The 456,168-nt window shown below is 41.4% G+C and overlaps 1 protein-coding gene across 1 annotated transcript; it reads right to left on the minus strand.

The window, feature by feature from the left end:
• Positions 1 to 8,591: 8,591 nt before the first annotated feature.
• LOC132830456 (calcium-binding protein 8) lies at positions 8,592 to 368,940 on the minus strand. Its single transcript, XM_060848180.1, has 6 exons — positions 368,809 to 368,940; positions 368,141 to 368,265; positions 320,420 to 320,563; positions 283,155 to 283,267; positions 22,086 to 22,239; positions 8,592 to 8,857 (listed from the first exon to the last, which is right to left on the minus strand). Exons 2-6 carry the CDS (start codon positions 368,256 to 368,258, stop codon positions 8,730 to 8,732), a joined length of 657 nt encoding a protein of 218 aa, XP_060704163.1. The 5' UTR covers positions 368,259 to 368,265; positions 368,809 to 368,940; the 3' UTR covers positions 8,592 to 8,729.
• Positions 368,941 to 456,168: the final 87,228 nt, after the last annotated feature.

Here is a 456,168-nt window from a genome sequence, read left to right on the forward strand (position 1 = left end):
ATGTGTTGCTGGAAAAGCGCAGCAGGTCAGGCAGCATCCAAGGAACAGGAGAATCGACGTTTCGGGCATGAGCCCTTCTTCAGGAATGTTGGGTTGCTGAAGAAGGGCTCATGCACGAAACATCAATTCTCCTGCTCCTTGGATGCTGCCTGACCTGCTGCACTTTTCCAACAACACATTTTCAGCTCTGATGTCCAGCATCTGCAGTCCTCACTTTCTTCTCACAAAAATAGTATGCTGATGCAGCAAGTGTTTCAATTTAACTTGAGGCTCATGGAATATTATACCTTAATCCAAGAGGAACTGACCAAAAAAGTATGGGTACTATGCTTTAGTTGTACAGGGCATTGGTGAGATCCATCTTAAATAAGGAGTGTAGTTTTGGTCTCCCTGTTAGAGATAGTTCAGAGCAGTTTTACTAGATTAATAGCTAGAATAAGTGAGTGGTCTTTAGCGAAAAGGTTCAGACTGGGATTGTTTCCTCTGGAATTAAGAAGAGTGAAGGATGACTTGATTGAACTACATAAGATCCTGAATGGTTTTGACAAAGTGCACATGGAAAAGAGATTTCCTTTGTGTCGGGTGCTCGCAGAATTAGATTGTATTGTTTAAAACCTAGCGGCCATCCTTTTAGGAGAGAGATATGGAGGATTTTTTTTTCTCTTAGGCAATCGCATCTTGGAACTTTCTGCCCTAGAAGGAAGTGGACCTGGTCATTAAATATATTTAAGACTGGAATAGATAAACTTCTGATGATGACGGAAACAAAGATACATAGCAGCGTTGAATTTGAAAAACAAAACAGTTAAAACATACTTTTACTGAATGGGGGAACAGACCCAATGAGCCAAATTGCCTTTTTCTGTTCCTTACTCGTGCATTCGTGTATCTAAATTCCCAGCGTTGGAATAACATTTGCGCAACTCCCCATAAGAATTAAAAAAAGCTTATTTGTGTGTACAAAATGATTTAATAATTTCAAACAATCTTCAAAACAAATTAAGCCTCTGGATATTTTATTAACATAAATAATTTGATAAAACCCTGAGAAATATTAGTAAAAACAAAAATAACGAACAAATGCATAAACAATTTTGTTTTACAGATTTGTACAGTATAGCTGTTGGCATGCTCAGCAGGTCAATTCAAACAACAATTAGGTCTATCAGTATGTTCTCAAAATGATTGCACACAAAAAGACATTTTGCTTTCCAAAAGACTTAATTAATTCAGTCGGCAAGTGCTTTCTAATCCTCTGGAGCATATGTGATAGTAATATAGTGAGACATGCACAGTCTACTGGGAGAGAAATAATATTTCGTTGTGAAACCAGATGCATACATTAAATAGTTTCAGTTTTTTTTAATTTTTAAGGGCCGCAACTAATTTCATATTTACAAGCTTTCTGAGCAGGAGTGAACACATCCTTATATGCTCCATTTATACTGCTGCCACCAATGAGGTCTCGTTGTTAGAATCAACACAGTCTACATGAACCCTAACTGCCAAGGTTTGTTGCTGAGGATTAGTCCAATTCATGTTCTGTACTAACAGTGTACACTGAGAGCCCAATTGCTTTAGGCCAATACAGCTACCTGCACATTGAAATATCAGTATAGAACGCCTCAGGCTGTGGGTGTCAGCACATACACTGTGCATGAGGTTGCTTGCTGCTTATCTCTAAGAAAGGCTCTTCAACTCTTTGATACCCAATTTACAACTGTCGAAGGTTCTTATACACACTTTCTAGCCTAGTGTCTAAAACCTCCCTCTTCAGATACTCATCTTAGACTGATGTCAGAGTTGTGTGTTCAGTTCGAACATTATGTTTGACATGAATCCCATTGTATTACATTCTTTGTCTCACGTTAGTAACCTGGTTCCAATCTCTGTTATTTTGGTCATCGTGGAATCCAATGGCAAGAATTATTTTTCTTAACCTTACTTAGATGAAATCATTTCAAGTTTAAAATCCCCATTATTATTGGCTTCATTGGTGACCAATTCACAGCTTCACCATAAACACGTAGCTCCAATATAAATGGGAAATTACTGTCAACTGGCACACAATGAACATAGAGATTGACTTAGTACAATATTTCATAAGACAGTCATAGAGTACCCTGTCCAACCAGTCCACGCCAGCCATGTTCCCAAACTGAACTAGTTCTGCCTGCCTGTGCCAGGTCTATAATGTCACCTCTCAACCTCCTCTGCTCCAGTGAAGGAAATCCCAACCTTTCCAGTCTATTTTTATATCTCAAACCCACCATTCATAGCAACATCCTGGTAAATCTTTTCTAACCCTTTCTAGTTTAACAGTATCCTTCCTGTAACAAGGCAGTCAGAACTGCACACTGTATTCTAGAACAGGGCTCACCAATGTCCTGTACCTCCTCAACATGACATCCCAACTCCTATACTCAAAGGTCTGAGCAATGAAGGATGTTCATTCAACAAGCATGTTCAAAGCCTTAACCATCGTATCTACCTGTGATGTAAATTTCAAAAAATTATGTAGCTGAACCTTTAAGTCCTACAACACTACCCAGAGCCTTACCATTAATTGCATAAGTCCTGGCCTTGTTTGTTTATCAAAAATGCAATACCTCACATTTACCCAAATTAAAATCCATCTGCCTCTCCTCAGCCCATTGACCCAATTCATCAACATCTCTTTGTAATCTTAGATAACCTCCTTCATTGTACATTATACCACCAATTTTGGTGTCATCTGCAAACTGATTAGCCATGCCTCCTATATTCTCATCCAAATCATTTATACAAATGACAAACAAAAGTGGGCCTAGTACCGATCACTGTGGAACACAATTAGTCTCAGGCATCTAGTCCTTAAAACAATCCTCCACCAACACCCTAGTCTCCTACCATAAAGCCAATTTGGTATCCAAATGGCAATCTCACCCTGATTCCCTTGTGATCTAACTTTACTAATTAGTCTACCATGTGGAAAATTGTCAAAGGTGCTACCAAAGTCCAAGTAAGCAACACCTTTCACTTTGCAGTCATCAATCTTTTTGGTTACTTGATTTAAAAACTCAATCAAGTTTGTGAGAAACGATTTTCCTTGCACAAAGCCATGCTGACTATTCTTAATCAATCCTTGCCTCTCCAAATGCATGTAAATCGTATCTTTCAGAATTACCTCCAACAGCTTACACACCACTGATGTCAGACTCACAGGCCTATAGGTTACAGTCCTCTTCTAACTGCCTTTCGTAAACAATGGCAGAACATTAGCCACCCTCCAGTCTTCTGGTACTTCGTCCAGAGTTTATAGTCAGCAACCAGCAGCATGTGTCATATCTCTCCTGGTTTTAATCTTCACTTATCTGAATGAAATTGAAATGCGGGGAGATGAAAAGAGAGCTGTTATTGGAATATCATCTGTTTCATAGTGCACAAAGTCAAAATGACCCCTGTGATGCAAATGGAAACCCATCTTTACATCTTATGATATTGTTATTATTCCCAAGCTCCCAGCAGCCTCAAGCTATTTATATTACTTGGCAGATGTAATCTGAATTTTCCTGGAATGTCATTGTTTTTATTGATAATTTGATCACAGAACAACATCCTAACTTCAATGCTCCTATCTGATCTCCCATTAGATTATGTTAGCTCAGTACTTGAACTTGCCAAAAGATCTATACTGTATACTAGCAGACTGCCTCTTAATACTGCTGTGACAAATAATTTGGTGCCTGCTTCAGCAGAGGCTGTCGCTTAAACCTAATCATTATTACTATTACATTCTGCTCTGTCACTGGTTGGCTTCCTTAAGTTAACAATACTTTTAGCTTGTAATTTATTGCCCACTCTGTAGACACAATGGGGACTCCATTTGGGCAGTAGGATTGCCATCTCTGGTTAGATAGACTCATCACAATGCTTTTTTAGCTCCACTTCCTTAAATTTATTCAACTATTTTCCACTGTCTGAATTAATTTTGCCATGCTCACAGCAATATCCAGGAGATTAATGCTTAACTTCTGGAAACTCCAAAGATAATCCTGGAAGGCTAACAGCTCTCTAGGGCCACTATGCATTCCAAATTGTTTTGAGTTGTTGAATATTTTGGGCAGTGATAGTGCTTGGAGACACTTGGTATTGGCCCCGTACCTTAGCACCAACACTGAGACTGAAAGTGGTGCAGTAATGGAGAGCCAACAATCTGTTCAACAAAATGTTGCCTTCTGCGATCTGGACTGGTGAAATCAGAACCTATCAATTCTTATTGAAGTTGTCAGCAATAATCCAACTTGTGATATTATCTGGTCATCCCATTGCGAACTGGATGAAACTCGGCAAGTAAATTATTGAGTATGAAACAATGCAGAGTTGCAAACCCTTGATCTAAAGGGTGGCAAGTGTAATGCTTGTCAGTACAACGTCAAGCCACTTAAAACATATCAGGATTCAGTTTTCATCAATTGCCTTTTAATAATCTATTTTGACCCTTTGAGGGCCACCTTCATCTCGTTGCAGAATCTCTGCACAAGTTTCAGCTGCTTGATTAAACAACACTTTGGACATTAGAACATAATGGAATGGTAAGGGATTGAACTTATGCGTATGGAGGGGAGGGGATGTGAGAGGAATTTCTGCCCTTTGTGGCAGAAATTGAAAAAACCTAGCAAAAAAACTCTCCACCACAGATTGTTGGGGTTTCGCTGTACATCACAGCAGTGAGGGTCAGAGAAATAAGAAAAACACTCTGGATTATAACATGGAGAAGTTTAAACATCTTCATTCAATGGCATATAACATGTAGACTTTACAATCGTAAGACAGTAGCATATCCAAAATAATATAAAAATAATTTAAATTTTACTTTAAAATGAATACATGAGTGTTGTTCCTTTAAATGTTTTCTTACCAGAAATGGCAATGTAGTGAAAAAGTTTCACCAAAGGTAGGTGGACAACTGTTTTCATTGTTCAAAGTGATGGAGCTGCACATTACAAGAGGTATGTGATTAAACTGGCGTAAACTTTGGTAGCTATGAGAAGTGTATACCTATATAAGTTAGAATTGATAAATAGTATTTTCTCATGTTAATCATTTATTAAAGCATGCCAAAATTGACTATATATTTAATATTTACAGTAACTGTATGCTAGTTTGTTGTATAATTTTACTGAAACAATGAAATACTTTGTAACTATTCTGACATATAGAAGTTCTGAATTATAGTCATTTCAGAGAATTGTGGAGTTTAAAATTGATGGTCTACACATAAACTCCACCTTCAATTCACAGTGATGAAAGAATACTTTTTTGCTCAACTTCAAATACTGAATCATAACATCAACTGATGCCACAATAATATAATATAACTATGTATCATTTATTGTATACCTCCTTGTACTGAACCATTGGTACCACTACACAATGGTCCTCAGTAGCACAGAGGTAAAAGATACATTTTTCCAAGTGACAAGTCACTTTCTGACATGGATAGGGTAGAATAGGATAATGCACCATGCACAACTCATCTACAGGGATCAACCATGACATGGGAGTTGTGCGTTGTACATTTGTTCAGTTTACAGTCCATCCAACCTTATATTCTTTGATGCCTCTTGACAATCTGTTGAAGGTAGCATATTTGGAGATTCCAGGTCAGTAAGTAGGAGATCTGTTGCTTAACATGTTCTTAGCCATGTAGATCAGAGAGATCCCAGGCTTAGATCTGTTGATACAGTTGGCTGACAGCAAGGGGGGACAGGGAGAAGATTTTCCATAGTTGAATTCCAGGAGAAAAAACTTCAAGTGTTAGTTTTACTAAGAACTACCTTCTATTCTACTCATCCCTCCTCCATAGAGCTTTGGAATCGACCTGCTGTTATGGCATGCTCTGGAGTGTTTCCTGGCCAACTGGAAGCCAAGTTGTCAATCAAAACAGCAAGTCAGAGAGTCTGTCAGCTCTGATGGACTCACATTGCACAGTTAGTTCAAACACCACAGCATCCAAACTCCATTTCACTCCCCTTGAAGTGCACAAGAGAAGCCGCTTTAGAAATTACCATTACTCAATCGCCTGCCATTGCATTTTGAAGTCTCGTGCTTTATACATGAAGTTTATATATTGTATAATTGCTGGACTTTGAGCTGCCGACAATCTGGTGACTTCTTAGCCACTTCACACTTTTTTCAATCATCCAACAAGGAAGAGTATCAGCACAGTCCTCCAATTAAGAGTCTGTAGAAATGGTGGGTAGGCAAAATTCCCTTAAAAAAGGAAAAACGCCATGAAAGGTGACAAATTGAAAAAGGGTGAAAACAGAATCGTTCAACCCTTCTTCGGTTTAATATGTGAATAAATACATTTTCTTCTGGCACTTTAATGAACTTAGTGACATAGGCAGTCAAGCAATCGCATTCCAAGCAAGGTAATTGTACACTTCATCCCCAGGGTGAATCATTGCTAGGATGTGCATTTGTGGGTTGAGTTTTGTCAGTCGTTATTTAGTCACTAGATGGAGCAGCTCACCAAAGCATTGCTTTATCTCTCAGTGCGCTCACCTTCCCTTAGCAGACCCCATTCAGGGTAGTGGAACAGGGCTGTCAATGACCTGGTGCAAAGGCTGCATCTGTGTTTCACAGCAACCCAATGGCCTGTGCTGGGCTGATGTGGCATTAATGATTAAAGAATACAATTGAGTCCCTGTCCAACATTCCTTGACGTTCGTTGCTCGAGTCCATTTTATACATAACTGAAGGCACCGTAGTAAGTATTTGAGAGACGTGGAGTTAATGCAGCAAAGTGGAGATGTGCAGGAACCAGTTAGCCCCTGTCTGAAAACACAACCTGTTGATCAAGCTAGTGAAGTATATAATGTCAAAATTGACATTAAAAAAATGTCTAAATGATCTTCTGCTCTTGTTGTATTGTATTTTTAAAATTTTTACAGAATTACAGAGCAGCCATTTTTCATTTCTGCTGCTGAAATATGTACAATTGACAGATTTTCATTTTGCTTCCAGTTCTGTGTTTCAAAAGGTTTTCCTTAGCAAAATCAGCGAAAAGAATGAAAAAGAAATTAATAAAATGCTAAAAGAAACAGACCACGGGTGTGACAGGACACGTTTGACAACCGAGTTGCATTTTAACTGAGTGAAAAAACTGGGCCCTGTTCAATAATATCCCCACTTTAGAAGTTCCTGAGCAGAGCACATGAAACCTTACTACTCCACACCTTCACATGGCCAGGTCACTGTCAAACAATAAAAGGCATTTATTGAGTCACATGGATTGAGATAGACTGAAAACATATAGAATTTGTCCCTCATCTCAAGAGTCTATCACACTGTTTAAACCCAGGAGAACACTGAGGAATAGCAATGGGATCACTGACAAAGAATCCATGTGGGAGTAATGAGGGCTAGCAGTAGAACAAGAAAGCATAGTGGGATTGATGGACGCGAGAGAAAACAAATCAGGTCAGTGATGAACAACAAGGGCTAATGCAGGGGAACAATGTGAAAGAGTGGGGTTATTGAACGAAATAGTCCTATAGGTGGTGAGGAATGAGGAGATGTGGGACTGGAAAAATTAAGTAACATACAATGGTGTAAATCAGTATGTGAGTATTTGATGAATATTACAGAGAATGACGATACCAGTAATGCATTAATATGACTTTTTTCTCTATTCATTCACCTGTGGAATGTGGGCATTGCTCCCAGGGCCTGCATTTATTACCCATCCTTAAATGCCCTTAAGAAGATGCCGGTGGGTTACCTTAGCATGCTTACATGGTTATTTAATTAGTCAAGGGTGTTCCCAAACTTCCAAAAGCCCTTTCCTTTATAGCTGTGCCAATGATGCCATCACTGTTTTCGCCTGTGAAGTACTGTGAAGTAAATCTGGGAATGCTGATGATGGTAGAAACACTGAAATTATTAGGTTCAGTGACGCAGCAGCAGGCTGTTTTGAAGATAAGCTCTTCTTTGTGAGTCAGAAGTAGCCATTGTTTCTAGCCACCATTGGAATTGTTCACTCTGCACCAATAGAGGGCAACATTGGCGTGGTTCGAACTCAGTCATGAGCAGCAGTCCGGCAGATACAAGTCATATATTGCAAACATTCATATTTATGCACTTGCTGTCACTGGCTTATGAGTTGTCAATGCAAAACCGCACAGTACTAAATACTTGAGATGGAGCGACTTTATCGTATACTAGTTCTCTGATAATGACCGTGTATGCTTTAAATGATCAAATCGGTACCTCAGACTGAACAGATGTTAATAGAAGAACACCTTGGAGTTTGATTTTCCTTTGTTGACTAATCTCGCAAAGACAATCACAGCAGTGAAAAGTACGTTTTGCTAGTCATACTGATGGTTTCGCTAACATTAGCAGGTGGAGAAAAAGTATTACAAAATCATGATCCACTCTTACCCCTCTCGTGTTTTACTACCAGTCGTAGCTATAATTCAGAACTTCTGTACTTCTTTATTATAAAAATCAGCCTTTAATAATTCAGCCCTTTAATAAAAAAATCCCCATCTGCGGGATTCTAATTGTGTGAACCTAAAAAGAATCACTTCAATTTTGGGCTCCATGTTCCTAGTAGAAATATATTCTACTCTTATTTACAACACCCTGTGATCCTAATCCAGGAGTCTGCTGGAGGTTACCCAATGAATGGCATCCGTGCAAAGCCAGTTCATGCCAATAGTTGCTGATTGGTAAGGTAGCTATTCCATGCCGTTCCTGAGAATTTGATTTGCTGCAATCAACATGACACTGATGATGAAAGCCACACCAAATGCGCAGATCAAGCTCTTCCTCACACACGTCTGTCTGTTCTTCTTCTGTGAATGCACTGACAGAAGCAAAGAAGAAAGCTGTGATTCAGAGTTTAAAATTCATACAAATACACCCCATGCTTTCAACATACCACAGCTTTAGACAAGCAACAGATCTGGGTTACTCTAAATAAAACAGACAAATCCGCTTCCAATTGCACTCAAGTCTTTGTAGAAGCAAGGGTGGGCATTACAGAACAATTTTACCAATTTAAGAAATCATACAAACCGTGATTTCTGCTGCTCTCCAGTGTCTGTTATGCATTAGTGGCCATTAAGAAAGACATTACAAATAATTTTAATGTTTCTTTAAAGAAAATAGTTGCACTTCTAGATGGATCACATTGTTAGTGTGCTGCACCTACAGTAGGGAACGTAGCCAAAGGGACCAGGAAGATTCAAGGTTTGATCATTATTTCATACTGATCTCAGCCAGTGCAGTACGAGTGGTTAGGCTGCAAGTTGAATGGAAGGTCAGAGGGGAAAACCAACTGAAATGCTCAAGATAACGGCCCAAGATTCCTGTATGCATTGATGTGACCAACTTTGGGTGAGATTCTGATTATTTTAGAATTAACAACTATCAGGAGTCAACTGTGAGGAGTGGTCCTTTGGCTGAGGTACCAACGGATGTCTGGGTCCAGCACTCTGAGAAGAAAGTTGCTACAAAAACATTGATAAAGAAGAAGCCAGAATCATTTCTGCTACTGGAAGCTAATTCAAGCCCTCAATGGTACTACCCAGAAACAACTTGGCTTGTATTTGCTATTTGTAAAATGAGACAAAGCTGTACAACATAACCTTGATGCCAAATAAATAGAACTGAGATGTCACCTTTTGTTATAAAACTTTAAGTCATCTGAGAATGTGACTTAAAAGAAGTTCTGGGATTTACATATAAAAGAACTGAAACCAGCAAACCATTTATAAAAGATTAAAGACATAACAATCTAGGTTTGTTCAATGTATTATTGTATCACTGTAATCTTTTGCTATAGTCTTATGGTCCTGCTTCACAACCTGATGAAGAAGCAGCACTTTGAAAGCTAGTGTAAGATTAGATTAGATTACTTAATTTTATAGTGTGGAAATAGGCCCTTCGGCCCAAAAAGTCCACACCAACCCTCCGAAGAGCAACCAACCAGACCCATTCCCCTACATCTAACACTATGGGCAATTTAGCATGGCCGATTCATCTAACCCGCATATTTTTGGACTGTGGGAGGAAACCGGAGAACCCCACGCAAACACAGGGAGATGGTGCAAACTCGACACAAACTTGGTGGGAATTGAACTTGGGTCTCTGGCGCTGTGAGGCAGCAGTGCTAACCACTGTGCCACCCACGCTGTGCTTCCAAATAAACCTGTTGGACTATAATCTGGTGTTGTGTGATTTTTAAAAGTTGTCCAAACAGAAACAGATTTGATGACAAATTAGAGTCCTACTTTATTTGGCTTTCAAGAAATGTCCATTTTTAATAATGTTGAAATAAAAGGAGCCTATCTTTAGACCAAAGTTTAATTAAGTTATTAGGTTTTACTAAGGTAAAAATGGACTTTGATTTTATAATATAAGTATCTGTTTTTTCTGGAGAAGCATTGTATTTCATTTTATTACAAAATAGACAGAGTTCCTGTTTATTCCAAAAGGACACCATTAATAAATAGTTACAAGTTTGGTAGCCCATTTATAATGACTTAAAGGGAGCCTGGTTCCATTTATCTTCAGAAAGAAAAAGGGAAAGCACTTTCACTTCCATCTTACCAAATGACAAGACTGAAGCAATGGTAAGAAGTCAGTCATGAAATCCCTAGTCCCATTGTTAGAAATTGGATTACAATGTCAAATTCCTCACAAAATGGCACTGCATAAATGAATACTTTGAAGGGTACACATTGTGAAAGACCAATTTACAGATGAAGTAGTTTTGAAGGGTCATAGAGGTCAGTGTTATGATAAGAAGAGCAAGATAGTAAGATGTTGAGAGGAAGATGGTCAAAATAAAAAGTTCAAATTATTAAACTGATGGTTTCAAGAATAGTAACATCTAACAGTGAAGCTGGTTAACATCCTCTGACTTTATGTCTTTCCCCAATATAATTCACAAAGAAAAAATAAATAATGAGTTGAAGGAAAAGATTAATGAAGGTTTAAAGGAGCTGTCTGCAAATCTTGAGGGGATATTTATTTGCTCTGTTTCAGCAATATTGTAATAGTATGGACATTTCCTTTGTTACTTTTGGAAAGGATAAATGCAGTTGAATATTTGATGAAAACACAAGGCAACTGGTTGTTCTTCCTGGTTTTTAGAACTGTATGATTATGTGATAAAATAAATTATTTTACAGTCCTTAAAGGGATTCCCTATTTGTGACTTGGCTTCCATTATATAGTGAGGTCCTTGATGCTCTGCAGGAAGTAGGGTGTCTCATTACATTGAGTGATGGAACGGGCTCAATACATTGAATGGCCTGCTCCCACTCTTATTTGCACGTTTCTGTAACAAATTACTGTAGTGTATTTCATACCTGCCTTCAGGGCAAAACATGTTTCAAAATGGATTCCTTTTTTTCAACAATTCCTTTGGCTTCATGCCAACACTCCCTCAGTTGTTATGTTTGGCTTGACATCCTTGAGCCATTGTGAAGCACTTTAAAAATTATTCTATGTTAATCGCCTGACATTTGTGGCTGCAAACCAAGAACTACTCTTAAATATTTGCGATATTGTTTTATTTCTAATATAATTCTTGTACATTAATTGTACTGTTAGCTTCAGCAATGATGCTATGATGTTTTCCATCTGACAAACTGAGTGAAATGGCTAATAGATATGGTCACTACTGCTTATCAATGATGGCAATAAGAAGCTTAAAAGTGTGTAAAAGACAATAATTACACTTTACATCAATTTTACTGCTTCATTATAGAAAGTTCATTGTATTATTTCACAACCAGTATAATATTGAAGATGTGAGCTGTTGTTGTTTTGAGAAGACCACAGACAGCAGAGAAGACTAAGGGAAGGTTTAATAGAAGTTTCATGAATTATGAACCATTAGGGTCAGTTGAAGAGGGAAAGGCATTTTACTCATGAGAATAAACTAAGATTTGAGGAAACATTCCTTACACAGGGAGATTTTTGAACAGGAAATGTTTTGTACAGGGATTGGGTTAAGATTATTGCATTCTTAAGGAAATAGTCAATAGTGATTTGAGGCAGGTTTTGCCAATTTCCTCATCTGTTCACCGAGCTGGGAGTTTTTGTTGCAAACGTTTCGTCCCCTTTCTAGGTGACATCCTCAGTGCTTGGGAGCCTCCTGTGAAGCGCTTCTATGCTGATTTTTTTAGTACCACAGTCCTAAATTAATCATCCTGATTTGCTTGTTCACTGTAACCAGTATGTTCCCCTGCCTCAATTTCGATGGTTGACTGTCACTGTTCAGATGTACAAATTATGAAGCTCTTTTTGGCTCATCTATGGGCAAGTGGTTGTATCTTTGTTCTATCCCCAGCAAGAGTTAGCTCAATGGAGAAAAAGGGGACAGTTTCTGCAAATATAATGCATGATATCGTGGATGTCCAAATAGGCAGCAGTTTTGGTCATTTTTTCTTTCCATTCTTACAAGTAAATCTTTCTTATGACTCCTTGTGTAATTCCCTGCCCAGAAGATGACTGGCCTGTTTCCCAGGCACCATCAGTTGATTTCTCGAGTGACTCAGTTGCCCGTGCATCCGAAGAGCTCCAGCTCTGCTTCTTGCTGTTTATTTCTGTTCCTTTTTGTGAGGGCAGCAAAGATTCAGCCTCACGTATTTTTAGGTTTCCATTTGTAGAACCAGAGACAGGATATTGATATTTAAATTCCAAAGGGAGCTATGAGTCAAGAGATAAAGATGTCTTGTGCCAATTTAAATTAAAATTCCAGGATATCCTTCTGGCAGTCTAAACTACAATACATGATCATTCCCCAATCATAAAACCTCAGTTTTCCCACCGGATTGGAAGCTGGTGGTGTATTTCTTTTTTAGATTCACCAAGTGTCAGCACCTGGATTGTTTTACACTGAATTGGTCAGATCAGGGTTTGACAACCTTCAGGAGTCAACTGTGGATTTCAAAGTCACCCAAATATAAAGCCAGTGCTTGCATTTAGAATACAAAGAAGCTATTGAAATTCAGCATTACATAACTGACAATATCAGTATGCATTAAAGCTATGAAGAATATAATCCAGCAACTGGAGGCAATGTACATCAGACAGTTCTGAAAACCTGAGTTTTTAGCAATCTTGCTTCCTAATCTCATAGAGTTGGCAGAAATTTTAATTAATTTTGTGACTCACCAGCATGTTGCACAGCTTTATTCGCAGATGGATGAGCTATGTAAAGATTCAGCTGGTCCGAAAAAGCATGTTCATTATATATAGTTTGTCCTGGCCTCTTATAGTTCATTTTAGAGATATGAGTTTCAACCAATCCCTTCGCCAAACTATGTGCTTATTGAAGATCTCTGATTTTGATAGTTTCTTGTTGGTGCTGAAATGACAGTCCAATCTGAGTTGAAGCTTTAAAGGGGAGTCTACCCTGGCCTAAAATAATATGATCTGAACAGCACCCCAAAATGTGTTCTCAAGGGTTGCTACTGCTGCTGTGATTATAGAGAAAGCCAACTTGCAAATGTGACAATTTTCTGTTTGCAACTGTGACTTCTAAAGTCTCAAATGCTTTTTCAAAATGCATTAATGCAGACACTTTGAGGCAAGAAAATGCCCCAAGGCATATAATAAGGCTAAAAAGGAGGGCAGTTTGTTCAATTGTTTCAAAGATGTGGGTTAGTGTGTTAGGTACTTGGGTGAAGGGAGTGTAGGATAACAGATGGGTGAGGGGCACAGCTGGTGGTGAAGTGGGGGAGACGATAGGGTGGGTTGATGCTGGGGAGAGAGGAGGATTGAGTGTTGTTGGCATGTCCAATATCTGAGTGGTACACTTTCAAGTTGGAAAGATGTGATAAGGACAGTCCCACAGACACCAATGCCAGGGCTCCAACTATTTCCAATTTATACTGCTGACTAGCACAAAGGAACTGAATGCACGGTTGCTAACTTTGCAGATTACAAGATTAGGTTGAAACTTAATAAGTGCATACAGACTCTACATAGGGACATCGATAGGTTAGTGACAGAATAAATATTTGGCAGAGGGAGTAAAAACTTAGTAAAATGTGATCTTGCCCACTTTAGCATGAAGGATAGAAAACTAGCATATTATTTAAATGGAGAGAGATTGTAGAATTCACATACAGAGGGTATCCTCAAACACGAATCACATAAAGTAAGTTTGCACATACAGCAGGTGATTACAACGACAAATGATATATTTTGTATTGAAAGTTGGAATTTTTTGTGACAGTTATATAGAATTGGTGAGGCCATTTCTGAAGTACTATGTATCATTCTGATTTTCTTATTCAATAAAAGTGTTAGCAGCAGTTAGAAAATGAACCAGTATCCATTGAACCAGTAGCTATTATTGAAACATGTACAATCCTGACAGGACTCCACATGGGTGGATGCTGAAGGGATATTTTCCTTGTAGGAGAGACAAGAACAACGTTACATGGTTCAAAAATAAGTGGTCTTCCATTGGTGATAGAGAAATGAGGAGAAATTATTGGCTCATGAACCTTTGGAACCCTCTTCTTCAAAGAACAGTGGAGATAGAGTCGTTTAATATGATTAAGGCAGTGATAAATAGATTCTTGCTTGACAAGAGAGTAAAGATTATTGGGGGCAGGCAGGAATGTGGAGTTGGTGCCATAAACAGATCAGTCATAACTTTATTCACCAGTAAAGTCAACCGCATGATACCAAATAGCACACTGGGGAAGCAAAGGCCTACTGGTATTATCGCGAGACTGTTAATCCAGAGACCCAGGTAACGTTCTGGAGACCTGGATTCAAATCCTGCCACAGCAGATGGTGGAATTTGAATTCAATAAAATTCTCGATTTCAGAGGAATGATGATCATGAAACCTTTGTCATAGTCATACAGATACACAGCATGTAAACAGACCCTTCGATCCAACTTTTCCATGCTGACCAAATATCCCTCCTTCCTATTCATATACCCATCCAGATCCTTAAATACTGCAATTGTACTAGTCTCCACCACTTCCTCTGACAGCTCATTCCATACATGTATCACCATTTGCAGGAAAGAGTTGCCCCTCAGGTCTCTTTTATATCTTTCCCCTCTCACCCATTACCTATGTCCTCTAGTTCTGCGCTCCCCCAACCCAGGGAAAAGAATTTGTCTATTTATCCTATCCATGCCCCTCATTATTTCCTAACCGTCTATAAGGTCACCCCCTCAGCCTCTGTCGCTCCAGGGAAAACAGCCCTAGTCTATTCAACCTCTCCCTATGACTCAAATCCTCCAACCCTGGCAACATCCTTGTCAATTGTCAGAAAAACCCATCTAGTTCATTAATGTCGTTGAGGGAAGGAAACTGCCATCCTTGCCTGCTCTGGTCTATATGTGACTCCAGACTCACAGCAACATGGTTGACTCTCAACTGCCCTCTGGGCAATCAGGGATGGACAACAAATGCTAGCCTAGACAGTGATACCTTCATCCCGTGAATGAATAAAAAAAACACATTCCTGCTCCTAATTCATATGTTTGTACGCACCTATGCCCATAAGTTCACATTTATCAAGGATGCGCTTTGTGAGCAGCTGGATGATGACAGCAGAAGTGAAATGGAAGGTGACAGTAACCTCAGAATAGAGAAGCATTTACAATATCAGCTAGAATTAGGGGTGGGGCACTGCCAGGAAGAAATGATACAGTTTAATGGGAATGGGGTTAAAAAAGCAGAAGATGAGTCTCATGGATTTGGAAAGGATTGATGAGGAATAGGAGATGCCAGACAAACTTATGAGGTCAATGTTAGGACAGGAAGCTTGTCTTGATGAAGAAAGCAATGCAACAGTGGCAGCCATATGCACAGTCCTCAAACTTTGTGAGAAAGTATTCATAAGTTCAAGTTCAATCTTTGGGTAGTGCTCTATGTGAATCTCAGCTTATTCATTAGTGAGGAGAGGAGACAATGATGGTCTTCCTCCTGATCACTGTGCAGTTCTCACACATGTCAATCTGTCTCATAAAAGGATCAGGTTCTACTCAAATGCAATGTTTAGCCATATATACACTTTTGATCTGTCTCTAGCAACACTCACTCAATCCCCAAGCTGTGCATCCCCCCAATTTCATTCAATCCATCATCTTATCTGACATGTTAACAATAAAGCTTTTATCTTTTTTTCAACAGTTAAGGAGAGCAAGGTCCAACAACAAAACATCCTTCTCAACTCTCTTTCCCTTCATTTCTCTCTGACCCCATTTCTTTGTTTATTCCCTCTTCAACCTGTCTTCACAGTGCCCTCTGACATTTGCATCTCTGATGCTGAACAATCTTTCCTTAGCCAAGGATTCAGTTTTACCCCCTTACGCTAATTACCTCAGTGAATTTCAAGCATGGCACAAATCTGAGCTTCACTTCTGTTGCTTAAACCTCAATGCTGTCTCCTTTCACCATCAGTCCTTCTCCCACTTTCTCTGTCCATAATGAATCCATTCATCCATCTTCAACACTCTCCATACACCTGGATTCCTTCCTGGGTCACTTACCTGTTCTTGATCTTTTTACCGAGAACTATTGGTGTGACATTGTGTGTCTCAACTACTTAGCTCCTTTCACTCACTCTGAACTCACCATACTATGTTCTCTCAGATATAACCCTGCCATTGTTATCAAACCTGCTTAAAAGGGTGTTGCTGTTGTTGTCTGGCATGATACCACTGAACATCAAGCCAATGCTTCTAGATTGTCACTGATCTCATTGCTTCTAGAAGTCTTCCCCCCTCAGCTTTCCACCTCATAGTCTAAAACTCTGAGCAAGTAGCTTCAACTTCCTTTGCAAAATCCACAAACGAGTCTAGTCTGGGAGAATATCATTGCAGCTTCACTGCATATACTTCCTCCTACCTTGATTTTATTTTCTCTCCTTCTCCAGTCTCCTCACATCTTCATCAGTGACTCTCCAGATGGTCTGGATCATTTCAACAATTTCCGGCTTCCAGCCCCAACAGCTCCTCTTCACTGCTAAACCCTGTGCGTCTCACTCCCTACTAGGACAGTACAAGGGCTTTCCATTTCTCCTTTGAATGGAAGCTCAACCATTCCTCATTCATCACTACTCTTCTTTGGCTGGCTAATCTTGTTCTCACAATGAACCATTTCTCCTTTAACTCACTTTATAGCTACACTTTCTTGAAGGATCATAGAATCCCTATAGTGTGGAAGCAGGTCATTCAGCCCATCAAGTTCACACTGAACCCTCCAAAAAGCATCCCACCTAGTCCTATCTGACCCCATAACCCTGCATTTCCCACCTAGCCTGCACATCCCCAGACACTATGTTGCAATTTAGCTGGCCAGTCAACCTTACCATCTTTGTACTGCAGGTGGAAACCGGAACACCCGGAGGAAATACATGCAGACACAGGGAGAATATGCAAACTCCACACAGTCACTCGAGAGTGGAATTGAACCCGAGTCCCTGACACTGTGAGGCAGCAGTGCTACCCACTGAACCATCATGCTATCCCAAGGTGATACAAGGAGATAAAGAAAATGTCTTGTTCCAGTCACTCTACTCTTTTTCTGGTATTTTTATGACTATATCAGTACAATTTGCTGTCTAACTAAGAACTTAAAATCTTCTTCAAATTTTCTTCTAATTGCTGCCCCACTTCCACCCTCAACTGATCCATTCCCAATTATTTTGTATTCTCAATTTCTCTGTCCCCATTTCTGAGGACAGGCAATCAGCTAATATTCATTAGGAACCCACTGACTCTTGCAGGTATCTCACCTAAACTTCCTCACACATTGCTTTCTGCAAGGATTCCATTCCATTCTCTAAAACTGCTCATCTCAGTCATACCTATACTGATGATGGAGCTTTCCAGACCAGCGTCTCTTTCCTGAACTCACCTCCGGACTTCCCAAAGCTTGTCTATCATCTACAAAGCACATATCAGGAATATGATGGAATATTCCACTTACCTGCATGGGTGCAGCTCCAACAATACCTGACCAGCTTGACCAGCCAGGACATAGCAACTCACTTGATTGGTACCACATCCACAATCATGCACTCCCTCCACCACCAATGCTCATTACTAGCCGTGTATACTATTACAAGATGCGCTGCAAAGATTCACTAAAAATCCTTGGACAGAAGGTTCCAAATCGACAACCACTTACATCTAGAAGGACAAGGCAGAAGACACTTGCAAACACCACCACCTGCAAATTCCTCTGCAAGCCACTTACCATCCTGATTTGGAAATTTATCACCTTCCCTTCACAGTCACTGGATCAAAATCTTGGAACTCCCTCCTTAAGAGGGAGACAACTGACAGCATGTGGCCTGCAGCGGTCCAAGAAGGCAGCTCACCACCACCTTCTCAAGGGCAATAACACCCACATTGTGCAAATGATTAAAGTAACCAAGGAATTCCCAAAACCCCCGACAATACTCAACAAGCTTGACCATCCAGGCCAAAGCAGCTCACTTGATTGGCACAACACCCACAAGCATCCACTCCCTCCACACCAACGCTCATTAGCAGCCGTGTATGCTATCACAAAATTCATTGAAGTCATAGAGGTAGAGAGCTGTACAGCATGGAAACAGGCCCTTCGGTCCAACTCGCCCATGCTGACCAGATATCCTAAATTAAACTAGTCCCATTTGCCATCATTTGGCCATATCCCTCTAAACCTTTCCTATTCAGGAACCCATTCAGATGCCTTTAAATTTTGCAATTGTACAACCTCTTCCTTTGGCAGCTCATTCCATACACGCACCACCCTCTGCATGAAACAGTTGCCCCTAAGACCCCTTTTAAATCTTTCCCATCACACCCTAAACCTATGCCCTCTAGTTCTGGACTCCCCCAACCCAGGGAAAAAACTTTGTCTATTTACCCTATCCATGCCCTTCATGATTTTAAAAATCTCTATAATGTCACCTCTCAGCTGCCAACGCTCTAGGGAAAACAGTTCCACCTTATTCAGCCTCTCCCTATAGCTCAAATCCTCCAAACTCCTGGTAACATCCCTGTTAAATTTTTCTGAACCCTTTGAAGTTTCACAAGATCCTTCTGATAGGAGTAAGACTAGAATTGCACGCAATATTCGAAAAGTGGCCTAACCAATTTCCTGTACAGCCACAACATGACCTCCCAACTCCTATACTCAATGCTCTGACCAATAAAGAAATGCATAAAAAATACCTTCTTCACTTTAAGGGCAGCACGGTGGCTCAGTGGTTAGCACTGCTGCCTCACAGTGGTAGGGACCTGGGTTCAATTCCTGCCTCGGGCAACTGTCTATGCGGAGTTTGCGCATTCTCCCCGTGTCTGTGTGGGTTTCCTCCAACAATCCAAAGATGTGCAGGTTAGGTGAATTGGCCATGTTAAGTTGCCCGTGGGATTAGGTGTAGGGGAATGGGGCTGGGTGGGTTGCTCTTCGGAGGGTTGGTGTGGACTTGTTGGACCAAAGGGCCTGTTTCCACACTGTAGAGAATCTAATCCTATCTACTTGTGACTCCACTTTCAAGGAACTATGAACCTGCGCTTCAAAATCTCTTTGTTCAGCAGCATTCCCCAGGACTTTACCACTAAATGTATAAGTCCTGCCCTGATTTACCTTTCCAAAATGCAGCACCTCACATTTATCTAAATTAAACTCCATCTGCCATCCCTTGGCCCATTAGTCCATCAGATCAAGATTCTGTTGTACCTTCTTCGATGTCCTCTACACATCCAATTTTGGTGTCATCTATAAACTTACCAACTTTACCTCCTAGGTTCACATCCCAGTTGACAGGTCTTCAACCATTTTCAACCCAATTCCTGAACTTCTGCTCACATCCCTTCCACTGCCTCCCAGAACTAACAAAGGCTATTTTATCCTCACCTTCTCTAGCCTACACATTGAATATATCATCTTCTAACAATGTCAAAGATATCTTCCCCATCAGTTCCTCTATAGTCCACCCCTCAACCTCTTTGCCCATTCCCATGTAACAACTGCCTTTTGCCCTCTGCCCTCTCCTCACCGTCCAAGGTCCCAATTACCCCTTCCAATTGAAGTAGTAATGAGCATGGGCTCATTTCACTGTCATGTACTGAATTTGTGCTCATGTCTGATGTCTTCTACACCGAAGAGACCACACAGACTAGGTAACTAATTTGTAGAACACCTCTCACAGATCCCTGGCATGATCCTGAGCTGAAAATGTGTTGCTGGAAAAGCGCAGCAGGTCAGGCAGCATCCAAGGAACAGGAGATTCGACGTTTCAGGCATAAGCCCTTCTTCAGGAATATGATCCTGAGCTCCCAATTACCTGCCATTTTAATTTTCCACCTTACTCAAATCTTGACATCTCTATCCTTAACCTGCTGCAATGACCCAGTGATGTCCACTGCAGGGCCTTGCAATTAGGAACTTTGCATCATATCAATGGATATAACAATGAGTTCAATAGTTTCAGACCATAAATTCTGTCCCACCACTTCCTTTTGTTTTCTTTTCCACATGCTGGTTTTAATCTTGTTCTTCAAGCTTTTGCTTTTGGATACAACAATTTTTTGATTCCTCACTATAATCATTATCATTCTAAAACGTTTATCTCTCTAGACCACCAACCTCTCTCAAACTCTCCTTTCATTCATTGTTTCCCCTTAGATTAGATTAGATTTACAGTGTGGAAACAGGCCCTTCGGCCCAACAAGTCCACACCGACCCGCCGAAGCGAAACCCACCCATACCCCTACATTTACCCCTTACCTAACACTATGGGCAATTTAGCATGGTCAATTCACCTGACCCGCACATCTTTGGACTGTGGGAGGAAACCGGAGCACCCGGAGGAAACCCACGCTGACACGGGGAGAACGTGCAAACTCCACACAGTCAGTCGCCTGAGTCGAGAATTGAACCCGGGTCTCCGGCGCTGTGAGGCAGCAGTGCTAACCACTGTGCCACCATGCCGCCCTAACTACTGTGCCACCGTGCCGCCCTAACCACTGTGCCACCGTGCCGCCCTCAAAGCATATTACATTTCGACCTTCCTTCAGTTTTGAACACCTTGAACCGGTGTTGCCTGAAGTCATGTTGAGGTTGTACAGGATGTTGGGGTGGCCTCCTGTGGAGTACTGGGTGCAGTTCTGGTAACTCTGCTATAGGAAGGATATTAAATTGGAGAGGGTTCAGAAAAGATTTACCAGGATGTTTCTGGGAATGGAAGGGTTGAGTTATAAAAATAGGCTGAGACTTTTTCACTGGAACTTAGGATGTTGAGGAGTGAATTTATAGAAGTTTATCAAATCATGAAGGGCATGCATAAAGTGAATTGCAAGGGTGTTGTCCCTCGGATGGGGGAGTTCAAAACTTGGGAGCATATTTTTAAGGTAAGCGGAGAAAGCTTTAAAAAGGACGAGGGGCAACACAGAGAGTGGGTTCATGTGTAGAATGAACTGCCAGAGGAAGTGGTGGATTCAGGTACAGTTACAGCATTTAAAAGACATTTGTATAAGTACTTGAATAGAAAAGGTTTGGTGGGATATGGGCCAAATACAGGCAAGTGGGACTGGTTTAGTTTGGTCAGCATGGTCAGCATGGACGAATTGGACAAAACGGTCTGTTTCCATGCTGTATGATTCTGTGACACTCTCACTATAACTACTGGTTACTCCCACCATTTCTGTTTTTGTTTCAGGTTCAGCTCTGCCTTCTCAAACTCATACCTAAAAGAGTAACAAGAGGGTGAGGCTCCACGGAACCACTGATACCCATACTGGCTTCAACTTTAATTTTAACAGAATGGGGAGGAGAGGAAAGAAATCTATTGCATTTGATTGAAATATGGGGAACAATGCAGACTTTTTGCAGTATTGAATTAAAAACATGGAAAGCCGTTAGCTGCGCTGAAAAATAATTGTGACTTTGCATGATAATTAAATAACATCAAAAGTTAAACCAATTCTCTTCAATAAAATTTGTGCTGTCCTTAATCTATTCCATTCTCTTCTTCAGCTCAGACTGACTGAGTGAACTTAAAAGTAATAATGAACTCAACCTCTGTTCAGCACATATAAGAGGCTTACCTTCAAATTCAGTATGACAGTTACTTGAACTTTCATTCAGACTTTCCTCCTCAGTAATGATGATGTTCTCAATATCTTTCATTGTCAAATGGTCCCGAAATGCATGAAATAATATGTGCTTCAGTTCTTCCAGTGTAATCCTCTGCATATCAAACTGATGGAAAAATAAGAATCAAGCTGAGTCCAGAATGACAAAATCTTTATGTATTTTAATGGGAGATGGAGTTCAAGTAAATTAGAATTTCTGTCTGAATTCCACACATAATTAATATTTCTTGACAAGGTCATTCTGAATCACATAGATTACTTCCACAGTTTGGAGATGTGGGTCAGTAGCTTCTGAATGCTTTATGAATGGTAAACAGATACAAAGCTGATCCATACAACTTAACTCTGTGATTTGCTGATTAAAATTATGGTTAATCATAGAAAAAGATAATAAAACATGTATTCACCTAGGAGAATACCATTCCTATAGAAAGATTCCTTCCAACTAAATATTGCAAAGACTGAAGATATTGTCTTCAGTCCCCATTACTGTGTTGGCCTTGCTCCCTTATCACCAATTTCAACCTTCTCTTTGGCAAAGATCTGAGTCTGGATCAGACTGCTCATAACCTTGGTTATCTGAGATAAACTTCAGACTACAATATCTGTATGATTACCAAGACTGCCCCTTCCACCTCTGTAACAATGCTAGATTCTTTCTCTGTATCAGCTCAGGTCTTGTTCACACCCTCGTTGATGTCCTCATTAGTTCTACAGAGTGGGCTATTCCAATGATTTCCTGGCTGGCTTCCTGTCTTCCACCTGCACAAAAGTTTAGTTCATCCAAACCTTTGCTGGCAAATCCTAAGTTTTGTCCAAGTTCCATTCACCTATTCCCCCTGAACTTGCTAATTTACATTGGCAACTGTATTGGCCTCATCCCAGTTCTGAAATTCTTGCCCATATTTGGAAAATCTTCCATTTCTTCATTTCTCCTCAGGTTTGTAACCTCCTCCTGCTAAGAATGATTTTAATCATTTAACCATTGGCAGACAAGCCTTCAGCTATCTCAGCTCAAAGCTCTGAACTTTCTTACCAAAATCTTTCTGACGGTGTGTCTATGTCTCTCTATTAAGATGCTCCTTAAAACCTACACTTTTGATAGCTTTTCATTGTAATTCTTAATTTTCTCCTTTTGTGGTTTGGTATTGCAATTGGTTGTTGCATTAGAACATATTTTACAATGTAACATATTTTGTACTTTTAACATAAATATAGAGGAGATTAAAACTGCAGGAAGAAATCTGACACCTTATGTGCTACAAAATACATCAGTCAGTCAGCAACCATTTTCTCAAAACCCAGTTCATATTCTCTTTTTTAATAAAAAATATTTTCTTCACATTTATTGATGATATCTCTCTGCACTGTTTTGCTCCAGGGCAGTTTATAAAAGCATCTATTTCTCCAATTTATGTGTCAGCTTGATTCACCGACAGTCTTCTCAGCTGTAAGTTAGAAGGATTTGAATGATCAAATCTCAATTTGAAACTTGAGCACTTCTTCCAGATTGACACTTAAGTGTATTTTCAAGGGAATGGTACATTGCGGGAGGAGCCTGCTTTCAAATGAGATACTAAATTTAGATACCAACCATTCCAAACACCATAAATAATGGCTTGGCACACCATGTAAAAGCAGAGTGTTCTCGTGCTGCCCTGAAAAACAATTTGACTTCATGCAACAGCAATAAAATCAGTAAGTGCTGGAGAATATCAGACGGATTATCTTGCAAATATCACAACCAGGTTAATAATACCATTGATAATCTTGCTTACTACCAAAAATTCAGAACAGGGGAAAAAATGGTAATTGGAGAAACAAAAAGAGAACTTGAGAAGAGACTGGCAGTTAACACAAAAGGGAATTTAAAAGTCTTCTACAGATACCTAAATAGTAAAAGGAGGCCAAATAGTCACCAAAATAGTGATTTACAGATTGAGACAAGGCACATGGCAAAGGTACTGAATACACATGTACCTCTTTCTTTGTCAAGAAGAACAGATAAACTAAAAGAAAATGAAAAAGTAGATGTATTAGTCAGATCAGATTAAACCAGATGCATTTCAGAGTATGGAGGAAAAAGGACACAAGATTAAACTCAGAAACTACAAACCAGTCAGTTTGACCTTGGTGAGAAAGCTATTAGAAATTATTTTCTGGGACAAAATTAATAGTGACTTGGGCAAATGCAGATTGATTAAGGAAATCCAGCATAGATTTCTTATAAGTAAATTATATTTAACTACCTTGCTTGAGCTTTGTGATGAGGTAATAACAAGAGTTGATTAGGGTAGTACGGTTGATGTGGTGTCCATGGACTACTCAAAGCTTTTTGATTCAGACAAGCACAACAGATTGTCAGCAATCAAACAATAAAGGGGACAGTCACAGTCTGGCTGTGAAGTTGGCCAAGTGAAAGGGAACAGACAGTTGTACTAAATGGCTGTTTCTCAGACTGGAGAGAAGTTTATCTTGGGGATCCCAGGAATTGGTTCCAGGTCAACACTTTTCTTTACACTGATTAATGGATGAGGCTTGGATATGCAGAACACAATTTCAAAATTTCAAAGCTGTCACAAAATGTGGAACTATTGAGCACTGTGAAGAGGATGATGATAACATTTCAAAAGGATATGGAGATCTTGAAGAATTGACTCATACATGAAATAGATAAAATTCAGTACAAAACAGAAGTGAAACATTTTGGTAAAAAGAATGAGGTGAGCAGTAGAAGATAAAATATATAATTCTAAAAGGAGTACAAGATCAGAGGTAGCTGAAGCTATATATGTTCAAAATAGTTTCAGGTGGCAAGGTAGATTCAGACAGAGCTCTATGGCATTTATAAAATGAAGCATCAAGTACAACTTTGAGGCGGACCTTTATAAAACACTGCTCTGTCTCTCACCTCACGATTGTTTACAAATCTGAGCACAAAACCTTAGAAAGGAACTGAAGGCATAAAAGAGAACTTAAATAAGTATCATTTCAAGACAAGAGATTTCAGCTATGTGAACAGATTGAAGAAACTGCCCGTTCTCCTGTGAGAAGGCTAAGAAATGGATTGACAGAGGTGTTCAAATTAGGTGGGACCTGCACAGAGTGGTCAAGGAGAGAACTAAAGGGCACCAATTTATAGTAAATGACAAAAGAATCAAGGCAGCTCGAGGAGAAACTGTTTTTATGCAGCAAAGATCTGAAAGGCACTGTCTGAGAGTATAGTAGAGGCAGATTCAATGTGGCTTTAAAAAGAGAATTGGATAATTATCAAAGACAGAAACATATATGCAGGGCTGAAGGAACCATTAGGAGAACAAGACTAGCTTAGTTGCCCTCGACCTGCTGGTATAAAGTGGCTGCTTCATCTCCTCCATTGCAACTGACCACACATTGAAAATAATGCATTAGCTATAAGGCACTATGTCAATGTAAGTCTCATCTGTTACCTGTAGGTCCTTGCAGAATGCAAATTGGTTGTTGCATTTATTATAGCACAGTTACTGCATTTCAAAAAGACTTCATTGCTCACGAGAATGTTGCTGAAATGCAAGCTTTCTTTCTTTTGCTTCATTAGTATTCGTGGAAAATCCGGTACAAGTATTTGCAATTCCCCTCTCTCGTTCGTAAACTGTAGTGAAAGGAGGAAAATATGCCTGAAAGGATCTGAAGACACTTTCAAGCTTACATACTGCACAAGTCTTATGCAGAAGCAAGACCAGACAGATGACACTTGATTGCTAATTTTAACACACTTCGATTTATATTGTTGACTTAGATTTATTTCATATTATCACTTATACCTAGGTGCAGTGAAAAGTGGATAATGTCGCCACATTCCAGCGCCATCTTTGATTACAGGATAAATTACTGAATAAATTGTAAATACTGAATAAATTAATATTACATTGATAAAACTTACATTATGCTATAATATTACACTATAAATTATAAATAGCATGCAAAATTACCACCCTGCAAAAATGTTTCAAATGCATGAGCTTTAACTCAGACAAAATATTAAGCCATGAATTAACTTAGGATGGAAAAATGCCTGTGATTTACCACAGTTCGAATGGTCAATCTCAGGCGTACAGACATGGGCAGTACGAAGAGCAGGGTGCCACTTTCCCTTGGCAAGAGAATTCTCACCTGGACTGCTCTCAAGTTTCTCAAAGCGTGTGTTTTCGAGGCATATTATTAAAGGCTTGGCAGCAAGTGACAGATCTCCACATACTTTGATAGAAATAGTGCTCAGTCACAGGACAGAATAGGAGATTGAAAATTAAATATCCTAAAGAACAGGAAATGTAGGAGAATTTTATTTGACACCTGTGGTGTGAAAAATACTGGAGTCCATTAAAAAGAAAATTCAACAGTACTCGATGAGAATAATGACTTATATATTCCAGGAAATGCATGTAATACAGGCTTAGTCAAATAAATACTTGCATACTGGAAATTTTAACAAAACAACAGATTTATAGATCAGTAAAATATATTTTCACCTTCAGAAAGCCCTTGACAAAGGCTTTCGCAGGAAACATATGACCACAGTAAAAGCTTTCAAGATCCAAGATTGTAAATTGGATAATTAGCTGGCTTGATTATAAGAACAGAAGGCAGACATTGATATGTTACTAATTAGAAGTAGTGAGCAGTTTAGTCCCTTGGAAATGGTCCTATGGCCTTTTAGTGACCTTGATGAAAGTATGATAAATACAATGTCTAATTTTATAGGCAATAAGCTAAAAGCAGAATATTTCAAGGTAAAAGAATTGCTGAGAGATGGACTTACATACTTAGCAACTAGTGTGATCAATATTAAATCTTAATTCTCAATAATGTTAGGCACATTAGGGTTACACTGAATACTAATATTGAGTAGAAGCCATTAGGAAAATTCTGTTTCTGTGTTAGTAAATCAGTTGGTTGCAGTTAAAAGTTTCACGATATCACACTGTATATACATCATATTTGTCAAAATAAACACAATGGCTCAGAGGTTGGTGAGAAAATAATGGCAAGTTAAATATGGGCACCAATGTGTCATATGTGTTCTTAGACCAACTGTGAACAGCTAATGATTGTATTAGAGGGCTGTCACTAGTTTTCCTATCGATGTCAGTTCTAAGGATATAATTGGTTTTCTGTAATACAGGATGTACCACTAGTGACTTTTAATGAGAAGAGGTACTTGCTTAACAAAATATATTTTGTTGCATGCTAGCAATAGGAAAGGGTCACATTAGCTAGTTAGCCATATTAACAAACTATTGGGAGATGATGATGACACATCAGCCTCCGACATTAACTCTTTCAGGATTACTATGGCATACGACTTTGTGTAACGGCCTGAGCAAATTGAAGTGAGGATGATATAATTTGCAAGTTATGAATCACCAAAAATTGTTAAATTCTTTTATTATTATTCATGGGATCAGGGGGTCGCTGGTAAGGCCAGCATTTATTGCCCATCCCTAACTGCCCAGAAAGCAGTTGTGAGTCAACCACATTGCTGTGGGCCATGGAGTTGCATGTAGGCCACACCAGGTAAGGATGGCAGTTTGCCTCCCTAAGAGACATTAGTGAACCAAGTAGGTTTTTCCTGACAATTGACACTGGACTCACAATCATCATTAGAACTTAATCCTTGATCTTTTTTAATTCAAATTCCACATTACCTGGATTTACTGTCCAGTGATATCACTGGGCAATCACCTCCACTGAATGAGATTTTCCACATTAATCATTCAGTACATTTTTAACACGCCATTAATTTCAAAACCACAAAAGCAGCCACTAGTCTTCAACCTCTCCCACCGGCTTCAGAGATATGTTGCATTTGTGCTGTTATAAAAGAACTCTCCACAGAAAGTTAGGGCTAGTTATAAGTGATGCAAGGATCCTTTCAATAATGAGATTCATGTGCCTAATTTTTCACATAGTCCTTAACTTCCGCCAATGTTGCGGAAGTCTTAACAATGTACTTAGAAAATCATTTTATGATCAAACAAAGTCAACATGGTTCTACAAATTAAAGTTTATGTTTGACAAATTTATTAAACTCTTCTGAGGATGTGATTGCAGGCTCAGGATAATGGAGAACCAGCAGATGCAGAATACTTGGATTTTCAAAAGGCATTCAGTGAATTGCCCCACAACGGGCTAATATCAAAATTAAGGGAATGTAGAGCAGTGTGTGATATATTAACATGAATACAGGATTGGTTGATGAACTTGAAGCAGAGAGGAGAAAATAATCTGAACATTTTAGAATGGCTGTTTGTAACTAGTGGCATGCCACAATGATGAGTGTTAAACATCAGACATTTACAATTGAGACTGTAACAAAAACAGAAATTGTTGAAAACTGGAGATGATACAGCAAAAATTTATTATACATCACATTATCTTCTAGGTTTACACTAGGATGAGAGGGTAATAATTTTGGTCATTGCTCTTTGGAGTTCAGGTGACGTGAGACATTTCATTGAAAGAATAGCTTGACGGGCGAGACACAGAGGCTGTTCCCTCTGGTTGGGAATCTAGCTTTGAGTCATTTAGGGTTGGGGATACACCATTGTTGAGTATGTTTAAGACTGAAATAGAGAAATATTAAATCCCTTAAGGAACCAAAGGACAGAGGGAGTAGTTAGCAATAAGGAGCTGAGGAAGAAGATCAGCCAAATCATACTGAAGGTGAGGCAATCTTATATAGCCATATGGTCTAATACTCATCCTATTTCTTACAATCTTTGTTCTAAGAACAATCCTACTTTCTCTCACCCCTCCACAAGATGGAAACCTGCAAGCAAAACCCCTCTGCATTTATTTTAACCCCTCTTGAGATACTCAGCTCCAGCAAGTTCTAGGCCAATAATTAAGTTATATCTTAAGTAACAATGCCATTCGATAGGAGGCTTTCCCTTCCTGAAGTCCCACTACCTGATAATGCACAGCATCACCATGGACAGCAATGTAAGGGGTTGCAACCTCCATTCAGACCAAAACAGCTTCTTCTTGAGCCTGACAATGTGGTGTCAGTGCTATCTTCAGGCGTGCTGATTCAGTGCACTGAACTTGTACTGGGATACAAAGTAGCATCATAGCATGAGCATGCTGATGAACAGCATGAGCTCAGACTCCAAGTCGGAAATTGGAAGCCTTTAGTAATAAAACAAACACTGCATGTCAAATCCAATTTTATTAAAAATTTCTGCATGTGAATGCAAGATTTTCCAGTGAACGAATCTCCCCACTGTTCATCAGAAACTTATCCCTCGTGCATGCATTATAATTATGTATAATTAAGGGAAAAGAGTCAGAATGGCGCTTTATAAAATGTTTGATTAAAAAGGAGCACATTGATAAATTTTCTATTCTACAATGTGAAGACAGCAAAATAAGGAGCTTTGGATGAGTCTGAGTTGACTCCTGGGATTTCTTACAAATACATAATTTATGTATTTGGGGTAAGCTCTTCACCCATATTGGGTTTGATGCTGTGACATAGATACATCAATGGCTCTGAGAAATAGCTTAGATGAACAATGTTTGGCCACAAGGAAACGGGCAAAAAAAACACTTTTCTAAAGAGGATTTAAATTTATTTTTAATCTTTTCCAAAGGGAGTGGGTACCAAAGAAAAACACATTGCAAACATAATTATACTGATAGAAAATACTCTGTGGCCAAGTGGCGTGCAGTACAGTATCTGATCTTCCTATTTCATAGGATAAGGATGAGGTTATAAGAAAACAAATAAATATAAAGATGGCAATGTGACCCTTTGTGGATGCTCCAGATTTCATCCACTTGCCTCAACCTCATCGGCCTTGCTCACTGCCACACTCACCATTTAACTGTGTTTACAGTTACAGAGTCATAAAGGTTTGCAGCATGGCAACAAGCTGTCCAGTTTTCACAATTAATCCAGTCCTATTTGCTTGCATTTGATCTATATCCCTCCATATCTATTCTATTCATGTACCTGTCCAAATGTTTCTTCTTGACAAAATTGTACTTGCCTCCACCATTACCTCTGGCAGCCAGCTCCAGATAGTCACAACTCTCTGTGTGAAAAAAAAGCTGCCTGTCTGGACTCTTTTATAACTCTCACCTCTCACCTTACACCTATGCCCTCTAGTTTTAATAGAATCATAGAATACCTACGGTGTGGAAGCAGGCCATTCAGCCCTTCGATTTCACACTGACCCTCTGAAGAACATCCCACCCCATCCCTGTATTTCCCACAGCAAATCCACCTAGTCTGCACATCCTTCTACACTGTGGCAAATTTAGCTTGACCAATCCTCCAAACCAGCACATCTGAGGGTTATGGGAGGAAACCAGGGCACCCAGAGGAAAGTCACGCAGTCACGGGGAGAATGTGCAAACTCCACACAGACAGGAAGCAAACCCAGGTCCTGAGAGGCAGCAGTGCTAACCACTAAGCTACCGTGCCCCACTCAAGCTGCTTCTCTCCCACATTCAGTGCTGAGCGAGCAACAGAGGGAAGCAGCCTCTGATTGAATGTGTGTGAGGGGTGATGGGGGGGGGGGGGATGTTTTGTCTTATTTCCCTGATTTTGTCAGGAGATTTTGAGCCTTTTGTGGATCTGCCTAGCACCCCTGTATAACATACTTGGATGATGAATGATCACATCCAGTCTTTTTTGTAAATTCCCTCTTCCAATTTCAAGGTGAAAGCCTGGATGCAGATTTTTAGGTGACCAAATTAGTTGATTGATATCAGAATTAACAGTGATAATTGGGGTTCTGTTTTAGGCATTCATTGAATTGCAATTAATAAAGGCATGTGTCTCTGTTCATGACTTTGGGGCATTCCAATTCACTTCATAGTCTATGAAATACTTTTCAAATGCATTCTGTATTTTTTTCTTTTATTTTAAATGGGCATTGTTGACAAGGCCAGCATCTACTGCTCATCCATGGAGAAGGTGATAATGAGTGCCTTCTTGATCTGCAACAACCCTTGGCTGACAAAATATCCACAATGCTAAGAGGTCCAGCAACAGCAAAGGAACAGTCATATAATTCTGAATCAGGATGGTGTGTGATTTCACCAGGAACTTGCAGGTAGTGGTGTTTGCATTGATCTGTTGATCTTATAATTCCAAATGGACTTACAAAGTGCTGTTGAAGGAGCCTTGGTGAGTTGCTGAAGTGCTGCCTCTGCTCAATGATGGTGCTAATTACGTTGGCTGCTTTGGAATGGAAACCATGTTGTGGAAGTGCAAGTGTTGGACCAGGATAGACAAAGTTAAAAATCATCAGGACATTCCTGATGAAGAACTTATGCTTGAAACGTCGACTCTCCTGCTCCTCAGATGCTGCCTGACCGACTGTGCTTTTCCAGTGCCACACTTTTAGCCTCTGATCTCCAGCATCTGCAGTCCTCACTTTCTCAAAATTAAAAATCAAACAACACTAGGTTATAGTCCAATAGGTTTATTTGGAAATACTAGCTTTTGGAATGCTGCTCCTTCATCAGGTAACTAGTGGGGCAGAATCATAAGACACAGAAATTATAGGAAAAGATCAGTGTCATGCTATTAAAACGATATATTGAACAAACCTAGATTTCAGTTAAGTCTTTCACCTTTTAGAATGGGTTGCAGGTTTCAGATCATTAATATGTAAATCCCAGAACTTCTTTTAAGTCACATGCCTGAGATAACTTAAGGTTTGTAAAAAAAATTATATCTCAGCTCAGACAATGTATTAAAGATGTGAGGTTAGAGACTTTGTGTGTGTGTGTGTGTGTGTGTTTATTCAGAATTAATGAAATTTCCAACAGGTTTTGTGCAAGTCAGGGAAAGAAGGGAATGGTAATAACAAATAGCAAGGAAGATTTATTAACCAAGAGGCTGGGTCGCAGGAGTGACTAAATGAGAAAAAAAATGATGCTGAGTACTAAAAAGGCAGATAGTGTGGATTTGGAGAGATGCAATTGTATGTAGTGTAGTTGCTTGTGGTACAGTTGTTGGGTCCCTACCTCTGAGGCCAGGAGGCCTGAGTTCAAGTCCCACCTACTCCAAAGGTACACAACAATATCTTTGCACAGGTCGTATATTGTGAAACAACGGGCTTACTCTAGCCATATGAGCTTTACCATTGTAAAAGATTAACTTCACTTTGGTTTGCAGCAGCAATTAAACACATTAAATGAAACAGTATTCAGAGAGGTAAAGACACCACAGAAAATGGTCCTGAAGAGCTGCAAATGACAAAACCAGCATCAAGGTGGCTCAGAGGTTAGCACTGCTGCCTCACAGCACCAGGGACCTGGGTTCAATTCCACCTCGGGTAACTGGCTGTGTGGAGTTTGCACATCCTCCCCGCATCTGCATGAGTTTCCTCCCATAGTCCAAAGATGTACAAGTTTGGTGAATAGTATCCAGGGATGTGTAGATTAGGTGTATTACTCATAGGGATGGATTACTCTTCAGAAGGAAGACTTGTTGGGCCAAATGGCCTGTTTCCCCATTGTAGGGATTCTATGATTAACAGCACTTACCATCCAGGAAAAATGGGAGCAGTCATGATCTGAAATTGTTGAACTCATTATTAAGACTACCAAGCTGTAAAGTAGTTAGCTGAAAGATGATGTGCTCTCACTAAAAGCTGAGTATCTGATCTGTTGTGTATTTCAGGCATTTTCTGTTTAATTTCAGGTTTGTCAGCCCCTCTGAAATCGAAGAATTTCTTTCAGCCCCACATAAAGAAAGGTAACTATGAAATGGGAGCCCAGCTAAGAGTCAATCCTAGTAGCCAGGAACATTCCTGCAATGAGCAGACAATCTCACCCAAATGGGAAAGAACAGGAATCATTTCAAATGCAAGGATTACAAAAGTATTCGCAAGTTAATGCCCTGAGAAACCAAGAAGGACACCCCTTCTCTTATTTCAAATTTAATTTCATTCTCATTCCCATTATACATGGATTTTAAGCAAAGCATTTGAGAAGGTCTCACATTGCAGATGGTGAAGAAGAAGGCTGTAGGCTGTGGAACAAGTGGGCAGAAAAGTGATGAGGGGAACTCAATCCAGAGAGGTGTGAAGTAATGCATTGAGGGAAGCAATGGGGTAAAGTTGTAAAGGAGCAGAGCGATCTTGGTGGACTGCAAGTCCACAGATCCCTGGAGGTGACAAGAAAGGTATACAGAGTGATGAAAAAACATCCTTTATTAGCCAAATCATATGATGCAAGAGCAGGGAAGTTATGTTCAAACAGTACAAAACACAAACTCTCATTGCATTTTAAAATTAATGAATTGCTGAAAGTTAGAGATTTATGGACCAAGAACTGGGGAGTGGGATTAGGTTGGATAGCTCCTTTTTGATTGGCACAGACACAATGTGTTGAATGGCCTCTTTCCCTGCCATAAATTTCATTTATTTCTTTTTATATTTCTTTGTTTCCAACGTCTGGACACAGTGATGTAGAATCACTCTGATGCATGCTATCTCAGCCAATTGAGAATGTACTGTGATTTCAACATTTACAATGCCTGCAATTTGTAAAGTAAGAATGTAATTTAGCTTTCTGACAAATGGTTAAGATCTGAGGCCTGTTATTCCCTTTGCCTTACATTTCCTGAATTTGGAGGATGGCCAAATCCGTTTGGGCAGAGATTAAAGGCATTTCACACAACCTAACTAAAAGGTACCTGTATGCGCATAATTCAAAACATACTTGACACAAAAACACTCTAAATATTTTATACCATGCTAACAATATCAAAGCCAAGATTTTATTTGCTAACCAATTCATTAACCCAGATATTAAACAGAGTAAAGGGATGTCCTTGTTATTCCTTCTAAGACAGTCAACAGTTTAGGAGAGATAAACATATTTTGATAGCAATTACTTTATTTCCAGTAGGCTTGCATTCATACATTTCAGAGAGATATAGAAATATAATCGCTACTATTGCATAATGCTTGAAAAAAAGAGATTAAACAGTAAATTAAAAGTTAGCATAATAATATCACTGGTCCATTTGGAAAAAACTGATTGGACAAATTTAAACAGAGCTGCAATATTTAGTAAAACAGTGAGCCTTTTGCTCACTGCTCCTGGGATCTTTGCAGTTGTGCATCATTCCCCTTACTCCTGTCCAAAGTGCTTTTTTTTTGAATAATGCTCTCAACTAGGCCCTGTTTATCCTCTCATGTGCACATACAAGATCCTATGGTACATTTTTCCCTCAACACCTATTACTAAAAGATAGATTTTTAATGGTCATTTTGACAGTGCTACTTCTGGGACCACTGCTGTGTACAATTTGGCTGCAATTCTTCCAACATGACAGCATTGCCTGCTCTTCAAAAGTACTTCATTGTTTGAAAGCTTATTATGGAGTATCTTAGGGTTTGAAAGGTGATATCTCAATGCAAGATTTCTTTGCATCTCCTCAGTAGATTCTCTTCACAGTTGCAGTTGTGAATAACATACAAGATGAAAGTAGCTTTCCAATTGATATCAATTGTGTGCCTTTATTTAAAATTCATTGTCCTTCTTGATTTGGTATATATGGCACATGGGAGTTAAGGATTGAGGTGAGGCAGTGATAGGAGAATTCAGCCCTGACTATTCAGCCCTGAGCACAAAGATATTTGACGGAAATACCCGAAAGCATCAAAGCAAAACATTCTGTAAATGCAGTTAGTGCTTGAGGGTAATGTTTCAGTCACAGCATCTCTTCTGTTTTTATATGTTTTTTCAACATCACAAAATATTTACTTTTTATACTTTTTAAGGGACGAGCTAATTATCTTCTTTTACTTTATGCAAAAACATTAAATATTCATTTAATTTGCTGCCACTTTCCAAAACAACACTTAGCACAATGAGGTAAAACAAATCGATATTGAAATGGCAGAAAATAAACTGTCAACATATTCCATTAGAAATATGATAGGTGAGATCTTGATTCCATACTAATCTAGAGGGACTCACTCTGAAGGAGAGTATGAAGTAGGTTATTACCAGTATAATAAACGTCTGACGTGACTATTGATCACTGCTTCCATTTGGTGAATTTATGCCGAAATCAGCACTTCGACACAAAATACTGTGAATTCCAATTTTCAGATGATATAATACAATCAGTTCCATGGAGCCCTCAGTTGAAGGGACAGACAGACAGGGTCACTACTCCAAGTACAACCATCATAAAAACAATCTGAACTCCTCATTTAAAATATGACTAATCTGTACAGAAGTAGCCCCACCCCTCCCCCTGTTCAATAGAGAGGATCTAGTAAAGTTGGACTCAGGAACACTCAGAGTTACAGAAGTGACCCCTGTTGGAAAGAGTAAATGTGTCATAGTCAGGGAAGGACAGATTAGGACTCCTAACATGAAAAAGAAATCTGTCAGCACATTATGTTGCCAGTTGTATAATGCCAACTGGTTCAGGTAAGAGATATAAACCATCAACATTGCTTCAGTATGAAGTTTATATAATTTAGGAAAGAAGGGGAATAAAAATTTTTTTAAAATGCTAGATAACTACTTATTCTAGGAACATTGGTAACTGGTGAAGTGATATACCTACATCATTGATTCCCCCACAGTGTGCAAGCAGGCTATTCAGCCCACACCAACCATCCACCCAGGCCCAGTCCCCCTACTCTAACCCTGCATTTCCCAGGGCTAAACCACCTAGCCTACACATCCCTGGACACTTTAGCATAGCCAATTCATTTAGCTTGTGGGAGGAAACCGGAGCACCCACAGGAAGAACATGCACACTCCACACAAACAGTCACCCATGGGTGGAATTGAACCCAGGTCCCTGGCGCTGAGAGGCTGCAGTGCTAACCACTGAACCATCATGCTGCCCCACATCTACAGTGAAATAGTGCTTTTCTATTTTGGAAGTGCAAAGTTGTTATATTAAAGAAATCTGAAGATTTATTAGGTGCACAATTCAAACATGCAGACTGCCTCATGAGGAAAGGATGCACAGGTCAGGCCTGTAAATCCACAAGTTTCAGAGGTGACTTAGTTAAAACATGTAAGATTGTGACGGGACTTGACCAAGTGTATGTTAAAAGGATGTTTCCTTTTGTGAGAGATTCTAGAACTAGGGGCCATAGTTTAAAATAAAGGGGCATCCATTTAAAACAGAGATGAGGAAGCATTTTTTTGACTCAAAAGGGTCTTTGAAATTTTTTTCCTCCAAGACAGAGAACGCAGAACCTTTTTATGGAAGAGATAGATGGATTCTTGATTACCAAGGGGATGAAAGATTATATAGAATATGAAGTAAAGCAAAGGTGAGGTAAAAATCAGATCAGCTGTGATCTTATTGAATGGTGGAGATGTGGGTTTATTGAATGGTGGAGCTGTGATGTTATTGAATGGTGGAGCTATGAGTTTCTTGAATGGAGGAGCTGAGATATTACTGAATGGTGGAGCTGTGATGTTATTGAATGGTGGAGCTGTGAGCTTACTGAATGGTGGAGCTATGATCTTATTGAATGGTCGAGCTGAGATGTTATTGAATGGTGTAGTTGTGAGGTTATTGAAAGGTGGAGCTGTGATCTTATTGAATGGTGGAGCTATGATCTTATTGAATGGTGGAGCAGTGATCTAATTGAATGGTGCAGCTGTGATCTTATTGAATGGTGGAGCTGAGATGTTATTGAATGGTGGAGCTGTGATGTTATTCAAGTGTGGAACTATGAGCTGACTAAATGGCGGAGTTGTGAGGTTAACGAAAGGTGGAGCTGTGATCTTATTGAATGGTGGAGCAGTGATCTTGTTGAATGGTGGAGCTGAGATGTTATTGAATGGTGTAGCTGTGATGTTATACAAGTGTGGAACTGTGAGGTGATTAAATGGTGGAGTTGTGAGGTTATTGAAAGGTGGAGCTGTGATCTTATTGAATGGTGGAGCTGTGATCTTACTGAATGGTGGTGCAGTGATCTTATTGAATGGTGGAGCTGTGATCTTATTGAATGGTGGAGCTGTGATCTTATTGAATGGTGGAGATGTGATGTTATTGAATGGTGGAGCTGAGATGTCTTTGAAAGGTGAAGCTGTGAGGTTATTAAAAGGTGGAGCTGTGATCTTATTGAATGGTGGAGCTGTGATCTTATTGAATGGTGGAGCAGTGATCTTATTGAATGGTGGAGCTGTGATGTTATTGAATGGTGGAGCTGTGATGTTATTGAATGGTGTAGCTGTGATGTTATTCAAGTGTGGAACTGTGAGCTGATTAAATGATGGAGTTGTGAGGTTATTGAAAGATGGAGCCGTGATCTTATTGAATGGCGGAGTTGTGATGTTATTGATTGGGGGATCTGTGATCTTATTGAATGGTGGAGCTGTGATCTTATTGAATGGTGGAGCTGTGATCTTATTGAATGGTGCAACTGTGATCTAACTGAATGGAGGAGCTGTGATCTTACTGAATGGTGGAGCCGTGATCTTACCGAATGGTGGAGCCGTGATCTTATTGAATGGTAGAGCTGTGATCTTACTGAATGGTGGAGCTGTGCTGTTAATGAAAGAGGGAGCTGTGATTTTATTGAATGGTGGAGCTATGATATTATTGAATGGTGGAGCAGTGATCTTATTGAATGGCGGATTTGTGATGTTATTGAATGGGGGATCTATGATCTTATTGAATGGTGGAGCTGTGCTGTTAATGAAAGAGGGAGCTGTGATTTTATTGAATGGTGGAGCTATGATCTTATTGAATGGTGGAGCTATGATATTATTGAATGGTGGAGCCGTGATCTTATTGAATGGTGGAGCTCAGAGTTTATTGAATGGTGGAGCTGTGATCTTATTGAATGGTGGAGCCCTGATCTTACTGAATGGTGGAGCCGTGTTCTTATTGAATGGTGGAGTCGTGATCTTATTGAATGGCGGAGTTGTGATGTTATTGAATGGGGGATCTGTGATCTTATTGAATGGTGGAGCTGGAGCTTAATGAATGGTGGATCTGAAATTTTATTGAATGGTGTGAGTTTACTGAATAGCGGAGCTGTGATCTTATTGAATGGTGGAGCTATGATCTTATTGAATGGTGGAGCAGTGAACTTATTGAATGGTGGAGCTGAGATGCTATTGAATGGTGGAGCTGAGATGTTATTGAATTGTGAAGCTGTGATGTTATTGAATGGTGGAGCTGTGATGTTATTCAAGTGTGGAACTGTTGAGCTGATTAAATGGTGGAGTTGTGAGGTTATTGAAAGATGGAGCTGTGATCTTATTGAATGGTGGAGCTGTGAACTTATTGAATGGTGGAGCTGTGATGTTATTGAATGGTGGAGCTATGATCTTATTGAATGGTGAGCAGTGATCTTATTGAATGGTGGAGATGTGATCTTACATAATGTTGGGGCTCAGAGCTTATTGAATGGCGGAACTGTGACGTTAATGAAAGAGGGAGCTGTGAATTTATTGAATGGTGAAGCTGTGATCCTATTGAATGGTGGAGCTGTGATCTTATTGGGTGGCGAAGCTGTGATCTTGTTGAATGGTGGAGCTGTGATCTTATTGAGTGGCGGAGCTGTGATCTTACTGAATGGTGGAGCTGTGATCTTACTGAATGGTGGAGCTGTGAGGTTATTGAATGGTGGAGCAGTGATATTATTGAATGGTGGAGCTGTGATCTTATTGAATGGTGGAGTAGTGATCTTATTGAATGGTGGAGCAGTGATGTTATTGAATGGTGGAGCTGTGATGTTATTGAATGGTGGAGCTGTGATCTAATTGAATGGTGGAGCTGTGATGGTATTGAATGGTGGAGCTATGATCTTATTGAATGGTGGAGCTATGATCTTATTGAATGGTGGAGCAGTGGTCTTATTGAATGGTGGAGATGTGATCTTATTGAATGGTGGAGCTGTGATGTTATTCAAGTGTGGAACTGTGAGCAGATTAAATGGTGGAGTTGTGAGGTTATTGAAAGATGGAGCTGTGATCTTATTGAATGGTGGAGCTGTGATCTTATTGAATGGTGGAGCTGTGATCTTATTGAATGGTGGAGCTGAGATCTTATTGAATGGTGGAGCTGTGATGTTATTGAATGGAGGAGCTGTGATGTTATTGAATGGTGTAGCTGTGATGTTATTCAAGTGTGGAACTGTGAGCTAATTAAATGGTGGAGTTGTGAGGTTATTGAAAGACGGAGCTGTGATCTTATTGAATGGTGGAGCCGTGATCTTATTGAATGGCGGAGTTGTGATGTTATTGAATGGGGGATCTGTGATCTTATTGAATGGTGGAGCTGTGATCTAACTGAATGGAGGAGCTGTGATCTTACTGAATGGTGGAGCCGTGATCTTACCGAATGGTGGAGCCGTGATCTTACTGAATGGTGGAGCTGTGCTGTTAATGAAAGAGGGAGCTGTGATTTTATTGAATGGTGGACCTATGATATTATTGAATGGTGGAGCCGTGATCTTATTGAATGGTGGAGCTGTGATCTTATTGAATGGTGGAGCCGTGTTCTTATTGAATGGTGGAGTCGTGATCTTATTGAATGGCAGAGTTGTGATGTTATTGAATGGGGGAATCTGTGATCTTATCGAATGGTGGAGCTGGAGCTTAATGAATGGTGGAGCTGAAATTTTACTGAATGGTGCAGGTGTGAGTTTACTGAATGGTGGAGCTATGATCTTATTGAATGGTGGAGCAGTGATCTTATTGAATGGCGGAGTTGTGATGTTATTGAATGGGGGATCTATGATCTTATTGAATGGTGGAGCTGTGCTGTTAATGAAAGAGGGAGCTGTGATTTTATTGAATGGTGGAGCTATGATATTATTGAATGGTGGAGCAGTGATCTTATTGAATGGCGGATTTGTGATGTTATTGAATGGGGGATCTATGATCTTATTGAATGGTGGAGCTGTGCTGTTAATGAAAGAGGGAGCTGTGATTTTATTGAATGGTGGAGCTATGATCTTATTGAATGGTGGAGCTATGATATTATTGAATGGTGGAGCCGTGATCTTATTGAATGGTGGAGCTCAGAGTTTATTGAATGGTGGAGCCCTGATCTTACTGAATGGTGGAGCCGTGTTCTTATTGAATGGTGGAGTCGTGATCTAATTGAATGGCGGAGTTGTGATGTTATTGAATGGCGGAGTTGTGATCTTATTGAATGGTGGAGCTGGAGCTTAATGAATGGTGGATCTGAAATTTTATTGAATGGTGCAGGTGTGAGTTTACTGAATATCGAGGCTGTGATCTTATTAAATGTTGGAGCTATGATCTTATTGAATGGTGGAGCAGTGAACTTATTGAATGGTGGAGCTGAGATGCTATTGAATGGTGGAGCTGAGATGTTATTGAATGGTGGAGCTGTGATGTTATTGAATGGTGGAGCTGTGATGTTATTCCAGTGTGGAACTGTGAGCTGATTAAATGGTGGAGTTGTGAGGTTATTGAAAGATGGAGCTGTGATCTTATTGAATGGTGGAGCTGTGATCTTATTGAATGGTGGAGCTGTGATGTTATTGAATGGTGGAGCTGTGATCTTATTGAATGGTGGAGCAGTGATCTTATTGAATGGTGGAGCTGTGAACTTATTGAATGGTGAAGCTGTGATCCTATTGAATGGTGGAGCTGCGATCTTATTGGGTGGCGAAGCTGTGATCTTGTTGAATGGTGGAGCTGTGATCTTATTGAGTGGCGGAGCTGTGATCTTACTGAATGGTGGAGCTGTGATCTTACTGAATGGTGGAGCTGTGAGGTTATTGAAAGGTGGAGCTGTGATCTTATTGAATGGTGGAGCTATGATTTTATTGAATGGTGGAGCAGTGATATTATTGAATGGTGGAGCTGTGACCTTATTGAATGGTGGAGTAGTGATCTTATTGAATGGTGGCGCTGTGATGTTATTGAATGGTGGAGCTGTGATGTTATTGAATGGTGGAACTGTGATCTTATTGAATTGTGGAGCTGTGATGGTATTGAATGGTGTAGCTGTGAGGTTATTGAAAGGTGGAGCTATGAACTTATTGAATGGTGGAGCTATGATCTTATTGAATGGTGGAGCAGTGGTCTTATTGAATGGTGGAGATGTGATCTTATTGAATGGTGGAGCAGTGATCTTATTGAATGGTGGAGCTGTGATGTTATTCAAGTGTGGAACTGTGAGCAGATTAAATGGTGGAGTTGTGAGGTTATTGAAAGATGGAGCTGTGATCTTATTGAATGGTGGAGCTGTGATCTTATTGAATGGTGTAGCTGTGATCTTATTGAATGGTGGAGCTGTGATGTTATTGAATGGTGGAGCTGTGATGTTATTGAATGGTGTAGCTGTGATGTTATTCAAGTGTGGAACTGTGAGCTGATTAAATGGTGGAGTTGTGAGGTTATTGAAAGATGGAGCTGTGATCTTATTGAATGGTGGAGCCGTGATCTTATTGAATGGCGGAGTTGTGATGTTATTGAATGGGGGATCTATGATCTTATTGAATGGTGGAGCTGTGCTGTTAATGAAAGAGGGAGCTGTGATTTAATTGAATGGTGGAGCTATGATCTTATTGAATGGTGGAGCTATGATATTATTGAATGGTGGAGCCGTGATCTTATTGAATGGTGGAGCTCAGAGTTTATTGAATGGTGGAGCTGTGATCTTACTGAATGGTGGAGCCGTGTTCTTATTGAATAGTGGAGTCGTGATCTTATTGAATGGCGGAGTTGTGATGTTATTAAATGGGGAATCTGTATCTTATTGAATGGAGGAGCTGTGATCTTACCGAATGGTGGAGCCGTGATCTTACCGAATGGTGGAGCCGTGATCTTACTGAATGGTAGAGCCGTGATCTTATTGAATGGTGGAGCTGTGCTGTTAATGAAAGAGGGAGCTGTGATTTTATTGAATGGTGGACCTATGATATTATTGAATGGTGGAGCCGTGATCTTATTGAATGGTGGAGCTGTGATCTTATTGAATGGTGGAGCCGTGTTCTTATTGAATGGTGGAGCTATGATCTTATTGAATGGCGGAGCTGTGATCTTATTGAATGGTGGAGCTGTGATGTTATTGAATGGTGGAGCTGTGATTTTATTGAATGGTGGAGCTATGATCTTATTGAATGGTGGAGCTATGATATTATTGAATGGTGGAGCCGTGATCTTATTGAATGGTGGAGCTCAGAGTTTATTGAATGGCGGAGCTGTGATCTTATTGAATGGTGGAGCTGTGATCTTATTGAATGGTGGAGCCGTGTTCTTATTGAATGGTGGAGTCGTGATCTTATTGAATGGCAGAGTTGTGATGTTATTGAATGGGGGAATCTGTGATCTTATCGAATGGTGGAGCTGGAGCTTAATGAATGGTGGAGCTGAAATTTTACTGAATGGTGCAGGTGTGAGTTTACTGAATGGTGGAGCTATGACCTTATTGAATGGTGGAGCAGTGATCTTATTGAATGGCGGAGTTGTGATGTTATTGAATGGGGGATCTATGATCTTATTGAATGGTGGAGCTGTGCTGTTAATGAAAGAGGGAGCTGTGATTTTATTGAATGGTGGAGCTATGATCTTATTGAATGGTGGAGCTCAGAGTTTATTGAATGGTGGAGCCCTGATCTTACTGAATAGTGGAGCCGTGTTCTTATTGAATGGTGGAGTCGTGATCTAATTGAATGGCGGAGTTGTGATGTTATTGAATGGCGGAGTTGTGATCTTATTGAATGGTGGAGCTGGAGCTTAATGAATGGTGGATCTGAAATTTTATTGAATGGTGCAGGTGTGAGTTTACTGAATAGCGAGGCTGTGATCTTATTAAATGTTGGAGCTATGATCTTATTGAATGGTGGAGCAGTGAACTTATTGAATGGTGGAGCTGAGATGCTATTGAATGGTGGAGCTGAGATGTTATTGAATGGTGGAGCTGTGATGTTATTCCAGTGTGGAACTGTGAGCTGATTAAATGGTGGAGTTGTGAGGTTATTGAAAGATGGAGCTGTGATCTTATTGAATGGTGGAGCTGTGATCTTATTGAATGGTGGAGCTGTGATGTTATTGAATGGTGGAGCTGTGATGTTATTGAATGGTGGAGCAGTGATCTTATTGAATGGTGGAGCTGTGAACTTATTGAATGTTGGAGCTGTGATGTTATTGAATGGTGGAGCTATGATCTTATTGAATGGTAAGCAGTGATCTTATTGAATGGTGGAGATGTGATCGTACATAATGTTGGAGCTCAGAGCTTATTGAATGGCGGAACTGTGACGTTAATGAAAGAGGGAGCTGTGAATTTATTGAATGGTGAAGCTGTGATCCTATTGAATGGTGGAGCTGCGATCTTATTGGGTGGCGAAGCTGTGATCTTGTTGAATGGTGGAGCTGTGATCTTATTGAGTGGCGGAGCTGTGATCTTACTGAATGGTGGAGCTGTGATCTTACTGAATGGTGGAGCTGTGAGGTTATTGAAAGGTGGAGCTGTGATCTTATTGAATGGTGGAGCTATGATTTTATTGAATGGTGGAGCAGTGATATTATTGAATGGTGGAGCTGTGACCTTATTGAATGGTGGAGTAGTGATCTTATTGAATGGTGGCGCTGTGATGTTATTGAATGGTGGAGCTGTGATGTTATTGAATGGTGGAACTGCGATCTTATTGAATTGTGGAGCTGTGATGGTATTGAATGGTGTAGCTGTGAGGTTATTGAAAGGTGGAGCTATGAACTTATTGAATGGTGGAGCTATGATCTTATTGAATGGTGGAGCAGTGGTCTTATTGAATGGTGGAGATGTGATCTTATTGAATGGTGGAGCAGTGATCTTATTGAATGGTGGAGCTGTGATGTTATTCAAGTGTGGAACTGTGAGCAGATTAAATGGTGGAGTTGTGAGGTTATTGAAAGATGGAGCTGTGATCTTATTGAATGGTGGAGCTATGATCTTATTGAATGGTGGAGCTATGATATTATTGAATGGTGGAGCCGTGATCTTATTGAATGGTGGAGCTCAGAGTTTATTGAATGGTGGAGCTGTGATCTTATTGAATGGTGGAGCTGTGATCTTATTGAATGGTGGAGCTCTGATCTTATTGAATGGTGGAGCCGTGTTCTTATTGAATAGTGGAGTCGTGATCTTATTGAATGGCGGAGTTGTGATGTTATTGAATGGGGAATCTGTATCTTATTGAATGGAGGAGCTGTGATCTTACCGAATGGTGGAGTTGTGATCTTACCGAATGGTGGAGCCGAGATCTTACTGAATGGTAGAGCCGTGATCTTATTGAATGGTGGAGCTGTGCTGTTAATGAAAGAGGGAGCTGTGATTTTATTGAATGGTGGACCTATGATATTATTGAATGGTGGAGCCGTGATCTTATTGAATGGTGGAGCTCAGAGTTTATTGAATGGTGGAGCCGTGTTCTTATTGAATGGTGGAGTCGTGATCTTATTGAATGGTGGAGTTGTGATGTTATTGAATGGGGGAATCTGTGATCTTATCGAATGGTGGAGCTGGAGCTTAATGAATGGTGGAGCTGAAATTTTACTGAATGGTGCAGGTGTGAGTTTACTGAATGGTGGAGCTATGATCTTATTGAATGGTGCAGCAGTGATCTTATTGAATGGCGGTGTTGTGATGTTATTGAATGGGGGATCTATGATCTTATTGAATGGTGGAGCTGTGCTGTTAATGAAAGAGGGAGCTGTGATTTTATTGAATGGTGGAGCTATGATCTTATTGAATGGTGGAGCTATGATACTATTGAATGGTGGAGCCGTGATTTTATTGAATGGTGGAGCTCAGAGTTTATTGAATGGTGGAGCCGTGTTCTTATTGAATGGTGGAGTCATGATCTTATTGAATGGTGGAGTTGTGATGTTATTGAATGGGGGAATCTGTGATCTTATCGAATGGTGGAGCTGGAGCTTAATGAATGGTGGAGCTGAAATTTTACTGAATGGTGCAGGTGTGAGTTTACTGAATGGTGGAGCTATGATCTTATTGAATGGTGCAGCAGTGATCTTATTGAATGGCGGAGTTGTGATGTTATTGAATGGGGGAATCTATGATCTTATTGATTGGTGGAGCTGTGCTGTTAATGCAAGAGGGAGCTGTGATTTTATTGAATGGTGGAGCTATGATCTTATTGAATGGTGGAGCTATGATATTATTGAATGGTGGAGCCGTGATCTTATTGAATGGTGGAGCTCAGAGTTTATTGAATGGCGGAGCTGTGATCTTATTGAATGGTGGAGCTGTGATCTTATTGAATGGTGGAGCCGTGTTCTTATTGAGTGGTGGAGCCGTGATCTTATTGAATGGTGGAGCTGAGATCTTATTGAATGGTGGAGCTGTGATGTTATTGAATGGTGGAGCTGTGATGTTATTGAATGGTGTAGCTGTGATGTTATTCAAGTGTGGAACTGTGAGCTGATTAAATGGTGGAGTTGTGAGGTTATTTGAAGACGGAGCTGTGATCTTATTGAATGGTGGAGCCGTGATCTTATTGAATGGCGGAGTTGTGATGTTATTGAATGGGGGATCTGTGATCTAACTGAATGGAGGAGCTGTGATCTTACCGAATGGTGGAGCCGTGATCTTATCGAATGGTGGAGCCGAGATCTTACTAAATGGTAGAGCCGTGATCTTATTGAATGGTAGAGCCGTGATCTTATTGAATGGTGGAGCTGTGCTGTTAATGAAAGAGGGAGCTGTGATTTTATTGAATGGTGGACCTATGATATTATTGAATGGTGGAGCCGTGATCTTATTGAATGGTGGAGCTCAGAGTTTATTGAATGGTGGAGCCGTGTTCTTATTGAATGGTGGAGTCGTGATCTTATTGAATGGTGGAGTTGTGATGTTATTGAATGGGGGAATCTGTGATCTTATCGAATGGTGGAGCTGGAGCTTAATGAATGGTGGAGCTGAAATTTTACTGAATGGTGCAGGTGTGAGTTTACTGAATGGTGGAGCTATGATCTTATTGAATGGTGGAGCAGTGATCTTATTGAATGGCGGAGTTGTGATGTTATTGAATGGGGGATCTATGATCTTATTGAATGGTGGAGCTATGATCTTATTGAATGGTGGAGCTATGATATTATTGAATGGTGGAGCCGTGATCTTATTGAATGGTGGAGCTCAGAGTTTATTGAATGGTGGAGCTCTGATCTTACTGAATGGTGGAGCCGTGTTCTTATTGAATGGTGGAGTCGTGATCTTATTGAATGGTGGAGTTGTGATGTTATTGAATGGGGGAATCTGTGATCTTATCGAATGGTGGAGCTGGAGCTTAATGAATGGTGGAGCTGAAATTTTACTGAATGGTGCAGGTGTGAGTTTACTGAATGGTGGAGCTATGATCTTATTGAATGGTGGAGCAGTGATCATATTGAATGGCGGAGTTGTGATGTTATTGAATGGGGGATCTATGGTCTTATTGAATGGTGGAGCTATGATATTATTGAATGGTGGAGCCGTGATCTTATTGAATGGTGGAGCTCAGAGTTTATTGAATGGTGGAGCTCTGATCTTACTGAATGGTGGAGCCGTGTTCTTATTGAATGGTGGAGTCGTGATCTTATTGAATGGCGGAGTTCTGATGTTATTGAATGGGGGAGCTGTGATCTTATTGAATGGTGGAGCTGGAGCTTAATGAATGGTGGATCTGAAATTTTATTCAATGGTGCAGGTGTGAGTTTACTGAATAGCGGAGCTGTGATCTTATTAAATGTTGGAGCTATGATCTTATTGAATGGTGGAGCAGTGAACCTATTGAATGGTGGAGCTGAGATGCTATTGAATGGTGGAGCTGAGATGTTATTGAATTGTGAAGCTGTGATTTTATTGAATGGTGGAGCTGTGATGTTATTCCAGTGTGGAACTGTGAGCTGATTAAATGGTGGAGTTGTGAGGTTATTGAAAGATGGAGCTGTGATCTTATTGAATGGTGGAGCTGTGATCTTATTGAATGGTGGAGCTGTGATGTTATTGAATGGTGGAGCTGTGATCTTATTGAATGGTGGAGCTGTGATGTTATTGAATGGTGGAGCTGTGATTTTATTGAATGGTGGAGCTGTGATGTTATTCCAGTGTGGAACTGTGAGCAGATTAAATGTTGGAGTTGTGAGGTTATTGAAAGATGGAGCTGTGATCTTATTGAATGGTGGAGCTGTGATCTTATTGAATGGTGGAGCTGTGATCTTATTGAATGGTGGAGCTGTGACCTTATTGAATGGTGTAGCTGTGATCTTATTGAATGGTGGAGCTGTGATGTTATTGAATGGTGGAGCTGTGATGTTATTGAATGGTGGAGCTGTGATGTTATTGAATGGTGGAGCTGTGATGTTATTCAAGTGTGGAACTGTGAGCTGATTAAATGGTGGAGTTGTGAGGTTATTGAAAGGTGGAGCTGTGATCTTATTGAATGGTGGAGCTGTGATCTTATTGAATGGCGGAGCTGTGATCTTATTGAATGGTGGAGCTGTGATGTTATTGAATGGTGGAGCTGTGATGTTATTCAAGTGTGGAACTGTGAGCTGATTAAATGGTGGAGTTGTGAGGTTATTGAAAGATGGAGCTGTGATCTTATTGAATGGTGGAGCTATGATCTTATTGAATGGCGGAGCTGTGATCTTATTGAATGGTGGAGCTGTGATGTTATTGAATGGTGGAGCTGTGATTTTATTGAATGGTGGAGCTATGATCTTATTGAATGGTGGAGCTATGATATTATTGAATGATGGAGCCGTGATCTTATTGAATGGTGGAGCTCAGCGTTTATTGAATGGCGGAGCTGTGATCTTATTGAATGGTGGAGCTGTGATCTTATTGAATGGTGGAGCCGTGATCTTATTGAATGGCGGAGTTGTGATGTTATTGAATGGGGATCTATGATCTTATTGAATGGTGGAGCTGTGCTGTTAATGAAAGAGGGAGTTGTGATGTTATTGAATGGGGGAATCTGTGATCTTATTGAATGGTGGAGCTGGAGCTTAATGAATGGTGGAGCTGAAATTTTATTGAATGGTGCAGGTGTGAGTTTACTGAATGGTGGAGCTGTGATCTTATTGAATGGTGGAGCAGTGATCTTATTGAATGGCGGAGTTGTGATGTTATTGAATGGGGATCTATGATCTTATTGAATGGTGGAGCTGTGCTGTTAATGAAAGAGGGAGCTGTGATTTTATTGAATGGTGGAGCTATGATCTTATTGAATGGTGGAGCTATAATATTATTGAATGGTGGAGCCGTGATCTTATTGAATGGTGGAGCTCAGAGTTTATTGAATGGTGGAGCCCTGATCTTACTGAATGGTGGAGCCGTGTTCTTATTGAATGGTGGAGTCGTGATCTAATTGAATGGCGGAGTTGTGATGTTATTGAATGGTGGAGCTGGAGCTTAATGAATGGTGGATCTGAAATTTTATTGAATGGTGCAGGTGTGAGTTTACTGAATAGTGAGGCTGTGATCTTATTAAATGTTGGAGCTATGATCTTATTGAATGGTGGAGCAGTGAACTTATTGAATGGTGGAGCTGAGATGCTATTGAATGGTGGAGCTGAGATGTTATTGAATGGTGGAGCTGTGATGTTATTCCAGTGTGGAACTGTGAGCTGATTAAATGGTGGAGTTGTGAGGTTATTGAAAGATGGAGCTGTGATCTTATTGAATGGTGGAGCTGTGATCTTATTGAATGGTGGAGCTGTGATGTTATTGAATGGTGGAGCTGTGATGTTATTGAATGGTGGAGCAGTGATGTTATTGAATGGTGGAGCAGTGGTCTTATTGAATGGTGGAGCTGTGAACTTATTGAATGTTGGAGCTGTGATGTTATTGAATGGTGGAGCTATGATCTTATTGAATGGTAAGCAGTGATCTTATTGAATGGTGGAGATGTGATCGTACATAATGTTGGAGCTCAGAGCTTATTGAATGGCGGAACTGTGACGTTAATGAAAGAGGGAGCTGTGAATTTATTGAATGGTGAAGCTGTGATCCTATTGAATGGTGGAGCTGTGATCTTATTGGGTGGCGAAGCTGTGATCTTGTTGAATGGTGGAGCTGTGATCTTATTGAGTGGCGGAGCTGTGATCTTACGGAATGGTGGAGCTGTGATCTTACTGAATGGTGGAGCTGTGAGGTTATTGAAAGGTGGAGCTGTGATCTTATTGAATGGTGGAGCTATGATTTTATTGAATGGTGGAGCAGTGATATTATTGAATGGTGGAGCTGTGACCTTATTGAATGGTGGAGTAGTGATCTTATTGAATGGTGGCGCTGTGATGTTATTGAATGGTGGAGCTGTGATGTTATTGAATGGTGGAGCTGTGATCTTATTGAATTGTGGAGCTGTGATGGTATTGAATGGTGTAGCTGTGAGGTTATTGAAAGGTGGAGCTATGAACGTATTGAATGGTGGAGCTATGATCTTATTGAATGGTGGAGCAGTGGTCTTATTGAATGGTGGAGATGTGATCTTATTGAATGGTGGAGCAGTGATCTTATTGAATGGTGGAGCTGTGATGTTATTCAAGTGTGGAACTGTGAGCAGATTAAATGGTGGAGTTGTGAGGTTATTGAAAGATGGAGCTGTGATCTTATTGAATGGTGGAGCTGTGATCTTATTGAATGGTGGAGCTGTGATCTTATTGAATGGTGTAGCTGTGATCTTATTGAATGGTGGAGCCGTGATCTTATTGAATGGTGGAGCTCAGAGTTTATTGAATGGTGGAGCCGTGTTCTTATTGAATGGTGGAGTCGTGATCTTATTGAATGGTGGAGTTGTGATGTTATTGAATGGGGGAATCTGTGATCTTATCGAATGGTGGAGCTGGAGCTTAATGAATGGTGGAGCTGAAATTTTACTGAATGGTGCAGGTGTGAGTTTACTGAATGGTGGAGCTATGATCTTATTGAATGGTGGAGCAGTGATCTTATTGAATGGCGGAGTTGTGATGTTATTGAATGGGGGATCTATGATCTTATTGAATGGTGGAGCTATGATCTTATTGAATGGTGGAGCTATGATATTATTGAATGGTGGAGCCGTGATCTTATTGAATGGTGGAGCTCAGAGTTTATTGAATGGTGGAGCTCTGATCTTACTGAATGGTGGAGCCGTGTTCTTATTGAATGGTGGAGTCGTGATCTTATTGAATGGTGGAGTTGTGATGTTATTGAATGGGGGAATCTGTGATCTTATCGAATGGTGGAGCTGGAGCTTAATGAATGGTGGAGCTGAAATTTTACTGAATGGTGCAGGTGTGAGTTTACTGAATGGTGGAGCTATGATCTTATTGAATGGTGGAGCAGTGATCTTATTGAATGGCGGAGTTGTGATGTTATTGAATGTTGGAGCTATGATCTTATTGAATGGTGGAGCTATGATATTATTGAATGGTGGAGCCGTGATCTTATTGAATGGTGGAGCTCAGAGTTTATTGAATGGTGGAGCTCTGATCTTACTGAATGGTGGAGCTGTGTTCTTATTGAATGGTGGAGCTGAGATGCTATTGAATGGTGGAGCTGAGATGTTATTGAATTGTGAAGCTGTGATGTTATTGAATGGTGGAGCTGTGATGTTATTCCAGTGTGGAACTGTGAGCTGATTAAATGGTGGAGTTGTGAGGTTATTGAAAGATGGAGCTGTGATCTTATTGAATGGTGGAGCTGTGATCTTATTGAATGGTGGAGCTGTGATGTTATTGAATGGTGGAGCTGTGATCTTATTGAATGGTGGAGCTGTGATGTTATTGAATGGTGGAGCTGTGATTTTATTGAATGGTGGAGCTGTGATGTTATTCCAGTGTGGAACTGTGAGCAGATTAAATGTTGGAGTTGTGAGGTTATTGAAAGATGGAGCTGTGATCTTATTGAATGGTGGAGCTGTGATCTTATTGAATGGTGTAGCTGTGATCTTATTGAATGGTGGAGCTGTGATGTTATTGAATGGTGGAGCTGTGATGTTATTGAATGGTGGAGCTGTGATGTTATTGAATGGTGGAGCTGTGATGTTATTCAAGTGTGGAACTGTGAGCTGATTAAATGGTGGAGTTGTGAGGTTATTGAAAGGTGGAGCTGTGATCTTATTGAATGGTGGAGCTGTGATCTTATTGAATGGCGGAGCTGTGATCTTATTGAATGGTGGAGCTGTGATGTTATTGAATGGTGGAGCTGTGATGTTATTCAAGTGTGGAACTGTGAGCTGATTAAATGGTGGAGTTGTGAGGTTATTGAAAGATGGAGCTGTGATCTTATTGAATGGTGGAGCTATGATCTTATTGAATGGCGGAGCTGTGATCTTATTGAATGGTGGAGCTGTGATGTTATTGAATGGTGGAGCTGTGATTTTCTTGAATGGTGGAGCTATGATCTTATTGAATGGTGGAGCTATGATATTATTGAATGGTGGAGCCGTGATCTTATTGAATGGTGGAGCTCAGAGTTTATTGAATGGCGGAGCTGTGATCTTATTGAATGGTGGAGCTGTGATCTTATTGAATGGTGGAGCCGTGATCTTATTGAATTTCAGAGTTGTGATGTTATTGAATGGGGGAATCTGTGATCTTATTGAATGGTGGAGCTGGAGCTTAATGAATGGTGGAGCTGAAATTTTATTGAATGGTGCAGGTGTGAGTTTACTGAATGGTGGAGCTGTGATCTTATTGAATGGTGGAGCAGTGATCTTATTGAATGGCGGAGTTGTGATGTTATTGAATGGGGATCTATGATCTTATTGAATGGTGGAGCTGTGCTGTTAATGAAAGAGGGAGCTGTGATTTTATTGAATGGTGGAGCTATGATCTTATTGAATGGTGGAGCTATGATATTATTGAATGGTGGAGCCGTGATCATATTGAATGGTGGAGCTCAGAGTTTATTGAATGGTGGAGCCCTGATCGTACTGAATGGTGGAGCCGTGTTCTTATTGAATGGTGGAGTCGTGATCTAATTGAATGGCGGAGTTGTGATGTTATTGAATGGCGGAGTTGTGATCTTATTGAATGGTGGAGCTGGAGCTTAATGAATGGTGGATCTGAAATTTTATTGAATGGTGCAGGTGTGAGTTTACTGAATAGCGAGGCTGTGATCTTATTAAATGTTGGAGCTATGATCTTATTGAATGGTGGAGCAGTGAACTTATTGAATGGTGGAGCTGAGATGCTATTGAATGGTGGAGCTGAGATGTTATTGAATGGTGGAGCTGTGATGTTATTCCAGTGTGGAACTGTGAGCTGATTAAATGGTGGAGTTGTGAGGTTATTGAAAGATGGAGCTGTGATCTTATTGAATGGTGGAGCTGTGATCTTATTGAATGGTGGAGCTGTGATGTTATTGAATGGTGGAGCTGTGATCTTATTGAATGGTGGAGCAGTGATCTTATTGAATGGTGGAGCTGTGAACTTATTGAATGTTGGAGCTGTGATGTTATTGAATGGTGGAGCTATGATCTTATTGAATGGTAAGCAGTGATCTTATTGAATGGTGGAGATGTGATCGTACATAATGTTGGAGCTCAGAGCTTATTGAATGGCGGAACTGTGACGTTAATGAAAGAGGGAGCTGTGAATTTATTGAATGGTGAAGCTGTGATCCTATTGAATGGTGGAGCTGCGATCTTATTGGGTGGCGAAGCTGTGATCTTGTTGAATGGTGGAGCTGTGATCTTATTGAGTGGCGGAGCTGTGATCTTACTGAATGGTGGAGCTGTGATCTTACTGAATGGTGGAGCTGTGAGGTTATTGAAAGGTGGAGCTGTGATCTTATTGAATGGTGGAGCTATGATTTTATTGAATGGTGGAGCAGTGATATTATTGAATGGTGGAGCTGTGACCTTATTGAATGGTGGAGTAGTGATCTTATTGAATGGTGGCGCTGTGATGTTATTGAATGGTGGAGCTGTGATGTTATTGAATGGTGGAGCTGTGATCTTATTGAATTGTGGAGCTGTGATGGTATTGAATGGTGTAGCTGTGAGGTTATTGAAAGGTGGAGCTATGAACTTATTGAATGGTGGAGCTATGATCTTATTGAATGGTGGAGCAGTGGTCTTATTGAATGGTGGAGATGTGATCTTATTGAATGGTGGAGCAGTGATCTTATTGAATGGTGGAGCTGTGATGTTATTCAAGTGTGGAACTGTGAGCAGATTAAATGGTGGAGTTGTGAGGTTATTGAAAGATGGAGCTGTGATCTTATTGAATGGTGGAGCTGTGATCTTATTGAATGGTGTAGCTGTGATCTTATTGAATGGTGGAGCTGTGATGTTATTGAATGGTGTAGCTGTGATGTTATTCAAGTGTGGAACTGTGAGCTGATTAAATGGTGGAGTTGTGAGGTTATTGAAAGATGGAGCTGTGATCTTATTGAATGGTGGAGCCGTGATCTTATTGAATGGCGGAGTTGTGATGTTATTGAATGGGGGATCTATGATCTTATTGAATGGTGGAGCTGTGCTGTTAATGAAAGAGGGAGCTGTGATTTAATTGAATGGTGGAGCTATGATCTTATTGAATGGTGGAGCTATGATATTATTGAATGGTGGAGCCGTGATCTTATTGAATGGTGGAGCTCAGAGTTTATTGAATGGTGGAGCTGTGATCTTATTGAATGGTGGAGCTGTGATCTTATTGAATGGTGTAGCTGTGATCTTATTGAATGGTGGAGCTGTGATGTTATTGAATGGTGGAGCTGTGATGTTATTGAATGGTGTAGCTGTGATGTTATTCAAGTGTGGAACTGTGAGCTGATTAAATGGTGGAGTTGTGAGGTTATTGAAAGATGGAGCTGTGATCTTATTGAATGGTGGAGCCGTGATCTTATTGAATGGCGGAGTTGTGATGTTATTGAATGGGGGATCTATGATCTTATTGAATGGTGGAGCTGTGCTGTTAATGAAAGAGGGAGCTGTGATTTAATTGAATGGTGGAGCTATGATCTTATTGAATGGTGGAGCTATGATATTATTGAATGGTGGAGCCGTGATCTTATTGAATGGTGGAGCTCAGAGTTTATTGAATGGCGGAGCTGTGATCTTATTGAATGGTGGAGCTGTGATCTTATTGAATGGTGGAGCCGTGTTCTTATTGAATGGTGGAGCCGTGATCTTATTGAATGGTGGAGCTGAGATCTTATTGAATGGTGGAGCTGTGATGTTATTGAATGGTGGAGCTGTGATGTTATTCAAGTGTGGAACTGTGAGCTGATTAAATGGTGGAGTTGTGAGGTTATTGAAAGACGGAGCTGTGATCTTATTGAATGGTGGAGCCGTGATCTTATTGAATGGTGGAGTTGTGATGTTATTGAATGGGGGATCTGTGATCTTATTGAATGGAGGAGCTGTGATCTTACCGAATGGTGGAGCCGTGATCTTACCGAATGGTGGAGCCGTGATCTTACTGAATGGTAGAGCCGTGATCTTATTGAATGGTGGAGCTGTGCTGTTAATGAAAGAGGGAGCTGTGATTTTATTGAATGGTGGACCTATGATATTATTGAATGGTGGAGCCGTGATCTTATTGAATGGTGGAGCTCAGAGTTTATTGAATGGTGGAGCCGTGTTCTTATTGAATGGTGGAGTCGTGATCTTATTGAATGGTGGAGTTGTGATGTTATTGAATGGGGGAATCTGTGATCTTATCGAATGGTGGAGCTGGAGCTTAATGAATGGTGGAGCTGAAATTTTACTGAATGGTGCAGGTGTGAGTTTACTGAATGGTGGAGCTATGATCTTATTGAATGGTGGAGCAGTGATCTTATTGAATGGCGGTGTTGTGATGTTATTGAATGGGGGATCTATGATCTTATTGAATGGTGGAGCTGTGCTGTTAATGAAAGAGGGAGCTGTGATTTTATTGAATGGTGGAGCTATGATCTTATTGAATGGTGGAGCTATGATACTATTGAATGGTGGAGCCGTGATCTTATTGAATGGTGGAGCTCAGAGTTTATTGAATGGTGGAGCTCTGATCTTACTGAATGGTGGAGCCGTGTTCTTATTGAATGGTGGAGTCGTGATCTTATTGAATGGCGGAGTTGTGATGTTATTGAATGGGGGAGCTGTGATCTTATTGAATGGTGGAGCTGGAGCTTAATGAATGGTGGATCTGAAATTCTATTGAATGGTGCAGGTGTGAGTTTACTGAATAGCGGAGCTGTGATCTTATTAAATGTTGGAGCTATGATCTTATTGAATGGTGGAGCAGTGAACTTATTGAATGGTGGAGCTGAGATGCTATTGAATGGTGGAGCTGAGATGTTATTGAATTGTGAAGCTGTGATGTTATTGAATGGTGGAGCTGTGATGTTATTCCAGTGTGGAACTGTGAGCTGATTAAATGGTGGAGTTGTGAGGTTATTGAAAGATGGAGCTGTGATCTTATTGAATGGTGGAGCTGTGATCTTATTGAATGGTGGAGCTGTGATGTTATTGAATGGTGGAGCTGTGATCTTATTGAATGGTGGAGCTGTGATGTTATTGAATGGTGGAGCTGTGATTTTATTGAATGGTGGAGCTGTGATGTTATTCCAGTGTGGAACTGTGAGCAGATTAAATGTTGGAGTTGTGAGGTTATTGAAAGATGGAGCTGTGATCTTATTGAATGGTGGAGCTGTGATCTTATTGAATGGTGGAGCTGTGATCTTATTGAATGGTGTAGCTGTGATCTTATTGAATGGTGGAGCTGTGATGTTATTGAATGGTGGAGCTGTGATGTTATTGAATGGTGGAGTCGTGATCTTATTGAATGGCAGAGTTGTGATGTTATTGAATGGGGGAATCTGTGATCTTATTGAATGGTGGAGCTGGAGCTTAATGAATGGTGGAGCTGAAATTTTACTGAATGGTGCAGGTGTGAGTTTACTGAATGGTGGAGCTCAGAGTTTATTGAATGGCGGAGCTGTGATCTTATTGAATGGTGGAGCTGTGATCTTATTGAATGGTGGAGCCGTGTTCTTATTGAATGGTGGAGTCGTGATCTTATTGAATGGCAGAGTTGTGATGTTATTGAATGGGGGAATCTGTGATCTTATTGAATGGTGGAGCTGGAGCTTAATGAATGGTGGAGCTGAAATTTTACTGAATGGTGCAGGTGTGAGTTTACTGAATGGTGGAGCTATGATCTTATTGAATGGTGGAGCAGTGATCTTATTGAATGGCGGTGTTGTGATGTTATTGAATGGGGGATCTATGATCTTATTGAATGGTGGAGCTGTGCTGTTAATGAAAGAGGGAGCTGTGATTTTATTGAATGGTGGAGCTATGATCTTATTGAATGGTGGAGCTATGATACTATTGAATGGTGGAGCCGTGATCTTATTGAATGGTGGAGCTCAGAGTTTATTGAATGGTGGAGCTCTGATCTTACTGAATGGTGGAGCCGTGTTCTTATTGAATGGTGGAGTCGTGATCTTATTGAATGGCGGAGTTGTGATGTTATTGAATGGGGGAGCTGTGATCTTATTGAATGGTGGAGCTGGAGCTTAATGAATGGTGGATCTGAAATTCTATTGAATGGTGCAGGTGTGTGTTTACTGAATAGCGGAGCTGTGATCTTATTAAATGTTGGAGCTATGATCTTATTGAATGGTGGAGCAGTGAACTTATTGAATGGTGGAGCTAAGATGCTATTGAATGGTGGAGCTGAGATGTTATTGAATTGTGAAGCTGTGATGTTATTGAATGGTGGAGCTGTGATGTTATTCCAGTGTGGAACTGTGAGCTGATTAAATGGTGGAGTTGTGAGGTTATTGAAAGATGGAGCTGTGATCTTATTGAATGGTGGAGCTGTGATCTTATTGAATGGTGGAGCTGTGATGTTATTGAATGGTGGAGCTGTGATCTTATTGAATGGTGGAGCTGTGATGTTATTGAATGGTGGAGCTGTGATTTTATTGAATGGTGGAGCTGTGATGTTATTCCAGTGTGGAACTGTGAGCAGATTAAATGTTGGAGTTGTGAGGTTATTGAAAGATGGAGCTGTGATCTTATTGAATGGTGGAGCTGTGATCTTATTGAATGGTGGAGCTGTGATCTTATTGAATGGTGTAGCTGTGATCTTATTGAATGGTGGAGCTGTGATGTTATTGAATGGTGGAGCTGTGATGTTATTGAATGGTGTAGCTGTGATGTTATTCAAGTGTGGAACTGTGAGCTGATTAAATGGTGGAGTTGTGAGGTTATTGAAAGATGGAGCTGTGATCTTATTGAATGGTGGAGCTGTGATCTTATTGAATGGCGGAGCTGTGATCTTATTGAATGGTGGAGCTGTGATGTTATTGAATGGTGGAGCTGTGATGTTATTGAATGGTGGAGCTGTGATTTTATTGAATGGTGGAGCTATGATCTTATTGAATGGTGGAGCTATGATATTATTGAATGGTGGAGCCGTGATCTTATTGAATGGTGGAGCTCAGAGTTTATTGAATGGCGGAGCTGTGATCTTATTGAATGGTGGAGCTGTGATCTTATTGAATGGTGGAGCCGTGTTCTTATTGAATGGTGGAGTCGTGATCTTATTGAATGGCAGAGTTGTGATGTTATTGAATGGGGGAATCTGTGATCTTATTGAATGGTGGAGCTGGAGCTTAATGAATGGTGGAGCTGAAATTTTATTGAATGGTGCAGGTGTGAGTTTACTGAATGGTGGAGCTGTGATCTTATTGAATGGTGGAGCAGTGATCTTATTGAATGGCGGAGTTGTGATGTTATTGAATGGGGGATCTATGATCTTATTGAATGGTGGAGCTGTGCTGTTAATGAAAGAGGGAGCTGTGATTTAATTGAATGGTGGAGCTATGATCTTATTGAATGGTGGAGCTATGATATTATTGAATGGTGGAGCCGTGATCTTATTGAATGGTGGAGCTCAGAGTTTATTGAATGGTGGAGCTGTGATCTTAAGTGAATGGTGGAGCCCTGATCTTACTGAATGGTGGAGTCGTGATCTTATTGAATGGCGGAGTTGTGATGTTATTGAATGGTGGATCTGTGATCTTATTGAATGGTGGAGCTGGAGCTTAATGAATGGTGGATCTGAAATTTTATTGAATGGTGCAGGTGTGAGTTTACTGAATAGCGGAGCTGTGATCTTATTGAATGGTGGAGCTATGATCTTATTGAATGGTGGAGCAGTGAACTTATTGAATGGTGGAGCTGAGATGCTATTGAATGGTGGAGCTGAGATGCTATTGAATGGTGGAGCTGTGATGTTATTCAAGTGTGGAACTGTGAGCTGATTAAATGGTGGAGTTGTGAGGTTATTGAAAGATGGAGCTGTGATCTTATTGAATGGTGGAGCTGTGATCTTATTGAATGGTGAAGCTGTGATCTTATCGAATGGTGGAGTTGTGATCTAATTGAATGGTGGAGCTCTGAGCTTATTGAATGGTGGAGCTGTGATGCTATTGAATGGTGGAGCTGTGATCTTATTGAATGGTGGAGCTGTGATCTTACTGAATGGTGGAGCTGTGATCTGATTGAATGGTGGAGCTGTGATCTTACTGAATGGTGGAGCTGTGATCTTACTGAATTATGGAGCCGTGATCTTATTGAATGGCGGAGTTGTGATGTTATTGAATGGGGGATCTGTGATCTTATTGAATGGCGGAGTTGTGATGTTATTGAATGGGGGATCTTTGATCTTATTGAATGGTGAAGCTGGAGCTTAATGAATGGTGGATCTGAAATTTTATTGAATGGTGCAGGTGTGAGTTTACTGAATGGTGGAGCTGTGATCTTATTGAATGGTAGAGCAGAGATGCTATTGAATGGTGGAGATGAGATGTTATTGAATGGTGGAGCTGTGATGTTATTGAATGGTGTAGCTGTGATGTTATTCAAGTGTGGAACTGTGAGCAGATTAAATGGTGGAGTTGTGAGGTTATTGAAAGATGGAGCTGTGATCTTATTGAATGGTGGAGCCGTGATCTTACTGAACAGTGGAGCTGTGATCTAATTGAATCGTGGAGCTCTGAGCTTATTGAATGGTGGAGCTGTGATCTTATTGAATGGTGGAGCTGTGCTGTTATTGAAAGAGGGAGCTGTGATTTTATTGAATGGTGGAGCTATGATCTTACTGAATGGTGGAGCTATGATATTATTGAATGGTGGAGCCATGATCTTATTGAATGGTGGAGCTCAGAGTTTATTGAATGGTGGAGCTGTGATCTTATTGAATGGTGGAGCCCTGATCTTATTGAATGGTGGAGCCATGTTCTTATTGAATGGTGGAGTCGTGATCTTGTTGAATGGCGGAGTTGTGATGTTATTGAATGGGGGATCTGTGATCTTATTGAATGGTGGAGCTGGAGCTTAATGAATGGTGGAGCTGAGATGTTATTGAATGGTGGAGCTGTGATGTTATTGAATGGTGTAGCTGTGATGTTATTCAAGTGTGGAACTGTGAGCAGATTAATAGGTGGAGTTGTGAGGTTATTGAAAGATGGAGCTGTGATCTTACTGAATGGTGGAGCTGTGATCGTATTGAATGGTGGAGCTGAGATGTTATTGAATGGTGGAGCTGTGATCTTATTGAATGGTGGAGCTGTGATCTTATTAAATGGTGGAGCCGTGATGTTATTGAATGGTGGAGATGTGAACTTATTGAATGGTGGAGCTGCGATCTAATTGAATGATGGAGCTCAGAGCTTATAGAATGGTGGAGCTGTGATCTTACTGAATGGTGGAGCTGTGATCTTACTGAATGGTGGGGCTGTGATCTTACTGAATGGTGGGGCTGTGATCTTACTGAACGATGGAGCCATGATCTTACTGAATGGTGGAGATGTGATCTTATTGAATGGTGGAGCCGTGATGTTATTGAATGGTGGAGATGTGAAATTATTGAATGGTGGAGCTGTGATCTTATTGAGTGGCGGAGCTGTGATCTTACTGAATGGTGGAGCTGTGAGGTTATTGAAAGGTGGAGCTGTGATCTTATTGAATGGTGGAGCTATGATCTTATTGAATGGTGGAGCAGTGATCTTATTGAATGGTGGAGCAGTGGTCTTATTGAATGGTGGAGCTGTGATGTTAGTGAATGGTGGAGCCGTGATGTTATTGAATGTTGGAGCTGTGATCTTATTGAATGGTGGAGCTGTGATGTTATTGAATGGTGGAGCTATGGTCTTATTGAATGGTGGAGCAGTGATCTTATTGAATGGTGGAGATGTGATCTTATTGAATGGTGGAGCAGTGATCTTATTGAATGGTGGAGCTGTGATGTTATTCAAGTGTGGAACTGTGAGCTGATTAAATGGTGGAGTTGTGAGGTTATTGAAAGATGGAGCTGTGATCTTATTGAATGGTGGAGCTGTGGTCTTACTGAATGGTGGAGCTGTGATCTTATTGAATGGTGGAGCTGTGATCTTATTGAATGGTGGAGCTGTGATGTTATTGAATGGTGTAGCTGTGATGTTATTCAAGTGTGGAACTGTGACCTGATTAAATGGTGGAGTCGTAAGGTTATTGAAAGATGGAGCTGTGATCTTATTGAATGGTGGAGCTGTGATCTTATCGAATGGTGGAGCTGTGATCTTATTGAATGGCGGAGTTGTGATGTTATTGAATGGAGGATCTGTGATCTTATTGAATGGTGGAGCTGTGATCTTACCGAATGGTGGAGCTGTGCTGTTAATGAAAGAGGGAGCTGTGATTTTATTGAATGGTGGAGCTATGATCTTATTGAATGGTGGAGCAGTGAACTTATTGAATGGTGGAGCAGTGATCTTATTGAATGGCGGAGTTGTGATGTTATTGAATGGGGGATCTGTGATCTTATTGAATGGTGGAGCTATGATCTTATTGAATGGTGGAGCAGTGATCTTATTGAATGGTGGAGCTGTGATCTTATTGAATGGTGGAGCAGTGATCTTATTGAATGGTGGAGCTGAGATGTTATTGAATGGTGGAGCTGTGATGTTATTGAATGGTGTAGCTGTAATGTTATTCAAGTGTGGAACTGTGACCTGATTAAATGGTGGAGTTGTGAGGTTATTGAAAGATGGAGCTGTGATCTTATTGAATGGTGGAGCTGTGATCTTATCGAATGGTAGAGCCGTGATCGTATTGAATGGCGGAGTTGTGATGTTGTTGAATGGGGGATCTGTGATCTTATTGAATGGTGGAGCCGTGATCTTACTGAATGGTGGAGCGGTGATCTTATTGAATGGTGGAGCTGTGAGTGTATTGAATGGTGGAGCTGTGAGGTTATTGAATGGTGGAGCTCTGAATTTATTGAATGATGGAGCTGGAATGTTATTGAATGATGGCGCTGCGAGCTTATTGAATGGTGGAGCTTGATCTTATTGAATGGTGGAGCTGTGATCATATTGAATGGTGGAGCTCAGAGCTTACTGAATGGGGGAACTGTGGTTTTATTGAATATTGGAGCTGTGATCTTATTGAATGATGGAGCTGTGATCTTATTGAATGTTGGAGCAGTGATCTTATTGAATGGTGGAGCTGTGATGTTATTCAAGTGTGGAACTGTGAGCAGATTAAATGGTGGAGTTGTGAGGTTATTGAAAGATGGAGCTGTGATCTTATTGAATGGTGGAGCTGTGATCTTATTGAATGGTGTAGCTGTGATCTTATTGAATGGTGGAGCTGTGATGTTATTGAATGGTGTAGCTGTGATGTTATTCAAGTGTGGAACTGTGAGCTGATTAAATGGTGGAGTTGTGAGGTTATTGAAAGATGGAGCTGTGATCTTATTGAATGGTGGAGCAGTGATCTTATTGAATGGCGGAGTTGTGATGTTATTGAATGGGGGATCTATGATCTTATTGAATGGTGGAGCTGTGCTGTTAATGAAAGAGGGAGCTGTGATTTAATTGAATGGTGGAGCTATGATCTTATTGAATGGTGGAGCTATGATATTATTGAATGGTGGAGCCGTGATCTTATTGAATGGTGGAGCTCAGAGTTTATTGAATGGTGGAGTTGTGATCTTATTGAATGGTGGAGCTGTGATCTTATTGAATGGTGTAGCTGTGATCTTATTGAATGGTGGAGCTGTGATGTTATTGAATGGTGGAGCTGTGATGTTATTGAATGGTGTAGCTGTGATGTTATTCAAGTGTGGAACTGTGAGCTGATTAAATGGTGGAGTTGTGAGGTTATTGAAAGATGGAGCTGTGATCTTATTGAATGGTGGAGCCGTGATCTTATTGAATGGCGGAGTTGTGATGTTATTGAATGGGGGATCTATGATCTTATTGAATGGTGGAGCTGTGCTGTTAATGAAAGAGGGAGCTGTGATTTAATTGAATGGTGGAGCTATGATCTTATTGAATGGTGGAGCTATGATATTATTGAATGGTGGAGCCGTGATCTTATTGAATGGTGGAGCTCAGAGTTTATTGAATGGCGGAGCTGTGATCTTATTGAATGGTGGAGCTGTGATCTTATTGAATGGTGGAGCCGTGTTCTTATTGAATGGTGGAGCCGTGATCTTATTGAATGGTGGAGCTGAGATCTTATTGAATGGTGGAGCTGTGATGTTATTGAATGGTGGAGCTGTGATGTTATTGAATGGTGGAGCTGTGATGTTATTCAAGTGTGGAACTGTGAGCTGATTAAATGGTGGAGTTGTGAGGTTATTGAAAGACGGAGCTGTGATCTTATTGAATGGTGGAGCCGTGATCTTATTGAATGGCGGAGTTGTGATGTTATTGAATGGGGGATCTGTGATCTTATTGAATGGAGGAGCTGTGATCTTACCGAATGGTGGAGCCGTGATCTTACCGAATGGTGGAGCCGTGATCTTACTGAATGGTAGAGCCGTGATCTTATTGAATGGTGGAGCTGTGCTGTTAATGAAAGAGGGAGCTGTGATTTTATTGAATGGTGGACCTATGATATTATTGAATGGTGGAGCCGTGATCTTATTGAATGGTGGAGCTCAGAGTTTATTGAATGGTGGAGCCGTGTTCTTATTGAATGGTGGAGTCGTGATCTTATTGAATGGTGGAGTTGTGATGTTATTGAATGGGGGAATCTGTGATCTTATCGAATGGTGGAGCTGGAGCTTAATGAATGGTGGAGCTGAAATTTTACTGAATGGTGCAGGTGTGAGTTTACTGAATGGTGGAGCTCAGAGTTTATTGAATGGCGGAGCTGTGATCTTATTGAATGGTGGAGCTGTGATCTTATTGAATGGTGGAGCCGTGTTCTTATTGAATGGTGGAGTCGTGATCTTATTGAATGGCAGAGTTGTGATGTTATTGAATGGGGGAATCTGTGATCTTATTGAATGGTGGAGCTGGAGCTTAATGAATGGTGGAGCTGAAATTTTACTGAATGGTGCAGGTGTGAGTTTACTGAATGGTGGAGCTATGATCTTATTGAATGGTGGAGCAGTGATCTTATTGAATGGCGGTGTTGTGATGTTATTGAATGGTGGAGCTATGATCTTATTGAATGGTGGAGCTATGATACTATTGAATGGTGGAGCCGTGATCTTATTGAATGGTGGAGCTCAGAGTTTATTGAATGGTGGAGCTCTGATCTTACTGAATGGTGGAGCCGTGTTCTTATTGAATGGTGGAGTCGTGATCTTATTGAATGGCGGAGTTGTGATGTTATTGAATGGGGGAGCTGTGATCTTATTGAATGGTGGAGCTGGAGCTTAATGAATGGTGGATCTGAAATTCTATTGAATGGTGCAGGTGTGAGTTTACTGAATAGCGGAGCTGTGATCTTATTAAATGTTGGAGCTATGATCTTATTGAATGGTGGAGCAGTGAACTTATTGAATGGTGGAGCTGAGATGCTATTGAATGGTGGAGCTGAGATGTTATTGAATTGTGAAGCTGTGATGTTATTGAATGGTGGAGCTGTGATGTTATTCCAGTGTGGAACTGTGAGCTGATTAAATGGTGGAGTTGTGAGGTTATTGAAAGATGGAGCTGTGATCTTATTGAATGGTGGAGCTGTGATCTTATTGAATGGTGGAGCTGTGATGTTATTGAATGGTGGAGCTGTGATCTTATTGAATGGTGGAGCTGTGATGTTATTGAATGGTGGAGCTGTGATTTTATTGAATGGTGGAGCTGTGATGTTATTCCAGTGTGGAACTGTGAGCAGATTAAATGTTGGAGTTGTGAGGTTATTGAAAGATGGAGCTGTGATCTTATTGAATGGTGGAGCTGTGATCTTATTGAATGGTGGAGCTGTGATCTTATTGAATGGTGGAGCTGTGATCTTATTGAATGGTGTAGCTGTGATCTTATTGAATGGTGGAGCTGTGATGTTATTGAATGGTGGAGCTGTGATGTTATTGAATGGTGTAGCTGTGATGTTATTCAAGTGTGGAACTGTGAGCTGATTAAATGGTGGAGTTGTGAGGTTATTGAAAGATGGAGCTGTGATCTTATTGAATGGTGGAGCTGTGATCTTATTGAATGGCGGAGCTGTGATCTTATTGAATGGTGGAGCTGTGATGTTATTGAATGGTGGAGCTGTGATGTTATTCAAGTGTGGAACTGTGAGCTGATTAAATGGTGGAGTTGTGAGGTTATTGAAAGATGGAGCTGTGATCTTATTGAATGGTGGAGCTATGATCTTATTGAATGGCGGAGCTGTGATCTTATTGAATGGTGGAGCTGTGATGTTATTGAATGGTGGAGCTGTGATTTTATTGAATGGTGGAGCTATGATCTTATTGAATGGTGGAGCTATGATATTATTGAATGGTGGAGCCGTGATCTTATTGAATGGTGGAGCTCAGAGTTTATTGAATGGCGGAGCTGTGATCTTATTGAATGGTGGAGCTGTGATCTTATTGAATGGTGGAGCCGTGTTCTTATTGAATGGTGGAGTCGTGATCTTATTGAATGGCAGAGTTGTGATGTTATTGAATGGGGGAATCTGTGATCTTATTGAATGGTGGAGCTGGAGCTTAATGAATGGTGGAGCTGAAATTTTATTGAATGGTGCAGGTGTGAGTTTACTGAATGGTGGAGCCGTGTTCTTATTGAATGGTGGAGTCGTGATCTTATTGAATGGCAGAGTTGTGATGTTATTGAATGGGGGAATCTGTGATCTTATTGAATGGTGGAGCTGGAGCTTAATGAATGGTGGAGCTGAAATTTTATTGAATGGTGCAGGTGTGAGTTTACTGAATGGTGGAGCTGTGATCTTATTGAATGGTGGAGCAGTGATCTTATTGAATGGCGGAGTTGTGATGTTATTGAATGGGGGATCTATGATCTTATTGAATGGTGGAGCTGTGCTGTTTATGAAAGAGGGAGCTGTGATTTAATTGAATGGTGGAGCTATGATCTTATTGAATGGTGGAGCTATGATATTATTGAATGGTGGAGCCGTGATCTTATTGAATGGTGGAGCTCAGAGTTTATTGAATGGTGGAGCTGTGATCTTAAGTGAATGGTGGAGCCCTGATCTTACTGAATGGTGGAGTCGTGATCTTATTGAATGGCGGAGTTGTGATGTTATTGAATGGTGGATCTGTGATCTTATTGAATGGTGGAGCTGGAGCTTAATGAATGGTGGATCTGAAATTTTATTGAATGGTGCAGGTGTGAGTTTACTGAATAGCGGAGCTGTGATCTTATTGAATGGTGGAGCTATGATCTTATTGAATGGTGGAGCAGTGAACTTATTGAATGGTGGAGCTGAGATGCTATTGAATGGTGGAGCTGAGATGCTATTGAATGGTGGAGCTGTGATGTTATTCAAGTGTGGAACTGTGAGCTGATTAAATGGTGGAGTTGTGAGGTTATTGAAAGATGGAGCTGTGATCTTATTGAATGGTGGAGCTGTGATCTTATTGAATGGTGAAGCTGTGATCTTATCGAATGGTGGAGTTGTGATCTAATTGAATGGTGGAGCTCTGAGCTTATTGAATGGTGGAGCTGTGATGCTATTGAATGGTGGAGCTGTGATCTTATTGAATGGTGGAGCTGTGATCTTACTGAATGGTGGAGCTGTGATCTGATTGAATGGTGGAGCTGTGATCTTACTGAATGGTGGAGCTGTGATCTTACTGAATTATGGAGCCGTGATCTTATTGAATGGCGGAGTTGTGATGTTATTGAATGGGGGATCTGTGATCTTATTGAATGGCGGAGTTGTGATGTTATTGAATGGGGGATCTTTGATCTTATTGAATGGTGAAGCTGGAGCTTAATGAATGGTGGATCTGAAATTTTATTGAATGGTGCAGGTGTGAGTTTACTGAATGGTGGAGCTGTGATCTTATTGAATGGTAGAGCAGAGATGCTATTGAATGGTGGAGATGAGATGTTATTGAATGGTGGAGCTGTGATGTTATTGAATGGTGGAGCTGTGATGTTATTCAAGTGTGGAACTGTGAGCTGATTAAATGGTGGAGTTGTGAGGTTATTGAAAGATGGAGCTGTGATCTTATTGAATGGTGGAGCTGTGATCTTATTGAATGGTGAAGCTGTGATCTTATCGAATGGTGGAGTTGTGATCTAATTGAATGGTGGAGCTCTGAGCTTATTGAATGGTGGAGCTGTGATGCTATTGAATGGTGGAGCTGTGATCTTATTGAATGGTGGAGCTGTGATCTTACTGAATGGTGGAGCTGTGATCTGATTGAATGGTGGAGCTGTGATCTTACTGAATGGTGGAGCTGTGATCTTACTGAATTATGGAGCCGTGATCTTATTGAATGGCGGAGTTGTGATGTTATTGAATGGGGGATCTGTGATCTTATTGAATGGCGGAGTTGTGATGTTATTGAATGGGGGATCTTTGATCTTATTGAATGGTGAAGCTGGAGCTTAATGAATGGTGGATCTGAAATTTTATTGAATGGTGCAGGTGTGAGTTTACTGAATGGTGGAGCTGTGATCTTATTGAATGGTAGAGCAGAGATGCTATTGAATGGTGGAGATGAGATGCTATTGAATGGTGGAGATGAGATGTTATTGAATGGTGGAGCTGTGATGTTATTCAAGTGTGGAACTGTGAGCAGATTAAATGGTGGAGTTGTGAGGTTATTGAAAGATGGAGCTGTGATCTTATTGAATGGTGGAGCCGTGATCTTACTGAACAGTGGAGCTGTGATCTAATTGAATCGTGGAGCTCTGAGCTTATTGAATGGTGGAGCTGTGATCTTATTGAATGGTGGAGCTGTGCTGTTATTGAAAGAGGGAGCTGTGATTTTATTGAATGGTGGAGCTATGATCTTACTGAATGGTGGAGCTATGATATTATTGAATGGTGGAGCCATGATCTTATTGAATGGTGGAGCTCAGAGTTTATTGAATGGTGGAGCTGTGATCTTATTGAATGGTGGAGCCCTGATCTTATTGAATGGTGGAGCCATGTTCTTATTGAATGGTGGAGTCGTGATCTTGTTGAATGGCGGAGTTGTGATGTTATTGAATGGGGGATCTGTGATCTTATTGAATGGTGGAGCTGGAGCTTAATGAATGGTGGAGCTGAGATGTTATTGAATGGTGTAGCTGTGATGTTATTCAAGTGTGGAACTGTGAGCAGATTAAATGGTGGAGTTGTGAGGTTATTGAAAGATGGAGCTGTGATCTTACTGAATGGTGGAGCTGTGATCGTATTGAATGGTGGAGCTGAGATGTTATTGAATGGTGGAGCTGTGATCTTATTGAATGGTGGAGCTGTGATCTTATTAAATGGTGGAGCCGTGATGTTATTGAATGGTGGAGATGTGAACTTATTGAATGGTGGAGCTGCGATCTAATTGAATGATGGAGCTCAGAGCTTATAGAATGGTGGAGCTGTGATCTTACTGAATGGTGGAGCTGTGATCTTACTGAATGGTGGGGCTGTGATCTTACTGAATGGTGGGGCTGTGATCTTACTGAACGATGGAGCCATGATCTTACTGAATGGTGGAGATGTGATCTTATTGAATGGTGGAGCCGTGATGTTATTGAATGGTGGAGATGTGAAATTATTGAATGGTGGAGCTGTGATCTTATTGAGTGGCGGAGCTGTGATCTTACTGAATGGTGGAGCTGTGAGGTTATTGAAAGGTGGAGCTGTGATCTTATTGAATGGTGGAGCTATGATCTTATTGAATGGTGGAGCAGTGATCTTATTGAATGGTGGAGCAGTGGTCTTATTGAATGGTGGAGCTGTGATGTTAGTGAATGGTGGAGCCGTGATGTTATTGAATGTTGGAGCTGTGATCTTATTGAATGGTGGAGCTGTGATGTTATTGAATGGTGGAGCTATGGTCTTATTGAATGGTGGAGCAGTGATCTTATTGAATGGTGGAGATGTGATCTTATTGAATGGTGGAGCAGTGATCTTATTGAATGGTGGAGCTGTGATGTTATTCAAGTGTGGAACTGTGAGCTGATTAAATGGTGGAGTTGTGAGGTTATTGAAAGATGGAGCTGTGATCTTATTGAATGGTGGAGCTGTGGTCTTACTGAATGGTGGAGCTGTGATCTTATTGAATGGTGGAGCTGTGATCTTATTGAATGGTGGAGCTGTGATGTTATTGAATGGTGTAGCTGTGATGTTATTCAAGTGTGGAACTGTGACCTGATTAAATGGTGGAGTCGTAAGGTTATTGAAAGATGGAGCTGTGATCTTATTGAATGGTGGAGCTGTGATCTTATCGAATGGTGGAGCTGTGATCTTATTGAATGGCGGAGTTGTGATGTTATTGAATGGAGGATCTGTGATCTTATTGAATGGTGGAGCTGTGATCTTACCGAATGGTGGAGCTGTGCTGTTAATGAAAGAGGGAGCTGTGATTTTATTGAATGGTGGAGCTATGATCTTATTGAATGGTGGAGCAGTGAACTTATTGAATGGTGGAGCTGTGATCTTATTGAATGGCGGAGTTGTGATGTTATTGAATGGGGGATCTGTGATCTTATTGAATGGTGGAGCTATGATCTTATTGAATGGTGGAGCAGTGATCTTATTGAATGGTGGAGCTGTGATCTTATTGAATGGTGGAGCAGTGATCTTATTGAATGGTGGAGCTGAGATGTTATTGAATGGTGGAGCTGTGATGTTATTGAATGGTGTAGCTGTAATGTTATTCAAGTGTGGAACTGTGACCTGATTAAATGGTGGAGTTGTGAGGTTATTGAAAGATGGAGCTGTGATCTTATTGAATGGTGGAGCTGTGATCTTATCGAATGGTAGAGCCGTGATCGTATTGAATGGCGGAGTTGTGATGTTGTTGAATGGGGGATCTGTGATTTTATTGAATGGTGGAGCCGTGATCTTACTGAATGGTGGAGCGGTGATCTTATTGAATGGTGGAGCTGTGAGTGTATTGAATGGTGGAGCTGTGAGGTTATTGAATGGTGGAGCTCTGAATTTATTGAATGATGGAGCTGGAATGTTATTGAATGGTGGCGCTGCGAGCTTATTGAATGGTGGAGCTTGATCTTATTGAATGGTGGAGCTGTGATCATATTGAATGGTGGAGCTCAGAGCTTACTGAATGGGGGAACTGTGATTTTATTGAATATTGGAGCTGTGATCTTATTGAATGATGGAGCTGTGATCTTATTGAATGTTGGAGCAGTGATCTTATTGAATGGTGGAGCAGTGATTTTATTGAATGGTGGAGCTGTGATCGTATTGAATGGTGGAGCGGTGATCTTATTGAATGGTGGAGCGGTGATCTTATTGAATGGTGGAGATGCGATCTAATTGAATGGTGGAGCTGTGATCTTATCGAATGGTGGGGCTGTGATCTAATTGAATGGTGGAGCTGTGATTTTATTGAACGGTGGAGCTGTGTTCATATTGAAAGGTAGAGCTGTGATCTTACTGAATGGTGGAGCTGTGAACTTATTGAATGGTGGAGCTGTGATCTTACTGAATGGTGGAGCTATGAACTTACTGAATGGTTGAGCCGTGATCTTACTGAATGGTGGAGCTGTGAACTTACTGAATGGTTGAGCCGTGATCTTATTGAATGGTGGAGCCATGATCTTATTGAATGGTGGAGTCGTGATCTTATTGAATGGCGTAGTTGTGATGTTATTGAATGGTGGAGTTGTGAATTTATTTAATGGTGGAGCTGTGATCTTACCGAATGGGGGAGCTGTGATCTTACTGAATGGTGGTGATGTGAAATTAATGAATGGAGGAGCTGTGATCTAATTGAATGGTGCAGCGGTGATCTTTTTGAATGGTGGAGCTCAGAGCTTATTGAATGTGGGAGCTGCGATCTTACTGAATGGTGGAGCCGTGATCTTATTGAATGGCAGAGTTGTGATGTTATTGAATGGTGGAGCTCTGAATTTATTGAATGATGGAGCTGGAATGTTATTGAATGGTGGCGCTGCGAGCTTATTGAATGGTGGAGCTGTGATCTTATTGAAGGGTGGAGCTGCGATCTTACTGAATGGTGGAGCTCAGTGCTTATTGAATGGGGGAACTGTAATTTTATTGAATATTGGAGCTGTGATCTTATTGAATGATGGAGCTGTGATCTTATTGAAGGGTGGAGCCGTGATCTTATTGAAGGGTGGAGCCGTGATCTTATTGAATAGTGAAACCGTGATCTTATTGAATGTTGGATCCGTGATCTTACTGAATCGTGGAGCTGCGATCTTACTGAATGGTGGAGCTGCGATCTTATTGAATGGTGGAGCCATGATCTTACTGAATCGTGGAGCCGTGATCTTATTGACTCGTGGAGCCGTGATGTTATTGAATGGTGGAGATGTGAAATTATTGAATGGTGGAGCTGTGATCTTACTGAATGGTGGAGCTGTGATCTTATTGAATGGTGGAGCTGCGATCTAATTGAATTGTGGAGCTGGGATCTTATTGAATGGTGGAGCTATGAATTTATTAAATGGTGGACCTCTGAGGTTATTGAATGATGGAACTGCAATGTTATTGAATGGTGGCGCTGTGAGCTTATTGAATGGTGGAGCTGTGATCTTATTGAATGGCATAGTAGTGATGTTATTGAATGGGGGATTGTGAATTTATTGAATGGTGGAGCCGTGATCTTACCGAATGGTGGAGCTATGATCTTACTGAATGGTGGAGCCGTGATCTTATTGAATGGTGGAGCCGTGATCTTATTGAATGGTGGGGCTGTGATTTTACTGAATGGTGGAGCCGTGATCTTATTGAATGGTGGAGCTGTGATCTTACTGAATGGTGGAGCTGTGATCTTACTGAATGGTGGAGCCGTGATCTTATTGAATGGTGGGGCTGTGATCTTACTGAATGGTGGAGTCGTGATCTTATTGAATGGTGCGCCGTGATATTATTGAATGGTGGAGTCATGATCTTATTGAATGGCGTAGTTGTGATGTTATTGAATGGCGTAGTTGGAATGTTATTGAATGGGAGAGTTGTGATTTTATTGAATGGTGGAGTTGTGATCTTACCGAATGGGGGAGCTGTGATCCTATTGAATGGTGGAGATGTGATCTAATTAAATGGTGGAGCACAGAGCTTATTGAATGCGGGAGCTGTGATCTTACGGAATGGTGGAGCTGTGATTTTAATGAATGGTGGAGCTGTGATTTTCATGAATGGTGGAGCTCTGATCTTACTGAATGGTGGAGCTCTGATCTTATTGAATGGTGCAGCTGTGATCTTATTGAATGATGGAGCAGTGATCTTATTGAATGGTGGAACAGTGATGTTATTGAATGGTGGAGCTGTGATCGTGTTGAATGGTGGAGCTGTGATCTTATTGAGTGGTGGAGCTGTCATCTTATTGAATTGCGGAGCTGTGATGTTAATGAAAGGGGAAGCTGTGATTTTATTGAATGGTGGAGCTGTGATTTTGTTGAATGGTGGAGCTGTGAGGTTATTGAATGGTGGAGCTGTGAGGTTGTTGAATGGTGGAGCTGTGATCATGTTGAATGGTGGAGCTGTGATCGTATTGAATGGTGGAGCTGAAATTTTATTGAAAGATGCAGGTGTGAGTTTATTGAATTGGTGGAGCGCTGATGGTATTGAATGATGGAGCTATGAGCTTATTGAAGGGGCTGACTAACCTACGTTTGTTCCTTGTTGGTCAGGAAATGTTTTTTTCCTATGGCATCCAGGCCTATTATTGCAGAAAGCAATTGTATTGTACAAACCTCCCACAGGTTCACAATGCTACTACTGCATATATTTTCCACCCTCTGGAGTTCATAATAATTTTGAGGCTGGATGTGATGTTCAAAAAGTGGTCATCCCCTGTCGGATGGACCATCAGAGGAGGTTAAAGCACCAAATGCGGCTAACACATTAAGCCATTGTTGGATCCTGACTAAAATGGAATGCCCAGCAGTGCAGGAAAAAGGACAATGAACTTCTCTTCTCCGCAGCGTAAGATCCACCAACTTCTCTCCACAAATATTGCCAGACCTGCTGAGGTTTTCCAGCAATTTCTGATTTTGTCCCACCATCTTTCTTTACCTCACATTCCCTAGAAATCCATCATTGCATCCAAGTCTTACCAACCTTCATGTGTTGCCAACCTCACTACTGCATGAGACATCTCCATTCAGTGGCTCTCACCCTGTTCATCTTTAAAAACAGGAGAGGCCCTTCAAAAGTATCGGGGTGCTTAAAAAATAATTTAGGAGGGAAAGAGAGGGGCCACAAATTATCTTTGGCAGATAGGACTAAGGAAAACCTTAAGACATTTTACAAGTATATTAAAAGCTAGAAGATTACTAGGGTAAGAATGGGGCCTATTACAGTTCAAGGGGCAATCTGTGCATGGAGGTGGATGAGTTCTTAAATTAACATTTTCTCATCTGTGTTCACAAAGGAGCAAGATTTTGGATGGTTAGGTTCTACAGTGTGTTAAGATGAATAAGAATGAGTTAGCAGGCATAAAAGTGCATAAATCTCCAGATTGTATCTCAGGCTGCTATGGGAGGCAAGACCCTAGCAGAGGTATTTAATACTCCGCTGGCCACAAATGAAATAACAGATGACTGGAGAACAGCTAATGTGTTTCCTTTGTTCAAGAAGAACAGAGAATTAAACTCCAGTTAGTCTGATGTCAGGGGTAGGGAAATTATTGGAAAAAAGTCTGAAGGACAGGATTAAACAACATTTGGAAAGGCATGGATTGATCAGAGACAGTCAGCACGGATTTATTAAAGGGAGATCGACTGATTAATTTAGTCAAGGTTTTTGGAAAGGTTACTAATTATATTAATGAAGGGTTTATGTTGACTTCAGTAAGGCCTTTGACAAGATCCCACATGGAAGGCTGAACCAAAGGTTGTGGGATCCAAAGCACATTGGAAAACTGGATCCAAAACTGGCTTACAAATGGGAGCAAAGAGTGATGGTGATGGGTTGTTCTTATGATTGGAAGCTTGTGACCAGTGGTGTATCATAGGGACTGGTGCCAGGATCTTTGCTGTTTGCTAAATGCATTTAAGGGCAGCATAGTGGCTCAGTGGCTAGCACCAGGGTCTCAGGTTCAATTCCAGCCTCGGGTGACTGTCTGTGTGGAGTTTGCACATTCTTTCTGTGTCTGCGTGGGTTTCCTCCGGGTGCTCCGGTTTCCTCCCACAATCCAAAGATGTGCAGGTCAGGTGAATTGGCCATGCTAAATTGCCCATAGTCTTAGGTGCATTAGTCAGAGAGAAATGGGTCTGGGTGGGTTATTCTTCGGAGGGTCGGTATGGACTGGTTGGGCCGAAGGGCCTGTTCCCACACTGTAGGGAATCTATTCTAATCTAATGACTTGGATGTGAATGTAGAAGAGATAATTAGTAAATTTATAGATTATACAAATTGGTGGTGCTATTGATAGTAAGGATTAGATTACTTTTTTAGATTAGATTACTTACAGTGTGGAAACAGGCTCTTCGGCCCAACAAGTCCACACCGACCTGCCGAAGCGCAACCCACCCATACCCCTACATTTGCCCCTTACCTAACACTACAGGCAATTTAGCATGACCAATTCACCTGACCCGCACATCTTTGGATTGTGGGAGGAAACCGGAGCACCCGGAGGAAACCCACGCAGACACGGGGAGAACGTGCAAACTCCACACAGTCAGTCACCTGAGTCGGGAATTGAACCCGGGTCTCAGGTGCTGTGAGGCAGCAGTGCTAACCACTGTGCCACCGTGCCGCCCACAAATGGCCTCAGGTTACAATCTGACATTGATCAGTTGGTAAATTGAGCAGAGCAATGGCAGATGGAATTTAATCCTGATAAGTGTGAGCCGATGCAATAAGGAAAGAATATAGTCAATGAATGGTAGGAATGAAGAACAAAGGGACCCTTGGTATACAAGTCCATCAGATCCCTGAAGGTGTCAGCACAGATAGATAGGGTGGTGAAGAAGGCATTTGGGATGCTTGTCTTCAATAGCCAGGGTCAAAAGTCACGTGACACCAGGTTATAGTCCAACAGGTTTATTTGAAATCAAAAACTTTCATAGTGTTGCCCCATCGTCAAGTGAAGTGAAGAGAGCACCCAAGCATAGACATTATACATAGAGATCAAAAGATCATACAAATGGTGTGAGTGGAACGTTGACCGCCCGATCGATACATCTCTGCAGGTGATCGAGAATGTCAGACAGTGTGAGTAAAGTGTCAACAGCTGAATAATGAGTGAAGGGATGACCAATGATCAGATTAATTGAGGCAGAGAGATAATTACAAAAAATGAAAAATAAGATGGTGCAGAAGACAAACCAAATGCTGGAATAACTTGCTCAGTATAAGAGTCGCATGCCAAGGGTCCAACCAAAGTAACAAGCAAGCCTAAACTGTACAAACTAATTATGATAGAGAAATCATAAAGATATATAAACCCAAAATCACAGTTGAGGCCATCTTCATAGGTACAGAACTCGGCTATCAGCTTCTCTTCACTTCACCTGATAAAGGAGCAGCATTCCAAAAGCTTGTGATTTCAAATAAACGTGTTGGATTAAAACCGAGTGTCATGTGACTTTTGAACTTGTCCACCCCAGTCAAACTGTGGCACCTCCACTTCATTAGCCAGGGCATTGAATATAGGAGTGTGCAGTCACAGAATCCCTATAGTGTGGAAACAGGACATCCGGCCCTACGAAGAGTATCCCACCCAGACCCATTTCTCTACCCTATTACACTGCATTACCCCCGACTAATGCACTTAACCTAAAACTTCCTGGATGCTACAGTCAATTTAGCATGGCAAATTCACCTAACTTTCACATCTTTGGACTGTTACAATTTTATAAGACATTGATTAGGCCACTGATGGAATATTGTGTGCAGTTTTGGTTGCCACGCTATCAGAAGGACGTGATGCAATACAGAGGGTGCACGGGAGATTCATCAGGATGTTGCCTGGGTTGGAAAGTCTCAGTTATGAGGAGAGACTGGATAGGCTGGGTTTGTTTTCCTTAGAACAGTGGAGACGAAGGGGGGAGTCTGATTGAGGGAAATGGAATTATAAGAGGCATACACATGATAGACTGTGTGAATCTTTGCCCAAGGCAAATATGTCAAAGACCAGAAGGCATAAGTTGAAGGTAAGGAGTAAGTGGTTTAAGGAGATTTGAGGAAAGAGGTTTACAGCCAGAGGGTGGTGGGAATGTGAAACATACTGGCTGAGACGGTGGTGGAGGCAGGTATTCTCACAACATTTAAGAAGCATCAATAGGAGTATTCAAAATGCCAGGGCAGAATAAGCTCCAGACCACATGCAGGTTAATGGGATTGGTATAGTTTGGCATTTGTTGATCAGCACGGACACAGTGAGCCAAACAGCCTGTTTCTATGCTTCATGATTTTACGACTCTATAAATACAAATACTTACTACCCTCTTGTTAAAACACTAAGCAATGCACAAAGGCTGGCAGTCTCCAAATAGGTGAGAAAAGTACTAAGAAAATTATACTATGAGACAGAAAATGCATCCTACATTAATGCATGAGATGCAAATAAGCAGCTAACATGAAAGTCAAAGATGTCCATGATCTCCAAAGTGAAGACCTGTGGGGCTGAAGTAGGTTTGGAAGCAGTCTAACATCAACAAAGATAACGTGCTATGGCATGTGGCTTGCTGATGCCAGCTAGACTGAAGGGTGGAGGACATTGCTGTCTTTGGAGAATTCAAGGACATATTAATGAAGGGACCTAGCAACAGAGGCCCATAGAAGTAAGCAATGAACCGCATTCATCAGAGAACCAATTGACTTTCAAATAAGGAATGGCTGACATCTAGCTTCTCAAAACAGGAGGGGAGAATTGCAAGCTGCATATAAATTGTGAGATTTGTTAATAATGAGAAGTAAATGCATGCAAATAACATAATCGCTGCCTATTAGCAAGATTCATAACACACCATTGAAACTTTTAGGAGGAAAATTGGAAGTCTTCTCTCAATGTCAAAATTCATATTTTTTCCAATCTTCCCATATTTTCCCACATATCTCACCATTATCTTCATCACTTAATGACCAAAAATAAATTCCACCTGTAGTTCCAAGTCAGAATGGTGTGTGCTTTAGAGAGGATCTTGTAGGTGGTAATAACCTACTTCAGCCCCACAGGTCTTCACTTTGGAGATCATGGACATCTTTGACTTTCATGTAGCTGCCTATTTGCATCTCATGCATTAACGTAGGATGCATTTTCTGTCTTTCTAGGGGCAGGTGTCACAGGATTAGAGGGTACTGAAGAAGCAAATGAGTTGCTGCAATGAATCTTGTATATGGTATTTTCGTTTACCACTCTGCATCACTCGTGTTTGAAATGGTGAATGGGGTTCCGATCAAGTGGGCTGCTTTGCCCAGAGCGTGTTCATATTTCTGGGATGTTGCTACAGTTGCACTCATAGACAAGTGGAGATTGCTCCATCACACTTTTAACTTGGGCCTTGTACTGTGATCAGGATTTGAGTCATCACGACGTGGTTTCTTGTCACAGAATTCCTAGCCTCTGACTTGAGTCTTGTAACCATAGCACTTTTTGGCTGGGCCAGCTCAGTTTTTAGATAACTGTAACCCTCAGGATATTGATAATGGGGAATTCAGAATGCCAGTAAATGTTAAGGAATTGAGTCTTTCTGGTTGGAGACAATCAATAACTGTCACTTTTTGTAGCATAAATGTCACTTGCCACCAAATCTAAACTTTGCTGTAAATGGACAGGATTGCTTTAGTATTTTAGGAATGGTGCTGAACATTGTTGTCTAATTATTGTACAATCACAATTCTGATCTTTTGATGGAAGGAAGGTCACTAATGAAGTGTCTGAAAATGGCTAGGACACTAGCTTGAGAAACTCTTGAGCCCCAAGACCTAGGTTCAATTTCTACTTGCTCCAGAGTAGTCTGATACCATCTCAGAACAGGTTGATTAGAAAACACCTGTCCTGAGAAACCTCTGCAGTGATGTCCAAGACTGAGATGATTGAAGGGCTTATGCCCGAAACGTCGATTCTCCTGCTCCTCGGATGCTGCCTGGCCTGCTGCGCTTTTCCAGCACCACACTTTTCAACTCTGGTCCCCAGCATCTGCAGTCTTCACTTTCTCCTCCCTGAGATGATTGACCCCCAGCAAACACAACCACCGTCCTTTTGTGCTGGGTATCACAAAAATTAGCTCAGAGTTTACCTGCTGATTCCTACTGACTTCAGTTTTACTGGGAATCCTAGATATCACAAACATTAAATGCCAGTTTGATGTCAAGGGTAGTTCAGTTCTTTCATGTTTTCTGAATAAGGCTGCATTAGGTTAGAAACTGTCCCTGGTGAAACCCAAACTGAGCTCCAGCAAGCAGGTCATTGCTGAGTAAGTGGCACTTGATAACATTATCAATGACCCCTTCCATCAATTTACTGATGATTGTCTACAAAACGCAGGAAAAATCCATCCTGACCTAACAGTCAACTCTCAATGTCTGTGGATGCCAGTGTTGTAGCTGCACTGAAACAGCTTGGCAGTTAGGGATAATTCCAATAGTCCAGAAGCATTTGGGATTTCTGCTCTTTGATTGAAATATTCTGATAGATATTTGTTCACCGTGAAGTCTACCAAAACCTATTATTAGTTAATATTTATTCCGTGAGGTTCCACCACAAACAAGCAGATCATGAAGACTGCTGCATTGTAAACAAAAAATTTTGAGAAATGCCTTTTACTCACAGTAATATGCAAGACTTTAAAGGTCTGACATTTACAAGGCTAGACTATAGTCGTTAGTGAATCAGGAAGCATTAAAGTGACCCAGTCAGATGAATGATGACAGATTAGTGTTTGCAGATGTGAAAATTGGATCATTAATCACCTCTAAAATAATCATTGTTTGTAAAGACTATGAAACTATATAGGTAGAGTCATTACTCTCGTATTGCCCATTTTATGGAATAGGCTGACATTGTTAAAAATGGAATAAACTGTATGTTTAGAATAGTGCACCAACCGGTCACAAAGAGGTTAAGTATAAATGTCATTGCACACTTAAAAATTCCTATTGTGCAAATGAAACCTGACTAGAAATTAAATCTTCTACTGCCACAGGGCAGCAGTGGCCAAAACATGAAAAGAAAAATTTGCAAAGTAGTGAGGAAGAAGAAGTAGGATCCTTTCAAGGCATGAGGGGCTGAATGGCCACTTGTGCCGTCAGGGTCTAAATTGGGCAGTTGATGATGTATAGTGGTATGGGGAGTTGGTTTACTGCATCCAGCCCAAATTTGAATGGTTTCTATTTTCCATTAGAGGTGACATTGGGCATTGGAAATGTCTATTCAATTTTCCATTTAAATATCTAAATTAACACCACATTTTAGATCATTATGCATTTATTTGCGCACATCGGAAGGATTCCCTTATTAGACAAGTGTTCATTACTGTTACTGTGTTGGTAAACATGAGAGACTGAATGGCCTACTCCTAGTTCTACATTTCTATCTGTGTTTGTGGGCACTTTCTAGAAATTATTTTTTTAATATATGGAGACAGTATGTCAACTACCTTTAAAGATCAGTGGAATTGGCCATTTGGACCTTGGGGCAGATAAATATATTCCTTATTCAAGCTCAAGTCACCAGTGTGGTTCTCCAGGACTTCCACAGAGGTAACATCTAAAGGAACATAAGAACAGGAGTAGACTGTTCAACCCATCACACCTGCTCCACCATTTATTATGACCGTGGCTGATCAAACACTTGAATATCTTTTATCCACACGATCCCCATAACCATTCATGCCATGGATAATCAGAAATTTATCAAACTCTACTTTAAACATTCTCAACATCTGAGCTTCCAGAGCCCTCAATGGTAAGAAAATTCCAAGGCTCACCCATTTCTAATTAAATAAAAATGTCTCCGTTATAAAAGGCACCCTTCCCCTTTTTTAAAAGGTGCCCTTAGGGTCTAGGCTCCCCAACCAGGTAAACCATCTTACTTGGAAGCTTATTTACCTGCCTATACCTGTAAGTATTTTATTAATTTCAATGAGATTATCCCGCATTCTTCAAAACTCAAGAGAATATAGGTACAGTCTGCCAACATGAGAATGAGCCATTTATTGCTTTACTCTGTTTTCTGACTGTTAGTACCAAAGTGGACCATAGCTTCTGACTGATTCCCCCTTCCTTAGAAGGATGACATATCACTGCTCTATGACATCCTTGACTCTGACACCATGGAGGCAACAAAACTATCCTGTCATTTGCTGTTTTCCCTTGAGAAACCATTTCCTTTATTTATCTTCAAAATATATTCTGATTATATATTGTATATATCTGTAAACAAACACAATAAACTCAAAGTCATGGTCACTAATCTCTCTCTGCCTGTATGCTTCTAATCAGCAGTGTGACCACCCCATTACATGTGCTGTCAACGCAGTCCTCTGACTCAAGCTGCACAACAGTAACTTCAGCCACTATTCAAGCTCCAAAACTAGAAGACTTTCTGCTATGTTTCTCTGTGTTTTCCATGATTTCACACATACCACAGGATGTAATGTTTTAAATTCATTCACAGGATGATGGTGTCGCTGGGATGCCTTTTCCAGAGGGCAGTTCCAAGTCAACCATATTACTGTGGGTCTGGTCGGCCAATTTTCTCCTCTAAAGGACATTTGTGAATGTGATGGGGTTTTCCTGACAATTGACAATGACTTCATGTTCATCATTAGACTCTTAATTGCAGATTTTTATTAGATTCAAATTCCACCATCTGCTGTGGTGCCCAGAATATTAACTGGATCTCTAGATGAACAGTTTAGCAACAAAAGCACTCGCCATCACCTCACTTGCTGTCCATCAAGTCTGAAAACTATTTGTTACACTTGGAATAAATATAAACTTATTAGCAAAAGTTACTAGTGACTTTACTTACATCAACTTCACTTTCCTTTAGTTGTAATTCATTGTTTTATTTTAGTTTGATTTAATTTAATGTTAGGTTCCCTTTACGTGTTCCTTCCTGAAATCCATGTAGTTGTTGTTTCTTCTTTATAAATGATAAATTATTGTTAAGTTTTAAGATATTTAGACTCACTCCCTAGCAGCAGCTTCTCACCAACCGAAAAAATTACACATTTCTGTGACCTCATCCTTGTTTTTTTCCACACTTTGCATCTTTCGGTACTATTCAGAATGAAGCTGCTCTCAGGTCATCAGTAAGCGTGTGGCCTCCTCTCATGGTGCTATGTTCAGAATGAAGCCATGAATGGATGGAACCTTACCATCTTTAAAGTTTTTCGGATAACTGAAATAAAAGGACCAGGAGAAGTGTGTGCTACTCAAGCAGCCAGGAGCATGCAAGGGATAGGAGTGCCCTCGAAAGATGTTCACATTATCTTTTGGCCACAAATACCAGACCATCAGTGGAGTAGGACATATCTCCACAGTGATGGCCCTCTAACAGGGGATGGTTAGTGGTGGAGTAAAGGAGAATATCTAAGTATCCAGGCCTGCCTGCAGGATTTGATGCCGACCCCATCACCAGAGATATATTTCCCTCCACACTCCTATCTATATTCTGCAGAGATCATTCCCTCCACGACTCCTCGTTAGGTCCACACGCACCCACCAACCCACCCTCCACACCTAGCAACCTCCCTTGCCACCACAAGAGGTATAAAACCTGGTGCCCACACCTCCCTCCTCACCTCCATTCAAAGCCCCAAAGGATTCTTCCGCATTCGACAGAGATCTTCCTGCGCATCTAAACACCTCACCTACTGTGTCCGTTGCTCTCAATGTGGTCTCCTCTACAGTGGAGAGACAGGTCACCAACTTGTGGAACATTTCAGGGAATATCTCTGAACACATGCACCAAACAACCCCCCTCCACTTCAACCCCCCTCCAACCCTGCCAAGGACATGCACGTCCTGGGCCTTCTCCTCCGCCAAATCCTAGCAACCCTACGGCTGGAGGACAAACGCCTCATCTTCAGTCTTGAGACCGTCCAACCACACAGCATCAATGTCGATTTCACTAGTTTCCTCACCTCCCCTCCCCCCACCTCATCCCAGATCCAACCTTTCAACTTGGTACCACCCTCTTGAACTGTACACTTGTCCATCATCCGTTCCACCTATCTGCTCCACCCTCTGCTCTGACCTATCACCATCGTGCCCTGCCTGCTTCGACCTATTGCCTTCTAAGCAACCTTCCCCCAGCCCCATCCACTCCTGTTTATCTCTCAGCCCCCTTTTCCCTGCCCCCAATGTTCCTGATAAAGAGTTTATGCCTGAAAATGTTGACTCCCCTGCTCTTCAGATGCTGTCTGACCTGCCATGCTTATCCAGTAACATACTTTTTGAAAACGCTAGGATTTGATGCCAATAACAAACCAGGTTTCACCTGGTAAAGATGGGCAAGATGGGGGAATGTGCCCAATGGTCGACATAGCAGTTTAATGATCCCAGCTGATGTTATGAATGAACAAGTCAGATCCCAGACTGAAATCATTGATAAATGTTATTTAGCATTTTTCGTTTTAACAAGCTAGCTTTTACCTGAAACACAAACATACAATCTTGCAGATTCAGTTTTAACAATAGAACAGAAGTTTATTGCATAAAAGAAATGAAGATAAAAAGAATAATTGAAACTACTTTTATATATATATATCACAAACTGAAAGATTTTGGAATACACAGTAAAATACAATCGCAGAACAGTTGTTTACTGTTGTTGTGGTTCTGTTCGCCGAGCTGGAAGTTTTTGTTGCAAACGTTTCGTCCCCTGGCTAGGCGACATCATCAGTGCTCTGGAGCCTCCTGCGAAGCGCTTCTTTGATGTTTCTTCCGGTATTTATAGTGGTCTGTCCTTGCCGCTTCCGGGTGTCATCAGCTGTTCGCTGTAGTGGTTGGTATATTGGGTCCAGGTCGATGTGTTTGTTGATGGAGTTTGTGGATGAATGCCATGCCTCTAGGAATTCCCTGGCTGTTCTCTGTCTGGCTTGCCCTATGATAGTAGTGTTTTCCCAGTCGAATTCATGTTGCTTGTTGTCTGAGTGTGTGGCTTCTAGGGATAGCTGGTCGTGTCATTTCATGGCTAGTTGATGTTCATGTATGCGGATTGTTAGCTGTCTTCCTGTTTGTCCTATATAGTGTTTTGTTCAGTCCTTGCATGGTATTTTGTAAACTACATTAGTTTTGCTCATGTTAGGTATCGGGTCCTTTGTTCTAGTAAGTTGTTGTCTGAGCGTGGCTGTTGGTTTGTGTGCCATTATGAGTCCTAAGGGTCGCAGTAGTCTGGCTGTCAGTTCTGAAATGTTCCTGATGTATGGTAGTGTGGCTAGTCCTTTTGGTTGTGGCATGTCCTCATTCCGTGGTCTATCTCTTAGGCATCTGTTGATAAAGTTGCGTGTGTATCTGTTTTTGGCCCTTCCTCTTTTCGCAGTTCTGGTGTACTGCAGTGTGTTGTGGCTCTTTTGAATAGTGTCCTGATGCAGCTTCGTTTGTGTGTGTTGGGGTGGTTACTTTCATAGTTTAGGACTTGGTCTGTGTGTCTTGTTTTCCTGTGTACCCTTGTGTGAATTCTCCGTTCGGTGTTCTCTGTACTATCACGTCTAGGAATGGGAGTTGGCTATCCTTTTCTTCTTCTCTCGTGAATCGGATTCCTGTGAGTGTGGCGTTGATGATCCTGTGTGTTTTTTCTATTTTCGTGTTTTTGATGATTACAAACGTGTCATCGACATATCTGACCCAGAGTTTGGGTTGAATTTGTGGTAGGGCTGTTTGTTCTAACCTTTGCATAACTGCCTCTGCTATGAGTCCCGAGATTGGTGATCCCATGGGTGTTCCGTTGATTTGTTCGTATATCTGATTGTTGAATGTAAAGTGTGTAGTGAGGCACAAGTCTAGTAGTTTAAGTATGCCGTCTTTGTTGATAGGTTCCGCCTCCTGTTTTCTGTTCTGTATGTCCAGTAGGTTGGCTATTGTTTCTCTGGCTAGGGTTTTGTCAATCGAAGTGAACAGTGCCGTCACGTCGAATGAGATCATGGTTTCTTCTTTGTCTATGTGTGTATTCCTGATGGCGTCCAAGAATTCCTGTGTTGATTGTATGGAGTGTTTGGATCTGCTGACTAGGTGTTTCAGTTTCTGTTGTAGTTCTTTGGCCAGTTTGTATGTTGGTGTCCCTGGTAGTGATACTATGGGTCTGAGTGGGATGTCTGGTTTGTGTACTTTGGGTAGTCCATAGAATCTGGGGGTGTTGTTGCTTTCCGGTTTCATTCTTTGTAGGTCAGCTTTGGTTATCTGTCCGTTTTTTTGTAGATTCCTTAGTGTGTTATTTATTCTATTGGTGAGTTGTGGTGTGGGGTCAGAATCCTTCATTTGGTAGGTGTTGGTATCTGCGAGTAGTTGTTGTGCTTTTTTGATGTAATCTGATTTATCTAGGATGACCGTCATTCAGCCTTTATCTGCTGGTAGTATGATTATGTTCTTATCGTTTCTTAGTGCTTTCAGTGCTTCCCTCTCCTTGGTGTTGAGGTTATGTGTTTGTCTTTTTCTTATCATCATGGGTACGACCGTTTGTCTCACTGTTTGTTGTGTCTCTTCTGTCAGTTCATTGTTCCTGAGTGTGCATTCTAGTGCTGCTAGGAAGTCTGCTGTCTTGGCATCCCTGTGGTTGTAGTTGAGTCCCTTGGCCAGTATAGTTCTTTCCATGTCTGTGAGCTGTCTGTGGGAGAGGTTTTTAACCCAGGTGTGTATTGTAGTGTCCTCTTTTTTGTGTGTTAGTTTGAGTAAAAAATGAGGTCTGCAGATGCTGGAGATCACAGCTGCAAATGTGTTGCTGGTCAAAGCACAGCAGGTTAGGCAGCATCTCAGGAATATTTGGCCATTTTTTCTTTTAGTGCCGTTTTTTTGCGGTGTGTTGTCCTGTTCTGTCCTATAGTGACAGCCTGTTCTATGGTCCGGGTCCATTCATGATTAGTGGACGAAACGTTTGCAACAAAACTTCCAGTTCGGCGAACAGAACCACAACAACGAGCACCCGAGCTACAAATCTTCGCACAGTTGTTTACTGTATACACACCAGAGATAATTTCCTTCTCTTTCACATCTGTAGCGCTTCATTTAGCTGAGGCGTTAAATTCCCTGTCTTAAAAATCTGATTGCTTCTTTCTGAAGCCTTCATACAACTGAGCTTAGACTTTCTCAGTTTCAAATAAACCCTTCAGAGTTTTGGTTTTGAATTTCTGAATTAAACTCCTTACCTGAGGTAATTAGAACACCTCCCTTTCTCAGAAGCAAGTGATATACACATCCAGGTTGAGCCCAGACCTATGTAAACTGCTCCAAACTGAAACTAAAACAAATTATTCCCCCCCCCCCACCCTCCCCAAGCAATGGGTGTTTCTCTTAAACCCAAAGAAATTCTGGAATCTTGCAACTGCATGCCTAATGTATGACATTGTCTGCTTTGATCACCTATAAGCTCTCCCAATGTAAACAAACACTCCAGGAAGTCTCTCTCTAATACTGTGTTTTAAAATAAACCAATGCTACATACGGTGTAACAATTTAATCATTAAACACCTCAGGACAGGCAGAAACCCACATTTTACTTGTTCAAAACTCTAAAATCCACATTAAATTATATTAATCAGATACCTTTTATGGTGGCTGAGTGATTAGCACTGTTGCCTCATTATACCAGGGACCCAGGTTCAATTCCACCCTTGGACAATTGTCTATTTGGAGTTGCACATTGTCCCTATATCTGAATGGTAAGGAGAATTGGGCATGCTAAATTGCCTGCAATGTCCTGGGATGTGCAGACTAGATGGTGAACCATGACAAATGCAGGGTTACTGGCATAGGAGGTGGGTAAGGGTGGGATATTCTTTGGACAGTCCGTGTGGATTCAATGGGCTGAAAGGCCTGCTTCTATACTGTAGGGATTCTATGACAACGATCCATTTTCAAAGTTTTGTCAGTTAACTAAGAAAAACATTATTTTATGTCAGAGAAGGGCCACTGGGAAGCCCCAAGAATTCAGAAAATACAGAAGTGAAATCAGAACTATAATGATGGATTGATAAAAGGTTATGGTGTGAGTAATCGCCTTTTGTAAAAAAAAATTAAACATCACTGCCTTTCTAACATTTAAACTAAAATCAAAGCAAGGTTTAGGTGGCAGGGGTCATCAGAAGATGTCAGATCTCCTAATGTATAAAGCAGGAAAGAAGTCAAAACATGAAATTGGAAAAAAAACACTGACAGCCAAAATCATCCTGCAGGTATCCTCATTCTTGTACATTACCTGCCTCCCACAATATCTTCGTCTCTCTCTCTCCTTGCATAGTGTCTTGTATTCCCAGTCTGACACAAATATTCTAATACATTTAACTCAATCTAGTAATTGCACTGACAAGCGAGAATCAAATATATATAGAAGAGAGAGAAGTTTCAACTCAGATTAATAAAACAGGAGCATTGATTCATATATTACATTATTTTTTTCAGCAAAATTTCAATATGTTTCCATCGGTACAAAACATGTGGCCAGGAATGTTGTATATTTGTGTAATTATGCAACTCCCCATTATCAACACAGGATGCTACTTTCCATACCTGGCTGCCTGCCACTGTTCAGTTCACACACTAATTTAAATACTTAGTTTTATGCATAGGACATAATAATCCATTCCGAAGCAAGGGCCATGGAGGAAACTCAGTATGCCCACACAGTCACAGACAAAATCTGTGTTCCTTTCTACTGCCCTGATCAATGTATTTACACGCAAGAGATGTGTGTTATTTTACCACCAGAGTGTGTCCCCCAATTAAATACATCCAGCAGCAAGCTTTTTGTGAGTTTTAAAATAATTCTTTTCTCAGATTATAAAACACAATAGCTCACTCAGTTTTAGGTGGTTTCGCTTCAAGTGAATATGGCGCTGGAACAGGTTGGTGCCGGAGAGTGAGTGAGTGAGGGTGTGTGTGTGAGTGAGAGAGAGTGTGTCTGTGCGACAGGGTGTGTGAGAGAGACACAGAGCGAGAGAGAGAGAGAGAGTGCTTGTGTGTGTATTGGTGAATCCCGTTCTCCCTTAGTTTTGTCCATTTTCAAAGTATTATTCACTTAGCTGACTGAATGATTTACAAATATTCTGATCGCTGTCAGTGGAACCCTCCACATGTTACTAGCTTGCTTTTTTATTTAATTCTTGTATGAGATGTGGACATCACTGGGAGCACTGATATCTGTTGATACATTTCTAGTTGTCCTTGAACTGATGGGTTCTCTGGTCCACTTTAGAAGTGCATCAAAAGAATTCGAATACCTTATTCACTCTAAACTTCAGGAACTCCTTGCTTAAAGGCAAGCTGCTGTATTTTCCCAACTCCAAGGGTGAGAACAAAAACTAAAGCTGATAGTGAAGAATAGAGGGAGTGCTGCAATGTTGGCGATGTTGCCTTCCAGATGAAATGTGAAACCAATGACTCATCTGTCCACTGGAGGAGACATTAAAAAAATCCCACAGCACTACTTCAAAGAAGAATTATTCCTAGTATCCTGGTTAATATTTCCTTCTCTATCAATGCCACAAAAATAGATTATCTGATCATTATCACATAGTTCTTTGTGGGAGCTTGCTGCATGCATATTGACTATGCACTCCATTTATTACTGCAGTGACTACACTTTTGAAATCACATTGGTTGTAAAGTGCTTTCAGACACCCTGCAGTTGTGAAAGGTGCTATATAAATTTAAGTCTTTCTTTTAATCATTTCCTAATGAGAAAAAGGATCAAAATGACAGGAGACATCAATCTTTCATACTGCAGCATAACTCCAAAGTCCAGAAGGTTATTGATAGCATGCCTGTGGACTAGAAACAGTTCCACGACGTTCATAAATTTCCATTTAATCTTCACATGATTAGTGATCACAGAAATCATGCGGAGTTAAGACAGCCTTCCACATAGCCATCGCAAATTTTTTACTTTAAGGCAATCTTCTGTGGCAGGTTTATTCAAAAGAAGCAGCAGACTTGAAGTTTGGCCAAGGTTACCATCTGTAGTCTTAACTAATGACACCCAGAGTCACAGACAGAATACAGTGAAGTGCCTACAGCTACCAAAAAGATATTAGAATCTGTAATTGGCACCAAAGACCTTGAGCAATCAATGGGGTATCTTGCAGTGTGACCCTGACAAGGTCTGCAACGTCATCACAGAATGTTGCATAACGTTTTCTTACAAGGAAGGTAGAATGTGGAAGCTGAGAACTATCTACCAGTAAAGCCAAATCAGAACACTAACAATGACCTTGAAATTATCATCACCTTTACAAGACAAGAGAGCAGAACACCAGGCTCTCACAGAGAAAACCATGATGTCCTGAGTCTTAACACCGTCCCATCCAGCAATCCTCATGTGGTAACTAGGCAAAAGACCCCTAATTAAACACATTGCACTTCTGCATTTATTTTGGACAGACTGTGGAACAATCGGAAAAGAAATGTTAAACGCAATGCAGCAAAGTAGACTCTAAATTGTGTACAATATTTCAAAGATTTTGTCTGATCTGAAAATCAGGAATTCCCTGTTTAAAGATGAACTGTTATATTTTTCCTATTCCAAGGCTTGAATGCAAAGTTTAAGCTGGCAGTGAAGTATTCAGGGAGTGCTGCACTGTCAGAGATGCTATCTTCCAGATGAAATGTGACACTAAGGATTTCAAGGGATAATGGGCAATTCAGAACAGGTCATAAACCCAAAAGTTTGAGAACGTACTCATATGAGCCACGCGTTATAATTCACAGAACAGCTGAAAACAAACATATATTATGGTTGAAAAATCAGTAAACAAATTTCCATGAATGTGGTAACTCTGAGTCAAAAAGAAAGAATGAGAATCAACACTAATAGTAAATGAAATGGTCAAAACATTTAAACTAGACTTAGGAACACAATTGGAGATCTGTAAATGCTAGGAAGTCAGAGTCAATAAAGTGTGGAGCTGGAAAAGGTGCAACAGGTGAAGCAGTATCAGAAGAGCAGGAGATTCGATGTTTCGGGCAGAACCCTCCATCAGGACTTGGGAGGGGGAAGGGGAAGGGGGCTGAGAAATAAATAAAGGGAGGAGGTGGGACTGGGGGAAAGCTAGGGGGATGGCGATAGGTGGATGCAAATAGGAGGTGAATGAGATTGGTCAATGGGAATTCCACGTTAAGCCCATAAGGTTGTAAGCTCCCAAGGCAGAAGGTGAGGTGTTCTACTTCCAGCTTGCATGTGGCCTTATCGTGTTGGTGGAGGAGGGCTAGGATGGTCATGTCATTGGGGGTGTGGGAGGGGGAATTGAAATGGCTGGTAACTGGGAAGCGGGGTTGATTGGAGCATGCGGAGCATAGGTGCTCCCTGAACTGGTTCCTGAGTTTGTGTTTGGTCCATCCGATGTAGAGGAGACCACGTCAGAAGCAATGGATGCAGCAAATCAGATTAGGGGAAATGCAGCTCAATCTCTGCCAAACTTGGAATGATTCTTCGGGGCCTTGGAAAAAGATAAAAGTGGAAGTTTGGGAGCAGGTGTTGCCCCTACTACGGCTACGAGGAGAGGTTAGTGGGAGGTGTGGACCTAATAAGGAAGATGTGGAGGGAACAGGGAGTCCCTACGGAAAGCAGATAAGGGTGGAGAAGGAAATATCTTTTTGATGGTGGGATCAGTCTGCTGGTGGTGAAAGTGGCAGATGATGCATTGGATTGGAACAAAGTGGAGTGGAATCTGAGGACCTGAGGTTACCTCAGATTACAATGGGATCTTGATCAGATAGGCTAATGGGCTGAGGAGTGGCAGATGGAGTTTAATTTAGATAACTCAAGGTGCTGCATTTTGGAAAAGCAAATCTTAGCAAAACTTATACACTTAATGGTAAGATCCGAGAGAGTGTTGCTAAACAAAGAGACCTTGGAGTGCAGGTTCGTAGCTCCTTGAAAGTGGAGTCACAGGTAGATAGGATAGTGAAGGAAGGCGTTTGGTATGCTTTCCTTCATTGGTCAGAGTATTGAGTTCAGGAGTTGGGAGGTCATGTTGCAGCTGTACAGGACATTGGTTGGGCCACTGTTGGAATATTGCATGCAATTCTGGTCTCCTTCCTATTGGAAGGATATTGTGAAACATGAAAGAGTTGGAGGATGTTGCCAGGGTTGGAGGATTTGAGCTATAGGGAAAGATTAAATAGGTTTGGGCTGTTTTCCCCGGAGCAGCAGAGGCTGAGAGGTGACCTTATAAAGGTTTATAAAATCATGAGGGGCATGGATAGGGTAAATAGACAAGGTCTCTTCTCTGGGGTGGGGGAGTCCAGAACTAGTGGGCATAGGTTTGGGGTGAGAGGATAAAGATTTAAAAGGGAGCTAAGGAGCAACTTTTTCATACAGAGGGGGTTGCGTGTACATAATGAGCTGCCAGAGGAAGGGGGAGGCTGGTACAATTACAACATTTAAAAGGAATCTGGATGGGTATATGAATAGGGAGGGTTGAGAGAGATTTGGGCCAAGTACTGGTAAATGGGACTAGATTAGGTTGGGATATCTGATCGGCATGTTCACATGGGACCTACGGATCTGTTACTGTGCTGTATATCTCTATGACTCTATGACTGGGGGACTCAGTTGTGGTTGGGAAGGTTTGAGGGCAGAGGTGTGGGAGGTGGTAGGCATGCAGCTGAAGGGCATCGATAATCACAGGGGGAGGGGAAATTATAGTCCTTGAAGTAAAAGGACATTTGGGATGTCCTGGAGTGAAATCACTTGTCCTGAGAGCAGATACAGTGGAGGTGGAGGAATTGGGTCTATGGGACCAAATTTTTGTTGGGGGGTGGTGTAGTCAAGATAGCTGTGGGAGTTTGTGGGTTTGAAATAAATGTTGGTACTAAGGTGGTTGCTGGAAATGGAGATGAAGAGGTGTCCAGGAAGGAGAGGGAGGTGTCAGAGGTGATCCAAATGAATTTGAGGTCAGGGTGGAAGGTACGGGTGAAGTTGATACAATATCTGAGCAACATCACACTTGCAGACATAAATTATAAAGCTGCAAAGGACTCTCTTGTGGACTTTGGGGATTGAACATTGGATCAGGTTTAATGGCTCAGGTCTATAGTAAGCAAAATGACATCCTTCCCCCTTCACCTTAGGAAAGCAAGCCAGAATGATCTAATGATTTCTGTGGCATGGTCTTCACCCTTCCTGACATTAACTTGAACCTGGCATTGAAATCAGGAGATCTCCAGGTGACTGGAAACAGTAATGTCATCAACTAGATTAAGCCGTCAATTACATTGAAGAATTCTCACTCACAGCGAGCCAGACATTAGAATCACTGACTGTCCCTCACTTTTTAATACTTTAAACAGAGTGAAATAAAGATTTCAACCAACATACAGGATTAGAGTAAAAGCTGTAATATTGAAAAGAAAATAATATTTTAATAATTTTATTTCCAGGAAAAGATTGGAAAAATTTGGCATTCTACAAATACAAGTATTTTTTTCAAACATTTTTGAATTTAATATGCAATTTAAAATCCAAGCACACATCATTCTTACACATTTAACTTTTCCAAGGATTGGTGGATTGTAAACCTACCTACGAGCTATAAGAATCAAAGGAATCTTACTCACATGAGCATACATCCAGATTAGCTATTCAGTTCAACTCTGAAGGAGTACATCTCATACTATGCTTATTTTATACTCCATATCCACTATATTTTAAAGATAACAGCTTTAAGCTCAAATCCTAGCAGAAACCATATTATTTATGCTCAGATTAATGGTATATGCAAAGAAAACATATTTTGGTCAACATTACTCCTCTCAAGAATACCACCAAAATGAAGTTGCCATCCATTCATATTCCCTTTGTACCATGATGTCTTGTACAACAGTGACTGCTCTTCTAAACTAATTAACTAGATATGAAATGTTATAGGATATTCTTAGGATATGACAAGCTGCCATATCAATGCTTTAAAATTTTCCATTTCAAGGGCCTACACTTGAAGAAATATAGAATTACAGCCCTTAGTTCCATCTGGGGACCAGGGTTGCAGTGACAATCAGGGCTGCAATCCTGTAGCACAATCATCAGTTCAAGATCCTTGCAGGCATAACTTCCAGCTATAATACATTCATGAAAAATATTTTAGTAAGTTAAATGTATCCTCAAATTCCGGGAAATGAAACTAGATGAATCACAATCCAAGTTCTACACATTTAATAGTTCTTAAGGTATAGATTCTTCAAATTTAGTTTAATAGGATGTTCCGTGGGTGCAGTATATGACATTTGAACATGTTGAATATGTTGGCACATTGATGGATGACATCAAAGTGTGAGCTCATCTAAAGAAGAGCTCAGAGGCTGATTGCAGAAGTTCTTAGAAGAGTTAACCTGAAGCTTAATGTAGACAGAAATGAATTTGAAGTCACTGATTTGACATCTGTTGTTGGCACCATCAATAATAAAGGCGTTGATCCAAATATGATAGAAGTGCCAACCGTTGACAACACTTTATGTCCACAGTGCAATTCATTTAGAAAGAAAGACTGAATGGTCAGAAAGAAATATGACAGCCTTTCAAGACTATTTATGCAAGAACTAGTTTTACAGCTTTTTGATCTTGAAAATCCAATAACATTTCACTGCTGTGGCGTAAGCAGGATTAGAGACTGTGCTGCTGCAGAATGACACATATCTTTGTCTCCATTTCAATCAATGCACATGCCTGCTGCATATGTAATGACAGATGTGCAAAGATATGCACAGATTAAGGAGCAACTGTTCAACATTACAAACAGAAAATACTGAAAGTCTGTCAGCAGATCAGGCATATTGTTATACTCAATCATTGATCTTTGCCTAAGTTTCCAATCCCTCAGTACCTGTTCCATTTCAGAGCTACCAAAGATGGCAAATAGCAATTGTATCCTACATTTAAGCCTAAACTGTTTAAATGAAACTATGTACGAATAATCATGAGTCTCAAGAGGCATCAGTCTCTTATAGTCTAAAATGAGTGAAAGCAAACAGACAGATAATGTCAAGAGAGCCATGTAATTGGGAATAAGTGTCATTTTTTTCCTGAAAGCCTATGTAATAATGTAGTACAAAAAATGATCTTTGTTTACCTTAATCGGTCTAAGTCAAGTAGTTTCCCACACAGGGAAAAAGAAACAACAGCATGTAATGAGGCAGCAGGTTCACAATCATCACCAGGCATTTGAGATCTCCTGGGATTTCCTGGCGTTAGTCAGAGATGAGTCTGGTATGGTCAGGTGTTAGGAATGAGGCATGGCAGAATATGAGAAATGTGAATAAAAGACAAGTTGAAAATGGAACAGAATTGAGCCATTTGACACAGGAACAAAATTGCTGTTACCATTTACCGTTGCTGAAATTTTAAAAAAGAGATTCCAGTAATCTCAAAGGATTTTTCAGGCAAAGAAAGGCACTCAGAAATTCCGACTGCTGGTACGGCAAATGTGTCATCAAAAAAAGACGTCAATGGGTGAGTGATGGAGGAAGCAATCAACCCGATTGGTCAATAGTTGGTGAAGGAAAGGGGAAGCCAGGTGAAGGGAGCAATACATTGTTTGCCCCTCACAGACTCCCTATCCAGACGGTATCCCTAACTAGTGTCGTTTGCAATGCAGTTACCCCCCAAAAGCATAGATTAGCAACATCCATTCATATTGATTACTGCCAGGTAGATGAGCTGTGATTTGCAGAGTTCATTGTGGATTTTGGCAGAAGTTTGATTTTGGCACCTACTGGCCTTTGGATATACAAATTTCATCTTATACCATGTATCCATAAAATAAGATATTGGATCACTCATGTCTTAGACTCAGAGGGTTTACAGGCCAGCTGACTGTGTGAGATAGAGATATTCCCTTGACATTGATCATGACAATGCGCAAACTAGTCACATGAGTTCAGTCAGCCCTCTGCAGACACAGACTTCACGCTCGGAGTTTTATTGAGGGCTAAGAAAACTGCTAAATATTGCAAGAATGTGAGGTATCACTTTAGCAATAACACAGGTCATAAAACTGGGTATAGAAATTAATAAAAACCAAAAAGACCTGCAGATGCTGTAAATCAGAAACAAAAAATGAAATTGTTGGAAAAGCTCAGCAAGTCTAGCACCATCTGAGGAGAGAAAACAGAGTTAATGTTTCAGATAGAGTGACAGAACCGAAATTAGTGTTTACCCAGTGATAGAGTTCTAAAGCATGGAAACAGGCCTTTTGGCCCATTTTTTAAAATTAGATTACCTGCAGTATGGAAACAAGCCCTTCAGCCCAAACCAACCCTCCGGAGAATACCCCCACCCAGACCCATTTCCCTACCTATATTTATCCCTGACTAATATACCTAACACTGTGAGCAACTTAGCAATTCACCTGACCTGCACATCTTTGGATTGTGGAAGGAAACCCACACAGACATGGGGAGAATGTGCAAACTCCACATAGACAGTTGCCCGAGGCTGGAATCTAACTTGGGTCCCTGGCGCTGTGAGGCAGCAATGCTAATTGCTGAGCCACCATGTCGCCTATGCCATCCAGTTTTCATAATTAAAATAGTCCCATTTGCCTGTGTTTGTTTTATATTCCCTCCATACCTATTCCATGTACCTGTCTAAATGCTTCTTAAATGACAAAATGGTACTCGTTTCCACCATTACCTCTGGCAGCCTATTCCAGACGCTCACCAACCTTTGTGTGAAAAAACTGCCCTTCAGGACCCTTTTGTATTTCTCCCATCTCACCTTAAACCTATGCCCACTAGTTTCAAATTTCCAAAACAGAGGGAATAGCTGTTGGCTATCTACCATATCTATGCTTCTCATGATTTTATACACCTTTATAAGGTCACCCCTCAGTCTCCTACACTTGAGGAAAAAAGTTCCAGCTTATCTAATCTCTCTTCGTTACTCAAACCTTCCAGTCCAGGTAGCATCCTCATAAAACCTTTCTGCATTCATGCTAGTTTAATAATATCTTTTCTATATCAGGGCAACTCGAACTGCTTGCAGTACTCAAAATGTGGCCTCACTGACATCTTGTACAGCTGCATCAAGACACCCCAACTCTGTGGGCGACATGGTGGCTCACTGGTTAGCACTGCAGCCTCACAGTGCTAGGTACCTGGGTTCGATTCCCACGTCGGGTGACTGTCTGTGTGGAGTTTGCACATTCTCCCTGTTTCTGTGTGAATTTCCTCTGGGTGCTCTGGTTTCCTCTCATAATCTAAAGATGTACAGGTGAATTGGCCATGCTAAATTGCCCATAGAGTTAGGTGCATTAGTAAATGTAAGGTAGGTGGGGGTGGGGTGGGGTGGGGTGGGGTGGGGTGGGGGGTTGCTCTTCAGAAGGTCGGTGTGGACTTGTTGGGCTGAATGGCCTGTTACCACGCTGTATGGAATCCAATCTATATTCGATGCTCTGACCCATGAAAGCAAGCATACAGAAAGCCTTCTTTACTGTTCTGTCTACTCCAAACTCCACTTTTAAAGATCTATGAACCTGTACCCCTAGATCTCTTTGTCTTATAACACTCCCCAGGGCCCTACTATTGACTGTGTAAGTCCCATCCTGTTTTGACCCATCAAACTGCAACACCTTGCAGTTATCTAAACTAAATTTCATCTGCCATTCCTCAGCCCACTAGCCCAGTTGATCAAGATCTTGCTACATTGCCAGATAACCTTCTTCACTGTCCACTATAACAGCAATCTTGATGTCATCCAAAAACTTACATACCATACCTCCTAAATTCTCACCCAAATCATTTATGTAAATGATGAATGACAGTGGACCCAACACTGATCCCTCTGGCATGCCGCTGGTCAAGTATCTCCAGACTGAAAAAAACAACCCTTTAAAACCACCCTCTGTTTTCTACTGTCAAGTCAATTTTGCATCCAATCGGCTAGCTCTCCATGGATTCCGTGCGATTTAACCTTACTCAACAACCTACCATGCATAACCCTGTCAAAGGCCTTGCTAAAATCCACGTAAACAATGTGTACCACGTTGCCCTACTCTAGATTCTTGGTCATCCCTTCAAATAACTCAAATTTGTGAGACATGATTTCCCATGCACAAACCCATGCTGACTATCCCAAATGAGTTCTTGCCTCTACAAACGCCTGTAGACCTTATTTCTCAGAATCCCCTCTCATAACTTAACCCTATGGACGTTAGGCTCAGTGGTCTGTAGTTCCTAGGTATTTCCCTGCAGCATTTCTTAAATAATGGCACAGCATTAGCCACCTTCTAATCTTCAGGCACTTCACCCATGGTTGTCGATTCTACAAATATCTCTGGTAGCGGCCCCACAAATTCCTCCCTATCCTCTCACAAAATCCTGAGAAATACTTCATTACGTCCCAGGGATTTATCTACCTTAATATTTTTTAAGATTTTCAGGACCTTGTTCTGGGTAATGTGGACTCTCTTCAAGACATTGCTATTTGTTTTGCCAGGTTCCCTTGCATCCAAGCCTTTCTTGATGGTTAATACTGATGAGAAATGTTAATTTAGGATCTCACCCATCTCTTGTGGCTCCATACACAGATGACCTTGTTGATTTTTAAGACGCCCTATTCTCTTTTCCCTAGTCACTCTTTTGCCCTTCATGTACTTGATTCTCCTTTACCTTATCTACCAATGCAATAAAGACAAGGTTCCCCCTTGTCCTCACCTACTACCCCACCAGTCTCCGCATCCAATGCTTCATCCTTAAATACATTCGCCAATTCCAACTAGACCCTACCACCAAGAACATCTTCCCATCCCCATTCCTCTTGGCCTTCACAAGGATTAGACCTTTCGCCAATCCTTGGTTCACGCCAGAGTGCCCACCAAACCCTCCCAAACCCCCAGGTACCTTCCCCTGCAACCGGAAAAAGTGTAAAACCTGCCAGTCCACCACTCCCCTCACCTCCATCCAGCGCCCCAAACAGTCCTTCCAAGTGAGACAGACGTTCACCTGCCTCTTCTCCAACTTAGTTTACTGCATCAGGTGATCCCGATGTAGTCTCCTCTGCATCGGGGAGACCAAATGTAAACTTAGGGAATGGTTCACCGAGTATCTTAGCAAGACCAGTAGGGTCCGACCGGACCTCCCATTCACTGCCCATTTTAACTCAGCTTCTCGCTGACTTTCCAACATAAGCATCCTTGTCCTCCTCCATTGTCACAACAAATCAAACAGCAACATGGAGGAACAGCACCTCATCTTCCGCTTGGGTAGCCTACAGTCCGGAGGACTCAACATGGCGTTCTCTACTTTCAAATAACTTTCCTTCCCATCACCTGACTCTGTTCGCAGCCCTTCCCCCTCCCTTCCATTCCTCTCATTGACCCTTCCTTCTAGCCACCAACCAGATTCATTCCTTGCATCAATCAACCAAGTTGCACCATCAACCTGTAATCACCTATCCCCACCTCACCACCCTGCACCTCCACCCTCTTTACCTGAAGCTCCCACTACACCCACCCCTAGTCCTGAAGATGGGTTATACCCAAAATATTGGCTTCTGCACATCCTGATGTTGCCAGGTTGGCTATGTTCTTCTAGCCTCCTGCTTGTCTACCTTGGAATCCAGTATCTGCAGTTTTTTTTGTCTCTAACCCAAGCCATCTCGTGTCCCATATCAGCCCTCCTGATTTATCTCTTAAGTATACTCCGACACCCTCCAAAGTCCCAGCTACCTATATTTGTCATCACCTCCTTCTTTTTCTTGACCAGGGCCTCCATAACTCTAATTATCTAGGGTTTCCTACTCCTACCCTTCACTCTAACAGGAACATGCTGGCCCTGAACACTTATTAACTCACTTTTAAAAGCTTCCCACTCACAAGAGGTCCTTTTGCCTGCAAACAGCGTCCCTCCAATCAACTTTTGAAAGATCCTGTATAAGACCATCAAAATTGGCCTTACCCTAATTTAGAAATTTAACTTGTGGACCAGGTCAATCCTTTTCCATTGCTATTTTAAGTCATTGGTCCCAAAGTGCTCCCCCATTAACACTTCCATTACTTGCCCTGCCTTATTCCCACAGAGGTCACGTTTTGCCCCTTTGCTTGCAGGGCCATCTATTGACTGCATGAGAAATTCTTCCTGAACATACTTAACATATTTCTCTTCATCCAAGCCTTTAACACTATGGCAGTCCCAGTCAATGTTAGGAAAGTTAAAAACCTTTACTATTAGAACCTCTTATTCGTGCAGTTACCTGCAATCTCCTTACATATTTGCTCCTCAATTTCCCGCTGACTACTGGGGAGATAGGCAGTCTTGAAGATAAAGAGCACAATGAATGAGGCATAATGACACTTACTTTGCCATTCAGCTAGATAGCTAAAATATCTGAAAACTTATTTGTACTTTGTTTTAAAATATAATATGCCAGTCCAAATTAACATAATATCAAAGAGGCAGTACATTAGGAGACAGAGCACAACACCCAGGTACCAAGGGGCAAACATTCAAATGTCACAATAATTATATGTAAATAAATTAAATTTGACAGCATCCAGTAGGCATTCTGTCCAGAAAATGTTATGATCATAGAAGAGCATCTAATGAGGAAAACCAGGAACGTTTGCATTGTGATTATGTTACTTGCCTAAAAACATCCAAATAACCACAAGAATAATCTCAGAATCATGAGTGTAAACCCCATCACAGCATTTGGGCATTTAAATTTAGTTAATGCAATAAATATGGAATGAAAATCTGACATGAGTAATAATAATTATGGCCATGTCAATATTCAAACATGGGTTGACAAATGGGAAGGAATATAGGTGTCACATAAATGCCAGTAAATGACAATCACCATCAAGACAGATCGAACCATCTTCCCTCGAGATCCAATAGCATTACAATCACTCAATCCCCCCATTATCAACATCTCAGAGTTATCATCGTCTGAACTGAATTGGATCAGCTATTTAATTACTGCTGTTGCAAGAGCTGCTAAGCTGCTGGGAACCATACAGCAAATAACCCACCTCCTGTCTACCTGAAGTTTGTCACTATCTATAAGGCGCAAAATGAGCAATGCAAAGGAATACTGTGCTCTTGCCTGGATGCGTACAACTCTAAGAACACTCACATATCTCATTACCATCCAAGCTTGCTTGATCAGCATCCCATCCTAGATCTTAAAAATTCATTCCCTCGATCACTGCTATATAATGTCCAACAGTAACTTGCCAAGCTTTCTTCAACAGCAACTTCCAAACTTGTGACATTTGCAGCCTGGAACACACAATCTATAAGTTCTCTTCCAAGCCAAACACCATCCTGACTTGGAACTATATCACCAGTTTTTCCAGTGTCAATGGATCAAAATTTGGAACTCCCTTCCTAATGATACTATGGATATACCTACACACAAAGGACTGCAACAGTTCAAGCCCGTGGCAAGCTAGCAACATCTCAAACACCATTACGAATGTGAAACAAACAGTGGTTTAACCAGTGATGTCCATATTCAACTCTTTTAAAAACATTAACAACTACCCAATTATTATAAACATAAAACATTTCAGGAAGGATATCAATTGTCCTTTATCAGTCCAGCTTCAATACATTATCCCTCTAACCCATGATCCACTTACTAATCAAAAACCTAATCTCTGTCTTAAATACAACTCAAAAAACTAATCTCTGTCTTAAATTAAACTCAACAGCCTTCTGCAGCAATGAGCTCCACAGAGCCACCATTCTCTGGATGAAGAAATTCCTCCTCACTTCAGTAATAAAGAGTCATCTCCTCACTCTGAGGCTGTGCCCTCTGCTCCTAGTCTCTCCTATTACTGGAAACATCTTCTCCACATCTACTCTATCCAGGCCTTTCAATACTCTATAAGTGTTAATGAAATCCTCCCCCTCATCCTTCTAAACTACATTGAGTACAGACTTAACCTCTCTTCATATGACAAGCCCTTCATGTCTAGGATCATTCTGGTACACCTCCTCTGGACTCCCTCCAAGGCCAGCACATTCTTCCTTAGATATGGGGTCCAAAACTGCTCACAATATTCTCCAAGCAGTCCAACCAGAGCCATATACAGTCTTAGCAGTGCATCTTTGCTCTTGTATTCTAGCCTTCTTGAAATGAATAGTAACATTACATTTGCCTTCCTAACTGCTAAATGAACCTGTGCGTTAGCCTTACAAGAATCCTGAACTATGACTCCTAAGTTCCTTTGTGCTTCAGATTTCCCAAGCCTTTCCCTATTTAGAAAATAGTCTACATCTCTGTTCCATCTGCTACTTCTTTGCCCATTCTTTTACCCAGTCCAAGTCCTTTTTAAGTCTCCCCACTTCCTCAACACTACCTGCCCCTCCACCTATCTTTGTATGATCTGCAAACTTGCCAACAATTCCTTCAATTCCCTTGTTCAGACTGTTAATATTTCATGTGAATAGCTGTGGTCCCAACACTGAGTCTGTGGTCACTGGTTACTGGTTGCCATCTGAGAAAAAGACCCGATTGTCCCTACTTTCTGCTTTGTGCCAGTCAGCCAATCCTCTAACCATGCCAATACCTTGCCCCTAACACCATGGGTTCTTCTCTTAATAAGCATCCTCTTGTGTGGCACCTTGTCAAAGGTTTTCTGGAAATCCAAATAAACCACACCCCCTTACTCTCCTTTGTCTAACTTGCTCATGACCTCGTCAAAGAATTCTAACAAATTTGTCAGGCATGACCTCCCATTGATGAAGCCATGCTGACCCAGTCCTATTTTACCATGCATGGACTCCAGACCAACATCAATGCACTTTTTCTTGTTCACAGGATATTGGTGTCACTGGCTAGACCAGCATTTAATTATGATTCCTAATTGCCCAGACTTAAGAGTCAATCATATTGCTGTAAGTCTGAGGACACATGTAGACCTGATTAGGTAAAGATGGCAGATTGCCTTCACTCAAGGATATTGGTGAATCAGACAGGTTTTATGACAATTGAAAGTGATCACATGGTCACCATTAGGCTATCATTTTAATTCTATTTTTTATTTTAACAACTGAACTCAAATTTCACAAGGTGGGATTTGAGCCCATGTCCAAGAGCATTAACCTAGAGTTCTCGATTAATAGTCCAGTAACATTACCACTACACCACTAGCTCCACTTAGGTTGACTCCTAACTGCCCTGTGAAATGATCATTCCACTGAGCAAATCCACTGTGAAAAAGCCTAAGAAAAAGCCTGAACAGATGATTCTCCACCTTCACTTACCTCAAGGCTTGTTTGTTTTTGCTGCTGGCAAGAAAATGGGGGAGGAAAGGAGGAAAATATTCAAAACCTTTGGAGTAAACAAAATCTGCAGGTAATGACACTGTAAAATGACACATCAAAGCAATCCAAAACACAAATGAGTAAATCCCAACTTGGGATGGCTTAGCTCAGTCTTAATATCTACTACTAAAGATCAAAAGATCCTTTCACTTCAATGATTGACTTTATCTGGATGTATGAAGACTGTGGATTCCAAACAAAATGCCAAAGTAAATCATAATTGACAGACATTTGCATGAACTTGTATTGAATTCAAACTTTAATGATATCTTCACATGCCCTGTGGCTATTTTCTTCTCCTTCCTTTGACACACATAGCATATAAAATGTGTAAGAAACTGGACTTGAGCATCGCTAGGGGCGGCACAGTGACTCAGTGGTTAGCACTGCTACCTCACAGGGACCCAGGTTCAATTCCTGCCTCGGGCATCTGTCTGTGTGGAATTTGCACATTCTCTCCGTGTCTGTGTGGGTTTCCTCCGGGTGCTCTGGTTTTCTCCCACAGTCCAAAGATGTGCAGGTCAGGTGAGTTGGTCATGATAAATTGCCCATAGAGTCAGTTGCATTAGTTAGGGGGAATGGGTCTGGGTGGGTTACTCTTCGGAGGGTCGGTGTGGACTAAATGAGCTAAAGGGCCTGTTTTCACACTGTAGGTAATCTATTCTAATCTGCCATGATTCTCTGATGCCCCTTTTGTCATATCTTCACCTGAATCATCGTACAGTTGATCAGATGGCCTTTCCTGGTTGAGAGGTGAACATTTATGATAGTTAACATTAAATGAAATTAATTTGAGTACTCCAATTCGGCAATTCTTCCAGAAACAAAAACGGAAATTGCTGGAAAAGCTCAGGAGGGAAGAGAGGGTATGGGCAGAAGTGTAGGCAATAGGTCAGACCCAGATGGGGACCCTGTCAACAACAGTCCTAGGGAATCCTCAGTTGAAGATGAACGTGGACATGTTGGAGGCTCCTTTGTCAAAGTTAGCATCATCAGAACATAGCAATAGAGGAAGTGGGAGAATGGAATGGAGTCTTTACAGGAAACAGGGTGCAAGGATGCATAGTCCAGGTAACTATGGGAGTCAGTGGGTTTATCGTGGATACTAGTGGCCAGTCAATCCCCAGAAATGGGAATTGAGGTGTTGAGGAAGGGAAAAGAGGAATCAGAGATGGACCGGGTGAAAATGAGGGCAAAGTGGAAATTGGAAGCAAAGTCGATAAACGTTTCCAATTCTGGACAAGAAAGGGAAGCAGCACCGATGATATCATCGATATACTGGAGAATGGATTGTGGGTGGGGGCCGGAGTAGGACAGGAACAAGGAATGTTCCATGTATCCCATAAAGAGACAGGCATAACTGGGTCCCAAGCGAGTATCCATGGCCACCCCTCTGACCTGAAGGAAGTGAGAGGAGTTAAAAGAGAAGTTACTGAGGATGAGAATGAGCTCTGCCAAGCAGCAGAGGGTGGTAGTGGTTGGGGATTGTTCAGGCCATTGCTCCACAAGAAAGCAGAGAGCCCTGACCATCCTGGTGACAGATGGACATGTAAAAGGGATGGCACATCCATGGTAAACCGGAGGTGGCTGGAGCATGCAAACTGGAAATTCCAAAACTGGTGTAAAGCAACATAGGAATTGCAGATATAAGTGAGCAGGGACTGGACCAGCAGAGAAAAGACAGAGTCAAGGCAAGAAGAGATGAGTTCTGTGGGGCAGGAACAGACAGGAACAATGGGTCTGCCCGGGCAGTCTGGTTCATGGATTTTCAGAAGGAGGTAGAAGCGAGCTGTGTGGGGCTGCGGGATTATCCGCTTGGAAGCAACTGGGGTGGGGGGAGATCACCAGATGAAATGAGATTAGTGACCACTGTGGACACAATGTTTCACGGTGGGCTCATGGTCCATGGGGAGATAGGAGGAGGTATCTGAGAGCAGGCGCTCAGCCTCTGCAATGTAGGGATCAGTACGACAGACTACAACAGCACTAGCCTTAGCAGCAGGATTAATTACAAAGTCAATACTGGATCTGAGTACATTGAGTGCACTCATTTCAGAGGAAGATACGTTGGAATGCATGAGGAGGACAGAGAAATTGAAATTTCTTGTTGACAGTTCTCAAAGAACAGGTTGGGTGCAGACAAAAGGCCAGAGGGAAGATTCCAGGTCGAGGGAGTGTGTTGGAGCTGGGCGAAGGGGTCTGTGGGACAGGGAGAGGATTCTTGCCCAAAGAAATGGCACACAGGCAAAGATAATGGAAGAAGAGTTCAACGTCATGTCATGCCCAAAATTCATTTAGGTGGGCACGCAGAAAGATAAAACTGAAACCTTTACTGAGATCTTCCAGAAGTTCACTGATTATCTAACAGTGCTGAGGATAAAGGGTTTGGAAGTCACAGGTCAGAGTTGGGTGAAGGTGAGGACCAAACTGGGTTCAGCCACTTCAAAGTGTATACCAAGATCGTCTGTGAGAGGTTTACTCCCTCTTCCCTTCTCTCAGACACAATTCTCTTTCACTACACTACAAGTTATGCGCTTGTTATGTTCATTACCTTGCTTTCATCTGTCATCCATCACCAATCTAACACAAATCCTGTGGTGATAGGTCAGCAATATTATGTCAGGTGTGAAGCTGTGGCTGGGAGCCCGAAGACAGGAAGCTGAGGCCACACGGTTGTCTTTCTCAGGAAGGAAGCAAAGTGGCACTCAGCAGCCATCTGAATGACAATTCAGGACTATTCTATTCATCTTCTTTGTATGAGGAAGGACTCGGAAAAGGACCTTTTAAAATTGTCTGCTCCACTTCCCTGGTCAGCTAGCTGCAGCTAGCAGGGTCACAGAAACCATTTCAATTCAGAATGTAAAGGGAACACTAATCATCAATGGCACATGGACAATGACCCAGGTGACAAACCGGAGAAAAGAATTGCATTTGTTGGTAAAATTGGCTTAATATAATGTCCCAGTGTCAGAACTCATCTAGCTGAGAAGGATCAGCTCAAGGAAGGATCAGCAAGTTACACAATCTTTTGGAATAGCCATGGAAAAGAAGGTCAACACAAAGCTGGCCGTAGGCTTTGCAGTAAAGTGCTATCTCAGCAGTAAGTTGGCTTGGATTCCCAAAGGGGAAAATGATGGAAATCAAACTCCTTTTACACAGTAACTCACATCAGTGTGTCAGCCCTGACGGATTCTCGGATAACTGTGTCTGATGGCCTCTTTGGTCAGACAATTATTCTTGGTGGCTTCAACACAAGAATTGGTAAGGATAACCAGGTGTGGGAAGGGCTCAAGGAAGTAAAAGCAGTGATATGTGCTGAGCATAATCATCAATATAATTTTCCACACCTCTAATCACAGCAAGATGTCATGAATTCAATCCCTGCTAAATGCACCAAATTGCCAGATTTCTCCAGGCAGAACTAACAAAGGCCATGCGCAGCACTGACTGCTGAACAAACCACCATCTTATCATTTTGAAGTTAAACATTTAAATGTTCCCAGAACATGAAGGTTCAAAAGCCATTACACAGTCTCAAGGCTCAAATAGGCAACCATTAAGAATTTTTTCTCAGAAACCTGACAGACACTTGTGTCGTAAAAAGGGACACTTGCTGTGTCACGGATGTCTGAAAAACTTTCAGGGATATATATAATGTCCTACACCTTTTCAGAGGCCCTTCATCCTATGCAGTCCAAAGATCTGCAGATTAGGTGAATTGGCCATGTTGCCCATAGTATCCTGGGTTGTGCAGACTAGGTGGGTTAGCCATGGGAAATGTGAGGGTTACTGGGACAGTCTTGGGACAGTGAGGGGTTCAGTCTTGATGGGATGCAAAGGGTCAGTGTGGACTCAGTGGACCGAATGGCCTGCTTCCACACTGTAGGGAAATGATCTACTTCACATAAGTATCAACATTGGTTTGGTGAAAACTAGCTTCTCTCCTAGAACCTACTGGTGGAATACAAATGGTCTTGAAAGTTTTTATCTCAATGAAAAATCAATCAAATCCAGCATGACACCTACTAAAACACCAACAGGACAGGCTAGTGTGAGTTCAGAGAGAACTTGGCTGGATCAGAAAACAGCTGGACTTCAGTAAAACAAAGAATGCAAAACTGTGAGAGTCACAACTGAGTTAGACTGTTCATGTAGCCAGAATGCCTGACGTTCATTCAACAAATTGAATCTCCGATGGGAAGCATGGGCGTGCTCACAAGGTACTCTGGACAGCAGAAGGACACAGTGAAGGCTGAACTTACATGTTTTTATGTTTCCTTTGAGTTCCTGGAAAAACTTGCCCAAAATTTCTGAATCCGGTCCAAACAAATGAAAAAGGCTGCAGCTTCCTTTGAAAGCACGTGGTCAGTTACAGTCTCCAGTCTGCTGAACAGACTACTGAAATTCAATGGTCACTTTGGTGTATGTAATTATTTCATTACTGACCAGAGGGAAAATTAGATGAACTTGTCTGGTTCCTTTTGAGCTGAGCAGGAAAGAACAATTTAATCAATGAATCAAATTATTACAAAGTTCCACTTTGATTTAGAACTATCTCAGACTGATATGGAAATCTGCCTCTTCAAGCCTCAGGCAGTAACTGCATAGACACTTGCACTGATTTCTCTCAGTATGATCCAGAGTTTATATGGGAATGGTGATGCAGATTAGCTTTTCCTGACCTTTTGAATGCTAAAAAAGCAAACATCTAAGATTGCTGAGATATAAGAACTGTGTAAAGGTCTGTGCACATCTCTGTGTGGTGAGAGCAAGATATTGAATAGTAATTTGTTATTCTCTATTTTGAAGGTGACCTCCACAAGTAAGTGCTCCAACACAGGTTACAGAGGAATTAAACCTTTTCGTTTTATATTTCAGAGCTATTCTTTCACCAATGACAGAGAGGTGTGGTCATGTCCTATTCCCTGGCCATGAATCTGTTTTGCAGCCAATACGGTTGTTTGATTGAGTCATTTGACTGTATTTTCTGACAGCCTTGACTTGAATGCTGATATTTTTCGCTTCTATTAAGAAGGTCATAGGTTTGATTAAAACTCCAGTACGGTATTGCAGAAGTACTGCACTGTCAGAGGTACCAACTTTCGAATTAAACATTACACTGTTATATCTAGGTCTCTCTGATGGGCGAAATACACTTTGCACAAAATGATGAAAAGCAAAGGTTTCCGAGGCATCCTTTCACAAGTTATAAATGGGTCACATTTACAAACAGTATCTTTTGGATCATAACAACTTACTGCTTAATTCATCTTTTCTCAACTTACCTCTCACTTTTTTCACAGTGATCTCAAACCGGTGTCCTTCAGTTAACCACCTTCCTGCAACCAAAAACTCTTCTACATTTACTCTGTCAAATGTCTCCATGATTTTGAACAGCCCTACTAAAACTCCCTTAAAGCTTTTTCTGCTCTCTAGTATTTCCACATTACTGCTGCATCCTTGGTAACTCTAAGCAGTATGAGGCTGAAGCAGACTGCTCACAACCTTGGCAGCATAGACCCAACAAAATGAATTCCCAACCACATAGACACTCTGCCATTAAGGTCATTGATTTCCACATCCAATTCATCTCCCAACTCTACCTATAGTGGTCAGGGTCAGAGCTTCCATATCAATATTGTGGACAATAGTCAGTCTGCAGGTCTAGTGTAAGCAGTAAGCAGATTAATAGTAGGTCAGTCAGGGAGCTGCACAGAGATCAGGCAAATATCATCACTCATTGGCTTGGGCTTCCTTCCAAGTCAGTCAGTGGGTCAGCTCTGGTCAGTCCTAGGGTCAGCTTACTGGAAGGAAAGGTGAGCTATCAGGGGCCACTGATGTGGTCAGAAAGTTGGGAAGTCCATTGTGGTACTTTGCTGAGGCAGTTTGCAGTGGTGCAATAAGGGGACAATAATTTTGACAAGGGGCATTGCAACATAAAAAGATGGGAGACAACACCTCATCGGGAGATACTGGGTTCTACAGGAGGGGAACCACCGACAATCATCCAAAGTGGGAACAGGCATCAGAATGATCGGCATGGCTAAACTGTAGGCTGGGCATTAATTGGGAGATTTAGATTTAAATGAAAGAGTTGGGTGGGAATGTTTGCAGGCTGAGAACTGACAAGGTGAACAAGGAGCATGCAAAGAAGAAAAGAACATGAAGGTTTAGGTGGGTCACTTGATTGACAGGTTGAACCTGTGACTCACTCTGCTTAGCAAAATCTCTGTTATATTTTAATCCTTACCCATTTTGGAAATGCACAATGTAAATTAAAAATGGCTGCCATCACAGAATGGGTGGAGTAAATGTTTTTGTCTGAGTAGACAGCTTCAACTTATCCTTACCTTCAAGGTTAAATTGCAATAATCAGGCATTGAGTACATGTTTAAGATAGCTGTAATCATCAAATTCTGGATGTAAAACACATGCAATGACAATTATGTCAGATCAAATCTTGACCAAAAGCAATCTTGACCATGTCATCGGTTACTACAAATTGTTCACAGTCATCTTTGTGAAGCAGAAGTCATCACAGGAGACCAAAGTGTCATCTGCTGGTCATAATTTGCAAAACCAATCCAAGATCTCAGATGCTGCAAAGAACATGGAGCTGATCACATCTCAGTTTGATCCAGAGGTATTTGGCAACATACTCCAATATGCAATGTTACCTTTCTTGGATTATGCAGTGTTGGATGTCAGGATGATGGATAAGGCTTCCTATTATAATCCTACTGTGCACAGTCTCCCAGGGTATTTGTGTGACATGGTTTGTGCTGCATAGATTGGAATAATGCCCACTCTGTCAAAGGTCCATAGCAATGCATTTCATAGACCTCCTTTTTCAGAGTCCTCCATGCCCCACTGAATCAAGGAACATGTTAAACTGTCATTGCATGTGATTTGAATGCTGACTGATTGCATTACTAAGGACATGTTTCTGATACTCTCCACCCAGATTCATTGTAACTATGACCACTGGATCCAGCTGCAGCAAGGGTCGTTGTCACTGTGGCCACAGTACAAGCAAGGTACAGAGAAATTTAAGAGGAACAAATGCGTTAGCAAGCCAGGAACCAGTAGCACCATCAAGCCACTGCCAGTAGCCTCCAGATGAAGAAAGGTTCCCTCAGGGTACAAAGGTAGCACAGGAGGCCCAGTGTAGATTATCCTCAATGCCATTTCCTCCAGATGAGTGAGGTGCATTATCACTGTTGTCAGATGATATTCTGGATCACTGTCACAGAACTGTAGCATTTGCTGGAGTGGACCTATGGCTTGAAGGACTGGATGTCCATCAAGTGGAAGCTGCACTAAATCATTGTGTTTGGCTGCTTTCAAGGTTGCCATGGAGACTTCTGTGAGCTCTCTCAATCCTTGACCCACAAATGGATCAAGACTGTTAACAGTGTAATTTGTGATAAATCAGACTTCTTGCTTTACCATGATGTGTTACAGCTTGGGAAGTAGGTTTTGCCAATATAGCTCTCTCATCCCGATTGCAAGGCAGTATAAACTGTGTAGAAATTGCATGGAGAGTGCCATAATTATGATACTGTTGAATTCAATAGAAAAAGGTTCCATTCCATTAACATTAAAGTCATTTACAGTCATTGGTGCTATATCTTAGAAGTCTGTCAAGTACCCTCGGAGTTTCCATGATGCCAAATTTTCTTCTGTGCAGTCACTTGTACTGCAATATGAGTAGGTTGTATCACTGAAGAGAGCATCATTACAATCCTCATTTTGAACTTTTCTCAACATTTGGGCCTATGTAACGCCTGCTGTTGGTTCACAATTAGCAATTATAAAGACTGTGTCTTGTTTAATGCCTTCTCTGTCTCTCTAATCATGGACTGAAATACAGAAAGAACTGTTTTAAAACAAGGATTGCTGTAAGAATGCTCATGTTTGGAAAACCCGTAAAATGACAACTCATTGTAGGCACTGTTTACGCAGCTGCTTGTTTGAGCAGTAGTTAAAGTGTGGCTACAAATGAACTGGAGTGGAGAGTTGTGTAGAAATAGAGCTTTAGCTGATACAAACAGCTAATTGATCTGTGGGATAGTGACCAGTTCTTAATAAGAACAGTTTTTTTGCCTGTCAAGAAAGATGAGATTGATTCTCAGGTAAATGAAAAGTTTGGGGCTGTGAACTCGATACAGAGAAGCTTTTCAGGCCTCCACTAACTCAAGAGCTTTCTCTGTTCTCTGCGGTAAAAGCCACTTTAAGCCTGAAGAACAACAGTTTATCTTTCATTCAGTAGTTTCTGTAAGCTGTGACTTTTAATTGATAAGGCAGAAACCTTTGTATGTGAAGCAGCCACCTGGGCCTCTTGCAGCTAATGAAAGCATTGAAAGGACAACTGGAAAGCACAAGAATCATCTCAGCATCGCTTGTAAGCAGGAATGATGAAATTGCCTTCCCATTCTTTCCTTGCATCCATAACACCCTACCCTTTCTATTCTCTGTCAGCATCTTTTTCTTCCATTTGTAAGAGGGATTAGAGTTATAATTAGTAGAGTTATATGCATTGTTTAACAAAGGTAATAAGGACAAGCCAGGGAACTATAAGCCAGTGAGCTTGACGTCGGTGGTGTCATAGTCATGGTAAGTTGTTGGAGGGAATCCTGAGGGACAAGATATACATGTATTTGGAAAGGCATGGACTGATTAAGGATAGTCAACATGACGTTATGCCTGGGAAATCATGTCTCACAAACTTGACTGAGTTCTTTGAAGAAGTAATAAAGAGGATTGATGAGGGCAGAGCAGTAGATGTGATCTATATGGACTTCAGTAAGGCGTTCAACAAGGTTCCCCATGGGAGACTGATTAGCAAGGTTAGCTCTCATGGAATAAAGGGAGAACAAGTCATTTGTATACAGAACTGGCTCAAAGGTAGAAGGCAGAGGGTGGTGGTGGAAGGTTGTTTTTGAGAATGGAGGCCTGTGACCAGTGGAGTGCCACAAGAATCGGTGCTGGGTCCTCTACTTTTTGTCATTTATATAAATGATTTGGATGTGAGCATAAGAGGTATAGTTAGTATGTTTGCAGATGACACCAAAATTGGGGGTGTAGTGGACAGCGAAGAAGGTTACCTCAGGTTACAACAGAATCTTGATTAGATGGGTGGGCTGAGAAGTGGCAGATAAATGTGAGGTGCTGCATTTTGGGAAAGCAAATCTTAGCAGGACTTATACACATAATGGTAAGGTCCTAGGGAGTGTTGCCGAACAAAGAGACCTTGGAGTGCAGGTTCACAGCTCCTTGAAAGTGGAATCACAGGTAGATAGGATAGTAAAGAAGGCATTTGGCATGCTTTCCTTTATTGGTCAGAGTACTGAATACAGGAGTTGGAAGGTCATGTTGCGGCTGTACAGGACATTGGTTAGACCACTTTTGGAATATTGCATGCAATTCTGGTCTCCTTCTTATCGGAAAGATGCTGTGAAACTTGAAAGGGTCCAGAAAAGGGTTGGAGGATTTGAGCTATAGGGAGAGGTTGAATAGGCTAGGGCTGTTTTCCCTGGAGCATTGGAGGCTGAGGGGTGACCTTATAGAGGTTTAATGAAATCATGAGGAGCATGGATAGGATAAATACCCTGGGGTGGGGGAATCCAGAACTAGAGGGCATAGGTTTAGAGTGAGAGGGGAAAGATATAAAAGAGACCTAAGAGGCAGATTTTTCACTCAGAAGGTGATACATGTGTGGAATGAGCTGCCAGAGGAAGTGGTGAGGCCTACTACAATTGCAACATTTAAGAGGCATTTGGATGGGTATATGAATAGGGAGGGTTTGGAGGGATATGGGCCGGGTGCTGGCAGGTGGGACTAGATTGGGTTGGGATATCTGGTCGGCATGGACAGGTTGGACCGAAGGGTCTGTTTCCATGCTATACACCTCTATGACTCTATAACTGTTTTCTGCAGCTAGAGTCTAATAGCTTCTAATAAATAGTCATTTTTATTTTTGTTTTTATTTTCATCAAGCACAGAAACCTGATCCATGATGTCCATCAACTTGGATCTAAAAAATAGGGAAATAGAGATTTTTTTGTGTACTTTTCAACAATGTTTAACTTTCATGATGACTCCAGGACTAGCAGGGTTGGTTTCCAATGCACTGCCCCAGTTGCGGAATAACACACTCAGAAGTAAAAACTGTCTTCTACTTCCCCAGCCTAGGAGTACCAAAGCTCCACAATTGATCAATCAGAGATCAGGCACCAGGACTGGGATTTCAACATCAAAACTTCTTAATCCAAGTGGTTCAATATTATTGATTCACTAAACTTTAATTTAATCCAAGTTTGAAAAGAAATCTTTATTTGGGCTGTATGTCTCACTGAATTACCCAGACAGTTAATACAACACTTTACTGACTGAAGTTAACCATCTGGAAAGGACTCTAGTGTAGAGAAAATAATACTGATGAATAACATATGTTTTTCTTGACAAAATGAGAAGATTCTCCACTAATTCGCATAAAATAAATATTTAAGATACTAGATTTTCAGGAATAATTTGCGTCATGTTCAAATGTAAATGTAAGAGATGGCCAGTGAAATTTATAGTTATCTTAAACTGTAAATCTGACCTACAGACATAAAAAGTCAGTTCTAATAACAGAGAAATATGCTACAGTGAAAAGCAATTCTAATTTTTTAACTGGTTTACATTTCCTTCCTCACTTTATAAAATGGTGGCTAATGTTTCACTGTGATCTCTGGCAGTTACTATTCGTCTTCACATTCCTCAGCTTTCATTGCTGTTCTATGTTCAGAAGGAAGCATTGGCAGAATACTTCACTGCACAGCTTCAAAACTTATCTGCAGCCCAATCTCATCTGAAGTCCACAGATGCATACTTGTCAGCACGGATGACTGAACTCCAATTAACGATGCAAATTGCAGCTATATATTTCCTTCCTTGACACTGAGTGTACCTGCCTTGGTTTTGTGCATATCATATACATCTCTGGCAAAGAACTTTGTAGATTCAAGTCTAACACAAGCAGACAAGCTTGAAGAGCACTCAAATGTAACGTTGAGAGAGTGCTGTACAGCCAGAAGTGTTGCATTTCAGATGAGACGTTAAACCAAGGCACCAGTTGCTCTGTCAAAGAAATGTAAAAGATACCATGGTGCTATTCAAAGAAGAGCAGGGAAGTTCTTTGTCTTCTAACTAACATTTATCTCTCAGCCAACATCACCAAGAAGGCAGATTATCGGATCATTCATTTCACTATTAGTTATGGAATCCTGCAGTGCTGAAATTGTCAGCCACATTCCCTACATTATAACAATGACTACTGTTCCAGGAATGTGTTTTCTTTTAAGACAAAGGGTGGAATGTTCCCCCTATTCATGTCAGAAATGGGGGAAAATATGGTGAGAGTGGAAAAATTTGATCTTCCTGATTTTTCTTTCAAGTTTTAAATGCGACTTCAGAATCTCAACTTAGAAACGAAAGCAGCACTTACCCTGCAGAGAGCAGAGGATCATGGGCCTTCTTACTTCGCTGCTTCATCTGGGACCTGGGCTGCAATGTGTGCCCAGGCTGGGAGGGTATAGTGGCATGGCCTCCTGAGGTGGGCAGCTGGAAAAGGACTATTGTCCTCTCCTGCACCAACATCTCCAGGTCCCTGTCTGTAAAGTGGGGAATAAACTTTCCTTTCCTCTGGACTATGTCCTCAATGTTAAAGCCTAAGTTTCATAGAGTGTGAGGTTGTTCCTGACTTATACAGTGGGGTTCAGCTGGGCTTTAATCGTCATGTCAAAGGTGTGGAAGCTGGAAGGTCCCAGCAGTGGTGAGTGCCTCCACCTCTCCACTCACACAATTCTCTGAGCAAAGCACTCAAGAAACCATCGGGCTAATTGATGAGGGGAAGAGCAGAAGATTGCTTGAAAAAGATCACTCCAAACCATTAATATGACTTGACAAACCTCTTTAACTGAAAATAGAAAAACTCCTATGTATTTTCCTTTTCTTGGCTGGTTTTGTTAAGAGAATCTGAGACCCTCTGCAGACAATTGTGCTTAGTCTGGAAGCATAGAACTTGGGTTTTGCCAAAATAAAGGCACATTTTGTCTTGTCAAAGCTTCCACTCATCAAGACTATTCCCAAGAATACCAATTCAAAGGGAAATCCAACAAAACAAAGCTTTAACCCAATTAAAGTCAACCTACTGATCTGAAATTTAAATAAAGTAGGGCAGTTAACTGTCCATCATCATTATCTGGTGCATGTTTTATGGAAATATCTCTGCCAAGCAGAGTTCACTTGTCAAACATCAGCATTCTCCTTTAATACAGTATAAATGTTGATTTTTCCCTTAAATTGGCATCCTTACAGAGTAAAGCAAAAAAAAAATGGTTAAAATGTGTCTTTTTTTCAGCAATGAATAATTATCCTTTTTAAGGCACAGGTTGCCAGACAGATTAGCTACTGCACACTTCACAACATCGCAGGAAGTAAGATGAAAATAACCAATCAAGCTGCTGGGGTGTGTGAAAAACCCAATTTCCTACCAGTTGTCCCATCTGTCCACTCTTGGTCATCTGTGAATTTATAGACAGTGTTCTCAACAATGTTATCAGGCAGCATTTACTCAGCTGTAATCTGTTCATCTTAATTTCTGAAATGAGACATCAAAATGTAATTGCCTGTTTTGAAACAATAACCGCTGCAAAAATTAGTGCATGCGATCTCTGAAATGTACAAATGAGCAGTACCTTGACCAAGCCGAAGAGAAGATTATGACAATGCTGTGCTTTTAAAAAGGGGTCAGCTTGCTCTCCCTCTAGCTTCTTTCTTTGGAAGTGATATGCCTAGTTTTGCAAAAGTGATTATTCTTGAGAGAAAGCTGGCAGTGCACAAAGAGCTCTCAAAACATGAAGATGCGTTCTATACAATTGTATCCAGGTTAACAGCTGGAATAAATGGCGGCAAGGAGCTGGATAGTATTTAAATTGAGAAAGATGGCACAAAGCTATGGACAGAGGGATTTGAGAATCCTTGTCCACGAATCACAAAAAAAGATAGCATTCAAGCTGAGTGGATAAAAGGAAAGGCAAATGGAACGTTGGCCTTGAATTCAATGAAAATGGAGTAAACAAGTAGGCAGCTGGAATAAGACATAAGACCATAAGACATAAGAGCAGAAATTAGGCCTTTCAGCCCATCAGGTCTGCTCTGCCATTCAGCAATACGTTTCTCAACCCCATTCTCCTGCTTTCACCCCATATCCCTTGATCCTCTTGATACTCAAGAACCTATCTATCTCTGTCTTAAATATAGTCAACGACCTGGCCTCCTCAGTTTTCTGTGGCAATGAAGTCCATAGATTTACCACTCTCTGGCTGAACAAGTTTCTCCTTATCTCCGATCTAAAATGTCTTCCCTTTACTCTGAGGCTGTGCCCTCGTGTCCAAATCTCTCTTCCCAATGGAAACTTCTTCCCAACATCCACTCTGTCCAGGCCATTCAGTATTCTGTATGTTTCAATTAGATCCCCCCTCAACCTTCTCAACTCTATTGAATATAGACCCAGAGTCCTCAAATATTCCTTGTATGTTAGCTTTTCATTCCCGGGACCATTCTCGTGAACCTCCTATGAACATGCTCCAGAGCCATTCACATCCTTCCTGAGATATGGGGCCCAAAACTGCACACAATACTCCAGATGTGGTCTGACCAGAGCCCTATAAACCTGAGAAGTACATCTCTGCGTTTACATTCAAGTCCTCTCAAAATAAATGGCAGTTGCACTTCTCTTCCTAACTACTGACTCAACTAGTAGTGGGCAGCATGGTGGCACAGTGGTTAGCACTGATGCCTCACAGCACCAGAGACCCGGGTTCAAATCCCGCCTCAGGTGACTGACTGTGTGGAGTTTGCACGTTCTCCCTGTGTCTGCGTGGGTTTCCTCCGGGTGCTCCGGTTTCCTCCCACAATCCAAAGATGTGCAGGTCAGGTGAATTGGCCATGCTAAACTGCCCCTAGTGTGAGGTAAGGGACAAATGTAGGGGTATGAGTGGGTTTCGCTTCGGCGGGTCGGTGTGGACTTGTTGGGCCGAAGGGCTTGTTTCCACACTGTAAGTAAGTAATCTAATCAACCTGCAAGTTTATCTTGAGAGAATCCTGGACTTGAACTCCCAAGACTCTTTGCATTTCAGGCTTTCGAATTTTCTCCCTATTTAGAAAATAGTCCATGCCTCTATTCTCCCTACCAAAGTGCAGGATTTCATACTTTTCCACATTGTACTCCATCTGCCATTTCTTTGCCCACTCTCCTCATCTGTCCAAATCTTTCTGCAGCCTCCCCACCTCCTCAATACTACCTGCCCCTCTAATTATCTTTGTATCATCTGCAAACCTAGCCTGAATACCCTCAATTCCTCCATCTAGATGTTTAATGTATAAAATAAGTTGTTGTCCCAACACTGAGCCTTGAGGAACACCACTTGTCATCGGCTGCCACTCTCTGCTTTCTGCCAGACAACCAAGCTTCTATCCATGCCTCCAACACCATAGGCTCTGTTCTTACCCAGCAGCCTTCCCTGCGGCACCTTGTCAAAGGCCTTCTTGAAGTCCAGGTAGATAGCATCGATTGGCACTCCTTGGTCTAATCTGCTCATTATTTCCTCAAAGAATCATAGCAGATTTGTCAAGCATGACCTTCCCTTGATGAAATCATGCTGACTTTGGCCTATTTTACCATACACTTCCAAGTATTCAGAAGTCTCATCCTTCTCAATGGATTCCACGACAGAGGTTGGGCTAATCGGTCTGTAATTTTCCATCTTTTGCCTTACTCACTTTTAAACAGGGGTGCCAAGTTAGCGATTCCCAGTCCCTGAGATCCTTCCTGATTCTAGTGATTCCTGAAAAATCACCAGTAACGTCTCCACTACCTCTTCAGCTGTCTTCCTTATAACTCTGGGGTGTAATCCATCTGGTCCAGGTGATTTATCCAGCTTCAGTCCATTCAGTTTTTCTAGCATCTTCTCCTTGGTGATGGCCACCATACTCAGCCTGCACCCACCCACCGCCCAACTCCCCCAACTCTCTTAAACTTTTGGGATATTACTTATATCTTCCACTGTGAAGACTGACACAAAGTAATCATTCAATTCCTTAGCCATTTCCTTGTTCTCCACTACTGTCTCTCCAGCACCATTTTCCAGCAGCTCTTATAGTCTTCCTTTATATTACTGACTCATGTACCCTGTCACAAAGCTGGCTCCTTTTTTTCCTAAAAGTTGTTCCTTTTCTCAAGGATACTGTGTCCTCAGGCTTTTTTCAGAGGGGTCCTAAAGCCCTCGCAGCTCCAATTAGACTAGTTTGGTACATGGATGAAAGTGGATTTTGAGAGGCCTTTTGTTTATATGTAAACAGATGAGACTTCAAGTCAAAGTGGTCATATTTTGGAAGTTACCTGTATAGTGAAAGGGGGCTGGTCAGCTCTCTAGCTGAGCATTTCAGCCCAGAACTAGTTAGGAGTTCAGCTGTTTGGAAACAGGCTGCAAAACTTTCTCTCTCCTTCTGTTCTTCTATCTTCAATCTGTAAGCATTTGTTCCATTTTACTTTTTTTTAAGGGAGTTTGCTTATTGGGACTGTTGTGTGTATTTGAAACAGCATAATTAAGTCTAGTTTGGATAGACTGAGTCCTGTAGGGGTTCTTTATTCCATTGTTTGTGTTTCATTGTGTAATTTTGTGAATATATTTCTGTCTGTTTTAAAACCTGGTAGTCAACCTCGCTATCTTACTCCGGGTAATTTTCACTGTATACTTACCAAAACAAATTGCAACGTTATGGTCTAGTCTGCTTGCTTAAGAATGTTTTAAGTGGGCTGGCCTAGTCCATAATAGATTAGGGGCTCTTTGCGGGATTTTAAACAGTGAGTGGTGGTGCTAGTATCTTTATTTCAGGCATTAGATTGGATGGGTAGACAAAGCTTGGGATAGTAATGGCTCTTTCAGTCACTAAAAGTTTTCTGGAAGTGGATGCGGTGACTTTGGAAGTTTTGCAAAAGGTGAATAAGACCAAGCTTCAGGAATTAGCAGAGAAGCTGGAATTGGACCTGCCTGCTTCTGTGAGGAAAGGAGAGATAACTACAGCAGTAGCTCAGCATTTAAATTTGCCGGAGAAACCCTCAGAATCTATAGAGGTGTCAAGAATTCAATTGCAAATGAAGTAGCTTGAAGGAAATGATGAGTTATGATTGACCCCTAAACAGGGAAATCGATGTTTCGGGCATAAGCCTTTCATCAGCCTCATGAAGGGTTTATTGGGTGTAGGTTTGCTCGCTGAGCTGTAGGTTTGATATCTAGACATTTCATTACCATAAGACCATAAGACATAGGAGTGGAAGTAAGGCCATTCGGCCCATCGAGTCCACTCCGCCATTCAATCATGGCTGATGGGCATTTCAACTCCACTTACCAGCATTCTCCCCGTAGCCCTTAATTCCTCATGACATCAAGAATCTATCAATCTCTGCCTTGAAGAGATTTAGCGTCCCGGCCTCCACTGCACTCTGCGGCAATGAATTCCACAGGCCCACCACTCTCTGGCTGAAGCAATGTCTCCGCATTTCTGTTCTCAATTGACCCCCTCTAATTCTAAGGCTGTGTCCACGGTTCCTAGTCTCCTCGCCTAATGGAAACAATTTCCTAGCATCCACCCTTTCTAACCATGTATTATCTTGTAAGTTTCTATTAAGTCTCCCCTCAATCTTCTAAACTCCAATGAATACAATCCCAGGATCCTCAGCCGTTCCTCATATGTTAGACCAACCATTCCAGGGATCATCCATGTGAATGACAAGTTCCAGTGCCAGTATGTCCTTTCTGAGGTGTGGGGACCAAAACTGGACACAGTACTCCAAATGGGGCCTAACCAGAGCTTTATAAAGTCTCAGTAGCACAACAGTGCTACTCTTGAGATAAATCACCTGGCTACGTAACAACATCAGTGGTGACCTCCAAGTGAAGCGAAGCTGTTGTCTCCTGCTTTCTATTTATATGTTTATGCTCAAAACGCCGATTCTCCAGCTCCTCGGATGTTGCCTGACCTGCTGTGCTTTTCCAGCATCACATTTTCGACTCTGATCTCCAGCATCTGCCGTTCTCACTTTCTCCTTAAAAAGGGAAGTTAGCTTAAAAAGATGGAGATAAAGGCTAAAGGTAACCTTAGTGAGGAAGTAGTGTGAACTCATGTGGAAGAGTAGAGAGTTGAAACAGCGAGGTTAGCAGCTGAAATGGCTGATGATTATCAGCTGATTCATAAAACACCAGCTGGTGTTTGGCTTCCAGAATCAATTTCAGTCCATGAGGGATAGAAACAGGGGCAAAGACAAATCCTCACCTGGATAGGGAAAGGTAGATCTCAGTGATAACTCAGTGATAAGGATAACTTACCACAGGGTAAAAAAGAAACCCTTGAGAGGGGCAAGAAGTTAAAACCTCCAGTATTTTCATTGTAATCAAGCAGGCCAAATGAAAACACGGTGTTGGTGGGCTAGGAGAAAGCAAGATATGGGAAAACCAGACAAGCCTGGGAGTTTTGTTGGGCTAGTAACAAAAAGCACAAGGGAAGTTAGAAAACTGCCTCAGAGTGTACAAGATGATCAGAGGTTGATTAAAGAGCAAGTTCCAGACCTGCTTAAAAAAATATATATATGCAAGAGTAAAGTTTATTCACATAGGCCAGGAGTAGCAGGTGAAGAGATTACAATATTAAGGGACACAGGATCCTCTCAGTCTGTGACGCTGAAGGATGAGGAGAATTGTTCTCCTGAGGGGCTGCTGCCAGAAAAGGCACTGGTAACAGGAATTTACGATGAGACAAAAAGTGCTCATTTAGGTAAAAAGAGGCTAGAGAGTCCAGAAAAAAGTGGAGAACTTGTGGTAGGAGTGTTGGACAAACTCGCAGCTCCAAGATTACAATTTGTCCTTGCAAATGATATAGCTGATTCACCATGCTGCCTACTCTAGTTGAAAAGTCAGTGGAGATGCAGGCAACTGAAAAAATGCAGGAATTTTCCCTGAATATGTGGTCACAAGATCACAGAGGCACAAACCAAAGCAGGAGAGTTCAAAAGGTTCAGATAATGGAGCTGACATAGCTTTACCTGAGACCTGATAAGTGGACAGGGCAGCAGCAAATAGGTAAACATGTCAGTATCTAAGCTGACCGAGTTACAGCAGAAAGATGAGAAATGAAAACAGCTGTACCAAAAGGCATATACAGAGAAGGATAGTGAATGCATCTTTGTGTGTTATTACTTAATGATGTCTTAATGAGGAAATGGAGATCATCACACATTCAAGCAGATGAGAAATGGACAGGCATTCATCAAATTGTTTAGCCAGTAGGGTACAGAAAGGAGGTGCTGCAAGTGGTGCATGGGACTTGGAGGTCACTTAGGGGTGAGGAAAACACAAGCTAAAATACAAAGATATTTTTACTGTCCTGGACTACACAAGGATGTAGTTGAATTTTGCCAGACATGTCATACATGTCAGCTAATCAGAAAACCACAGCCAGTAATAAAACCTGCACCTTTAATACCTATTCAAGTATTTGAGGAACCTTTCACAAGAGTCTTGATTGATTGTGTAGGTACCCTGCCTCCATCAAAAAGTGGGAATAAGTATTTATTAACACTAATAAACATATCAACTGGATTTCTGGAGGCAATCCCATTATGCATCATCACAGCTAAAAGCATTGGAGAAGAATTACTTAAATGTTTTACTAGATACAGACTACCAATAGAGATCCAGTCACATCAAAGACCAAACTTCACATCCAAATTACTCAAGCAGGTTATGGATAATTTGTGAATAAAGCAATTCAAATCTACTGCGTATCATCCAGATTTGCAGGGAGCGCTAGAGAGAGATGGCATCAAACATAAAGGACCACATTAAGGGCTTATGGTCAAGATTATCCAGATGATTGGGACAAGGGAATTCCATTTGTACTTTCTGCGATCAGAGATGCATCAAATGAATCAACCAAATTCTGTTCATTTGAATTAGTTTTTGGGGATGAAGTAAGAGGACCGTTAAAATTGATTAAAGAGAAATTAATAAGTCAGAATTCAGAGACCACCCGATTGGACTATGTGTCAAATTTTAGAGAACGATTAAATAGGGCTGGAGAGTTGGCCAGTGAGCATTTAAAAGTATTACAGCATGCAATGAAACAGGAAGCAGATAAGAAATCACAAATTCGCAATTGGGAATAAAGTATTGGTGTTACTTCCAGTAACCGGTGAGCCTTTAAAAGCAATGGTTAGTCGACCTTATCAAATCGAGAGGAAATTGAATAAGGTAAACTACTTGATAAGGACTCCAGACAGGAAGAATTCTCACAGACTGCGTCATGTGAATATGCTCAAAAAGTATTTTGATAGGGAAGGAAAGCAAGAGGAGAAGGTGTTAATGATTACAGCACAGAAGGAAGAACTAAGTTTAGAGGATTCTGAATTGGACATTCCTCAAATCAAATTGGACAATGAGGAAGTTGTCAAAAATTGGGACACAAGAAAATTGAGTTATTAATATCACATGGGGAGATATGCAGAAATAGACTGGGAAGTAGTAACCTAATTGTGCATAATGTAGAGATAGGAGATGCTGTTCTGATTAAGCAGCATCCTTATAGACATAACCCTCTAAAGTTGGCATAGGTTCAGAAGGAGATAGAGCGCTCGCTCCAGGATGGCATAATCGAAGTGAATTACGTGACTGGAGCTCACCCATAGTCATGGTGCCAAAGCCAGATGGTACCCAGTGGTTATGTGTGGACTATCGGAAATTCAACACTGTTACAAAGACTAATGCATATCTAATTCCACGGGTGGAGGACTGTGTCGAAAACGTGGGGCAAGCAACTTACATTTCTAAGTTGGACCTGCTCAGAGGCTACTGGCAAGTAGAGAGAGAGCAAAAGCAATTCGGCTTTTGTAACACCAAATCGACTATATCAGTTCAAAGTCATTGATAGTAAGGTCATTGCTGGATTACCCAACTGTATGGTGTGCATTGATAACCTGGTGATTTTTAGTCACTCATGGAGGGAACATTTACAGCATTTATCAGACTTGCTCATTCGACTTCAGAAGACAGGCTTGGTGGTAAACATAGCTGAAGGTGAATTTGCCAAATTCAAATCACCTTCCTGGACTACGTTATTGGACATGGACAAATGGCCCCATGAGATGCAAAAACAAAAGTTATTGTGGAATTTCCTAAGCCGTCGACGAAAAAAACAGTGCACTGCCGTTCCTGCAATTGAGTGGATTTTACCGAAAGTTTGTGCCGAACTTTAGCAATGTGGCTGCTCCACTCACCATATTGTTCACAAAGGGCAAGACGTTTCAGCAGACAGCATTTGACAGCCTAAAAGCTGTGTTAACCACTGCCCCAGTATTAGCCAAGCCGGATTACACAAAGCCTTTCAAGGTAGCTATCGATACCAGTGATGTGGGTGTCGGTGCGGTGCTCCTGCAGGAGGATGGCAAAGGAATAGAAGGACCCACTGGGTATTTTTCCAGGAAGTTGAGTGTTCATCAACAGAAATATTCAATGGTGGAGAAAGAGACTTTGAGCTTGGTGTTGGCATTACAACATTTCAGTGTTTATATTACCAGCAATGCATCTGAGACAATTGTATACACTGACCATAACCCATTGACATTTGTGGAAAAATGTAAGATACAAAAATGCCAGACTGTTTAGATGGAGCTTGTTGTTGCAGACATTCAATTTGACAATTGTGCACATGGCAGGTTGTGGAAATGTGATTGCCGATGTGTTAGTGAGACTCAAATGAGATAGGGAGGCATACGGTGGTGGGTGTGCCATGGCCTGAATTTACATGTGGTTATGCATGTTTGCATGTTTGTAGTGAGTATGACGTGTGTGTGTGTTTGGACTACTAACCGGGCTTTTGAAGGGTTTTAAAAATGAAGCCCTCTTTCGATATTGATGGTTAAATTTTTTTAAGGGGGGAGGTGTCACAAAGCTGGCTCCTTTTTTCTAAAAGTTGTTCATTTTCTCAAGGATACTGTGTTCCTGGGTTTTTTCAAGAGGAATCATAAAACTCTCCTGGCTCCAATTAGACTATTTTTATACAGAGATGAGAAAGGATTTTGAGAGGCCTTTTTGTTTACATCTAAACTGTTGAGACTTCAGCCCAAAGTGGTCATGTTTTAGAAGTGGTGTATATAATGAAAGGGGAGTGGCCAGCTCTCTAGCTGAGCAGTTCAGCCCAGAACTAGTTAGGAGTTCAGCTGTGTGGAAATAGGCTGCAAAACTCTCTCTCCTTTGGCCCTTATACCTTCAACCTGTGAGCATTTGTTCAATTTGTGCTCTTTTTTAAAGAGGGTTTGTTTATTGGGACTATTGTGTACATTCGGAACAGCCTAATTAAGTCTAGTTTGGATAGACTAAGTTCTGTAGAGGTTCTTTGTTCTGTTCTTTGTGTTTCATTGTGTGAATAAAACCTGGTAGTCAACCAACTCTGGGTAATTTTCAACAAATTGCAAAGTTATGGTCTGGGTTGCCTGCAAAGAATGTTTTGAGTGGTCTGGCCTAGTCCATAACAACCTTCATATTTAATCTTCTCCCTCCTTATTCCTTTTTTTGTTGCCCTCTGTTGGTCTTTGTAGGTTTCCCAATCCTCTGGTTTCCCACTGCCCTTCACCACATTATATATGTTCTCTTTTGCTTTCATGCTATCACTGACCTCCCTAGTCAGACATGGTTGCCTCATCCTTCCTGTACCATGCTTCTTTTTCCTTGGGATGAGTCTCTGCTGTGTCTCCTGAATTACTTCCAGAAGCTCCTGCCATTACTATTCCACTGTCTTTCCTGCTAGGCTCCTCTCCCGGTCAATTCTACCCAGCTCCCCCCTCCTGCCTCTATAGTTGCTGTAATATTCAGCTGTAATACTGTTACCTCTGATTCTAACTTCTCCCTTTCAAATTGCAGAGTAAATTCAATCATATTATGATCACTGCGTCCGATGGGTTCCTTCATCTTTAGCTCCCTTTTCAAATCGCCTCATTGCACTACACTAAACCTTGACTTGCCTGTTTCCTGGTGGGTCCACCACAATTTGTTTCAAAAACCCATCTCGTAGACATTCCACAAATTCCTTTTCTTGCAATTCACTACCAACCTGATTTTCCTAGTCTACCTGCATGTTGAACCCCCCTCCATGATCACTGCAACTTTGCCTTTCCTACACATCTTTCCTATCTCCTGGTGTATCTTGCACCCCAGTTCCTGACTACTGTTTGGACACCTGTGGATTTTTTTTACCTTTGTGGTTCCTCAATTCTACCTACACCATCTGACCATGCTTTGTTTCTTATTATTGATTTAATTTTGTTTCTTACTAATAATGTGAATACTGTGAACAGTTTGATGCTCCTTATCCATGGATGGATATACTGGCAATGGAGGTATTCTAGAGAACGTTCGCTGGGCCAATATTAGGTATGGCGAATCTGTCTTATGAGAGTGGTTATATTTATTGGAATATAGAAGAATGAGAGGTTATCAATTCAAACATACCAGATTCTTTGGGTACTTGACAGGGTTGATGTGGAAAGGTCATTTCCCCTTGATAGAGATTCTAGGAACAGAGGGCCTAATCTCAGGGGTCTCACATTTAAGACAGAGATGAGGAAGAATTTAGTCTCTCAGTGGAATTCTTTACTGCAGGTGGCTGTCAAAGCTGGGTCATTAAGTATATTCAAAAATAGACAGATTTTTAAACAGTAGGGGAATCAATGGTGATGGGGAAAAGGCAGGGAAGTGGAGTTGCAATTTATTATTCCAGCCATGATCTCATCGAATGATGGAGCAGACTCGATGGGTCGAATAGCCTACTTTAGCTCCTAAGTCTTATCGCATTGAGACCAATAAAGAAACAGTTCACTTTATAATGTATTGTTTAACTTATATGCTAGAACCTTTCCTAGCATATTCTGTTCATTTTCTACCACTATGTGTGTGTGTGTGTGCGTGTGTGTGGGCCTGGGCAAGTGAATGTGATCACATGAATTGTGTTGCATTGCCTAGTTTTCCTAATTAGGGGAAAATTGTTTGAATAAATGTATCTTGCTCTCTGTCTGGGAAATGCTTCATAGCCTTAAAACTAAATAGTGAGACACTTACAGAACTGGAAAGGAACTTCATCCTATATTCAAAAGCAACATCCTGTTATGGTCAAATGAGGAGTAGCAGAATATGGGAAGTCATTCCGTTCCTCCTCACCTGGTCGTAATACAATTCTAAGCTTTGTGACATCTTGACATCATGAAAAGCACAATGTAAATACAGTTATTTGCTCTGCTCTGCAGAATGTCTAGTTGATAATCAGACCCTTTTTTTGAATTCCAGAGCTTAACCACAGAAAGTAAAAAGCACAGGAATGACTGCAGGTAGTACAGCCTTGGGGATATAGTACAATGGGAATTTATAAGTTAATGATATGATGATGTATATGATAATGTTACTTGGACATAATGCACAGGCTTTCAAGATTCTGAGATGCATGGTATGGTATAAATAAAACAGCTATAATGAGCAGATCCATATTCTGTAAATCAGTACATATAAAAAAAAGTTAGTTGGAACTATGAGAGCCAGACAATTGTCACTCATGGGAGATACAGGGATTTGCAGACTCAGAGTAGGGGCTGCCTCGTGTAATACAGCAAGCTGTCTGGCATGGAACCCAGATATCATGGCAAGCAGAATACATGCAGGCTTAACATCACCAGGTTGTATGCATCATGTCAGTGCAATCCATGAAGACAGCTCAAACCAGGAACCAGACTGTCTCTCCAGAAGCTGTGTTTGAAAGGAATTCTCTTCACATGTCCTTCAACCACCAGACAGGTACTTCGCAGAGTCCTCCTAACACTCAGTTGTCTGTTACCACTGGGAGACTTCCTTGGACTGGTGCTCTTTGCTTTTGTTCCAGGAGCAAATAATAACTAACAAGGAAGAAATTTGACTTGCATTCAAGGCACATGAGGAACTAACTGTTCTGTGTGCTATGACTCAGGCAAATTAGGCGTTGGGTCTCATTTAAATGCTGCCAGTGAGCTGCATATAAAAATATGCAAACATCAAATCAAGGGACATCAACAAGATGGATCCAAAATTGGCTGAGTAATAGAAAACAGAACGTGATAGAAAACAGAATGTGATTGAAAACAAAGTGTATGGTTGATGGATGACTTCCAGATTGGAGAAAGGTCTACAGTCAAGGTCCACAGGAGTTAGCGTAGGACCCCTGCTCTTGTCAAATTATACTAACAATATAGATCTTGGTGTACAAACCACAATTTTAAAATGAGTTTATAATATCAAACTTGTGGCAGTGTGGGTATGGAGGGAAAACTGGGAACATTTAGTGAAAATGAAAATGTCATATTCTCGATAACAAGAAAGGAAATTTTGATTTATATGGCGAGCTCTGAATCTTGCTAATGAGCGGTAACCACCTTACTGCCATGTATTTTAATCTCATTATTATTCCCACTTGTCTTATTTCTATGCAGTTCCAATTCTCCCTTTCTCTGAGAAACTGGATGGCACAATTCCCAACACAGATGTCAGAGCAGTGCAGATCAGCACTTACCCCATTCCACCATCATCCCCGCTTCCCTCCATGCCCCAGAGACAAGGTCCCCTTTCAATCTTCATCCAAGCAAGTCAGCATCACCAAATCACATCTTCACCATGATATCATGGCAATCTTTGGACAAACACGCACCCTACTTCAGCCCTTCTTGACTTCAGTTTGGAGCTCCTGAATGTTTTTGCCATGTATGATCCTGGAGGTCACTTTGCATACCTTACGCATCTACACAGGATGCATCTTGTAGGTCTTAACTCACTCACTCATTTTAGTTCACTCACTTTGTATAAAGTTTGAGATTGCCAAATTCTGTGACTTGCACTGATTGTTTTTAGTGTAGAGGCAGGAACAAGCAAGGTGTCTTGGGTCAGAATATTGAATAATCAAAGGGGTGGAGATGTTGCCACATGTCAATGCCATACTTAAAGCATGTTGCAGCAACTTACAAGGCTGTACAACACTGGATGTACTTCAAACAAATGGTCACATCTCAAAGTCAAAGGGGAAAAGTCCTTAGGTGAGTCGAGGGATACTGTGCTCAGTCAGTGGATGCTGCCACACTAAGGCTACAGGCTCATCCAGTTCCAGTTGAGGATTGGCCAGAGTAAGTCAAGTTGTTCCTTCTTTTACAGTACCAGGATTGGGTCTATATCAATCCTGGGGAATACAAGGCTGTCAGTCAGAGGGTTGTGGAAACATTGGTCTCGGGCTTGGACATAGTCAATCAAGATGTGCTGTTCCTTTCCAGTAGTCAGGGGTTTAGACAAGCGTCAGTCCTGGAGTTTGGATATCAATGCTCAGGAGGCTTATCAGCAGACACACTGTGGGAGGCTGAGGTAAGTGGGAAGCTCAAATTTGGAGATGGGTTGATTAGACTTGATCGCTGAAGGAATTACCACAATGAAAGGGGGTGATATACTATCAAGCTCATACAGCATAGGAGGGAGCAGAAGGCTGCAAATGGTGGGCAAATTTTCATAAATCATTATCACTTTGGCCTTAATGTGAGGGAAGTGTGTGGTCAACAGTGGAATTACAACTCACAGAGTCATGGGCTCTGCAGGTACATTGGAGACATAAATGATTATATAAGGAGAATAAATGGAAACTGTTGGTTTCCTGGTCAGTCCACAGTACATGGACACCTGGTTATTTCTGCAGTCTGTGAACCTTTTTGTTGCTGAATATATGTGTTCACAGCCACATGATTATATAAGTGGTATCTTTTGGACTCTACTCATTGGAGTTTAGTGAGAAGTGATCTCATTGAAACATTTAGAATTCTTAAGGGGCTTGACCAGAGTAAATACTGAGAGGATGTTTCCCCCTCCCGGGAGAGTTGAAGGCCAGGGTACAGTCTCACAATAAAGAGGTGCTAATTTAAGACTGAGATAAAGAGGAATTTCTTCTCTCAGATGGTTGAGAGTCTTTGGAATTTCTTGCCATGGAGAGATATAAGGGCAGAGTCCCTCCATATATTGAAGACTGAGATAGATAGATTGTTGACCAGTTTGGAAATCAAAGGCTGTGGCCAAAGGATAGGAAAGTGGCCATGAGGAATGTTGGATCAACCTTATCCTATTGAATGGCACAGCAGGCTCAAGGGGCTGAATGGCCTGCTCCAATTCATATTTCTTGTGGTCTTCTGGTCTGATGGTGATCCCACTTTCAAATATCTAAATTTTACATGGCACCCTCACTGCTTGGGAAAGCAGTCGTCAGTGAGAAAGGGCACTAACATTGCACGGTGATAAAGTTGGGTTATTTTTAAGCTTCAGAACAGTGTATGGTATGCAACTGCTGTCTAGTGAAGTTTCTCATGGTAGGCAGCAGGTTTGGAGCAATCCTGAAGAACTTGTTAACAATACTGGTTAGCCCTCACAATTTCAGAGTTTGGGTAGACAGCTAAATTATTCTGAAATGCTTGAGCATCAATGGAGACGAGATTTAACCAAAGATAGGCAACATTTCATGCTATAATGCTATGAGGGTGGATATGTACTCTTCCTATTGTACAGCTCCCAGCCTTGCAAGGCAATGCACTCCCTTAAAATGCTTTAAGATAGACTGAACCTTTGCCGCCAGAGATGTATTGAAATATCCTTGGTTCAATACTCTCAATCGCAGGGTATTATAAGCTTGGCAGAATTACGCAAGACAAACCCTTGCAAAATCTCTGTACTAAGCCTCAGTGCTGTCCACAGTAAAATGCAACACGCTGCACCAACACTGTGATGATTCAAGGATCCTGCTACCTGCAGTCAATTTACTTGTGAGAGGTGACCAATTGGTGATCTCTACTTTTGTGATCCTTGAGATCTCTGAAGAGGCTGTTCCATTTCACCAGATCCAAAAGTTACTACAATATATCAAGATTGTAAGTGAACACGCATTTGCAAAACTGCAACATTATTGACAAAGGTGTACCATCCATGTCACTCGTGTGTGTCCAGAGTAATTTTTTTTTAACCTTTCTGTCCCACTGTGTATTAGTGCAATCCTGACTTCTGCAGTTAGGGTGGAGGGAGCATACTCTGTGGTTTGCCCTGTAGTCTGGAAGACTTGGCTGTTCTGCTGGGACAATTAGGCCCACTGAGAGTGTCCTGCATAGATTAAGGCTTTGGAATCACAGGAAACAAGGATGATCGCAAGAGGGACTGCTACAAGTGGCTCCTGCTCCCTGTGTCCACTGCTGGCAGTAAGGGGCACTTGGAATGAGGTTAAGGTCCCATGTTCCTCTCTTGCATTGCCAAAAACGGGAAAATTCAACCCTTAATTTAGAAATGTAAAAGTGAATCTTTTTGGGAGGAAGAATGTGAAGACACAATATAGAAGTAATGTTATAATTCCAAAGGGGTTGCAGGAGCAGCAAACTCTGCTTGTATATATGCTAATATAATTCTAACCCATTTGATTCATCAATGTCCATTAGGGAAGGAACCTGCCATCCTTACCAGGTCTAGCCTACATGTGACTCCAGTGTGGATGGCTCTTAACTGCCCTCTCAACAATTAAGGATGGGTAGTAAATGCTGGCTTGGCCAGTGATACCCTCATCCCGTGAATAAATAAAAATAAAATGTTAAGTGGGAGGAAAGGATGTGGTTTAATAAAGTGCTCAAACTTAATGGGGGCATGGAACACAAAAGCAAGGATGGTACGTTTTAGAAGACTGATTTGACCTCAACTGGAGTATTGTGTTCATTTCTCGGCCTTGGATTTTAGGAAAACTATGATACAAAGACTGTGTCTTTTTACATTCATGTTTTTTTTAAATTATGAACTGAAATGAAAAAGAACTGTTTTGAAATCCAGGCACTTATGAGGATGCTTGCTTATTTTGAAAGTAAGGCGTTTGATACATTTTGTGAACTCTGTTTGTGTAGCTGGGGGTTCCAGCAATGTGCAGATAGATGAACTGAAGCTGAATGGCCATTTGTAAGTGAAGCTACTATGTAACTGGTTATCAGGCAGCTGAACACTTAGGCTGTGAATAAGACAGAGAAGCTAGTAAGACCAGAAGAGAAACCAAAATGATATGCAGCAGCTAAACGTTCTCTCTCAGTTCCCTACAATAAGCCACATTAAACTTAAAGAAAACCTGTTTACCTTTTGTTCAGCAGATGCTGAAAATTGTGACTTTGAATTAGATGTCAGATATCTTTCAGAAGAGAACCTGACACCCTGAGCCTCTTGAAAACCAGTGGCAGTGTTCATAAAAACAAAATCCAGGAGAAATCGTTGGATCAGAAAAAGCTCACCCAACAGATCTTGTGAACAAAGGCTATGGAATTATCATTTTCTAGTCTATCTTCTACCCATTATTTTTACTCCTGCGTATGTTTGTGTGTCTGTGATTATATAAGGGAAGGTTATAAGGATTTTAAAGCTATAATTTGTAGTGTTTACTGTATCTAGTTGAATGTTTTATTATATATAGGTAGAATCTAATGACCTATAATTTAAATAGGGATTTCTTATGAAAGACAGAAACCTGGCCCATGCTTTCTATCAACCTTGGTCTGAAAATCAGGTGGTTTGGGGATTTTATTTGTTTCTGTTAAAAATGTTAACTTTTGTGACCACCCCGGGAATAGTGGGATTTCATTTCCATACACATTAACCCAGAGTAGCTAGGGAAAAAAAAACTGTCCCCATTAGTAGATTAATTAAGAACCAGAGAGTGCAAATGTAAAATAATTGGCAAAAGAAGCCATGGCAAGATGAGGAAGACTCTTCATAAAGTGAGTTGTTGGGATCTGGAATTCACTGCCTTAGACTGCGTGGAGGCAGATTCAAACATGGCTTGCAAATGAAAGTTGCTTATCTAAAAAGGTAGAATGTACAGGGCTATAAGGAGAAAATGGGAAAGTGGCACTAAGTGGGTTGTTCCTGCGAAGAGTCAGTATAGACATGATGGGCCAAATGACTGTGATCTTGAAATGCAGACTTACCTCCCTAACTTGTTCAGACATATAATGACACACTTCTGCAGCAAATGAGACTTGAATCAAGGCCACTATCACAGTACCACAAGAGCCCTAGCACTTGATTTCTATGGCCATAGTTTACACTCAGAACAGTGAGAATGGTAATGATGGAAACTGGACATCTGGTGCCAAACTATAATTAGAACACTTTTTACATAACAATGTTGCTAAAGATGCAAATGAATGAAGTGCTTGATCCGAGATTTGAAGAAAAGTGTGTTAAAATTTGCAGATTAATTGTCCATTAAATTTATCTCATAAAGTTAAATCTCATTATTATTGGTGCAAGCACCTGCTTAGTGATATGACAACTCATAATAACTGTCAGTCTGCTTCTCATGCTCAGAAATTGAGCACTAACATGACCAATTCTTTCTGATTGTGAATTACTTTAGGAGATTTTATATATGTCATTTTCCCTTGATTTCTTCCTGTCCTTCAATTCTCTTCACGTGGACTTTCTTTGCTTCTACAAATTTTAAATTTCTCATATCTGATTTGACATTGAATTCTCCTACTCAGAGCTTTAATTCCATTGGCTACAACATTTATTCTGTCATTCATTAAGATGTCTTGCTGCACTCAGTGTAATTCTTGGATCAAAACTTGCAGCATTTTTTTTGCTTTTTTTTTAAAGAATGTAATTCTAAGATGAAACTAACAGAACACATAATGAGAAGCCCCACCAAGCAAAACCTAGCACAATGTATTTAAATATGTCCTAATGCACCCTTAAGACAACTTCAGATATTCCACATGTAATGAATTATTTTTGAAATGTCTTCTCTGTTTTTTGGAAGTTAACCAAAGCAATCTGGTAAAGTATTGGTGATGAAGAAATGGGAGGTAATCCATCCATCTGTTTAAAATAATATATTCACAGGATCTATCAGTTTGTGAGCACATCATTGTCAAAATAAACAATAACAGAGAAGCTGAAATGATACGATCAGTCATAACCAGATACAGCATTATCATCACTTTCATAGATTTTACTGTGCTTTCCTTAATTAGGATGTTTAGAAAAGGATAAAAAGGGAAAATTGAGAGGCTATACATAATAGGAAATTGAGAAGGTGAATCCATACATTTACAGTAATTTGAAAGAGGCTTAAGCAGAAAAGAGATTTTAGTACTAAATAAAATATTGACAGAGACAGCATTGCATTTCCCTAAAAGAACTTAGCATGCTTGCCTTCACTGCTCAGAGCTTTGAGTATAGGAAGAAGGACATTTTGATGAGGTTGTACAGGATGTTGGTGTGGCCTCTTCTGGAGTCCAGTTCTGGTCTCCCTGTTATGGGAAAGACATTATTATGTTGGAGAGGGTTCAGAAGAGATTTACCTGGGATGGAGGGTTTGAGCTATAAGGAGAGGCTGGATAGGCTGGGACTTTTTTCACTGGAGCATAGGAGGTTCAGGGCTGACCTTGTAGATGTTTATAAAATAATGAGGGGTATAATTAAAGGTGAATGGCAGGTGTAGGGTGGGGAATTTCAAGACCGGGGACATATCTTCAAGGTGAGAGGGGAAAGATTTAAAAAAGACATGAGGGGCATTTTTATTTATAAGAGAGTGGTTCATGTGAGGAATGAACTTCCAGAGGAAGTAGTGGATGTGGGTACAGTTACAACATTTAAAAAGACATTTAGGTAAGTACATGAATAATAAATATTTGGAAAGATGCAGGCCAAGTGTAGGAAGGTGGGACTAGTATAGTTTGGGATTATGGTCGGCATTGGACTGGTTTGGCCAAAGGAGCTGTTTCCATGTGGGGTGATTCTATGAATCTACTCTACAATTTGGAGCAGTTTAAGAACTCAAGCATATTGTCATTTTACAAAGAGCTAGCACAAGTAAGTTGCTTGTCCTGAGTTACACAATGATAAGAATGGCCAGTCTGTTTATTTATTCAGGAGCCACCCAGCATAATGGGCACAATGAGAAGAAGTGATTGAAAATGTTCCTCCAAATGGATTTAACTGTCTCATTTGCCATATTCGACCTGAACCCTGAGGTTCCAACCCAATTTTGTGCTCTGTCCCCAGCTATCAGCCACTGCTGTAAAGGCACTATAACTGACCTCAGCAATCCTTGAGGGTAAGCAGAGGGTTCTGGGGAAACAGCCAGGTCTCTCTCTCTCCAGGTCACCATACAAGAAATCTTTCTGGTAAGTACACATGCTCAGATTAAGCTGTGCTCTGATGCCCAGATTGTCTATTTTGGCCAATCATTGTTGTTCTAAGATAACATTCTCTGATACAATCCACATGGAAGTTTATTCGTATCTTGCAGTAGAATCATTCTCTTCACTAGGAGTGAAGACTATCATTTTCAAACAATTTTATTTGAACAACAAGGCTAGAATCGGTCTAAATTCTGATTAAGAGTCACTTGACTCAAAATGGTAACTCTGTTTGCTTTCCACTGATGTTGCTCGACTGATTGTTTCTCCAGCACTCTGTTCTTGGATTTGTCTAAATTGTCAGCTCTGTTTGAAAATTTATTATGAGGATAGCATTACAAAAAAAATCAAGTTCATTATGGAAATACAGAGGGGATGTCGAAAAGCAGTTATAAAAGTTACTTGATCCATGAAGGACGTTTGTCAGATAAAAGGAAAGAAAATAGACAGGATTTTGTAAAGACTTAATAAAGGATAGATTAACAAAATGTAGGGTTGACTCCAGGTGATAAAGAAGATCCTTTTAAAAGGATAAAGCAATTTCAGATATGCTGGTCTATACAAGATGTAAAACATGCTACTACAAAGCCTCAGCTTTTTTAGCCATGTAATGACCTATGACCAGAGGCCATAATGTAAAATGTATTTTGTAATTACTTTAACATTTTATGGTATCTATCACTATTTTATAACTTTAAAAAACTTCCATGTTCATATAAAATGCATTGGGACCAAGTGTAAATATTGCACGCTCAGAACTATTGATCCATGTGACTTGGTGACCCTTGACCTCAAGGCTATACAAACAGAAAGCAAGTTAAACCCAGGGTTATGTGGCCAAATACAAAGAAGAGCTATAAGACAGGTGAGCTAAGAAAAGAATGCGATCATCATACAATTGCATGCCAAGAGAAACAGAGACTGAAAGGGGAACACATAATGCATGTCAGGAGAAGCCAACAAAGCTTTCCTTGAAAATATCAAGTTTTTATTTGACAGTAAGAACAAAAATAGAATGGTGGAAGCTCTTTAAAGCAGCTATATATGTTTGAAAAGACACTGAATCCTAAAATGGCATGAATAACTCAAGCATGTGGAACACCCAAAGAATCAGATTATGATCTGAGATAAAACAAAGTTAAAACAAGAGCTGCGGATGCTGGAAACTTGAACCAAAACATGAATTACTGGAGAAACTCAGCAAGTCTGGCAGTCTCTGTGGAGAGAAAGCAGAATCAATGTTTTGAGTTCAGTGGCCTTTCTTGATTTGACTCTGCTTTCGCTCCACAGATGCTGTCAGACCTACTGAGTTTCTCCAGAAAGTTCTGTTTTTGTTTCAAGTTAGTTTATTGGTGAGAAAGGAACTTTTGTTATGAAGTTGTACTGTATCTTTAAGAGAGTTGAAAGGCTGGCAAGGGGCCTTAGCAAGCACACAAAGTAATGGAAAATTTAAAATGTAACATTTGATCGAACAGCTAGCAGTAGCTGGGTTGCTATGAGACAAAAACAAATTCAAATTTGGCCAATCAGTTTAAATTATGCCCCAAAATACTAAATTCTAATCAAGTTTGAATTTAGTATTTTGACAATATTAAAATCAATGAAATGATCCGATATTTCGGGGTATAAATATCAGACATTTTGAACTGTTAGCCAGAGTGGCAAAGATCAAGTACAGACTGCCAGCAGAACCACTCTCTGAGATCTATAAGTTTGTGCAGCAGAACATCATGACCAACCTGGAGAGAGAATCTACAACGGAACATTTACCGAGGACAACTGGCAAAGCTGACTGGTTTTGAAATGCGATTTTTTTTTTGTAAATCATAATTGGGCTGTTTCTAATCATACTAGTATTGTAGAGTGGGAGGTAAAAGGTAGGTTCAAGAGAAAGGAGTTGTAAATAGTTGTTAGTTAATATTTTCCGTTAAACTTAAAGAATAAAGTTCTTAATTTTTTTACTTTAAACAGTGACTTTTGGGATAGTTCTTTGCCTCTCAAATTTTAACAGATTTCAGCTTGGAGTGAATCTTTTCTGGAAGGCTGGTTTGAGTTCAGTGGCCTTTCTTCATTTGACTCTGCTTTCTCTCCACAGATGCTGTCAGACCTACTGAGTTTCTCCAGAAAGAATTTAGTATTTTGACAATATTAAAATCAATGAAATGATCCAATATTTCGGGGTATAAATATCAGACATTTTGAACTGTTAGCCAGAGTGGCAAAGATCACGTACAGACTGCCAGCAGAACCACTCTCTGAGATCTATAAGTTTGTGCAGTAGAACATCATGACCAACCTGGAGAGAGAATCTACAACGGAACATCTACCGAGGACAACTGGCAAAGAGGGGTTTACCCTGTGTTGTAACACTTTGGAAGGCTATGCCATCAGAACTGAGTTGGCCCTTGTGCCTACTCACCATATCCAGGGATCATAGCAACTGCTAAAAGGTCTTTGCAGTTCCAGTATGACAGAGAGGAAGATGATGTCCATTACAGACAGATGTGCATTGCCCACCATATCGGTGTAGGCAAGAAACAATTGGCCTATCAATTTTATTTTATTTGTAGATGTTGGTAGCTCGGCCAGTATTTATTGCCCTATCCCTAATGGCCCAGAAAGCCATTAAGAATCACCCATATTGCTGTGGGTCTGGAGCCACATATATACCGGACTGGATAAGGAAGGCAAATTTCCTTCCATAAAGGTCATTAGTGAACCAGACAAGTTTTTATGACATATTGGAACCTCCTGGTTCAGGTCAGCTGTGGTGAATGAGGTATTGTTAAATTGGAAGCACTTTTTAAACTGCTTCTTCTTATTGGACATGTTTTGCTAGGTGGCTTGTGAATAAATAAACAGGTTGGCCATTCTTATCATTGCATAACTCAGGACCATATGTTGATCCAAACAGCTGACCTGCGCTAGCTCCATGTAAAATGCAAACATACTATTAAGCTCTTAAACTGCTCCAGAATATATTTTGGGAAATACAATGCTCTTTGTCAATATTTTACTGAGGTAATTAGTGGTGAAATCTCTGTTCTACTTGAGCATCTTTCTAACTGATCACATGGTTGCCATGAGGCCAACCTTTTGCACCAGATTTTCACTGAATTCAAATTTCATCCCTCCATGGTGGGTTCTGAAATAATTCTGCAAAACTTTAACCAGGGAGTTTGGATTAACTAATTCAGTGATATTATGACTGTACCAGCACCTTCCCTTAAAATATACTTCATGAATTGTGGAAACAGGACTATCGAAGGGAGTTGTTCCTGACATCATATCCAAACAACACAGTCTGCAGCAGCTAGCCCCATTTCTCCCTGAATCATTAAGACCTCGATCTACCAGATCACCATTTTTATCACCTTCCACCTTGTCCATTACCAACTCCTCGAGATGTTTGATGCATCATCCTTACCGACCACCCTGGCCACCCATTTCCCCAACTCTAGCAGATTCGTCACCACCCTTCAACCTGACTGGCATCCCTTTCCAATTCATCAGGGCATCTCTCAATTCCCATCCTGTCCAACATCTAGCTTCATGGTTAGAGATCCCCCATTCTGTGCATGTAAGCCTTTCCATCCTTCACTGGGTAACGTTCTCAGGCTTTTTATTAAAATACAAGCCTCACTTCAATCGAAACCACTGCTTTTAGGAGAAGAATCAAGCTGTGTGACATATGAGTGAGGACTCAAAAAAAGAATCGAATCCCATCAACTGATGGCAGTCTGGAAGGTCACATCTACCTGAAAGCTAAAATTGATTAATAATATGTTTATCTGCCTGGTGTGAGAGAACGAATCTGATCCGAGGTTGTCAAAAGCCGGCATGTAGTAGAACAAATGGAGTCATCCTCTCTGCTTGTTTACAAATCCTAGCAAAAGGTGAGGATCCACAGACAGAAGAGTGAATCCATTTCAGGATTATCAAAATCACAGAATAATAAAAAAAGGAAAAAAAAACTGTAGAATTTTAGATAATCAAGTTACCTTGCACAGGTTGGTCAGGGATCATTCTACAGCTACCACCCTGATCCATATTCCAAACTAAAAACTTGAAAGAACTGCAGATACTGGAAATCAGAAACAAAAACAGAAAGTATTGGAAAAGTTTTGCAGGTCTGGCAGCAACTGTGGAGAGAAATCAGAGTTAACGTTTCAGGTCAAGTGACCCTTTCTCAGCTTGTTCCAGCAAGATTTGTTTTTGTCCCTATTCCAGACTGTAGTTTCTATGCCCAGATTCCCAAAAGCATATTTTTGGCTTGGAAGCCAAGTCCCTGGATTCCATAGCCAGACTTCCCACAACTCCCAATGCCTTTTCCAGATCTTCAGCCCTTTTTCCAGACTCTGGACTCTAGAACCCAGGCTTTTGATTGCAGTCCCAGATCCCTGATCAAATTCCCAGGCTCCTGATCTGAGCCTCAGTCCATTTTCCTACATTGGCCCTATGAAATATTAAAAGATCGATATCCATATGTATAATTAGGTGGCAGATGACTTTCAGAGATTTACAAGGGTTTATTGTAAATCTGTAGTTGAGCACAAATATCAGTTTCCCTGTTCCCTGTACAAAAGCCAACTACCCACTGTGAAACAACCCAGTTTTTCATTTTCTTTTGATAAACACACCACCTGGTTATCTAATTACCCAACTGATAAGCAACAAACTACAAGTTACAAACACTCTCCACTGGGGCGGTGTCACAAAACAAAAAACTAAAATGTGAGGAAACAAGGGAGGGAGCTAAATTAAAAGAGTTGGAGCTGAAGATAACGCCCTCCAGCTTCAGCTTTGCCCACACTCTGCAATTGTCAAGGTCCCTGATCAATGTCACATGCTCCATTCCCAAGAACATCTGGATAAAGCGTAGCCACAGAAGAGAGACAGTCAGCTGGTAATTCAAATCCCATCTAGGGCACATGCCCATTCTCCCACTGCCCATCCGTCACACCCCTACCCCAAAATGATGAGAAGTTGGAGAACCCAGCTGCTTTGTAAATTTGTTTTCAATCCAGAGATGCTATGACAAGCTTCTTTTATTTTAATCAAGTGTTTCTAAGTAAAAGAACAATTTACAAGCTCCGCCCATCTGGGACAGTGCAATCACAACAAAAGTGAGCGAAAGATAGGAAGAGAGGAAGGGGACTACATCAAAATGGGGCTGGAAGGGAAAATAAGGCACTTCACTCCCCACTGTGACCACTTCTCTCTCTAATGGCATTGAGAGTGTTGGTGGACATTGCATGCTGCCTTTTCAAGGACACGCGGTCATGAACATAGGGAAGGTCTGTCATGAACTATGACCCTCCCCACGGTCCACTGTCTGGACCTCCTGATGGCAACTTTTGTTAGGGCTCAGGAGCAGACTCATGAGCAGGTCTTCCCACATGCCTGTCAAATTCACCCACCCCATTTCCACCAAGCTCATTTTTTAAAGCTCCAGTGAAAATATTTCATTTATGTCTCAAGAACGCAAGCTAAGTACCCTGATAATTAAAATACAGGTATGAACTCTTCACATCATTATGTCGACGTACATTTTATAAAAATAATATCAGGGCATTCGCTCCATAAACTGAAACACAGAATCTCAGATTGAAATTTGGTGCATAATGGTCAGTTGGTTATGTTTAAACAACTCTTAGCAAAGGAGCTGCAAGAACAACACCATCGTTACAAACAGCATTGGATTATCTCTTAGTGGATATCTCCTCATCGATTTCTATGGCTGTAATAATTTCTTTGACATTGCCACATATCGTGTTTAAATGATGATCATAGGCATGTAGTAGAGTCATAGATTCTAAGGTGTGGAAACAGATCCTTTGGTCTAACCATGTTCCCAAACTAAATTTGTCCCACTTGCCTGCACCTATCCCTCCAAGCCTTTCCGATTCATCAACCTGTCCAAATGTCTTTTAAATGTTGTAACTGTACCTACATCCATCGCTTCCTTTGGCAGTTCATTCCACATATAAACCACTTGAGCTGTAAAAATATTGCCCCCTCATGTCCTTTTTAAATCCCTCTCCTCTCACCTTAAAAGTATGTCCCCTTGTTTTGAACTACCCCATCCTCGAGAAAAAAGACCCTTGCTATTCACATCATCTATGCCCATCATGATTTTAAAGATTCAATCAGATTCATCTGGTCCTCCTTCCAATCACTCCAGACCTTAGCCCAGTGATTTTGTTAAATGTTATACCAAGGCCTTGGACTAGACTCCGGCCGTCAAAGTGTATGTTTGAGGCTATTATGTAAGAAGAGGAGATTAGTTATAAAGGTCGCCACTATTAAACTCAGGATTACCATCACTCTTCAGATCAGAACTAGGTTCAGGGACATCTTATGTTATTGTGACTATTGGTACTTTACTCATATTCCAATTATCCAATTCACCAAACTCTTTGACTCTTCACAACAGCTTCTGTACCATTGAAAGTAAAATATGGCCTTCATGTACAAACATAATCTTCCTACTAAAAAAAACCTTGAGCAAATATGTGTAAATTCAACATATTTTGATGACTCTTCCTGATAGTCACTTTAACCGTTATGATAATGTTCTGTCACTCTATTTTTTCAGACTTCTTATTCTCAGTCAAATCCAACCGACTCTCTATATGCTTTTTTGCCATTTTAATAAGTATGGTTTTAGTAATGAAAACCTTGATTTTGACTGTCTTCTAAGCAAAAATTAAACTGGTGGTGTGCTGGTAATAATGTAAGCAATAGTATAGAAAATAAACAGTTAAAGTAAATATTCTATTAGTTGAATAGAAACGTTATTGCTTTGGCATCCTTCTGATAATAACTTGTAGAAAAACTGACTGTTGGCTTAGTTTGAATATTACAGGCTGGTGGTAATGTTCGTTTAGCTTTAGGAATGTGCTTTGCATGATGGATGGACATGATATAAATGCATACGTTACGGATCATCGGAGCCAAGGCTTTGTAAGTGTCACAGAGAGAGTGTTGGAAGACCGCCTATATTGTAACAGGAGCTGGTTGTTTTATGAAAAAGTCTGCTGCTTGCTATTGCAGCCTCTTCATTTTTGCAACAAGGAAGAGATGGCAATGCATTAACTGGCTTTGTGCAGTCTTGTCACTGCAGTTGTAAAATTGCCAGTGTTGAGAAATAAACTGAGAGTGCAGCCAGAATAATGATCAGTTGCACTTAAAAGTAATGTGCTTCCATATTTTGGATTTTACTACAGATTACTACTGTGATATGTGCTGAAGAACATAGCTTGCTTGTAAGTGGGTTACTGCATATGATTATACTCTGCAACCTTGAGAATTGTTTTTAATTTACACACTAGTGATGGAGGTCTTACTGTTAACATGCACAGCCAGCACCACCTGTACCAGAGTGGCCAACATCCAGGGGGAAATATAAGGAATGACATTAACAATCAATATGAATGTAATGGATTGCAAGTCCCAGGCAGGTTCACCTGAGAGCACAAGATGCAGCTCCAATTCCCACCAATCACATGCCTGTATACCTCAGTGTCTTTACAACAATTGCAGGCCAAAAGAAATAAATCTTTATAATTGGACAAAGCAACATTGGCTAGGAATTAATATTGGTTGTCCTGGTGAACAAAAAAAGTACATTTATTTGGCACAAACTTGGCATGCATCAGAAATTGCTCGCTAATATTTACTGGGCTAACCATAGAAGTATTGGGAAGGAAAATGTCACAAATTGTCTTACTAACAATTATAATGTCCTTTCTTCTGTTTCTTTGTGGTTTGCATTTAAAAAATACAAATTCATTGAGCAGTAAATGTATACATTTGTGGTTAGGGCAAAATGAGACTAAAAGTGTGGTGCTGGAAAAGCACAGCAGGAAAGTTAATCAGGGCTTTTGCCTGAAAAGTCAATTTTCCTGTTCCTTGGATGCTGCCTGACCTGCTGTGCTTTTCCAACATCACACTCACGACTCTAACCTCCAGCATCTGCAGTCCTCTCTTTCGCCTAAAACGAGCCCAGCACAAGCATGAGGAACGTGTTTGGAGTTTTACAGCTGTCTAGACTCAAAGTTTCAACAGCTTTAAGTTATAACCTGTACTACCATCTTCTTGGGCAGCAGGATCATTTAATGGTTCTGTTTGTATCTCCACTGGAGCCATCCTTTGCTTTTTTTCCTTTTTACCAACCCCTATTTAGTCATCTGAGTATATCTGCCTGTCACATTCTGTTTGCACTTCTATTGCTTTCTTTCCTTTTGGCCTGCACTTTTCTTGAAAATTAGCTACAAAGATCTCGACCTTCTTCCAATTCTTTTGAGAGGTTGTCACCTGTGAAGTTGGGAGAATATTTTCTCCACAGAGAGCATCATTTCAAGCAGTGCTACACAGACTATATTGATTCTCTAGAGACAGATAACACTGCAAGAATGTTGGATATACAGATCACACTGATTTCTTCAAAGGTATCAATGAGGAAACCAGTATGGGTCACACAAGTGACAATCAATGGTGCTGCCTGACTCTGCCCCCAGTGAATTGACAGACTTGTTCAACAGTGCTTCATATAATTTTCCTCCTTGTTAATTTTCTCTCCACAAATGCACCTGATTTTCAGTGTCTTCTGTTTTTAAAACTGAGAATTCTGCCCGACATTCCACATTGAATTCCAAAAAACTATTGTCTGAAATAAACTGCCTTCAGATTATTTTACAGTACCAGGTTATAGTCCAACACGTTTTTTGGAAGCACTAGCTTTTGAAGTGCTGCTTCTTCTTCAGATGGTTATACCTGGGGAACCAGCTGATGAAGGAGCAGCACTCTGAAAGCTAGTGCTTCCAAATAAACCTGTTGGACTATAACCTGGTGTTGTGTGATTTTTAACTTTGTCCATCTCAGTCCAACATCAGCACCTCCAAGTCAAGCTCAGATTATCTGAAGACGTCAAACCTCACTGCTGGTCTTGAAGAGGTAAATATGCAATATTTACTGCAGGAATCATATCTTGATAACATTGACTAGCCCTCCTGAAACTGCTCAAAACTAATAGAGTTTAAAACTAAGTGTACTTCCTCACCTGTCTGAAAAGAGTTGGGACAGGAATGATCAGTCTGTCTTCTGTTTGTGGATTGCATTGTCAGTTGGAATTATTGTAGGTTTGTGCTGCAAAAGGTTTCGCATCATAAATGATCATGTATTGAAGCCCCTTAACTACATTGATTTTCATACGTTAACTAATGTGAAGCATTCACCACGGGTGGTGCAGTTACAGTTCATAAGCTGCAGGATCAGCTTAAGAAGGGGGTGTATTTTTGTGCAGAACAGAGAGAAACATCATTGGAGAACAGCCGGCAATGTGAGTTCATGGTTAACAGCAGGATCTATAGAAGCTTTCAAATCCATTCAGGTGGAAAGCCCACCAGTAACTGCAAAGTAAAGCAAACAAAAACTCAGTACCTGAGAGCTGTAGAGGATCTATTCAAATATAGCTTGAGATGGCAGCCTGCTAAGTGTATCACCTAGGAGTTGGTGGGAGGGAGAATAGTCAGGAGTAACTGATGACAAAGATGTCAGGTCTAAGTGATTCAATTCCCTGTTCACACATATTCATTTTTTTCTGACAGATATTTTTGCCCTTCAGGATTCAGTTAATCTTAAAGGCAGTGCCGTAATAAGTGAACAGTTTCATTAGTTGCTCAAAGTAGCTCTGCTACTGTCCTGGTCCTTTTTAAGATAAACAAAGTATTTCCAAATGACAACTGCCTCCAAGAACAGTAAGTGCCAAAAGGCAAGACTGTAATGTTTGCAAACATTCTGCAGCCAGATTGTCAAGTGGTTAATGCCTTTTGGTGTCCTCCTGGTGTTCTTACAACTGCAGATGCCAGCCTTCAGACAATTTGATTCACTTCAAGTACTATTTTTATGAGTCGCAAAAAGACATATCTTTTCAAGAGAAATATGAATTTCCCTGATGTAAATAAAAATCACACGATGAGATTTCACATCTCAGATTTTTGTAAGCAAAACATTAAAACCATCAATCAACTAAACGTCATGCATCAGGCAATCATCACACTGCAGACAAGGTATACCTAATTAACTTCTCACAGAACCAGAAACCCCAGGAAACATTTCTACATTGCACCATACTCTCAGCCAAAATGTAGTCTTGTCGATTCCAGTCCAAATCCCTCCAGCATTTCAGCTCCTTCCTGCCACATCACTTAATCTTCTGATCATAATCAAACAGACTTCTAGTTGAAAGATCCAATTTGACGATTCCTCGGTTTTTTGCATTTCCAAATGTTTGCCTTCTTCTTTCTAAACAGAAACACAACTGTTACAAGTACTCTGCTCTGAAAGCTTCTCTGATTTGGAAAAGACAGAAGTATATTTCTCTCTCTCTCTCTCTAGAGTCTCTGAAAGTCTGTCAGCAGTAAGGCTAGCTGTCACTTCTTCCAGGTCCAGATGTTAAAGCATGCCCAGTCTTTCAATAAAGTTTGACCTGTGTCTCCAGTCCCCATGACAACTAGATCACATGGGTTTATCACGAGGCAGAGTTCAGTATATCCTAACACAAACCCATTTCAGATGTTTTGTTTTACTTATGAGACAATTTAAAACATAACACAGAGAGTCCGTCCAGTGCAGTGGTAATGTACCTATCTCTGAGCCAGGAATCCCAGGTTCAAGTCTCACCTTCTCCAGAGGTGTCCAGTAACAACACAGAACAGGTTGATTGGAAAATATCGAACACATAACACATTTTTAAAGTCTACTCACCATAGCAATATCAAGAAATATATGAACACATTTGGATGGTACTGTGGCTCAATGGTTAGCACTGCTGCCTCACAGTGCCAGGGACCTGGGTTCAATTCTACCCTCATGTGACTGTCAGCATGGAGTTTACACATTCTCCCTGTGTCCGTGTGGGTTTCTTCCGGGTGCTCCGATTTCCTCCAAGGATGTGCAGGTTAGGTGGATTGGCCATGCTAAATTGACCATTGTGTCCATGGATGTGTAGGCTCAGTGGGTAAGCTGTGGGAAATATACGGTTACAGGAATAGGAGGATGGGTCTGGATGAGATGCTTTTTATGGGTTTGGTGTGAAATCGATGGGCCAAATGGCTTGCTTCCACACTGTAGAATTCTATGTTTCTATGACACTGATTACAGCAGAGGCCCAAACAATATTACAACAATAGTATCGTAGTATCAAAGACTGGTGATCCATAACTCGGCACAATTCTAGTCAAGTTGTTACATTACAGCGAAATACTGGTGGGAAATATGCCTACCTACAAAATACATGATAAATCCAATTCTGCCAAATACCGCTCTGTTTTTGGTCATGAGGAAAGTGCTGAAAGATGTTGTTAACAATGGTATCACCTTCTCACTAGTGCTCAGTTGAGCTTCTGGAAGGATCATATAGTTCCAGATTTCATTGGAGCCTTTGCACAAACATGAACCGAAGAGCTGAATCCCAGAGGAAAGGTGAGAGTGTCTTTCTTGTCAAGGCAGCATTTGATGGTACATGGCATCAAGAGGTAAAAGTGATATTGATGGAAATAATAAAAAGAGCTCTTCGCTGGTTGGAGTTATACCTAGCCTGAAGGAAAATAGTTACATTTGTTGGAGATCAATCATTTCAATCCCAGGAAATCTATGCAGAAATTCCCCAGGGAAGTGTCAGGGTTGAATCATTCAGCTGTTTCATTGATGACCTTCCCTTTGCCATAAGGCTACAAGACCTGGAAATCATTTAGACTTTAGTTGATAAATGGTAAGAAACACTTGTACCACACAAGAGCCAGACACTGACCCAGTTCTGGTAAGAGGAAACTTGAACATCTCCTGAAGTTCAATTTTATTTTCTTTACTCTTTCAGGGTGTGTAATCACTGGCAAAGCTAATACTTATTGCTCATCGTCAAGTGCCTTTGATCTGAAGTACTCTAAAAGTAGCAAAAAGTACTGGTTATGAGTCAGAATGATGCTGTTAATTTTTAATTGATATCTTGTTTACATGTTGTTAGGCCATTTCAAAGGATAGAGGAAAGTGAGGACTGCAGATGTTGGAGAGTCAGAGTCAGAAAGTGTGGTGCCGGAAAAGCACAGCAGGTCAGGCAGCATTCAAGGAGCAGGAGAGTTGAAGGGCTTATGCCCGGAATGTTGAATTTCATTTCAAAGGATAGTTCAGAGTGAAATGCATTGCTTTGCATCTGGAGTTACATGTTGATCACATTGGGTAAGAATGGCATAAAGTCAGATTTACTTCCTGAAAGGACATTGGTGAACTATATCAAAAGCAAACAAAGAATGCTAGAGAAACTCAGCAGGTCTGACAGCACTTGTGGATAGAGGAGCAGTGTTAATGTTTCAAGACTGGTATAATTCAACTAGATTGTTTTACAATAGCCAGAGATTGCCATTACTGATAATTAGCTTTCAATTCCAGAGTTTATTCATTCCATTTAAAGTCTGTTATCTGTTGTGATGGGAGTTGAACCCTAGAACTTCAAAGCATTAGCCGAGGCCTCTAGATTGCTTGCCCAATTACATCACCAATTTGCCACCATCTTCTGTCATTGAATTCCCCAATGACATTATCCTGAAAAACTACCAATCACCAGAAAACTAACTGGAACAGCTACATCTTCATGCGTGGCCTCAAAATCAGATCAGCAACTGACTGTTCTGTGGCATGTGGCTCTGTTCCTAACTCCACCAAAATCTATCAACTATTTAAAAACTCTCCATTAGACACGTGAATTCCCAGCAGCACTCAAACAGCTTTTTGCTATTCAGGTCAAAACAGCCTGCTTCATCGACACATCATTCACAACCTTAAACATTAATCCAGTCACTACTAGCACAATGTGTGCCATCTACAAAGTGCACTGCAGCAACTCGCCCAAGTTTTGTTCGATGAAATCTCTAAAAACTGTTATCCCTGCCAGCTAAACTGCCATGAGCAGTAGTGTATGGGAAAATGGTCACTTCCAAACTCAATTCCAAAGGAAAACATGATCCCTGACTGAAAAACATATGGCTGTTCCTCCATTGTCATGAAGCCAAAATACAGTCATAGAGTCATGGAGCCATACGGCATGGAAACAGACCCTTCGGTCCAACCAGTTCATGCTGACCATAATCTCAAATTAAACATTGTACCCCTTGCCTATGCTTATCCCATATCCTTCCGAACATTTCTTATGTATGTAATTATCCAAACATCTTTTAAATGTGTAACTGTACCCGCATCCACCACTTTTTCTGGACGTTCATTCCATACATGAACCACTCTGTGTAAAAAGGTTGCTTCTCATAGTCTTTTTAAATCTTTTTTCTCTCCGCTTAAAAATATGCCCCCTTTGTCCCCATCCTGACATTCGCCTTATCCATACCCCTCATCATTTTATAAACCTCCTACGCTCCAGTGAAAAAGGTCACAGCTTATCGAACCTCTCCTTATAACCAAAACCCTCCATTCCTGGCAACATCCTGGTAAGTCTTTCCTGAACACTCTCCAGCTTAATAATATCCTTTCTATGACAGGGTGACCAGAAATGAACACGGTATTCCAGAAGAGGCCTCACCAACATCCTGTACAACCTCCACATGACAACCCAATTCCTACAGTCAAAGGTCTGAGCAATGAAGACAAGTGTGCTAAACATCTTCTTAAGCATCCTGTTTACATGTCTCAGGACATCCTACTTAACATTACTGTGAGTGTATCGTCATTACATGGGCTGCAGCACTTCACGAAAATAACTCACCAACACCTTCTCAATGGCCTTTATGGATAGATAATAAATATTAGCCTTTCCACCAGTGCCCAAAGTCCATGAATCAATAAATCAATAAAGGTCACAAATTAACATTGACCAGGTCTACATGCTCAAAAATATTTCTCAGAATAAATCTCATGCCCCCAGCATTCTATATAATCTATACTTTTGGGTAGATTTGTGGAGTTTTTTTTTCGTTCTCCCTATATTTTGGGCATAGTGATAGCTGGAGATTATGCCAAGCATGTTCTGTCTGACTGCACTTTCAGTCTAGTTCAATGCCTTTGCACATCAGGAGGTCCATATTCAGGACTACTTTTGATGTGTCAGTTCCTTTTGGTTCTGTTGGGATATTTCTATGCTAGCTTTTAAGGTTGGCACATACAGTCAAACAGCAGGCAGGCACTCACTCAAGGCTCACACTTGATAAGCTATTTCGGTGAAGCACAGAGGGTATAACAGACATGAAGTGGGCACTTTCATACAGCTGGAATCTTAAAATAATGGCCTTCAGTAAAATAACATTAGCACATCAAAAGTGACAGAGAAATTGAATAACTGCATAATGTACATCTGTCAAGTATACAAGGTTCAGCAGGCGAATTAGACTAGCTTTACACTTGCAATTAAAATATAAACTGAGGTTGAAATATGGAATCATGTCTGAGTATTGAAAAAAATATACTGATAGAAATTTGAAATTTGCTTGGAATAAACTTCTGTCTTATAGTCAGCACAAACACTGCTTCAAGATAATACAGATAATTACTCTTAGCTGATGACAGATACAACAATCCCAGAAAGGAGCTATAGTGAATAGTGGGACATCAACCTGATAGATTCCTCAAACAAGCAACTAGTCTACAAAACTCTGCTAAGCTTCTCATCCGATTTTGTCTAGTTAATATACTTGCAGAAATACAAAGATTAATTATGTGCAGTCGTGGAATAGAACTTACTTCATTGAAGAACTCCAGTGCTCAACATTTTGATAAGGAAATTTACAGCAGCTCTAAAAGTAACAAAAAGTGCTGCTTATGAGTTAGGATGATGCTGTTAATTTTTAATTGATATCTTACTTAAAGGTTACTGTTTGGCCCCTTGCACTCTTTCCAAGTTCAAACCTCAGATGTACACAAACAAAAGTTGACAACCCATTCATAAACTAATAATAAGTAGCATGAAAACATCTTGTACCCCCTCTGAAATTCCTTCCATAATCTCTTCACCTTCTTTTCTGCACTTTTGAGGTGTTCTTTTAAACTAGATGCAGGGACCAATCCCACTGGTCCCAGTGCTGCTCGTGGTCTGTGCCACTGGTTCTGTCCCTGGCCTCTGGCCCCTAACCCCTGACCCCTGATCCAACCATGGAGCTTCCACCCCAAACCAAGCACAGTGGACCCCCTAGTGCCCCAGGCCCTGGTTGTTGGACCCTGGTCAATCTCACTGTCCGAGGTCCTGCCTACAATCCACATCTTTGTACAAATCAGTTACGCTTTTTTGGCTTGGCTTCAGTTTGTGTTTGAGTTTCCTGCGAATAGGCATGGGATGTGTTGCAATATCAAAAACACTATATTAATACAAGATGTTGTTGTTGTTGTTGTGTACATCGCCAGCAGAAGATATTTCTAAAGCATCTTGTATCTAAAATAAGCTACTGCACACACAACAGTTGGTGGATATAATCCATTTGCCAACTTGCTGTGAAAATCATTTGGATTAAATGGTCATTAATAGAATAAAGAAAGTGATTATGAAGAATACAGTTTGATTTAATAAAGGTGATCAATTAAGGTTCGCCAACCAGTACAGGTAGCTTTAGAAATGGGGACAAGGGTAAATTATGAAAGTATCCAAGAGGTCAACTACCCAATGCATTTCAGCTTATACATGGTAGATGCTGGAAGGGAAAATCATGACTGTAGATTATGTGGATCTCAGAAATCCTTCTGCCACTCCAGGACACAGGAAAAAATTTTGAGATTTTTCATAGCTCTATACATCCTCTATACTGGCTGATCAGTTCAGACCTAAGGACAGGGTGAGACTTGGGAACCTAGCTGTAGGCCCCTTTTAAAATGATGGTGGGAGGCTCATCAATGTGAATGGTCAATAAGGCTACTGACTCCATTTTGAAGGCTCGACCATCTAGTTAACAGCATATGAAGGGGACAATGTCTATATTCCCTGCCCCACCACTTCAGCTTTGAATAAATTAATGGTCAAAAGGGACTCCCAGCTGGTGCCCATATCATATAGCTGTTGGGTAACTCGAGCAGATAGCCCTGAGTATCTGTGAAGCTTGCAGTGCACATCGGGTGCTCGTTTTAGTTACTAACTCTGTCTTCCTTCAATGAAAGTCACCTTCCTTAGACGAAAACCCTCTCCTCAAAGGTTTGGAATAATATGCATGATGGGGTTAAAGATGTGAAAGGATTTTAATAGGCAGCCTGGTGAATTGAAATGCAGGAAGCAGAATATCCCTTTCTGTCCTTGACCTATCCATCCTTGACCTTCTCTGACGTCCTTATGCTAGTCTGTCTGAATCTAGTTACTACCCTTGTGTCCTGTGCCCTGCCTGTTCCCTCTATAAGCTTCCTGTTCAGGGATGTTACTTTGCACAACATTATTGATTGCTGCGAAAAAGGTTCAAGACAAAAATTTCAACACAAGAAATCCTGTTGATTTTAGAGACACATACTGGAACAACAGAAAATAGTGATTCGACTATTTCTATTCCTCTCCTTCTCACCTTATTCAGAAGGTGTCAGAAAATAATACATAAAGGTGGTTCGTTGACCTGAGTTGAGAATGAGATGCATCGGTGGATTGCCTTACACTGTGATTGTCAGCCGGAATACAGATGAATTTTGTCAGCAGCTTATGACAGCATCAATCCACAGGGTTTGGTGGAGGTGAAGCGTTTTCCATCTACCTCTTAAAACTACAGCATAACTGGCACCGTGGGATAATTTTGGTGCTTGTTCCGATTTCAAAATTAGATAGATGGCTGGGCTATTCCTTCCCAGTGTTACAACCAACTGCAGAACCAATTGCAAAGGCTTTCCTATTTTTGTCAAACCCTCTCAGTCAGTCAGTTTTTAAGGATGTAGTTATCGTACTTCAACTAAACTCAATTAACCAAATCAAAATGAAGGTGGGTCAATTCCCATATGTTCTTGAGTGGAGGATACTGAACCTACCACCTTATCAAAATAATAGAATATCCACTGTGAAATACAGTTGGCAGCAGTAAGGGAAGATATCCCATCAAAAATGAATAGGTCTTTTACCAACTAGTTCCCATGGTCTAGTTGAGAAACTGGGACGTATGATTAGCTCACAGTGCTCAGGTATATGGATAGGAGAATATGGATAGGAGCTGGCCACGAGATCTTCAGTCTCTTTTCAGCTCTACAGCTATCAGAGTGATGCCAATTACAAGCTCTGCCCACGGTATCCCTGTTGTCCTGTCCAAATTTCTGCCTGCAGTGACGCTGGAACACCCAGACTTTCATCAGAAACCAGTAAGTGGCCTATAATTGTAGAACAATGGCAATACTCAAGTCAGGCTTTCATAAAGAGACTCAAAATCATTCCTGATAAAGCTATCCACCATGTTCAGGACAGCATATCCTTTGCCCTCTCATAGGTACACCTCATAAGGTGGGGTCAGAACCCCTGTATCTGTGAGGGCACCCTGACTGACTCGATTCCCATTCAAGAGGGAAACTAGTGGTCTGTGATCTGCCTCTGAGTATTTTCAGGTTAAAGACAGTGTCCGAAAGTCTCTTGCAAGCCCATGTAACTGAGAAAGTCTCTTTCTCCATGACTGCTCATTGTGTGTCTGTGCCTGACAATGCCCATAACATTTGGTCTGCTTGTCTGCTCGTTCCTGCTTCTAAAACCTAAGGCAGATGTATGAGCAGCCATGATGGCTTCAAAATACAGATATCAGTGGGCCTAGACAGCCATGGACATCAGCACGTCTTCAATCTTTCGGAAAGCATCTACTTCATGCAAGTTTCAATAAAATCTGGAATTAAGGGATAGGTGACCAAAAACTTAGTTAAAGAAGTAGTTGTTAAAAAACATTTAAATGGAAGAGTGAGTGAAGCATCACAATGGGAACAGAGCCTGAAAGAATGAGTGTTTACATTAGGACCTAGAACAAGACTGAACAGTTCACCTCACCTCCTCAAGCCTGTCCTGCCTTTTCGTAAGATCACGATTAATATTCATCTTAATGTTATCCATCTTCCTTTATATGCTAGTTCTGGGGATCAAGGGGATCAAGGTTTGCAGGCACAAGGCAGAAGAGTGCCACCAATGGTTGTGACACCATCAGCCTGGATGAATGGCACTATAAAGGTAAAGGTGGAAAGGTTGAGGGAGAGAGTTCCAGAGCTTCAGGCCTCGGAGCTAGAGGCATGGCCACCAATGAAAAAACAACTAAAATTGGAAATGCTCAATAGACCAGAATCTGATCAGCTCAAATATTATAGTAGCTCATCTATTTGTACAGGCAAACCTCAACAACAACAGTCATATAGATGCAAGGGCAGAACCCTGGAACATGGGACTGGCAATTAGTCTAATACACACCGTCAGCATTTTATTGCCCAAAACTACATCTTGAAACAGAAATCTGTCAGCCTATGGGAACTGCGCATTGTACCACACTCTATAATTTCCACAATGCTGACACTCTTCAAAATGTTGGCAGCAATGTCACTAATGCATTTCACTTTATTAATAGAAGACTTGTCACATCATTTATGTTCCCATTCATCATCTGACTACTGCAGAAAAGTTACCATGCTGCACATATATCCTGTGTGGTTGGTTACAATAAGTCAGATGATGTGCCATTTGATAGAAATAGGAGAACTAAAGTACATCCTGTTCTGCTCCAAAGGTGCAATTATCTTTAACTGGAAAGTTCCCTTTAGATTCCCAAATATTGATCACTGTAAATAGCAAATCTTGAAGTCTACTGGTAGTTACTTAGTGCTAATGATGAAACTTTGCAGATAGTGATGGGGGAAGTATTTTGATTTAGGAGTGCAAAACAGCAAAAAAATTGGAAAACTTTCACCCAGAAATCCATTTAATGTTCAGAAGGTGTTTTGTCAAGTGAGATTCATGGCTCGGTGTGATTTTTCTCACACGATCGTCCTCATCAATTACAAAGCTGGTCTCTATGGTGTTTTTCTTGTACAATCATGTGGCAGGAGAGGTAGCTGTCCTCACTACTGCCAGGAGCAACACCACTGGCACCACATTTCAAATGCACATCACCCCAGATGCTGCAAGCCAGGAGCTGCTCTTCACACTGTGGTACTCAACTGTTATCACTGAGGACGTGGCACAGAAAGGAAAGCTGATACCTCAGTTCATAGGCAGGGTCTTGGAAGTGTTGGTGGATGGAGCGGAGATGTGGAGGGCTATCTTTTACCCTGATCACAACTACATCATACGAAACAACCAACCTTGATCAAGAGACCTGGGTAAAATGGAAGGCACAGCAACGCAAAAGTAAGGTCACTGACCTTCTATGCTCTGCTTGGGCAAGTGCCACCTTCTCAAATACCTTATACTCACAGGACACCACATATTCTAACTTTGCCATTGCTCTCACCATAGCTCATGGACTATAACTGTTGCATGCAGCATTTTCACTCAATGACTCTCATCCACTTTATCAACTATTCCTGCCCTCTGTGTTTCCTGCTCTATCATTGTGGACATTTAACTACCTCTCCTGCTGCAACTACCTCTCAACACCAATTGCTCTTCCATCCGCTTTGATCAGACTCAACCCCTCCCCTCGTCACATTACAGGAAGTCTTGGCCTCCATAGCATCCCAACTGACCTGCCTGTAATCCCTGCACTGCTAACAATTGTAATGCAACCCTCAAAGTTGGGGATGGTCCCAGTTCACAAACTCTAAACACCCCATTGTCTATGTGCATTGACCTCATGAGGTTGAACAAAGCTGTGGAAATGAGACCCATCCCATGATCTCTGTAAATGAAAGCCTAGCGAAGATTTCAAAGAGGACTGTCTTTATTAAGCTGAATGCCAACAGCAAGTTCTGGCAGCTACCTCTAGGTGATGAGCCCAAGCTGCAATGAAACCTTTGGATAGATCTTACTTCAGTCTGCTACCCTTTGGGATCACCTCTGCACCAGAGATCTTCCAATGGGCTTTTTGGAAGACTAGAAGAAGTCATCCAAAGGAGCCACATAGGTGAGATCCTTAATCCATGAGGCAGGAACATTACACTCAGGCAGTGTTGCAGAACCTGCAGGGCACAGTGCTCGCACTTGATCATGAATATGAGTTCTGTAAACCTACAGTCAGCTTTTAGGAACACATCATTCTCGTGTTAGGATCATGCCAGAAAACAAAGGCTGTTAGGAACTTGCTTCTGCCTCACAATATTGTGGACCTTCAATCATTTATGGGGTGGCCCACCAGCTCAAAATGCTCCTCCCTAATCTGACAGAGATGAACAAGCCACCATGGTCTTTACTGAATCAGTAAGCTGCCCGGTTTTGGATGGACATCAGCAGAGGACACTCCAACAAGTTGAACAGATGCTCACCTTCAAACACCAGCTTATTACAAGTCAGAATTCCCAGCCGCCATCACAGCAGATGGATAATCAGTTGTACTGATCTAAGCTCAGAGATACATTACTCAGAAATCTGTTTACAATACATTCAGGGCAATGATACAGAGCAAGAGACAATCATGGAGAAGCAAGCCTTAAAAGTCACATGGACTTCCGTGAAATGTTCAGAGCACACGGGCTCAGATTCATACTTGCAATAGACCACAAACCATCTGTCGCTTAACTCAACGTTAATGACTTGGCAAAGATGCCATCCTGAATACAAGGTTAAAAAGGAAAGAAAAGTCACCATGTTCCCACTGGATCTCAGTGTTGCTCTCTTATTACAGAAAAAGAACCAATGGTGGCTTTACCTGAGGGTCACCAAGCCTCAGGTAAGGGGAGAGCTTGGAAAAGAGAGTTCCTCATGGTAACCTCAGCCAGGAGATTTGAGCCTATGCTGTTGGTATCACTCTGCATTGCAAACCAGCTAACCAGCTAACTGAGCTAACCAACCCCCATATACAAAGATTAAAATTGGAGGTGTTGTGGACAGCAAAGAGGCTTACCTCAGAGCACAACTGGATCTTGATCAGATGGACCAGTGGGCTGAGGAGTGGCAGATAGAGATTAATTTATGTAAATGTGAGGTGCTGCATTTTGGAACAGCAAATCAGAACAGGACTTATACACTGAATGGTAAGGTCCTGGGGAGTGTTGCTGAACAAAGAGACATTGGAGAGCAGGTTCACAGTTCCTTGAAAGTGGAGTTGCAGGAAGATAGGATAGTGAAGAAGTTATTTGGTATGCTTTCTTTTATTGGTCTGAGAATCAAGTATAGGAGTTGGGAGCTCATGTTGCAGTTGTACAGGACATTGGTTGGGCCACTTTTGGAATATTGTGTGCAATTCTAGTCTCCCTCCTATCGGAAGGATGTTGGGAAACTTCAAAGAGTTCAGAAAAGATTTACAAGGATGTTATCAATGTTAGAGGATTTGAGCTATAGGGAGAGGCTAAATAGGCTAGGGCTGTTTTCCCTGGAGCATTAGAGGCTGAGGCGTGACCTTCTCGAGGTTTATAAAATCAAGAGGGGCATGGATAGAGTAAATAGACAATTTTTTTTCCCTACAGTGGGTAAGTGCAGAACTAGAGAGCATAGCTTTAGGGTGAGAGGGGAAAAATTTAAAAGGGATTAAAGGGGCAACTTTTTCATGTAGAGGGTGGTGCGGGTATGGAATGAGCTGCCAGAGGAAGTGGTGAAAGCTAGTACAATTACAACATTTAAAAGGCATCTGGATGGAGAGATGAACAGGAAGGGTTGAGAGGAATATGGGCCAAGTGCTGGTAAATGAGACTAGATTTGGTTGGGATACCTGATCGGCATAGACGAGTTGGACTGAAGGGTCTGGTTCCATGCTGTACATCTCTGACTCATATACCTACTGCATATGGTTTTCAATGCCACTGCAGAATAATCCAAGGCAAACAATAAACCACAGAAGCCATACTGATGTACTTTCTAAGGAGACACTGGTACACACGATATCAATTTCATTGAAATGAGGAAGCCCACACTTTTTTTGACCATCAATCTCCTAATGCAAACACTCAAGCAGCACATGTACAACAATACTGCTTCAGTGGCTGATAAGAGTATAGTTCCAAAGACTTTATCCTCAAACCATACTTCAAACAACACCCACACCTTATTGTCATAGATGATTTGCATGCAAGAAAAAAATCAATTATTCCCGGAGTCCTCACACTCAACATTCTTCAATACTTGCACCATGATCAACTGGGTATCAGCAAATGTTGAGCCAGGACAGTATTCATCAAGCTGGACCGCAGCTCTAAAACCTGCGAGAACATGATTTCCCATTGCATTACCTGCTCCATCCACAGAGAAGACCACAAAGAGCCATTGACAAGTGTCCATATTCCCATCTAGAACATCTTCAAATAAAGTTATTTGCCTTCAAAGACATCGTGTTCCTCATTGTGGTCAATTACTATTCATGATGAATAGCGATCGAATGGGTACATGGTCCCACCTCATTATAACAGCACAGTTCAGGGAAATTTTCACCACACAAAGCATTCCAGACTTAACCATTTCAGACAATGGCCCTGTAGTTCACCTACTGCTTTAAACATTGTACAAAGACCTACACTGAATGCATGTTGGCCAGAAAACCGCAAGCCAATGGGGAAGCTAAGACAGAGGAGTCCAAACCAAATATCTTTGTTGAAGAATGATGGTTTCACTTAGCCTTGTTAAACTAATGCTCCACACCACTACATAATGGTCTAGCCCACATCAGAGCTTCTGATGAGCTGAAAGCTATGTATTCAGCTCTCAGCTGCTACATACACCTTTTATTTCTGTATCCTTGAGGCATAGCCAGAGAGTGAGAGAAAGAAGGTAATTTGCTATATGGCACACCAGGCCTCAAACTATAGGCATTGCAAAAATGCACAGGTCTGACCACAGCCCTAATAAAACAGTTAGTATGGCTCCACAAACAGAATAATAGAACTCCTGGTTCAAGGGAACACCACAGACACTTGGTCTTGCCCCATGGAATGGACCATGGCATTTTCAGGCCTGCACTTATATCCACCCTAAAAAGGCCTTTAAGGGTTGGGATGGTTGATGACTGAAATCCCAAACACACTGCTCCTTTAGAGTACTCACATGCCACTCTGAAGGGAACAGCAATTTGGTACTTGCTGTGGTGGAACAGAGAACACAATCAGAACAACTCGTCAAGAAACTACAAAGGCTGTCCCTCCAACCAAGCAATCGTACAAGAGTCTTGTAGGGAGGGGATTTGGGTACAGGTTAATGAATAGAAATGTAAACATGTTAATGACAGGAAGTATGTGACATTAAGAACAAGAAATGGTAAACACTTACGTGTGTGGTGAATACTTGGGAGAGTTTGTATAGTATTGGTAGCAGCTATCACCAGGATAGCTGATGAGATCATGATCAGTGACATCAAATCACATGACACTGTCTGGAGAAAGACTTACTCCAAGATGGCCATCACAGATCTCTCCCTCTCTGTAAATGATATATATAAATAGTGCTGCTAACAACCGTGGTTACAAGGACCTGCTCCATATTCATTTCTAAGCATGCTTATAACCTGTAGCTTGAGACTAGTTATCAGCTTTACTGCTTCATGCACTGTTCTATTTGTAGCTGTAAGCGACCTATGACCCCGTTCAATCCAGCTTGACCCAAATATCCATGACCTGAAACACTTGATCCGAAGTAAAGAATACCTGAACTCCAGCATGACTTTGGTCCTGAGGGTACCTGATTTGAGGGTCTGTATCTGCATTCCAGATCATAATATAATTTATCACTGTCCCTGGTTCTTTAGTCAATTACCTTCAATTTGTGTCCTCCAATTATCATTCAACTACCAATGGTACCAATTTCTCCATAATTGTTTTTCAGGCCGCAGGTCAAACGTTTTACTCATTTTTAAGTGTCGTCTGAATGATAAATGAGGTGTTACAGGCAAGTCTGCCTCATAACTCAATTAAGATATTTTCAATCACTTGAGAACGTTCTACATTCCAAACACTCAAGTTTCTAATATTTCTTCTTTTATACATGAATATGAAAATTGCATGGAATATGATGGATATTGGTGATATACAGAAAAGGTAGGCAGCCTTTCTTACAATAAATCAAGTAATGGTTCATTTAGATGGACAGTCGTTACATTGTGTAAAATAGAAGTGTTATTCTGCTGGTAAGGTACATTGTGTTCCTTTAGAACACAACGTCTACTTGCAATCAGTAAACACTGGGTGAGTTTATTTTGCATTTAAATAAAAGGATTTAGAAATAACGCCAGTATATGGTGTTCCTCTACTAAAAAAGTTTTATTTTGTTGAAATGTTTGATACAAAAATCAAACTATCTTCACTTTTATGCATGTTTTTTTTAAATGTCCAACATTTCCAGAATTTATCTCCAGAAACATTATGACTTGCCTCAAATAGATGCCAGATTGAACATCCACATGGCTTGCTTTGATTAGCAAGACAAACTGTTTTATCAGGAATTAGCAAGACATTTACAGGAATGTCTAGTCAGCAACACATCTCCCATCTAAGATAAAGAACTTGAAACATTAAGTAAATACATCAAGATTTTTCACTGAGAAATAGAAAATTCTATATCGGTTTTGTAACTGTAAAAGAATCACAATTTTCATTTATACAACAAATACAGCAGTAAGAACAGCATCAGTTCTTTTTAACCTAAGCCAACTTTCGCTCTACGTTGAAAATGGAATGAACGTAGTGATCTAACTGGAAGGAAGCAAAAGAGACACCCGACACAGAGACCACAAAGCAGGTGATCAGTGCCCTCAACATGTCTGTGCACTGGTGGCACAGTGGCTCAAAGTTTGCACTGCTGCCTCACAGCACCAGGGACCTGGGTTTGATTCTACCCTCAGTTGGTATGGAGTTTGCATATTTTCCCTGTATCTGTGTGAGTTTCCCCTGGGTGTTCCAATTTTCTCCTACAGTTCAAAGATGTACTGATTGGGTCAACTGGCCAGGCTAAATTGCCCGTAACGCACAGGGATAGGTCTGGATGGGATGCACTTTGGAGAGTTGGTGCAGACTTGATGGACTGAATGGCTTGATTCTGCACTGTAGGTATTCTTTAACTCATGCCTAGTGAAGGTCAGGTTTAAGGATGGGTAATTCTTTATATGCAGCCATCTAGACCAAGGCCATCCTCACAATGCATCAGTGGGCTCTAACAATGATAGACCAGATGTAGCCTACATTCAGCTTTCCCCCATCCCCCTTTCTCCAGATCATTTCCTCTCCTTAAGTTGAGTGCTCTTTTCTCTTTGAGGAGATCAAACAGGGAGCTGTGAGTGATATTGGTGGTTTGTTTGCAGAAGAGGAAAGACACCATCTAGACAAGGGTGTCTGTGGGCATTGGTATGAGAAGGCAGTTGATAAAAGTAATGACCATGTTGCTTGCTCAGATAGGTTTTGCAAGGTATAGAGAGAGAGAGAGATCCGATGTCATCTTTGAGGACTAAGATAAGATAGATTGTTTCCATATTTGGACAAATTGAGAGAGAGCTCAGAATCGGAAATATTAAGTCAAGTTTAACTAAACAATGTTAATTTTTAGGTGGTTGATAAAAATTAAAGTTGATATGATGGTGAAGTAGAGATTCTGCAGGGATGTGACCATTGACACCCACAGAGGTTTATACTCGGGTATGAACTTTTCACTGTATCTATCAATGCTGCAGCTGAAGAAGTACAGAGCCATAGAGCTGTGTGCACTGAGACAGATGTAGAGTAGGTGGTGTAAATAAGAGCACAGTGTTAAAAAGGGACGTTGAGAGTGTAAACAAAATTATGGAAGATGGTTGTGGGGATCAATGATGGGATCATCTACAAGGTGACTCATTTCCTCTATTCCAATGAGTAGAGCCAGGTCAATGTTGGACTGGGTGACATTCTCCCTTCCCCAACATCCTCATCCCAATCAAGATGAAGTCAGTCAACTTGGTTTTGGAGGATCACTGTATCTCACTCCTAGTAACCTCTATCATCAGTCTTTTGCTTCCAAGATCAGTTGAATATTTGTGCACACGCAACCCAGATTTCAAACTAGTTATTTCAGAGTCCTCAGTCATTTTCTTGTTCCCCATCATGCTGCATTTGCTAAAGCTCAATTCTCATTCTCCAAGTCAGTCAAGTCTAACCTCACCAATACTATTAAGATTTCTGCTCTTCCTATATTATTGTCATATTTCCCCAAAGCTTGATATTCTTTGTATTGAATTATATTTAATTGCCCACTCTGTTAATCTGTTCATGCCTTCCAGCAATCTCCCACCTTCTTCCTGACAGCTTGAATTTCAATGTTATTTGCCTCTTCTGCCTCTGTCCAAGTCACTTCTCTGAATGGAAAAGAAAATATGGCCTAGCAATGATTCTTTTTCTGTTTCTCTAACCATGCATTTGCAATACTAAAGAAATGTATTCATTTTCTGCCCCATGACCATCCCTTGACCTATGAGGTTGTATACCTTTTAATAACATTAATAAGTTTAGTTGGCAAAAAGTATTGTGAGAATCAATTGTAAAACACAAATGAAAGTGAGTATAACCTGCAGGTGGCAAAAGCAAAATCTATAATCAGATGTCTTAATTTTTATTTCATAAGACATTATTTCAATTTTTTTAGAGCCAATGTGCAACCTCCACCTCATTTGCTTTATCAATAATCTCTTTAAATTAAATTATTTATGCATATTCCTGAAGATTCATGCTAACTACTCCGATTAGTCCCCATCTTTCTAAGGGTTAACTAATTAGAAATTAAACATTAAATGCTGAAGGAAAAGATTTATGTCACTCTTAATTAGCCACTTTTGAAATTCATAGGCACGTAACTTGCAGTTCTCCCACATTCATCACATGGGAACTTATGGGAAAAGGAATGAATACTCCAGTCTGATCTGATAAGTGGCATATAACATTAATATCACACAGTGCCAGACAATGTATATCTGCAAGACGGAAGAAGGTAATTATCTCTCCTTGACATTGAAAACCATTGCAAGTGCTGAATCTTCCACTATCAACATTCTGAGTATTACCACTGACAAGAAATCCAACATCAATACTGTGGCTGCCACATCAATACTGTGGCTACAAAGGTAAGTCAGAGGCTGGGAATTCAACGCTTGTCCACCATGTGAAAGGCAAGTATCAAAAGGGTGGAATATTCCTCATTTGGCAAGATTAAGTGTGGCTTCAACAACACTTGGGAAGCTTGATCGAATCCAGGAAAAAGCATCCTGCTTGATTGACACCCCATCTGCTAACTTAAACATTCACACTCATGCACCACGACAGCAGTGTGTACCATCCACAAAGTTGCAATGTAGGAATGTGCCAGGGATGTTTCAACAAGACCATCCAAACTCACTACTCTACCAACTCGAAGAACAAGGGTAACAGGCACATATGGAACAAAACTAGCTGCAAGTTCACCACCAAGTCACACACCATCCTAACTTGGTAATATTCTTCTTCTAACTGAGTCAAAATCCTGGAAATCCCTTGCTACCAGTAGTGTGGGTGTAACTAACATTGACTGCAGGGGTTTGAAAGGCAACTGACCTTAACAGCAATGCCAACATCATATGAATGAGTTTAAAAATGCTATCAGGCCCATGCTAATGAATAGAAGTATTGTAATCCATGTTGCATTCACTTAGCTATCATTTATTGTATCTTAGTTCTTATACAATGCTGATACACTCACTCCTAAGTTTCCGATGTGTTCAGCACTCTATCTGAAATGTACTTAATCAAATTTTGCAACTCCCCTTCATGACATTTGAGACTATGTTCTCTTGTTGCTATCACGTAGTAGTGGGATAAATGTGAGAACAATGTGTGTTCTAAAACCACTTCATGCAGCATTGATTTACAAGATACGAAGTGTGAATGTGAGGCTATAAAGTTTGACAACTGCTGGTGACAGCTGTCTTATTCTGCCTGAGTCGTCTGAAGCTGGTACCACAGCAATCGGAGTTCCAGTGCTGCCAGCAGGATTGCCTTCAAGCTTGTTTCTCCGAGAAAGCTTGGGAAACCAAAGGCAAATAAAACCTCACTGTGCCAACACTGCTGCTGATAAATGAGTCAAAGGTGGATTAGACAATGAGTGATGGGTCTTCCAAGCATATGCATTCCGCCAGTGTCTCACTGGAAGGCTGCCACAGATTTTCAGTTGATGCACAAAGTGTGTCCTGGTCAGGATAGCTTCCTTATGTTTTTAGTTCAAGAACTGATGCTGGTTATTTTCTCCTTCCCTTAATAAATTAAGATCAAATATAAATGTTTTTAATTGCTTACAATCCACCCACTGAAGCCTGTTTAGTTATATTGGATTTTTTGATTTTTCTATGAACTTGTGCAGGCAAAGTCAATACTCACCAAATTGTTTGAAAGATAATCTTTTATTCAAATCTCAAAACAACTTGGAAATTGCATGATCACATTTTATACCCTACTCCAAATGATCAAAGACCTACTCTATTAGAATGTTTCTTTTCGCAATATTTACATATGCCACTGTCCAGGCACAGTTTGGATTGTTTTAATTTGAATTAGGGAAAATATTCCTCAATGTGTTCACAAAAATCAATCCAACACCTTTCTCACAAAGTCATGGAGTCATAGAGATGCACAGCAAAGAAACAGACCCTTTGGTCCAACTCATCCATGCTGACCAGATATCCTAAATTATTCTAGTCTCATTTGCCAGCACTTGATCCATATCCCTCTGAACCTTTCCTATTCATATACACATCCAGATGTCTTTTAAATGTTATAATTGTACCAGCCTCCATCACTTCCTCTGGCAGCTCATTCTATACATGCACCACCCTCTGTGTAAAAAAGTTGCCCCTTAGGTCCCTTTTAAATCTTTCCCCTTTCACCCTAAACCTATGCCCTTAGTTCTGGACTCTGCCACCCCAGGGAAATGACCTTGTCTATTTACCCTACCCATGCCCCTCATGATATTACAAACCTTGAGAAGGTCACCCCCTCAGCCTCCAACGCTCCAGGGTAAACAGCCCCAGCCTGTTCAGCCTCTCCCTATAGCTCAAACCCTCCAACCCTGGCAACACCCTTGTAAATCTTTTCTGAAGCCTTTCAAGTTTCACAACATCCTTCCTGTAGAAGAGAGACTAGAATTGCACCCAATATTCCAGAGGTGGCCTAACCAATGACCTGTACTGCCACAAATGACCTCCCAACTCCTGTAGTAAAAAGTGAGGTCTGCAGATGCTGGAGATCAGTGCTAAAAATGTGTTGCTGGTTAAAGCACAGTAGGTCAGGCAGCATCCGAGGAACAGGGAAATTCGACGTTTCGGGCCAGAGCCCTTCATCAGGAATGGAAGGGCTCTGACCCGAAACATCGAATTTCCTGTTCCTTGGATGCTGCCTGACCTGCTGTGCTTTAACCAGCAACACATTTTCAGCTCCCAACTCCTGTACTCAATACTCTGACCAATAAAGGAAAGCATACCAAATGCTTCTTCATTATTCCTATCAACCTGCAACTCTACTTTCAAGGAACTAGTTCCACTGTTTTGTAAAGTGTAAAGTTTCCAAAGCTAACTCTGCCACTGTCCTGACAAGTTAAACTTTGCATCTATAGATAGCTGGTGAGATTCTGAGAAATTCTTGGACCTTATAACTCACTGGCCAGGCTGTAGACTTAATTGCACTAATGAGAAAATGCAAGTGCCTGAAGCCACTTGCACATATATTTTTTATAGGAGACTTAGAAGAGAAGAGAAAAAAGGACACTTAAAAATGAAACAAAAGAGCAACTGCAGTAGTTTGAGGATATTCAGTATATGGGTGTTAATAAAATTAAACACCAAATGCTGGAAAGATTTCACTCCATATATTTCCATATAAAATTCATATAAAATCAAATTGTTTTATACATAAAATGAGGAATGAGAGGTAAGTGCAGCAAAGCAGTAATGTAGAGCAGGTTTTATTAAAATACATGCTGCTTTGAGTAGCAGAAAGTGCTTATAACTGGGCCTCCAGCTGTTTGATGTCAATAATACAACTACAAAAAAAAATGAATAATTGCTCTGTCATTCTGTCCTGTGCACTGATGTCTTAACTTGATTGCGTGGCTGCCTAATAATGAGAAAATGATTAGCTCTGAGGAGCAACAAAGATTGGAATTTTTGTAACATTGAAAAAATGTACACAATAAACTTGGCTGACCCCTATGGGTAATGGCACAATCAGTTAAAGAGAATTTGAAGGTGGAGTAGAAAATCAACTCTGAGCATTCTTGCTCAGAGAAATGAACTTCACAGCTACTGCAAAAGTAGCCCGAACCTGCTGCCAGGATACTTGGAAATTACTAGCTTCCATGAACAGTGATGATCTCACACATATTTGCGAGCAGTTGGTGCTGCAACTGTTCTCAGTGAAGTGCTCCTTGGCAGACTGGCTATCTGCAGTATCTAAACAACAGGGCTGACATTTTGACTTCTACTTTGTGACCGAGACCCCTGCCAGCCATGAACGTGCCGTGAAAATTCAATCTCCCACTAGCAGCAGTACAAAGTTAGAAAGTGACCCCTAAAGGAGCAATTGCTAAGTGATTTGAGGGAACGAGAAATGTCAGAAAAACATGGTTTGTGACTGTTATTTCTTACCACGTATCACTCTCATGACATTTAGGATTTTTATAAACATTTCCCAGTTCATTGAAAGCATTTTGATCAACTCTGAGCTCATTTGTACCATTGCAAAAGTTAATGACCACTGTACCCTCTGCAACACCAACATAATATCCTTGCAGGAAGATTTATGACTAAGACCATTAGTATCAAGCTATTTGGAGATTATCATTTATTTTCAGCTCCAACCCATTTTCTCACAGGACTTCAGAAAAGTCTGATTCATAATGTTGTCCTGGAGAAAGTGTTGGGTAAACCAGTAAAGAGAAAATTCTGCTGGTTCTGGAATCCTAATGCAAATTAAAAAAACATCAGAAATATGCAGAAGGTCTGGCTTGCCACCTGCTCCTCCAGACCTGCATTTTGCCAATATTCCCCACATCTCAGAGTACGAGCACCTGAATCCATCATCCATGCAGGCTGTCTTTGGAGGGGCACCAGCCTCACATCATCATGTTACAACTCCAGTGCACTTATAAAACAGTTCTCACTCCAACACTCCACTTCAAAGCCCACCAACACCTTTCATTACAATGCTGCTGTCAGGCCACATTGTCCACAGGGACAGGTTGCCATCTCATGCACCTGAACAGGAGGCATCTCAGCTTCTAGCCTTGCTCTTGAAGGACTCACTCACTTTGTTCTTACTTGGATGTTCACTGCATTTCTGCCCGGCCATGCCTTCTTGCACATCGCTAACCTATTCAGAACTTACGGCCACATAGTATTTCTGCCTTGTCTTGCCTTTTTGTGTAGATGCAAAGCCATACAGCTTGTCATTGTTGTCAGCAGTGTTCAGTTAAGAAGGTGAATATGGTGCTGTAGAGAACCGTGCTATGTCAATGTCACACCTGCAGCTAGTGCCATCAGTTTATACGGTAAACGCACTGAATGTGCCTGAATGCGTGCCAATATCTAAAAGTCAAAGGACTGAATATCCTCAGGGGAATAGTCATCAGTCAGAGAGTCCCACCACAGTTAGTCAAGGGAATTGTCCAATTTGAGTCCAGGGACATGGACTTCTGAAGGCTGCTTGGGGTGATGAGGGTCAGGGGTTACATACAATGATAGTCTAGTGTGTGGGCCACAGTCAGTCCTGCAGGTAGAGTGCAACCAGTCAGGACAGTCGCATGAAGTCAGTCGTGGAGGTGCACAGAGATTGGTTAGTGGTCTGGTCAATCACCAGGTCAGGTTGCTGCGTCAGTCACTCCTGGGGTTCTGTTCATTGAAAGTCATGGCTGGGTGAGGGTTGTAAGGAGCCATTGTGGTGCAATAGGGAATTTGAGGAAGTCAGCTGTGTGCACTGTAAGCAGCATGCTGGGATGGAAAAGAGATGATAACTGTGATGGACAGGGGCAATGTAACATGTAAAGGTGGGAGACAATAGTGCATAGGAAGAAAAGGGCTTGCTGTGACTCACTCTGCAAAGCATATTTGCAAATGTGCAACACAGGTTTAAAAATGAGTGGAGTAAGTGGTAGTTTTCTGTTTGAGGGAGCAGACTGTAATGTGGGACTCTTCAAATTGCATGGAACAGGCACTTACATAGTACAGGTTTAAGATATCTGTAATCATAGAATTCTGCATGTGAAACATGTGCAATGATCACCTGCAGTGTTAGAGCTGATTTCTGCTCACTTTGAACTCTAAGAATGGAACTGGGATTGGGGATGACAAGTTATAAGTAATTCTACCATGTATACAGTCACCTATTGCACTTGCTCAACAACAGCGTGTGCTGCATCAGAATATGGTTCACCATGTCAACATAAAGGTCCACATAAAAGCATTCAATGGCATTCTCCCTGAAATCCTCCATGTGTAACTATCTTGAGGAATATCCTAAGAACCATGGTTAAGTACATGAATAGGCAGGGTTTAGAGGGATATAGGCCCAATGCTGTCAAATAGGACTGGATTAATTTCAGATATCTAGTCAGTGTGGACAGGTTGGACTGAAGGTTCTAGAACATAGAACATAGAAGGATACAGCGCAGTACAGGCCCTTCGGCCCTCGATGTTGCGCCGACCGAATCCTACCTAACCTATACTAGCCCAATAACTTCCAAATGCCTATCCAATGCCCGCTTAAATGACCATAAAGAAGGAGAGTTCACCACTGATACGGGCAGGGCATTCCATGAACTCACAACCCGCTGTGTGAAGAATCTACCCCTAACATCTGTCCTATACCTACCACCCCTTAATTTAAAGCTATGTCCCCTAGTAACACCTGACTCCATTAGCGGTAAAAGGTTCTTAGTATCTACCCTATCTAAACCCCTAATCATCTTATACACTTCTATCAGATCTCCCCTAAACCTTCTCTTCTCCAATGAGAACAGCCCCAAGTGCCTCAGCCTTTCCTCATAAGATTTTCCTACCATTCCAGGCAACATCCTGGTAAACCTCCTCTGCACTCGTTCTAAAGCTTCCACATCCTTCCTATAGTATGGCGACCAAAACTGCACACAATACTCCAGATGAGGCCGCACCAGAGTCTTATACAACTGCAACATGACCTCAGGACTCCGGAACTCAATTCCTCTGCCAATAAAGCCCAGTACACCATATGCCTTCCTCACAGCACTATTTACCTGGGTGGCAACTTTCAGAGATCTGTGTACATGGACACCAAGATCCCTCTGCTCATCCACACTACCAAGTAGCCTACCATTAGCCCAGTAATCCATCATCTTGTTATTCCTACCAAAGTGAACGACTTCGCACTTAGCTACATTGAATTCCATTTGCCACATTTCCGCCCAGCTCTGCAACTTATCTATATCCCGCTGTAACCTACCACTTCCTTCCTCACTATCCACAACTCCACCGACTTTTGTGTCATCCGCAAACTTGCTTACCCAGCTTTCAAGTCCTTCCTCTAGATCATTTATAAAGATAACAAAAAGCAATGGTCCCAAAACAGATCCTTGTGGTACACCGCTAGTAACTGCGCTCCAAGATGAACATAATCCATCAACTACTACCCTCTGTCTCCTTCCAGCCAGCCAATTCCTAATCCAAACCTCTAATGTATCCTCAATGCCAAACCTCCGAAGTTTTAGCATTAGCCTACCATGGGGAACCTTATCGAACGCCTTACTAAAATCCATATACACAACATCTACTGCTTTACCCTCATCCACTTCCTTGGTCACCTTCTCAAAGAACTCAATAAGGTTTGTGAGGCACGACCTGCCCTTCACAAAACCATGCTGGCTATCCCTGATCACGTTATTCCTACCCAGATGTTCGTAAATCTTATCCCTTACCATTCTCTCTAAGACTTTGCCCACCACTGAAGTCAGACTCACTGGCCTATAGTTACTAGGGCTATCCCTACTCCCTTTCTTGAACAATGGGACCACATTCGCTATCCTCCAGTCCTCTGGTACTATTCCCGTTGACAACGACGACATAAAAATCCAGGCCAATGGCTCTGTTATCTCCTCCCTAGCTTCCCATAGGATCCTGGGGTAAATGCCATCAGGCCCAGGAGACTTATCTATATTCATCCTTTCCAATATTCCCAAAACCTCTTCCCTGCATATTTCCAGGGCATCCATTCTAATTATTTGTGATTCCATATTCACATCAGCAACAGTGTCCTGTTCCTGAGTGAATACTGATGAAAAGTACTGATTTAATGTCTCTCCAATCTCCTCCGCCTCCACACACAACTTCCCACTACTATCCTTGACTGGACCGATACCTACCCTAGTCATCCTTTTATTCTTGACATACCTATAGAAAGCCTTTGGGTTTTCCCTAATCCTACCAGCTAAAGACTTTTCATGTCCCCTTCTTGCTTCTCTTAGCTCCCTCTTTAGCTCCTTCCTGGCTACCTTATAACTCTCAATCGCCCCTACTGAACCTTCACGCCTCATCTTTACATATGCCGCCTTCTTCCCTTTCACAAGGGACTCCAATTCCTTACTAAACCACGGCTGCCTCACAAGGCCCTTTACACCATGCCTGACTGGTACATACCTATCGAGGACACGCAGTAGCTGCTCCTTGAACACTCCCCACATCTCATTAGTGTTCTTCTCTTGAAGCCTGTTTTTCCAATCCACACATCCTAAGTCATGCCTCACTGCATCATAATTTCCCTGCCCCCAGCTATAGCTCTTGCCCTGCGGCGCACGATTATCCCTCTCCATCACTAAAGTAAAAGTCACCGAGTTGTGGTCACTGTCCCCGAAGTGCTCACCTACCTCCAAGTCTAACACCTGGCCTGGTTCATTACCTAGAACCAAATCCAATATAGCCTCCCCTCTTGTTGGCCTGTCGACATATTGTGTCAGGAAACCATCCTGCACACATTGTACAAACACCGACCCATCTAATGAACTCGAGCTATAGCTCTCCCAGTCAATATCTGGGAAGTTAAAGTCCCCCATAACAACCACCCTGCTACCTTCACTCTTTTCCTGAATCATCCTCGCAATATTATCCTCTACTTCTCTAGGACTATTAGGAGGCCTGTAGAAAACACCTAACAGGGTGACCTCACCTTTCCTATTTCTAACCTCAGCCCAAACTACCTCAGATGGCAAGTCCTCTTCCATCGTCCATTCCACTGCTGTGATACTGTCTTTGACAAGTAATGCCACGCCTCCCCCTTTTTTACCCCCATGTCTGATCCTACTAAAACATTTGAACCCTGGAACGTGCAACAGCCATTCTTGTCCCTGTTCTACCCACGTCTCTGTAATGGCCACAACATCGAAGTCCCAGGTACCAACCCACGCTGCAAGTTCACCTACCTTATTCCTTATACTTCTGGCATTGAAGTATACACACTTCAATCCACCTTTCTGGTTACAGGCACCCTCCTTAGAGATCGCTGCATTATTCCTAACCTCCCTACACTCAAGGTCCTGTACCCTAAAGCTACAGTCCTGGTTCCCATGCCCCCGCGGAGTTAGTTTAAACCCTCCCAAAGAGCACTAGCAAACCTCCCCCCAAGGTTCTGTTTCCGTGCTGTACAATTCTCGAAGGGCTGAATGGCCTACTCTTGCACCTATTATCTATTGTCGCTACGCCTCTATGTGCTGAGAATACTGACATTACTACTTACCTGTTCTGTTTCTAATGTTCACTACACAGGTTTATTGGAACCTGTGACCCAGGCACAGCAGAGGGTAAGCATGGTGCAATGCAAGTGCAGAGAAATCAAGGAGAAACAAGTACATCAGCAAGCCCTGGAACAGCAGCAAGCTCTCATAGCTGCTGAACAGCCACACATGACGAGGTCACAGCTGAAACTCCCCCCATGAAGCGGAAGAGGCACAGGAAGCCCAGAGTCTGTTGTCCTCAGTGTAGCTTTCACCAGATAAGTAAGATGCAGTGTCACTACAGACTAAGGATACCCTGGGACATTGTCACAGAATTACAGGAGCATCTGCTGGAGCAGGACTTGTGACCTGAAGGAATGGGTGGCTGTTAGCTGTCACAGACAAAGCTACACAAAATTATCATTATCCATCACAGTTTATGCAACCAGCAGCTTTCAAAGATCGGCTCAAAGCCTGTGGGGGAATCTTTCGGGACTCAACCCAGAAGTGTATCAATCTATTACCAATGCCAGATCACGCCATTTCATCACATTTCCCGTGATAAGCTCAGTGCTGCAACATGGGCACTAACAATGTGGGCTTCTCTCAGTGCAGAGTGCTACAGACCATGCATATGTCATATGATAACACAGCTGACCTCATCTAAAGAAAAAGCTTCTATTCACTTAATGTACTAATCATCTGTGATCATTGGGTCTGAAGTCTGTGCCAAGTACTCTGGAAGCTGCCATGATGCATCTTGCCTTGAGAAGTCTTAGGCTCCTGCTTCATTTTAATAGCCAGATGCCTTTCACAGATGGATGCTGGGAGACAGGGACTACCCTCTGCAACCTTGCTGATGACTCAGTTATGCAATGCCCTGATTAAACATTGCAGTCTGTTCTTTCACCAGGATCATTGCAGACAAGACAACAGTCTTCCTGAAGATGATGTTTCAATGTTTGGATCAGTCTAGGAGGGCCTTGAAATCCAGTCTAGGCAGAGTGCGCTGCATAATCACTGTAAGCTATGCAATTGGAACATACAGAGAGGGGATGCCATGGATGCTGCAGAATTGGAACAACAGCAGCTGGAGGAACTTCACCTTCACCATGATGGAGCAGTGCAACATGGGACACAACAGGCTACATTGATACTTGCGTACAATTTATGCGTACTGAGAGAAATGATCACTCAGTAACTGTACGGTTGTTGTTGCTCGAAATACAATTCTTGTTTATTGCAGGCAGCAAAACAGCTTTTCTGTTCATTTCCTCGTCTATTGTTCTATTGTTTAATAAAAGGTAATGTCATTAACTGTTTGAAAGGTTCCCAACCCGTGATGCTCAAACACTGAACAATGAAAATGTTGTGACTATCTTCCTAATTGAAGATCTGGACCTATGAGTTACCCCTGGTGCCTTGGCCAACATTATTCCTTCATCAGTATCACAAAAGCAGGTGACTTAGTCATGATCAAATTTGCTATTTGAAGGAACTTGCCATGCACTGTTTGGCTACAAAGACAACGATATTGTTACAAACTGCTTTGAGAAGTCTGGTGTTATGAATGTCACTCTTACAAATGCAAGGCATTTTCCTTTTTATAGATGTTTCATTCAATATAATGAACTTTTGCCCCTATTTTAGTGAAGGTGATAACCTATTTATAATGAAGGGTCAATGCCTTCAGTAACATGGTGAAAAGCATAATTTCAAGAAAATGAATCAGTCTTTGTTACAAATATCACAGAACACAAGCCCATCCAGTTAAGTCGTTGATTGTCAAGAGGTTGACATTTATAATGCAAATATAGCAAATAAATGTAAATCACTACTGCCATGATCATTATTAAGACAAAGATAAGTTTGAAGGTATCAAATAAGGTGGCTCCAAAATGCCCAAAATTAATCCTCGTCGGCATATCTGGATAAACAAATATGTGCTTTGTTTCAGACTTTCCTTCAGCCTATAATCCCACAAACAGCATAATGGTGACTTCACAATAAAAGATGTTCTGCAAACAATTAGCATTAAGAGTTTTCATTCTAGGTTTTGTGCAAAATGGTCAGGGATCAATCTGTTTTTAAGCAATTAAATATTGCAGTTTTCACTGCCTGTACTGCACTAGATCAATTTACAATCTGGAATATTCCGACCTCCAAGCTGACTTCCCTTACTTATCACACATTGCCTTCATTACCTATATTGGGTCATAGTATTCCAATGCCTCAAAATTAATTCCTCAAACTTCTGTCTAATTCCCTCTGTAGCCTTATCAATTGCTACGTCTATAGTGTCTAGCCCACCAAATCCCATCATCTTCTCAACTCTCCATTTCACTGATTCCAACCACTTCCGGGTCCTCGTCTTTCTTTGCCTCACCTTGAGCAACTATGCCTTCAATTACCTGTGTTGCAGCCTCTGGAATTGTCCCACGTGGACAACATCACTTCATCACCCTGCCCATTACACAGCCTCTGAACAGCTCCTTGTAGACCCTGCTATTTGTTACTGTTACTTCTCCTACCTTCTTTAGCTTGGTGTGAGTATGTTTTCCCTCAAGCTACTGTGAAACGCCTTGGAATTTTGCTTTCCTACGTTAAAGCCACTAATCAAATCCAAGTTATTACTTTTGCTGGGGAAGCCCAGCAGGCCTGGCAGCATCTGTAGACAGAGGAAAGCAGTTCACATTTCAAGCCTGAATGGACTCTGCATAGGAATTGCAAAGTTCCGAAGAAGAGTCACATCACACTCAAAACGTTACATTGTTTCATCCCAGATGCTGGCAGAGCAGACCTACTGAGTTTATTGAGCAATTCCATTTTTCTTTCATATCTCCAGCATCTGCAGTACTTTCCTTTTATTACTTTCGCTGCTGTTGGTTGTAGCTGTATCAGCCAGCAGCACATCTTTGAAAACACAATTATAATGTCTTGTTATGTGTCACAGCAGCTCCTCCAGTATTACACTAACATGTGATATATTGCTTCTGTCAGTAGAAACTGCACTAACTAGTCTCCAGTGGTGTTCAGACAGACTCCAAATCACACTTATAGTACATTTGTATAAAATTTTAAAATGTGGAAAGTAGCATTCGGTGCTACAATTGACCTAAGTGCACTGGGTCTGGTTTTAATTCTTGACAGAACTTACATCGGCATGGCCTCCTGTTATCTAGATTGAAAGCTGAGGCACAGCCGTGTGAGTAAAGTAACAGAAGGCTAGCTGGTACCATTGCAATTGCCCCCATTGCAAACCTTCACCAAAGGAGGGTTGAAGCCCATTTCTTTAAAAAGAAAGGACCGCAGTTGAAGACTGACAAGATAATGCTTTTCCAGCTGAGACAAAACATGCAATGCTTTGAAAATGTAAACAGAGCCCAAGATGTGATGATTTGAAAGAGAAAGAGATGAATCACAAATTCATGCATTCTGACAGATGAGTGAACTTTCTTTTTAGACTAAAGTGGTTTTCAATGCTTTGGCTCTACAAAAATACAGGATAAAATGATCAAAAAAACACGAGTACTGATTTTATTCTTTGAAACAAATTTAAATTGATAAATAACATGCAGTACTAATTAAATATGATGCAGTAAATAATCTGTGACATGAAAAAAAGTCAGCCTGTTGTTACTGCAACTTGCCATAATCTGTTGACATATTTGTTCCTCAGTGTCACAGTGGATGTTGGTGGGTATATAGTATAATCCTATCGGAGTGATTGCATCCATCTTGTTTTTGAGCTCTACTCATACTGCCTCAATGGATGAGTCATCCAGTTAGTCCTGTCTGAGGGTAGACATAACATCCACCTTGATTAGTAATGCAACTCCTCCACCTCTTTTATTTTCCTCTCCATCAAATCTAAAACAAAGAAAATCCTAAAACGTTGAACAACGAGTCCTGTCCTTCTCTCAACCAAGTCTCTGTAATGGCCACAACATTATAGTCCCATGTACTGATCCAAGCACTAAGCTCATCTCGGTTACCTATAATACTCCTTGCAGTGAAAAAAAATACTCCTTTCATTTACCTATCTCTGCATGTCCTTCCTTTCTGACTTACTGGTCCTAATATTCCCCTCAATCCCTCTACTTCCTAACCTGCTGCTCTGGTCCCAGCTCCCTGCCACTCTAATTTAAACCCTCCCAAGGAGCACTACCAAACTTCTCTGCAAAGATATTGGCTTTCCTCCAGTTTAGGTGCAACCCATCCCATTTGTACTGGTCACCCCTGCCCCAGAAGAGGTTCCATTGATCCAAGAACCTGAAGCCCTGCCAACTGCACCAGCTTCTTAGCTACAATTTGCCCATCCTATTGTTCTATTCCTTGCCTCAGTAGCGTGTGGCAAAGTTAGTAACCGAGAGATTAAAGAGGAAGTAGATTTTTCAAATTTCAGGGAGTTGGGGTCTATGGAGAGCTGGCACCAAGAGGGCTTGAGACGTGGGGCAGATCAGCTATGATCTTATTGAATGGTGAGGCAGGTTTGAGAGGCCGAATGCTCCTATTTCTTATGTTCTTTTGTAAGCCATAGATACTGACAGCAGTTATTAGATAGACTCAGGAACAGGTTTCTTGCTTAATTCTCTTCTAATATATCTGCTGTTACCCTGACATAAACCAGTCAACCCAACATAGACTTGGACTGAAATACTCAGGAACTGAATTTAAATCTTCCAACAATACAATGACAATCATTGTTTGCAAATCTAATCCAATTGTATCAAGGATAATGGTGAGAATAATGTTGATGTGGTGCACTAAGGACTTGAGATAACTGAATTTTCCTTGTTTAAAAAGTAAACTCTTCAACTTTCAATACAAAAGTACAAATTCCTTCTAAAAATTATTTGTTTTTTTTCTAGTAATGGTCTTACATTGCATCTCTATGATATTTTACAGATTGTCTTATTGTTGACTGGATTTGTAATGTTTATTAAACAACAGTGATATAACTTGCTACAAATCTCTCAAACAATCTGGATTTTAGCAAGTACTTGGAACTATTCATACTGGATAAATATTGAGACATTTTAAACACATATTTGGCCTCTATTAGTGACAGGTTCAAAGGCTAATGTCTTGATCATATTTATTTCATGCTAATAGAGATTAAACTTGTAAGTCTCCAGTATTTACATTTTACCACATTACGTTCATTCATACTATACTATAAGGAGCTGTAGTTTCCAACTGGCACCACAGCTTCAGTTTTGTCCTTCTGAATTGCCTTTTCTACATTACAACATTGACAACTCTTCAGAGGTACCTCTTTGGTTGTGAAACACCTGGGGATATTCTGAGGTCAGGAAAGGTGCTGTCTTTGTGCTTTCATTTCTTGAGGTGGCATGGTGGCTCAGTGCCAGGGACCCAAGTTCGATCCCACGCTCGGGTGACTATCTGTGTGGAGTTTGCACATTCTCCCTGTGTCTGTGTGGGTTTGCTCCGGTTTCCTATCACAATCCAAATATGATCAGGTTAGGTGGATTGGCCATGCTAAATTCCCATAGTGTTAGGTGCATTAGTCAGGGGAAATGTAGAGAAATAAGGGAATGGATCTGGGTGGGCTACTCTTTGGAGGGTCAGTGTGGACTTGTTGAGCCGAAGTATGGACTCTAAGTTCTAAACATGAAAGAATAAGGTGTGGGGCATCCTAAGCAATAGTAGGTGTAAAAACATTATAATTAACATGATGTGGAAGATAATTCAGCTCTTACATGGGACAGGTTGATTGCTATGTCTTGGGACTTTGCTAGAAGGAGAGAGGATAGCTTAAATAATCTCTCCATGTTCCTGCAATACCAAAATATAAAATGGAACTGACATTCCTAAACAGGAAGTGCAGCCTGTACAAACAGCATGAACAGTCTGAATCTGTTACATATATAGTTACAAATGGATGGTTCCAAAATTCAAGTTTCACTTCTGCCAATTTGAAACGTTAATATTTCAAATAAGAACATTAATAAGTACAATGGGAAGAGTCAAGCTTATTTAAATGTCAAAAGTGCTTTTGCAGTTTTAATTCAAATATGGGGTAGTTGATTGAAGATCTTTTCACCCTACTAGCCCACATACAGTTACTCTTAGTCATCTTCGAAGAATCACAGAATTGTTGTGGTGCAGAACAAGGCTATTTGGTCCATCGTATCCACACCAGGCCTTCCCCAGCTCCCAGCTGATACAATCTTCTGATTCTCCTGAGATTGGTAATAAGGTATACTGTTTGGGTGGACTGAAGGGAGCTTTATCCTTTGGGTGATTTGCATTTTGTTTTGAGCTCAGAGTGTTTGATATTGAAAACAAATGAATACAAATCAGCTTTAGAAAGTATTCCATTTCCCAGCATGCATGTTCTTCATTTTGACAACTGCACAGAAATCAGCAGAAAAAAACCATGAGAACTTTTAATGCTCCTGTACATGACCTCCCTGTTTAATCTGTTGACACTGGTCATTGTACCTGGTATACCTTGAATTCAAGCAGTTCGCAACAATTCTCTTAGAATCTACTAGTAACACCAATGCTTCAAAACAAATCTGCAACTTTTTTCATAATCTATATTCCATAAGGGTGATTCTACAATGTACTTGTCTCAACCAGGAGCAACATCCAGAACAAAAACAAGCTGAATATTCCCAGCCTTTGAATGATGTAGGCAATGGCGTGCCAGATGGAAAACTATGGCGAGATCGCAAAAACAAGACTCAAGATGTTGAAACGAAAAAGCCTGAACTTTACACCCAAAGGTTTGAATGGTGGGATGAGAGTCTCACTAATGAACAGTGAGCATCCCATTTGCGCACATCAATATCACATTATTGACTCACTTATAAGCAATTTGCTTTTCCTCCAGTCATTAGAGAGAAACTTGACAGCAACAACTCCCAACACACAAGACAAAACAGGAAGCTCCAGTTGGTCGCTTTCTGGCCTGAGCCCTCAGCTTGATATGAAGACGCCAACATCTCACAGCATAATCCATGGACAGCGATTGCCTGAACAATTCCTCCAGGTGGCTGTGATTGAACATGTATCAGTTTCACCACATCATCATGGTGTATCATGACATGGATAGGGTGAATAACCAAGGTCTTCTTCCTGAAGTGGGGAGAGTCTAAACTGTGAGGACATATGTTTAAGTTGAGAGGGGGAAGATTAAAAAGGGACCTGGGGGGAGCAACATTTTCATGTAGAGGGTAGGGCGTGTCTAGAATGAGCTGCCTGAAGAGGTGGTAGAGGCTGGTACAACTACATTTAAAAGGCATCTGGATGGGTATATGAATAGGAAGGGTTTACAGAGATATGAGCCAAATGCTGGCAAATGGGACTAGGCCAGACTGGGATGTCAGTGCAGATGAGTTGGACCAAAGGTTCTGTTTCCATGCTGCATGACTCCATGACCGACTCACTTAGAATTGTTCTCCACTTCATTTTGTTGTGCATTGACTGACACTAACATGGAGGGACACTAATGACAGGTAGCCTGTGTAGCTGCAGTTAGTATGACAGTCGGTCCAACAGGGAATGATGTGAAGTAGCAATACATTTACAAGTGTGATCTTCTATTGGTAAGCAAGTATCCTTGTGCCACCTGTGTGCCCTTAGAACCTGTCTTTTTTTTATGTCCTTCTCATCATTGTGTACTGTAAAAAAAACTATTTGTGCTGGCAGCAGTTGTCCAGGTACACAGCTGGCCTTTAAATATGGAATGAGTAATGGAAATGCTAGGAAGTCCCAGCAGTGGTGATGGTTCCACCTTTGCTGAGTACACAATAGCACAAGCACTACATCATTGAGGTGTGGGTGCACGCATGATGGGGTCAGCAGCAGTGAACTGTGTGAGAAAACTCACTGGAGCTCACAGAGAGAAACCGTCTCTGGAACTCCCAGCAATTAACACTTAGCTGAGTTTTGGTATTCAGTCTCACCTCCCAGAATTCATGGACATGAAACCTGCAATTTTTCATTCATATTAATGTATAGACAGACTGTTATCGGTCGCATACATCACAGTTCCAGAGATATATTTCCTCTTGAGAGCCACTATGTGCTATCTTATTCTCAATTAAGACATTAAAGGGGAAAAGTCCAGAAGCATATAAATCAGATTTTTTTGATGTCATATTAGATATTAGAATTTTTCAGACATCTTGCTTTATCTCCGATCTAATTTTCACATTTGCGTTCCACTTGCATTTTGTGACTGGATGGAAGAATTTAATTCTCAGCTGATAGATCTTGAGGATGTAGAGAGAAAGCAGAAAGAAAATGAAAAATAAATCCTTTCAGAGCTTGAGAATCTTGGAGATTATTCTGACCACAGCTTCACTCACATTTTTATTCCTTTGTACTTTCAACCTGATCCTTGACAGCCAGCTGATCCCTTGCAATTTGCCAAGATTTGCTGATCAGGTTGTGAGATTTTGAATGCTTTCATTTTGGCTGTTGATGAATATAATTTTCAATGAGAAAAATGAGTTACGAATAATATTTAATACAAATACAGCTAAAATCTTCAGCATGCCTTACGAGCTTGATGCATGAAAGGATTCGGGCTGTAGCGTTCTCTCATAAGAGACTAAGCATGTGTTAAAGCTGACAGAGGTACAAAGTGGAGAGTATAGTGAACAGCAGTGTGTCCAGACCAGAGGGAGATCGCCATTGGCCTTCTCCCAAAGGAATCACAGGCCTTTTTGTCAACCTGGATCTCAACTTCAAGCTTGCAGATGACCCAATGCTTTGAAATGTAGTAAACATGTTGGAGCAAAGTAATAACTTCAAAGAGGACATAGAAAGGCCATTGACACTAAGAGGCATACAACAAATGATGCTTTTTAGAAGGAACAAAGAAGAATAGCAATATAAATTACTCTGTATAATATTAAAAAAGGAACAAAGAAACTTGATAGTATTCACATACAAACCTTTGAAAGTGCAGGGACATGTTGATAAGGCTGTTAAGAAAATTAAAAATGGAAAGAGGTTATTTTGAATTTATAGCAATCACTGGATTATGGATTGTAATTCAAAGTTTCATTTTTCAGAAAGGACACTAAGATCTTGGAAAAAGAACAAAAGAAATTTTACCAGAGTTTGGGGAACTTCAGTCATGAGGTGAGAATAGACAGTGTTTGTGGGGAAATTTGGAACTGTGACAAATTTGCTTTCAGGGAAACAAAAATAAACCATTGGACATCACATAATTAAGACTACCCCTGACACAAAGAGGCAAACAAATAAGGAAAACAGATCTTTCATGGAGGTGAAAAAACTGGAAAGTCACTTCAGTGATCTTTGTTTCCCGTTCCAATGTGGAGACGATCTTTCTCCAGCTGACTCCTTTATTGTTCAAAGGTCTTTGTCTGGACACTTCTTCTCATTTGTCAGAAGTAGAGTAATTGCTTCATTTGGAAAATTTCTCTGATTTACCGATTCAAAATCAAAGTTCACAGCAACTGCTGCAGGAAAGTTGACTTTTTATTTTCAGATGTAAACTGGGTTTTTGATGGCAGAGAGTTTTTGAACTGGGAGAAGAACTTCGTATTTCTTCCTCTCTCTCTGACTGTCAGTCTCTGTAACTTGTTTCCAGCTCCAAGTTGTTCAACCATCCAAGAACCAATCATACAATTGTTGATCACCAAAATGTATCTGTCACTAATAATTGTCATTCATCTACACACCAATCAACTTCTTGTTGCCAACAAGAGCTGTTTGGCACCCTTGGCTCCAGATCTGAACTTCAACTACTGCTTGTTCAAATAATTGTTTGCAATTGCCACCCATTACTCGCTTTCCAAATTGTAGCCACTCTTTCAAGCACTTTCTTTTTTACAACAGTTCCTTTTCATTTTTTTTCACAGTTTTTTTAAATAAAAAGATATGGTTCTTGTACTATCCCATGTGATTCTACCTGCAGAAATCTTCTATTAAGCCTGATCCCACAGTAACTTAAAAGATTCCACCCAAATTGAAATGTTAGAATACAAATGTGGTGACAAACACAGGCCTTTGGATATACTTTTGTCCAGTTCCACTTCAGTTCTTTTGAAGTCGAGGCCCTGGATGCTACTACTGTTTTAACAGCCCTAATTAAACCTCTCGACTTGCATTACACATGCTCAGCAACTATTCACAGGCCAAGCAATGGTTGCCCCTTGCAAGATCAGTGCTTCACACTCCTGATCCTCAAGTGTACAGTGGGAGATGTGACAGGGTGCTGCCGTATTAGTCACAATGCTTCATCCCAAATGAGTCAATCAGGCTGGCAAGGACTCCTGTCACTTCAGGGAGTATATACATTTGGGAAAAATATTCAAATTGCATTCAGGATTACTCACATGAAGCTTTAGAAAGAGCTGAAGTGAAAAGAGTGGACCATAATCTTTCAGAATTATACAGCACAGCTATTTAAATCTAACCTTTAGGCTGACTAGAATCTGACACTTAATGAATAATGAGGCATCAAACTGACATGATAGGTGCCCAATGAGTGATTAGCATTTATGGCAATTAGGAACATTAATTTAATGCCTAAGTACATTGTAAGTGCATGGACTGAGAATGTGTACAGTAGGCTACCATCACCATGACTACCTCTGAAAGAAAAAGAGTTTAAAGAAGATGGCATTTTCTCAACCTCTGCCTTTCAACACTTTGTTTTTTTTAAGAAATAAATAATGTTGATAACTTAATTGCATGGGAATAAGCTTGAAGATGTTGAACCATACAATGTGACGGAGATAAATTAACAAAGACACTTAAATCTCAACCACTCTTAGTTAACGACACTCCGCTGATGATAATAAGCTAACTCACATCGTCAAGTGAGTAATCTTCCAATTGCCTATCAAATTCTCAGCACAGAAGGAGGTCATTGAATCTACTATGCCTGTGGCAGTGCTAGCTCTTCAACTATCTAATATAATTCCCCTTTACAATATAATGGAACAAGACTATTGGCTGAACCCCAGAGGAACTGGCCAACAGGCAGGGGGCAAAACAAACAGAAAGCAGTCCCAATTAATTAAACTCCTGACAGACAGTGGGGAAGTAGGAGACCAGAAGCTGCTTTAGATTTGTTCAGAGACTGATGCATTACAAGTGCCTATCTCCTAACTCTACTCTTAGTCCAGGTGTTAATAAGTGTATCATTGTACTTTTATTGAAAAATAAATCGAATCAAACTAACCCAATTATCCCTTAAAGGGGCACTTCAACAAAAATCAAATTTCAAAGGACACTCACCACATTTAAATCAAAATATTATGCGCTGATGTATTTCAGCCCCTGTGCTGCGCAGTGATCATGGAAGGCTTGATATGTAACGGTGGACACTGGCATAACCCGGATGGGAAGAGTGTGCTAGAAATCAAGCCCCACTATTCAGCGAGTCATCTCAAATGAACAATATGATGATTTTAATCTCTAGGATCATTCGTTTGTCTATGACAGCTACCTAAACCAAATGAATCTTACACCAGGTTTAATTTACAAACAAGAAACCAAAACTCATATTGATTGTAACAAGCCAATTACCTAACATGTGGCAAAATGGATTATTAATCACTAAAATATGAATCTAAACTATACCTCCTTTAAATTTAAACATGTAGACATCCATTCACAAGACAGGCTAAACAAACAGCTTGCAAGAATATCATGGGTAGAAAACATAAACTGTGGATGAAGATTCCAAACCACCAGAGGAATTATGTCACTTTCTGACAATTTTTTTTTGTTTTATTTAATTAACATATTATGTTGGTGTCAACTGTGAAATTCCACAATTGTTAGTTGGTCAGTTTGACCTAGATCTTTCTCTTCAGTTTGACGTGCTTTGTTTGCAATGTTTGATAGCCCTGATTCTCTTCCACTTATTGGGGTAAAGAGAGAGAGAGAGAGAGATCTGGCTTGCTTGTAGGCTTTTTGAGTTATGACTGCCCTACTAAATTCTCTCAGTTTTGTGACAAATCTACCAGTTAAAATCAATCTAAAAGCTGTAGTAAGATGGTTTATTTTCTTTGCAAACAAAAAGTACCCATTGCCAGCTGGTCTCAAACCCAGTTTCTCCAAAAGTTACACACGCATGTATAACCAATTAGTGAACACCACTCAGTTCCACTTTTACTTCAAGTTGTTAAAAAGCCTAGTATATTCTTTGCACCATAGCACTCCAAATTTCCATTTCCCCATTCATAGTACAAATAAAATATGTGGACCTGACAACAATGCCTGGTCTCTTTCAGAGACAGATACTCCATTACAATTTTACATACCTTCAGTACAAAGAGTTATATTACGTTCATCCCTCTTTTCAGACCTGACACTTTCTTGACACTAGCAATCCTTTCCATGAGACAGTCAGATAATTACTGAATTACAACAACCTAGTTGATTGTGGAGATTTACTTTCCCATTTTTATTTCTTGTCAGTAATGCGAATTCTTAATCTTTTGTTCCTTATATATTTTGCATGGTGTGTGTTACCCAGGAATGATTATTTGCATAACCTTCAACGGTCAATTGATTAGAAATTATCCTAAAACATTTGGCAAATTTTTGGTAGCCCCTATTTAAAAGAGCCAAGGTTCTCTAACTACAAAGCTTCAACTCATCTTCACATGCTTGGCATTCCTGACCAAAGGACAAAATGTCCCATTTTCACCCACCAGAAATATTATGAAACAGGTTCCACTTGTCAGTAAGGCATTCGACAAGGTTCCCCATGGGAGACTGATTAGCAAGGTTAGGTATCATGGAATACAGGGAGAAATAGCCATTTGGATACAGAACTGGCTCATAGGTAAATGACAGTGGGTGGTGGTGGAGGGTTGTTTTTCAGACTGGAGGCCTGTGACCAGTGGAGTGCCACAAGGATTGGTGGTGGGCCCTCTACTTTTTGTCATTTACATAAATGATTTGGATGCGAGCATAAGAGGTACAGTTAAGTAAGTTTGCAAGGAAGTTTGTAGTGGACAGCGAAGAGGGTTATCTTAGATTACAACAGGATCTGGATCAGATGGGCCAATGGGCTGAGAAGTGGCAGATGAAGTTTAATTCAGATAAATGCGGGTGCTGCATTTTGGGAAAACAAATTTTAGCAGGACTTATACACTTAATAGTAAGGTCCTAGGGAGTGTTGATGAACAAAGGCACCTTGGAGCACAGGTTCATAGCTCCTTGAAAGTGGAGTCAAAGGTAGATAGGATAGTGAAGAAGGTGTTTGGTATGCTTTCCTTTATTGGTCAAAATATTGAGTACAGGAGTTGGGAGGTCATGTTGCGGCTCTACAGGACATTGGTTAGGCCACTGTTGAAATATTGCATGCAATTCTGGTCTCCTTCCTATCAGAAATATGTTGTGAAACTTGAAAGGGTTCAGAAAAGATTAACAAGGATTTTGCCAGGGTTGGAGGATCTGAGCTACAGGGAGAGGCTGAACAGGCTGGGGTTGTTTTCCCTGGACCGTCGGAGGTTGAGGGGTGACCTTATAGAGGTTTACAAAATTATGAGGGGCATGGATAGGATAAATAGATAAAGTCTTTTCCCTGGGGTCAGGAAGTCTAGAACTAGAGGGCATAGGTTTAGGGTGAGAGGGGAAAGAAATAAAAGTGACCTAAGGGGCAATTTTTTCACACAGAGGGTGGTACGTGTATGGAATGAGATGCCAGAGGATGTGGTGGAAGCTGGTACAACTGCAACATTTAAGAGGCATTTGGATGGGTATATGAATAGGAAGGGTTTGGAGGGATATGGGCCGGATGCTGGCAGGTGGGACTAGATTGGGTTGGGATATCTGGTCGGCATGGACGGGTTGGACTGAAGGGTCTGTTTCCGTGTTGTACATCTCTACGACTCTATGACTCTATAAATATTGTTCAGGGAGGAAAACGTGTCAAGAAAAATTTAAATAACAATTTAAGGTTCTTTGGGTTATCCAAAAAGAGAAACTTAAGTATGCATTTCCGTGGAATTTTTTTTTAAAGTTTGCCCTTAAAAAAATCTTCTATTCTTGGGTTTTTATCAAAGTGCTCAACTTCAAGCATAACTTCAAATTTTTGAACATCACTTCTTGGTTGAAGATTCAAACTGGCATTTCTTTAAATCTTATTTAATTTAGTATAAACACTCTTGTCCTGTCCAATTCCTTCCAGAATTTTGTATCGCTTTTAACACTGGATGTTACTGTGCTTCCAAGATAGTGGAATTGATTGACATGTCCTATTCTATGATGATGCTTGACTGTCCATTCCTTTTAACATTAGAATGATTTCTCGCTCTGCAACTTTGATGGGTGAATGCGCAGGGTCCAGGAGAGAAAAGAGAGTTGCTGGAGGCTGAAACTGACGATGTCTTGACTTGCAGGGTGTAGATGGAAGCTTGCATTCAAGAAAATAATAAATTCCTGAGGATTTGAAACAAGGCTGGAAAATCTGCCAGTTTGTATTAGAGGGAGAATTGCCAGGAAAATCGCTCACTGCAAATGTCAGTTCTAGGCTTAGAAGTTACAGGCTGGGAAAGGAAAGGAACAGAAAATAAACTCTCAGGAGTTAAGAGTCACTTCAATTGGTTTTGGGAAGACTGAATGTATGTTTAAAGGGATAGTGTAAACTACACATATGAAGTGAGCTTTTTTAGGGGTTAGATTATAAGTGAAAGGGGATATTTCTGTCCTGCAATGCTTTAAGTTTAGTCTGTATGTTACTGTACGAGTCTTAAAATGTGAAATGTGCCATCCTTTTAGCTCGCATTTGGAAACTTAAATTTCTTTTGAAAAGTTAACAGTCTCCATGGAAATGGTATCAAATTACTCTTTTGTCCTTGCCATCCATGACTGTAGAAAGTCTAAATCCAGTTATTTTCTTTACAAAGTGTGAATTAAAAGTATTTCTGTCATGTCCCACACTTTTACATCCAAGGCAACTACCTCGCTTAAGCTATATTCTAAAAGGAGACTTACAATGGAACATGGCAACATTCTTTGGTACTGAGTACATTTTTTGCACTAATACTTTCAATGGACCAATTAGACATTTTCCATTTTCCTGTCTTAAAGATCTGCAGAGGAGGTGTGACTTGATCCCAGATCCTGATCCAGAGGTAGGAATACTAACTCTGTACTAGAAGAGCTCCTTTAATCAACCTTTTATAGTCATCATGCATACAATTTTCTTTTAACAGACTTGTTATTTTTTGACAGGAATGATGAACAAATTCTGTGTTAATTATAAGACAATTTGCTTTGGTTCTTATTAGCTAATATAAGTATTACATATCTAGCTTTCTGATCAGAAACATTAGGTTTATTAAGAACATTAATTACAATAATACGTTGATTGCGTAACCTGCAGGTCCTACACTGACTTTCTAAAAGTAATTGCTTTACCACGTTCCACGTCTAGTATCATTTAAAACATGAAAGAATGCTTAACAGCAAAGGTGTATCCCTGGAGAACAGATCAGCAATAAAGTGGCTTACTCCAGCTATTTTGCATGGAATCACCACTCCTTGAGCAATTTCTAAGGTGTCTGGCAAATTAAATGTGTTTGAGCAAGGAATCACCAAATTGAAGTTCTTCGATCTTCTGGATAGTCTATTCAAGCTCATGATATATTCCTCCTTCAAGGAATGGCCATCCATCTTTTAAACTCTAATAAAGTCTAGCCATGCCACACATGTGTTCAATTGGTCATCTTCTGGGCAAATTTCATCTGTGAAACATAATAGAAAGAGCCAACTGTTCGTCAATATCCAATAGATGGGCATGCAACTCCCAAAAAAATTTGATTCTCATTTTACATTTGTTAGGACACATCAATGGCCAGGACATACCTTGTTTCCATCTTGGTCCATATGTCCATTTCATTCTTCCAGTGGTCATAAGGTTGAAACTCTAAGAACGCTGGCAGATAATCATACCCTGACAATTTGCGTTATTTTCAGACAATTTTCTGTTACACTACTTGGATTGTAATCCTCTGTCTGGAAAAAACAATGTTCGAATTTTCTGATCTTCAACCTTAGGCAAACATCCTCTGGTCACATCTTAAACTCATGACAGACAACTATTGAAGTAAGAGACCAAAAGCCAATCTTTACTCAGTTTTAGATTTATTCATGTGTGAAACATTGAAAGTAAATATCTTCACACTTTACTCCCATAGCAACGTCTCTTTATTGAAAGATCTTTAAAACCACTTGCTTGGACATATTGGGTAGAATCATATATGGGCCTAAATAACATAGAAGCTATGGTGAAAAATGTGGCAGAACCTCATGACGAGTCTCATGAAGCATATCTCGGCATCTTTTAAATATGTCCTGGGCGATCAGGCAAATTACTCTCTAGGCAGCAGAACATTGCCCATTAAAAGGGGCATTATTGTTTGTTAATGACCATATTAACTGGACATCTCACCTCATTAATGTGCAGCTTTCTATCCCATCACCTACTGCAAGTAAACCAGACACCAAGAATTCTCAAGATGGAAATCAGAACAGCTCCATGTTACGCACCATTCCCAAGATCAGACAGAATATGGTGACGCTTACACTTACACAAATTAAAGAAGGTCACTGACTTCCTCCCTACATTGCTGTGCATCCCTCCAGATGGCTGAGACAGCACTGACCTCGGTGGCAACCACTGAGAGGACTGGCATGGTCTGGTGTCGTCACCCTGTCTGCAGGGACTGGGGGACAAGGGCACCCAACCCCTGCACCACTCTGTCCACCAGAACCTCCAAGTCCCTCTGTCTGCAAAGCAAGGTAACAACTATCCCTTCTCTGCCATGTGCAGGGAAATTTTCAGGAAATGTGCAGAGCAACTTGTCCAGGTGCACAACAGCCTTTCAAAGATGGCATTGGTACCAGGGATGCCAGTCTATTCCAAGATATCCAACAGTTCAAGTTCTTCTGGTATGGGAAGTGGTAGAACGTGGCTAGAAATGGGAGAGAGCGGTGCCCATAGCAGTGCTGTAGGTAGTGAATGAGACAGGTTTGGTAAGATACCATAAGAGATCTTCAGAGACCTGCTAGACCTTGCACAGAAGCGGTGGTGTAGTGGTAACATCAGTAATCCAGACTAATGCTTAGGGCTTGCATTTGGATTTCCCACCATGGCAGACAGTGGAATTTAAATTTAATGAAATAAAATCTGAAATGAAAAGACAGCCCAGTGACAGCCATGTAACCATTGTCGATTGTCAGAAAAATGCATCTGGTTAACTAATGTCTTTTAGAGAAGAAGTGTTACTTTCCGTCCCAGGTCTGGCCTACATGTGACTCCAGACCATGGTCTGACTCTTAAATGTCCTCTGGGTAATTAGGATAGGCAATAAAGTTTGGGTTACCTGGCAGTGTTCAGGTCACATGTGTGACCAATGAAACCTGATCCAGCAGTGTGTAATAGCATTTCTGTTGAAATAGGAAAACGTAAGAATTAATACTGAGCTCAACAGTAGAAGACTTGAAGGACCTGTTAACTCTCAGGCCTCACCTGTGAAAATCTCACCAAAGTGGAATTCGGGCAAAGGTGCTTGAAGGACACAGCAGATGGGTGTGAGCACTATCAGGGTTTAAAGGTATGGGTCCTACCATTCTGGTTATGTATTGTGTAGGAGTTTGCATCTGGGAATTGGGGGGATCGTGATACAGAGAGACCTTTAACTTTCTTGCATAGCAACATTCAAAACACCATGAAGCAGAATACCTGCTCCTATCTCTCAGCCATACAGAGCTAAAGCTCTGAATGGGGTTACTCAAGCATTGCCAATATGGGAGTAAAGTAAAGCAGTGGCCTTGCTGAAGGGTGTTCGACATGCTGTCAAAAACAAACAAATCCTATCTCAGGAACAATTGCCTCGTCATTTAATTGCGAAAGTTTCAAGCGCAGATTTGTCCATTAGTAAGTTTTGAAATTTAGAATGAATTTCTACCGAATTCATTACTACAGAGGTCTATAGGCTGTTTCCATGGCAACTCATACGTCAAATGTGTTTTACTATAGAACGCTGCTCCCTTCGCAAGCTGAGAGAGCGCTCCTTCAAGCTGCAAATACAAAGGATACCAACATTTCAGCTCTGCACTTCTCTGGAATTGCTGTTTGCCATTAAGTGTTTGTTCTAACTGGTGAGAAATGGTGCAAAGAATTTATCGGTAAATTTAAAAAGGCCAAGAGAAGAGGTGGGCACCACAGGGGCTGCAGTGTTTTATTTCCCCCTCTGACTCCATTTATCCTGGTGGTCAGCAGTTGTACCTTGTTATTTTAATGAGTGGAACAGCTGATTAGATGTAGGTCATTTTGGAATCAAAAAGGGCAGTGAGATCATTCACGAATTGTAAATTCCTGACCTGTGCTCCCAATGATAGTCAGTCAAATTCTGGGAGTGCCCAGCTGGGAAAACATGCCCAAAGTGCGATTAATAACTGGGTAGATTAGAGGTGGCTCACATGTGACAGCCTCTTTCAGTGACTCAACCTATTAGTACTACACGATGAAAGGCTTTTGCCCAAAATGTTGATTTTCCTGCTCCTTGGATGCTGCCTGACCGGCTGTGCTTTTCCAGCACCACACTCTCGATTCTAATCTCTGGCATCTGCAGTGCTCACTTTTGCCCATTGGTGCTACATATAGCCGAAACAGCCTCCCAACGATTCTTTAGAATAGCCTTTCCATAAGTACCTGTTGGCTGACTTTTACCAAAAATCAGATGAGGGTCGAATTTGGCCAGTTCATGTAGCCCAAGTTATCACACCATAGTCTCTATCTACTTGCATATGAGATGACTGTGCCAGTTGTGGTCATATACTGTTCCCCCACCCACCCCCACCCTGAAGCCAGCATGCATCGAACTATGAATAAACCTTCCTGCTGAGTGACCTACTTCCTATCCGTGAGTTACTATGTGCACCTCTTGCAGATACAGTTGCCTTGCCCCCATCATATCCCCTTCCCCACTCCGATTCTGAAGCCCCAGTGATCTCCCATTCCCTTTCCTCCTTAGTTTCTGTGGATGGATACTATCGCTGACTGTGGTCCACCTCGCTGAGTGACCTCATTGTACAGCCTGGGACGAGAAGTGCCTGGAGCCCTGACTGTGCATTTCCTCAATTATGTTGGACCTACTACACAGACCGACAGTTTTGGAGACACAGGACCGTCTATGACCCACTCCCCAGACCGCAGAACAAAAACACACTGACAGGAAGCCTGACCATGGACTGGTATTGGAGGCTTACCGTGCAGGGGACCCTGACTAACAGGACTGCACGGACTTCCAAAGGACTACTCCCCCAAGACCTTGCACCATAACTGCTTGGTTTGTGTAGATGCAGTGTGTTTGCAGAATAAGCTGCTGGCACATGTTGCAGGTGTGAGGTTGTCCAGCAAGGACAAGCTACCTGGTTGTGTAACTCCACTAACTGGCATAGCAAGGCAAGGATGGTGACAGTCTGCAGGTTGGCATGAAGTCAATGAGCTGAGAGAACACATGATCATCTTTGTGAGCAGCCTGGCCCAACTGGGTGATTGTCCATACATACAACGTGACATTGCAGCAGCCTTTCAATGCTTGTTACTGAAGTGCCCTGCAATGAGCTTCCAGAGCAGCTACAAGTGGATTACAGAAGTGCTATGATGGTCATGAGGGATTGGCAAATGCCAGATGCCAACATCTATGGACAAGGGGTGCATCTGGCTGGTGCCCATGGAACATGTGCTATTTGGTACTATGGGTAAAAAATGTGGTCTGCAGATGCTGGAGATCACAGCTGAAAATGTGTTGCTGGTTAAAGCACAGCAGGTTAGGCAGCATCCAAGGAATAGGAAATTCGACGTTTTGGGCTTATGCCCGAAACGTCGAATTTCCTATTCCTTGGATGCTGCCTAACCTGCTGTGCTTTAACCAGCAACACATTTTCAGCTATTTGGTACTATGCACTGAGGAAGCCCTCGGGAGCTGAAGTTGAAATGTGCCTTCATGTTGAAATTTCTCAAAATTTAGCTTGTTCATAAGCTCGGAAACTGAATATTAATGAAGTGACTTTTCACATTAACAAAGCATTTAACAATTAATGTTTCCCCTCCAAACATGGGAAATCGTGTCTCACAAACTTGAGTTTTTTGAAGAAGTAACAAAGAAGATTGATGAGGGCAGAGCAGTGGATGTGATCTATATGGACTTCAGTAAGGCATTCGACAAGGTTCCCCATGGGAGACTGATTATCAAGGTTAGATCTCATGGAATACAGGGAGAAATAGCCATTTGGATACAGAACTGGCTCAAAGATAGAAGACAGAGGGTGGTGGTGGAGGGTTGTTTTTCAGACTGGAGGCCTGTGACCAGTGGAGTGCCACAAGGGTCGGTGCTGGGTCTTCTTTTACATAAATGATTTGGATGCGAGCATAAGAGGTACAGTTAGTAAGTTTTCAGATGACACCAAACTTGGAGGTGAAGTGGACAGTGAAGAGGGTTACCTCAGATTACAACAGGATCTGGACCAGATGGGCCAACGGGCTGAGAAGTGGCAGATGGAATTTAATTCAGATAAATGCGAGGTGCTGCATTTTGGGAAAGCAAATCTAAGCAGGACTTATACACTTAATGGAGAAAGTGAGGTCTGCAGATGCTGGAGATCAGCGCTGAAAATGTGTTACTGGAAAAGCGCAGCAGGTCAGGCAGCATCCAAGGGCTTATCCGAAAAATCGAATCTCCTGTTCCTTGGATGCTGCCTGACCTGCTGCGCTTTTTCAGCAACACATTTTCAGCTTATACACTTAATGGTAAGGTCCTAGGGAGTGTTGCTGATCAAAGAGAACTTGAAGTGCAGGTTCAAAGTTCTTGAAAGTGGAGTCGCAGGTAGATAGGATTGTGAAGAAGGCGTTTGATATGCTTTCCTTTATTGGTCAGAGCATTGAGTACAGGAGTTGGGAGGTCATGTTGCAGCTGTACAGGACATTGGTTAGGGCACTGTTGGAATATAACGTGCAATTCTGGTCTCCTTCCTATCGGAAAGATGTCGTGAAATTTGAAAGGGTTCAGAAAAGATTTACAAGGATGTTGCCAGGATTGGAGGATTTGAGCTATGGGGAGAGGCTGAACAGGCTGGGGCTGCTTTCCCTGGAGCGTCGGAGGCTGAGAGGTGACCTTATAGAGGTTTACAAAATTATGAGGGGCATGGATAGGATAAATAGTCATAGTCTTTTCCCTGGGGTCGGGGAGTCCCAAACTAGAGGGCAAAGGTTTAGGGTGAGAGGGGAAAGATATAAAAGAGATCTAAGGGGCAACTTTTTCACACAGAGGGTGGTACGTGTATGGAATGAGCTGCCAGAGGATGTGATGGAGGCTGGTATAATTGCAACATTTAAGAGGCATTTGGATGGGTATATGAATAGGAAGGGTTTGGATGGATATGGACCGGCTGCTGGCAGGTGGGACTAGATTTGGTTGGGATATCTGGTTGGCATGGACAGGTTGGACTGAAGGGTCTGTTTCCATACTGTGCATCTCCATGACTTTCTATGACTCTAATTGGCAACTTGCCAATGCCTAGCAAGAAACTCCCCTCGCCACTTGACAAAAAAGGTAGAGAGACATGCTCCCGACATGGAAATAGACATCACCAGACTTCTCCTCTGACTCTGCCACAATTCTCACCATTGCCTACAATGCTCAAAACCCTATAAGATTTCGCTCTTGTTTGTAAAATGAGGCTTTTTGCTCTTGACATTGGGAATCTCCTTACTGACAATCTCATGCTATTTTCCCAACATTTTCCTCAATCACCACATTGTTCAATGGCAAGGAAAATTCTGGTCCATCCAACAGCTTACCACTTCAGTCTGAAAGTTGGCATGAAGATTCCTGTGCTTTTTTCTCATTCCCATTTTTCCTTTCAATATTTTTTCTCTTGACGCACTGACACACAGCTTAGTGTAGACTAAGTCTTGATCATTAGTCAACCCAGGAGTTACCTGATTATAGATTGCAGGCACAACTCCAACACCATAAGGAAATGCTGTAAGATGTGCTTACATTTGTTGTGGAAATGAGCTAACAATTTTTGGAAGTGTTTCTATGCACTCCAGAAAGCAGTCAGAGACTGCCACTCAAGAGGGTCCGAGTGACACAGCGCAAGGGCAGTTGCCACGCAGTCAAAATATGAAATCAGACTAAATATTCTGACAGAGACTATCAACAGGAGAACGCCCGCTGGAAATGGATCAGTCCAAGGCAAACTGATTTGACAGGTCTGCAGTCAAACCCGACTGACAAACAAGAGGTTCACCATACATTTTAAATTATTCTGTACTGATTCCAAATTAAAGTCACGGGCAATAATTCTTCTGAACTTATGGCAATTTTATGTCAATTATGATTCTCAGTTTCAGATGCTGCCGCAGAGGCCAAAAAAGATTTGTGCGGTGTTCTGAGGTGAGTCCAGAAGATGGCATAGGAAGTTTAATTCTGGGAACACATTTTGTCACTAAACACCGATAGTCACAAACAAAAAGAAGTATTGTGTATTGACATGAAAAAATGATGTCTCATGATCTAAAGCAGGACTTCAAAGCAATGAGAACAGCATTTGATCTAACTCACAGTCATGTTTCAAGGTTGTCCTCATTCAGTACAGAAACTTATTTTCAAAATATACTTGAATCAAAAACCTCCTAAAAGTATATTTCTATCCATATCAGATTGGATACTATGGAAACTACAGTAATGTTTAACTTTTCTCCATTTTACATATTGCACTTTTAGGTGCCACATTACAGTTGCCAAACACATGACATTTACTACATGTATTCAATAATGAGCATGTAGACTGAGAGTGTCTATATGTTGCCTGCCCGCCTGTGCACCATGTCTGAAAGGCCTTGGACAATGGCCTTTCCCAACTGCATTTTTGTGATAGCTGACCAAAGTTTCGGTGCATCCCTCAACATGGAATGTGCTAGTCTGCAAACTCAGTCATTGACAACTCTTTGCACTGGAAGAACAACCACCTTCAAGAGATAAAAGAGCATTCTCCATTGAATTAATGATCCTCCAGTCACTATTATATTTGTCTCAGTCTGCATCCCTGGGAGCAGCATGCCCTGTATCAAAGAACTGATCGGGATGAACCTTGACAAAAATCACTGCACATCTCCCCATAATTTATTTGCAGAGATATATTTTAGATGGAGGTGGTGACAGTCTGTTCCCTACTGTGGCCACCTGATGAGCAATTTCCGAGGAAGCAAAGACTGCATCTGAGGCCAGAATGAGGTCTGCCCAAGACAGCTCGAAGCCAAGTGAGGAGGGGGAAAGGTGGGGGTTGCAGCTTCACTTCAGTGTGGCTATAGCTATTTTACTTGGGGCCACTTCTATTTTTTGGCTCAAAGAAGGTGTACAGCTGGAGAAAACTCAGAGTATTCCCATCTCCAAGGCCTGGTTGCAGATTCTTGTGGACAATCTACAATAAAAAGATTTCCCTTCCTGGATATCCTAGGATTCCTCCTCAAAGCAGTAATATCCAGGCCAGAAATAAGTACTAGAGTGAATGCAATAAGAAACATTAAGAGGAGAATCACAACAGACAAGGAAAGTCATTCACAACCTCAGGAAGTCTTCCAAATGAAAGCTGACCATCAGTGCACTATTTACAGAAAATACTGAGCATGCAAATAGCAGTTTTCATATCCTCAGGATGTCTAAAGTCCATTACAAAGCCAAATAAGTACTGAAATAACTCCATAGAGGTTGGTATCCCATCACCAAGTCATCCTTTATTTATATTTGGCAAATCCTTGACACTGTTCCAGCTCCCTCAGAGCAAGCTCTCAGAGTGAAATGATGTCAGACACTCCTGTTTATATCTGTCAACCAAGGGTCCCTGTTTGACCAGGTTAACAGTCCCAATCAGGAAACTCATACTCTATGAGGTCCACTTGGCTGGCCTCATTACAATTACCTTATTTTTGGGTCCACATTCTTCTCCTTCAGTTCTTTGAATGAAAATGAGTCTAATTCACAGTACCACAATCCAGAATCACCTCAGCTGGAATAGGGAATCAATCTTTATGTTGATGGCACCAATCTCATTCATACCAGCCATTGAGTTGTTGGAGCTACAAGGCACTTATACAAGTATCTTGCAATCCAGAGCTATGAATGTGATGGTACAGGCTGAAATTTACTTTGGACCATTGGCATACCAAGAAGCTCTCCTCCTCTGACCACATGCCAGTGGTATTTGTTGAAAGAATTGACACATCAATATTCCTCCTGTTTGGCCAAGTGTTGAACACATATGGTCATCACGTCCTGGAGTGGGCCTTGAACTTAGGACTGCTGATTCAGAGTTAGAAACACAGCCCATTCACCACAAAACCTTCTCCAACCCCTAAAAAACAGCATTCTTATCCTATGGCAACATTCTCCTACAGTGAGAACAAGTCCAATTTGTCTAACTTAGAATCTACTCTTTGTACAGAATTAGAAGTTTAACAACAAGTGTGCTAAGACTTAATATTTTGGTTCAGGTATGTTAGCATTGGGCTGCTCCACAAACTGTACCATCATGCAACTGGTCCTTAAAGATGTTGGAAATGGTTGCAGTGAAGGGAAAGGAAATTAAAGAAGACCTTACTGGTGTTCTTTAAGACCTTCTGGGATGAGATAAACTGAATTCCAGAGCAATTCAAAATTAGACATGTGCATCAAAAGATTTAAGGAGTGATTTCAAAGTCCCATTCTCCCAGTGAGAAATTGCACTCTCAGGTGTAATCATCATGGAATCAAAGCTGTAATGGACATCTACTACGAAATAGGACCGTGGAAATGTAGAGAGAGTGGGAATTATGTGAAGTAACCTGTCCATGTATACAACTATACTTCTTAAATGATAAACAAAATGGCAAAGTCCTTTCTTGGAGTCTCCAGGAATGAGCATTTTTTAAGTTACTGGGGGTGGGGAAAGTGTGATGTGAATGGATGAACCAGGGGTGGTTCTTTCTCACCTTTTTTAAAAATTTCTTTGTTACCTGGGAGTTCCATTCACCCACTTAAATACCAGTAGTATAAATATAATGTCAATGCCACCATTGCAGTTAGTATCTAGCGGATACTGCTTCCACTTGCTGCAGCCCTCACTTGGCACTGTTGAACCTGCTGGACAGTTAAGGTTGCGTTTTATTTACACATCACCATATCATTTCAAGAGACTTCATGAGATATCATTAACATACTCACAGATTTTCAAAACACAACTTTATTACTTTACCCCCAAGCAAAATCATTGCTATATTCACAGCCTGATTACTAAAACATAGATTCAACTCCCCGATCCTCTCCCACACTGATCTCTCTCTTCTCAGTTTCTTGCTGTTTTCCAATAACGCTCAATGGAAACTTAAGGAACAGCATCACATATCTCATTTAGGCACTTTAAAGATTTCCAGGCTGAACATGAGTTCACCGATTTCAGATCATGACCTTTGCCTCCATTTTCTTCTGTGTTTATTGTGGTTATGTTTTTGTACAGAATCTGCTAATGACACTGTTTCCCATATATTCCCTCCAAACACATCATATGCTCCTTTACAAGACCTGTTAACAACAATTTGGATTGCACTATTATTATCCTTTTTTGCCATTTAATCTCATGTTTTCCATTCTCTCATGTACATACATTTGTTCTTTCCTTCCCTCCTATCTTTTCCTGCATTGAAAGCTGCCAATTTTTTAATTTTCCTGATTAACAATTAACTCTGTTCACTTGCCTCAGATACTATCCAACCTTCAGATCTCCATATCCACAGATTGACTTCTGTGATTGGGTGATATCGTTTCCAATTATGATCATCAGTGCGTCATCCTTAATAGCCAAAGGGCTCAACAAAAGAGCACACTGCTGGACCAGGGAAGGTCAGTGTTGTGCATTTGCTGTTGTACATGTAGCTAGACAATCAGCAGGTTGCAACAGAAACACCCGACCAATCGAAGTCCAGCCATCTGCTAAATTAGAAATAGATTTGAGCCTCATTGCAATCATTAGAATAATATCACTTCACTCAGACTCAGTATGTGACAGACTTGTCACCATAAGCACACCTCAATGCTGAACAAAGAGTAATAGACAAAAAACAATCCACAAAGATGTACAGGACAAATAATGGTGGCAGGCTTGAGTACAAGGTCTGATGTGGTTACGGACAAGGGAGCAATATGGGATATTTTCTCCTCTTTCTCAATGATGATAATAAAATGGTGTTTTGAGAAGGCATGTTTTAATGCTTTGAGTTTTGTGATTTTAAAGAATAGATACAAAACAGGCTTCCTTATAAGTTAAAATCAAAACCAAGTACTGTAAAAGACCACATATTTCTCTGAGACTTCAAAATGAAATGGAAATTGGACTGCTTTATCTGAAAAATCAGGAGGATTTTGCAACTTAAATCTAAGATATTGCATATTTTTGAGCAGTGCAATATACTGCTCTTTGAAGTGAGAAGGGGAATTTCAGATGAGACAAATTAGCGGCAATGAAAGAAATTCTACCTGACAACAGCCCGCTAATTGGTTGAGCAACAGAGCAGTAAAAAGCTCTAAATGCCAGGGCAGCTGCAGAAAAGTGAACATCTAGAGCTCGCAGACAGCACTCATCTCTCTCGCGCTCTTTCTCCATGTGGGAAAAAGAACAAAAAATTTCTAAAACAAGACAGATCCATGTTCACCTGATTAGCTATTACAAAGAAGAATGCCAGTCACACTCAGAAACAGTACATCATCATTGCAGAAATCAAAAGGACAGTGAAAAATAACTTCCATTTTGTAGTCTGGACCTTTGATCCTCAGAATTTTATACATCCTGTCTACATTCTTTTTCAACCCACAGTATATCTGTTACATTTCTACCTGTCTTAAAAGTTATAGAGAATGTGTGTGTGTGTGTGTGTGTGTGTGTATATACGTGTGTGCGTGTTTCAGGGTTTTGAAGAGGGTATACTTCAAGTCACTAGTGATAAGATTAGAAATCCTTTATATTTTCTGTCTTTTATTACAGTTATGTGTATCACAATAAATAGTTACTTGTATGTTGTGGCAATGTGTCAATCAGGTGGGCATTACTATCAGCACATTCATTTCAGTTAAATCATAACTAAAGTTTGGGGGGTCATTGCTTGGATCTTTTGAATAAGGCTACCATGAGATTGGAGGTGGAGTTTATATAAGGTGTAAAAGATAAAAGTACGGATACCAGATTTTCAATCGAAAGTAAGATGACATTCTATAGTATTCCTGATGAATTTACAGAACTTAATCAGAGCCAGATTGGTGGAACTGGGTGATAAAGAAGTGGTTTTGCCTGCCAGACCTAAGAAGACGGAGATAATTGAAATATAAGCAAACAATCTGGGACTGGTGGAAATACAAGAGGGGGGCCAATGTGATGTAAGATGTGTGATTCGTACATATTTCATTCTGACTTGTTTTGGATTTTTACATTTGAAACCAATGGTATCAGAACGTGTTTAATGATTAACTTTTATGTGTTTATTCCGAGATAATAACTTCTCTTAAACATTGTATCAGAGACAGACTTGCTGGAGAGTAATCAAGTTTTATTTATATTGGGAAAACTTATGGACGAACAAAGTCAACAGCAAAATGTATTCGGCTTCCAGATCTAAGATTCTGGGGATTGTTCCGCTGTGCTTTGGAGAACTGCCCATGATTTGGAAAAATCCTTTTTAATTTCAGTTTGGGGCAATTTGTAGAAATGTTGGCTGAAGCTGCTTGTGTGAAACAGTTGATCATGAGAAACGGAGGAAGCTTTACGGTTCTTAAGAATGTGTTTATCTCAATGTAAGGACTTCAGTTTAAAAGTAATGGGTAGTGATCAATCATGCGGCAATCCTATCTGAGGACCAGTATGAAATCTTACAAATGACACATGAAATTCCAATGGCAGATCACTTAGGTACTAAGAAAACACAGGCAGAAATATTAAAACATTTTTATTGGAGAGGATTACATTAAGATGTTGTTCAAAGTTTGGGAGAAGATTTGTAGCTCGGGTGCTCGTTGTTGTGGTTCTGTTCGCCGAGCTGGGAATTTGTATTGCAAACGTTTCGTCCCCTGTCTAGGTGACATCCTCAGTACTTGGGAGCCTCCTGTGAAGCGCTTCTGTGATGTTTCCTCTGGCATTTATAGTGGTTTGACAACCGGAAGCCACAGAGACAAACCATTATAAATGCCAGAGGAAACATCACAGAAGCGCTTCACAGGAGGCTCCCAAGCACTGAGGATGTCACCTAGACAGAGGACGAAACGTTTGCAACACAAATTCCCAGCTCGGCAAACAGAACCACAACAATTAAGATGTTGTCAAATTTTACCAGACATACCATTGAAGTCATATAGTGTGGAAGACCCAATGATCAATGAAATTTTACTTAATGCCAATACTAGATTTGAAGAACTGTTTATCAGGGTCTTAAGAGATTGTGTAGAAGCCTCACCCAAAATCAGAAATGCAAATTACTATCTTTGAACAATTATGGATGATTCCACAAGAATTGCTGACGCAGCGCCTTTTTAGGAAAAACTGCTGCAAATGTGGTAGTGAAAAAAGTTATTTCAAGCTATGGATTTGACAAAAAAAATCAGATAAAAGCTCAAATTTTATATAAGAACTATTCAAAGAAATTAAGACTAGTTTCGTAATAAAATAATTTATATCTTCTGCTTCCCATTCACAATCTCAACGGTGTTGAAAAGATGACAACTTTGAAACCATGATTAGAGTTTATGTCCAGGAATGTCATAAAGCTTGGGACAAATGATTTCTTTTGTTAATATCTGCCATTAGAGATGCCCCTAATGAGTACATAGGTTTAATCTTTTGAATTAATATTTGTTCATGAGGTGAGAGGATCATTTTAATTGTTTAAGACAAATTGATAAAGCAAAGCTCAGAAATGGCACTTCCAACCTATGTTTCAAGATTCTGAAAGCAACTGACAGGAGCATGGGAGTTTGGGTAAAAAGTACTTGAAGGATGCTCATCAAACAATGAAAGTAGAGCAGATAATCAGGACAAAATTTGAAATTTTATTCCTGGAGACATGCTGTCAGTGTTGCTACCTGTCTCCAGAGAACCACTAAAAGCAAGGTTTACTTGGTTTTGTCAAATCAAGAAAAAATTCAGTGATGTGCTTCATGCAGTGAATTCTCCAGAGAGGGGAAAGAATCAATGAGTATGTTCTGTTAACATATTGAAAAGATATTATGACTGGGTTATAGTCAGGAAAGAAGTGCACCTACAGTAGTGTAAGAAGTAGGAAGTGAAATAGAAACATCAGAACAATTATAAAATATATCAGAAATTAAAAATTCAAAAGTTGACACTCCAATGATCAGACTGGATAACCTGGAGGTGCAGTGTTTTATATTCCACAAAAACTAACTATGTTCTTAAGAGTATGTCTGAAAAATGAGCTTAAAATTAAAATACCATGAAGCAAACTATAGGTTTAACTGTAAATAGGAGACTGAAGGTCTTCATAAATTGACACTCAGAAAATAGGTCGAGAGTTAAGTAAATTAATATAGATATATCAAAGAACAGCTGAGGTTGAAGGAGCTCTTAAATGTTATTGTATTAAATATGAAGTTGTAATGAGGAATTGGAAAGATCCTTCTAGGCCTGAAAGTGAGGAATGTGTTCACTAAATAGTGGTATCTCTTAGATATCATAAGAAGACACTGAGAGTAGGACATGAAACTCCTGTGGCAGGGCATGTAGGAATACAGCAAACTCAACAGTCAAAAAACAGGCATTTTATATGGCCAAGACTTCATTAGGATGTAGTGCAGTTTTGTAAAACATGCCAAAACTGGAAGGTGATGGGAAGATGTAATCAAACTGGCACCTTTTATACCGAGGCCAGGTTTCTGAAGAACCATTCAATTAAGTGTTAGCAGATTTTGTAGGTCCATTATCGAAAGTGAAAGCAAGATATTGTTTTTACTCTTCTAATTATGGATATGACAATCTGATTGCCAGAAGCTATTCCTTTCAGGACTATTGTACAGGGTGTTTGGAGAGATACCATGAGAATCTCACAATTATAATTAAGGCATATGTCATGAATTGAGACAGAGGAGTATAATTATTACTATTTGCTATCGGAGTTTCTCCAAATAAACAACCAGGTTTTGTCCAAATGATTTATGGTTATGAGATAGGCGGCCCATTGAAATTGTTTAAGGAGGATTTTTTAAAGCAAAAAGATAAATCCTCAATTTTGAATTATATGTCCATGTTTCTGAAGAGAATCACAGAAACATTTATACTAAAACAGAAGCATTTAAAAACTTCACAAAGAGAATAAAGAATGGGCAGATAAGCATACTGCAACATTTCAAACAGGAGACAGTGTTCATGTTATTGGCTTTGCAAGGTGAAACTGTGAAACCAAGGTTCAGTGGTCTATCAAAGACACTTAAGAGGGTTAGTGAAATGACATGCTAATTGCAGGAAGAAATATTAGTTATGTCATGTGAATATGTACATATATGTTAAAGCAAGTATTATCATAAGGAGCAAGAGAAAAAGAACAGTTATGTCAGGTGATAACAGTGGAAGATGACAAGGACAATAAGCGTGAGGTAGAAGGAGAAGTAGATGATTCACGAAGTGAACTTCCAACAATTTATTTGCCAGTATTGAAATACTGAGATAGTTAAACATTGTATTTCTGTACTTAGAGGAAGAACAATAGGGAGATCTAGTGAGGATACTTAAGAATTCAAGGAACTCTGTATAGATACACCATTATTATGTTAGCTAGACATGAAGTGTACATGGGAGAATCAGTACTGAAGAAATAATATCCTTGTCAGTTAAGCCCACTGCTGTGAATGAATTCAAATTGAAACTGAGTATGTGTTGCTCCCAATTAAAAATTAAAATACAGCAATGCTGCCTGAATCTACAGAAAATACTAAGGAAAAGAAAAATCAAAGAAAAAGGAAAATGATCCTTATCTAGAAAACATCTGTGCACATCTGAGAAAGCTCGCAAAGGAACTTAACAGACAATTTTCAGAACTGGACACGATATTACATTACAAACCGTCATGTTTGTGTCAAATACATTCCTTCAAGTAGACATTGGTAAGTTGACAACCAAATTCCATCACATGCTTGATTTACAAAGCAATGGAGTTGATGTAGAGATTCTTACTCAGCAAAATGATCCTGAACTGAAAGTCAGATTAGGGGACAATGATTTTGGGAAACTGTACATAGTCAAATACCCTATCATCTTGTGCTTTTGAAGTGACTCCACATACCTCTGTGAGTCACTTGAAGATAATCAAGTCCAAATTTTGCACCACTTTGCAGATATCCAATTAGTGGACTGCATATGGCCAGCAATCTCCTGATTTTCAAGGTATTAGCACATAATGGGCAGTCACAGGTCTCAAAGTGAGACCATGTGAGTATTGGACAAAACAAATAATTTTATAAGCTCAATTTCAGATTTATATAGTAATAGAAATAAACCACTTGTGCTATATTTTCTTCATGACCAGAGTCTATATTGTACTGAAATTGAAAATGTGATCTTGTGCCTAAAAATTTAGATTGATGTAAATCATGCCTACAATTGGCCCTGGGAAGGAAAACATTAACAAATGTTTAAATTGCATCACAGTGTGTGAATAATCATCTGAGGTCACTCCAATTAACTTAGTTACATCAACAGAAGTCAATACATGTCCAGCATTCAACACTGAAGGAAAAATAACATGTTAAGTTCAATTAATTTAAATATGACGGTACTGTGGCTTTAAGAGGTGTATTTGTTTTTTTTAATGAAGAAAGGTTGAAACAAAGTGACAAGCAGTATGCTCCAAAACCAGTAAACTAAACAACTTATGAGGCCTTGGGTTTTTATTAAAGTTGGAACAATAAAAGCAGCCTGAATGGGTCAGGTCATGCTCCTGCAGAACCAGGTTTGTTTTTTTTAGTTTTAGCCTTTAGTAGCAGTGGTGGGGGTCTCAAAGCTGATTTGGAAGCTTTTATTCCTCTTTCAGTTACATTGCGAAGCTGGGGTTCTCTTTCTGCTGCTAGATTTGCATATGAAAAAATCTATTTTACTGAATTTGCCTTTGTCAAGGTTATGTTTATGGGATGTTCTGATATTGGAACAGTTAATTAGTAGTAGTTTATATATATTATTTTGTTAAGCATTTTGACAATTACAATTAAGCCAATTCTTTTACTTTGTCTATATTTTAAGTAGAGTGTATGAATAAAATGTGCTGTGTTCAAGCCTGGTAGTTTGACCAATTGAGAACACAACGCTTTACATTTACCTCTAAATTAGTAAAACGTTAGGGTCTAGACTATCTTCTTAATATATTTTGAGAGGATTTGGTCTGGTCCATAACATAAACCGAAGTAGTTGGTACTATGTAGTTGTTCTGATCGTGATTGGATCTAAAAGTTGATTAGATGCAAATAAGTTTTACTTCAAACCAAGAATTCAAGCTTTTTGCACAGTTCAAATTTCTGAAGAAGCAGTGGTATCCTGTTTGATTGATGCAATGCATTGTCAAGTTATGAGAATATAATTGTTCTGATTATCACTTTCCTGCTCACCTTTTTTTAATGTCTATTCCTATCTGAAATGAAAATCTAACTAGTTTCAGGTGCCCTTCCTGCAGCTCTATGATGGATAAATATATCTGAATGTCAAGATTTGAGCAATGTAATTCTTCCACCCCACTGTGCATTGATAGCAATGCCTCCTTCAACAGGGTGAATTGCACAAGGCATTAATTACATGCAGATACCTCGCCAAGTGACATTATTCATGTGTATGTGTCAACGTAGTTGGCAAGCTACTTAACTGCAGAGGACATTAGAACTGAATATATATCTGCCCTCATCCACATTCTGCTTATAGAAGATTTAGAGGCAATGTTTGAACAATTTTCTGTCTTTTAACCAAAGACCATTGAGGCAATTGGAATGCTCTTACTAATATCGCAGTTACTCAGCAGAAACCTGGAACTGCACGTTTAGAGTTGGAAGCTTTGCCTCTGAGCTAGTCTGTTGGATACATCTTTAAATAATTCACAGAGCACTGGACTAAATCATTCTCTTAACCTCAGGCCTTCAAGGTTATTACATGGTACATCAAGCTGTTCACTAAGACAATCCTATATTTAGACTGAATCAAAAAAATCTTCAATGGTATAACTTATCCATTAATGCAAGAGTGTGTGTCTATTTATCCATACAATCACCAAACACAGTTTGCAATTTTATAAAGTTGGAATCCACTAACAATTCAAATGTTTAGTGCACTGAATCAGGACTATCAGAGCATCAAAGTAAGAACTTAAATTTATATAACATAACTAATCTTTTCCTCTAGTATTTCAAAGCCACTAAACTGGTTTTGAAGTATAATTTTTATAAATGAAAGTTACTTTTACATATACACAGAAGCAGGTCATTCAATCCAGCCAGTTTATGATGCCGTTGTTTTTCCTTCAAGTCTTCTCACGTGATTCCTAATTTAAATCTATCAGCTAAACTCTATTCCCCTCTATCAAAAATGTAGGGGTGATGGTCCAACAAGTCTACACAAACCTTCTGAGGAGTAACCCACCCAGACCCATTCCCCGATACTTACACCTGACTAATGAACTTAACCGACACATCCTTGAACACCATGGGCAATTTAGCATGACCAATTCACCTAACCTGCACATCTTTGGAATGTGGGAGGAAACCGGAATAACTGGAGGAAACCCATGTAGACACAAAGAGAATGCGCAAACTCCACACAGACAGTCACCAGAGGCTGGAATTGAACCTGGGTCTCTGGCACTGTGAGCAGCAGTGCAAACCACTGAGCCACCATGCTACCCATAACAGGAGTCCAGAGACAGTATGTTCCTGTTAGGGTGAAGGGCGAGGCTGGTAGGTGTAGGGAATGCTGGATGACTAGACAAATTGTGGTTTTGGTCAAGAATAAGAAGGAAGCATAAGTCAGGTATAGATAACAGAGATCGAGTGAATCGCTATATGAGTATAAAGGCAGTCGGAGTATAATTAAGCAGGAAATCATGAGGGCAAAAAGGAGACATGAGATAGCTTTGGCAAATAGGGTTAAGGAGAATCCAACGGGACTGCACAAATACATTAAGGGTAACTAGGGAGAGAATAGGGCCCTTTAAAGATCAGCAAGGCCACCTGTGTGTGAAATCGCAGGAGATGGGGGAGATACTAAACAAGTATTTTGCTTCAGTGTTTACTATGGAGAAGGATATGAAAGATAGAAAACATGGGGAAATGAACAGCAACATGTTGAAAAATGTCGGTATTATGTTAGCCATCATAAAATGCATAAAGTGGATAAATCCCCAAGAACTGATCAGGTGTACCCTAGAACATGTGGGAAGCTAGGAAAGCATTTGCTGAGCCCCTTGCCGAGATTTGAATCATCAATATTCACAGGTGAGGTGCTGGAAGACTGGAGGTTGGCTAACATGGTGCCACTATTTAAGAAAGGTGCTAAGTAAAAGCCAGAGAACTATTGACCAGTGAGCCTGACACTGATAGTGGGCAAGTTGTTGGAGAGAATCCTGAGAGACAGGATTTACATGTATTTGGAAAGGCAATGACCAACTAGGTATAGTCAACATGGCTTTATGCGTGGAAAATCATGTCTCACAAACTTATCTGAATTTTTAGAAGAATTAACGAAGACGACTGATGAGGGCACAGCAGTGGACGTGATCTATAAGGACTTCAAAATGGTGTCCGATAAGTTCCTCATGGTAGACTGGTTAGCAAGGTTAGATCACATGGAATACAGGGAGAAGTAGCTATTTGAGATACAGAACTGGCTTGAAAGTAGAAGGCATTGAGTGGTAGTGGAGGGTTGCTTTTCAGACTGGAGACCTGTGACCTATGGTTTGCCACAAGGATCAATGCTGGGCCCACTGCTTTTCCTCATTCATACAAATGATTTGGATGTAAACATAGGTGCTTTGGTTGATAAGTTTGCAGATAACACCAAAATTGGAGGTGTAGTGGACAATAAAGAAGGTTACCTCTGAGTACAGTGGGATCTTGTATACTTGGGCCAAGGTGCTAAGGAATAGCAGATGAAGGTTAATTTAGATAAATGTGAGGTGTTGCATTTTGGAAAGGCAAATCAGGGCAGGACTTAATGATGAGGTCCTGGGGAGTGTTGCTGAAAAGAGACTTCGGTGTGCAGGTTCATAGATCCTTGAAAGTGGAGTCACAGGTAGATAGGATAGTGAAGAAGACATTTGGTATGCTTTCCTTTATTGGTCAGAGCATTGAGTACAGGAGTTGGGAGGTCATGTTGTGGCTGTACAGGACATTGGTTGAGCCACGTTTGGAATACTACATACAATTCTGGTCTCCCTGCTATCAGAAAGATGTTGTGAAATTTGAAAGGGTCCAGGAACGATTTGCAAGGATGTTGCCAGGGTTGGAGGGTTTCAGCTATAGGGAGAGACTGAGTAGGCTGGAGCTATTTTCACGGGAGCATCGAAGGCTGAGGGGTGACTTTATAGAGGTTTATAAAATCATGAGGGGATGGATAAAGTGAATAGCCAAGGCCTTTTCCCCAGGAGACAGTAAGGTCTGTAGATGCTGGAGATCAGACTTGAGAGTGTTGTGGTGGAAAAGCACAGCAGGTCTGACAGCATCCGAGGAGCAGGAAAATCGACATTTCAGGCCAGAGCCATCCTGGTGAAGGGCTCCGACCCAAAACGTTGATTCTCCTACTCCTCGGATGTTGCCAGATCTGCTGTGCTTTTCCAGCAAGGTCTTTTCCCCAGGTTAGGGGAGTCCAAAACTAGAGAGGATAGCTTTAAGATGCGGAGAAAGATTTAAAAGAGACCTAAGGAGCAATTTTTTCACACAGAGGGTGGGGCGTGTATGGAATGAGCTGTCAGAGAAAGTGGTAGAGGCTGGTATGATTACAGCATTTGAAAAGTATCTGGATAGATATATGAATAGGAAGGGTTTAGAGGGATATGGGCCAAATGCTGGCAAATGGGACTAGGTTAGTTTAGGATATCTGGTGGGCACGGTCAAGTTGGACCGAAGGGTCTGTTTCAATATTGTACAACTCTATGATTTTATGACTTTGTATATATATTTCCCTAGCTTCCTTTAAATACATCTAAACTATTCACCTCAATCCTTGCCTGTTACAACAAGTTCCCTATCCTCACTACATTTCGGCAATGATGTATCTTCTTAATTCCCTATTGAATTTCTCAGTGTCGATTTTATGTTGTTGTTCTCTAGCAACACTCTTCCCAAAAGAGGAAACATCCTCTCTGACTCCACTCCATCAAAATATTTCATAATTTTAAACAGTTGTCATTCTCAGCATTGTTTGAAGAGAAAAAGATCCAGCCTGTCAATATGCACAACCATTTCCAGTTGCTTCAATAACTTTCCCCACCTCATAAGGTCTGTCATGTTTAAAGTTCAGTGAAGTGTTTCTGACTTTGTGAAAAACTGATGCCTAATCTTTTCATATTCTTCCTTTTCTCACACTTTTCTGTTGTCAATACAGTTTCATGCATTTTACTTAACCTTCAATTGTTCTTCATGTCTTTAGTCATGATAGAATCTCATTATTGTTTAATTTGTTCTTTCCTTTCAGTGAAATATATATTTCCCTGAACTCTGTTAAATGCTGTTTGAGATGTTTCCCATTGTTGTTCTTCGATTCGGTTTGTCAATACTGTTGTCTTTTTCATGCCAATTTGTGCAAATGATTTTGCCACAAATGACATTGACATCGATGTCTAGACTATCTGTTTGGCGATATTAAAGGACAGACATTCACCAGGACACCAGGAGAACGCCCCTCCTCTTTTTCAAGTAATGTGTCATTTTCAAAGTATATTAGGAAGAGAAGTTGCACTTAAAGGATTTTGCTTCCAGTTTCAACAAGAGGTGTGGGATATACCAGGTAAGTCTTAATTGTTTTGCCTTAAGTCCAAAGACAGCAAAATTGCTACAAGGTCACAATGCAAAAAAATGAATGAATATTTAGAAAGGCAGAGACAAATCAATGATAATCAACTTGCTCATATGGTCGAACCAGAATTATAAGCAGCCCTTGCTACTAGATTCCGCAACCATAAAAAATGTACTCCCAATATCTAACCTGCCAAAACCTTTTTAAGAATTTTTATGTTTCAATGACATCACTTCACACACTTCTAAATTCTAAAGGAAAATAAATCTGGTCTATTGCACCTTTCCTCACAGGATAATCCACTCATCCTGGAATTAGGGGAATGTACTTATGTTATACTTATTCGAAGGTAAGTGTATTCTAGCTTCAGCAATGAAGCTAACATTGTTCATGGTACTAGAGGAAAGCGAGAACTACAGATGCTGGAGATCAGTGTCGAAGAATGTGGTGCTGGAAAAGCACAGCAGGTCAGGCAACATCAGAGGAGCAGGAGAATCGATGTTTCGGGCACGAGCCTGATTCCTGATGAAGGGCTTATGCTTAAAACGTCGATTGTTCATGGTACTCCAAGAATGATCTTACCAGATCCCGGTTATAATTTCAGCAAGAACACTACTTCTATTCTCCAATATGTATGAAATATCGTAAATTTTCTTACTTGTTGTACTGACATATTCATTTCATGTCTAACAGGGAAGGCAGATGAACTCAGGGCATGGTTACGAACATGGGACTGGGATATCATAGCAATTACAGAAACATGGCTCAGGGATGGGCAGGACTGGCAGCTTAATGTTCCAGGATACAAATGCTACAGGAAGGATAGAAAGGGAGGCAAGACAGGAGGGGGAGTGGCATTTTTGATAAGGGATAGCATTACAGCTGTGCTGAGGGAGGATATTCCCGGAAATACATCCAGGGAAGTTATTTGGATGGAACTAAGAAATAAGAAAGGGATGATCACTTTATTGGGATTGTATTGTAGATCCCCCAATAGTCAGGGGGAAATTGAGAAACAAACTTGTAAGGAGATCTCAGCTATCTGTAAGAATAATAGGGTAGTTATGGTAGGGGATTTTAACTTTCCAAACATTGACTGGGACTGCCATAGTGTTAAAGGTTTAGATGGAGAGGAATTTCTTAAGTGTGTACAAGACAATTTTCTGATTCAGTATGTGGATGTACCTACTACAGAAGATGCAAAACTTGACCTACTCTTGGGAAATAAGGCAGGGCAGGTGACTGAGGTGTCAGTGGGGGAACACTTTGGGGCAGCGACCATAATTCTATTCGTTTTAAATAGTGATGGAAAAGAATAGATCAGATCTAAAAGTTGAAGTTCTAAATTGGAGAAAGGCCAATTTTGATGGTATTAGGCAAGAACTTTCGAAAGCTGATTGGAGGCAGATGTTCGCAGGTAAAGGGGTGGCTGGAGAATGGGAAGCCTTCAGAAATGAGATAACAAGAATCCAGAGAAAGTATATTCCTGTCAGGGTGAAAGGGAAGGCTGGTAGGTATAGGGAATGTTGAAAGACTAAAGAAATTGAGAGTTTGGTTAAGAAAAAGAAGGAAGCATATGTCAGGTATAGACAGGATAGATCGAGTGAATCCGTAGAAGAGTATAAACAACGTAGGCAAATAAAATTAAGGAGAATTCAAAGGGTTTTTAGACATATATTAAGGACAAAAGGGTAACTAGGGAGAGAATAGGGCCCCTCAAAGATCAGCAAGGTGGCCTTTGTGTGGAGCCACAGAAAATGGGGGTGATACGAAATGAATATTTTGCATCGGTATTTACTGTGGAAAAGGATATGGAAGATATAGACTGTAGGGAAATAGATGGTGACATCTTGCAAAATGTCCAGATTACAGAGGAAGAAGTGCTGGATGTCTTGAAATGTTTAAAGGTGGATAAATCCCCAGGACCTGATTAGGTGTACCCGAGAACTCTGGGAAGCTAGAGAAGTGATTGCTGGGCCTCTTGCTGAGATATTTGTATCATTGATAGTCACAGGTGAGGTGCTAGAAGACTGGAGGTTGGCTAACGTGGTGCCACTGTTTACGAAGGGCAGTAAAGACAAGCCAGGGAATTATAGACCAGTGAGCCTGACGTCTGTGGTGGGCAAGTTGTTGGAGGGAATCCTGAGGGACAGGATGTACAAGTATTTAGAAAGGCAAGGACTGATTCGGGATAATCATGTCTCACAAACTTGATTGAGTTTTTTTAAAGAAGTAACAAAGAAGATTGATGAGGGCAGAACATTAGATGTGATCTATATGGACTTCAGTAAGGCATTCGACAAGGTTTCCCATGGGAGACCGATTAGCAAGGTTAGATCTCATGGAATACAGGGAGAACTAGCCATTTGGATACAGAACTGGCTCAAAGGTAGAAGACAGAAGATGGTGGTGGAGGGTTGTTTTTCAGACTGGAGGCTTGTGACCAGTGGAGTGCCACAAGGATCGGTGCTGAGCCCTCTACTTTTTGTCATTTGCATAAATGATTTGGATGCGAGCATAAGAGGTACAGTTAGTAAGTTTGCAGATGACACCAAAATTGGAGGTGTAGTGGACAGCAAAGAGGGTTACCTCAGATTACAACAGGATCTGGACCAGATGGGCCAATGGGCTGAGAAGTGGCAGATGGAGTTTAATTCAGATAAATGCGAGGTGCTGCATTTTGGGAAAGCAAATTTTAGCAGGACTTATATATTTAATGGTAAGGTCCTTGGGAGTGTTGCTAAACAAAGAGACCTTGGGGTGCAGGTTCATAGCTCCTTGAAAATGGAGTCGCAGATAGATAGGATAGTGAAGAAGGCGTTTGATATGCAAACCTTTATTGGTCAGAGTATTGAGTACAGGAGTTGGGAGGTCATGTTGTGGCTGTACAGTTCATTGGTTAGGCCACTGTTGGAATATTGTGTGCAATTCTGGTCTCCTTCCTATCGGAAAGATGTTGTTAAATTTGAAAGGGTTCAGAAAAGATTTACAAGGATGTTGCCAGGGTTAGAGGATCTGAGCTACAGGGAGAGGCTGAACAGGCCGGGGTTGTTTTCCCTGGAGCATCGGAGGCTAAGGGGTGACCTTATAGAGGTTTACAAAATTATGAGGGGCATGGATAGGATAAATAGACAAAGTCTTTTCCCTGGGGTCGGGGAGTCCAGAACTAGAGGGCAAAGGTTTAGGGTGAGAGGGGAAAGATATAAAAGAGACCTAACGGGCAACTTTTTCACACAGAGGGTGGTACATGTATGGAATGAGCTGCCAGAGGATGTGGTGGAGCCTGGTACAATTGCAACACTGAAGAGGCATTTGGATGGGCATATGAATAGGAAGGGTTTGGAGGGATATGGGCCGGGTGCTGGCAGGTGGGACTAGATTGAGTTGGGATATCTGGTCGGCATGGACGGGTTGGACTGAAGGTTCTGTTTCCATGCTGTACATCTCTATGACTCTATGTGATGTGTGTGCAAAGACACCTAAGTTCATCTGAATGCTCACATTTCCCAGTTTCTCATCTTTTTAAAAAAATTCCATTTCATAAACATTGGAAACTTCATATGTTTATATATCACACTCCATCGGCTACAGTCTTGCCCACTCACTGAATAACCTATTTCTAACAAGACTGGCATGCCAGCAAAGTTAGATAGCTTACTATCAGTCCCTCACCTAAATCATTCATATAGATTGTAAATATCTGAGGCTCCGGCATTGATTTTTATGGTACATCATTAGTTGCAACATTCATATTGCAATATCATATGTCTTCCTACTCTATGTCTCTATCCATTAACCAATCTATACCAATATATTACTCCCCACGGCCCTATACTTATACAATGAGAATTCTGTGATATCTGATTTAATATCTTTTTTTAAAACCCAGTTCACTATCACCTTTGATTCTGTAAAACACATTTTAAGCGCAATAAAACAATGAAATACTGCTAAGTGATAAAGTTCTCATTGCAGGGGACTTAACAAGAAATCTACAATTAGTTAACAGAAACATATCATCAGTCAGCTAATATTGTGGACAAGGTAGATAGGTTAAATGACCTTCCCAAGGCTCCCAATTGTGTCCATAGTGTTATGCATTTATTTCACTTTCCAATGTTTAAAGTTTGTTTTTTGCTTCTTGTTAAACAGGAAGAAAATCCAACTAGGCAGACACACATATCTTTAGAGATGAGTGGACAGGATTTTGGAACAGCCATTCAGAAAGGAAATGGAGTTTTGAGATTTTCACTGAGGAGGACTCAATGCCAATGCAAAAGAGGTCATAGTGACTTTATACAAAATTACAACTAGGCTATATCTGAAACAGTGTGTGCAGCTTTGGACAGAGGACGTGCAGTGCAGATTTATTTGATGATGAGGACGATGGATGAAGCAAACAGCAACTCAGGTTGTTTTAGTTTGAACTAAGAAACTTGTTAAGGGGTGTTAAAATGATTTCTAAAATGCATGATGCAAATGGTTTGTATTGATAGTCAAATCAGAGACAAGAGGCTGTAATGGCAGGATAAACAAAGCCTCGAAACAAACCTCTTCACACGAGTCATCAGGATGTAAAAGACTTTGCCACAGGTGTGATAGATGTTTCATCTTTGACAGAAGTCAAAATATACTTGATAATTATTCAAAGAATTTTGTGATAGACTTTGGGGGGAAAACTGGAGTGTATAAAAATCAATTCCCAAGGTAAGGCTTAATGTCAATTTGAACAGGAAGTGCTAAAATTCAACTCCCTTGCTAATTTTTAATGTTTCTCAGTCAGGATTCAGTAGAAGGATATATTGATGGGTAAACTGTAACATGACAGGAGGAGAATCATATGCAGCACCAACATTTACTGTATCCAATGGTCTGTTTTCATTCTGAAATACATATATAATGTAGAACCTTTGTATCTATCAATAAATATTCTAAGCTCCATTCTTCAAACCACATCAAATGATAATACAGTTGGTTCTTGTGCAACCCTTTATAAGAAAATCACATAATAGCAGCACCATTTAAAATGATGGGGCTGGAATCACGTTATAAACAACACACACTTTAAAAGTCTGTGCTTTAGAAACAGTGTCCCCCATTTGTCAATCGCGTTACAGCAAATTCACATCAACGAAACGCACATTAAAGTAGTATTGCATTTAAGGAGAACGTTATCAACACATCGTACTGGCTAGCCCAATGCTCTAGATCCCCTGCTGCCACTCCAACAATACACCCTCATGTGCAAAAAGAGGTTGAACCGCCTGCAATATTCATTATCAGTGAACCTTGTGAAGATATTGAATAGGATGGATAATAGTGGACAATCTTCCCTTCATTTCCCTGACAGAAATCATTGCATGGGATTGATTTTAAGATGGTGTCATTGTACCTAAAAGCTACTTACCTATGGCTGATACAATCAGGGATGTAGGTGGTGCAATAGGTAGTAGGCCCCGTTCTTGATTCCAAATGCTCCAGGTTCATGTCCCACTCCGGCCAAAGACAATGCATTCATAATGCTGCCAAAAACAGGTTGTATCAACTTGCTAATTCTTCAACAAAAAAGGGTGAGAATCTTGTGGCACAGTGGTAATGTCCCTCCCTCCAGGGCAGAAGGTCAGAGGTCAAGTTCAACTGCCCTGAGGTGATTCTGTAACATCTCTGAACAGGTTGATTTAAAAAAAACTTCATATGTATATATAAATACATAAATAGATGTAACGCTCATTAATAATGAACAGAAATCCACCCCTCACCATCACCGCTACAATGATTCAAGTATTTATGAGTGTCAAATGTGTTTTATACCTTTTCATTAAAAGGAATGCAGCAACATTAACCTCTTCCAGGATGATTCTTTTAAGAAACTGGGACGATATTTACTGGTGAAACCTTATCTACCTTTAAAAGCTTCTTTTAGTGTTGCTTGAGGAAGTTGGAAAATGAATTCATCAGCAGCAGAATCGAGATATGTGAATGGATCTGAGACATTCAGAAAGAAAGCGGAAATATACTTCCATTAAAACCTACTGTACTATCTCTCAGTGATAAATTTCATCCATTGGCATCCCAGTAATTCTCTCCTAACAGCAGATGTGAAACATGTTGAAGAAGAGATTAATGAGAATGTTGAGAGTAAGCTGCATGGAGGCCATTTTTAAATTCTTGAATGGTTCTTGGACATGATGACAAACTGTAGTAGTGTTAACCACAATTTTTGTTTTAAAGTGGAGTGGGTGAATTTCCTAACTGCCAGCACATAGTTGAGAGATTTAGCGAGGATGGGAGAAAGTAAATGATGAAAATGAACTGCATTTATATAGCATCTTGTGTAATCGCAAGTCTCCCACAGTATTGGGAGTACTTATGTTTTACAAGCACAGTCAATGTTGTAATGTAACAAACATAAAAAACAGTTTTCACACAGCAAAGTTCCACATTTAAAGTATGCTAATAATTAGATAATTTTACTTTAGTGATGTTAGTCAAGGGGTAAACATTGGGCAGACCAACAGGAAAAATGTGCCATTCATCTTTAAAATTTTGCCGTCTTTTGTGTATAACTGAGAGAGTAAAGATTTTCATTTTACATTGCAGCTGAAAATGGCACTTTGGATAATGCAGCACTCCCTCAATAATGCACTGCAGTATTAGCCTTACAGCCATTTATCACTGTCAACTTCCTAGAGAAGAAAGATCCATTTAGCTTAGATGCCAAGTAAGTCTAGATGTTACGTAATATATGACAGAGTTGACTGTGTTGCAGTTTGCTTTCGTATCACAACACTGATTCTAAAATCTTTGAACGAATAAGACTCACAAAGGGACATTAAAATTTCTTGACAGTTGTTATTCGATGTGGATATCACAAGATTGCAACTTGACAACGTTCAAAATAATTTTGACAAGACCTCAAAACTCTCAGCATCACTGTGCTGCTGAAATACAACAACAAACCTGATCATAGGAATTCATGGCATACCATTACATCATTGCCAAAATCATATCTCTTCATTGTGCTACTATAAGACATTTTTTTAACAGAAGAACATAAATAATAGCAAATACACACACTGAAAGATTAATCAAAGTGCAGTTATTTATTGGGACAAATTGCCTCGCAATCTGAACAATATAGATGACAATTTCTGCTTCAGAGATCCCACTGTACATAGGGAATACATATTGAAAAGTGATGAGTTCCAGCAGCCAATTTCCTACCATTTAAAGCTTATAGATGGCAAAGCTCGGACAGGGATATGTACTTCCTGCATGTGCGAGGAGTGACACCTCAAATCAAGAAACAGCTGACAACAATGATGAGGAATATCAATGTATAAAATCTGCCTCCACAATTCGTTCCTGCCATTCAACTCAATTCTGAAATCAAATATCACTTGACTTCTCACTCCCTTCCTCTGATTTTCTACTCCTGGCTTCCCTACTATTTCTAAAGGCCTACTTCTTGTGAAGGCAGTCATTCAACAGGTACTGATATCCCATGGTTCTTAGGACTGCGGCCATTTTCCACTTGTCATTTTCTGAGAGTTACCCCATCAAACTATATTTTCGTGGTAAATCAGCATAACCAAAACTGCCCTGACTTCACACAGTGACACACTGGCTCTCCAGCAACAAACCGAGAAAACCACTGAGCAGTTTGATCCTGTGTTGAGCTTTGCCCTCAAAATAACTCAGGTGACTTTTGTAGAATCTCTATTGTGTGGAAACAGGCCCTTCAGCCCACACCAATCCTCTGAAGAGTAACCCAGCCAGACATATTCCCCTACATTTACCCCTGACTAACGTACCTAACCTTCCCATCCCTGAACACTATGGGCAATTTAGCATGGCCAATTCACATAACCTGCACATCTTTGGATGGTTGGAGAAAACCAGAGCACCTGGAGGAAACGCACACAGACACAGGAGACCATGCAAACTCCACACACACAGTCACCTGAGGTGAGAATCAAACCCAGGTCATTGGTGCTGTGAGGCAGCAGTGCTAACTATCAGCCACCGTGCCACCCCATTGGTAGCCTTTATAGTCTTGCACACTGAATGGTAAATGCTATGCTAAGCAGATGTATATATTTCTTAACAAGCCACTCCTACCTGTTACGTATCTCCATGGGTACAACAAAGTTTGGTATCGGTGAGCAGATTCAGCTGTGTGTCAGTGCATGAACGCTAATCCAAGGCACTGCAGTGGAAGTGGAAGATATTGAAAATAAATGATCAATCATATCACAGCCCAAAGCAGTGGGAGCTTCATATTATCTTTTATTTCAGATTGCTCTCATTAACATTTTTGTCGGAGAATATCTGTATCCTTCCTATTGCAAGAGGCTTATGCTGGAGGCCAACATTACACACACCAGTACCCATTGAGATGTGCCATGATTAATGATTAATCCAAAGGCAGACACAGATGAGAAAAGACAATTGGTCTAACTGAGCTCTTACATTAGGGAAAAAAACCCTGCAACTCGCAGGTTTCGGGATTCAACTAAAGGATTTATATCCCAATACTCCACACTTTACAGAAGGGGGAATCTGACATCATTAAGAGGGAGATAATTAAGGAAAAACATTCCTTTTAGAAGTAAAGGGGAAAGCAAAAGCAATTGTCTCTTGGGAGAGGAATGTAAAATTAAAACAGGTTTTAAATAGGGGAACATAGCAATGTAATAGTGTAAAAAAAAAGTGAGCACAGAAAACATGTAGGAGAATTAAAGGTTAGAAAATATTAGAGAATGCACGAATAAGGAAAGCAAGAATGTGCCTTTATCACAGACTCAGAAGAATCACAAAGTTTAACAGCCAATGAATTACTTTAGAAATATAATCGTTGTTACATAGTCAATTTGCAGACTGCCAGATTGCGCAAACAACATCAACTGTTAGTCCAGAGATAAGTACTTCAGGGGATGTCAGAAAAATATCCCTCTTGTTTCTTAAATAGTGCCACGAGATATTTCACACCTATCTGAAAAGGCAGATGGGACCTTTACTTAACACCTAAATTGAAAGTCAGCACTTCTACCATCGCAGCATTCTCCTAGAATGCACTGAAGAGTCAGTCTGCATTATGTGCTCAAGTTCCTAGTGTGGAACTGAAATCCGCAACTGTTTGACTCAAGGGGTGAGAAATGGCAGCATCACTGAGCCGACAGGCAAAACAAAGGGAAATGGCAAACAATTTTATAAACCTATAAAAGACAAGAGATGAGGAAGGTATCCATTTAATTGCATACCTCCATCTCACAAGTTAACCAAAACCATGACAATTACACAGCCACCTTGAATCTGTTAAAAACCGAAAGAACTGCAGATCCTGTATAAATCAGAAATAAAAACAGAAATTGCTATAAAACTCAGCAGGTCTGGCAGCATTTGTGAAGAAAAATCAGAGTTGACTTTTCGGGTCTGGTGACCCTTCTTCAGAACTCTGAGTTCAGAGAAAGAGTCAATGGACCTGAAACATTAACTCTGACATCTCTTCACAGCTCCTGCAGACTTGCTAAGCTTTTCCAGCAATTTTTGTTTTTGTCCTTGAATCTGTTTCTTGCCTGGTTGTTGCTATGTAGTTACAAAGCTGAAAAAAACAAAACTTTTTCTGCAGAGCTTCCAGCTCACTATGATGGCTTCAGGACAATCTTCATCCAACAAGCTGCTCTAAAACTCCTGCTCACATTTTGACAACTGTGACAAATTCTTCTAGGAGAAAGTGAGGACTGCAGATGCTGGCGGTCAGAGCTGAAAATGTGTTGCTGGAAAAGGGCTCATGCCCGAAACGTCGACTCTCCTGCTCCTTGGATGCTGCCTGACCTGCTGCGCTTTTCCAGCAACACATTTTCAACTGTGACAAATTCCACAACAACAGCAGTGACAATTCACAACATTCTAAAATAATCAAAAAAATTCCAGATCAAATAACCCAGAATATCCTTAAAGAAAAACATCACCCGAAATCCCAGATCATTTAAAAATTCCAGAATCTGGATCCAGACTGAAACCTTCAAGGAATTAATGAGTTCTTGCTTGAGCTATCCCTTATCTGTGTACCAGGCTTTACTGAAATCTGAATTTTCATTTAGATATTTTATTTATAACCAAACAGCCTAAGAAACAGAGCAAAAACATTCCACCCATGTTCAGAATTAGAGATAATAAGAGCTAATGAAAAGTGTTGTCTCTATTGGAGGTGAAAGAGGGAAATAAATCTTGCTGACTAATGAAATGGCAGGCATACTAAATTAGTGCCTTGCTTGGAGTTTCCCAGAAGGCCGTGATAATGAAAAACTGGCTTACTCTACCTACTTTAATAATACTTAGTTTCTCTTGCAGCACTTCAAACGTTCTCATTTAAGGGAACAATTGTAACTGTTGTATAAACAAGTAAAAGTCTTCACACAAAATATGGTGGAAATCTGGACCTCTCTGCCCTAAAATAATGGAAACTGTTCGGGCGTGCTCGCGAGTGGCAGAATAGGGTTACGTTAAAGGGAGGAACTCTCCACTATTTTGAGTGGCATGGACAATGGCAAGAACGTTGCAAAAATACAGTGTAAATGAAGCAAATCAGGATATCGCCTATGAAAGAACATTTCCCAAATCTCCCCTTAAATTTTAAACAGAGGTCAGAGTCTCACTAATGACAGGCGTTTACATTATTTCTATGTATTTGCATTATTCCCCCAATTTAGCTTATTTCTATGTAGGTCACAGTCTTGTTCCCTGAAAATCTAGATGACACCAAGTCCTGACCTGAAACTCACAGCAGTTACCTCACTGGATTGACCATTGTCCGTCAGGTGCTTAGTACTTCCAGAGTTCTGCCATTTGTGTCTCTACAGTCTTGGGATTGAGCATATACCAGTCCTGCAGGTCAAGTGTAATCAGTGTTACATCAATCCAGGGACTGGGCTGCTCTCAGTCAGGGTGGTCTGATAGAGAGAAATCAGAAGATTGGGAAGACTACAAAAACAGAGGAAAACAAAGACAGAAATAAGGAAGAAGATGATCAAATATAAAGATAAGCTAGTGTTGGGGAGAATCTGCTATCGGGGTACCTATATTGGGGCTAGGGAGGGGAGCACCATTATTAAAGCAGACACTGTCGGATACCAGCTAAAACACAGCCATGTAAAGTAAACCCAGCCACTGCAGGACTGCCTGCCTGGGGCCACATTCCTGGGGGATTAGAACATGTCCGTCAGTTTCAGATCATCCTGTTACACTCTCATTGTTAATAAAGGAAACCGGTAACTATCGGATAGTGTAAATCGCACCGATACTACACTTGATTGATAAAGTACTTGCTAATGCCTCCGCTGACGTCAAACTCATTCGGGTCCTATGTTAAATGATAATATCTGTATATTCAACTATGGAGAACTATTGTGAACGCCCAGACAGCCAGACGCATGGCAATGAGGAAACCCTTCCAACAATAAACTTTTAATTTACAAGATCGGAAACTGCCGAACCCAGGATGTCTACCCATTGTTCGGCACAGCAGGAGTGGGACAGGTATCTCGGGGCAGCCAATAGAGACACTAATCCCTTCACGGACAGGTGAACCGACCAATGAAAGAGCCGAACAAGGGGAACCTGACCAGGAACTCGAGGAAGCGCGAAGTATAACTGCACCAGATCCGAAGGGAGAGACAGAACGCCTTCTCCAACGAATTTGCATACTTTTGAATTCGTTGTATAGTGTACCAGTTTTGATTCTGTAATAAACGGTGTTTTTGCTCCAAACTCTAGCCGGTTTGATCTCTCCTTCCAACGAACACGTAGAGACGAGACCATTCGGTTTCCGTCTCAACACTAGCCAGTAATATTAGAAATGATAGCAAAAGTTTCTTTCAATACAGAAGAAACAAACGAGAGGCAAAAATAGAATTTGAGCCACTTCAAATTGATGCTAGAAGGCTGGTGCTAAGAGATAAGGAAATAACTGAAGAATTTAATAAATACTTCGTGTCAGTTTTCACAGTGGAAGAAACGAGTAATATCCCAACAATTAGGAAGATTCAGGGGGTAGAGTTGAGTATGATAGTCATTACAAAAGAGTAAGTGCTACAAAAGCTAAAAGATCTAAAATCAATAAATCTCCTGGCCCTGATGAGCTACATCCTAGAGTTCTCAGGGAGGTGGCTGAGGAAATAGCAGATGCATTGACTGTGATCTTTCAAAAATCACTACAGTGAGGGAAAGTCCCAGATGATTGGAAAATCACTGTCGTAACCCCATTGTTCAAGAAAGGATCAAGACATAATATGGAAAATTTTAGGCCGATTAGCCTAACCTCTATTGTAGGTAAAATTCTGGAATCCATCGTTAAGGGTGAGATTTCTAAATTCTTGGATGTTCAGGGTCGGATTAGAACAAGTTAGCATGGATTTAGTAAGGGGAGGTCATGCCTGACAAACCTGTTAGAATTCTTTGAAGAGGGAACAAGCAGGTCAGACCAGGGAAACCCAGTGGACGTTATCTATCTAGACTTCCAAAAGGCATTTGATAAGCTGCCTCATGGGAGGCTGCTGAGTAAGGTGAGAGTCCATGTTGTTTCGAGGTGAGCTACTGGCATGGATTGGGATTGGCTGACAGAAGGCAGAGAGTTGGGATAAAAGGTTCTTTTTCAGAATGGCAACTGGTCACAAGTGATGTCCTGTAGGGTTCAGTGTTGGGGCCGCAGCTGTTCACTTTATATATTAGTGATCTGGATGAAGGGACTGGGGGCATTCTGGCGAAGTTCGCTGATGATATGAAGTTAGGTGGACAGGCAGGTAGTTTTTGAGGAGGTGAGGAGGCTACAAAAAGATTTAGACTGTTTAGGAGAGTGGTCCAAGAAATGGCTGATGAAATTCAACCCGAGCAAGTGCAAGATCTTGAACTTTGGAAAAAAAAGAATATAGGGATGGACTATTTTTTAAACGGTGAAAAAATTCATAAAGCCAAAGTACAAAGAGATCTAGGAGTGCAAGTACAGGATTCTCTAAAGGTTGATTCGCAGGTTAAGTTCATGATTAAGAAAGCAAATGTCATGTTGTCATTTATCTCAGGAGGGTTGGAATATAAAAGCAGCAACATGCTTCGGAGTCTTTATAAAGCTCTAGTTAGATCCCATTTAGAATACTGTGTCCAGTTCTGGGCCCCATACCTCAGGAAGAACATACTGGCACTGGAGCATGTCCAGCAGAGATTCACACAGATGATCCCTGGAATAGTAGGCCTAACATATGATGAACAGCTGAGGATCCTGAGATTGTATTCATTAGAGTTTAGAAGGTTAAGGGGAGTCTAATAGAAACTTACAAGATAATGTATGGCTTAGAAAGGTTGGATGCTGGGAAGTTGTTTCCATTAGGTGGGGAGACTAGAACCCTTGGGCAAAGACTTAAAATTAGAGGGGTCAATTTAGAACGGAAATGAGGAGACATTTCTTCAGCCAGAGTGTGGTGGCCTTGTGGAATTCACTGCCACGTAGCGCAGTGGAGGCTGGAACATTGGGTGTCTTCAAGGCAGAGATTGATAAATTCTTGATCTCGCAAGGAATTAAGAGTTATGGGGAGAGTTGTGGGTAAGTGAAATTGAAACACCAATCAGCCATGATTAAATGGCAGAGTGGACTTGATGGGCCAAATGGCCTTGCTTCCACTCCTATGTCTTATGATGTTATGGTTTTAGGGCAATCCTGCCAACTCAGTCCAGGGATTGGCCGATTTCAGTCCTGAGGGTCAGGGAGCTTATTAGGGGGACAATCCATTGGCGATGTGGGGAAAGTGGATAGCTCAGATCTTAGAATCCACTTCATCATACTGGGTCACTGAGGGAATCATTCCAATGAAACAAGGCAATTCTGAATTGAAGACTGAAGACAGAAGCAAAGTAATGAGCTCAGCTGTCTGGATGGCTAGCTTACAATGTAAATGATGAAAGGTGGGTTCAATTCCCACACTGCCTGAGATTACCTTAAAGGACTTTCCTTCTCAACGTCTCCCCTTGCCTGAGGTATGGCCACTACCAACCATCCCTCTATAATGAGACAGCTGTTCTATCCTTGGGATATTTGAAGATGTTACTCATTTCTCAAATAAGTGAAATGTCACTCAATCTCACAGCAACAAAGGTACAAAAGCAGACATTTTAAGAGTGCAAATATATACAGATTTACAAATTTGCAAGGAAATTTACAAACAAAGTATCAACTATGACCCCACCGCCCACTTCAACCTCTCACCATCACAATGCGCTGCCCTCCACTCTCTCTACTCCAATCCCAATCTCACCATCAAACCAGCAGATAAAGGGGGTGCAGTGGGAGTTTGGTGCACTGACCTCTACACTGCTGAAGCCATACACCAACTTGAAGACACCTCCTCCTACAGCCCCCTCGACCATGACCCCACCCTCACCAAACCATCATCTCTCAGACCATACAGAACCTCATCACTTCAGGAGATCTCCCCCCAACCTCATAGTCCGGGAACCCCGCACCACTCGATTCTACCTCCTTCCCAAGATCCACAAGCATGACCGCCCTGGCCGACGCATTGTCTCAGCATGCTCCTGCCCCACCAAACTCATTTCCACATACCTCGATGCTGTCCTATACCCCCTAGTCCAGGAACTCCTCACATACATTTGAGACACCACCCATGCCCTCCACCTCCTCCAAGACATCCGTTTCCCCAGCCCCCAAAGCCTCATCTTCACCATGGATATCCAATTCCTCTCCACTCCATCCGCCATGACCAGGGCCTCCAAGCCCTCCGTTTCTTCCTCTCCTGATGTCCCCAACAGTACCCTTCCACTGACACTCTCATTCATTTGGCTGAACCGGTCCTCACCCTTAACAATTTCTCCTTTGAGTCCTTCCACTTCCTCCAGACCAAAGAAGGTAGCCATGGGTACCCGTACGGGCCCCATCTATGCCTGTCTCTTTGTTGGCTACGTAGAACTGTCCATCTTCCGTAGTTACACCCCACATCTCTTCCTCCGCTACATTGATGACTGCATCGGCGCCACCTCGTGCTCCCGCAAGGACGTTGAGCAGTTCATCAACTTCATCAACACATTCCTTTCTGAACTTAAATTCACCTGGACCACCTCTGCCACCTCCCTTCCCTTCCTGGACCTCTCCATCTCCATTAATGACAACCGACTTGACACTGACATTTTTTGCAAACCCACGGACTCCCACAGCTACCTGGATTACACCTCTTCCCACCCTACCTCCTGCAAAAATGCCATCCCATATTCCCAATTCGTTCACCTCCGCCGTATCTGCTAACAGGAGGATCAGTTCCACCACAAAACACACCAGATGGCCTCCTTCTTTAGAGATCACAATTTCCCTTTTCATGTGGTGGAAGATGCCCTCCAACACATCTCATCCATATCCTGCACCTCTGCCCTCAAATCCCACCCTCCAATCGTAACAAGGACAGAACCCCCCTGGTCCTCACTTTCCACCCTACCAACCTCTGCATTAACCGCATCATCCACCAACATTTCCTCCAAACGGACCCCACCGCCAAAGATATATTTCCCTCCCCACCCCTTTCCGCTTTCCGCAAAGACCGCTCCCTTCGTGACTACCTGGTCAGCTACATCCCCCTGAACAAGCCACCATCCCATCCTGGCACCTTCCCCTGCCACCGCAAAATTGCAAAATCTGTGCCCACACCTCCTCCCTCACCACCATCCAAGGCCCCAAAGGAGCCTTCCACATCCATCAAAGTTTCACCTGCACATCCACCAATGTCATTTATTGTATCCGTTGTTCCCAATGCGGTCTCCTGAATGCCTCCTCATAGAGTGCTTCAGGGAACATCTCTGGGACACCCGCACCAATCAACCACACTGCCCCATGACCCAACATTTCAACTCCCCCTCCCACTCTGCCAAGGACATGCAGGTCCTGGGCCTCCTTCACTACTGCTCCCTCACTGCCCGACGCTTGGAGGAAGAACGCCTCATCTTCTGCCTCAGAACACTTCAACCCTAGGGCATCAATAGTTTCCTCATTTCCCCGCACCCCACCTTACCCCAGTTCCAACCTTCCAGCTCAGCACTGTCCTCATGACCTGTCCTATCTGCCAATCTCCCTTCCCACCTCTCTGCTCCACTCTCCCCTCTGACCTATCACCTCCATCCCCACCCCCATTCACCTATTGTACTCTTTGCTTCCTTTCCACAAGCTTCCCCTCCACTCTCTCGACCCCCCCCTCCCCACCCCCCCATTTATTCCTCCACCCTGGAGGCTTCCTGCCTCTCTTTCTGATGAAGGGCTTTTGCCCAAAACATTGATTTTCCTCCTACTTGGATCTGCCTGACCTGCTGTGCTTTTCCAGCACCACTCTGATCTATACAAAGCATTTGTCAAACCACAGTGGGAATACTGTGAAATGTTTTGGGCCACTTTTCTTCGAAAAAAGATACTGGCATTGGAGGCACCCAGCTGGTTCTGGGTATAGAGGGACTGTCTTCTGAGGTGAGATTAAGTTGGGCCTGTACTCATTGGAGTTTAGAAAAATGAGAGTTGACATTATTGAAACATAAAGGATATTATTAAGCTAGATGGTGTTCAGAAGAGATTACCTAGGATGTTGCATGACATGGAAGCTTTGAATTATATAAGTTAGATTGAGTAAAAGCAGCTGATTTCCTTTCCTAAAAAAAAGTGAAAAAAATTAGTTTTTACAAGAATTTGGTTGCTTAATGGTGATCATTGCTGATACTAACTTTGCATTGAAAATTTATTCCCTTAACACAATTTTGATTCTTGAGGTGCTGAGGTATGATGTAAACTTGTATCAACAGATTATTTGTCTCTGAGTTCACAAGTCCACTAACAAAACCATATGCTACCATTCCCCAAAGGCTAGAATGCAATGGAAGTTTGTTTTTTAAATGCTCCAGGCTCCATGTTGGGACACCCTTCTGTTTCTGGTTCCAAAGTGTTGAGTGAATGCAATCTTACTAAATCTACAGAGGAAGGACTCAAGGGCGACAGCACACTATCTTCCAAAGACTTGATCATAGAATCATAATGGTTCTAACACAGAATCAGGCCATTTGGTCTATCAGAGCTATGCTGGCAGTCTCCTTCTGCTAATCATTCACTCTAGCTTTGCTATTGTTTAATTTTCAGGAAAGACAGAAATGAATCTGCTTCTGTCACATTTTTCAGGAGCTACATTTTGAATTCTAACCACTTACTGAGCAAAGAAATGTTCTCTCACATCAGCTTTGATAAGCACTTCAAATCAGTGCCTTCTGGTCTTGACCCCTTTGCCTCTCATTATCTACACTACCTTGATGCTCCATGCCTTTGAACATTTTGACTAAATTACTTCGCAAACTATTCGAAGAAGAACGGGCTCATCTTGTGTAATCTATTCTCGTAACTAAAGTTCCCTGATCCCTGGAACAATTTCTGGAATCATTCTCATACATCTTCTATGCCCCTTCTCTACAGCCTTAATAACCTTTTTAAAGTGCAGTGACTATAATTGAGTGCAATACACTAATAGAGGCCAAACCAATGTTTTATAAAGGTTAGTCATAAGTTCCTTCCTTTCATACTGTTTTTAATGCAGCCTAGGGTCCCATGTGCATTTTCACCCACTTTCTCAACCTGCATTGCTACCTTCAATGAATCATTTATGTGTATCTCCAGATCTGCACTCCCTTTCCAATTATCCTTTAGTTCTTATTGCCTCTCCTTATTCTTCCCATTAAAATGCATAACTTCACACAATTTTCTGCATTAAATGTCATCTACCATGCATCAGCCCTCTCCACCAAACTATGTCTCTTTAAGTCTATCTTCATCTTTGTGTGGTTCACACGACTTCCAAGCTTTGGGTCATCAGAAAGTTATGAAATTGCACTCTGTGCACCCAAATCTGTGTCATTAATATATTCTTAAGGAATGCAGTGGTCCTTGTACATAACCCTGGGAAATCTCACTGTATTCCTTTCTCTGGTTCAACAAACAATAATTCCAAGTCATTCAAGAGCTTGCATTATGTCGTCGTTCTTCCTTTTATTCCATGAGCTTTAACTTTGCTGACAAGCTTATTATGTAACCCTTCATATTTTAGAAGCACCTTTTAGAAGTTGACATATACTATAACAGCTGCATTCCCTTCATCTGGCTTTATGGGTGGCACGGTGGTCAACATTGTTGCCTCATAGCACCCAGGTTCAAGTCCCGCCTCGGGCAACTGTCTGTGTGGAGTTGTCATGTTCTCATATCTGTATGGGCTTCCTCTGGGTGCTCAGGTTTCTTCCCACAATCCAAAGATGTGCAAGTTAGTGAATTGGCCATGCTAAACTGCCCATAGTATTCAGAGATGTGCAGGTTAGATGCATTAGTCAAGAAGATATGTAGAGTAATAGGGTAGGGAAATGAGTCCGGGCGGGTTACTCTTCGGTGGGTTGGTGTGGACTTGTTGGACCTAATGGCCTGTTTGTACACTGTAAGGATTCTATGGTTATCAAAACACTCAATCAAGTTAGTTAACCATAGTTTGCCTTTTACAATCTCTAGAATGTGTTAGCTCCTTAGTCAATTCACATTTGGCAGTGACTATTAATTTGTCTCAGATCATTATTTCTGCCATTGAGGTTAAAGTGGTTAGCCTGTAGTTGTGAGCTTCATCCTTTGACTTCATCTGATGCCAACAGCTCATCTCAAAGAATAATGGCTGGTGGCATCAAGCCTAAGTTAGCTGCTTGTGTATATTTTGCTTTATCTAAGAAGAATTTAGTGATCCACCAAAGATCCACAGAGTCACTGTTCTTGAATTACTGACAGCATTCACTAGATTCAAGAGGTTCACTATCATAATGATTCAGGATTATAAAGAACCAATAGGTGACACTGAATTCAGAACACTCAAAAATAAATTTTGTGAAGTTCTACTGAAAATGATCTCAATCTGCAAATCTCTGAATACAACTCAAGGTTCACTAACTAGTCTCTACTAAGACATGGCTATGCATGAATTTAAGAAGTTGAACTTTCCCTACTGTGCGCTCTAATGCATAATTGAGCAAATAAAGTGATGTCAGCAGTTTGTTCCTTCAGAGGACAATACATCACAAACAGGAAGTGACAGAACCTTCACGTTTGAGGATTCAGCCTTGGATTAGTCTCTCATGCATAACTGAAACTCTCAAAGGTGCATTCACCTATTTGTAATACTTGGATACAGAGTGGGTACAACTCATGGAAAAATTTGAAAACTAATGCAGGTATTGGGGGATAAGCTTGTTGTATTTTATTCTATCTGAGCTCAGAGCAAGGAAGTATTCTGTTTTGGCTTTCCGTTTTTGTTCTATTTCAAATGAAGGAACAGGGGTCTTGAAAATCTGGGATACAGGTCCATCTCTTGGCTGAGTCTTGTGTATAAAGCCAGGTACAAAATCTGAGTGCAGCTTGAATACTTTGTTTCATTTCCTTAATAGGTTTTGTCCTGAAAGTCAATTAACCCCAGAACTGCACTTTTTTGCCCACATTAACCCAGTGGGACAGCTCATCTCAGCAATAGCATCTGCCCCTGACCTTGCCATAGGTTAAGGGGTTAGGAGGAGGTCATATCTTGTTATTTCTTTGGCTGGTTAAAGGTGCATCCATCAGAATTCCCATAACTTTGACAGCAGACTCCTGGAAGAAGTAAGGATTGCTAGATGGAAACATAAGCTACCCATTAGCTTAATACAAAGAGAACAGTGATGAAACTTTATAAAAGGACAAGGGTCCAAATTTTCAAATCAGCCCTACATTCACTACACAGCTATTCACTATTCCAGAAAAAATCACCTGCAAAGCCCTAAGAAGTCTCAAAGCTTGGGAATTTCATTTACTTTCTATCTAAGTCCTCATCCCCTCTCATTAATGTTGGTAGATTTGCGAGGGGCATATGGTAATTCCATTTCAAATTCACCCGGTATCCTCAGCTATAGACTGAAAAACCAGGTTCCAATCTGCTAGGGCTGTGGATTTTTTGAGACCACTATATTTTTGAGGCAAATTTGGGTGACAAAATGACCTAACCCTCAAAGCTGATGTGACAGTAGGTAGAGATGATAGCCAAGTGGTGTTGGTGATGGACTGTTAATCAAGAAACCCCCTAATAGCCTGGCGACTCAGGTTCAAATCCCACCATGGCAGATGGTGGAATCTGAAGTCAATTTTTAAAAAATTCTATTTAATGGTGATCATGAATCCATTGTTGATTGTCAGGGGGAAAAAAATCCATCTAGGTCGCTGATATCCTTTCAGTAAAGGAACTGCCATCCTTATCTGATCTACATGTAATTCCAGAATGACAGCAATGTGGCAGACTCTTTAACTGCCCTCTGAGCAACTGGAGATTGGCAATAAATGCTGGCCTATCTAGTGACACACTCATCTTGTGAATGACTATTGAAAAAAGCAGTGGTATTTCATCTAGCCTACTAACAACAGCTCTTTCCTTGAAGCATTGAAAACTACACTAACACAGAAATACATGACTGATTAAGGTACACCAGGTCTCTCAGGTATCATTATTATGATGCTCAACTGCTAAGACTTCAGTTAAATGAAACATTGGACCTCACCTTCTTGTCCAAGTGACTATTATTTGTGAGAGTAATCAGAAATATCTGTCTAGGATTATGCTCCCCAATACTGGCCACACAGTATGAAGAGAAAAACAAAGAAAAAGATACTCATTAAACTAACAAAGTGATAGAGTTCAGACACAAGAGCTCAGGCAGCCATCATTTACAGGTAAATATGCCACTATTCAATTGTTTGCATTGCCCCTCATTTGAGGTCTACCCAAGGTCATGGGTTTCTGCTATGTAATTGAACAGGTCAACTCTTAACTTACACATTTCTAACCACATGTAGCAAGATGTCTGTGAAATAGTGGGGTATAGAACGCAGGATTTGCTTCAATTTTGTTCCTTCTCTGCCAATGCTCTGCGTCACGTTAAGATGTCACTCATCAGTTTGCTGGACAGGTCGTTGCCCATTTGATAGCAAACTCCTCTCAGTTAATAAAAATCAATGTTGTCACAGATCAAAGGGAGCTTCAGAAAGTCTTGGAAGAATTATTTTTCTCTTCTGCTGCAACACTTAACATTTGAGAGTTAAAAAACATGGATCTGGAGGAAGGAGGTGCTTTTTGAACATTCAGACCAGTATTCCTGAACAGCACCTCGTCAGTACTGTAACTGTGGAAATCAATCCTTGCCTCAGCACAGAATCTATACTTCTTTAACACTGCCAAAGGCCAGTTGTAGCATTTCCTTGGTATATCCAAGCATATTAATTTTGCACAATCCCAGGGAGTAACATGGTATTATAATCAATTTTTCTAAATCTACAAATAATCTTGAAATTTCTTTTCTCTGGGTCTGTATCTGCAATTTTATCAACTTCGTCAATTAATTTCAGCTTTAAAAATGCATTCCAGCCTGATAGAGAACATTCTAGATTATGGATGACAAAAAAAAATTTATAAATTTCTCTTCCCTTGTACCTGAGTTTTGCTGTGGGTCATGCCCCTGAAGTTTCACTGAGAATGGCTATGTTTTGATATTTTTATGCCTTTTAAACCCGGTCTGATAACACTGAGACCCTTGCTCCAGTATCCAGTTTATCTCCAGTATCTTCCAGTATCCAGTTGTCCCATTTTACTTCCAGTTTGACACTCCAGTATTCCCTCCCAGAGTTGTTAATTTCTTTGCTCATTGTGCTGCTCAGGTTTTATGGTATTTCCATCTCTTGAACCTGCTTTGTTCTCACAGACTTCTGCATTTGTTCACCCTATTCTGTAATGGAGCTTTGCAAGCTTGCAAAAATGTCCCACAGGTAAGGCGTTCTACTCCCCCTGCTGGGCAATGATCCTGTTTCTGCAGCTTGTTCCATTCACATCTCAAAACAGCTCAAGATGGCGGTTGGCGCATTTTGTTTCCCATTTTGTTTTCACCTACTTTCCTTCCTCCAGCCTACAAAGGGAATCTCCTCATACGAATTCTTTCATGGTGCTTTGCTTGCTCCTCGAGTGAACATCCTTTTCTCAAAGGTTCTCCATCACTAGCAATCTGCACTGTTTTGTCTCATGTCAAATCCTCTCTGGCTTGTAAAAGGCTTCATTCGAATTTCCAACCATGATCATATGGCAAATTAGTACTTTCTTCTGCCCCTTGTAAACACAGTTTTCTGCTTGCCTATAAAAGTTGTTTGTGAAGAATTCATGCTTCTGCGAGTTTCTTTTCTCTCCAACTGAATTTTGCACCTCTATCTTTAAATTTCTCTTCATACTGAAGCATGCATCAAAAGCCATCAATAATTTTATATACAGTGTAGAATTCCCGTCAATGCCCTGTTTTGCAAATTCATCATTCCCAATGGTTCCTCTTCAAGGTACTAACCTGGTCCCTTTATCCATTTTTGCTCCAGCCTGAAGTTATTCAATACCTCATAAATCTGCTGTCATTCATCAATTACAGAAAATAAAAGTTCATGGTGTCGGCAGTAGCACGTTGGCATGAAAAGCATTTGGGACACCTGCACCAATCAACCACACCGCCCTGTGGCCCAACATTTCAACTCCCCCTCCCACTCTGTCAAGGACGTGGAGGTCCTGGGCCTCTTTCACCGCTGCTCCCTCACCACCAGACTCCTGGAGGAAGAATGCCTCATCTTCCGCCTCGGAACACTTCAACCCCAGAGCATCAATGTGGACTTCAACAGTTTCCTCATTTCCCCTTCCCCCACCTCACACTAGTTCCAAACTTCCAGCTCAGCACTGTCCCCATGACTTGTCCTACCTGCCTATCTTCTTTTCCACCTATCCACTTCACCCCCACCCTCTGACCTATCACCTTCATCCCCTCCCCCACTCACCTATTGTACTCTAAGAACTTTCTCCCCACCCCCACCTTCCTCTCATTTATCTCTCCACCCTTCAGGCACTCTGCCTGTATTCCTGATGAAGGGCTTTTGCCCGAAATGTTGATTTTCCTCCTCCTTGGATGCTGCCTGACCTGCTGTGAATTTCCAGCACTTCTCTAATCTAGACTCGGGTTTCCAGCATCTGCAGTCATTGTTTTTACCTGGCATGAAAAGAACATTGGGCAAGCAGAAAGTACTTGTAAATGAGTCTTTTTCAGGTTGGCAAGGTACAAAGCATGGCAAATCAAAGGAATCTGCACTGGGACCTCAACTGTTTACAACTTTTCCAAATATCTTAGATGAAGGGACTCAAGTGTATGATTGCCAAATTTGCTGGCTACAGAAAGACAGATAGGAAAGTAAGTCATAAAGAGGTCACAAGGAGGTTATGAAAGATAATGATAGTTTCAGTGAGTAGACAAAGATGAGACAAAAGGAGTATTCTGTGGGAAAATGTGAAATTGGCCATTTTGGCAGGAAGAATAAAATAAAACATCTGAATGGTGAGAGATTAAAGAGCACTGATGCAGAGGAATTTGATTGTCCAGGTACATGAACCTCAAAAGGTTATTGTGCAAAATACAGCAAGTAATTGGGAAAGCTAAGAGAATGTGATTATTTATCATGTGGGGAATTAAGCACAAAGGTAGGGAGATTGTGATTCAGTTCCACAGAGCACTGGTGAATTTGCATCCAGAGTACTGGTCAGCTTATTTACAAAAGGATGTGTTGGAAGCATGTCAGAGAAGGTTTACTTGACTAATACCTGGAATGGCGAGGTTGTGTTATGAGGAAAGGTGAGGAGGTCAGGCTTATATTCACTGGAGCTTGCAACAGTAAGGTGGCTCAACTGAAACATCTAAAATCTTGAGAAAATAGATATAAAGAGGTTGTTTCCTCTTGTAGGAGAATCTAGAACTAGGGGTGACTGTTTAAAATCGAGGGTCACTCATTTAAAACAGGCAAATTTTTTACTCTCAAAGGATTCTGAGTCTTTGGAACTCTCTTCCTAAAGAGGGGCCTGAAGGTGAGTTCTTGAATATTTTTAAGGTAGAAGTAGGCAAGCTTTTGCTTATCAGAGTTATCAGAGATAAGCAGGAATGAGGTGACAATCAGATCAGTCTTAATCTTATTGAATGGTGGAGCAGACTCAAGGGGCTGCTCCTGATTTACAATTAGCTGGAATAGCTCTGGAAGTGGCAGATTAGCCTTGCTTGGACCCTTGAGTTGCTCCTTCGACTGTGTGTATGTGCTTGTCTACTGCTTCAGGTCTGGACCTAATTGCTGTCTGATCTGCTCACTCGGTTGTCAGCTTTCTGCTGCTTCTGCAAGTTCCTCGTAAATCCTGGTGGGTCTTTAAAAATGTTCTCTTCCTTTGGACCATGAAGCTTACTTCAATAGTGGAATTCAGTGTCTGTTTAAACTTTTGTTGCCTTTGTCACTATCCCATGTTTTATAATGTATATGGGGTCTGTAGTGATTAGAACAAGGCCGGCTAGGTCAATCTTGGTGAGTATGAGATCCCTGATTGGAGCTGTTAACCTGGGCTGATCAGGGAGCCCTGGCTGACAGATATAAACAGGAGATTCAGAAGGTCTCTTCAGTCTAGGGACCGGCTCTGAGCCAGCACATGTACATAAAGGGTGATTTACGGAATACTGGCCTCTGTGCAATTATTTCAGGGTCTAACTGGCTTTAGTCTCCCAAGTACTGTTTCCTGAGTCAATTCATACAACTCTTTATTAATGAGTTAGCAGTTACATTCATTCTGTTCAATTCTAGTTGAGTTTCTGCTTCCATCCAGAGTGCTTTACGTAATCATGTAACACTGAACAATCATTTATTATAGATTGTCTCATTACATCGGTGACCCTACCAGGAGCAAGAGATTTCAAGGCATTTCCCAAGGGATCGTCAGAGCCCCAAATCTCTTCACCATATTGAGGGAGGGCAACTACAGTAAAATAACACATTCAGTCCAATATGACAGAATCAAGCAACAGTGAGCAATCTGATTTTGCAAGTCTTCATCGATCTCAGCCTCTAGCTGCAGTAATAATAAAACCATGTGTTCCATTTATATGGGAGGCCGAGATGTCAAAAGCAATGTACTTTACTCAAATAAATCTTCAGGCAGAGTAACAGTCTCTGAACTAACTGCAAGGTTTGAAAGGATGCTGAAATTAATATTGCCGAAAAGCCTCACAAAGTGTGGAAGGAACATCTCACCACAACAATCAAAAGTAAATGAAATTTTCACAGACCTTTCTACTTGCGCCAAATCAGATTACAGTTCCTCTAATAAAACTTGAAAAATAAAGATGTTCCAGAGTTTGGCAGAACGGGGCTCTCACACATTGGTAGCTTTTTATCATCACCCTTCAGTCCAGAAATATTTTACGCCACAGACTCCAGGAGGAATTTGATAACAGCATAGAGAAAGTAATAGGACACCTGGAACCTTGGCCCAAAACAGAGTCAACAATCTGTCTTCTTTATCAGTGATATTTAATAATAGCAAAACAAACAGTTATTTATAGTCAGTATATAATAGGATGAATTTAAGTAAAGCCACCACTGTCTCAGATGAGTACAGCCTCATTAGAGAGAGACAACTGGTGATGGTTTAATCTGATGGTCACCACACCTCAGGTGAGGGGCAACAATGAACTGGTACAGGGATTGAACCCCCACCACTAACATCAGAAAGCAGCCAATGAGCGAAGATGAATCAGACTGAAATTCAATACTGAAAGAGAAAACTAAGGAACGAAAAGGTCCATTAAAAGAGAAACAAAAGAGGTAAATGAAAAGTGAGAAAAAACTTGTAGGAGCAATTCACTGCCTGCAGAAATGATATTTTAGAGTTTTAGCTGCTCCTTTTTGGGGCTGAAGGCGTTGCAGGATTGTAAATATCATGATTAAATGGACTGTTAGGTTAAGTACCAATCCTAGTTTCTTGTGGTAGTGTAACTTGCTTTAAAGCACAACTACAGCAATGCTATAACTATAGCAATTACTTGAAATATAACAAGCTGCTATTTTTGCAACATAGGAGTAAATGAGAGGCAATAACACTTTCTCTCTACAAACTGCTGAATTATTTACACAGTAAACTCATTGCTATCTTGCCAGAAAATTCTGGGTCATTATTTTGAAACATAACAAATGCAGAGGGGGAAGGAAATTCAGGGGAAGAGATCCCAATGTCTCAAAGTGAAACTTGAGCTTCTTCACAAAAGCAGACAGTGGGCCAACGCATTCTGAAGCTGGGAAGTGAAAAATATGGAATCATTCTCTAATTATTCGCTCAACGTTGCAAAGACTTGTGAGAAGCAAGTAGTGGAAGATGTTGTGAAAGTACAATCCAGGCTCCTGTCAGGCACGGTGGCACAGTGGTTAGCACTGCTGCCTCACAGCACCAGGGACCTGGGTTCAATTCCCGACTCAGGCGACTGACTGTGTGGAGTTTGCACGTTCCCCCTGTGTCTGCGTGGGTTTCCTCCGGGTGCACCGGTTTCCTCCCATAGTCCAAAGATGTGCTGGTCAGGTGAATTGGCCATGCTAAATTGCCCGTAGTGTTAGGTAAGTGGTAAATATAGGGGGTCTGGGTGGGTTGCGCTTCGGCGGGTCGGTGTGGACTTGTTGGGCCGAAGGGCCTGTTTCCACATTGTAAGTAATCTAATCTAGTCACTGACTGTGACCTCTCACATCAGGACATTGGTCAGGAACATTGTGAGAATTGATCTTTTGTGAAATTACTGCAAAAGCGATTTCTGCCATTCATTCTTAAACATTCCCCCCTAAAGTTTATTGATTTATCCTCTCTATTCCACCCAATCCAACGACACTCAAGTCAATTGCTGTTAGTTATGGAACTGCTGTCCGCATCCTTATGTTGAAAGCCCTTTGTGAATTTGAGGCTCCATCTGAGAAACGAAAGCTGGTAAAGGTGAAATGGAGACATTACGACTCCAATTACCAAGATCAAAAATCTACTAGGCAAAAGTGAGGACTGCAAATGCTGGAAACCAGTGTCTAGATTAGAGTGATGCTAGAAAAGCACAACAGGTCAGGCAGCATCTGAGGAGGAGGAAAATCGACATTTCGGGCAAAAGCCCTTCATCAATCTAATCTAAAATCAAAAATCTACCTAACATCAATGATGTTTTGACCATGATAGGGATGGTGTAGACATTTTTGCATATAATTTTCATTATACTATATAATTCAAGTCTGAATTTATTGCAGAACAGCTTCCCGAGTAAATGGTCTAAATGGATAATTATCTGGATAAATTAGTTGGCAGGCAGCATTAAATTATGCGCTTGTTTTGAGATTTCATCCACTAAGAAACCTGTCCATAAGGATGTTAGATGGAAGCAGCATGTTATCATGTGTTCACGTGGAAAATTATCCAAATTACAAATTGGAGTTTACAGCAATGCATCCTGTTCAAAGTTCTGAACAGTGAGCAGAGAATTTGATTTAAATTCACATTCGTCATATCTTTTAAATAAAAGTGTAAATCTTCTTTAAAATACCTTTTTGCATTGAGGAACTGCAGAAGTGTTGTGACAGCAATGAAGATTTCTGCCTTTATGTTAACCGTGTGTTTGTGAGACCTCCTGCCCGTGGTTTAGAATGGCTCAGCAGAGTTGAGTGGTTTTAGGGAATGGCAGCAAGTTGTCTATAGACACTGTCAAAAATAAAGGTGATTTCATAAATGAACATTTCATTGTGAACCATCCCTCCCATGCAGACCAACAATTGTGATTCAACACATCATGAGTTGCCATGGAAATGGAACCTGAGCTTGCTGTGAAAGTACAATCCAGGCTTCTGTCAGGTCACTGACTGTGACCTCTCACATCAGGACATCGTGCTCCCGATTGGTCAGGAACATTGTGGGAATTGATCTTTTGTGAAATGACTGCAAAAGTGTCATTCATTCTTAAACATTCCCCCCTAAAGTTTATTGATTTATCCTCTCTATTCCACCCAATCCACCGACACTCAAGTCAATTGCTGTTAGTTATGGAACTGCTGTCCGCATCCTTATGTTGAAAGCCCTTTGTGAATTTGAGGCTCCATCCTCATTTAAATTTGCAAGATGGCCTGCGTGATGGCAACCAAGTGAGATAGCAAACAAAGATAGGCCAGAGCAACCTCTGGTACAATAAGTAATGAAGAAAGGATTGGTGGGCGAGAAATTCATAAGAGTGAAGGGTTGAGGACTCCAGGCAACCATAAGCCAGATTATTTTGACATGTCCAGAAGATACAACTCTTGCTCCTCTGAGGGCTACAAGAACAATTCATCAACTACCTTAGTACTCCTCTGCTGAGGAGCAGAATTGAGGCTGCACTGTCACCTGGGAATCGAGGCTTATGTCACAGAACTTTTTTTTAATATATATATTGCCCAAATCAGGCAGGACATTTCAGTTGTAGTTCCCTTTGACTACGTAGTTAGTTGCATCACCAGTGTTATGAGGAAGATGGAACACTGACTCCAATTTGAGGCTGTTCGCAACCCACTAAACCCAAGCAAGAGTACTCCTATGAATCTTATTAATTCTTTCCAGTTCCACAGTTATTGTCTGTTGTCCTGCGCCACACCTATCTGGCATTAGTTATTTGAGCTTGGACATCAAGTATTTTCAGGTTTTTCAGTTGTGAAAGCTATCACAATCAAGTCCAAGCATGGAGTCTAATGTCGTCCACAATTATTACTGGACAGTGATCAGCAGAAGAAACCCTGATTGATTTCCTCTTTTTTAACCCACAGTATCACTCAGCCAGATCCAATTAGCCAGGTTCAGCACAAATTAGGAATTCTGTCATGGAATCTCCTCTCTATATGGCTTCATACTATATGGCTTCACAAGTTGGTATTTATAATTAAAGAGTCATAGACTTGAACAGCAATACAAAGGGGATGATTTAACCCATCGATATTCGATAAGTGTCAATTATTCAAGTTTCATGGAGGGTTTCTCTCTGTGAAGCCGAGTGAAATGTTTCATGCCATTGTGACAATGCTGTCATTTTAAAAGGTTATTTTTGTCCTGTTTTTCCTTTCAGAATTGGAGACCTACATGGAAGGATCTGTGTTTGAATTTGGCTTTTTGTCAAGGGGTGTATTTATGGGATGTTACTGTACTCGGACAGTTAATTAGTAATAGTTACCGTATCTACTATTCAATTAAGTTTTCCAACAGTTAAGTTATTCTAAATTTTTCTTTCTTTTGTTTGTATTTTAATGACAGTGTTTAGAAAATTTGTTCTTTGCTTAACGTCAAGTAGTTTGACCAGTCACATTGCATCTGGAACATTAACATCAGCCTTTAAAATAAGAAAAGGTTAGAAACTGGGCTACCTTCTTAAAATATTTTGAGGGGCTCTGGCCTGCTCCATAACACTATTTTCCCAAACTCACCTCATTACCTGTACACTGCACCTGATGGTGACCCACATGTCAAATCCTCCACCTTGCCACAGGCAAAACCAGTCTCCACTACTAGGACCTCCTGGGGTACCCTGTGCCACGAACATATTTCAATCGCAGTTCTCCACTAGATCTTTCACTGTCAGTCCACAGCTGCTCTGCCTGTTTTATGTGAAATGATCCAGCCATATCAGACAAGGGGAAATTGGCATCCAGCTTCGCAGACAGGCATCTGGAAGTGCTGGTAACAGAGTGATGCAGAGGAAGGTCATCTTCTGCCCCCATAGGAGGACCAGCAGAGGAGACACAGCAGCAGAGCTTGCCAGCCTAGTCCAAGTCAGTGTTGTTATTCACAGTCTGGAGGCACACTCAGCAAACAGATTAAGTGCGACACTCTTCTCTTCATTATCTCTCACTCATTCCATCGCTGCTGCTACGTCCATCTCCCACCAAGGCTCATGTTCTACGACCCTCACTATTGCATGCAGCATCTTTCCTCGCTCGCTCTCACCCACCTAGTCCCTCCACTCTCCTAACCCAGTGTGGCCTCTGTGCTGCCAATCACTCTCTCTCATCACCTTTCCTCAACTTGCACCAACTGCTGTGCTGCTCACTTTCATCTCACTCAATTCCCCTCTTTCTTTCATTGCAGGAATAACAGCCTGTAATAAGGGGAAAGAGGCCAGGATGGATGGTCGGGTATGTCACATTCACCTCCCCAACCCTCACAAGGACAGATTCCCAGCCCTGGCTGGTGAGAATTATGACCGTTCATGCAATGATCCTGAAACCTCCATGTCCTGGCAAACAGGCAAGAAGCATTTCCCATTGTTGTGCTGCTCTCCCATCACACCACATCACATCTATGACAACTGCAACTATCAACTAAATTCCAGACTCCAACTCTTTTTTGTAACACATATATTTTGTACAATTGTTTTTAATGAGGACAGGAGTTAGGATATTATGTTGTAGGACATTGTTTAGACCTCTCTTGGAATACTGCATTCAATTCTGGTCTCCCTGCTCTAGGAAGGATGTTGTGAAATCTGAAAGCATTCAGAAAAGATTTACCAGGATGTTACCAGAGTTGGAGGGTTTGACCTGTAGGGCGGGGTTGAATAGGTTGAAGCTATTTTCCCTAGAAAGTCAGAAGTTGAGGGCTGACCTTACAAAAGTGTATAATATCAAGAGGGGCACGGATAGGGTGAACAGCCAGTGTCTTTTTCCCAGAGTAGTGGGGTCCAAAACCAGAGGGTATAGATTTAAGATGAGAGGGAAAATATAGAAGAGAGACCTAAGGGCAATGTTTTCATGCAGAGGGTGGTGTATGTATGGAATGAGCTGCCAGGGTAAGTGGTGGAGGCTTGTACAAATACAGCACTTAAATGGCATCAGGATAGGTATATGATTAGGAAGAGTTTAGAAGGATGTGGGCCAAACATTGGTAAATAGGACAGCATTCATTAAGGATATCTGGTCAGCAAGAATGAGTTGGATTGAAGGCTTTGTTTTGTGCAGTACAATTCTATTATTCTGTTTTGACCAATTTTTCTGGAGGAATATTCTAAGTCTGTTATAAAAAGAATCTTCCAAATCTCTAATTTCTCAGTCTTAAATTTAATGTTGTCCACTTCTTGAGTCAATAACTTGGGGGTGTAGGCTTTTCTCAGTTACCTTGTTAAAATCCCTCAATCTCATGATTTCTTTTAACCTTCAATTTTCTTGTAAAAAGTGCTCCAGGTCCTCACCGCTGTTTAATTATAATGTTTCTGATTCCTTGCATTACCTCTGTGAGCTGCTCCCACACCTTTCCAAGTCCAAGAAATGCTTCCTGAGATAAAGGACCCAACATTGTACAAATTTTATCGATAGACTAATCAATCATTTGTACAGCGTGAACATTACACTGCATGGCACTTGCATATCAGTAGCTGACAACTTACCTGACATCACACTGAGGTGATAACATATGAACAGTTTACAGTTCTCCTGATGCTATCCCATGGGACACTGCCCATGGATCTGCCTTAAATTACAGTGGGATATTGCATTATTTCCTGAGAATGATCTTAACAGAAGAACTGGTGGGTGTTCTGAAGAACATTTCCATCTGCCCCAATAACACAGAAATGTAAATGAGAAGAAAAATCTGGGCCATAAACTGCTATTTGTGCCATAACTAGTCGGCATCAAAGCAAATGCAGATGCACAGAAACCCAAAAATTGTTGCGTGCTCTTAACCCTCTTTAAGTTATTCAATTAAGCTGCTTCCACCCTATAAACACACATTGTCCAAGTTATGGAAGACTATAAAAACCAAAGTGGCTAATTTTGGGACTTCTATGAATTTGGCTTTAGTACATAATTATGAGCAGGCAGGCAATAATTTTCTGTTTGTAATGGCATATATGGAAGCATTTACTGGTTTGTCAGCATTGTAGTCTTTGATAAAGTTTTTATTAGTTTCTAACTGAACACTTTCATCAGTGCTCTGAGAAATAGAGCATCAACCATCACTTTTTATTGGCCATGTTAATTGTTAATTGTTAATGCCAATTAACTCAGGCCTATACAATATTACTTACAAACAATAATAACTATTGAAACATATCTATTATGATGTTTTGTTCTAAAACATAAAAATGTCGGTTTATAGTACTGAGCGCAAGGCAATATATGACCTACTTTCAGGCAAAATTTCCCCATGTTAAATCGAGGACTGCTCAATACAATGGCACATTATATATAATTACTTAACTTTCAGAGCAATAAAAGGAAATAATTTACATAGCACCTTCTCACTCCGTGTGTGCCTCAAAATGTTTTGCGGGCAATGAATCTTTGAATTGTATTGCCTGTTGCAACATTGGAAACCTGATGGTCAATTTACACACATCTGGATCCTATGAAAAGCATTGAGCAGATAATCTGAGTACTATTGATTGAAAGATAAATATTCATCAGGAAAACCTTTGCGGCCGTTCTTCAAAGTTGGAGCAGGCACTACCACTCTTGATTGAAGACTTTAACCTGCACATTTTAGTTTAATGTCTCAGCCAGGTCAGCACTCCCCCAATGCAATGGTATAGTGTAAGCCTAGATTTTGTGCTCAAGTTTCTGGTGTGGAATTTTAATTTGCCTACTTTGACTGACTGAGTGCTAACACCCAGCCACAACTAACACTCAAAGATCCTTCAGAATGGAGTTTCATGATTGATTAAACCTTCAGGATTCAGTGAACAACAATCTGAAGTTCCTGCTTATTATCTCATTAATTTACGTTGACATGCTCAGCACAAAGTGATCTACCACCAGTTGGGGTTGTGACAGAATCAACAAGGACAGCTCTATTTGCCCTGTCCTCACCTATCAACCTGTCACAGAGGCATCCATCCATGGTAAAAGAGAGCACCACACAGTTCTTGTGGATATGATGTCCCAGCACACTGAGGTTACCCCCTTTTGTCTTGTGGGATTGTACCATTGTGCTAAATCTGAGAGATTCTAAACAGACCTAGCAACTCAATGTGGCACTGGTAGCCATGAGCAGTAGCCTAATTATATTTGACCACCATCTGTAACTACACCATTCCCCACTCAACCATTGCCATCGAGCCAGGTTATCAATCCTGCCTCAATAAATAGCACAGGACTGCATGCCTGAAGCAGCACCAAGACATGCCGAAAATTGAAATGACAACTTGGTGAAGCTAAAATACAGATACATAAATGCTAGACAACAATAGATAGAAGCCATGAAAATAATGTGATAAGGTGAATCCATAAACAGCAGATTAGCCCAAAGCTTCAGAGGCCTGTCACATGCAGCCATCAGTTGTGCATGGTAATGAACAATTAAACAGCTAATTGGAGGCTGCAGCTCCACAGATATCTCCATCCTCAGTGATGGGAGGAGCCTCACACCTCAATGTAAAAGGCAAAGCTGTCACATTTACAACCATCATCTCCCAGAAGTAGCAGCTATATGTCCTCCTCTGCCTCTATCTAACATTCCAAGCATCACTGATGGCAATATTCACAGAAAATGAATCACACACATGAGGTCAGGAAATTGCTGAAGGTACTAGATACTTCAAAGGTTCTGAACTCTGACATCACCCAGACGAAGTACTGAAGATTTGTATTCCTAAACTAGACAGAGCCGTAGCTAAGCTGTTCCAGTTACAGATGCTGCAGCTCCAGCAGTCTTGAAACATGCCCAAATTGCCCTGTTCACAATATCAACATCATCCTTCCATCTTAACGTCAAAACTGAGATATCCATTGCTGATCCATCACATACCATTCAGTACCATTCACAATTTCTCATCAGTTACTAAGGTCATCTGTGACCAACTGCAGCAGGACCAAATATTAAGGCTTGAATAGATAAGTGGCAAGTAACATCTACGTTACACATGTGCCAGGCAATGACCATCTCCCATAACTTTTGTTTAGATTTAACAGTATCAGCATCACTGAATCCTTTATTATCAATATCCTGGGCTTACCACTGCCCAGAAACTAAACTCAACGAGCCATATATGTAGTGTAATTACAAAAATGCGTTTGAGGCTAAGCATTTTGTGATAAGGAACTCAACACCTGACTCCCCAGTACCTGTCTACTATCCACAAGCCACAAGTCAGGAGCATGATGACATACCTTAAGTTGCTTGGATGAATGCAGCTCCAATATACACTCAAACAATTAGACATCATCCAGAATAATGCAGATCACTTAACTGGTACCCAGGCTGGTACCTTAAATACTCACCATTGTGCACAGTTGTAGCGATGTATACCATCGACAAGAAAGTCATGCAGGAACAGACCTAGCACTTTTGACATCACCTTGCAAGCCTGCAGTCTCCACATCTAGAAGGATAAGGGCTGCAGATGGATGGGACTACCAAGTTCCACTCCAAACCATACACCATTCTGATTTGGAACAGTGTCTCCGTTACTTCACAGTCACTGAATCAAGGTCATAGAATTCTCTTTCTAGCAGAGGGTGTACCTACAGCACGTGGACTGCAACAGTTTAAGAAGAAGCGTCACCACAATCTTCTCAAGGGCAATTAGGGAAGCATGATAATGCTGGTCTTGCCATTGATGCTCACCCATGAATGAACAAATAAAAGTTCACGAATACAACAACATGACAATAGTAAAAGGTCAGAAAATTCAACATGCTCATTTCAAGTGCAATATCCAGCCATTGTTAATTCATAACAATGGTACCACTGAAGCATCTGATATTATGTGTGTTCTCAATGTTTCCAGACAACTGGACAGATAGTGTCACCGTTAACAAGTAAAATTAATTAGCACAGAAAAAACACAGGAACCCTTCTGAAAGAAACAATTTGCAAATTCATTGTTTTTAGAAGATGTTTGAATACTGGATTAAAGTCCCTGACTAGCTTATTCCCAAATGCCATATACATATGAATCTTATTTACTGAAATAAGCAACGATATAATTTCTGATCACTCGCTTCAGTCAGCAATACAAAACTCTATTTTACAACAAACCTCCCAGTCTTTATGTAATTTACACTCCCGTGGACACAGATGTCCTCAAGAATACTACCAGTTGTTAGATACAAATGAAAATGTAAAAATCCAGCTACAGATTATAATGATCTCAAGACTTGCTCTCATAATAATGTATTCCAAATGAACTGGAAATAATTACTGCTGTCACAAGTTTATGAAGTGGAGCAGTAGAATAAAATAGTCTCCTGAACCTCTGAACAATAAAGGCATTTCAAAGCTTCAGGGACTTAGAATAAATTTTAGTGTCAAGATGTAATCAGGACCTCAGTAGAAAACTATGAAACTACTGCATTGCGTCAATATAATCATGTAACGGGATTATGTATTCCGATGCTTGGTGCTATATGAACACTCAACCCATCAACTGAGAGCAGTATATTAGAAATACATAGAAACAATTAACGGACTTGAATGTGTGATGTTAAACTACAACATTAATGTCTGATATTAAACATTAAATTCATGCAAACAATAGGGGTGCAATTGGTTCTTTGCTTTTATTTTCCATGGGATTGTCCATTACACCATTACCAGAGCTACAATTTTAGTTACAGAAATGAAGAAGCTGAGAATGAGAATTTCTGGAACATTGGAGCAGAGAAGGCTTTCTGAGGAAAGCTCAGAATCATGAGTCACTAATCTTACTTTATTATTCACATTCCCAACTCCTTTCTGCCTTTTCAAGCAACTCTTTCATTTAAAATAATTTATAGACTTTGTAGGAGAGAACTGATTGCACATTCCATTGAAATTGCTCATGCATATTATTTCTAATTTCCACTTTAACCCTCTGCCAGTATTTAATTTTGTGCAGTTTCATTCATGTCTCGCTGACCAACAGAAAGAAATTGATTGCAAAGTATTTATTTATAATAAAGAAGATCCTATCTCAACTTCAGTGAAAAAGGCCTTAACCTATAATCCTCAGCATGACCCCAGAAAATTTACAGTCCGACTTTTTCCAAGGCAGTTAATCATTCTTTGAATTGAATCTATCGAAAATCTATTGAAATCGATGGATTTCAATGTAATGAAGGAGAATACCTTCTCTTTTATGAGACATTAAACTGAGGTACCATCTGCCCTCTTGATTTGATGAAGAGGATGCCACAGTCCATCATTTTGTTTTAATGGCATTAACTGAACATAAATGTAGGCCAAGACACTAGTGAACTCTTGTGTCCTATGTTGCAGCATCAACAACTGACCTCACTTGTGGTCAGGGAAAAGTGCCATATTCAATCCTATTTTCCATTATTTTCATGAACAAAAGTAAGCCAAAAGCACATGAGGGGACAACTGTCATTGTTCAGCTGAGTCTAAGCACCTACCCAATTAGCAGTTGCAGAGGATTCAACACTAATGAATTTTAATGAGAACAGGCACTTGTTTAACATGCAAGTTGTTTATTATATGATAGCAATAGGTACAAAATATATTAACTAGTTAGGTGTAGGTTTGCTCGCTGAGCTGTAGGTTTGATATCCAGATGTTTCATTACCTGGCTAGGTAACATCATCAGTGGCAACCTCCAAGTGAAGCGAATCTGTTGTCTCCCGCTTTCTATTTATATGTTTGTCCTGGATGGGGTTCCGGGATTTGTGGCGATGTCATTTCCTGTTTATTTTCTGAGGGGTTGATAGGTGGTATCTAGATCTATGTATTTGTTTATGGCGTGATTGGAGTGCCAGGCCTCTAGGAATTCTCTGGCATGTCTTTGCTTAGCCTGTCCCAGGATAGATGTGTTGTCCCAGTTGAAATGGTGGTTTTTTTTCTTCCGTGTGTAGGGTTACGAGGGAGAGAGGGTTGTGTCTTTTTGTGGCTAGCTGGTGTTCGTGTATCCTGGTGGCTAACTTTCTTCCTGTTTGTCCTACGTAGTGTTTGTGGCAGTCCTTGCATGGAATTGTAGCCAGACTACTAAGACCCCTCAGAATCCTGGTAGCACACAAACCCACTAACACACTCAAACAAATAAAAGACCCTGTACAACCCATGGACAAAACCAACGTCGTCTACAAAATTCCATGCAAGGACTGCCACAAACACTACGTTGGACAAACAAGAAGAAAATTAGCCACCAGGATACACGAACACCAGCTGGCCACAAAATGATACAACCCTCGCTTCCTCGTAGCCCTACACACGGATGAAAAAAACCACCAATTCAACTGGGACAACACATCTATCCTGGGACAGGCTAAGTAAAGACATGCCAGAGAATTCGTAGAGGCCTGGCACTCCAACCACAACGCCATAAACAAACACATAGATCTAGATACCATCAACCCCTCTCAACCCCTCAGAAAACGAACAAGAAATGACATCGCCACAAACCCCTGGAACCCCATCCAGGACAAGCATATAAATAGAAAGCAGGAGACAACAGCTTCGCTTCACTTGGAGATCGCCACTGATGATGTTACCTAGCCAGGTAATGAAACATCTGGATATCAAACCTACAGCGAGCAAACCTACACCCTAAACTTCAACCTGAGCTACAAACCTTCACAAACCTTGCATTAACTAGTTAGGCATAACCCAATGACCAACAGGAGCCAAAATTGAAACATTTGTCTCCATGGAGCCTCATTCTATGCTGCCTCTTTTCCATCCAAAGACTGTGTGACATCAACAGACTGGGTGGAGCTTAATGCAGTTTGATCATTAACGCTTTCCAGAACCAGTATCATAATCAACAGTCTGCACTTCAAATCTGGCCATGGGATATTTTATCTCAGAACAGGCTGCAGAATAGATGAGATTTACTCTCTTTGTTGAACATAACATAGGAGGATTACAGAGGCTCGCCTTTTTACAAACTCAGGGTCCATTTCCATTTGAACCTTACTATGATCTAGCTCTGTTTACACATGCTCAGTCTATATGCTTACAGTAAAGGTGGCATTCCCTGCATCTACACCCGATTCCACCATAAATTCTTTAATGTAATCCCATTTAACCAGTAGCATATAACCTCCACATCCCTCCCTACAAAGTGTCTACGAGTGCAGGTATCAAAGGGGAAGTCAGCCTGCAAGGATTTCATTCTGCTCATGATTACACAGCTTTTAAAGTCCACTTTCAATATCTTCAGATAATAAAGCAGTGTGTTTCAACAGACAGCATTCAGGCTTGGGCTGACAGTGTAAAGCAATATTTGTGCCATATAAGTACTAAGTAATGCCGATCTGATTTCTTGCTGCTGCTAATCCCAATCTTTCCTTACCTTCTGTGTAAGCTTTCCCAATGCTTGGTTCAGTGCCTGGGTATGCCTCGAAGCTATCACTAACCAGATCTGGCCACTGCGGAGTTTCAGTTTGTATTCATCCAGCTGAGTTTGGATTGCCAAAATCACCTCACGGTCTAACATCACAGGGCTTCACTTCAAGTGCTTATCACTCACCTCTGGTTCCATTGAAATGGTCTTTGTTGCCAGCATGTAAGATCAACTTTCTTCTGAGTGAACAACAAGAGGTTTTTTAATGGGTATGAGAATGTATGAAGGATGGTAAGAGTGGATCTCTTACTGGGAGCCCTGCAGAACCAGGTTTCAATTCCATGTGATCTAACTATGTCACTTTGACATAGCTCCCTGTTACAATGCTACCCTAAGAGTGAAAGTACAATTTCCTTTGCACTACACACGAATGGCCGCAGCTAAAGATCTCAATCAAAATGTGGCACCTCATACAATGGCCTAAATTCTGGGGGAAGTGGCCCAGATGGTGAGATTTTTGTTCCAATGATGATGGGGGTTGGAGAGGATGAACAGGGGAGGTTAATGGAAATCAGGCTCATCACCTCCAGAGACAGCCTAGTGGCGGACACAGGATATAGAAGTAAGCTGTTTCAAGGCACCTGTCAAGAAAACAATAAAATGATAAACAAGCCTCCAGGCCACACACCCCGTCACTCCCCATACAATCCCAAACCTGACAAATCATCTTATGTCCTTGCCAACTCTTTCGCCCCTCATTACCTCCACTCCAAATTATACCCATCCATCCATCACCTCCTATGACCCTTTACGGAGCCATGCCAATGTAGTACCAACTCATTTTCATTGATTCTCCTGCTCCTCAAATGCTGCCTTACATGTTGTGCTTTTTCAGCACTGCACTCATGACTCTGATCTCCAGCATCTGCGGTCCTCACTTTCCTCTAGTGCCTAGTTGTGCCAACCCAAGCTCACCCCAACCACCACCTTATGTCATCCAGGCCAATCTATCCAGTATCCACCATGGGGAAATGCAGGATCAATGTCAACGTTAAATAAAAATGTTTAAATGTCTATTGATGAACTCACTATTTAAAAATACTATGTTCATGAATAGGTCTGCTAGCATCTGTGGAAAGAGAACAGTGATAGTCTTTTAGGTCAATGACTTTGCATCAAAAAGGTTTTAAGTCTTACTTGAGAGATTCCGCAATCCTGAGAGAATGCTACACTGTGAGGTTTAAATTGAACCATTGTCTGCCCCATGCAAAAGATCCATTGCAATAATCGATAAACATCAGGAGAGTTCTCCTGATGAAAGGTCATTGACCTAAAATTAAACCTGTTTTGCTCTCCCCAGATGCTTCCTGACCTGCTGAGTATTTCCAGCATTTTCTGTTTTCATTTCAGCACTCCACCATTCCCAGTATTGCACTTCTCAACTTTTGTGACACTCCATTCAATTGACCATTCCAATTCTAACACTGCTTGATCCATTTGCTCCTTTGTGCAACAGTTTGTTATATTATACCACAGCACAGGTTCCAATAAACATAAGTTGATGGAATTATTAAATATCAGATAGCAGCTGTATGCAACCTTCTTTAAGCTACCATTCCCTGAGTCCAACTATCAAGGTAGATTTGAGCAACTGGTCCCTGGACACAGGATTGAATTGGATCTGGATATGAAGGCGTAATTTCAAAGTTTGAAGATGATACAAAATTCAAAATAGATTAAACAAGAGAAAGATAAACACAGAGGAGAAAAAAAGATACTTGCATTTATATAGCACCTTTCATAGCACTGAATGCCTCAAAGCAAATTACAGACAGGCCATTCTGGTTGCCCTGTTATCGGAAATGCATTTAGAAAAGATTTACCAGGGTGTTGCCAGGAATGGAGGGTTTGAGTTACAAGGAGAGGCTGGATAGGCTGGGACTCTTTTCACTGGAGCACAGGAGATTGAGGGCTGACATTATAGAGATTTATAAAATCATGAAGGGCATACATAGGTGAACAGCAAAGCTCTTTTCCCGAAGGTGAGAAGTTCAAAACTAGGGGGTATGTTTTTAAAATGAGAGGAGAAAGATTTCAAAAGGACGAGGAACAACTATTTTGCACAGAGAGTGGTACATGCATGGAATGAACTGCCAGATAAAGTGGTGGATGCAGGTACAGTTACAACATTTAAAAGACATTTGGGGACATGAATAAGAAAGGCTTGCAGGGATATGGGCCAAGCGCAGGCAGGTGGGACTAGTTCAGTTTGCAAACATGGACTAGTTGGACTGAAGGATCTATTCCCATGTTGCATGACTCTATGACTCTAACAGCTTTTGAAGTGTAGCTATTGTTTTGAAGTAGAAAATGCAGCAATTTGCAGACCGCAAGTTCCCACAGACAACAGCTGGAGCTGGGTGCCATCAGCATATGTATGAATGCTGACGCTTTGGAGAATGTCACCAAGGGGCAGTGTCTAGATAGAAAATAGGAGGGGGTTAAGGAAAGATCTTTGGTGGACACCAGAGATAATGGTGCAGGAAAAGGAAGCCACTGAAGATTATTCTCTGGCCCTGGTTAAACAGATAGGAATAGAACCAGGCAACAGTACTGTCCCCTAGCTAGCTGGCCAACATCAAACAGCCACTGCAGGCAGATCACTTCGTCAAGCATGTGAAAGACTGTAGGCAGATGGAGACAGCTGAGGAAGGAAAGTTTGCCGTCATCACAGTTACACAGGATGTTATTAGCAACTTTGATAAGAGCCTATCTGTACTGTGGCAGGACGGAAAATGAATTACACAAATTTAAACATTGAGTCTAGGAAAGATTTGGGAGGTAATAGCACAGGTAATGACTGAAAACTGCAAGTACTAGTGAAACCCAGTGGGTGCGGCAGTAATTGTGCTGAGAGATTTACATTCTCAAGAAGAAAAGAAAGTTGGAGGCAGAACAGTAGTTTGCAAGGACTGTGGGTGAGGGATATAATTTTAGGAAAGGAGCCCCAGATTTCTCTCACTAACAGAATTGTGGGACTCCTTGTAGCACATGGACTGCAGCAGTTTGAGAAGGCAACTCACTCTTCTTAAGGGCTACTACAGATGGGCATTAAAAGCTGATACAGCTAACAGTAAATAGGCTGTTCACTTTGATGTTGATTGAGGAATGAAGATTGTTCAGGCCGCCACAGTTATTTCCTTGCTTTTCTTCAAACTTGTGGTATTTCATATCTTTATCACTTTTACATCTGTCTGAGAGAACAGGCAGGCCCTCAGTTTCACAGCTCATCTAAAAGACAGCACCTCCAAACAGCAGCTTTTCATCAATACTGGACTGAAGTAGCAACCTTGAATTTCATGCTCACGTCCTGGAGTGGAACTTCAATCCATAATGTTGTGACTCAAAGATAAGAGTGTGACCAACTAAGCCTCAATTGACACTGACCAAACAGGTGAAAAGGGAATGCACACAACAGACAAAATTTAACAGATAATAATGTAAAATCATGACTTTTAATAGAAAGAATGGGGAAAAGCAATATGAACTAAATCATACAACTTAAAGAGCTGCAGATGCAAAGACCTGGCGCTTACACACACAAATCCTTGAAAATGTCAGACTGTGCTGAAAGACTGCCAATTTTGTCCAGATTATGATCTCCCAATTTGGTAATTTCAAGAAGTGTGGATTAAAGTTCAAAACTCAACAAATCTCTCCAAAGGTGCATTGTCCGAACTTGGGCACTCCAGTATATATAAACTGAAACATGATTCACCACAAAGTTCACATTACTCCCAAGTTTGAAATCAGAAATTTTGAAATTTTGAGTTGAACACCCAAGTCCAGGTCATTAATATTTAATCAAGAAAAGCAGACATTCTAACTGCAATCCTTGGGAAATCCAACTCTGTACTGTTGTAAATTAATTAGTCAACCTATTCAGACATGTTGTGGGACTTAGCCTATATTTTCAGGCCTAGAGGCAGGGACATTACCATTTCACCACATGCTGTTGTATGATGAAGCCGTGTGTTATGTCCACTATTTGAACTGTTGGTCACCATTTGGTAGGCTTGCTGCCACCATCCTCCTTTTAGGGATCTACTGTGTCCACTTGGTCTACTAATAGAGGAAAACCGCTAAGTAGTGTAACAAAAAGAGGGTCTGATCTCACACAGGATGTAGTTTATTGCAATGACAGCAATAAAGCATAAGTTATTTTGGTATAGCAGATATTGTTACAAAGACTATGAGGGAGATCTATTTTCTTTGAGATCCAGAACAGTTCTGCCCAAATCATGATGACAACATCATATTGGATGGTACTTAATGTACGCCTAAGCGTTAAACCTTTCAAAGCCTAACACTTTATACCACATATGCCTTTTTCCAATCCAAGTTTTCTGTCACTTAGGCAATTTCATATTCATCCTACTTCTGTTCCATCTCGGCCTCCTCCAGTGGTCCCCAGCATCACAGATACCAGTGTTCAGCCAATTCGATTCACTCTTCATGATGTCAAAAATCAGGTAAACATACGCGATACTACAAAGGCTATGGGCCCTGATAACATTCCAGCAATACTACTGAAGATGTGTGTTCCAGAACGTACTGCTCCCCAAGCCAAGCTCTTCCAGCACAGTTACAACACTGGTATCTATCCAAGAATGTAAAACATTGCCCAGGTATGGCCTGTCCACAAAATGAGGACTAATCCAACCTGACCAATTACCACCCATCAGTCTGTTCCTGATCATCAGTAAAGTGATGGAAAGTGTCATCAACAGTGCTATCAACAGCAACTGCTCAGCAATAACCTGCTTAGTGATGCTCAATCTGGGTTCCACCAGGGTTACTCAGCTCCTGACTGCATTACAGACTTGGTTCAAACATGGACAAAATAATTGAATTTCAGAGTGGAGGTGAGAGTGACAGCCCATGACATCAATGTTGCATTCAACCAAATATTGATTCAGGGAGCTCTATCAAAACTGGAATCCATGGTATCAGGGGGCAGACTCTCTACTAGTTGGAGTCATACCTGACACATAGGAAGATGCTTGCAGTTGTTGGAGGAAACTCATCTCAGCTCCAGGACATCTTTGCAGGAGTTCCTTCTTCAACTGTTGCACCAATGCCTTTCCCCCATCTCATGATCAGAAATGGGGATGTTCACTAATGGTCACATAATGTTCAGCAACATTCATGACTCCTCAGATATTGAAGCAATATATGTTAAAATGCAATATAATCTGGACAATATCCAGGCTTGGGCAACAAGTAGCAAGCAACATTCACAACACACAAGAGCCAAGCAATGACCAAGTCCAATAATAGACAATCAAACCACCTCCCCTTCACATTCAATGGTGTCACCATCACCGAATCCCCCACTATCAACATCCTGAGGATTATCCTTGATCAGAAACTCACTGGAGTTGCTGGCACTGAAGTGTCTTCCTAGAACACTTATAGTTGGGTGAATTCCCTCTGCTTCCCTTTGCAGTAGATTCCAAAGAAATCCTCTTGGGAAACTCTCCAGAGGTGGGTTTGAGCTCACACACTTTCCTGAGAAGAGTGGCAATAAAAGACAGGGGAAGAGAGAGAGAGAGAGATAGAGAAAGAGAGAGATAGAGATAGACAGAGAGAGAGAGAGAGAGAGAGAGAGAGAGAGAGAGAGAGAGAGAGAGAAAGCAAAATGGCCTTTAGCCCATTTGGCAGATCAAATTCTCTCTGAGTCCAAAAATGCAATGGTCTTATCACACTCATAAACTAAGTCAAGTGGCTGCTGTCTGTAAGTTCTCCAGTCTGTCTGATTCCATCCACACTCCTTGATCCTTGTAAGTGCAACAGCGTTTCTATCATACGCACTGCCTTTTCCTTGGGAAAAATGTCCTTTGTTTAAAAGTACAAGGTTTTTATTTGGACCTATATAATCTGTAAAAAATGATTTACTTCACTTTTTTTTCAGAACAATTAGGATATTTTAAATCTGACATTATTGTCATTGTATCTCTGCATAATTTCCTTGAAAATGCGAACCACACGCTGCACCTTAATACCCATCCATAAACATAAACATCTTTTAAGCCTCTTACTCTGACACACCTAACACTATTTTATTCGCTATTCTAGTGCTGTCTCTCCAATTGTTGCCTTGCAAATATAGCCTTCTGGTTTCCATACATCTGCCAAATGAACTGAAACCATTCCCAACAGCAAAACAAACCTCCCCACAAGGATATTATTTTACAGATTTTATAGGTTATATTCATTTTGAGGACTTGGGTTTTGAAAGATTGTGAAAAATTGATTTATTTCAAGTCCTGTGGATACTTGGATTTTTCATTTTTACATGTCAATGAAAAGACATATTTGAACTTTTTATTAAAAAATAGACATTTTGAAAAATCACATGATTTCACCTTATTGCTTGGAGTCACTTCTTTGAAGCATCTCCTTATGCTATCTCACTGTGACACTGTTTTGGATCTCAATGGGGAAAAGCAAGCTAAGAAACAGATTGACCAGCTTTCTGAAATATTCTGTTAGGATTCTGAAGTGAAAGCTGATTATCTTCTTGAAAGGCATCTTGAGAACTCCTTAATATTGTGTTTCCTGAGAAAGCTGTATCTGCCAAAACCTCTGAGACTACTTCAAGTGTCCAATGGCCCATCTAAGTGTTCCAGAATGGCAGAGCACCTGAATATTCCACATGGTCTCATGCTTTTTCCTACAAGGAAAAACCATTATTGGTGTGTGTGTTTGTGTGTGTGTGTGTGTGTGTGTGTGTGTACGTGCACGCGCTTACATACGTGCACACGTTAGGTTATTCTGAAGGTCAACATTTATTTTTCATATTTGAACATTATGGGAGTTAACCTTTGCAGATGTGTTGAATAAAATCTGCTTTAAAATGAATTAACAATTTTGTGTTTATTAAAGAAATCTCATTGACAGATACGTTTATTCTACATATAACATATAGAAAATAAATGCTTGGTCATATCAGAAAGTGGTTAAAACAATTACATTTATGTTGTAATATGTGGAGTACTGGAACCAGAGAGAGACAATAACAATATTGTTCTAAAGCATAACCTGTGCAGTTAGTACAGTTCTCATCTCCCCCTGAACCAGCATCTCAGAACTCCACGAGACATGGGTTATTTGGCAAATGCAGAGGAACCTGTCAAAAACATTTAAAACACTCAGGGGCTGGAAGATAAGCTAATTAACCTGTGTGACAATGGAATTCCAGCCGCATCTTGGAGATGTCCCAAATCCCATAAAGCAGGAAGACTTGGGTCAATAATTGTCCTGAGAGCATCCAGCGGAATATTGAAGAACAGGTGTCTGTTAGTCACTGGCTTTCCTGTGAGACTCAAAATTACCAGCAGTATGATGCTAAAATGGAAAGTGAAGTACACCATTCCCCCACTAAACCAGACAAAGGCCATTTGTGTAAGTCTGTCAGGAAACAATACATTCTGCAAAGCAGCAACTTACACCTTAATCATCATGACTCATCACAATATACAGTGGGAATGAAGAAACAGTACTGATTTATTCACATGACAGAAATGGTGAACTGGTATGGTCTTAATGCAAGTGGCATCCTTTTACTTCCAATCTCTGCTTCAGCAGTATACCAGTATAGATATTTTCTAAACAACCTGTTCAATAATTTTATTACACATCCCTGGATCAAATGAGACTTGAACCTAGGCCTCCTGATCCAGACACAATTACTGTTCCACAAAAGCCTCTTCAGTGTACCAATACATTCTTGTGATACGGTACTCTATTAGACAGTGCAAGGAAAACTTAGACCAGAGAGCCAAATTCAAGATTTCATCTTTTTCTTTAACACAGAACCATAAATTTTCTGAAGAAATTGACTTTTCATAATCCTTAAATTATTCATAGATTAATTTTATTTTGCAAAGAGTTTCTGAAGGCTTTGTGAGTTTACACAGTAACTCAGTTAGGCAAATCAGATTGCAGTTACCCCAAGGTTTACGCCAACGTAGACAATCCCAGCTGGAGTGATAATAAAGCTGCTACAGGTCACCTGATGCAGGCCAGAAGTACTGGGTTTCTGATCACTTTCTGGTGATTCTGACCAGAATGTGTGTGTGCACACCCACTGAAGGTGCAATTGTCCCTCACCCTGCTTTCTCCATGAATTTAAGACTCAGTTAAAGTTCACTCATAAACTCACTGAAATTAAAAAAAGACAAAAGAACTGCAGATGCTGGAAATCAGAAACAAAAACAGAAGTTGCTGGAAAAACTCTTTTCAGGGTCACTGGGTCCGAATCATTAACTCTGCTTTCTCTCACTGACTGGCTGAGTTTTTCCAGCAATTTCTATTTTTGTCACTCAAACAATCTTGGCATTTGTGCAGCCACTCTTTCCCTAGCTAACATAATCCAGGTCTTTGTACCAGGAGGAGCTGCAATTCTTTGAGTTATTGTTTATGATTTTCAGTTAATTGATTTTGTAATGTTTTCACATTTCTTCTGTCTTGCTAATTTTTTTTTCAATAGTTTTATTGAAAATTTTAACATGTTTTAACAAGTTTACAAAAGAAAACTTCAAAAAAAGACCCAAGTATAAACATTGGTATATAGTTAAATCTTAAATAGATGATAAGCAAAATCTATCAAACAAGAAAACAGAGATTCCAAGAGAGAGAAAAAAGACAAAACTCAACTAACTACTCGTCTAACTTACAACTAATCAGAGTGTATCATTAAAATTCTTACATTATTCAAGAGATATAAAAATCCAACGGATAACACATAAATTGAGCAGTGATATACGTGCTTGGAATGTGTTAACATCAGATCACAACAAAACTCATATTTATCCAAAACATCCCGAGCATAGAGCATATAAAATTCACAAAAATAAAAGCTCTTTAGTGTATTCAGATCAATATAATAAAAAAAACTATTTCTAAGCAGTAAAAAAAAGTATAAAACATATTTAAACAGAGATCTTCCCCCCTTATTCCCAGGGGGCATCACTTCCTTTCCAAAAAAATCATCATAACCTCTCCCAACCAGTCCCCCACCCTTGACCCAGGCACCCCACGATAGGATAAAGAAAATTCAAGTATACTACTGAACTAGAACTAACAGTGAGTACCCTATCCCCCACCCCACCCCCCCCACCCCAACCACACCAACACCTGGATATATTTGGTAATGTTAATACCATATATGAACACATATGACTATAAAATTACAGTCTCAGCAAATAATAATTAAATATGTTAATACTAAATAACAGGGGAAAACAACCCCGCTCCCAAGGACAAAGATAAAATAAGATAAGATAGCCACCTTCCCCCCATCTACATTAACTAGACCCCCTGGCATATATATATATTAAAAAAAGGGGAAAAGGAAATCGCTAAGTAAAGGATGAATAAATAAAAACTTCTTTCCATTCCCCCCCCCCCCGGAGATAATATTAAACAGTAAGATAATGAAAGGAAAAAAAAGAGGGGGTAAAAATTGGTAAACATCAATTAACTCTTATAATTTGTCTAAGAGAGTCCAAACGTTCCTTGGCCTTCTCCGGTAATCCAAAGTTATACACCGACCCTTCATGGCTAAAGCGTAGGAGAGCTGGGTAGCACAAGGGGTATTGAATGTTTAAATCCCTTAAACGCTTCTTTGCTTCATCAAATGCCTTCCTCTTTCGGACCAAAGCTGGGGAAAAGTCCTGAAATAACATAATCTTGGATCCTTTATAAGTCATGGCTTGGGGATCTTTCCCAAGATTTCTGGAGGCTTCCAAGAGCATCTGCCTCTCCTTATAGCTCTGCAGCTGGAACAGGACTGGGCGGGGGCGCTGGTTCAAGCCAGGCCCACATATTGCAACCCGGTAGGCCCATTCTACCCTTACCTGGCCTGATCCAGCCTCCAGATTCAATAACTGTGGAAGCCACCGTTCAAGGAACCTTGTAAGCTGGCCTTCTTCTTCCCGTTCAGGAAGGCCCAGCAGACGAATATTTTTTCGACGACCTCGATTCTCGTGGTCGCCAATGTGATTCGCTAAGGTCCAGACTTGCTGCTCGAGAGTCCGGACCCAATCCACAGCCAATTCTGCAATGGCCTCGGAGGTCACGACCTTTAGCTCCGCCCCTCCGACTCAGCATTCAATTTCTTCGATGACTCGGCCGTGCTTTTGTAGTGTGGCCGAGAATGAATTCTACCGACTTAAGGACTCTTCTATGAAAGCATTGATCTTCTCATCAAGTTCGGAGATTATTTCCACGAGGCTCGCCACCGTAGGTAAGTCCCCCGGGGCGGCTGCGGACGCCTCTGCTGCAGCTGGGGAGAGTGGGGGAGGGGCTCCTGTCTGCTGAGAGCTGCGAGCTCCTTCCCCCTAGTCATTTTTACAGGAAACTAAACTGTATAAATTTAGTACTAAACCACTAATTACAATAAGTAAAAAGTATTTTTAATTGATTTGGTGAGTGTGGTGGAGGAGGGTGGCCCACTTTGCCTAGGTCTTGGGAAGAACACGATAGACTCAGATGCTGAGTCGCCGCCATCTTGGGTCTACCCTTGCTAACCTTTTTAATGAAGATAAACTTACAGCTGAGCAGCATTTTCCATTGTTTCCCTCAAATAAGTGAGGTCCCTGTTTAAAGGCAAACAAGGTCACATTATAATTGTGCTAATTTGCACATGAAATTGGAAATATCTGAGCGTATTATATGTAATAATTATATCATAATACGATTCATAATAATATCATAATAATTATATCATAATACAATATCATAGTATGATTTGTAAATTTTCTACTTTATTCCTTTTAGTATTGTTTAGACCTCATTCAGGATATTGAAGTAAATTATCTCAGCTACCCTAATTCCTACTGGCTTTCATTAACTTGTTGGGATTAAAAATCAGTGACTATTCTTGAACATTCATGAGTGAGGCAGTCATTATTGACACATATGTTTGCAATCTTCTCCATTGTGCACTTACTCCAGGTCCTAGCTCCCAAATAGTAACATCAATGTTACCTTGTTGCACTCTCCTTGGGAAATGGCCTGGATTTTTAATGTACAGGCTCATTCAGGCTGCCTCAGGGGACATCAGTGATGTTGACCAACTGGTTGTGCACAGAAGCGTAAAATAAGTCACACACACATTGTCTGCTGTAGGAATCCAACACGAGTTTCCTAAGGGCAGCCTAAGGACACTACACCACAGAGTGACCAAGTTACATTTCCGTAGCCATATACTACCTAGATCAATCCCAAAAGGAAAGGATTCTCCCAATTCATTCTGGATAACTGACAAAAGAACCTCAACAGGAAAATGAAGAGAAATATATTGACATGATAAGTAGTTGTTCGACAATATTCTTTCACGAGATGTGGGCATTGCTGAGAAATGCCAGCATTTGTTGCTAGTTCCTCATTGCACTAGAAGTGAGTGACTTGCTAAAAGAGAGTAGTTAAGAGTCACGCACAATGCCTGTGGGCTTGGAGTCACATCTAGGAAAATGTTCTTCCCTTTGACCTCAATGGCTCATTGATCTGGAATATAATTTGTCGGGCAATGAAGTAGCAGTCTGTGGCAGACACACTGGCTTTAGTAGTCCATTCATGTGCTGAATAATTCTATGAATGCCCTGTTGTTTGGAGATACCAGCACTACATCATGCCAGTAAAGAGTCATTTTCTGGGCAGTTGTTATAGTCTCTGCACTTTAAGGCAAGTTACCATTTTGCCACTCCTTAGCCTAAAAGAGCATGCCTTTGGAAGGATAATGATGATAAGGCCATTGATGTAGGAGCAGAAGAAGGCTATTTGGCCCGTTGGGTCTGTCCTGCCATCTAATGATATTATGGCTGATCTAACAATCCTCAATGCCACTTTCTTGCCTATTACCCATCACTACTGATTTCCTTACACATTAAAAATCTGTCCATCTCAGCCTGAACACACTTAACAACCAACTCAACAACACTTGCAGCAAAGAATTCCACGTATTCGTAACACTGTGGGGGAAAAAGTACCTCCTCATCTCTGTTTAAATGGACAGCCCCTTACTGATATTATAGCCTTTGGATCTATACTATCTGACAACAGAAACTCTGCATCTCACAGACATAGAGATGTACAGCACGGGAACAAAACCTTTGATCCAATTCATCCATGCCGACCAAGTATCCTAAATTATGCTAGTCCCATTTGCCAGCGCTTGCCCCATATGCCTCCAAACTCTTCCTATTCATATAACCATCCAGGTGCTTTTTAAATATTGTAATTGTCCCAGGCTCCACCACTTCCTCTGGCAGCTCATTCCATACACGCACCATCCTGTGTGTGAAAAAACTGTCACTTTTAAATCTTTCGCCTCTCACCTTATATCTATGCCCCCTAGTTTTGGACTCCCTACCTTGGGAAAATGACCTTGGCTATTCATCCTATCCATGCCCCTCATGATAATAAAAACCTCTATAAGGTCAGTCCTCAGCCTCCAACATTCCAGAGAAAATATCCCTAGCCTATTCTGCCTCTCCTTATAGCTCAAACCCACCAAGCCTGGCAACATCCTTGTAAATCATTTCTGAACCTTTTCAAGTTTAACAACATACTTCATATAGCAGGGAGACCAGAACTGAATGCAGTATTCCAAACATGGCCTATCCAATTTCTCTCTGATCTATCTCTCATGCCCCCTAAGAATCTGAGATATTTTAATAATATTTCCTATCAGTATGCTAAACTCCAATGAGAACAAACCTAACTTACACAACCACTCCTCATGAGAAAATCCCTCCATGTCCTAGATTTGTATTCGACTTGTAATCTGACTATTACCTTGTAAAGCTCCAGCAACACTTCCCTATTTGTATGCTCCATTGCCTAGGATATTGGCTAATCATAGGAACATAGGCACGGTAGTAGGCCATTCAGTCTCTCAACCCTATTCCAAAATTCAATTAGATCATGGCGGATCTATGGTATAACTCCGAATATCTGCGTTTGACCAATATCCCTTAACATCCTTGATTAATTAAAAAAAACTCAGATTTAAAATTAACAATTCATCTTGCATCAACTGTCATTTGTTGAAGAGAATTCCAAGCATCTACCACTTTTCATCCATAGAAGTGCTTCCTAACATCTCTCCTGAATGATTTGGCCCTCATTCTCAGACTAAGCCCCCAGCTGACAAATCCCCAACCAGTAGAAATAGTTTATCTTTATCTTTATCTAACATGTCTTTTCATGTTAACATTTTGAAGTCTTTAATTGAACAGGCTGGGGCTGTTTTCCCTGAAGCATCGGAGGCTGAGGGCTGACCTCATAGAGATTTATAAAATCATGAAGGACATGGAGAAGATAAATAGACAAGGACTTTTCCCTAGGGTGGGGGAGTTCAGAACTTGAGGGCTTAGGTTTAGGGTGAGAGGGTAAAGATTTAAAAGGGACCTAAGAGGCAACATTTTCATGCAGAGGATGGTGTGTGTATGGAATAAACTGCCAGAGGAAGTGGTGGAGATTGGTACAATTACAGCATTTAAAAGACATCTGAATAGGTATATGAATAGGAAGGGTTTAGAGGAGCATGGGCCAAGTGCTAGCAAAGGGAACTAGATTAGGTTGGGATATCTGGTTAGCATGGACAAAAAGTCTGTTTCCATGCTGTCCAGCTGACTCTATGACTCTATAACTATGTTTTGATGGGCATTAACTGAACGTTGCTCCAATGCAATCTATTCAATCACACCAGTCGTCATGCAGCTTATAATTAGCATTCTAAATACATTTATGGAATCCTGAATAAACTGACAGGGCTGTCTACAATACAGTTTCACCATGATGTAGAGTCATGATGGTTTGCCATATATAATTGCCTTAATTTTGCCAAAAACAGGTGAAATTGGGAGTTAGAGCTGAAGCAATGCTGTTATTGTCTTGGTTATTTTAATTGCAGATTTTTGGGGGCAATTGAAGCATCTGTCTAACTCATATCTGGGGGCACATAACTTAGATTAGCCCAGTCAGCTGAATATTCACAGCAGGGAGAAAGTGAGGACTGCAGATGCTGGAGTACCAGAGTTAAAAAATAATGGTGCTGGAAAAACATAAGCCCGAAACATCGATTCTCCTACTCCTCAGATGCTGCCTGGCTTGCTGTGTTTTTCCAGCACCACATTTTTCAACTCTGAATATTCACAGCAGCTTTGCTCTGTACAAGCACTGACAGCAGACACAGATGCACCAAACTTTAAGTAGAAAGCACATCTTTGCAGGATCTGGAGAATCAGGAATTCCCACCCAGATTGCTTGGGCTGATTGAGCCTTCTGCTTCTACGCTGGTAAAATCTTCCCATATCGATGCCCAGTCGACTTAGCCAAAGTGCCACTCGCCTCTGAGCAGTCATACATAGACCCGTCAAATCTCAACACTCTGCCTTTAAACCAATTCTTATTGGCAGCTTCCCACATCATTTTGTGGCCTGACCATTGTAATAAAGAGAATGCAGAAGGCAACACATGATCAACTGAAAAGAAGGAAAGAATATGTATTTATATGCAAACCTAGGAATAGGAATAGACAATCCAGATCTTCAAGATTATTTTGCCATTGCTGGAGATCGTAGCTAATCGATTTCTTAACATCAACCACCTACCTTGACCCCAGTTCCTTGACACCATTACTGGCAAATATCTATTGGATTTAAAACTACTAGATGAGTTAGAATCAGCTGATTTTTGTTGGAGAGGGTCCCACACTTTGACTGTGGGAAAATGCTCCTTAATTGAACAGGCTGGGGCTGTTTTCCCTGAAGCGTCGGAGGCTGAGGGCTGACCTTATAGAGGTTTATAAAATCATGAAGGACATGGATAGGATAAATAGACAAGGTCTTTTCCCTAGGGTGGGGGAGTTCAGAACTTGAGGGCTTAGGTTTAGGATGAGAGGGGAAAGATTTAAAAGGGACCTAAGAGGCAACATTTTCATGCAGAGGATGGTGTGTGTATGGAATAAACTGTCAGAGGAAGTTGTGGAGGCTGGTGCAATTACAGCATTTAAAAGACATCTGGATAGGTATATGAACAGGAAGGGTTTAGAGGAGCATGGGCCAAGTGTTGGCAAAGGGAACTAGATTAGGTTGGGATATTTGGTTGGCATGGACAACATTGTATTTTTAACATTTAACACTTTTAACACTTTTAACATTGTATTTTCTTGTTCTTCACCAAAAGAACATTTCTCACAATTTTGTCTACCATTTTCTTTCAAAATCCTAAAAATCTCCATCAAAATATGCCTTAATCTTCTCCAATCCATGAATATAACCCATCTGAGAGAACAGGTGAATGTCCCATCTGAAAGATGATCCCTCTGACTATGCAGCACTCCCTGAATACTGCATAAATGTTTCAGCTGAGAACATGGCCTCAGGTTTCTGGAGTGAGATTTGGACCTTTTAACTCCAGTCAGGTGTGATTTGAAGTATCCATGCCAGTCTGAAACTGCTCACTATTTTGAAGTATTAAATATGGTTGTTGCGTTGATAATCATGTCACTATTTTCCCTCTTTTGCTCCGTCGAGTTCTTCATAGGTAGTCATACTAACCAAGTTACACACTTTGCATTCACGCAAACAAACCCAAGGCATTCCTACACCTTCACCACCTTTGAGCATATAATTTTAACTCAAGCATAAATTTCATAAAACAAAACATTTTCATGTCTCCATATTTTTTCTGTCAACCATGCACCCTTTTGGCGTACATCCCTTATGTGCTCCTTCCAACCTAACCTCAAGTATCTCCAGTACATTTCCTAAATGACAGAAGGTTTTTTTAATTCATTGAATGAGGGCATTAATGGCTGGGCCAGCATGGATTGCCCAGAAGGCAGTTAAGAATCAACCACACTGCTGTGGGTTTGGAGTCACATGTAGGCTAGACCAGGTAAGGATGGCAGTTTCCCTTCTCTAAGCCACATTAGTGAACCAAATGGGTTTTACAAACAATCAGACCTTACTGAATTCAAACTCGACCACGGCCGGAATTGAACGCAACACCAGAACATTACCTGAGTCCCTTGATTAGCAGCCCAGTGATAATACCACTAGGCCATCACCTTGCCATACAGTCTTCAAGAGTCTTTTGAAGCTAAGGTGAACATGACCTTAACACAGCTCAGGGACCAGATGTCAACTACATCTCTTATGAATGAATAGGTTGATGGATACAATGGAAACATAAAGAGACTCTGCCTGGACAGAGCAACAGTTAGGTAACAGCAAAAGAAACAGAGATGCAGAAAGAGAAATACATAAAGCAAATACATCAGCCACATGGGAAAGAAAGAGCAACTCTACTTAAAATTTTAAAAAACATACAACACCAGGTTGTAGTCCAACAGGTTTATTTGGAAGAACTAGCTTTTGGAGCACTGCCCCTTCGTCAGGTGGTTTGTCTTTTAACTTTGTACATCCCAGTCCAACACTGGCACCTCCAAATCATGACTAGTTAAAAATGAACAGCGTTTTCCTATTTAGCACAATGCATGAACAGAATATATCTGTTTATGCAGGAGTCACTGGAATTGTAGAATTCTGAAAGCAAGGAACAGCATATGGATGCAAATACATGAATAAAATCTATAAACTACCTTAGCTTTCAACAAAGCCCTCACAAAATCAATGAATGGCAATTAAATTATTATATACTGTTAATTCCTCTTCAACAAGAATATAATCAGCACAGGAGCAAAATATATTAAAACTGGGAGGAGGGGTGACAAAACTTGCATTTGTCACATCAATTATGAACATTTAAAGATATTTTCCACTGCTTGGAAAGCAGTGGCTATTATTCCAGAGACCAATGTGACAAAATGAATGACCATTAAATCTGTTTTTGATAAGGGAGGAATGTTGGTTAATTGCCTTTCCACTTTCAAATATTGATCTTTAAAACCCACATGAAAATCTCTTTTCAACAACAGCAGCTCCAACGATGCTGAACCTCCTAATATGCTCTGCAGAACCTCAGGAATAAGGCATCAAGCTAGATAATGTGATTACTATGACTTTAATCCACAAACTTCTGAAGTAGGTATTTTACCAACTAAGGCAAGCTGACCATAAACCTGGTATTTTGTGAATGGTTTAATTAAACAGATATTTGCGTTCATGTAGCTCTCAGCAAGGCACTATTTAGTCAAGATCTCATACATCATGTAATATCTTTGTTGTGCAGTCATCTTTATAAGCCACTTCCAGAGCATTAGAAGCAACCTGTGCACATTTTGCTGCTCACAACAAAGAAATGCGTTGCTGTCAGTGAGTGTGACACAGTTACGTATTTATTGTTTAGACCAAGACTAAAACATTTTGTAAATTATAATTTCTAATATTGTTTACTCCATTGGTCTTCCAAATTGATCTTCGCCCGAAACCTCGAGTTGGGATTTCCACAGACACCTGCAATCTTCCAAACACTCCAACAGCTGGCCATTCTATGTGAACTTAGACAATATACCATTAAACACATAGTAGCAATATCTCAAGCTGTTCATCCAGCACATGCCACCATAAACTTTTTATAAAATCCCTACAGTGTAGAAACAGGCCATTTGGCACAATAAAGTCCATACCAACTCTCTGAAGAGTAACCTACCCAGACCTATTTGCCTATATTTTCCCTCACTAATGCACCAAATCTCCACACCACTGCACTGCATTATGGGCAATTTAACATGGCCAATTCACCTAACCTGCACATCTTTGCTTTGTGAAAGGAAACCAGAGCACCAGGACGAAACCCACGCAGACACAGGGAGAATGTGCAAACTCAACACAGACAGTTGCCTGAGGCAGGATTCGAACCCGGGTCCCTGGCGCTTTGAGGCAGCAGATTAACCACTGAGCCACCATGCCACTCTGAATAGTGATCAGGAGTAGAAACCACGGCTGGTATTTGCACCTATATCAAGATGCCCAAAACTGAGCTGATTCTAGTTTCTTCAGCTGGATAATTAGTGGAAAGATGCGATTGTTTTTTCACAAGATGAACTACTACCACTGCAGGTGGAGCAGGAGCAAATCTGACAAGTGTTGCAAAGATATTTGCTTAAAACGTTAACATAATTTTGATGCAATTCAATTTCAATGGTGCATAAATCTTTTTTTTAAATGGGTTTTCAGTCTGTGATATCTCCTTACATGTGATAGGTGTACAGTTTTGTTAAGCAACAGCTGACATGGAAGTGAAACATTCCTGGATTTTCGAGCTCCTGAAGCTAAGGAGAAATGCTCCCCCAATTCATGCAGATAGTTTCTGATTAACCATTCAGAAATGTTAGTCCACACCTCAGGAGGAAGTGGGGCTTGAAACCTCCTGGCTCAGAGGAGATGCACTGCACTGCATGAGCAGCCCGCACCCCAATTCACACAAGTCAACAAATATGGACACACATTTTGATTCACAGATCAAACAGCATTTGATGCCAATAATAATAGGGCCAAATGAAATTGGATAAGAAAAAGCATGTGTGGAGTATAAACACTGGCACAGAGAAGTTTGGCCTCCTGGTCCATTTCTAGCCAGTGAATTCAATGTTATTCAATATGAATATGAAGACCTTAGAATCATACAGCATTAAAGGAGGTAATTTGGCACCTCACCCCTGTTCAGATTGTTCACAATTAGTCCCACCCCCAACATCTTCCCAGAAGTCCCACGATGTTTATCTTTCAATTATTTATCCAATTCATTTGTGTAAGTGTACTGCTGAATCTTCTTTCATGCAGTCCAAGACAGATCATAATAACTTGCTGCATTAAACAAGTATTGTCTATTCACCTGCAAATCTTTTGCCAATTAACTTAAATCTGTGATATCTCATTCGCCAATGTTCAGTGGAAACAGTTTCTCTTAACTCAGTATTTCATAACCTATCACAAATTTGAATGCCTCTGATAAATCTGCCTTCTATTTTGACTGATTTGAGGAGAAAACCCGAATTTCTCCAATTATCTGAAATCTCTCCTCCCTAGGACCATTCTAGTAAATCTTCTCTGCACATATGGTGGCTTGGGTAGCTGATTTATGAGAGCATTTGTCCACATTTACCAGTTGGAAAATGACACCCACTGCAGCAAAACGTCAATTGATACCTGGAGGGCGCATTAAAATTGATCGCAATTGTACAACAATCCCTCATGCGTTTGGATCCAACTGAAGTATAATGTGAACTATAACATGCATTTATGTAGGTTTTTTTAACATGGAGAAAACACGCTGGATGCCACACAAAGGTCTAAGAATATGTGGACAGCAATGTAAAGCAGAAGTGGCTAGAGACTAACCAAAAGCTTTGTTAAAGATTGAGTTTCAAAGAAGGTTATGATGGAGGAGTGGAGGTTGTGACTCAATGCATTTCATTCCTACTGCTGAGCCGGTTACCACAGAGTTCCACTCCAACAACTAACAGCCATAGAATGAGCATTCATTCCATGATTCCAGCAGGTTGGTAATCAGCCTGTTAATCTTCCAGTGCATCCCCACTATTCCCCAAAAGGGGAAGAAATGAATGTGTGAAGGCACATGACAACGAACATGGAAGTGACTGAAATGGAGAGAAAGAAAGATTTAGGGAATTGGTTCTTAACTGTGGAGTCTAACTAGCTGAAGATGCAGCTATTGATGATGGGATAAAGGATGTAGGACTGTACTACAGGCTGGAGTAGCAGAATGGATAGTTTGCAGTGGTCACAGGCAGTTACAGAGATAGGGAAGGTCAGGGATTTAAACAGAAATGACTGCAAGAAAGGACTAAGACGTGTACACAAAGGAGTGTGGCGGGACTGGGAGAAAAAAAGTTCAAGCAATACTGCTGGCTCGTATTGTTATTGTCATTCCTAATAAAAGACATATTCTGTGCTATATAATTAGATGTGTTTGGAGCTCTTTCCAGAAGATCTTGAAGTTCCTGTAAACTGCCCATTATGTGGGTTCTCACACAAGGCAGTGTGCCACTGTCTATATTACTGTCTATAAATAGTCTCTATATTGTAGTCATTATGTGGAGGTTTTTTTTCTTAGATTAGATTAGATTACTTACAGTGTGGAAACAGGCCCTTCGGCCCAACAAGTCCACACCGACCCGCCGAAGCGCAACCCACCCATACCCCACATTTACCCCTTACTATGGGCAATTTAGCATGGCCAATTCACCTGACCCACACATCTTTGGACTGTGGGAGGAAACCGGAGCACCTGGAGGAAACCCACGCAGACACGGGGAGAACGTGCAAACTCCACACAATCAGTCGCCTGAGTCGGGAATTGAACCCGGGTCTCAAACGCTGTGAGGCAGCAGTGCTAACCACTGTGCCACCGTGCCGCCCCACGGTGTCGGTGTTGGACTGGGATGTACAAAGTTAAAAATCAGGTAGGTAAAAACAATGACTGCAGATGCTGGAAACCAGATTCTGGATCACACAACACCAGGTTATAGTCCAACAGGTTTATTTGGAAGCACTAGCTTTCAGAACGCCGCTCCTTTATTAGGTGGTTGTGGCCACATCCATCCGATGAAGGAGCAGCGCTCTGAAAGCTAGTGCTTCCAAATAAACCTGTTGGAGTATAACTGGTGTTGTCTATATTATAAGCTTTGATCGTGAGTGGCAACAGATGCTTCAGCTGCAACTAGCAGCATGCTCAAAACTGACCTTGTTCTTAGCCAACAACAATACGATGACATAACCCCCTGGCACAGGATACTGATAACATTAAAGCCTCAATCAATTCTTTCATTCTCTAAACAAGCAACTGTCACCAATGTAATAAGAGATTGAGTGAGATCAGCTAATGCATCACAAGGTGGGGAATGAATCAAAGATTTTAAAAGTTTGAAATGCTTAGCTGCTGACTAGGACTGGTGATGGGCTCCTGGCACAGCATTGTTGGGTCCATTGCCTCTGAAACGCCGTATGGACCCATACCCAAGTTAAAAACTAAAACGACAAGCTGTCAATGTGTATAAATATTTTTTGACTTTTCCTTGTATTTAGAGGACTACAGATAAAGATATAATGATTATTCAGGAACCAGCATATGATAAAAGGTTGATCAGCTGTTATAAAAATTCCTGAAAACATTTTGCCATGAGCCAGAAAGGATACTGTTATGATCAGGTGGTGGAGGGCAATCAACTCCCTTTCATTTACAACCCCTCCTCAGTCCATTACAAATATTATTTTCTTTTTAGCATACAGCTATTACACTTCAATTAAAATGCAGTCCACCAGAAAATAAAGGAGCCCATTACCTATTATTTCTTAATTGAACAAAAGCTTTAACACCTATAAATTTAAGGAATAATAAAATGCAACATCAAACGCATGCATTCTATCACAATTAATAAGGTGAAAAGAGAAAACATATGGTACAGACATGAGAATAAAGGCTAATTTGTTTTTTCACTGGGCACAGTATTCTAAGATAATGGGAGAAACAGGCAGGGGGAGAGAGTGAGTCCCAGAAACAGAAACAAAAGCAGACATTGCTGAAAAAAACACAGCAGGTCTGGCAGCATCTGTGGCAAGAAATAGAGTTAACATTTCGGACCCAGTGACCCTTCTTCAGAAGAAAGGTCAAAGGGTTCTGAAGAAGGGTCACTGGAACTGAAACATTAACTCCGATTTCTCTCCACTGAAGCTGCTAGACCTGCTAAGTTTTTCCAGCAATGTCTGCTTTTGTCTTTGTTTCCGATTTCCAGCATCTGTAGTTCTTTTGTTTTTTTGTTGTTCAGAGAGTCCCACCTCTTGTTGTCATAAATTAATTTTTCCTTCACTTTACACTGCTGTCAAACACAGCTGTAAAAAATTATTTTGGTGCATTTTCAAGAGTTTAGCTCATTGTTTTCCAAGGTGGCTAACTAGAAGGTTAGCCTTTCATCTTCCAGTATGTGAAATTATCATACCTATGTGAATTAAAGAGGCAATGCAAATTTCTCAACACTGACTTAGTTGCCTGGTTTAAATGTCCTTGGATAAAAATTGCAACCAGTGCAGACAACTTAACTTATTTCTTGCTTCAATCTGTGGTTGGTTGACCATTGCCGCCATTTTATTTTCATGCCTCTTCCTTTTTACAAACTTAAAAACCAATGAGCTGGCTCAGTGGCGCATTGGTTAGACTGTTAGCACAGGGTCAGGGAACTGATTTTGATTTTGGCCTCGGGCGACCTGTGTGGAGTTTGCACGTTCTCCCCATGTGTGCGTGGGTTTCCTCCGAGTGCTCTGATTTGCTTCCACAGTCCAAATATATGCATGTTAGGTGGATTGGCCATGCTAAATTGTTCCATGGTATCCAGGGATGTGTAGGTCAGGTGGATTAGCTATGGGAAATGCACAGTTCTGGGAATAGGGTAAGGGTCTGGGTGGGATGCTGTTTAGAGGGTCAGTGCTGACTCAGTGGGCCAAATGGCCTCTATCCACACTGTAGGGATTTTGTTATTTGTGATTTTAAGGTACCAAGTATAACAATCAGATGATGGAAGTTAAAATTCAACAATCCATTTTTACCAGTATCTTAACTATACCATAAAGCAGTAAAATGAGTAGAGGAAAGTGGTGTTTCTTTGAGGAACAGAAGGAGTAGGATACTGTAGGAGACCACATTTCCATTTTGACTATAAACTGAAAATGAGTAAAATGAATGCTGTTTTAAGAAGGAGACAAAATATAAAGAATTTATTCACAGGTTTGGAAAAACAAGTAAAGCTAACTTGTGCACAGTAAATTATGTAACTTCAGGGATGCAATGCAGGGTGAGTTTGCACAGAGACCCAGTCTTTTGACTTTTCAATTGGTGCTATTTGTTATAGATGCAGGAAAGCTCGGCACAGCAACAACCATTTGATTGATCAGGTTCCACTGTGAGGACAGTGACGGGAGAACCAAGGAGATTTCAAGAGGTTGGCAGCCTCAAGCTTCTTATCTTCTTTTTTTTTGGTGGCTTACTCTGAAAAACTGCTTTCTCCAATTCAATGCTGAAGGAGCTGGGAAAAGGTCCATTCAGAGCTGCTCAAAGGAAGAAAACAAAATCTCACCGGGGAAGAAACATCCCAGGTCCCAACCAAGCACCAAAGGATTGATCATTGTTGTGCAGATAACATCAAAGCGTGTCGCAAAATCAAAAGGATTGTGGACCCAATGTGTTGCTTTGTGATTTTGGAGTAGTGATGCCGAACTGTGTTCCTCTATTTATTTGCTCCATTCATAATATTTGGTGTGAGTTTGCATGTGTATGTGTGTGAGTGAGAGAGAAAAAAGTTTAATTTACGACTCAGAAATCCTGTTCTTTTTCTGTTCTCACTAAAGTTAAGTGAGCTGCAATAAATATTTTTTTCAGCGTTACTGAAGGATCTTGGTGTAGTTTGCTTTTAACCTGGGTAAGAATCAGTCAAAATTAAATTGGACTTTCAGTAGTTGCATTAAATCCACACATTTGTCGTGATTGCGGAAATGGTGGGGCTTCATTCCCAGTGCTCTATCCCTAGTGAGTCGTGAAGACACATTCACTTAAAAGCTTCCTCTGAAGTATAAAATATAAACGTGACTGAGCAGAGCTGATTGGGTTCACCTGGAATCAAGTTTCATGGTTCTAGCAGGCATTGCGAGAAAAATCTGTATTTGCATTTTTAAAGAAATTATACTCATAGCTGAACCAGGAGAAAATAATTGCTGTAAGCATCAAAAGAACAGGTGATTACTTAAGATGTGAGGTAAAAACAATGACTATAGATGCTGGAAACCAGATTCTGGATTATTGGTGCTGGAAGAGCACAGCAGTTCAGGCAGCATCCAAGGAGCAGCTGCTCCTTGGATGCTGCCTGAACTGCGGTGCTCTTCCAGCACCACTCATCCAGATTACTTAAGATGTGCCTTATGGAGGCATGATTATAAGTTAGCCTCCCTTTAGCACAACAATCTGCTGTATCCTTTCTGAATGTGTCGGATGGGGGAGAACATCTGAAGAATACGATCCTAATGCTTTTCTTTATTCTCTTGGGGCTCTCATTAGAGTGCATGCTCCGACTAGCTGTGAGTATTCAGCAGCCTATCCAGCAATCCTTAAATGGAGGCTGCTCCAAGAAGATCAAAAAGAATCAGCATTTACATTCTGCAGAGCAAGTTTTACGGGAGCATTCCACCATAATCATCCTCCACAGTCCAAATTCCTGATTTTTGACATTTTCTTAAATATGCCCTCTTTAAGTAATTATCCAGTTTAAGTACTGGATTCAATTTAGCACTAGTCATCATTTATTGCAAGAGGGTCTATGGACAGATTATTCCCAGGCCCTGAATGATGCAGGCTTTAGCAGGAAAGTTGGCAGAATCGCACAAGTTCAGAACTGAGGAACTTTGCCAATGTCAAGATCAAAAAAATCCCTTTTCCAACCAAGTGTTGAACTGTGAGGCAAGATACTCACCTGTGCGCATGGAGAGGCCTATAAACATGCAGTTATTTCTCATTAACTCCCCCACTACATTGATATACAGGTTCTCATTCCCTCCACATGCCAGATAGAAATTTGACGGCAACCATTCCCAACATGAAAGTCAAGACAGAAACTTGGCAACTCTTGCTCGGCGTTTGCTCTTCTGACCTACATCAGTTATTAACATGTCAGAGGATGCTCCACAGACAGTGGCTGCACTCTCTGCCCTGTTCAGCAAGACCTCCAAGTGTCCATGGGCAAAGCTGGATGCCAATTACCCTCTGACCAACATGTCCAGGACAAGTAAAACAAACCGTGAATGGCAGCAATAGACTGCCAGTGCTTGACCAGGTAGACAGCTAGGCTTTAAAGATGGTGCTAGCAACAGGACTCCTGGGAGGTCCTAGAAGTGGTCAATGTTCCTGTCTATGGTGAATAGGAGAATAGGACCTGTGGAGTACCATGGGAATGTGCTGCATAGTTAATAAGAGAAACACTAGAACATAATGTGAGAAAACTCACTATGGACCTGTCAAAGATAAACCCTTCATGAAACTTCCCAAACATGATGCTTAGCCAACTTCTGACATGATTCAGAACCCAATTAATATAAACTAATCCTGAAATCATGACTTCTTGTCTTTGTTACATACACCAACAAAAGGATTCCATTTTCACATTAACTTTACATCGCATAAGAACTAGGAACAGGAGTAGGTCATCTGGCCCTTTGAGCCTGCTTCACCATTCAATAAGACCACGGCTCTTCTGGATGTATGTTTGCTCGCTGAGCTGGAAGGTTCATTTTCAGACGTCATCTTGGAAATGACTGCCAGATTACTCAGACCCCTTGGCATTACGGTAGCCCACAAACCCACCAACACACTAAAACAGCAACTAATTAACTAGAAAGACCCTATACAGACAACAAGCAAAACTAATGTCATGTACAAAATATCTTGCAAGAACTGTAACAAAAACTACATTGGACAAACAGGTAGAAAACTAGCCACCAGGATACATGAACATCAACTAGCCACAAAACGACATGACCCTCTCTCACTAGTATACTTACATACAGACAAGGAAGGAACCAGCTCAGCAAGCAAATCTACATCCAGAACTTCAACCTAAGCTATAAATCTTCTCAAAACTCGCTATCATAGCTCTGCTTTTCATGGGCTCATCTCCAAGTACCCACCCTTTCACCACAACCCTTCATTCCTTTACTGTTCAACCTTAGCTTTAAAAACAATGAAGAAGCCTCAACTACTTCACTGGGGAGGAATTTCCACAGCCCTCTGACTGAAGAAGTTTCTTCTCAATTCAGTCCTAAATTTGCTCCCCCTAATTTTGAGGCGATGCCCTCTTCTCCTAGTTTCACCCGCCAGTATAAACTTCCTCTCGACGTCTATCTTATGTATTCCTTGCATGATTTTATATGTATCAAAAAGATCCCACCTCATTTGTCTAAATTCCAATGAATCTATAATCCCACTCTCTCCTCATATGCCAACCCCCTCAACTGGAGGAATCAACCGAATGAATTTCCTCTGCACCCCCTCTAGGGCCAGTACATCCTTTCTCAAGTAAGGAGACCAAAACTGCATGCAGTACTCCAGGTGTGGCCTTACCAGCACTCTGTACAGCTGCAACATAACTTCCGTGCTTTTAAATTAAATCTCTTCAGCAATGAAGGACAAAATTCCATTTGCCTTCTTAATTACCTGTTGCACCTGCAGACCAACCTTCTGTGATTCATGCACAAGGGCACTCAGGTCCCTCTGCACAGTAGCATGCTGCAATTGTTTAGCATTCAAATAATAGTCTTTCTTGCTATTATTCCTGCAAAACTGGATGACTTCACATTTATTAACATTGTACTCCATCTACCAGACCTTTGCCCACTCACTTCAAGTATTTATATCCCTCTGCAAAGTTTCACAGTCCTCTGTACGTTTTGCCCTACCACTTATATGCCTTCTGCTATTTTGAATTCCTTATCAAATCTTTTCTCAACTTTTGCAGTTCAGCTTGATCACTGATTGTAGTGATGGAGTTGCAGCCTTACACCATGCTTCAGGCTATTACCATCCTCCTAATTCCATGTTGCAACTCCCAAGGCTTTTTTTGTCATTTCTGGAGTGAAGTTCTATAATGATACATAGTATTCCAAGTGTGACACGATGGGCTGAATCTTCCCAGCTTTTGACCACGAGTCATTTGTATCAAGTTTAATGGAGGGTCTTCCTGTGTGAGCCCTCCGAGGTTTCTCTTGCAGTTATCGCAAACTTGCCTCATGACCTACCAAACACAACTTTACGTTGCCCCTCTCATTTGATGCAAGCAAAATCACAGTTGCCAGGATATGTTGGAATATACCAGCAACCTTGATGCCATCCTTACAAGGCCATTGCACACCTGAGTGAACACTAGAAGGCTGGTCCTGCCTTAGACAATCACAGGAGACATGGGGAAATCAATGCCCCACTTTGCAGACAAGGAGGTCCTGGTGAATGGGGTGGTGCATAAAAGAGATATCCTCTTTCATCATGATCTGCAGAGAAGAACACAACATCAACCCATGCCAACCTGGTCTGAGGCCACTAACCCAGGTCAGTGCAGCACTCCTAGTTTGGAAAAACACCCAGCAATGCAGGAAATAGGTCAATGACCTTCTCTGTTCCTGCATGGTACATGCCACCAGCAGCTCTCTGCCATCTTGCACTCACTCTGTCCACCTCCCACCAAGGTTCCACTCTCCCATTCTCACTGCCACGTGATCTGCCTTTGGCCAGGGAAGAAACAGCCCACCTCACTAGTACTTGGAGCTCTGCCAGACTAGGCACCTGCTCAGGCCCAGGCAGGAGATCAGCCATGGTGTCAGCAGGTGTGGACTTTATTCACCTGTATAAGCACATAGCCAGGTCTGTTGGGGGATCTGGGCAAACTAACTCAAAAGGGCTATACAACTGTAGCAATGCGGGTGGGATACTGCTGCCTCTGTGATTGTCCAGATACGTCCATGAGCAGGTTGGCCACTGCCATGACAGCCAATTCCAGCAATCCCTGAGTCTACTGGATATGAGTACGATGACCCTAGTCACTGGGACTTACCACCAACTGTAAGGTGACTTAGGGATGAGAGACCATGACCGCACTCCTGGTGCCACTTGCTGACAAGGAGACAGGGTGGCATCAGGAGGCATCTGGCAACGGAGGAAGCATACACAGACCCGCCTGAAGTCTCGTCTCAGGTGTTTGGGCCTCCAATACGGACGAGTTGGGTTGAAGCATGTTTTTTTCATTGCTGCATGATTCTATGACCCTATCACCTCCACAGGGCTACCACCTTCAGCCCTGTGAGAATCAAACCAAGGAGGGTATACCTAGCTCTAGGCAGGACACGCTGAACAGGTCTGGGCCTCAAGATAAAAACACCACTAGCACTACCTGACCAAACCTCAAAGGTCAATGGCCTACACTGTAGGGCAGGCTCTCTCTATACCAGCTGCAGACCACATGAATATACCGAGATGTAGTCAGAGTGAAAGAAAGAATATCTTCTGAGGGCACATTGGTGGCACAAGTGACATGTCAATGTAAATATGTTTCTATTTTTGTAAATATATATAAATATTCACTAGAATATGTGCATGAGTTTCTTATCTTGTTGCAACTACAACATTAAAGATACTGAGCCCACTCATCCTTACTGCTACACAGTGCTGGATGGTCCAAGATGTGAAATGAACAGCTCCTGCACCATACGCAGGCAATGGGCAAATGGAGGGTGACTGCTACTTTAGCAACAAGGCTCAATCTGTCCAGGTAAACAAACAAAGGCATTAGAGGGATTCAGTCATTATTTTGCACATTATGGTCAGGAGTGATTGGGGCAAGGATTGACTAAAGGTGAGGGGTACAAAGAATGTATTACCTGTAGGTGAGTTTCAGCTTCGGAGTGTGGGTGTCTGTTTAATAAGTTGCCCTTTGAAGAGCCTCACAGTTCCCTTGAAATTGAAGCCCCTCCATCATAGAAAACTACACTGATCCAGCCATTCCAGATATTCCTACAGGCATTTTCATCTCCATTGTGCACTTGTCATTTACAGCATATTGGAAGGTTACAGTGATTGTTCCTTGAACAGGCTTAGCCGCTCTGTTTTGGTAAACTCCCAAACATAAACATCTCCTTACTGGCCACCCTCCTTGTCAAAACCATAGACTTTTCACTAGGTCAGGTCCCCCACCTAAACTGTTCATTCAAGCCTTGATCTGCTCACTTTACTCCCTCTCTCCCAGCACCAGGCATGCCCGATGTAATAATGAATTGTTCCTACGTGGGAGCCAACATGCTGCTAACCGGCAGTGAACTTCCCCCACGATCCAGCTCCACTACATATGACCCCTTTCCTTTCCATGCTGTATCACCTCTCTTCCTCCCTACCTTATAATTTGAATTGCCTCTCTTTAGTTTTGTCATCCTCTCTGCATCCCACCATTCTGACTTCAGCACCCAGACTTAAGTTCCCTAGCCTCTCTCTGACAGCAGTGAGACCGAGTAACCACGCTTCACATTCAATGACTGTAACCCTAGAATTGATCACGGCCCACTCCCTTGAGCAATGTAGCCTCAAACAAGAAGTGACCAAACTCTTAACTGATATCTGTAGAGCTCCTTGACTGTGTCCGCAGGAGTCCCCAGACTGGTTGCACTGGACCAAAAAAATGACTGTGGCCCACTCCCTGGACTGTAATTTACAAACCCCTGAATCCACCTGTCTCACTCAGACACTTAATGTCATGGAGTGATAGAGATGTACAGCACAGAAACAGACCCTTCGGTCCAACTCGTCCATGCCGACCAGATATCCCAACCCAATAATAGTCCCATTTGCCAGCACTTGGCCCACATCCTTCTCCACCCTTCCTATTCATATACCCATCCAGATGCCTTTTAAATGCTGCAATTGTACCAGCTTCCACCACTTCCTCTGGCAGCTCGTTCCATGCAGGTACCACTCTCTACGTGGTGAAGTTGCCCCATAGATCCCTTTTATATCTTTCCCCTCTCACCATAAACCTATGCTCTCCAGTTCTGGACTTCCAGAAAAGATCCCAGGGAAAAGACCTTGCCAATTTACCCAATCCAAGCCCCTCATGTTTATATAAACCTCCAAAAGGTCATCCCTCAGCATCTGATGCCCCAGAGAAAACAGCCCCAGCCTGTTCAGCCTCTCCCTATAGCTCAAATCCTCCAATCCTGGCAATATCCTCATAAGTCTTTTCTGACCCCTGTCAAGTGTCACAACATCATTCCAATAGGAAGGAGACCAGAATTTGCATGCAACATTCCAAAACTGGCCTAACCAATGTCCTGTACAGCTGCAACATGACCTCCCAACTCCTATAATCAATAAAGGAAAGCATACCAGACACCTTCTTCACTATCCTATCCACCTGCAACTCTACTTTCACGGAACCTGCACTCCATGGTCTCTTTGTTCAACAACATTCCCTAAGACTTTACCATTAAGAGTATAAGTCCTGCTCTGATTTGCTTTTTCCAAAATGCAGCACCTCGCATTTATCTAAATTAAACTCCATCTGCCACTCCTCAGCCCATTGGTCCATTTGATCAGAGTACACTCTGAGGTAACCTTCTTCGCTATCCACTACATTACACTTGACCATGCCCAAACCCTCAGCTCAATAGCCTTGATTTACTTTGCTGGGGTCGCCTCCCTGGACTTGATGGAGAACTACATCACCACTACACTGCCAAACCATCACCTACCCAGTAGACTTTGAGATACAGTCACTCAGTTGCTGCACCTGCAGTGTGTTTGCTGTTTATGCAGCTGGAATATAGTGCAGGTGTGAGACTGAAGGAGGACTGTGCCATTCAGCAAGAAGCATATAGCCTTGATGGACGACTGCTGACAACTGTGACAAGCTGCCTGGCATTGTGTCTGCTCTCAACTGTGGGGCAGGGAAGAGGTATTGTGAGCCTTTAAAGTGTGGCTGAGGCAACAAAGCAATAAAACACAAGGCAAAGCAGGGACACTGTGAGCACTCAGACAGGCACAAAGTGGGTGAGCACCAATAGAGCTAGTCAGCAGCCATGAGGCACAGCTTGGTCCAATTGGTACTTATGCCAATGCAGCATATGTGTCCTTGCTGCAGCATCCAATAAAAGGTGTCAGTGTGCTCCAAAGTATAGTATTACGGTAAAGAAATTAGCTCAAAGTGGGTCAGAGATGTGCCATGATGCTATGCAGAGGCTGCTATGTGTCAAATGTCTGTGTCTGTGGAGCTGGGGTGCATGTGATCGCTGACCAAAGAGCATGCCCTGAGATGTTGGCGCTGGGTGCCCAAGATGCGGTCACCTGGTGCCATATTGAAAAAAAAATCACCATTTCTAAGTATTCCCATAATTTATTCTTGTCCTCAAAATGTATTCTCATGTTTTTCTACATTATACTTAGTAGCCACTCAGCTTTTCATTTGCAACAACCATTTATGTCCACTGCTAGTCTATTGCATTTTTCCTGTAGATTATTACCATTGGCAGGTAACTTGTGATAAAAGTCTGTCATCACAAAGTAGTGCAAATTGGTATGGTGTAAAGGAACAAGAAACTGAAACCGAATTTCGATCTCCCGAATTTGGATCTTGATGACTGTTCCCTTTCTGGAGCACTCCTCGATTATTGTCACTCCACATATTATGCTACAAATACTGACAAAAGTAATGTCAGTCCTACATTCTCTCTCCAAGCTCCTGCACAGTAATATAAGGTTCTCTAGATGAATAGATAAATATGTTGAAGGAAGTTCTTAAGTTCAACAAAATCATAAATGCATACAAAAAAATATCAGTGCACTATTGTGGAGTGTGAGATATGGAGTCTGGGTATGAATATTCTCAAGGTCAGGCACCTGTCTGAACCCATGACCAAATTTATCTCTAAATGATGGCCATTTATAAGTGTTATCACAAGGGCATTCAACTAAAACTAGTGCATCCACAGAAATGTCTCCTTCTGACTCAAAAAGCAATTACATCAGGTTCACAGAAAATAAGCCCTCAGATAAGATAACATGGGCTGCTGGAATGTATCTTTTATCAGCTGCATTAATTTTACAACTTAGCTCTTGCATGTAATCTCATGGGGTCAAATATCTGATCAGGTCCTCAAGGACATGGCTTCGGGTCTTCGGCAGGTGGAGAGGGAACCAAAAAGTAGGAATAACATACTCGACCTCATCATTACCGATCCACTGCCTGCAGATGCACTTGTCCATGACAGTATCAGTAAAAGGGACAATTGCACAGTCCTTGTGGAGACTGAGTGCCATCTTCTCATTGAGGATACCCTCCATCATGTTGCGTGGCACTATCACAAGAATAAATGGGACAGACTCCAAACAGATCTAGCATCTCAAGACTGGGCTTCCATGAGGCACTGTGGCTCATCAACAGCAACATAATTGTACTTCAGCGCAAGCTGCAACCTCATGGCCCAGCATATCCCCATTCAATCATTACCATCAAGCCAGGGGATCAATCCTGGTTCAATGGAAAGTAATGGAGAGTATGCCAGGAGCAGCACCAGGTATACCTGAAAATGAAGAGTCAACCTGGTGAAGTTACCAAACAAAACTATATGCATGCTAAACAGCATAAGCAGCAAATGATAGACATAGCTGAGCAATCCCATAACTGATGGATCATATCTAAGTTCTGCAGTCCTGCCTCTTCCAATTTTGAATGGAAGTGGACAATTAAACAACTCAGTAGAGCATGTTCTACAAATATCCCCATCATCAATGATGGAAGATTCCAACACAATTGTGCAAAAAAATAAGGCTGAAGCTTTCACAGCAATCTTCAGCCAGAAGTGTCAAATGAATGATTCGTGTCAGCCTCCACCAGTCGTCCCCAGCATCACAGATACCAGTCTTCAGCCAATTTGATTCATTCCACGTGATATCAAGAAATAGTTGGAACCACTGGATGTGGCAAAGGCTATGGGTCCTGACAACATTCTGGCAGGTGTACTGAAGACTTGTGCTCCAGCACCTGCAGCTCCCATAGACAAGCTCTTCCAATTCAGTTACAACAATCTACCTGACAATGTGGACAATTGCCCAGGTATGTCATGGACACAAAAAGCAGGACAAATCCAACCTGGCCATTTACCACCTATCAGTCTACTCTCGATCATCAGGAAAGTGATGGAAGGTGTCATCAACAGTGCTACAAAGCAGCACTTCTCAGCAATAACCTGCTCAGTGATGCCCAGTTTGGGTTCCCCCCAGGGCACTCAGCTATTGACCTCCTTACAGATTTGGTTCAAACATGGACTGAAGAGCTGAATTCCAGAGGTGAGGTGAGAATGACAGCCCTAGACATCAAGGTTACATCAATCGAGTATGGCATCAAGGGACCTGAGAACAATTGGAATTACTGGGTATCGGGGGGCAAACTTTCCACTGGTTGGAGTCATCCCTGATGCATAGGAAGATGGTTGTGATTATTGGAGGTTAGTCATCTCAGTGCCAGGGCATTTCTGCAAAAGTTCCTGCAGGTACTGCCCAAGGCCCAATCATCTTCAGCTGCTTCACCAATGACCTTTCCTCCATCATAAGGTCAGAAATGGGAATATTCGCTAATGACTGCAGAATATTCAGCACCGGTCCTGACTCCTTAAATGCTGAAGCAGTTCACGTTCAAATGTAACTTAGATGTGGACAACGTGCAGGGTTGGAATGACAGATGGAAGTAACATTCACACCAACAAACTCCAGGCAATGACCATCTTCACTAAGAGATAATCTAACTTCCAGCCCTCGACATTCAATGGCATTACCATCATTGAATCTCCTACAACAACATCCTTGGGGTTACCACTGACCAGAAACTCAACTGGACTCACCACATAAACACAATGACTAAGAGTGCAGGCCTGAGGCTAGGAATATTGCAGTGAGTAACTCACCTCCTGTCTCCCCAAAGCCTGTCCTACATCCGGAGTGTGATGGAAGATTCTCCCCTTGCCTGGATGAATGCAGCTCCAACAACACTTAACATCACCCAGGACAAAGCAGCCCACTTAATTAGCATCACATCCACTCCTTCCACCGACACTCAGTAGCAGCAGCATGTATTATTTACATGATAGTCACCAAGCTCCTCAGACAGCACCTTCCAAACCCATCTAGAAAAAACAGGCCACTCACCATCCTGACTTTGAAAATATATTGCTTTTCCATCTCTGTTGTTGAGTGAAAATCCTGGAATTCCATCCCTGATGGTATTGTGGGTCAAGCAACAGCACAAGAACTGCAGCAGTTCAAGAAGGCAGCTCATCACCACCTTCATCAGGGACAGCAGTAAAAAATACTGGCCAGTCAGCAATGCCCACATGCACCAGTGAACAAAACAAATCACCACATCAAATGTGTCGATTAATGTGATTCTGGCATACTATCAGCTCATTTTAACACTTCTGTGAGTTAATGTACAAATAATATTGAATTGATTTGCATCATTTATTGTCACGTATATTCAATATAAAATGCAGTGAAAAGTGTGTACCATCACACTGCGTAGGAACCATTCTCATTAATTTGAAATAAAATAAAGAATAAAGAAAGATAACTAAAAGAGAGTCCAATTTTTCCTTCTCTTCTGCTACAGGCTACATGAGCACATGCGATGCTGCCCCAGAGTCCCACTCCAGGCTACATCAGCCCACACCATACTGCCACAGAGACCCATTTCAGGCTACACCAGCCCATGCCATGCTGCCCCAGAGTCCAAATCCAGGCTACACCCCCACACCATGCTGCCCAAGAGACCCATTCCAAGCTATACTAGCACACACTATACTGCCCTAGAGTCCCATTCTGGGCTACACCAGCACAAACTATGCTGTCCCAGAGACCCACTCCGGGCTACACCAGTACACGCCATGCTGCCTCAGTCTCCCACTTTGGGCTATATCAGCCCATACCATATTGCCCCAAAGTCCCACTCTGGCCTACACCAGCCCATACCATTCTGCCGCAGAGTCCTACTCCGGGCTACACCAGCCCATACCATACTGCCCCAGAGTCCCACTCTGGGCTAAACTAGCACAGCCCCAATGCCCCAGAGTCCCACTCTGGGCTACACCAGCACAGCCCCTGATGCTCCAGAGTCCCACACGGGCTACACCAGCACAGCCCCTGGTGCCCCAGAGTCCCACACGGGCTACACCAGCCCCTGATGCCCCAGAGTCCCACACGGGCTCACCAGCCCTGATGCCCCAGAGTCCCACACGGGCTACACCAGCACAGCCCCAATGCCCCAGAGTCCCACTCCAGGCTACACCAGCACAGCCCCAATGCCCCAGAGTCCCACTCCAGGCTACACTAGCACAACCCCTGATGCCCCAGAGTCCCATTCCGGGCTACACTAGCACAGCCCCTGATGCTCCAGAGTCCCATTCCGGGCTACACTAGCACAGCCCCTAATGCTCCAGAATCCCACTCCGGGCTACACTAGCACAGCCCCAATGCCCCAGAGTCCCACTCTGGGCTACACCAGCACAGCCCCAATGCCCCAGAGTCCCACTCCGGGCTACACCAGCACAGCCCCTGATGCCCCTGAGTCCCATTCCGGGCTACACTAGCACAGCCCCTGATGCCCAGAATCCCATTCCGGGCTACACTAGCACAGCCCCAATGCCCCAGAGTCCCACTCCAGGCTACACTAGCACAGCCCCTGATGCCCCAGAGTCCCATTCCGGGCTACACTAGCACAGCCCCTGATGCCCAGAATCCCATTCCGGGCTACACTAGCACAGCCCCAATGCTCCAGAGTCCCACTCTGGGCTACACCAGCACAGCCCCAATGCCCCAGAGTCCCACTCCGAGCTACACCAGCACAGCCCCTGATGCTCCAGAGTCCCACTCCGAGCTACACCAGCACAGCCCCTGATGCTCCAGAGTCCTACACGGGCTACACCAGCACAGCCCCTGATGCCCCAAAGTCCCACTCCGGGCTACACCAGCACACTCCACATGGCCACGAAAATCCCGCTCCTGGTTTCACAGGTTGGCTGACTCCGTAGGTAAGATAAGTTTGAGCGAAAACTATATAAAACTGAGAAAAGAAGAAGGGGAGAAAATGAAAAAGTAAAGAAAAAGCAGTTGAAGAGGACAAGCCTGGAGACAGGAGCCTGCACACTGTATCATTGAGATTAGATGCCTTCTGACTGCATTATGAGGGTTGATTAATGAGCTTAGGACAGTTCTGCTTGCAGAGAAGAGAACTAAGGATATTTGACAGAGCCTTTCAAAATGCTGAGCAGGCTGGACAGAGTAGCTAGGCAGAAAGTGTCCCCACTTGTAAAAGGAACAAGAACAAGTGGGCATAGATTTAAAGCAATCTGCAAAAGCAGCACGGGGTGCAGTGAGGAAAATCTTTTCCACTCAGCAGGGAGTTAGGGTATGGAATGGACAGCCTGAAGTGTGGTGGATGAAGGTTCAATTTAGCCATTCAAGAGGGCACTGGATGATTATTTGGATAAACGTAATGTGCAAGAGTTTGGGGAAAAGCAGGAGATCGACACGCAGGGGACTGGCACAAAGTAATCTTGCTCATTTAACAAGCCTGTATAGGCACGATGGCCAAATGGTCTCTTCTGCAGCTTTACACCATGATTCTGCATTTGACCAGCTTCTCTTGTGCCAACTTGATTCATTCTGTGAACGTCCAGTGTGACTCTGAATTGATTTGATTGGGTCTATATTGACAACCTCCAATTCCAATGGTACCCTCTTAGCACAAGCCAGCACGAGGTTCTAACAGTATCTGCTGGTTGAGAAGCAATCATGTGTCAAACAGACATGTAGTTTCACCCCCATACTCTTTACACAGCTTACAAGAATATAAATAATTTATTTTTGTAAGTCACAACTGAATCTGCTTCCACCACCTTTCGAACTGTGCGTTCTAGACCAGGAACCTTCCTGCACACAAAAAAATTCTTCTTTCCAGATTTTTTTTGCCAATTATCTTAAATTTGTGCCCTCTGGTTACCAGCCCTCCTTATAATTGCTGTTATTTTAAATGCGCTATTTTGCCAGTGTTAAGATAACACCAATTGCAAAGCTTTCATTTCAATTAATTTGTTAAAGGACATGCTGACATTTGGAAAAAAAAATCTATTTGTCCAGCATTATTTCTGTTTTCTGAATTGTTCAAATTTAATCATCTATTCTGAAATTACAGGAGTTAGTCACAGGTTTTCAATGACGTTCTGACCACCTTCACAAGGGAAATCAATTTTCACCAGTATTATTTTGCCTTGTTAGAAGCAAGACGTAGTGACTAATGCTTAACTTAAAACAATACACTATCTGCCCTCCTCAGCTGAATTGATGATAGCAAATGTACAAATGTCATTGTGTCCATGGAAACGACACACTTTGAGGAGTGACTGTTCACTAAACAGCATCCAAATCATTCAAACACATCCAGCCGCATTTAATGGTTATTTCGAGGTCAGTCATGAGCACATAACCACAAATTCAAATTTGCAATTCAAAAATTACAAAGAGCTGCCAGGCAAAAAACAACTTTCACACCTTGAAGTGGATATTAAGTTTCTGCAATGGATCTGAAGTCAATGTAGTAGCAATGGAAGCAGTCTGCCAATTCACTAATACTGATTTGACACAACCATGCTGTCAAAATCAACCTCATTCTAGAGATATATCTTTTTTTTGATATTATGCATTAGTTCCCAAGTATTTCGCAATCATAAATCTAGAATGATAAACAGAGTGAAACTTGAACAGTTAATAAGAGAATTATAGAACAAAACATTCTCACAGACTGAAATGTCTGTGGCTTGTGCTATTTCATTTGGCTACATTCAGATCCTACCCTTTTGGTATCATGTTGTCAAGGAAGACCTTAACAGGTTCTTTATTGGAGAAGAATTACAAGCCTCATAAAAGAAGCTAGCAATATGAACATAACCCCATGATCTTCTGATCGTGTAGTAATTGTTCTGCACTAGGACAGGACCAGCTCAAATGCTTGATCAGTCCCCTATGTAGAACAAATAATCTTAGAATCAAAGAGGCTGACCTTGACTTTGTACAACAGCATGAAGTAGGTGACAGTGAGTCAGCAGCCTGCTCTACATCTCTACTTATTCCTATTGATTTTCAATCTGACTGAGGAAGAAAGAATTTTGCTGCTTCACAAGGTGAGTAAACCTAGTGACCTCCATAACAATCTTCAAACACATTTAAGATGTACTTTGTTGGTTTGTTCTGCTGGTCATCTTAGTGTAGTCTATCACTCAATGGTCAATGTCACTGTGGCCATTAAGTTTATAAATTGCAGCCTGCCATCTCACTCCCCACCAAACTCCGAACAATACCACCCATGGTCTAAATCTGCTTGTAAACTAACACTACCCAAAGTGCAACTGAGGTGGATTGGTTGTTTGCCATAGTAACCGAATTTAATTTGGATCACCGTGCAATGACACACTTTGTATTGAGTATACAGTGTAGATAGTGTACAGCATATTATTGCCCCAATTTTAAAAGAGTCTGGTTTTCAACTGGGGCTGTTGAGGAGCAGAAATCTAAGATATCCAAAGCATCTTTCAAAATTACCTCACAGCCCTCAGTCACTGCTCTGCAGAACCACATTCTCCTGCCCCAGAAATGTCAGGACCTCACTGTCTGGACACACACTTGAACAGGAATCCCTTAGATGCTGTTCTCTATGCCACTCATGAGTTATTCCTGGTACTTACTATTCACTCATTCCCCCCAACTCAAAGCCTGTTCTCATCGGTTTTTAGATTGCTAAGTTATAACTATTAGCATTATGAATGGGAGGAAAGAAGCAAGACATCTTTACAGATTAATTTACTACTACATGAAAATCATAACCATTATTTCACCACAGCAATACCATTCATGACAAATAGTGTTTCCCAGCAAATTCTACAAGCTTGTCACCCTGTGAAGAATGCAGCTCCCGCTGAGCTGAGTGGCAGAAGAAACGAAATCAAGAACAGTCAAGTGCTTTTCAACATCAGTGCCAACCATCTACAGCAATTACAGAACAAAAATCATTACAGCATCTCAAACTGCCATAAACGACACTAGCAAATTCTCACAAGCCATTGTACAATTGTATTTTTCATAAGACATGAACAATTACTTTGAATTTCAAAATTATAAAATATTATTAAAGTAAAATGAAGTAATTGACAACATTTTCATTCCCTCTGCATATCTTCTTTATTCTACAGGTTTTGCAGTGCCAGTGTTGGACTGGGGTGGACAAAGTTAAAAATCACACAACAGCAGATTATAACCTGGTGTTGTGTGATTTTTAACCTTATTCTATAGGTATGTACAATGACTGGCCAAGCAGAAAATATTCTGTTATTAATATTTGTACTGAAACTATAGGTGTAATCATTACATCTGAAGTAGGAACAGAGGGGTTAATATTAGGAGAGTTAAAATTGAAGCGCTTGATAGTCTTGAAGTAAAGGGTGCAGTTACACTTGATTTCCTCCTGACCTGAGATGCATGACCAAGAGTGGTTTGGGGAACGTTAATTTAGCAGTTGTAATACTCTATGTAAGCACTGTTATTCAGGGCTATACAGAGCAAAGAGATAAGGAAAACTAGAGGCAGTTTAAAGATAGTTGAGTCACCTTGGAAACTAGCAGACCCAAGACTAAAGGTTGAAATAACAAGGGTCTGCAAGAAGTTGAGAATTATAAATATCTGCTGAAAACTCTTACATTACCATAAATTTCTTTGAATAATCAAATCTTCTCCCTTGTCAAATTCAAATTTGCTTTCTTCACTCACATAGATTTGAGGGTGGCTATTTTTCACCATAACAACATCATTTTTTATGTCAAATATTAAATAGACAAATTATTCTGTGCAAAACGAAATGAGTTTGTAATATGAATGCATGCAACCATTAATGGTCCTATGGATACGTATTGACTCCAGTGGTATCAAATATTCATAGATATATTTTATATTTTTCCAAAACTGTTGGCATGCCACTGGAGTCATTGCAATATCACAGAAATCATGAGTACGCTTTTATAACAGCAGACTTTCTGATGCAAGCTTACAACTGTACCTCATGTGGTGCAAATCAATCATTGCCGCACTCTGCAACTGAAATCAGACACTAATCTGATAAGCAATGCAATTGTTCATCTCCTACATCAAAGTATCAAACAGACCTTGTCGCGATGTGACACTGCACAAGATTTTAAAATGCGGATACTACCACAAAGTATCTAAGCAAATAAATATCTTACCTGCCAAAATATGGAGTCTATTGTGCTGCCATGAAAACCTTCCCGCACCTCAGATGACAATAGTTTAGGGCCGAGTATCGTCATGAATTCATCAAAGTCCACTTGCCCATCACCTGCGATACACAATGAGTTAATAATCAGTCCTGTTAAAGCTCCAATTTTGACAGTTTTCTTCTTAGGATAGTGGAATTAACATAATGTTCTGTCATGAGAGTTTCCCTAGACTCCCACACTTAACATCTGAGTCCATTATAACTCCCCAACTCACTCAACTGAACTCCTTTTAGCTGAGGGAACAGTGCAATGAAGAAGGGATATCAAATGTATGAAGAAATGTTCAGGGTAAAAAAGATGCATTTATCTTCCTGACTACTTTGTTGCTAGTAGATTCTTTCTATATGCATGTGTAAGGTCATCCAATGGAATTCCAGAGCTTGGTGCCCTGTAACCTGGCTATGGATGATACCATCAACCAGAAAGATGAGTTGATGGGTCAATTGATCGCAACATTGAGATGCTACAGGTGCAAGTGGAAAGGGCATGAGAGGAACACACAACTTCAGGAGTCACAATTAATAGCTTTGGTATTTTTATATTTCTATTAAAAATCGCAATTTGCTCCAGCATACAGTGACAAACAATCTAAAATGTATGCATATATTTATCAAGGTACATGGGAATACAGCCCACACAGGTTCAGCAAACTCCATCAGTTCTCTCACGCTTCTACTCTTTTGCTTCATTGTTTTGTCATAGTCCATCCCAGACAATCTTGGCCACACCGAAGCCAGCTGTTACATGCTATGATGGCAAACACAGCGCTGTTATGAGTGCCAGCATCCCACGAGCACCTTCTGAAAGCATGGGCAATAAGTTCAAGCAAGTGCTGGGCACCTTTGAAGCAGGAAACCCAATTTCTCATCAATAGCTTCAGGCACTAAAGGACAACCCTCTCACCCTCTTCATGTAATGCAGGTTAATGGCAGGAATCCAGGTGCCCCATTCAGTGTTCCATCACTAAAACAAATGGACAGGCACTCCAGTCCCACACATTGGGTATGCTTATTTTTAAAATCTGCACTAATACTGTGTTCTAAACTAAATCTGAGGCAACACCCTGTACAAGCTTGATCTTATATTTCTTTATCTTTGTTATCAACTACAGCATACTCTTAGCCTGTTGTTCTATAAACAAACATAAACAGCCCCGGTCTGCTGAATCCCTTTGTTCCTTTAGCCCATCCAAACATCACTACATAAATGCTTTTCTGTTTACATTGTTTTTCCACATACGACTCTTGCACTTAAAGCCTACCACTTCACAGTTAGGTAACAAAACACTGTATCGACTATTGATTTGTGATTTAGATTAGTCAGGAGCCCTGTCCTCCATCTTAGGTCAAAAATTCCTTTCAAACATCCCAAGCACCATTAAAACAAACACGTTGGCAGCCTTTACCCTTCTTTAAAAGAAGAAAATACTCTTTTGATGCAATGTCTGTTAGATTGAGCAGCTGCTTTCTGCAAATAACAATTTAATGAGAAGCTTAGTGATATATTTCCCATTGTATATTTTTAAAATATACTTATTTCCACTGTCAGCTTTCCAATTATTAGCTTTTTTTACTCTGAAGTTATTAAATCCTGAATTCAAAAACTGTGTCTTATATATCTTTTCATACAAGCTGCGATAAAGTTAATTTGAAAAGAAAATTAGTGTGATGCATTACTGCTGATTGCTCTCTGCCTGTTAGCACCTCATACTATTGCTTGTTTTATAATAAGGTTCATCAGTCTCCACCACTGATGGTCTGTGTGTTGGTATTAATGTAATTTGCTTTTAATAATTTTTCAGATGTTGAAAGGATCATACCATTGCCGTTGACCAAGTCTGTAACTAATGTTACCTGTACCACACTTTCTAAAATCTTAATTGCATAGCTTTCAGAACATTTCAACTTGATGAAACAATTAGTTCTACATTAAAAATAATATTTACAATTTATACAACAGAAATTCTGCATGTCTTGTGACAAAGAACTCTGGAACTGGAGTCTGAACTCTGTCAACGGCAGTATGGCCATCAATCCATGTCTATATTTCTGAGGGTCCCCTGGTCTTGTTTCAGAGAAACAGGCTATGCCACAACAATGTGAGCAGTGCAAAGTCAATGTCAGTCAGCCTCAACATAACATGACTTTTATTACAGTCAACACTGAGCAGTGCAGGCTGTAACCCATAGCCAATTAGAAGTGGCTAACTGTGTGAAGCAATTGCACTTTAATGAGGTGTAAGGGACTGAGTTCCTGTTTCCACCCAGAGCACTTAACATACTGTAAATGACAATTTTATACTTGACTATTATGGAAGTGAAAAAATGGCAAACATAGTTTTGGTCAAAAATGTGTTAGCTGAAGGGTGATAAACAAATCACACGCAAATATTCCTTGCCTAGAGATGAAGACAGACTTGCATGTATTAGTCAATTTCCAGTGACAAAAGGAGAGTCTCAGGACCAGACATATTTATTCAGACGAACTGGGGTTAATTATCAAAGGACTGCTAGAAAAAAAAACCGGAAATGATTGGGAAACTTACCAAGTTTGGCAGCATCGGTGGCTCAGTGGTTAGCATCGCTGCCTCACACTACCAGGGACCTGGATTTGATTCCACTCTTGGGTGACTGCCTGTGTGGAGCTTGCATGATGTCCCTGTGTCGACATTGGTTTCTGCTAGATGCTCGAGTTTCTTCCCACAGGCCAAAGATATACAAGTTGGGTGGATTAGCCATGCTACATTACCCCTGGTGTTCAGGGATGTGTAGGTTAGATGTGTTAGCCGTGGGAAATGCAGTGTTGCAGAGATGGGTCTGGGTGGCATGCTTTTTAGAGAGTTGGTGTGGACCATTGGGCCAATTGGCCTGTTTCCACACTGTAGGAGTTCTAAGAGAGAAATAAAGTTAACATTTCAAGTCCAATATGACATCTTCAGAACAATACAGAGTCACATTAGACGTGAAATGTTAACTCTTCTTTTTTTGTAATTCATTCATAGGCTAGGCTAGTAGTTATTGCCCATCCCTAATTGCTCTGACGGCGGCTAAGAAACAACCACATTGCTGTGGGTCTGGAATTAGGCTAGACCTAGTAAGGATGACAATTTCCTTCCCTAAAAGGCATCAGTGAACCAGATGGATCTTTCCAACAATCAACAAAGGTCCCCAAGTAGAGTTAGTTGACATATAGGATTTTATCTGCAGTACAGTCTATGCAGATGGGAGAGGGAAAACCAAGGTGTTCGGAAAGCCATCCTTGGTGGGAGAGTGTAATTATAATAATTTTATACAATCAGAATAGGCACTTAAAGCAAAATAAAAATTATAATTTTATCTATCATTTAGGTAGCACCCATCATGACCTCCATTGTTCTGTAGTGCTAAATCTTATGTTAATTTGGGCTAAGTTTTACTTTTGTTGAGTATCACGGAGGTTTGCTCCCTGCAAGACTGAATAATTCTACTCTTATTAACTAATTAACTAACCACCCTGCCCCTGTGGCACACCTTGTGCCCAATTCTCACTCCATTCTACAGTTACAATTAGATTTATTGTCACATGTATACAAAAATACAGTGAAACGTGTTGTATCGAGTGCAAAACGCAATGTATTGCCATGGCTCCAGCACCATCTTGAAATACTGAATATAACACAAGGCCCTACTGCAATAGTGTTCAGCTTTCCCTCTTCTTGTTACCCTCCCCTATTCCTCCGTTCTCTGCTTGACATCAGCCAGAGTCTCTGTAACGGGTTCTGGGGTCTGGGTTATGGGCTCTGGGGTCTCTGTAACGGGCTCTGTGGTCTCTGTAACAGGCTATGGGGTCTTGGTTACGGGCTCCAGAATCTCTGTAACGGGATCTGGGGTCTGAGTTATGGATTCCTGGGTCTCTAACTGACTTAAGGGTCTCTGGTATGGGCCCCAGGGTCTCTGTAACAAGCTCCACGGACTTGGTTACGTGCTCTGAAATCTCTGTAATGGGTCTACGGTATCAGTTATTAGCTCTGGGGTCTCTGTAACTGACTCTGGAGTCTTGGTTATGGGCTCCGGGTCTCGGTTACACGCTCTGGGGTCTTGGTTAAGGGCTCTGAAGTCTCTGTAACAGTCTCCAGAGTCTCGGTTACAGGTTCTGGGGTCTGGCTTACGGGCTCCAGGACTTCTATAATAGGCTCCAAGATCTCTGTAATGGGCTCTGGGGTCTGGGTTATGGGTTCTGGGGTGTCTGTAACAGGCCCTGAGGTCTCTGTAACAGGCTCTGGGGTCTCTGTAAGGGCTTCAGGGTCTCAGTTACGATCTACAGGTGTCTCAGTTATGGGGTCCAGGATCTCAGTAATGGTCACTGCGGTCTATGTAACGGGCTCTGGGGTCTCAGTTACGGGCTCCAGGTTCTCAGTTATGGGCTCTGGGATCTCGGTTACAGGCCTGTTACTGCTTTCACACCCATTCCCACAACTGCTGCATTCAAGTTGGAGCCATGGAACTGGTCTCATACCTCCTAATCGCCCTCCGACACTCCTTCAGATGCTGACACCAGTCACCATTTGCCAGAGTTGGTAAGACCTACACACAAAAGGACCCACCATGCACCTGACACCCTTCAAAAGACCAACATCCCTGGCACCCATACCATCTTTAAAAGGCTATGCTGCGCCCAGACAGGCTTGATGACGCCCTGCTTTCAGCTCCCACCAAGGATCGTGCTCAATCACTCTCACTATTTCATGAAACATCTCCCATCACTTACTCTCCCCAAATCCTTGACCTATTAATCCTGCATGGCCTTTGCACTGCCTGCCACTCACTTAGGTCACTTCATCAATTTCCTGCTCCTTGGTCCAGCACTAACAGCTGTGCCACACACAATTCACTTAGTTCTTCCCTTTCATTCATTGTAGGGTAAAACAACCACAAGAGGGCAGAGAATGAGTGGAGGGGTGCCCAACATGAGACTCCTCACCCCCTACGTTGAGAGAATCCTGTCTCTCACAGAGAGGACCAGGACCACTCCAATGGAGAAGCCCAGGCATCCATGAGTAAGTACCACTCTTCATTCCATTGCAACTCTCACAGTAGCCCCGCTGTCAGCATCATTCACTGCACACCATTTCCAACCTCTGGCCATGATGCCTTCTCCCTCGTGTCTTAAAGGTGCCAGCAAGATAGCCACACTCTTGGCCCAAAGTGCCTGAAGGGGAGTTACTGCTGAGGAGAGAGGTGCCAAGGCCAAGGCTGTATTATCTGGACCCAGCTGGTTGAAGAATGCAATCCTCTGGCTGCCTTTATGGACAGGTTGATGGCTGCCAATGGAAAGCCAGGTCCAGCAACCTCAGGCTCTGCTGAATCGGACAAAGAACCTGGACTCCATTGGCTGTGCTGCTGGTCCTCGGGACCAAACACAAGTTTACAAGGGAAGGAGGACCTTTTAGATCACTCCAGGTGTCCAGCCATCACATTGAGACAGGCAGATGCCTGGTGGCACCCAGCCAGAGAAGGAACTACATACAGCCCCTTAACGGGTGCCTCTTAGGACATTCCAGAAGTGGTAGGGCATCCACCTTCACTCTGCCTGCCCACCTCCTGCCTCAGGTGGAGTCAAGGGTTTTGCACCAGAATAACTGTGCCAGAGCCCCAGACTGATGGGTGACTCTCTCAGCTTGCCTGAGGACTACTCACTGAAGACTTGGCAATGTGACTGGCTGCACACTCAATGTGTTTGCCATGAAAGCTGCTGGCACTGGGGCAGGTTTCGGATTAACGTGGTGATGTGTTGTACTGTAAGATGTTTGTCCCCTTGACTGAGGATGACTGACCAGCAAGACAAGTTGCCTGGATCCATGACTGTGCAAAGAGGAAAGGCAAGGCAGGTCAATGCAGGGAAGCCGTGGGCATGCAGGGAGACCCAACGTGACTGCGTGCTGAGAGAGTGAACAGGCAACATGGAGATGCAGCCGGGTCCAAGCTGTTGTCTGGGTAACTGTCCCTCAGAGCAAAGTTTCCTTTGTGCAGCCTTGTGATGCTAATTGCCAGTAGGGGCTGAACTTCATAAGCATCTTACAAGTGGATGGCTGAGAGGTTGGCAAGTTCCAAAGGGCAGTATCAGGTGCATGGTGCTGATGCCCATTGATCATGCCCTGTGATGTTGCTGCATGGCAACCAATATGTAAGCTCTTTGCGGCTAATGTGAATTGAAATAACCAGGTAATATCTTCATGTCACGAATTCTTGGTGTCTACTTTGCTCATGGTGGATGGTAGGAGAGAAAACTGCATTTTAATAGAACATAGAACATAGAAGGATACAGCGCAGTACAGGCCCTAATGAAGCAAGATGTGAACTAACTAGGTTGTTTACAAACAATAAAAGGCAACTCGCTGCTACCTGACAAGTTAGTCTCATGATATTCAGAACTTGGTTAAAAATATGCAGCGAGTTGTTTCCAATATCAAGATAGACCTCGCTGATATTTCTCATGATTCTGCTACTTTTCCCACCATACCCAATTTCATTCAGGGCCCTATAAGATTCTGCTTAAAGTGTTTGATGGCTCATGAGGTACTTTCAATCCAGTCACTGTTGTAACAAAGGAAACGCAAAAATTTTCATTCAAGTTCACACAAACAGCAATGTGCCATTGACCAATTCTCTCTGTATTGATTTGGTTAATATTGATGTTGATAAGTATGGCCCAGGAACCACAGATGACACTCCTGTCCTTGTCTGAAATCATGTTATGGGTTCTTTGACATCCACCTCACCAACTGACAGGGATTTGGTTCAACATCTCACCCTAAAAGACAGGATCTGTAACAGTGCAGCACTCCCCCTGTACTAAACTGGAGGACCAACGCAGCCAATGTTACACCAAATCATGAGATAAAAGTGCTAGAGTACAATGGGACCCTGATCAGGTGGTGTGATGGGGCGAGGAATGGCAAATAGAGCTTAATCTAGACAAACATGAGGTTCTGACATTTTAGTAGGACAAATCAGGGCAGGACTTATACACTTAATGGCAGATTCCTGGGGAGTGTTGCCAAACTTATGCACCTTGGAGTGTAGGTTCATTGTCCTTGAAAGTGGAGTTGCAGGTAGAAGGATAGTGAGGAAGGTGTTGGTATGCCTGCCTTTATTGGTCAGTGCATTGAGTGTAGGAGTTTGGAGGTCACGCTGTGGTGGTGTAGGACATGGTTTAGGGCACTATTGGAATACTGCATTCAATTCCAGCCTCCCTGCTGTCGGAAGGATGTTGTGAAACCTGAAAGAGTTCAGAAAAGATTTACAAGGATGTTACCAGGGTTGGAGGGTTTGAGCTCTAGGGAAAGACTGAATTGGCTGGGGCTGTTGTCCTTGGAGCATCGAAGGCTGAGGTGCAAACTTATAGAAGTTTATAAAATCATGAGGGGAATGAAGAGGGTGAATATTCAAGGCATTTTTCCCCCAAGGTAGGGAAGTCCAAAACTAGAGGATATAGGTTTAAGTGAGAGGGGCAAGATTTAAAAGAGACCTAAGGGGTTTTGAAATAGAAGGGTTTAAAGGGATATGGGCCAAATGCTGTCAAATGGGACTAGACTAATTTAGGATATCTGGTCAGCATGGACCAAAGTGAGATTCTAAGGAAGTGAATGCAGATGTAAGATCTTTTGATATTGCACAAATCTGGTCAAGGTTGTTTACAGATTACTCAAGGAATCAGAGATGTTGCGGTAACACATACTTTACATGTGCATTACAGACTGGAGCTGCTCAGAGTGATGGTAGAGGCTGTAACTTTCTGTCCATCACAAGATTGACTGAATTCCCTCACTTTTTGCAGCTGCCATGAGTATACATTTGAAGGTTGATACTCAAGCTATTTTGACCTGTAATGAAATCACCATGCTTCCCAAATGACACGCTGGAGGTTTCTGGTTCAGAAGCAGTGATGCTACCCTCTGCTCCACATGGAGAACTTCTTGAAATTTTTCCCAAAAAGTTTTACTCCCCAAGAGAACATGAAGAGGAAGAGTCCTAATACTCATCACTCAATCAAATACAGCAGAAATTGGAGGATGTGAATACAGCTGAGGTTACTATTCTAATTAGACATTCATAAAATGAGACACACTGACAGCCAGTCATTCAGATTAATGGCAGTCAGAGATACTCAGTTGATTATTTGGTACTCTTTAAGTTTCTGACTTTAAGTGTAAATTTATAAGTATAGAATGAAAGACAAAATAAGTCTGTGGGACTAATGCATTAAGTCTGAAATAATTATTAGAAATTCATTAAGTCTTAAATAATTATTAGAAATATTAATATAAACATTACCTTTGCAAACTAATGAAAAGATGATAGAAAATTAACAGGGACAGCTTAATTAAAACAAATCTTAAATTGATATGCAAATTGTCTTTGCAGTTGTGAAGTGGGAGATGGCACAGGGCAGGGTGACACATGGCACAAAGGCACACAAGATGGCAGCTGGATCACAATTTGAAGAGAGCCAGCAGAGCAAACACAGACACCTCTCTCTACAAGAATCTCAGGGAATCTCTCTCCCACTGCAACTCCCAGGTCATTTCCTCTGCCCCGCAGCTGTACTCTTTGATACCTTCCCCTACCCTCCTCCCCAACCTATCACCTTCATCCCCACCCCCAATCATCTATTGTACTCTATGCTACTTTCTCCCCACCTCCACCCTCCTCTCATTTATCTCTCCATCCTTCAGGCTCACTGCCTGTATTCCTGATGAAGGGCTTTTCCCCGAAACATTGATTTTCCTGCTCCTTGGATGCTGTCTGAACTGCTGTGCTTTTCCAGCATCACTCTAATCCAAATACAGACACTGCTTGGGGCCACCAGGATACCAGCACAATGCACTCACAACCTAGTTGATTAGTTTAAGGCGGGTGTGGGAAAAGAATACACGAGTAGTGTATACTGCCTGCTGAAGTGTCTGGGTCCAGCCAACACCTTTGATAGAAATGCTAACTGTTTGATACAGACTCAATACAAAGTGCTAATAGCCAGGGCTGCAGTAATCATCCTTCTCAGGAAGAGCAATTAGCGCCCATTACTACAGCAATGGACTTCCGCGCAGACATTGAAACTGACAACCGACCTCACTGAAATTAACAAAGGCTGTGCTGGAACTGACAATGACTGCACCAAAACTATCAACAATTCTGCAATGTTTACAATAAACAAACTATGTTACAGAGACAATAATCTCATCACTGACCTATTATATCACAAAATGTATAAAAGTACGAAGTTAAAAATCACACAACACCAGGTTATAGTCCAACAGGTTTAATTGGAAGCACACTAGCTTTCGGAGCGACGCTCCTTCATCAGGTGACTGAAGGAACGTCGCTCCGAAAGCTAGTGTGCTTCCAATTAAACCTGTTGGACTATAACCTGGTGCTGTGTGATTCTTAACTTTGTACACCCCAGTCCAACACCGGCATCTCCAAATCATGTTTAAAAGTATCTTGACATGTGCTCTGGGTTGAGAGGAGACTCGCAGCTGCCCACTGTGCTGTTGGTGCCTTTCTCTACCTGGAGCTCCGGTATTTCCTCGTACAATAAACTCTGTCGCTGAACCCTGACTCTGACTCTGAGGCTGGGGATTTTTCCCACAACAGCTGCACCTGATTGACCAAAATCACTTGTTCATTAAGAGAACCTAAAGTATTTAACATACATCAAGATTTTCACAGTGTTGTGTGCTTTTATGTTTCACTTTTATTATAGGTGAATTAATGAAAGAATGAAATAGTTTCTTGCAAATCTGTATTTCACAATAGAACAAATCTCCACTTTACAACAGAGTGAAATTCACTTGAGATCTGGGGCAGGAATTTTGGACATCAATAACGGTGGGCACTCAAACTAGTACTGCCAACCAGTGTGCCGGTTTGAGGTCATAATTAAAGAAGAGGGTTGATCTCATCATGTGGTTCCCTGAGCAGGCTGTCAAAGCTATTTGGTAGATTGTCTCATCAACAGAACTTTCCAAAGAGCACCAAAATGTAGCTTGGTTGTTGGTAAGAAGGGCATGACCGTCAGATCCTTCATGTACACCCAGACTCTCTGCAGCACCCTGCCCTCAGGGCAGCTCAGTGGGAAGATGGTAGAGACTGAGCATCTCCTTCTGGAACTTGCCTTTGCAAAGAAGGTCTGCAGAGATTACTTACAGTGTGGAAGCAGGCCCTTCGGCCCAACAAGTCCACACCGACCCGCCGAAGCGCAACCCACCCAGACCCATTCCCCCACATTTACCCCAACCCCTAACACTATGGGGAATTTATCATGGTCAATTCACCTAACCTGCACATTTTTGGACTGTGGGAGGAAACCGGAGCACCCGGAGGAAACCCACACAGACACGGGGAAAATGTGCAAACTCCACACAGTCAGTCGCCTGAGGCGGGAATTGAACATGGGTCTCTGGTGCTGTGAGGCAGCAGTGCTAACCACTGTGCCACCCATTGGTTTGTGGTTACAGTGGTTTTTGTCAATGTTCGTCCCAAGCATCTCTGTGACCTGGCACACTGTGCTCTACAGTCTATCCCCTCAAATGTAGACTGAGACAGACATTGACTGTGCCCGGAGGACCATCAATTTGGTGAAAGACACTTGTTGGTCTGCCCGAAACTTTCTGATCTTCCAAAGCAAAGAGTTGACCTTTACCGAGTGTTGCAGACTGGTACATTCCAGGACGACATGCTGAGGGTCACACTAAAGCTTGGGGCAGCCACTGCCAAGGTGCACTGGGGAAATACCACCATCTAAGGTCTTTCTGCCAAAGTACAAGGGGATCTATTCAGTTATCAGACCCTCAAATGTATGTAAATAGTATTCTACATGAATAGGAAATGTCTTTGTTTGCAACTGCAGGGAATGTCAAATTCCAATGCACATTTTCTTTTTATTTGCAAAGACAGTATAGAATTGGTTAGTCCCTTGTGTTGTACATATTTTTGCAATTAAAAAAAAGTTTTTGGTCGTCATTGTGGTGGGTGGGTGAGGGGTGGCATCAGTTTTGGCTGCACCATTAAATTGGGAGATGTGGGCATAAAGGGAGCACAGCTGTGGGGTTTACTCCATCATTGGACATGTAGAGATTGTGAAGAGGATCATTTCAGCATACTGAGGTAATGCAGGGATTGAGATTCTCCTGGTAATTCACAGCCCTAACTGGGGTGTGTGGGAGCAGTTTTGATTAGATCACTTACAGTGTGGAAACAGGCTCTTCGGCCCAACAAGTCCAAACCAACCTGCCGAAGCGTATACCACCCAGATCCATACTCCTACATTTACCCCTTCACCCAACACTACGGGCAATTTAGCGTGGCCAATTCACCTAACCTGCACATTTTTGGATTGTGGGAGGAAACCCACGCAGATACAAGGAGAATGTGCAAACTCCACACAGAGAGTCGCCTGAGGCGGGAGTTGAACCCAGGTCTCTGGTGCTGTGAGGCAGCAGTGCTAGGCACTGTGCCACTGTGCCGCCCATAAGGAGCCAATGTTATTGTGAAGATAGCTAACAACAAATGTGGCAACAGCTGAAACTACATTGACAGCTCTCAGCCATTGGGTTGAATAGCAATAAGGTTTAACGTCCTCATCAGCAAAGGTGGAGCATGATGGAAGAGAAGAGGAGCAGCTGGAAGGCATTGGATTTATCACCAAAGAAGATAATACCGAGATATGTCAGAGTCAGTGCTGCATACAGTGTGCCCCTCCAAGCAGATAGTCACTGAGAACTGTAGTCTTGTCCTCACACCTTACAACAACATCCGCATTCCCTATGAGTAAGCATCAAAGTCAGTGTGGCCTTGCTATTCTAGACTTCTGCCACCTTCCAAGAATCAGAAATGAACCTTCATCACATCTCGAAAGCTAGGTCATTACATCTCACAGGTCACTGATGACCTATTTGCAAGAGTTGAGCAGTACATAAGATTTCCAGTAGGTAACAAGGCCAGTGGGATTCACTTCCATCAGTGGACTCCATTGTAAACCCACTGCCATTAAAGGTTCTGAGTGAGGGACCAGGGAGATTCATGAACAGACTTCCAATACCTCAATGTTCAGCTCATCTGCAACTACACATCACCTTTATTGGTCAGTGCATTGAGTACTAGAGTTGGGAGGTCATGTTGTGGCTGTACAGGAAATTGGTTAGACTACTGTTAGAATACTGTGTTCAATTCTGGTCTCCCTCCTATAGGAAGGATGTTGTGAAACATGAAAGAGTTCAGAAAAGACTTACAAAGATATTGCCAGGGTTGGAGGGTTTCAGCTACCGAGAGAGGCTGAATAGACTCAGGCTATTTTCTCTGGAGTGTCAGAGGCTGAGAAGTGACCTTACAGAGGTTTGTAAAAACATGAGGATGAATAGACAAGGTATTTTTCCCAGGGTAGGGTATTCCAAAACTAGAGGGCATAGGTTTAAAATGAGAGTAGAAAGATTTAAAAGCGAGCTAAGGGGCAACTTTTTCACGGAGAAGGTGAGGCGTGTGTGGAATGAGCTGCCAGAGAAAGTGGTGGAGGCTGATACAATTACAACATTTAAAAGGCATCTGGATGGGTATATGAATAGGAAGAATTTAGAAGGATATGGGCCAAATGCTGGCAAATGGGATTGGATTTATTTAGGAAGTTTTGTCAGCATGAACGAGTTGGACTGAAGAGTCTGTTTCCATGCTGTCTATCCCTATGACTCTGTGACATCTCTGAGCTTGCAGCTGCCTTGACTCTTTCATCTTCTAGGTTGTCATAGCTCTTCATTTGACACCCTGACTCAACCAAACATCGTGAGTAGTTTCCTCAGGGGCAAGGAGACTGCTACTGCTTTGTGTGACTCTGAGGCAGAAACACACAGACATTAATTGCTCCCATCTGCTCACATTGCATACCCCATTCGAAGAGGGTGAGACCTTGCACCGACACTTTTCATCAGAGAAAGCAGAGGTGCAAAATCTACAGCAACTCAAGATGGTATCTCACTTTGATCTTCTCAATGCACTGCGGATGGACAATAAATGCTGGCTTAGCAAGTAACATCAAGATTTCTTGAGCAAATTAACAGACAAAAATCACAAACAGGATTATATCAAGAACATGCAGCTAGTCTATATAGAATAATGCAAAATAATGCCCAATGCCCTCACAAACAACACGATTCCTTTCCTGGAATTGGTACCATCTCATGAGAAGGACCTCGAGGTGGATGAATCGCTGCTGGGTAACCAATGGAGTCCTACAGGTTCAAGAACTCCATTGATAAATAGGAAGAAATTAATATCAATATTAATATCAAGGTACATGGAAAGCACGGGAATTAAGGAGCAGGTCATCAATATAGTAAATCAAAGGTTCCAATGTATTGATCAATGGATTGGTCTGAAATCTTCTGTAGAGCTTGAAAAAAATATTTTTTAATTTGTATTTTTAAAAGCAATTTATATTTTCTCAAAGTTATTATTAGCACATAGTTGGAAGGTTGTTAATATGCTAATGGTGAATTACTTCTCTCAGAGACTACACAATAAGAGATTTGTTTGCTTATTTGTCTATATAATCAGAAGGGAACACACTATTGTGTTGAAAAATTCTTTAATATCCTTAATATATGAAAGAGTCAGGCATACTGAAACAGAGAGACTGCAAGACAAAGATGCCAAGACAGTCATACCGGAGAAAAAATAAGACTGTGACTGCAGTATGCATTATCCACAAATAGCAATTAGCCTTTTAGCATCTTCTACATCCATTAATTCCACCCCATAGGTCAGCAAGGTCAGCAAATCGTGAGACATGTTCACTTCCAGGTCTTTTCCAACTCACGCATCATTCCAACTTGAACAGACATCAATGTTCCTTCACCCAAAGGTCAAAATCCTCTGAGTGGGGGAGCAAGAGGTCAGTGTGGGGGCTACTGCTACAAGAGAAAGTCCCAACACGGAGGGGCAAGTTCACAGCTGCAGGCCTCTCAGTGAGGCAATGGTGTGGCACTGTGATCAATCTCCCAGGCTGAGCACTGCTATGGGTTAACTCCACAGCTAAAACTGTAAGCCATGCCAATGTTTTGGAACATCAAAATCAGCCAGGTATCAAAGGTCCTGCTTCAACCCAGCAAGAGAGTGCGGAGAGGGCTCGAAAAACCAGCCTCATAAATTTTATTTCAGTTTTATTGGAATACTATATTTTTCACATTACATAAAAAAGAAAAGATGAATGATGATTATTAAGTCATGCAATATGACAAAAGTAATTTTAAAAACCTGGGTTTCATTCAGCAAATACACTAATTTTGGATGGTGGGTGTAATAGGTTATTGAATTTTCACTTTAAGACAAATTGAAATCTGGAAAATCAAATGCATAACCCAAGTACAGATGAGTTTATATTTACAGTTATGATGTCAATGTAACTGCAGCCCATTCCATATAAAGTAAATGATGGTTAAATGCATTGCATCTATCGGTGGTACGTAAGGAGTTGTCTGTGAGAGGGGAGGTGACTCACTCAACTCCTTTGAAGAAGGCCCACGACATCAAATGCCTGTCAGGTGAGTGGACTCTTTTGGATATGAAGGTTAATTTCTGTTCTCTGCTGACAAACAGCCTCCAACACAATTGTATACAGTTGCTGCCTTTGAAAGAAGGTCCATCAGAGAGAATTATGAACCCGCTCCAACTCGATGAAGAGAATTATCTCAATATTTGGAACCAATTTTAGAGTTTCCTGGAAGCGTACATTTGCAATTAATAATGTAGCTGGTGTCTATAGTTGATTCACCTTTACCCTGATGAGTTGGCTTAATAACGTAGACCTGGCAGAGCTGACAGACTGCAGGCAAACAGCAGAGGTCATCAGGCCGATTAATTTAAATATTTTGACGATGTTCCAAGTGCTTTAGTATCTGATGCACTGGGAGAACTCAAAGATTGAATTGGGATTTCTGTGGTGGCAGGGGATTTTGAACTGCTCCCAGTCACATTTACAGCTGAATTCGATTTCAAAGAAATAACTGAGGCTGACTAATTCCATTCAATTTTCAAGTATTTCAAGTCTGACTGCAACGAGTTCTTGTGACAATGACCTGATTTGGAAGAGAGGTCCGCACAAAGAAAGTTAACCATGTATCAGGATCATGATTTGGAGATGCCAGTGTTGGACTGAGGTGTACAAAGTTAAAAATCACACAACACCAGATTATAGACCAATAGGTTTAATTGGAAGCACTAGCTTTCAGAGCGCCGCTCCGAAAGCTAGTGCTTCCAATTAAACCTGTTGGACTATAACCTGCTGTTGTGTGATTTTTAACTATGTATCAGGATCTTAGCTTTGGCTGGTGGCAGGACAACCATCCCCAACAGTTACAGTCACCAGCCCCCAAATGCTGCCACGCTATCACCTGGGCTCATAAGCCTCACTGGCAAGCAGCAGTAACTGAGGGCCACCCAGTGAAGGAGGGCACAGCAACAGAACAAGTAAGTGGGTGAGGCCCAGGGGCTCAGGAGGCACAATCAAACATGTAGGGAACCAAAGATAAAATGTAGAGTACCCGCTGAGGATCAAGTGTGCTAAAATGGTAGGAACCCTCCTCCAAGGAGTCTGCCATGAGGCTGATCAGTTGGGCTGTGAGGGCTGTGCCTCCCTGAGACTAGTAACATGGCAGGACAGCAGTAAGATAGTGGGCATCTTTCCCACTTTCCCACAGCATCTTTACTCCCCTGGTGATGTCTGTAAAAAAAAACTGGTGCTCACAGACCTTCTCTTACAAATCAAAACCTAAAATGGTTGCTATTCCTAAACTGGCAAAACGATGAGTTGGCTTTGGCCTGGGATACAGACCCTGCTCTTATAAAGTCAAGGTGATTAACTTTTAACTGTCCCAGCTATTGGTTTGGATTGCTGTCATTGTTAGCTCGTGGTGAGCTAGAAAGAACTGTTTTTTATTCACTTGTGGGACATGGGTTTCAATGGCCAAGCCAGCACTTATTGCCTGTCCCTAGTTGTCCTAGAGAAGGTGGTGGCAAAGTGCCATCTTGAACTGCTTCAAACCATGTGCTGTAGGTAGACCCACAATGCTCTTAGGGTGAAATTCCAGGATTTTGACGCAGCAAAAGCGAAGGAACTGTGATAAATTTACAAATTCTGATGGTGAGTGGCTTGGAGGGGATCTTGAAGGTGGTGGTGTTCCCATGTATATGCTGCACTTGTCCTTGTAGATGAAAGAGGTCATGGGCTTGGAAACTGCTGTATAAGGATACCTGGTGAAATTCTGCACCAAATTCTGAACACACTGCTGCTACTGAGCCTCAGTAGTGGAGGGAGTGAATACTTGTAGATGTGCTGCCAATCAAGCAGGCAGCTTTCTCTTGGATGCAGTGAAGCTTCTTGAGTGTTGTTGGAGCTGCACACCTGAAATAACTCCACAGAGTCCAGTATCCCATCATCAAGTCACTCATTATTTGCATGTGCAGAGTCCTCGACACTGATCAAGCTTCTTCAGAGCCAACTCTCAGAGTGAACAGGATGCCTGATAGTCCTGTCATATCTGTCAGCCAGGGTTCCTGATTGGACCAGATTAACAGCCCCAATCAGAGAACTCACATCCTATGATGTCCACCTGGCTGACCTTATTACAATCACTACATTCCACCCCTTCCCCCTCTTCCCCACCTGGGTCCAAGGATTTTTTTAAGCTCTTCTTGTAGTATTTTAGCATTACTCTGCCTCTGATGTGGGTAGTGTGTAATGTACAGTAACTCGCCTGCTGCGCCCAGAAGAAATTCATCTTCCTCTTCAGGTGGCAAAGACGTTGAGGCGGCAACAGCTGTGTCCATCTCAGATTACAAGGTATCTTCAATGCTGGACAGATAAGGAGAACCCATGGGTTCTGGAACAGTCAGAAAGGCTGCTGAGGAACGGGCATGTTTTCCTCCCTCACCATGTGGTCCACTTGCTCATTCAGGACTTTCGCACCTACACAAAAACTTCATATGTTACTGGATCTGACCACGTATCGACAATGCCTCTTACCCATGTAGGGCTATTCACATGGTTCCTACATCAAACTGTCTCTCTTGCTTAGCGAAGTTTTGTGTCTGGATTGGGGTTGCCAGGTCCGGGAAGATTGGGTTTAACCTGGTGCAGAGTCTTCTCCCCATTAGCAACTCTGCTGGAGCTATCTGTGTAGTTGTGAGAGGGATGGTCCTGTAATCAAATAGGAACCAGTATAGATTGGTATCTAGCAAAGCTGTAGGCTGTTTCTTAAAGTTGCCTTCAAAGTTTGGACTGCTCTTTCTGCCAGACAATTGGATGGTGGATGGCATGGAGCTGAGCCTAATGACAAATACCATTCAACTTTAGGAAATACTTACATTCCCTGCTGGCAAATGATGGCCCATAATCTGTGACTAACACTTCCAGTCCCATATATTGCAAAAGACATGTGCTGTTTTTATCTCATCATCCCGGTGTTTGATGAATGGACTCTATGCATATCCAGCCATTTTGAGTGGGCGTCTACAATGACTAAGAACATTGGGCCCATGAAAGAAGAGCATAGTCGACATGCAACCGAGTCCAGGGTTTACTCAGCTATTCCCACAAAAGTGGGGGAGCTACTGGGAGTAATTTTTGTCTTTCTTGGCACTCTGGGCACTGTGCTGCCAATGCAGCAATGTCAGCATCCAATCCTGGCCATTGGGCATAACGTCTCGCCAACACATTCATTTTGGAAACCCCTGGATGACCCCGGTGGAGTTCAGCCAGTATCTGGCAGCGACCTTTGCTTGGGACAATTACTGGTGTCCCCCACAATAATATGCCGACCTCTACAGTGATTTAGTCTGTCTGGGTCTGAAAAGGTTTCAGTTCTGATTGTAACAGCTCTTTGGTTTCCCCATCACCACCAGCTGTTTCAATTTTGCTAGGATCGGATCTTTCTCCGTCCAACGTTTGATATTGTCAGCTGTGACAAGAAGGGTATCCAGAATATTTACAACGATTACAACTCTTCTATTGGTGGTGTATCTGCCAGTGGGAGGTGGCTCAGTGTATCTGCATTTGCTGGTTAGCCACATTCTTTCCCCACACTGGCAGGATCAAACAGGTCAAGCTTCCCATGATGCCAGAAATGCTTACTTCAACTCAAAGATGACTGTTCGCAAGCAAATGTTTCCAGTAGGGTGTTTTTTTCTCTCGTTGGCACTGAAACATCTCCACAGAGGTTGGTATCCCGTTACCAAGTCATCCTTTATTTACATGGGGAGAGTCCTTGACACTGATCCAGTTTCCTCAGAGCCAGTTCTCAAAATGAGCAGAACCTCTGGCACTCCTACTTATATCTATCAACCAGGTTCCCTGATTGGACTAGATTAACAGCCCCAATCAGAGAACTCATATTCTACAAGGCCCACCTGGCTGACAATCACTACAATCCTTCTTCCAGGTAAGAGGGGAGGATACGATCACACTGCTGATTTATACCTTGCAGGTGGTCAACAGTGGAGTCAAGAAATGAGTTACTTTCTGCAGCAGTCCTAACCTCTGGCCTGGTCTTGTAGTCAGTGTATATATGGTGAGTCCTGTTCAGTTTCTGGGTCAATGGTAACCCCCAGGATATTCACAATGGGAGATTCAATGATGGTGATCATTGAACGTCAATGGGTGGCAGTTAGATAGTTTTTTATTGGAAATGCTCAGTGCGTGGAATTTGTATGGAACGAGTGTTACTTGCCACTTTTCATCCAAAGCCTGGATGCTGTCCAGGACTTGTCGCCTTGGGCATAGGCCGGTTCAGTATCTGAGGGGTTGAGAATGTGCTGAACATTTTGTAATCATTTGTGAACATCCACACTTATGACGGAGGGAAATGCCAACAACCACAACCATCGCCCTTCGTGCCGGGTATGGCTCCAACTGGTTGAATGAGATTTCTCCATTGGCTCCAGTTTTGCTTAGGGCTCGTTAATGCCACACTTGGTCAAGTGCAGCCTTGATATCAAGAGCAGTCACTCTCATCTCTTCTATTCATAACTTCAATGCAACTATTCTTAAGGATATTCTGTTTACTTTTGGAAATGTTCACTGAATTTGAAAAGGTCTCTTTTGATTAATTCCTGATGCAATTATCTGATATTAATTGTATTTTCACAAAATACATAAAACTATAATTGCATAGTCATGGTACACTTCACTAAAACCCTGAAATATCATCACAGAGTAAGGTGGCTATAGAATTTGTCCAGTGATGACCTTTGTAAATGCACCAATGAGCTGGATTTCTTCCATGATACCAACCTATCACACCAGTCAACTACTGAATATGGCAAGAATAAAGGATCAGGTGGAATGAAAGTGCCAGTGTCCTAACTGTTAAATATTCACATGCTCACATAAAATGGTTACTGTCCAATTGTTTTTGTTTAAATTATACTTGCAATAATTTATTCACTTTGAGGTAGGAGTGGTTTGCTCAGATGGTTGGATAGCTGGTTTTCAATGCAGAGTAATACCCCCAGCTTGGTTCAATTTCCACATTGGCTGAGATGACCACTTTCCTCTTCAACCTCTCCCCTTGCCTGAGGTCTGGCAACCCTCAGAATAAAGCACCATTAGCTGACTCCCTCTAATGGAAGAGCAGCCCTATGGTCTTGTAAGACTACAGCATCCTTACTTCTGCTTTATGATTGCTTATGCAGCGCGTGCAGGTTATAACTGATGACAGCTGAAGAGCAGAGGGCTCTGCAAATAATGGCCACTTTGTATTATCATGAGGCTTGTGGCTGAGGGTTCTATTCTGCACTTGGAGAGATGGCTATCCCCGTGGATACTGGTAATCAAGGTCTGTATCGTTTCCCTTTATCTATAAGTGACTGGTATATGTCTCTGGTAAATGTGATATAACAAAATTTGCATTAGCTCATGATGGTGTAACTAACAGGATGACCCTAGAATCAGGCAGAGAGAAGACAACAGTCTGGATTGAGGATACGAAGAGAGAGGTCTTAGAACTGGATTTGATGGCCCTCTACGTAAATATGTAAATAAGATATTTGAAGGGCTTTTTTTAGAGGGAAGGAGGCAGCGACCTCAAGAACAGTATATTTGCAGAGAACCAAAGCCTGCGATACTCCAGACTGATATTGCATTGTACAGGTAGCAATATTGTCCTAAAGCACAAGAAAAGACAGTGGGTTCTTGCAAATGTTTATTTACAGTATTGTGCATAATATTGCTCTTGAAAGTTCAACTCATGAACACAGATTACTCCTTCCTTTTTTCAAAGTCTCTAGCACATGACTGATGTTACATCTCACTACCTTATTCACTCCCATTGTATGGAACAGAAGGAGGCAGGAACAGAATGTGGGAAGAAAAGTCAGAGCTCTTCCTAATTTCATAAATGGTGTATTTTTTCTTGATTTTCAAACTTAATAACTCACCTGAGCCCTTCACATACTCACCAACAAGCCTGCATTACATCTCAGCTATCCAGCACTTTGCAAAACTTTGCAACGGCCTGAAATATGCAGCTCCCTCAATAAGAAAGATGACTGCTGCACTTTGAGTGTTAACCACAAACAATACCATGAGGTTCAAATTAAAGTAAACAATGACTACGTACTCTAGTTTCCGAAGTATGGCATGCTGAAAGCATGGACCTAAATCTTTAAGGGTTACTTGAAAGAATGAAAAGGATGAATAGAAATCAGATTTTTGTTATCAATCTTTAAAAGCCTTCAAATTTGTTGACATATATTTCCATAGCTGTACTTTTCAGTTTAAAGTTAGATCAATTGCTTTGCTGCAGTCCTAATAAATATGTGGAGACAGCTGCAGGATGAGTGGACATGTGCTTCACAGTAGGATAGAATAGATTAAAGAGGACACCTAGTTTCCAAATAGTCACTTTGAAACTGAAAATGTACACAGAACTTTTAGGTTATGGGGATTTTTAACTGGTGGTATCATTCTCAGTGCATGATGCTGAAAGAAACTAACAGTATTTTACATTTGAGAACGTAAGAACTAGGAGCAGGAGTAGGCCATCTTGCTCAGTCATTCGATATGATCTCGGCTGATCATTTTGTGCACTCAGTTCCACTTGCCTGCCCACTCACCATAATCCTTAAATCATTTACTGTTCAAAAATCTATCTTTGCCTTAAAAACAGTCAATGAGGTAGCCTAAACTGCTTCACTGGGCAGCGAATTCCACAGATTCACAACCGTTTGGGTGAAGAGGTTCCTCCTCAACTCAGTCCTAAATCTCCTTCTCATTATTTTGAGGCTATACCCATTAGTTCTAGCTTCACCTCCACCCCCCCTCCTCCCCACCCAGTGGAAACAAACGCCCTGCTCCTATCTGATCTATTCCCTTCATAATTATACATGTTTCTATATGATCTCCACCATTCTTCTAAATTCCCATTGGCATAGTTTCAATCCACTCAATCTTTCCACATAAAGCATTCCTCTCAATTCCAGAAGCTATCCAGTGAACCTCTTCTACACCCCCTCCAATGTCAGTACATCCTTCTTCAAGTCAAGTGACCAAAACTATTGAAAACTGTAAAATATAAAGATTTGGCATTTAATACCCATCAGTCTGAGAACTGGTGAGGTGAGAGTGACTACCCTTGACATTGGTTTGAACCGGCGGCTAAAGAGACATGTTAAACAACTCACAGGTGTCAGTTTTAGTTACCTGTATCTGTGCTATGGCCTGTCCTGAGCCCTCACTCCAGTGATCACATACTCAAGTCCCATCCTTCTGCTGACTGACCGTTTCTTCTATGGACTGTCTCCACTCCAATGCAACCAATTTCTGCAGTGGTACTCTCACTAAGAGCAGCAACTGAACCAGGCAAAAATGGCATATTCCTAGTTTACCTATCATCAGCAACCTAACAGATGCAGCACCATCCACTGTTGATCTCAGCCCGGCTGTGATGGGCGGACCCGACACCCACACCTCTCAAGAAACCTCAACACAAATCACAAAATCTTGATATCCATCTTGCCTCTGAATGGCTGAACCTAACAAGGTCTCAACTCTTATCAGGAACATGCCGCACTCTATCTCTCTCTCTCCCTGTACAGAGTGTGTTGAGCTGAAAGCAAAAAACTCTTTGGCCTCTTACATGTAAATTCACCTGAGCTTCCACCTGTTCCTTATTCCACACTTGCTGCACTGAAATTAATTATGATTAGAGTTAATACAGTCTGCATTATTTTAGTATGAACAAATATTCATAGTTTGCATTTATAAATTACAGATATATTTTAAAAGAAGAAAGAATATATTATAAAGCTATAACCAAAAGAGGCATTCAACTCAAATCAGGATGTTGGAACAATGCACATGAATCAATCAGTAATATAATATGGGTCACAAGGCATGATATTGTAATGTCTGATGTGTTTTCCTGGGGAATGTTGATCAAGTTGTAGAATTTAACTGGCTGTGCTTTCAGTTTAGCAAACATGGAAACAAGTTCCTTCAAGTCAATGCTTTGTGTAATTTCTTGTTTGTTTTCATCAACTTGAGATTGTTTCACTCGCCACTGGTTACAGAGAAAGGGAGGGCCAAGGGGATGCTGCGGGCAACAAATGTGTTAAAGACACTATCTCACCTTTTTTTCATACACAATGTTATGACATCTTGTAATGCACATTTTGAAACTCATCCTGCAATAGCTCGCAATTCACTGCACAAATCTGAAGCATCAAAATCTTTGAAGTCCTCTTTTTCAAAAGCTTGCCTTACCTTCAAGCAATACTCTATGATTTATTGTCATGTGCTATTCTGCAAACTGTGAATATCAAAGAGGAAGTCAAGCAACATTAATTTCATGTCTCTGTGCCAGCCTTACTTCAACCAATTGTATTGTGTGTCAAGGACTGCAAAACAAAAGTTAACTTTGATTTTTTCCTTGTGTTTCATCATTATTTTGATAGGTGTCCTACTTCCTCTTTCTCCTAACACCAACAAGTCTGGCTCAAAGTGTGCCAGTCTGTTCATGCACCCCAGCAAGTTAACTTGTGACCAACAGTGCTTTCCCAAATTCTTTGTCATTCCTCAGTCTACAAGAAACTTCTTGGTTTCTCAAAGTTGCTTACGGGGTCAAAGATGTCAAATTTCTTCACCTGAAGGCTTTTGCTGGTCATATTAATCTCAAAAAGGATGTCATAACACACACAAAGAGAAATCACCAACGTGAAATCAGAAATTATTTTGCAAGAGTTTGTGCACCTAATCCTGAGGTATTGTCAGATGCATCTGATCTGTTTGCATAGTGTCATCAGAGACTTTAATTAGTGCATCTTAGACATTACCAAGTTGATAGTGAAGAAGTTTCGAAACATTAGTTTGACTCCCTATCATATTTTAGTCAACGGATTCTCTATAAGAATAAACACATTGCACAACCAACAATGTGCTGAAGTTGAGAAACACATATAAATATATAGTACATTGCCAAAGAAAACCACTATCCTCAAGAGGCTCTTGATAGCAACACGAACATCTAAATTCAAAGACTCTGCATTGTATGAAATAAACAAGACTGGAACAACATCCCAATAGGAAAGAAAAATTCTCTTAATTTTGATTGACTGTAAAGTTATTTAGAAGTTGATGAGATGTTTTTCCAAGTGTTTGAATCATTTTAAACTGTTTTTCTTTGTGGATAGCATGGTCTGTTGCATTTTGCTTTTTCCATCTTTTTGCGTAATAAACTTCAAACTTATTGTATGACTAAATCTGCATCCTAATGGAAATATGTTTTCGTCAAAGACCACCACATTAAAATCAGAGAAATACAAATATGATCTATCAAACCAGACTTTATTCTGGTGTCTGGCCTATCCAGTCGTAACATGAGCTGAGATCATAACACTAGCAATACACTTCTAGAGTGAATCCCTGTATTTTTCCAAGATACTTAAATGCGTTAATAGAAAAAAAATCCCTGAAGTATGCTGAAGCTAACATACAAAGAGAAAAAATCTGTAGACTATTCATGACTGAACTTATTTCAACCTCAACTTTACATTCCAGTATATCCCAATAATTTTTCATGCCCATGTTAATCAAACATTTATCTCTGCCTTAAAAATACGTAAGGATTCTGCATCCACATCCTTTTGATGAAGAGAATTCCAAAGACTCAAAACCATCTAATAGAAAAATGTTTTCCTCGTGTTTTAAACAGTCACCCACTATGAAAACAAACCTTCCAGCTCAGTGAACAAACCTACATCCAGAATCTCAACCGGAGCTACAAATCTTCTCATAGCTCGCTAGTCACCCACTTATGACCCTTAGTTTTATGTTTTCCCACAAGACCTATAACTGAAGCATAACCTCCCTAAAGTTACAATCAACTTTCCTCACAATAAAGTTTCGCATTTTATTAGCTTTTCTGATTACTTACTGTACCTACATACTGTCTGTGAATCATACACTAGAACTCCCAGATCTCTCTTTTTCATCTCAAAGCTTTGAAACCTCTCACCATTTAGATAATATGATTCTTTGTGATTTTTGAAGAGACTTGCAGCTCAGGTTGACGTTCAGGTTGTAAATTTGCTCGAAGGATTGTTTTCAGACGTTTAGTCACTATACTAGGTAATATCATCAGTGAGCCTCCGTTGAAGCACTTGTGTTATGTTCCACTTTCTATTTACGTGTCTTGGTTTCTTAAGGTGGGTGATATCATTTCTGGTTCTTTTTCTCAGAGGACAGCCGACAAGGTCCAAATTGTTGTGTTTATTGATGGAGCTCCAGCTGGATGCCAGGGGTGGAATTCCCGTGCGTGTCTCTGTTTAGCTTGTCCTGCGATGGATATGTTGTCCCAGTCAAAGTGGTGTCCTTCCTCGCCTGCCTGTAAGGATACAGGTGATAGTGAATCCTGTATCCTGGTGGCTAGTGTTCTGCCTGTCTGTCCAATGTACTGTTTGTTACAGTCCTTGTATGGTATTTTGTAATTGACATTCGTTTTGTTGGTTGTTTGTGTAGGGTCCTTAAAGTTCATTCACCACTATTTAAATGTGTTGGTAGATTTGTTGGCTACCATGATCCCAAGGGGTCTCAGTAGTCTGCTAGTCATTTGAGAGATGTCTTTCATGTAAGATACTGTGGCTAGAGTCTCTGGGCAGTTGTCTCTGCTCATTTGGGTTTGTTGTTAAGAAATCGCAGACTGTGTTTATTTTGTACTCATTCTTCCTGAATACACTGATTAGGTATTTTTCTTCAGCTGTTCATAGTTCCTGGGTGCTGCAATGTGTTGTGGCTCATTGAAAAAAATCCTGATGCAGCTCCGTTTGTGGGTGTTGGGATGATTGCTGCTGTAGTTAAGTATTTTGTCTGTGTGTGTTGTTTTTCTGTAGATGCTGGTTTTAGGTTCTCCATTAACATGTAAGAATGGGAGTCTGTTGTCTTTCTCTGCCTTTTTTGTGATTTTTACACCAGTAAGGATATTGTTGATGGTGCTGTAGGTTTCCTCTTGTTTGTTCCGTTTTGTAATCACAAAGATGTCATCCACATAGCAGACTCAAATTTTGGGTTGGGAAGGCTGTTGTTCAAGTCTCTGCGGTACTGCTTCTGCTAGTAACCCTGATATTGGTGATCCCATATGTGTTCAGTTGATTAGTTTGGAGGTCTTGTTATTGAATGTGAAGTGGGTGGTGAGGTACAGGTCTACTAGCTTCAGGATGTTGCCTTTGCTGATGAAGTTGGTGCTGCCTGGTGTTTGTGTCCTTGGTTCGTCCATTAGTGCAGTCAGAGTTTCTTTCGCCAGTTTGATGTTAATTGATGTGAACAGGGCTGTTATGGCAAAGGAGAACATTATTTCATCCTCTTCTATCTTGATGTCTTTGGTGGTGTCCAGGTAATCTTGGATGGAGTGAATAGTCTCCTATTAGATATTTCAGTTTTCAGTGGAGTTCCTTGGCTAGTGTCTATGTCGGAGTTCCAGTTAGTGGGAACCCCTGACTTGCGTACTTTCGGTAGTCCACAGAAGTGGAGTGGGTTGCATTATCCAGTTTCATTTTTGCCTGGGACAACATATCCATCGTAGAACAAGCTAAACAGAGACACGCATGGGAATTCCTAGAGGTCTGGCATTCTAACCGGAACTCCATCAATGAACACATCGATTTGGACCTCATCTACCATCCTGTGATAAAAAGAACCAGAAATGGCACCATCCACCTAAAGAAACCAAGACACATAAATGGGAAGCGCGACATAACACCAGCATTTCACCGGAGACTCACCAGAGATGATGTTACCTAGTATAGTGACAATACGTCTGAAAACAAACCTTCCAGCTCAGCAAACTTATAATCTGAACCTCAACCTGAGCTACAAATGTTCTCAAAAATCACGAACACATATGGGCGCAATACATTAAAACTAGCCAGAAGATAGGAAACCAACGCCATCCAATTGATCGCCACCCGCGAACAACTGTACTTCCTGCATGAATGCCTCAGGAATCAAATACTACCAAAATGTCTTAAATACAAACCATCGCTCAACACACTTGCACATTCTCCCCGTATCTGCGTGAGTTTCCTCCGGGTGCTCCGGTTTCCTCCCACAGTCCAAAAATGTGCAGGTTAGGTGAATTGGCCATGCTAAAATTGCCCGTAGCGTTAGGGGCAGGGGTAAATATAAGGGAATGGGTGGGTTGCGCTTTGGCGGGTCGGTGTGGACTTGTTGAGCCGAAGGGCCTGTTTCCACACTGTAAGTAATCTCATCTAAATTAACAATGAAGCACAACGGACAACAGAAAATTACCCAGCAGACCATCAGACAGACAGTTGCACCAACGTTAAGCAGGAAGAAGGAGGGAACACTCTCAACACACAGAAAAGCAAAACCCTACAAAGACTCAAAAAGACAAAAACATTGTGATCCTACCTGCAGACAAAGAACGCACGGCCATCATTCTAAACAGGACAGATTACATTGAAAAAGTGAACTCACCGCTTGCAGATACCGACATTTACCTATCGATAGCAATAGACCCAACTCCACAACTAGAAAACCGTATCACATCCACATTGAACGGGCTTCAGAAATCAGGACAAATAAACAAGACAGACTTGCAAAAATTGTACCCAGATGGATCTAACACACCCCACTTCTATGGACAACTGGAAGTACACAACCAGACCCATAGTCTCAATACCTGGAACACCAACATACACACTAGCCAAGGAACTCCACTGAAAACAGCTGAAGAAAAATATCAATACAGCGTATTTAGGAAGAACGGGTACCCAGTCCACCGGTTTCTCAACAACAAACCCAAACAAGCAGACACAATGCGCCCAGAAACTCTGGCCACATTACCTTATATCCAAGACATCCCTGAAATGACTTCCAGACTACTCAGACCCCTTGGCATCATGGTAGTCCACAAATCTACCAACACACTGAAACAGTGGCAAATGAATCTAAATGACCCTATACAACCAGCAAAATGAATGTCATTTCCAAAATACCATGCAAGGACTGTATCAAACACTATGTTGGATAAACAGACATAAAGCTAGCCACGAGGATACATGAACACCAAGTAGCCACCAAAGCATATGACTCCTATCACTAGTATCCTGACATAATAATGAGGGAGGACATCACTTTGACTGGGACAACAGATCCATTGTAGGACAAGCTAAACATAGACACACACACACGAATATCTAGAGGCCTGGCATTCTAACCAGAATTCCATCAATAAACACATCGATTTGGACCCCATCTACCATCCTCTGAGTAAAAGAACCAGAAATAATATCACCCACCTTAACACACCAAAACATATGAATAGAAAACGGGATAGAACACCAGCGCTTCACCAGAAGCTCACTGATGATGTTCCCTAGCATGGTGATGAAACATCTGAAAATAAACCTTCCAGCTCAGCAAGCAAACTTACAACCCGTAATATGCTTTTTAAAAAAATTCTTTTGGCCAAAATGGACAATTTCGTATTCGCCCACATTGTACTCCATTTACTAGATTTTTTGCCCACTCAGTTTATATCCCTATGTAGGCTCCTTATGTACTTCTCACACTCACATTCCTACCTATCTTTGTAATTTCAGCAAATTTAACTGCCTTACCTTTACTAGCTTCATTCAAGTCACCAACATAAACTGTAAACAGTTGAGGTCACAGCACCAACCTCTGTGGCATACTACCCATGACATCCTGCCAGCCTGAAAATGACCCACTTATTCCTACTCTCTGTTTCCTGTTAGCTAGTCAATCTTGCACCATGCCATGTACACCATAAACTTTCTCTTTTTCTGCAATAACCTTTGATCTGGCACCTTATCAAGTGCCTTCTGGAAATCTAAATACAATACATTTACTGATTTTCCTTTATCTACAGCACAATTGCTTTCTTCAAAGAACTCCAATAAATGTGACAAAGTTAAGTTGGCTCTGCCTACTTACCTTAAGCTTATCCAAATGGCCTGTTACAATGTCTTTAATAATAGCTTCTAATATTTACCCAGTACCAGATCCTAATCTAACTGGCCTGGGATTTCCTGCTTTCTGCCTCCCTCCCTTTGTGAACACAGGAGTTATATTAACAAACCTCTCTCTTACTCCTGGAAAAGTATAAAGAAACCTCACAATAGGAAAAACTGCACACATCTCTCTTTCTCCTAGTGAAGTACTTTTGGGCATCAAATAAAGTTCCAGATATTAATATCACCAACAACCTCATAAACCCTAATAGTAGAACTGTTACTTCTATTCATAGTCTGAAGGTTAACTCAGTTTCCACCAAACTGAAGTCTGGATTGAAGATTTTCCATCATTCTACATCAGTCAGTCCTTTGATCTTACCAACTGGAAACTCAGAACTCTGAAAAGACATCCTATTTTATCCTTTTAGTTCAGATCAATGGCCCACATGGAATTTCTTTTTCCTTTTTTTGCATTTTAAACGCATAATATATCTGCAGAACTCTACTACCTTTATAGTTATTTTGTCACGTGAATGTGTTTGGGATTAACCGATATTGTTTAATTGTGGAGTGTAGATTAGATTAGATTAGATTAGACTTAGTGTGGAAACAGGCCCTTCGGCCCAACAAGTCCACACCGACCCGCCGAAGCGCAACCCATCCATACCCCTACATTTACCCCTTACCTAACACTACGGGCAATTTAGCATGGCCAATTCACCTGACCCGCACATCTTTGGACTGTGGGAGGAAACCGGAGCACCCGGAGGAAACCCACGCAGACACGGGGAGAACGTGCAAACTCCACACAGTCAGTCGCCTGAGTCGGGAATTGAACCCGGGTCTCAGGCGCTGTGAGGCAGCAGTGCTAACCACTGTGCTACCATGCCACCCAATTTTGCTATTTGTTTAAAGAATAATTTGTGTTTACAGTAAATTAGTTATTTTTGAGTTTCTTAAAGAACTTGATTTTAAAAATTGCTCTTACTCCAGATGGCTAGTGAAGCAGTGGGGCTTGATTACCTGTGTATTCTTCTCAACAGAGTTATAACATTTTGACTTAGCTGCTCACTGCCATCCTTCAGCCAACTTTTGTTTTGTGATAATGCTTCAAATGATTGGAAAAGAATGCCTGCAATTCCAGCAGAACGCTATCAAATCCCGAACAAATCCCTTCCATTAGCTGTGAAGCCTATTCCTGTGATTCATACGATGCAAATCTTAAACGTTGATGGCAACTGTCCAAAACCCGTAGAAAGCCAATTATTTTCTCCCACCTGTTGCTGTAAGTTGCTGCCTTTAACTAGTAACTAAGAGACTTTGCAATCAGTGTTACCGGTTGCCCTGTACCAGCTGTGAAGAGAGAAAAAGCTTGGAGAAAGGAGGTCAAAGAAAAGAAAGAATTGGTAAATAAAAGGAACATCTCAATGAGTCGTGTGAAGCAGTGTTATTGAACTGTGTTTTACTCTTTCCTTTCCTCTGCCCATAAAACCAAAGATTTTTTTGTTTTTCTGTTTCCATTTGTAGGGGTTGTGAGATTGGAGTTTTTAACCAGTTAGAGCCAATGTGTAGGATTACAGCTTTTAACCAATTACAGCCATGTAGCCGCTTACAAGTGAGTAAATAAATAGTAGCTCTTGTTTAATCACGGGAACCTGGTCAGTGTTTTCTATTAACTTGATTCCAACAGACAGATTAATCAGGGACTTCGCATGCTTTGATTAAATCAACCTTCATCGTGATGTCGGCAGCAATGGGGCTTGAGTATCAATACACTTTCCCAAGTGGTCATAACAATAGGCATTTCAATTGCTCTTTAACCTGACCAACAACATATTCAATAATGATCAAAATGCCTGCCCAGCCACTGCCATGTTCACCTGCTATTGCAAGTCCACCATAAGCTTGAGCTGGGGGTAACCTCAGGTCCTGAGCAGACCAGTTTGAGGCACAGAGCATTACCATGTGAGAAACAGGAACTTTTCCATATTATTCTATCTTTCTAAGCACTGCATATTTAGGAAAAAATATTACCTATGGTTCATGATTTCCAAATTATTGTGCAAAAAATCAATGCCATCAATAATCCTGTGTACTTTGTGGATTCTGGAGATGTGGAGGAATTGCTGAGTCTCATGTTCTAGCATCATTTTCCAAAGGAGAAATTGAGAAAGCTTGTGTCAAAAAAATACTATCAATGTGACCTCTAGATGTATCTGCACGCTGGTCAATTTCTAAGAGCACATCTCAGTCACTACTAACCAATGTAAGACAGACTCCATAGTTATTTTCAGAAATACTCTAGTATGGAGGCCTAGATCTGTGTACATGCCTATATAAGTGCAGATGTGTGCAGTCTGCCATTGATATATGTGAAAATGCCTTGCATCCCTTCTGCAATGCTCTTCTTAGAAAGGAGCACTTAATGCAACATACACTTACTGTAGTTTGGTTGCAGCAATCAAAGAAAATAGCTGTTCAACTTTAAGTAATAATTTTCTCGAAGCCCAGATTTTAATGGTCTTTTCGTTCCAGAGGACTGAATGTATATTGTATCACTGATATGAAACCAGGAAATTGCAGGAAAGCACATGATCACCAACAGCAACATCCCAATTAAGTCCTTGCATACTATGGGAGGAGTACATTAAACTACCCTAAAACAGTTGGGCAAGCAGGGTACAGATGCATCCATATTATAGGCTTCTAACAACTAAATGCAATCACAGCCAAGAGAAAGCCACCTACCCTACGCCAAAATTCTGTAGCAATTCTACTTTGCCCAATTACCATAGATATATAGAATCATTATACTTCCAAGTAAATTACTTCTTTGAGTTGCACTATTCTTCTGACATACTGCAATCAAGTATATAGTCCCGCTAGGGACATACATAATTGTGACAAATCAGTTACACACATGCACAGCAACCGGGCCACTGCACTAAATTACTTGTCCCATATTTGTCAGAATTTTGCTGCATAACAAACAACTTTAATATACAAAATGATAAACGTTTCATGTCTCAATCTCCATTTGCTTCCCATCAATGGAAGCCTGCTTCATGAATATAGTGCAATCAACCAGAAATTCAGCTGAAGGACTTCAGCAACAATAGACCCAAATAAAATAAAACATTTGAATATATTTGATAATCTATTGTCTAACAATCCTTTAAACTGAACTCAATTTCCCCAAAAGGTTCATACATTGCTCAAGAGGTGCCCAAGGCTTCCAAGGCCAAATATTCGTTGAGTTGAATTCAGGTATAGTACAGTACGATAATACACAGTAAAATGAAACCACAAACAGGTATTTTCCAACCACTGTAATAATTTAAGTTTGCAATAGCCTTTGCAACAAAAAAATGCACAATAGCTTTATACATTTTTTTAACAGCAAACAGAAATCATGAATTAGATTCTTTCACAGAATGACTTAGCAGCATATAGTGGCTAAAACATGGATTTTAATATTACTTAGATTACTTACAGTGTGGAAACAGGCGCTTCGGCCCAACAAGTCCACACCGACCCGCCGAAGCGCAACCCACCCATACCCCTACATATACCCCTTACCTAACACTACGGGCAATTTAGCATGGCCAATTCACCTAACCCGCACATCTTTGGACTGTGGGAGGAAACCGGAGCACCCGGAGGAAACCCACGCAGACACGGGGAGAACGTACAAACTCCACACAGTCAGTCGCCTGAGGCGGGAATTGAACCCAGGTCCCTGGTGCTGTGAGGCAGCAGTGCTAACCACTGTGCCACCGTCATGACTACCTTCCCATTCATTATCACACTGCTCTATTTTCCTGGCTAATTTCATTTTAATGTCAAAAAGTACAATAGGATGGATGCTGGAAATTTGAATAAAAACAGAAAATTCTTAGAATGCTCATGAGATCTGATAGCATCTGTGGAGAGAGAAGCAGAGTCAATGTTTCAGGCTGGCTGAAAGATTATATACCTGAAATATTAACTTTGTTTCTGGCCGCAGACACTGCCTGACTTGCTGAGTATTAAATTCAATAGGCTTTGTCCTCTCCAATGGGAGTTCATTTTTGAACTGGAGGAATGCAGCTTATCACAGGTTCTATTGATGATCTTGACTGAGCCATGGATATCTGCTTATTCAGCTACACTTCATCTCTTTTCTACAGTGAGGAACCTTTATTTAAGTGCAAAAAAAAAAGCACTCAAACCATGACCCTCAGAGAAATGATGGCTGCAGTGCACAGCCACACATTTCTATATCAGTCATAGCACTGGAGGTATATCAATGGTCTGCTTAATCACACCATGAGCTGCATCATACTAAAGCAGAAAAAGATGGCCAGGGAATCAATTGAGATTGTAAGCCAGTGCTGAAGAAAATAACCTGATGTCCAACCAGTCATCTATATGCTTCCTTTTATCTGCAAACAGCAAATGTAGGCTTAACTGGCACCTAATTAAAGTATCAAGCCAGCTGCCTAGTTACTGGGTACTGACGGATTATCTAAAGTGGATCGACACTTAACTGATCGAATGAAACCTTTTCCAGTTCAAATAGGTCCGATGAGGTGACTGGGGGAGCCTATGGCCATTTTCATCTGACATTTGGGGAGGTCACTGCTGTTACTGAAAGTAATGCATCCATCTCGTCTTAAGGAAACAGTGGACAGCTGACTAGTTTCTGGAGTAGAGTGCTGCTAGAAAAGCACAGCAGTTCAGGCAGTATCCGAGGAGCAGTAAAATCGATGTTTCGGGCAAAAGCCCTACATCAGGAATACAGGCAGAGTGCCTGAAGGGTGGAGAGATAAATGGGAGGAGGGTGGGGATGGGGAGAAAGTAGCATGGAGTACAATAGGTGAGTGGGGGTGGGGATGAAGGTGATTGGTCAGGGAGAAGGGTAGGGGAAGGTAGCAAAGAGTACAATGGGTGGATGGATGAAGGTGACAGGTGAGAGAGGAGGGTGGAGTGGATAGGTGGAAAGGAAGATAGGCAGGTAGTAAGGTCATGAGGACGGTGCTGAGCTTGAAGTTTGGAACTGGGATGAGGTGGGGGAAGGGGAAATTAGGAAACTGGTGAAGTCCACATTGATGCTCTGGGTTGAAGTGTTCCGAGGCGGAAGATGAGGCGTTCTTCCTCCAAGCAACGGGTGGTGAGAGAGCGCAGTGAAGGAGGCTCAGGACCTCCATGTCCTCGGCTGAATGGGAGGGGGAGTTGAAATGTTGGGCATGGGGTGGTGGGGTTGATTGGTGTGAGTGTCCCAGGGATGTTCCCTAAAGTGCTCTGCTAGGAGGCATCCAGTTTCCCCAATGTAGAGGAGACTGCATTGGGAGCAATGGATACAATAAATGATATTGGTGGATGTGCAGGTAAACTTTGATGGATGTGGAAGGCTCCTTTAGGGCCTTGGATGGAGGTGAGGGAGGAGGTGTGGGCACAGGTTTTGCAATTCCTGCGGTGGCAGGGGAAGTTGCCAGGACGAGAGGGGGGGTTGTTGGGGTGCGTGGACCTGACCAGGTAGTCACGGAGGGAATGGTCTTTGCGGAAGGCGGAAAGGGGTGGGGAGGGAAATATATCCCTGGTGGTGGGGACTGTTTGGAGGTGGTGGAAATGTTGGTGGATGATTTGGTTTATGCAAAGGCTGGTGGGGTGGCAGGGGGGTTCTTGTTATGGTTGGAGGGGTGGGCTTTGAAAACGGAGGTGTGAGATGTGGACAAGATGCGTTGGAGGGCATCTTTAACCACGTGGGAAGGGAAATTGTGGTCTTTAAAGAAGGAGGCCACCTGGTGTGTTCTCTGGTGGAACTGGTCCTCCTGGGAGCAGATATGGCGGAGGCGGAGGAATTGGGAATACGGGATGGCTGTTTTGCAGGAGGTAGGGTGGGAAGAGGTGTAATCCAGGTAGCTGTGGGAGTCGGTGGGTTTGTAAAAAATGTCGGCGTCAAGTCGGTCATCATTAATGGAGATGGAGAGGTCCAGGAAGGGGAGGGAGGTGTCAGAGATGGTCCAGGTAAATTTAAGGTCAGGGTGGAATGTGTTGATGAAGTTGATGAATTGCTCAACCTCCTCGCGGGAGCACGAGGTGGCGCCAATGTAGCGGAGGAAGGGGTGGGGAGTGGTGCCGGTGTAACTACGGAAGATGGACTGTTCTACATAGCCAACAAAGAGACAGGCATGGTTGGGGCCCGTACTGGAGCCCATGGCTACCTCATTGGTCTGGAGGAAGTGGGGGGATTCAAAGGAGAAATTGTTAAGGGTGAGGACAAGTTCGGCCAAACGAATGAGAGTGTCGGTGGAAGGGTACTGTTGGGGATGTCAGGACAGGAAGAAACAAAGGAGGCCCTGGTCATGGCAGATGGAGTGTAGAGGGATTGGATATCCATGGTGAAGATGAGGCATTGGGGGCCAGGGAAACGGAAGTCTTGGAGGAGGTGGAGGGCATGGGTGGTGTCTCGAATGTATGTGAGGTGTTCCTGGACTAGGGGGTGAGAGGATAGTGTCAAGGTAGGTAGAGATGAGTTCAGTGGGACAGGAGCATGCTGAGACAATGGATCGGCCAGGGTGGTCAGGCTTGTCGATCTTGGGAAGGAGATAGAACTGGGCAGTGCGGGGTTCCCGGACTATGACGTTGGAAGTTGTGGGTGGGAGATCTCCTGAGGTGATGAGGTTCTGTATGGTCTGGGAGATGATGGTTTGGTGATGGGGGGTGGGGTCATGGTCGAGGGGGAGGTAGGAGGAGGTGCATGTGCATATTTCTACTGCTCCTGCTGCCTCAGAGTTTTATGTCAGCTCTGGGGAAGGCAGCTAGCAGAACATTTTAGCTCTCTTATGAGGGAATGTTAGTACTTTAATACAATGTTTATTGGAGAAGATTTCAAACAGAGCTTTTTTGGCACAGAAGCAACTCTGGGGCTATTAGTAAGCATGAGAGCAAGAAACAGGATAGTTTCAACCAAGTATGTGATTTTATGACAGAGTGATAAAATCTTGTGAAATTTGAATCATGCATAAGTGCCAGAGTGCTCTAAACTGGGAATAGCCATCACTAATCCCAGCGAAAGTCTGGGACCAGAGGGTAATTCTCTCCTTTGGGATTAATGGCAGGGAATTATATTCTCATATGCACAACACCAGCTTGCATCACAAAAGCCCATTTCTTGCTGCAAACTGAGATGTTGTTAGTCAGAACTAATTTAGGTGTACCGGTTCCTTCCCTTATAAAGAATTACTAAAGAGTCACGTTGACCCTGTTTCTAAAGGCATCTTGCCATTCTCAGTCCCATCATCTCTCACATCACTGGACTTATATGGATAGGATGAAGGATCAATTAAGGACACAACGCAAGGCTTCTGTATGTCTTGATCGTGTCAATCAGACAACAGCAACATTCTCATGCTGCTTCTGCCAATCCCCAATTATATCTCGCAAGCTATAAACCTTCCATTCATAGGTCTCTACCACACTGCTGTACCCATCTGACAAAGCACTCATAAGCAGCAGTTCCCACCATTTCTCAGCATTTTTCCTTAATTCTCTCTCCCAGCTGGTCTTCTCTATGAACTTCCACACCCACCCCCACACACTTAACCCCATTTTTAGTGAAGCCCAACACTTGATGTCCCTTTCTGGTGCTCATACTAGTTGTACAAGTGGTTTTATTCCTCTCTTTCAACACTGCTGATGTTCTCTATCTCATAATGTCCACTGCCATCCCTTCTCTTCTTTCAAACTTCAACTTCACCTCCATCTGCATCCTATGGGACCCTGTCCTATCCTCCCCTGCATGCAGTATACTTCCCATATCATGCCTAGTTTTCCCAAACCTCCAGGTGCGAACCACTTCAATCAAGGTTCTCCCCCAATAAATCAACAAAAAAAAAACAACCTGCCAAAATCACAAAAGCTATCCACTGTGATTTTGATCATAGCACACTATCCCTCCTTGTTTTCTAGACCTATGATTTACAGCAGTTGATCCAACCCGTCCTTACTATTGTCCGCTCAGTGGAACTGAATCCTAGATACCCTACAGTGTGGAAACAGGCCCTTGAGCCCAACAGGTCCACACCAACCCTCCGAAGAGTATCCCAGCCAAACCTATTCCCTATTATCCCTGACTAATGCACCTAACCTCCACATCCCTGAACGCTGTGTGCAATTTAGCATGGCCAATTCACCCTAACCTGTACATCTTTGGATAGTGGGAGTAAACTGGAGCACTGGGAGGAAACCCACGCAGACACGGAGAAACTGGAGTACCCGGAGGAAAACTGGGAGAACATACTAACTCCATACAGAGAGTCGCTCAAGGCTGGAATTGAACCCAAGTCCTTGGCACTGTGAGGCAGCAGTGCTAACCACTGAGCCACTAACAACAAGTAAAAATAGTATTGCTGTATCTGTCTATCAGTTCACTTAAAACAGAAGTCAACCTGAGACATTTCCTTTTGCATTTTTACTTTTTGAGACACGTTTTAGGTTGAGTACATTCACTCTAAGGCAAAGTTATAATTGTCTCAAGCAGAGCTATCATCACATGCAGCTGAAAATTATTCCGTCATTGATCTTTAATATTCCAGAAAGGTGTAATTAGATAACCTTTAAATAAATATTTAAGAGTTGTGGTTTATAAACCAGGTACATTAATCATACTGCACATATCTACTGCATAACAGCAACGTGATCAATTTTCTCCTACCATCCATGTCCAGCCGTTGCATGATGATCGCCAGTTCCACCTCACTGGGCATATAACCCAAGGACCTCATCGCCATGCCCAGTTCTTGCTTGGAAATGAAACCATTGCCATCACGATCCAAAACTCGAAAGGCTTCTCTTATTTCTGTTAATGTACATGAAAGAGAGAATAACAGTTCCAATTGAGTAAAGATAGAACTTCCTTGCATTTGTATAATGTAATTCCTGACCCTGGAATGTCCTAAGTGAAGCACTTTTGGAGGTATAGTCATTATTGTAATATAGAAAAATGATCAGCACACAATAAAGTGCTAAAGGCCATAATGACCAGATCATTAGTGCCTTGTACAGGAACAGCTTAGAAACAAAGAATATAGGAGCAGGAGTAGGCTATTCAGCCCTTTGAGCCTGCTTCACCATTCAATATGATCCTGGCTGTTCTCACTATGTCCCCATATCTTTTGATGTACTATAGCACCTTGAAAGAAACACTTTGGTTATGGAACTTGTGGTCAATCAAAACAGGGTAAGTTTCTTTATTCATTAACACTGAGCAAAATTATAAACTAGCACTGAGTAGATGATTTTATGATTTCAATATTGTGCACACAGGATATTTTCCTGAGGTCTCCATTAATATAACTTCATTTCACAGAATTACTGTCCATTGTGACAAATATGTAAGTGCAGAAATTAAAACTTTCTATCATCATTTCTAAATCCATATGGCAAGATTAGGTCTTAGGCAGGAATTCCCCAATTGCATTTCATAGTCTCACTGATCTCAGTGGAATTGCTGCAATTGACCTGAATGAGACAGAAGAAAAATCAACTAATTTTCTAATATGATTTCCATTCAGTTGCCTGTGCTGGCAATGGTGTGCTATCCGTAGACTTTAGTTGTAGATAGCATTAAACTTGACTGGACAGAACTACCCAGCTATCCCACCCTATACAAAACAGTGAAAAATTCTCCACGCAAGCTGAATTTAATTAGCTGGTACATTGGGTTTTGACTGATGGAACGCAGGTTTCTGAAGTAAGCTAGGATTTTCAACTTGCAAGAGTCAGGGCTTCAATGAAGTAGAGATGGCAAAGAGGGTTACCAAAGTGGAGACTTCCTTCTTCCCAAGCCTGTATAGGACCTGGCATGTGTCTGTAGGCTTGCATGCACAAAGAACTGAGGCACACCCACACTAGGAAAAGCAATGTGAGCCCTGCTATAGGTATTCTGGGGCAGCCAACAGGCTAAAATGGAAAGGTAAAATAACCCCATTTGTCAGCCATATTCCACCCAAACAGTACCCATGCTGTAGGGTTACAAACCCTCCAGGATTGTCCTTGAGTCAGCAAGAACTCAAGTGTAATCTCAAGAGTTGTTGTGTGCATTCCTGGAGAATACTGAGAACATCATTTCATCTATCATACAAATAAATCAAAGAACTATAGATGCTGAAAATCTATAACAAAAACTGAAATTGCTGGAAAAACGCAGCAAGTCTGGCAGCATCTGGTGAGAGAAATTTGAAATATCATGAGAAGTTTTGGACTCCAGACCTGAGGAAGAATGTATGGCCCTGGAGGGGTCCAGAGTTTACAGGAATGATCCCAGGGATGAAGACCTTGTCATATGAGGAGGGGTTGAGGACGCTGGGTCTGGGCTCTGTGAAGGATGACAGAGGACTACAGAACACTGAGATGCCTGGATAGAGTGGATGTGAAGATGTTTACACTAGCAGGAAAGATTAGGGCCTGAGGGCACAGCCTCAGAATGAAGGGATGACACTTTGGAACTGAGATGAGGAGGAAGTTTTTCAGTCAGAAGGTGGTGAATCTCTGGAACTCTGCCAAAGAAGGCTGTGGAAGCCAAGTCTCTGAGTGTATTTAAGACAGATAGGTTCTTGATCAGTAAGGGAATCTATCGGGAAAGGACAGGAGAATGGGGTTGAGAAACATGTCAGCCGTGATTGAATAACAGAGAAGGCTTGATTGGCCAAATAGCTTAATTCAGCTCCTCTATCTTATGGTCCTTAGGTCTAAAACAGAGTAAATGCTTTGAGATTTTTAAAAATATTTTGTGTACTTCTGCTTATTAGTTAGAAAAATGCTGGAGGCAGAGATGAAGGCTATTTAACTAAGAGTTTAAAATAATCTAAGTTAGTGACAGGACCTGTTAGTATGGGGAGGTGGTGTATTACAATGATGGACAGATTGGGCAGGTGGTGAAGAAAGGATGCAGGGTGGTTTGTCATGTGATGCAAGATTTGAGAATCCATCCAACCAGAATTGGAAAACTAACCAAGTATTCAAATAATAAAATGAAAAGTCTGCAATAGTAATTGTTTCTCTCTCCAATTAGGACTCTCCATATAAAGCACTTTCTGTTTGTATTTCACATTACCAGCATCTGCAGTTTCTGGCTTTTGCCCATGTAAAAGTATCAACCCCATTTCTAGCAAAATAGCAGTGCCATCTTAGACACTATCAAAAGATGCCAATATATTAGAGTCAGTGCAGATATTCTCAAGGAACAGGATGGTAAATCTCACAGGGTTTGATTTCATGAGCAATACAGCTTTAAGAGCTATTAAAGTATGAATATGATGTCAGTAACTTTCTAACTCTGTAAACTCAAATGATCTCTGACTTCATGGAGGGAGCAGGAACCTTCAAATACTGCGAAATAAGCTTGTTCCAGTCTCCACACTTAATGGATGTGGCATCAAAGAGAATTTGAAACATGTGCAAATTAAATCTTAAAATGAAAATCCTCAAATGTAACATCCAGAAAAAAAATTGGAATTAGGACACAGGCATTCTATGGACAGTTAACTCAGTGCTGCTCCACCAATATCTCATTACCAAATCCCCTAACACCCTTGTGATCTATTGCCATCACTCCATAGGTTTTCTACTTAGCCTCGTTGAGTACCATTGAGTGTCTCTCCTTGAAGATTTATTAGCTTTGTGTTTCGAATGCTGGTTCTGACATTCACTTAAGTCATAGCATGTTGATCCTACATCATCCCATTACGGCAGGCATATCGCTAATACTTCCTCCAGTGAATATTTCCAGAAAAAAACAGTTTGGCATTTTATCTACTTTTATTCAATCCCATTAATATCATTAAGCAATCTCAATTCCATGTTTTGAACACTCTTTTTATCACACTTAATTGTTTTATTCGATTTCTGCATCAATGATCATTCGATCTTTCAACTATTCAGCCTGTTAACATTTCTTTTATTTTTTGTCTCAACTGAATTATTTCATGTACCACCACATGAATTCTGATCAACACCTCTCTTAACATTCTTGGCTATCAAAAAAAACAATAATCTAATTTTTGAAACATTTGATTTTCACTTCAGAAAAAAAGAGTTCCAAAACTACAATACACGTTGTGTTAAGAAGTGCTTTCTGATTTGATTTTTAAAAGACTTAGAATTAATTTTAAAGATTTTTTTATCCCAATCAATGGTAATACTAGACAATTAAGATCCTCGAGTAAAACCTTGCTTGACAGACCACGTTTTAACTTTGAAAATTGTGTACTGTGGTGGTCAGTCACTAAACATATCCATTCAAGGCTGCCACTTTACTGTTAACAAAATAAGTTAAGATTTTCAAAGGGAAAAAAAACAAAGATACTTGATAAAAAAGATACAACACTTTTTCATAGCAATATTCTTTATAATCAATCCTAATGAGGTATCACTCCCATCTTCACTCATTCAGATTAGATTAGATTAGATTACTTACAGTGTGGAAACAGGCCCTTCGGCCCAACAAGTCCACACCGACCCGCCGAAGCGCAACCCACCCATACATATACCCCTTACCTAACACTACGAGCAATTTAGCATAGCCAATTCACCTGACCCGCACATCTTTGGACTGTGGGAGGAAACCAGAGCACCCGGAGGAAACCCACGCAGACACGGGGAGAACGTGCAAACTCCACACAGTCAGTCGCCTGAGGTGGGAATTGAACCCAGGTCCCTGGCGCTGTGAGGCAGCAGTGCTAACCACTGTACCACCGTGCCGCCCTAAACTTCATTTCTAACTCAATTGACAAAGATCCATACATTCCTTTTCAGCAACCTTCTGCAAGCTCATGAGATGTGTTTCTCTCTGCCTCATCCTCAGACACACAGCCACAGGCTAACTCACTGATTTTTCTCTAAGGAGAAAAAAACAAGTGTTTTTTTTTCCCAGTTACTTTGATGTCTTTCAGGCTGACAAAAAGCACGTCCACTGGTATATATCTTTTCTTCTAAACATAACCTGCATCTGACCTTTCTTTCTTTTGGGTCATAAAATCTAAAGTTAGCAATTATCACATCAGGTCACTTGTCTAGTCATTTAGCTCAAGTCACATAATTTTTTAAAAAAATGCTGTTTATACTTATTGGTCCAAGTTTGCCCTAACATCATGTTTTACCTGATCCAGCAATCCATATGTTATCTCCTGTAATGTAGAAACTGCACGTGGACATGATGCGATGGAAGAATCCAGCAGAGACTTAATTACAAACAACTATGATTTATAAATATTACATTCCTCAGGCACATAAGTGCCTGGGCTAACATCACCTTATTAGATTAGAAGAGAAAAGCATGTTTGCAATATGCTTCAAATGATCCAAGATAAGATGGATGTATAAGGTCATTATACCCTCAGGCCAAATGTTATTACATAGCGACGATATCAACAGCATGTCTCTTAATGATATAACACAATACTCACTGCTGAAAGAAAATTTCCTGACCCTTTCAAAATCAAAGAAACTGAAAACTAAAAGTCTATTTATTTGTACTTGAACTCAATTATCTAAATAATAACATATTATACTCCATCATCTTAGGTTATGCACCCTTGTTGTAGACTGCCCCAAGGGTACTTTATCCATACCTATCTCATCAAATCTTCAAATTAAATGACCTTTTTTAGAACAGAAACAAATGGAGGAGTAATGGCAGAAAAGTGATAATATCAAAATGCTGTTTTCCTTCATTCAAAAATGCCACTACTGTTTCAGCCATCTGTTGCTTCTGACAGAAAGATCCCTGCAGTGCAGATCCTAGACCCACTTTCTGTCCTCATCTAGCTTAGATGTGTCCAAAATCAAACAAAGGACTGAAAGGTAAGCCTTACACACAACACTGTGAAGAGAAAGTGGCCTGAATTTATTGTCTTATCCATGTGCAGCATTTCTCACTCTGAGCTGCATTTAAATGGAAATTAGATAATAAACATGAGGGAGAAAAATATGTGTTATGCTGATAGTGTTGGAAAATTTTAAAATTCCATCATTGTAGAATGTCTTCGGCCCAATAAGTCCATACCGACCCTCCAAAGAATAACCCACCCAGACCCATTCCCCTAATCTATTACTCTACATTTAACCTGACTAATGCACCTAACTCACACATCCCTGAACACTATGGGCAATTTAGCATTGCCAATTCATCTAACCTGCGCATCTTTGGACTGTGAGAGGAAACCAGAGCATCAGGAGGAAACCTACGCAGACACAAGGAGAATGTGCAACTCCACACAGATAGTTGCCCAAGACTGGAATCAAACCTGGGTCCCTGGTGCTGTGAGGCAGCAGTACTAACCAGTGAGCCACAATACCACCCCACACTTGTTTTCAAATCTTTCCATCATCTTACTCCTTCTATCCTTGCAACCTCCCCTAGCGCCACAAATTTCAGAGATAATTGCACTCCTTTATTTCTGGTCTCTTCAGAGTCCCTGATTGTAATACTGTACCATTGATGAAAGTACCCTCAGTTACCTAAATGCCCCAAAGATGTGGAATTCCCTTCTTAAAATTCTTAGTCTCTCTCCCTCTTTTCTTATGTGACAGTCCTTAAAATCTACTTCTTTAATTAAGCTTCCAGTCACCTCTCCTAACATCACCATTGTGGCTTGGTGTCATACTTTGCATGACAACCTTCCACTGAAACATCTTGGGACATCACACAACATTGAGGAGCTATATAAGTTCAAGGTTTTGTTGTTTAGTTGACATTGCCAGAGGTGGGCGGTGGGGGGGGGGGAGGGCGCATGAGTAGGACATGTGGAGCACCAACACCAGCATGGATGAGTTGGGTCAAGTGGCCTGTTTCAATGTTACAAACACTCTGTTATACTCTTGATCAGCTTTACACCTCTAGAAAGATCACTATGAGAAAATGATTTCACATCTGAAGATTTTACTTGATAAATTTACAAAGAATAATGTGACTTATTTAATTGGTCCTTCAATTATTTTCAAACAGCACATCAGGACAAATTAGTTAGTTAGTTATTTGGATGTGGGAGCCAATTATAATATTTCCAGTTTGAAGATATAAAAACCTGATGGGAATGTGAGATATGAGGAGGATGCAAAGACGCTTTGGGCATTTAGACAGGCTGATAGAATGGGCAAAAGCATACTAGATTTAATTTAATGTGGTTAAGTGCAAGATTAACCACTCTGGTAGGAGGAATGAAGGTGTAGACTTTCTCTTAAATTGTAAGAGATTGGGAAATGTTGATGTCCAAAAGAGAGCTAGATGTCCTCAGTCTTAAGTCTCTGAAAGCTAGCATGCAAGTGTGGAAAGCAATTTGGACAGTTGCCAAGTTTGGGTGAGGATTTGTGTACAAGAGCAAAGAGGTCTTTCTTCAATTCATTCAAACACTGGTGAGATCAGACCTGGAGTGTTGTACGCAGTTTTCTCGTCCTCTTGCCAAAGGAAAGATATACTTGCCAAAGACAGCGGGCAGTGGAGGTTCATCAGTCTGACCCTTGGGATGGTGGGGCTATCCTATTAGCAAAGGTTGAGGAGAACAAACCTTTATGCTGTGCAATTTAGAAGATTAAGAAGTGATCTCAAAGAAACTTACTGAAATGAGGAAGAACTACTTCATTCAATGGGTGGTAATTCTTTAGAATTCTCTACGCAAAAGGCTTTGGAAGCTCAGGCATTAAACCAATCAAGATAAAGAACGATAGGTAGATTATCAGCCGTGCTAGTGAATGGTGGAACAGGCTCAATGGGCTGAATGGCCTGCTCCTCTCCTTATGTTCCTATTAATTTGACAGTAACCCTATCTCATTTGAAAATGCCTGCACAGTCATCACATGGTAATTTTGATGTCAACATAGTTACCTAATGGCCATCACCTTCAGCTCCCTATTTGCATGAAATCCATTTGCTCATTTTCTCTTTGCAAAAAATACTCATTCAAATAGATTTTTTTCCCAACAGCATATGGCAGACTATAGTGAGCACCACTGTCTTGTATCCCCAACCAAAACATGACCTTCACCCAGACCAGTCCTACACGGTACTGAGCCGAAGGATACACGACAACATCCACCTGGTCCGGGCCTGATCCATTTCTGTCGACGAGCTGGTCTGCCGAGCACCTTCCTGTCTCTCGCCCAGGAGAAGACGTTCGACAGGGTCAATCATGAGTACCTCCTCGGGACTCTGCGGGCACTTGGGTTCGGGACGCAGTTCGTCGCCCGGATCTGACTTTTGTACGCCGCCGCAGAGTGTCTGGTTAAAGTTAACGGGTCCCTGACGGCGCCCCTTTGCTTTGGGAGAGGAGTACGTCAAGGCTGCCCCTTGTCCGGCCAGCTGTATTCCCTGTGCGTGGAGCCTTTCCTGCATTTCTTGCAGAGGAGGTTGTCGCGGCTGGTTCTGCGTGGCATGAGCACGGGGGTCGTGTTCTCGGCCTACACCGGCGACGTGCTCCTCACTTTCACCGACCTGGGGAGGATGCGCGAGTGCCAGGCCGTGTACTCAGCAGCGTCTTCCGCCAGGATCTACTGGGCCAAATGTTCCGGGCTACTGGTGGGTCCGTGGCGGGTGGACTCCCTGCCGGAGGAGTTACAGGGGTTCAGCTGGAGTACCACCCATCTCCTCTACCTGGGGGTCTACCTCAGCCCGACCGAGGAATCCTGGCCAGCCAACTGGCAGGAGCTGGAGGCCAAAGTCTCGGCTCGCCGAGTGCTATCTTACAGGAGTCAAGTGCGGATCATAAACCATATGATGGCCACATGCTGTGGTACTGGCTGGTCACTTTGATCCCTCCTCCTGGTTTTGTCGCTGACATCCAGAGAACGTTGATCGACTTCTTCTGGGACAAAAAGATGCACTGGGTCACTGCGCAGGTTCTGAGTTTCCCTATTGAGGAGGGCGGCCAGTCGCTAGTGTGCATTCGCACCCAGGTCGTGACGTTCCGCCTTCGGACCTTGCAGCAATATTTTTACGTCAAGCCTCCTCCTAGGTGGTGCGCCCTGGAGATGTATTTTTTCCGCCAGGTGTGTAACTTCAACTACGACACGCTGCTCTTGTTCGTCGACCGTGACGGTTTGGAGGTCGCCCTCAAGACTCTGCCTGTCTTTTACCAGGACCTGATCACTGTCTGGAACATGGTCGAATTGCGTCGCACCTACCCTCCGGCAGGAGTAGCGGCTGTCGTCAGGGAGCCGTTGCTCAGGAATCCGCACCTCCATACTCGCGGGTTCGAGTGGCTGTCAGACAGGAGGGCCATGGCTGTGAGGGTGACCAGGGTCGGGGACATGCTGGGTGCTGGAGGCCTGGGTTGGACGCTGCCGCAGAACATAGCGAGCAGGGCAGTGGTAGACGTCCGGTACGTGGCCACCGCCATCCAACGCCTTAAATCGGCGGTGCTCGGACCCGACATAGTGCATCAGTTGGAGAATGCTCAGATGTGTGGTGGGATCCCGTCCGCGCTCACCAATGTGACGGAATTTCACATTGGCCCCAAGGTCCCCGTACTTCCTGCGGGAGCCTGTGCCCCACAACCTGAGCCACCTCCGGAATTTTAATTTTGTCCCTTTTAAGGATGTAAAAAGGCGGGCCTTGTATCGACTGCTCCTGTACACCGTCCACCTCTTCTCCCTCATCCACCATCCAGACACACCTTGGCGTGCCCATTTGCCACCGGGCAGTGGGGATCCCCAGTGGAGGGCTCTCTATGCGGGAGTCCTCCCCCTTTCTCTCGGGGATCTGGGGTGGAGGGTGCTGCACGCAGCAGTCCCCTGCAACTGCAGATTGCGGTGGTTCATGGACTCCCAGCCCAACTGCTTGTTCTGTGGTGCTGTGGAGTCCGTGGACCACGTGTATATTGGGTGTAAGCGTTTGCACTCCCTTTTTGATTTTCTGAAAAACCTCCTCCTCTGCTTTTGGTTGCACTTCAGTCCCACGCTCCTGATCTTCGGGCACCCGGTGCGGAGGAGGGAGGGCAGGTCTGAAGACCTCCTCGTGGGTCTGCTCCTGGGCCTGGCCAAACTGGCCATAAACAGGTCCAGGCAGCGGGCCGTGGAGGAGGTCGTTAGGTCCGACAGCCCGCCCCTCTTCTGCGGTTACGTTAGAGCCCAGGTGTCTCTGGAAAAGGAGCACACGGTGTCCACCGACACCCTGGAGTTGTTCAAGGAGAGGTGGGCACCGCAGGAAGTGGAGTTTATTATTTCGCCTCCAACTCTAATTTGATTTAGTCCCTGCTGTCCCCTTCACTGCTTGATCACACAGCATTGCCCTTTGATGTGAAAGGCACTGCTTGTCACTGGCCACTCAGGTGTTTCTTTTCTTCCTGGTGGTGGAAATTTGAATAAAGATTCGTGCACCTTGTGTCTTTCACTGTGTCTCCCACCTACACACACACAACATGGGTGCTGGGGATAAAATAAGCACTACTGCACTTAGGCGGTAGTGTGAGGGAAAGAAACGAAAAAAAAAGAAGAAAAAAAAGGAGTGTTCCAGTTGGAGGGAAAAAAAGAAAAAAAACATTCAAACATGACCTGAGACTAAAACTGCCATGATATAACATCCATCAACCTCCTATATTTAGTATTGCTACCCTAGAAACAGGTTCTCATTTTCAGAGGATCAGGATCAGGAGGTCAACATACAAGGTGTGGTAGAGGGAGGAAATCAAGGAGGAAGGAGGTTAAAGCAGGGAATTAAAGAGCTGGGTAATTAAGGAGGTGGGACAGTTCATTGGAAAACATAGTGATCAGAAGCTGCTAATTAATTTATTGTGGTAAATAAGAAGTTTACAATTTACCATTGAGCACCACAGTCAAAAGTAAACTTTGCAGAGAAAGCTTGAAGAATGCATTGGATCAAATCTTTGAATATACCAAAAGTTTAACACCTGTTTCAGATGTATTTCCTACAGATGCGAAAAGCAGCCTGTACCTTTTTGGAGTGTGGTGCACGTTCAGTGCAATATACCCTCCTGCACGTCACTCTGCCATTTTGGTCACCAATATGTCTGTTTTACGTATCATCATTCTCGCACAGAATTGATGGGCAGTAGAGGCCTCTAAGAGTCTATCACGCTCTCTCTCAGCCAGTCATGAGCAGTTTTGCAAATACTGCACTGCACAAAATGTAGCCACTCACAATGAATTGGAAACCAAATGTGCATTAGATTTGTTTGCCCAATTTTCCAATCCCCATGTTCTGAAGCTGCATAACTGACATAACTGAATATAAATCAGTCCTTGCATATGCTACATGGTGCCATTAGCTAAACATATTTGGAGACTACAATAAGGCAGTTTCATCTCAGGCAACAAAAGACAAGCTATCTTAAAATCTATAGACAGTAGGTTTCAGCACATATCTTGGGAGGTAATAATGAGTTTTACTTCTTAATTAAAATATAAATGATAAATTCCAGTATATTTAACATATTAAATTTAATTCCTGGCAACTCAACTTCCTGACTTGGAAATAAAGTGACACTGAGGGAACAATTCTGGATCAGAATCTTGGAACTCCTTCCTTTACAGCATTGTGGGTATACCTACACCAAAATGGACTGCAATGATTCAGGAAGTCAACCCATCATCACCTTCTCCACAGCAATTATGGATGAGCAACAAATACTGGCCCAACCATCGACACCCACATCCCATGAATAAAAAAAAATTGGCATTTACTGAGACTTTTATTGAGAGTTACAAGCAAGTTGCTTATTACTCATCATTCATTTGGCATTCCCAGGATTCAAAATTCACTGGTGCCAGATTCCTCACTGCCAGTTTTGACTCAGAATATTTTGGCCCAAACCTGCTAATAAAGTTCTAGTTGGACTTAAGAATTAACTGAAAATGTTTTGCACTCATTTCAATAGCCTGAAATAATGAAGGAGTTGAGCCTAACTGATCTATATAGTACTGTCTCATTTTTTTTTAACTACTGTGCACTCTGGTGATCTAAATCCTGACTTTTCTACAGGCAATTTTGGTCTTGATGTTAAAAGTATTGTCAAGTCTCCCACCAATATAGTCTGTCCCCATTTACCCAGCCTGGAATCAGTGGGGAGATCACAGTGGAGATTTTACTGTCTGCAATTTCTTTCATTGCTGTGTAAATGCTAATGTGGGAACACGTGCATGAGAAATAAATTACTGAAAGATCAGACCCTGTCCTTGCCCTCCAGCTGAAACAAAAAGTTGCTATAACTTTCCAGAAATTACTTTAAAACAGAAGAGAATTCAAAGCTTTTTGAATCTTGTGCAGTTGGTTGGACCAGTGTCCAGAGGGAATTTCAGAATGAATTTCAGAATCAAGTTAACAGCAAATTATTGAAATTGCCAGACTTTTTTTCCCAGCCAGATAACTGAAGGTGTGGACAGGACAAATAATGAATTTGGATTCTTTCATTCTGTTGGTTTTATAACTGATTGTTTAGCATGAACAACTGCAGTGAACAGTGGATTACAGAGACACCAGGCTATGAAACTTTATTATTCAGTAGAAGCTTCTTCAGCTGAAACTTACATTTAACATCAGCAGGCAATAGACCTCATGGTAGGAGGTAGTTTCTTAAATGGTATTTTACTATGCTTTCTTATCTTGAGCAAACTGTTTGCACTTCCATTTAACAGCTTATGGTTTGGGTCATTTTTAGGCAGTTGCTTCCCATTGTCAATGAATGACAAAGCATTTTCTTCAAAATTTGTTCTTCAGCTATTCACAAAATATGACCTGACCAGTGTAGCCCCAACTGCACCTACATTTAGTATGCAAAATGTTTTTTTCACATTCTTAATTGTGAAAGGTGTGAAGAACTTGCACTTCACCTCACGACAGAGCAAATGGTAATGCTTCAAGGTCTAACCATTAAGAATGTTACATATTCTGTTAATTTGAATAAGTGAAAACAAAACAAAGTAACTTAAGGAAGAATTTCTGTTTTTATTGATGATGAATCCATAACAATAACAGGCTCGGAAATCTATGCATGCTTAGAGAGACTGGTTGCACACTGGACATAGTCACTAGCATTAAATCAGGCAGTAGATAATAGTTGGAAATATATTTAGATATGATAATATTTGTGCTGTCTACTGATTCTGATTTAATAGGCATGTAACCTGCATTATTTAAATTTCCCATTGGCTAAGCAGAAGAAGACTCAGGATTATCAAATTAATATCAATATTTTTACCGAATAAAGCAAAAATGATGATGAAATAAACATTATTAAAGCAACAAACGTAATCTCATATTCCAGAAGATACTTGCAATCTTGAATTACGTCTGTTCCAGAGGCACTTGATTGATTTAATGGAACAGTTTTTACGAGCACCTCATTCAGTATCTATATATAACAAAATAGTAAAATAGCAAAGTTGTTGTTTTCTCAAGTCAGTTAGTTCTCTCACTTTCTCGAGATGATTTCCTCTCTCAGTTCATCGAGCCATTTCGCTCTTGGTTTCTTGAGCCTGTTTGGTCTCTGTTCCCTGAGTGACTTTACTCGCAATGTTTTGAGCCAGTTGGTTCTCAGTTTCCAGACCAGCTTGCTCTCAGTTTCTTGATCCAATTGTTCTATCAGTGCTGAACACTGCTTCCCGAAGCACAGAGGGATTGGACCTGCAACCGACTTGTTCATCCGCATTTATTTCCTGTCGAGATTGAAGCATGCAATTTCTCTGCATTTCAACAGAGTTGCCATGGGGTTATGTCACTGATTCAGCACCAAGTGTGATTTGGTTAGTTTCCAGATAAAGCATTTCTCTTGAATTGTGAGGCTTTGATTATAAAATCTTGAATCAATTTGTGGAAGAAATCAAATGTTTCCAGAAATGTGAGATATCAGTATTCCTTATTCACAGGCAATTCAGAAGGTGAAATGAGTAGCATGTGAATTTCACTGTAAGGAACTCTACTCTCTCTTTGCATTGTCCGTACAGTACATTAATGCAGCAGTCACTGCAGATTCCACCCACTTGGATTTTTGCACACTGTCACAAAGCCAAATGAAACAGAGTAAATCACCCTTAAAATGCCAGCACTAGACTTTATTACCTGCTGGATTCAGTTACCTAGGCACGAAAATTCCCAACATCTCAAATTTATAATGTGCAGCCTTCACGGATCCCTCACCCCTCCCTATCTCTGCAACATCTTCCAAACCTAGAAATCTTAAGATCTGTGCCTGTCAGAGTGGGCCTTCTGAACAAACCTTGTTCTTTTCGTTCTACTAATGACAGCAGTGCCGTGGCTCAGTTCTTCCAGTTCTCCACCCACTCCAGTTTCATTTAAGAACCTTTTCAGAACCCACCTTAGCAATAAGCACCAATACTTCCTTCTTTGGGACAAGATTAGTTCTTTTTTTTTCTGAGCCCTTGGTGACACTCCTTTGAATACAGTTGCTCCTTTGCATGGTGGTATCTAAATACAGATTGTTGCTGTTGGCCATTCAGAAGGTGACAATAATTTCAGGGAGCTGTCTGAACTGTAAGTTCACAGAATAGAAGAGGGCCCTCAATCCATCAAGACTGTACCAACAAAAACTGCTCTAAATCTACACTAGTCCCACTTTCCAAGGCTTGGCCCATAGCCTTGAATGGTATGATGATTTAAGTGCTCATTGAAATACTCTTTCAAGGTTCTGATGTTCCCTGTTTCAAATACTCTCTCAGATTCCCACTATCCATTTGAATGAAAAAGAAATTCCTCAAAGCCGCTCTAAATCTCCTGCTGTCACCTTGTACTTCAACTTAGGGGAACAGTTGCTTTCTATCCACCCTCATAACCTTATACAGTGAGTTGGTTCAGCTCAGTTGACAAGACAGCTTGTCTGAACACAGAGTGGACACCTTCGGCTTGTGAAGGGTTCACCTTCTTAAGTTCTCCTTTTCCTGAGGTGTGGTGACCTTTGGGTTAAACCACCACCAGCTGACTCTCTCTAATGAGGGAGCAGCCCTATGGTCTGATAAGACTATGGTGACTTTTTAAAAATATATTTTTATTTCAAAAAAATTATTTTTTTTCCTTTTGAATGTTCCAACAAAGACAAAACCAAATAATTCAAACTAATATTAAAAAGCAAACCTACTAATTACATAAATAAATGTCAACTAAAATCAAAGCTAAAAAAGAAAAGTCTTAACAATAGTAATAATGATAATAACCATAACACAGCTCAGCAAAACAAGGCAATAGCCCTCGATCATCAAGCGCATAGGTTTATACATATTCATATGTCCATAGTTCCTCCCCTCTGGATACCAGATTCACTACATAGAATTGCTATGGTTATATAAAGACTCTTAATGGTATGGCAGACAAATCTGTACCCAACTAGTCCCAAAAGGGCCACCACATCTTATAGAAATTCTCAGTTTTATGGTGCACCATACTCGTCAGAAAGTCCAAGGGGATGTGCTCCATGACTAGCTTACGCCAGCCTGTCAACCCCGGAGAGTTTTCCACTCTAATAGAATGTTCTTTCTGGCACAAAAAGTGAGGATATTGAAAACCCTTTTTTTGCGTGTGTGCATCTAATGAAAGAGAATTCACAAAGCCAAGAAGAGGAAATACCGGAGCCATCTCCACCTCTGTTCACAATGCCTTCTGTATTTCGCCTACCACAGCACTCCAGTATGCCCGTAGTCTGTGGCAGGACCAAAGACAATGAGTAAACATGCCCAAGCTCACTTTACATTTAGGACACGTTGGAGATCCTCCCGCTTTAAATTTAGTGAGGCGGTCTGGGGCCAGATGGACCCTAAGGAGAATCTTCAATTGCAAGACATGGGTCATATTGCAAATCAAGATCCTTCTTGCATTTTCCCAGATATCCTCCCATATTTCAGAAGAGATCTCAATGTCCAACTCCCTCTCTCATACCTTACAGAGCCATTCGGTCTCGTCCGAGGGACCTTCTCCCAATAGATGATAAGCATTATTAACAGTAATGTATGCTTAGCACTCAGCATCCTCTTCTCCATGTCAGACCTATAAGGGTCAGTTAGAAGTGTGGTCTTTTTATGGATGAAGTTTCTAATTTGAAAGAAACAAAAGAGGTCCCTACTGGGCATTTCATATTTCCAAGTCAATTGGTCAAAGGATATCAATACGTCCCCTTCGAATAAATTACCCAGGCAAGACACACTCCTAGCTGCCCATAGTTTAAACCCAAAGTCCATCATCCCTGGCTGAAAGCCTGGCATACCAACTATGGGTGTCAAAAATGATGTTTTGGCAATATTGCCCTCACCCTGACACATTGCCCTCCACGCCTGGACTGTATTAATGTGTTATGGCAATATTCCTTAACTGTTCTCATGTTGTCTAAGAACAGCAGGCTAATAGGGGGGCCTCCTGCCTGAGATGCTTTGATTCGAGAGTGCGGTGCTGGAAAAGCACAGCAAGTCAGGCAGCATCTGAGGAGCAGGAAAATCAACCTTTTGGTCAAAAGCTCTTCATCAGGAATGAAGGTGCTTCGATGTCCAACCAAAGTGAATGAGGTTCCTCCCAGGACTAACCATTCACGTAAGATAGTAATGAGCTTAATTGATAGTTTTTGATATCTGGGAGGGCCACTCCTCTCAGTCTGTAAAGTAACTGCAATTTAGTCAATTTAGTCAGGGGTCGTTTGCGATACCAGATAAAAGAACGAAACCAGCTGGTCATTCTTCTAAATATTTGCTTAGTAAAAATGCAGAGGAAACATTTGAATAGGATACAACCGGCAGGGCAAAATATTCATTTTAAAGGGGTCTATCCAACTGAACCAAGAGATCAGAAGCGCCTCCCATCATGAAGGTCCAGCTTGATTTTGCTGAAAAAATGGGCAAAATTGGCTTTAAATAGCTGATCAAAAATAGGACTAATAAATATAACTAAGTAGAGAAAGCCCTCCTGTGACCATCTAAAAGAGAGCCGAAATCTGCCCTCAGGATCAGGCACTCTCAGGAGACCACCCATGGGCATAGCCTCTGACTTCGCAAAATTGACCTTATAACGCAAGAAGCCACAAATAGATTGATGCATTTGATAAGAAGACGAGATCATCATCCACATACACTGGAATTTTATGTGAGTTCGTCCCCACTTCTGAAGCAGTTATGATGGGATCCCTGCATATTGCTTCTGCCAGCAGTTCGACCGCCAATGTGAAAACAATGGTGACAAGGGACAGCCCTGTCGACTGCCCCTAAAAATATTAAAACTGCTTGGTTGTACACCATTGGTGAGGACCGTGGCAAGAGGATCACTACACAAAACCTCCACCCACCTGATGAAGGTCTCTCCCAGGCCAAACCGCTTCAACATATGAAAGTGCCTTTTCCGCATCTGAGGAGATCACTAATCCCTGTAATGATCACTGTTGACATATTTGGATCATGTTAAGTAATCTCCTGACATTATCCACTGATCTGCAACCTTTTATGAACCCCGTCTGGCTCTCCTTAATGATGGAAGGCAGTACAGTTTCTAGCCTTAATGCCAGAGTCTTGGATAGGATTTTAAAGCCGACATTCAGGAGTGAAATGGGCCTACAGAAAGCACAGTCCTCCAGGGCCTTCCCTTTTTTAAGAATGAGAGAGATGTTCACCTCTCTTAGAGATGGTGGGAGGAGGTCACAATTATGTGAGTCATTAAACATTCTAAGCATCGGTCCTGACAAGTATATTTATAAATTACTTCTAGAACTCACTGGGCAGCCCATCAGGATCCAGTGCCTTCCCATTCTGGAGCTGCATCTCAGCCCTCTGCATCTCTTGCTCTGACAATGGGGCATTAAGGAGAGACTGTTGTTCAGGGGTCACTCCTGGAAGGTCCAAATTCTTAAAAAAAGACTCCATCCTAACCCGCCCACTCTCAGTTTTCAGATTGGTATAATTCAGTGTAAAATTTCCAGAATGCTGCATTAATCCTTTGAGAATTGTAGGTCAAATTTTCAGTGTCCTCGCCGATCGAGGTAACGGCCTGGGGGGGCACTCTTTTTCCTTGCAAGATATGCTAGGTACTTGCCCAGCTTATCCCCATGCTCAAAACCCCTTTGATTTGCAAATGTAAGCTCACTCTTGGCTGTCCGTGTGAGTATGGAGTTCAGCGTAGACAAAGCGCCGTAATCCTCTGCACTTTAAACAGTGAGGGCTTGTCAAATTATGCCTTTCCTGTTAGTTTCAGACACGTCTCAAGTAAACGTTGCTGCTCACCCATCTGTCGCTTCTTACTGGCTGAATAGGAGATAACCAACCCCCTAGCATAGGCTTTAGCTGTTTCCCAAAAGATGGATGGGCTACTGGCTGAGCCTGAATTAATATCTAAAAAAGCCCTAAACTCAGTAGAAAAAAATTCAATGAACTTGCTATCTTTGACGATGAACGGGTCCAGTCACCAGTGCCTCAAGCTTAGTACCGTATCCTTACTCTTAACCATTAAATACACTGGGGCGTGATTGGAAATAGTGGTATTGCCAAATGTACATGATCCCACCGAGCCCAGATGTACTGCAGGGATCAGAAAAAAATCAATCCTTGTATGGCATTTATGTGGGTTTGAAAACAATGTGAAGTCCCTGCCAGTAGGGTGAAGGTGCCTCCAAATATCTACCAACACCAATTCAGCACACAAATCCCTTCATTGTTTAGATCGCAAGGAAGATATCGGCGGGCCTTTGGGCAATCTGTCTACCCTAGAGTCTATGAGACAATTGAAATCCTTCCTACGAAGATATGTTGAGATGCAAGGTTAACCAGTCTAGAAAATGCATCTGCCAAGAATTTAAGGGGGTGGGCCGGGGGACAGTAAACATTTAAGATCCCATGTTCTTCCCCTTGTATCAAAGCTTTAAGAATTACAAATCTCCCGTGTGTGCATTTAATGCTAATAACTTAAATGGAAGAACCTTTCCAACTAAAATGGTCACCCCTCTACTCCAAATTGAAAGATGAAAAATAAACCCAGTTATACCCATTCTGTTGCAGCTTCAAATGCTCTGCATCATCCGTGTGTGTTTATTGTAATAAGGCAACATTTACCCTCTCCCTTTTAAGGATGGAAAGTACCTTCTTCCTCTTGGCAGGTGAATGATTCCCCTTAAGATTCCAGTTGCACTACTTAAACACATCCTTAGCCATAACCTTCTACAGCAGTATTTAAGCTCCAGAGAGGAACCCAAACTACAGATCGCTGAGCTTTAATGCAAAAAAATCCACAAAACCCAAAAACTACACAGACTAAAATAACTACAGCCAACAAATCTGCAAAACTTATAAAAACTATGTACTACAAAAACTGAAAAACAAAAAATTGCCAGAGAGACTGATTGGTGGAATTTACCTCCCCATTCAAAGGGGATATCTACACATCCTACAGCCCTACTAACCATCTCAACCATCCTCTCAACTCCTACCAGCAACGGTTGCGCCACTGACCACCCAGTCGGGAAAAAACAAACAACCAAAAGCTAGGTTAGTGCTATAAACAAGTAAACTAAAAATAAATATGTCACCCATCCCTAAACATAACTTAGAGATTAAAGATTAATACTCTATCCATCCTGGACATCATTTCACACAACTTATTACCAGAACAGAGATTCCATCAAGTCCTTCTTAAAGGAGAGCAAACCCGAAAAGCTCTGTCCTCTGCACCAATTCGGCCATTCCACAAAGTTCTTCGCATTCTCTGGCGAGTCAAACAAATGTATGGATCCATTATGATTGATCCAAAGCACTGCTGGATATCTTAAAGAATACTGGATCCCAAGCTCTCTCAAACTCCTCTTGACGTCGTTGTAGGACTTCCTTTTCCGGACCTCTGCCACCGAGAAGTCTTGAAAAAACATGACCATGGAGCTGCCACATACCAATGCCCTCGAATAACTTGCCTAGGCTCTAAAGGCTTCCATGACCCTCTGCTTGTCTTTATAATGATGAAACCTCACCAGGAAAGGGCATGGGCGTTGATCCACACCTGGCTTTCATGTCACAATCTAGTGGGCTCTTTCAATTGTTATCCTTCCCTTCTCAACCTCCAAACCAAGGAACTCCAGGAACTTCTCGAAGAACTCCACCAGACGGTCACTTTCTGTCCCCTCTGGTGTGCCAACAACGTGCAGGTTCTTTCTTCTGCACATGTTTTCGAGATTGTCTACTAGGTCCAACAGGACCCTGGATTTGTTTCTAGGGCTTCAATCCAGCTCTTGAAGGAGTCGGTCTCTGCCTCTAACCCTGCAGTTTAGTGCTCGAGCTCATCGGTCCTTTTTCCCAGGTCTTGCAGCATAGCAGATACAGGAGCCAGCTTCTCCTTGATTTTTATTCCTGGCTCTGCCTCCCCAGCACCTTGCGAGATTTGGTCAGCCCCTCATCCAGGGTCTGGTGAGTAAGCAAGCCAACTGCTTTAGAGGGCTGAGCTGTGGCCCCGGCCCCAGGTGAGCTTCCTCCTTTCTTCTGCATCCTCCAGCTGCAAGGACAAAGGTAAGTCGATTTTTTCAGGTTTCTATCTCCTTTACTGTGTTTTTACCCATAATAAAGTGTTTGGGATGGGTCCTGGCTCTGTCGAGTCAGTGTTGCAGTGCGGAGTCCAGCAAACGCAATCCTAATAGGACGGCACCATCTTGGATTCACCCCCCCCCCATGGTGACTTTATGTTTTTTTCATTTTACACAGCGCAATCATGTACCCATCCCCACACCTCCCCCCCCTCCCCACCACCACCACCTCCCCCGGCCCCGCCACCTCCACTTGAAAGAAAACAACACGAGCTTATCCAGCCTCCCTTCATGGCTAAAATGCTCCATCCCAGGTAACACCCTGGTGAATCTCCTCCGTATCCTCTCCAGCGCAATCACAATCTTCCTACAATGCAGTGACCACAGCTCCACACAGTACTCCAGTTGTCAAAGCTTTGTATGATTCCAATATAACCTCTCTGCTCTTATAGGGGCGGCACAGTGGTTAGCATTGCTGCCTCACAATGCCAGAGACCTGGTTCAATTCCCGCCTCAGGCGACTATCTGTGTGGAGTTTTCACACTCTCCCTGTGTCTGTGTGTGTTTCCTCCCGCAGTCCAAAATAAAATGTGCAGGTTAGGTGAATTGGCTGTGCTGAGATTACCCGCAGTGTTAGGTGAAGGGGCAAATGTAGGGGAATGGGGCAGGGTGGGTTTCTCTTTGGAGGGTCGGTATGGACTTGTTGGGCCGAAGAGCCTGTTTCTACACTGTAAGTAATCTAAATAATCTATGCCACCACTGATAAATTTAAAGGCTTTAATAACAACCCTATTAACCTGTCCTGCCACCCTCAGTCCTCTAATATGTATGTGGTGAAGGCCTGGATGGGTTGCCTCTCAGTTCTTTGAGAAGAATGGATTTCCAGATCAGGTTTTGGCCTTATCTGTGGAGGTGAATGTTTTCAGGTGAAAACAAGTTAGTCCCTCTGATGCTGCCTATGTTGATTGGATTCTGTTCTCTTAGCTGAATGAATTGTCCCTCGTCCTTTTGGTTTCAATTGGTTAGAGAAGTAAGGTTGGTCATCTCAGCACGATTTTGATCAACATTTGTTCTGTCCAGCCGGAATGGTTTGCTATACAGTGGAGAAAGGATCGTGGTCTATCACGTCTCTTTATGGTTTGAATGGTTTTGTTCTCACTCCTATAGAGTCATAGAAATGTGCAGCATGGAAGCAGACCCTTCTGACCAACTCATCCATGTGGACCAGATATCCTAAATTAATCTAGTCCCATATGCCAGCATCAGGCCCATAGCCCTCTAAATCCCTCTACAAGCTGGGCTACAGTAGGTCCAGGTGTCCATAGATTTTTCGGTTTTAGGTCATCCCATAGACAATAGATGTTGCGAATTCAACAGAGAGTATTCATCTTGGTATGTTGATCCAATGGAGTGTATCCCACCCACAACAATGGACATTTTAGAATCTGCCCAGAAGCAGGTTCAGACATGAATTAATACCATGTGCATAAATCATAAGAGCCATCTTGATCAAGAGCATCTGTCCATTGGCCATGTCATTCCCTTCTTTTTAAAATAAAAATTGCTCATCACCTCCATACACACATGGGTAGATGTCACGAGCTTGACAGTGACAATTTGTGCAAAATCACTGTCCCTCCTGAAAATAATAATCGTTTACGTTTGTATCTGAGGACAACAATCTGCAAAATGTTGTGAATGTGTGACCTACCCTTTAAATATTCCTGCTGGCTTTTTCAGATCATTTGAAAGGTTTCAAGGCGTTCAGTCACCTTATCCTTAATTATAGGCTCCAGTGATTTCTTGACAGCAAGTGTTAAGTTAGTGCCTTTGTTACCCTCTGCCATCTTTTTTAAAATCTGGGAATGGCATATTCAGTTTTCCAATCTGCAGAAAAGGTCTCCAAATCAAGAACCATTTAAAGATTAATCATTGGAAACATTACAATGTGTTCACCTACTGAGGTTAAAACTCTGAAATGAGTGTCCTGAGGTACAGTTGGTAGCTTCCCTATTTCAGGGTCAGTTGGCCTGGGTTCAAGACCCACCTGCTCTGGGGGTGTGTCAAACCATCTCTGACCAGATCGTTTAGGAAAACACTGAAATGGAAAGCATCTGGTCCTGAGGATTTGTCGCTCTTTCATGCCATTACTTTCTCCATTTTTTTCAGGTTAAAGGTGGTGAACCCCTGTTGCAGTATAATTTCCTGACGTACTGACCTCTTTCACTGATGTAAATACTGATGAGAGTAAATTATTCAACAAGCCAGCAGTTCCTAATCTCCACTGACAATACCATCATCACCACCCACTTATCACTTGGACAAGGAGAGAGCCCTTTCCAAGAACAGAATCGATAAAAAATCGATTGAAAACTTCACAGAAAGACAAGTGAATTTATTAACTTCATGATTAGTAAAAAGTATGACAGGAAAAGAATTACAAATCTAAAACTTTTTTATAAAGAATAGTTCATTTTACAAGCCATGACCATTTATAGTTTCCTCACCGAGCAGGTAGATTGAACTTTCCTGATAAATATAATCTGTTCCTCTTATTTACATATTTCAATATTATACAATAATGATACAAATTGAGCAGAAATACGGTTACAACAAATACCACATCTGCACTTATTTACATGCCTCGAGTTTAAAGAACATACTATTAACTCCCTGTTTCCTGTGCTTTACCAACTTGCCTAGAAATATAAACACTAATTTTAACACAGTTATCCTTGTTAGGTTTGACTGACCAGGTGAGAGTGATGCTGAGGTGAGGGGTATAGAGTTATAGAGTTTTACAGTATTAAAAGAGGCCATTTGGTCCATCCTGTCTGCTTTGGTCACCAAATATCAATCCATCTAGCTACATTTTCCAGCACTTGGCCTATAGCCTTGTTGCTATGGCACTTCACTTGACCAACTTCTAAAATGTTGTGATGATTCCCACATCTACCACTCTCTCAAACAGTGAGTGGGTGAAAACCCGTCTGGTGACACAGTGGTTAGCACTGCTGCCTCACAGCTCCAGAGATCTGGGTTCAATTCCCGCCTCAGACAATTGCCTGTATAGAGTTTGCACATTCTCCCCGTGTCTGTGTGGGTTTCCTCCAGGTGCTCCGGTTTCCTCCCACAGTCCAAAAATGTGCAGGTTAGGTGAATTGGCCATGCTAATTTGCCCCTAGTGTTAGATGAAGGGGTAAATGTAGGAGAATGAGTCTGGGTGGGTTGTTCTTCGGAGGGTCGGTGTGGTCTTGTTGGGCCGAAGAGCCTATTTCCACACTGTAAGTAATCTAATCAAAACCTAATGCCCATTATTTTAAATCTATTGACCACTTTACTGAGAGAAAAGGCTATCCACCCTATCCATGTACCCATAAATTGTATACACTGAATCAGGTCTCTCCTCAGACTTTTTTGCTCTAAATACAGTACACGGTTGTGTCGTATCCCTGAACAGTATTGGTTAATTGTCAGGATTCAGGCACCATGGAGACTGACAGTCAGGGGACCCAATCAAAATGGCGAAATTGCTACTTGTTGACATTAATGGTACTGCAACAAAAAATCAATCTTGCAATTGGGAAACTCAAACAGACCTGTCAGCAAAAAATAGCAGCAATCAACATTAGGACAGAAGCGGCCCGCGATTCCTTTTATTCATTTATCTCGAAGGTTTCCAGTGCCTTAGGCTGCTACTCTTTTAAAAGTTTTCTTCAATTTCCCACCCGCTTCCTAACCAACCCTGCATCCTATCCATTCTTCTGTCACCCTTTGACCTCTCAAGCCCTGCAGCCTCCGCAGCCCCTGTATCTCATAACGAGAGGACCTCCCGCCAGATTTCTTACAGCTGACTGCTAAGTGCTCTGCAGGTAGGAGGCAGCTTAAGAAGATGTCAATGAATCCTGGCTATCTACAGTTTCCATCCTGCTACCTATCAACTCTGAACGCAAACCAAGTTAAAAGAAAACAAAAGCATTATGAAATTTTTAATATCACAGGAGGCAAGCATTTGCTCCAAAATTATATGATGAGAAAGAAAAACCATCACTCAACCTCGGGCCTACTGAGTTGCCAAAACTGCACCATCTTGAGAGGATAGCACTGAGGTAAATGGGCACAAGGTGAGACACTGGGCATAAATGTCTTGTACCCAGGCCAATGGAAAGAATCAGGAAGGAATTATCTGGTCAGATGCAAGAGCTAAAATGAGCAATGGGGTTAAACCAGGTAAAAGACTGATAGACACTCACAGAACTTCTTGATGCATTGACAGACCTGCTAGAGAAGTAGAGAACACTGTCAGGAAGTAGGGAGGAATCCCACTTCAGCTTGGCACAGGTTATTGCATGGAACCCATTCTTCCCTGTCTAGAAAAGACAATCAATGTCATGAGAGCTGTTGTTGACCTGACCATGTTGCAGCGTCTGATGGCAGTGTCTCAGCTTGGTTTTCAGCAACCATGCTGCAGTTTTTGAGGTAGTTTGTGGAGGAACACATATCCAGACAAAGATACCCACAAGACAGGAGCCAAGGAAATGCACAAAGATTATTAATTGACCTTTGTAGAATATTGGGTGGTTTGTGAATAAAAGTTAGTTTGGAACTGGTTTTTTTTGGTGGCATTTAGCACAGCATTGAGGAATGAGAAGATATTGTGATTATAAGAGCCGGAGATTAAGGTATGTGAAAGTTGGACAATGGAGATTTAGAGTTGTACTCAATAGAAGCTTACAGATAAAGTGATCACAGGCACAGCCTGCCAGAATGTAGATCTGCTGGTTGCCTCTTCCTTTTTTCTCTTCATCCTGCTCCTAAGATGCTGATGACCAGATTGCGTACCAATAGCAGGAACGCAACAAATGATTGCATCAGCTCCAGAGGGCTGCTCTAGAGAAGTCCAGGCAGCAGCAATGTTGCTTCCAAACCCCTGGGATCTGCTCAATAATAATGCTTTGAATGACCCCACAGTTCTCATGGTATGCAAGTGTGGCTGGGTGACAGAGTGGGGCATGTACCAAGTTTAAAACGGATATCCTTATCACCCAGCAGTCACCCTCTGATTTGACATAACAGCTGAAAGGTTAAGGGAATAGCAGACTGGCACAGAGTGAAAATACCCCATGACTGCTGGCAGGGTAGCAGACTTCATCAGCAAGACAAGCTGAGCATGGTAAGACAGCAGTTATGTTTTCAGTGAGTGGTAACCTTTGCATTTAGAATATAGCTCAAATTTTTAAAAAAATTTATTCATGGGATAAGAGCATCACTGGCCAGACCACCGTTTATTGCCCATAGGGCAGTTAAGAGTCACCGACAATGCTGTGGATATGGAGTCATATGTAGACCAGACCAGGTAAAGATGACGGTTTCCTTCCCTAAAGGACATTAGTGAACTAGATAGGTTTTTCTGACAATCGATTCACAGTTATCATTAGACTCTTACTTCCAGATTTTACTGAGTTCAAATTCCACCATCTGACAAGAACATTATCTGGGTCTCTAGATTAACAGCCAAGCGATAATACCACTAGGCCATTTGGGAGTGGGTAATCAAGGGCACCCCGTCTCCTTGGGGAGCCTACATTCTGCAAAGTTATGTGCACACCACACCTTCTTTCTAATCAGAAAACACAGTCAATACCTATTCCTGGCATGCGCCACCAATCTGATTCAGCGATGAATGGCAATGGTACAGCCATTGCTTGCTCTAGCCTGAAAAGACAACAATGCAAAGAAACTCAGGATCTCTGTCAGCTTCACAGTCATTGTCTGCATTGGCCTTACACACAACATATAAATTGGGACAGGAGTAAACCAATTGGCTCCTCTAACCTGCTCTACCAATCATTTAGATCATTACAGATCTGATTATTCACCATACCTGCATTCTCCCAATAACCTTTCACTCTCACACTTATCAACAGTCTATCTACTTCTGTCTTAAATGTTCTTCAAAGGCTCAGCATCTGCTACCTTTAAACAGAGTTCCAAAGATTCTTGGGAACATTTTTGTCTTATTTGTCTTGAATGGGCAACCCTTTATATTGACACAGTCACCCCTTGTTCTACATTCTCCCACACACAGAGATAGCCTTTCCACATCCATCCTACCAAAGGCCCTCAGGAACCTGTATATTTCAATCAAGTCGCCTCTTACTCTTCTAAACTCCTGTGGACTAGCCTGTCGAAATTTTCCTCTTAAAACATCCTACATATTCCAGGAATTATTCTGCTTCCAATATTGCTGGGCGGCACTGTGGTACAGTGGCGAGCACTGTGATCTCCCAGCACCAGGGTCCTGGGTTTGATTCCACCCTTGGGCGACTGTCTGTGTGGAGTTTGCACTTGCTCCCGTGTCTGTGTGGGTTTCCCCCAGCTGCTCTGGATTCCTCCCACAGTCCAAAGATGTGCAAGTTAGGTGGAATGGCCATGGGAAGTGCAGGGTCACAGGGGTGGGGTTGGTCTGGGATGCTCTTTGGGGGGGGGGTCAGTGTGGGCCAAATGGCCCGCTTCCAATTTGTAGGGATTCTATATTTCGATTACTTAAAGAAACATTGTATCTCATATTCTCGATGTGTCTCACCAATTCCCTGCATAACTGAAAGATAATCTTCCTACTTTTGTACTCAATTCCCCATACAATAGATTATAACAATCCAGTAGTTTCTTCTATTACTTACTGTAGCTGAAAACCAATCTTTTGCAATTCATGCGCTAGGACACCCAGATCCCTTTGCGTCTCAAACTCTCTACTGTTTGGATTCATGCCTAGAACAAAGAAAGATGATCGGGACTATGGGTAGCTAACCACATCAATCCCAGGATATCCTGAGGAGCTCCTCAGAGTAGTGTCCTGTCTGTGCACATTCTCCCCGTGTCTGCGTGGGTTTCCCCCAGATGCTCCAGTTACTCCCACAGTCCAAAGATGCGCAGGTTAGGTGAATTGGAAATGTTAAATTGCCCAAAGTAAACAAGGATGTGTAGGTTAGGTGCATTAGTCAGGGCAAATATAGAGTACTAGGGTGGAGGAATGGGTCTGGGTGGGTTACTCTTCAGAGGGTCAGTGTGGACTTATTGGGCCTGTTTCCACACTGTAGGGACTCTATGAAAACAAAGTTCACATTTCAGGTCCAGTGATTCAGTTCTGATGAAGGGTCACTGAACTCTAATCAGTTAACTCTGTTTTCTCTCCACAGATGTTGCCAAACCTGCTGAGTTTCTCCAAAAATCTCTAATTGTTTCATCAATGGCGTTTCCTGCGTTACAAGATCTGAGATGGAAATGTTTCCAATTGCAACTCCTCAGATACTGTTAGGGCCTATGCTTTCATGCAGCAGGATTTGGGCTGATAAGTAGCAAGTAACATGCACACAAGGCAATGACCACCTCCAATGATACAAAATTCTAACCATCTCCTTTGAAATTCAATGGCATTACGATGACTGAATACACACTACCAACATCCTGGGGGTTACCAAATACAGACACTGAACTGGACCAGATACTGATACTGTGACAACATGATCAGGTCAAAAGCTGTGAATTCTGCAATTCTGGAAACTTACCTCATGATTCCTAAAAGGCAAAAATCAGGAGTGTGATAGAATAATCCCTATTTGCCTGGAAAAGTGCAGCTCCAACAATACTCTACACCATTCAGGATAAAGTAGCCTTATTTACTAGCACCTTCACATTCCTGAGCAAAAAATACTGGCTTAATCAACAATGTATACATCCAATAAATTACATTTTTTTTTAAAAAAATGAAGACAATTGAAGTATAAGAAAGATGAGAATAAAAATGAAAGTTAATAAGGTTGAAACTATAATATGAATAAGACCAAAGAAACCGCCTGGTACCAATTTCTACTGGATTCAGGCAGAACAAAAGCACAGGCAAATTCTTGTAATAACATCTGGAAACTAATCAAGTAACATCTAACATAATCATTCATACTCCATCATATTACAATCAAAATCAAAGACTCCAACATTACCACCTGGAAAAGAGCCACCTAAGATTGGGGTACTGCAGTAGACAGGAAGGTGTGGCCATGGTAGTTTTCAACATTGACTCAGGACAATGTTCTCATTAAACTGCAGCTGAGGAGTCACGCTGAGGAGTCAGTTATCTCAGTTGGCTGATGGCTAGTTTGTGATGCTGACAGTGTGGGTCCAATTCTTGCACTGGCTGGGGTTACAAGGAAGGACTCTCCTTCTCAACCTCTCCCCTTCCCTCAGGCATAGTGACCCTCAGGTTAAACCACCACCAGTCACCTCTCACGAATGGAAAAGTAGCCCAGCCTTTTATCATGCATACTGGCTCAAGATGGCTGCTGATCAAAGCCTTCCGAAAGGTATTTAACAATGGGCAACAAATGTTGGACTTGCCAGCAAAGTACATATCCAGTCAATTATCATTTCAAAACTGGCTAACAGTAACGGTTCAACAGGAAATGTTTGGCTTTTGGTGATTCCCAGATAACTGGCAAACCGCCTTACTGTGCATAAATCAAATTAGGAATGAGACAAAGTGAAAGATGGCTTGACTTCAACAGCAATCGACTGAAAATAGAACCACAAGTGTTGAGTTAGATCTCGAGATCTGAGTCAGAAGGCTGATTACTATCTGCCTTGAAGGACACTGATATGATGAAAAAGAATATGGTAAGAGGTAACAATAAATGAGATGATTTAGAAAATCGCTTCAAGATGAACAAATTGTAATTGATCTACTGGGGTGAGTACAAAACAAAAGTACAATAGTCTACCTTCAGAATTTAGCATGGAATCATTAGTCTCCAAAGATAGAAATTAATCATGAATACCATGTGCAATCATCCTCAGAATGCCCAGGCTTACAAAAAAAAACTGCATATCTGTGAGGCAGCAAAGTGTAAAGGTGACACAAAGCTAGGAATACATCTCTTGAAAAGTTACCCTGACATTTCATCCAGACTACAAAAGCACGAGACTCAGGTTAATGGGAAAAAATATTCAGAATGGGGTACACAATACTTGCCCTGCTATCCTGTCCATCTTAAATGGTTTATATTGAAGATCCTTATTCAGGAATAAGCACTTAAGACATTGACAGAAAGAAGATAACCCAAAAGTATATCCATATTTCTGCAAACAAAGACAGGCTGTTGAGGATTTTCATCTTACACCCATCAGGACAGAACTGCAAGAATACCAAATCCCAAAAGTGAAGAGCAACATATACTGAATGATTGATTGGCAAGAGGATTAGTCAAGGCTTTATCATGGAGAATGCAACACAGAATGCATTTTATACAAAAATTAATATATTATTATGCGCACAACATGAAATATGTCAGATTATATTAGGTTATTGTGTAGTTTGAGATTTGGGAAATTGTTGCAGATAGAGTTAATGAATATTGACTTACAGGGAAATACATAAAATTATCTCCTTTTTGGTATTCCTGGATAACTAGCTTCCATTCTAGTTTGAAGAGTTTTGAAATAGTTGGTGGGTCCAATGTACAATCGGCAGACTCTCTGAGACGTGGGTTAAGTGGTGACTGAAAGGTCAAGTTGAGTCATGTCTGTTACATTCTCAATGAAGCCTCTAAATCTGTTTGGTGGTTTCTTGAAAGTACTTTCTCTATTCGGATTGGACACAAACCAGGGCTGTAATGAGGCAGTGGGATTTTCAAACTTTTCAGTGATCCTTTAAGGACATCCCTAAAGTGATTCCACATGCCACAACTGAGTTCCAAATACAGTGGTTGCTTTCCGAGCTTGGAGTCAGACATATAAATGGCATGTCCTACCAGTAGCTACTCAGTATTGGGTGCATTGGCTTGGTAAAGAACACTGGTATCAGACCACCTTTCTGACCACCAGATTTAGAGGATCATGCTACGGCACCTCCAGTTGTACTCCCCTAATGCTTTGAGGTACCTGCTGTAGCTTGTCTAAGTTTCTGATCCATCTTAGGACTTGTATCATAGCTGCCCAATACAACATTAGTCTTGTGTTTGAAATCCTGGTCCTCAAATGCCTTTTTCCTCAGTCGACCTATTGTTGCCCTAAAGATGATGATGACTAATGATCTAGTCTGATCGTCATCATGAGGAGGGTCTTAAGAGATGTAAAAAGATCCATCAATTCTACTCAAAAGGAGAGACGTTTTGTGGTGGGAGCTGGTAAAGAGGACCTCAGTTTTCCAGGTGATTCGTGAAATGTCGATTTTTCTCATATACTTTGCAGAAGGAGGTATCAATAACTTGGAGCCCAGTTTCTTTGTGGCCACACACACAAGCATAATGTACATAGCTAAGCTCAATGATTGGAAGATTAAGTGATTTTGGGATTGGACATGTCTGTTCTGTCAATGACCTTCATGCCCAGAGTTAATATGCTGAAGGGGAGGTAGCATACTTCAGTCAGGAAAATGGAGAAGTGATTTGATGAAATGGTATAGCTTTTTTTGGATCCAGCCTTCGCTAACATAACCACCATCATGATTCTGTTAGTGAGGATCATGGCTTGCATCTCATCATGGAGTAGACTGAGGATGGTGACAAATTGCTGAGGGCAACTGAATCCAAAGAAAATGTGCTATAAACATTCACAATTAACAGAATCAAAGGCTTTTGAAAGGTGAAATTAAAAACTTTTGTTTGTACTACTCCTTGCATTATCCATGTATGTACTACACAGTCCGTCTAGATGGCAGAAAATTACTTCCAAATCCAGATACAGCTTTTGACTATTAAGGAACAGTTAATTAAGAAGGATCATTGCAATCATATTCCTAAGCTAAGCAATTCCACAACCTATGGATTAGATCTGCAGTCCTACCACACCAATCATGAATGGTGATGGCCAACTAAACAACCCACTGGAGAAGGAGGGTTATCAAATATCCTCATCCTCAATGAGGGAGAGTTCAGCACATCACTGCAAAGGAGAAGGTTGAAGCATTTACAACAATCTTCAGGCAGAAGTGCCGTGTGATCCATATCGACCTTCTACAGATGTCCCCAGCATCACAGATACAAGTCTTTTTTTTTAGATTAGACTTACAGTGTGGAAACAGGCCCTTCGGCCCAACAAGTCCACACCGACCCGCCGAAGCGAAACCCACCCATACCCCTACATTTACCCCTTACCTAACACTACGGGCAATTTAGCATGGCCAATTCACCTGACCCGCACATCTTTGGACTGTGGGAGGAAACCGGAGCACCCGGAGGAAACCCACGCTGACACGGGGAGAACGTGCAAACTCCACACAGTCAGTCGCCTGAGTCGGGAATTGAACCCGGGTCTCAGGCGCTGTGAGGCAGCAGTGCTAACCACCGTGCCACCGTGCCGCCCACTAATTCAGAATTTAATTCAGAATTTAACTCCATTTGATATGAAGAAATGGTAGAAGCTCTGGATACTGGGTCTTGACAATATTCTAGGAATGACACTGAAGACCTGTGCTCCAGAACTTGGCATGCCCCTAGCCAAGCTGTTCCAGTATAGCTACAAAAGCATCCAACTAACAATGAGGAAAATTGTATGACAAAAAGCAAGACAAATCCAACCCAGCCAATTACAACCAGACCAGTCTATTCTCAATCATCAGGAAGGGGTGGAAGGTATCATCCTCGCAATTACTTGGTCACTAACATATTGTTTGGGTACAACCAAGGCCACTCAGCTCTGACCTCATTACAGTCTTGATTGAAGCATGGCCAAAAGAGCTAAACACTCATGATGAGATGGCAATGACTGAGTATGGCATTTGGAAGCCCTAGAAAAACTGGAGTCAATATGTATCAGAAGAAAACTACTCCATTGGTTGGAGTCATTGCTGGCACAAAGGGAAGTGGTTGTAATTGTTGGATATTCAGGATATCACTGCAGGAGTTCCTGAAGGAAGTGTCCTTGGCCTAATCATCTTCAGCTGCATCATCAATTACAGTCCCTCCAACATAAGGTCAGAACTGGGGACATTCACTGGTGATTGCACAGTGTTCAGTACCATTTGTAATTCCTCAGATACAGAAGCATCCAAGTCCAAATGCAGCAAGGCCTAAACAAAGTTCAGATTTAGAGAAAGTGAGAACTGCAGATGCTGGAGATCAGAATCAAGGAGTGTGACGCAGGAAAAGCACAGCCGGTCAGGCATCATCCAAGGAGCAGTTGAGTCGACGTTTTTTGCATAAGTTCCTGATGAAGAGCTTATGCTTGAAACATCAACTTTCCTGCTCCTCAGATGCTGCCTGACTGGCTGTGCTTTTCCAGCGCCATATTCTTCTACAATGACTGGATTTGGACTGACAATACCAAATAACAATCACTCTGCACAAGTGACAGGCAACGAATTCCCCAGCAAGAAAGAATCTAACTATTATCTCCTTGACATTCAATAGTATTACCACCACTGAATGTCTCTCTATCAACATCCTGGGGATCTTCATTAACCAAAAACTCATCTGGAGCGCTCATAAAAATACTGTGGCTAAAGAACAGGTCAGAGGCTAGGAATTCTGCAGTGAGTAATTCACTCCCCAAAGCTTGTCCACAATATAAGAGGCACAAGACAGGAGTGTGATGGAATTCTCCCCACTTGCCTGGATAGGTTCAGCTCCAACAACGTTCAAGGAGCTTGACACCATCCAGGACAAAGCAGCCTGCATGATTGGCAGCACATTCACAAATATACACACCCTCCACAATTTGTTGCAGAAATTCAGAAATTCTCGAAGGCTCCTTAGGCAGCACAATGCAAACCCACAATCACCACCATCTAGAAAGACAAGAGCAGCAAACACATGTCAACATTGTCACCTACCAGTTTCCCTTCAAACCACTCACTATCCTGACAGGGAACGATAACACATCATACATCAAATTACCATACATCAAAGAAGTTTCAGAAATGACAGCCAGACTACTAAGACCCCTCAGAATCCTAGTAGCACACAAACCCACCAACACTCTCAAACAAAAACTAACAAACTTAAAAGACCCAGTACAACCCATGGACAAAACCAACGTCATCTACAAAATTCCATGCAAGGACTGCCATAAACACTACGTAGGACAAACAGGAAGAAAGTTAACCACCAGGATACACGAATACCAGCTAGCCACAAAAAGACACGACCCTCTCTCCCTTGTAGCCCTACACACGGATGAAAAAAAACACCATTTCGACTGGGACACACATCTATCCTGGGAAAGGCTAAGCAAAGATATGCCAGAGAATTCCTAGAGGCCTAGCACTCCAACCACAACGCCATAAACAAACACATAGATCTAGGTACCATCTATCAACCCCTCAGAAAACGAACAGGAAATGACATCACCACAAGCCCCAGGAACCCAATCCAGGACAAACATATAAATAGAAAGCAGGAGAAAACAGATTCGCTTCACTTGGAGGTCGCCACTGATGATGTTACCTAGGTAGGTAATGGAACGTCTGGATATCAAACCTACAGCTCAGCGAGCAAACCTACACCCTAAACCTCAACCTGAGCTACAAACCTTCACAAATCTTGCAAAAAAAATAACACCGTTCCTTTGCTGTCGCTGGGTCAAAATCCTGGAGCTCCCTCTCTCACTGTATTGTGGGTCTAGCTCAACCAGTGGTTCAAGATGGCACTCACCACCATCTTCACAAGGGCAATTAGGGATGGACAATCATATCAGCCGAGCCAGTGATGCAAATCCTATGCATGAATTTTTTAAAAAGATAGCCTCTTTGGTTGCCATAATTGCACTTTCTTCTTTGTCACAATCAGAGCAACCCTGAGATGCTGTGGCTTGTAATCTTCCTCCCAGATGAGGGGTATGAGGTGAGGTGAGAACCAGGACACTGCTGACCATGGAAGAATCCTCCATACCCCCATTCCCCCCAAACCTCCCCACCCCCTGCATTACATCCGCTGTACCCATGCTTTAGTATAGTCCCCTATGTGAAGCATGCTGCACCTTTCATAATTGTATCACCCCCCATGTCGAAAGACTGCAGCCCCAATCCCAATAATTAACTTACCCAGGTCTAGTCCCACAGCTGTAGCCAAACACCCCCTCTCCCACATTTATTTTCTGTGAACTGGACTAACAGACTGACTGTGGCCCAATCTCTTAACCAACATGATTGGACAGCTCCAGACAAGGTGAGCCCAGACTCCTAACTGGTGCCTATATATCTGCATGACCGTGTTGGCCCTGCTCCCCAGATCTGTTGCTATGGAGCCAACAGATTGACCATGACCCACTCTCTGAAACCCTTAATCAAAAATCCATATATGGCCAGTTCCAGCTGTGGGAGGCTTCCTTTCACTTACTGGTCAGAAACTCCCTGACTAACAGGTAATTCCAAGGACTTTGCTGAAGATGATCTCCCACAATGCATCACCTCACACTTGCATGGAACAACAATATCTTCTCCAGTCTTTTGGGAACTCGTCTGTTGCTCACAATATTACAAAGATCTCCGTCAAGGCCCCAGCAATCTTCCTTGCCTCCCTCAGTATCCTGAGATGGATCCCATCAGGCCCCCGTGACTTGGCTATCTTAATTTTTTATCAAAACACCCACACTCCTAATACTTTATTTAAATTCTTTCCTGCAGGGTGGGACAGGGACGTTGTGGGTACACTGGTGAATAAGGGCTCAGAGCATAAGAATGAGAAGAATTAGAATTAGGTTTTATTGGTCATGTGTACAGATACTCAAGTACAGGGTTACTGGTGTACAATGAAAAGCTTACAATGTCGCCACTCAATGGCGCCATCTCAGGTACAGTTACCTCAGGACAAAATCTTAGGTAAGAGTAGAAAAGTGAAGAAATAAATTAAAAGTCAACATGTTCTCGTCAGTATGAAGAAGTAAATAAGAAATAAAGTTAAAAGTACTGCTTACAGTCCTTCTTTCGCCATGTTGCCCATCCCTGTGCAAAATCTTCCTGCTGCAGCCTTTCAATGCTGGTTGCTAGTGTGCCCTGCAATGAAAGTCTGTGCTTTCAAAAGACCCTGCCAATGTATTGGAGAAGTGCCAGAATGGTCAAGATGGGTTAGCAGATGCTGGATGCCAATGCCTGTGGAGGAAAGTTGCAAGCCCTGGATGGCGTTGATTGTACCCTGGGCTACAGTTTGGTTGCAGGCAACATGGAGGTCATCGGGAGCAAGCGGTGAGCCGAGTCCACAAGGAATCCTTCTGGTGGTCCTCACCAAATTTTCCCACTATCTATCTCAGACAGGAGACTGAATATTAATGAGGAGAATTGCGGTGTTAACAAGGCAATTGACAACTTGCCACTGCCTAGTGAGAAGCTCACAGCACCTCGTGTGAAAAGCACAAAGATGAAGCAAGATAATCTCAACGTCGAGATGGGCTTTGTCAGATCTACAGCCGATTCTGCCATGCATCCCTCAGATCTTTATAAAGATCCAACTAGTAATCTTGGTTGATGCTTGTCAAAATGTTTTCTGCAAGTACTGACTAGCTCCCTGTCCTTAACAAGTTTCTTACTATGCTCAGCTCTCAGGAGGCTGGGCCTTCAAATACTTGGGTAGAACATATTGCATAGAAATAGGCCATTCAGCCCAACCAGTTCATGCCGGTTTCACCCAAGCCTTCTTGCTCATGAAATCCTCGTTCCTCCAACAATATCAGTACAACTTACTCCTCATGAGCTGTTCTAGCGTGGCCTAAAACATTATGCAACTCAACCATTCTCTGTGATAGCGAGTTCCAAATTTTCTTCTCACATAAAAAAGTGTAATCTGAACTCCTATTTTATTTCATGGTGACTATCTTTAACTGCTGGCTTCTAACCCAGAAGGGAAAACATTTTGTCTCTGTCTACTCTACTCTTCAGAATTGTAAAAACATACATAACATCATCTCTCAGTCTTCACTTTTGAAGGGTAAAGAATTCAGACAGCTCATCCTCTCCTGGCAGGTACAAACTCGCAGCTCTGTTAACATCTTCATGAATCATTTTTGCACCTCTCCATTGAGAAGAATGAAATGAAATGAGAGAGCCCAGGCTATTGGGCAAGAATTGAGTAATCATCATCACAGTGTGAGTGTTTACCAGTAGAGCTATTGTCAAGAAATAATTGACTGATTTTGAACTCATTGTTGGGGCAAAATTTATTAAGTTTTCTGCAGCAACGTTGTTTGCAGCATTTAGTCAGAGAACCTGAGGTGTAGTTGAAGACCACTAACCCATCAGCTCAAGCAGACACCAATGGAGATTAATAGATGACAAATTGGAGTCAAAGATTTTAATAAAGACTGACGTGAGAATATGGGGACATTATTCTGAGGTAAAAATATATTTCAGGGCTTCGATAACAAAGCGAATCTTAGAGATAGAGAACTTAGAAATACGTATCAGATGATATACTTCAGGAGGGCTTTGTCAGAGCGAGGTCATGCCTAACAAATTTATTATAATTTTTTGAAAATGTGATCAAGTGTGTGGATGTGGGCAATTCAGTCAATGTACTTTATATGGATTTTAGCAAAGCACTTGACATGTTCCTACATGGAACACTGATTAAGAAGATGAAATCACATGGAGTTGAGGGAAATGTGGAGAGATGGATCAGAAACTGGCATGGTAATAGGACAAAAAGGGTAGTGATCAGAGGTTGTTCGAGTGACTGGGGGCTGGTGTCCAGTGGTATACCACATGGATCAGTATTAGGACTCTTATTGTTTGTTTTATACATAAATGATATACGTGGGGGAATATTAAGCAAATTTGCAGATGGCACCAAGATTGGTAGAGCAGTTCACTGAAAATAGTTATAGGTTACAGGAAGATACAGATGGGTGGGTCAGATGCACAGACCAGTAACAGTTGGCATCTAACCCTGATAAGTGTAAGGTGAAGCGCTTTGAAAGAAGAAACAAAATGAGGGAGCATTTAATTAGAGGAACAATGGGATCTTGGAGTAATTATTCACAGATTCCTGAAGTCAGCAGAGCATGTGAATATAAAAGTTAAGAAGACATCTGGGACACTTGCGTTCATCGGTCATGGTATAGAGTATAAGAGCAAAGGGCATTGGTTAGGTCATTGCTGGAGTACTATGTGCATTTCTGATCACCTCAGTACATAAAGGACTATGATAGCAGTAGAGTGGGCACAGATGGGGTTCACCATAGGATGGAGAAAATGAGCTATAAGAAGAGACTAGACAAGCTTGGATTGTTTTCTTTCGAGCAGAGAAGACAAAAGGGGACATGGCTGTGGTGTATAAGGTTATGAGGGGTATGAATAGGATGAATAGAAGGCAGCTGTTCCCTTTGGTTGAGGGGTCAATCATGGGAGGATAGAGTTTTAGAGTAAGGAGCAGGACATTCAGAGGGGATTTGGGAAAAAGCTTTTTCACTCAGCGGCTGGTAGGAATGTGGAATGCACTGTCTGGGAAGGTAGTGGAGAACAGAAAGCTTACAACCTTTAAAAAATATTTGGATACGCACTTCAAATATCAAAACATTCAAGGATATGGGATGAGTGCAGCAAATTAGGATTAGTGCAGCTTTAGTGGTAGTTATGTTGGTGCAGTCTCAATGGTCTGTATAAGTCTATGAATGTATGGGTATAATAGAATCAGTTCTAAAATAGATGCTCACTGTGCTGATGAGACAGAGATTGATGGTGTTGGCAAACAGTGGATGAGGAGGTAAAGTTGGATTGCCAGGAGTTTGAGTCAGTATGTACTGAGCTTCATGATTGACAGTTGAAGTGGAAGTAAAAAAAATTGTCAAGATTGAATAATGTCAGGGACAATCGCAGCAGGCAAAGTGATGTAGATCACACTAAATTTCATGAGTGTCTATCATTTGAACATGCTGCGCTTCTCAGTTGAAAATACTGGTAAAGTCCTAATGTAGAGATAAAGTATAGAAGAAATGCATTAAACTTGTATATCTAATTCTCCCATAACAGTGGGTAACGGCAATGGTTTTGTTGCTGTCACTCCATTAGATTCATCTTTTCTTTCTTCACATATCACATTACCACTCACCTTTGCTTTGCACTATCATCCCTGTCAATTATTCAACTCCGCCTTCTACTTTACAACAGGCCTTCTCTTTCAGTTTTTCCTCTCCTTCCTCTGTATTTGCATGAACCTTTGCATTTCTAACTATTGTTTCTCTTTCTTCAGTTTCTGCCCGAACTGTTGAATATTTCCAACATCTTCTTTTTTATTTCATATTTGCAGTACAGGGTATCTGCAAGATTCACTTTTATAGACAACGTTCTCCTTTGTTAGAATTTTAAATCAGATCCTACTGTCATCCATTTGTCTCTTTCAAAGAATTCATCTTAGATCTGCACCAATGTCAATCTGCATCTGTATTACAATCTGAATTGTTCCAAATATATTTTTCCATAATACATGCATAAACTAGCCATTTAATTTTTTGACTTAATTGATTAAGGTAATTATTTCAGAGGCTTACTGCTTGCATTAGGGTTGAATATGAGCAAGTTTTAAATTCAAATTATCAGCTATCTTCCCAGTACAAGAGTTCATGTTGAATGGTAAGTTTTCATTGGAAGTCCGTTTGGGTCACAAATATGATGAGAATAATCAACAGGTGGTTACCCAAGTGTTTAGGTGTTAAAACTATTGATGATGGAACAATTGTCTTAAGTTGAAATATTAATGTCAATGTGTGACATGAGGAACACGATGCACACAAACATAGCTAAAATAAATAATGCAATCCCTTCCTAAATATTAGAATGGGAGATCCAATATTATACGTGGTGACCAACTGTTGTCTTGGACAGCGTAGACAATTTACCAGAGTTATTATCCTTGGTGACAAATTTGGTAAAACCTGTGTGTTCTGCCTCTAAGGAAGGAAAAAGACATTTAAATTCATTGTAACAACTGGCATGAAAAACTGGTGATCAAAGACACATTCATTTCTATATAGATGTAAAATTAACCTGTGTTTACATCCATCAGATTTCACATTGGATGTTGGCTCAGCACATCATAATAAATTTGAAACAAAACATAAAGGTTGCTGTCATATCTCACCGCTCACAATTTATTCTGAGGTTTGTGTATCTGTTTTTTTTTTCCTGAGAAGTATTTCAAAGCACTAGGACAGCCTAGAATTTAGCCATTAATTTGATGGGTTGTTGTTTCCAATGCTCAATCTCGAAATGAAGTGAACTGTACCACTGTGGGAAAAAAACCTATTTTGTTCTCTTTTCAATTTCCAGCTGATTTTCTTCCCTGTTTCATTCTTAAATGCAATGATTCCTGTGAGGATACAGTTCCATAGAAATGGGCAGACTCTTCCAGTCGTTTGCACACGTGGTAATTCAGAATTAGATAGTAAATTTCGCTGGACTATTTGATCAGAAGAACACCATCACCAAGTCCAATCTTACTGTCGCCCAACACCCACACATTCTCCAGCGTGGATGAATGGACAGTTATGAGGAGCAGTTGATGGTTGTCGTCCCCTCATCCAGAGCTGGTACAGTATAATCGGCCACATATAAAAATTGTTCCCTCCCACCAGGAATTTGAGACCTGATGGCTTATTGCTTTACAGGTGCCAGGATTAAGAGTACCTCCATGTATCTGAAAAATGACCTGGAGTGAAAGAGTGAGGATGCTGTTGTAATGAAAGTCATTTGGCTCAGTGTCCTAAGTGCATCAATTCAAGTAAAGTATGTGACTGCAGTAAGTACCTAGGAGAACCACAGTGGTGTTATTGGGTGGGTTGTTAATACTACAGTGTTTACAACAGACTAGAGATCCATAGTTTAGCTTTTACGTCAGCACAAGAAGTTCAAAACCTATTCAGAAGAATCATATATTCAGTTCTGAAGAGTAAGAAGCATAAGAATTCAGCTTTTAGTTTGATTGGTTGGTGTAGCCAAAGTTGTATAATTTGTGGAGCTTCCAGGCGAGGTTAGATAGAAACTGTTAAGTTACCAGGACTGAAACATTTAGACCATCAGAATTTTGAAAGACTCATACATGTGAACTAGAAATGTACTGAAAAATGATTTATGTAGTCCAAGGAAAAGGAATTGGAAGATTTAGTTAATCAAAAACATTGAGCTAGATGTGAAATTTCTCTGGAACTGACTGTCCATAAAATGACATGTTGGGGAACGGTTTGAAACTTTGTTTTGCTGTTTGTGTTAAGATCTTTCTACTGTTTTATTAATTTAATGGAATAAACTTATGGTCTGTGATAGGATCTAGGTCACGACAGGGTAAGCTAGACAATATCCCAAGATGCAAAAGCCAAAGAGAGTGAATGGCCAGATAATAGCCTTTTGACTGCAATAAGAGGGATAAAAAGAGAAATGAGACCAGACCAAACCTTCAAATAAAATATAGAGCAAGTCAATGGCAGGGGTTAGTACTGAAAACTGTTGAACTCAGTGTCTAGAAAGCTGTAGTGTGCCGAGTCAAAAGGCAAGTGCTGTTTCTTGAGCTTGCTTGGAGCTTCATTTGTGCAAGATAGCAGAATGTGGACAGCAAGGTTAAAGGGAGACTATGATGGGAATTTAAAACAACAGGGGTGAGGAAGCTTAGCCTTGTGCTCAACGGAATGGAGACATTTCACAATGCGGTCATCCAGTGTGCATTTGGACTCTCCACTGTAGAAGAGAAGACACCCTGAACAGGAAGTACACATAACTGAAGATGTACAAGTAAATCACTGTTACATTTGGAAGGAGCTTTTGGATCCTGGACGGTGAAAAGGGAGCAGACAAAAAGACAAGTGTTCTGCCACCTGCATTTGTACAAAAATATGCCATTGGGAAGGGAGGATGTGGCTAAGGAACATACAAATGTTGAAATAAATAGCTTCTTGGAATGTAAGAAAACAGAGGGATATAGAAATCATACAGTAAAGTAGAGTTGATGATGATGATCAGCCATCATCTTACCTAAAGGCAGCACAGGGTTGAGGGGCAATGGGCTTATTCCTGATCCTATTTGTTATGTTCTTACAACTGCAGCATTCTCATCACTACTCCAGTTATAGTTAGCTAATTCAACACAGACCATAGATCTAACCTGAGATTGTGAAGGTCTGAATGGGACTACAACATTTAACTGCTAAATCATTCAGACAGTTTATTTGTTTAGCCAAAAAGAAAATCAGTCCGAAATTCCTTCCCAGAACATCTCTGCTCTCTATCTACCTCTCTTGCTCTGAGACCTTCCTTAAAACCTACCTTTTTGCTAAACTTTTAGTTACTTTTCCTCATCTTTTTGTGGGTTACTGCCAAATGTTGTTTGATAACCATCCAGTAAACCACATAATAGAGGCCATATAAATGCAAGTTGGTGTTGAAAAAATGGTCACAATTATGTTACTGTGTTTTCCAGATGAATCTACATTCCTGTACATTTTAATTTTTCAGTTGTGTTTCAATACAGTGTCCAGTTACAAACAAAGCAATTACAACTTTGTTGAGACCAAACCAAAAATGCAGGGACAATATTTACTCATGTGATGCCTCTATTGGGTGCAGGAATTCAGTGGAATGGTGAGACATATGAGAAACAAAGTCCTTCGATCTGAACATTGCCCTTCAAAAGCCAAATTATTCCAAACAGAAAAGAGGGAAACATATTTGTCCCTGATATCTGCAAACAAATCATGAATGCTGACTTCCCTTTGAAGACTACCTCTCTGAACTTTCAGTTACATGGTACTCAAAAATGCCGAAAGTCCCACATTACAGAACAAAGGGCAGAGAAACAGGCTGCAATGTTACATCCTATACTGAGCTCTAAAATTCATTATAGGTACTTAAGTCCTCATCAAAATCCAGAAAAAAAGATGTTTTACAATGGAAATGCACTGCAGGTGAGTCAGCATCTAAAACATGACTGGGTCCTATTTAACACATCAATCTTTCTTTCTCTTTCAGATTAGGTTTTTTCTTGCCCCATTCTGCAGCAATCATGCACAAAAAAAAGTTGGACCTCATATTCCTTTACTTGCAAAAAATTAAATGCAAGTAAAAAATGGCAGAATGCCAGGAGATAAGGCCAACAGATGATTGCTTGGTATTTAGCATTACTTTGAAGATTTTACCTCTCCAGAAAAGAGCTATTAAAAACAAAAAGAAAACAAAATGCCAACTTAACCTGCTAAAGGATTGGTTAGAGGCAATTAATGATGAACTCACTCAGTTTTCTGCAGATGTTGATTCACAACGAAAGAATAAATATTTTAGTTCAGAATCAACCTGCAGCTATTGAGCTCAATAAATGTGTATCACACAGAATAAGAGCAGAACAGCTTTCTGTTCAAAAACACATTAGTAAGAATAATATAACACAGCAGAATGTTGAGGAGGGGATCTAAGAGAAGACATGTAGCAAATACAGGAAGCAAGAGACTTGTAACAACAAATACCCCCAGATGATATGACAAATAAGATTCATGTTACACAAGTATCAGCCATAGACATTCTCAATAAAAGATAAACTATACGACTTCCTTAATGTTAACTGGGACTTCCATTTCTGAATCTTCAACCATATACCTTCCAGAGATTATCAGTAACCATAAACTTAATTGAACTAATCATACAAATGCTGCACCAACTTCTAAAGAGAGTAACTCACCCCTGATTCCCCAAAGAACACCCAGTGTCTACTGCTGTTGTTTAAAGAATGTGATGGAATGCTCATACTTGCTTGGATGCATTTGCCTCCAACAACAAACTGAGGAAAAGAATTTATATGTAAGTGGAAAAGCATGGACTAATTATGGATAATCAACATGGCTTTGTGCATGGGACATCATTCTCACTAACTTGATTGAGTTTTTGAAGAGGTGACAAAGATGATTGATAAAGACAGAGCAGAAGGCATTGTCTATATTGACTTCAGCAAGGTGTTGGACAAAGTTCCACTTGGTAGGCTGGTTAGCAAAGTTAAATCACATGGAATCCAGGGGAGTTAACCAATTGAATACAAAATTGGGCTGAAGGAAAAGGTCAGAGGGTGATAGTAGAGGTTTAGTTTTTGGACTGGAGGCCTGTGACCAGCAGTGTGCTGCACAGATCAGTGCTAGGTCCACTGCCTTTCGCCATTTATATAAATGATTTGGATGTAGACATAGGAGGTATGGTTAGTAAGTTTGCAAATAATACAGAAACTGGCAGGGTGGTGGACAGTGAAGAGACTGTTTCTCAGCGAACAATGGGATTTTGATCAGATGGGCCAAAGGACTGAGGAGTGGGAGATGGAGTTTAATTTAGATAAATGTGAGGTGTTGCATCTTGGGGAGGCAAACCAGAGCAGGAATTAGACATTTAATGGTAGGGCCCTGGGAAGTGTTGCCAAACAAAGAGACCTAGGAATGCAGGTGCATTGTTCCTTGAAAGTGAAGTCACAGATTGACAAGGTAGAGAAGAAGGCATTTGGCACAGTTGTCTTCATTGGTCAGAGCACTGAGGATAGGAGTTGAAACATTATGATGCAAACATTGGTGAGGCCACATTTAGAATGCTGCAATGAATTCTGGTCTCCATGCTACAGAAAAGATGTTGTGAAACTTAAAATGGTTCAGAAAGATTTACAAAGATGTTGTCAATAATGGAGGATTTCAGCTTGGGAGAGGCTGAATAGACAGGGGCTTTTTTTTCTCTGGACCATTAAGGGCTGAGGGGTGAGGTTTCTAAAATCATGACGTGCATGGATAGGGTGAATAGCCAGGGTCTTTTTCCCAGGGTAGAGGAATCAAAAACCAGGGGACATAGTTTAAGGTAGAGGGGATAGATTTAAAAGGGACCTTATGGGGCAACTTTTTCATGCAGAGGGTGTATGGAACAAGCTGCCAGAAGAGATGTTGAAGTTGGATACAATTATAACATTTAAAAGGCATCTGTATAGGTACATGGAAAGGAAGGGCTTAGAGAGATATGGGTCAAATACTGGCAAATGGGACTTAATCTGTTTAGGAAATCTGGTCATTCTGGTCAAGTTGGGTTTGCTTTCATGCTGTATAACGAGTCGATAATACACAAAAAGATAAATATTATCCAGGACAGAGCAGCCTGCTTGACTGGCACCCCATTCATCATCGAAAACATTCGGACTGTTCACCACCAGCATGCAATGACATCAATGTTAAGCATATACAAGATGCACTACAATGACTCGACAAACTTTCTTCAACAGCACATTTCAAACCCTGACCTCTACCATCCAGAATGATAAGGATAGCAGATACAAGGGAACATGTAAGCTCCACTTCCAGCCACAAACCATCCTGACTTGTAATGGTATTAGTTACTCAAAATTTATTAGAGATATTCAACAAATGATGATTTGGAGGTGCTGATGTTGGACTGGGGTGTACAAAGTTAAAAATCACAAAACACCAGGTTATAGTCCAACAGGCTTAATTGGAAGCACTAGCTTTCGGAGTGTTGCTCCTTCATCAAGTGGTTGTGGAGTACATGATTGTAAGACACAGGTCTTACAATCATGTACTCCACAACCACCTGATGAAGGAGCAGCGCTCTGAAAGCTAGTGCTTCCAATTAAACCTGTTGGATTATAACCTGGTGTTTTGTGATTTTCAACTTTCAACAAATGATGGCCTTGCAGTGAGGTTCGCAGTCCATGGCCACATTTGAAAAATGCTACTCTGATCTGGCTGAGAAGTGAAAAATCCATCGTTAGCATTGAGGTTGTGTCTGAGGTTTCTCACTAGATTCACCAAAACTTGCAGAAGCAGTTAACACTACTACATGACACCAAAGTCATCACTGATGTCAACTATTCTGTCATGTGCATCTCACCAGTCAGCAATTTTTGCCTTGAAACTGGCATGTTTGGACATATACTATTTTCATACGAAACATTGGAAAAGGGAACTTCAAAGCCTAAACAGTAAACTCACTAATTGCATATTCCAATCAGGGGACACTGTTCAAAAGCAGCACAAATTGAGGTACAGTGTTGTTATCTGACCTCTGATCCTTCAAATACAGTTGCAAAGATTGAAGGAATGGAATTTGCATAATCCTAGTGCTTTTTTCCTAATGATTATTCCACTGGTTGTGACAATTAATGCAAATCTGATTTATCATATTCAATTTTTATTCAAATAAGTTCCAAAACTAAAATAATTACTTTCTAAGAAGTTTTCATTACTCTATGCTCGATTATCTGAGCGTGGAGCAATCTCACTCAAGTGAAAAGAGAGAAATTCTTTCATGTAGCATATCTATCTCAGTTCCCAGGGTAGGGTAGGATGGGTTGGGGAAAGGGATTGGTAAACAGAACAACAAGACACTACCTGCAACACCCATAATGCTGCCTACCCTGCAGAACCAAGGTATGTTGGCATAGTACTGCTAGAAGTCAATTTCTCTTCAATAGTGTTCAAAGCTCACTCTGGGATCTGAGTACCTGCTTTAGACAGACACCTCAATGTAATATTAAAAGAGCGCTGCATTATTAGAGGAACTGTTTTCAGATGAGGTGTAAAAATGTAGCACTCTCTGCTTTGCAGTCTTGATAGCTCCATTATATAATAAAGAGGGAATGAGAGAGTATGGTTATGAGGGGCGTTTTGAGATAGTGGGATCAGTGGAAACCAAAGGAGGTGTGAAAGTTTTTTTTATATTCAAAAGGATTGAGTGAGCAGTTGAAGGATATTTTCTCTGGTTAGAAAACTGCACTCAAGGAATCATCAATTAAAAGAATAAGGGAAGAGGTTAACAGAAATAAGTTTACAGTGTAAATTGTTGGAGTGCTGTGCTATAGAAGGCAGTTACATCATTCAAAAAATGTGGATACTATTTGAAATCGAGCAAGCTGCAGAGACAGAGCAGGGCACTGAAACTCCATGGGTTGATACAGCAATATGCTAGTAGAGACATGTTGGGCCAAATGGTCTTCTCCTGTACTATACATATCTATGGTTTTATATGTGCAATACTAGGAGCTTTACTCTGTATTTGGCTGTACTATACCTGACCTGACAGGATTTGTATAGTTCATAGATTGAAATGGAAAAGTGTTGTATTCATCAGCACTAATATTGCTTATCGGACAGTGCCAAAATTCACAAATCTATATAATACACTTTTATCTCAATCCTTTGTTCTTCGTTGCAACTGGAATTTGGATAGCTCTTTTTTATTAAAAAACAGCTGCTTAGCTGCTTTTTTTCATTTTATTTAAACCTTATGATAAACAACTAACTTGCAATAAATACATTCCAACAGTCAAGTCATATTTCACTTTGATGTACAGTACCTAAACAATATGAATTAAACCACCTTAATAAAAGACCTCGTCGCTTTTAAGCCTTTTTTTTCACTGAAAGATTAATTAGACTAGAAATGCCATTGCACCGACTACTCCTAAGAGATTGTAAGGTAGGGAAAAAGCAAGACCATCTATGCTATCTCTTCCTACCCACTGCTTGGTCTAGCAGATGATTAAATGTTTGTTTGCATGTCTCCGTGGAATCAAGGAATGTTGCAATGCAGAAACAGGCCATTTGGTCCATTAAATCAGTGCTGTTTCTTTACTCTCCAGAGCCAGCTAGTTAGCCTGCTTCTCCTCTCTCACTTGCTTCTGATACCCTGTCATATATTTACAGAATTAATGGTTGTGGGGAAGCAACTGTGCAACAGCTAGACCCAGCTCTGATGGACTAATGCTATTGTCTATATCTTTGTTACTGAGAAGGAAACAGATTGGGGCAAAAATCAAAATTACTGAAGTACATCAGCTTCTGACAATGCCTTGCTAAATTTATGTTGCACATTCAAATTGCAGTTCTTCAAAGAACTCAATTAAGATAAATGCAAAGTTTTGTTTTAAACAAGTGGGTTAAATACTATTTTTAAAATAGACATCTTTTATTCCTGTGTAGAAACACAGGAGGGAAAATTAACTCTGAAGACTAAATCAAAAATGTATTATTCAGACATTCATACACTCTCCTTTATCAGCAGAGGGATTTCCTAAAGCCAAAAATAATGAGCAGTGACTACAGTATCTTAATTAACATTGACCTTAATATGTCTGAATCTATATGCACGCTAAAAGTCTGCTGGGACCCACACAGATAGGACATTGGGTTAACCCTTAGGAACTCATTGTAAATTCAGACAAAGTATAACATAAATGTAAGCTATTCCTACTAGATCATGTAGCCAAGTTAAATAAAAAATTAGGTGCCAGGTAGATTCTAGCATTGTTAAGGAAATTCAATAGTTTCTCGTGGGATATTTTTCTGTTTAAAATTGCAGAACTTTTTTTTATGTTTCAAAGTAACTTTGCTAAATTAGCCCTTCAAATTAAATAATGCCAAAACATTTCTAAGTATCTTCTGAAAACATATTTATCAGACTAAAGATATGAAATGCACTTGGGGATACAGTCATGTTTGCATTTGCAGCATAATCCTGCATCTTTCTGAAGCCCTGTTTTACCAGTCGATTAAAATGAAGCCGAATAGCTGGTTTTTTAAAAAAAAAATACCATTTAACATGCTGCAGATGCAACTCACGTTGCCAACTGTCCTTTTCTGAGCATTTGGCAACGTTGCTGTGCATCAAAAGTTGATTGTCATTGGCATCCATGAGTCAGCCTGCTCCGTTGCATTTCCCACAAGCTGGAAACCAGAGAGAAGTGGGGGGGGGGGGGGGGGGTGAGGGGGGGCGTTGGGTTCAATAGCTCCAAGCTGCTGTTCGTGCTCCCCAACAGCCTCCTCCCACAAAGTTTCCTGTGGCCCCTCATAGATGAAACATACATTTGTGTGTGTGTGTGTATATGTGTGGATTGCCATTGTGTTGCCAGCAGACTATGACTCTGCTAATTGCGAGAGGGGTGTTGAACGCTCTGCCCACGCTGGTTACAATGAGTGAATTAGCAAGTGAAAGCTGTGGAGATGTTCCCTACCCTCGAGCTCCTCTTCAGAAATGTTAGCCAACTGCTCGATGTCGCTGCCATCGGACAGTGAGCCGCTCAGGTAATTGCCTTTGTACAGGAGGCCGGTGTGCACAGGGTGGAACGGCATCTTCTCCCTGGGGTGAGACACAGAGAGAGAGACAGACAAACAGCTAGAGGGACAGAAAGGTCACACGCGGGAGTTGCAGCCTCACGGTCTTGGACTTTACAGGTTGAACTCCTCACCTCAATCCCGGCGCCACATTCCACTGTCCTTGGCTCTGACTCACCGCTGGAGGAGGAGGGGGTGTGGGTGGAAAGCGGTGGGAGGGAGGGGGCCCTTTCACATCCCACAGCCAGCAAGGGATGCAGCTGGAAGGGGTTAATGCGAATTATTGGAAGGGGGGGGTACAGATCCCACTTGTTACGGGCGATCACTTTTTGTCCGCGGAAGAAGCCAAACTGCTCCCTTTGAGAAATCCGAGAGGGGGGGGGGGGGGGGGAGAGAGAGAAGGGTTTACCTTCCGAGGAGAGGGAGGGAGTCACTAGGAGGACCATTCCTCCGGCAGGCGATCAGAGCACAAGGAGCTGCCCCCCTCTCACTCACTACGCTTCAGAATGAAGGTCAAAGCCTGCAGCGAATCCATTCCCCAGCACCTTCCCTTCAGCCTGTCCAGTACCTGGTTTGCTGGTGCCTTGGTTGTCCCACACTCCGCACTCAGGCTGCCCCGGCTGGAGAGGGGGCGAGGGGCTGAGGGGGCGGCGGTGTTGTTGCTGTTGCTAGGGCTAGTGCCCGGGACTGGCAGATCACAGTCAGTTGGCCAGCCTGGCGAGGCTTCACTTCACCATTTCCAACCCAGAGCCGGGGACGCACTTCCATCCGCTTCCCAAGTGCCCGGTTTCTCAAAGCCACGATGCCCTGGCTTTTTCTGCAGGTGCCATTCCTAAAGTTACTGCTGCTGTAGCTGCTGCTGCTGAAGGAGCGTCGCTGCCAAACATTGGGGCAGCATCAGCTCTCTCTCGCTCTCTCTTTCTGTCAGTCTGCCAGTGGCCAGGCTTCGCGCTGCACCTTCCCACCTCACCAATGTTCAGTCTTTTAAAGGGGCGACTTTTGGTTTGTCTCAGCAGGATGTGCACATCTTCCACAATTTCAAGAGGTGCCACATCCCTCAGGGCAGCTTCACTGGAGATCTCCCCCACCTCAATCCTCTAACTCTGTGTAAATTCCAATGCCTGCCAGATATGCGATGTGCTGTGCATACCTGCTCACTGACAGTGTCCCCTTAATGTAACAGAAAGACGCTAGTAAATCTGTTGATGAAACACAGATTCTGTCAAACCAAATTACAGTTCAGCACACTTCTAAAAATAAACATAATTAATATTGACAGCACGTTATTTTACAGAGAAAAAAAGACTCATTGATAATGTCCTCCAGTGATAAGTATCAACATCCTTCTCATCATTTCCATTCTCCTAACAATCTTGTTCCGTCTCAGGCGTAACACAGCAACAAGGAACTAAAGTAATGCTATTCCTTCCTCTTGTTCTGCTGTTCAGTGAGAAATTGCCTACTCTGGATCTTCACTTCATCCAACCACCTTGGCTCCAAATCCTTTTCTACCACAGTCTGGCAAATGCAGGTTTAAAATTGATATTTGAGTTTGCTTTTTGCTGGACAGAGATCCTCACTTCCACCGCTCTGTGAAAAAGTGTTGCCTACCTTTCTTGCAAAAGGACCTGGCTCTGATTTTCAGGTCATGTCCCTTTGCTGTTGATGCTTTCCAATTAACCTGTTCAGATATGCTGTGACACAGCTCTGGAACAGGTGGAACTTAAACTTGGGCCTGCCAGTCTGGGGCAGGGATGCTACCACTGTGCCACAAGAAGGGCTCTCCCCTTGCTCTAGATTTCCCCACTAAATTGAAAATCATTTGTCTCTAATTAGTCCCAATTTGTTTCAAGATCTTAAAATAAAGGATCAATAAAAACCCTCCTTAATTTTACTTTTTTAATTCTTTTATGGAATTATGGGTATCATAAACCATTTATTGTCCCTCCCCATTTGCCCTTGAGAAGGCGGTGGAGAGCTGACATCTTGAACCAGTGCAGTTCAGTTGTTGTAGAGATACTCACAATGCAAGGAGTTTGAGGTTGTTAACACTGAGGCACTGAAGGAACAGCTTGGATGGGAACTTGCAGGTGGTGTGGTTCCCATGTTTCTGCTGCCCTTGTCCTTCTAGTGGTTGTGGGTTTGATGAATTTCTACAGTGCATCTAGTAAGTGCTACACATTGCTGCTTCTGATTGGTGGAGGGAGTGGATGCTTTTGGACATGGTGCCAATCATGTGTGTAGCTTTGTCTTGGATGGTGTCAAACTTCTTGCACCTATCCAGGCAAGTGGGGAGTATTCCATCACATTCCTAAACTTGTGCCTTGTAGATGACAGAGGATAGCCTCGGGGGAGACAGGAGGTGAGTTCTGCGCTAGACTATTCTTAGCCTTTGAACTGATCTTATAGCTGTTGTATTTAAGTGGTAAGTCCACTTGAGTTCTGGTTAACAATGTTGATAGTGGGGGATTGAGCAATGATCATTGAATGTCAAGAGGCAATGATTAAATTGTCTCTTATTGGAGGTGGTCTTTGCCTGCCATTTATGTAGCATAAATGTTACTTGCTACTATGTCAGCCCAAGCCTGGATATTGTCCAGGACAGCTTCTGATTCTGTTGAATTCTAAACTGATAGAAATCACAGGTTTGGAAGTTGCTGTTCAAAGAGCCTTGGTGAATTGTTGCAATGCATCTTATTAATGGTATATACTGTCGAGAGTGTGGTGCTGGAAAAACACAGCAGGTCAGGTAGCATTCGAGGAGCAGGAGAATTGATGTTTCTGGCATAAGCCTTTCGTCAGGATTCCTTACTGATGGTATATACTGCTGACATTGTGTGTTAACTTTGGAGGGATTGAATATTTAAGTGTGGGGTACTAAGTATGGGCAGATTGCCCTGCCCCAGATGATGCCACACTTTCTCAATGTTGTTGAAGTTTCATTCACTGAGTAAATGGAGAGGATTTCAACACAATTCTTATTCATGACTTATAGATGGTAGACAGGTTAATGGGAGTCAGGAACGATATCATTCACCTCAGAATTCACAATCGCTGGCCTACGTTTGTAGCTACTGTATTAATATGGTTGGTCCAGTTCAGTTTCTATCAATGGTAACCACCAGGATATTGATAGTGGAAAACTCAATGATGGCAATGCCATTGAACATAAAGAGAGATAGTTAGATTGTCTCTTGTTGGATATGGTCATTAAATAGCCATTATTTAATGTGAATATCACAAAATAACATTTAACTCTGTTTCTCTCTCCACAGATGCTGCCAGACTTACTGGATTTCTCCAGCATTTTCTGTTTTTGTTTCAGATTGCATGAGTAGGTTAATAGGACAGAAGTTCACTGGCTTGGAGTTGTACTGTTTTTAGTGGGCAGGACAATTTTCCATATTATTGAGTTTATGCCAATATTGTACTTGAACTAGAACAGCTTGCTTAGGATGGTGGCTTATTCTAGTACATTGGAATATGCTTCCAATGTATGCAACTCCTGCTCTATATAAATGTATGTTATTATTATCTCAGTGATTCGCTCCAGCTACACCACTCCCATTGCACCTCTTACTCCAACTGATTTTTGCCTTGAACTTTGCTTCTCTAGATTACAAACAGTGGCTACTACTGTATTAGTTATTTAGCATTAGCACTGTCTCATCTCTGAACCAGCATATTATTAGGTTGGGAGGTGTTGCATGGTTGAGGAGAGAACCTTAAGGGGTTTGGCCTGATGGGAAAGGAAAGGGAACAATGTGACCAAAGCAGCTTAAATGAGTTATAAATCTGGAGGCTTTCACAACATACTCTCCAGCTTTGAACCATCTATCTCTATCCATGATCTCCAGCTTCGGGGTAATCAGTCAATAATGGCAGCTATAATACCCATAGTCCTCTGTGCTCCTGAAACTGTCCCACCCATTTACCAGACAAGACCACTTCTGTCGCAGTATCCTCAGCAGGTCAAGAGCTTGTTATTTGTTTAATGTTCATTTGATCACAGTAATGTTTGAGAAATTATGGGTGGCACAGTGGCACAGTGGTTAGCACTGCTGCCTCACAGTGCCAGAGACCTGGGTTCAATTCCCGCCTCAGACGACTGACTGTGTGGAGTTTGCACATTCTCCCCGTGTCTGCGTGGGTTTCCTCCGGGTGCTCCAGTTTCCTCCCACAGTCCAAAGATGTGCAGGTCAGGTGAATTGGCCATGCTAAATTGCCCGTAGTGTTAGGTGAAGGGGTAAATGTAGGGGTATGGGTGGGTTGCGCCTCGATGGGTCGGTGTGGACTTGTTGGGCCAAAGGGCCTGTTTCCACACTGTAAGTAATCTAACCTAAAATTAATGTCAATTCTGTGAAATGCAGGATAATTCAAGAGTAATGATATTTCTTGGCTGAAAAATGGCTGCATAGTCATGGGACAAAGTCCACAAACTCTTCATAGTTGCTGTTAGCTAGTGAGGAGAAAAGGAACAGGGGCAAGGAAGAGCAGTGGACATTTTCGACAGATAGAGAGTAAGGTCTGATAACTCTTGATGTGCTCCAGCCAGATCTGGCAACAAATGACCAGAGGAGAGGTAATTCAGCTTAAGCCCTTTCGAACTTAAGGAATAAAAGTGGAGGTTGTACACGGAGTGGGAGACAGACAGAGTTTTAGTGAGGACAAGTTTTTAAAGGCAGAAATAGTGGAGTACCGTAGTGACTAACAGCTGCAGAAATATTGTTGTCAATGAAGGACCAAAAACTGTAAATTTGACATGCATGACAATTTGTATGACATAAAAAATTAGTTTACTCAGGGGTGGATGCAGAAGCAAATGAAGTTATCAGGGTGATGTGAATGCTGAAGGTTACAAGAAAAAGATCATAGATTGAGACCAAAAGACCATAAAACATAGGAGCAGAAATCAGGCCATTCAGCCCATCGAGTCTGCTCCGCCATTCAATCATGGCTGGTAAGTTCCTCAAACCCATTCTCCCACTCTCTCCCCATAACTCTTGATCCCCTTGATAATCAAGAATCGATTTATCTCTGTCTTAAATATACTTAATGACCTGATCACCACAGCCTTATGTGGTAGTGAATTCCACAGATTCACTAATCTCTGGCTGAAGAAGTTTCTCCTTATCTCCATTCTAAAAGATCTTCCCTTTACTCTCAGGCTGTGCCCTTGGGTCCTAGTTTCTCCTACCAATGGAAACAACTTCCCAACATCTATTCTATCCAGGCCATTCAGTATTCTGTAGATTTCAATGAGATTCCCCCCATCCTTCTAAACTCCATCAGGTATAAACCCAGAGTCCTCAAACGTTCCTTATATGTTGAGCTTTTCATTCCTGGGACCTTTCTCATGAACTCCTCTGAACACACTCCAGGGTCATCACATCCTTCCTGAGGTATGGGGTCCAAAGCAGCACACAATACTCCAAATGTGGCCTGACCAGAGCCTTGTAGAACCTCAGAAATACATCCCTGCTTTTACATTCAAGTCCTCTCAAAAATAAATGCAAACATTGTATTTGCCTTCTTAACTACTTATTAAACCTGCAAGTTTACCTTAAGAGAATCCATGACTAGAACTCCCAACTTTCTTTGCACTTCAGGCTTCTGAACTTTCTCCACATTTAGAAAATAGTCCGTGCTTCTATTCTTCCTGCCAAAGTGCATGACCTCACACTTTCCCACGTTGTACTCCATCTCCCACTGCTATGTCTGTGGTCAATATATGGGAGTAGATGTCATTTAAAATTACAAGGTCAAGGTAATGACCATGAAAGTGGAGAGGATACTTTATGTGGAGGGAAAGACTAAAGGAGGACAGAATGGCTGCAGTATTAGAGATAATGACAAACTGAGTTGTGGTAGAGGTTAAAATCACAATGGATGAGGAATTACACCATGTAGAATTGGAGAGAAATTCATGATAACGATGAGTTCAGTGATAGAGTATAGGATTTTAAAAGAGAGAGACAAGAGAATGGGATAAAATGATATGCTTGGAGCAAGAGAAAGTGACTGAACAGTAGAGATACAGACCAACTTGTGATTTGTTAATAAACATCACAGCTCAACCATGGTGGTCTGAGAGGAGTAGATTATGCTAAGCATATCCAGATGGAGAGGCTTCAGTAAGTGGCACAACAACATCTTTCATATTATTAATGGCAACGGCTTTGCTTAGCAGTATCTAATTTTCATACCACATTATCATTTTTCATATCTGTTCCTAATTAAATATTTTAACCACATTTTCAAGAGAGGATTGTGTAGTATTCAATTGTTTGGCTTTTGACTGCGTCTGTTGACAATTGACTTTCACTTTGTTTGATTGATTAAGCCTGGGTGTGGACTCAAGATAAAGTGAACAAACAGTAGAGAGAGCCGGAAGCCTGAGCTAAAACATGGGCCAGGCATTTTAAAGCTCAGTGAATAAAACCTGTCATACACATAGAAACTAGGATCATCTCTGCATAGATCAGAACCACAAAACATTGATCTGAAGGAAGGCCAAGAAGCCCAGACTGTTTGTTACTTCCCTAGACACTGAATGAATGTAATTTACCACGACATGGCTCACAAAATGCGTGAGCGACATTTGTTGTGAAGAAGAATGCACCATATCACAGTGGGCCAGATGGAAATACCAGCAGCCGGTACAAAATGTGCTCATCTATGTTTTACAGCGACTGTTAGGGAATAAATGTTCTTGTTTATAAATTCATAAGTTATTTCAAAAGATGATAGGGTTCAAAAGCGTTTATTGGCTTTCATAGGAATTAAGTATACAATGATAACTATTATTAAGAATAATTGTGATGTATGACTGTGACTTAGCACTCTCCCATTTTGCTGCATTTCATGTTGAAGGTCAGTTACCTTGCCTCTCATCATTACACGTTTCATTAACTCTATGGTATTTTTTTAAATCAGTCTTAAAGTTAAGGAAAAAGGTTAAAAATGTTTTAAGTGTTGCAGCTGCAGGTTGTTTGGTTGGCTGTGTTTCTATTTCAAGGTTATGTAAAGCACTAAGACTTTCTACTTGAAATACTGAGGTGTTTGAGTTGATCATTCAGCTAAAGTTTTGCAGAAGTATATTTCTGATAATTTAACTCCCCAAAATGAGGCATATTTCCATTGACCAACCTAGAATTAGCTGCATTGACATTACTTTACTCTTTCTGTCTTTTGATCACAAACATTTTATTTTAAGAGCAAATTGTGTTTAAATAATTTAAACAACTTGGCTCAGTGACAGCAATCGAAGGGTTTTAAACATGGAAGCTGGTGAGCATTGGGGAAATCTGGTAAAAATAGTGACATGTTAAATAGAGCAAAAATTTAGTGAAAGAAGGAATTGGTGCAAAGTATGCAAAAGAATTTAAAGGAAGGGGTATCAGAAAATATGGATATGATTAGATTAGATTCCCTACAGTGTGGAAACAGGCCCTTCGGCCCAACAAGTCCACACTGACCCTCCACAGAGTAACCCACCCAGACCCATTTTCCTCGGACTAATGCACCTAACACGATGGGCAATTTAGCATGGCCAATTCACCTAACCTGCACATCTTTGGATTGTGAGAGGAAAATGGAGCACCTGGAGAATATGCAAAGTCCACACAGACAGTCGCTCGAGGCTGAAATTGAACCCGGTCCCTGGTGCTGTGAGGCAGCAGTGCTAACCACTGAGCCAACATACCACCCATATAGTCAGAGCAGTTCATTAGACCTGAGAGAATAAAATTAACAAAGTACGGTTTATCAATATTAAAAGAAGGAAGGAAACGGTAAAAGAGAAAGTTTTAAGATGATTTTCAAGCTCTAATAATGATGGGAGACATTAACTATCCTAATATTCATAGAATCATAGAGATCTACAGTCCCTTTGGTCCAACTCATCCATGCCAACCAGATATCCTAAATTAATCTAGACCCATTTATCAGCATTTGGTCCATATCTGTCTTAACCCTTCCCATTCATGTACCCATCCAGGTGCCTTTTAAATATTTTAATTGTAACGGCCTCTATAACATCCTCTGGCAGCTCATTCCTTACACGCAACACCCTCTGCCTGAAAAAATTGGCCCCTTTAGTTCCCCTTTAAGTCTTTCTCCTCGCATCTTAAACCTATGCCCTCTAGTTTTTGACTCCCCTACCCTTGTGGAAAAGACATTGCCTATTCACTCTATCCACGTCACTCATGATTTTATAAACCTTTATAAGGTCACTACTCAGCCATCAACACTCCAGGAAAAATAGCCCCACCTATTCAGCCTCTTGTTATAGCTCAAACCTTTAACCCTAGCAAGATCCATGTAAAACTCTTCTGAACCCTTTCAGGTTTCACAACATCTTTCCTGTAGCACGGAGACCAGAATGGAATGCAGTATATTTGTTGGTAAATAACCATCTTGAGGGCAAAGAGTTGAAAGGGTTCCTAAAATATGCAGAAGAGAACTTCGTGATTGGTATTTTGACAACACATTGAGGAAGAAAGCACTGCTATGTTTTATTCTGGGAAATGAAGTTGAACAGGGGAACACGTTTTACTGGGTGAGCATTTGGGAAAAAAGTGATCGCAAAATCATGAGGGTTGAAATAGTTATTCACAAAGATGAAGAATGTATGATCAATGTTATAGAAATTTTTAAAAAAGGAGCAGAGAAGGTTATGATAAATGTCAAGTTTATAATTTAATGGAAACTTAACTAAATGCAGAAGTACAAGAAATAACTTCATTTAGAGGCAAAGAGAACATAGGAGAATAGATTAGTCAATAGTATTATAAATATTTTTCTTTAAAAATGTCTTTAAATGTCTTTAAAAATATTGTTATAGTATGGTCAGAGTATGGGTTGGGGGATTAGTGACCAGAAAGGAAATCTGGTAGAGGCTGAGATATTTAAAAAGTGCGTTACATCTGCATTCATGAATAAAGATCCCACAAATGCCATAGAAAAGGAGATAATGGAGAAATTGGATAGGATGAAAATGGGTGAAGAAAAGGGATTTAAAGGTTTCCAATCTAGGCATGATTAACTGAATGATCTCCTTCTGGACTGTCTCATTTTGTGATTGTTAGTCATTCATTCTAGTTCAGTGAAACATCTTCCCCTTGTTCAATTTCATTTCCCGGAATGAAGTATCACGCATATTTCTTCCTCAATGGGTTATCAAAATACAGATCAAGGGCGTTCTTTTGTACACATTTTCTCGGTCTTTTATTCTAGTTCTACTCCAGGACATGAGCAGACAAACTAGACTGATATTTGAATACAGCACTGAAGGTATATTTTATTGCCATTTTCAGAAAGGATCATAAAACAGAGACACCACAGCAATTTGTTCCTGATCATTCCAGTGATCGAAGTAAATATCTTACATATATTATTTCCAGAGGAACAGAAAGCCCTTCAGTTTCCTCACCAAAATCCCAACCTTGTTCTCCTTTCTGTTCCTCACAAGGCTATCTTGTGATGGACATGTTTGTTATTTGTGAGATCCCACTGTGCACATATTTGCAGCTAAATTTGCAAAGCCATAAGCAGATACTATATTATGCCAAGCTCTGGCCAGCAACTCAACTGAAACAAAAATAAAATCTAATTTCAGCTCGAAGAGCTGTTAAAGTCTATTCCCCTTTCCATTGAGGCACAAACCTCAACAAGTTCACAAAACAAGCCTTTGATTAGCCCAGCTACTTTATTACAGAGAAATTGAAGAGTTGTCATGAGGCTGCTATTAGACTATGCTGCCTCCTAGTGTCCAGTTGGAAAAGGACTGGCAGGTTATCCACCTACAATAATGAGCACAGGTATGCAACTTGACCTAATAAGGCATTAAAATAAATTGAAAGGATTCCATACTCTCAGAAAAACCTTAAACATTCATTAAAAGTATTCACGTCCAAATGTCAGCTTTAGCATGTTTATGCAGAGTGGAATACTCACTAGGTCCAAGATGGCTAATGGTTAACCCAAGATGGCACGGCAGAGTAGCAGCGTTCAGACTCCTATTCATTAACTGCTTTCTTCCGTCCATTTCTCTTTGTTTATTTTTCTCTTCTTTTCATTTTTCTGCAGCTCTCGCCAAACCTTTTGCAATTGAGGATCTAGGGTTGAGGCGGAACTAATGGCATCAGAGACAGCAGCAAGAGAGGATGCCAGAGCTTGGTTACTTTGACATTGGTGGGCACAGTGCAGGACTTGAGGCAGTGGCAGTGGTGGTGGCATCAATGGCAGCTCCGATGTCAGCACTGGTTCAAAGGAATTCTTGCATTTGTTCAGGAATGTTGTGGAGTCTGATACTTCAGTTGATTCCAAGATGGCAGCAGTGTTGGCGAGATGGGCCAAGCAGAGAGTGATAATGCCAGAGCATGGCAGGACTCGAGACAGTGGCATTGGCAGCAGGAAAGCAATGGTTATGTTGGTGGGTCCAGTATACATGGCAGTGGCAGCCACGAGGGTGATCTGGACATTTTACCTTTTATTTAATTTCTGCTCTTGCTTTTAACTCTAACCATTGTATTCTAAGACAGCGCTGGAGAGTGGTGACTCTGTACACTTTTCATTGCACGACTGTAGTCGGGCACATGTGACAATAAAATCTAATCTCATCGAAGGTCATTTTCAGTTTGCCAGAGAGTAAATAATGGATCCGAATCTAGATTATTGTTTATCAAAAGAAAAAATTTGCACAAAATCAATATCGTCAAATTAGATGCAGATTAAAACACTGGCAGAAGAATTGTTTCCGATGCTCTCTGTAAAATATTGTAAACACATTTCGATTGGAGACATGTTTGAATATTGCTACACACAGTAAGCAGTGGAATCAATTTTCTTGGATGGTGAACTATTTAGTACACACATACTGAATAAATTTAGCAGTATTGGTGCTTAATTCAGGTCCTGTCCTTCATAAAGCGCTAAAAGGGACAGATGGTAAGGCATTGGTAATGTTACTGGACTAACAATTCAATAAACCAAACACACACAGTCTTTATTGGAATATCTTGAGGACTAATATGATTATAAGTGTCTCTTAGGGAATAAAATCTGTTTTTCTTTCATGGCCTGGTCTACAGATGGATTCAGGTCTACAGAAATGAGACTGATTCCAAAGTGTTCTCTGAAATGACCAAGCAAGTATTCAGTAACATCAAATTACAATGAATAAGTTTAAACTGACTATCTGGCAAATGAACCAATGAGAACCAGTATTAGCCTAGTAAACCGTTACTGAAAATTTTCAGAAGTATTTTCATCCTTCCTTAAATAAGAAGACCAATTCAATATATGATTTTCCAGATATGGCCTCACCAATTCCCTGTATAACTGAAATATTACATCACTATTTCTGTACTCATTTCTCATTTCCCCTAACAATAAACATTGACTTTGATACGCTTTCCTAATTATTTGTTATACCTATACAATAGCTTTTTGTGATTCAAACACCAAGACACCCAGATCCTTCTGCAGCTCAGAGGTTTGCAACCTCTCACTATCTAAATAATATGTTTTTGTATTATTTTTCCTGACAAAATAGACGATTTAATATTCTCTTACATTTTACTTCATTTGCCACATTATTGCCCACTCACTTAACCTATCTATTTACCTTTGTAGCATCTGCATTTTTTCTTTACAATTTACTTTCCTACCTATCTTTGTGTCATCAGCAAATTTAGCAACCAAAACATAAGTTCCTTCACCCATCATTTATATGAACTGGAAAAGAAAATGATGCCACCACTCATATGGCCAACCTGAAAAAGATTCATTTACACTTGCTCTCTGTTTCCTGTTAGCGAGTCAATCTTCTGTGACTGCATGTCATCCCCTACACTACAATTCTTTATTTTCTGTAATAACGTTTGGTGTGGCAATTTATCAAATGCCTTCTGGAAATCTAAATCACATCCACCAGATTCCATTATCCACAACTTCTTCAAAGAACTTAAATAATTGATTAAACACGATTTCCACAGAAGAAAATCACGCTGACACTACCTGATTATCTTGAAATTTTCCAAGTGCCCTGACATATTAACTTTAATAATAAAATTTTCTGTATGACAGATATACTAACTGAACTATAGTTTGCTACTTTCTGTCTCCCTCTCTTCTGGAATAAAGAATTTACATTCACCTTTCCCATATCTAGCAAACTTTGAAGAATGAGAATCAACGCAACAACTTTCTCATTAGCCATTTCTTTAAGAATTGTTACAGATGCTTAGAGTGACTCATGGCATAACCTGGAGTGAAATGGGGAGGGATGTCAGGATGAAATGTGCATTTACACTGTATTTTCTCTTACTGGTCTCACAAATCTGCTGCAAGCTGTGGAAGAATGGCAGAGGTGAATCTAGCAGTTCTTCTAGTAATGCAAAAGAACTGCCAGAGAAGACAGCAAAGACAACCTGATCTGCAACAATGACACCAGCAGAAGCCACTACCACTACCTGCCTGGCCGGCAGAGGGAGACATCACCACCACACAGGAGGAGAAATCACAGATTAATCAAATCAATAAGTTTCAGTGCAGCTCTCCTCAAATGAGTGAGATCTATTGTCAAAGATATCTCAAGACGTCCTGTGCCATCATGTCATAGTTCTCGAGCTGTGGTCACAGGGACCAGGCAGGCAAACCCAGCCCAGTATGCTTGAAGGTAACATAAGCCTTTCATTTCTTTGCCTCAGGATTATTTAATGGAGTTACTGAGGATCCCTGATTCAATGGAGAGTGCATGAGGGGCATGTGAGGAGCAGCACCAGGATTACCAAAACCTGAGGTTTCAACCTGGCAAAACTACAAAACAGGACTATCTGCATGCCCGGGAGCATAAAGAGCAAGTGAAAGACAGAGCTAAGCAATTCCACAGCCAACAAATCAGACTTAAACTCTGCAGCCCAACCCCATCTCTTCACGAAACACTCACTGGAGGAGGAGGAGGAGGAGGAGGCTGCACAAATATCACCATCTTTAATAATGGAGGGGCCCAATACATCAGTGCAAAAAATAAGGCTGACATGTTTGCAACAATCTTCAGCCTGATGTTGCAAGTGGGTGATCCATCTCAGCCTCCTCCAGTGGTCCCCAGCATCACAGATGCCTGCCTTCAGTCAATTTGATTCACTCCATGTGATATCCAAACATGACTGGGTGCACTGGATGCTGCAGAGGATATGGGCACGGCCAACATTCTGGTAAAAGTACTGAGGACATGCTCCAGAATTTGCCACATCCCTAGCTATGCTGTTCAGCTACAGCTATAACCCAACAATGGCATCTCCCCAACAATGTGAAAAATTGTCAAGATATGTCCTGTAGACAAAACGTAGGACATGGCCAATGCCCGTCATGTACCATTCCATCAGTCTACTCTCAGTCATCAATAAACTGATTGAAAGTGTCATCAGCGGTGTTATCAATGAGTGCTTGCTTCGTAATAACTTGCTCACTGATGCTCATTTTGAAGTTCCACCAGAGCCACTCAATTAAACACCATCCAGAAGAAAGCAGCCCACTTGATTGGCATCACATCCATAAACACCCACTCCCTCCACCACCGACGCTCAGTGACAGCAGTGTGCCATTTTCAGGATGCACTGCAGAAATTCACCATGGCTCCTAAGTCAGCACATTCCAAACCTATGACCATTTCCATCTAAAAGGACAAGGACAGCAGATATATGGGAAAACCACAAAGTGCAAGTTCTGTTCAAAGCCACTCACCATCCTAATTTGGAAATATCTCACCGTTCGTTTTCTGGCACTGAGTCAAAATCCTAGAATTTCCTCCCAAATGACATTGTGAGAGTACCTTCATCAAACAGACTCCAGCATTTCAAGAATGCAGCTCATCATCACCTACTCAAGGATGATAGGGAAAGGCAACAAATACCAGCCCAGCCAGCAATGAATTGTTTTAAAAATGGCTCCCTCCACCACAGTAGCAGGAGTGTACATCATCTGCAGAAATTTACCAAGGATCCTTTAGCAGCACATTACAAACCCATAATTATTTCCATCTTGAAAATAAAGACAAAGTTGCCACAGTTTTGCCAGATATGCGGCTGCTGTCTCAATAGAGAGAGAGAGAGATAGAGAGAGGGAAGGGGTTGGTTGTGTTTTAACATGAAGGTCACCATGCGTCAGGCAAGGAGAGAGAGGTTGAGAGGGAGAGTTCTTCATTGTAACTTCAGCCATTACAGCAATTGAACCCTTGCTGTTGGTGTCACTCTGCCTCACAAACCAGCCAACTAAAGACAGCAGATACATGGAAGCACCACCAATTGAAAGGTCCTCTCCAAGCCACTCACCATCCTAACCTGGAAATACATCCCTGCTATTCCTTCATCATGGCTGGGTCAAAATCCTGGAAATCCGTCCCTACCTAACAGAGGTATGAGGTACCTAGGCTAAATGGACAGTGGCAATTCAAGAAGGTAATTCATCACTACCTCTGAAGGACACTAAGTGCTGACCTATTCTGTGACACCCACAGCCCATCAATAAACAAACTAAGTGTTTCACAGTCTCCAGCACACAAGAACATCCTATATCTCATTTATGCTCTCTTCACATGAGTCCACCAATTCATCTCTTTTTCTCCTCATGAGGGGATTCAGGCAGTCAGGGCATTCAGATACACAGCCATCACTTACTTGCTACAGGCTATCAATTGCAACGTCATCGCATTTAGAGTGCCCTTTCAACAATCAGCAGTCTTTATGAGCTGAGATTGGCCGAGTGACAGGAAACAGTATTTGTGAATGATAAAACAAAGAACTGTGGACAGAGGAGATCTGAGCCATGCAAAAACAGAAATTACTTGAGTTTCTCCAACAATTTCCGTTTTTGTGTACTTGAGAATGGTTGCTTCTCAGCCTGAAGAAAGGCATATAATGGGGGTCTCAGAGGTTGAATGTTAGGACCATGTGTTAAAGACCTACAACTGAACATATTATGAACAATTTGAAAAATTGTGAATGATCCAAAAGTTGTAAATATGTTCAGTCATGGGAAGGACATTGCTAAACCTTAAAGGGACATAGAATGGTAGAAAGTACAGATGTTGTAAATTGAATCTACTGCGAAGAACTATGAAGTAATTTATTTTAGTAAGAAAAATGAGAAGAGGCAATGTAAAGGAACAACTTGAAAGGAAATGCACAAATCATTGAAGATGGCAAGGCAGTTTGAGGAAATGGTTCATAAAGCACACAAGGCCCCAGAGTTTGTAAATGGGGATGAAATGTTGGGTTCAAAAACATGGAAGTTACAATAAATCTGTGTGAACCACTGATTCACCTTCACCTGGACCTTTGCTTCCAGTTCTGGGTGCCACACTTTAGGAAAGTTGTGAATCATTAGAAATAGTGCATAAGAAGATTGAAATAAATGGTTCCAGGTAATAGAAACATCAGTCATGGGAAACAAGCTATAACGACACACATGATAGAAAATGGGGAGAAAACTGGAAATCTCATCAAATCTAGTGTGGTTAGCATCTGCATATTTAAAAAAATTACAAAAGAGATGTCTTTGATTATATTACATAAGGCTAAAAATCTTTTAGAAAAGAAAATTCCAGAGGAGATATTCCCCTTGGAGAAGTGCTGACGAAGAGAAGATTTGTTGGAGGTGATCAAAAATACGACAGTTTGGACTGGTCAGAGGAGAAACTGTTCCCATCAATGTAAGGATCAAGACCAAAGGATATCAATTTAAGTTGATTGAATAAAGAAGCAATGACAACATAAGGAAACCTTATTTTACACAGTGGCTGATTAGGATTTGGAATGTCATGCTTGAGTGTGCGTTAAAGTCGGATTCAAAAAAGAAAAGGCAAGAAAAGGTTAATTGTCCTGGCAGAAAGCAAGTCCAGAACTGATGGGATGAATGGCATCCTTCTGTGGAATGAGACAAAAAAAAACTGAAGATGATAGAATCTAAGGTAGACAAGCAGGAGGCTGGAAGAATCAAACCGTAAATTGGAGGAACAACACCTCATCTTCCGCTTAGGCAGTTTACAGCTGGGAGGACTCAACATGGAGTTCTCCAGTTTCAAATAATCTCCCTTCCCATCCCCCAACCGCCTTCCCAGCCCCTCCCCCTCCCTTCCACTCTTCCCTGCCACCAATCGGATTCATTCCTCTCATTGACCAACCAGGTCATACCCTCGACCTGTCCTCACCTATTCCCACTTCACCACCCTGACTCCCCGTTCCCCTTTATCTGCAGCTCCCCCACACCTGCCCCAGTGCTGGAGAAGGGTTACACCTGAAACATCGACTTCTCCACCTCCTGATGCTGCCTGGCCTGCTGTGTTCTTCCAGCCTCCTGCCTGTCTACAGCAATAGGGATGGGCCTTATTGCAAGGTTTTCACTAGGTCATTCAGGACAGCTCAGGAATCAGTCAGAACATGCAGAAAAGAGACTGACACAGACTGAAGGTCTGTTAGAAAGTGAAAAGAAAAGGATAGACTCCATGTTAGAAGTGTTGATTTTTAGCTCTACAGCAGGGACGGCAACTAAACTACACTGAGTCTGTGTAGCTGGAGTACTTCAGGAAGTTGCCCTGGTTCTGAATAACTCTGGAGAGCCAAGGTTCAGCAGGCGCTGTAAAGTGATCAAAAGAAACCTCTGCATAACCATTAGTTCAGTATAGCTGAGAGTGAGGTTTGGAAAGCAGACAAGCTCTTTTTGTTGAATTCAACTGAGTAGGTGTAGATCTTAGGGAGAAATCACTGGAAATATTAGCTTGTTGAAGCTAGCTGTTGGTGAATGGTTGGAGTTATGCATGTATTTAGGTACTGGACGACAGTTTATAGATTGAAGATGTATATAAACCCGGGAAAGCAGAACAAGGCGGTCTCTAAGGCAGTTCTTGGTGGAACGGTTGGGAGAGAAATGTTAATTCCATTTAGGAGTGCTGCAGTTAGCTGTGCTGTTGGGAAAGCTGCTGAACTGCATAGATTCTGAGTGGGGGGGAGTCAGTGAGGAGTCAAGAATAGCTGTATGGCGCTGTACTATCATAACAAACTCAGGAATAAGTTTTAAGAATTACTAGGCTGTTAAGCATTGGAGCTGAAAATGTGTTGCTGGAAAAGCGCAGCAGGTCAGGCAGCATCCAAGGAACAGGAAATTCAACGTTTCGGGCATAAGCCCTTTATCAGGAATAAGGAAAGTGTGTCCAGCAGGCTAAGATAAAAGGTAGGGAGGAGGGACTTGGGGAGGGGCGATGGAGATGTGATAGGTGGAAGGAGGTCAAGGTGAGGGTGATAGGCCGGAGAGGGGTGGGGGAGGAGAGGTCAGGAAGAAGATTGCAGGTTAGGAAGGCGGTGCTGAGTTCGAGGGATTCGACTGAGACAAGGTGGGGGGAGGGGAAATGAGGAAACTGGTGAAATCTGAGTTCATCCCTTGTAGTTGGAGGGTTCCCAGGCGGAAGATGAGGCGCTCTTCCTCCAACCATCATGTTGTTATGGTCTGGCGATAGAGGAGTCCAAGGACCTGCATGTCCTTGGTGGAGTGGGAGGGGGAGTTAAAGTGTTGAGCCACGGGGTGGTTGGGTTGGTTGGTCCGGGTGTCCCAGAGGTGTTCTCTGAAACGTTCCGCAAGTAGGCGGCCTGTCTCCCCAATATAGAGGAGGCCATATCGGGTGCAGCGGATGCAATAGATGATGTGTGTGGAGGTGCAGGTGAATTTGTGGTGGATATGGAAGGATCCTTTGGGGCCTTGGAGAGAAGTAAGGGAGGAGGTGTGGGCGCAAGTTTTGCATTTCTTGCGGTTGCAGGGGAAGATGCCAGGAGTGGAGGTTGGTTTGGTGAGGGGTGTGGACCTGACAAGGGAGTCACGGAGGGAGTGGTCTTTTCGGAACGCTGATAGGGGAGGGGAGGGAAATATATCCCTGGTGGTGGGGTCCGTTTGGAGGTGGCTGAAATGACGGCGGATGATACACTGTATATGGAGGTTGGTGGGGTGGTAGGTGAGAACCAGTGGGGTTCTGTCCTGGTGGCGGGGTTCAAGGGCGGAGGAGCGGGAAGTGGAGGAGATGCGGTGGAGGGCATCGTCGCTCACGCCTGGGGGGAATCTGCGGTCCTTGAAGAAGGAGGCCATCTGGGCTGTATGGTATTGGAACTGGTCCTCCTGGGAGCAGATGCGACGGAGACAAAGGAATTGGGAATATGGGATGGCGTTTTTACAGGGGGCAGAGTGGAAGGAGGTGTAGTCTAGGTAGCTGTGGGAGTCAGTCTGTTTATAGTAGATGTCTGTGTTGATTCGGTCGCCCGAGATAGAAATGGAAAGGTCTAGGAAGGGGAGGGAGGAGTCTGAGACAGTCCAGGTGAAATTGAGGTCGGGGTGGAAGGTGTTGGTAAAGTGGATGAACTGTTCAACCTCCGTGTGGGAGCACGAGGCAGCGCCGATACAGTCATCGATGTAGCGGAGGAAAAGGTGGGGGGTGGTGCCAGTGTAGTTGTGGAAGATGGACTGTTCCACATATCCTACGAAGAGACAGGCATAGCTGGGGCCCATGCGGGTGCCCATGGCAACTCCTTTAGTTTGGAGGAAGTGGGAGGATTGGAAAGAGAAGTTGTTCAGGATGAGGACCAGTTCAGTCAGTCGAAGGAGGGTGTCAGTGGAAGGGTACTGGTTGGTACGGCGGGAAAGGAAGAAGCGGGGGCTTTGAGTCCTTCGTGATGGGGGATGGAGGTGAACAGGGACTGGATGTCCATCGTGAAGATAAGGCGTTGGGGACCGGGGAAGCGAAAATCATGGAGGAGGTGTTAAGCGTTGGAGTCAGGATTCAGAAGAAGTCCTAGGGAGCCGAAAAAGTGGGAAGTTGATGAAGTACATCACAGAGTGGATCTGGCAAAGGATTTTCAAGGCCGGATTGGTGAAAGTAAACATTTGTAATAAGTTCTGAAGTTTAGTTGGATTTTATGACCCTCCATATCATTAGCATATTGGAGGAAATTGCTTAAAAACCATTTGGGCCTGTTTTAATTGCATTTGCTACTGATGCGTACTGTGAAATGTGTGATCATAGTTTATTAACTATATTTACAATGGCTAGATTAGAGTGGTGCAGGAAAAGCACAGAAGGTCAGGCAGCATCTGAGAAGCAGGAACCCCACCACCCTGTGGCCCAACATTTCAACTCCCCCTCCCCCTCTGCCGAGGACATGCAGGTCCTGGGCCTCTTCCACTGCCGCTCCCTCACCACCCAATGCCTGGAGAAGAACGCCTCATCTTCCACCTCAGAACACTTCAATCCCATGGCATCAGTATGGATTTCACCAGTTTCCTCATTTCCCCCTCCCCCACCTCACCCCAGTTCCAACCTTCCAGCTCAGCACCGTCCCCATGACCTGTCCTACCTGCCTATCTTCCTTCCCACCTATCCGCTCCACCCTCTTCTCTGACCTACCACCTCCATCCCCATCCCCATTCACCCACTGTACTCTTTGCTATCTTCCCCCACCCTCCTCTCTGACCATTCACCTAATGTACTCTGTGCTACTTTCTGTCTACCCCCACCCCCTCTCATTTATCTCTCCACTCTGCAGGCACCCTGCCTGTATTCCTGATGAAGGGCTGTTGCCTGAAATGTCGATTTTCCTGCTCCTCGGATGCTGCCTGGCCTGCCGCGCTTTTCTAGCACCACTCTAATCTAGACTCTGGTTTCCAGCATCTGCAGTCCTTCTTTTTACCTATATTTACAATGTGTTCATTCTTGATATTAGAAATAAATTGAACAGGTAGACTGTATTACTATCTCAACATTGTATAGTGAAGTTTATTGTTTTTCAAGGTTACAGGATTTTGTGCATTATTGTCTTAGTAAGTCTATAGGATCTCAGCTTTTGTTTGCTTTAAAAATAAAAGATTACTGGACACTAGCTAGATTGTAATTTAATTTGGTGATCTCGTCTGGGACCACAACACAGACTTTGAAGTTGAATTTGGGATAACACTTGCTTTTCTCCCATCTCCTGCTGGAGATATAAGCGACATCTTGTAGTTAGTGGTACATTTTCCTTAAGTGTAATTGCATCTCTCTCTACACAAAGACAAAACTTCTTCTCATTCCCTTTTGCCAGAGATAGGCAGTCAAAGTGGAACCAAGGATTTGCTTAGATAGTAGACTTCATAAACTTCAAGATCTTTATCCAGTGTTTCCCTCAGCTTTCTCTTTTTGAGAGAAAAGAAAAATCAGCCTTTTCTGATATGTCCATGTTCTCAGTTCTCTATCATCTTTATTGAATCATTTTACTCCTTCGCCAATGCCTCTATATCCTTTCTAAATAATAGAGAACAGAAGCATACACTGTACTCTAAGTGGATTAGCTCTCTTTGATCCTAGGCTTTAATTGCAACAGTTTGTTTTAAACATTTGAGGGGATTATATGAATTGAATGGGCTTTCATCAATGAGTATTTTTATGTGGTGAAGTCTGTAATAAATACTAAAAATTTTCTTTTATTTCATTTTAGGATGTCTGCCCATTTTGGATACTAGGGTCAGTTGGAATACAGGATATAAGGCAAAAGGTTTTGGGTGAGTTGCTATAAGTTGTCATCTTAAATTGGCACGTAGACTCTAAGGGATTATGGAGTTGGGTGAAGGAACATGAGTGGGTTTTTAATAAGACAAATGGGACAAAGTCCAGAGGACTAACCTGTCCCAACATTTGGCAGCCCCTGCTGCCACCTCCCTTCCGATTCCAGCATGCACATAACCTGCCATGGGCGGCATGGTGGCTCAGTATTTAGCACTGCTGCCTCACAGTGTCAGGGTTCGATTCCACCCTCAAGCAACTGTCAGTGTGGAGTTTTCACTTTCTCCCCATCTGTTTGGGTTTCCTTTGGGTGCTCTGGTAGATCAAAACTGTGCAGGTCAGGTGGAATGGCCATGCTAAATTGCCCATAGTGTCCAGGGAAATGCGCAGTTACAGGGATAAGATTGGAGGGTGGATCTGAGAGGGATGCTTTTTAGAGAGTTGGTTTTATTCAAGGGGCCAAATGGCCTGCTTCCACAGTGTGGGAATTTTAAGTTCTGTGATTTTATGATCCCTTGGAATTAAGATCCTACTCCCCCACCCTGGGAAACCTTTTCCTGAGGTGAATGCCATGAGCCAGACAATTTCCCAAATCTCTGCAACCTAGGGACCAAATATGTGGTGTTATTGTCCAAACAGTATATACTTTTCATGATCTTCTTCCCAAAGTGCTCCATATCACTTATCTGTATTTACAAAATACATAATTGTTATTAATGTCTTGTTATTTTTGTCACATTCTTCTTATGTATAGCAATTCTGAAACTGCTGCTCCAATTCATGAATCCAAATCCTTCATATAAACTGCAAATGACAAAAGTCCAAGCACCACAATCAAGCTCTGCTTCTCATCTTTTGCCTGTGTGAGCAGTCACACTTATTTATTCCTGTACAGTACCAGCTAGTCAAAGGTAATCCAATGCATCTTTTGTCTACACATTCTGTTACCTTTGCAGAGAATTCAATAAGGTTGTTCAAGCATGACCTTCCCTTTTGAAATCTGTGCTGACTACTCTTCACTCAATCTTTGGTTTTTGATTGTGTTTCTATTACCTCCTTGTATAAATGGTCCATTATTTTTGCTATCACTGATTTTAACTTGTCTCTAGTTCCCTGGACCTGTTCTACCTTTTTCTTAAATATGATGTAATATTTATTGTCTCTGGGATTTACTTTTCGAATATATTTTTATCCTTTTATAATGAAAGTATCTCTTTACTAACTTCTTTAAATATGCAGATGCAAACCATCCAGAACACACTACACTTGATGAGTTTTTCAGTTTTCTCTCCATTTTCTATCATATGCATGATTATATTTTCTTCAATCCCTTCTTCAAATGTCATTTACTATATTAATATTCCCAGGAGTAATGAAAGCAAAGTAACTGTATATTGGTTCTCCTTTTCAAATATATTAATTTGAGTTATCTAAACCTCATTAGCACTAACACAACCCTTATTTTCCTCTTGTTATTTGTCTGTCTGTAAAATAACCTTTACAGAATTAGGATCCCTACAGTGTGGAAATAGGCCCTTCAGCCCATTAAGTCTACACTGACCGTCCAAAGAGTAACCCACCCAGACCCCTACCCTATATTTACCCCTGACTAATAACTTACACTATGGGCAATTCAACGTGGTCAATTCACCAAACCTGCACATCTTTGGATTGTGAGAGGAACCTAGAGGAAACCCATGCAGACACAGGGAGAAGCTACAAACTCCACACAGACAGTCGCCTGAGGCTGGAATCGAACCCATGTACCAGGCACTGCGAGGCAGCAGTGCGAACTATTGGGCCACGTTTGCACCCTAAAGCTACCGTGCCATTCTATTAACTCTCTATTAATTCTTTGGATTCATTGATAAGTTAATTTTATAGTTCTCTTTGCTATCTTGTTTTTTTTACTTCTTCTTGATTGTCTGTCCTTTTATTGTCCTCCTTTATTATTTGAAGCTTTTTGAGAGCATGCATTTTTTCATTTAATTTAAACTTTGACTTCATCTCATTATTCATCCATAGCATTTCATTATAAAGAGCCAAGGATTCTTAGACCTTCGAATAAGCCTGAAATCTTTCAACTCAAAAATGCCATTCCACAGAAGGGTAGTCAAGCAGGAGGATGGAAGAACACAGCAAGGCAGGCAGCGTCAGGAGGTGGAGAAGTCAATGTTTCTGGTGCAAGCTTTCTTCAAGGCTAGAGGTGGGTGTAGGGGGAGCTGCAGATAAAAGGCGCGGCAGGGCAAGGTGGGGAAGTGGGATGGGTGAACACAGGTAGAGGGTATGACCTGGTTGGTCGATGGGAGGATCAAACCTGGTTGGTGCCTAGAAGGAAGGGTAGATGAGAGGAGTGGAAGGGAAAGGGAGCATCTGGAAAGGGAGTCAGGTGATGGGTTGGGAGGCTATTTGAAATTGGAGAATTCAATTTTGCGTCCTCCGGGCTGTAGGCTGCAAAAGCAGAAGATGAGGTGTTGTTCCTCCAATTTGCGGTGTAATTCGTTGTGACAATGGAGGAGGCCAAGGATGGTCATGTAGGAAAGGGAGTGGCAAGGGCAATTGAAATTGGCAGTGACTGGGAGGTCAGGTCAACCCCTGTGGGCCCAGCTGAGATGCTCGGTGAAATGTTCCCTTTGTTAGGTTTCATGTCACTGATTTAGAGAAGACTACAATGGGAGGTTAGAATACAGTAAACCAGGTTGGGGGAGAGGGAGGTGAACCTCTGTCTCACCTGGAGGGACTGTTGAGGGTCCTGGATGGACGTGAGGGGGGTGGTGTACCGGCAGGTCTTACATCTGTCCCTTCTCTCTCTCTCTCTCTCTATCTCTCTCTTTCTGATGAGACAGCAGCCTCATGTCTGGCAAAACTGTGGCAACTTTGCCTTTATATTCAAGCTGGAACTGATTATGGGTTTGCAATGTGCTATTAAAGGATTCTTGGTAAATCTCTGCAGTGCATCTTGTAAATGGTGTACACTCCTGCTACTGTGGTGGAGGGAGTCATTCTTAAAATAATTCATTGCTGGCTGGGCTGGTATTTGTTGCCTTTCCCTAGTCACCCTTGAGTAGGTGGCGATGAGCTGCATTCTTGAACTGCTGGCGTCCATTTGATGTAAGTACTCTCGCAATGCCATTAGGGAGGGAATTCTAGGATTTTGATTCAGTGACATTAAAGGAACAGTGAGATATTTCCAAATTAGAATGGTGAGTGACTTTGAACAGAACCTGCAGTTGGTGGTTTTCCCGTATATTTGCTGCCCTTGTCCTTTTAGATGGAAATGGTCATGGGTTTGGAATGTGCTGACTTAGGAGCCATGGTGAATTTCTGCAGTGCATCCTGAAAACGTCATACTGCTGTCATCGAACGTCGGTGGTGGAGGGAGTGGGTGTTTATGGATGTGGTGCAAATCAAGTGAGCTGCTTTCTCCTGGATGGTGTTCAACTCAGTGGCCCTGGTGGAACTTCAAAATGAGCAAGTTATTATTAAGCAAGCGCTCATTGATAACACCACTGATGACACTTTCCATCACTTTACTGATGACTGAGAGTAGACCGATGGGGTAGTATCTGACTGGCTGTGTCCTACATTTTATCTACAGGACAAATCTGAACAATTTTCTCCATTATTGGGAAGATGCCAGTTGGTGCCTCGCAGGAAGGGGTGATGAGAGAGATGGAAGGGAGGGGAAGGGGCTGGGAAGGGAGTCAGGTGATGGGAAGGGAGGTTATTTGAAATTGGAGAACTCAATGTTGAGTCCTCCAGGCTGGAGGCTGCCCAGGCGGAAGATGTGGTGTCATTCCTCCAATTTGCGGTGTGGTTCGTTGTGGGCAATGGAGGAGGCCAAGGATGGTCATGTCGGAAAGGGAGTGGGAGGGGGCATTAAAATGGGCGGTGACTGGAAGGCTTGTTCAGCCCCTGTGGGCCCAGCTGCAATACTCGGCAAACTGTTCCCTAAGTTTACATTCAGTCTCCCTGATGTAGAGAATACAATATCAGGAGCACCTGATGCAGTAAACTAGATTGGAAGAGAGGCAGGTTAAACTCTGCCTGACCTGGAAGGACTGTTTGGGACCCTGGATGGAGATGAGGCGGGCGGTGTGTCTGCAGGGTTTATATCGTTTCCGGTTGCAGGTAAAGGTCCCTGGGGGTTCGGGGGCAGGGCGGTGTTAGTGGGGAGAGTGGCTCAAACCAAGGACTGTCAAAGGGAACAGTCCTTGTGAAAGGCAGAGAGGAGTGGGGAGGGGAAGATGTTCTTAGTGGTGGCATCTAGTTGGAGTCAGCGGAAGTGTTTAAGGATAATGCTTTGGAAGCGAAGACTAGTGGGGTGGTAGGTAGGGACCAGGGGGACCTTTTCTTTATTGCTTTGGGAAGGGGGGTGTTTACATCAGTAGAATGGGGAATGGAGGTGGTGCGGTGGATGCCTGTCTGGATGACAGAGGGATGAAAATCACTTTGGTCTAAACTGGTGGACTCAACATTGAGTTCTCCAATTTCTAATAACCTCTTTATCTGCAACTCCCCTATACCCACTCTCAGTCCTGAAGAAGGGTTACACCTGAAACGTGGACTTCTCCACTTCCTGATGCTACCTGGCCTGCTGTGTTCTCCTGGCCTCCTTTGAAATCCAGCATCGGCAGTATTTTTGCCTCATCCCTATTGCTGGGTGGAATTGCAACTGAAAGTACTCTGAATGTTATGTATTGCAAACAACACTGGCTTGCTCAGTGAGAAAGAGGATGTAATCCCTCATACAGATGCATACAGATTCACAGCTATGGTCACCATACAGCCACAGGCAATGCAGTCTTTCTCTTGTTTTGTGTTTGCAGCTGTGATTGTAACAGTTGACAAATTTCAATCATGATCTTTTAGTGAAACAAAGATGCCTCGAGCATTGTTCAACGCTGAAGCTGCGGAAAGAAAATTGCTCCCTAAATGGTTCCTTCACTGTATATTGCCTCCTGCTGAAATCTCTTCCTGGCCTCCTTTGTCCTCTCTTCTGCATGGCCTCTGTTCATTCTTCCAGTTACATTAAAGTCAAAAAGGAAGGCCCATGAAACTGTCTACGGTATATATATCTGAAAATGACTTGTTTCAGCAAGAGTTCTTAAATAAATATAAAAGTACTGCAGCAATAGCAAGATCATTTTCTGTGAACCTTTGTGATTATAAATGAATAGAAGAGAACTCCAAAAATACATACAAATACTCAAAGTTTGGGAGAAGATTTGTAGCTCGGGTGTTCGTTGTTGTGGTTCTGTTCGCTGAGCTGGGAATTTGTGTTGCAGACGTTTCATCCCCTGTCTAGGTAACATCCTCAGTGCTTTGGAGCCTCCTGTGAAGCGCTTCTGTGATCTTTCCTCCAGCATTTATAGTGGTTTGTCTCTGCCGCTTCCGGTTGTCAGTTCCAGCTGTCCACTGTAGTGGTCGGTATATTGGGTCCAGGTCGATGTGCTTATTGATTGAATCTGTGGAAGAGTGCCATGCCTCTAGGAATTCCCTGGCTGTTCTCTGTTTGGCTTGTCCTATAATAGTGGTGTTGTCCCAGTCGAACTCATGTTGCTTGTCATCTGAGTGTGTGGCTACTAAGAATAGCTGGTCTTGTCGTTTTGTGGCTAGTTGGTGTTCATGGATGCAGGTTGTTAGCTGTCTTCCTGTTTGTCCTATGTAGTGTTTTGTGAAGTCCTTGCATGGGATTTTGTACACAGCATTGGTTTTGCTCATGCTGGGTATCAGGTCCTTCGTCCTGGTGAGTTTTTGTCTGAGAGTGGCTGTTGGTTTGTGTGCTGTTATGAGTCCTAGTGGTCGCAGTCGTCTGGCTGTCAGTTCAGAAATATTTTTGATGTATGGTAGTGTGGCTAGTCCTTTGGGTTGTGGCATGCCCTCATTCCGATGTCTTTCCCTTAGGCATCTGTTGATGAAATTGTGCGGGTATCCGTTTTTGGCAAATACATTGTATAGGTGTTCTTCTTCCTCTTTTTGCAGTTCTGGTGTACTGCAGTGTGTTGTGGCCCTTTTGAACGGTGTCTTGATGCAACTTCTTTTGTGTGTGTTGGGATGGTTGCTTCCACAGTTCAGGACTTGGTCTGTGTGTGTGTGGCTTTCCTGTATACCTTTGTGCTGAATTCTCCATTAGGTGCTCTCTGTACCATCACGTTGGTTGTCCTTGTCTTCCTCTCTAGTGAATTGGATTCCTGTGGGTGTTGCATTGATAATCCATTGTGTGTTCTCTATTTCTGTGTTTTTAATGATTACAAAGGTATCGTCTACATATCTGACCCAGAGTTTGGGTCGAATTTGCAGTAAGACTGTTTGTTCTAACCTTTTCATTACCGCTTCTGCTATGAGTCCAGAGATGGGTGATCCCATGGGTGTGCCATCGATTTGTTCATATATGAACAACGCCACACTCACAGGAATCCGGCGGCGGGAGGGGGGAGGTAGTTTGAAGTGGGGGGTCAGTCCAGGCAATCAACTCATTGAAAGTCGGGTGGGGGGGGAGGATTGTGTGTGTTAGGGAAGTTGCAGGCGGGGTGTCAGCTCAGTTAGCTGGACAATTGCAAAGCAGTGTGATGCCAACAGCGTGGGCTCAATTCCTGCACCGTCTGAGATTACCATGAAAGGCCCTCTTTCTGAACCTCTCCCCTTGCCTGAGGTGTGGTGGGCCTCAGGTGAAACCATCACCGGCTGTCTCTAATGCAAGAGCAGCCTTATGGCCTGATAAAGCTACGGTGAATTGACATGACTAGGGAAGTTGGGGAAATCAATTATGGAGTAAAAGAAAGCATGCTGGGATTCAGGGGGACAATAATTTTGAAAGGGGACATGTCAACAAATAAAGGGCAGGATAATAGTGTATCAGAGAATGTGGGTTATTGTAGGAGATGCTGTCATCGACACTTGGCTTCAATGGTAGGGACAATGCAGTATATTGGTTAGCAAAACTAAGCTATGTGATGTGTAGCACTCCCTTAGACAGCATTCTAAGGTGCGATGAGACTCAGGATGGGTAACTTTTGCAATTTGTTTCTTAAGTAGTGATACATTTATGAAAGTGCCTTGTATTTACAATGAAGTGGCAGCCATGCTATCTATGCACTCTGAGAAGTGTTTTTTGTTTCCCCTTCATTATGTTCTTATGATCCCAGCTAATGTTATAATTGAACAAGTCAGATCCCAAACTGAAACCTGGCTTAATAGATCATAATTTGATTTGCTTTCTTTTTAACAAAGTGGTCTTGTTGCAAAATAGGCATACAATTAACAAAAGAAATGAAGGCTAAATGCGTTAAAAAGGACAGACCATCTACTTATAGCGCATATTCAAAGAATGCTTTAAAATACAGTTAAAGCGCAATTCCATTCATCACAAAACAATCCTTCATACTGTAAATTGAAAAGGGAAACAAGACCTTGTGCATAGTGTCAAAGCACACCTTGTCTAGTATCTAACAATTAGTCTGAGCTGTCAATGGTTGAAAGAGTAAACCTGTTTGTTAATTAATTGATTTAGTGAATTTACAGTAATAATTGATGGTGATAAACAGATTAGAATTGATAAGAAAGAGTATTAATGTGCTTCAGTATCATCTCTAATTTTCTGAGGTATTAGCCACAGAGCAGAACCTTTGGCTGTCATGGACTGCAACATCAACAAGATAGGCTAATTCACTTAATTTTCCTTCTTGCAAATTGTGTGGTGAAGACAGATTGCTGGAATTTTAGAGGGTTTTTTTCTCTATGTCATTAGCATTGCTAGTCCATAGGAAATAGATATAGTGGTGTGTAAGTGGCCTGACTCAGAAGATTTGGTTTGTCAAATATGAGCCACAGTTTTGTAACTGCATAATCTTTTTAAACTTCCATCAGAAACATAAGTAAAACCAGTGGGTCCACAAGTGCAGAGGCCATTTTCATACCAAGCAGCAAAGACGTTGCCTTCCCTTTAGAAAACAGTTTGATTAAAATGGAACTATCATATATACAAAATAATAATTTTTTAATTGGATTATTTTTCAAAGAAGTAGATGGATTCTGATTTGCCCATTAGAGGTTGTCTTTTAAATGTCAGAAAGTAAATTTGGAACAGTGAACTTCAGCCACTGAAGTGGAATCTCTATCGGAGCAGACTGCAAAGGAACTGCCCAAGAAATTGATTTCTTTCAATTTAAATCAGAGAGCTCAGAATTGTCTAAGGAAATGAAGCAAATCAGTTACTCAGGAAAAGTTAAACTATTATAAACATGGATTAACTATTAAACTGATCCTATACTTACCTCACATTTATCTTAATTCCTGATGAAGAACTTATTCCTGAAACTTAAATTATCCTGCTCTTTGGATGCTGCCTGGCCTGCTGTGCTTTTCTAGCACCGCACCCTCGACTCTTACCTCACACACAGCCAGCTACACTGCCCTAGACCACTTACAACACTCAGAATTGGACCTGACATCCCGCCAATCCCACATTTGCAACCCCACACCCTGACTTAAAACCTTCTTTGGCCTGACTTCCACTCCAGTCCCCTACCAGACCCAACCCAGCAGCTCCCATTTCCCCACTGGACTGGACCTGACCAGACCCTCCTGCCACTGGACCCCACACAGTCACCCCAGCATGAGATATAACCCCATTCACCTTGCCTCACCACACCCTTACCCCTATCCTATCCCCTTCCCACTCACCAGGCACTCTAACTTCCCCTATCCAGTTGACCCCCTACTTATCTGGCACACCAACCACTACTCATATGGCATCTTGGCCCTGAAACCCTCACTCTTCCTAGCTGGCATCCTGTCAACCCATTGATTTAATTATTACAGCTCCACGTAGGTTTATTAAGTTTCAAATCATTCTCATTAAAACTTTGAGAAGTGTGGATAATGAAGGCCAGTAAAGATCTTTTTAAACAATTGGGCTAATGGACCGATCATTTGGTATTTAAAGCAGAATTATATATTTTGGACATTATGTGGGGGAGTCAATATTATTCACTTCATTTAGCACACTTGTATAATAATTAATAAATATATGCTACCCCACTTCAAAATTGAGAGCGAGGGAATTATATACAATTCAAATTTGTGGACCTATGACAGGTAATAAAGAAGAGAAATAGTTTAACTAATAGCTTCACGGGAAGCCAAAAATTTAATGTGGCATTAAAATTTTATTCCACTTATCAAAATTAAAGTTCATCAGACACCAGTGAGTTTAGAATGGCTTGTTAAAGATTAAATCTGTTTATTATTAAGAGAATTATTTTTTGTTTTCGTAATTATTAATTATCATTTGTGCTGAATGAAATAGAATAGCATTGTTGTTGAAAACTAACTACTGTGTTTGAGCAGCTTTCTCTGTTCCTGAAAGAAAGGGCACTTGAGTTTACCTTCCAATGAGTTATCCCCAGAATAAGAATAAAGTAAGCAGTTGGGCATTCACCTGACCTGCCACCTCACCAGTGATGTTAGAGAACTTATTGGGAAAGATCATTATTATGTGGAAACCATTATGCTTGCATTTTTGGAAGCACAGGAAATGGTGAGGATAGATTTTCGGAACAAGAGGCAATTTCAGTGTCCATACCGACTGATCCCCAGAGAAATCCCAAAATAAGCAGACGAGCACTCTAGAGGAGTATATCTCATGTCAATTTGCTGTTCCTCCATATCCATCTCCACCTAAATTAAGTGCACTGTAAACCGATGTACTCTCACTCAATGAAAAAGGATATGTGTAGATATAAGGGTAATGCATTTGGTTAAAACGGTGAAATCCAAGTGTTCAAGGTTTGCCTCCTTCATAGGAGGCTCCAAAGTGCTGAAGTTGTCACCAAACAGGGGACAAAATGTCTGCAAATCAATTAGCAAACATACCCATAATCACGGCATCCAAGTGTTTACAGCTTACGTTTGTGTGACGGTGGTACATGGGCTCACGTGTGGGTGCAGAAATAAGAAACTCTTCTGCCAGCATTTCTGGTAACGAGAAAGAAGCAGGGTGAATGCATCAATTGACCAGCGACATTTCACCATTCAGCTTGCAGCTATGCTTCTCTGATCTGCTAGCTCCCAGTAATCTTCCGCAGCACACGCGCGCACACACACGCACACATGTGCCATCTTGGTCGACCACAAAAGAAGCAGAGGGGCTGCCTGCAGACAAAGGGCAGGCTCCCCAACACCATTACATTAGGCGCTCTGAATTAGGTGATTCCAGATAACACTTCAAATTCTAATCAGATTTAAACAGTTTTTGACTATATCTCTTCCAAATGAAGGAATTTCAGTTCGGTCAAGGCAACTGCTTTGTTCGAGGGAAAGTCAGTTCACTTCCATCGTGGTCTCAGTCATGACATTGTCACCTGTGCTTTTGAATTGGTATTAGACAAAGAAAACAAGAGAAAGCTGATAAATGTAGTCATAAGTAGTTCCCTTGTTCCAGCTTGTATTAGCACAAAAACAGTGGCAGGAACTAATCAGCTGAAATCACTCCTTTTTAAGGAACCATCCCTCCAGCAAGATGATACCCCAATGATACAGCTCACAAGAGGAATGTAAATTATGTAATTTGTACAGACATTAAAATGAGTGTCTTACTTTAATTCAGTGCGATTGACAGACTGCTGTTAATGGCACACAAATAAAAAGTCATCCTGATTAAACTCATTTCAGTTCATTTTCTTTTGTTTCTCAAAAAAAGACATAAACAACCATTTTGATGAGAGCCACATCATATAACACCATAACTGATTTCAATCAGCATAATTGTGGAGCTTTAATATGTGGCTGTGGGAAATGTTCCCTGGTGGCTGCTGAATGCTTCATCTTTTGCTATCTCAATTTGCTTCAAATGTGTCAGATGTGATGAAAAGATGATTCTGAGGCAGAAGTTACTGCAGAATCTTTTTATCAATCAGAGGCAGTTGACCCAAATTCAGCAAAGCACTTTGTAAATGACAGCTGTAGGTGAATTGCCAAAAGAAATCGGCCAATTGGGGCGATTCCACCTGAGTAAACTTTGTGTAAGGTGTTTCGTGGGGTGAAAAAGTGGCTTTCTTTACCTCTACTTTTCTTCATCACCCATCATCACTGTTCATTTTTTTCTAGCCAAACCAGTGAGCCAGACCACCATCTGCTCCCAAGCCTCTGTCAACAACCTGCTGAAATTACAAGCAACATTTGAGCTTAACCAGTTATAGAGTCTTACAGCTCAGAAACAAACCCTTCAGTCCAACCAGTCCATGCTGAGCATAATCCCAAACTAAATTAGTCCCACTTGCCTGCTCCTGGCCCATATCCCTCCAAACCTTTCCCTCTTCACATGCTTGTCCAAATGTCTGTCAGACATTGTAATTGTACCCAAATCCATCAGTTTCTCTGACAGTTCATTCCACACATAAACCATTCTGTGTAAAAAAAAGCCCCTCATGTCTTTTTTAAATCTTTCTCCTCTCACCTTAAAAATGTGTCCCCTAGTCTTGAAATCCCACATCCAAGGGAAAGCCAACTACCATTAACTCTACCTATACCACCCCCATTATTTTTTAAGCTGCTATAAAGTCTCCTCTCAAACTCTTGTGCTCCAGTGGAAAAGGTCCCAGTCTATCCAGCCTTTCTTTTTAACTCAAACCTTCCATACCCGACAACGTCCTGGTAAAACTCTTCTGAACCCTTTCCAGCTTAATATTATCCTTCCTATAATGGGTGACCAGAACTGGATGTAATATTCCAAAAGAGGCCTCACCAATGTCCTGTAGAACCTCAAGATGACTTCCCAACACCTGTATTCACTCAAAGGACTAAGCAATGATTAATCAGAATTTTTAATCGCCATCTATTTTTGATGCAAACTTTAAAGAATTATGTTCTTGCATCCCTAGGACTCACTGTTCTACAAAACTACCCGCGGCTCTACCATTAACTGGATAAGTCCTACTCTTGTTTGTTGTTCCAATATGCAGTACCTTCCATTTATCTAGATTGAACTCCATCTGCCAATTTCAGCCCATTGACCCATTTGATCAAGATCCCTTTATAACATTCGAAAACCTCCTTCACTGTCTATTATGCTACCAATTTTGGTGTCATCTGCAAACCTATTAACCATGCCTTCTATCTTCTCATCCAGATCATTTATATAATGTGATAAGGTGAATCCACAAACAGCAGATTAGCCCAAAGCTTCAGAGGCCTGTCACATGCAGCCATCAGTTGTGCATGGTAATGAACAATTAAACAGCTAATTGGAGGCTGCAGCTCCACAGATATCCCCATCCTCAGTGATGGGAGGAACCTCACACCTCAATGTAAAAGGCAAAGCTGTCACATTTACAACCATCATCTCCCAGAAGTGGCAGCTATATGTCCTCCTCTGTGGTGAAAGTGAGGACTGCAGATGCTGGAGATTAGAGTCAGGATTAGAGTAATGCTGGAAAAGCACAGCAGATCAGGCAGCATCCAAGGAGCAGGAAAATCAGTGTTTCAGGCAAGAACCCTTCCAGATGAAGGGCTTTTGCCCAAAATATCAGTTTTCATGCTCATTGGATGCTGTGCTTTTCCAGCACCACTCTAATCCTGGTCCTCCTTTCCCCCATCTGACATTTCAAGCATCATGGGTGGCAATATTCACAGAAAGTGAATCACACACAAGGTCAGGAAATTGCTGAAGGTATTAGATACTTCAAAGATTCTGGATTCTGACATCCACCCAGATGAAGTACTGAAGATTTGTGCTCCCAAACTAGCCAGCGCCATAGCCAAGCTGTTCCAGTACAGATGCCACAGCTATAGCAGTCTTGAAACAAGCCAGCAGTTCTCAGACTTCCTCTTTTCATCACCCCCATTTATTTATATTTTCTTTGGTGATGTTATTCTGGTTTGATGGTCAACTGTGATAGTTTGTAGGCATTAACACTACCAATGCAATTATACCTACCAAGACCCAGGGATAGAGTTCAGGTATGTGCAATTTATGCAAGATATATCGTGAACAAGGTGCTGATGGAATCATTATATTGTCAATTCTGGATTGAAGGACAATGTCAGGGCATAGAGCCAAACCAATGCACAGAAGCATAACATTTCATTCATACACATTTGTTTCTTTAAACTAGCTTTTCCCGTCAGCTTCAGAGTCAGTTCTGTGCTCATCACACCAATAGAATCTGTCAAACCGGTTCTACAAATGTTACCTCGCATCACAGAGTCAGATAAAGAGCCATGGTGTATTTGTTACTTTCTCACATGAAGAAAAACAAAAAGGCATTCTGAAGGAAAGGCAAGCAGCCAAAAAGTCAACATTAAATAGTAATTTGATTTACTAACCAAATTATATGCGTTGAGTTTTTAAATATAAGAATTTACTGAACACGCCAATTTACTGTTGAGAAACAATATGTAAAAAGATAATGGAACTGTTTGTTACAAATGACTTTATGAATTGATTGAATTGAACAATAATGTCATGTAGGTCCAATGCCATACTACATACTTCCAAATTAACATTGGAAGGATGCATCTTTTCTATTACATATTGCTAACAAATACAGGCATAAATTAGGTTCATATATGCATTAACCTAATTAATGCAATAGATTTTATGTGAAAATATTTAAACTCTCATAATGCCCAAATTTTTATCAAACGAGTCCTTAATTTGTATGCATCATTTTGAAAGCACCGTTACAACAATTGAACTTAAATGAAACCTTAGTTTGGCTTCAATTTGAGTACTGCATCCAGTTTTGGAACCACATCTTAGGAAAGATGGGAAGATATTAGAAACAGTACAGGGAAGATTCCTGAGAATAAATCCAGGTATATGAAGAACCTCAGGTCGGTTGGTAAAACCAGGGCTGTTCTCCTTAGTTAAGAGAAGATGAAGAGGAAATTTGATATAGTTGCCCAAAATCATGAGGTGGTCTGGAAAGGGCAGAGATCATTCTGATTGTGGAACGATCCAGAAATAGAGAAAACCAAATTAAAGTGACTGGCAAAAAGAATGACAATGTGAAAAAATTCTGTTTTTGCAGCAATTGGTTCAGTTCACAAATTCGCTATCTGACAGTGTAGTGGAGGGAGATTTAAGTTTAACTTCCAAAGGGAATCAGATAATTATCTGAAAAGAAAACAACTTGCAGGGTTATGGGAGGATGCAAAGGAGTGGAACCAGGTGATTTGCCTTGCTGACAGCCAGCATGAACATACAGGTGAAGCACACTTGATTGACCATGTTTCCTTATTTCTAAAATGTTGTGGAAATTTATTTTGAAGGAAATATTAAAGACTGTTTTTGCTCAGTCTTTGGGCATGGATTCAGTTGTGTGGTGTTGCTTATGGTGATACTATGGAGACCTACAGGGATTGCCCATGACTATGGGAGTCATTACTTGCCTCTTGCATGATCAGCATGAAGCTAACACACTAGAGTTGTGCATGAAGGCCTGTCTAAAGACTTTGCATGGGTGAAATTATATTGACAGTGATATTGTAAGGAGACAAAGAGTTGAAGCTCTAGAAGAAGAAAAGAGAGAGGGAGGGATCTTCATACAGGGTCCATCCACAAGGATATTTTATCAGCACCATTCCTATTGAGTAATGAGCCAAGAGAAGTTCAAAAAGGTCGTCATCAAGAAGTTGTAGCGCCTCCTTCACCCAAAATGCCTGGTAGGTCTGATTTTTTTGAGGAGATGGCAAAGAGTGTAGATAAGGTTAGTGCTAATGATGTAATCAACAAAGATGGCAGTAAGACCTTTTATAAGGCATTGCATCGGCTACTGGTTAAGATGTTAAGAGCCCATGGAATCTAGGGCAATTTGGCAAATTGGATTCAAAATTGGCTTAGTGGCAGGAGGTGGAGAGTAATGGGCAAAGGTTGTTTATTTTTGGCTGAAAGCAAGTTTAGCGCCAGGTCTCCCACTGACTGTGTACAATACCACTAAGTGCATACACCCAACTCTAGGGCCTCCATGCCAATGGGGAATGACACCTTCATTCCTTCTAACCTTTTCCATCCATGTTTGGAATAAACTTTGTTGCATTTTGTTATGTCTATCAATATCAATTTAGGTGCTACAAAACTGCAGAAAATCATTAATTTTAAAAGCTTACCACACATGCTGAAAAAGAAAGGATATTAAAACAAGATGCACCGCTCAACATGTTGATTGAATATGGAGTCAAAGAAAAGCAAAATTAACACAGCAATGTTTTCAGCAGTGCTTTTATATATACAACATATATTCCATAGAAGAATGAAAAAAAATTTCTATCCTTAAAGTAGAAAAAGAAAGATTTTAGCATGAATACTCATGTATTAAATAAAATAATTTGCGTGCTTGTTAGTGCTCAGTTCCTTAAACTCTCTGTGTAATCCATCAAATGTAATTCTTTGTATGTAACAGACGCCCTTTAATTTCATAAATTTTTTCCACCATTCTACAGATTGAGCATCACCCCTGCTCCCACTGTCACTCCCATGGGGATGTCCATCAGTTCTGTCATATCCTCCACTCCCACAATGGAAAGGATGGTCTCCAAGTTCTGCGCATGCTGGAGTTGGATTTCTCCATGTTACTAGTCAGTGGCCGCAGCATACTGGGGAAGGCAGTCCAAGCATCTTGACGTGAGGAAATGTCAGCATATTCATGCAGTTTCACCTGCAACTGCAGCCTCTGGGAGTTTTTCCACAAGTTCTCCATCCCTGCTAGACTGGCTGTAGTTCGCTTCTAGGAAAAAGTGAGGACTGCAAATGCTGGAGATTAGAGTCAAGATTAGAGTGGTGCTGGAAAAGTACAGCAGGTCAGGCAGCATCCGAGAAGCAGGAGAATCGATGTTTCGGACAGGAGCCCTTCATCAGGAATGTAGCTTACTTCTGCCTGCTGCCTCACCATTTGCCAATTCCCATTTCCACACTTGCCTCTAATTTTCACACTGAGCTGGCAGCAGGAAATTTAAGGTCAAATGACAATGCTGTCATTTCAGGTTCTTGGGGTTGCTCTTCATTATGGATCTTTAGAAGCAGAGTAGCCATGACTACTTGACAATATGAAGGTTAAACACATAAGGAGAAGGCAGGAAAGACGGAAATAGGTATGGGGGAGAAAGCAGGAATTCTACAATCCCACCATCAGTAGTTTCCTTACCGATATATTTCAAGACAGAAGACGAGGACCGAGTGGAAAAATTGACATTAGGCAGCAATCTATCATCATTCTCAACAGTCCCAGGTATAAAATATATATACATACATGTATAAAATACATATACACGCATGTATAAAATGTATTTGTGTGAATGTAGAGGGATGTGTGGATTATATGCCTATTGTGATTAAATACTTTTAGATAAGCACATGAATGGGCAAGGAATGGAGGGATAGGGACCAAGGGCAGGCAGAAAGGATTTGTTTAATTTGGTGTCATATTCGGCCAAACATTGTGAGCTGAAGGGCCTGTTCCTGTGCCATACTGCCGTACCCCACCACCAAGAACATCATCCCCTCTCACCCCTTTCCACCTTCAACAAAGACCGCACCCTTCGCCAATCTTTGGTTCACACCACTCTCCCCACCAATCCCCCTGAACCCCCCAGTGCCTTCCCCTGCAACTGTAAAAGGTGCAAAACCTGATGATACACTAAGTCCCCTCACCTCCATCCAGGGCCCCAAACAATCCTTCCAGATAAGACAGAAGTTCACCTGCCTCTCCTCCAACCTAGTTTATTGTATCTGGTGCTCCCAAGGTGGTCTTCTGTACATCGAGGAGACCAAACATAAACTAAGGGCCAAGCATCTCAGCCAGATCTGTAGCAATCAACTGGACCTCGCAGTCACCGCCCATTTTAATTCCTCCAACCACTCCCTTTCCGACATGACTATCCTCGGCCTCCTCCATTGCCACAGCAAATCAGATTGCAAATTGGAGGAACAACACTTCATCTTCCGCCTGGGTAGCTTACAGCTAGGACTCAACATTGAGTTCTCCAATTTCAGATAACCTCCCTTCCCATCCCCAGACTTCCTTGCCAGCTCCTGCTCCTCCCTTCCATTCCTCTGATCAACCCTTCCTTTCAGCTACTGACCAAATTCATTCTTTCATCAACCAACCAGGCTGTACCCTCTACCTGTATTCACCTATTCCTACCTCAATCCTCTGCCTCTGTCCCCACACAAAACCCTCCTACACCCCCATTTATCTGCAGCCACCCCCATTTATCTGCAGCTCCCCTTACCCCTACCCCTAGTCCAGAAGGTTACACCCAAAACATTGACTTCTCCATCTCCTGATGCTGCCTGGCTTGCTGTATTGTTCCAGATTCCTGTTGGTCTACTTTTGGTCTAAGTAGCGATTCAAGAAAGCAGCTGACCACCAATATCTCAAGGACAACAAGGGATGGGTAATATATGCTGGCCAGCCAGCAATACCCATGTCTCATGAGTGACCTTTAACAAAAGGTAGTGATGTGACGGGACTGGTTTTGCCCATTGTTCGTCCTGTCTATGGAAATGAAAATCAGGACCAATGTGTGCACAGAGATTTCACAATTTATGTTATTTTCCTGCAGTCAGCATTGGCATTTGGAGTTATTCAGTGGAATGGTGCAAAAGGAGCCAACTGGCACATGTGGGTGTGTTTCGATGCTCAGTAAAGGAACAAAGAAGAAATGAAATACTGTTTTCTTTTTTGTGACCAGTTTATCCTGGCAATGTTTACCCACGTCTTAAAATGTAACAGCATTACTTGTGGGATAGGTTCCATTTAGGTAAGCAACATATTGAAACTCATGGTTCAGGCAGATTTCAGTCATCAAAACTATTCAATTTCAGGGCTTAACAACCCAGCCATTGCCAAATGGCAACTGCTCCAGGAAACTGGGACAGGAACTGCCCAATCAGCACCACTAGGTATACAGTAAAGGAAACAACTCTTCCTAGATCTTAAGAAAGGCCCTCTTCATTTATTTGGCACTTCTGCCGCTAGCAGTTACAACTGGCAGCCAAGCGACTTGCAGATCTGATTACTCTCATATGTTTTCCCTGTGCAGCCAACCTAAGGTAAAACTCATTCTCATACAAACATTTGGTGTGATTTGTCCCATCACCACAAATACGCACAGCTTCATCTTGTAATACTTGGCAAACTAAAGTTATTGCTTGACCTGAATCATGCTAATATTCTCCATTCAAAGATAAGCTCCTTAAAGAAATCTAGAAAGTCTTAATTTTGGCATCATTACAGAATAATATTTGTAATCAGCTAGGATAGAAAGTCTACCTATTATGTGTCATTATCCTGTGTTGAGATACTAAGTTGCAAGATTTTGTCTAGACACTTAGATGTAATGAGCTTCAGCAAGCGGATGTGTGTTATTACTAATACAGGCTGTGCAGAGTTCATTTAATGAATCTTCATTTATGAAATTAACTAATGTTTCATGCCTAATAAATGTAAATGGACAAAAGATTGCCTTTTAAATACGCAAACCATCAAATGAAAACAATTGAACCAAGTAAAATATATTCCACTTCAAAATTAAGAATCAGTTTGTAAAACACATGTGGGGGTGCTTTTATTTCCACAGATTTTCAATTCTAATATTTTAAGTCATTACTTCAGGCAGGGTAAGAGCTTAGAGTTCAGTTAAGGTTTTCTTACAGCATCAATTGGCACAGAATATGGAGGTGTGGGGGTGGATATTTGATTCTCCTTACCTGCACGTTTGGAGGTGGTTCTGATTTGAGTATTACTCAGTGTAGCTGAATATCCAGGGTCCACTCATTTGCAATGGCGTAGTTGTGTACTGAGCAGAATTACTACCTCTAAATCATAGTTGTGTGTTCAAATTTGCAGCAGTTTAGCTGCTATCAACAGCTCCACTAATCTTCTTTGTTGTCCCCTATAGCTAGCACTTATCTTGCTCTTAGATTTTATCTTAAATTTCCATTACTGGTTCCCCATTCCCTGAACTCCTACAAATCTCTCATGCTAATTCAATGACTTCATGCCAATCAGTTGTATAACTATGTACTGAAAACAGGTGCACTGGCCTCAAATAAAGAGGGGGTCATTTCCTCTGGTGGAGAGTCTAGAACTAGGCAGCAAAGTCTTTATATAAAGGACTACCATTAGGACTGAAACAAGGAGAAATATTAAATCTTTGGAGTTCTTTACACTGGCTGTGAGTGTTTTATCATGAAGGATTATCAAGACTTGGTTTTTGGACGATAAAGGAATAATTAAAAAGGAGATAATTGGATATTGCAGGAAGATGGAGTTACGTATAGGCCTCCAAACATTACTCATGAGCTGGGGCACAAGATACACCAGGAGATAGAAAAGATGTGTAGGAAAGGCAAAGTTACAGTGATCATGGGGGATTTCAACATGCAGGTGAACTGGGAAAATTAGGTTGGTAGTGGATTGCAAGAAAAGGAATTTGTGGAAATGTGTACGAGATGGGTTTTTGGAGCAGCTTGTGGTAGAGCCCACTAGGGAACAGGCAACATTGGATTTAGTGCTGTGCAATGAGGCAGACTAGATAAGGGAGCGTAAGGTGAAGGAACCCTTAGGATGCAGTGATCATAATATGATTGAATTTACTCTGCAATTTGCGAGGGAGAAGATGGAATCAGAGGTAACAGTATTACAGCTGAATAAAGGCAGCTACAAAGGCATGAGGGAGGAGCTGGGTAGAATTGACTGGGAGAGGAGCCTAGCAGGAAAGACAGTGGAACAGCAATGGCAGGAGTTTCTGGGAGTAATTCAGGAGATACTGCAGAGATTCAACCCAAGGGAAAAAAAAATGCATAGTACAGGGAGGATGAGATAACCATGACTGACTTGGGAAGTCAGGGTCAGCATAAAAGCAAAAGAGAAAGCATATAATGTGGTGAAGGGCAGTGGGAACCCAGAGAATTGGGAAGCTTACAAAGACCAACAGAGGGCAACAAAGAAAGAAATAAGGAGGGAGAAGATTAAATATGACAGTAAGCTAGCTGGTAATATAAATAAGACTGTAAGAGTTTCTTTAGATATGTAAAGGGCAAAACTGGATTTTGGGCCATTGGAAAATGATGCTGGAGAGATAGTAGTGGGGAAAAAGGAAATGGCTGAGGAACAGAATAATTACTTCTGAAGACATGAATAATATCCCAAAACTTCATGAGAATGAGGGGAAAGAGCTGAATATAGTGACCATCACCAAGAAAAAGGTTCTAGGAAAACTGAATTGACTGTAGATGGATAAATAATGTGGACCAGATGGACTACACAAGGGGTGAAAGTGAGGACTGCAGATGCTAGAGATCAGAGTCTAGATTATAGTGACTGGAAAAGCACAGCAGGTCAGGCAGCATCCAAGAAGCAGGAAAATCGACGTTTCAGGCAAAAGCCCTTCATCAGGAATTCCTGATAAAGGTCTTTTGCCCGAAATATCGATTTTTCTACTCCTCAAATACTGCCTTACTCTAATCTAGACCCAGATGGACTACACCCGAGAGTTCTAAGGGAGACAGCTGAAGAGATAGTGGAGGCGTTAGTATTGATCTTTCAGGAATCGCTAGAAGGAGGAAGGGTCACAGAGGACTGGGAAAATCGCTAACGTGACACCCCTGTTTAAAAAGGGAGTATGGTAAAAGATGGAAAGTTACAGAACGATTAACCTAACATCATTCGTGGGTAAGATCCAGGATGAGATTTCTGAATACTTGGAAGTGTAAGGTAAAATTGGGCAAAGTCAGCATGGTTTCATGAAGTGGGGTCATGCGTGACAAATGTGCTAGAATTTCTAGAAGTAACTTTGCTAGAAGTAAATTTGCTAAAAGTAACAAACAAGTTAGATCAAGGATAGCCAATGGATGTTACCTACCTGGACTTCAAGAAGGCCTTTGACAAGGTGCTGCACATGAGGCCATTGAGTAAGATCAGGGCCCATGATGTTAGAGGTGAGGTACTGGCATGGATAGAAACTTGGCTATCTGGCAGAAACCAGAGAGTGGGATTAAAAAGGGTCCTTCTCAAGGTGGCAGTTAGTGACAAGTAATGTTATGCACAGCTCTATATTGGGACCACAACATTTCACTTCATACATTAACGATCTAGATGAAGGAACTGAGGGAATTCTGGCTAAATTTGCAGATGATACAAAGATAGATAGACAGGTATCATTGAAGAGTTGGGAGGCTGCAGAAGGATTTGGACAGGTTAGGAGAGTGGGCAAAGAAGTGGCAGATGAAATATAACATGAGAAAATGTGAAGTCATGCACTTTGGCAGGAAGAATACAAGCATGGACTATTTTCTAAATGGAGAGAAGATTCAGAAGTCTGAAGTGCAAAGTGTTTTGGGAGTCCTAGTCCAGGATTCCTTCAAGGTAAACTTGCAGGTTGAGTCAGTAGTGAGGAAGGCAAAAGTAATGATGGCATTTAGTTTGAGAGGACTTGAATATAGAAGTAGGGATGTACTTCCGAGAGTCTATAAAGCTCTGGCCAGACCACATTTGGAGTAATGTGTGCAGTTTTGGGTCCCATATCTCAGGAAGGATGGACTGGCCCTGGAGCAGGTTCAGAGGAGGTTCACAAGAAAGATCCCAGGAATGAAAAGCTTAATTTGTGAGAAATGTTTGTGGACTCTGGGTCTATACTCAGTGGAGCTTAGAAGGTAGAAGGGGGATCTAATTGAAACATACAGAATGGCCTGGACAGAGTAGATGTTTCCTTTTGTCGGAGAGACTATGACTCAAGGGCACAACCTTAGAGTAAAGGGAAAACCTTTTAGAACAGAGATAATGAGAAACTTCTTCAGCCAGAGAGTGGTGAATCTATATGATTCATTGCTACAGAAGGCTGTGGATACCAGGTCATTGACTATATTTAAGGTTGAGATAGATAGGTTCTTGAGAATCAAGGAGATCAAGGGTTACAGGAAGAAAGTGGGGGAATGGGGTTGAGAAACTTATCAGCCATGACTGAATGGCAGAGCAGACTCGATGGGCTGAATGGTCTAATTTCTACTCCTCTGTCTTATGGTCTTAACATTGAAGATCACTCATGAGTGCTTCATGGGTCACATGACCCTCTCCTATTCCCATTTATTACGGTCTTACTTATGCAGACCGCAGCTTGGTTTGTTTCCCCAGATCCTTGCATCTCAAAGGCCCAGCTGGCAAGTTCCAGGACCCTTATTTTTCTCTGGATTCAGGCAGCAATTGCTGAAAAGAATGCAGAAGGTTTCTTGCTGTCTCTCCCAGATTATTCCACCCCCACCTTCACCAACATCCATTAGAGTATAGGATAATGGCTCTGGAAGAGTCAATGTTGGAGAGTGCATTTACCAATCTAATGATGTTGTAAAGATTTGAGTGTGGAAAGACAGAACATATTATGATTTTTAATTAGACAGATCTGTTAACTGCAGATCTCTTCATAGTTGTAGTAACAATGTCTAACATGTCTAATGTAACCAAAGTAACTCGTACATGATTGCCACCATGTAGTAAGCAACACCTTGTGTGGGATAAGAGCACCTGCTCATTTAGACTCCCCAGTGATTTTTCCTTACCACAGTAAACCAAGTAGGTCCTTACATCCAGTAGAGGAAAGGGGATGGTGGCAGTAAACACCTAGAACCAGAAGTTGGTCATGGCTGCACTGCACTACGTGTAACTGCTATGACCGTCTAACCTAGAAATGCTCATTATGTGGAATAGGGGTAAGGTCCTGGTGGTCAATTTGAATCAGATTCACCTGGTGGAAACTGGGCTGTGGGCAATTAAAGACAAATATATCTCCTTGGAGCTGATTCCTTTCTCAACCGCCTACAATCTCAACTTCAAGGCTTCTACATACGGCTGACCATCTAAAATAGATTGGAACCTAATGAACCTACAAAATTCAGCTCCTGTTACGCAACCAGGTCACTGATTTTAACTCCAATCTAAAAGGGAAAACCACCACCAGGTGAAACAAGGGCTAGTCAATTGGCAAGGGTGGAAGACAGAAAGACGAGATAGAATCTTAGGGGTTAATTGCTGCAGATGCTAGAATCTGTACTGAAACAAAACCTGTGGGAATCACAGCTGGTCGGCAGCATCCATGGAGAGACTGCAAGTTGATGTTTCAATTCGAGATGACTCTTCATCAGAGCTGAGACAGAATCTTGCCATTGTAGAGTAGGAGGAGCAGCAACTGTCATACATATAAATCTAATTCACCCTTCAACACACCTGATACAGCAGCTTGTTCAGGGTCTACAACTGAAGACAGTGGTCTACTCAACTCCAAGATGTTGTTGTTAAATTGTTTCAACTGACTATTTCTTGCCTCTGAGTGAGTAGGAGCACATAAGCTATAGCAGATCAGTGTAAGCCTGAGGTTAAGTGATAATAAGTATTGTAACAGTTGAGCGGCTGGGCATGTAGCACACAACACATTGTACTTACAAAATATGTTACTATCAAGCAAAACCAGTGAAGTACAACTGTGTTTGCATCATCACTTGAGAGGGTAACAGAGAGCAGGAGAAAGAGTATGCTATTGGTGTAAAGGACTGAAAAAGTACAGCCTTCCCAAACATGTCAGCCCAACCCCTTAAAACATTCCAGTGGTATTCCCATCTATCTCTGAGGGAAATACCAAGGCCAGGCAGATGGGTTCTGATGCACACTGGTGGATCACCCATTTTTGTTTTGTTCCAGTGTACATTCCTTTAGGGACCTCAGGGAAGTGTAAAGCAACCCACCAGTTTCTGTGTCTAGTGGAGTCAGACCCAGCACTGATGGAACAGCCAGCTGCTTTCACTCAGACAGTCAGTGACAAAGGTGGCAAGTCAGCAGTAAAACTAAACAGAAATTGAAGATTAATTAAACATTTAGTGGCAGACAGCTGCTTGGGTTTCAGAGGTAATAAAATCCTCATTGAGAATTTTTATATGAACCTGTGAAGCTTCAAATGCTATAATAATATTTTCACTAAAAATTCTATAATGATTCTACTTCCAAACTATATTCCCATATCAGGGTAATTGTAGTCACGATGATTAATATTACAGCCAGCTTCCAATAACTTTTAAGGAATTTTTAATTTCTTACAAATAGATTCTTCCACTTCAATGACAGGATTCTTTATTTATTACATTTTAAAATTGCCCTTAGTTTGCTACTCTTAAGATAAATTTCATTATCCGTCTACATTGTGGAACTGAAACTAATTGGAATGTTTCAATTACATTGTTACAAATGAAAATTGCAAAATCACAAATAATCATTTCCAAATCTACTTTCAGTTCTGAAGAAGAGTCACATTGGACTCAAAATGTTAACTCTTTCTATCTCCACAGTTGCTGACAGACCTGCTGAGGTTTCCTTCTGATTTCAAATTCCATCATCCACAATATTTTGCTTTTATTTAGCCCACTTTCATCCTGTGTGTATTGTTCAGTTCTGCAACTCCCTGGGCATTGCAACTGTGAGCCATGTGGGATGTTGACTGAACAGAAGCTCTCTCTAATACAATGTTTTGAAGCACCAATGATCTGTGCCACCTGAAGCAGAGAGTACCTTAACTGCTCCTATACACTGTACTTTAGATTGGCAGGATTGTTCCAAATAGATCTTGTTGCTAATGCAGCCTCAGATATATGAGCAGAGCGGTGACAGCTTCCGTTCATATAATACTTCCCCCAAGAATGACCCAAAGTCCATCTGCTTGAAAATAGCCTGTCCCCCTCAAGCGAAGAAACAATTCACTGTACTCATGTGAGTACACGTGACAACAAGGCTAATCCTAAAAAAATTCTAAAATTTCTATTCCAATGTTAAGAAAGGCAGGGTAACATGTTGAGGTTGTACAGGACATTGGTGAGGCCTGTTCTGGAGTACTGTGTGCAGTTTTGGTCATCCTGTTATAGGATGGATATTATTAAACTGGAGCGGTTTCAGAAAAGATTTACTAGGATCATGCCTGGAATGGAGGATTTGAGATATAAAAATAGATTGTAACTTTTTTGACTGGATATAAGAGGTTGAGGGGTGACCTTAGTGAGGTTCATAAAATCATGAGGGCCATAATAAGGTGAATGACAAGGGTCTTTTCCCTAGGGTGTGCTGTTCAAAACTTGGGGGGCATATTTTTAAGTAGAAAGATTTAGAAAGGACATGAGGAGCAACGTTTTGTGGAATGAACTGCCAGAGAAAATGGTGAATGGAGGTACAGTTAAAATGTTTAAAAGACATTTGGATAAGTTCATGAATAAGAAAGGTTTAGCGGGATATAGGCCCTGCACAGGCAAGTGGGACAAAGTGAAAAATCAGACAACATCAGGTTATAGTCCAACAGGTTTATTTGAAAGGTCAAGCTTTCAGAGCACTGCTCCTTTGTCAGGTTGCTAGTTTAGTTTGGGAACATGGTTGACATGGACAGGTGAACTGAAGGATCTGTTTCCATGTTGTTTGACTCTATAACGTACAGACCAGGGAAAAGTCAATCACCCTACCCTCAAGAAGAAGAGGAGGGGGTGGGTGAGGAGTCCAGTGGCAATTCAAGTATTTTCACAAGGCTGCAAACCTCAATTGTAACAACTATTTTATATATAACTTTAACCAGCTACATTTTCTACTCATTGGAATAGGCAATGGCTAAAGGCAGGTGAAAAATGAATTGGGAACTCAAGTGGCTTTCCCCTTACCTGCAGGGTCCACATCAACGTCGAGCACATTCTCCCTTCCACTCCAACATTTTATGTGTTAAGTACATAATTTAGTACTTGCAGTGTAGATCAATCAGTCCAAATCATTTGCACTCTATTACCTACTTTCAAGGTCCTAATTCTCTCATCCATAGTTTAATTACTGTGCTGCCAATGTCCTCCTCCTCCTCCTCATCATTACTGCCTATAATGAACAGAGGAGTACCCAGAGACTCTGGGATATCTTACTTTGAGCTGTCATGTTAGAAAACTGCAACATTGAAACTCACTCATTGCTTTCAAGAGACTGTTATCTGTGTACTGATTTCACCCCCTACAGCTTGCTCTTTTATTTCATTCGCAATTTTCAAGCCACGCCTAATCAAAACAACCAAAGAGTCCTCCAAGAACAAATAAGTTCACATTCAAGTCATTCCTTTCAAAAAAAGTCTGTATTTGATTCATAACAGCATCTGCTTTTTACAGACAGTTTTAGTTATCTTCTAGAATCCTTGTAAACTCTTAATGCTCATTTATAGTATTCCTATGATACAGTTCTTTATGTTTTCCATGCCAGAGGTCAGTAGTATCACAATTCCACTTTCAATTTTCTTTAAATGCCCTCTTCACCGGGTGGCACTGTGGCTCAGTGGGTAGCTCCGCTGTCTCACAGCACTAGGGATCTGAGCTCACTTTCACTCTCGGGAGACTATCTGTGTGGACTTTGCTCATTCTCCCTGTGTCTGCAGGGGTTTCCTCCAGATGCTCTGGTTTCCTCCCACAGTCCAAAACTGTGCAGGTTAGGTGCATTGGCCATGCTAACTTCCCGTGTGTGTAGGGTGGGTGGGTTAGCTAAGGGTTACAGTAAAAAGGTGGGGGGGGGGTCTGGGTGAGATGATCTTTGGAGGGTTGGTGCAGACTCGATGGACCAAATGGCCTGCCACCACACTGTGGGATTCTACTTTATGATTCTTCTTAAACCTTCAGGTATCACCCATATCTCAGTAAAACATTAAAATATTTACCAGTGTGTTACACCAAGACCTCCGCCATTTCTTTCAGCACACTAGGACCAATTTATTCTGGCTATGATGCTTTGTCTAACTTGAGTCTTTTAATTTAACCATGGCCCTATGTCATATGAACAACCTGTTTGAGTTTAAGTCCAAGTCACAGAATAAAGGGCAGTTCCAACATTTCAGTCAAAAAAAAAACAGATCTTAAGTAACTACTCAAATCTCACAATATTTTGAGTGTTATTTATAATTATTTGCAATTCATGATTTGCACCATAACTGACCTATGCAAAAATACTTCCAAATTATCATATGCCCTATTGTGCTCCTCTCTGATGTCATTTTAGCCCCCCCCAACACTGTTTTTGGTCAATAACAACTGTTTGACTACATCTCCCTCTATCTGAATAAATACAATACCAGTTTTAACTCCTCTTCTTGCACCTCTGTTCCCACATGAACTCTCACGTACCTTGTGATTTTTCCTTTTTGCTCACACTTATATATTTCATAGTGAAAGGACATTGTTTCCTTGAATTTTTTTTCAAGGAGGCTGTTCTTCTGTCTTTCAGATATCCTTAGGACTTGTCTAACCATTGCTAGATCTCTTTTCCCTTCTGTAAATTGAGCCTTATCATAATGTAACGCCATCATACTGTTATTCTGAAGCTTGCCGCAGTTCTGTATTTTAATTTCAAATTATTTAAATTTGAAAGATGTTCCTTCACCTGTATCATCAGTAGCTCATTACCAAACATTTAATTTAATATAGATAAACCTCAGCAGGTGAGTGACAAACTATTCCAGCCCACAACAGGGTGCCCAAGTGTTGAAGTTAGTTAAAATTCCTAGTCTCTGTAGGTACTCGCGGTGATTGAATCTCTGCCTTTATTCTGCAGAATGTATATTTTATTCTCTGATCTTATCAGTTTAAAGAGAGCCTGAACACTTTGCTCAAATTGGCAGAAAAATAAATGAGTGTCTTCGCACAAGGTGAACTCTATTCTTGATGAATAACTTGTGCCATCTACTAAATTGGACCCAATTCTCCACGCATTCAAGCCTTTCCCAAAATTGTTCTGGTCAGCAACTTCTTTCATAGGCAGTAGCTATCCTGGAATGTCAATCTGAAGGCCGGACTTTCAGATGCTAAATTATGCATCATACTTTTGTACCCATGCTTCATGCTTTTGGGGCTTCTCATGGCAGTTTAATTTGTCTCCACAAGAACAACCACTTGGTCCCTTTAGCACTCACTCAACTATGAGCTCTCATTTAACAATCTTGACAGTGTAAAATACTGAAAAGTAGAATTTATGTGCCTTTGTCTGAACATATTTACAACAAATTGATTAACTGTGGAAACCCACCAGGAATAAACCAGTTCTGAAATAACTCCAGAGTCACCAAGTCACCCTTTCTTCACATGTGCTTTAGTACTTAACACTGATCCAGCTTTTTCAGAGCGAGCTCTGAGAGGGACCAGAACCCCTGTCACTCCTGTTCTTTTATTTCTTTCTCTTGGAGTTGTTTTTCTTTTTTCCCTCCACACCACCATCTAACAGCAGTTGTGCTCATTTTTCCCCAGCACCTATGTCATACGTAGAACACAATGAAGAACAACATGTGCGTAAATCTTTATTTACATTCCACCACCAGAAGAAAGGAAACACCGAGTGGCCAGTGATAAGCAGTGCTCTTCTTGACAAAGGGCAATGCTGCATGATCAAAAAAAAGTGAAGGGGAGGGCAGAGATTAAATCAAAATAGAGTTGGAGGGGGAAATAAAACACTCCACTCCCTGTGGTGCCCATCTCTCACTGAACAGCTCAAGGGTATTGGTGGACACCTCATGCTCACTCCTGTTTATATCTGTCAGCCAAGGCTCCCTGACTGGAACAGATTAACAGCCCGATTAGGGAACCTATATCCTATAACATCCCCCTGGTTGACCTCTTTCCAAACATTTGTAATCTCTTGGATCTGCTTTATATGTCTTTGCCTGCTTTGAAAATGCTAAGTAGGTAACAGGTTGAGCATGTACAAGACGTTATCTTGCAGTTTGAGCATGTGTATAGTTTTGTGAATACCATTAGAAAGACAATGGAACAGTGCAGTGTATGTCTTCTGCAATAAGGAATGAGGGATTATAGTTATGAGGGGAGAATTGAGAATTTAGGAATAAGAACAAAAGGTCATCTGTGGAAGGAAAAGAATTAACATTTCAGGTCAATGACCCCCCTCCATCAGAATGGAGGAAAGGTAGAAATGGAATAGCTTTTGAGCAACTGACTGGATGGAAGCAAAAAGGAAAGTCAGGTCTGAGATTGGGTGTACAGCCAGAGAAGTTAAATGACAAAAGACGTCATGATACAGAAGAAAAATGTAGTTGTAGTAAACACCATAAAGAAACAAAAGATATAGGTGCATGGTTTCATAGAAACCATCCGAAATGCAACACAAAGAAAGAAATGAGGTAAAAACCAAAACCAGCAAAAATAAAAAAAGAAAATGACTGCAGACCTTAAAATTCAGAATTGTTGAACTCCATGTTGAGTTCAGAAGGCTGTAAAATGCCAAGTTAAAAGGTGAGGTGCTGTTCCTCAAACTTGCATTTACTTCTCAGAAACATTGCAGCCAGCCAAGGGCAGAAAGGGCAAAATTGAGAATTGCAGTGACAAACAGCACAATGCTCAGGATTATGCTTACAGACTATTTGGAGATGTTCCACAAAGTGAGCACCTTGGCTTGCTTTTCCCAGTGTAGACCACACCGTAAGCAGGGAGTACAGGACACTAAAGTTGAAAGATGTACAAGTTAATCACCCTTTCTTTTGAGTGTTTAGGGTGTTACCTGATTAGAAGGGAGTAGGTCAAAGGTATTTAAGTTCTTTTGTTTGCATGGAAGGTGGCATTGGAAAGGGAGGCGTTGTTGGAATTCATGGAGCATTGAGCCACGATGCTGGAGAAAGTAGACAATTCAGAATAGTGGAAGGCAGTACCTCAAAAACCTTTTCCCAGTCTGACCTTGTTTTCATGGCCCAGACACTGTAAGATCCCAGATTGAAAATCTGAGAAGTACAAGAGATTTTCTTTGAGTTGAAGAGGGGCCTTCAGCAGCTGACCAAAGATGGCTATTTAAAGGAAACAAATACCTAATTGATCACTATATTTCTTCACAGCAGCAAGGGACTTGGTAGCTGTTAACAGTCCATCTGAGCTTCAGAACAGTATCAGCGCTCACAAAACCAAAACCTCAAGGCATGAGTGCATATGAAGTCATAACACAAAATTTGGGAAGTTCTGCTGAACAGGAAGGCTATATATTGATGGTTGCATCATGTTGGATGTGGTGGAAATGGCAAAGTGGAAGAGAATAATTTATTAAATACAGAGTCAGATACAAGAAGCTGAGAATAAAGAGATCCCACCAGGTTCATGGAATGGGGGAGAAGCGGGTGGAGATGGAGGAGTGGAGGGAGAAGGGTGAAAGTAGAACTACATAAAATAGATTGGAAACAATAGAGGGCCCAATGTAGGGAAGAAATCTCAGTTGATGTATTAAACTGAGATCTTCACTCTTAGGAGTGAAAATCAATGGGGCTTCATTAAATATATCTATTTAAAAAGTATGTAGATGAGCATACTGCTGGAGCATAACAGATTCAGTCTCCTGTTCTTCATCACCTACCCTCATTATGACAAAGCTCTATTTGGTTATGTCACCAAGTGTAGTTTGGCTGACCACTACTGACTGAGCTGTTTGATTCCTAGAGGACAGCGCTGCTAGACTGGATCTACTATAGATGTTGAGGCAACCAATTACAAGAGAATATCTACTTGACCTTACACTCATCATTGTACCAGTTGCAGGTGTATCTGACCATGGTGGCGTTGGTAGGAACGATAGTTGCACAGGGCGAAAATGAGGACTGCAGATGCTGGAGGTCAGAGTCAAGATTAGTGTGGTGCTAGAAAAGCACAGCAGGTCAGACAGCATCCCAGGAGCAGGTGAGTCGACGTTTTGGGCAGGAAACCTTCATCAGGAATGAGGCCTCCCATCCGAAACGTTGATTTTCCTGCTCCTCGGATGCTGCCTGATGATTGTTGCACAGTCCTCCTGCAGGCAAAGTCCCAGCTTCACATTAAGGGATGCCCTCCACCATGTCATGTGACCCTATCAATATGCTAAATAGTCAGATTTCAAAATGATCTGTCAACAAAAAATTGGGCATACATACGTAACACAAGATTAAAGCACATGGGTATCCTGGAAATCAGAGCTTTATAAACAAAAAGGGAAATTAAGAGTAAACTATAGAAACAAGTGTATTTACAGGGAATTATGCCTTTAATGGATGATTAAAATCCTATGCCTGTCTTTCCCTCTCTCCATGAGGCTTCTTCCTGACACCCTTGTCTCCAGACAGCATCCATGTGACTGCTCAGGCTTCCTTGCTTGGTGATTTCCCTCACCATCGCCTCCTGTGGCTAGAGGTCCTATTGTCCCTGTTTGAGATTTGCCATCCCAGCAAATGTACATAGTGCACAGTGAGCACTTATATGAAGTTGTGTGTTCAGCATGTTTGATAGCATTATAATTGTTACAATGTCCAAGTTCCCATTCATGGAAACATTCTCTTCTTCTTTAACTGATCCAGGCAAATGGAGTTGGAGTGATTTGTGCAAGAAGACTCTCTCAGTCTCTTATATTTCCTGGTATTTTCCATGGGATCCAGCCTCTGGGGCAGATCATCCAGGTTGGGGTATAGGTTATTCAGGAGTCCTATGATCAGCAGCATTGTTGCTTCAGTTACTGTCTCCAAACACATCAATCCTATGACTTCTTCAGGGCAGGAATAGGCCTCCCCCCATGAATCTCCTGGATTCACAATATATAGGTTACTCTAGGATTCCTCACTGCTATCTGACTCTACTTGTCTCAAGCCATCATACATTAAGACTTCAGGTTCTGCAATATGGCTGGAGTGAGCTGCTTGCATTCACCAGACCTTCAGGTCAAATGATTGCCCTCTGTGCATCATTTTGCTGGGCTGCCCTCCAGATACGTTTCAGCAATATAAGCATGGCCTCCTATGTCCAACTGCAAGATGACTCTATGGGATTCAAAACCAGAGACATTCTGCATCTTATTCAGAGCATCTTAGTCCAATTTCAGAGGAATATCCTTTGGAGATTGGGTGGTCTGTTCTGTCAGTCTTGCGATCATTCACTGCTTTTCGTCTCAGCTTTTTCAGACCTCTTGGAAACCACTTAAAATATTTAGCTTCACCTCATGCAGTGCTCCATGGTCCACTCAGTGCTCCATGGTCCACTCAGAGACTTGGTCATTTCCAGCTGAAGATGTGGTGAGCCCATGGAGATAGTCCACTGGAACTAGGTGGAGAGGTACGTTCTGAGAGATATATACACAGTTTCCAGACCATATTGATAGGTTAATTATGAAGACAAAATGCTTGATGCTGCCTTAAACACCCTGTCTACCAGTGGCACAAATTTCAAAGAATTATGTAGTAAACCTGTAGGTTCTACAACACTACCCAGGACCCTACCATTAATAGAATAAGGCTTGTCCTTGTTTGTATTACCAAAATGCAATACCTCAGATTTATCCAAAATAATCTCCATTTGCTACTTCTCAACCCATTGACGCAATTGATCAAAATCTCTTTGTAATCTCTTAGACTGTCCGCTATACCACCAATCTTGGTGTAATCTATAAACCATGCCTTCTATGTTCCCATCTAAATCACTTATATGAATGACAAACAAAAGTGGATCCAATCCCTATGGAACACGACTAGCCACAGACCTCCAGCCCGAAAAACAACCCTCTACAATGACCCTCTGTCTCCTACCATAAAGCCAATTTTATAAGTTAGCAAGCTCACCCTGAGTCCCATGTGATCCATCTTTACTAATTGGTCTACTATGTGGAACCTTGTCAAAGGTTTTACTAAAGTCCAAGTAAACAACATCTACAGCTCTGCCTTATCAACCTTTTTGGTTACTTCATTAAAAAACTGAATCAAGTTTTTGTGACATGACTTTCCTTGCACAAAGCCATGCTGACTATCCCTAATCAATCCTTGCCTCTCCAAATGTATGTAAACCCTATCTTTCAGAATCACCTCCAACAATGTACCCACCATTGATGAGAGACTCACGGATCTACAGTTTCCAGTCCTCTCCTTAAATTCTTTCTTAAACAATGGCACAACATTTACCATCCTCCATTCCTCAGGTGCCTTACCCATGTTTATTGATGATACCAGTATTTCTGCTTTTGCCCAGTATAGGAGTTGGGATGTTACATTGAGGTTGTGCAGGATGTTAGTGACGCCTCTTCTGGAGTACTGTTCTGGTCACCCTGTTTTAGGAATAATGTTGTTAAATTGAGGAGGGTTCAGAAAAGAATTACAAGGATATTGCTGGGAATGGAGGGTTTGAGATATAGAACTAGACTGGAAAGGCTGGGACTTTTTCCACTGGAGTGAGGGAGGTTGAGAGGTGACCTTATTGAGGTTTTTAAAATCATAGATAAGACAAATGACAAGGATGGGAGAATTCAAAACTATTTTTAAGGTGAGTGGAGAATGATTTAAAAGGACAGAAGGGGCAATGTATGAATGAACTGCCAGAGGAAGTGATGGATGCAGGTACATTTACAACGTTTAAAAGACATTTGGATAAATTCATGAATAGGAAAGATTTGGAGGGATCTGGGCCAAGTGCAGGTAGGTGGGACTAGCTTAGTTTGGGATCATGGTTGGTCTGTACTGGTGGGTCCAAAGGGTATATTTTCCATGCAGTACAAATCTATGACTAAATGGAATATAAAGTGGGAAAATGCAAAGTTGCTCATTGTAGGAGGTGGAATAAAAGAACAGAATGTTAGTTAAATGGAGAAAAACTACCATAAGCTGTGACACAAAAAGACTTGGGCATCCATATGCAAAAAACACAGAAAGCCCGCACACAGGTAATCAGAACCATGGATGGAATGGAGGACCTTATTTCAAGAGGGTAGTACCAGAGCAGGGAAAGGTTTTACTAAAGTCCAAATAAGCAACGGCTACTGCTCGGTCTTATCAACCTTTTTCGTCACTTCATTCAAAACCCAAATCAAGTTTTTGTGACACAATTTTCCTTGCACAAAGCCATGCTGACTATCCCTAATCAATCCTTGCCTCTCCAAATGAACAGAGAAGTCTTACTGCAAGTGCAGAAGGTGTTGAAGAGACTGCATTAGGAATATTGTGAGCAGATTTGCCCCCCTTATTTAAAGAAAGGTATTGCATTATTGGAAGCTATTCAGAGAAGAGTTGACAAGAATGATCCCTGGCCTGGAGGAATTATTTTACGAGCAAAGGTTAAACAGGTCAGGACTCTATTCACTGCAATTCAGAAGAATAAGAATTGATCTCACTGAAAATATGGGATTCTTAAGGGTAAATGCTGAGAGGTTGTTGCCACTAGGGGAGAGTCTAGGACCAGAGGCATAGATTGAGAATAGAAGAGCACCAATTTAAGACTGAGGTGAAAAGGAATTTCTTCTCTCAGAGGGTTGTGAATCTTTGGAACTCCTTGCCTCAGAGAGTTGTGGGTACAGAGTTCTTGTGTATGTTTAAGGCTGAGATATATTCTTGATTAATCAGGGAATCAAGGGTTATAGGGAAAGGACAGGAAAATGCAATTTTTAAAACCTATTTTTGTGGGATCTAAGATGGCGGCGATCTGACAAGATTGCACTGCAGAGCTTCACATTGCAGCACAAGCAGGACGGTCCTTTAACCCGCCCAACCCAGGTCATTGGGATTTCCTGGGACTCCGAAAAGATCATGGAGTCCCAAGAAACTTCTAAAAATTAACTTACCTGTGTTTTCAGCATCCAGAGATTCCAAAAAAATGGAGGAGGAGCATCCAAGGCCAGGTCTGCAGTTCAGCCTGCAGCAGCCTCAGAGCTGATTACTGTCCAGAACCTGGTGAACCAGCTCTCAAAATCTCACGAGATGTTAGGAAAACAGGTAGAAGAGAAGCTGGTTCCAGTCTCTCTCATGCTGCAGAAGCATGAGCAGCAGCTGGGAGACCTGGAGAAGAGGACGGATGAGGTGGAGAACAGGGTCACAGTGGTAGAAGCTGGTGCCAGTTCATCTAAGCCCTGAAGACACAAGTCCATAATTTGCGTGACCAAGTGGATGATTTTGAGAACAGGGGCAGAAGAAAAAACATTCGGTTCATCGGTCTGTCTGAGGGTAAGGAAGATGAATGGCCTGCAGAATTTGTCGATGGTTAGCTTCCGAAGTTCCTTGATTTGGAAGCTGGCATGAGAGGATTGAAGATAGAGAGGGCAGCAGCGTGGAGTTTGAGTCTGGGTCAATGTCCTCATCCTCTCCTGGTGCGGTTCCATCATTACCGGGATAAGGAGAAAGTCATGGAAGCTTCCAAAGTCCAGGGGAAGGATCCAAAGTCCCTAATTTATGAGGGCTCTAAGATCATGCTTTTTCAGGACTTCTCAATGGCAGTGATCCAAAACAAAAATCTTACAACAGTGTCAAGAGAAGACTGAGGGAGCTTGTGATTCAGTATTCCCTGAGATATCCAGCCGTGCTTCGGATCACCTTAGATGGATTCGTACATCTCTTTGGCACATTGGAGAAGGCAAGAGACTTTGTGGACAAATTAACCTAATCTGAACAATTGTAGTCTGTATAAATAGTGTTATTTGGGACTGTGTTTATTATTCTGGAAAAGAAATGGAGGAAATCAAGTTGAAGCTTTATTTTTCTTTGTTTTCCTCTATTGATAATCTGTACAAACTAAACAGTTAGTGGGTCTATGTGGGGAGTTAGGGTTGGTGGATGTCTGGAGGCATCTCCACCCTACAGGTAGGGATTTTACATATTTCTCCAATCTGCACAAATGTCCCATGAGGATTGATTTTTTTCTGACCCCTGCAGTAACCCCGGATCTGGTGGCATCCTGTACGATTGGTAATATTACCACCTCTGATCATGCTCCAGTGTACCTCATGGTTAAAATTAAGGATGTTACAGTGGGTTCAAGGTACTGGCAAATGGATCCCTTTATCCTCATGGATAGCAAGTTTGTGGAGTATTTCTCTAGGAAATTTTGGGTGTTCCTAGACATCAACATAGGCTTGGTTGATAGCTCATCCGTTCTCTGGGAAACTGCTAAAATTGATGCTAGGGGTTTAGTTATTTCCTATTCCACCAGTAGGAAGTGGCAGAAGGGTGAGCAGCAACATCTCCTTGAAGCATGGTTGAAGGCAGCCGAGAAGGCTTATTTTGACAGACCCTCGTTGGTCAAATTACAGAGGATTACAGCACTGCAGTCTACACTAAATTCCGTGCTCACGCAGATGGCAAAGAAGGAGCTGGCTTTTACAAAGCAAAGGTTATACGACCATGGTGACAAGTCAGGCAAATACTTAGCATATCTTGCCAGAAAGAGGAGTGCCCACAAACCATTACAGCGATTAGGGAAAGATCTGGGAACCTAATATGTGATTCTCAAAAGATTAATGTGGTGTTCCAGGGATCTTATCCTAAGTTATACTAATCTGAGGATTGTGAGGAGGGGCAGGCCAAAATGGAATCCTTTTTTAGAGATCCAAAGCTCCCGGGTGTGACTCCCGAACAACAGTCCTTTCTCAATGCCCCATTATCAGAGCAACAAGTGCAGAAAGCTGTGAGGCAGCTTCTGAGTGGGAAGGCGCCCAGTGCTGACGGACTTCCCAGTGAATTCGATAAGAAATTTATAAGTATACTGTCAGGCCCAATGCTGGATATGTTTAATGATTCATACAGTCATGATTGTCTCCCACATCTCTGAGAGAGGCCAATATTTCACTTATCCTTAAAAAAGGAAGGACCTGGAAGACTATGTTTCATACAGGCCTATCTCACTCTTAAATATGGACTTTAAAATCCTCTCTAAGGGTCTCACATTAAGGCTGGAGACTGTGTTACCTTTTATTATTAAAGAGGATCAGACGGGCTTTATAAAAGGTCGCAGTCCTCCAATAATGTGAGGAGGCTGCTTAATGTAATTCAAGCATGTCAACAACAGCCAATACAGGGATTGGTGATTTCTCTGGATGCAGAGAAGGCAATTGACCGAGTTGAGTGGCTGTACCTTTTCTATACTCTAGAGCGGTTTGGTTTGGGTGAAGTCTTCATAAGGTGAGTAAAAGCTCTCTACAGTGTACCTCTTGCGTCAGTCATTACCAACTGGATACGATCAAGTAATTTTAATATTTTTAGGGGCAGGGCTGTCCCCTTTCACCATTACTTTTTACGTTGGTGATTGAACGTTGGTGGAGGCCATTCGTGGGGATCTCAATATATCAGCTCCAGAAGTGGGATCAAAATTACATAAGATCTCGTTGTATGGAGACGATGTCCTAACTTGTTTGACAAATCCAGCAGTTTCCGTGCCTTGCCTGATAAAAAAGCATTTGCACGTTTGGCACTTTTTCGGGGGTACAAGATTAATTTTGCTAAATCAGAGACTATGCCTATGGGTGGTCTTACAAAGGAGCTAGGTCTTGAGGGTGACTATAGATTCCCATTTAGGTGGTCACAGCGGGGTTTTGTGTATTTGGGCATATTCATTACTCCAGTTCTGGATTGGTTGTTTAAAGCCAATTTTACTCAATTATTTGGAAAAATTAAACAAGATCGCCAAAGATGGGAGGGACTTCCAGTCTCGTGGTTGAATCGAATATCGCTTATTAAGATGAATATTCTCCCTCATTTGCTATACCCTATACGGATGCTCCTCCTGATTTTCAATAAACAAACACTCAGGAGATTGAACGGGATGGTTCAGCTCCTTTATTTGGCATCGTAAGCGGCCCCTCATTAAATTAACCAAACTGCAGTTGCCTCACTGATTGTGGGGAGTGGAAATTCCAGACATTAAAAATTACCAATTAAGCTCGCTTTTGACCCACATGAGTGAATGGGTTTGTGGGGATCCACTTTCAATATGGCTAGATATCGAAGCCTCCCAGGCAAGGTGCCCCCTTACCAGTTTGCTGTTTTTGGACAAGGTGAGGACAGTTAGGGAATATTACCATAACCCAGTAGTCATCAATACTGTTAAAGCATGGAGGGCAATTCAACAAAGGGAAGGCAATATTGGCAAAACATTTTTGTTTATACCTTTGGTGGGTATGCCAAGTTTTCAACCGGGTATGATAGATTCAGGATTTAAACGTTGGGCAGCTAGGGGTGTGTCTCACATAAGCGATTTACTCGAAGGAGATATAATGATGTCCTTCGATCAGTTAGTACGGAAGTACGAGTTATCTAATAGGAACCTCTTTCGTTTTTTTCAAGTCAGGGATTTTATTCAAAAAAAGACCACACTTTTGACTGATCCCTGCAAATCTGACATAGAAAGGGGGGTGCTAAGGGATAAGAGTACACTCTCTGTCATCACTTTATATCATCAATTGGAGTATGATTGCCTCTGCAAGATGTGGGAAAGAGAGCTGGGTGTTGAAGTTTACTCAGAGGCATGGGAGGATATTTGGGAGAATGCAAGGAAGGTATCAGTTTGCAATAGGACCCATGTTTTACAGTTGAAGGTTCTCCACAGGGTCCACTTGGCCCAGACCATTTATCAAAAGTTAAACCAGGGGTATCTTCAGCATGTCCCACATGCAAGGTCTGTATGGGCACTCTTACCCATTGTCTCTGGTCCTGTGGTAGGCTTCAAACGTATTGGAGTGCTGTGGCGGACGCAATGGAGAGAATTTTGGTGTAAGGGTGGAGAAGGACCCTATCTCTCTTCTTTTGGGCCTGCCCACTGTATTTCCTGCAGATACACATAAGAAAACACTTTTCAAAATTCTCACATTCTGTGCAAGAAAGAATATCTTGCTCGGATGGATATCCGAAAAAAAAAACCAGGCCTGTCAGATTGGCGAAAGATTGTTATGGAGCATATTCCCCTGGAATTTCTCACAAATATGGTACACCACAAAACTGAGAATTTTTACAAGACATGGCAACCCTTTTTGAAATACCTGGACACAAATTTATCTGCCACACTAACAAGGGCTTTTATACAGCCATAACGATTGTGTTTTATGAGTCCAATATCCAGGGAGGAAGAACTGTTTTGTTTGGCTGGGCTGAGTTATTACTATTTGTTTGTTATTGGTTATTTATTTATTTAGTTAAATAGCTAGTTTAGGTTCTTTTTTAAGTCTACATTTTTCTATGTATGTTTATACATTTGCACATGAGGGTTGGTTGGGTTTTTTTTATTTTTTGGGTTTTTTGTACTGTTTTGAATTGTATTGTTTTGTACTTGTTGTAATAATAAAAAATCTATTTTTTTCTCAATAAAAATATATTATAAAAAAACTATTTTTAAAATTGCAGGCAGTACTGTGGCTCAGCAGTTGGCACTGCTGCCTCACAGCGCCAGGGACGCAGGTTTGATTACAGCCTCAGGCGACTGTCTGCGTAGGATTTGCGTATTTTTTCTGTGTCCGCGTGGGTTTCTTACAGCTGTTGCAGTTTCTTCCCATAGTCCAAAAATATGAAGGCCATTGGAAATGTGGGGTAACGGGGATAAGGTGGGGGCGATTGAGTCTGGGATGCCCTTCAGATGGTCAGTGCAGACTTAATGGGCCAAATGGCCTCTTCCCTCATTGTAGGGTTTTTTTTAGATTAGATTACTTACAGTGTGTAAACAGGCCCTTCGGCCCAACAAGTCCACACCGACCGCCGAAGTGCAACCCACCCATACCTCTACATTTACCCCTTCACCTAACACTACAGGCAATTTAGCATGGCCAATTCACCTGACCTGCACATGTTTGGACTGTGGGAGGAAACCGGAGCACCCGGAGGAAACCCACGCAGATACGGGGAGAATGTGCAAACTCCACACAGTCAGTCGCCTGAGGCAGGAATTGAGCCCAGGTCTCTGGCGCTGTGAGGTAGCAGTGCTAACCACTGTGCCACCATGCAGCCCATTGGCTGGACTGATTAAGTGGACATGAGGATTGTCGGATCAGCCATGACCCTATTGAATGGCGGAGTAGAGTCAAAGAGTCAAATTGTTCCTATTTCTCATGGTCATAGGAACGTCTAGGTTCTACTTAAGGAAGTGATATTGTGGAGAAGAGCCTGTTGAGGAGTACAGAGTGCTATTGTAAGCATAGACCAGGTCCAAAAGGTACTCAGGCATATTTATTTACTCTGAGGAAGCAATGTGTAAGGACAGTCATGCAAAGTTTGACTAAATTATTTACACCATTCATTACCCTCTGGGTGTTATGTGGTTGTGTGGCTCTTGACAACGCAATGGACCTTGCAAAGTTCCTGTTGGATCTTGCTGTCAAAGATCATTGTGAATCTGACATTGAGCATTGAAACCTCCACAGTCTGTAAGAATGACCATGGCCTTCCAGGTGATTGCTATTTTAATACACCATTTTGTTCTGATGCTAACCCTACTGTTCTAGGTCTGCTGCGGCACGCCTACAAATCCCAATACAAGCTGAAAGAACAGCTTCTCATTTACCACCTTGGCACCTTACAGCCTTCAGCACTCAACCTTGAGTTCAACAAATTTAGGGCATGAACACTGTACTCTATTTCTGATTATGCTTTATTTCCCCCACTTAAGCATTTTGTTTACATGAGTTTGTTCTCAGGAAAACTGACTTAATTTTATACTGGCCACACCTATTTTGCATCTATATCATTCTTTTATAACCATTAGATCTCCCTTTGACTTTTGCACCAACCGGTTCCACTTGGTCCTTCTCTCTTTATTATCAGTATATGGATAATAAAAGCACCATTTTCCAGTCCCTTTTCTTTCCAAAGAATCATATCAGACTTGAAACATTAACTCTGGTTCCCTCTCCACAGATGCTCCCAGTCCTGTTGAATTTCTTCAGCACTTTGTTTTTATTTTAGATCTCTAGCATCCAGCCACAGTACTTTGCTTGAATATTTAGTGAGCATATTTCACCTGGTACCACGTCAGTGCTGATAAAGTCATTTGCCACAGTTATTTTACATGGAATGGCTACTCTTTTCATTGTGGTGTTATTGCTGAAGCATGTAGCACTCTCAAATTTCTAAACGTTGGTCCTTCTAATTTATAGCATCCAGGCAATGGTTGAACCAATCCACTTCACACACGGTTGATGTGCACCCACTATCCCAACAGTGTAATTGAATGCATCTGCAACTGGGACATTCATTATTGAGCTTCTGCTTTTTGTGACAGGTATAATTCCATCTGGCTGATCAGTATCAATCACTTTTCCTTCTGAACCTTTCATGTTATGTGTCATTTCAAAGCTTTCTAATTCCATTTAGGACAACTCATTTGCAAAATGATATTTGGAGTCGAATCTGAATTGTTTGTTGACAATACTCTAGACATCCCTAGGACTCATTAGTCTATTCCATTTCTCCAAGTCCTGAAGTCTGTCATAATTGCTAAAATATCTCTATTATCAGTACTTATGGTCTGATCCTTCTTCCATATTAATACTCTATTAAATCCTTCCGTTTTTATGTTACTGTTGAATGTTCTATTTGCATCACAAAACTTGTTGAAAAAATAAATGGTTCCTGGATATTTTTATTGCTTCTGATATCTGTTCCAAAAGAATGTTTGTTTCTGAAAATTTAGCGACTGTTAATACTAGGAATTTATCCATGTTTGATGTCTTAGTCTAATCCAACAAATTAAAGGCAAGCACAGAATTAGCAATGTCCAAGTGCAATCTTGCACGTAGTCTGTTAAATTTCAATGTACATTCTGAATGATAAATTTAAAAAGCTGGATGGATATTCTAAGTCATATGTCTCATATATATTTAATAGATGGTCTGTCTCATAAATTGTGGCCATAAAGGTTAATAGATTGTCAAAAGCTTCTTGTGGTTTAATTGATGAATCTCGACAAATACTCGACACCTTATCTGACATTTCTGAGAAGGCAAAAGTGCCAAGGCCATACTTTGTTTTCGCTTTGGTAAAGGTAATGATGTAATTCATGTCCACATAGCTACTTCATTTTTCCATTTCTCATAGTGTTCAGCTTCACAAAGGGAAATTATTACTAAACACTTGTTTCTTGAAGTACCACGAATTAATATCTTCTATCTGAAAGGATTCTAAGCCTCAAAAAATCTTTAGGCAACCATTCACTACTATCAGTGTTATTAGAATTCAAGGCAATTAGCAAGATCGAAACAAAGACATATTTATTTTGTTAGGAGTTTATTGACTTCCTCACCCTTACCCAAGGCCACATTTGCTCACTATCTATATGTGTTCAGTTGATTAACTGGAAAAGATGTAAAACCTGCCAGTACACCATCCCCCTCACATCCATCCAGAACCCCAACAGTCCTTCCAGGTGAGACAGAGGTTCACCTGCTTCTCTTCCAACCTAGTTTACTGCATCAAGTGCTCCCAGTGTGGTCTTCTCCACATTGGGGAGACCAAACATAAACTTAGGGAAAGGCTCACTGAGCATCACAGCTGAGTCAGCAGGGGCTGACTTGACCAGCCCATTTCAATTTACCAACCCACTTGCTTTCCAATATGACTGTCCTTGGCCTCCTCCGTTGCCAAAATGAACCACAGAACAAATTGGAAGAACGACACCTCATCTTCTACCCAGGCAACCTACAGCCCAGAGAACTCAACATTGAGTTCTCCACTTTTAAATAGCTTCCCTCCACATCCCCTACTTTCCTTCCCAGCCCTTTCCCCTCTCTTTCATTCGTCCCTCCAACTATCCAGATTCATTCCTCCCATTGACCAACCCGATCGTACCCTCTGCTTGACTTCACCTATCTCCACTTCACCACCCTGCCCCTGCCACTTTTTTTATCTGCAGCTCGCCCCATACCCACCTCCAAGTCCTGAAGAAGGATTACACTCAAAACATCAACTTCTCCACCTCCTGATGCTACCTAGCGTGTTGTGTTCTTCCAGGATCCTGCCTGTCTATTTTAGACAATTGACAGCCACTGTCAAGGAATACATATCAGAACCCCACATTTGTTACCCAAATATTGAACCTTTGAGATACAGTTTTTGTTTACAAATAATATAAGTCAAGCCTGGCTGTCAACAGAACTTCTAAGACTAGAACAGCTGAAAGATTCCCTGTGTGAACCACTGGAATGCTGCACTTTGTGGCGTGCCAAGGAAGCTTCAAAGAGACAGACTCCAAAGTTCAGAGGAGCAAGGAAATTTAATTACATCATTGCAGCAGGAAAATATCTCTTATGGGTTGATGTTCCAGTCTGTGCATTTGAGATAAAAGACATATTTGTGGTTTATCTTTCCACGAAAGCAGAAAAAAACGTTTAAAGACCAATCAATTGTACTCCTTCTCTGTACATGTTCTTTGGCTGATGTGCCAGTGTGGACTCATGCTGAGGAGGTCACAGCTTGAGGACAGTTACTAAACACCCCTGTATTGTAAGTGAGAAGAAAGCCTACTGTCTCATTCTGAGTCCTGATTTTCAAGCAGCAAGGATAGCAAATAGGACAAGAAGAGTTTCAGCTAACATGTAGAGTCAAGAATCTTGAAATTGACTTCTCAACTCCTGACATTAGCATTTTTAGTATCATCGAAGTAATGATGTGGAGGTGCCAGTGTTGTACAAAGTTAAAACTCACACCACACCAGGTTATAGTCCAATAGGAAGTACAAGCTTTCGGAGTGCTGTTCTTTCATGGTACCTGATGAACAGTAGTGCTCCAAAAGCTTGTACTTTCAAATAAGCCTGTTGGACTATGGTGTTGTGTGATTTTTAACTTCACCCAAATAATAACCACAATATTCCAAAACCTAACTTTACGAACAACCCAGAGACTGACCTGTATATCTTTTATGTATTTTTAGAATCTCTCATCCCTAATTTGTGGGTGTGTGTTGTGTTATTGTTTCTTTTTGAGCCTAGTAAGGAATAAACACATTTATTTTTCTTTCACTCAAGAAAGCGTTCTCAAATTAGCTCTTTTCAATACATAAAACATTGTAGGGATTCTTTGATAATTTTATTTGGTCTGGGAGTAAGGTATCCATAAGGCAATGGGTGCTTTTTAATAACAAACTAACCTAAGTGGGTGGATGAACAAAAGGGGAGCCATTTGACCCCTGCTCACCTGGAAAGATAACAATCTGGGGCATCTCGCCTAGAACTGTAAGAAATTGGTGAACCTTGCCCAAGCATTATTTTGTATCCCCTCTATTGGTTAACTTAACCTTCAAGACACTGACAAATTTAACAATGTGATTAAGCAGACATTAACACTATGCACAAACTCACCTACAGGAGAACTAACAGTGAATTAAAGCTCTGTATAAAAAACATGGATTTTTTAAAAATTAGCATCACTTCTGTGAACCTCAAAGGATCTGTGGATTCCAGTGGTCTATTACTTAATCTGGATTTTTCTGGCTATAGACTGGCTTATCCTGTGGCACTTAATTAATGATGGAGATTTTTTTTCCAGATGATTCTTTGTAGAATTTCCTAGATGCACAAACATCCTGCTCACAAATCTTAACAATCCAAGTAGAAGAACTCATTATGACAGAGGCAAATGCGTACTCAATTGATCCTTTCAGGCTTAAGGCCAAAACCAATCTTAATGCTTGTTATGTCGATAGTGGGGTGGGCTTTTGGCAGCTGTCAAAGTCAAAATATGTCCTTCAAAAATAAAGTACAGAATTGGAACTACATTATTAACTTCATCCACAGACTCTCAGAGCGAATTGAAATTCTCTTACTTTGGATGCTTTCAATCTAACAGAACTTCAACAAACAAATTTCTTAGGCCAGTATCATTTAAACCCATACTTATGACTTTTATTGATGTTCACACGTCAAATAAAGCAGGCACATTGACTGCCAGTCTAGATTTGCAGTTTTGGTTATAGGTTTTGTAACTAAAGGTTCTAAATCAGAAGCTCATTTGTTAGGTAACACTCCAAGTAAAATACTTATCATAACCTGACAGGGCAGCTGTATGCTTGGCCCAAAGGATTTTAAGACAGATGTTGCAGTATTGCTATGAACTACAATTCCCTCACCTGCTGTCAACACAAGCCCTTAAGAAAACAGTCAGGTTCATGTTTGAGGATCTTATGCAGTGCAAGAGCAGAATATTAAATGGGTCTCAAGGGATTGCACAGAGTAAGAATTCTTAAAGAGGCAGGATACATTCTAAATATTCAACAAATCAGGAAGACTGTGAAGAGACAATTGGAGTTAACGTGTCAGATTATTGGCCTTTCTTAGACAACTAGTTATGCTAACTTCCTCACTTCCAGAGGCTGCTTGATTTGTGAAGGAATTCAACATTTTCTGTTTTGTTTTTGAGATACTTGACATCCACTGCATTTTGCTTGACAGCTTTAAGGAATCCACTAGCTGTTATTATTCCTTAATCATACTGACATAACCCAAGATCATTTTCTGCTGTTTCCAGATTGTTCTGTATAATGAAGATGTGATAATGAATTTGTAATATGTCGCTGGGCATTCTCTCCAACATCAAATATATTTTTTTTAATGTCGTGACTGGTTTGGATTTTGTTTTAATTATATTTCTTCTCCTTTCTAATGCCATTGCAAATGTGGACAAGGATAATTTGCAAAGCCAACAATAAAACATATTGTCATAAACCTTTGACTAGTGATCAAACTATGCTTCCTGATGGAATGTTTGGAAAGTAGTTCTAATTTCAAATCAGTGAAATTAATGGATTTTCAATAGATGGACACAACTATAAAGTAAGTTTCAGTTGAAGAACTTGAATGTTGGTGTAAAAAAAGGGTTGATGAATATCATTCTCAATATAATGAATTTCACCACACACAGACATCATAGTAACAAAGACCTGTCATTGCCATTTTGATTTATATGGAGTTTTATTTGCAATGACAAAATAAAAACAGTTTAATAAAAAGCTAAAGGGGATGAAATGGACAGACATTATATACATAACAATGGTGAGCCCTACTGCCTCATAGCACTGGGGACACTGGTTCGATTCCACCCATGGGCGACTATGTGGATTTGGCATGTTCTCCCAATGTCTGAGTGGGTATCCATCGGATGCTCCAGTTTCCTCCCACAGTTCAAAGATGTGCAACTTAGGTTGGATTGGCCATGCTAAATTACCCATAGTGTTCAAAGATGTATAGGTCAGGTGTTAGCCGTGGGAAATGGATGGATAGGGTCTGGGTGGCATGCTCTTTGGAGGGTCAGTGTGGACTTGTTAGGCCGAATAGCCTTTTTGTACACTGTAGAGATTATATGTCACAGGATTCAAAGAAAGTGGAAGAATGCAGAGAAATGGATAGTTAAAAAGTTGCAAACTACACAACTGAGAATTAAATGAAAATGAAAGTGCAAGGATTAAGGGTACAAAATAGAAAAGAAATGGAACAATCATAAGGCAATCTATTGGAAGCTCTGTGTGATTAATTGTCAAGCAGATGCAGACATTAATTTCCAATTTCATTTGTTTCTATCATATATATATATAATTTGCAAAGCCAAATATTATGCACTCTAATCCAATTCTCTTGCCACAACCTTCTCACATTACTTTAAACATAAATTGCTTTCTCACCCTGTAATAAAATTATTAAGTTTATGGATTGATGGTGGACTTTCATTCAACCAAATGCAACTTACATCAGAGCTGCATTTGTGAATTAAAGAAAAACGTAAGCAATTAACCACAAAATATAGTTACATTAACTAATTGAAATAAAGTATACCCACATATATTTTAAGTAAGGAAATTCAGCATCAACTGATTTATCAATGTGCTACAACCCTCAACAACATACATCTTTATTGTGCATTTGACTGTCCAAACTATACTTTTACCCTTCTTTGAAAAAAATGCTTGAGTGTCATGAATATTTAGTTTTCTGGCAAAACTTATTTGAGGAAGTAAAGAACCTATCGTCCATTCAAGTGACACTGTACACCATGGGCACCTGTTGTAAAGGACTTCACAGTCCTTGATCTTCTCATCAGTGCTCAAGCTGTGATTTACATTTAAATGGGTATTCCAACCTTTTCAGTTGGCAGCAGCAGAGACTTCCTGTCCTGGCTGCAGCCCAGATGCAATGATAGAGTGATTTAAGAGGTCTACAGTCAAGGTGCGGATTTCAGGGAAGCCGTTACTTCTTTGACTTCACTGAGCTCAAGACATACTCCTTGATGCCTGTTTTCAATTCAATAAGTTTTCAGTGTTTGTAAGTGTTTACAATTGCTTTTACATGTATTTCATGTCATTTTTCCCCCATGAGGGGGAACTACTTTTCACTGTAGCTCCTCATTACTATTACTTGATTTAATAATCTGCTATTAAATCTCAGTTAATCTTCCCTGTTTTACTAATAATGTCATCATTTTTCAAGCCTTTTATTTGCAACTGTAAGATATCAGCCCTAGCATCATCCTAGTGACTTTCCATAGTTGTATTTTTGATTTTAAAAAATTGCTTCCAGTGGCCTGTGATTAGGAAGGCCGCAGGCTTGAATATGACTACATGCCATAGAGTGAAGATAGTAGAGCAAGGGTTACATTACTGACTTTTAAACATTCTGTCCATTGTGTGGAGAGGGATGATAATATTAAACTGCATTAAAATTGTAAAGCTAAATGAAACTATACAGGGCAAAAAAAGTTAACAATCCTTTCCAAAGCTAGTTTGTAAGGACATTCCATGATTACAACATCCAGCTCACTTATGCACTGATTGTGGTTAATATTCCACATCAGTCAGCCTTAATAAACTTAGGCTGTCATGCACATCTGCTGCTTTCAAAAATAGTTATTTCGCAGAGGTCAGAGGCCAAAGCTGCATGATTAAAGTTATCTGTTAACAGCAGTCTTAAATCAAGACTGTTCAATCACTCAAGTTTGATTTGGTTCTCTACAGTGGCACTTAGAGGGCACCTTGGCCAACGTAAGCAAAGAACATGCAAAAAGCTTCACTCTCGATTCACTAGAATTATAACTCAAAATGCTACCAGTGGCAGATCTAAAGTTTTCTTTCAGTTTATGACATCTGAAACATCTTTACTGAAATATTGCTTTTGAAAAATTAAGTGAATACTAAATAATGCATAATAGAGATTACTTTTGCTCTTCAAATTTAAAAAGGGGTTACAATGATACTTCATATTTTAGTCACATTGACTGAAGTTAATTTAAAAGAATTGCCATTTTCATGAGGTAAATTAACTAGTTGGAATAGGCAGGTGAAGAGGATTTCAAGTTCCTGCCAGTGTTGTTCTATAAGTAGTCACGAGGAGGTGTTTGAGTGCCCTCTAGGTTGCCTCACATGCAGATATTGAACTGCTTTCCCAACGAACTCAGTTTGTAAATTAATTGCACAAAATGCAAAGCTCAGTCTTTTCTGCCACTCTTGTTATTTTTTTACAATACTGACAGGGTTTGATTCATAATTTCCATATAATGTCAGGCCAGATTTTTAAATTATTTTTTAACATTCAAATGCAATAATCCTTCCTCTGCACTAAATAATTGGTAATATGCAATACTTTTGAATAAAAAGACAAGTATTTTCACATTTCAGTAGGTCCCCAGAGCAAGAACATAAAAGTAACTGCAGTTGATTTTATGTAAGTAAATAAAATACGACAGTTCATCAAAAAACCCTTTATGCTACATCAATATATTTGAAGCCCCACGTCTGATTGAATGACCCTGCTCATCCAAATGCCCACTCATCTTCAATCGTCATAAAATCAAAAGCATTCATACGCCTGAAGGACAAATACACTATGGTGTAGTAAATATATGTTTAGGTCTAACAATAAACAGAACAAAATGACATAGAGGCTTATGGCTTTTGCAGTTATTTATGTACAAATTCAAGTTCAAGTGAAAGTTAAATATATTTCTAAGGATTAAATCAATTAGTTATTGTGCAAATTGTGTTTACTTCTTTCTGAGTTTTGTGAAAATGCTCAGTTTGCACCATCAACAAATCTTGTTATATAAATATAACAATTAATAAGTATTTCTTACTAACATGCATTTTGACTCCAGCATGCAATGTTTACCTGATATGGTAATGCTTATGTCGTGCTACATAATGAAAGAAATTAGGACATGAGTAATATGGTATTGAAAGATCCAATGATGTTTATTACAGTTAGTATATCCAAATATCATGGTCACAGGTACATACATTTCTGGACTGATATTAAGTAATATTCTGTAACAAGGAGTGGCATGTTTTCATCAGCATCAAGTGTTGAATTAAGATGGGAGTCTGAGACCTTGGTACCTTCAGGTCACATGCTACAATACATGAGCATGTATCTAATGGTATATTGGCACTAACTGGGAGGCATAATACATGTTCCCTTTTGAAAGGTAAAAGAAATTATCCAAAGATATACATGTACAAAGCACATGTTGTCAATTTAATAAGTATAAAAAGGCACTTGTGGCACAGGGGTAGTATTCGTACCTCTGTGCCAGGAGCTCCGGGTTCATGTCTCACCTGCTTCAGAGGGGTATCATAACATCTCTGAATAGAGTGATTAGAAAATATCTGTAAACTCGTAAAACAAGATTAGCAATCAAATTGCAATGTAATAATCTGGAAGGTTAACAACTCATCCTGATGTGCTAATTGTATGTGTGCCTGGAAAGGTAAGTTTTGGACATGTTGAATTGCTTCTTGAATTGCTGCTGATTTCTGATGATTAACGTGTCCACAAATCATCATCATCACTGGAGTGTTCTTCCTCACTCTCTTTGTGCATGATTGTTGTGCTTTATATCAGGATGAGCTGGCTTGTGTTGTTTTGTAATAAAACCCTGATCAGTGGTGATCAAATGATCTGGGCTGCTAGCAGATTCTAGAAATATTTGCTCGTATTCAAGTGTTTGTATTTCTAGTTTGCGCTCTCTCTCCTGTGCACAGTTTTGGTAGACCTCTACCAGCTAGGGTGGCACAGTGGTTAGCACTGCTGCCTCACAGCACCAGGGACCTGGGTTTGATTCCAGACTAGGCTGACTGTCTATGTGGAATTTGCGCATTCTCCCTGTGTCTGTGTGGGTTTCCTGCAGTTGCTCCAGTTTCCTCCTACAATCCAAGGATGCACAAATTAGGGGATTTGGCCATACTAAATTGTCCATTGTGTTCAAGGATGTGTTAGGTGCATTAGTCAGGGGTAAATGTAGAATAATTGGATAGGGGGAATGGGTCTGTGTGGGTTACACTTCAGAGGGTCGGTGTGGACTTGTTGGGCTGTTTCCACACTGTAGGGATTCTAATTTATCGTATCTCTCTTTCATTGTCCTCTGCCTTTGAAGAAAAATTTCCTATTTTTCAAAATAGTTAGCAATTGGTTGCCGAGCAGGGTCATTCATACTTACCTTCAGACCATAAACTTGTCTTAAGGACTAGGCCAGATCCCCTCAAAAAAACTTTAAGAAGATAGCCCAGAACATAATTTTTCTAGTTGTTTTAAGTAGGTGTGAAGTGGATATTCCAGAATTGATACATCCAGCCCAACCACTTTAGTTTAAAACTAAACAGAATTTATTTACACAAGATCAAGAGAAAATCGAATTTAGAATAACATAACTATTTGAAACCACAACCAATGTGAAAATGCAACTTAACAAAGAACTGTCCAGATTTCCTGCAACATCACATACCACATCCCTTTGGCAAAAAGGTAAATTCAAACATGGGTTCTTACAGGAGAGAGAGGATCAGCATGGAGCTGTTTCCTTGGGTCCCCAACTAAAACTTGACCAGCAGCCTCAAACAGACCCTGAACTGGAAGAACACGCCACTCCCATTTCATTGTGCAAGCGTTTTTTAAAAAGTAAACCTAAAATCCTTTGCAATCAGATATTTCCATTGGAACCTCTGCCTTTATGACCCCTCAAAGAAAACCAAGGACAGAATAAAGTTGCTAAAGGGGCAGCATTGTTATATCTCCACCTTAAAAAATGAACCATCAATATCCAAAGATGGCTTCATTTTAAAACTCCTTAATTTTACACTGTTAGTACATGACATTACATCGACTATAAACATAGTCATAGAGTCATAGAGATGTACAGCACGGAAACAGACCCTTCAGTCCAACCTGTCCATGCTGACCAGATATCCCAACCCAATCTAGTCCCACCTGCCAGCACCCGGCCCATATCCCTCCAAACCCTTCCTATTCATATATCCATCCAACTGCCTCTTAAATGTTGCAATTGTACCAGCCTCCACCACTTCCTCTGGCAGCTTCTTCCATACACGTACCACCCTCTGCGTGAAAATGTTGCCCCTTAGGTCTCTTTTATATCTTTCCCCTCTTACCTTAAACCTATGTCCTCTCGTTCTGGACTCCCTGACCCCAAGGATTCTGTTTCAGTCTGTTTACTCCAGCTACTGAACTCTTCCATTTCTTATCCGAGTCTTGACAAAACATCAGCAATCACGTTTTCTCATCCTACCATATGCACAATTTTCAAATTAAATGGCTGTGACAACAAGCTCTATCTAAACAGTCTGGATTTTTGTCCTTAAATTTCTCCACGAACTTCATGGGTTATCATCAATCTATAACATTGTCTCAGATACATTACTGGTAACATAAACATTGAAATGTTGGAACACCAACACCAAGCTCAGTTTCCTTCTCAACTGTCAAATATTTCTGCTGACAAATGTTCAATTTGCTAGAGAAATATCCACTCGGTCTGTCTATCTGCTCATTGTCTTCCTGTAAGAGCATACCACCAAGACCCACATCACTTTCATCAATAGCCACCTTGAATGTGCTCGCGTAATTAGGTGGGGCTAATAACGGGGCAGCGGTTAACACAGCTTTCAGGCTGTCAAATGCCTTCTAACAGTCCATGTCCATTGAAACTTCTTGCCTTTCTTCAGTAATTCAGTGAGCGGGAGCAGCCACACTGCTAAAATGCTGAGAAAACCCGCTCAACCCCAGGAATTGTAGTACTGCGCTTTTTGTCGATGGTTTGGAAAACTCCACAATTACCTTTGTTCTCACATTCCTTATGGCCATTTATCGTGTCCAATAACATGGCCCAGGAAGGTGACTTGGGGTTTAGCAAAGTCACTTTTAGCCAGGTTTATCACCAAGCCTGCCTCCCAAAATCGATCGAACAATTCTGATAAATGATGCAAATGTTCTTTCCAAGTGAGAATAAAAATCACCAGGTCAAAGTAAACCAGACCAAGTGGATTCCAGACCAATCCAGAAATGACTTTATCGATTAGTCTTTGAAATGTGGCTAACATATTTTTCATACCAAATGGCACAACTTCAAATTGATATGGTCCATTCAGCATTATGAAAGCCGGAACTGTCTTCATTGTTTGGACAAAGGTACCTGCCAGTAACCTCTCAGTCCAACTCAGAAATATAAGTTGCTTATCCCACCTTCTCAACCCAGTCTTCCAAACATGGAATAAATATGGATTAATCTTTGTAACTGCATTGATTTTGTGATAGTCCACAGATAACCATCTGGTTTTGGCACCATTACTATGGGTGAGCTCCAGTCACTGTGACTCATTGGATTATGTCATCTTGGAGTATGCATTAATCTCCTTTCAAACCTGTGCCAACTTTAGAAAGTTATTTCAATAGGAGGTTGCTTAATCAGAACAGCCTTTCCTATATCAATAATACATAGTTAGGTTAGTACTTCCCCAACTTATTTCTGCATAAACCTACATGGGATAGCAATAACTCCAGGTAAAAGTGAGGACTGCAGATGCTGGAAACCAGAGTCTAGATTAGAGTGGTGCTGGAACAGCACAGCAAGCCAGGCAGTATCCGAGGAGCAGGAAAATCGACGTTCCAGGCAAAAGCACTTCATCAGGAATGGAGGCAGGGAGCCTCCAGAGTAGAGAGATAAATTGGAAGTGGCAGGGGGAGAAGGTAGCAAAGAGTACAATAGGTGAATGGGGGTGGGGATGGACGTGATAGGTCAGAGAGGAGGGTGGGGCTGGGGAGAAGGTAGCAGAGTACAATAGGTGGATGGAGATGGGGATGGTTGATGGGTCAGAGGGGAGGGTCGAGTGGATATGTGGGAAGGGAGATTAGCAGGTAGGACAAGTCATGAGGACAGTACTGAGCTGGATGTTTGGAACTGGGGTAAGGTGGGGGGAGGCGAAATGAGAAAACTGGTGAAGACCACATTGATGCCCTGGGGTTGAAGTTTTCCAAGGTGGAACATGAGTGTTCTTCCTCCAGACATCGGGTGGTGAGGGAGCGGCCCAGGATCTGCATGTCCTCGGCAGAGTGGGAAGGGGAGTTGAAATGTTGGGTCACGGGGCGGTGGGGTTGATTGTTGCGGGTGTCCCAGAGATGTTCTCTAAAGTGCTCTGTGAGGAGGCATCCAGTCTCTTCAATATAGAGGAGAACCGCATCGGGAGCAACAGATACAATAAATGACTGGTGGGTGTGCAGAATTGTCTGAACTTGGTTCTTCATTCTGCGTTGTAAAAGTTACACAGTCTTCTTTTCATTTCCATCCCTGACAAAATACCTTTTGAGCATATTCACAAGATACACATTGAGATTTCTTTCTGTCTGGAGTCTTTATCAAATAGTTAACCACAATCTCTTTTTGATTTGATTAGGTCCACTAAACCTTGTTTTGAAAGATTCACCTATCACTGGAAGTAGCACTGACACTTTATCTCCAATAGCAAAATTGTGAGTTTTTGATTTCTTGTCTGCTTCCTGTTTCATTGTATGCTGTGACACTTTTAAATGCCATCTAGCCAACTCCCCCGCTCTATTTAAACATTCCCTAAAAATTGCCACATAGTCCCTGAGGTCTCTGAATTATAACTTACCAATTTCTCCTGAATGAGTTCTAGTGGTCTGCTCACTTCATGCCCAAGAACTAATTCCAATGGACTGAATTTGGTCAATTCATTTGGTGCAACTCTGATGGCAAAAAGTACAAATGATCCCAATCATCTGGATAGTCTTGACTATAAGCCCTTAATATGGTCTTTAATGTCTGATGCCATGTTTATAGCACTCCCTGCGATTCTGGATGATATGCAGTAGATTTGAACTATTTTATTCCTGAGCTGTTCAGAAATTCCTTGAATAATTTGGATGTAAAATTTGACCCTTGAGCTGATTGTATCTCTGTGGGCAGTCCATATTTAGTGAAAGATTTGAGTGACTCCTCTTCAATCCTTTTAGTTGTGATATTGTGTAATGGAATACCCTCTGGAAATCTACTGGACACATTCAATATTGTTAATAAATACTGATTCCCATGTTTTGTTTTAGGTAGGGGTCCAATTCAATCAATTAAGACTCTTGTAAAATATTCCTCAAATGCAGGAATAGATATTAAAAATGTGGGTTTTATTACTGCCTGCAGTTTTTCAATTACCTGACACATATGACATGTCTGGCAAAATTCCTTTTACAAGGCAGTAAAAATGTTTTTGTATTTTAGCTTGGGTTTTTCTTACCCCTAAGTTACCTCCTGCTGGTGATTCAGGCATTACCCACAACACCACCTTTCTATAACCCACTGGCAATACGACTTGATGAACTTCTGCCCATTTCTTGGAATATATGATGATCTCCATTTCCTCATTAAGACATCATTTTTAAGATAGTATCATTCAGCGATACATTTGGATTCTTCGTCCGTGTATGCTTTTTGATACAATTGCTTTAGTTCCTCAGCTTCCTGCTGGAACTCTGTTAACTTCTCTGAATTAAAGATATTTACTTTGCCATCCATCTGCTCCTGTTTTGTCTCCAGCATCTGATCAAACAGGATTTCTTGCATCAACTCTTTTATCTGTACTCTCTGATCTCTCCTATAGCAACTGGCGACTTTACGATCTTGTTACCATACAGTCAGGAAAAACCCCAGGATTTGCTCCCTGCAATACCTCCATTGCTTGATTTTCCATTGGCTTTTCAACCACAGTAGGCAGCACTCCTACCTGTGAATCAGCTATATTGTGAGCAAGGGCAAGTCATATTCCGGGAGCTGAGTGTTTGTCCAGTACTCCTAGATGACGTCTCCACTCTTCATTGGATACATAATTGAGTTCTTCTTGTCTCACCGTGAATTCTCTCTCCTAGCACTTTTTCTGGTAATAGCCCTTCTGGCAATATATCCTCACCTTTCAACATCAAAGATAGAGAGGATCCTGTATCTCTTAATAACCTCCTTACCTGCTGCGCCTGGCCTATGCGAATAAATTTTACCTTTGCAGGTATATGGTTTAATGAAGATCTGGCACTGCCTCCTTAACCAACGTCTGACCAGCTTGTACATTCTGGTGCAACTTTTTAGCCTCCACTGTGCTCTCCATTACCATTCCAACAAAATTCACTGACTTATCATGTTTTCCTATGCCTGACTTCCCAGTGCTATTTCTAAACCTCCAACATTGTGATTTCATGTGGCCTACTCTATTGCAATGAAAACACCGGAGCTTTTTAGCTTCTCTTTCCCCTTCAAGGGTTTCCTTTTTATCCTGTTGTAAGTTATCCTTATGATCTTCACCGGGATCATCATCTCTCTTAACATGTGAGGATTTCTCTTTTCCCCAATTTCTAACCCTCACAAATTATGAACCAACTCATAATCATCAGCCATTTTAGCTGTTAATTTTGCCGCTTTAACTCTCTGCTCTTCCATGAGTTCGCACTACTTCAGGAAGTGAATTTTTGAACTCCTCCAAAATAATATTCATTGTAAGAACGTAATAGATTTAGTCTATTTTTAATGCCCTTATCCACCTATCAAAATTACTTTGATTGATCCTTTCAAAATCAATGTAGGTTTGACCAGGGTTCCTCCTTCGATTCCTGAAACATTGTCTGTCGGCTTCTGGCACAACCTCACATGCACTTAAGATGGCTTTCTTCACCTCCTCATATTCCCCAGATACTTCCGCTGATAGTGATGCGAATACCTCACTAGCTCTACCTGCAAATTTTGCTTGGATCAACAAAACTCACATGGTCATTGGCCACTGCATTTGTTTAGCCACCTTCTCAAATGAGATGAAAAAGGCTTTTTCTCATCAAATTTAGGCAATGCTTGGATATATTTAAACAGATCCTCACTAGGCCTTTGGCTACCATGAATTTGTTCACCCTCACTCTCTTCCTCACTAAACTTACCTTCAGCCTTCCTCTCTTTCCTTTCCTAAGTGGAAAATGTATGAAGTTCCAACTCCCTCTCTTTCTTTTACCCCCTCTCCTTTTTTCTCTTTGCTGTCTTTTCCCCCTTTCTTCTCTTTTTCTCTTTCATCTGCTTTTAATTGTAATTTAAGCATTTTCATTTCTTTTTCTGTTTCCTTTTCTTTTGCTTCTAACTCAACGTACTTCATTTTCAATTGAATTTTAGCCATCTCCAAAGATTCTGTTGGCGTTTCCAGCAAATGTAATGCTGAGCTACTGCAGTAATTATCTCTTCTTCCCTTATGGATGAAGGTAACGCCAACTCCAGCTTGATTGCTAATTCCAGCAGCTAGGCCTTGTTCACCTTTTGTAAAGCCCCCCAAAGTAATTTCTTCCACCCTCAGAAAACTCTTGGTGGCTGAAAGAGCCATGACCACACCAAGCACTGTTCAAACCAACCAAACTCAACACCCGGGACAAAAGATACTAACACCTACCGCTCGCTGCCTTCGAGTCCAGCAACCCTAATCCCAAGGTGGAACCATAGAATGAATCCTGCAGAGAGCCTCCAGTCCATTATGGACCAGACCAGACCAGACCCCCTCAAAACATTTTAAGAAGGTAGCTCAAGACCTAACATTTCTAGTTGTTTTAAGCAGGTGTACTGTGGATATTCCAGGGGAGGTGCAGCCAGTCCAACCACTCAGTTTTAAACAAAACAGAATTTATTCACACATGAATAGAAGAAGATCAAATTTAGAACATAACTATTTGAAAACCCAACCAAAATGAAAACACAGCTTAAAGAGCTGCTTGGATTTCCTGCGACATCCCATGATATACTCCTTGGCAAAAAGGTAAATTCAAACACAGATTCTTACAGGAGAGAGAGGGGATCAGCATAGAGCTGGTTCTTGGGTTCCCAGCTAAAACTTGACCAGCAGCTTCAAACAGACTGCTTGCTGAAACCAAACCATAAAAAACCCTGAACTGGGAAAACTGAAGGGAGAGTGGCCATTGTGTGTTTCTTTTAAAAAAAACTTGAAAGTAGATATGTCCAGACATATCAGAACCTTTGCTTTTTACGATCCCTCTCGAAGAAACCCAAGGACGGAATAACCTCATAAAAGGAGTAGCATTGTCACACCTGTCCTGGGGATGGTAGTCCCTTTTCCATTGACATTGCATGAAAATGCAGCAGGAGCATAGACATAACACAATGACTGCCTCACTAATATTGAAAATTAACCATACCAGTTGTGGTAGGTCAGTTGGCAATTGTGTTGTCTTTAAGTCAAAAGATTCTGGCTTCAAATCCCTCACCTGAGTTTGAATATAACAGTCAAAGCTAACTAGACAATACTTAGTGAGTTCTGCGCTATCAGAGGAACTCAGTTTTTGATGAGACATTAAAATGAAGCTTTGTTGTTCATGCTTAGTGGATACAGTGTATAAAGAATTAACATGTACTACAGCTACTTCAAACAGCCGTAGTGGAACTACTGCTGGTGCCCTGGCCTATGGTAGCCCCTCAATTAATATTACTAAAGGAAATAGATTATCTAGGCATTATCATTTTTTTGTTTCTTTGGAGTCTGACTTTGGAATTTGATTGCTACCTTTCACACACTTCAAAAGTACATTATCTGTAAAGGAATTTGGGATATCAGTTGATCGTGAAAAGTGCTTAGTTAATTCACATCTTTCTTTTTATCAGAAACATAGAATCTCATTCCGTCAGATGTTAATTGTTGCTTGAGATTTTAAAACAGGGAATGGTGACACTCAGGAGAGTGATGAATACAAAGAGCTGAAATATTTTTGGAGTTGGTTTTAGAGGACAAATATGGATGTTCTGTGTTAGTGCAGACAGACAATTATAAAAGAGATGATGCTTCAGATATAGAGTGTCAGGAGGACATCATTTAGCTCAGTACACCTATGTCAGCAATTTAAAAATGGGACTATCCAAGTAGTCCAACTCTCATGCTCTTCAAGCAAATTATATCTGTCAAGTATATATCCAATCCCATTTGAAAGCAATTATTGAAACTGCTTCCAACATCCCCTTTTGGTAGTGTGTTCTAAACCAGAGCTCTGAGGGGAAAAGTTTCCTAATCTCTGCTCTGTTTCTTCTGACAATTACCTTAAATCTGTGTCCTCTAGTTACTGACTCGTTTGCCACAGGTTCTCCTTATTTACATGGTGAAAACCTTTTCATGATTTTGAATATCACTATTGAAGATTCCTTCAGCTTTCTCTGCACCACAGGAAGACACTACCTTCTCTAGAGTTCCATGCAACACAAGTTTTTATCCCTTTGCTATTCTAGCAGGTCTCACTGCAATTTATCTAGTGTTTCCTACATCGCTGTGTAGGGTTCCCAGACTTGGACACAATACTCTGGCTAGGGCCTATCCTGTGATTATTTAGGTTTCTTATGGTTTCCTTGCTAGTTAGTCTATGCCTCATCTATAAATCCAAGTAACTTCTCAACTTGTCAAGCCACCTCCAATGATTTATGCATATACATCGCCCAGTCTCTCTGTTCCCATGTCACCTTTAACATTGCACCAGTGCATTCGGTCTCTTCAGCAAAATCTGTCAGACATTGTTTATGAAGGGCTAGGAGTATCAGATGTTAAGGAGCATGAAAGGTTTTTAAGAGTGTAAATAAGGAAGAACAGCTCCCTTTTGCAGAAGAGTTGGTAACCAGAACTAGGAGCAAAGGAAGGACTCCTGGCTCTGACAGATCAATTTTTTTTTTCTTTAAATAAAATGCTAATTACCCCCAGCTCAATCATTGAAGAGCTATTAATGTAATTAAATAAGGGAGTCTGTGCATTGTGGGGACAAGACTGATCAAGATACGTTCTATTCTTGTTCATTGCAAGCCACAGACCCCTAAAGCCCAGAATCAGGAGTCATAGCTTAAGGATAACGGGTTAAGCTTTTATGACCGATTTAAGGAGAAATTTCTTCACCCAGAGAGAGTGTTGAGCTATTGGAATTCCCTACCACAGAAAATTGTTGAAGCCAGGACTTGTGTGTTTGCATCAAGGAGATAGATACAGCTCCTGTGGCTAAAGGGATCAAGGGATATGGATGTTAGGTGGGATTAGGATATTGAGCTTGAAAATCAGCCTTGATCATATCAAGAGGTAGATTAGGCTCAAGAGGTTGAATACTCTACTCCTACTCTGATTCTCTATGCTTCTTTCTGAAAATATAACTTTGGGTACCTGCCTGCCACAACATTACCACCCCTTTGTAAAAACGTTATCCCACATTTCATTTGATATTGTCACAAGCTTAGTTCCCATTATCACACCATGATGCATTGCTAATTGTGGAACAGTGGTTATAGGAAAGTGTGAGGATGCAATGACCTTGCAAAGACACAAGACAGAAAGCAATAACAAAAATATGAATGCGCAATTGCTGCTCAAAACGATTTCCAAAAAATATCGTTTGCATGCAAATCTGACTGAGAAAATGGCACCTTTCTGGATTTATAATGGCTTTAGGATTGATTGCATAATTTTTATTGCTTGCATGACTAGATAGAGGAACATTCTTATCTGTCCCCTCTGCTGAACATAACAGTATTTCACTGACTCTATAGTCAGAAATATTGCAAAAAGCTAAATACATTCAAATCCCTGTGAACGCCTGTTAATCATTTTGTCAGTTCTAACTTAGTGGTAGAACTTTGGTCTGAGTCTGAAGGTTATAGAGTCAAGCTCAGTTCCAGAGATATGAACACACATTTCAGATTGGTATTTCAATGAAGGAGTGCTGCACAGCCATGGATTTAGTATTTTGCATTGGGGACCCAGCGGCCTATTCTGGTAGAAATAAAAGAACCCACAGAATTATTTAAAAAGGGAGAAGCGCAGCAGGTCAGGCAGCATCGAGGAGCAGGAAAAATTAAGTTTCGGGCAAAAGCCCTTCATCTGGATGAAGGCCTTCATCAGGTCCTTCAGTCCTGATGATGGGCTTTTGCCCGAAATGTCGATTTTCCTGCTCCTTGGATGCTGCCTGACCTGCTGTGCTTTTCACCACTCTAATCTAAACTCAGATCTCCAGCATCTGTACTCCTCACTTTTGCCTATTTAAAAACTGAGTTCTCCCAGCAAACTGGATTAAACATAACTTCATTTAAAACCTCCAAACAAATGGCGTGGTAATTTATTAGTTTGTGGACCCTTTCTTTGAATTTAAAGAAAAGTTAAGGGATAGATGTTTCGGAGTCCTTTTGCCATGGCACTGTCTTAATAAGGCACTTGGTAAACAATCCACACCCTTTTTCTTATGCAGTCTAAATGGTTGTGTCCTTCAAATGTTGGTATTTTTGCATCTGTACTGTTAAATGAAAGATGAAAATCTTCAACATCTTTTCTCATCAATATTCATATCTAGCAAGCAAAACACTATCAAAAATATATATTCTTGTTCTAAAGCAGTTACTGATATGATTTATAACTTGCCTGACATCAGTTGAAAAATCTTCTCAGACCATTTTCACTCTCCAGTTTTGTATACGACACTATTCTGACCTTACTAAGCAGAAAATCAATATAACAGAAGATAGATGTCACACTTAAAGTAATAATTGTAGCACCCATATCACTATTTCACAAATTTGCGCAATTACCAAAACATTCAAATGTAACTCTGGGAATATTGCTTGCATTTCCACAAGAGATGGCAAAATGTTTTAGCTAATCAAGATTAGTAAACACAATCTTCTCTTCCATCTCACACAATCTCAACCTTTGCAACATCAAGTCTGAGTCATACAACACAGAAACAGACCCTTTGGTCCAACTTGCCGACCAGATATCCTCGACTGATCTAGCCCTATTTGCCAGCATTTGGCACATATCCCTCTCAACCCTTTCTATTCAGTTACACATCCAGATGCCTTTTAAATGTTGCAATTGTATCTACCTTCTCTACCACTTCCTCTGGCAGCTTGTTCCATACATGAACCACCCTCTGTGTGAAAAACATGCCCCTCAGGTCTCTTTTAAATCCTTCTCCTCTCACCCTTAAACCAATGCCGTCTAGTTTAGAGTCCCCTACCTTGGGAAAAAGACGTATCACAGAATCCCTACAGTGTGGAAGTAGGCCATTCAGCCGATTGAGTCCACACTGACCCTCTGCAGAGCATCCAACTCAGACCACTATCCCTGTAACCCTGCATTCTCCATAGCTAACGCACTAAAGCTTGCACATGCCAGGACACCATGGGCAATTTAGCATGGCCAATCCACCTAACCCTGCACACCTTAATACTAAGAGGAGAAATCGGAGTACCCAGACGAAATCCACACAGACACAGGGAGAATGTGCAAACTCCAACAGACAGTTGTATGAGGGTAGAGTCGAACCCAGGAGCCTGATACTGTGAGGCAGCAGTGCTGACAACTAATCCTAACCATGCCCTGCATGATTTTATAAATCTGAGGTCACCCCTCAGCCTCCAATGCTCCAATGAGACAGACAGATTTTTAATCAGAAAGGGAATCAAGGGTATTGGGGATAAAGTAGGAAGTTGGAGTTGAGGATTTTCAGATCAGTACAATCTCATTGAATGACAGAGCTGATGCAGCAGTGTTATGTTATTCAGGTGGATATCCTCAATAGGTATGGGTTACTACCGGATTAAACTACAGTACCTCGGGCATATACCTGAGGCCGTTACCTGTCAAGTTTACCAGTGGTCCCTATTGACTGTATGGTCCTGATAGCTACAAACTCGGCTGGGTTTATCGCAGGTCTCTAGGTCCCTTCAGTTTATCCTTTCACCTAGGAGTGAGAGGGATTCACTTTAAGTCAATCCTAATGCCTTCTCAGCTAAGTTCTAGACTTAACATACCAACACAAAGGTAAACATATCTTATCAAATAAAGGTTCGGCGAATACGAAGTGTGTGGTGTAAAATATAATAGAAATTTATCACTATAATAAGTTGAATACTCACAATCAGATGTTTTCAGTTAATCACAATCGTTACAGCCTTTTTGAATGTTCTTAAAAGATACCTAGGATAAAAGCAGAGCTTAATACCTGAGTGTCCCAAATGGGATCTTCTTAGACTAGCGTGTTTCAGCTAGTTGGTTCAGATTGTATCTTCTTCAGGCTAGAATGCAGTGCCTCAACCGAGAATCTTTTAGGCAGGCGTATTTCAGCAAGCTCTTAGCCGTCCGTATGTTTCATCCGATCGGTCTGTATTTTGCACAAATGTGTCTTTTCTGCAAGCCTGGTGGTTCAGAGGATCTGCAGTTAAGCCGAGATGGTTGGGTGACTCATTGTCTGTGTTTCAAGACAAGAGTGAGTTCTGTCTGTTTTAGCTCTGCTTTTTATCCCTTACAGTCTAAGTTAAGCAATTACATCATTTGTTTAAAGAACTGGAATCTCAAACTGTGCCTCGGTCAGCATTGTTTAAAGGTCGCGTTAAACACTTAATTAGCTGAGAAAACAATAAGTAGCTGATAAGTAGCTGGTAAAGAGCAGCTGCCACGTAGTCATAGTTATACTTAATTGTTGCTAGGCTAAAATATAATAAAGAGTTAATAGTATCATTGTTGCTACAATCTAATATAATCAGGTAAAATTCCACAGAAGAATTGAGTCTTTTCATGAAGAAGTAGACGGATCCCATGACACTTAACGAGTTAATAGCATCATTGCTGTTAAGCTTAATCTTATACAATATAATATAATCAGGTAAAATTCCACAGAAGAATCGAGTCTTTTCATGAAGAAGTAGACGGATCCCATGACACTTAACGAGTTAATAGCATCATTGTTGTTAAGCTTAATCTTATACAATATAATATAATCAGGTAAAATTCCACAGAGGAATCGAGTCTTTTCATGAAGAAGTAATGGATCCCGTGACAGCAGGCCAGGTAGTTTACTTCAGATGTGTGTGTGTGTGTGTGTGTGTTCAGTTTCCATGGAAGGCCTACAGTTTAAATCTGAGTACTTCACATTTATACGATAAGATGCTCAAAGTGACAATGAAGGTAACAGTAGCAAAACCTAATAAATAATTGAATACAAGGGGAGAATGTACAGGCAGAATAATAGAACCAAAGAACTGCAAGTGCTGGAAATCAGAAACAAAGACAGAAGTTACTACAACTCAGCAGGTCTGTGGAGAGAAAGCCAACATTTTCAGTCCCGTGAAAGGTCACCATACCCAAAAGAATAACTTTGTTTTCTCTACAGAGATGCTGCCAGACCTGCTGAATTTTCCCAATTTCTGTTTTTTTTTGATAAAGGAATAGCACAGAATTATATTGTGTCCAATCATAAAAAAATCAGAATGTAAGTGCTTTGAAAACAAAGGTATAACGTTTGAAGAGTACTCATTGTTGATGACCAAATGATGCAGCTAATTTTCAAGCAAGATCAAAGTTGTGCAAACATCAAGTCTTTTAGTGGATGGAAGAATGTTGCTCAATAGTGGGAAAAACACTTGGTTTTCTTCAAAAACAAAAGTCACCTGGCATTTTCAACAGCTCAGACCCTCCAACTCAGCACTACTACTGCAGCGATGAAATGACATCCCAGGATTTGAACAAAAATATGATGTAACAACATTGACTGAAGGGCAACACTTTACAAAATTAATTGGCAAGAAGGGAAATAGGTTTTAAAAAAGGGAGCTTGACTGTTACAGCAGGCTTTTAGTTAATTATAAAATGTAGAAAGAAACGGTGGATGATACACTAGGGCGAAAGTGAGGACAGCAGATGCTGGAGATTAGAGTCACGAGTGTGGTGCTGGAAAAGGTGTGGGTCAGGCAGCATCTGAGGAGGAGAGTCAATGTTTCGGACATAAGCCCTTCATCAGGGATGAGTCTGTGAGCCAAGATGGTGATGAGATACATGGGAGGGGGAGTGAGCTGAGGAGAAGGTAATTGAGAGTGTAATAGGTAGATGAAGGAAGGGGATGAAGGTGAGAGGTCGGAGAGGATGGTGGAGCAGATAAGTGGGAAGGAAGATTAACAGTTAGGACATGTCATGAGGATAGTGTTGAGCTGAAAGGTTGGAACTGGGGTTAAGGTGCGGGGGGGTTGCAGAAATGAGGAAACTGATAAAATCCACATTGATATCATGGGGTTGGAGGGTTCTGAGGGGTTCTTCCTCCAGGCGTCAGGTGGTTAGAGAGTGGCGATGGAGGCGGCCCAGGACCTCCATGTCCTTGACTGAGAGGTAGGGGAGTTGAAATGTTCGGCCACGGGGCAGTGGGGTTGGTTGGTGCAGGTGTCCCGGAGATGTTCTCTGAAGCGCTCTGCGAGTAGGCGTCCCGACTCTCCAATGTAGAAGAGACTGCATTGGAAGCAACATACATAGTAAATGACGTGTGGAAGTGCAGATAAAACTCTGCTGGATGCGGAAGGTGCCTTTAGGGCCTTGGACAGAGGTGAGGGGAAGGTGTGGGTGCAGATTTTGCAAGTCTGCAGTGGCAGGGGAAGGTGCCAGGAGGGGAGGGCGGGTTGGGGGTGTGGACATGACAAGGGAGTCGTGGAAGGAACAGTCTTTACGGAAAGCGGATAGGGGTAGGGAGAGAAATGTATCTCTGGTGGTGGGGTCCATTTGCAGATGGTGGAAATGACAGAGGATGATGCGATGTATATAAAGGTTGGTGGGTGGAAGGTGAGGACCAGGGATGTTCTATCCTTGTTGCGGTTAGAGGGGTGGGGTCCAAGGGCGGAGGTACGGGAAGTGGATGAGATGTGCTGGAGGTCATCAACAACGGCACGGAGAAAGGAGATGTGGTAGCGAGCCTGCTTCAAGACGCAGCTGAAGAGCTTCACGGCAAAGTAGACAACCTGGGGGTTGCAGTGAGAGAGAGACATACTGAGATCCTTAGAGAGAGAGGAGGGCACTGAAGATGATGTATCCACCAGGGGCATGATACACCAGTGTTAATTACCCAAACATTAAAAAAAGCATTAGAGAGACAAGGTAAAAAACAACTAAACTGACCCTCTGCCTGACCAATATCTCAATCAGAAACTTATGTTTTATATAAAAAAGTTTGGTCTGAGAGTAGCAGGATAGTGGTCCACTGTGGCCCATGCTCACTTTCCCCATGCAATCCTTGGCTGTTCAGCTCATTAGTTTTGCCATCGGTTGCCCCGGTGCCTATCCAAAAGGAAAGGAACGGCAGACGTGCTTTGCTACTGCAGTCACTTTGCAACATTCACGCCACTGTTGCCATGTTTAAATCCCACTCACCATTTCAAATGCTGCAAGCCAGGAATTCTCCTTTAAGACCTGACCCTGAAAGAATGATCCCAGAAAGGCAAGTTTCTCTTTTGTTTTCTAAACGTTGCTTGGAGGTGCTAGTGGATGCGCTGGTGAAAGGAAGGCACTTCTTTCGGCTGACTAGCAAAGGGGCGGGGGGGGTCATGCCAACAGACTCAAACAGCTGGCACCAAGATACCAGCTGGGTTAGTGCAGCACCCTGTGTGATATTCAATGCGGAGCAGTGCACAGAGAATGTTAATGATCTCCTGTGTGCTGTTTGGACAAGTGCCACCATTTTCTCTTTATCCTCTGCACACTCAACTTTCCAAGAACAACAGACTACCATACTCATTCCACACACCATATACACTCAAATACCATCACCTACCTTCCAACATATTAAGTTTCTCCCCTTGTCCCAATGCAAGTAACATATGGCCATTTGGTCGAATCTCACACATGGTGTTTGCTGCATAAGATGTTGGCATCTAAGTCACATGTAACATTAATGAAGCATGGTGGCAACCTCTAAATAAGTGTAACGTGAGTGTGCACTAATAAATCAGCTAATTGCGAGGATGTGAATGAGATGCCTGCATGTCCCTGCAGTCAAGCAACCCGGCAGAAGCAAGCCTCATGTGTCCCTGCACTCCAAATTGATGTCCTGGTGAGACAGAGTTGGTCCAAAAGCAATCATGATGATCCATGCCAACCTGCATGGATTACAAAAGTGTTCGTGGAGCATGTGGATGGATGTTGAAGAAGATAGGAGTTGTCCAAAGGTTTGGATTAGCAAGCACAAGCTGGTGTGGCTAGATTATTGCTCTTCCATGAGAATTGGAAACTGCATAGAATTGAGACAAGCTTAAGTAATGATGAGATGTAAATGCAAAGGAGTAGGATAGTCAAACTTGCTGTTTAAACAGAAAGGGTAAAACCAGAAATCTTCTTCTCTGTCAAGTGTGTTCTTTTTCCATCTTCATTGCATTTTCACAACTTTTCCACTATTGCCCAAGTCACTGAAGGGAACATAAAATTCCACCCTTAGAAACACAATTTCTACCACAGTGATATTGTCTACTTCCCACAACTATCATCCAGTGATTCTATGTGAGATTAATAACCTGGCAATTACTGCCAAATTTGAGGAATAGTTGAAATGTGGACCCACAAGAATTGGCCTCAACCAAATTTACAGAGCATATCAACTAAAAACAGGCAGAAGAGACATTCAACTTGTTAGTCATGGAATTCAATCCAGCACTCAGATATGAAAGCCAAATTCTATGAGTTTCAGGGCAAAAAATGTCAATAGTGCATGAATTCACATGTGTTTTTATAATTCCAACATTACTTAATAATCAATGCATTTTATTGAAGTATTTTATAGATTGAACTTTAAACATAAGTAAATAATAATTCCCATTCCATTGACTTTTAAACAAATAGATTCTTGAGTTGGCATTACCAATCAAACACTAATGAAACTACTTTGGTTTTGTTATAGACTGGATGAAAGGTTATTCAAAACAGGGAAATTTGTGAAGCCAACAGTGTATAAATACCTCACTTACATGGAATTAAATTTAGGCTCTTTGACTTTTTTCCTAAACTAAACACAAGAAGTTATAGCTGAAATACCAGTCAATACATTGAGTTGTCTTGGATAACCATGTTCTGTGTTGTATACTGAATACCAGCCTGAAGAAACACTCGCACTAATTTACTCTGTGGATGTCTGAACTTCAATTTGCTTGCATCTCAAGAACACGCACACAAATGAAACACTAGCGTTATTGTTGGAAGTGCTAACTGAGAGGAATCACACAGCTCTACTGAAAGAGATATGCTTAACTTAGCAGAGATACCTAATTACATTAACCTAGGACCAAATATTAATAAACTTTAATCATAATTGACTACTCAGTCACTCCACACCGAGGCTCAGTATAGCTCCTCTCGGTCACTTTCCTTCAGAATGCTGTTTACACTTTGTGTTATAAAATATAAAGATTTAACTTACTTGAAAACCAGAAATAAAATGGTGTTGGTTACATAAGTACTTTAAGGGGTTAGAATGATACAAATGTGTTAAGCAGAAT

Source organism: Hemiscyllium ocellatum, chromosome 31 (genome assembly GCF_020745735.1).
Source record: "Hemiscyllium ocellatum isolate sHemOce1 chromosome 31, sHemOce1.pat.X.cur, whole genome shotgun sequence".
NCBI lineage: Eukaryota > Metazoa > Chordata > Chondrichthyes > Orectolobiformes > Hemiscylliidae > Hemiscyllium > Hemiscyllium ocellatum.

What these genes read in the sequence shown, in the direction of transcription:
- LOC132830456 (XM_060848180.1), bottom strand. Translation starts at nt 368,258, where the DNA reads ATGCCGTTCCACCCTGTGCACACCGGCCTCCTGTACAAAGGCAATTAC. An exon ending in GCAACGGCTGGACATGGATG is followed by an intron (nt 283,268 to 320,419) that starts GTAGGAGAAAAT and finishes TGTGTATCGCAG; the next exon opens with GTGATGGGCAAGTGGACTTT. An exon ending in TAGACTCCATATTTTGGCAG is followed by an intron (nt 22,240 to 283,154) that starts GTAAGATATTTA and finishes TTTTTCCATCAG; the next exon opens with TTTGATATGCAGAGGATTAC.